This window comes from Lepisosteus oculatus, chromosome 26, assembly GCF_040954835.1.
Source record: "Lepisosteus oculatus isolate fLepOcu1 chromosome 26, fLepOcu1.hap2, whole genome shotgun sequence".
Classification (NCBI taxonomy): Eukaryota; Metazoa; Chordata; class Actinopteri; order Semionotiformes; family Lepisosteidae; genus Lepisosteus; species Lepisosteus oculatus.
In genome coordinates, this window is record NC_090721.1 from 4,745,636 (window position 1) to 5,322,351 (window position 576,716).

The 576,716-nt window shown below is 38.6% G+C and overlaps 14 protein-coding genes and 2 long non-coding RNA genes across 42 annotated transcripts in view; 10 read left to right on the forward strand and 6 right to left on the reverse strand.

Moving 5' to 3' along the window:
- Positions 1-4,220: 4,220 nt before the first annotated feature.
- Positions 4,221-46,999, reverse strand: LOC107079938 (uncharacterized). 6 transcript variants are annotated; one of them, XM_069184392.1, is made up of 31 exons: positions 46,562-46,998; positions 45,974-46,109; positions 43,987-45,232; positions 43,505-43,619; positions 42,122-42,234; positions 41,328-41,463; positions 40,621-40,831; positions 39,429-39,552; positions 37,834-38,002; positions 37,306-37,481; positions 36,933-37,076; positions 36,208-36,369; positions 35,848-35,963; positions 35,447-35,487; positions 34,930-35,024; positions 34,365-34,524; positions 33,970-34,077; positions 33,465-33,632; positions 32,324-32,417; positions 30,736-30,892; positions 30,308-30,512; positions 29,878-30,056; positions 27,617-27,782; positions 26,753-26,914; positions 24,135-24,298; positions 20,666-20,847; positions 18,762-18,819; positions 16,918-17,070; positions 14,745-14,945; positions 5,384-5,491; positions 4,221-4,867 (listed from the first exon to the last, which is right to left on the reverse strand). In XM_069184392.1, exons 3-31 carry the CDS (start codon positions 43,987-43,989, stop codon positions 4,784-4,786), a joined length of 3,954 nt encoding a protein of 1,317 aa, XP_069040493.1. In that variant the 5' UTR covers positions 43,990-45,232; positions 45,974-46,109; positions 46,562-46,998; the 3' UTR covers positions 4,221-4,783. The 6 variants fall into 6 exon arrangements, with proteins under 6 accessions (XP_069040493.1, XP_069040492.1, XP_069040494.1 ...); XM_069184391.1 differs by having other exon boundaries at positions 40,621-40,834; positions 46,562-46,997; XM_069184393.1 differs by lacking the exons at positions 4,221-4,867; positions 5,384-5,491 and adding an exon at positions 8,465-10,123 and having other exon boundaries at positions 40,621-40,834; positions 46,562-46,994.
- rnft1 (ring finger protein, transmembrane 1) lies at positions 46,193-52,260 on the forward strand. 3 transcript variants are annotated; one of them, XM_015367580.2, is made up of 9 exons: positions 46,202-46,392; positions 46,974-47,407; positions 49,037-49,113; positions 49,254-49,354; positions 49,539-49,692; positions 49,800-49,958; positions 50,186-50,251; positions 50,669-50,770; positions 51,468-52,260. In XM_015367580.2, exons 1-9 carry the CDS (start codon positions 46,367-46,369, stop codon positions 51,600-51,602), a joined length of 1,254 nt encoding a protein of 417 aa, XP_015223066.1. In that variant the 5' UTR covers positions 46,202-46,366; the 3' UTR covers positions 51,603-52,260. The 3 variants fall into 3 exon arrangements, with proteins under 3 accessions (XP_069040498.1, XP_015223066.1, XP_015223067.1); XM_015367581.2 differs by lacking the exon at positions 46,202-46,392 and adding an exon at positions 46,452-46,626; XM_069184397.1 differs by lacking the exon at positions 51,468-52,260 and having other exon boundaries at positions 46,193-46,392; positions 50,601-50,684.
- A 656-nt stretch (positions 52,261-52,916) lies between these two features.
- LOC102695696 (ribosomal protein S6 kinase beta-1) lies at positions 52,917-73,795 on the reverse strand. The gene is made up of 15 exons (XM_006640851.3): positions 73,621-73,795; positions 67,312-67,355; positions 66,485-66,620; positions 66,301-66,369; positions 65,151-65,298; positions 64,648-64,705; positions 63,953-64,053; positions 63,302-63,392; positions 63,024-63,114; positions 62,385-62,492; positions 61,098-61,160; positions 60,771-60,848; positions 59,860-59,967; positions 59,531-59,643; positions 52,917-59,214 (listed from the first exon to the last, which is right to left on the reverse strand). The coding sequence occupies exons 1-15, from the start codon at positions 73,690-73,692 to the stop codon at positions 58,968-58,970; spliced, it is 1,527 nt and encodes a 508-aa protein (XP_006640914.1). The 5' UTR covers positions 73,693-73,795; the 3' UTR covers positions 52,917-58,967.
- A 113-nt stretch (positions 73,796-73,908) lies between these two features.
- Positions 73,909-80,266, forward strand: tubd1 (tubulin, delta 1). 2 transcript variants are annotated; one of them, XM_015367578.2, is made up of 9 exons: positions 73,909-74,319; positions 75,133-75,386; positions 75,999-76,146; positions 76,844-77,060; positions 77,343-77,574; positions 78,032-78,196; positions 78,795-78,935; positions 79,320-79,503; positions 80,046-80,266. In XM_015367578.2, the coding sequence occupies exons 2-9, from the start codon at positions 75,149-75,151 to the stop codon at positions 80,146-80,148; spliced, it is 1,428 nt and encodes a 475-aa protein (XP_015223064.2). In that variant the 5' UTR covers positions 73,909-74,319; positions 75,133-75,148; the 3' UTR covers positions 80,149-80,266. The 2 variants fall into 2 exon arrangements, with proteins under 2 accessions (XP_015223064.2, XP_006640915.2); XM_006640852.3 differs by having other exon boundaries at positions 75,133-75,320.
- Positions 80,267-88,798: 8,532 nt separating this feature from the next.
- vmp1 (vacuole membrane protein 1) lies at positions 88,799-159,258 on the reverse strand. Of its 2 annotated transcripts, none has more exons than XM_006640856.3 (12): positions 159,151-159,258; positions 148,323-148,434; positions 147,461-147,596; positions 145,662-145,752; positions 144,953-145,063; positions 132,492-132,659; positions 127,885-128,016; positions 116,286-116,366; positions 115,175-115,291; positions 110,376-110,437; positions 91,038-91,140; positions 88,799-90,061 (listed from the first exon to the last, which is right to left on the reverse strand). In XM_006640856.3, exons 2-12 carry the CDS (start codon positions 148,402-148,404, stop codon positions 89,918-89,920), a joined length of 1,227 nt encoding a protein of 408 aa, XP_006640919.1. In that variant the 5' UTR covers positions 148,405-148,434; positions 159,151-159,258; the 3' UTR covers positions 88,799-89,917. The 2 variants fall into 2 exon arrangements, with proteins under 2 accessions (XP_006640919.1, XP_015222934.1); XM_015367448.2 differs by lacking the exon at positions 159,151-159,258 and adding an exon at positions 156,306-156,494.
- Positions 159,259-159,296: 38 nt separating this feature from the next.
- ptrh2 (peptidyl-tRNA hydrolase 2) lies at positions 159,297-161,738 on the forward strand. The gene is made up of 2 exons (XM_015367449.2): positions 159,297-159,479; positions 160,426-161,738. Exon 2 carries the CDS (start codon positions 160,446-160,448, stop codon positions 160,962-160,964), a length of 519 nt encoding a protein of 172 aa, XP_015222935.1. The 5' UTR covers positions 159,297-159,479; positions 160,426-160,445; the 3' UTR covers positions 160,965-161,738.
- Positions 161,739-162,384: 646 nt separating this feature from the next.
- LOC102697263 (clathrin heavy chain 1) lies at positions 162,385-196,878 on the reverse strand. 2 transcript variants are annotated; one of them, XM_015367445.2, is made up of 33 exons: positions 196,305-196,878; positions 186,303-186,510; positions 183,028-183,296; positions 182,582-182,743; positions 182,247-182,360; positions 181,710-181,883; positions 178,474-178,671; positions 177,892-178,092; positions 177,429-177,581; positions 176,938-177,060; positions 176,544-176,681; positions 176,170-176,334; positions 175,893-176,073; positions 174,802-174,965; positions 172,845-172,970; positions 172,478-172,620; positions 171,688-171,922; positions 171,294-171,416; positions 170,964-171,109; positions 170,696-170,879; positions 170,411-170,603; positions 170,170-170,327; positions 169,614-169,778; positions 169,413-169,520; positions 169,127-169,294; positions 168,769-168,918; positions 168,440-168,571; positions 168,131-168,241; positions 167,812-167,982; positions 167,448-167,669; positions 166,002-166,022; positions 163,877-163,952; positions 162,385-163,635 (listed from the first exon to the last, which is right to left on the reverse strand). In XM_015367445.2, exons 1-33 carry the CDS (start codon positions 196,344-196,346, stop codon positions 163,502-163,504), a joined length of 5,058 nt encoding a protein of 1,685 aa, XP_015222931.2. In that variant the 5' UTR covers positions 196,347-196,878; the 3' UTR covers positions 162,385-163,501. The 2 variants fall into 2 exon arrangements, with proteins under 2 accessions (XP_015222931.2, XP_006640921.2); XM_006640858.3 differs by lacking the exon at positions 166,002-166,022 and having other exon boundaries at positions 196,305-196,876.
- A 1,019-nt stretch (positions 196,879-197,897) lies between these two features.
- LOC138225128 (uncharacterized) lies at positions 197,898-202,079 on the forward strand. The gene is made up of 2 exons (XR_011183700.1): positions 197,898-199,043; positions 200,634-202,079. It is a non-coding gene; the product is annotated as an uncharacterized lncRNA (long non-coding RNA).
- On the reverse strand, positions 200,427-213,081 carry dhx40 (DEAH (Asp-Glu-Ala-His) box polypeptide 40). Its single transcript, XM_069184138.1, has 17 exons — positions 212,384-213,081; positions 211,816-211,961; positions 209,648-209,767; positions 208,793-209,026; positions 207,914-207,980; positions 207,205-207,336; positions 206,996-207,095; positions 206,748-206,834; positions 206,083-206,265; positions 205,904-205,984; positions 204,728-204,885; positions 203,357-203,471; positions 202,597-202,705; positions 202,203-202,297; positions 201,892-201,961; positions 201,364-201,592; positions 200,427-200,983 (listed from the first exon to the last, which is right to left on the reverse strand). The coding sequence occupies exons 1-17, from the start codon at positions 212,541-212,543 to the stop codon at positions 200,862-200,864; spliced, it is 2,208 nt and encodes a 735-aa protein (XP_069040239.1). The 5' UTR covers positions 212,544-213,081; the 3' UTR covers positions 200,427-200,861.
- A 422-nt stretch (positions 213,082-213,503) lies between these two features.
- On the reverse strand, positions 213,504-220,734 carry LOC138225127 (eukaryotic translation initiation factor 5B-like). Its single transcript, XM_069184137.1, has 6 exons — positions 220,596-220,734; positions 219,751-220,123; positions 218,821-219,160; positions 217,608-217,762; positions 217,233-217,281; positions 213,504-216,495 (listed from the first exon to the last, which is right to left on the reverse strand). Exons 2-6 carry the CDS (start codon positions 219,978-219,980, stop codon positions 214,420-214,422), a joined length of 2,850 nt encoding a protein of 949 aa, XP_069040238.1. The 5' UTR covers positions 219,981-220,123; positions 220,596-220,734; the 3' UTR covers positions 213,504-214,419.
- A 1,820-nt stretch (positions 220,735-222,554) lies between these two features.
- c26h11orf54 (chromosome 26 C11orf54 homolog) lies at positions 222,555-226,677 on the forward strand. Of its 2 annotated transcripts, XM_015367806.2 has the most exons (8): positions 222,555-222,680; positions 222,902-223,000; positions 223,200-223,273; positions 223,613-223,714; positions 224,292-224,468; positions 225,120-225,269; positions 225,606-225,722; positions 226,296-226,677. In XM_015367806.2, the coding sequence occupies exons 1-8, from the start codon at positions 222,629-222,631 to the stop codon at positions 226,467-226,469; spliced, it is 945 nt and encodes a 314-aa protein (XP_015223292.2). In that variant the 5' UTR covers positions 222,555-222,628; the 3' UTR covers positions 226,470-226,677. The 2 variants fall into 2 exon arrangements, with proteins under 2 accessions (XP_015223292.2, XP_015223293.2); XM_015367807.2 differs by lacking the exon at positions 223,200-223,273 and having other exon boundaries at positions 222,591-222,680.
- A 1,335-nt stretch (positions 226,678-228,012) lies between these two features.
- On the forward strand, positions 228,013-255,189 carry LOC138225114 (uncharacterized). Its single transcript, XM_069184112.1, has 40 exons — positions 228,013-228,440; positions 228,957-229,129; positions 229,503-229,699; positions 230,408-230,533; positions 231,229-231,447; positions 231,762-231,910; positions 232,198-232,309; positions 232,491-232,612; positions 233,408-233,593; positions 234,068-234,299; positions 234,474-234,593; positions 235,181-235,348; positions 235,989-236,092; positions 236,184-236,262; positions 236,589-236,714; positions 237,107-237,271; positions 237,465-237,700; positions 238,106-238,319; positions 239,460-239,627; positions 241,108-241,203; positions 242,016-242,179; positions 242,710-242,857; positions 243,466-243,606; positions 244,138-244,260; positions 244,478-244,690; positions 244,924-245,135; positions 245,525-245,744; positions 246,946-247,099; positions 247,710-247,861; positions 248,645-248,851; positions 249,491-249,626; positions 249,922-250,065; positions 250,330-250,484; positions 251,266-251,461; positions 251,986-252,203; positions 252,638-252,740; positions 253,114-253,250; positions 253,697-253,819; positions 254,629-254,772; positions 255,022-255,189. The coding sequence occupies exons 1-40, from the start codon at positions 228,313-228,315 to the stop codon at positions 255,187-255,189; spliced, it is 6,378 nt and encodes a 2,125-aa protein (XP_069040213.1). The 5' UTR covers positions 228,013-228,312.
- Positions 255,190-255,360: 171 nt separating this feature from the next.
- On the forward strand, positions 255,361-352,288 carry LOC102694577 (uncharacterized). Of its 3 annotated transcripts, none has more exons than XM_015367805.2 (58): positions 255,361-255,530; positions 255,826-255,977; positions 257,118-257,240; positions 258,234-258,338; positions 259,757-259,924; positions 260,635-260,834; positions 261,863-262,020; positions 263,236-263,341; positions 264,057-264,105; positions 264,691-264,755; positions 270,345-270,507; positions 272,490-272,608; positions 272,913-273,083; positions 274,269-274,397; positions 274,685-274,845; positions 275,482-275,608; positions 277,288-277,481; positions 278,487-278,559; positions 279,391-279,554; positions 280,752-280,923; positions 281,399-281,647; positions 282,237-282,470; positions 284,958-285,104; positions 285,554-285,738; positions 286,325-286,881; positions 287,577-287,749; positions 288,727-288,885; positions 296,295-296,510; positions 296,886-297,105; positions 297,708-297,815; positions 298,390-298,575; positions 299,400-299,559; positions 299,904-300,052; positions 301,008-301,228; positions 301,624-301,752; positions 302,085-302,321; positions 306,034-306,148; positions 312,486-312,699; positions 314,089-314,198; positions 317,273-317,418; positions 319,754-319,826; positions 323,059-323,250; positions 323,782-323,909; positions 325,306-325,474; positions 326,145-326,233; positions 327,907-327,988; positions 328,435-328,619; positions 329,562-329,739; positions 330,448-330,604; positions 333,975-334,131; positions 334,356-334,451; positions 339,438-339,639; positions 340,201-340,382; positions 340,902-341,041; positions 342,297-342,417; positions 348,589-348,761; positions 349,235-349,311; positions 350,960-352,288. In XM_015367805.2, exons 1-58 carry the CDS (start codon positions 255,388-255,390, stop codon positions 351,322-351,324), a joined length of 9,423 nt encoding a protein of 3,140 aa, XP_015223291.2. In that variant the 5' UTR covers positions 255,361-255,387; the 3' UTR covers positions 351,325-352,288. The 3 variants fall into 3 exon arrangements, with proteins under 3 accessions (XP_015223291.2, XP_069040469.1, XP_069040470.1); XM_069184368.1 differs by having other exon boundaries at positions 257,118-257,222; XM_069184369.1 differs by lacking the exons at positions 329,562-329,739; positions 330,448-330,604; positions 333,975-334,131; ... (6 more) ...; positions 349,235-349,311; positions 350,960-352,288 and having other exon boundaries at positions 327,907-328,516.
- A 1,975-nt stretch (positions 352,289-354,263) lies between these two features.
- On the forward strand, positions 354,264-356,777 carry LOC107079920 (uncharacterized). 2 transcript variants are annotated; one of them, XM_015367391.2, is made up of 3 exons: positions 354,264-354,445; positions 355,138-355,617; positions 355,768-356,777. In XM_015367391.2, the coding sequence occupies exons 1-3, from the start codon at positions 354,310-354,312 to the stop codon at positions 356,418-356,420; spliced, it is 1,269 nt and encodes a 422-aa protein (XP_015222877.1). In that variant the 5' UTR covers positions 354,264-354,309; the 3' UTR covers positions 356,421-356,777. The 2 variants fall into 2 exon arrangements, with proteins under 2 accessions (XP_015222877.1, XP_015222876.2); XM_015367390.2 differs by having other exon boundaries at positions 355,138-356,776.
- Positions 356,778-358,869: 2,092 nt separating this feature from the next.
- On the forward strand, positions 358,870-360,015 carry LOC107079921 (uncharacterized). The gene is made up of 3 exons (XR_011183708.1): positions 358,870-359,068; positions 359,554-359,628; positions 359,730-360,015. It is a non-coding gene; the product is annotated as an uncharacterized lncRNA (long non-coding RNA).
- Positions 360,016-464,776: 104,761 nt separating this feature from the next.
- auts2a (activator of transcription and developmental regulator AUTS2 a) overlaps positions 464,777-576,716 on the forward strand; it is a 319,096-nt gene continuing 207,156 nt past the window's right edge. For 9 of the 13 annotated variants that reach the window (XM_069184558.1, XM_069184559.1, XM_069184553.1 and 6 more), the window contains exons 1-3: positions 464,778-465,053; positions 467,594-468,349; positions 531,363-531,563. In XM_069184558.1, the coding sequence (XP_069040659.1) occupies positions 468,080-468,349; positions 531,363-531,563 (471 nt within the window). In that variant the 5' untranslated portion in view covers positions 464,778-465,053; positions 467,594-468,079. Of the gene's footprint in view, positions 465,054-465,090; positions 468,350-531,362; positions 531,564-554,151; positions 554,455-576,716 lie in introns of those variants that run through there. The other 4 variants (XM_069184560.1, XM_069184554.1, XM_069184556.1 and 1 more) reach the window with 4 other exon arrangements.

The window sequence follows — 576,716 nt, forward strand, 5'->3', positions numbered from 1 at the left end:
TGAAACCCAGCAGATAACCTTCAGTGGAGCTAGGACGGACACTGCTGTCACAGAGGGGCCACGTGATGGTTTCAAAGGCTCTTCCGTGGATCAATAAAATTGACCACTGTGGAAAGTGTTTTCTGTGTGCAGGTTAAAACTGCTTGTGGGAAGGCAAGAAGGACTGGAAGGGTCCGCAGTTCAAAACAAAGCTCTTGTTTACAGAATGCGGGAACAGAGAGGCGTCAAGTCTTTTCCAGTTTTCTACCAAGCGTGGAGCAGTAATAGGATAGGTATTAAGAAAGCAGCGACCCCCGCCAAGCTTCTTCGACTTTGCTATTTACACTGAGTGACAGAGACAAGCTCAATATACTCTATAATGATAGATAGATGGGAGCCCGAGCCAAAGAGAAGTAATTACCCAAACTGTCCAAAAGAAGGACTATGAAGAATATAATGATACTTGAACATGGATTTATGTCACGGAAGGGAATATGGAATTTGTGGAATTATGGAAATAGGACAAATATTCAATTTAATTTTTATTAAAATCTATTTTCTTTCCAAACCATTAATTCACCAATATATCTGAGAATGATCTGTGTGTATACTGAGCACCCAGAGAGGCCCATCACTATGCATGTATGGTTTTAGAAATATATATTATATGGATTTTGGATATTGCTTGAATGTGTTTGGCATCATTTTGATAGATTGATCATGAACGACTGACAATGGTACACTCGCATGACTTTGGCTGTTGCACAAGCACTAAATCCCCTCATAAGTTATAACCTGAAAGAAAAACACGAAAAGGAACCAATATTACCTGCTTAATCAGGGAACAACATATTTGTGCCATTGGTATGTTTAAGTAACAACTTAGGTAGACTCACCCAGTAGTGGAACCCCGGTCCTATTCAGTGGTGATTCGAGGGTTTGCAGAGACCTGGCTGATGGCAGCAACGTGGAGAACCACGGACCACAGGGAAGTCCGAGCGTGATGCTCCAGGCGGAAACGTGTTCTCCTTTCAGAGCTGCACTTGCACTGATTGATGGCAAACCGACTGGCTGACGCTACACTGATTAAGACCTGCTGCCCTTCTGATGAGCCCAAGGTACACGTTCTCCTGCTGCCCCTGAAACAACTTTCCCCCAAGATGAAGTGTGACATTTATGCCACGGTGGCCCTGCTCACTAGACTTAAGCCCCACTGAACACTGGAGGGTGGAACTGGGTTAATAACAATAATAACAATAACAACAACAATAATAATAATAATAATAATAATAATAACTTACACTTATATAGCGCTTTCCTGGACACTCCACTCACAGAGCTTTACAGATAATGGGGATCCCCTCCACCACCACCAGTGTGCAGCCCCACCTGGATGACGGGTTGACATGAGGCTTCTAGGGCTCAGGGACCAGTGTAAAAGCATATGCTCTGCATGGCCAGGCTCTGTTAGAGCTACTGGGACAGAACCCCTTGAGTCAGCATGAGCAATGTGGCACAAAGGATGTGTCACAGACGTAGAGTTTGTATCACGTCCAGCAGTGGCCACACACTAGCCTGTGACTTTCACAATGTATATCATCCTCATCCACATAATGGGATTACCTAGGTCACGTCTGTTCAATAAAATGTCATTGCAACGCCTGAAAAGTAAAACATCATTTTCCTGAAGATAACTTTCTGAATGTGTTGCAGTTATACATGATAACGTTTCTTTTGATGATCAGTTTTTTGCACTCTAGATAAGAATACCAACTGTTTCACCTGTGGTTTTCAGTTACAATTTAGCCATTGAAATAAAGATTTGAGTAAAGAATGTTTATAATATCACATGGTGTGCAAATGCCTGTTATACTGCAGGGTGTTTGTGTTACTGTCTAATGAGCTCAGAATGATTTTTTTTCTCTGTTTCACTAAACCAGTGGAATCTACACTGACAGATGAACAATTTATAAAGCTGATAGAATTAAATACTTCAATTTTCAGAATATGTGCATATATGGAATCCATGCTCACTCTTAATATTAATGTAGAAATTACCATCATAGTCCATCATATCATGAAAATGTTGAGAAAAAGATTTTGTGAATAAATTATTTACCTTTCCCTGTCATGTATCATTCAGCTTGAATGTCATTGTTCCTTTCCTTTTTTCAGAATTTTAAAATTACAGCTGCCTGGATGTCTTACCTACTTGTCAAACACTTAGAATCCTTCACACAGATACTTGTTTTCACATTTGAGCCAATCTATAAGTCAGAGAGTGGAAATTATTCCCTTGAACTATGCTATTGTGTAATTGAAAACCTGACAGCTAGAATTCTGCTCTATAAAGAGGGATGACCTTGAGTGATATGGTGTTTTTCAAAGCTGAACAGTTACTATAACTTGTGAGAATGTAAATACTAATGTCTTCTGGCCATTTCGCAAAGATAGAAAGCGGAACTATCAAAACAAATGCTTAATATAAAGTCAAAGCCAGCAGCTCATCAGAATGGCTACCTTGACTATGAGGGAAATTTCAATGATGTCATTAAGACAAATCACGAGGGGTCTATTTCTATTCTGACAATTTCATTTAGCGATTATGTACTGGGAGGCATTAAAACATAAAAAAAGAGTATTGGAACCAATAGCATTTGTTATATTTTATTTTCCCTTTAGTATATCATTAATATTTAGTTTTAAAAAAATCAAATTTTATCTATTTGTTCTTGTTTACTTCTGTGAGCACGTCTCCGCTGACTTTTATATTAAGTGCACAAAAACACAGACTTGAAGAAAGAGTATTTTGTTTTATTACTGTTCACACTTCAATTTTATACCCAATCCATTTGAATGTGGAACAGCCGGTCTCGTCTTTACATCTCAGCTCACTGCAATGAGTATGAGAAAGTAGATAGAGGTCAGGTCTAGCCTGTCTCACTGTTGAACCACACATTGTAAGACACATCATAAGCTCCACAGTGACTTCAGGGAGGCGTGGCTGATATTGCCCATTTCTATTTGTTTGTTTTTAACAAAACCATCAAATTACAAATTGGCCTAAGAATTCCAAACCTGCCTTAGAAGAATCTTTATTTCATGCAAGACTGCTGTCTGTGTCCTTGTATCTCTCATGTGGTATGCTTCTATTTCTGCAGCCTTTAACTGCAGATCTTACAGTTGAGAACAGATGGAGAAAAGGTGTCTGTAATCATGTTTCTTAAAAGCTGTCTCCAGCATGCATGAACAGCATGGGGTTAATAAATGCAATAAGCTTTTGTAGATTGGATGTGAATGGGAAGGTAATGAGATGACGCCCCCGACTCCACTACACAGGGATTAAGAAATAAGACAAACGAAGACAAAACACCTTGGTAAGTGATAAAGAATATCAAAAGAAAATAAAACCACTTGTTAGCCTTTTAAAACCAATCCAGTGTAGTGAAACGTAATCTGTCTCATTCAGGTGCTTTGTTTCTCTTTCACACAGCAATCTTCTGTCTTATTTCGCAAGCCATAAGGCTAACTAACATGAGACTACCCATTAGCTGGGAAAGACAGTGGACATTTAATAGAAATTCTCTATCGTCAGCCCCATCTGGCTGTCGACCAGGTGAGAAAAAAGCCAAGTAGTTACCTTGGGAGAATTCATTCAGGGCACAGTGCAAATACATCTTCCCGAAAATTTCATAGACCTGAGACCACTGTGAAATGGAACTGTAGAGTTACTTAACGTTACCAATACCACAGGAGGACAAGCCTGTAAGATAACCACATTTGCTGCAAACTGCAGTCTTCCTGTCTGAATACGACTGCCGCATTAAATAAAACAAAGCCACAGCATAGCTAGACATAATCACAGCCTGTCTGAGTTCATACCATGAAACAAGGCCCTGGTCTGACAGGGAATTACTGGTGTGTCAGGTTCATAAGATCATTTGAAAGATTATTTTCTATATATATACTGAATACAATTGCAGCATACAGAGTTAGAAAGCTGATTTTCTGGATGAGGAAAAGAGAACATCAGGCACATTTATTGCACTGAGAATAATACATTATAGCTGCTGAATGGTCTGCTGAGGCTACACATTGGTATTATTAATGATACCCTAATGATCTACTTATGGCAGGAAGCATCCTTTACATTAATATATTAGGACTCAAATGCTGCCATGTTAGGTAACCATTTAATTTTATTGCTTTAATACTAAGATCACCTTTTCTAAACACGGCACAGCACATTGGATATTTTTCCACATCCATCCATTTTATAACTGCTTTATCCAAAGGGTCACAGGGGAGCTGGAGCCTATCCTTGCAAGCAACGGGCGCAAGGCAGGGCACACTCCGGGTGGGACGCCAGTCTCATAGGGCACACGCTGCACCAACGCAGATGCGCACGCATTCACACAGTGCCAGTTTTCCCGGAGGTCAGTTACCCCACCAGCATGTCTCTGGGCAGTGCGCCGGAGGGAAACCCCCTCGAACGTGGGGAGAACATGCAGACTCCACCCAGACAGCACCCCAGGTCTAGAATAGAATCCAGGGCCCTAGTGCTGTGAGGGAGAAGCTCTGACAACTGTTTTTCCACATTGTTTCTTTAAAACAAAAAATGAATATAAATCTAAAAATAGGTTTGAAGAAACTCTGGGGAATAATTCCCAAATTTGCCGAATTGCTCTCACAACAATTTATTTCTGAGCCATGGCACACGTCTTTGATGTGTCGTTTGCCTTGTTCTCGTGGTGGCTGCATCAACACAGCTGGTTCCCCAGGTCCTGCTTTTCGTTCACAGGCTTTATTTCTCAGCCCAACAAGCTGCGTTTATAAAACAATCTCCACGCCTGGTTTGCCGGAGATTGTCCACCTGTAATTTGCTCCCCTAAGAACAGTTTTCACAAAGAGCAGTAGTTTACAAATCCACACACAAAAAAAGAACTCAAAAGGCAGAATAAACCATGGCTGAAATGCGCTCAGCACTCAACAAAAACAGTTCAGCCACTGGGAGAAATTATTTTCAAAGGTCTGCTTATTCTGTGGAAAAAAAATTGTGACAACTGATGGAAGGCAGCAGTACTTATTTTGAAAAAAGAAACACTAAATGTAGGTAATGCGCTATACATGTCTTTGAAACATATGCACATGATTTATATCAAACAAGTACATATATATAATAAATAAGCATTTTTTTTCCTATTGGCAAAACAACTCTTACCTACTGTGAAGGATAGTAATAGAATTCTGATGCAAACGTCAGAGAAGACTTCTGTTCAGGGTACCGCCTTCTGAAGTACGGCAACAGGTTAAACAATTTGCACGCTTAAAGGAAGTAAGCTGCTAAAACACTTACATTATGAAACATCATACAGTAAGTGACAAGGGGAAAAATGTTACCTACAGGGTTGGAAACTTTCAGCCGAGCCTCGTTTGTCACACTGGAGATCCTTTGAAATGCTTTTCTTAGTCTCTTCCCTTCGTCCAGCCCAGAGCAGATGCCTGGCCGGACCTGTGGAAAGAGGTCACCTGGCAGAGATAGAGCACAATCGAAGGGGATCAGGTGCAGGTGTAGAAGTGCCCTGCAAGACCCCAGGGAATCCAGCGATTCTCCTTTTCTGTCCTTTAACATGTTGCACCCATCTCACTGAAAACGGGCATGAAAACGGGGGTGGTGCGGGATCAATCACCCAATCAATCATCATTTTATGAAACATCCTTTCCTGACTACCTCCAAACATCCCAGTTGTGTAGGGTGCTGCAGAAAGGGCAGCCAAGAGTAATTTAGCCGAAATACAGAAGCAGTGTGTAAAAGCTGTAAATAAAACAGGTACAGTGCCCTCTGTGTTTATTCATATCCCTGAAGGAATAGGAGCAATAAATATCAAATAACAAAAAGGTTTACTGACTGGATAACGTCTTTTGATTAAAAAATTCTGAAAACATTATACAGTAATCTTAATTGCATTACACAGAGAAGAATTGCATTTGTCCTAATTTATGTCTAGATAGGACAAGGTTCACATTTATTCACACTCCTGTATTTTGTAAATCTTCCTCTGGCAGGGATCAAACTAACTGTATGCCCCTGGCTCAATTTTAGTTTAATCTGTCCATAAGACATTGTCTCCATTATAATTCCAACAATGTTGAGCTAGTTTGAGCTACACGTTTTTGTGGTGCACATACAGAAGAGGCTGCTACCTTGCAACCCAGCAATGATGCCCGCATTCATGCAGACTTTAAATGCCAGTTTTTCGACACTTTGTATCCTGAAGATGCCAGTGTGTATTGGAGATCTCCAGCTGTTGCCTTCAGATTAATCTTTGCCTCCCAAGCCACTAGTTTCGCTGGTTGTGGAGGCAAGATACACTTGCATCTTCTTCCTAGCAGGATTGCTCCAGTACGAGTAGCCTTCAATTTCTTAATAACTGACATGATTAATAATTGATGAGAAAGTGGTAGATACAGCTTTTTGTGGAATCTTTTGCAGCCATCCCCCAGCTTGTGGAGGTCAATGAGCATTTGTCCGCATTCTTTGAAGAGCTCTCTGACATTAAGTTTATAACAATGCATGCTGCAACTGAATTTTCTTTGTGTATTACCTCCTTTCATACCCCAGGGAAACAGAAAGCCTTCTGAGACCTCTGTATAGCTGTAGAGGCTTCCATTGCACTTTCAAAGAGCAGCATGTTATTGTAGATTTATTTCTGTTTATTTTTTAAAGGAATACTTAGTGGTGTGAATAAACGTGACCTTCTTGTTTTGCAGAATTCAATTATTTATGACTAATATGACTACGCTCTCTGCTATGCTATTATTATTACAGTATGACATTTCAGCATTTGTTAAGTGAGATAAAGTACAATCCATAACTCATTCTGATTTTTTGTTCCTGTTTCACTGAGGGTATGAATAAATCTGGAGGGCATTGTACAATAAAACAGCACCATAACTGTGAGGTACTGTATGAAATGTCTTTTCATGGGAGTCGAAGGTATCGGAGGATGCATTTATTTTCAAACATTAATCAAAGGTTACATCTAAGGACTCCTATTTAGAAAGCTCTATACAAACAGGGAGCTGGGTGGAGTTATGAGGATAAAATCATGATGACTATAAGAAAGGTACCATGCCAAGAAAGCCCAGCTCTCAAATCTGCATCTCATAAGCAAGTGAAAGCCTGAAGAGAGCCTTCTAAATCAGAGAATAAAGTAGGCGATAAAATGGAAATGGCCAAAGAGAGATATATTTTGAATTATCTTATGAGCCATCCAAGGCAAATAAATGTAATTTATTCACTTACATATCTGATGAATTATTCATTAGATCTACAGCACCAGCAGAGATTTTGGAATTCGTCACCACAAAAATTTGGAAAGTTCACACCAGCGCTATTCCTGCCTCAGAACAGTCTGTCTATTTGAAAGCCAGACAGCACAGGGAAACATTTGTTTATACTGCCCTGAGTGTGCAGGGCTGGAGTGACCAAAGTGTTCAGCAATCAATCTGTCCACAGAATGCAGGCTCATTGCGCTGCAGTAAAATGAATATGGAAATGTTCCTTGAGATAACACCTGTTCCAATGCTCTGTTATATAAATACTAAACACTAACCTGCTGAGTGAAACAGATGCATTACTCTGCTGTGTATTAAAGACAGCCTTAGGCTATTGGGAACAGAAACATAATGAAGAATATCACACATGTATAAGTGAATGACATTGTTTTTTTCAGGGCTTCTTTGGAAAACTCCATACATGTACTGTAATTTAACAGGGAATATAAAGTGCAGGAAACAGCAGCACCGAGGACCGAAGTGATGCATTCATCTACAAAACTGTTGCATAATATCAGAATCCAATTTGTTCCCAGATGGAGGATAGCAATCCTGAAAGAGCCATTGCTATACACACTAGTCCCAGTCTGAGTCTGCAGGGACAGATCCCAGAACATTTTGTCCCATAACTAGAAAATATAACGCTACCAAATAAGCCTGGCAGGGAACAGAGGCTTTTATTTTTAAAATAATCTGGCTTTACGACTTTATTTATTTCCACAAATGTGACAACATTCAATAGTTTGTTTCAATGGTGCACAAAATGGTGTAATACGCTAGCACAAGACATCCGTGTCTAGTGGTCTAGTTCAAGGCTTGTCTTTCGACATAATGAAATTCAATTTTAAACTTGCACTCTGGTGAGTTATTTTTCTCTGGAAAGGAGAAAAACAAACCCGTTCTTGTGTGTTTTGTTGACATATTGACATAAAGTGACATATTTCTTTGTTTTAAAGACAAGGGAAAAAAGTATTGCACAGAACACTAGAGGAGTGGAGGCTCTGAGAACTATTCTGCAGGTTGTGAATAGCATTACAGCTATGTGTTCATTGACAATTTGGTTTACAAATTAGATGGTGGCTGAGCTACTTCCATTTCCTATATCCTTGATCTGGTTTTATATTATCCAAATAACAGGAGAGGGAGGAGGAGCCATCATCATCTTTAATTTGACCAATTATATCAAACAGACAAGACGAAAGCAAGTCCATTACATATCACTGCAAATGTTTTGTGTGTGTGTGTGGGGGACAGAAATTTACATTCGTGTTATCTTATGTTTGAGGAAAAAACAAACGCATAAAAATGTAGGAGCACATTGTCTGCCTTGCTCTGCGCGGTGAGAATACATTTTGCAATACTACACATGGCACGAAACTCATATTAGTTACAAAACATATTGTCATTTCTAATTGCATTTACCTTGAACTACTAAACAGATAAAAAGAAAGAGGCAGATAAGATGTCCATGCAAATATATGTTAAAAAGGAGAGATGCAAAAGATTAATGTGATCTCAGTGTCCTTAATCTATAATGGTCACCCCTTGCTATGTGCTGTGTAGATAGCAGAATTGTTGTAAGGCTAACAGAAAATAAGTTCACAGTGTAATATTTTAATTATAATTCAATGATTAATAAAAAAGGCAATTTCCTACTGTATATACAGTATAGCACTTCTTATTCCAACAGATCCCAAAGAATATTTATAATTAATATTGCTTAAAATAACGTTTATTTTAAAACCATCATATACAGTATATTATTACTATTACAAAGAAATCAAACCATGAAATATCAGCACTCCTTATTGCTTAAAATGTATTTTCCTAAAAAAATGTCAATTGCAATTTAAACAAATGTAACTATTGGTATGAGGAAAAAAATAATAATTTGATTAGCCTGTTGGTACAAAATATGTAGAGGGTTTGCTAACATTAAAAAAAGTATATGTGACACAAAGTGCCTTACTCTGTTCACTTCTACTTCACCCCAGGTGCAATATGGTAGCAAATTACAAATGACCCACACATGGTACAGAAGTAAAGACATCACAATGCCTGTTGACACTTTATGATATCATCTGTGACACAGAAAATGGCAATTAAACCCATCACATAGCATTGTAATTCTTAAGGGATAATAGACCATATATTTTAGTGAAATCTTGAATCTCTACCTAAAAAGCCATTCAGTCCCACTGAACTATTTGAACTACTAAAAGCTATGTGCTTTTACCATGACCCTGTGGTCTTAAATCTGCCAAATTAGCATTTGATGGGCATTTTATATAAGGTTTTCAACTCAAATAAAAGACATCAAGCCATTTCCATTTACATAAGACCTTTACGTTGATGTGTTGTAATTTATTTTGTGTCTGCCTTTCTCTTTTCTGCCCTTGCTTTGTATAACAACTTCATCTTTTGGAGGTATGACTCACAGTGCAGTAAGCAAGCGCCAATCCTCTTTGGAATTCAAATTGACTGCAAAAAAGCCAAGCAACTGCTATACCACTCATGTTTCATATAAAACCACCTCTGAGCGATTCACAGACTGGGGGAAGTCATCAATAAACGTCAATGATACTCACTCCTAAATAATCTGACACTAGCTGCAAATAATTAAAAAAGGGAAAAATCAAGATTTTGCTTTTTTTGATTGTGATTACTTTCTAGACAAGCCCATTTGAATGTTTTGGGAAAACTGTATCGAACAGCACTGAATGAAATTTCCATGTTTTAAAACATTTTTCACAGTCAGTGATTCATCTCAGAGAGGTCCGTACCCAGCATTCATCAAAGCTGTTTCCTGCAGAGAAACGAGAAATATCATCAGCCCTGTGAAAAGATACAGAAATTATTTAACCCTGTAAAGCCCAGCATTCTCCTTGGTAAAAAAACTAATTTTATTGTAAATGCACTGCAAATTAAACAGAATTTTGGGATGATTTAAGGAAACTAGTTTGCATTACAGGAAACTATGTCACTGATCTTCCTTAAGTGAATATTTGACATTTTAGATAAACTAATGAGGTCTTGATAAGAAATTTGTGCTTGTGCTTTGTTCTTTTTATTTCATTCTGAAAATCGCAGAGTGAACCAATCCATTCTCATGATGCATTTAGAGAGATTTTGATTGAATGACACATAATTAATGACATGGGCACAGAGGCACGCTGCCTGAAACTTCATTTCTCTCTCGCCTTCCTTCCTTCATTCTTTCTCCTCCATGGGACTGGCCTGAAAGTTTCTGTACTTTTTTAGGTTGTTCCTCTCTCTATCTTTGTTCAGCCTACCAAGGTTTAGTAAAGACAAAACCTCGCATATAAATTCCCTAAATTAAATTTGTGGTTTGACTTTTCTTTTCAACAACAACAGCTACATTTCCACAACTGATTAGTCTCCTTTTGTTAGCATGTGCTGCATACTAGAGTTAGCAATTTCTTTCAGTGCTGGAACACTTATCCTGAAGTCAAACGAGTGCTCGTTTCTGCTGGGATTACAACCCACTAGAGCCCCAGACCATTTCTCTTTGAGCAAGAACAAAAAAAACTCACTTGCAGGGATGAAAAATGACAAAAGACCAAGAGTAATGCAGGAACGAAATCTTCAGAGACAGACAGATTCCTTTTAGCCAAGAAAGAAAATCGCAAACAATAACATAACCTGTTCAGAGAATATTTATTTGCCCTGGTTTAAGGCAGCTAAGCAAAATATTTTCAACATAACGGCAGCATTGTATTTACTTGAAATTGCATCCTTGATGTAGAAATATGGAGGAGTTATTAAGGAAAACCTTAAATGACACAAATTCTACAGTGCAGTAGTCATTCATAAAACTGAACTGTCAGGAGGCTAACAATATTTGTGTACACACTAGCTCAGAAAGAAAATCAAACTTTATTACAGCGGTAGTGTTGGAAAGAAAGCAGCAAATCACCCAGGAAACAGCTCCTGAATAGTTAAAGGTTAGCAAATTTATCTTTGAAACAGATGTTTCTTAGAATAGGGAATCAGAAGCACTGTTTGATAAATACAGCAGAAAAGCTGTTATCACTTGTCATTCTAAAGGGTTATTAGTAATTTATTTGGCTGATGCTTTTATTCAAAGCGAAATATATTTATACTTATTTATGCAGGTGGTCATTTAATGGGATCAATTTCAGTGAAGTACTTGGCTTAAGGGTAAAAAAGTTGTATTTGGACCTATAAGCTTACAGTTCAGAGTCTTAACCAGTCCTTCACACTAAAATGCTTCCTAAACTTAAGCACTGAGCCTGTGAAATTCTCACTCTCTTTAATAAAATGAGCAATTGCAATATGATTTAAAACAGAAAAAATATGAAAATGCATTATTATTTGGAAAACTACAGTTTTAGTTCACAAGCGTGAAATGGAATTGTGAATTTCGATTTTTGGAAAATTTTGAAGAATATGGCAAAATTCATGTCCAGTGCTTTATCCTTTTCATGTGTGAGCATGATCTAAATTCATGCAACCTATTCCTTAGTATATTTTGAACACTCTATTTATATTTATACAGTAAGCATGACTTGACTACTTGTGGTAACCGAGATAAGAAAACTGGTTCGTAAGAAACACAGTAATTTGATACGTACAGTTTTCTAGACTTATATCTAGGTATGAAAGACATTGTATTTTTCTGTTTTGTGCACTTAAATGGGGGCTTTTCACAAAGAAATCAAAAACACTAGTTTAATTAATTAAACACCTTCGGATGAGATTTCATATAAGGAGAACACCTGAAAACTGATAATACACAGAAGCTATTCCACAGATACCTTAATGAAAATCACTGTGTACAGTAATTTGCAATCAAACTAAATAAAAAAAAGCTTCAATTTGATATCCCATGATCTAAGCAGTATGTACCAATGCTAATGCCCAAAATGTGCTGTGTTTTTGTTGAAGAAGAGTTTATGCATTGGGGGCTTCTGCTTATTTCCCATCTTCACAACAGACATGTTGGTGTCATAATAAAGGTGGCCTGTAAGAGCTCATTCATAGCAGCAATTTTTCAAAATGACAAGATAAATCTGTGAGAAAAACACAATGCATTAAACACAACCCCTGCACTATTTATTTTAAAGTGAGGCTCTCCATTTCAATAATAAAGTTTATCTTTCTGTCTGTGCTGCTGCTAGATTTAATATAGGTTTTTGCCACAGATTCTAGACTATGAAATAGCTATTATTCAGTCAGTCTTGCACTCTAGCGGTTTTGTCAAACCATTCCTTCAAAAAAAACATCTGAAAGTTCTGGTCTATCACTCTTACAAGTAATGCAATATGATTTTGAGAATATTGGCGTTTTTAAAACATACAGCCCAACAGAAAAGACTCAGCAAAAATGATATTTGTAAAAAGCAGAAAATAGCAAAAGACTACTCTTCACCTAATCAGTGATGATTGGTCTATGAATATTGTGCTTCCTGTCTGTAATTATGTCATGTGGAACAATCCTGTGGCATAAATTACGTAAACTTTGACAGCAAAGAAGAAATGCATTATTTAAATAATTTCTGCTTCACTGCTAATACATTATGCATTTCATTTCCTTTAACCAAAGACTCAAAACGACACTTTGAATGATTATGCGGTAACTTCTAAGCATATTGTTCTGTAGAACTTTTCTTTTTGATTTTTTAAAAAACAATTAAAATCTGCTTTCAAATCAGTTTTGTTGACTACTTCCAGCATCAGTTCCTTACTGTTCATACTAAAAAGGCAGCTAGATACGCAAGTGATTACGGATATGATATTTGGAACAGTTTATTGTTGATGTAAAATCAAAGCTCTGTAAACTACCCAAATGATCTCTGCTGTAACCTAAAGTATGGTTTTCATAGACTTTGTCAATGTCTTTGAGAATTCTGAAAACATGAATCAGGTTGCTTCAAAAGCCACGAAAGTTCATGAGAGTCCCTCTTTAAGGATCAGTGGAAAATGGGAAATTTGATCTTTCAGACACAAATGGCCTTTTGTACTCAAAATGAGTGTAATTTGCAGTATACTTTAGCACCATACACCTGTGCAGATACATTCTTATTATTCGGGGTTTCACAGCCAGTGGTTTTTTGGCACAGGAGTAATTACCTGTCTCTATGATCAACTACTTGATTAGTCAGAAGAAACACACAAGATGTCTTTGGAGCGTGTTTCAAAATACCGAGTTCTGCGAGATAGGAAGCCAGGCAGAAATAAGGGAACAAGGACAGGCACAAGCTTAACTATTATTTTTTGCACTCCCACAAAAAAAAAAAACATTTACAAAAGGAGGGTCAGGAAAGTAGTATAAGGCCATTAAATAATAACTTGTTTTTAGTGTCGCTAATAAATTCCATTTTTAATGTTTTATCCTTGGTCAGATGTATAGCGTATACGACAGTGAAACATGAAGCAGGGGACACAAGGGGGAACTCCAAGAGGCGCTTACCACTCTGAAAACAGGAGGTACTTCTTTGGCGGAGTTGTGCGAGTATGAAACACACTACAAAGACGTATTACCCTGAGGTTTTTCAAGAAATGGCTGAATTAATTACCAACTGAGAAGAATAAACAAACATGATATATGGGCTGGGTGGCCTCTCATTTGTAACTGTACATATTTTCTTATGTTTTAACACTGTTAAGTACAGCACTATAAAAAGTCCAACAGTATTCTTAAATTACGACACTTACACAAAGTGCCTTTATTCTCAAGGATATATTGCTAGACAGCCCATCCTTCCAAACTGAGGGGGCAACAAGCAGAAACAGGTTAGGGTTGCCACTGTGAAGCCAACATGACTTTGAAAGATCTGCAAAAGTCTCTGTTTACGATGGGAGTCATATCCCAGTCCCTACACAAAGCTGGCCTGTGTGGGTGAGTGGCAGAAAATAAGTCATTACTGAAAGAGGTACACCTTATTTACCGTCACTGAAGAAGACTCAAGATAGACTGCACACATGGCTAAAAGCGAATGGCCAGACATGACAAAAACTAAACTATTTTGGTCTAAAGCAAAGTTAATGGTGGTGGCAACATCATGATGTGAGGATGCTTTTCATCAGTAGGGACAGGAAAGGCTTAATTCAGGGAAGGAATAAACCGAAATTCACTGTATTCTCAACATGCAACTTTAACAGCCGCTTATGAAGCACAGGTAACAAAGGCACCTACAAAAATCAGCCACCAACAAGAGAGCTATTTGAATCTTTGATGATGAAAAAATAATCAATGTTTAATATTTTGACACTACCGAACTTTGTTTTCTGTCTTTTCTTTTGGTGCAGAGAATGTATCTGTCTTCGTACAAATACATTACAACATATACATTAAATAAATACATAAATATAATCAAAAAATACATACAAAAAAGGCATGAAATCCCACACAGACAGGTCTTTAAGAAACACTACAATACTCACCATCAGTGCATAAAAAGTATTTCCCATCGCCTCCTCATAAAACTGCTCCTCTCGCTGGTACTCTTCACTGCTGCACCCCTGCTTCCTAATTTTGCGATTCAAGCGCTGTAGCACCAGCTGGGAAATTTCTTTTCCTGGCTTCTTCGACTGTGTTTTCAGGAACTTCTTCTTACTGTGCACAGTCAGAAGGTTATCAATCACCTGTTTGGTACAAAAAGATACTTGACTTGCTAACCCTTGAGTTGCTAACCCTATTACTAGCCACACTCAAAGCATACACTGTTTGCAATAACGCATCTTGTTATTTTTCATTAAGAATATATAATTACCAAAACTGTTTTTTTTTAAATTGTAATTCTATTTTTTGTTCTGCTGTTGTGACTTAACTATAAAAAGCATGGAGCTGACACTTCTGACTTCACTTATCAGAATTGAATGTTTCATAAATAATTCAGGTATATTCATGGTAGACTTGTATCATAGAAAGCACAGTGTTTTATGAGAATTTTTAATGACACAATACTTTAGGACATTCAGCCTTGATTGCATTCAATAAGACTGTGCTCTCTCATGTTCACATTGACGTTTTAGTATTGATCAGGTCAGACAACTCATCCCACCCCAGATCTTTCTATTTCAGCTCTCAGCATGAAAGACCTACAGCTATGAATAGTCCTGGTAAAAGAAAACCTTAAAGCTGTCTGTTTTCAAACAGAGCAGTCAGTTAGGTAACTAGGGAGACAAGCGTGGAAAAAAACTGCAGGTCTCAGCTCCCACTGCACTGAGGGCCTTAGCAAAATTATCTAATACCTGAAAAACAATAAAATGTCTGATAAACTAAGATTATATTTTGCACCCTTTACTTTAAGCGATATTTTTACATTATAACTTATGCGATGGACATAAGCTTACTTATATGTCCAATTTAAATACCCTGCTGACATCTTACATTTTCTTCATTATTATAGAATCCTAGTTAAATTTACAGCTCAATCTAAGAATTTAAAATAACCAGAACAATAATGATTAATTGCTCTCTCCTTGCTAAATCTGCACAAACGTTTTCCAGTACATGTAAAAAAAAAATAACACTCATGGATTCAATGAAGGTTTTGCTGTCACGGGCAAGTCACATTTTTTTTTAAAAAAGCAACGGAATTCAAGGTATTACAGAGTATTGAAGGCTTCGTCCTATATAAAAACACATCAAATCAAAAACAGTGCCATACAGAAAGGAAAGGTGATAGTGAATTTTAACAATTTCATGCATATTTCAACTTTCCACAACAGTCACTTATTCATAATTACTGTATATTACTGAATGCATTTAAGCATTGAGGGGAAATCAAACAGACCCTTTAGGTATGAGGCCTTTTTCTACAGCTGAATATGTTTTCAGTCAGTCAATCATAAAATATCGCAGCTTTGTACAGAAATGTAGACTTCAGGGAAGCATTCTTTACCATATTCCTGGCATCATAATATAAGCTTAATAATGTAATGCTTACTGTAATGCTGTTAGTATAGTTACACATCACATCGTAATAATGTGTGTAAAACATTCACATTTAATGTCTTCTAAAAATACTATATATGCACCATGCAAATGGCTATAATATTGTGTCTTAATTGTTGTAGCACTGCTGAAAGAAACATGTGGTCTGAAATGTTCTCTCTAGCATAACGACAACATCCCAGCAGTGTTTGGTAATGATATTGCAATGTTTTGCGTCAACTGGGTGGCGTTGGAATCATCACAGCCGCAATTTGTGTTTCCCACAAAAAAAAAAAACAGAGAGCCAGAACTAAAAATGGCACAAGCCGGAGAAAAAATGAGTTCCAGTAAGAACGGCAAGAGCAGCAGATTTCCAAAGTACACGAAGGAAAGAAAAATATAATAAAAAGCATAAGAGGGAGGTAAAATAGAAGAGAAATCCATTAAAATGACATTTAAGAGCAATACCCTTTAAGGAGGCTACCCATATCATCGACTGGTCTCATAAAGATTCCTAATGCCTGCTCTTCAACATCCTTGCATGTGACATTGCTTTATGACTTTATGAGTCATGACAGAGGGGATGGAAGATAGATGTCAGGGATACAGGGCCTACTGCTTTAATCAGTTCCTGTGGATTTTATGGTGAAGTAGAAGTGTCTGTGCATCGGTGCTTACAGGCAAATCATGGCGTTCATCGTCAAAATAGTGTCCATCCCAAACTTCGGCTACCACACTCCCATAGTTTTTCTGCAGCTTCAGTTTCTTGTTTTTCAGGCTGCGTGAGATGGCATCTTTCAAAGGAAGGGATATCACAGCCCCAAGAAATCCCTGGTGAAAAAAAAGACAAATGAGGTACTTTTTATGTAGTTCATTAAGCAGATTTTTATATTTCACACCTCCCCAGAGTTTTTATTAAATGTTATTACAGTACAAGAAGGGCTGTTTTAATTTATATAGTCACAACAGCCCTAGTTAATTTCTTAATTTTAAAGAACTTTGTTCTTTTTAAACAAGAGTGGTGTTAATAATCTCTCTCAATGTCAAAAAAGTACTAAGAGGTCCATATAATAATATATTGTAATAAAACAGGATGTGCATGAAAGGCCTTATTACACAGAACAATCATCAGATAATGTGTCACACAATTTTTATGTTGTGAAGTATTTACATATTGAAAAGCCAGATTACATTCATAAATGGATTGTTTAAATGACAATAATTTAACATCAGTCTTACATCAATAGGAGACAGAAAATACAAGAGGTAATTTAAAAAGACTACATATGTGGCTAAAAGGCTTAAATACACATTGCTTATGTACTGTATATACACTTACTGCTTTCTCTATAGAACTATAATTCTAGGACACCATCCAACAATGACCTGTAAATATCCCAAATCTATTTTTAAAGTAAAACAGAAGTTGAATTACAAACCATAAAAAATGCTTCACATAATTTTGCATTGACTTTGATGTGTGCCAAGATGTTTTGTAAAGCATGTGTTTAAACGTGCAAAACAAACCAACATACAATTCCAAAGGGTGGTTTTCAAGTGAGGTCCTTAAACACTTTTATCGTTGAAAATTAAAAACAAAATCCCTATACATTTGAACTATGAAACTCACTACCATATTTTCAACTTGTTTGCCAAGAACAAAAAGTGTTCAACTAGAAGGTGTGGCCACTGTATTTAATATGTGCAACTGTGTTTTTTTTCTATTTATTTTCATTAACAAGAACACACAACAGGAAAAAAACAGTAACCATAGTTTGTAATTGTTAAAGGTATCCTCTTTAAAAATATTTCAATAAAGAAAAGCAACTGGTATCATTTCTCATGCATACACCAAGTGGCTGTTACTGAAGTTATGGTTTTAAAATTAAAACTTGGCGATATGAAGAAGTAACGTATACCAACAAAAATCCCATTAAAAAAACCCTGGCACAATAACTTAACACCCACATTGCTTCCAGTAGAGTCAGAGTTTGCTCCTACATTTTCATGCCAAGCTTCTTTGCATTACAGGAGCTTGTGCACCTTGGTGCAGATGGCTGCAAGCAAAATTATAGCTACTGGTCAAGGACAGACAGTGTCACCCTCCTAATTAATACCTGATTTGACGATAAGATCAGAAAATGTATTGCTGTCCTACATATGACAGGTCACATGATATTTTAGTAGTCGCAGAAGAGCAGTTAGCTCTTTTATAGCTTAGCAGCTGGCACAGTTTGCTTGTCCATCCCGATAGGTGATCCCACTGTTTACAGTTTTGTCTCGGAATAAAACGGTAGTCTCAAATAAGTGTGTTACCAAACACTTCTCTCCTGATCTGTTGGACAAATGCAACATATCTCACATCAAATATGTGCTCTATTCTTTGTTTTGTACCAAAAAACACATTTAGGCATCTTAAAAGAGGAATTAACATGAATCATATACTTGCAGTGTAACTTAATAGAACACAGTTACTGTTTTTCATTGTTTTGCAATGTAAGCTGAGCAAAAGAAGCACTCACACCATCAGGATTTCCTTGGAAAATGGGCACGTGGTGAATCCCACTCCAGACATAAGGACTGCAGCAAAATAAAAACACAAGAAAACAAAACTAATTCCCTACTGAGGAACAAAAATGCACTTTTTTGGAAACAGCTAGTCAGACAATAAAACACTGCAGATTGCATTTAACAGCATGTTCTAATAAAAGAGACATTACTTACTGTGCAGACAATACTGTATATGTTTTTACCCACTGAGGCTGGATCACTGTCCAAACAAGCACATGAAATGCTGGGACTTCCAAAGAAAAAAAACGTTATAATTGTAGGTGACCTATCAAGAAGATAGCTCTGTTCATTTTATTTGTGCTATTAGCTTATCTTAATCACTTTACTATCTGTTAAAAATAAATATTATAGGAATTTCAATTATGAATATCACTTCTGAATAATCTTCAGTACACTAGCAGTTTAAATGAAAGAGCAGAATAATTCTATTCAGTAAAGATCCTTCTCATTAAAAACATGAACACAATTTAATGTGGTTAGAAAGCTTTCTCATTAAAATAAATTTGAAATATAGAGAAGCTAAACAATTTTCTAGCATAATAGTTACAATTGTAGAGGAATGGCCTATATAATGAAAAGTGAAGGAAAAAAGTTCTAATAACTAAATTACTGTGCATGACCTGGCTCAACTGCATACTCAGAGGAGTGGTTGGTTTATTGAAAAAGACAGTAATGATTTTTACTAAGATGGTTGTGCTATTAAGAAATTTGTTGACTATGCTTTGTCTTCAATGACATATCTTGCAGGCTTTTTCACATATTGTAAAGCTGCAGGCTATGTCCATGGCAGTGCTGGGTTTCTCATCACTTCCTACTGTATATATTGTTTCTATATGGGCCTGGATAAGTCGATTGGATGTCCTGGCTGAGGTTCAGTATGGCACGATTCTTTCTGTTCATCTCAAAGCCAAGAACACCAGACCACTTAAATACATTCATACGGAAAATACACAATTCCATGCTTGTGGATCAAAATGAAGATTACAGCCAACACTTTCTGATGTATCCAGTACATACTGTATTAGATACACACGTTTTTGTAAGCATTTTGTAAGCAGTTAGTTCGGTGCTTTTGGAAATATAACAAACATATATGCTTAGCATCTAAATTATTTTTCTCAGCGATGACTCCCAAATTCTTATCACACATTAGGCATGAAAAATGTGTCTAAACAACAGATAAAAACTCAATCATAGGAGACTGGTATACTGGTCTTGTCTTGTCTATCTTAATCAGCCCACTTTTTGTTTTTGTGTTTCTTTTTGGTGATAGCTTTTTTATATGTATTCTCTTTTCTATTCTTTAAACAAAACAATGTTAAATTCAAGTCTTAAAATTGTTAAAGGATTGGTAAAAATAATTATCTTATGAGACTTATATTGCTTTGAACCCTTTTCCCTTTTAGAATCTGTCAATTGACGACTTCAATGTATGGGACAACTTCCATTTTTTATCAAACCACCTCACCTACTGTATATATGTTCTCTCTCTGTGTGGATTTTTTCCTTCTGATTAAACATTAAATGAAAACAGTGAAAGCGATTTTTTACAAAGAATTATGAGCCAGATTTACGGACATTAATGACTCTACAGCAAGTGGGCAATGAAATAATAGTTTTCTCTTCATTTAAAAGGATAGTCTTAAGTGTTCTGTGAAAGACAAGATAGATCTTTTCAATAATTTTCAATGATTAGTGCAAAATATTTTTGGTACGGCAACATCCACAAAACACTTTATGCTTCCAAAGGATCTGTGGGTTTCCTTTGTGTTCAGACAAAGCTTGTTAATTGCTTTGCAAGTGTAAGACTACACTGTTATTTATATAAAGTATATAACAACGCTCATCCCCCTACCCCTCAAACAGTGGGACCACGGCCCAGCCCAGCTGTGACTTGGAGTCGAGCTTCAGGTGCTCCCCACTGAGGGCACTCACTGTCCCACACCTCTGGCCAGAGGGGTCTGCCCTGTAAACAGCATGGAGAGCGAACAGCTGGACCAGCAGGACTGTGTGGGGATCATGGTATGGGTGTAGAACCTGTGGGAGAATAGAAGAAGGGCAATACATGCATATAGATGTATATGTTCAGGTTGGTAGCTGCGTCAGCATGCGTAGGCTGCAAAGGAACAAGTAATAGGTTTATTCCATGCTGAAAAAAAGAAGAAAGAGAACACAACGTTTCGGCCGTGGAGCCTTCTTCACACCTGAAGAAGGCTCCACAGCTGAAACGTTGTGTTCTCTTTCTTCTTTTTTTTAGCATGGAATAAACCTATTACTTGTTCCTATAGATGTATATATCCACTAAACTGTATATGGTGGCTAGCAATTTTCTGCTGATCGGAATTTCTGCATGTATTAAAACAAAAGCCAGCCATAACATTTCCGGCTACTGGCTTTTGTGAACCACAATAAAATAATGCTTTATTTCTATGGTTTCTAACCACTGCTTGTCTGCAATAACTCATTTAGAAGGAACACAAATGACCATTTTTTCCTGTAGAAACTAAATGTAGTGCTTCCCAAAAAACAATGTGAAGGTAGTGCTTACAACACAATGCTGTCAATTTTCAGAAGAAATATTCTGCTTTACATGCTATATAAATAACAGTACTACACAGATGAAAAACTCTGGCTCAGCTGTTATTAAATATGTTTCTAAAATAAATCCAGAGTTTAAACCTTACTGTAGGAACAAGAAATGGACTTAAAATCATTTTGAGCCCCACAAGACTAAGTAAATAAATACAATTTAATAAAACAATGTGCACGTCCTGTACATTTGCGATGTCAGAAAAGCTTACAAAGGATGGCTTTTAATAGAGCTACACAAGAAACTGCACTTTCATGGGCAAAGTAAAGTCTGCAAGAAGAACACTGATCAGTGCAAATGCATTGAGAAGAAGCATTTCAAGGGGTGTGATCACAGGCTGTTCAATTACAGAACCCTTATACATTCAATTATAGAGAGAATGTATGAGTGCACCATCCCAAACTCAAAGGACAGGGGATATAGGCACAATTCCTTTCAGGCAACTTAGTCACGTGCCCTTGGCCAGGCTTATCATGCATGCTTATTCAGAAGTGAATTCAGAAGGGCTCTGGAGGACTCTACAATCTCATCACAATGAGTGTGTGTGCTCATTTTTAAATGGCCATTATCTGTGTGAAGAGTAACGTGGAAAAGCAGAGCTTGTCTGATTTAATTGTGACCATATGTTCCAAGGAGTGAGAGAACACTCTACAGGCATCCTACACTCGTCTCACCCAGGCATCTAACAACCTCTTATCATGTTTTTTTTAACAACATACTGTATGAACGCCAAACAGGAGATACAATTCAGTAGGGACTCCTCACATACAGATATACTGCACTCTAAATTAAATTAAAGAGCACATCCCTAACTCCCTTCCTTGAAAATGCAGACTTCTAAAGACTTCCACAGAGATACAGCAAGATGGAACTGCAAGACACACGTCTGTTATTTTCAACTGGGCCATTTCAACATGCTCATTCAGTCAGCTGAGCTCTTGCGCTGGCTCTCAGACAGTACTCTGCACCTTCTGTAGCACCTTGAGACTGGGATCCACAAAACTAAAGGTTTGAATTGCATGTGTAATCACTCCTTATTGTGGGTAGGATTAGGTGGATCAAAAACATCAAAGTAATCTTTTTAAGATTAAAACACAATGATGTGGCTCCAAAGTTGAATTCTATATCCAACTTGTAGGTTCTGAATTTACATAAACAGCTATTCTTAAGATTATTAAACCAGGCCCAAGAAACTATTGTGTTGGTTCAAGAATTCATTCTACAAGTGAAGTGTGAATACACAGCCAGACTACTAATTAAATGCATATTTACGAAAAATAATTACTATTCTGGTGAGTGTCTCTAGTGCTCGTCCTGCTTTCAAGAGTTACAGCATACCTTTAGCTTAAAAAAAAGACCCATTCATTGAACAAAAGGGCTTCACAGTCTTAAAAAAGCTTGCTGTGCTGTAGTCTATAATTATTGCATAATGAGCTCTATTTCTTTTCCATTAATTAACTAAAGCAGTATAACAGATTTGTCTCCCACATAACAGACATCAAACGTTACCAGGTAAAAGAGACAAAGCATTCTTCGCACTGTGTCTTCCTCACAAAGGAGTGACCAAAAAGTACACTGACACGTCACATCTAGTCATGACTCACAAACTGTTTTATACTGCGTAAAAGAACATGAATCATGTTCCAGATAATCATTTTGTAAAAAAAACAAGGAAAAACAACTCTTATCTCACCGAGACATCATCCTGTATGCCTAAAAAGTACAAGGGCTAAATTAATAGGTTAATATTGGTGAGACACAGAACTTAATGAGGGCTAGCAAAAGTCTCAACAAAAAGGAAAAGGAGAAATGAGCATTTCATCAATTCAGCTGAACTTCTGAATCTGTGGATCTGTGGGTTCAAGATAGCTTGAACTATCTCAAGATAGCTTTTCAAGATAGAAAAGATAACTTTTACATCCTTATCATCCTTGCACACTAAAAATAATGCTAAATGAAAAAAATGCAACAATCAATTAATGAACATGAGTTAGACACTACATTTTGCCTTTAAAGAAGTCAAAACTAACTTTAGTGTGAGAAAAATTGGTTTTGAAGATTGCTGTAGTGTACAAGTTCAGATGGCTTCATTGCACTTGAAGATATTAAGGAATTGCACATCAATTTCGGACTATTCAAAGTAGAAGAAAAAATAATTTAATGTCCTCCCAACCCAAGTGTAATATACCTTCTAGTTTTGCAAACCACAATTAATACTCTTTAAGTGATTATGGAATTAAGACAAAAATATTCACCTGCACACACATTTTAGATGTAGTCTGAAATCATAACAATTTGGAACATTTAGTGATGTTAATGCAGTTGTAATTTTCAGAGAGCATGCATGCGCATTGCTATTATATGCTGAAATAATATTTGTCAGGAGGTCTCTTGTTCAACAAGCGTCAGAAATAACCCATGTGCAAATATAAAAACCACACATAGACAGGAGGCTAAATTAGGTTACAGGGAGAAGTGAATGAAATTCGAGTTAAAAAGGCTCGGAGGCAACCCATCAATGTCACCTGTCAGCTGTGTTCCAATTACAAACAGGGCTAAGCAATGAGCAAATCAATTAAGACCTGAACCGGAGAGCAACGAACCTTGTTTCATAATTTACTCAGATTTGCAGGGACTTTTAATTCAATTACGGCAATAACTAAGGATAAGTTTAAAGTGCGATTAAGTAATAGAAAAAGAAACCCTATAATGATGAAGGGTTAGGTATACCCACTGCGGATTGGTCAGTCCACCGGGGGCACCGCTGAAGACTGGTGAAATCACGGCGCAAAGTCACAAACTTCTCTTCACCCCCCCAGCCCTGCGGCAGCTCAGCAAGGTGCAAACTTTCTGCTCCCTTCAGGATTCTGGCAAAAGCATTGACATAGAGGCCACCGGCTGACAGGACAGAGATAACATGAAGACAATATTATCAAGACACTGATCTCCTCATTTATCATTGATTCCTGTTGAGACAACGCAGCTACTGTATTAAAAAAAACATTGTATCCGATTTTGGATTCACAATGTACAGTTGTACTTTGCAAAGGTGTCAATGAACATACTACACATTTTTTTAACAGCATAGACTAAGAGAGAAAACAGATCCAGCTAGAGCACAAGGCAAACTGAATAGAAGATTTTTTAATGATTAAACATGTGCACCCATACTAAATGAAAATATTTGCAGAATAACTAGAAGATTTTTCCAGGAAAGACCAAAGTATGTTAATGTACTGTATTACTGCTTCAAAATTAACAAATCATTTTTTTTAAATAATGAGATGAAATTACTGTATATACAAAGTTATCCTACAATTTAAGAAAGAACACAAATGCATATACAACCAAACTACATTGAGAACAAAATTAGAAAGCTGTGCACAACTGCTCACAACATGAATCATAGAAAAGCACCATTAAAAAAACAGTGGTGTATTTGGTGTAAATATCAAAAAAGTATTTCTTTCCAAATCTTATTATTTTAGTGGATAAGCAAGGCCAAAAGCAGTCAGTGCACAAAACCAGTGAAGAAAGATAAATACCTCCAGGGTTCAAAATAAATTTGAAAACCTAATTTATTTTGGCCTTGCCTGTGGAGAGTCTTTTGTGTATCATGCCCATGGGAGTGAAGCTGCCTCCCTAAAGTGTAAAAAGACGCTGCCTCTTGATGAGTAAGCATGTTTTTAAATACAAACTGAAAAGACTCCTTCTCTTGATTGTGAGGGTGTTTGCTGGATATTTATATTAATGTGCTTTCATGATATTACACTGTGTACTTTCAATTGAGTCTCTCTTATCTTTCCTGTTCTGCGAGATGGTGTGAGTATAATATTTTATTTACACTGTCACTGCCTGCCAGGACACCCTTCCAAGTCTCAGTTTCATCTTCTATGCAGTACATGCTTTCAATAGAATTTTAAATGACTTAAACCGGTTACATACTCATTACAGTTCTTAGCATCAATCAGTACAGAGATTTGACAGAAAAATATTCGACAAAAAATTGCGGCAAATTTCTGAGTGCCAAATTAAGAAAATACAAACCATCTGTATTTAAGTGGTGCTGTGGCACTTTGTATCATTTTCCCTGGGCTCAGACATCAATGAAAACATCTATGCATAAAATCTGTGCATGAAAAAGCAGGCAGGTGCAATGCTATGCAAAATTGAAGGGTTATTTGTATCTAGCAGGGTGCACCTTATTAAATGAAAAATTACGCTCTTGCTAGGGACATATTAGAGAGCTTGGGGTGCGGTGCTAAAATTAGAAACAAGCACTTAGAAAAATAAATAAGAGGGATTAAAAATTAAATTTTTAATATTAGAAAAATTCAGGGCAAGCAATGTGTTGCATTCTAATTCCAGTTAGGAATGACAGTGAAATGTATCTAAACTGGATGATTGGATTTGGACTCTGAAGAAGACGAAGAAAACAACAAATAATATCAGTCTATTTTTACTCCACAAATAATTACAGTAATAAATAATTTACTGGCAAAACAGGCCAGGTAACCAACTTATTGATAACTAAATGTATTTATATCGAGTGACATTAGGTAGTAACCATTTAATTCCCAGACAAACAGGTAGTCTTTGGCAAGGGTAGGAAAGAAGCTGAGGTGAAAGACTCCCTTTTTACCATTCATATTCGGCATTTTTGGAATCCCTCCATGTCAAAAATCTAATCACATTCCCCTGGGTCATGTTACTATCCAGATCTACTAAAGGAACGTTGTTGCTAATTGTCTGTGATTCAAGAACACCAAAATATCACTTTAAATCTGGAAAGACTATCGGGGGCAAAATATCAGGATGGGACCTGATACAAGTATTTAAAACCCTCTTAAGACAAAGTCAACCCCATGGGCGTCTTCAGAATCAAGAGTGAAGCACAAATCTGAGGACACAGGTGAAAGGTGTTGGCAAGTACATTTAGTGAGCATGAAAAGGAGTTTTTTTTTTTACACAGAGGGCTGTAAAAGTCCGGAACAAGCTATGCTGTCAAAACTGATTGCCGGATTTCTTGCAAGAAACAGCTGGCTGGGAACCTCAAAACAAGTAGCTGGCTTACAGGAAACAAGCAAGGTGGGTCAAAAGGCCTCCTCTCTTCAGTAACCTTCCTTATGTTCTTATGGGATTAATCACATCTCAGAAAAAGTGAAACGAAGGATGACAGTTAAAGAAAATGCCTACAAATGCACAAGGAAAATGTTCAGATTATTCGTGTTTTAATAGTGCAGAAACGATAGGCTGCAAATAGTTTAAAAACAAGTGTTTCCCCTTTAACAATATAATAGATGTGGAAACCAATAAAGCAGATTTCATTAGAATGCTTGAAATGTTACATACCAGGCAGCCCGAACGCCTGTGTGATGCGAATACGGATGCCAGCTTGCTGGTGATAGCGCACCATATGGTGTATACTAAGGTGAGCGGGGGGGTTCTGAGGTGGTAGCTGCTTTCGGGCATCCAGTCTCTCCTCGTACCAGGCCAGCCACAGCTCAGGTGGAACTGAAGCGCCAGAACAGAGAGGAAGAAAAGCACAGCCGACATGATGAATAAATTTAGACGGCACGTCACATCACTGTATGCTGCCCGTCATGGTCTCCCGAGCCCCACTGCTGAACATCGGGATAATTTGCTGCAGTAATTAAACAAAACAGATCACAACAGTGACTAATCAGATGCGGTCTCACCGAGTGCATCAGTACAATTGAAGAAAAAAAATGATTTAATGGACAAAGTGAAAACTTCTGTGAAGATGACAAAACATCTTTTGACAGTGCGTGACAAAACAATGCTTCCAGTATTCTGCAATAAAAAACGATTTATTGTTATTGTTCTTTATTATTATCGTTCCCGGTGTTGCAAGCAATAATTATTGGTGTTGGATAACTAGCAACAATAGTTTAAACAGCAGCAGTATTGATTCCTAAAATTTAGAACATGATTATTTAGTAACATTTATTCAGGTGACATTAAGGAATAAATGTTGACAGGTGACAAAAGAAATACATTTTTTTGAAAAATAATAATGTTTTTCTATACACGATTGAGATCATGTTCATATCTATTAAAAAGGTCAATTGTATGTTACCTCAGACAACTGCCTATTAGCAGCGTTAGTTAAAAAATAAGATGTATGAAACCAGCTTCCATTTGTACCGTTCCATGAACACAGGTAATCAGCTACATTCCCCACATGTTCTTTACCATTAGCGTGTTCTTTGTTTTCCAGCTGTTGCATCATTTCCTTGACAGTTTTTGGGAAGTCTCTGTTCCTCTGGAATGTGGCGATAATGCCCAGCTCTGATTTATTGGGCTTGGCTCGGTCTGTGAGGTAGAAGCCACTCAGATAGCTTGGAGTGGGTTTTAAATCCTAAAGGGAAGGAGAGTTGAACAGATATTGAGATACACCATTTAGTTTTATGTTGCGGACTGTCATTGCAGTGGTTGGTTAGCCCTTGCTTGAGGAGAAATTTCTGAAATAGAAACGAGGGAAGGGCAAAACCACTAAGCTTGTGTGGAGAGATATGACTAAAAGCTCCCTTACTGCGAGAAAAAAACCAACGGTGGTTTACCATACAGTATTAGGTTCAATACATTAAAACTGCTTATCCTGCTGAGGGCCGGGGCAAGCCAGAGCTTACTGTGTAAGCACAGGGGGGAAACTGGGTCCATATCTGTTCTTCCCCTGGATGTGATGACAGCCTATTGCTGGGCTTTCGAGAAAGGGAAATGTATAATTGCCGATCGCGTCTTTGGGGGTTGGGAGTCAACTTGTACGCTTGGAAAAATGTGGAGAACATGCACACTCCACATAGACAGATACCCAAGGCCATGAATTGAATCCAGGATCCTGAGGTTTAGTTATTAAGCTGTGTACATTAAATGCGCAGTTACAAAACACTGGCGTGTACCGTGTAGATTGAAAATTCCATCCATTGTTCTCCAGATGCATGGCAACATTAATCATCTATTAGAAACTAATGCAACAGCATAAACAAATTGTGGTTTATAAATGTGACACATGTAGCATATCTGAAGTACTTTATTAAAGTGATCACAGAGTTATCAAAGAGACACAAAATATGGATCTCATCAACTAGAAAGAAGCTTGTGACCTAGTGAGCTGACTTTGAATTGGCAGCAATTTACAGAGGTCAGAACAGAATGATTTTTTTCACCTTGATGCACAGAGGATTTAAAGCATGTTTTCCACAAAGCACATTAATCAACTGCACACAACCTTCTTCTGCCTAACACTGCTTATTAGAATTACTGTCTCAGATGCAAACGCCTTTATTTTATTGCTCAGATCATTTTTTCTCAGGGGTGCATGAAACATATGCAATAACGTCTCTGCCCTTAAAGCTGCATTAAACACTAAGGTAAAATAATTAAGAAACTTCATTATGAGAATGTTTGCTCTCGTTCAGAGTAATAGTCCTGAAGGGCAGAAGGGCCTAATGGAAAAAAGAAATCCACCAGTTATCACACAAATATTCTGTAATTACTAATTGAATAGTATTTTAAGTTATAAATTAAAATTAAAGATTTAATTTCACACCATCTTTATCCTAAGTATTTCCATGTATAACAGATACGATTGTGTCGAAAACATACTTAGCCACAATGTAATGGTGTATTACCATCTGCAGACTGCAAGGTTAGTGCAAATATACTACTCTTTTGCTGTCCAAACCTTTTCTGTCCTTAGTATTAATATAAAGTATACAAATCTTATGCTAACTACATGTTGTTCCAAAATGGAATTCCTTAAAACTGCACCAAAAACCTGGAAAATGGATTTATGGTGGCCTATGAGATTCCTTGGCAAAAGTGCAACATTCCTGGATTGCATGAGCAAGCCTTGCTCCAGTGGGAAAACTCCTCATTTTGTTTTCATAAACTCCTGCTGATTGTAAATGTGTTTTCATAAAGTGCCATCTGCTGGACATTATAATCCCTTTGTAGGAAAAGAACATATTCCACAACATGTAGAGGTTATTTCCATTCTGAAACGTTTATGACTATGACACGCATTGATTTGCAGCAGGGAATTAATCTTTACTTAGCCAGTGCTGGCAATGCAGTTCCTCACTCAATCCTATCCCATGACAGCTCTTTTCTGTTTTGAACTGGTATGATTTTCCACATTCACTCATTCATAATTCTGCCTTCAATAGGTAATCTGTCACTTGATTTAAAGGAAAAACTCTCATGTATCTCAGACTTTTATCATATTACATATATAATAAGATTATATGTCAAGTGCTATCTTTTGCTCAGCATTTTTTTTTTTAACTGCTCTTGAGTCATATAGTGTGTTTTTTCTTTTTAGGGATAGAAAGACAGTTTACAAATGCAAGCCTGTTGTTAGGGATTGCAGATGCCAAAACTCGTCCTTGAAGCACAGGAATCAGCTTCAAGTGTGTCCATCCTCCCACAGACTACTTACAGCGGTTACTTACGGGCATGTGCGGTAAAATGCGGATTAGGAGCGTGCAGCAGGGAATTACAGGCTGGTGACTGAGGGATGCTTCTGTCAAGGGGATCTGGTCTTTCGGCGGCATCCCCCCATGCAATCGGAGTTGGTGTCCTCCCACATTCAATTGCTCTTGGTCATTAAAAACACGGATGATGCAGTTCCCTGAATAAAATTCCAAAAATAAAATAATCCTGATCATTAAGAATCACCTTGGATAAGAAATGTTTTTTTTTAAATTAACTGTGGTATTCCAAAGTACATAACTCCACATCTTTTTAGTGTAAACTGGTGAAGACTTAACCACAGAAGACGGGTGTAATTCTCAACACCCACAGCCCTTGAACTGGATACCTGATCAGGCCCGTCATTCATAGGAGACGTTAATGAACCAAATTCCAAACTGTCATACAAACCTATGACACACAGCTCTCCGGTGTCTGAGCTCACAGTGTAGACCCGCAGCAACAGCAGCATGTGACGATCAAATGGCTTTTTGTTACTTGGATTCACTGTCATGCGAAAGTTAAACTCTGGGCTTCTCGCCGGGGAGCTGAGATCCGGAAGAGCCGAAATGTCAGGCAAGTCTTCTTGACCTGATTGCAGGATTCTCCCAGTGACCTTAAGCATACAGGGTAAGTTAAAAACATGTTGTACTTAAAAGCACACAACATGTCTAGATGAAGGTACAAAGTCATTTTTACTGCTCATTTGCAATGGTACAGTAAACTAAACCAGATCCTTGTCCAACCAAGACGTTATATACAGTAAAACATTGGCTATTTAACAGTGAAGGAGCTGGCAGTTCTGCTGTTAAGGAAAGCCAATCTGTAGATACGCTTACCTTTACAATAGTTGCGTTGTCTGGAATATACTGTACTGAATCAATGTAGAGGTCTAAGGGCTGGTAGACTGAGGACTGGTGTGGAACAGCCAATGAAGCATTGTGGGTCACCCAGGGAGGGTACAGGAAACGAGGTTCCTCTGGTGGAAGAGTGGTACTGCACAAGAAACACTTGGCATGTGTCACATTGTAATTAAACTTTTTTTGAACACATTAAAATGTCTCAATACGCCATTGTCCACACAGGGCCATATTTAGAAAATGAAGCATCGCGTTTAGCTTGAAACACCCTTTCTGAAAAGGGAAAAAATAATAATTTTGTATATAAGGGAATATTTAATTTTTAAATATTTTTCAGATTAGTTTGCTAAATATTTATGACTCTTCCCAACTTCTTGATGTTCAGTTCTCACTTCTCAGGTGCCAACGCAGTAGGGCAGTAAAAGTTTTATGTACACAGCCCACAGCATCACAACCTTGGACCTGATCCGGCTCAGCATTGCCAGAAAATTTCTGGAATGTACTAAAGAAAACCTTTTTAAAAGTGTGGTGTTCAAATCCAATTCAAAGCACTTGGAATATCACAAAATTAAAAAAGCCTGACATTGATGGAAAAATGTACTCTCGTTATTTTAAAGTAAAAACAAAAGGATTTTTTCATTACCTTAAAATGTTGATTTTCACAAAGTACACAGCTGTGGCTGCATTTTTAAACTTTAAATCTTTGTACTGAACTTAATAACTCCCTCTGTGCAAGCCAATAAGACAGTCAACAAGCTATTTTATTAAACAGAGGACACATTAAATCTCACTCTCTCATACCTAGTTAGCCTTTTACTGTAAAATAAGAGCTGTATTAATGTAATCAGCTCTTCGCCAACTGGAGTTTTTCCAAATTCTTGCGTTTGTAAACTAGTGCAATTTAAAAAAAATTATATGGAGTAATACTATCAGTCATTGCCCTTTTGTCTCTTGACTACATAAACAATGTCAACCTAATCTACAAAGTCCCTAGGTTGCCAAACACTATTAAGCACAAGCATGCCTGACGTCCAGGCGAGGACTAAGCTGATTGCTCTCACGAGTCTGTGTCTGTGCATGGATATTGTTATTGACGTTGGCAATAAGGAGACTTTGCATTTTCATATCTGAACAATAAAATGAATAAATGATTAACAAAAACAGTTTATTGTCACTTTTGATCATAAAAGTTGGCAAATGGTTATGGTTGTAAATTTACTGAATATTTTCTAAGGGATATAAAGGGATATTGACTTTCCCCCAAGATCCTACTGTACTCCTATGATGCCATGTTTATCTGAAGAAGCCAAAGGTTTAACTGTGAAAAGCAAGGATATTTAAAAAGAAATATTTCAGGTTTTCAGAAAACTGTTCTTTAATAATGCTTTGTAAATTATAGGGCTTAGAGAGAAGGTTCAGTACAAATGTCTCTAAAATCTGTGCAGTCAGGGTTTTATTTCCATCATATTTTATCACATGATTATACCTTTCCACTAAATTATCTTTTCACAGCTACAAGCGGAAACCTACTTCCAGTCTCAGATCAGTTCTTTCTTTTGGCACTTACCTCTGCAGTTCAGCATGACTGGCTCCTCGCCTGGGGCTCTCTTTAGAGGGATCGAAGACTGTGACCTGGATATTTGATCCTTTCTGTAGAGGCTCTGTAGAAACAAACAGCTCACTCTCTACATAACCTTGCTGCTACCGTTGCTTAAGGTTTCCAAAACAATTAACTCACCAATCTCTCTGCTGCTATTTTAGAAAACAACTCTTCATGCATAGCTACTGACAGTTCTCTCAGCAGCCATAAAACCAAGGCATGTACTACTGACATGACTACTTTGGGGTAAAGAGCTAAAAGAGACAACTGACAAAGCAATAGTTCTCAGAAAGAGAGATTCTCAGAAGCAATATCAGGCCACTGCACTCTGCATCTGTTCTCTGGCTATACAGCGAGCTCATTCCATTCATTTCCAACAGATCATGGTTTAATTTTGTGCACCTCCACTAATTTAGGCTTGTCATAGTACAGTGGGAAAATTTTTCCTCAATCAATATTTAAGGTTTTTTTTCTTCCTGTCTTTTAGTTTTTTATTTTTCTTTGCAGTCTATCCTGACCTTTAGCTTCATTCGCCCATATATGTGTTCTGTTGGAGCAAAAAATCTACTTTAAAAAAAAATGTGATCCATCATTTGTGATTCAGCTAAATGGGTTGCCACAGGAAGAAAGTGAATACATTTGCTTTGATAGGTCTCTCTTAAACTACAACACCATTGACATTTCTGCAGAAAAATAACAGAATTGAACTCCAGCAGGGAACTTAAAACACTAGGCTAACACTAGAAAAAAAACCAGAATACGCTAGAAACTATTCACAGAGTAAAGAATTCTGTTTAAGCAACTCCAATGTAGGAGAACAATTGTGGGTTAAATCTTGGTTAGCAATAGATTAGCAATCCTTTTGTTTAAAGGAATATTATTAGAAAAAAACAGATGGAGAAAGATATATTTTAAGGACAATACTTCTGTTTTGCTGAGTTTTATACACTTTGCATTATGGGCTTTGCAACTAACGATATTAGACATACAAATCACTTAAACACTTCTTTACAGTGAAAGCACTGTTTTCAAATAAATGCGTTATAAAAAATAACACATAGTTTCTTAATTGCTGAGTTCCAATCATACAGTTTAAATCACACTGCACCTTCTAAATTGTGGGTTGAAGTGTGGTTTGTCAAGAGCTCAGGGTCAGCGCCAGTGCACAGTTTGAGATGTGCTGTGAACACACTGGGGGTCCACTGTGTCTGAGGTCCAGATTTCTCTTCATGAAACAGATCAGCTTTCACCCAACCCAATGTCACAGGAGCAGAGCCTATAAACCACAGAGTCACTGTATTTTAGCAAAAAATTAAAGCTGCTTGTCTTTACAGTAGGCATATACAGCATATACAACGAAATGGGCATTCTTAAACATTAAACGGTTAAGCAAATAATTTACCAACAAGCACAACCAACAGTATCATTACCGTACAAGTATATAACACAAAACTTAAAACTTAAAAAATCTATTATCTTTTTTATTTTTGTTTGGTAATCAATAAGATAGGATAAAAAAAATATATCAATATACATTTTCTAAGGAAGTAAATCCAAGCAAAATGTCTGTTAAAGTTTAAATTACACAAGCTGTCAAGCAAAAGGAACCTTACCATACAAATTTGGGACATAAATAACCTTGATGACAACAGCAGGTTTGTCCTTCAAATAACTGATTTCTCTGATATCAGATGGGTCCAGGGCATCAAAGATAAAGATATCTCAAGAGAAGAGGAAAGCAATATACAGTCAATATTACCCTAAAAGGACACTCTTACTGCATTTATGTACAGGGATGCATGTGATTTGTAGTACAGACATGCTGCACAGTGTAGAATCGGAGTAAATTCTAAAAGAACATAATCATTTTAATTCTGATTCGCTACACAATGCACAATTGCTACACACTTGTCAAAAGTAAACCTTAGATCAACTGGGAATATGTAACGTTAGAAACAACATAAAATCCACAAGGTAATAAGCTGGAGAATGTAATGCCATACTGTACCATTGAAGAGGAGTTTGTATTCAGTGGTGGTTTCTTTGTTGGGTGCTCTTTTCTCAACAGATGGCGTTAGGAGACTGGATTTGGAATGTAGCTTCACATTTCCATAAAGCACTGAAGTGATAAGTTTGACAGCAAGGGGATCAAAGTCCTTCATCCAGGCCTACAAAGACAAAAACAAAATAGCCATCTCACTATCAAGTTGACCATGCGGGCAAAAATGCAATAAAAAGCAAAGGCATCTGATTACATATTTTCATCCTGGGGCACAAAACCTTCAATGGCCTGAGAATTTACATGGAAAGACTGCCATGATAACAATAAACTGTCTAAAATTTAAAAAAATCAAGGCAATTTTGATCTAGTGTGTACTATAGCTGACAGAATTTACTATAGATCATATGATCCTCATAAAAAACTATTTCACAAAGGACTAATGTCTTGTGTAATTCATATACTCTATGTACACATAAAGACACTAACCGAGCAATGATTTAGAATGTTTACCGTAGTTTCTTATATTATCTCGGACTACACTAGAAAGAGATTAACTTGAGGAATTGCTCACATGATTCAAGCTGTCCGTTTTTGGCAGATTCAAAATCAAGTTGACAACAACATCCTTCAGCCCAATTGGGAGAATATCACCCATGGAGATTTGAGCTAAACATTCAAACAAATTCACATTGATTAAACAAAGACACCCTTCAAGTTTGCAGCACTTTGATTCAACATTTATATGACAAATTAATCATAGGGGTTGTCAGTAAAATGTGAAGATTTATGGAACAGCCACATTTTTATCACCGGTGTTTGAAAACTTGAAGTACTAATTCAAGCAATCCTCGATCGATCATTATTTTTGAGCAGACCTAAGTGGAGCACTTCAAGAGAACAAACACAGGTGAAAATTACATCATAAACATCATAAAGCAATGAACAGACTAGGACCTGCTCAGGGTTCTGTTTACAATGTTATTTTAAACTAAAAAGAGATCTGTGCAAAACTGGAAACGTATAAATTCTAGGAAGAAAATGGTAACTCAGATATAAAGGAAAAGCCGGCTATTATAAGCCTACTGTACCATTTGCAGCTGTCTTCTTTGGAAATGGTCCATAGAGCAATCTTGGAAATAAAGAACACATTTTCCTTTGGAGATTTAGATTCTGACATAAATTTGCTCTGATATATATTTCTGCTGTGGTTTACATGCAAACACAAAAATAATACAGAGATGTAGCATACAGGCTTAGTCGTAAGAATTGCCACCCTTTATCTTAATCGTATCAATTTATTAGAACAATTAGCAATTAGTTGTTCAACCAACAAATGAAGAGATCCCAACAGCAAAATATGACGTTGAAGAAATATATTATTCTGAATAAATTAGGAAATTACTGTTTCAAATACAGGCTACCTACTGTATACTTATGCCTGCGAAAGTATAAGTAAGTCTAAAAGAGTTTTCTTTATTAGTGATCTTACCTTGAATTGAATCTATTTAACTCAGGGATATCCACTGGTAGGCCTCCCTGCTGCAGGTGCATCCATGACCGCTGAATGTCTGCTGTGAACAGATGGCTAGCATGGTCCAGCAACACCTGAGCATGAGGCACAGTAATAGCTTTTTCTGAGAAGACTCAATCCTGAGTTGCTTTCTGTGGGTTTGTTGAGTATACAAAATAATTGTGTAAAAAGAACCCTAATCTATCGAGTGCCTTTGGTTTGGACACATGGGACTGTATAGTACAACTAGTATAACCAGCAGAATCATGACTTTTTCTGGCACATGAGGTGAGAGAGTGGGGTTGAGAATGACTGCAATGGCAATTCTGAATACTGTACCTCTCTCATACTCTGGTAGTCATCAGCTGCCATCAGTGGGTCTTTGAGCAACATCAGCACTACAAGGCAGACATCTTCCATCACTTTCCTGCTCCAGTTTTCCATGAACAGCTGATCCCAGACCAGCAGGACAGCAGGCAAGTCTAGAACACTCATGAATCCCTGTGAAAAATGACATAAAAACCAGTGAGCCTAATGGGTCAAATAGCCACCTCTTGTCTGCAGGCTTTCTTATGCTCTGAAAAGTACAAAGCACCAGGTACAGGTATGCTATAAAGATACCAGTGGAGCAATTCTTCATGTTCTCAGATGACTAAATATACAATCTTACAATATAGCTTAAACAATATGTGTCTCATATTATATCAATATGTGTTTATTAAATGTTAAAACTACTGGACTAACAGTAGCCTGGTAACTGTTACTGTAACTAACACTGCAAGGGATTGTATTCTGAATCTACCAAAAACAGGACAGGTCCTGGACTCTAGGTCTAAAGTAAATGAAGACAATTAATATATTTCAGTGATCAAAGTAAGGGTCGACAGTAAATACAAATATACATATAAATCATATTTATGCCTTTATACTATATTAACTGTTTGCTTTCCAAAAGGGTGGTCCAGGACATTCAAGTACGGTTCAGTTTAAATCTGTGCTTTCTTCACTCATACTGCAGCACACAGGTCACGCAAAGCTGTGCAATTACAGTTAAATGGTCTTACTTCGCCCATCCATTTACGGAGGAAGATAACAGGATTTGCCAGGAGCTTTTTGGAGATAACCTGTGGTCTGTCTGATCTGTCTGAGAAATCCAAAAGCTCCTGGGCCTTTTCCCTCTCTTGAGCTATGAGTTCCACCAAAAAATCCTGAGAAAAATAAACAAAAACTGAATGATTCTCTTCTTTAAGTGGACTCCATAAATCAATAAGTAACATAGAAGAGTCTCTCATATTTGTCAGAAATATATATTGATGCTGTGTGTTTTAGAAGTAAAATGTTATGCAATTAAACCTTTCAAGTGATAAACATGACACTTTTTTTTGTGAAATTGTACTAAATATCCAGTGCTTGCAAAGTTACAAAGTTTTTTCAGACCTTAGAATCTAAAACCATGTTTCTAGATGAACAGAGCTGAAGGTGAGCAAAGAGTTCTGGATCATTTTCTTCAACATGCCTCATCACATTCTCAGCCATTGCAAAAATCTCTGGCCAGCAAGGAAACTTTTGAATAAGACAATGAAGGTACATGGACAACTCGTACAAGTGTTCAGCTAAAAAAAAAATAGAAAAATAGAAATCATTTTATAAATATCCATGCAAAATCATTTTATACATATCCATGTATTTACTTGGAACACTTTGCTTAAACTTAGAGCAGAAGAAGGGATGATATAGTAATTAAAAAAATTATCTTGCATATCTCTTGCATAAACATATATCAGTGTTTTTTTCTCCTACTTGGATAAAAACAAATTGCAGTGGTGCAGTTTCAATGCATGAAGGTTTGGATTCTGAAGGAGATTTGAGATTAAACGCCTTGCTATCATTTAATTAAATATGTGGCATCATCAAGACGAACACATGAACGTGAGAGTGAGGTAGACAGCGTTACACTATTCATACCTTTGGAATCTGTCTGTCGGAAAGCCATTTGCAAGGGAAAGAGCCAGTGGATAAGATAAGGCTCATAAATCCCGCTGTGGACATACAGGATGTTGAGCACTTTACTGGATTCACTGATCATTTGTTCATTGGTAGCAAAAGCTTGCATAGAGGGAGTCCTTTCATATTTCTGTAAAGATGAATAATAGCATAAGATATTTAGAAGCATGAGCAAACTCCTTGCTGCACAGTAAGCATTAAAGACATCCAAACCATCTTAACATACATTGACATGAAATATTTTCTCTAACTCTGTTTTCTGTTCTTCATTTCACTTTTATTTTTTGGTTTGTATTTAACTTGGTCACATTTGAGCCAGTATTTCATAATTGTTTTATTATTTTTTCTTGTAACTTTTATTTGAGTTCCCAATTAGAGGCTTCTGGTGCCGTTTTTACCCTCAGCCTCTCGCCACCTTTATTAAATTCTCTTTATTCATCTGCATTATTGGGCTTTGTTTCAAAACAGTCAAATTAATATTCACTTTAAAAATCTGGCACACATAGCTTTTAGCGCAGCATATTTCCAAATGCTAACTGTTAATTAGTAAAATCACACTGCATATTGTAAGTTATCATGATAGCTGTATTTAACTAGGTCTTTATTTTCAATTCCAGCCCCTCACATACAATTAGAGGTTACCAAAACACATGATCCTAAACACCTCTGCTGAATTCTATTACAACCCAGGAATAATGGGTGAAGAGTAATGAAATGCTCTGTGGGAGAGCTTAGCCAGCCAGCAAGGAAGTGTGGAACAGACATGGATAGTGGTGTTTCCATGTAAACATGAGCTTTGATAAGGCACAATGAAGGAGAGGCTGCATGTGACAGCAGAGCCTGGGTTACAGCTGTAGTCATGGTATGGTCAGTCCATTTCCTTGAAAAGTTTAATAAACCACACACTTGAACAGCACTACACGTGTAGAGACCCTTAAAACAGAAAGCATACCCTGTGCAAGGTATCTCAAAGTCACAAATCTCAACGTTCCACTTTCTGATGTTTCACACTAAACTAAACAGAAATAATTACATCTTATCAGTTGATTCTTTTAAGAGTTAGTTCTTATCACATGCATTTATTGTCATCCTTCTCCTTTCTTTAAGAGTGAATTGCTACTGACACTAGGAATTGAAACACCTACAATAACTGAGGGTAACAGTCGAGTTCTAAATGTCAGATAGAAGAGGCTCATTAGATGAAATGCATCATTCTGTGGTGCAGAAATAAGAGCCTAGGTGAGCGTGTGTGTCCTCCATGGGTTTGTGATACTAAAGGCTACAACATTACAACAACAAAAATAAGAAATACATAAAATAAAGAGGTCCCCAAAAGTTGGGAGGACAAAGTTGGGAGGTGGGTTAGAATTACAAAAAAAAAAGAAAAAAAAGCTACAAAATGTTTAGGTGTAAAGAATATAAACCTGACTTGTGAATGTCTTAACTCTGATCGGACCAAACAAAGCGGCTACACGCGGCTAGAAAGAAATTAAGGATGAAAATGAAACACAGAGGATTTTTTTCTTTCAGTTTCTGACGCTAAGAACGCTCATCACCTCCACTACCGCATTTTCAATCAGCCCAGAGATGGGAGATCGAGTAGCACTTCTCAGTTTCAGCTCAGCTACCCGGCGTTCCACCATCCGGCCAAATTTCTCTCTGAGAGTTTTCTCAAAAGTCCTGAAAGAAGAATATTGAAATCTGGAGAATTAAGACATCTCTCTTAAGGCACCTCAAGATGGGACATTACTGTGATTAAGCTAACGGGACAAAATTTGAGATCTGGAGAATTATACCTTAACAGCTCTTGTGGTTCACAATGTAATTCAAAGAACATGCTTGAATAAAATAGCGCTGATATACGTTATACTGTATACATTATATATAAGGTAAAATAGGGAAAATAGGAATTGTTTAAACATATAAACAAGCAATTTACGTTAGCAGAGAAAACAGCTCTAGTTAGATTAAAATAATTACTTTGTGAACAAAGTCTTGATGAATAATGAAACTCTCTCATTGGTTTATTGCTGGATGCAATATTGTCTCTTAGCAAAAAAAAGTCTACCCAACGAAATGCCTTTCACAGAATAGCTTTTGAAACAAATATGGAAAAATAGTCCACTACAAAAAACCCTTTCCAAGAGCCAAACTTCCTTATTCCCCCACAAAATATAAATATCTGTTATAAATATTATAGTGTTCTGTTAATTAGCCAGAATATAAAAAGGAAACAAATCTCGCATTGTGAAAAAGGCAGAGCACAGACACACACAAATATCCTAAAGTCTTCTATTATAAGAGTCTGAATCAGCAACTCTAATTAACTCCTGTTACAATCTGGAAAAAGCTAAATTAAATATCAGGGTTTGTATTATCGTGCTTGAAACCTCCTTATCACATACCAGTATTTTATGTAATATTTTAAGAAGAAACATGTAAAACAATAAAGAGCTCAGAGAAACACTGCAGGAGGGTCACAGGACACGAGTGGCTTTTAGGACTCAAGCAAAGTTTTAACCTGGGTTTAAAGATGCTGGAAGCACCTCCTTCCATGTCAGCTGGAGTGACTGACCAAGCAAAGAGAGAAAGGCAGTCAGCCACATTCTCATGTAGCTCAACCAGTCTATCTGTCCTTCTACCAGAAGAGCTCACAGCACAACCGGCTACACAGGACAGGTGAATCGTAGAAGATTACGGCAAAGCTAATATTGATTTTTTCTGAGGTTGTGCAATTTCATTACTTACCAGAACGTATCCGCGTCAGAGAATGCCTCTGGTTTCAGCAGTTGGCCAATCCATATAGCGCCCCGCAGAGACTCTGGCAAGAGCTGTCCTTTCAGCCTCTTGCAGACTGTGCCCATCCGGCCCGGGTCAGAAGCAAGGACAGCCGCAACGGAGCGTCCCAGCACCTGACTCTCAGCACAGTGCAGAGGAGGGGCCGGAATCTCACCAGGCTCTGCTGTAAGGGAGGTGTAGCACAGCTGCTGTTTACCTGCTCAACACATTTCTTTCCTATTTTAGTATAAATTGAATGAACTTCATCTCTATATATACTGTATATCATTTTCAGGACCCCTGTTGAGCAATATTATGCCTAGACATATCAAGATTGCCCCATCGTCTTCCGCTTCCTCAAAGTCCCGCCTCTTCACAGCTTGCCTGTACATCTGATCATTCTTTTGCTTGCTGTAATTGCTGTATCTTCCTCTCTACTGTACATCTGATTTCTAGCACGTTACTGTATCATGCTGTTAGATCTTTCTGATCTTTCTGTTAGACCACTCCATGCAAGTCACTTTGCACTGTTCATTTCTGCAGCTCAGCCATTGTTCTGTTAGTCTGATTAGATTTTCATGACCTCTTCTCTGTTGTGGGATATTCATCGATTTAAGTTGCTTGTATAATTGATAAAGTATGATCTTATTACAAAAACTGGTGTTTCTCAGCAGTACCTTTAGGTTTTAACTGGAAAACAGACCCTCTCCGGGTAGCAAGATGCAGATCTTCACTCTCCACAGAATGTGGACGTCTCCTTGCCATTGAAGCCCAAGCAGATGGACTTTCGATGGAGTTAAACTTTGGGGCCTCCTAACGGAATTAATACATTAACAGAAACTAATAGGTGCATCACTGTCTTGTTTTAAAAATGTTTTTTTTTCATAATTGTATTACAGTTACACAATGAATACAGTTACACTTTGAAGTACTGTATGTAATTTATTGTTCTTATTTGAAAGAAATATCATTAAAAAACAAAATGAAATTTTAAGTACAATGAAATTACATTTAAAAATAGGGTTTCATACAGCACAAACATGTATAGGGTGTGAATAAGAGTGTAGGTTCCTGGTCAGTAACGATCTTGCTGGCCCTAAACAGAACTCAGAAGTCAAAAACGTCTTTGTCAATAGAAATTGAAATGTAGTCCATGCAAATCAAACAACTATTTGAAATTTCTGAACATGTTCACTACAGGTGCACTTCTGGTTACATTGTATGAATAATAAACTGCACACAATTTGGGAATACTGTTTGGGACTGACAACAGACAGCAAAAGCAGGGGCTAAAGGCTAAAGACTGTGATCTGAACTACATTACAGAATGCTTTAAAGAGCAAGATAAAGAATGAAGAATGAAGACTACATTCCAATTACTGTAATGCAGGTTTTGACTTGTGCATAAAGATCATCATTGTATATGTATGACACACACCTTCAACAAACATAAAAAACAATTAAGACATACTTTTTGCTTTTTCTCCTCCAGAGCCAGCATTTGTTCCATCTCTGAAGTGACCATGTGGTAGGTATCTTTAATAAAATGCATCATTTCTTGGCTCACACCGCTGTAGTCACCATCTGTGGGAAAATGCATCAGCTGTATCAAAATGCAAAACAAATATAAAATCATTTTTGTTTTAGGTCACCTCGACACTGCTTTTCCCGCATTCCATTGGTATTCAAAGCATTTATACTGCAATAACAGTATACTTGTGAAATGACGCTTTTTGCAGTATTATCTAGTAAAATAAAAATAATTCATTAACAAAGTATGCTGTCAGTCCCACCAAGTGTGCTCTCAGCTTGCCTGAACCTCCTCAGTGTAAGCAATTTATCATTAATAGATGGAGTGAATGAGATACAGTATACACTAACAAATAGTGATTTATATGGACGTATTTAATCTGGAGCTCTTCACTAAAGATCTGAGTAAAGACACTGGATACATTACATGCTTTCATGAGATAGTATTCTGTAAAGACTATGATGCTTTTGATCACAGGAAATCCTTTATATACGCATGTATTTATACTGGCACAGAAACAATTTACTAGTTTTGCACTCAATTGAAAATCTGACTCACCCACCAGTTGCTGTTTTCAAACCCAATAATTAATGCCAGCTTCAAACTGAGTGCAAACAAGACACCTCTACCAAACAGAATGCCATAGAGAATTGGGCCTGGCATGTAGAAGTTGTGGGAGTATGGAACTAGCTAATCAGCCATTTTGTTAAATGCTGATAAAGTGACATATTTTAAGAAAAGTTTGGATGAGATCAATTAACTACTAAATACCAAACAAGCCGAATGGGCCAAATGGACTCCCCTCAGTTGTAAACTTCCTTATGTTCTTACGGTTGAGGCTTACGGTTTGCAGGTTGGTCAATTTATTCTTTAACGTGAACAATGCAGTATATAAGCTCAGTGCCCCCGGTTTATTTCTGATCGTGTGATGGCCATTTAAAGGAGATGATTAAAAAATGAAAAAAATCAATAATTATAAAACAAGATAGACTTATCTTAGCTTTGTGTCTGAATGACCAGTTAGACGTTTCCTCTTTATTGTTTAAACACAGCCGACAGGTCATACTCATGGATCTTTCCCAGCACTGTTCATCTTTCATTTCATCTTTCCAATAACCTCATAAAGTAAGAACTAAATGGGTCCAATAGATATGTGAATAATGACAAAATGTGTGATTCGGACACTGATGATACTACTACATCAAATACCAGCAATGGTGATAATGACAAAATGAAGCTTTTTTGCTCCTGAAAGACCGTGCCGAAGAAAATCCTATTGTCTGGAGCTCTTAGAAATCTCTTGACTTTGCTGTGACTCATTACCAGGTCTTCTGGGACAGCAGCTGCTCTCCACTGCTCTTTCACACAGTGCATCCAGCTGCCTGAGGGATTCATACTCCAAAGAAGCTTTCTCACTCTCACACAGAGAGAGGGAACACTGCAAGGAAGATGAAACCAGCTATCTGAGCATTCATAAATGATCACACCCCATTTTAATCGTGTTGTTGATAGTTTACAAAGGAAGGCAATCAACTCATTACGTCCAAAATAAAATAGCATTGTTATGATATGATGAAGAGAATATAAAAAACAAACTTTTGCATTGAAAAAAATAAATGTTGAGTGTATACACACTCAATTACAGCAGCATAACATACAAAACTCAACAGTGTACAGTGCGAAAATATAGTTTTCTTGTACGGCATTAGGATCATTATAGAAAGTAATATTCAAAATAAGTTACTTCACACATTCCTAGAGTTTTCAAGGTTTATGGGTGTTTTCAAGATAACTTTCACACTGACCATCTGTGTAGTCTGATGGAGGAAACCACCCAAGTAGTCCTCTAAAAAGTGTCCACCGAGAAGGCCCAGAGGGAGCTGGCTCTGTGGGTTTTGCCTCAGGTGGGATTCAACCTCTTTGGCAAGGGCTGCCCTGAGCTTTTCATAAACCTGTGAGGAAAACTGTGATGAGATCCATTGTAAACAGGAATCAAAACCCCTTACAGGAAATTGAACAGTCTACACTAAACCTGCCACCATCCACAAGATACTTACAAAGATCACTGGGAGAAAATGTTTTTTAAACACGTTTTTGTCGCCACACAGTCATTTAGAGTATCCTTTGCTACAGCAGAAGGCTCCTTGTCTAAAACCTCAACTGTACTACATCCTGTGAACCTTCTTTTACAACAACCTGTTGCTGTGCATAAATGCTTTACCACCAGAATGTATTTGGCTTTAACAGTAGAAACTATTTTGCTGGCCTGTGGCATGAATGCGTCTTAAATGTTAAATCAAAAGAAAACAATAACCAAAACACATTTGGAGATTACATAAACAAAAAAAGATGCACTGTAAAACAAGTGATTTGAAATTGATTGGTTTTAAAGGCACTGCTGTGTAAAATAAAGAAAATTATTATACAGCGCACCATCCAAATAATCTTAAAATATTCTAACTATATTCTACAGGTGTGGTATTAAAGTGTGGTTTGGCAGCAGCTCATTGTCTGACCAAAAGGCATTACAGGGGGTGATCAGGTCAGCCCAGTCCATTACTGGAGTACAGCTCCCCTCTGCTATGGACATTTCTACAACTCGCTGTCTCAGGAAGGCAGGGAGTAGTGCCAAGGATAACATTTTCTCTCCCCTGCCCTCTAGTGAGCATTGTAAGAGCATAAAGGCATGTATTTCTAGAATTAGAGGCAGCTTCTTGCACACTGCTTGTGCTGTATTTCTTCTAAGTTGAGTGTTATTTAACTTTGACGATGTTGCTGCTGTTGTTGTGCTGTTGTGTAGGTTGGTTGTTTCCTTAATGTTTTTGCATGGGAGCAAACATACATTCACTTGTGCACATGACAAAAAAAAAACGGAACTGCAAACTCTAGTTGAGCTTTTGCAGCTGCACCCACTTAACTTATGCCATGGTTTGTCTGGTAACAGCGTATCACCAAGGCAGGAGTCTAGCCAGGGCGTGTGGAAGCCATGATTTCCCAGGGGCTGCAGGTGGTGCAGAACTGACCCATCTCCCATTTCCATTTTGACGTAGTCTAGGACCAGAGGAAAAACTACATTAACTTACTGTTTTAGGTATCTGTTATAAGTGATGTATCTGCTGGCAGACTTAATAGGTTCAGAGAATTGTACATAAACAAATGTAATATTACTATTTATATTCCATTAAGAAATTACTTAAAAATCAAGAGAAACTTTTGCCTGCCATTTGAAAATCAAACTATTGTTCTTCTTGTTCTATGGCTTCTGATATACAAATGCATAATATATTTTACTTGTGTTTAATAGCTGTAGCCACCCACACGATTCGCTAGAAAACTTTAACAATTGCGAATTATGTTAATCAATGACTTCTGACCGGATATTTCCCATCAAAACCGGACGTCAGACAGACTTACATGTATCAGTGGTCGTGCTAGCCAAAGTCACTAAAAATAAGTTACAATACACACACAAACTGTGCATGACTCTGTATGAACTCTGTAGGAGTATTAAGCGTTGTACACAATTATTTCTTCTCACATGGCAAAATAAGTTGAAGGACATGTTCACACAACAAGAGTTTGATAAACCGATTTTCCTCCATATTGTAAAGACTTAACACTGAGTTCAGTTACTAAAATGTTCCTTCCACGGTCTTAAAAAAGGGGAAATCACTAGCAAGTGTTAATATATTGTTCAAAATACGGCGTCATGGTAGTAGAATACTGATGAGTGTACAAAAAAGCGCATGTTTGCACAGAATAATTAATTTTAAATGTAAAGCACCCACCTACCCTTGAACTGGATAGTTTACGTTGTCATAGCAACTGTCATGACTACGTAGAGGTTAGCCGGTGAAAACTCAATTTCGTCGCTATTGTTCCGCCAATATTTTTAAAAGAAATCCATCTTCCCGACGTGTCTGAATTTCTGTAAAGAAGCTTTAGTCAGAACAGATCAGAAAGAATAAAAATAAATACACAGAAAGCGTTTTCCTCTTTGCCCTTTCACCTTTGACCCATTTTTTTTCGTTACGTTTAATCTGAGTTGAAAGATGTCTGCGGGACGGTAGTGGAGTGGTTGAGTCAGTTTTGCTTTAGCTAGTTTTTCTTTTTTAATTTTTATTTTCGTTTTATTTCGCTCGATGGGGTTCGAATCTATTATTAGAAAGGTGCTGACGGCGCACGATGAAACTCCGGAGTCAGCATGACAGGTGATTCTTTAAAAAAAAAAAACAGCTGGAGCAGTGGTCATCTAAAATTCACAAGTTCACCTGAGTATTTTTAAAGTAAAAGACGGAACAGCATAGCGTCTGATCAATGCATAAACAATTATTATTACCATGCGTGGACTAAATATAGAAAGTTATTACAAACACATACATCTCGTTACTCTGCATTCCAGGAACAGCAAGTCTAGGTCATTCGGATTTGATCAGATTTTTCAGGTACACGTTTTTTAAAAAAATTCTACATTTTGTAACGGTGAAGGCGACAAACGAGTTTTTCATTTCTGACTCTTTACGTGTCAGCCTTATTCGCGCAGGTCTGACGTACGGAAAAGACACGCGTCAGTAGTCTAGTGCGAGTTGCTCTGCTGTTTAATGTCAGCAGTGCCCGGACACGAAAAAGTGGGTCGCAGTTCAATCCTTGGAATAGATTTTTTAAATGCATCTCTTGTTAATCAGCTTTGAAAGGAGTAATCTGCATCCGCCGCCTGTCCTTGTTCGGGAATTGTCAGCAAGGATGTTCGGTAGCGGTCTCTAATCTCGCTTATTTCTTGGTGTGTTTGCAGGAGAGGTTCTATCGAGTCCAGAACACTGCCGATACTGAAAGAATCGTCCACTGTAATGCAGACTAACCCAAACGAGCTTAACATTCAGGCGGGCAATGGCTTATCTCTAACCCTCCAAGCGGAGCCGCTAACCAGCCCCGGGTCCTCGCAGCCTGAAGAGGTGCACATTCCCATCTCCTGTGCCCACGGAGAGCCCAGCGGGAGGCCGGCGAACCGGCGACCCAGGACCGCCGCTCACGGCCACGGCCACTCCCACGGCCACGGCCGCCCCCACTCGCGCAGCGAGCTCGAACCCGAGTCGGGGGATTCCGATCCGGAACCCGGGGAGCCCAGTAGTTCCCTTTCGGAGCTGCGCTACCTCTTCCGATGGGTCCAGAAAAGCCTCCCTTTTATCGTCATCGTGTGTGCCAAACTAGTTATTCAGCACGCCCTGGGTATGCCTTGACGCTCTGAAATAAACTTTCCGAGCAGCCTCTCCGGCTTTTGGATGCATGGCAGCGACACTGCATCATCATAATTGCGTTTGCACTAAGAGTCGATAGTGGCTCATTCATGTGAGGATGTTTTAAAATGTCGGGTCTGTGGCTTTGGGGTTAAAAAGGGTCAGACGCAAGAAAGAAATGATGATACACGCTATCTGCTAAGCGAGCGGATCCAGCAATTTATACATTATTATATTAATTCTGTTCCTTCTTTAAAACTACCGACCTGAAGCATAGGTGATCTTTCAGCTCGACAGGTGGCCCCAGTGTTGATTGTAGTTTGTGTTGTGGTTTCCAAGCCTGGTCCTGAGACAGCTCTTTTATGTGTTTCCTGTTCTGGCCATGCACTTAATCTGAGGTAAAAAGATTTCAATTTTCTATTTTAGGTGCATTTTCAGCTTTTCTTTTAGCTCTGACAAATAGGTTTGCAGATGTGCCAATCCTCAGTCACACCTGTTAGCTGACATGTAACGATTTGGACTACGCAGAAGGAAAAAAAAAGTTAATTCTAGGAGTGATAGATTGTCGTTCCAGCCTGTATATCATAAATCACCTCTAAGAGCTTTGTACTGTAGTCAGAAATAAAATAACAGGTTCTTAACAGGTTGAGAGATTGTATGAATGTCTGTGTGCTGAAGTTGTTTGAAATAATATACATGAGGGTGTTTCTTATTGATTACCTGCAGAACTATCTAAAGAGGCATGCAGATCAATGACATGCATGAACGAGCAGTGGACAAACCATCAGACAGATTAGACCCTCAAGACCAGGGCTGAGAATCATTGAGAGATAACAGGGGTTAAGTAACGGGAGTAGCACCCTGGGGTGCTCTGTTCTTGTGTCTCATCACCAACTGAACACAGGATTCAGAGCTCTAACTGGCTCATGGTATTGCCAGAATATATGGTGGTCTCATGCTTTCTTTTTTGGGCAGTTTCTGAGTTCTGATTTCATCGTTGGCTACAGCTGTCAGTTTTTTTTGTTCAAATTCAGTACCATACTATTAGCATTCGTTTCTGTATGAGTGTGCACGATCTTACAGCTCCAGATGAGCTTGCCTGCTCCATTCATGTTCAGCTTGCATGGTCTTTTAGTTCTAGAAAATATTCCTTTATCCACTTCAACAGGGACTACAGCTGATTCTCAATAAAGGAATGGACAAGTATGCTAATGTGGCTGAAGTCACATTTTTAGCCATCTTAAATATTTTACATTTTTCTGCCCAGAAAGAAAATGATTCATAATTTTTCTTTTTGCCTGCACCTCAGTACACAGGTTAACACTACTGCTCATGCAGATCAATGTAGTTACATCGCAGTGGGTTACAATGCACAAGTCGGCAAATGACAAATGATTGTTAACGACAATCATTAGATTTAATGATTTAGGTCTCATCAAAAAGTATTAAAGTCCCCCCCACATATCCTAAAAACCAAATCTAATTTTGAAACAATGTATGCGTGTTTGCTATTTTGCTCAATTTGTAAGTCATTCCAAATGTAACCCACTCATTTCAGAATATATTTTGAGCTGGTTTATGAACTTTGAGGTGAACCTAATATTTACTTACTCTATTACAGGTATAGCTGTAGGCGTTGGGTTGCTGACAACCTTTCTGTATGCAAATAAAATCATTCAGAACCAAGTCTTTTTGCAGGTACGTTTGCCCGAAACAATGCAAATGAATACAACTGTCTCCCAGTTAAATGATCCTTCTTTGCTAGGAGATGCTACAATGTTTTTGTGAAGCTGCGACTGAATTAGCAATCACTCTGTATATACTGTACCTCTCCGCAGGAGCGCCGTTCCACACTGGAGTGTGCATGGCTGCTGTTCTTCCTGACAGCTTCGAGCCTTCTTCTGTATTACACGTTCCAGGCCGAGACCCTTTACTACTGGTGAGGAGGACTTGAAAGCTGAAGTAGAGGGGACGATTCAAGGGGATCAAATGACTTGTACCATAGATAAGTACTGTAGGCTGAGGGAAAAGAAAGTTACATATTCCAGCACATCTATTGCAAAACCCTTCTCCACAGTATTCACTTCCCTGGTTTTTAATTCATTGTTGTTGTTTTTTTACAGCTTAATCTTTGTCAATCCTGGCATTGAATCCCTGGGGTTCTGGGATGTTTTATGGGCCGTAGGAGTAACGAACTTCATGTTGAAGTTCATATTCATGGGACTGAAGTGCCTTATTCTGTTCTTGCCATTCAGCCTTCTGGCTTTCAGATCGCGGGTAAGTGACGGTTTCTCAGGATAAGATAAATCCATCTCGCGTCGGCATGTGTTGTGAAAAGGGCAAGTGATACTTTTATCAAGGGTGTCTTTTGGCTGGTTTCTCAGGGCCGGTGGTACATGCTGACAGAGGAGATGGGCCAGGTTTACCAGACAGTGGTTCCTGTCCCTATGTGGTTCCGTTACCTGATCACCTATCAGGAAGTGGACGGCTCGACAGGATTGACACTGGGGATATTTCTAGCCTTGGTCTACCTCATACTGAAGGTAATAATAAAACCTAACAGCACACTTTGTAAAGAAAACCCTTAAATATTCCTTCCAAGAATCCAAATAAACGTAAGCATGTGTCTGCATGTTGCTTTGGTTTGTATCCTTCCTAGTTGACACAGGGGTAAGTCAGGGGGTAAATGCTGATGGCTAGTTGCACTGATGTTGCAAGATGTGCGATGTCAAACTTCAGAGTTTTAAAAATCCGTCCCTCCTCTCCCCAGCTCCTTGGACTATACGGCCAGTGGGAATCATTTCATAAGATGCTCCGGATCTTTTTCAGCGAGGAGGTGAAAGATCATTTCCATAACTCTTTAAAATGCATTGCCTACACTGTTATTGTGGCTTGTAATTATTACTTTAAACTTTAATATTAAAACTGTTTTTTTTTTTCCAAAGCCCTTGTGGGGGGGAAAAAATGATTTTACAAGTAAAAATAAAAAGGCGTCTATAGCTAATGGGTGGGGTGTTAGGTTTCCCCTAATACCAGTCACCTAATTTGTTTAACACTAATATAGCTGTATTGGTTATATATACACACACACTATACATCACTGGTATTACTGGAAAGGCCATGTGCTTTTTACAAAGGAGGCGTTTAGGAGCTCATGAAAACCAAACCCTTTCCTATGCTTTTAGACTAGGAGCAAGTCCAGACTGCCTCACACGTTGCTTTAGAAGTTGGCCTTGTGTGGATTCTGTTGCAGCACCACGGAGCAGCGGCCACGAAGAGCCAGTGCAGCGAGGCGGGGGACGCCTGTCCGATCTGCCAGGCCGAGTTCAGGCAGCCGCGGGTCCTGCTCTGCCAGGTATGGCCCTGCCGAGCCGAGCCGAGCCGAGCCGGGCCGGGCCGAGCCGTCGGCAAAAGACCTCCCACCTGCTCGACGGGATCCGTCTGAAGACCTGAGCCCCGCTTCTGCAGATTTTCCAGGAACCGTAAAAGCAGCTAGCTGACTATCCAGCCATCCCCCTTTCTCACCAAATCGGTCCATCCTGCTGGCCAACCCGTTTTACACAATTAACTGGTTCTGCGTATACTTCAATTCTTAAGTTAGTGGCGGCTTAAAGTCATCACTTTCCCTTTCTCCCCAATAGGGAGGGTTACTCTTCTTGGAAAATCAGGTGCTTTAGGGCAAGTTTTTAATGGCCAGAGAATCTTCTGGTTCCTTTCCAGCTCAAGGCTTGAATCAGGTGTTTGGATCAGACGTCCTGTTTTTTTTTTGCATTGTGATCAGTTGCTAACTGAAAAGTAAAACCTGAGGAACGCTGGCCCATGAGGTTTAGGGTGACACATCTGTTCCTAAAGTAATCTAGGGAGAAGAGGAAGAAATGGGTGCCTACTTCAATGTTTATGCTTAAAGGCAGTGGTACACCACAATTTCAGTGCAATCCCAAACAAAATCAAATAGCATGCAAATTACATAGAATGTTTATGCTCATGTGCTGGTATTTTACCTAGTAGTTACTTAACATTAACCCATTTACTTCGCTGTTCCTTTTTCACAGCACATTTTCTGCGATGAATGCATTTCGCTGTGGTTTAATCGTGAGAAGACCTGCCCATTGTGTCGGACTGTGATCACCGATAAAGTCCACAAGTGGAAAGATGGTGCAACATCCCCTTATTTACAGATCTACTGATGGACTTGAACGCAAAAGGGTTAAGAAAATTAGCATGTATATAGCACAAGGAGTCAGCAGGGGGCAAGGCCACACAATCTGGGGGATATTTCATCTGTGTTGTTGTCATAGGTCTTCGGAATCTGAATGGGACCATCATGTAAGTGGGGGAAAAAAATTCTGACTTTAATTTCTTGGGGCTTGTACCAGCCTTAAAAAAACTCTTAGATTGGTGCTGCTTTTTCTTCAAGTGTAGATTTCAGTATCCCCATCTAGAAAGGACAAAATGGGACTTTTTCTTTCTGCAGGCATGTGGACTTTGCATTCACCTTTCACATTTCAATTCTGCTGTACTTCACATGGATGATTAGGGATTTAAGTTTTTTTTTAAAAAAAAAATCTGATGACTGTAGTACATATTTTTTCAGGCTTGCTAAACTCAAGACCTGGGAACCTAAAAATATTTTTGACAGTAGCAACAGATTTAAATATTTTTTAAAAGTATGCACAATATTTTAATTACAGGTTTTTTATAACCAGACAAAACACTTGGGGGCACTTAGTCTTATCAAAAAGTTCTATCATAGTTCACTGATGCAATACCTTTTTGTATTTTTTGTGTAACTTTGAAGTAGATTTTCTGTCTTTGCCCCAAGAACAGTAAAAGAGTGGCCAAAGACAGGGGTCTTGTGATTTGTTGTCCATTGTTACAGCTTTTGGAGTAGTCATTTTTTTTAATGAGTGGCTTTGAGACAGTTGTAGAAACTTCAAGTATTACAGGGAAGCTAAATGATCACCCCAGTATAAGTGTAGGTAAAGAATATTGAGTTTTTACTGTTTAAATATGAAACTATGGTAATATAAAGGTCAAAAATTAGATTTTTTCTGCATGAGTTGAAATGATTGCAGTGGCTATTTTCTGAACTTTTTTGATTCAACATGGGTGTTGGTTCAGAGCTTTATATATGAACTGTAAAATTTTCAGGGTTTCTGCCATTGTTTATACACTCATATGCAAAATAACTTAAAACTAGCTAAATGAAGTATAACAACTAGAACTATTACAATTCAAGTTTCAACAACCAAAGACTACATCATATACCTAGTTCATTATTGTACTCCATTATGCTGTTATTAAAAATATCAAATGAAATATCAAATATCATATGAAATATTTAAGGTTTGATTTTCCCATTATTTTTGCATTATCTTCTCAAATAAAGGACATGAAATGTTTGCAAAACGTTATGGTTTGACTATTTTTTTAAAAAGCAGTTGATTCTTTCACAAAGGTGTATCCTAAAAGATAAGATGAGAAAAAACATGAAAAACAAAAATGTTTCCTTCATTTAATAAAGGGAGTTCTTACACAAACCTTGGAGATAGTAATGAACAGATTTAATCATTTTTAACTTTACTATTTACAGCTGTTCACTTAAAATCAGATGTATAAGTCTTAAGACTCCTACCTAAGTGTGGCACTGTACATATTTTTCTGTTGTCTTTTGTACAGGCTCTGTTCTACTCCCCAAAGCAGCAACTAAATACTAATTTCCTTGGAGGAAAAAAACGTAACCTAGAAAGCATAGACCACAGATGAGTTACATTTAAAGCTGTTGCTTCAAATGTCATTTGGGTTTAAGACAAGCATTGTTTGACTGGTTTTCACACACATCACTAATTATTTAGAGCCTTTGCTTTGTTCCTTTCCCATAAATAAGAACCATTAACAGCTTCCAGAAAGAACAGTTCAGAAGAATTCTCCAGCTCTTTATACAGTGTTTGAAAACTGAAGGCAACATTTTAAGCTACAGTTTAAAACTAGGCTTGCCACAAGAGATATTATCACAATCAACTAAAGTTATTTACCAAATGATTTACTAAGGAGTAAGATCTATGAAAAGGTAACAAGAAAACATCAGAAGTAACAGATTAAAAGTATTCATTTTTGTCATTCAGATGCCAATACCTTCTGGGAAGGATAACTATACAGAGTTTGCACTCTGGATCCTTGTTGGCTTTCAATCATTAGTAGTAAAATTGAGAAAACGGGATTTTATTAATAGCATAGTTTACGTATTTAAATCTCAAAATTCTCCGAGTGTTGACTGGTAGTTGACACCAAGCCTATCTGAAATACCTCAAGTTGTGACTCGACAAGAGAAACATAAAACAGACAAGAAATAATTTCTAAATAGCGTCTAAAAAAAATCATTTTATCTGCAGCTCTTCAAGAACAATCACATTTGAAGAAACAGCTCCATCCCCCAGATCAGCAATTACTTGTTCATTGTAGCCACGACCAGATCAATAACACATTTCATCAACATTCAAACACTTAAGAACAGATTATGTTTAGGAGTATTAACAATGTTGAGCCAAACACAGTGACTATAAAGGTATGCCTACGTCAATCTACAAAATTAATACAGCTTCCTATATACTAATACAGGTAATTCCAAATCTAAAGTGAGAAGCACTTGCTGCAGTCATTTAGTAGAAGTACAGGGTGCCATTTCAGACATTGTAAGCAAACACTTGGCAATATATGCATTTTTAAAGGCACAGAATGTACATTTTTGTGTCAGTATGCATTGACACAAAGACCCTACATTACCAACAAAGATGCTTTTAAACAAGTTAAAAGCATGTGAAGATGATCTTCACTATTGTGAGTCATCTGTGCACTATACTTCCATTTAGTATCAAAGTACCCCCCTGACTAAAAGCATTGTGAATCCTTATTTAATATATTCAAAGTTTACACTTTACATAGCAGGTTCTATTACTCAATTTTACAGTCCCTGCTTCGATGCACAACCAAATATAAAACAAAAGGACCAAAAAAGTGGAAAAAGATCATATTCTGAGCTTGGTAATTACAAATCGAAAAGTTTACAAAGATTGTAAAAGTTGAAAAAAAATACAATAGCTGCTGTGTTTCAAGTTATTTGCAATTTGTAAACATCAAAGATTAATTGACCAAAAATGAAAAAATCCCTAACAAATATAATAAAAAAATATTTCTGCAACTTTAAAAGAACATCTTTATTTTCTTTTGTGATTGTTTAATGCACAGCAGAGCTACTAGAATCTTTACAAATAAATACAGATAATTTGCATAGTGCGCTGTAGAATAGGGAAAATAAAGAGAATGGCACTTGAATAAATAAAACATTTCACAGTAAGTAGTAACTACAAATTTGAGCAAAGTTCAAAAGGGACCTATAATAAATGTAAGTGTTACAGATTTTCAAAGCTTAAAATAATGTAAAGGAGATTAAATTGTTTTAATGGATACTTTTACAATGCGAGAAGACGATACAAAGCTTAAAAGCTTGACTGGGACCAGTCAATATCGTTGCGAAAACATTCATACCTATGGATGAGGTACTACCACTCTGTAATTTCTGGTAACCTGTCTCGAGAGCTGGTTCAACACTTAATTAGAATGACTTTTTAAAAGCTTACAAGAAAACCAAACTTGAAAGTACTAGTCTATCCCACCTACCATTTGAAACACATGAGAAGTTAATCCGGGATATCTACACACATGAGCAAACTTGACAGTACCACTCCAACTTCAGAGCCGTTCGATCGCAGCCTCGTTTATTGCTAAATTTACATGCATAATACATTTCTAATTCTTTTCTGACAACAGGATAACAGCAGATTGCTTTAAGTAACCAGACCAGTCATCCTCATTTATAGAGCACAGAGATGCAACTCTTCGGAGATGCAATTCCAGTTGGAATCTATATTGACAGTCACTTGATTTCTGCAAACCTCTGACCCCTCTTGAATAACCAAAAACACAAAACCAGAAGCCACCCTAAATAAGGCCAAAGTAAAATTCTTCTATGAACTAAAGAGCTAGAGAAGAGCTTTAGTGCTGTAAGGTGATAAGTAACACTTCAATTAAAAAATTAAGGATAATGATACTGTATTTAACTGCTACAATCATTTTTCGGTCTTAGATTGATAACATCAATAAACCAAAACAGATTTTAACACAACTCTTCCTGCATAATAGTGAAATATTCTTAAGAATAAACACTTCACATCTCTATAGACTGCTGTCTTCCTATAATGTTAAATATCGCTTCTTAGAAGAAAGCATTCAGAATTCATAGCAAAAGGATTTTAGTTTGACTTGCAATCAGTGACTGTAATGAATAAACTTGGATATTTAAAACATGTAATTTAGCATTTTTACACTTATTATTAATTTCAACACCTTATACTTCAGGTCTAAAGTCTGAGTGGTACTTGCATATGACGGTATTATGATTTTTGCACACTAACTAGGACTTTGTCCTTTGAATGATTCGGGATATAACCCATGAGAACACATTTAGACGTCTGCATTGGAGGGTACTGAACGGAGGTCTATGCAATAAAACTTGAAAAAAAGAATGGTCATGAAAATTAGGGTTTATTGTGCTAAAATACATTCAATAGCAAAATATAGCTGTAAGAATCAGTCAAATTTTCAGATGTCTAAAATAAACAGACTTTGTAGATGCAAGGGTTTAAATCGGTATAATAAATCTGATTATACCATTACTGGTTAAGCATCGAGTAAAAAACAAGAGCTTTCCCTTTCTTCATAATTCATTCAACGTATCAAGTCTTTCATACGACAATGGAGTTTTAGCAAGTTTAGTAGGCATTACTTAACCTTGCAAAACTGCTATGTACAAACAGTTCCACCAACAGGAAGTGGAAAACAATTCTATATTCTTCCTGGTACATTATAGAAATGCTGATAAACGGAAAACTTTTAATCAAAGCTTTGATCTGTAGGAGCTCAATGAGTTGCATACACAAAGTTACAGTATGTTCAACAAATACTTTAATAAGACGGCTCATGTTTCTGATTGTATCTTGTATACATGATCTTTCTTTATATAACACGCACCTGGGTGGACATTTCATGTTAAGGCTCATGGCTACAAACACTGCAGCCACACGCAGGCAGAACTAATTGAGTGTCGAGCCACTGCTCTTACCACATGGTATAGGAGGCTCAACAATGACTGGGGGAGGGCCACACCTCTGGTTGACCACCCTGCATGCTTGCAGGCACCTGGGAACCTGCAAGAGCTGCTGTGGCTGACTAATCCTGGCCTATCTGCAATTGGTGCTGTACCAATTGTACACTGCTGCCTCAGGAATCCCGTTTACAGCTGACCCGCAACATGAACATGCTTGAATCCCCAATGGTGTCTAGATCAAACATGCCATTCTGCACTCCAGCGAGCGTTTGACCAGTTCTGCCACTTGGAAGCCTCACCCATTTTTTTTAAATAAAAGGTCAGTGATGGAGACCTCACGTATATGATGTTGAGGAAGGGGTGAGAATGACCCTCTGTGCTCAACCACAACAGCTTTTCCGCAACCATTTTCAAGCACACAGGACCTCAGTTATCTCACATTCCTGGGTTGGGACATTGTGTTCTAAATGGTTTGCAGATTTTGCAAAGTGGCCTAATGCCAACCGGACAAAAGGTTCAACAAACAAATGCCTACCAAAAACAAATGACGATCCAATTCATACTGCCTGTATATGAAAAACTACTCTTCTACATTTTCACCACTAGGGCACAAAATCGGGAAACGGCATAAAAAAAGCTTAGAAAGAGATCTGACTGTTGGAATACCCTATTCAGTTATGACACCTTCTTTCCAATCAATTTTCAGGTTTCCTCTTAAAAAGTGTATGAAAATGTGATTACCCCCTTTTCACAATATGATATTTGATCTAGGAAAAACACTCATCTCCTCCCAAGTTCTGTGTACAGTACAGGGCTTCTTTATGGCTTTTCTCCTGATGGCTCAGCTTAGAAAATAAATACTTCAACCACAATCTTACTGAAATGCTTAAGACCAAATCCACGTCTTACTACGGACGGTTGTTCAAAGCTCACGAGCACAGAGAAATAGCAGTCTAGCAATTATTCTATACTGATACCTTGCAAACAGAAAAATACACATTACTTTTGGTTAAATGTGGGGGGGGAAGATGGCTAGTACTTATCAGAATACTTTTTAAGGCAGCATTAAGGATTTGGTTACAGCTTAAGGTTGTCTGTAAAGATTTCTAAATCAGATAGAGGGGGCTGCTTAAAAAAAAGGCTTAAAAGAAAAAACCTTCGGAAGCAGCACTCATCGCCCCCTACCATTTTGACGTTGTATGCAGAAAGGAGATTCCCCAAAACCAATACGTTTTTACGATTAACGTAAATTATTGGTCAGTTCAAGCTGTCAAATGATGTTCAGCTGCCCTCACTCCATAAGGAGTGCACACAACATCTAAATCCAAGAGCCTCAACCAATCTGCAACTTTCAGTACTTCTGGAAAGACTTAAAACCACCTAGAAAGGTTGCCAGTATCATTTACACACAAAAGCATTAAAAACAGTCAATGCATAGCTCACAGGGTGCTGTTCTAGACAAGTTAGAAAAAAAAATACCAACAGCTCTTGGGACAACGAAGTCCAATTGTTCTCTACTGTGATGTCATCATACAAGTCACACATTCACCACCTACCAATCCCAGCCATTTGTTCATGCCAAAATATCTGCAGCATTTCTGACTCAGCAGGGCTAGATGTTAAGCGAATCACCTCTTCTCAAACATCGCGTGAAAGGCAAAAATAAAAAAGAAACCTTTGAGCTCACGAGTCGGAAAAATACAGCTGAAATCAATTCACGTGATTAAACAGGAAAGTATATAAAAAAGTAAAACTAACTTTTTATTTTATTGTGACTACAATATATCGTTTCATTAACTCAGTATACCAATTGCATCCCTTTTTTGCAAACAACTCACAAGATGACAGTTATGAAGAATCCCTGACTAATGAAGGGAGTCCATTTTGTTTTACAGTTTCGTTAAAGTGATTTTATTCTGATTGGGGAAGCAATGCCACGTTCAGAGTAATACTGCGAGAACTTCAAGCATTCAGTGGAAGCAATTCATTAACAGCATTATATTAACTGACATGGGGCCCCGGCACATAATTCTCATCCAGTCAATACGAGGTGGAGTGGACTCTGCCGAAACGGATTCCCGTTTTTTTTTTCTTCTTCTTATGAGCTACAATGGTTTTACAAAATAATAATAAAAAAAAAAAAGTCCAGCATTCAGGCCCGGTCTGCATATCATCCTCACACCTGATCAGAGGCAACTGGAGCATATATCTGAACGGGTGACGTGGTGAGGCGAGAGCCCCTTGCAGCCCCTGTCTCACACACTCGGGCTCCTCTGTGCACATGCTTGTCTGGAGGGGAGTCAGTGGCGCAGCTGGTGGGGGCACGTCACGATTTTATTTTCTAGCGTCCTTAAAAAACAAACAAACAAACCCTAGAGCTGGCTGAAGGTCATAGATTCATACGTAAATGTTCTGGCCTTTTGGAGATCATGGGGTAGGCCTGCTTTTTGAAGGGCACGGCGCCGGCGCCCGCTGGCTGCCTGATCGGCAGTGGGGCGGAGGCTTCCCCGCTAGCGGTTACGTCCATGTGTTCCACCCCGGACACATCCATGGCGAATTCCGTCGGAGCCTGGACAGCGGGAGCTCCCGGAATGACAGGACTTCGTGGCCAGCAGTCCCCTGAAAACTTCACTGGGCTGGGACACAAAAACAACAGCCTTATATCACCTCTGCCTGGGTTCACTCCCGTCTTCTCAGAACAAGGGTGTGGGCATATCTTAAATTCTTTAACGAGCAACGTACACTTCAACATGAGACACCTAATGTCAATCTAGACGCCTTTTTCCTGAAATGGGCCTCCACCATTTTTACCCATCTTCCACAGAGGCCACAGGATATTAACATTTAGTATAAAAACCAAGAACCTTCTTCCGGCTGCGTTACAAGATATGTACTAACAGTGCTCCAGAAAACGGTGAGCAGAAACTGAAACCTCTGCCTCAAGCCAATTACCTGACGGGTGTTCTTGGGCTTCCCAGAAATCGTCGAGGCGATCGGATTTTTGGCTCAAAAGAAAATTTCTCCTTTACATTTTCCAGTACCGAAGGAGCTACATATGTAAACCCCTGAAAGACAGTGAAAGGCAAGAACTCAGCATTGCAAGAGAGACTAAATTGCTACAGTGACTCAGAACAACTGATGGAAGACAGAAGTTTCTAAACAAGGACAAAACAAAATCACAGAAGAGAAATTTGGTAACTTCAAGAATTCTAATTCATATGAGTCAGAACAGAAAACAACATGATACAAGAAAAACTAATGGAGGGCATGTGTGGACTTACCAGGAAGACTTGATTGGCACTTTCACTGAGTGTCGAGTCATCAGGACTGTCTACAGGGGTCTGGCTTGTAAACTTTGAATCAAATTGGCTCACGTCATCGGCAGATTGCTGTTAGACAGAGAAAACAAGCTGTTTCTTAATTCTCCGATTTTATATGCTCTTACTGCAGAATCCTTTGCAAAGAGCAGCTGAGTGACATCTTGCAGATGCTGGAATTATGTTTAATTCTGACAGGAAAAATGGTTAATATGTAATATCATATTTTTCAAGAGAGTCTAGGATGAGATGAGTTATGGTTTCTAAAAATGAAAGGTGTGACACTTCAGAAAGAAACAAGATGATGATTTACAGATGTGTCCATTACAGATAATATCTCGTTCAGTGGTTCTCAATCCTAGACCCGGGTGAGCCCGGCGTTTGCTGTTAATTGTGTATTTTAAGCATGTTTGTTCCATTCAATTCAATTTTGAACTCAAAAAATGTTGATGGAGTAATTATCAGCCTGTGCCAATTTCTCATTTTCAAAACTTCCCTCATTCATGTGTGTGAGGTATAATGGTAAACTGTCATTCCCATAAAAGTTATTTGAAATAATATAGTTTAGGCTAGTTTTTCAAACCAAGGCCTAGATGCAGATAATTTCTAATCACATGAACTGGTAATTAAGGGGTCAATCAGTTGCAACAAAAAGACACAGTAGACCCCGAGATCCAGGATTGAGGACCACTGTTCTAGACTCAAGGAGATCACTGACTAATTTTAAGGGCCTTCATCTTAATAGCTAAATTCATATTAAAATAGGGCTTTTGTATTAAGCTCCAAATTGAATTTAACCAAGTAAAACCTGGTATTTTCCATGTCACCGTAACAATCCCATATTGAAGCAGCATCGAGACTGCTGCGATACCTACTAGGAAGGGTTTGAAAGGCGGCTCCACTTTACGGGCAAGGAGATCGTCCCAGTTAATGTGTCTGAAGAAGAGATGAGCCTACAAGAAAACACATTGAAACAACAGCTCTACTGAAGTCTTCCCTGGCTCAATGAGACGGTTACTGGAAACGGCTATAAAACAGCAATAACTATTTTCCACGGGGTTGATTTGACTCAAGTACTTAAAGCACCTCGATGCTTTACAGGACTACTTCCCATCGAGTTAAAAAAAGAGACACAGCACACAGGCTTTAAAAACGCAGAATAACATTCCCTAGCTTTTTAAAGAGACGAGAGGAAAACACACCTGCACTTCTGTGGCATCTCCTGGTCCACCTCCCAGCCGTAATGAGGCATTTCTTTTTAGCAGCTGCAAAAGCCAAGTTGAGGTCAACTGAGATCAGCTTAAGTCGCTATGATGTGCACGAGGGTACAGAGAACACACATGAAACAACGTGCTACAATACATCTCATGGATCCAAGGTTTTAAAAGCCTTGCAAAAGGTGAAAACACTGCAAAGGGAGGCAGGAACTGAAAGTAAGCATATTAGTGTCACTGTGGCACACTGCAGCATGGGAAGCGGCAGTGTGTCACTGCACAAGAATCACTACATATGCAAATGAAGTGGCCTTCGTTATCAAATGTAACAACCCCCCCGTCGATCAACTCCACTAAAACAGGGAGTACCATATCAGAATCAACTCTGCAATAGATTCCCTTCCCAGAGCATGAAACAAATCCCAGAAAACTATAAACACACTCCGATGTTTCAAGCATGATCATCAAATCCATTTTATATGGAATTGTTTAAAACTGGTTACTATGGTACAACCTCCTAAAACCTACTCAATTGACTCAAACCCAAGACCTGCAATATTTAACAATCTCCAAATGTTATCTAGGAGTGATTGACACTAGTAGCAGAAGCAGCAATCGTAGTAGCCATAGTAGAAGTCTTGGATAGTAGGAGCTACTATCACTTATTTGTTTATGAGGATTCTGAGAATGTTCGTGAAGGTTTTTGTGCAGGAATTATCCTTATGAAAACAATAAATGACAAGCTTCTAGCTTGGCATGAACCTGCCTTTGGCACTTATTCACTTAGATTCAGCTGCAGCATTTGACATCAGTGATTATTTAATCCTGACTGAATGTCTTCAGAACCTCTTGGGATTGTCTGACGGTGCCAATTCTTGGTTTACAATGCTCAAATAGAGTACAAAGGCTACACCTGTGGCGTCTCACAGGGTTCTGTTCTAGGGTCTGTCTTTTCTTTACATAGGCTACCGTTGAGCAAAATTGTCTGAAGGCTTGACGTTAAACAACACCATGCCAATGACAACAAACTACGACGCTCTCTGAAACGAGAAGACACTCCAGCGGTAAATATTCTGATCACAAGGCTGAATAGGTTGCAATTAACCAATGGATGGTGACAACTTCTTATTGTTTCATGCTTGGTTAAAACAAGATAATGATGATTGGTTTAATGAAAAAATCAACCAAGTAAATCACACCAATTATCGTATTAACTAACAACAGTTCCCGATAGGCAGTATGGGATTAAATCACCCTAGAAACAGAGTTCCGTACCTTTTTGAGAAGGTCCCTGGCTTCTTGTGTGAGGTAGGGTGGAAGGTTGAGTTTACACTTCAGGATTTTGTCAATAGTTTTCTTCCTGTTTTCACCCGTGAAGGGTGGCTGAAAAACACAGGTATGGAAAAAGTATACATTTATTGTTAGAAAAAAAGTGCATCTTTCTGGTGACAAAATATCGTATTTTGCTTTCGTTTTAGAGAAACACTAACCAGGACCCATGTTCCACATCTGACAAGACAGCTTTCTTGGTAAAACTAATACTATAAAGTTCTGGTATGCCCAACTATGCATGGAGCTCAGAGAGGACTGATGGCCAACAAGTCTCCCATCTCATTGAATTACCTCCTGCCTCAATGTTAATTATTACGAGACTGAGCGGTGGAGAATGGAGCTCAGAGGGATCAATCCGTTCAGTTTGCTGATGTGCCAATTTAGGTTGGTGCCCTCACCTGAGATGACACTTGTAACACTTGACTAACATCCTTTCACCTGCAATTTTGCTTCTTTCACTTACAGCCTTTACCACCCCCCCCCAAGAAAATGCAATGCCTTATTTTGTGATTCATCTTTGGAGGAAGAGCCACATGCCTCCCTAGACCGTACCACACCCCGTGTATATAAAGAGACACTCACTGCTCCCGTCAGCATGTCATACATTAAGGCCCCCAGACTCCACCAGTCAACAGCCCGGTTGTGTCCGCTCCTCATGAGGATCTCAGGAGCCCTGAGAGAGAGAGTCGGAGAGCGGAAGATTAGACAAGTGCTTTTTCTTCATTAAAGGAAATACTTTTTCAGTATTAATGGAAAAAGGAGGTACCCCTTCCCAACTTTAAAAACTGCAGTTCAGATGGAGTACATTTCATATATTACACCTGCAGAGCTGAAAAACCTACACTGTCTGTTTTACTTACATGTACTCTATTGTACCACAAAAGGTATGGGTGACTGTGCCATCGTGTATTGATTCTTTACAGAGTCCAAAATCGGTCAGTTTCACATGACCTGCAAAAGAACAACCAATATGTCTTACTAATGGGAACAGAATTTAGTATGCATATTTAATATTCATCATAAAAAAACTACAGCATTTTAAGTGTTGTGTTATACAAGATTTGGTTGTATATAAAATTTCATACATTAACTTTAAAAAAATCCTTTTAGCAATGGTTTAGCGATACTTCTTGATAAGTAAAGGAAAAGAAGAACACATTCTCTCCAATCACAGTGGTTCAAATGTTTTTTTATTCACATTTGCTTTTGTTGTTGGTACTGGCCTGCAAGTGACAGAGATCTTGTCTTATGCTCATTTCAATAACCACGCATGATCCCTGTGGCTAATATTTAAACAAATTACTTGTTTAAATGAGTTATAGTTGAGCTGCTTTAAAGACTTCAGTCCCAGAATTAGGAAGCAGGTTCTCCACTGATTTAATAAATAGACTGGTTCTTAGAAAATCAGATCCATGACGTAGTGTCAAAGCATTATCTAGTGTTCCTGCAGCCGGTATTCTGGGAACTGCTGCTCCTGACCACTCAATCTGCAGTCATAGCCGCTACATTACCTTGGTTATTAAGCATGATGTTTTCTGGTTTTAGGTCCCTGTAGATGATCCCTTTCTGATGTAAGTGTCCAAGAGCCATGGAGATTTCTGCTAAATAAAAGCTGAAAGTAGACATATAACTATTAGAACCCCGCCTGCCAATGTCACTTTTAACCTATTCTTCCCATGTTATCTTTCACTGGAATTCAAACGACATAAAATATTGATTTATTTCGGCTCATGATCAGGAAAATGTCATGCAGTTTTAAACAATGGCAATATAGAAAAACTATTTTTCTCCAATTGCTGTTCATCATGCCAAGAAAAAAAACCTTCTAGTGTTTTTTTTTTATATCACCATCCATCTGACTACTGCAAAACGTCTGTGATTTATACCAATCTAAGATCACAGCGATAAAAGATAACGTAGCCAGTTCAGTGACAGAATGAAGCAGGTAGAACTGCAGATCATGAAGACTGGGATTCTGACTACAAAGCGTTCCCAACCACTTGACTCTAAAAAAAAAAACTCTGGGAATGTTTCTAAAAGAGGAACGCTTAATATAATCTCCAATCCTCCAAACACGAAAAACTTACCCAGTAGTAAGTAGCATGACACTGCCTCACCCGTTCCTCCATCTCAGATCATCTCAGCGTCTTAGTTTCCCCAACCTGAATAAACTTTAGGACAGTCCCTTGACTTTCTGAGCACTTACCAGGCAGTGTCCTCCATGAAAATTCCTTCTCTTTCCAGCTGCATAAAAAGCTCTCCACCTGCATACGGCAAAACAAAATTACCATCTTTTTAGGTCTCGTGTCTCATAATTCTAATTCTGTTATTATAATTTTAAACCAACCTCCCCCGGGGGTCACTTGTGATTAGTGGAACAAATATGATGATCTGCTGGCGCAAACGTAAAAACCTGCAGCTGCCGAAGACAAAGCAATTTCAATCACACACACCTTCCGGGTTCAGTTTTTTTTTTTTAACGGGGTCAGTCGATAGGGATGTTAGCGTTTACGGCAGGAAATGATGCGCCAGGCTTACTTTCCGCCCGCCTCCACCCGCCGCGGTTTGTGCACCTCGTACGCCCGTGGCGGTACGCTCACAGCTCCGCAGGGAGCCCCGCGCGAACCCACACCGACGGGCCGGCCGCGAGGACTGCCCTGCGCACGCACGCCGCTGGCATTCCAAGGAGGAGGCTGTGCAGACGCTCACCGCTCAAGTATTCGAGGATGAGGTAAAGCTTTCCGCCCGTCTGAAAAGCGTAAATGAGATCCACGATGAAGGGGTGCTTCACTTCCTCGAGGATATTCCGCTCCGCTTTAGTATGAGCCGTGTCCTTCGCGTTTCGCACGATCATCGCCTGCGAGACGGAGCAGACGTTAGCCATACCGCAACCGTGCAACTGCACAGCTCCTGTTCACAGCAATGGGGGTTTGGGGGGGGGGGAAGACCGAGATCCTTTCATAGCTTTTTTAAAAATAAAATGTTGTTGAAAACACATGATACCAAATCACTTGTTTTCAACCCCGTGTGTGAATTATCTGATTTAAATTTCAGTGTTTTTTACCTCCCTGTTCAACCATTAACTGAAGCTGATGGTAACAGTGAGGGTGGCAGAAATCCAGAGCTTGTCCTGTAGATACAGGGTGCAATGCAGGACTATACCCTACATGGGATGCCATTCCAAACACACAAAGGCAATTTAGGCTTGCTGTAGCCTAACCAGCCTTTCAGGTGAAACCAGAGCACCTGGACAAAACTCACATGGACACGAAAAGACTGCATTTGTCTTTCATTAAAATAGATGTACTATTTACATCTGAGCAAAAGTTACTTCAGTTCACCTTGGACTTTGAGACAAGCAGCTGTTTCACACGCTGGGCTCAAAATCATTACGAGCCATCTTTAACAATGAGAGCAAGGCTTTAAAAGTTAGCTTTCTGAAATGAGTTTAAATCATTCCAATTGTTTTAAACACTGAAACATCCCTTTTCTTCCCACATTTAATTATAAATAGCCTTATCCTTTTGTCTTTAGCTTGAAATTAACAAAACAGCCTCCTTCGGGGACCAAAGGAGCACTCGATGCAGTTTTGTAACACTGTGAGTTGTGCCAGTTCTTGTGAAGCTGCCAAATGTCATTTAAAGCAGACAGTCTTCTACACTGTGCCTAAAATCCTAAGAGCTTCTTTTGTCAAGGAAAGTGCAGCCTGTAGTTAACTGGCCAAGCAGTTAATGACCCACTGACCCATTAATTCACCTTTGATTAATCAAACGCTCATTCTGCTGAAAACAGAGGACAATGACATCTAGCAAAAAAGACACCTAGCATCAGATTTTAACAATGTTACACGCTGCAGTACCTTTTTCAAAACCTTCATGGCGAATATCTTTCCCAAGTTGGCTCCGGTCACCTTCCGAACTTGAAAGACCTGGCGAGAGAGTTTCAACATACCATTAGGGCAGTGGGGCCAAAAGCCATTCAACGCCCTTTGAAGTGAAAGTTAAAATTAAATTCTTTAGCCTTATGTGAACAAAGTGAAATACCTTTCCATAACCTCCTTTTCCTAAGACACGAAGCAACTCGAAGCATTCTGGACGAATTTTCTCTGTTCCTTTGTTCACACTGTCTTCTGAGATTTCAAACTTTTCACAGTGTTCCATGTTGTGTCCATATGACATCCTGCAATCAAGCGTTTTAAAATCATGGAGCGGAAAAACGTGCACCAACCACACATTTTAAAATACATTTCAGGCTCTTTTTCTAACAAGCTTTACCTTTATGTTTTGTACTTTGCATGTGACTATCGTGCTAATTTTTAATGACTTTTTTTTAGGAGGCACCCGCCTGAGTGAAAATCAACAATCGCACCTCTACGCCTTCATTCAAAGTGACTCATCTAGATATTCAATGCTCCGATAAGTCATACAACATTAAGAAAGCTGGCACATCACATGTTTGGCATTGGTTTTGCACTAAGAGGTTGTGTTACAATATGCAATCAAAAGTAAAATCAATTCTGATTTAATGCATCTTGATTTCAGGCTGTTCGGCCACAATGTCGATTTAAAACAGGCACCGCAGGCAGACACTACCCTGGTTACAAGGAGCTTTCAGACCCAAGAACCCAGACCTTAAGAGGCCGCTGGTACCACAACCTGCTGTAAATCGATTTGTCTCTTTATGCAAAGAGTGCCTTTGGTTTTCTGATCTGAATCCATTGTTGCTTTCATGTACAATTTCATCTTTGTCCGCAGTCCTGATCTGCATATTAAGTTTGAATGACTCATGACACTGTACTCATTGTTGACAAAATGTATGCGGTCCAGCTCGCTACCGACGCTACAGACGGGTGAGAGCGGAGAAGACTCACAAGTCAAAGCCACTGCACTGCTCCATGTATTCACTGATCTGAGCCTGAAAAACAGTAAAACACAAGACATGATCACATTTCTTTCTCAAATTCCCCTGTAGGGGGGAGGGTTATGAAGTTATTCTGACTTCTGACACTTCCAGTTGTAGAAACGTAATAAGAGTTGTGCCAGAAAGACCAATGACTTTCAGCTCTTCCATTGTACTGCTTTGCGATATGAAGAAGCAACACTGAATTTCGATATGGGATGTGGCCAGGACACCGGAGTTAACATCCCTACTCTTTTTGAGAAACACCTTGGGGTTTTTAAGGACCACAGAGAGTCAGGACCTCAGTTTTACATCTCATCTGAAGGATCGTGTCCCCCTCACTATACTGGGGCATTAGGACCCACACAGACTGCAGGGTGAGCGCCCCCTGCTGGCCAACACCTATTCCAGTAGCAACCTTTCCCAGGAGGTCTCCCATCCCGATAACTGACCAGGCTTGCACCTGCTGAGCTGGACTGTCAGTTGTGAGTTGCAGGGTGATATGGCTGCTAGCCAAAGTGACCTTTGTATGTGAAAAGGGGACTTTTTCCAAATTAAGTATAGCCAATATTTTAAACTAAAATGCAAGTGGGGATGGGGGGTGTTTGGAGACAAAGTCTTAATTAGACAACATGACAGAAACAGTAATGAACCGAATAAGTATGAACCAACTGAAAACTGAAATAGTAAGACAGCCAAAGTGATTTAAAGCACTTCTGAAATAAAGGAATAAACCAAAATTGTTTTCTGATTTGAATATTGCTGACATTTTAATAGTGAAACCTGAACTGACATATCTGAATGCATTACTATAATTAAACCTTTTTGTAACAACCTGGATGATTAAAAAAAAAACCCAAAACATATTTTTCCCCAGGCATGAACTTGTGTAGCATGAATCACCCATGGTAAGTTAAAAATAAAGTTCACCATTAACCTTTACCTTATAAAATCTGATTAATAACGTCTTTTGAACTATGCAAGGAATGTTTATTATCACTGCAGTAGCTGTGTAACTAATCACATTTCTATTACAGCCAAACTTGTCCTTGGCTCTGCAAAACTCCAGTAAGTTATGTGGGTCTCTTTAAGCATTATCACTCACTGTGTATGAGATCTGCTAGTCAGGTGCAGGGGCTTTCCCCTCTTGCAGTAATTACCATATCTATATGCTTCCTTTTAATTGCTCACACCATTGAGAACAGATTGTATGGATTTCTTGTCTTGACGAGACATTGCACTTAGCTAAAGAGCGGATTCAAATAGAGGCAATCACAGGTTTCTAAAGCACTTTGCAGTTCATCTTTTACAGCCCTGAGAGTAAACTTTGTATTGATTGTCCTATCATTCGTTTCATTGACCTATGCACTGCTACCAGTCTAGACCCGAATGAAGGTTTGAAACAGGGAGAGTTAAATGGTAAGAAGCAGGAACAAGTTTTTTTTCCCCTCAATTAACATAACAGGAAACTAGTTTGAGCCAACAAAAAATACCTAACGAAGTGTGCCCAGTGAAGCAAGTGTTGTTGACAGCAATGAACCGAAAGAAAACCTTTCCCCATTGTCTATCTTAGCATGTAGGCCTACGTAATATTTTCAAGAGCCCTTCTGCCTCAGATAGCTTTTTTTGATTAATATTAAACCGTTCTAAATGGCATGTTTGTCACCCCACACAGCTAGAGCACCTCAGCAGACAAATGAGTGATGGAGCAACTGGCCAAGAGTATAGCCGACCCCCTTGGCCCCAGGTGAGCATTCTGCCCCCTCAGCAGCTGCAAAAAAAACAGGTGGAATAAGATATCGGCTTTTATCTGAATCACAACCCTGCTTGCACATAAAGCGAGAGATCCCTCAGATGACAAAGGAAAACCTCACCTCGGCTACCGGCCCTGCTCCAGACCGGAATAACCTTTTCAACTAACGTCCCCGTCCAAGGGCACACTGTACCTGGCTCTCTCCGGCCACGAGAACCTGGAACCATGTCAATGTTTACTGCCTGAAGTTCTGATTTTGTGAAGAAAAAAAAAACTAAGAATCCTTATATGGAACATCTGGCCAACCGTCTGGTCTTTAGGAGGTGGGAGCTGCCCGAGAAACAGTTCCGCCAACGTCACAGGGGCGATGACACAATCCCAAAAGCCACCATGTCAACATGCCGCCCATGTTCAGTCACGTCTTTCATATCCAGATTGAAAATTAAGGTGGGGACGTTAATTTCTTGCTAATAATATACCACTTGCCCTCAAAACGATCAGCTCGTTTTGCACTAACCTATGACGCAAAACAGCACGGCTGAACGATTTTAAAATCGGCTCAACCTTTTAGTAGCCTCCAGTATCTACAGGAAGACGTAAACAGTGATTTAAACTTGCATCCAATCATTTTGAAAAGAAGAGTTAACTAGCATCAGAGAAAACTCTGCTTTTTTAGATGATCCTCTGCTTACAGTATATACCAAGCAACAGGAGAAAACTACAGGATTAAAGATCCTGGTTCATGTTTCACTGGTCAGTGTTAATTCTAAAGAGGTACAGTGGGCTCACTCCTGTCAAGAGATTTGAATCATGCCTCCTCACAGTTTTTCCTTCTCAATTTTAAAAATAAATTATTTCAGCTTATCAGAGTTGAATGTTTCTTTAAGCATGTAAATCCATCTGATCAGTCTCTTCTGGACTGATTCCAGAGCAGCAATATTTTTTGTATCATTTCAGAATAACATCCTCCGATTTAATTCTTCCACTTAATTAAATGTCCTAAATTTCTGTTTGTCTTTTATTACGGTCATTATCATCTTCCAGACAATATGAAGAACCAACTGCATAGATTACTTCTGTATGGTGAGCTTCTTCAACTTCAAGAGCAGCGTTTCCGTCATGTATCAATAGTTCATTTTTCTTCTACCTCCATGTAACATTACACACTCATCTTCATTATACAGTGTCTACCACCTGTTGGCCCAGTCTTGAATTTTTACCTACGTTCTTTGGAGTTTCATTTATGGCTTTACAGTTTGCTGACATTTATATTTTGAACTAAGCATTTCTGATCACTGGCTGTTCTCCTTGATTAAGAACTTCCTGTCTCACACTCTTCACCCTCTCGCTTTATAAGTTTTTGCAACTGGTGATCAGTTCTGACATTGCTATTAAATGGATCATCTCTTGCTTTACTAATCGCCAACACTGCCTCTTTTGGGGTTTCAGGTCTGAAGTTTGTCAAGTCTGGTGTTCCTCACGGCTCGATACTGGCCTCCCTAATATTCAGCATTTACATGTTCCCACTTTGACAGCTATTAAAATCACATGGTCTGAATGATCTTTCCTGTGGTTATGACAGTCAAATCTATGCTAATGAGAATCCTGACATTCAAGTGGCTGTTGCTACTTCATCATGGAACTACTACATCTACTACTAATTGCACCTCTGACAATCTGGATGCTTCAAAATTACCTTTATTTAAACTGCACAAAGACTGAAGTCTTGCTTCTTGGCTCTACGTAAAACTAATGCAGTAATCCTATCTATGGCTGGCACTGTACTTGAATTTCAATCTCAACTGAGGAACATGTGGGTGATATTTGATCCAGGCTTGATGTTCGATCCACAAGTACAAAATATTTGAAAACACCATTCTTCCATCTCAGAAATTTCACCAGACCTGTCCTATCAGACCTGTAGCAGAAAAGCTGGCCATCACATTCTTCTTCTGTAGAATTGATTACTGCAATGCCCAACTCGCTGGGGTATCTAAATCAGCACTGAACAGACTTCAGTACGTCCAGAATCCATCAGCTAGAACCCTGACCAGGTTGCATGCGAGTGATCACATTACTCCTGTCTTGGAGTCCTTGCACTGGCTTCCAATCAGATTTCGGGTCAACTTCATAATCCTCCTGCTCACCCATAAGGTTCTATGTGGCTTGGCACCTCAGTACCTGTCTGATTCACCACCTTCCTTCTCCCCACCTCGCAACCTTTGTTCGTCTGACTGATTCCACCATCCCCATACCCCCCAATTCACTCTTTTCCTGTACAGTTTTCTATCCATTGACCAATACGAAAATAAAATCAGGAAATTAAATCTTACTGCCTCCAATTTAAGATTTGATCAAAAGCCTGATGAAAGCTAGACTATAACTTACACTATATAATGCGGACAATCGGTCCAAAAGTAGAATAGCAGTAGGTTTTAAAACAGTGACAATTAGTTGTTTTAGGAACTTTTGTCAGCTATTAATAATTATTGGTATTTATAGTGTATTTCATCCCAGAGAATCTTACAAATGCTTTATATACATATGAGTGGATCCAGCAATTAAACATTGTACTACAATTGATTGTATTTGGGTATAGTGCGACAACTAGTGTACCATTAAAAACTTTCCATTGTTTGAAAAAACCAAACACTATTTTGGCTTAAAAGAAATCGCCAGTTTTAAATGATTTAGTTAGTATGTGAATACTAGTCAACCAAACTGGAAGGCAGAGAAAAAGCTTTTATTTCTTTGACAAATCTCACCGGACTTAAAACTTTCAACACCCATAAAAACATTTTAGTCCAGGATCTGATCACACATTCTGATGACACAATACACTGATTGAGAAGGCTCCACGGCCGAAACGTTGTGTTTTCTTTCTTCTCTTTTCACATTGGAATAAACCTATTACTTGTTCCCATACTCTACAAATATTCTCTGTATTTGTATAGTATACACAGTAGTGGGGGGGGCGAACACGTGACTGCGGGTGAACCAATCACAGGAGACCCAGGAAAACCCGTGGAAACGCGCAGGGATGCAGGTGTCTCGGAGACGCCGACAGCATGAAGGGAGAATCGCGTAACTTTTGTCGGTCCTCAACCACGGGCTTATTTCCTTTCTACAAATCACACACTCTCTCAGTCGTGTTCTTCAAGCGGCTCCGAGGCACCACCGGAAAACCCAACCCCAAGGCTCAACGGGGGTGCCCGTCAAGTCTCCAGCCGGGGCGACCAAACCGTCAACAACTCCGATAAAATAACGGATGCGTTTTATCGCGGCCGTGCAATATAGCAGTATAGCGGTCGCAAACGCCGCTCCTTAGGAAGAGTACCCTCACGCCGAAAGCACTCAGGCAGCACAAACCACCAAACACACGGAGGGGTTTGAAAAAGCCACTAAAGCGATACGCAAGCCTGTGCGAGGCTCGCTGCTGCCCGGCGTCCAGCGGCTTCTGTTTCCCCGCGAACAGGCAGGCGATTAAAAGCAAGAGGAGCCCCGTCAGGAGGCGGCAGGAAGACAGGCATGGAGACTTCTCTCCCCCCCGCTGGAGAAGGAGGGCGCTCACACAGCGGGACGTGTGCCGTCTCCTACATGCACCGCAAGCAGCCGCCTGGAGCTGCAGAGGAAGCGGTCGTTGCGAAAAACCCCTCGAGTACAGGGGGGATAGCGACCCTTGGGGTGGCTTTTGATGCCTGTTTTTACGTTTTCGATTCGTGCATGACACGCACAGATCATTCAAAATAAACAATTTGCTGTGCACACACACACACCACTCAAGTGCCTTACACCGCAGAAACGCCGACTCCGCTCCGGCCAAGAGACTCGTCGTTACGATGGGAGACTCAACAGCCGTTCATTCAAACGGAAAGTAAAATCGACCCTGCCGGTTGTAAGTGCGATTTGCCACTTCGTGGACATTAGGGAGTTAAAAATAATAATAATCGGGAAATCAGACATGGATTTCGCTGCAGACCGTTTCTCTGGGAGAGGGCAAACCCCGGTTTGTTTTGGTTCCTCCAGCCGGAGGACAGATAAGGCGTTAACGCAGACCAAAGCCTTTCCATAAAAAAAAAATAAATACATCTAGAAGTGACGTACAGATCTGTTATCCCCACGGCCGCGGGAGCGCACACAGCTGCGTGGCGTGGAAATAAAAGCACTTCTGTCAGACCAGACCAGCTGCAAACACTCCGGCGCCTGTGCCATTGAGACGTGGAGACAGCCCCTGTCGATCACAAGTGCTCTGCTCACTTCGCCGACACCAAGTTTTTGGAAACAGTTTGAATGTGCACGCCGGCCTCTCACTTTTGTCCGGGAATCACGAATACCCGTATGGCAGACAGGGGGGAAACGCACAGGAATCAAAGGCGAACACCGACCATCCCCGTTAGTTATACAGGAGAGCCAGCGCTCTCCCAGTTAGTGGGGCCTATCCATTTGCTGCAGTGTGTGTGAAGACAGGCCTCTCCTACTGGGAGCTACATGTTAACCACACCCGGTCACTCCTGCCCGATTTCCTACCCCTTCTTCCGGCTCCTCGTCGGAGACATTCTCCTCCGGCTGGTCCAGGTCAATATCGAACACGCCAGCCATGGCCTCGGTCTCTCTCTGCTCTCTCAGTCCTGAAAAATGGCCCTTTCTGCCCGCCTCATGGACACACACACACCGCCGCCATAACCGGCTACCACACCGCGCATGCGCACAGCGGCTGCCGGCCAAACAGAAATCCCCCCGAAAAACACAAAGCCACCGGCTCCGGCCCGGGCATGCGCACTGCCGCTCGCCAGGTGCGCCCCCGGGAGGAGGGGGGGGGGGGACAGGGGGTTTGTGCGGGTGTCCGTGGGGTACCCAGGCGCCAGATCCCGATTTCAAGAGCTTTTCATCCCCAACTCTAGTATTTGCGCAGTGCACAACCAGCACGCCCGCAGGGGGTGTATGGGCTTTTTACTTTAATTTCTACTATTAACGTTTCAGAGGCGTAAAATTAGGCGTAGCGGAAATGCATCGTTTCAATCCGAGTGTAGAAGATGAAACATTTGTGGGGGGTCCGCATTTGGAAACAATTTCGTGGCAAGGGGGGTTCTCCGCATGCGCAGTTAGCTGTTGAGGGCAGCGCTGTCAAGGAGGCGACCACTACTGGCACAGAGCATGCGCAGTTCGCTCTTCCTCTCCTCCCTGGTGACAGTTGTTTGAAAGCTGAGGCGGTCAAACTAGGAAGTGGTGAGTAGTTGTGTTTTTTTCCTTTACATATTTATCAGACTGGGTTCGTTTTATCAAAGTGAAGGGAGGGTCAAACTTTAAATCCTTCAGTACCATAATGCGACCCTTTAGATTGCGATTAAGTATTTAATGCCAGCTGTTTAAGATAGGAGTTATATTTTAGTGTCCAGACTCTTATTTTGTAGTGGTTACACTACTCTTTCATCATGATGTGAATATGTATTTATGTACCAAATACGCCGGTTTTTTATTCTGAGTAAATGCATCTGAAAACGCCACTGCAGTACAACTGTAATTTAGAAGAACTCAGGCTGCGAACGGAGTTACACACACCGGCTACGGCAGTAAGACATTTTTCTGGTGCCCGTCGCTTCACCTAAGACTGTATTGTCGTGACACCCCACCTGAATATCTTAATGATGGCGTGTTCTCCATTCTAAGTGGTAGAATGTTTTAGCATGCTGTTACGGTGCAGTGCTCAGCATTGCTGCCTTGCTGCTCTGGAGTCCGGGGGTTCAGTTATAGACCTGGGGTGCTGTCTGTGTGGAGTTTGTATGTTCTCCTTGTATTCATGTGGGTTTCCTCCCCCAGTCCAAAGACACGCTGGGAGGTTAATTTCCTTCTGGGAAAACTGGTCCTGCTGTGAGTGTGTGCATGTCCGTGTCTGTGTTTGTCTGCCCTGCAGTAGACGGGCGTCCCATCTAGGGTGCACCCTGCCTTGTGCCCATTGCTTGCCAGGAGAAGCTCCAGCTCCCTGACCCCGAAATGGAGGAACGGGAGGATTTTATCATGCTGTGAAACGTCTTCTTGCAGCCGTGGCCCGGGGGAGATGTCGGTCGTCACGGTGCAGCTCGGGCAGTGTGGGAACCAGATAGGCCAGGAGCTGTTCAAGGCGATCGGGGACGACTCGAGCAGTGGCCAGGGTCTCTGCTCTGAGGGCCAGAAGCAGGCATACGCCGCTTGCTCACAGGAGCGCTTCTTCTTCCTGGAGCAGTCTGGCGGTACGTCGTTTGAAGAGCCCGGGGACGAATCTGTCAGATGGTGTGAAAATAAACGCCTTTTCCCAGGTGTTTGGTGATCGGACTGCATCCTTTTCCTTTCGAACTGTATTCCCGAAGTTTCACCTAGGCTCATCAAATTAACTTTCTTTGTTGTTCACGGAACGCCTGTAAACATTTTGAAGTATCCCATGAGACCTTAGTCCGGATCGCAGGGTGAATTCTACTTTCCCTGAATTAAACGTGACTTTTTTTCTACCATTTGGGTTACGTAACGTGAATACTGTGCTCTGCTGGGAACTTGCATGATTGTAGTTCCTGGTGTAATCTCCAGGGCGGTATATGAAAGCCACAGTGGTTCCACCTGAGCATTAGCAGAGTGAAAGTGCCATATCTGCTGTCACTCCTCGCCAAATGAGTCCTTAAACAGATCCTAGTAAGTTAATAAAGTCTTCCACTGGAATTGTGCCTCCGACTAGACATTAGAATCTAGACACTAGACACTGGCCATATTTCCCTGTCTCACTTCAGCTATTTATGGCCGCACTCAAATACATTTTGTCCACGTACCCCTCTATGACATTACCCCTGTGACATTACCCCCCATTTATCAGTCCAGCTGCCAGCATCCAGCACGCCTGCGGGCACTAACTCCCAGCCCCCACCTTCTCCTGTCCGCAGTACCTTCAGCTCGGGCAGTCCTCATCGACATGGAGCCCAAAGTCATCAGTCAGACGATGGCAACAGCTGCGAAGTCCGGCAGGTGGAAATATGGGGATCAGTCCTACTTCTGCCAGAAGCAGGGATCTGGCAACAACTGGGCGAACGGGTAAGCAAATACCGCTCTCCGAATCTGGAAGGGTTTTAAATTTCATGAGGCTTGCTTGATTCCTGAGGTGTGAACTCCCAGACATTTCACATGTCCCCCCGTCCAGGAAAGAGATGGCACAGTCTTGCACTGTCTGAGTTCATTCATTGCACTCCTGGACGTATCGCATTTCCCACTCCAGGGAAGAGACAATCTGATATATTATCCAAGTGCAGTGCCATGTGTCACAACCTATTTTGTGTCCGTCTCCTTGTAGATTATTTTCAGTTTCTGTGACTGCTGATATTGGCATGGGTTGCTCTTATGTCTCTTGCTCTAGCTTCTTTGGAGAACTGTCTGAGAATCACACACTGACACGCCGCAGGCAGGACCAAAGCGATCCAACCCGAGGCCTTCAGATCGATACCAGCGCAGTATTTAACTACAGCCTGATCCTCGGTTTTCTAATTGCTTATTAAGGCAGTGGATGTACCCTACTCTGCCTGGTCTCTTAAAGGTTCTGTGTCTGTTGGCTGCAGTGGAGCGTGGCTGTATTACATACTTGTGTGTGTGTGTGTGTGTGTGCTTGGTCTAGAAAGTCATGCTTATGGCAGTCTGTCAGTCCTGGGTGGGAGGAGCCAGCTGTTCTTTAAGCGTGCACTGTGAGTGCCCAGGCTTCTGTGCGCCCACGCAGTGCGGATGCGTTTTCCCCGGGCAGGTTCTGCGCCCATGGCCCGCGTCACGAGGAGGCGGTGCTGGATCTCGTCCGCAGGGAGGCGGAGAGGTGCGAGCGGCTGGCGGGGTTCTTCACGATGATGAGCGTGGCTGGGGGTACGGGCTCGGGCATGGGCACCTACATCACGCAGTGCCTCCGGGACACCTACCCTCACTCCTTCCTCCTCAATCAGGTCACGTGGCCGTACGGCACCGGAGAGGTAAGTCGAATCGCCCTAGAAAGCTCCAGGCATTGACTGAACGATTGATCAATGATATTGATCTCCAATCACTTTTTATTATTTACCCATGCAACACAGCAGCACCCTCGCTGCTGCACAGACACTATAGAAGGAGAACATGCCCACCTGTCAGAGATTTCCTTCTTTTCAGATAGACTGCAAGCTCCATTGCTTTATAAGAGAGTTGGCACCGACTGGAGGAGCAGCTGGTGTATGTATTTCTACACACACACACACGTTTTTGTTTTATTTTTCCCCAAGGTGATTGTCCAAAACTACAATTCAGTTTTGACACTGTCTCATCTGTACCAGTCTTCGGATGCCATTCTTGTTCACGAAAACGACACGGTGCACAAGATCTGTTCACAGCTGATGAACATCAAGCACATCTCCTTCCAAGACGTGAATAAAGTCATTGCGCATCAGCTGGGCAGTGTGCTCCAGCCTGCCTACACATCAGCAGTGGACACACAGTACAGCAGAAACCCACTAGGTAAACACAACTGTCTCACCTGCTGCTGCTGCTGAAGGGAACAGATTAGTCCTGCACATTCTAGTTAGTTTACCTACTGTAACTTTAAGGTGCTTCTCGAACACAGAACCCCAGAGGTGAGCTGTGCTATTCAGGAATAGTTGATAGATCCATGAACCTGATGTTCTGCCATAGCAAAACCGGAGGCTTGCAGATCATGTCGAAATCCATGATTGAAAGGATAACTAAATAAGTTAAGTTAAATAAGTTAATAACTAAGTCCAATCAATGTATTGCACAGCAACATCCTGATTAAAATGAAAATACTGTAATACCTATGAAATGTAGCTGTTTGATTTGTGCAAATTGAGTGATTTGTTTTTAGCTTGTGATTTTGCACTTGTATGTGTCCACGTCGTTTTCCTTTCCACTGATTTTTTTTCCCCAGGGGTAAAGCATTTGTCCTCTTTCTTTTCAGGCGATCTGATGAGCAGTTTGGTTTGTCACCCAGAGTACAAGCTGCTGAGTCTGAGAAACATCCCCCAGATGTCGGACAGTTCCCTGGAATACAGCGTCTTCGCCTGGCCGGGCCTGCTGAAGCACCTGCGCCAGATGCTCATTGCTAACGCCAAAATGGAAGAGGGTGAGTGGGACCAGTTTTCGATACCCCTGCAGTTCTCTCAAGCCACCTGTTGGGTTTTTTCTTGTTCCTGTACCTCCCAGGTACCCCAACAGCAAGCAGTACAGAAAACAAATCCCAGCCATCACTAAATGCCATCAGTGGGATTACTCACAGGGCTAGGAGACATAGTGAAATATAAATCTGTTTTACCAGTTTCCCAGTAGGGGAGCCTCTATGAATTGTGACATAGTCAGTTTAAATATTAACTGTTGTTGACCCTTTCATTTGGTCTAAATTAGACATTTTAAAGGCAGTTTCAACTTGGTTTTTTAAAATGAAGTACAGTACCATTTGGTAGCAGTAGGTGGCAGCATTGTCTAAGGAGAACGGCTACATTTTGGACTTCGACTTGCTGAAATCAACAATCCAGGTAAAAATCATGGAATCCCCTACTAGTTTACTGCATTTCATTTGTCCTCCAAACCTTATTCCCCTTCCAGCAAACAAACTGCTAGTTTTATATCATGAATATTTGGAAATCACATGGTGTCAGCTGTAAAAAAATAAGACACAAGCCCGTGTGTGCAGATTAATCCAGAGCCGTGTTCTTGTGTTCCAGGGATTGACTGGCAGGTGAGAGCTTCACAATCCAGACCTTCAACAGGACAGAAAGGCAACCCAAGCAAACACCTTCGGTTTAACACCTCTCTGGCCAATCTGCTGATCCTGAGAGGGAGAGATGTGTACAGCGCAGACACAGGTGAGCCCCCACCCTGCCTCCACCTAGATACGTCCATCAAGAAGGGCTTAAAAGTCTCCCATCGTCACTGATCTGGAACTCCATTCAGAAGTATTGCTGAGGTTCTGACATTATACAGCACACAGCTGTCACTGATTGCAGAAACAATTGCAGGAACAGTCAATTCTGCACATGTATGGTCACAGACTGTGTGATAAGTCCTACACTAAGAGACAACATGTGCTCCAAGAACAAATTTCAATTTAAAGGCCAGTGTTCAGCACCAAAGGGTAGATTAAAACATGCATAGATAAAAAAAAAAATCGGACTTCCAGTGCAAGGAAGCCCCACAGCCGTCAAGGAAGTGCGTTTGATGGTACAGTATTGTTACATGTTCCGATACAGGAGGATTTGCAGAGCCACTGCTGTATTCCTCATGGCTACCAGCAGAGGTCGCCTTCAACACTTGGAGATCTCCAAAGCACTTCAACAGATACGAGAAGTCTGCCACTCTGGTCAGCAACAGCCAGTCCCTACTGAAACCTCTCGACTGCATAGTGGGAAAAGCATGGAACATGTTCGCATCAAGGTGAGGATTTTTACTCTTGGACAAATTATCTTCGCTTCTAACTATCACAGATAACGAACTTGCTTTGAAGGTTCAAACACATGGTCTGCAGATATGGTGAGCAGTAACTGAAGTTTTTTTTTAATACCAAGCTCAGTTTCTTTTCTGCTATTTAATCATTGCTTGCTAAATTAACCGGCTACATGATTAATCATTTTTTAATTGATATCTGATACAGGACTGTATCCAAGTGATGGCGAATCAGGAAAATATTGCTTTTATGTGGGGATAAGGTTATGGATTTTGGCAAAACAAGATCAGTTTGGATGCAGCATCAGTGTAGCTAACTTGTAAAGAAACGACTGTCATTGCTTCCACTAAACAGCTGCAGCTGGTTGGCAAAACGTAACGGTTAATTCTCGTCAATATTCTTTAAGTCTCCTGAATTTCCTTTAAGGATATAACTTATTCTGTTGTTATTGCATTAGCCAAAAGAGAGGCTAAGCTCAGACATAGTAGCATTTCTCAATATATTAACGAAACCTTTGTTCTTTGGTTTATAGAGCTTATGTCCACCAGTACACGAAATTCGGGATCTCCGAAGAAGACTTCCTCGACAGCTTTACTACCCTGGAGCAAGTAATCTCTAGTTATACTCACCTGTGACTACAGGCCCTGTCAGCAGTATTGCCTGTTTATTAATGCTCAGTATCCCCATCAGGAGAACTTGCACTTTAATACACTACCCGGCTAAACTGTGGTAAAATAAAAACTGCATCTGAAAGACATTTGTCAACTTCACTGCGATGATATCATCACAGATTTATTTCCCATACCACATCTTATTGCTAAGCTGTTTGAACATATTAATCACATTGCTTCTTTGTCCTTCCCTAGAAGACGCTGAATTGTGTTCTTAATTTCTTATTGGCACAGCCAATTCATTTAGTAGGTCTGAGGGGACCCCTGAAGCAATATGTACTAAAGTATCATATCATCTTTGCCTGATGTGTGGAATATTAATGCATACAGAGGGCATTAAGGATGACTGCAGAGGGGCATCTGGAACAATGAGTTATTGGTTTTGTTTGCAAATACAAGTTTTTTTTGTGGTCAGTAATTGATCTGTCAATGAAATGTGGTATCCTCTTACCAGGCTTTCAGCCAAACACTAGTGAAAAATCAGGGGATTTTCTGACTTTGACAAGTTCCTTGTGGTTTTTTCTTAAATTTACTTGAAGTTAACTGCCAGGGGATTTTCCTGACAGGACATATTTATTTGCATTGGGAATTAGACTTTTTTTTTTAACAACTTTACTTTTATATAGATGTTTTAAATCTTAAACTGCAAACCTAATTTTAGATTCTCTGAACAGTTCATGCATTTTGACTATTTAAAGTGATAAAATATTTCCTTTTGGTTAACCCTGTCCTTAGAGATTTATTTTTGGTTCAGTTTTTTTATGAAGAATCCTTACTGTTATACCTGTACTGTTTCTAAACAACTAATACCTGTAATGTACATTTCTAAAACAGTTTTTTGTATCTCAAAAATGTAAGTAAAAAGAGAACACAATGTATTTAAAAATAAAGTTAACCAAAGCAGAAAACCAGCTTTTGTCACACCCTTTCCCCAAAATTAAAATTGTGCATGTTTAGAGATGACTTATTTCAGTAATATTCCCCATGTATGGATGTTTAGTTTTATCCAAGAATGGGGATGGTGGAAAAGTTTACCAGTGTCTGATTCTTCTGTATCTCTTACCCTATTATTTCCAGTTAATTAGGCTCCAGATCTTAAGCTTTGGGATCTTCTGCCAAGTGTGTCTGTCTATATGTAAATAGGATTGGGCTGTACAGGAGCCAGCTATTGTAAGATTTTACCTCTAAAAAGGTCTTCCTTTTAAAAAAAAAAATCTCTAAGTTAACAGGCATAGATTCTAATAAAACCAAAAACTCTTTTATGATGATGTGCCTTTATCTTTCAGGGCCTAAAATAGACCATGCAACATCACGCTCAAATTAACATCCAGCACTGTCCACTGATTTAGGAAAGAATGCCTCCCAGATCAAAGCAGCGGGCTTCGTGCAGCCCCCAGGTGACGCAAAGGGCACCAGTTGGAAAATTAAAACGTGCTCGGTTTGGTTTTATCAAAACCTGTCATCATAACCCTGTTTACAGATCTGGAATTCAGAGGATTAGGAGAGAGTTTTAGAAGATAAGAAAGGTTGCAAACGTGGAGGTCACTTGACCCATCTTTTTCTTTTTGGTTTTTGCCAGTGGCTCAGTGATCCAAGAATTTTGTTTCTTTTAAAGGGCTTCAACAATGTGGGTAGGGAGGTGGCTCCAGACTCCCACAGTCCTCTACATAAAGAATTCTCTCTTGTTTTCCGTCTTGAATGCTTCGAGCCTTAGTCTCCACAGTATTGCGATAGCAGGATCTTGGGCACGGCCCTTGTGGGATGTATCATGAAACTGGATCACAGCTCCGCTGAGTCATGAACTGCACCTCCTCCATTCAGAGAGGGAGTTCAAGCTGACTGTGCCAGGCAGGTGCATCTATAAATAGGTTAACACTTCAGGAGGGGAAACAAATAGATGGATTGGGTTGCTTAAAATGACTCTTACACACCATCCAGCAGTATCGCTTTACAGGCTGTAGTTTTCCTAGAGTCGTCTAGTATTGAAATTAAACAGGAAGCGGGGGGGTTCAGTTCCAGTTCCTTCATCATCAGTAGGAATACCTTTTGTAGTTTGTTTTAGTGCTGCCATCTAATTCATGATTTGACCAATTCTCACTACCAAACTTCAGTCAGCCTGGGTGGGATTAATACAACTAATTCATGAATGTATTACTTTATTATTAATAATAAAACTGTCATTTATAACTATTAGGTGGAGAAAATATTTTCAAACGTACTTATTTTTTTTTTTTACATGGAAGAATCGCCCGTTGCGTTTTGTAATATAAAACGAAATTGATTTTTGGAAACGCCGGCTGATCGGGTGTTTTTCATGCTCTGCTCACCACCACCATCCTTGCAGCCGCTTCACAGGGGAGAATGAAGAAGTGCTCTGACCCGCCCATCTTTCTGGGGGCCACAGTTCACTCGCCGGCTGCTCCACAGGCCTGCCACCAGGAGCGGAGTGAGCCCTGTCTGCCCTCCCTGTGCTCAGCCCGCTGTGCCGTGACCCAGGCTCGAACCCTGGCCAGTCATGCTCACGCGCGCGTCCTCATACCCTTGAGGAGCGACCCGTTTCAGACTCAGACCACCAAACACATGGACATCAAAACCGTTTCATCCGGGGAAAAAAACACGGAACTGGTTGCCGCGGAAACGCAGAAGAAATGACATTCCTTTTGAGAGGTCTTTTAGATGCGACTCCCGATTGCAAAAAAAGATTTTAGAACAACAAAACTAGGTTTTAGGGGGTCAAACGTTTGTTCAGGACAGAAGGGAATAGGGTAATTTTCTGCAAATCAGCAGCGTAGTCTGGAATGGTTCGTAAAAACAAGCTCCATTACGTCCACCTTACAAGCTGCGCAGGACAGTTCGCTCATCTGCTGCTGAAATCAATTGGTCAATGAGTTCAAAAGAAGCCTTTTGGTTATGGATGCAACTGAATAATGTTTAAAGAAACAACTTTCCTTTTTGGTAGACTAATACAGAAAACTGCAACAATGGTATATATACTGTATGAAAAACACTGTGGGCTGCCCCCAACTTTATGAAAGGACTGAAAGCAGTCGGTGCTACAGGTGTGTGGCGTGGAAAGTATCATTACATAAACTCCAACTCGTTCGTAATCTTAAATGCTAACAGCTATGAGTTCAAGGTTTCAAGCAAATCAAGATTTGCACGAACGTTTGTTTTGGCAACCTTGCATCCAGTTTGATTAACCCCTTCGTGGGCTGGAGGGTTTGCCAGAGGAGGGGAGGAGGGCACAGAGGAGTGACAGTGTCACGACGGTTCCCGGTTCCAGCCTTCCTGGCCTGTGTGCATGGGGCCGAGCTCACACGATCTGGTTTCCCACAGCTTCCCTATCTCCCAACAACAGGCGAGCTCTGATTGGCTACTTCGAACCATCCCAACTGGGCTGCGCGCTCCCCTCCCAGCTTGCAGTTGGCTTGAATGTCTTGGTCTCCCCCAACAACCAGGCCAGGGTATGAGAAAATGCATAACATGAGCTCACGCAAGTGCTGGGAAATGGGAAAAAATATGTTAGTGTATTTTATTCCTATTCTTTCCACTACCATAATCTCAGTAACGGATATGCAGGAGTTTGGGAGGGGCGGGGGAGGGGGACGAAATTATGCCAAAAATGTCTCTTCCCCTCCTTGTCATCACACTGAAACACAAACATCTGGAGTTTGGAGAGATCCTGTTTAAACAAAGGTTGTTTTACCACACATTTTGCTTCATGAGAAACCGTTTCCTCCAGACGGCTGTGATGGCCAGAACTACTGGTTAAGTACATTTTTCCTGGCATCTGCTTTGCTCACCAGCGAACCTGGTTTCATCTTTTAATTGTGGCAAAGAGTTGTTTTTACATGAGTTCATGAGGGTGGAGGTCACAGGTGTGTGGCCTGATTAACACACTTGTTCTTCACCATCAGACACAGCACTGACAGTACAGCAGCAGAAAGAAGCTCAGCTCAGACCTACTGTCTTTTTGACATTCATGATTCGTATCGCATCTTTTTTTTTTTAGCGGAGTAACGTTTTTTAGCTTGCTTCTCTTCGTCAGTGCACAAGTGGTAACTGCATCGTGCTCTCACCGCAAGACTTTGCCAGTTTCCAGCGAGACTCGTTGAGGTGAAGTAGCCTTCCCGCAAATGCATACGCAGGATTTACGATCTGACTTCATCAGAAAGCCACACCACTTCTGAAGATTCATCATCTCTCTTTATGAATGACTAAGAGAGCAGGATAGAGCAAAGTGCTTCTCCATTCTGCGAACAGGCACCCAGAGCACCAGTGTCAGCATGACAGCAGCCTTCATGTCATTCACTAGACTAATTCACAACTGACATTCTGATCAGCTTTTTATCACAGGAGGGAAAAAACAGGATGTGGTCGATCGTTTTGCTTGACACACTAATGTTTGCTTATAGAAAAAACTCTAGAAAAACAAATTAAAAAGGATTAATAATGCTGAAAAATGGCCCCCCATTCTTCCCCATCCATTCCCACACAGCGCTTTGTGCGATTCCTTTACATTGGAGCGAGCAGATCTAGCAAATTCTTACTTCACTCATGTCTTTTTGGCATGATGAATTTTATTTAAGAACTATGGTGTTGTTGAGAGTCAACTAACCCAGCATCTTTTCTGGGTGCTAAATGGCAGGGTGAACAAGTACTCCCTGCCCAGCAACACCAGCAGCACTCGTACCACACGCCTTGGACTGTAAGATTGTTTAGTGGGATTTTAACCACTGGAGACCAAGAAAAAAATATTAATGCCACAGTTATGACAGCCAGTTAAAACACGGGAACAGTTTCAAACCAGGGTGTTTAATCGATGGCCGACAGTGGCAAATGTCTTCAATTATTTTTGAATAGGTGGGATGCAATGGTCAGATTGCTAGACACCAACGCTCATTGTCTGCATTCCATTCACATTTTCAACCCTGCATTTTATGTCAGGGCAGCAGAAGAGACTTGGTATAGAACTGAATAAATCGAGCAGTCGCTGCTCAAACCCAACAGATTAGTAGCTAGAGGGGGATGGGCAAAGGGTTCCTCTGGTGAATGAGTTTATCAAACGGTTGTAAATTAATAATAGCTTACAAACCGTTGAGAGAGGCACAAATGCAAATGCTTTCATTTGTTTAATTACTCAAGGCTGCCGAGCAGCCTGTTGCACCCATTGTTAGTCGGGCAGTGGGATCTAACGTGCAAAGCCACTCAGATTATGTAAGGTGCCACTCTCTTCCCTTTTCATAACTGAGTGTTACTACAACACTTCACAATAACAACTCCAGATTAAAGAAAAAAAGGCAGCTTGTCAAAATACCCAGAACTGCTTCATCTGTTTTTCATTGTTAAAGCGGAGAGCTTTATTTGTTGTGCATTTTTCAGAACAAGATTTGCATCTCTCTAGGAATTCCTGAAAACTGCATGTATTATCATATTTTAAGCTATTTTCTAAGCAATATTTGTGGAAGATTTGCGTTGATAGCTCTTTAATATTTACAGGAAAAGTAACAGTTACGAAACGCAGCTAAGAGGGCTTTTGTTGATAGTTTGGTCCTCCGCATTTATTCATCAAAGCAAACCCTGCCTCATGGGAAGTTGCTTCATAGAATAAACACAGTCTTTTTACTTAAGCGCACCTGAACAGGATTTTAGAAATAGGATACACAGGACTTAATGTTAACCCTTTAATACCTGTAAGAGCACTCTTGTAGCTTCTATTTAATATGGAAAAATTAAATACTTGGCAAATCACACCTTACACACCTCTCGGATATCTCAACTAGGAGCTATTATGATGTTTTTAAAAAATACCATTTTTTTTTTTGCTCATTTGCTTTGCTTCATCTGTTTTTGATTGCTTAAATCGGAGTGCAATGTTTTTTTTTGTGTTGCAGAACACTATTTGTATCTCTCTTGATACGCCTCAAAACTACCCATATGATCATATTTGAAAATATTTAATAAGAAGTATTTGTAGAACGTGCCACGATTTGCAAATATTGTAGAGATCTTCAAAGATCTACAGGAGCACATCCCACTGTGACAACACTGAAACCAAAGACCATGCTAGTCTGTCAAATAATTCACAATAACAGACCTGCTCTCTCCTAACTAGGTTCACCAAGTTTAATTTTCAATATACTAATATCACACTAATAATCACTTACATGCTCGGAAAGAGGGGTTATAAAGATCTATAACCTATTTTTTATAGATGTGGCTTCATTGAGACTTTTTTTTTTCTTTTTTAGGTCACTTTTAATTCACCTGAGCCCGTTCCTAACATGACAATCGAAGTGTTCAGAATGTGCCAACACAGGTGCTGTGGAGCACCTCAGCACTCCGACACTTCCAGCTCCCCACTCGACGGACTTTTGTCTGGAACTGGTTTTCCCACTCTAGGAAAAATGGACCACCGCCATCAAACTGGCTGGCAAACTTGAATAAAGAGTGAGAAAAACGTAAAACAGTGGAAGCTGAACACCAGTGAACAGAAACCGAGAAGCCAGTCGAGAGGGAAGAGTCCTTTGCTGTGTTAATAGTGACTCAGTACAACCCTGTTGCCCTCTTTGCACTAGTCACTGTTCAGGGACATTTGTTCGCCCAGACATGTGGTTTTGAAGGAAATAATACCCTCAGGGGAGAAACCATTTCAATACCAATTGCACAGCAAAGGCCATCTGCACCTGGTACAAACTGGCAAAGACGAATCAGGCTTTGGGCTGGGTACCGGCACTCCTTGTTACTTGAACCGTGCCAAGCCTGTAGGTTTGGCAACGACCGCAGACTGACAAAACACAGATGTTCATACCTGACACTTTCTAACTCGGACACCTGGGCCGCACTTATGAGGGCACAACCGCTATTCCCAGAATTTAAGAAATAAAAGTTCCCGATGTTTTTTTTTTAACTGTTTATTTTAGAAATAAAAAAAAGCCCAGAACAGCAAATACACGGCACGCAGAAGATTTACAGAGTATTCCACGGAACGTTCTCGTCGAACAGGGAGACTCCAAACCTGCCAAAAGACGGATTTCCAAAAGCAGACAAAGCTGTCACTCATTCAAGAGTTGTCCACGGTTTAAGGGATGAAAAAATATGGCTCGCGTTATTTTACTGCCAAAATGGTGAACCGTTTCTCTTGAAGGTAAGTCATTCGTGCTTGGCGGGTTTATGACCTATGAAACACACTGTCAGTAATGCCAGGAGTTACTTAATACAAATTACGAGTGGAAACTACAGAACAAAACAAACTCGATGAACAACGACACACACACAAAAAAAAGCTTCTTGAGAAAAGGGAATTGGACAATAGTGAAACTAGCAAATCACACATAACAGGGAAGCCACGATTGCATTTCCACTGCAATATGCTCCAGGCTGAACGGTGTGTCACAATAAAGATGTTGCAATGAGGCATCCTTCTTGCTACTCGAGAATTTCAACTAAAACAGAGCCTAACCCTTTTCTGACGAGATGATCTTACCAGGAAGCCAGGGAACAGTCTTCCTTTGCACACCAAAGAGACGTATACTAATGAGTTAATAGAAGTAAAATAACAAAAGTGCAGGGAAAACAAAGATGCAGAAACATAAGTACATACGTGGCAGTTATATGATGTATTGTAATCATTCCCCTAGAGTGAGTCTGAAGCCACAAATATTTTAGGCATTCAAGAGAAACAGAATCGCTTTTGATTGAAATTTTCACACCGAAAAATGGGAACTGAGGAGACAGAACAGGATGCTGGTCTGATGAAAGACCCCAAAATGTCAGACAGCCTACAGACTGTTGTCGCCTTGTGATGTAACAGCCAACACCAGTCTGATAAGCTATCTGACAGGATGGTAGAGTGATGGATTATGTCTGAGTGAAGAGCACACCAGGGAGACACCAACAACCAGGGAAAAAAAAAACAAACTTACCTCATTCTCAAAGCCACCAGAAGCTTTCTTCCAGGACAGACTGTTTTCCCCGTACAAAAATGACGGGTACTTTAACCCATGTGTGTCCACATCAGCAACATGTGCCGTCTTAAATTCATTCTGAGACCGCGCAAGGCTAACATTTTTACAGAGATATCACCACCCCTCTCCCAGCTGCACTTTGTTGGAAGAGCAGAAAATATTGTGCAATAGCCTCAAACAGATTCTATATCAAGTTACTTTGTGTGTTCCGCGTCTTTCCCAAACTGTAACATATTTGTTAAGGGAATCAAATCTGTATAGAAAAAGGAGAGACATAAGAATCTAATACGTGCTGTGCAACCTTGGAAAGCAATTCTGCTCACTGACCTCACTGCAGGGAAACTGACTCATCTGACAGCAAGACAGAGGAGACCATGTAAATGGCTCTACTGACAGACCATATCGCCACCCACAGCGAGCATGGTGTTAGCCTGTTAAGTAGCAGATTTTCATTCAGAAAATGTGTGTTACAGTTTGTGATTTAGAGGGAAGGAACATTATAGTTACTCCATACATATTCCCTAACATTAATATTACAAGCTGTAAGCTGTAAATATCCCAACACTTTATGTCTTTACCGCTGGCTGCATGCACAAAAAAGCAAAACCCGCTGTTACACTGACTCGAAAGGTAGAAATAAAGAATACTCCAGCTATTTTTCTTTATTCTCAAATGAAGATTATAAGCTCAATGAATCAATGAAATGCTTTTAAAAGACAATATAAATAATTACACAGTACACAACTCCTCTCCTAAACAGAAACACAAAAATAGTGTCCCAGAGAAATCAACCTATTTTCAGCTAGCTCCTCCTTGAACTCAGATCAGAAAATATTCTGATCTGATCGATTTAGTGAATTTACGTCTAGAGAAGCATCAAACCAAAGACTAATAAAGGGAGACACGAAAACCGGAGAATGATTCAGGGTGGTTTTATAAATTCTGATTGAAAAGTTAAGTCTAAATGTACAGAAAAATGGCATTAACCGCAGTATGTACAGTTACAAATGAAACATCGTTTTCTCCGCGTTAAAAATAACAGTGTGAGCTGTCAAAAAATGAAATAGTTATTTACAGGGTGTGCAATTTGTTTATACCATGTCTATCCGTATTTTTCATATTGCTATCCTAGTAAAACAGTGGAAAACAAAATTGTAGAGGATACGTCTTATAAATAGGCTTAAAAAAGTAAAGAGCTGTTGCAGAGTATGTAATTGAAATCACCGTTACAACAGGAAACAAAACTTAAATCAGAAAACTTGTCCATACAATTATACATTGCAATTAAGTTAAATAAATCAAGTTAACTTTTAAGAATGTACTTCACTTCAATGGAAGCAGGACCCACAATGTTGCACAAGGCCTTGCAACAACGTAGTTAGTGCCAGCAACAAGTTAAACAGTGCTGCTCTGACAAACTGCTTAATGCTTGAAATGGTATTCACGTCGTAATTACACAAAATGGTTTTATATCGCGCAACCTACAGAATACCACTTTAACATGCCAAAATATGGGCACAGATAAAAACATTAAGCAATAAAGCATTTCAAAAATTAAAAAAAAAATCTAGTGGTTATCTATCTTTTACTTCTACTCGGGGGAAAAAACTACGATTCACAGAACTATGCCCAAAATTGGAAAGTTTTGCCATTTCAGCTTACTGGAAAAATGGAAGAAAAGCAGTTTTGCTTGTTTTTTTTTACCATCGTTCGACCTGTGTTGCACAATCTGCCCCTGTACGAGTCGAACCAAACCCGTGTTAATATCATTTAGTTTTCTCCTCCGAGTACTTCTGCTGCTGGTTGCGTTTGGCATAGCTTTGTGCCATTGAGTTAATGATAGAACAAACAAAATAGCACACCATGATAATGACCACCTTCTCAAACACCCAAGACAGCCAGTTCTCGCCCTGAAAAGGAAGCACAGAGATGTCCTGTTACTTAACCAGATCCTTTCAGCAATCACATGGTCTACTTGACTGCAGCTTTCTGTGCAGCACACAATTCACAATTAGGTTAAACTGTTGCCTCATTTTCCTTTACAAAAGATGTTTCAGATGAAACAGCTGCTGTCGTGCCCGGTTATCCTCATTACAAGATAAATCCTCAAATGAATTACAGACAAAACTGAACTGCCCAGTAATTGTTTTTTTCCCTACAAAATTGTTTTTAATTTAATTTTTAAGGTATGAGGCCAACCTCTCTGCTTTTGTCAATTAACTTCAGTTTACATTCTGACGTCAGACAATCTCTTGTTACTGTAACTAGGACCACAAATATTGACATTCCTTTTTTAAAAATTCATACACATTTCATTAAGAATGAGATGATCTAATAGCTCAGTATGGATCTATTGCATTTCTGACTGATCTAATTAGATTACATATACTTCACTATTTAAACACTTAAGTAAAATAACTCGGAAAAACAGAAATGAGATGGCTTTTTTTTTTTTGGTAAAAGGCCATTGTACCAGCTGATGTCACTTCATCTCAAGTTCGTCAGCTTGTTATTTCTTCCTCTCCAGCTCATACAAACAAGTCCTGTGTGAGGACAGGAACAGCGGAGAGCCTGTGTCTCGCTCGGAGGCTGACTCAGCCGGCCCCAGAGCCAGACACCCTGCCCTCACAGCCAGGGCCTTCTCCCAGAAATATTCTGGGCTCAACTCACGACGGGGGACCCATCCCGGCAAAATAAAAAAAGGCATCCATCTCCATTTCATATCACGATGTGCCCAGTTGAGGTACACTAATGAATGAAATTAATAAAACACTCCCGATAGCAAAAGACAGCAGGAGTATACTGGCTAGCGCTCTAGTCTCCTGGCCAGGGAACAGCAGGTAACATAGCAAGAGAAGGAGCTGGCACAGGTTGGCCCTTGCTTACCGCTGGGGTGCCCTCGCCTGCTTTGTGATGCAGCTTTGCCCGCTGTGATTCCAGGTACTCGCTGAAGGGCTTTTGCAGCAGTGGACCTACAGCTGGGATGGCACTGGAGGGTGGTGTGGGGGGCACAGCAAAACCAGGGAGGAAGAGCAAGAGAGAAGGAGAAAAGAAACAAAGCAGAAGTTACATCAAGAGTACTTACCATCCAGGGACAGGGAAGGCAACAAAGGCATCATGTAACAGACTCGCTGTCCAGCCCCTGTCTCTCACAGCTTGCCATGTTTAACACATGAAGCTCTGGTCCACCCACCATGTACAATAAGGAAACTATTAAAGTTCATCCCAGATCTCTCACACACAAAAAATAATAAAACAAACAAAGAAAAGAAATCTGTGAGGGTACAGGGTGTACCGAAATCTCTATTTCCTAAGAGTTTAAAAAAAAAAACGAAAAAAAAAAAACTTCTTGGCTCTCCTCTTGTTGAGTTGAGGCAGGCTCATCCCCTGCAGTGTGCAGGAACAGTGCAGAGAGCAAAATGAATGACTTCTCAGAACTCTCACATTTATCACCAGCAGTTCCTGTAAGAACTGGTTTGAACCAATTAATGAGGAAGTGAGTCGTGCTTGTGTCATCACTGGCTAAAAAAGAAACTCCCTCCCCTCTTGCAAAAAAGGAAAAAAAAAAAGGCGGTCTGTTCGAATAAGACAGCCCATATTAGGAAACCCTTTGTACAATTCTGTCCAGAAAAAAAAAGAATGCACTGGCACATTTGAAGAGCCCATCCCCTCCTAGTCAGGAGTTAGTGATTAATCGCAGAGCAAATACAACTTTATGGAAATTCTCTGTTTTGCACTTCATAGCCCCTGTATAGTTTCCATTGTTAATGACACTGCTTAAGCTTTGTGGATCTCTGTCCAAAGACATGCTTGAAACCCGATTTAAGTGGCAGGACAGCATTAGCAGCAACATATTGGCACTTATTGCAATCTGTTCTGTCCTTCCCCGGCAATCACCTTAAATTCTACAGCCAGAAAGAGCAAAGTGCCCTCGTGATTTGCATTTACAACAGTTAAGTTCCATATAATTCTGAAAAAAAGACACCAGCAACCACCATCATGAAATGAAGGGGACAACAATGGAACTGTAAAACAGACACCAAGACTGTGGAGCTTTTTTTTTTGGGGACAGCTAACTCATTTAGGAATGACAACCTTGCTCTAAACTGTATAAAATATAAAGTATATCCATTTTGGATGCTGGATTGGACAGGCTACATATTAAACTGATTTTCTTCAGTTTACTCCCCTATTATCTATCACAATGGCTAAACTAGTTTTAGTGATCAAAGACACCAAAGCTTCCGATATATTTTTGTGTTATTTGATGCTACCTCACCACCAGCCTTTTTTAAAAAAAAAAATAAATAAAAAAATAAAAAAGACTTAAGCAACAGGCTTGCTGTAAAAGCTAACAGAGTTTCGGCCACGAGTTACAACTCACAAGCCATGAGAACTCGGTCCTGAGATGAGTCGTCTTTCTGAGCAACGGCGAGTCACAGCTGAAGCGGCACAGACAAGCCCGAAAACAGCCTACTCCTTCTGACACAACCTGAGAAGGTTTTTCTTCACACAAAACCACTGGTACTACAGACTAGTGTGTGTAAGGTAACATTTACGCTTTAGTCAGAAAAAGAAGTCATCAGCAAACCGATGATTCGGCTTTTCTTCGTGTACAGAATTCCACAGTTTCCTCCTGGCGGCTCTTTATTCTCTCCCAAACCGTCCACATTTTAGGGATCAAGCAACACTTTAAAAGACTGAGAAGGAATTGTTAAGTGACTGCAAAAATAAATTAAGGGCTTTATTCAAAGGACTAAACCTCTAGGTCTTTTTCCCCACAGTCTTTCTCAAAGCCAAAAACCTTTACCCTCCTGTACCCAGCAAAAGTCAACACAGCCAAAACAAAATGTACATTTTCTTTCCAAAAAGGACAAAACCAAACTCCCTTTTTCAGAACTGCCAGGTAATAAAGAATAAATAAATTGTAACACTTAATTTTAATTTGAATGTCCTGAAGAGCTGAGATAACAACTGCAGATTTGATTGTTAAACCTGCACAGAGTGATTCATGATAAAACCACTCTCAGTATACCCTCCAAAAAATGCTGTAAAAAGGAACCAAGAGAGAAGAGTTTCACGGTGCATTAACAAAGAACCATATTAAAAACAGCGCTTTTCCACACAGACAAAAACTTGATATTTGCAACCAAAATCTTAAAACAAGAAAAAAAAATGTAAGACACCAAGGCAAAATTGCTCTAAATATGATATATAAATATAAGTCTTTAGCTTATAATTGTGTGTTTGTAGATATATTTAATTATTTGGATTTAACAGAAAAATAACTTAAATGTGGATATACAACATACTTAAAAATATTTTTTGAACACCTCATCCAATTTTTTTAATTTCTTTGTAAATCTGCAGTGATTTATTTAAATTTGACTTTTGTATGATTTTTGCTTAAAAGTAAAAAAATTGAAGTTCATTCAATCTGGGATTTTAATTAAAAATGCAGTGCATACTCTTTGATTCACTTAAGTGCAAAGTTATTTTTGTAGCAGAACAATAAATTAGTTACAGGAAGCAGGTTTTACTAGTTTTTTTAAAAAAATGCACCTTTCAATTTTTGGATTTTTGTGTTTTTTAATTTGTTTAACAAATGTATACTTTTTATTCATTTCATTATTTTGCTTTGAACTGTTTCAACTCCAAGTATTTTTTCTTGTCCATTTAAAATACTTCATATTCTTCACAACTAACACAACTAAAACATTTTGCAGACATTATCATAACTCTAAAATTAAAACAAAAACAGTCAAAGTAATTTGTTTTATTCCAACCTATGTTAGATGAAGGTGTCTTTTACAGAATTTAATTTAAACACTGCAGCATACAATACTGCACACAAATCAAGCTATTCAGTACAAAGCTAGGTGCTAGATGCACTCTTTAAAATGTTTCAGATGAAAAATGTAATAATTTTGAATACAAAACCCTTGCATGGCAGACAAGTTAGTAGTTTTTTAAACCATCAATGCACAGCAAAATCTAACCTTACAATCATTTTGCCAATACATTGTGTTACGGTAAAATAAACTTCAGGTTTTAGAGGAAAACAATTGATTTTCTTTAATTAAAATCCATGACACACACTGAGCGATCCCCCTCCCTTTAATTCTTTGTATTCCTTTTTCGACAACACTGCATTTGAAAATTCAACAAAGGCCATTCACATTTTGTGTAGGTGTCTATGTACCGTCATTCCTTAATACTGTATCTCTGTGCAAAAACAACTCACAAGGGATTTATTGTCATTTAATTTTCTGGAGGGATTGTTGTTGATTAAACTCAATGTTGATCACATTCAGTGACATTTAAGGAAGAAAATTAGCCTAAAAAACTCAGGAAAGAAAATACCACTGCTGGTATTATCTGCATAATCTACATAGATCATTTGACTACTTAGGTTTTTAGGTTTTCAACTCTATATTTAAAAATCTGAAGTTTAATAACTATAATGTACAACTGTATAATTAGGCAGATCAACAGACCAAACCGAAATCATCATAAATCAACTAGAAGCAACAAAAATGAATTGAAATGCAGTCCTGTGCATTACAGTCTTTCTAAAGTCAACCAGTGAATACTTACAGGTTATTTTTACAAACTGAGAAAGACAAGACAAAAACGGGTGAAAATAAGTGCAAAACTGTGAAAGACTACAGTTTTTAATTTTGTCCATTTATGGTCTTATCTTTTCTTGTAATAAACTACATTACTCTATATGAAAAAAATTCAAGGGGACACAATTTCTCCTTTTCCACAACATACTCTTTATGGAACCAAACAGTGGGTTAGATCAGATGTTGAAAAGCCAAATACATTTACCAAGACTCTCTGTGAGTGCAAGAATGGAATATTTCATACCACAAAAATGTTTAAATATCCTATGAGATAAATGGACAGCATGAAAATAGTGTGTTATCTCTACATTTCAGATTTACTTTTCCTTCAAGTTCAAAACCTTTGACTGGAAAAAAAAAAACTTGCTCTTGCACCATAAAAAACAAAAACCTGGATAATGGACCCTAAACCAGTAAAGATTAAGCAACCAGGAGAAAGCACCCTAAAGAAATAAAAAATACAAACACGAAAAACAGCACGATTTCGCCTGTATGGCGAGCTCTGTGGCACGCTCCAAGAAAAAGAACAACAGCTAAAAGTCTAAGCAGATGAGTGGATGAGTAATTCAATTTGTTCAATGAATAAATAGGCCAGACGGAGTGAGGGGCTCTACTTTGCTGAGCTGCTTCTCCATTATCTCACAATAGATCATCCTGTTTCCTTGAAATGTCACCATCATCATCATCATCATCACTAGCTCTAGAGGAGACCATATCTAGCGGTGCTGAGAAGCAAAAAGGGGGTGACTCAGAAATTGGGAGGGGGGGGAGGTGGGGGGTGGCCGAAGTGCCTAATGCTGTTGAGGGAGTCTAATCTCCCAGGCCTGAACGCCACCAGAGGCTGACACATCCCTTCCTTCTGTCTACCTCCTGCTTCAAACACAAAAGGATAAATTCACAACAAACTAAAAATGATTCACTCGATTCCCTCACCCCCCCCAAAAAAAAATAAAAAAATAAAAGTTTGGGTGAAAGAAAACATGGTGACACATCTGAAGCCACGATCCCTCATGGCAAAAAGCAAAAAACAGCTCTCAAAAACAAATGCACGCGCGCAATTTCTGCAGTTCTGATAAGCGGATATCTGCTTTTCAGCAGCAGTTTGTATCGAAGCCCTTCTGTGCAGAACAGGACCACAGAAAGCTGATAAAAGTGAATGGCATGGCAGAGATTTCCAATCAAACTGCAGAATTGCAGCAAAGAGGAAGCACAACTACAATTAAAAAAAAAAACGGCCACCACAGCGTGCTCATTTTGGAGGGAATTTTTTTTTTAGCTTTAACTGAAGATCTAGTCACGGGGGCAGGAGTTTAAATTTAAAAATATACAATTTAAACATTCCCCCTCCTCTCACAGACACACACTCCCTTCACCCTTCCTTTCAGTCCCTGAAAAAAAGGAAACTGTGCAGTTTTTTAAATGGTTAATTTTCTTTGCAGACATCTAAACAGCCTTCAACGGTTAGTATTTTAATGAGCTGTCATTTCCTGTTACAGATAAAAGATTCTCACATTATTTAACCATTCACTTCCTTGAGACCAAATTCCATTCATGATGAGTCAGAATGGACCTTAGACTTTTGTCTCAATCAAACTAACCCCACACACTGAAGCCACCTCTGTACAAGTCTGCCATTTACAGTAGCTAACCAGCATATGAACTACTAAAGCAAGTCTTCTGCACGTGTTTACAAGTTATCCCATGCAGTCAATTATGTTGAAAGATCTGTCTGCTACTTCTGAATTCAGATAAACTGAATAAAAGAAGATAAAAGAAGAAGAGAAGCCCCCAATTATGTTACATGGGAGAGAATAAACTAAACAGCTTGCTTTTCCTTGTCTCACATTTGCTCCCAATTAAGACCAAATCAAAACAATGTGTCAGCAGTTTCAAATCGCCCGTCTAAACGAGGTGATTCCATCAGGACGGTGTCTCGGTGACGAAAACAAAATGGGAAACTTTCAGACAATGAAAAGGAAATGACTGATGTAATAAATGAATAAATATTCCATTCATTATGGAGGAAGAAAAGGACAACCTCCTTCATGGTCAAAAAAGACATTTTCATATTGAATATCATTGGTACAGAAAAGCAGAGGCATTGCAGAAATCATAAGCACTCCATAATAATCACCATGGCCTCATAGTATACTACCAAATGTACTTAAAAAACAGATGTTATTCATTTCTTGATTGCTGGAAGAGTTAATAAAACTCAAGAATCACTTAGAACAAGGCGAACACTCATTTACTTCAAGATTGCGTATGTGACACCCATTAACAACCAAAAGAAATAAAGTAACAATTGATCAACTCTTACATGTAGGGTGAGGGAGCAAATACTCAACTTTACAATAATCTACACAGAACAGAATTCTAGGGAATAGCCAACATGCTTCTCTGTCTTGATAGTCTTTGAACAAGCAACAGATATAAAGGGACCATATGAAAGTGAATATTAAATTTTCAGAAGGAATTAATCATAAAAGATTGATTCTAAAATTGCAGGCAATACACACTCAAGATCATTTGCTCAACTCTTTTTAGCCTTGAACACAGAAGACAATTAATACAAACTGGACATGTGTACAAGTATGTATAAAACCACGGACAAAAGCACTGGGAGCCGGGACAAAGCCATGCTGTCAAACCTTATATACTGCCTTCTTATATACTGAACAGAGGAAGAATAAGGATGCTTTTTAGAACAGAACAGTGAGCACATTTAAATTCAGGTATTATTTCTAAAGCCATTGTGTCAATCTTGTAAATACACATTCTGTAACAGTGGGTTAAGTTTCTGACTCCAGACAGAAAATAACAAGTAAGCCTATTTTACTAAGAAAAATCAAATAGTCAAAGTCAACCCAATGGCCTCTTTTTAAGTCAGAGAAAACTGAACAGGAGGTGCTTCTATACACAAAGAGGTGTGGGAGTGTGGTACAAGCTACCCAGGCATGCTGAAGAAGTCCTTACCCTGGTTTCTTTTTAAGGAAATGGCTTAATGAAATCCCAAACTTCATTAACTACTAGCAACCAAAGGAGCTAGATGGGTTGTAACCCCTCATCTTTTATGAAAATAAAATGTCTTTATATCTGTTAGTGCTTTCACACGAAATGAAAGGTAAATTGCTTTCAGGCTTGAAAACTGACAAATTCAAATGTAAAGGGGAAAAAAATCAAATATCAATACAAATGTCTCTCATAGATCAGACAAGAACGATAGGCAGGGAGGCTGGTATATTGAGTGGCAAGAAGAGGAAACGTCTTCTCGGGAAAAATTAAATTGTGAAGGATTAGTAGTTTGATATAAGAATTACTCGCAGGATCTTGTCACTTTATACCCAAGAAAATACTTCTCCCTACAGGAAAAAGACATGAGACACAATAGTCTTTGCTCTGTGAAAACAGAATATACCCGGGAATACACAAGAACTAAAGCCCTCCTCAAAATGTTTTACTAATGTCAACCACACATTAATAAAACAATGCCAAACTAAAAAAGTAGATTTATCAAAATCAGCTTGACCTGGGACAAGATAGGTAGCATCAGCAGAGTCTGATTTTTGTGTAGTCAGAATACACATTGTACATTTTAAGCCTTTTCATGATCACTGTTATCCCAACAGATACAAATACCTTTATGTTTTGTATATATATTAAATATGACCATCTTGACCAAGTATGTTCCCTACAGATGTTAAAAACATAGAAAAACATAACAGACTTCCTTCCTGCTCCTTCTGTAGTCACACAGTACTAATGCGCTGTTGCTTACAACACACGGCATACTGTAAACTATACCAAACCAAACTACAACTTAAGAAACAGATTCCAAATTAAACTCTGAGTCTTGGCCAAGCTCTGAACACACTGTGGAATGGTACATTAATGTTTAATGTACCACACTGGAAGTCTACAATTCTGGAAGTAAACAGGGTGAAGTAAATAATACCAAAATAAAATGAGGTAAAATTGGACCTCAGGGGTTATTCTTTGCATGCTGTTGGTTTTATCCAGGCTTGCTTCCCCCTGCCTCCCAGTATGCCACGATCTTTTTGTTAATCAGGATTCCTCCCTATGACTTCATCGCATAAACATGACTACTGTCTCGGATACAACTCTCCAAACCAGGGAGTAAATCACATCTCAATTTTTAGCCATCTGTCTGCACAGGCAGACTCAGACTGCATTGCTTAAAAAAAAAAAAAGAATTAAACAAAAGTAGGGGGGGGGGGGGGGGGGAGAGATGAGGTCATTTTTGGAAGTGGTTCTTATCTTTGCAGGTCTGCTGGGACGGACAGCCAAACACTACCCTTTGGTGCCCACTGCCAGGGGTGGGTGTGCCTGCTGTGGCAGCCAGTTATTATTTCAGTTATTTCCCAGTCATATTAAATATAATCTCCAGGTTCTACTAAAATCCTTGGCCATTCGGTGCTAGGAGCAGCGAGCAGTTACTGGACGCTTCAGATGCTGAGCTGTGCAGAGGGAGGGAGAGTCGGTCTCATTTAAAATCTCATTTGTGATTAAGCTTTGACACGCACATGTTTCAGGAATGATAAGCCACGTTACTACAGAAAGAACAATCGCAAAAAGAACGACTTCCTCACAAACAACTTGAGAGTGTCCAAAAGGATATGAGCGAGAAGAGGCCATTTCTCTCCTAAGAGGTCATCCGGTCAGTCCTCAGTGTCTTAGTGATCGAAGAACCTTTTTCGAGACTGTTTTGGACACATCCGTATGAATCAGCATCCGCAACAGTTTTCCTAGCTATTGTAAAAAGCCTGCTTCTCCTAAACCCCCTTCCACATTGCACAATACTGAAATAAATAACATTTTTGATAAATACCCAGTCCTTCGCTCACACTTTCTTGTATGAACGTAGATTTGGATTAACGGTATGGGTCCATTATTCTCCACATAACTGTTCTAAAACAGTACATCAGGATTTACAGCTCTCATATTCAATATTTACAATAGTCCTGCAGGACCTAAAGGGAGTGTCTGTAAACAGAAGACACAGACCTATATGTGCATTAAAGGATAATATCTGAAGATAAAATGTTATTTTTCAGTCTTTTAGAACCTTGTAAAGGTTCACTATTTGCACTATTTGCAAAGCAAAGCTGCAGTTTACTACAAAACAAATTACCTACAAGAATCTACATGAACTGGTATTTTGATTTGCTAATTGGTTTCAGTGAGAATACTAACAAGAAACCTATCAGATGCCAATAAATGCTAAATAACAAGAATGTCATAGGAATAAAGAACACACCTGAGATCTAGACCATGCTCAATTTCACAACCGATCCCGTAAACCAGAATCTACAGTACATACAGTACAGTGTTGGGTGAAAATCTGCACACGCTTTGCAAACAGCTTGGTGTTGCCACAAATGACTGTGAGTGAAAGTTCCCGCTTTCGATAGTGAGAAGAGTTTGATTCAAGGAGGCACAGAAACAGAAGCAGTGCAATGATGCTTGCACCTTGTCCTTCCAAATGCACATCACAGGTTTTACTGCCTTGAGTACACTCTTACTAAAACCAGACTCACAACTGCTCACAAAACATTTCTAATAGCTACCCAAATCTCCACTATAATGTGGGCCACTCTAAAGGCAGCAAACACATCAAACAAACTTTTATATAAGAGAGTGTATGCATGTACTGTACACACACAAAAAGTTAAAACACTAGCATGTTTTAAAAGTACTTTGATTCCATGCACTGCAATAACAAAATTCTAAACTGACAAACTATTTTCAGGTAATAATCATTTATTTCTTGCCTACAGAATTTTTGTAGTGCTTGAACACTTTTTGTGGATATTTTTTATAAAATTTTTAAATCGAAGAACTCGAAAAACAGATTTTTGAAATCTTAAATTGAAAAGCAATGGGAACCTGCTCACAATTCAGGAAAGACTTTCCTAAAATACTGTTCACTAATTTGCACAGCAGTTTAACAGGTAAAAAAAAAACATACACACATGCTTTTTGCATATTAATTAATGCATTTAATCTTATAAAAAGTATCATAAATCCTTAGTTGTTTGACAATTGGTTTATTCACATTTTAATAAAGCCTCATATTGCATCACATTTTATTTTACACTTTTATCTGTAAAAGAACTACACATAGCAGAAAATGATCAAATCCTATTCAGAACAGTTTTCTGATGAAACCTAACTTTAATCTAGTCAAAGTATCAATCTACTGTAGTTTTAAAATAAATCCAAGTAAATCTCTACTGTAACCCAATAATGCCAAACTTTACATTAGAACTACTGTACCCCAAAGTGCGAGAATTACATAAACAGACCATAATGATTTCTTTTCTGTTTTTTCTTTATTTTTTAAACACATTCTATATACGGAGGAGAAACAGTGTGCCTGCCCTATTCTGGTATGCCTTATTTCTTCTCATGCTCAATTCCCTCAACTTAAAAAAAAAAGAAATAAATCATGTTGGAATTCCAGGTGTTTTGGAAGACTTCTACCATTAACACTTTACAAGTCTTTCTTCAGAAAATACTGAGAGAAATTCGCTTTAGATCAAAATGCTTGGAACAGCATCATGATTGTCATCTGTTTTTTCAGCCACTGGATTCTTTAACCAGAAAGACTATAGATGACTGACCCAAAAGCCCTCTGTTACCTTATTTTTTGGGAAAATACTCTTATTCACTATAACACACCCCTAGAATAGAAAACACGAGAACAAATCAAGTACTGTAGTTGCAATCATAGCACATAACTGTACATAAAGCACATAACTCTAACAATTAAATTATTTAAGGAGGAACATAAAGTATTATCTTTCTATGCAACATAAATATCTCTAAATAGCTCTATTTAAAGCTATTTAAAGTATAAATAACCAAATAACACCATTTGTTTCCAGGTAACAGATTTTAAACAAACTGCTTTATCTTCTTTATGATTCTGTATATTTTAATATTTTCAGACATTTCATCGACAGGCATGTAACAAATTTAATAGTGTGACAAATAAAGCTGGAACCCACACTGGTCACTATGGGTCCTGCCACAGAACACTAAGAGGGAGGCTTAAGTCCCTTCACACAGTAAATGATCTGTCAATTGAGGATAATTATATAGATGCTACTTTTTTTAATGTCAAGATCCCAACAATGAGGTCATGGGTTTTGATGGTTTTATGTGAAAAATGGAGAGAGAAAAGATCATTCAGATTAATAACAATGCATTTAGGAGTTCATCAGTCATCATTCCAATATATTTAAAATTCTATATCTGTGCAGAAAAATTCATCTGGTTTTTAGAGGTGCAAAATCAAATTTCAGCAGATTTTTTTCAGTTTTCACACTAAAGCCATCATGCCTTTTTCCTTTGCAAGCCAAACAGTTCTGCATGGCTTCCTTGCAGTGGACTATATCCTGGTTACCAGAGCTCTCTCTGGGTGATTTTTGGGAAAACGGTCAAATTGAGACACGGGACAGAAAACACAAATGTGTCAGAGATGAATAACACAGGAGGCGACCAAAAATGTATCATTTTCATTAGCTGTAACAATGGGACAAAAGAAAGGTGTGAAAACAGATGAGCCCTTTTGCCTGGCTCATCTGTCTGGCTAAAAATCTAAACAAGAAATATCTAATTTTAGTTATAGAGAGAAATATTAAAAGAAAAACATTTTAAAGGCACTGTACTGAATTTACAGTTCATGTAATTCCTTTTCATCCTCAATCATTTTCTCCTTATTATTGGTTTATTACATCTTTATGAATCACCACTGGTAGAACACTTAAGAAATATTACTTTTCATAGAAAAGTGATATTATTTTAAAAATCGACACTGTTTTAGAACAGAAATATACACAGCAGAACCCAGCCTGCCCCTCTGTCTTTAAACCACTGCTTCGATTGCCCACAAACACTCGAACTGACATAACTGACAAGTAAAACCTACAGTATTTATTTTCACAAATACCTTGCAGTATATCTGCAGTCATGTCAGGCCTAAAACAGAAATTGATAATTTTAAATCACTTTGGAATTTGAAACCGAGAAGGCGGCAAACTCATTTAAAGCTTTCTTCAGTAAACATTATTTATAATACTGTTTTTGCATATTGTATGTACTCTGCTCTCCAAAGGGACCACACCCCATTTTGCTATAGACTGTGTATTCACACACAGTATTATTCCTCAATGTCCCACAAACTAATGGATTTCCACTGTACATAGGTACTCCATCAATATGAACTCTCAAAAGATCAAACTTAAGACATTAAAGAAGTTACAGTAAAAAATTAAACTTAACAATCAATGTTTTTTTTTTACTTAGGTTCAAACAAAATAAAAAATTAGCAATCTTTTTTTTGTGATTTATTGGTCTCCTAGCTCCTTCCTAAAACAGATGCTTTTCTTTTCAGCCAGGTCAAAAAGGTATTAGATTTTACTCAAAGTCATCTTTGTGCAAAAATGAAAGTGCTATTCCTGAGATTATTTTTCCAATAGCTTATTCAGTCATTTTTCCACTGTGCTCTGAGCAAAAATCGGTCTAAAATTCCATGCCAATGACAGAATTCCAATATCTCTTCATTTAAAAAACATAAATTTAGTTAATGGGAGTCATTCGCTTGCATTTCTTTGAGAAGGCTGAAGCATTAGTACAGGCTGACAGTCAGATTGGACCAGAAAGCAAGCCATTTTTTAACTTGAGGATGCAGAAATAAGTAAGGAGAACTGCTGAAATAAATAACCTGTAAAATGTATGATAGACTACAGATGTTGGAAAAAATATTACAAATTATGTTCCTTTCGTTCCCATTCATATCAAAGAGGTCAGTCCTAAGGAACACAATAGACCTTATTATTATGCATGTTAACACAATCTAAAATATTCTCCTTTGTTTAGAATAAACCCCTTTGCCATCATTTAAATAGGAAATATGCTAGTAAGGAACTTTGCAAATCAAGTCACCAGAGCTGACCAAATAAAGGAGCACAGAAGCGCTTATTTGTTAATTTACAAACAGGATAATCCTCCTCAACATGCAACATCCTGAACCGGTGTTAACTCTGGCCAGAAAGTCACCGTTCATATTCATTTCTCTTTTCTAAAAAAAATAGCATTTTAAGTGGAAACCAGAAGCTTTCTTATTACAGTTGACTATGAGCCACTGTCATAAAGGTCTCACTGTCTATGTTTTCTGAGAATCACTTTAAATTCCCTTAATATATTAAAAATAAAACCTTATTAAATTTCCTGAGAGGACAAAAATGTAACAGAATGCCGTCCACTCTAAATGCCCACAAAAATGTTCTTAACTCATCCAAAGCCATACAATAGAGATCATCATTTTTAAATAGATATTTTTGGAATACTTTGGCAGGGTACTTGAGAAAAATATTGCTTACCATTTAAACTGAAAACAAGACTCCTGGTGACTTATTACCAGAAGTTGACTTTTACCATATAATTACTAATACAATGTAAATATCTCCTGTTTTTATATCTGACGCAACTTTATGCAGATTAGACTGTTTAAAAGATTCAATGACTAATGAAAGAATCTCTGGCAGGTTGTGAAGGCAGATATATATGTGTTAAGGCAGGAATGATGATTGTGTCAGAAGTGAGCAGGGTGAAGAGCAAAACAGCTTTATTTCTAAATACAAAAAATTACACATTAATTTTCACACCAGGATTCTTTTGATTGAATGCTGAATGCAATTAAAGTTGAGAAATGGTTAAGGCAAAATAATGTGGTTTAACTTGAATGATCCGAGATTAATTGAATCTCCTTTTCAGGACCGGCAAAGCAGTCTAAAAGTGTTTTAATAATTTACATTACCACATCCATCAGATCCAGAAAAAAAAGGTTATTTTCCAAGATCCTTTGAGTAAAAGTTAGCTAGTGAGTGATGCAGATTTGTTTTTGAAATATTTAAAAGAATGTGCAGAGGAAAATGAAACTATTTTAATATCTGTTTCAGGATGATGATCTTTTGGATCCATAGAGATTTCTTCCTCCTGATGTGAACAGAGGCTTGTGACGGGCCTGTGTCGTGAATGGTGAAATAACTCCAGAGGTGAGCCGTTAGCCTGACATGGGGAAGCGCTTTAATCTGGTTACATGCACCTGGAAACTGGAATAAACGGCATCATATAACTCCGCATTAACAAAATGCCCCTAAAAATGTTCATCTGCTAGGTTCAAGTCTGGTGAATGTCAATGTTCCCCCTCATTTTTAAAGGCCTGTGTGCGCAAAACAATTTAAAGTTGTGTACATTTTTTCCCCACTGACAAAAACGTGTGCGCACTAAATTGGGTGTATGTAAAACTGTAAACCTGAAATTATTTTGTGTATAGAGATCCAAAAGACTGGGACAGAGTGATTCAATGAGCCCAGGCATAGAGACTGAGTGTGGAGCGTGCATGAGCAGTGAGCTTCGAGACTACAAGAGCACGGATATCAATGATCGAGTAGCAATAATAATGCACACAGCCAAGTTGGGCCTCTTGCAGCCAGTCTCATGTGGTCAATTTAGCAATTTTCAATTGACGTCATTGTTTGTTTTATCATCAGCATATTTTGGGGGGGAATTTAATTTTTGGTGTGCAGTTCAATTTCCTATGTGTGCTGATTTCATAACGTGTGTGCGTGCGCACACGCGCGCAGCTTAAGAGGGTGAATGTAAAAGAGAGGGCTTTGTCCTGTTTAGCAGTCACAGCCTTCTGAAATATGCTTGTAGCACCCAAAAATTACGATTGAATGTTTAAACATCGCCTTTTCTCCTCCTTCATGTCGGCTGTGATGACATTAAGAATCACCTTGCTTACGGTGTGACAATTGACTGTGGACGTTTCTTATTCATACACATAGCTACAGGAAAGCAATCAAGACGATGTCAAGTGGCAGGCCTGCAGTTCCAATGGCACAAAGATAGTACTGGTGTGCTCATAAGTACCCAAAGATGGAGGCTGCAAGTGGCTTTTTAAACGGATATGGAGCTGACAAAAACAGAGTGCCAATTCAGTCTTATAACAATCCCTGTGAAAGGGTTTACAGTAGTACAGTAGTACAGTAGTACGGACTCCTTATTTGTTTTATGTGCTCTTTGGTGAATCAGTTTTTATTAATTTTAAATTGCTTCCAATTTTCTGAAGTGTATGATTCAAAACAGTAATCCACTCAGAAAAATGTCATTACTTGTTTTATGGAGGTGTGTGGGGTGAACTACAGTTTGGCGAAAATTGTACTTTCCCCTCCTATATAAAAAGATGATTTATGAACTCGGTGTGTATGTTATAAAACGGAATATCAAAAGCATTTTTTTTTTGCTGCGGCTGTAGTTCTTAAGCATCCATTTGAGGTCCTAAATTATCCATCATCAGTCACGCAATGGGGTTTTTAAAAACAATACAAAGACTTACTCCATTATAAAAGAATACAAAGTAAATACCATTTTAGTTCTGACACATTTGTTAATGCTTTTCCTTTAGATTTAAATTTTGACTTGTTAAAGCAGGAATGTGATTACTGCTTAAAATTCAAATTTCTACTACCCTGGACAAAGACCACATTAATGACAATGTTCTCTCTGTTTACTCCTCCATCTTCTGAACTGCAAACAACTGCACGTTTTGGGAATCATTCATATAAAAAAAAACAAAGATGATACATTTTGTGCGCAAAAGGGATGAAATCTGCTACCGTAACGAGCTTGTGTATGCACACACAAGACGTATGGAACTTACGACAAAAATAGAGCTGCGAAAAATAATTTGGCTAAAAAAATGACAAGCAGAAAACTGAATAAAAAATAAAAGACCAGTTCTCTGTTGTGAACTATTATATCCCTTTTGAAAAGCCAACATTTACATACAGATATATGATCTCACACTGTACGTCTGTGGATTTAGTTACTGAGTTTTCCGACTGTAAAGCAGCACAGTTTATCATTAAAAGAAAGCTTCTTCTTATTAAAAGAAATACATCCACAATCCCCCTTGTAGTGAACACTAGGATACATGATCACCAGGTAAAGTAAACTTTGAGAATACAGGGCAAAAGTCATTTCTTGGAAACTAGTTAGCAAGAAACGTTCAACTAAAACCAATACTGGGACAAGGACTGTATCTTGCTCCATTTTATTTGAAGGATAGAAGAAGGAAGGAGGAATGAGTGACAGGTTTCAAATGTGGATACATTCGTATGTTGTCTTCCTTCCACTAAAAGTTATTATACCCCATAAAAAATGCCTTGATTCATAGATAAAGAATAAATACAATTTAATGGGAATAAAAAAAATGAGAATTTCTTCTTTTTATTGAAGGAAAACCAAATGTGTTCTGATCTAGGATTCGCCCTTAACCCACCTCTGCTGCATTTTTGCTAAATTCTTGGTAGCTTTGAACGCAGAGGGTCTTTGGGCAGGAAACAGGCGGTTAAAAACACGTCAAAGGGGGAATTTAAAAACCGGGTTCTGACAAAAACAGAAACTTTTCTTTTTTAAGATCTCCAAAACCAACAAACACACATGGCTGGCTCAACAAGAGCATGAACTGAATTTATTTTTTTACCACAGGTTTTCACTATTGGATGCCCCTCTTGGCAATTTTTCACAGCCGCAAGCTTGAAATTGTGCAAAATTGTTAAAATTGTTTTTTTATGTTACACTAAAAGGTGTGGATGTACTGAACAAACGATCAGGACGTGCTCTAGAACAGAGTGCACTGAATGTCTTCAGTTAGACACTATCAGCAGCCAAACACCAAACATGCAAGAATGGCCAAATACCCTTCTCTTGTCTTTAATCTAGAAAAATGCACAAAAAGACACTTTTTAGGTTTTCTATGCACGTTGTACTTGTGGCTATATATGAAACACATATAACAATATAAAACAGTGGTTACTAGTTATAGGGCTTCACTGGACTGATACATTCCAAACAGCAAAAACATTTTTTCCCACAAAACAGTTTTTGCAACAGGACATGTCTGCAGACAATTACCAGACCTTCAGTGTTGCTGTTGTTAAGTCTAATATTGGAAATCCCACCAACTGAGATTTCACAGATCAGCAGATCAGATGATACCGGGCCCATGTTACTCATGATGGATTTTACTCTGTGTGCAGGGGAATGAGAAACAATGCAGATGTGGCATGAAGTACAGACACTATCCATCCATTTTTAACCCCTTCTTTCAATTCAGGGTCGTAGGGTCGCTGGAGCCTATCCCAGCAGGCAAAAGGAAAAATTCAGGGTACACCCTGGATGGGACACCAGTCTATCGCAGGGCAGAGTAAATGAACGCACACCTAGGGCCAATTTTCCCAGCAGCCCATTAATCTACCAGTTTGTGGGCTGTGGGAGGAAACCAGAGCAAACACAGGGAGAACACGCACACTTCCAACAGATAACACCCCAGGTGTGTAATTGAACCCAGGCGAGGCAGCAACGCTAACCACTATGCCATTATGTCACCAATACAGACACTAATCTGGTTCAAATGTAATAGCCTGATCTTTGCTTGCTCTCAAGAGCAGGTGATAAGGCTGTTTCCTACTGTAGTGTAACCCACCAAGACGTTTAGATCTAATCCCCTACTACTGCCAGAACCACAGCACCTGCTGTGAGATCTATGGCTACTACTACCTCTGCTATTACTTGCATGGCTACTACATCTTCTCAAACTGTGAAACACAATAACTCGCAGTTTCCTGAACTTTAAGACAGTAGTATTTCTTGAGATGAATCAAGCCACAAACCACATACCAGAGGCACTGACGCAAAGAGATGCATCTATGACTCCCTGCCAGTCCTTTATCAAAACTCTCACACATCAGTGGCCTGGAGAAAAAGTCATGCTCCTGGCACCTCGCAATGAATTTTATTTTCCCATGGTGAGCGCCCAGATGCTTAAAGCAATTAGCCTGTGACACGCTGTGACCGTTGTTACCTTGCAACACTTAGCTGCAGGTGAAGGATGGCTGCTCCAGTTTTCTGCTTGCTACAAACCTCCATGAACCTGCTCTGGGCCTCGTGGCACACAGACTCGACAGCTATACGGCCGTCATGCAGTCACTTCACACTGGTCTGATACACGATCATCAGCTGCACATAACACAGACTGGTTCGTAGCCTAAGAAGGGGTCATGCCCTCACCCCAGGGCCAGTTTAGATCCATGAAAAGAGCTGAATGAACCCATGGCCTCTCAGTCTCAGTCAGCCTTTTGGCACATCCATGAGAAAATGGAAGCTTACTAAAATACAAAACCTGAAATAATTTCATATATTGGTGTGTAAAGAAACATTTAATCTATTTCAAATTGCTTTACATTTAATATATCACTTAGAAATCTGTACCTTGGGTATGCTTTGCCTACTTGTGAATTTTTTTCCCAGCTCCCAGAAGTGGTTTATTTTCTAAATTAATTATTCAGTTTCTAACTTAAGCATCACCTTCTCAATTGCGATGTGCTGTGGTGTAGCACCTGCGGTACCTTCACGTCACTGTCTTGCACTACTGAAACAAAAGTCTGTCACACAGAATGACTACCTTACAGACTGCACCACCTTTCTATTTCAATATGCTTCTGCCTGTGTGCAAGTTATTTATCTTAAGAAATCCCCACCTATGTAATTCGCAAGAGAAAACTAGGTGGATTGTGATGTGTAGTCAAAACCGAGAACAGGAGGAACTGTTTTACCCAAAGGGTGGTGGGAGCATGGAACAAGCTACCCAGCCATGTTGTTGAACTCAATACTCTGGTTTCTTTCAAAAAAATGACAGGAGGAGACCCTCTGATCAAGCTATTACTAACGACCAATTGGGCTAGATCCTCGACATTTGTAACCTTCTTCATTTATTAAGGTGAGCAACACAGTCCATTTAAATAGTGTTATAAAAACTGCGCAGAAGAAAACCATTTATAGGAAGAACTGGCTTGTATTCACATATTTCTAATTCACACTGTATGCACGGTAAGCCAGTGCACTGGAGGGCAAACACGTGCCCAATTCGCCGCAGAAACTAGCCAGTACTATTCTGGACTCTGGAAGTTCTATTTTGGACTTCTTCATATCGCTCCCTCTGTGACACTCCCCAGCTATGCCTCTTCTCAGACATCTTAGATTTCCCAGAACGCACTGCAAAACGAACTAGGGACACCATAGCGAAGAAAAGACAGATACAGCCATCTTAACACTACATCTTTCTGCAGCCTGACGTAACACCACACTAAGCCTTTGGTATTAGTCCACCTTAATGCAACTGGCCCACTGGCCTTAAGATACTACAAAATAAAGGGCTGAGGGAGCATGAAGCCTACTGCAGCTTCATACCAGAACAAATCTCATGTTTCTCAGACACGATAGTAAGATCTTCTTGCAGTCAACCAACTGATCAGAGTTGGGAGAACACACCCCTTACTATGTGTTTTGATGGAGAACTCAAAGCTGTAGAGGGGGGGAGAAGTTTTTTTTTTTTGCCTTCATCATTTCCAATTAACACTTTCGTGTCAGAGGGCCGCCCGCCCACCTTGTTTTTCTTTTCCATTTCTCAGGGCACATATTACTCAGTGGTTAAATTACTCACCCGATTAGGGACACCATCTGCTCCACTATGTGCTTGCTAAACGTTATTATAACAAACAGTTTCTGTGGGAAGAGGAAAAAAAAAGTATGCAGTCAGAAGTAGTCAAGGGAAATGAAACAATAAATGTATGATTATTAATACTCCACCTAAACCCAGGCTTACTGTCCAAACGGGGGCAGAAAAGCAATTGACAGACTGAGCATCTGTGATTGGATCTGAAAGGACCTTTCATTTACCCCATGACACATGCACAACAGCTCTTCTGCACAACCCCCCCCTCCCCCACAACTTCAGCTGTTCCAAACTCAAGTAACGACCCCCCCGGTTGTCCATCCCAATACCCCATACAGACATAAAGAAAATCAATGACATGGTATGAAATCACAGTCCACTTTAGTTTTGTGAGACACCTCTTGCCCTAGCCGCCTGCAAAAATAAACACAGTTTAAAGACATACACAAACTCCCCATTCGTCTGGAATTCGATTAGTCATGAGCTCGAGGTTTCAGACTGACAAACGAGTTAGGAGTCACTCTTGAGTATGTTATGGACTGTTTGCCTCAGTGTATTCTCAAACGAGAGTACCAACGCCTCATCATGAGGAAGCAATCCACTCAACAGCAACATCATTGCAAGATACGCAGCCAGGCCTCATGAGAATGAAGAGATTTGTTTCCCAATCACTACTGCTCAGGGTTTTGTCTCTTGATCACAGCCTCAGCATTAGAATGAAGAATTAAGAAGAGTTCTTAAAATCGAATATATTTTTCTGCTGTTCCCTTCTGCTGTGTGTTGATGCATCCTTCTAATGCAGGAGACCATGTCCTTTTATTATTGCAACCTGAGGTCATGTAATGTCATGTTAGAGAAGAAATCATTAATCTGAGACGTACGAAAAGCAACCCAAAAATACTGGACATGTTTCATGTTTTTGTCCAGTGGTGGCTTGTAAGGAGAGACATGCTTATTTAAAGAATTGTCTGATTATTTAATTTAATTTAAAGAAAAGTCTGATTAGACTTTATACACAATGTAATTAAAACAAAGCAAATGCTATTGAACTATGTTAACTGCAAAGTTGCAATCTTTGTCTTTTCCACCCAATCAGTCTTGTTTGTTTGGCATCTATGGTGGGTGAGGGGAAAAATGTCTTCATCAGATGAACTGACAACATATTCTAACAGATTAATTCTTAGCAAGTGGTATTTTAATCAATATATGCTACTACAGGGTAAAGGATTTACGTATCCCTAAATCAAAATAATTCACACATCAGCCCACTTATGAACCCTGTCAAAACTATGACAGCTGTGAAACTCTTCCTTGTTCTGAGTTAAATTTTTCAGTGGGCTTCTTTTCCATGAGTGGCCGCAACTGAAAACATTGCAGAATGAAAATGAATGTTAAGCCAAGAAACCTATTTTGATAATTAACAAATATTCAACAGAGTATTCTCCATTTAAATAAAATGTGTTTGCAGGTAAGTAACTTCAAAACTCCCATTAAAATAACCTGTGCTTTACCTCGAGATGCTGTGACTGATAGTGGTTACAGACGTAAGCACTGGCAACCCTAATTTTCCCAATGTTATTCACAAATGGACACAATGCAAAAACAATGTTAATTAAACTACGCTTGTTTGACAGTGGATAGCTCTTGCATGCTCATGAATATAACTAGCAAAATCGTAGTGATAATTTCTTTAAAATTAACCGAATTCCAGGCAAATGGTACTAAGATAAATGTATACTACTACTACTAATAATAATAATAATTAATTATATACTTAAAATTAAACAGGTAAAGGTTAATTACACACTGATAAAGAAATACAAAATATTTTTAATAATAGAGCTCTTGACTCTAAACTCATAATTTAATGGTAACACTGAACCACCAGTGCATATGTGTTTTGAGGTAATACAAGACACAATCTCTGAAAACCTGACAAACCTGTAAGGAATTAATTCCACGAGATCAGCTGAAGGAGAACGGCAATATTTTCAGCATTATAACTAGCTTCAGTCCAGCTAACGAATATGACAGACCCGCTGTTTGACCCTTTCGATTTTCAGTCTATCTCTCGATGACACTCAGTCAGTAAATCACAGATATTTCAAATATCTGTGATATACTTTTACATTTACCTTGTAGACAATAATCGAACAAAGGTGTCTGATCTATTTAGGAGTTTGACAATCGATTTACATTATGCATGCTTCATAGTAAAAGAAACCTTGAAAACCCTTATCCAGGGACAAAGAACATCACCTGTGGCTTTGTCATAGGAAAGCAAGGCTGCAACCAATCACTTCTCACATAAAATAATAACTCAGCCAGAATGTACACTATCAGATATGTGTCATGCCCGGTAATCATATTTTGTGGTCAATATTTTTATTCAATTTTCAAACAGATTAAATATCTTAATACAAAAATTGATACCTAATTAAAACAAATATCCATGTGACAAGCAACATCACAGTAAACAATTTACAATTACACAGTATACAAAGTCATACAATTTCACCCAAAGCTCATATAATACTAGTTCAAACCACATTAATATAGAACATGCTATATGTGTATTTAGTTTTTTAAAAAGCGAGTGTACTTCTATTAGCTGTGGAAAACCCTACCCTAAACTGGATCATTTTAGAATTTGCCTATTTATTTTTTGGATACTTAGTAATGATTAGAAGTGGATTTATAGAAAACATTGCTAAATATGTCTTAGCAGCTTATTCGTATGCAAGCTCTGTACTCATATATGCAAATATGTTGGCATATGTCATTTGTGCTCACATATGTAAATGCGTCATTCTTACATTAATAATTATTACCTCTTAAAAGCTATTTTATTAAATAAATGTGTGTTTTGGTGATATTTTATGCTTGAAATGCCTCACAAAACAAAACTTTGTACTTCATTAACAAAACTGTCAAGTACAACGATAAGGAAGGATCTTTTAGGTGTTATTAGAGCTTAATCGGCCAATTCGAAGTGAAACAGAAAAGCGACGTGTAAGCATTTTATGTAAATTCCACTCCTATTTCTCCTAGAGATAAAATATGTTGAAGTCCTTTCGTTTGAAAAGAGATATGTTCTAGATTGCGTAATGCGAACGGTGAAAAATACTTTAATGAAACAGAAGTGCGTCACTTTCACAAAAGGCACATTGTCTATATATATATACTCACCTGTATCCCAGATCAAATACAATTGTGAAAGACTACTTAGGAATTAACTAAGTATTAAATACCCACACAAGGACAAAACGGTGCTCTCAAAGTACAGAGCTTTGTTTCTGTCAATACAGCTAAATGTAAACCTTACCTGGGAAATTCTATTAATATATTTAATTTACTATTCTGTTTTCAGTATTTTTCTAAGATGTGCAACACAGTTATTGAGGATATTCGAAAAGCATATAAAGCATCGAGTTTTAGAATATGAAATTAGTGATTATCAACAAAAAAGTATCTTAATTCTTACAGATATCAGAACTGCCTTGAAGACAAGACGATACTACAAAGGCAGATTCAGAAGCCATTTTTGAGCTGTGAGGTTTTTTCAGAGCGGAATATACTGTTCTTTGTTGTCTGTTTCCTACTCAAAGAGCACCACACCTAACACCCAGCACAGAAGCTGGTACCCTTGGGACTAAAGGCGTAAAACATTTCAAGTATAATTCAGGCTAGATTTTCTTAGAACTATGATCTCCCAACTAATTTGTTCATTTAATACAGCACATCTTATTTTCTTTATGTGTTTTATGTATATATCCTTCTTGTTTCTTTTTATGATATCACGCGTCTGGCAAAATCATTATCTACACATCACTGCATGTACTTTGGGCAATACTAGGTCTTTGTTTAATGTTGATACACAGGTGTGATCAAACTTGTTCTGATGCTTCACTGAAGGCAGATCGTTTGTCATAGGCTACCTGTAAGGTAAAAGCTAAAGACAAAGGTGTGTACTGATGCAAGAATTCCAGGTCCACCTTAATAAGAGGGCATTTTTTTCTTCGACTTATTTAAGGAAAAGGCTTTTCCTTGGAAGAATATCGAGTTTTGTTATTAGGATTACAAAGTACTCCTATGGTGTTAATCTGAGTCTCTCCTATTATACTGTCTGCATTTCCCTTTAAAGAGTACTAAGAGAGGCACATTAATTTATGTATTTAAGATCGCTCATTTGACATTGTGTGATTTTTTTGGTTCAAACCAAGATTCAAGTATCATCTTGTTGCTTACCCAGACTGCAGGAGTCAGATTAAGCCAAATAAGTTTTTCTCGTCCTGTTTCTGCTGAACCCTTATGCACACCGTGTATTCAAAAGCTTATAAAATGGACGCCTTAGGAAACAGAACTGTTTCCTAAAATGGCCACTCACTCAGGAGACAGGGGATCACACTGGAAACTGCCAGGATGAGCAAGTAAGTTACATTATTAGTCAGAACTAGACCCTCTGAAGCAGTAATTATTAATGATCAATTCAGAGTTGGTTGAAGAATAAAAGCAAACTTTTCAATATTATTCACAGAAACCATCACTATTTTTGTAATATCTAAGTACGGGGGGTTTACAGAAAATGAAATGCTGCTGATCTATTGTATAAGATTACACCACTAAACAGCACCGTTAGAATAAAATGACATCATTAAAATTTTAATAGTGTATCCAAGCGTAGCAAGAGCTTTGTTAACAAAGTGCAGACCACCTAAGTCTTTTTTAGTAACACGTGGAGGAAGAGTTTCAGGCACGGAAATGTTCACAACCCAGACACCTCTTACCTGGATGTGCATTTTTATGATGGCTTTGCCAATCAGAGTCGCCCCAAAGAATGTCCAGAAAGGAACCAGGAAGTGACCACATGTTATTCCAGCCAGGTCAAACAGAGGATTTGGAATCTGTAAAACAGGTATCGATCACATTGCTGCTCTGATAATTCTACATCAGTTAGGTGTTTACAAGGAACATTCATGGCAACTACAGACAAGATTCATGCAGAATTAAATAGCAATAGCTATGAAACAGCAATAGTCTTGCAACAGTTTGAGAAAATTAATTCAACCTTCTAATAGCAGTTCCCCAGCTGAACGACTGATAACCTGATCACATGTGTTTTCAAAATAACCTAAATGTTTCAGGCCATTATTATAACTTTAAATACGGGAAGCATCATATATCCTATACATAGTTTAACAATTTATTTATATTTTCAGAAGTTTTATCAGAAAGATGGACACTATTATTTCATATCATCAGCAAATATTATGAAATACTCCATTATTTTGTCTTAATTTGTTTTTAACATGCAGCAAAGGATTATCTTAGGTGGTCATCAAACTTCTATTTTAACAATCAATCTAGGAAAAAAGGTCTATGAAAAACCTGCCAAAGGCATGTTAGAGCAAATCACAATATGCTTTCTTAACCCTTAAAAACTGGCAAGTAAATCTGAATTATGCCAATTCATGACTAAGTGTAATATGTTTTAAAACATATTGCTTCTTAACAGCTGCAGTTTCCTCACTCTCTTCTTCATACTTTGAAATTTCTGTGACAGTATTAAGCTTCCCATTCAATTTACAGTTATAATGACTACAGATATTTAAACATGCCTTATAAAAAGTTAGTTTTCCAATAAAAATAAGAATAAAAGTGTTATATTTCGGTTAACTACAGACAGTGGGAAGTATAATACGAATTTAAACCACTCACAGACAAGTATATAAAAATGTTCAGTATGACGGAACAGTGTGCAGTCATCACTGTCTTAAACTGCCTCTCTAAAAGTACATTTTCACCATCAATGGGAAATTGTAATATTATGAATTCAACAAATAAACCAACATTTATATGTTCAGTAAAATTAACATTAATGTGAAGTATAGAACTTACTGAGGCACAAGCTAGTATCCCAAAAAACCCAACTTTCTGAATCATGTTTTGAACGGCTAACTTCGCTCTGGTGGCAAAGTCCTGAAAGACAAAAAGACGCACTTAAAATTCCAAATTTTGAAAATCAGGAGCATTTAAAAATACATAAAATATTCCCACTTCCTTCTATCTTTGTATTATTCTAACCACATATTTAAGAATCTTTTTAAAACAAAAGGTAATGTTTCAGTACCTAATTATAAGCTTTTAAAAATGGCATGATTAAATGTCTTTCTTTGAATTTAGAAAAAAAACATTTCTGCAAAACTAATGAAAAGTTAAATATTTTACACAATTGTAACATTTTTAAACATACGTTTTTTGCATATAAAGCATAGAACATGAGACCATGGAGCATACCAGATTACTGAACAGATTTTAGAAATGTCTAAATATACAGTATTTCAATAACTTCTGAATATACCTCCTCCTCAAGACAATTAAATCCTACATTCTAAATATAACAAATATTTTAAGGTTGATTGAAAGATTTTAAAATTGTTAAAGTGAAAATTGTTATTTTGTTTCCTTATTTTAGTTGGAATTTAACATCTAGTGTAATAAATTATCAAAGATGTTAAGGCACAATAATGTTCTCCAATTTCAAATGTTTTGTTTAAAACTTACATGCCTTTTTTTACTATGTATAAATGGAAACAAAATATAATTTACACTTTCCCAGATAACGCAAGGTTTAATTCAAAGTTGAAAAGAATTATATCCACTATTTGCAGCAAATTTAGAAAACCAATTCTCAGTAGAAAATAAAGAGGTTTGTTAACTATCAGTACATTTGCATAAAACTAAAATAAAATTTAGAAAAAAATATTTAAAGCATTTTCCTCAGCTTCTACAAGTCCTTATTTTCATGATTTAAAGATTTACATTATTTGTTTTAGGTTTTAAACTTGACATATAAAATACAGGCTAGGAAAATTAGACAAATTAACGGGAAACTGCTCAAAGTAAAAAAAATCATTCCTCATAATGTGTGGACTTTGAAAACAAAAAAAATTAAGATGCAGATATATATTTGATTGCAACTATTTCCTGAACTTATGAAAAAATAAATTTCACACTGTTCAATTTCTTGAAAGTTGTTACAATCATTACAAAAAAGATGATTGAACTTTGAAATCAGCTGTTTTCTCAACAAAACTCTTCTTTAATTAATCTATTAATCTTGAATTAATCTAATCTTTAATTAATCTAAAGGAATGCATGTAATGTTTTATCTGTGACAAAATTCACAAAGTGTTTTGGTGTTAGAATTTTTTATTTCATTAAGAAAATTATGAGTTAAGCTCCTAAGCACTGTTAAATATTTCTTTATACAACAATACAAAAAATGAGAAGAAAGATTTTGGATTTTACGAAATCCAAAGGAAAGGACACATCAAAATTAAAATTCTGAACTTTCCAAAAGTGAAGACATTTAGAAAGACAGCTGTTGAAAAATACTCAGAACCACTATTCAATGCTTCAATATTTTTTAACAAAAAAATCATGCAAATATAAATACAGATATTTTACATATCTGTTACATCAGATATAAACTACACTCTTTTAAGTTGTTTTTCTGCATTCAGTTCTAATTAAATTTCCCAGCATAAAACCGACATGGTGTGAAATTCTAACGTCCTGTTAGAAAAGGAAAAAATGTCATATATTCTATTTCACACACATGCTATTAAACTGATAGTACAAGACACAGTTTTGTTAAAGAAAAAAAAAACAAGTCAGGTAAGCTCAAACGTCACTCATTCACTGGAATTTCCTTATCTCAGGGAGCAACACAAAGGAACATGATGTTCAAAGCAAAAACAACCAACAAAGACAAGTAGGTCTGTCCTGACAGAAACACATTCATGAACAAAACCCTGGTCATTTCCAGAAGTCCAACTTAAATCAGCTTATAGATTTTATTTTTACTTTGTTGTCCTTGGTTTGATTTACATCTATACGTTTCACATTTTCAATGGGACCTCACCTTTCCACAGTCTAAAACAATTCTACATTTATCTGTATTGCTACAAAATATATTTTAAGAATTAGTCTGGTAGCGTGGGGGGTATCGATACTCATTTTGAAAAGTGACATTAAAGCCAAAAAAAGGTGTGGCCGTTCCTAAGCTTCAATGGTTGTGAAGGAAAACTCAGTTATATCTTTGTGTACGCTTGTCATAAATTAATATACACTAAGCAAACGTAACAGATTGTAGGCTCCTTATGAAAATGACCTTGTACTGTAAATAAAGACTTACAAGAGTCCTCCAAAAGGGAAACAAAACTGCTTCATCATGCTTTGAGCCACACCTTGTGCCTGTTTCACAATACTAAACCCATTTGATCACGCGGGAGCCTCTATTAACCCCTTCGAATGTGTCTATCGGAGCAGCTTAAAAGAAACTGAAAATGATTATTGAAAACATCTGTGTAATGCCAATGATAATAATAACAACAACAACAATAATAATGATACAGAAGAGAACTTCCTAATATTTGAATAGGAGGATACTGATTCTATTGTCAGAGCTTTTTAAAAGCACACAGCATAATAGGCTGACCTTGAATTTGAATGGAATACAGTACATTTTCCTCATAACGTTCAAAAAATAGTTCATCAGGCATTATTTTCATCTCCCCATTACATGCTGACACAGATGAGTAATTTTATAATAGTCTCTAAAAATGCCATGTTTAACAGTTTCATTTTTAAAGGTTGTGAGGACTTTTTAACCTCTGGAAGACTAGAATACAGACATGAAATATTGAGTTTATTGATTCTTGTATTTCATATTTAGTTTTGGAAAGTCTCACTATTTTGCTTTCACAATATTTATCAATTTTTTTTTGCTTTGGTGCAAAGTAAATAAAAAACCACCCATTAAATACAAAAGGGAATGTAGAATTGTAAATGTACTGTACAGAATATACAACTGGAGTTTTAATACCTGAAGACTGATTTATAGAATTTGTATCAAATCAAAAAGTGAAAACAATAGCTGGAAAAAACCCTACAAAAGTTAGATATTAAAAAATAAAATGCTGACAGGTACAAATGATCTTTCACCTTTATAACCTTATATATTATTATTATTATTATTATTATTATAATAATAAAATATATTAACCCTTTTGATCACTTACCCCATTGAATCAGTATTCAGTTCCAGACAAAACAAATTAAGTAAGGCCTGCCTCTCAGACTATTCCAATGACTAAGAAACTCTCCCATATCTCGGCTGCTTTCTGCTGTCATTCCTGACTATCCTTCACCTCTTTCTCAACTCTTACTACAAAGAAGCTGTTTTCTTTCAGGGAATGGCCTTTCCTGATTCTCTCTAGGACCGGGAAGAGGAGGGTTAAAAGCTTTTCTCTTTTTTATGTTATTTCAAAATACTGGGATGAATCTTTTACCAGCATGAAACATGTCTGGTCTTCTGGATTCCACTAACCCAAATGACAAGTTAATTTAAAGTGAGGGGTTGTTAAGGACAAAGCAGCACACTGCAAAACATGTTCATTAAAAAATAAAACATCCAAATATATATTTAGAATAGCTGTGCACCTACCCCTGTATGTGAATTTATTCCAGATTGGTAGGTTATTATGGTAACTGAATGGATTTTATTAGTTGTTAATTCTGAAGACAAATCCATGCGCAAAACTGTTGTTTTTTTTTTATGTGCAATATTTTTTAAAAAAGCAAAAACTAAAGGTATCTGTACCACAAACATGATACAGTAATTTGCACTGAAGTATACTGAAAGTTTTTTTTTAAAGTACTTTCACATCTTTGCGAATTAATTATACATTTCAAACCTGTTTGGTAAGGTTGAACAAAGGGGAAATTGTGCTTTGCACCTACTGATAATTATTTTTGTTATACAAATATGTAATATAGGAATCTGGCAGAGCATTTATGTTTTGTTTCATTTTCATGTTTTAAAAGTGAGATGCTAAAAAACATTGTAAGCAAAAAGCTTTCATTTGAATGCAGTTAATTTCACACACCGCAAAAACATTTCATACACTATAAATTGATAGCTATCAGAACCAAATAACTTTTTTAAATGGCATGTTACATATTTTATTACAGAAACATTTTGTGAACTTTGACTTTGTCTGCTATTCTTTATCTTGCTGTTTTACTTTTATACCAAACACACAGATTTCTTGAACATTTTGTAAAGATTTACATTCAGAAAGCTTTGATTAAGGATGAAAAGCTGCAACAACTTATTTTTTTTATAATTAAGCAATAATCAGGCTGTGTTTAACAAAAGGACATGACAATAACTACCTATGTTTTGTTGAGTATATTCCTGTAACTTAATAGACAGGTATACAGGACATATAACAGGACAGAGCGTAAGTAATTTTTAAACCAATACATCCACATTTCAGAAAACTGCTGTCCTTTAAACATTTCAGTTACTTTCAGTGTTTCTCAACAGTGTATAAAGAAGATGTAAATTATTTTAAAAAGTTACTTGTAAGTTTATAATCCAAACAGAAGATAATACACTCATTTGTGGCTTTACTGTAATTCCATGCTTGATAATTTTGCTATTAAGTAATATTTTAGGGATTCCTTCAACCTACACATCAGTTAATTCTGTATATTTATTGGACTTAGAAAAAATAAGTTTTAAATCTCTATTTTTATGCATGTAGGTCAATAAAAAATAAAAGAAAGGAGCACCATTTTCATTTTCAGTGGTGACACCATCAGAGGAAAGGCTGAAATTGTAGGAATAACCTGATCAGTCATGACAACAACTATTACAGAGGGATGTTCTAGTTAATTCTTTTTTCTAATCTTCCTGGGTGATCAAACCATTCATGGGTTGATGTCACTCGGGAGGTTCAGAAAAAAATTAAAATTCTAAAGCAATACAAAATGGATATATCCAGTCATGTTTACTTCAGAAAACACACATGCTATAATTTTGGCTGTATGGCATGAATCAATAAATCAGTCCATCTGTGAGTTTCTGACTTTGAATGGAAACATGAACACTGGAAATTCCCTATTACTGGCATCCTAAGAATTTAAACGTTTCTTAATTCTGATCTATATAACTTTAGATATGCACAGCATGCAATTGCATCGACAAAAGTGTAGGTTTCAGGGCATGTTCAAACCCAATATGGAAAAAAAAATCTATAAACAATTCATCTATAGATCAAGAGTTGCGATAAGGAGCATTTGAAGCCTAAAGGAAATTTAAGAGGTGTGAGGAGTTAAACCAACAAGACTCTCATTGGTGCAAAGTCACAGCCCATCAATAAGGCTTTTATCAACACTGTAAAACTTTTTAATTCCTCGCGGATTCTTTTATCCATGACACAATGAAGGCAAACCCACTCAGAGAGCAAAAATGCTTGTGGTTTACAGCTCAACTCCTCTGTTTTGTTTTGAACGGTGATGCACATTACAGGCACAGTGGGGAGAGTGGCAGAAAAAGCAATCAATGTCCCCTTTGAAAAAGAAAAGCATGAGACAGGGGAATGAGAGGAGATAGAGTTCACCTTTTTATCCACTGCATGCTCACCAGCCGATCCACATTCGGTGAGGCGGCGTGCGATTACACCTCATAACCGTGGAGCAGGAACCATGGCATTCGATTTCGGTGAACTTAACCGAAGTCATATGGTGAAATGGAGGTTGGCAGGGGGAATGGGGGTGTTGAGAACACAAAATGAGCCACTGACTCCGATAAGACCTTGTCCCTTCTTCCTAGAACTACAAATTATCTTAACTGAGACCATGGCTGTCTTTTTTAAAAATGAGAACACAGCAGTTGTGTTTTTTTCTGCTCACAGAAAGCCTGGCAGAGCCCTGTGTCCAGTAGGGCAACTGAAGTGAGAAGGGGTTGTCAAGCCTGCATAATCACTGAAGCCACAGAAACCCAGTGGCAACAGAGAGATGAAGACATCACTTTGATTTTCTCCATGTTAGATTTGGCACATTTTGGTACATCACACTGCGCTTGGTTTCAATTTCATAGTCCTTGCTGAAAATACTTTTTCTGTTCTCCACATACAATCTAACTTTTGTATCTCTGAAACGTGCTTCTCCTCCCGTTGGTACATACAGTTTAAGTCCTTCGGGGCCCGAGGTTCTTTCAGAAATAATCAGATATGTTGGGAACACTTTCTCCTTAATTCACTTATCAGATTAAATGGTTTTGTAGGTGTGGATGTCAGAAGGCCTCAATCAGATTTCTTGCAAGACTGGTTTGAAATGTGGTTCTGTGTTACTTTCACTGTAGGTGTTGATGATGTTACACATATCCGCGTAGGTTTTGTGGAAGTATGGGCTGAAAGAATGAGAGAAAACGACTATCCGTAAAAGGAGACTTGTTGCACATTCGATTCAAGTACTTTCTACACTTGTGAACCACGAGCAGTTGAACCAGGAACAGGACAATGACGCAAGAGGTTAAAAGGGGTATAGTTCTCATTCTAGAAACACAAGGGATGCTAAGAATTAAAGCCGGCCGACTCAATACCCTTTTTGGGGGAGACTCCAAAAGATGAGTAGCTGAAGACGTCCTAATAGAACTACTTCACATGCCCAGAATAAATCAAGCCGAGATGATTTTACAATGCATATGGAAAGGAAGCATCACAGCCATAAATGCGTGAAACAGTGGAGCGCAGCCAATACTGAATTAATCAGGCTGCTAGAACATGAGCTTTGTAAAGAAACCACCCAAGAAACAGGACTGGCGCTCTTCCGCACTATTTTAAACAAGGAGGATTTCATTGCACAAGGATAAGGAAACCCAACGAGCCAAGAAAGTTTCGGAAACCTTGGCATTCCATGTCTCAGAACCCAGTGTGAAGGGAAAAGGAGCCTGAAATGTCTGCATTAAGATCCAAAAACTGCCTTCATTTACAGAACTTTTTCAAATTGTAATTTATTATTTTAGTTAAAGACAAACACCCCCCCCATCTTATTTACTTCAGATCAACACAAAGCTCTGAGAATCCCCCCACACCCATGTCAGACTGCTGAAATTCTGACCGAACAGCCATCACTTCAGTAGAACCTTTTTGGTATTCCTAACAGTTAATTTTAAAACAGTAAAAATGTACACTAACAGTCTTCATAAAGAAAAATCTTCTCACATCTTTCGACCAGCTTGCTTGATTATAACCTTTTGGGTGTTTCTTAAGCCTGAGAAGGAATTAGATGTCATACCATTTAAAATGATGTCATACCATTTAAAATGATGTCATACCATTTAAAATGACTGTGTCATAACAAAAATAAATATGGTGGAGATAGTTTAATATTTAAACAAATGTACTAGAGGGAGGGATTACAATATCTGTAAGTCATACACAATACAAACCATTTTCTAAGTGTACAACTGTGTTGAGTTAGCAAGATGTCTAATTTTTAACACAAACCTGTGTTTTGATTCTTTGAGAATTCTCCTTTTTCAGAGTAAGTGAAAGTCCCTCAGCGTTCTTATCTGCTCTATAAAATCAACTCAGTCTTTCAAATGCAAATAATGATAAATAGCAAGAAATGCAAATACTCTGAATTGATCCTGAGCTCTGTTTATAACAAAGAAATGCAACTATAATGAAAGATACACATAAGACTCTACAGTCTATTCATTCCTAAGTTTCTAAATTTTAAAATAGTATAGTACTGCAAGATTCACTGCTATAATTTTACAGATCTAAGCATATTTGTACAACACTTACTCCATACACAAATGTAAAAAAAGATGCATGTTTTTGCTGTTTAAAGGGCTAATAGTCCCTCTGAAATAATTAAAAATTCAGTATGTGGGCTGTTTAATTTGGCTGCTATATATAATATATTAAACATGCTATTTAATCAGTAATAAAAAATCCATATTTCAAAAAGGAATCTGGCACAGACCGTTTATTTTCAAAATTACAACTCGCTTGCTTTTGGTAAAAAAAGGTGGTTCCCCTGGCAGTTTTTTAGGGGGGTCAGAAGTTGTTGGGGTCACATCGCAACTGGCTTGCAGGAGGTGCCGAGGGAGGAGAAAACACAGATGGGAAACAAGGACAGTTAGAACCAGAAGCCAGTGAGATAATTCATTTATTTCAAAACCGTTTGGGCTATAGTGTAGAGCCTACACCCCCAGACGGTTTTCTGAATGAAGCCCTTTCACACAGAGATATGCTGCGCTATCACAAAAAAGGAAGACGTATACTTCCGAGATAGACAAAAAAAAATATATCAAAGGGCGATGGTATCAAAGTGCTCTGAATTAACTCCTTCCAAACTATGGTACCCTACTTTAATAGCAGGAAGTCATTTGATGGAGCTCCTGACGCAATCTTTACCATAAACCGTTCCAGAAAATTCTAATGTATAAAGAAGAAAAAAAAACCCTCAAGAGTCCACGTTGACAAATTCTTTAACAAGCTGTGGTTAAAGGGAAGCTGGTTTCACTCTGACTCACCCCTTTTCAAACAGTTTACTGGAAATAAAAGGGAGGGAGGGAGGGGGGGAGTTTTCAGAGAAGTCATGTGACCCGCCTGGGCAAACCACATCCCAGTGAGGTTTCACTGGAGTAGGACAGCACAGTCAGGCAAACGCCCCGAGCAGATGGTTCTTATTCAGGTTACAGGAGAAATGATCCTGGGAGTTGGCATTCAAGATTTCACAGAGAGTTAACCCTTTACGCTCCTCCACTGTAACATTTTCAAAGCAACGTCCCGTCTGTCAGCAGCTGTAATCTTTGGATAGGACTGCAATAACTTTTTTTCCCCCCTCCGAAACAGATTTTAACACAAACTTAACTGCTTAAAAAGCGGTATATTTTAATGCTAATTTTGAGAGAACCCATCACATCTGAAGGCTCTGGGGTTTGATGCAACCACAGAATTTCAAACAACTTGACACATCTTTATTTTGTAGCGACACTGAGGAAAATGTACACTTGAAGTAGTGTACTAAGACAATTCTGCTGAAATAAAATCATCGACCCAGTGTTCAGCTCACAATGTGAGTGATGTCTTCTTCCGAAGGCCCAGGGATACTGCCATCTTTTACTACCCTTTATCTTCATTACGTCTGAGGCTTTCGCCTGGGTACCTCCACCAGGCATTTGTGCCTCAGTGTGTAACTTTGACAGTGAGGGCTGATACAGCACATAACAGGACCGCAGGCTTGATATCGAGCACTTGCACAGCTTTGTACAACTGGTGGTGCTTGTGCAGCAGGAAAATTAAGAGAATCTTTTGGATCTAAATACAGCTACACATTCACCATTCTCTGCCTTACTTTCTTAGACAAAAGCAAACGCAGGATGGTGGCTACTGTAATCACAAGCACAGGCAATAGGATGAATAACACGAGCAGTTCGTGCCTGCAAGCGATGTCCAAAGTTTCGGAGCTTCCAGAGCTAAAGGAAAAAAGTTGATCAATTTAACAGGTGGGAAATGGGTTTTAAAAAATCCACATTCTCCATTCCCCACCTGATACATCAGAAACGTCGGCCACTCTTCCTGCATAACTAGAGAGCCCTGATCAAGGCATTTTTTCCGCACCATCTAGAAGAACAGCTTCTAGAGTATTTCCAGTCAGTGGCTGCTGCAAAACAGAAGAAGGAACCAGATTTTCCAAAAGGAAACCACATGGCGAAATTCAGCAAAGCCCCTGTGCCTCCACCGTTCTCTCAACGCGCTGTCCACCGAGGCGGGGGGAATTAAAAAAATATATATAATGCCTTCAAGACTATCGAGCTCGAATAACACAAGAAAAACCTGCAAGCAGAGACGTCCCAGCCTGAAGCAGGAGGCTTGCACATCCCGGCGCTTGAAACACAGCAATGACAGTTAGCTGCAGAAGCACCAGTGCTGAGGCACTGGGGGGAAAAAAAAACAGCTCCAAGAGGCAATGACAGGCTCAAACGCTAGTAGCTAGAACACAGAAAATGCGAAGTGCTGCAGAATGTTCACAGCAAACTTTCCCATGCAGAACATGAAGAATCAGGGGGGAAAAAAAAAACTATTTCCTACCGAAATTTCATAGCAATTAAGCGTTTAAGGTGTCATTAAAGAAGAAGAAAAAAGCTGGGAAATACGCAAACTCATCTCAGCTGACAGAATGCATCTCTTAAGATTTAGAGACCACAGAGAAACAAATCACTGCTTCTCTCTTTGCAAAGATTTTCTCCCAGGACCAGGGGTCTTTATACCGGGATCCGCTCAGATCAGTGATGTCAGCGCCATGGCAAAGATGTGAGAGGATTTCCGACATGTGTTCTGCAGCCAGGGGCGCAGGCAGTGCCAATCTTCAGGACGCCCTTCACATGAGTAATACCCTCTAGGTATGACAATTCACAAGTCGTGTGAGTAACCGTGGAAGTCACACGAAGGATTCGGTGCATTATACCAGCACCCACCCCCGCCAGAAACGGCGGAATAAAGCCACACTTCTGATCTAACTGATGCTCCCATCTCGAACTTTATATCAGGTGTGTTTTGCCGATTGGTGCTAAAGGCATCATTTGCTGTGATCTTATAACAAAAGCTCAAACTCAATTCGTCTAAAGCATCTCTTACTTTCTCCAAGGGAGCTTCAGCATATACCTCTCTTAGCAAAACAAGCAGAGAAAGAAATAATTTCATGTTTTAGTGGTAAATGCATCCACATATGGAACTGGATATGTGATCTAAAACCACCTCTTTATTCTTCTGATAGTGGGGGAAAAAAATGCTGTGAAAAATCCTCAGGCATGCAGCTCCGATACGGACGTTAAAGGAATGTTCAGATGATAACAGCATGTTTTTAATATTTGTTCAGAGCTTCTGCATTTTGAAATTTGTGAAAAAAAACAGACTGAAAAGGAAGAGGCATATTAACCTTTTTCCTCCCTTTTTGGTTGTGTTTTAGATTTTAAAATTAAGAACCCTGGGAAGAAAACTGCCTAGATCATTATAATCTGTGCGGTTTCACATGATGTAAACTCTCACGACAAAAAGAAAGCTCAGGCTTTGAAACCGATGCCCTGTAACTTGCACTTCCATCTGATTCATTTTTCCTGCTGATCACGAGCTGTATAGGCCATTTTGTAAAAAAGGTTTCAATTTAAAAACAGTTTCAACAGCAAGCGCTGCTAATTAAAGAGCTCACGCTCTCAAAATGCATCACAGAAAGCCACAGCTGTATTATTAAAATGCATTTTTGTCTTAATGATCATCATTATCTTTATTATTGGGTGTTGTAGTAACAGTAGTGGGACTAACAAAGTGCGAGGGAATGTCACTAGTATGCTTTACACTGTGCCGAAGGAAATTCATTCCGCCAAACAAGTTTCTCTCCGATTACACAAGCGTACCCTAAAAAACGGACAACCACTCATGACGCATTCGTCAGGATCTTGAAGGTGGCTTGAAGCACAGCATTGCAACACTGAAGAGTGAGGCCACTCCTTCCCACCCGTGGAGAAACTTGTGGCAGCAGGAGGAACAGGAGGGCTGACAGGAGGAGCCGATGGGCGGATGAAGGGGGAGAGGGGAACGGGGACCTGAAGGGGCAAGGAGGCCCTCACCTGAGCAGTCTGGGCGTGTTCCAGCATCTCCTCGAATTCCTCGTAGTCCTCATCATCGGGGTCGGCACCGGAGAGCCGCGCGGCCCGCGCCATGAAGTAGGGGGGCAGCTCGCCGATGGCTGTGCCGGCGCCCTGCAACAGCACAGACACAGGCAGGTTGAGAGGGCGACCCTCTGCAAGCCGGCTCCACATCGCCCCCTACTGGGAGCCATTCTTGCCTGCAACGCGCGTCCCCTCCTACCCTGCTTTCAGATTCTGAGTCACTTACTGCAGAAGAGGGTTTTTTCTTTAATTCACAGCTGTTCCACACAAGCACGTGCACATTGTAAATGTGTTTCTGTACAATTCCTATTACCTGTGCTGATTAACGGGCACAAAAGGCGTGGCCTGTCATAAATTAACCAGACACGCCCCGGATAATTATCAAAGCACCCCCTGCTTTATCAAGCATCTTGACACATCTATCTGCCCTTTGTGAGAGCTCCATGTGAGCTCAATGACCAGTTCAAGTGGCTCAAAGGATTAGATGTTACCATGGCAGAAAACTGATCAATTATTTAATTCTCTCCTGGTAGTAAACAGAAACTGTCAGAGGCACTGTTGCAACGATGAGACATTATGGAAACCACTAGTAAACAAACAGAAGTGCTACTGCAAACAAGTTCTCATTACCAAGCTTAAGTTTTTCAGTCCTATTAAAAAGGAAAAGGGAAGGAACGCAGCTGGTTGCCTGATGTGGCTGGGATTGAGCTCGTGAAAATTATTCGCACCAGTTGAGTAAATAAAAAATTGTGTTCGTCCACAGCTCCTGAGTGGCCCAACCAGTAAAGGCGTTCCCTCAGAAAGCAAGTCGAGACCTAAAAATCCGCACATCGTCAGATCGAGCCAGGCCAACGCCATTGGCCAACTGTGACTGGGGTTTTCCAAGTGGCACTGATTAGCTGGCTGAGTGCACAGCAGGCTGGGTACATAACAACATCCCCTGCGCATTGCCTGGTGTCTGTGACCTTGCAGTGCCCTCCTGTCAGAGCTCAACCTCCCTTAGGTCACAGTGGTGTCTGCAGTGTGCAACGTCAGTGCTGCCGGGCAGCGTGAAGCCCTGCTTCTCTTGAGCCGTAGCAGGGGTCGCAGAGGTGAGCCAAGGTGGTCAGCCACTGCAAATTAGGAAGGTACGTGGAGGAAGGTGGGTGGCATGGCGGCGCAGTGGTTCGCAGTGGTACTTCACCGCGCTGGGGCCCCAGGTTCAACTCCAGGCTGGCCTCTGGGAAAACTGGTCCTGGTGTGAGTGCGTGTGTGCCTATGTGTGTCCTGGGAAGGACTGCTGCCCAGCCCAGGGAATATCCAGCCTTGCGCCCTCTGCTTGCCTCCTGCCTCTCCCCTGAGATCCCAAACTAGATGAAGCATTTAGAAAACGGATGGATAAAGGAAGATCCCAAGTTCATACATAAATATTCAAAAAGGGAAACAGAATTGTGGACTACAGTTTGGACATCCCTTCGAGAATACCATGTTTGGCATTATTTTATGTGAGCCCTTTATCATTTCTAAGTGACTTAATGGTGCATTATTTTTCATAACACTTCTTTTTTAAAAAGAGGCTGAAGCAAAAGATCAGAAATCAAGTAACTTTCTTGTGCATCACACGTTGAAAATAGACATACAGGAAAAAAATTTAAAATCTCCTGCATTTTTCACTATGTGGCTTAACCAATGCCCCAAAACTTTGAATATAAAGGAAGCTGACTAGACAAGGGCACAGGCAGATCTGGGAGACTAAAACTAATGTCAAAATTAGTACAGTATGTAAATGATCATAACCCGAAAAAGACCTAGCTCTCGAGACAAATGGTTACAAAATGACAGTTTAATCTAGAAAATGTAATGAAATAATTCAACTGTGAAACACACTTAGAGCTAAGCAAAGCTTATTCACCATCAACAACATTGTGATCAACATTCAGAGTATTTAAACACACAAAAAGCCTAAAAACAGATAAAACACAGATGAAGATGAAGGTGCAAATTCTTACGTTTTATAAAACAAAATACAGCTTCTTCCTGTGATTTATTTCAAAAGCAACCAAAAACAAACACCATTAAACAATGCATTGTTGCTAAATGCTGTAAGGGTGCGTTTTAGGCACGAAAAGTGGGGGAAACATAATCTCAACTTCCGCTTCTCCATCATCACTCAGAGCTTTGATGAAACCCGGCAATTTGCTCATAAAGCAGTTGTGGTCTTAATCTTGAGGGCAGCTGTTCCATTCATTAGCAGGGGGGTGGAGGGGATTTCAAACGCACAACCACCTGCCCTCTGTACTCAAATAGCTGTTTCTTCCTATGAGGGTTGACTGGGTGCCACATTCACACTCTGCCCCCGACAGATGAGAGCATCTCTCTGCAGGACCCTTCGGGCTGAAGGGCTGCCAAGTTTCGCCAGGCGCTTAAAGAAATCCGGAGGAAAAAAAAATAGGTGTGAAATGTGGTCTTTTGGTCTTCCTCGCAGTCTCATAATTAGGAAAAAAGCCGCCTGAAATTGTTTACAACATGATATCTGCGGCTTCCCTAACGTGCCCAACCCACCCCTTTGTGAGACTGGCAAGGTGTGCCAAGGCAATATGTTCGTGTCTAATGGGAGTTCCAACTTGGCACAGACAGGCTGCTGCTTGGCACTTTCTCACTGCCCAGCTCGGGAAGACGAGGTGTCGATTTGCCTTGGCTAGCCCCTACTGCAGTACCGGCGGGCCTTGAGGAACACCTGCTAGCTATCGGCAGAGACCTCTGAGCAATGCTCACCTGCTGCGTTGGCATGTGAAGTATATACAGGTATAGTACGAGAAAACGGGTGGGAAATGGGGATAAAACATATGACACTGGACACAGAATGCGATGAATTCTGAGAAGGGAACACTCCTCAGTAACTTTGCGAACAAAAGTCTGGGTAATGTCACAAGAATCAAGAAGCCCTAGCCGAGGAACTCAATGTAATAATTTGTACAGGACACTGTCCAACAAAAAGACGATAAAACAGGCAAACAGAACTCCTTCGTGGCCTGGCCAATTTTCCACATATGAATCGCATTAAGTAAGCATGTGCCTTTCTCCCTCTCAGTAACAGTTCCTCAGAGAGTATCAGAGAAGGGCCAGCTCTAGGGACACTCCAATACAGGTGCGGAGCAAGGAGAAAGGGGTTTCCATCCTGCACGCAGATATTGTAAAATATTGCATCATCCACAGCAGGGAGCGACATGTTGGTACCTGGTATTGTTAAATCCACAGACTAACGAACACTACCAGCATTTCCTGTGTACTCTGTTTACTTGCATTCACTTGAAAGTGGGTGTTGGTTTGCTTATGCACATGAACATCAGTACGGTACTGAGTCAGCCCACAGCGTGACCTTTATAACTCCAGCACCGCTTTCCCATTAACAGTAATTTCAAGAGAATTTTGCAAATTTTGAGATAAAACAAAAAAGACTTCTCCTTTCCCAAACAAAAAGGAAGGTCACAAGACTGAACTACCTCCTTTGCAAAGAACTTTATTGGAAGTCAGTGACCCAGAGCTAGCAAATACACTACAGCTCTTTCTTAGTAGTACGTGGAAATGCATGATTCTTCTGGTAACAGGGCTGCTGCATCCATACATATACGCGAGATACATAACATATAAGCATATACTGCCATTTTATGGCTCACTAATTTACAGGGGAGCAGTAATGGGTTAAAATAATCTCCTGACTTAAAGTGATATCCCTGGGCCAGTTTCATTATGCAAGATGTTGCCATGGTGTGCAAGTAAATACAGTATAATTTGTTTTCCAGCCTTCGAAGAACAAGCTAGCAAAAAGCAACAAAGAGCTTTTGTTTACACCATTCAATATCTATTGGAAATAATGCCAATTGCGTATGGATATGTGACACATGGGTTTAGAATAACCTTTTGCGAAATGCGACTTGATTGTTACACCTTCAAAAAAAAAAAATCGCTTACACCACGTCTAACAGTGTGCAATTATCTCAGCCTTGCTAGACTACAAAAAGGGTGAACTAATAAGCCGTTTAAAAGAGGGTCTCAGGTCCATCAGCTGCACCATCTTGGGTAAAAAATAAAGCACAAGCAGTTCATTTAGGTGTTAAGAAAAAAAATCATTAAAAAAGGGTTTGTGTCACTATATCAGGAGGCACTGCAATGCACATGGCCAGCCCAGTACAAGACTACAGCTTGTCCCAGGCATATTCCTGGGTGTTTCTCGAAAAGAGTACGGGTATTTGGCTGGGGTCCCAGCCAAATTTTCCCCTGACTTTCACCAATCATGGCCCCCCCTAATAATCCCCATCTCTGAACTGGCTTCATGACTCTGCTCTCCTCCCCACTGAGAGCTGGTGTGTGGGGTGTGTACTGGCGCACTTTGGCTGCCATCGCATCATCCAGGTGGGCCTGCACATTGGTGGTGGTGGTGGAGGGGATCCCCATTACCTGTACAGCGCTTTGAGTGGAGTGTCCAGAAAAGTGCCATGTAAGGAATAATCATTTAAGAAGACACTAGCAATGAGGTGCCGCTGTCAGGATGGGACATCCCGCAAACTGCTGCATCAGGCCCTTACCCACATGCAGGCCTCCAGTCGGACCTTCGAGATGATCGTCCAGAGAGAGATGGTCCCTTCCGCCCCCTCCTCATCGGGGCAGATGATCTTGTCGGGATACGGGGGCTCAGGGAAATTGATGGAGCCGCACTCGTAAGCCGCCAGGGTGACTGAAGCTATATGCGGGCCCTGAAAACAAAGCAGTTTTATACGGATCAGTTCATTGTTATATTTATAAGAAACACCACGCGTCAGTGAGAAATAACATATATACTTGCACACATAAAATTGCGTGCGTGTGTGTGTGTGTATATAGCACAAACCACAGAGGCACTGCATGAAAGCCATTTTTCAGATAACAGCATGCTTATGATAACTTCACTGTGGTAAAAAAAAAAATCAACATATGGTAAACATGAAAGAAAGAGATTAAACTCTGGAGGTGTGTCCTTCCGCAACGTGTTGACAAAATGCTGAATTGGGCTGCAAATCAAACTTGCAAGTTCAGATAAAATTGGTCTGGAAACGCAGCTCGGGTTTCTGTAATGGCAGGAGGTGGTGCAGCTTCCCCTTGGTGACTGTCTGCACAGATCTTCTTAGAAGACTATTTTAAATTTAGGAAACATTTTCAGAATTATTGGAAAGGAGTACGAGTCACATTGTTAAAAAAAGACTAAAGTGCTTGCTGTCGTTTCTAAACTACTGTATTGATCAACCACTATTGAAGTTACTCTTCACATGTGTTTAAATAAGGAGAATCTGCCAGTGAAGTTGAAGAAAAGTATGCAAAACTTTGTCTTAATAATACCACCTAGCCTCTGCAGTTGAAGAGAACTTAACTATACATTTACAGAACCGAGAATAACACCTGCTTTCTGTAACTCTCCCAGAGTATCAGATACAGTGCTGTATGCATTCACTGCAGTCACCCAAATTTTTTTGTTGTCCGTCCTGAGAAGGTGTGGGTTTTGTGATCACAATAAAGCCTTAGGCTGCCATTAAGGTTTCCCCATCCCAAGCTCCTCCTAGCTGTGAGCACTTTAGTTTAATTACTTTTCAAAAAGGACTACAAGTCTGGCCAGGGTTCTGCACAATTAGGGAAAGGAAGCTCTTAATTAGCCGCCTTGTACATCTTTTGAGGTGTACTTATTAACAATCCCAGCCCTCTAATGGAAACGCAAGTAACAAATCTTCGCTTTGACGTGTACAGATTATGAGCGTCATGCCTATGAAACACTTTCCACCAACAAGCAAGTTAAGGCTTTTACCCTCGCAAAGTAAAAGATGAATAAGCAACTGTCTTAAGTGCTTTCAGGTGTGTCCTATCACAACCAAAACGGGGGGAAAAAAAAAATCAACATAATATTTGTCTTTCATATTCTCCATGGTACTAGCAGGTGCACAGGCAAGGTTAAAACGACTTTCCTTTGTTCGTGGACTCAAAAGTTTAGAAGTTTTTCATTTTTCATTTGCTTAACTTCAAAAACAAATAGGCGGATATGCACTTTGAAGTGCAGCAAGTTCGGCAAATCTGGCTCCAGGAATGTCTTCAGCACGCCAGTCCCAACACGCTCACGAGCACCAAGGATGAGCCCTTCAGAATTCCAAAGCCGAGCCACATTCCAGACCACACAGCTCAGGCGGCATCCCAGCGCGACTCCCAGCCCCTCGCAGAGGGCACTGCGCACACCCAGCACGGCAACACAGACCGCTTTTGTTTAGGCTAAAAACATGAAATGAAATCTACAGAAAGGGGTGCTTGGAAATGCAAAGGTTTGAACGGATCGCAAAGCCTCCACCGGGTGAAGACGTTCATTACTGCACTCTGGAAGCACAAAAGCTTCATTGCTGGGGGTGCTGCTGAGCTCCGACAGAAGAGGCGCTCACTCGGAGCGCAGGGTTATGGCCTGGACACGGCTGGCTGGGCCTTGGCTCATGTCCCTGAGCAGCTGACTGGGACTCCTCAAGCAGTGCCACCAGGGTGTGGTGGACGTTAGCCAGCAAGAACTCAGATCTCCTGTGACCTGTTAGGTGCCGGGCAGGCTTGCATGATGTCGGTGCGGGATGCTGGGCTCCAATCGGTGCTAACTCTCCTGCAAGCGCACGCAACGCTCCCTACGTGTGAAGAGGATGAATGGCTTCCACAGCGGTCCACAGGGTGGAGCACATCTTTCTTCCCAAGAATCCCACTGTACATACTGAGCATACGGCAAATAAACTCCTCTCGCTCTTCTCTCTGGACAGTACAGGAGCTGTAGCTGCCCGTCAAGTCTTAGAAAGCAACAGACCACTGGATAAGTACGTCATTAAAAAAAGTGAAAGTGCAAATCCAATTAAAAAAAAACATCTTAGCAGGTGTATAAAGGGAATCTCTCATCACCTGCTCAAAACCCTCAGAGGTCTTGACAAAGTCAAGGCGATGGACATCTCCCTAATCAAAACTCAACACTGAAACAAAAAAAACAGCACAAGTGGAAACTACAGGGGAAAACATTTAAAACTCAGAACAGAAGGACTTTATTCTCACAAACAAAAAGCCTGGAACAGAGTGCTTAGCCATGTTGTTGAGACTGACACGATCTCATCCAAACGTTAGCTGGGGGAAGACAATGTGATCAATAAGCTACGAGCAACCAATGAGCTAGATTAGTCAAATCTTCTCCTCGCCTGTAACAAAATAAATGTTTTTTAATGAAACAAGGCTAACAAGGGTCAAATCCTAGATTAATCTAAACATAAGGCCACTTCAGGTTTTATTACTAATGCTTAGGTACTTACTCCACCCGTAAATCTTAACGGTTGTAGTAATCTGACAAAGCTCTTGCGCTGGTGTCCCAATTAACTGGCAATAATTGGTGGGGTTTAATCAAGACTTAAATAATGTGTAGGACCACATCAGAAAAGGGTAAAAAGGTTTACAGGTTCACTTTGGAGATCTAGCTGTACTCGGAGGCATTAGCATTTATCTCATAGTTCAGCCTGTGCAGATGGAATGTTCACATGGAACAGTGCAGCTTCTTGTCATGGTGCAAAGAATCATGGGTCATTCTTAATATGTGTCTGCTGTACACTGATTACTATATTAATGTTACAACAGTATAATTTTACTGTATAAGAGTTATAAAGCTCTAATGAGCAGCCCATTTTAAATGTCTTTGTTGTTAGGAAATCAGAAACCACAACAGTCTCAGCAATGCGTATCAACTTAATGTTGAAAATGTTCTGCATTTTTGGAGTTATCACAACATCAGTTGTCAGAATAGCAACCCGAATGATGCACAAATTAGTCAGCTCGCTTTGAAGCTTATTTCCTAAAACACACCTAGAATTTGAACACTGTGTAGGTGTGCACAAGGATCTAGCCCTAAAGCATGTGCCTGGATGGTCCTAATTGCATGCTGCAACATTCTCTGCATTCCAAAGTTTAGAAGCTGTGCTGTTTATCTGTAACCACTTTCATCAACGTGACAGTCAAGTAATAAGCGGGTGTCGACACTGATATGTGGATTCCGTCACAAAAGGGTTCAACCACAGCAAATGGCACTCTGGGTTCGGCACCAGGGCAACCAATATTGTAGATCAGCACCTAGTAAAGCAGAAAGATTTTAAGGTTGATACCACCCCAGATTTTTATTTTGTCATACTGCTAATCAGAAGACATCCTAGCATGTTGTGGGAAAAAAAAAATAACACCAGTCCAAGACTGTTGCAAAGGCTAACATAACGGGAAGTCTCTCCAGGGATGTAATCAAAAAAAAGGAAGCTGAAGCATGAAAAGAGTTCATTTCTATAAGATCCCCTTCATGCATTACGAGGAACTTGGCAAAAATGAAAAATACTTAGATATAAAATCACTGAATGTATGAGGTCTTCCTAGCATGCTAATATCGGTGCATCAAGCCCACAGACGTCTTGGCCTTCCCTGTTGGTACTCATACCTAGCCTTAACAGGAGAGCAAAATTAAGCACCACTTGAAATGCCTTTAGTGTTATAGAATACCTTACATTCCAGCTCTTCTTTATTAGTAAGCCTGTAGCAGGGCCACCCCTGTCCCTCATGATGCAGTCCATAATGATCTCATTAAATCCTAAAGAACTGACTACATGGAATTCTATTGATGGCTTACAGCTGAATCATGACACGAGTTCAAGGACAGTACATTAATAGGTTGGCTATAAAGTAAAATGCTGCTGCTGCTTTTTAGCTCTTTAAGAAGCAAAAGAGGCACTAAATCCGCATTATACAGCTAATGACCCAGAAAATCACAACCCCAACCTGTCCCCCCAAAAAACAATGCCTTTCTCTGTGGGAGGAGTACAGTTCTGTGTCTGAAAGGAATTAGAAATACTTCTTGACTGAGAACATGGCATCAGACCTCCTGCAAGTTGAGGAATGTCCACAACTTTTTACCAGTTTAGTCATTCTGGGGGGTGAGGCGTAAGTAAGCATTTCCACAAGGGGAAATGTTTAACCTCCCTGTCGTTCGTGGTGGAAAATCAGTGAATTATGTCAGCAGCTGTAAACCCCATAAACCAATATAATTCCACTTTGACAATAGCTGTCTGGATTCATATATTTGTCTGAAGTTTTATCAATTATATAATGGAAATTAAAAATAGCTTGCATTTTTTGTGGTAGCCCACAAAATCTGCCCTGAAACACTAAAACACACACAGAAAAGTGATCAGCAACACTGTTTATTCTTGGGATGCTCAGTAGTACGCCATGCTTTCCCAAGACGTGGAAACGATGGCACGTCCGTCTTCGTTAGATGCGTTTTCCACTGCCCAGAAGGCACAAGAATGAAAGAATCCTTGTAACCCCCAAAAAAAAGCACAAAAGGAAACTTGACATCATTCGTTTGGTCTTGGCAACCCGTTTAAAAGTCACTTTCATCCATCTGTTTTTATTTCATCTCAGATGAAGAAACTCTCATATCTGTTCCCAAGAGTGCGGGAGAGAGAATTCTTAAAAACCTTGCAGAAGTCTGATCACGCTAGACAAACATGTATCAGGTTCAAGACCTACAAACAGCTGTTAAGTTTTTCCTCAGCATCACACTGCTGATGAAGAAAGATATTGACCTTCTCTCAGCATTAACAGGTGGTAGGGTTCAATATTTTTATTGTCATTTACATTTCATCTGCCAAGATTTGACCCTACAGCAAGGAAAGAACATAAGAATATACAAAGAAAACTAGAGAAGGACATTTGACCTATTTGCTCTTTTGGTAGCTAAGTAGCTCCCTCCCTCAATTAAAAAGGTCCCCAGGTACCAGCTAGCTTGATCTAAACCCTTTGTGTACAATCATGCTGAATCGGAAAAATCCAGTAGGATTGATTTGATCAGTGCCTTCGAGGAAGTGGAGGACTGACAAAAGACACTCTAGTTATCATCATAGTTATAATGACAGGCTTACTTGTGCTGTTCTTATCAAGAGATGGAGATTAAAAAGTAATCCAGTTGTAGAAAAAGTTGGAGGCAAGGTCTTCGAGTACTATCTTGAATCTTAGCGAGGTCTCTCCTCTGTTCTAAGAGGCTAAACAAAACTTCTTACAATTATCATAATCCTGTGTTATCTAGAGTTTCCTCTAAGAATTGAACACCTAGCTGTTACAAGTGCTGTACAGAGTGCTTTCCACTTAGTAGTAGTAGTCCTAACTCCAGGGCAAGCAAATGGCTAACCTGCAAATGTCAAATAGGATGCAAAAAAACAGAGAAACGTTTACATTATATTTTTCAGTGTGCCTGTCATTTTTTCGGACAACAGCATGTTTTGCAATGCAAGCATACGAGCAATTCAAGTCTAAAATCTTTTACTGTCCTTAAAAATGTCTGTCTCTGTTACTTCTGTTAGTTCTTCATACCTTATGTTTCTCAATTTAAGAAAGAGAAATTTTCATATTCTCTTTACAACCCCCCAAACATCTTTTGGTTATCACTGTCATTACAGCTCTGTGTTTGCTTATGCAGGAACAGTTAGAGATAAGCAAACTGAAAAGCCCGAATGAACTGCCAGTTATTACCTCAATTTGTCCAAAAATTGATATTTTATACCTTCATAGCCACCCCCTGTAATGACCACAATGCTTTTGTGCATTATAATGTTTTCCTTGCCTTCTGGTAAATGCTACAGGTCCCAAGTTAATACATCAACAAACTAACAGACACGTTAAACAATCCAGGTTAATGTTTTTATTATTACTATTATATCGAGCTTAAACTCCCTCTGACATTGCCATGAAACAGAACAAAATAGGGGAGGGGAATGATATTGGAGGGAGACCTGTAATAGGTTTCTAAAATCCTAATAGCCTATAGTCACTGGTTTATGTTTAAAGTTTCATGTGAGATGCTTTCTGATTGAGAAAGTAACAAAATAAGAAATTAAACTGTAGGCATATAACTAAAAATTGAATTTCCTTGCAAAGCATAACATTTAAAGGGCTAAAAACCACGACTTATACATCCGTCTGGCCTTTGAGGAGCGCAGCGCCCGCAGCAGGAGAAAACCCAGCGGCAGCCCAGAGGCGAACCGCGGGGCTTGTGCCCCTGACACAGGGGGATTGCTCGTGGTCAGAACTCACACTTGCCCCTGCACAGAAAAGCACACTCCTGCGACCGCTGCCTCCAAACTCTCGTTTCTGCAGCCCTGACAAAGCCCGACACAGAAATCCGACCACGGAGCCCTTCGACAACCTAAATTCTGCCGAGACTCTTCAGAAGCCGTTTTTTTTTCTTCTTCACAGGGCAGCCCCGGGTCACCCTTTTCTACCTGGCCTGTCTAGGCACTGGGGGAGTGCGAGGCTGCGAGGCTGCGGGCCTGACGAATCGCTGGCGAGTCATACGGGAGAGGGCTCTGTTGCCTCAGCGCTCTTCCAGGGGCCGGCAGGAACCTGCGGTCAGACGGTGGAATGTGATTCGCATGGGGGGTAAGCTCCATGATTTATAAACGCAGTGACACACAATTAGGTCATGTTGGCGCCGGTCTAGATTTTCAATCTTTGAAAGGAGGCATTGCAAGTATTGGGTGAGGGGGCGGGTGAGGGCGTGATCACCAAAACTGATGAGGGGGACAGTTTGATTGCAATTAAGCGTGCATCCGCAGCTCGCCCGAGATTCAGATTCGGGTTTTGAAGCTCACGGAGTGGTCCTGTTTAACTCTGCCCAGTCTCGTCTGCTTCCATTGGCTCTGCTCACTGAACACTGTTAACAGTGGTCTACCAGTAAGAACATATTAAGACAAGGTCCTTTTCAGGCTGGGTCTAGTAGGAAACATCTGGATGAAGCTGGGAGAGGTTTTAATGCGCAACTGAAGCTAAATAACCCCCAATTTGAATTATAACAGAGGTGGTTTTTAATTGGGAGTGTCAATTCACTACAAGACTGGTACGTCGCTGCGGTTTTGTTGGTGTATTCTAGCGATGTAATTTTCAAAATGTGACCTACTCTACAAGGAAGCACAAACTTGTGAAAAAATGAGCAAACTGCTCTAGCATTCAGCATATTATTTTCAGCCACCCAGACTACACAATTTGTTCAGTCGAGAATGTATACTGCCCAAGATTTTGCACTTGTACAGGAAATGTATGCTTTTAAAAAACAATAAAATCTCTATGATTGGAAAGTTCATATACAAGGTGAAAGATGTTTGTGGAATGCCATCACATGAACAAGTATATGAATGAAGGTATTTGTAGTCACAGGTCTGCACAGTAACCTTGGTCAGAAAACCAGGATATTTGGTTACCAGTTGTTTCCACTGTGGCTTGGTGTCAAAGAACAACTTTCTGAAGAACTGCTGAAACTCAACGGTCCTTAACACCGACAGAAACAGTGGCTCTTATAGATACTGAACATCTTCCACTAGCTTAAAACGCAAAGGAACCAAAAATGGTGTTTGTGAAGATTCATTTTTTTTCCCTATACTTGGAACTGCTTGGCTGATCTTCAAATGAGAGCTGGAGAACTGTACATAAGAGGCACGCCATGCGTTGAAAAAATCAAAAAAATCTTCTGTAAAACCGGCAAAGTAAAAAGGGTCAAAAAAGGATCTCACCCCCCCCAGCCACCACCACCACCACAAAAGAAAACAGGTAGTTCATTGTTGAGTTTGCATTTCAGAGTTCAAAACCCAGCTGCAACCCGTAAGTTTAATCCGTGTGCCAGCGCTAATTTGAGGAAACGCAGGGGTTCCACACAGAGTGGAGTTCTACCTTTTATCTACCACACCAACACCTGTTTCAATTCTGTCATTCTAACTTAGCCCACACATACCTGCCTCACACTATCTTTTTCTCAACCGCTTAGATGTGGTTTCAGACAGGTAAGGAAAAAAGGTTAGTCATCACTCTGTCAGTTAAAAATCTATTCATCAGCTCCCCTCAGAAAACGCAAGACAAAGGCAGAGTGTACGAGCACTCTTTGTTTCAGGGAACCGAATGGTCAGCTGTACCTCACATGAGTGGTGAGTCAGTGTGCAGATAGCCACTAAAACCTCAGACCCTGACAGCTCCTGGATCTCATCATGGTCTCAGATCAGGCTTTCCTTACACGACGGAAAGATACAATGGCAGCCACAGAAATGTCTCAGATGACCCAAAGCATGACAAGTCAGATATGAGAATAAAAAAACGGGGTGATTCAAATGTGAATCTCTTATCAGAGCTCACGTAGCTTTACAGGAAGTATAAGAGGTCACAATTTGCATTTGTTCACAGACATTCGCCGAATTCAGACAGAAATTAAACCTTTCTTTAAATAGAAGAGGAGCGTCTGCGCTACACAGTTCTCTGGAACCTGATCTGGAGCGGCGGTGTTGTAGCTGATAAGCATGCCACACTGGCCATAAGCAAAAGAAGAGCTAGTCATTCATATCAGGAGTGAAATTCAAGTTTGCGAGTTCAAAGTTTTACGGACGATGAAGCTGTAGATGTAGTTTTATGCAATCCTTAAAGATTTCCATGCAATTCTAACACCATGAAAACAAACAGCAGATTGCTGGAACAGAGCATGTATTCATCCTGTTACTTTTAAAGGCGCCTCAGATTCGTGATCAGGGAAAACAGAAATAAAAAAGCATTTCAGGATGTGTGCTTTCTCAAAAACAATGCATTCTCTGGCTGGACTAAATATCTTTACGTCTTCTATGGTTTAATTGGTTATTATTTTCACTATTATTAACTAGATTGGAAATCGTAGCACATCCTTTGCACTGTACAGTACCTTGAAATGGTTAACAGAAAAAATGGTCTAGAAATGTAATCGACTCCTACTGCAAAATAATTCCAAATTTCGTTAAGTACGTTTAATCCATTTTAGAAAGAGATTTTAAAAACATTTGACGGCATGATAGGTAATTGTGCGATCGGCAATATTACCAATATTTAGTATATTGTACATTAAAATTCTTTATTTAGTTGAATAAAATGGAACTCAATCACACGTACTGTTATGAAAGTATCCATTATAAAGTACTTTTAAAAAAATCAACTTTGCCTCGTCACACTTTAGTGCAATGACCATCCCTCCCTCCTGCTTCTTTCTCTGATAGCTCTAACAATCTGTGTTTATTATCCTAATTCACGAGCTTCTGCTGCACAGAGTCATGCAGCCAGACTTTGTTGTCTTGCTTTCCCAACTCAGTTGGTGTCAGAAAGGAACCGCAAAAAGGCCCGATCAGCCAGGCCACCTCACCACAAAGCCTCCCGCCCTGACACAGCCTGCTGCCCAAACAGGAGTTTATCATCAAAATACGGAACCAGCACCACTCCTGATAGCCAGACCTAAATAAAACCTCATGCGTCTCCTTCGTCTTCGCTGCTGTCTGAAACGGGAATGCTGAGTCATGTCTAGGAACCCCCTGGGAACATTTCAGTCATAACAGTCTCGAAAGCAATCAGATAAACCTTTATTTTCTTCCCTTTTTTTTTTTACAACCCATGTTTGCAATTTATTTCTAATTATTTTTGTTTTGATCTGCAGCTGGACGTGCAGCTGTGAGGATCCCACTTTTCCCCGATGCCAAACCGGGCTGAAAAATGCTGAGTACTAAGATCAACAGGATTTCCATTATACTGCTCAAAGAAACAACAACAGAGGGTAAAAAAGACCAGCACACAACTGGCACCAGATGACTGTGCCTCAAGTCAAAAGGTGACTTACTATATAGGAAAACTGACATTAACCTACATACAAGCACTCTTCGTCACACAGAGAGTTCATTAGAATTCAGCGAAAATGAACAGATTTGGATTTAAAACGGGCTTCTTAAGCAGCCAGACCAAACAAAAAAAAAAGAGCTGACTAGAAGCATTCCGACACATTCTAATTCTTTCACAATTTGCCACAATTAAATGTCCGACCTGAGAAAAACTCATTTTTAGAACTTAATGCTTTTAGACCATGCATCCTGCTGACAAGCCCAACAAAAGAGAATTAGGAAAGGTGTTAAATAGCAGCAGTAAGTTAGATTAAAGCAGATGGATGTGTACACTTGAAACAAACACAGGGCTCAGTGTGAATGTGTACAAATTGTCGAGTGTTTCAAAATCATGGTTCACACATTGTAAGAAGGGGGGTGGGGGCTTTAGGCATGACAGTTCCTACGCTCCAATTATCAAATTGTCCAGTACAATGTTACAAGCCCCTAATATTTGCCAAAATGAAAGCTGTTTCATCGCTCATAACAGGAGAAAAAAAGGCAGTCTGCAAAAGCAGAGGGGAAACCTAGTTCAATTCTCATGTGAACCTAAATTCCTCTTTTCTATTTCAGTAATTAAAGACAGAGTCTCCGTTTTGTGCAAAGCAGAAAAAAAAGTATTCAGTGCAGAAGAGTCCAATGTACAGTCTGTGTCCTTGAGGCAGTGCGGAGGGCTCCACATTTGTCTTTAAATAGGACACGGCTGAATGCTGATGTTTCATAGATGAAGAACAGCAGGACAAAAATCTGTACATTAAGAATCCAGGATCGCAGCTCAACCCAGACTGAAGTATTTCAGAAATGTATGCGCAAGCCGTCAATTTGATCAAAAGACAATTCACTTGGCATAAATGATGGGTGCTCTGATCCAAGTGGCAGACAAGCCTCAATGGAGTTTTGATTGGACAACACCAAGAAGGAAAAGCAGTCAAGGGAGAGTTTAAAAAGTTGACTGATGCCACCTAGCGTCTGCTTAAGTACTATGCATATTACACTCTGAATTTCATCTTTTCAGGAGAAAGCACAGCGGACTTCATCTGGAGGGAGATTCTTATTTAAAAGGTATACTTAAAATATAACTCCTCCTGCATCTTCCTTTTGAGGGGTTACGTATGTTCTAACTGGGGAGGAAAAAGGCTGATTCATCACATGTGCTGCAAGTCTCACAAGCTCTTCCTGCTTCTTCTGAGGAACTCTCATTGATAGCACGGTGTCCCATGCCGAGTCAGAGCGCAAATCGCTCTTCAGAAGGCACTGGATCACCTTCCATTACACTTATTCCGACTTGGCATATAGACTTAGTTTCCCCTGCTTAAAATAAAAAAAGACACAGTGGGGATTTCTGCTCTTCTAATGATTATTTTTTTCATTACACCCCTCTGACATCATGCCCCCACACCCAGTTGGGAAGGAAAACTCAACATCTATCAAGGAGATGTCAAAGAACTCAAATAAGTTTAATGGAAGACCATGTTAAGCTTCAAATTTTCTCAAACCATCGGAGAAAACAGTTCAGAGTAGCTCGGAAACGGCCACTAATCAGTACTCAAGCAGAAAGACACAAACGTTCTACATGCTGGTATGACCACACACTCGCACAGTGTTCTGGAAGGCGGCTAGGTGAATCCCCAGGTTGCTAGTTTGCATGTAGACGGGGGATTCCCAACTAGAGCCCTGCAAGTGTGATTGATAACCACAGCGCTCCCCGAATGTAGGTGTCTTCTACACGAGCACCACCAGAGGGCGCTGTGCTCCAATTTATTTTCACAACTCGGCGTCGTTCGTATGATTAATAACTAATAATTTGTACTGAACTCCAAATACTCCGTAGTGAACATCAAAGTTAAAGCTTATCGCTTCTGAAATAAAACTGCAAAATCACTGCAGTCTGGTTACTCACTCTGGCTGGAAGAAACTCTATACACCACCCATCTCCAGCCTGCACCTCACAGGTGACTTTTTTTACATAGGGTCTCGTCGTCTCGGCGACCAGAGAAAATAACAGCTACTGTAGAGGAAACGGTATCCCCGATCCGGCCTTTCACACCAGCGCCGCCTGCTGGGTGCTAACACAACAACGCAGGATCCAAAAGCTCCACTCGTTCAGGAAAAAAAGGCTACCAGGACTAGCTAAACTGAAGGAAACGAAGTTTTAAGATTCAGAAAACATGTTGATCAAAATTGCCCACGGTGCGCAGATTAAAACTGGATCAGTACTGCTTTGGGGACCCAGACTGTGAGTCAGAGGTAAAAGTCAGAGGTGAAAATGCATTTCTTACCAGGTACAGCAGGAAGGTGTGTAGGCCTGTTCCTAGGCCTACAGAAGACAGAATACCCAAGCCTACCCAGTAGGCACACCATAGGAACTTCTTCTCCATGTACTGCACATACTGAGCCACAGGACAAAAACAGGAAAGAGAACATGGAGAATCAGAATCCAGATCAGACCTGTGGAATGAAGATCCGTAACAAAGGCCAGGCTTATTGACGGCACTGGCGCCATTCTTCCCAGGACCTCCCAGCTGCGTGCTATGCTAGACCGAGTGCTCATCAGAGTAGCTGGCAGGCTGCGTGGCACTGAGGGCAGCACCCGAGTTACAGCAGCAGGAAAACACACTCGGTGTCCCACGTGCTGGCAAACTCCGAGCACTTCGCTCGTCCTCATGAACTCGCGTTTCCTCGGGCTGACGGCCCCTCAATGTTCGGTATTCATGGCTCAGATTAAGAATTGCTCATATGTTCCTGCGTTCTCCTACCACAAGGAACCCACCAAGCATTAATTACTTTCTGACATAACCCCCGCCCTGGAAAAAAAACGAATTAAAAAATATTTTTTGTGTCAACGATGACTAATCTTCTTTCGGTGCTGAGATGTCGGCATATTAACAAGTTGTGGGAAAAAAAAACAGGATTTAAGAAGAGCCTAGTTGTGCTGGGTTGTTCATTTTTGTCTTTTGCGCACAAGTATAGAGACTGCTGCTCTCTCACCTTCTGATGTGTCCCTTCGATGGAATAAGCCATAGAGAAGAATGTAAACAGCACCAGCACCGTTAAAACCATCCCACTCCTCTGCCACAGTCTGTAACAAAGAACAAACAGAAACTCAGTGAGCTGTTTCTCAGCTGGGCAAGTCAGGGCAAGAGTTCAAGACCATGTCAAGAGTCTGTGAGCCCTGGTAGTCTGCCCAAGACCTCATCAGGACCTGGCAGGACTACATTAGCAGCTGGGGAAATGTTTTTTTTAATAAACACCCTCAAAATTTAAAACCATAACTAGCCTCAAAACACAATGTAAACCTGGCTCTGCACCAGCTGGGAGCCCCTTTATCGACAAGGATAAAGACTGAATATAGTGCCAACCTTTACGATTATACCCTACACCTGCTAACTTCTCACATGATGTTCCACATATAAATTGGGCTGTAACTAGCACAAGGTAAGGTGAAAAAAATCAACACTGCATTGCTAAGTTGAAAGGGAGAATTGTTTGTCGGATGACACTGCTTCGGGAAAAACTGGAAAACCTTCTCTAATACACTCAGACTGAGACCTTTACCCCGAGGAGTTCTGCAGCAGGGGAAGTTCAGCTCTGCCTGTCAAGCTGCGAGATGTTGTGAGTTGCAGGTGGAAAAGCAAAGGTCAGCCAAGCTGGTGTGCTCTCCCAGTTGGCTTGCATCATCACTATCGGTGCCGACTCAGACTCTAAGGACTCTGGACTTGCCTTCCTCCACGTTTACTGAACTCTGATCACAAATAAACCAATCAGTCCAAATGAGAAAATCAGGTGCTGGCTCTACCTTCAAAGCAGATGGGCGATTAAAAACCCAGGGCTTCCAGAGGGGACTGAGGTGTGTTGAATATTATATGTGTTTAAACCAAGGATCAAGTTAAATGGAGACCAAATTAGGCTTTGCGCACTTAATTTATGACTATATTTGCCACAGACTTAATTTGAAAACAAATGAAGCACATTAAGGCTGGCATGGTGGAGTAGTAGTTAGAACTGCTACCTCACAGCGCTGGGGCCCTGGGTTCAATTCCTGACCTGGGGTGCTGTCTGCGTGGAGTTTGTATGTTCTCCCTGTGTTCATGTGGGTTTCCTCTGACAATCCCCAAAACATACACGAAAGTTAATCGGCTTCTTAGAAAATTGACCCTAGGTGTGGGTGTGAGTTTGTGTCTGTGCTTCTGCCCTGGAATGGACTGGCGTCTCGTCCAGGCTGTAAACCGCCTTGCACCCGCTGCTTGCTGGGATAGGCGCCGGCTCCCCCACGGTCTTGAATTGTATAAAGCAGTTATGAATTGGGTGGATGGAGTGAGCAGATAAGCCTAGGCGGAACAGAACCAGAGGTCTCCTCTGGTTTTGGAGAAAAGGCTGAAGGCTCTCAGTGAAAGCTCGCAGCCAAGTGTAGGTTACGCTATATGATCACGGGTTCAAGTCTGGCTCATGTCACTAGCTGACTACAGTGATCAGGACTCCCAGGTGGTGACAGGCCAGTATCCGAGCGCCGTCAAGGGATGAGGGCAATGAGTCAGGCAGGGATTTCTCCGAGACACGGCCCCCCTGCAGTCACCCGGGAGATTATGGTGCTGTAGACGAGGGACACACCTCTGCTTCGGTATGGGTCTGTGTCACCCATGTCACGTTTAAAGACCAACCAAGCTCATACCCGAGAGCCGCGATATAAAAATCGCCTGTTCCAAATCAGGTGAGGGTAACAAAACTGACTGGAGCTTACAAAACAAAGACGGAAGCAGACCCAAAGACAGCATCTGCAGCCTCCTTACCTTAACGTCCACTCCTTCAAGTCTATCAGGGCTTCCAGGAAAAAATACTGCAGGGTAACGATGGGCCGTCGCCACAGCACGAGCGTGATCCTCTCCTCTTTATCGCGCTGCTTGCGTTCGCTGAGGGAACAGGGGTCTGAGCACAGGGACGGGAGAGAAACATCACACGTCAAGAAACGCGTCAGGACATCGCAGTCAACTGGGAGGCGACCGGAGCTGAATTTCTAAGCTTCACTCTGCCTTTATGTCATTCAGAGTTACTGTTGGAGTCAAAGTAGGCTGCGAACTGTAAAAATAGGCTGCAAAATATCATGTTATGAAATTTAAAGGCCACACATGATGTATGTCACTGCTACACTGTCATACTTCAAAGAACACAGAGAGCGTATATGCTTGTAGGATACTGACAACCCAACCCACCTCTGCCATCAGGGATTTTCATGCCATGGGCTGAAATAATTCAGAATTAAATGATTCAGTCTTCCTCTCCAGCATGGCACTTCATTAACTGCGACAGATTTGCTCACATTTCAAGACATAAAAAGGGACCTGTTTCTTGACAAGCTGATTTCCACTACACTTGTGCAGCTGATACAGAAATACTGCTTCGGTTTGATAGCATCTTGCCTGTTTGCCACTTCCTTTGGTTTTTGACAGTTTTGGTCTAAATGTAATTAGTATGTGCAAAACGTATTGTGTTTTGTGTTTCTTTCTTTCTTTTTATTGCATGTGCTATATTTAATTTGGAGCCTGCAAAACTCAACAAAAACCTGAATTTCAGAATAAGGTTGGAGGGGGGAGCTTGCACACTTTTGAGGTGGGAAATGAACTTTGCCTACTCTTTTTTTTTTGGGGGGCATACCTGCAAAGCTTCCATTCTGCTGCTCCTTTGTGGTTCCTACACGCCGCTGTGGTAGTTCGCAGTCTGCTCCATTCTCTGCCATCTCATTGAGTAGTAAGGCGATCAAGGGGATCTGAAAGAATCACAGACGCTGGGAGGTGAACACGGCTACGGTCCAGGAAAACCGGAAAGTCTAGGTCACTGGCAAGGGCTGATCTCCGACCCAGCGCATAATCAAATCAATACACCCCCCCTGCTTGGATACAAACTAGCATCATCCACCTTCATGCTTAACATCTATCCATTTTCTATACTGCTTCCAATTCAGGGCTGCCGATCGTGGCAAGCAATGGGCACAAGGCCAGGTACCCTCTGGAAGAGAATCCAGTCCTGCTCAGGGAAAGATACACAGATATACACATACACACCTAGTGTAAATTGTCCCAGAAACCAAACCATGCTAGTGTCAAACATCTAACCAAACTAGTATTCTCATGAAAAAGTGGCATTTAAAGGATTATCTCCCAGAGACTTAAGATGAAGACATTTTCAACATTTGTGTATATATGTGGTTCCTTTGTTATCTTCTTCAACCTTGCTTTCATGAAATACCAGTACTGCTGGAAACTGAAGGTGCTGAAATGTAAACGACTTGATCTGCAGCACAGTGCCAGGTGCCCTATGCCAGTGGAGAAGGTATGATTTTAAAGTAATTTCTCTCCCCCTAAACCCCATCTGCTTCTGAAATATTTTTTGTTGTCGGATGATATGACCGTAAAATCTTCTCAGGCATGCATCTTGTGTCCTGCCAGGGCCTGTGATATTAGTCAGAGTCATTGAAATGACACTGTCATACTCTAACAATGTTGTAGCAGCTCTGCTTAACGATGCTAAACAAACGCCTGCATTATCTTGTTTGTACTCTCACATTTCCGCCTGTGTAGAGATATTCATATCCCCAAGATATCTCAGCCTGCTGGCATCTGATAAGCTTCAATGTGAAACATGACAAAAAAATATGTCCATAGTACAACTCACATTTTTTTTTTTACAAACTCAGTCTTTTTCCACACCTTAAAATAACTTTCCGTCCCCTCACAGACTTTTGAAGTCAATGTAAATGGTATTGCAAGACATTTTAAAGGAAAAGCAGATCTTGACCCACGGTAAATCAGGCAGCCAGCTAATAAAACAGTCTGAGTTTATTACACAAATAACAGTAATGTGACAAATTGGCTTTCCTTCCAGACATAAAAGCCCAAGTCATAGTTATACTCAGTCATTTCACAGAAAGGGTCGGCACAAATGAATAATAGAGATCGCTATTCTTTCTCACTTGTTGGACTTTATATGCTCCACTTTTAATTAGAAAAATAAACGTAATATCCTGGACGTGACAAACACAACTAAGCTATTCAGGACTGGAAATAACTTCTCTCCCAGCAAGCCGCCTACGATACTTGACATTCAGAGCAACCATACAGAAGAGCTGTGTTCTGGTCCTCCTCAGAACTTAGTCTCCTAAAGCAGGTGCTTTAGGATCACTGGATCAAGAGACAAAGTCTCCTGTCCCCACTCATTTGAAACAGATCAACACAGACCGGCGCTCAATTCCAGCATGCACCTCCAACCCAGTACATGGCCAGCAGCCATATCACCCTGCAACTCACAACTGGCAACCCACTGAAGCTCAGCAGGTGTGAGCCTGGTCAGTACCTGGATGTGAGACCTCCTGGGAAAAACTAAGGTTGCTGCTGGAAGAGGTGTTAGTGGGGCCAGCAGGGGGCGCTCACCCTGCGGTCCATGTGGGTCCTAATGCCCCAGTATAGTGACGGGGACACTATACTGTAAACAGGCGCCGTCCTTCGGATGAGACATAAGACCGAGGTCCTGACTCTCTGTGGTAATTAAAAATCCCAGGGTGCTTCTCAAAAAGACTAGGGGTGTAACCTCGGTGTCCTGGCCAAATTTCCCATTGGCCCTTACCGATCATGGCCTCCTAATAATACCCCGCTGTGAATTGGCTTCATTACTCTGCTCTCCTCCCCACTGATAGCTGATGTGTGGGGAGCGTTCTGGCGCACTATGGCTGCCGTCGCATCATCCAGGTGGGGTACACACTGGTGGTGGTGGAGGGGATCCCCATTACCTGTAAAGTGCTTTGAGTGGAGTGTCCAGAAAAGCGCTATATAAGTGTAAGCAATTAATTATTATTATTATTATTATTATTAACCCAAAGGTGACATAACTGGAGATTTGACTGCACTGGGAACCATCAGTTATCTCAGACACACTCACTACTCCCTCCATGTCAAACTGTTAACCAACGCCAGCCTGGAGACCGCGTCAAGAGAGACAAGAAGACTGGGCAGACTCGGCAGTAAACGGGCACATGACTGAAGTCCCCCTCAGGCCCTGTTGAAGCTTTGAGCTCCAAGGGGCGGCGCAGCAGAGTTCACAGCGACTGGGGGACTGGACCACCTCAGGGGTGCCTGGGGAAATCGCTGGAGCAGCAGTCCTGACTCTGCAGGCTGGTACTTGGGAACTCCCAGGCACAGTCTGTCAAGCCCCAGCCCAGACTGGAACTGACCAGAGATGGTCTACAGCCTGGGCTGCGACTGAGCCACTAAGGATCCCTCAACTGTGTCAATTTAATGACACAGCCTTGCAGATAAAAGTAATAATAATAATAATTTTAGGAAAAATATTTAAAAGTGGCTCCTCAGAGTGCTTTACAGCAAAAAAAAAAAAAAAAAGAAATACACTATGACAGGAGAGAGTACAATTACATGGTTACAATGAGGGTTTGGAATACAGTAAGAAAGCAAAGGAGCAGACACAAAGCCAGTCAAATAAAGACTCTCCGATAACCTTAGGGATAGAATTCCAGCGCTCTGAGGCACAGCAAGAGAAAGCCCTGCCACTCAAGAGTGTAGAGAGACAGCAATTAATACGACAGAATCACATGGTGTTACCCTACCATAGTCTAGGAGTATGTCTGCATTTTAAGAAGGTAATGGCTTAATTTAAGTCATAATGGTCTAGTTCCAGATATCTAGTTACAAGGCTCTTTCTGAATTTTACACAGAGAATTAAAACATTTGGAACTGAACAATGTTAGGAAAGAGTGTGGTCACAGAGTGCTGAAAAAATGGCATTCAGGAGAGAACAGGATGGGTGTGGGTATTGGGTAAGCCATTGAGCTCATAACCAGTGGGGTGGTTCTTGCTCCAGTCCCTGTGCAGACTGGGCTGTTGTAGCTTGAGTGAGGTAGTTTGCCCCAGATGCTCCAGTCCACCCAGCTGTCTATGTGGGGGCCAGCATTGCTGGGGAGGTGATCACCATGATGGACTGGTGTCCCATCCAGTAGGTCCTGTGCTCTCTAGCCAGCTTAACACTACAGGAATCCAGGTGACTTCTTGGCTGCTCTTTTTTGTTAATGTGGAAGTCAGATGCCACCTCTCTCATCTCACATATCTCACAGATGTCTAGTGAGGATCCTGAGACCTCTGACCAACACTATGTCTGGTAAATTATGCAGTGCAGTCAGCTTACAGGATGGTCAACAAGCAAATGCTGGTGGCCAGCTTGTTAATCATGCCCCAGGTGCAGTTACTGGGAAAGACATTGTAGTTATAGTGCCCGTAGGGTCTCTTACGAAACCCCTCGATGATGAACATACACTCTACAAAAACACAAACACAAGTTTTGGCTAAAAAACAAAGCTGACACCTCTGGTTTTCGTGACATTGTGTACAGCTGGAATCATTTCCTCGTTCGCAGCTGCTTCAATAAAAGACATCTCAAACCGATACAGCACTGCAGATTTATACCTTAAAGTTACGCAACCTCCAGCTAGCCGCTGCAGTAGAGTATTTTGAATTTGCCCTACATGCAAAGGAAATGTCTGTGGCGCAGTGTGCAGCATGCTCTCATTTTCTCTCCTTCATTTTTTGTTTTTGTTTTTTGAGTTTAATCGCTACATTTTAATTATTTATTTTGGACTTTTTCCTTCTCTAATTGGTATTTCTTTTAAGAGTGTCAGACCTCTGACCCGGGCCAAGGATTTAACCATTTCTATTCTGGAATCTTTCCCCAAACCTTTGAATATGCAAGGATATGCATCCTTTTGACATGCCAATATTTAGTTACAAGTTGCTTTGTTCAACTTCCCTTGTTTTAAAAGGAACCATTCTAGAACATCCTGACCAGGAAGCAAAGGACGCAAGTGATCACATTACGCCTGTCCTGGAGTCCCTGTCCTGGCTTCCTATCAGGTTTCGTGTTCGCCTACAAGGCTCTTAATGGCTTGACATCTCAGTAATATCTTCCTACTCCCCAACTCGCAACCTTCGTTTGTCCGACTCTGGTCTCCGGTTCATCCCCCAAGCCCATCTATACTCTATGGGTGACAGGACTGTCCAAAGCTCCAAAGCTCTGGATTCCAAGGATATCAGAGAGTCACCTTCCCTGAGCCCTTTCAAATCAAGTCTTTAGACCTGTATGATAACTCAGTGCAGATTAGTGGTTAAGGCACTAAGGTACCACAGGCTCAAGGATTCAAGACAGTTCAGACACCACTGTTCACGCTGTGGACCACCTGTGTAGACGAGTACCAGTACTGTGGTAGGGATGATTTTAGGTGGACTGCTGCCAGTCCAAGAGGGGTATTGTATTATCAGTTTGATCACAATTATAGGAACTGTGATGAAGCTGTAGCAAAACCAGAACAAACACAGACTTGTGAAGAGCGTAATCTTTAAAGACATCTCAACATTCTCACACAAATAAGGAATTATTAGAGCTTCATTATCGCAGTGGCAGCCTAAACAAGTCACTTTCCAGATCCTGCATATGACCCCAGGTGACTGCTAAATTTAAATTACGCATAAAAACACAATTCAGTCAGTACTGCAGGAAAAATCTTCCGGTGCTGGCTATGTTCAAATGGAGTTAATCCTCATGCAGCATCTGATCTAAGAGTCAATGACAGGCCGTGGCAACTACCACGTGGCCCAGCAGCAGCTAGACTGTGGTGAAATTGATCAGTTTTAATAAGGGAAAGAAAAAGATGCCAGGGCTGTTTACATGCAGCTGAACTTGGACTCTGACATGAGTGGGAAAGAACACAGAATGGAGAGGCGACAGAGCTGCCAGCATATGCATCACCCAGACTGAACACATACGGTGACTATACACAAACAGGAATAATCAGCATTGTATTCGTTTCAGACTTCGGGAGAAAAACCTCCGAATAACTCCAATCTCATCAAAGCGGTTTAAGATGAGAGGAGACAAGCCAATACTGCAAAATCAGGAGAGGGTCAGCAGTCTGCCAATGTCAATTACTAGTGAAGAATGCCGTTGTGATTATTAACACGATCTGCTACCACTGCTCTTCACTTCATGCTTTTCTAAACGTTTCCTAGATCTCGACACCGCCCTGCTCAGGTTCAGGGCTCTGAATGTGAGGAGTCAGCTGGGCAAGACAAACAAACAATCATTCAATGATTCATGGCAATATCAGAATTACCAAACAAGTGATACAGCAGAAACCTGCTTTGGAACGCACCTTGAAGCAAACCGGGGCATTTGCTGATCCCCCAGCTTATCACGATTATTTTAACGTACCCAGCCCTCTCCTCCTGAAAGTTCTGCCTGCATTGAGAGTGTCATCACAGAAATGACCTTTTATTGAAATTAATACTGCGCAGCCCTGACAGCTCACTGGTAGGAGTTGGCAAAAACCTACACTGTGCTTGATTTATGAAAAGGCTGGTAAAAGGGCATTTTGCATAACGCTAATGAGGTAACAGCTATAAAGAACCCCTGTGAAAAACAATTATTTTCCATATTATAGAGATTTTTGTTCATTGTTGTTTTCTCAGTTATCCAACACTCCTTAAGTCCTTTGCAGCTTAATAACAGCAGAGTGAATTAAAGTAAAGACAGCTTACTGTTAATGTCCATGACTAAGTGTCCAGCAACAGTATTTTTAGGTACCGCTGTCCAGTTACAATTATGGCTTTAAATATTAGGAAAATAGGTTTTAGTTTTTAAATAAAAAGCAAGGCAAAAAAAAATGAATAATTATGAACAATCACAGCTGTGGTAGTGAGAGCTGTTCAGAACATAAGAGAAAGTTCCTGTTGGCACTCAAAGCTGAAATCACAAAGGACATCGCAGTTAAAGTAGAACTTACATCTTCACTAAAACTGCCCTTGAGGTAGAAAGCAAAGTGACACTACAGTGCCAACAGTATAGCTTATTCCATAACTTCATAGATTTTGGAAACCAAAATCAGACATATGAACAACTATCCACTCAGCACTGCAGAATTCTGATCATTATTCTTAACAACTGATCATTATTCTCAACATGAACCATCAATTTATATTGCGTGAAATGTAGACTTTATCTTTTACTATAATTTCTCCTTTATCTCTTTTGCTTACAGGAAGTCAGACTTCACAGTTCATAACAAAAGATAGCTTTACGGATAGCAATGAAGTCTTTGCAGCTTGCTGACAAAAACCATTTGCCTTTTCCAATTGTTTTTTTACATCTACCTCAGCATCAGAGAGGAGTATATCCAAACGGACGTGCTGAACAACAAACCAACCAAAGCATCACACCATTTTAGAGAAAATGTTTCATAACCTCATGAACATTAATGCAACTTTTAAGTACAGAAGTAGAGTTAATCTATAAAAGCAATGCATGTGATTGTTGAGTTCCAACCTACTTACCTGACAGGTATACTTAATGCCTTAAAAGCATGTAATTATGGCAACTTATATATATTGTGGGCACAAACACCCATCCCAAAATGAAAAACATCACATGAACCTAACCTTAAATGTATCTTTCTATAAGTGCTCACCCCCTGCCATGTGGGAGTGTTTTAATGACAGCAATGAACATCAAGTACTACATTAATGCAAAGAATGACTGCAATCTGACTTAACAGCCTATGTTTTTAGGTAAATACAGTATGTTATTGCTGCTTTTTTCATTTTAGAGTGCTGCTGAATCATAATGATACACTTACAATACAGCGTGGATGAGAAATGGCATTTATTTTAAATACTTCAGTAGAAGACAATGCAGGCATTAAAGCTTTAAGAGTATTGATTGGAGTTTTTTACACTTCCAGGGTGCTTTACCTTTGAAAAAGTATAGAAAAAAATCGCTTCCTGAGCCTGAACAAAAAAATAACTAGTCTTGCATCTTGAATAATTTAGCTATTTCTCAACAGACTTCAGAAATAATCATCAAAAATCTCTTGCGCAATACTTAGTGTACTTTCACAAAACAACCCTGTAAAACTGTGCTATGAAGAAGCCCCAGACCACAAATAGTTATGTTAAAAATGCAAGATATAAAAATCTAAACCACATTGTTAAGTTTTAAATATGCCTTTTAACTCCAGGTACCAAAACACAAAGAAAATGACAATACAACCTATATAATAAATCCAATACAATAAGTTCTTTGCTAAAACATAAAACTCTCTTCTGGGCAAAGACAGAGACATATTTAAGGTAAGGTATACATGACTTAAATACAGTTTGCAAGGATTAAAGCTTTGCCTTTGAGCATACTTTTGTAAAACACATCTGGACCCTGAAAGCAAGATGTCAGTATTACAATGTGCTCATTCAAATTCTCAATTTGAATGCCATCAGATAATTCATAGTCTCCTTTCATAAAGGAACCATTCAGAGGTACATTTATCCAGCTAAGTTTTTTTTTTTTAACCGGCTCACAATTAGTAATTAGAATGTGTTTTATTAAGAACGAGACTCTGGGGTAACCCTATCACACAACCAGCGCTCAATTCTAAGTTACAACAAGGTAACAGCACTTGATCAGGGTCTCCGATTCCTTCTTTTGGAAACATGACACCCATCAACTTTCCTCACAGTAAAGGAAACGAGATTCAGTTACTACTAATAATGCCGATTCTTAGCATACAGAAGAAGAAACAGCTGGGATTCTCACCTCAGCACAGCAGCAGTGGACAGTGGATGAAGCTGTTCTTACTGGGTCGCACAACCAGACCAACCAGGCAGGGATGGATGTGACCTCAATCAGCAGAGCAGAAAGAAGGAAGAAAAACACTACAGCTCCTGTTTAGAGCTGTTCTCACCAGCTCTGAGCTTCTCCTCCACAAGCGTTTTGGATCCAAAGCCCTCTATGTAGGGCAACAGAACGCCGGCGACTCATTAAAATAAAAGAGCTGGAGCCAACTGCGTTCGTAGCTAATTTTGCTCACTGTACACCACAAGAGAAAACCCCAACTAATTAAATATTAAAAATAAAAATGAGGTCATTTTTTAAAAGGTATAAATCCTCACTGGGCTTTAGTGTGTTAAAAAAAAATCAGCTGTCACACATAGTGGTGCACTGCGAAAATCCACTTAAAGAAAAGTTCAATTTAAAGTTGGGAATTATAGCCCTGGGGCAATCAATTAATTTCGAAAGGGTCATGCCTCAGTGCTCCAGACCCACATTCTGCATTCTTAATCTTAGCTTCCTCAAGTCTATTTTAAAATATGTCCTGCAGTGTGAACTTTGAAAACGCTCTGTGAAATGTGTGAAAGGTGACTGCTGAACTAAGATGGAACAAATACAATAACAAAGAAGTCTTCTTGTGCTCCTATTTACGAGTTATGTTTTGGTTAGCAATGCATGTTGGGAGTGAAGGAAACTGACCCTGTGACCTTTCATCTTTCAAGTTTGGGGGGTGGGGTGAAGGGTGGAAATGTTATGTACACAAACATTATTTATTTAAAGTTAATAACTGCATCACCTGTTGCTGGTCATGCTAAGTGAATCGACACAGGCCACAGTGCTCTGTGCACCAGAATGCAAACACACCACAAAGTTGTTTCACTTTCCAGTCCTCCTCCCTTTAGCCAAGGTCTGAACCAAAGGTCAACGTAACAATCTCTGCCACATGACTCCTCAGAAAACCACCATGCTTCAGTGAAGATGCTATTGGCCTAATCTTTCTGAAGTCCATTATTCACTCCACTCTACGCTAGCATACAAAGAAGAAGAAAGTCTATTCAAACTGAGGAGGTAGTTTATTACTGAGACACAGAGTGGACAATTATCAAGGCCTGATGTGATCATGGTATTGCTGCAGGATTTGAACGTAAAAAACTGGGAATACTTCACTCTAACAAATATCGATTTTATACCCTACACCCAAATGTAGGCAAGCACCAATGTAGCTCAGCCACGGAGACAGGCTTCTGAAAAATCAGGATCGATAAGACAGATTCCAAGCCAACCAAGGCCCTGTCCATGAAACTCAAACAAACAGACAAATATGTCAGACTGAAGAGCAGATTGATGATCCATAATCCAAACACATGGAGAGGTACTGTATACACTGGCAAACCTATTTAACAACTGGCCATATGTACAGGATCCAGCATAAATAATGCAGTTTTTTTTTTCTTCAGGTAAGGAATTAAGGATTTATTCCCCTTTTGCCAATCATAACAAAGTTGGGAGCTACAACACGAAAAACCTATTAAAAGTTTTCATTCAATGCGATATAGACATGCGCAGATTCATAGTAATGATCTGGCACCTTGTACGGTTTGGATTATTTATAAATCCATTGGAAGCCCATGTAGGTAGACCGAACTACTGGTCTTATTTCATTGGTGACTTAAACTTGCCACAGATGCAGTTAATTGTCAATGCATCGTTGGTGCACCACAGATACTTCATAAGCACCAGGTGTTCCTTTTGTGCTTGGCTACACAAGCCAGGAATCAGTACCAAATGAATGACCAGATTAGCCATTCTTGCATACAAATATAATGGTTCATCCATCTTCTACCCGTGTCTTCTAATAACAACTGCCATCCTTTACTACTATCAGATATTATTTTAAAAAATACATCAGGAGGTTGAGACTGTTTTACAGAGTTCATTAGTCCACGTGAAAGAGTGGATGAACTAGTTTATGACGCACCGGCAGAACCGGCAGAAGTTTTTCAGCCACAGTGCCACGAATATTAATTCCAAAGGTGAAAGTGTCTGATGTTGTCCTGGATCGCTACTGGGACTCTTTCGGCAGGTGAGACATTTAACACCCTAAAGACACCAGCACGGGTCCTGACCAATCTTAACGAATGACGCTTTCCCCACCAGACCCGTCTCCTGTGTACTGTACCAGGCAGCGTACATTCACAGAGACTCCTTTGTCGACAAACAATACGCCAAGAACAGCGACACCAAGACGAGCAACGCTTCTTAATCCTCTGTATATCGGAGTTTTCCGTCCTGGGCTGCCGAGACAGCCACGCCAAGGAGCACTAGGATTCTCCTACACCGTTGCCAGACTATTCGCTTGCAATGCCATATCTAGGATTCTCTGTCCCGGTTTCCCAGCACAGAGACGGTGCGCGGTCTTTAAATAAAGGAGTAACCGTGCACTCAGCCAAAAACAGGGGCAACATTTCGCAATTCTGGAAAGATGATGCGAGACAGGAACGCCAGGCTAACCCATAAAAGAGTGCTGTTTTCTAGCGTCTTTCACCACCTAGCTACAATACGAAACCCAAGACAAAATCAAGCGTTCTTCAACTGAACCCCTCGTTTGAATCAATCAATCATTCCTTTTCAAACCAAGCTCCAGCCTCTGAGTGACAACCCAAGACACGGCGCTGTAGAGCTAGCTCGTTTCTTGAAGGATGGACTGAGACACTTCAAGAGGTTGCTCTTCACAGTAATGTCTATCACTGCCGGACTGGTTTTAGTCCCGGCTGTACAGGGATACCTCGGTTTTGCCATACGAATCCCGATTTCCCAGCTCCGCTTTTACCTTGTCTCCTAGCTCAGCTCTCTCGTCTCGCCTCGTCTCCAGCCCACAGCTTTCTCACTCACACTGGTGTCACACTTACAGGAAGCAGACGTAGTACAGACTCCCGGCACTTCCGCTTACGGATTAGCCAGATCCATTTAAACTCGTTTCTGTGTAACCTATTCCTAAATATACATATACAGCGGAAAAAATCATCGATATATGCATTCCTTATTAAATGAAATGAATTAAAGCGGAAAACACATGTAGTGATTTCCAGAGCCCTGACGTCATCATACCGCGACAGAAGCGGGGCCAGTTGGCTGACGCATGGTTGGAGTTCAAGCCGGGTGAGACCGATGATTAATATTACAGTTTATGATCTCTAGTAATGTTTTTTTTGGTTTACATTTTCTACTGATTTCAATGAGCATAGTAACTAGTTTCAACATTTAATCCAGTTTGTTCGGTTCTAAGACAAAGGCTGCGTCTGTATTGAGGACCTAGGGGGTGTTAAGCGCTCCGAGCGCACATGGGTTCAGTAAAATTAAAGTTGCAAGCTTTGCGATAAAGCAGATGATGATGTGGTGTTATAGAGGTACTCATTAAAAGAACAAGAAGTATGTTATATATTTTATTTAGCTGCTACGACGGCGCAGTTTTTCTTTGTATAACTCACGTTAGATTTTAGTGTTAGAGATCTATATTGTCGTACAAAGTCCGCTTAAACATATTTAAAATATGTGAGCATTTTGTAAAATACGCGTTAGTAAGTTCTTCTGTTTAAAGAATAATCAAAGGGAAATATGTTGATAGCTATTTTACCAGCAAGTGCTGATGTTTCTATTAAATATTGAAAAGCGAAAACAGCATATATTAAAGCACCTTACGACACGAATAACTGTGCATGACAAAAAGGACACGATACAGGGCTTGGAGTAGCATTCCCTGTTACTCTGTTTTTTCGTGATTCAATGCCTTCATCTTCAAAACCCATCTTCTCATTTTTTTTAATCGCCTTTCTTAATCCCTTGAACAAAAGGGTGTAATTAGCGGCGGTCCCGGGTGTGAAAAACGATTAAATGCTTCATTCTAAAAATAATGTCAAGTCTCAGTACTCTTGATTTCCCGTTTCCTGCTCCGAGAGTCGGGTGCCCTCGCCTACCTCGCCGGGTAAATGCCTCTGCGGTTTAGGGCGTCAGTTCAACATGCCTAATTAAAGAAAAGGAGCTAAGCGGAACCCGGAACCTGCAATGGACACAGTGCTAATAAACTCGTACTTCCTTCCTCTCACAGGATTTGATCGGAGAGACAAAATGGATCTGGTGCCTAGCCCGGTCACCCTCGGTGTTTTAGCAGGAGTGAGCTGTGGGCTGTGTTTAGGCTGGTTCCTTCGCGGTCGCTCCTCCAGGTGCCCCAACACCCTGAAGCCTCCGGCGGGGAATGACCCGGGCGGCGAGACCAGCGTGATGGGAGAGGGAGGAGAATTCAAAATGATCCTTGTGGTACGGAGCGACCTGAAGATGGGGAAGGGCAAGGTGGCGGCGCAGTGTTCCCACGCCGCTGTCTCGGCATACAAGCAGGTCCAGAGGAGGAGCCCGGAGATGCTGAAACAGTGGGAGTACTGTGGGCAGCCGAAGGTCGTGGTCAAGGCCCCCGACGAAGACAGCTTGATCGAACTGCTGGCTCATGCAAAGGAGCTGGGGCTGCCTATTAGCTTAATCCAGGACGCTGGGCGAACCCAGATTGCTCCAGGTTCACGTACAGTGTTAGGTGTGGGGCCTGGCCCTAGTGACCTAGTGGACAAGGTAACTGGACACCTGAAACTCTATTAGTGGCCCGTTTCCTCTGCTAAACCACATGCAGTCAGAGCTCAAGCCCTTCGTAGAATCTTCCAACCTTTGCCCCCTTAAAAACATTTCAGTATATCTGAAGATCAGTCCTAAGTGAATGCACATGTTTGTAATATATCAGCAACACAGGTTCCAGGTGAAAGTAGAGAATATTTACAAAACCAGATTATAAAGGAGAGCGGGGGGAATTGTTCTTACCCAGTTAAATCCTTTTGAAAGCTTGGAGTCAACTCCAAAATAAGTTAATCCATATTTACTTTGCATTGCCTGGATAAAATATATTTTTTAAAGCGGTTGTAAAAACTCATTCCTGTTGTATTTTGAGTAACAGTTGAAGTATTAACTTGATCTATTCCAGTTCCTATGCAGTTAAAGAGTTTATTTTTCTTCATTCAGAAATCAATCCTCAGACTCTATCCCTTCAGTCCTGTAATGCAATATAATAAAAACAGATATTGCTACACCACTGCAATCAATGGAAGAATTCTGCTTTTGGTCCCTTAAAAGTCTTAACTTAAAAGGTGTAGCATATCATTTTAAATATCTTTAAAAAAACTACAAAGGATGCTACAAAATCAATCATTCTATTACTAAGTGAAATATGTTAAAAAAACAGCATCTATGTATTAATGAATAGTCAAGAAAATGTTTCAGACCATTTAACTTGTACTTCTCAAACAGTAGTGGTAGGTGGTCTTTATCAGTGCTAATCTGGTCCATCTGGTTAAACCATTCAGTAAACTATTCATAACCCTGTTTAAAGTGTATTTGTGCTTTGGTCAATACTGCCATCTTGTGGCCAAGTTTTTCAAGTTACACTAAGATAATTGGGTACAGCAGCAACTAAGTTTTATGTTCCTGTTAAGTAATTGGGGATACAATCTAATACTTCAATAAAATACTTGGAAACCAAGAACACAATGAGGAATCACATCAGTTTTACCAAATTTAACCAAGATGTTATGCGCAACCAATAATAATTTACAAGATGTACTTTGTTCTCATCTCCCCTGCAGGGAGACACTTTGATAACCGAGTGTATCATTTACCCGAAACAGCCGTACCAGAAATATAGCTTCGGTCTCTCAGGTTTCAGGAATTAAAAACCTTGACTAGTGGGAAAACTGCATGTCTTTACAAGTCTACTAGACTTTTTAATTCAGGAAGTAAACAGTGCTAACACAGCATAATTGTTCAGCTTATCACATCCCTTATTTTTTTACACATTGTTGTATTCAAAGGTTCATGTACAAGATCAGTTCACATTTTTGTGTCAAATTACTATAAAATATTCATATATATGATGTAACACACTTGAAACTAAATGAGCAGCTATTATGTGACCTTTAGCAAATAAACAGCAATAGCTGTTAAATGGCACAAACAGGCATCGCACAAAGTATTCTTGACCATCAAGAAGCCTTTATTTTATGTGGAAAAGAACTGCCATGTAAATCCAGAGTTTAATCTTCAATATATTTTTAGGTGCACAACAATTTCAATATTTTGGAAGTGGGGGGGTTGTCTTTTAGGATAGGGAGTCAAGTCTGATATTTTAAACATTTACGCATATAATAAAGGACACCATATTACCACAGTCCTGTAATTTTATTCTCAATTTGATGATAATGCAAATTGCACAAACAAAACCAACAGGACAACAAGGTTTTGAGGTTTTAAATTCTCTCTTCTGTACACTCAAAACAGTGACCTAGAACACCACGATATCCAGCATACACAAACCTCAGCACAAGGAAGGGGTTAGTAAGTAACACACAGGTCAGAATAATTGTTTTTTTCTTCCCTCCTCAAAAATGGAATGGTCCCACACAAGAGCACTGTATACAGCACAACAAAAGGTCATCTGTTATACATGGAGTGAACAAAAAGACACTAAATTTCTACACGGTTAATTGGAGAACCTGCATAGGCTGGGAAGGATTAAAATTCTTACTTTTAAATCATGTCTGTATGCATTTAAAGTAAAATTTAGAGAGAGCTACACAATTGTGTAGAATATATATATGGTTATTACTTTAGTGTTTCTTGTTTGTAGTCATGGAAGCGGCAGTCATATGTTCAAATATTAAGAACATTGTAGCTTTTCTGAATATACAATAATTAAATGCATTTACAGACAGACAGAACAAGCTGCTCACATACATCAAAATTAAGAGACTCTACATTAGTTTCTTCTCACTACAGAGTGCAAATCAGATGCTTCACAACAGATTTTAATTAAGAAGCAGACTCGCCTTTTACAAGCCCACTTTTACAAACAAACCATTCCCCTTTAAAATAAAAACGAGACAAAAAATGATTCTAGTAAATATGGAATGTGGAAAAATAAACTGATCCAATTAACAAAAATGGAGTCCTTCATGACAGTTTAAAACAAAACAAACAAAAAAAAAAAGAATAACTTTGCTTGTTTGTATCCCCTGTTGTGAGTCGAAGACCATAATGAGCTGGTGGAAATTTCATAGGAGAGAGAGGTGGACAATGCCAGGCCAAGTGCGTTACATGCCATAGCCGAAGCCAGGCTGGGCAGGGGCCTGCCCATAGGCCGCGGGCGCTGTGTAGCCGTAGCCATAGGCCTGCTGTGGAGGAACAGCGACACTGGGTCCTGCAGTTAGCATGAGCTGAGGTGTGCCTGCAAGAGAAAATGCATCTTTTTTTAGCATTAAAGCAGGTGGGTAAAAGAAACCATTATATCAGTTCACTATTTCCATGTCTACTGCCTAAGGATTTCCACAAGGAAATGTTTGTAGTATTTACATGCATAAGGATACATCCAAAACATGAAATGGCAGGATGAACCGAATGGTTTAATAATTGCTTCAGGTTTGTAAGCAGTGCATGGCAGAGCAAGTGGGGACAAAAACGCGTCCTACCATAAACAATGGGTTGCGTCTCCGTTGCTTGTTCCTCCTCTTTCCTCAGAGACTCGGAGGCATCAAGCTTATCGACCTGAAAAAAGGTGGAAAAGTTATTGGCATCTAACTGCGGGACATTTTTAGGAAGAACTGCTGGAAAAGCCTTAGCTGACCCTGTTCTTTTTTTTTAAAAAAAAGCTGATGGATAGATGGGACCATTCCAAGGAACCTGGCATACATTAAAGATCAGAAGAAATGCAGGATGCATGTCCTTCACTGAGAAGCAGGCACTGCCATTCATGGTGCTCTGCAAGATTTCAAACTACAAACCAAAGAAGGCGATGGAAAAAGCATTCATGAAAGCCAAGCTTCTAATATACTGCAACACCCTTGTTTTCAGATCATGTAAAGTAAGCTATTAAAATTATGATAGTGCTCTAACTCAGAAAACAGAGGAGAAAATGGTCCCACCATCCTGCCACAAACATGTATCAAAACTGTACATAGAGAACCAAACCCACACTGATAAGGAAGCTCAATGTATTAGAACCCTATCGAAACAGTGATGCAGCGGGGAATGTATAGCACTGTTTGGACCTCTGGAAAACATGAAAAACTAAATACATAGGCAACCCATATCCACAGCACATATCTGCACACTTTCAAGGGGCCAGTGAAAGACAAATCATTGTGAATCAACGTGCAATGCAGCTCTATGTTTCAATATCTTCCAGACTATCATCGGATATCGCCTTTAGGAATAGGAATTACAGAAGCAAAGCTTAAAACAGCAGATTTGAGGAAATTGTTAGAGAAACACTAATATTTAAATATTCAAATAGTTTAAGTGGCAAAATATGCCATTGTGCTAGCAAAGCATGAGAAGGTTACTGGTTTTGATACTTGAACTTCACATTCAAGTTTATTAACATATTACCTTTAAACAGCAGTGCAATTTTAAAACTAGCTACTACCTCAACATTCAAGGTTTAAATTTTAAATTAGCATTATTAAAAATTAATACAGAGGATTTAGCATTATCTTTCTTGTGATCAATGCCAAGCTAAAAACGGGTTCAGTTCCCTACATACTTCTTGTTAATTTAAATTTGTGTTAATGTTAAAAAAGGCTTTTTCCAAAGCTGTCACCAAGTTGCAATTTCATTGAAAAGGAAAAAAAACATGCTACTTATGTTACTTGTTAAATGTGTGCATGAAAAAGAGGCAAAGTACTGAAGTGAGAAGTGAGAGCTGAAGATGGTTTGTATAGTCATTCAGGCTTTTAAAAAGCACGCACAGCCAACAGCAATGTCTCCTAGTCTCTCAGAAGTGCTACTAATTGCTATTAAAGATCCACATGCTTGTTTTAAAAAAAAAATCACACACTGCAGTTTTATTACCCATTTTTCACACACACGCTTTCTACATATAGGTAAGTGAAGGACCACAAGAACAGATGTACTTTTCAGTTCCTACGGAGTTCATTTTAACTACCAATGAACACTACCCCTCTGTTAAAATAATTTAGAAAGATTTTTTTACTCACTATAGTAAACATAAGACTAAGGATATGAATAGTATATTTTTTAAATGCTGAAAGCAAACCAATATTAGTTTTCTACAAACCCCTTAAGAGGAAAAATCCTGAAAAGCACAGAAGGGTTCACTTCACTAACCACAAGAATATATTCTGGCACAACGGTTTAGTACTACGGTTACATGCAGTCAACAACTGGTTCACAGTCATTAAAGACAGGCATCTTGACCCCTGCACAAAGAGAAGCATTTCAAAGCCACTTAAAGCCTTTACATGGTAAATCAGCCAGTGATCCTGATGCCTCTTTTGCGCTTACCTGTACAGATTCAGTTAAACATGGTACATGATGACTGTGAACCAATAGCAGACCGACTTTTTTCTCCTTACACTACAAGCTCATTAGTAACTACAGGTCTAGGGAGTGAATTTGCTACAGTTCTGCCTTGTCTAGGTCAGGTTTAGAGGAAACTCAAAAGGCACTAGTGAATGTGTCGTTTTGAAAGCAGTAGCAGTGTAACATGATAGAAAAACAACTCATGCAGTTTCCTGAGATTCAGTCCTCCAGACTAAAAAAAAAAAAGATGGAAAATAAAGAATCAACTTTCACCTTTTCCTTAATTGCATCAACCTGCAAGGGAATTCAGAGGCGCAGCTTAGAAAAATCAAACTCCATTACCAGCACAAAAAGCAGGTAGAAAGAAGAAAAACAGATGTGAAATAATCAGGGAAGTACAAACCATTACTAGAGAGAAAAAAAGGAATCGAAGATGAAAACAGTAAAGAGCCACCTTTAATACAAATGCAGTCAGTAAAAAATAGAATGGGTCCTACACTAACATGTTAATTTTGCATGCCAAATTAATGTTTTTTCTAATTTTCATGATTTTTAAATCCCTGTTACAAATTATGTACAGATTTCTAATTTTACATCTCCAAACACTAACTTTAATACATATTAAAATGAAATGTTTTCAGCAAAGTTTAGTTTTTTTTTTACATTACACATACAATCAAAATACAGGTAGCATCAAAAAAGTTACTTATTTGATAAGTGTTTTGATACTTTCAAAGACCAAAGCATCAATTAAAAAAACATATCTAATATTTCCACTGAAATAGTGCCATACTGCTTAACTAGTGGCATTCCATAATGTTACTAATAAACACTGAAAACACAAAGATCAGAAGTAGCATACCTTGTTTCAATTTAAAAGCAAAAGCTTTCTAACAGCATCTCATACAAATTATCTTTCAAAAGTAGTATGACACAAAAGCAATATTAATTAAATATACGTAAATATATAATAATTTAATTAACCATGCACACAGAATCTTTCAAAGCAAAAGCTAGCTACACTTAACCAAAACTGAACTGTTCTCTTATGGCCAGCAACTCAAGACAGTTAGCTGCTTTAAACAATTTCTGATAATATGTTTAATAACGTAATGGAATGTGCAAGACAGGGGTCCCGCTAATTTTACTTTAGACCAAATGAGTGTGAATAGGAAAAATATTGCCTTTTAAAAAATAATCTTTTTGCTAGAAAAAAGTATGCAATTTATTTTGTGGCTCTGTCCTACATTTGTATGGAAAAGTAGCAATAATTAAGAACCAAAACTGGAAAAAAACAGCATGATTAAAAAAGAAAGCAAGCAGAACTCCATAAAAAAGATGGAAATTTGAGAGAAGCAGGAATGCCAAGATGTTATAGTTAAATTCAGAGGCTTAAGGAAACTTTGACTCAACAGAAAGCTTAATGGGTTATGAGGATTAAGTTTCCTAAGCACACCTGCATTCATGGGCAGCTGTATCTAAATGGGTTTGATTGGTTTCATTTGCTCATTCCCAAAACTCGGCAAAACTGCTGAAAAATACGGAAAATATTTATGAAAGCTTCAATGCCAATTACTTCCATTTCCAGCCACTCAAAGGACAAGGTATTTTAGAATTCACCTACAATTTAACAAATACCATGCCATAATCACAAAATGTGATTATTAAATTATTAACTGAAAACTTGCAAACACATAAGCAAGCTGCGGTGCAATTTACCTTAGACAGGTACTCCCTCATGACCTGGATGAAGTAGGGCATGGAGAAGTCCATGATGTTGTGCCTCCACGCAGTTTCCAAGACCACGTCAGGCCTCAGCAGGTCATAACAGGTGAAGAGGCAAGCAGCAAAGCATTCCTTCTTCCCCTCCAGCAGGAACCACTGTAGCAGCTCCTCTGCCAGTTCTGTGTCCTTCGATTCTGAAGCGTACTGCATAGCATCCTAGCAGCAAAAAAAGCACAGTGGTTTGGTGTCAAACCAGTACAATTCATAACCGCCTGTGAGCTGATTTGCTCAGCTTTGACAATGGATCAACAGGAACTGTGAGAATGCAGAAATTTGTCAAGATTTGTTATACTTTTACCTTGTACAGTTTGTCCTTCTTGCAAAGCTCCACGCTTTGTTTCCAGCGATTGTTGCCTTTGAAGAGGTATGCAGCGATTCTCCTGAATTCAATGAGTTCATGCTTCTCAAGGCGCTGAGCCAGAGAAATGTTGTCAAAGTTGTCATAAGCATCTATGGATGTACGGAGAGCCTGGAAAAGCAAGAGACATTTAGCAAGTTCAAAAAAACATTTTAACAGACGCATCAGTTTTAGCTAATATTAGCAATCATTAGCATTTAGAACTGCTTGCCAAAATCTCTTATATTCTTGTTTAAGTGATGAGGTAAGTCCATCTTACCTGATAATCTTCCTCTGTGATGAAGAGATTGTTAAGTGCTTCATTAACTGCTTTGTTGTTGTGGTTCTGTACAGATCGCAGGTATGGTTTAACCAGCGGAAGCTGTTTAACCTGTTTGGGAGAGGGCAGTGAAAAAAAAAATCAATAAACTAAAAACCACTGATGACATTAACAGTGAAATAAATTTAAGACAAAAACTTGGTACGGTGCACATCTTTTGAGTATATCCGCACATGTTCAAAGAAGGATCAGAATGTTAGGGTAGCTTCTCTTTGCCCTAAGAGTGGTAAAAGTATGAAGAAAGGTTACCTTGGTGAAAAAGTTGACAGCACGAGTGTGATCGAGGCGGGGAGACAGCACCATAAGCAGATCATTCAGTAACAATGGTTTGAACTCCAAGTAAAACTGGATTGCTTTGTAATACAGCTCAACATTGGCCACCTACAAATTAAATGAAGAAAAAAAAATCAATCCATACATATCATTCCTTATTCTGTTAAAATCTAGGTAACACAAATCTACAATATCCACCCAAGATGTTCTGAATCATAACCTGTGTCTCAAACTGTTGATTGTATCAAATTATATTTAAAATACAACAACGCATAAAGTATAAAATCACACAAATTCAATGATACCTTGGTAATGATGTCTTTAAATTGTCCCTCTTTCCAAGCATCTGTTGGATGGTTCATCATGGTGATGATAGCATTGTCATACTCTTCGTATTTGTCATACAGGAATACCAATTCAGCCCAAAGATGAGCCTGCTCTGCAGCCCTCAGAACCTGAAAAGAATAAAATGTAGAACTTTGGGAAAAGAGCTCTTCTTAGAGCTCACTACTATTTATATACAATTGCCATCTCGTGAGCAAAAACCTGTATATAGATGTAGAACATAGATAGAGAGACAATGGTCTATCAGCATATTTACGCACTTCAAGCAAGACTGATGATCCTATACTAATGCACAGACTTTATGCAATAAGACCTTACCTTTGGAATATTGACCCTGGACCAGAAGAGTTCCAGGTGTTCCCTCATCTTCTGTGGCTTAAATTTGGAGTAGAGGATTGCGAGTTCTGTAAACATTCCCATATGAGCTCGCTCCAAACCAAGGGCTGCTTCCAGCATGGTGATGAGCTCCTCAAAGTAGCCACGGTCCTAGAATGGTGAGAAAAAAACAGTGATATCACTGCACTGGGGCTCTTCAATGTGCAAACTACACATGAATAACATCTGCCCCAGTTGATAACAAACGAGGAGACAGTTTCAGGCCTACCTGGTAGTAGTTGATCAGCTCTTCCAGTTCATCAGCATGAACAACAATGTGAAGGCCACACATCTGGGCCAGACGGAACTCCTTACCATCAACACAAGCAAAGCAAACCTAAAAAAGAAATTTGACAATTTACTACAGAGACTCCAGCTAAAGCTTGTATAATACTGTAGTTACAACAACATTTGCTAATAATAATCCTACCTCCTTCCATGTGCGAGTGCTATTAGCCTTGCGGGCCCCATCAACAGCAGCCTGGTACTCTCCTAGATGAACCAGGGTTGAAGCCAGGCGTCCAAAGTTGGAAACATTGTTATACAGCAGTTTGGCTGCATCATACATTTTTTCGTCATAGCACCGGTCCCCAACCTATATAAACAAAATTAAAGTTTTATTACACAAAACTAAGCCAAAAAAAAGTTAAGTGATACAGGAGACAGAGCCTTAAATCGAATTATGGGTACAAATTTATCAGTAATAAAACTAAAGATCTTCTGTATTCCTGTTATCATTCCTGATAAATTTAATTCACTCGAAACTATATTATAAAAGATTAGTACTTTGGTTACTTTATAGACTAAAATTTGCAGATTGGGCCCATCTTTGTGATTTTACCAAGGTCACAGAGCAGTCTGCTTACCACCATTAAAAAAAATGCCAGATGTTTTTTTAAAAGATTAACATCAACGCCCGCTAACGATATTAACAAGAATGTTAAGGGTACTTGAAGATTTTTAAGACAGCAAATGAAATGGCTTACTTGCTGGATGTGAGCATTATTGGGCCCGTTTATGAACTCCTCCAGCTCTGCCAAACGATTGGTTTTTGCCAATGCGAAGATTAGCTCAGTCTCCACGTAGGACTCCCTGGCTTTCTTGCGAGCCATCTGTAAGAACTTCACAAGGTCCTCCCAGTTTCCTGCAAACACATTTTTACAATCGTAACAGGTTCACTCCACCGGACACTAGTAAAGAGGCACAATTATTGTAGTTGTTTCTTACCACTCTGATCAGCTGCCTGCACAACCTCCATGTATGCTGAGGGATCATCTGCTTTAATGTAGGAGTCGATCGCTTCCTTAACCAAACCCTTCTGCAGCTGGGCTTTAGCAAGCTGGCTCCACACAGCCGGCTCATTGCAGCGTTCGGCGAACTCATAGGCACGATCTAGGTTCCCAATATGCTCAATTAGCACCTACAACACAGAAAGAATATAATGAGACGATAAAAATTAAAAGCAACAACAGCACCACCGCACAAGTGTCAGCAAGCAATTCGCTGGATTACTTGAACTGCAGAAGTGTTAACGTCAAACTTCCGGAAGATGGCAAAGGCTTCTTCGAAGAGCTCATTGCTAATAGCAATGTTAGCAATGTCAGGGGCATCATAATTGTCCAGCCGATTGATATACTCCATCACACGAGTTCGGTCTGCTTTGATGGCTGTGAGGATGAGGAGGTTCTGCAGATTTCTGAAACCAAGCAGTATTTTCATTACTGGGTGCTCTCATTTATCAACAAAAAAAAAACAAAATATTCATAAGAAAGTACTTTACCTGTGCTCACTGAATACAGAGTTGTCCAAAACGATTTTCTCCAGCAGCTCAATGAGCTCATTAGGAAGATCTGCAGTCATGAAGGCCTTGACTGTAACCGAGACCTCCTCCGGGTCTTGTGTCTCAGACAGTGCAGTCTGCACAACCTGTAAAAAATGAAAAAAAGACAAAAGCTGCATAGTACCATACAGTGAACAATTTTCCAATCAAAGTGTAGGTTTCCTATCAATATGTACTCCCGAAGCAAACAGATTTTACGATTACAGAATTAATTTAATTTCAAATTCCTTCAAGGAAACCTAGCATTGTTTTCCAAAAGTGCAGTCTTACCTGATCAATAAGAGGCCTCCTGTATGGGTTGCTCTCTAATAGCACACTGGCCCACAGCTCAGGATCCTTGCGGCGAACAAGGTAGCGGGACAGACTCTTGAAGAGGGAGTTCTCATTGCAAACCTGCATGTAAAACAGATATTTACAGCTACTTTTCTGTAGGAAAGTACTTTTTTTTTTTAAACGCTGGTTAAAAAAAATATACAGGCATATCCCAAACTGTTTAGCAAAAAGAAGTGCACTACCTAAAATATTTTAATACAAACCGAGTAATCTAGATCATGCAACATCCATTTAAATATTGGTACTAAGATCTGGTTTAGGTAACTGGATGTGAAAATAGTTCCCAGGAATCTAATAAAACAACCTTGGACCAAGCTTCAAGATTACTCACATGGATGAGTTCCTGGTCGCACTGTCCTCGCTCATAAGCCACACAAGCCAGGTGAGGATCTCTCTTCTCACAATATTTGCCTACCACACGGCTGTCATAGTAAGGGTTCTCGCGAAGAAAGCGCTCTGGGTTATTGTTACTGTCAATGTAGATTTTGGCCAAAGCGTTATGGGTTGCAGGTTCTTCACAGCCTTCATGAATGCGGGCTTCCAACCAGGGCAGGAGCAGCTTTAGTCTGCAAACAAATGTCAAATAAACATGAGATAGAATTGCTTTTGAAGGCTCCCATGAGGCTCAACAAGTAAACGTGCACACTCTGAGCTCAATGGGTTCCATGATCCTGATGCTGCTGGTTTGACTCTCGGCCATATTATTTACTGACTGTGACTAGGGTTCCCTAAGTGGCAGCACAGAATTAGCTGAGGCCTGCAAGGGCAGGACTGGATCAGTCAGCCAGGCTTCAGCTTGCAATTTCTGGCAGAACAGCAAGTCCTGCAACTCGCCAGGCTTGCAGTGATTTCGGTGAGGAAAGTGACACTCCTGAAATCGGCGGGTCCCCCTCCTGTCAGACACAGCGATGATTTGTCCATGTCACATGACAAGTGACATAACATGTGGGGGTGTTACAATAGCTTGTCGATGTGCCTCATCCTCTCCCAAATAAGGTACAGGTGTTGCTGCCCGACAGACAACTAGTAGACAACTGCCAGTTCCACAGTGAGAACGAAAAACTTTTGGAATTCTAAATAATTCAAGTGGGTTCCTTACAATAAGACTAGAAATAAGTTACCTGTTTCGTTTTTCAACTTCAGCCACCAGCTCATCAGTTGAGAACTGACCCCTCACAACCAGAATAAGATTTTTAATGACATCCTCCGAGCAATCCACATCCAAAAGCCCACCAATAACCACAGGCAGACGGCTGGGGTTCACCTAGAGAATTAAAATAGGCCAAATATAATTTGTATTAATACTATGTGCAACTACATTAGGGTACATATGATTACCGTCAATAATGGAAATGAATTGTTTTGGAAGACAATATAATCAAATATCGATCAACTACTATAATGAGGCATAGCAATGCCTCATTTAAAACACCAAATAGGATTTTAAGAACCAGCCTGATACATATTAAGACAATCTGATATCCTTACCTTTTGCACATAGATCTCAATGTATTTTTGCAGGTTGTTTCTGTACAGATAGAGAACCAAATCATGGACGAAGTCAAAGCGGTCACACACAATGATCAGTGGAAGTTGGTCAGTTAGCTTGGCCTCCTGTTGTAGAAAAGGACCAGGAGTGGAAAATGTTTTAGATCGATGTCAACAATAAGATTAAAAAATGAGAAACAGTCAAACCTGCATTATGGAAACACTTGTATAGACTATCCAGAGCAGGCAATACTATTCCACGTATTTTTAATGTCATTAGGATACTGTGGTCCTTATTAACAGATTTGACTGTACTCCATTGAGTATTGATCTAACAATACTTAATGTGAAATAATACACCAAAAATGAAACTAGCTGGTTATACTCTAACTGAAGACCCCTGTAGTAGTGATTCAAGATGACAAGCTATCGCAAAAGAAAAAAATGTTTCTTAACTACAACAAATGGAAGGTGTCACATTTCAGGGTTTAAGGATGGTTAAATACTGCAGACGTGTGTTTACTAAAGACTGAATAAAACAAAAAAAAATACTGAAAGGCTAACAGTGCAGCCTGTACACAGTCCAGCAGATAAACCTGCTTCACTGCTACAAACACTGTACACCAACACTGGACCACAATTTTTACATACCCTAAAATAAGACTTCTGGCACTGTGTAACTGCCATCAGTATTCAGCCAACAGGATTAATACTCTGGGATTGTGTGCCTCTTATAGCTATAATTTACAGGGTCAATTACAATTAACTTATTTCTGAGACCTTTGATGTTTCACTTGAAATAGTATTTATATTTAAAGTATTAGAAAATAAAAACAAAAAAGGTCTTACTACAGATAAAACTTCGAAAGCTATATGAATTTTGTTAACATAAATGCAACAGTATTGTGATTTAGGATTGACAGCAAGCCAGTTGGGAGCCTTAAATTTCAGAATTTCCCTTATTTGAGAAACTTCAATGTGCAATTCAAAGGACTCAGACTGATCAACAAAATCTTTGTCTCAACACAAAAGGAAACTCTAAAAGCTCAAACTGATCAGCATTAAAAAAAAAACTTTACAACTGGCAAAACTAGCTTTATAAACACGTGTTGAATAAAATGAATTCTGAAAATTAAGACTGGTTAGGATGCTGCAAACATCTGAGTTCTAAGGATGTGTTTCACACTAGCCTAAAATATGGGTATAACAACTTTTGTTTTCCTCTATTTCAAGTATTGACAAAACTCACAAGGCAGTCAAAACTTGCTTTCTAATTCTCAAAGTTAAATAAAAGTTAAGGGAAGATGCTTGAAATTTTCAAAAGCACTTGTACAAATCCCAGGTTTAATCCTGTATCTACAGAGGGATGGAAAAGGGAGGAAGTCCTATACTTGGGAGAATTACCTGGTACATGTCCTGCCCATTCCAAAGACACAGGGAAAAGCACAAAAGATAATAACTTCCATCAGGAAATAGTTTATGTACACTTCTTGTGAACAAGTGAAACATCTCAAGATCTACAGGGGACTTGCTTAGGGATAGCATTAGCAAATTCAAATCAAAAGGAAGATTTAGGCACGTATCGTAGATTGGTCGTGAAATATGTTTTTCAAATTTGTATTTTTAAAAACAAATTGTGCTCATTTTTTTAAAAACAATAATGCACATGCAATCCCTAAAAATGTTTGATAATGATGGTAAATTGTTACTGACAGCAAGTTACAACTAGCCAGTCAAAGTATCTCATAAACTTTCTACAAGACTTGATATAAAAAAAACTCAAGTTAACGCAGAATTTCACTAAACCCAGCAGAACAATCGGCACAAAGAATTTCAATCACAGAAGATAAAAGTAGAAAATGGTCCGAATTTCAAATCCACAGGTCCATATGCAATGTTTTCAGTAAAATTTCACTGTTCATAAGTAATTTTCAAATGTGTTGTCCGTCATAGTTACCTTCAAGAAGTTCTTAACACGCTCAGGATCATAGCAATTACTTTCCCTGCAGATTCTCTCCACCTCTTTGATTTGTCCAGTCTTACAAGCTGCCTGAATGTATTTAAAATGAACTTCTGGGTCCTGACTGAAGTTCACAATAGAGCCCAGGAAGTAAAATAGACCTGGAAAATCAAAGCCCTGATATTACAGTAACTGCACAAACAGGACAAACAAAACACTACATTTACCTTTATCTACTTTTACACATGATATCTTCAAAATCCTATTCCTGGTGATTGATTTTCAAATCAATTGCTCAAATAAGGCAGTTAAGATTTTTTTTAGCAAAATGTTGAAATCAAAGAAATCAAAAAGTTCATATTAATTACAAATTAAATTTGGGATTCATTATAACTAAAAGCTCAGATAGAGCAAAACTCAAAGCATTGACCTACATATTTTACCCAGGCTTCTCTGAAAGTTTCAGAAAACACAAATTGATGTTTCATCTCCTTTGAAAGTGACTTAAAGCTAGCACCCCACTTATGTATGACACCAATTAAGAAATGGTTTTACAGCTCAAAGCTGCAATATCAAACATATGTCTTGTTTGGTGTAATTAACAGTTTCACATCACAAAAACACTTGTGAAAGCATCCATGTGACACAACAGTTTAAATTATATATTCGAAATGATTGAGATGACAAAAGTACCTTATATAGACTTCTTGGTAAAAATTCAAGATATTTTCAGCTACTGAGTAGTTTTTGCTTTTATAGAAAATAGGTAATAAGCTTAGATTTAACAGTGCTTTTAGGTATTCTGCTGTACCTTACTGACTACCTTGTACAAAGACTTGCAACCCATTTAGCCAGGTTTAATAAAATCTAGGTAACAGTACGTAACAATGAAAGCTATAATTCTTCTTGGTTATGCAACATTTCATGGTCAAGTCCATTCATATTATAGAGTTCATTTTAATTTGCAAGACTGTAAAACAAAACCTGGCAAAAAGCAGGCCTGCTTCAAAAAGATAAAAACACTTGCTAGAAAGCAGATGGCAAACTGATGAGATGAAAGTCGGGAAAATAGAATATCTTACTCATACCTTCAAAACTCTTGAAGGACTCAAAGAGCTCAATCAGTGACTGAGTGGAGAGCTGCTCATGGTATTTAGATGCTACCTGAACACAGATTTGCAGGTTCTGCCGAATATTAGCAGACAGCATTGCCCTCAGGCACTCCAGGGAGTCCTCAACAGAAAGTGATCCAAAGAAATTCACCAACCACTGGTGGGGGAAGAGAAAATATAAAATTTTAAGTTAACCTAGTGGAGGATGTTTCAATTTCACATCTTCTAATTAAGGTAGAATGCTTTTCATTACCTCAGGATTGAGAAGATGAGTGTGAACTACAGCTCGTTTGATATCATACAGGTCTGTGTAGTGTTCCAGGGCTCGCTGTAACAGGCCAGCTTTCTCGCACAGCTGGGCAATGTGGGCCCGATCATAGTGAGTGAACATCTGGTTACCTAGAATAGCATCCGCCACCTAACAAAGTAAACATAATAGACAATTAAGTCATAATTCTGACATTTTAAAATGTAAAGGCAAAACATTTGTATTTAAAAACATTAATGAATGCTTAAACTGTAAATGAATTAGATGAATGAAGAGTAGTTTAGATGTCTTTCATGGAAGGTTTGCATTTAATCTTAAAAAGCAGAGGATTAGTAGTAAATGTTTCCATTTCCTCTTACCTGTGGTGCGTGCATGAGGTTCATTTCCAGCAGTCGGGTCTGGAGTGGGCCCTCAGATGGCCGATTGTTCTTCAGGGCATCAAGCAGGAAGGAAGTGCATTGCTGGATAAGGTTGTATTCCATGAACACGTCCACAATCTATTGGTGAAAGATTCATTGATTGCTTTAGGGGAAAGTTTCACAACAGCATAAAAGACTAAAAACGAAATCTAAAAAATTTAATCTTATGTGACATGTTATAAGGTGAAATGCAAGACCACATAATTAGAACAAATGATAAAGTTTTCTGCAACTCACAATATGATGGTTTGTAAAAAAGAATACAACTTTTACTTATTTGCCCCTCATGTTTCCACAGAGGGATATGACCCCATCTTAAAAACATGGCGCACACCTGTGTGATGTCAGCCAAAGGTTCCTCATCCTGGACCAACATCTGAGAGAACTGCAGTCCTTGTTCTGGGCTGATCCTCATTACATTCCTCAGCAGGAAAATCCAATCAGGAGTATATCCGACCTGTGCAAGACACAAAAAAGGGTACCTGAATCACAAAAAACTGAAGGCACTTTTCTTTAAAGACTTTAATGAATTAACATAGTATAGTAAATTTTCACTATACTACCAAAAATGCTGGGTATTTGGGAATAGATAACTTTATACCCAATAAACCAAAGCTGAATTTAGATGTATACAGAGTAAATTCTAATACACACATACTTATGGTATTTATGGGAGCTATCAAATACAAACCACTGTGAAGTTCAACAAAAACCTTAAACTGATGTCAATGAAACAACCTGCCATAAACAAAACTACACTGTAAAAATGCGTTTATATAACCTTAACATTAACCTTAACACAGTAATCTCTATTAAGAAACAAACCTTCTTAGCATACAGAACAATCTTCTGGAACTGCCCAGTCTCCGCAAAGCACTGGATGACCTTATTAGGAACATTTGCCCTCAGGTAGACACTGAGGGCGAGAGTCGGGTCCACTGACTTCACAAGATCCCCCAGCTCCTCTGAGCACTCCAGCTGCATTCAATGGAAAAAGGCACTTAATTCCAACACTATAATGTGGAAGTTAAAAAACTTTTTTTTAATCAAACAAGCTTCTGTGCTATAAACCCACTGGGTTATTTCCTAAAGTGTGTCTAGGCTGCCTGTCAATTGTAATGCCACTGGTCTTCTGTGTGACTGGCGAGCACTGAGAATTAACTCACACAAGATCCCTTATTTAAAGGCTTATTTTTCTAAACAGTGATTTTTAATTTATATAGCACAGTATTACTCACAAACTTTAATTTTTCTGAGATTACCAATAGAGCGGCTGTATTTTGCTCACCTTGTCCTCCTTCAGCCATTTTTCCAGCAGTTGTTTGCGGCCCTGTTGCAGGACAGGTCGACACAGCTCCAGAGACTCAAACTTGTTAAGCTGCCCCTGGTCTAACAGGATCCCAAAATACTGGAGCAGAGGAGAAGTCTGTCCAGGCTGGGCAGGAACGCTTTGGAATCGGCGAATAGTGTCTGGAGTACGCAAAATTCCCTGAAAGACATAAAAAGTGACTATATTTGAAAATGTTTCTCTATACCAAAAGTGTAAAGCTTGTTTTAATCACAATTATTCTAGATTCCCACAATAAAATACAGTTTCAAATAAATTTAACAGATGAACATATACCATGCTTCAAATAACTTAACATTTATATCACCTATTCCAAAAAGGATAGATTCACAAACAGTAGGCTAACCTTATCATACTAGTCTATCCAATAAAGACCAAAAGAGGGTCACAAAAACAAAGCTGTTAAGAAAAGCAGGTAAACTGATCGACTATGACAAAGACTACAGAGACGCTGGGAAATATCTTAAAACTATAATCTATTTCCCTGTCACAACAAAAACATGCAGACGGATCCTTTCATACCTTTGGTGCATTTGCTGCTACTTTTGCAGCCTCTGAGTAGTTGCCTCCAGCAAAGAGGTTGTTGAACTTGCGGGCAAAAAGCTCTTCTGCCCCGGCCAGGTTATTGCGAACAGCCATGCGAAGAGCAAGGTCAGGGTTCTGCAGGACGTTGGTGATGTATGGGATGATGTTCTCCTCCTCAACACACACGGACAACACCTGCAATCCCAAATTAAGAGTCCTACATGAAGCAGCTACTGAATCACTGTAGCAATACCATTTCTGCACTCTCTTCTTAAACAGAAAGCACCTCTGGAACGATTTCTATTCAGAGAAAATTAAAACACACTTGTATGCATGTAAACAAATAAAAACACTGGCAAGCTCAAGGCCCCAGTTTAGTATCATTAGAAAGACTGCATGTATTGAAATTGAGCACTGATGACTATATGTTACAAGCCACTTTTTAAACACTACATGGAAATGAAAACTCTAATTGAGACTGGTGAAATGAACCACATTTCACATTGGGTCCGGCAGCTCTACGTCTCTCACGTTTGAGCCCCTTTTCAAATTTTCTATATGTTTTGTGTCATTTGATACAGATGCAATGTTAATTATACTTCACTTTTAGTAATAAAAAAAATATTGGATGATAATTGCTATTTTAGGATCAGTTTTCTTTGTTTGTAACAGAGACATCACTTAAAATGAAGTTAATACAAAATTCTCACGTGTTTATTGCTGTAATTACTTCTAATGAATAAGACTTTGTAAGCAACATTGCAAATGTAACAGAACTTTTCTGTTATATAAAATACACAATATGAACAGATTTATTGCAATATCAAGTTTGAATGAGATTAAGTGATCATTTCTGAATGACTGAGTCTCATTTCTCATTTTCTGTCTTTCACTGGCAATCATGTCAGCGACCATATATTTACAATACATGGCCTCTTTCGAAGCTTTTGCGCCGTTATGACACCGTCCTTGTGGAAACCTTTTCACTACCCCCTGCAGAGGCTGAAAAATGACACTGCATGGCCCTGAGTTTCTCAGAAATTCACATGAGCAACTCTTGTCTGACTTTGGTTACTTTGACAACACTGTTCAACTAGAACTTTTACAGTATTGGCCCCCTCTCAGGAAATAGTTTAGTGTCCTGCAGTGTTGGAGGAAAACCACCATGAAACCGCTGCAGCTACAACAGCATTCCCAGATGGTTCTCCCTAACTGGCCAAAACACAAACAGCAATGCCATTCAAGGATAAATCAACACAAGCAAACCTAAATTTCAGACTTTAGCTACTCAAAGAGAAATGCATACATTTTAGATTTAATGTCATAACAAAAATTTACATTGTAGCTTTGGTAATGTTTTAAGTATAGAAAGATTAAAATTCAATACAACTGCAGAAAATTGATATTTATTATACTGCATAAAAACCACCTTAAACAAAATAGTTAACTGGCAATGCAATAACCCTGGAAATCATTACTACAGTAGGGGACAGGAGTAATGCCTGAGAGAAAAACACTCAACATTAAGAGTCAAGAAATAAGAAGCTGGTAGGACTGAAGATGAAAAGACAGAAAAGAATATAGAAAGTGTTTTGCAAAGGATTTATATTCCACAACAAAAAAGGAAGGAGCATTAAAGGGGGAAATGCTACAATAACCAGATTAAATAAAAATGAAGCAGAGACACTCAAAATAGCCAACAGAAATTTAGTCTTTAATACTATAAAGTGTAATTTACAGAAAGCATTCTATGAGCTTTTGTAATAGGAAGCTTCAAGAAAAGAGCACCTATTCTTCAGAATACATGTTAATACCTCATAAGAAGACTGAACACAAATGAGTAAAACTGAGTATTATCTGTTCAGCATAAAAAGAACAGACAAAAGGGATAGGCGACTTGAATTTACGCCTAAAGGAGATGAGCAAAACTTTATTTTGTTTTCCTGGCAAAGCAGGTTGTAAACTGGAGCTCGCATCGGTGAAATATGACAGGAATCAAACATCTTACGAGGCGCAGATTGAAAGGAGTAAAGATGTCACACCAGCTGACTCAAAGCGAAGGCCCAGGACTAAGCAGATTAGGATGCCTGCCACTGTCTCCCGCTACGAGTCACGTGCTGTTTTCAACTGCAGGCAGCTCTGCCGCAGATATTTTCAGGGATTCCATTATCCCAAGGTCGTTTCAACCCACCACGTGCCAAGCACTAACACATCAACGAGAATCATGCAATTCCATCAAGCTTTTCTGCAGGGACAAGTGAAGATTCTGTGCGTCTCCAGCTTTAAGCTGCACTTCCTTTAAAGTCTGTATTTATGTCGTACAGTTAAATTCTCAGTAGATTTCTGGCTAGCTGTGCAAGGCGGACATGGAGTTTTAAGTGTGGAGCTATAACCAAGTATGAGCTGCAGAATGTAATTGCAAGCAAAAATGAAACAAGAATAATTTTAGCAGCGTAGCAGTCAGTTAAGTACACAATGTTAAAATGACAGTTGAATCTATTCTGCCGTATAACATAATTCGATTTGAAGAAGCTAGGGTTTAAAATTCAAACAAGTGGTGAATCACAAGAAACCAACCCACTGTCGCAAGTCCACATCATGCTGTGGACTGATTTTGCAATTCAGCCCCTGTTCACTCTCTGAGCACCCTGCCCTTGTCAGGATCAGCTTTCCATGTGCTAAATATTTAATGGTCACCTGGCTTTGTTAGAAAATTATTAATCAGCTGGCAGGATCTGGTATCCCTATATAATGAAATCCAATAAACCTGTCTTTTAATTCTACCTATAGACCTTTTTTCTATTTCAGGCCATTTATCACAATTCTACATGTAATATTTATTAGGTTTTGTGGAACTACACTTTTTATATCCTCTCATGCCTGCACAAAGTAGTTAACCTTTTAAAACAGTCTTTAGGTCACTCAGTCTAGTAACAAACACAGTCAACCTGTAGGAATTGTTGTAGGAGTGTAAAATTACTGAAAATGGTATCGAACATAAACCAGACAGACTGAACATTCTGCAGACAATTAAACTAAACTGATTGCTTTTATAAACTTCAACAGGGGTGTCTTGTCAGAGATAAGCCATTACCACAAATCATAATCTCAACAGAATACCAACGACACCAAACTTTGTTGACTCTGCATGTCAACAAAAGGCTCTTCTTTACCAATACACCACACATCTAACAATGCCACTATTACACATTTGGAGCTTAAAGAAAAACTACCTGTCCTTTCCTGTTGACACCAATGATGCCAGATGTTGCTTCATGTGGGGCTGTAACAAAGATGGTCTCTCCGCTGATCCTGTTCATATAAATGCAGGTGCCGGTTTCCAAGTCATAAAGGTGGATATATCCATATTTGGTAATGAGAAATACAACATCTTGTTTGGCACTTATCTAGATGGAGAAAGAGCAATAGAACAAGTTTAACAAAAGATGGTTTTCAAATTTCAGTTCGAGACTGGGCTTAAATAAACATCTTTAACAAGTCTAAATGCAACCTCCTCACTAAAACAGAATACATCCACCACTTCATCGTTAAATTTTACACTAGGTCACTTTGACAAGCTTAAAAAGGGATTAAGCCCATTTCTATTTTTTCCCCGCTATTAGAGATAACTGTAAAATAGCAATAAAAAGGACAATAAAAACTGTTTGTTGCATCTGTTCAAATCGTTTTCTACAGCAGAGTGTTACACCTGGCTTGGGTACAGCAGAAAGCTCCCCTTGTCCACCTATAGCAAGATTAGCAATTTGTACCTGCATTGCAACAGGAAAGTCATTCTGTGCCTCTGGAGGGAAGAACACATCCACTGCTTTCTTTGGAAATGGCTGATTCCCCGTAGGTGGTGTTCCCACTTCAATGATGTGCAACTACAAGGAAAGAGGAAATTCAGAATTCCTGCTACAATTCTACCTCATTCAGCAGTCCTGGATGTTTTTCATATATAAGGAAGGGCTCATGCTTCAAAGATCATACTTCATGCATATTTTTTTACACGTCTTCTTTAACATGAAGATGAAGACAGAAGTCTAAACTTATGAAAACCTAGTTTTCCATACTTTAAGACTTCCTGAATGCTCTCAAATCTTACCTTTCCTCCCGCTTGACCTCGCACAGCAAAGCAAAACAGGGTGGATTCTTCAGCGTTTCCTTCCATTTTAAACTGAGCAAAGCCAGCTGCATGTCCCTCAATGGGCTGGGAAACCTTCCTATCCACGGAGTAAAGCTGCATCGCTCCCACAACACGGTTTTGCTATAATTGATAAACAGTCCATATGAATGACTGATACGATCCAGTCAACCTTCATTACACGTCCAAAGAGTTATGGACTATGTTTACTACAACCAAAAAAACAAATAAGAAAGACACACAGAACTGACACATAATATGAGACACTGGAACCTTTAAAAAACACAGCCAATTTCACTTGCACAACGTAATGTTTCAGTTATAAAATGCTTACTGAAATAAAATTTAAAACTCAAGTTTTACTTTGACCATGAATGTTTCACACAGCCTTATTAGAACTTGGGTACCTGTGCAGAAATGCCAATGAGCAGGAGCCACTTCTGCTTGGCATCAGTGCGGTAGTTGATTATCTGGCAGCCTGCAAGACTCGAGTGCCGATCGAAGACTTTAACTGGCTGGGAGTCTCCCTCCATGCTCCAGTGATAGACGGCATTGTCTGTCACTAGTGCAACCGTGTTCAGAGAGATCCACTTCCAAAAGGTGACATCATCTGTCATGGTGTGGGCCTTCATCTTGCTCTTCATCTCAATGTTAAAAATCTGAAGGGTCTTTGCAGCTGAAAGTCATGTAATAACAACTGTTAAAAGTAATAGCACACAACAGGACTAACTGAATAAAAAAGGACAAACACATACAAACAATAGATCTGACTAAAGAAGATACCAAATTCTTACTTGAATACCAAGAGTCAAGCTAGAAATACTGGGAGCCATGGTTGGGTATGCATCAGGCAAGGCACCATGACTCCAGATTGCACAGCACTTTATAGTTTACCTTTATCAACAAAAAGCACAGCAAATGTTTATAGACAACTATTACATTCTAAAGATCTGCATTCAGTGAAACGATGCTTATGAGGCACATCCAAATAAAATGTATAGAATACATATGACAATCTATTGAAAAGTTTGCAATTAATGTTATGTTCTCAACTGGTGACTATCAGCATACAGACTCACCTGAAGCTTACAACTCCCTGCCTGTTAATTGAACAATTACTCATTCTTGTGAAACTTTTATCAGGAATTCAAGACATCTGAGTTTCTGAACAATTATGTATGCTAAGACACACCTTGGAAAAAAAAACTTTACCTGCTGAAACTACAAGATCTAAAGGAATTCAATTCCAAATATTCTTCACATTTTCTGTCATATACATCAACACATTACAAGATTAAATGCATTTCAATAGTTAATCAGATCTCACCATATAATTTTCTGTGACTTGGTTTAATAAATTTAATGATTGCATGTGTGCATGTGATTATGTTTTCCCTCAAATATTCATATAATTTATTTCTACAAACTTTAAGGTCTATATCATTAAGAAAACGTAATCAGACTCCAGTCTGAATGCAGATTGAATGAATAAACAACACAAAACACTTTCACAGAGATGGAAATAGCTGTAAATCCTGGGGTAATATAAAATTAAGGGGAGTTAATTGAAGGAATTAAGATGAATAAATATTCCAGAAAGGCATACATTAATTAATTTAACAGGGGCTTTCATCCAAAGCAAAATACATTTGTATCTACATATATATTGGGGTACTTTACTGAAGAAATTTGGGTGACTTTAAAAGAACATTTTAGGTAAACATGAGCAAAGTGCTTTCATATTTTTAGGAATAAAAGGGTTTACCTATTGATCTGACAGAGTTACAGAACACAGATCACAATTAAATACTAAAAAGCTTCTGCTGCTGTTGTATTACACCTCTATTACAAATGCCAAATGCAAAATCCATTGCTACCAAATCAATTTTTTAAATAGCATGACTTAAAAACTAAATATAAATATTACAGGAAATGGACTGCAGCTCCATTTTAGAATTTTACATCACCACTAAGTACAGAGCAGATCAGGCTTCATAAGAATTATGATCTAAAACAGAAAAATGACTGAACATTTGATCTTTTCCCAACTGGAAGGTCCAAGGGTTTAGATGTAAACCAACTCAAAGGATCATGGGAAAATGGCAATCAAAATAATTTACATGAATTACATTTCCATCCCAAACAAATATAAAGATCACTTGTACAGCTAATCAACTTAATGCCAACATTCAAGCTATAAAAATTGTGAAAGTTAAATCCTGCTTAGTTGTCTATTTCAAATTTAAGTAAGCCTGCGTTATAATAATGACACCCTGTCAAGCATTTCTCAGACATTTATGGTTAGCTAAACACATTTAACTCCTTCAGTGATGACAGCAGTTTATAACTGTTCAATATATGTATGAGAGTCATAATTCGATTTTTTCAGGATTTTAATGCTTGTGGTAATTTCCCACATGTGTAGAAACAGTTGTTGAAGATGGAACCATTTTCCTGAAAAAAAGGTGCTTACAGTAAGCTTCACATGCAAGAAGGACCAATGCTGTTATCCTTATATGACTCATTTATCTTTCGGTCTTGCTTAACTGTCAAAACATGCTAGAGTATCATAACCAGTATAATCCATCTTTATTGCATTTAATTAATAATAACCTTGTAAAAAGGCAAACAGTCTTAAAAAATAATTTCCAAATGTTATTGAAAAAAACTCACTAGACCTTCAAGAAAACAGACTTCAATAGCCTTGACGGTTCTTGGCCAAATCCAGACTGATAAAACTCCAAACAAAAAACTTAGGAGATTGTGATCTCAGCCAAAAATAGGTTTAAACTATAACGTAAAAGCTACCACAAAGAACTTTAATTACCACTGCAACATAATAACAGAAACACTCAAGCAGTATAGAATTTTGTGGACACCACTACAGGTTGGTGTAGTGAAGGAGAGGTCAAATTAAAGGGCTTAGATACAATTTGGAGTCTTCAATCATGTATTTAGCAACCATGCCCAACCAATTCCCCTAGTCCTGTTGAGATGCAGGCATTATTTGATTGCATATTTTTACTCTTCAGCTTGTCATATATGCACACAACCTAACCAATGTGTATCTGAAATATGTCTACATTTTTTCTTAAACAGGAATACAACTTCCACAATTTATTGTACATAAATTTTAACTCACCGTCTGCATATGCATAAGAAAGCAGGAAACAAAAACAAAAAACAAAACAAAAAATAAAAAAAGACAAAGCAATTATGACAGAAGGACAAAAAATTCAAATTTAACTTAAACTTTCATAAAGGTATAATTTTGACTAAAATGAGTTGCAAGACAAGTCTATATTGTGCCAATCCAAACTACTTAAGAAACCAAAATAGAAAATAGCTGTACGTGAGCACATAAAAACAGGGTGCAGCAAAGACAAGAGCAATGCTGGTCTCAAGTTAAAAAAATACATTTAAAATACACAATGTGAGATGTTGATTAAAATAACTTGTCTAATATGTTTAATGAAAAAATTAAATGGTAGACAGCTAAGTTTTTAAAAAGGTGAACTTTGCAAAATAGTAACAAGCAATGAAAAATGCACCACACACTGTAAGTTTTAAATAACTACATATAAAACAATCAATTTTATGAATAATTACATAAGCCTAGTACATTATTGTACTTGGCTAAATTAAAATGCAAAGACAGCACTGGGTACAAATGCAGTCCTACCTTTCAATGCGATGACTTTGCTGGCAGGGTTCATGATGGCACTGTCAGCGGAGATAGGACGGCGAATTGGGTTGTTGGGATCGTTCATGTCGATGATGACCACCTGCGCCTGCTCCCCGACTTTTTCCCGGATGCAGATGAACTTGTCCGACTCCATAGTTAGGGTGCTGAACCCAATGTTTGCTGGGTTGATACCCAGGTTTTGGAGCTACAGAAAAAGAAAGAATGGATCATAATGAATTCATATCTCCTTGGATTATTTTACAAGCGTCGACTGTGCGATTGTAAGAGGGAGTTCAGCTCCATATCTTCTCATGAGAAGAACTGTAAAGAAACTCATTTGGACAAGCACAAGCCTAGGCAGCATATTTAACATTTTCCAAGGTCCTGTAAATCTTAAATTCATTCCCAATACATGAAGGGACACATTAGACATGCTATCAATTTATGTATCTATCACAAAACAAAATTTACAGTCGGGTTAATCTGGAAGCCACCCAGAACAGAAAACTGCTGCCTATCGGCAGGTACTCTGGTGGACTCTCCAGGCTGCAAGGTCCAGAGAGCAACAGTCATGATTATCTAACACATCCAGAACTCCACCTGACAGAGCAAGGGTGGACAAGGACAAGACGATGATGCTTAGTGTTAAAAGTAAGGATTGTGGTTATGGCCAAATACTGCAGAGGTGTTAACAAAATGGAATGGCACAGAAGAGGAAACACTTAAACTTACAAAAAATCTGATATGCTTTAAAACAAAGAGGACTACTAAAAGGAAACAGTTTCCGAGGTGAAAAAAGCATTCGAAAGCTGCTGGATATGAAGAAAAGAACGTGCTAAATACAGATCTAAGTCATTTTTTACATCACTTACTCTTCATCACAATGAACTTGAATGGCTTTTTTTTGGGTGTTCTGGTCGTGCTTGATAAGGCTAAGTAATACATAGCTGCCTCCATGATACTACAGTGAAGAACACGATGAGTTAACCCCCCAAAGATCACAGGCCTGCAGGACACCAGATTAGATACTATGACAGATGCTTCTGAGGCAGAACTCAACTGTAACGTCCTTCTGTTAGGATACAACTAGTGACAGGTCACCTTCTTTGGCACAGAAGAATGAAAACCAGAACAGCAATGTGTGTTTTACATATACTACCCTGTACAGATACTAGTTTATAGCATATGAATTGTCCGCCTTGATCCCTATTGTTCAGATTTGCTTAAATTAATTCTGGGCAGAACCAATAAAGGTAAAAAGCAGTCACCACATGCAAAATTGCATCCCATAATTTAGGAGATATTCAAGTTTTCCTTATTTTGAAAATAAATCCTACTAAAGCAAACATGATTAAATGTATTTTCTATAGGCAAATCAAACAATGGCCACCAAAGAAACATGGGTGTTATACATTTTATACCCAAATATCTTAGCCAAGATACCTACTGTAACAGTCTGCCAGAGCAAAGGCGGAGCTCTGACCTAGGCGTTAGTCATCTGGGTTTGTCGACTGTTTGCTATTCATCAAAATTAAAGTTACCTGTGGAGATCTCCATGACGCAGGTAAACTATGAAAATTACTAATAAGCTGTCATTATACTAAAAAGCATCCAAAACCAGCTGCTTTAGATAACAGAATACAGATATGCGGTAGTGGTAAATTAAGATTTAAATTGAAAACATGCTGAAAGAGGTGTCATACTTTACACTAAAAAATAATAAATTATGACTATCACAGGGAAGCACAGAAGGCAATATTACCTGTACCATAAACATCTGCTACACCTATGGCACTCAGTAACTAACCACCCACTTTACATAATATTTTATGGCAGTGAGGGATTTAGAGAATAAAATGTCATGACATATTCCATACAGTATTGCCATAACCTTTTAAAATGTATACACTATGAGCATGAGAGAAACTTTAAGAGTTGAGTCTTCTCAAATTCATTCATCCTGTAGTACTTTAGGGCATTGGTGCCCCAAATGTCTAAGTGATATCACAATGTTCATTATGTGCCACAGTCACTGTTGCCTAAAGGGTAGGTATGACATTATGACTGACTGCTAAAGAAGTCCGAGTCTATTACTCCATTTTGAAATTCTGAGTTGGATAGTATTGTTCAAAGATGTTCAGAAAGGCGCTATATAAATGTATTAAATTCAAATATAAAAATACAGCACACCGAACACAAGAGATCACTGCTCTAACACATTCTATTGGTGGGCATTCCTGTATCTAATGCTCAAAAACTGCAAAGTAACACTCATACAAAACATCTAGGTTTTACACAAAATAAATAAAATAAAGGAAAAATGCAGGTGGAAATAGTGCTGAATACAGAGGTGACAATTCCAAAGCAAATTCTGCTTGCAGAACAAGTGTTGTGGATTCACCTGCAGTGAAATTGCACAGGATTAAAAAAAAAAACTCCCGACGCCACATGTAAAAGTCCCTTAGAAGTACACATTAATATTTTAATACTGCATTTTAAGACAACAACCTTAATTAGGTCGCATTTGTGAAACGCAGAGAAATGGAGGTTAGGTTACCCCATTAAAGTTTAGGCAGAATACCTCTTTTGAAAGGCCTTTCCATATTAACCTGTTCTGTGCTCCTTGTGTACACACACACACACAAAAGAGAACCACCAAATTTTAGTCAGCTAAAACAAACATACTTCTAGGCAAGGCTTAAAAAAGTGTCAACTTGGCAATCAATAGAACTTAGAGCCTCACCCTTACTCCACCCACATTCTTCCTGCTCCTTATAGAGGAACATGCGAAGGAACACGTCAACATTGCATGTACTACTCTCACTGCTTCCTTGGCTATCACTACAATACAAGAGCATAACTGCAAGGTAAGAAAAGAACATTCAGATCAGACCCACTCTTTAATGGAACTAGATTCTCTTGACCCTTACAGGAAAACAGTATTAAGTAAAATCCAGTTACAAAACCATGCTAGGTCTCCACATGTCTACAGCTCTAAGAAAGAAGGTAAATATGTATTCGGTGCTAAAAATCTCCATTATTCATTCCCTAAAATGCACATGTATTAAAGAACATAGCTGTTTCAGTTCTCTACAACCTTTACATCAACCAGGACTGTCTTTGTCGTCAATACAAAAACTTTTTGCACTTTTCCAAAATCAAAAAAACATACTATTGCCTAAGAACAACAGTCTTTAGCAAACCCTCGTTATATCATTTTCAAGTCAATTTTAAGACAGTTAATAAAGTGCCTTAACAGAGGTATCTTTTATGTCCAAAACAAATCACCATTTACCAAGAGCTTGTTCCTTTACAATGCCTTCAGTTTTAAAAGAGACCACAGGGAAAAACTATATTACAATTTAAAACGTTAAGCAGCAAAAACATCAATTTTACAGCAGCACCGTAGATTACACAGAGCTGTATCCAAGCAACAGCAGCAGTCAGATTTACCATAAATAATCCCTGCCTTTTCTTGCAAAGAACACCATCTGCCAAAGATGCTGATGATATCACACATGACATCACTGTGACGGCACTCTCTTTGATTGGCTGGAGGGAATCCCTGCCCTTAGTGACATTTGCTTGAGGGAATCCAGCAGCAAAAGTAATACTCACTGATTAAGCAAGAACAATATTACAAGGTTGCAAGTGCTTGGAGCCAGTAGTGATTCACTGCAAATCCAACTGCTACATAAAGAAAATTACTCGGCATGCTTCAACGAACTCTAATTGCAATACTACAATGCTTCTGTTGAAAATAAGTCTTATTAAATATCACAATAATATTCTATTGTGATTACAGAAGAATGTATACATCCAGATTCTCCCACTTATGAGAAAAAAACATTCATAAAACGTATTTTGTTAAAGTGACCCCAGGATACTGTGCTACAGGAGATTTAATCCTTCAGATGAGATATGAAAGTGAGGTTACTGGCTATTTCACCATTAACAATCCCATTGGAATTTTTGAAATAGTATGGGCATGCATCCCAGTGTTCCAACTAAACTCAAATAAATTATCACTTAAATTCCATTTCTGAAGTAATTTCCCACTTCTTTGCCTAATATATTGTGTGACAGCCCTATTACACATTACCCAAATTAACACTTTACTTCACTATAGAGGTAAATTCTAATTAAACTAACAGATTCCATGGATGTTACAGCTAAAGTAAAAGTATCTACTCAGATATTGGACAACAGAACATGAATCTGGTTAACCTTCAAGCACACAAGTGCATTCCAAAGTTTAACACTTCAATCACTCTTGAAAAAGGCACCTCGTCAGCTAAAAACCACAACGACATTTCTAAGTTCAATGTACAAGGAAGGATGTTAAAATGCTGAGGCTGCAGCCCTCCACTGCAACAGTCCATAACAGGAAGCCAGCCATTGTTCCTTTGGTTAAAACAACACTTTCACGCAGGCTCAGTTCAATCATGTGACAGCACACATGACAAATGTATAGAAATTCACTCCTGAGAGAATTTTGAGAAAGTGATGATTTTGTGGTTTGCAGATTTCTTCGGAAGCACATCTGAGGTTGTGCCACATACAATAACCTCAACAGTCAAGTCAAGGGAAAAAATTGTTCCAAAAGGCATCATAAGGTAACCAGGTAAGAGACCAAAGTTACACTACTAAGGAGTCTCACATGATCTGTTCACATCATATTCCATTCCTGGAGATCGTTTAGGACTGCAAGAAAATGCATATGCCTAAGCTGGACCTTGGCAAAGGAAGGAAAGATGAGGTTAAAGCCGTCTCATCTTAAGATTTAAACAATTAAATGGTACAAAAATTACAAAGTTACTTAATATTATATGTTAGCTACAAAAATCAGGTAGTGGTATTACTCACATTTAAAAAAAACGTTGAAGATAACAAGTTAGTTTTTTTAACTTTGGATAATAAAATCATACAGATGACAGACAGTAGAACATTTTACATATAATACAAAAAATTTATCATCAATGTAAAATGTTCTGATGAAACTAACACAAAAGATGTCTAAAAAAATGTACAAATCACCCCAAAGGAAAAAAAACTGATACCTCCCACTTTGTTGTTAACATAAGACATGCATATCCGAGCAAGATTAAATGAGAAAAATCTAAGCACTCTACTAGCTCGGGCTGCCACATAGTTAAATAACTTTCTTTTCTTCAGTTTCTGTATGACGCCTTTCAGTTGGTTACACAGCCATCTGCCCCAGCCAGTGCCCAAATCTAAAAACCAGGCACATGCTGAGCTGGTGATGGCAAGAGGGATTTCTTTACAGTCCCCTTCTCAGCATCCTTATCCCTGGGTGGCAGCCAGGAGCTGTTGGACCCTCCCTCTTGCAATGTCAGATACAATCAAGGCCCAGGAAAAGATGTGAGGAACTTCCAGGCCAGCAGTGGGCTCATGAAATGTCATCCTGTTAGGAATGATGCATTATTAATAGCAGAAAAGGACATTGCCAATATGTCTACTGAAAAGCACATCAGATGTTTTTTGTAGTTTTAAGATATTGGAACCATTCTTCACATAATTACAGATTTATCACGTTACGATCACTATACAGCACTTAAAAGCCTCTGTAGGGGAAATAACTAAGGATGCTGCAAAAGGTCCTTTTCTAAAACACAAAGACAAAGGAGAATCATTTTCCTTTAAATGTAATTAGCAATAATGTTTTAATCAAAAACTGAAGATTAATTTAGCTTTAAAATGACAAGAACATTTAAATGAGCCCCACAAAACCCCATTCATGGAGTTTGTATCTAGAGACATGATATGTCCACAGTTTCCCTTTGGGCACCTATCCAGCAAAATGACCTTGACATTCCCAGCAGAAAAAACATTTGCCTTTTTATAAATGGAGGCCTCATTCTATTTTAATCACAAAGCAATCAAGACTAACCCACATTGCACATCAAAGGGTTTTAGTCACACCAGCAAAATATACAATGGACGCTTCACATGGAAAAAATAAATAAATCTGTAATGAAAATTTTCATTAATCTGCCAGCTTCTCCTATTCACACATCTCAGTTCTAACAAGCGACTGTACATTTTGCTTAAAAAGCAAGGTTGCAGTTCAAACTCCTGCTGTTCAAAATTACACTGCGAGCTGGAATCTGAAAGCTAGAACTCAGATTTTATGCATAATTTCTACCAAGAATAAAAAGGTTCTGCTACAAACATGTAATTCCTCAGACAAAGCACTTGCTATTTCTTCTTCATACATTACCAACACTCCTGCAATTCTACATACTGAGGCACTTTTACGTGCCACACCAAGAACAAAAAAATGAATTTTAAATTCTAAATAATTAAATTGCCAAGACACTGTCTTGATTTCTTATTTTTAAAGTTGAGAATCAATTCAATATAAACAGGACCAATCCTTGGAGACAGGTAGCATATTACTGTCGTTACTGACTCTGACCTGTCATTAGCATAAAAGCCTACGGTCAAGAGCACTAGGTGCTCCCAAGCTATCTCAAACTATTCAATTAAATCTGTACAATAACTATTAGGTTTCTATATAAAGGCTACTTTTCCTTGAGATGGCTTAACGTTCTCCAACTAACAAGAGGGTTTAAACATTATATCCACAGCATTAGAGTGAAATTAGTGCTTCCCCAGGGAAAAATTCTGTTGCTGCTCAAATTACATGTAGTAATTTGCATACTACATGAAAAATAGATCTTAGGTGTTTAAAGAAGTACATCCAAAAAGAGTAACCTATGCATTTCACAGAGACGTAATGCATGTTGTTTACTATAAATCTTTTTTAAAAAATCTTAATTTTACCTGGGTTTTGAATTGGGCTCAAATCATGTTATGGAAAAAATTGCACTGTGATCCAAATATTATCAAAGAACATAAATGTAATAAATGCGACATATATATTAAAAAGGAATCTTAAATCTGGCCCTGGAATACTTCTGCTACTGTTTAAAAAAAAATAAATAAACCTTATAACAAAGTCCAATACCTACCAAAATAACACCTCAAGCATACAAGCAAACAGAATTAAAATATTAATTTGACTATTCTCTACACGCAAGTCACAGCAAATGTAAGGCTTGTGTTCTATAGATTTATGAAAGAACGATGGAATATATTTGTTTATTCTTAACATATTTATAAATTATATGCATGCTCAAAGGGATTGAAAACTATTTCAAACTACATATTGATTTTGATTTCAGCAGCAAAAAAACTGACAAGGGCTTCTTATATATTAATGCTCAATATACCTGTATACTGAATGCAACCAACAATATTTATTATGATTCACATTCTCAAAAAATGTCAGTAAATGACCGCTCATATGCTCAAGAGGTTCTACAGAAACAACCTAGATAACTGGAACTAGATAAGCAGGTCAGATGCCTCATCCAAAAAACAGACTAAACAAGAGTTACCCAAAATTAAGAATAAGTTGATGATCAAGTATTTTAGGCAACAGAATAATTCTCTCCTAAACTGATTTTAAAATGCATATGTTCAAAAACATATGCAAAAATTATACAAGTGAAATGACTAATACAAGTGTTCAATTTTGGTAATTTCCAATGTTTCCAACTACAAAACCTTCTCCATAGAAATTAAAAACTATCAAGCAACCTCATTACAGCTGACTTGTTACAATCTCACTTGTAGTTAGGTGATCTGTTTAAATGTTTGTTATATCGATCCTGGCTAAAATCTACAGACTGTAAATGTAACAGGCACTGCTTCAGTCATGTTACTTTAACTGGGTTTGATTCTCCACGCATCAAGAAAATCTTCTAATTCATTGAGATGACTTGTGACAGCAGTGTGCTTCTGTATCCAGATTCACATCTTGCATTTTATCAAACAGGAGAAAAATATATAACCTTAACAGAACTTTAATAGATGTTTCAGCTAAGCCAACAGTGTAGCATAAAAGTTCACAGAACAGGGTGAATGAGACTGACCTCCTACACAAATGTAATAAATGCACAGAAAATAAATCCACACAAGCTACCACAGAAATAATTCTGACAGTTACTGTGAATAATTTATATAGGTTCTCTGAACAGTGACCATACTTTGAACATGCATGGTTAACTTCTGTTGGTGGGACCGTCTTTTAGCACTGCCTGATGACACCAAAGGAAATTTTGAATTAGGAGAAAGAAAAATCTGGGAGCTCCTTAAGACAGAATCCTTGCTAAAGATATGGATTTGTTCAAGGTCAGGCTATAGAGAAATGGCACTTTAGAAGTTAATGTTCTTGTTCAGCTAAATCAAATAGCAGCAAACGAGATGGAGAAAATAATTCTCCTAATTCCTGCAGTCACTACTATTAGGTATAGAAATTCAAGTAGCAACACGAATGAGCTTCACAAAGCCACCAACAGTTAAAATCAAAGGCCACACATAAACACGTCCAGTGTCAGAACAGAAAATAAAGCAATACAACGATTTACTGACCTACATTTTTTTCCCCAATTACTGAACCAAAAGAAAAAATCACCCAGTAAACAACTTGATTCTTCAGAACAAATGCATGCTCACCAGAGCTATTTAGTTAATTCATTGGCCAATGTAACAAAAAAAATCCTAGTGGTTTTCACTTCCTCATCCACACACAGCTACAAAACGACATGGTAACAGTTTTTTACTGTTAGGTGTGGTGGGCCAATGTTTCATCCATCCATTCATTCACTGAAAGCTGAACTTTCATGGCTACCAATAAGAAGAAAAATGCATCTCAATCGACGATTATGAAATGCACTCTTTGATAGTGCCACGCCGCTTGCATCCGTTTAAGTTTTCACAAAACAGGTAAAAAGCATAAGTGTTTATTATTCTGCTTAAAAACAAACACGTTAAGATTGATGTCCCATTCCATTTTTTGACTAGATCACTACTATACAATTATACCTACTCAACCCCTGCTTAAATACGAGTAAAACCTGCAATGTAGCTGTTACATTAAGATCACTATAGGGCAAAGTTCCCGTCTGACTCTTGTGCATGAACTCATCACCTTGCGATATAGTACTAAAGGTCCCGTAAACATCAGAGGCATCAGCGCTTGAAGGTTAAGTGCTTTCGCCCCCCAAAACAACTCGTTGCTCTTACAGACCCGTTCAAAGGCCTCTTCCTGAACGTGTGTCACTCTCCCACTTCAACTCAGAAATACCCAAGGTACAATTTACACACACACACACACAAAAAAGACACCAGCTCGGATCTGTCAATAAACAAGCTTTTCAACTGTGCTGCGAACACCTTAAGCACTCTCCCACTGAATACCAGCTTTAATAACAGACATGTTTCGTTCGTGTGTGGCACCGGCATGTTTGGCCACTAGAGTTGTAGTTGGGAAAGGCGCTGCAAGGCGTGTCTCCCCCCCAGCACCTGCTCCGACTGAAACTCTCCGGCTCGGAGTCACTGCAGGGCCGTGTACAGCAGGGTTACGTGGGAGGAAACGAGCTCTCACGTCAAGTACTTCCCGGTACAAGCCCTCCATACGCGGCAGTAGAAAAAGGAAACGGTCGTTCATTTAAAAAAATAAATAAAGAACATTCGCCTATCGTTGCCAGTTCACACGATTCCCTTTAAAGCCGCGGGGGACGACATTTAATTTTTAAAATGAATGCATTTGACCCTCGATGCAGGGCCCTCGGACCAACCAGGGAAATGGTGTCAGGACTACTGCGATCGCGTTGACACCTCGGTCCTCGATTTCGCCGCCGCCGGCAGCCCGTGAGAGAGGACAGGGGACCTCGCTAGGACGGAATGGAGGACTTTTAGAGAGACTCGTAACAGGAGCCGCCGGGATGTCACAACTTAACACCAGGAATTAACTAAAGCTACAGAGACCGGGGGAGGGGGGGGGTCGTTTTTCATTTCACTGCATTTTAAAGCTGCCAACTTCTCCCCAAGCGCTGGGGCGCCTTTCTCCCGAGCTAGGGCCGCGCCAACAGCGACTCCGGCTCCTCCACTCCCCCCTTTCTTTCATACCTGCAGGTGCTCCTGGAAGCGGATAGGCAGGATCTGAGCCATGGCGGTTCCTCTCTCTGCTCGCTCACTCCTCCTGAAATCTCCGTGCTCTCTTCGCTACGGCTTCTTCACTCAGGTCCGAAGAGGACGCAGCCACAGGAGGGTCCGAAAGCGGGGCTTGACAGGGAGCCTTCTCGTTGCTGTAATGTCGAAATTTTCGGGGGCGTCAACGCGTGTGTCAATTCTGCCCGCCCGTAGGGTGTAAACTTGGCGCTTGGGATTTGTTTTTTCGTCCCCCTGAATGAAGAGCAAGCGGCCGCAGCTCTCAACTCTCGGAAACCCGCAATGGCGGCGGAAACAGCTCAGGAGAGAAACACTCCGGAAACGGGGTCCTGGACCTTCTAGTAGCGGAAGGATACGCCTCACAAGAAGGCGAGGATCTACCGAGAACAGTCTCAACGACCGCAGTCCCCTCTTAAAAGTAGAGTAGCTTTTGTAGTCAAGGAGGAGAGATTATTCTAAATACTGGGTCGAGATTATTTTGCGCGGTGTGCTTTTTTTTTTTCTTCCAAGGAGGCAAGCGACTGCTGGAACTATTTCTTTACGATTCGCCCTTTGATTTTTGCCACATCATTCGTCCTCGTGAATTTACGTCACGTCCGGAAGAAACTTTTTTTTTACAGTTCCTCAGTGAGTCTGTAGGGGTGTAATCTGTTAAAAAAGGTTGCTCTGCCCTTTGGTGGTAGTTCACAGACGATTAAAATCGAAAAAAAGAAATGAGCAGTTTTGAGCTGCATAGTTTCAGACCAAACTGAACTGAAATCGGCTTAAAAGGAACTTCACTTTGAACCAAGTGTGACAAAACGCATAATAATGAAGCTGTTTTCCCAGACTATAATACGGCGAGAGCCAGTTGTCAACGATTCTTCTTTAGAGTAAGACTACAAGGTCCTGGTATTAGGCGTAAATATCACGAAAATAACATTAAATGAGGACAATAATGGGCCCCCTGTATTCCTATTTCAAACGTTAATATTTTTTAAAAATAACTGGCACCGGGTCTTTGCCTAATCATAATATGGGCGTAAACATCCCATTAGATTGTAAAGTACGATTTAAGAATACACTTTTTTTAAAAAAAGATTACATCATGCACTTCAAATTTCCGAGTCAGTGCTTCTCCTTGTGCTGACCTTGCTGCGCTGTAACCCTTTTCATTTAAGTGTGGCTGTTCACATTTCTGACTGACGGTGTCTTCACGTACATTGCGTAGCTGTGTCAGTAAGCTAATTCGCGGTATTGCGAGTTTTTACTCATTTCACTGGTGAATTCGACCCAGGCGATGCAGATACGTTTAAGCATACTGTGCCCAGAGCCCAGCAGGAAGCTCCGGACAAGCGAGGTGACATCCCGCTGCTGTCAAAAAGCTGTCATGACATGTCAGCATCACTGGAGCTGCTCAGCACAGCAAACTCGGCCCCCGCTGATGTGATGATCTTGCGCAGTGATCGAGAGCTGAAGCAGTATTTATAGCCACGAAGATCGTTTTCATTATTCCTTTGGGAAACAGAAGCTGCCTGTGGCTCCAACCCAGATATAGCTATCAAGGTCAGAATGCACATAACGGGGGGATTTCTCTGATAGAACATGCAATACCGTTAGCGAAGAAAGCAGACCCGTCTTAAATATACCATCAGTAGCCTGTGGGAAGCATGCATAATGTTACTTGTATTTTAAATAGGTGTGTTGAGGGTTTGAGCTGCGTTATTCTTCTGTGATGAGTATAGTAAATATTGCTCTCATTATTCATCAAAATGACAGGTGCTCAGGTTTTGCCATTTTGAGTCGATTTAAAAGTGTTAAAATGAGACAACGTAGAATCTATGTGGTGTAAACAGCCGTTCATGAAAAAATGCTTTAATTAGCACAAGAATAGAGAAAGATGGGACTGGGTAATAAAGATCACCTGGTTGCTTTTGGCACAACTGAAGGTGGATTTTCTGTGAAAAAAACCTGAGATCAACAATGAGCAGACCAGTCCAGAAGAAGCAGGAAACCAGCTCTGTCTGATGGATTCATATCCAGGAAAGTTACTGCACCCTGAGGGACCACATCACAACCATCTGACTTATGTGCGCAGTCATTTTCAGAGTTCTCAATATACAGTAAGACAACATCCAGCACAAACTATCACATCAGCAGAATGGCAGTAGCTCTCCACATGGATCTGCTTGAGAATGATCAGCATGACGTTCAGGGCTGATGCCGACAGCTGACAGACAAAATCTCGTCTTCTGTGGGCTCCGGAGCATTTGAGGTGACAGCGGAGAGAGCCGTGGAGTGTTTTATTCACCAGTGAATTGTGCTTTGCTCTTGACGGATCTGACAAAACTCATCACACGAGGAGACATCATGGTATGCAGTGCGTCACCAACAGAGGCATGCTTGAGGTGGCGTGCCGTGGGTTGGAATCCAAGAGCTTTTCCATTCCTGAAGAGCCAATCCAGTAAGTATCGATTTGCCAGCAGGACAATGCAAGACTACAGAGTGCGAAGATTACAGTGGCATGTCTCTCAGAAAACATTGTTGACTTCCTGCCACAGTGAGCCTGTTGGAGCATCTGTGGGCTCAACTTGCAAATGCAGTGTCATTAACAGGAGACAACCGTTATCTGAAAGACCTAATCTCCTGGCTGCACCTACACAGAAAGTGGAGTAGAATATCTCACAGCATCTGTCTAGAGGCTGACCAGGTCTATAGGTCAGTGCTCCTCAGAATGTTAACGCTCAGAGAGATCATGCCGATAATTACTTTGTAATGTCTTCCTTTTGACAGTGTTACATTTCATACTGAAGAAGCGTGTCTGTATTTATGTTCACATTTTCTATATTTTATTCTGTTGTTTCTTTTGAGGAACTGCTACATATGAATCACGAATGTGTATATACAGCACATAAATCACCTTTATGAAAAATAAATTTTACCTATGCAAGCACAGGTGTATGGGTATCATCCACACAATCTACAGTCTTTATCCTAGTACATCATGTAATAGACTTTATAAAAGAATGTGATTTTGACCTGTTACGTTTGTTTTTGTGCTTTTAATTTCATGTTTAGTGCATGCAGTTTTAATATGAATGATGCTGGATATGTGAAATTAGGCATATATAAATAGTAAGGACTGTGCCCTTCATTGTAGTATTGTTTAAAAATACAGTAGAGTACATCGGGCAGACGAGGTCAGGTTTATAATTAAATGTGCCCAAATGAACTAAAACGGAATAGCTCACACAAAAGTGGGATTGTGAATAGGGTGTTTTGTAAGCAGTGTGGCAGTTTGGCTCAGTGGAAGAGACCCTGGCCTTCTAAGAGCAACAGCCTATGGGAATTATTCTTGATGCATGAATCCAAGGGAATAGAATTGCCTTGTTATTTCAGCAAAGCACCATTTCAAAAGCTTTAGAATCACACCCTAATACGGTTATCGAAACAAAACGTGACTCACACTGCGTATCAGATACTTATCAGCTCTTTCGCAGAGCCTAGTCTACAGAGATGATCTTTTTTCAAGAATGCCGTCGAACAACTGAAAATCAAATGTACGGTACAGAAAACTGGGTATAACCTCCCAGAAGTGAGCTTTTAATTTCCAAAATGAATGCGGTCACACGTGTGAATTTATGCATGGATGGCAAAAAGAATATACAGTTATACAGTAGTTCAGGTGGGGAGCTGCGTCAGTGTGCGTAGGCTGCAAAGGAACAAGTAATAGATTTATTCCATGCTGAAAAGAGAAGAAAGAAAGAAGAAGGCTCCACGGCCGAAACTTTGTGTTTTCTTTCTTCTCTTTTCAGCCTGGAATAAACCTATTACTTGTACAGTTATACAGTGCCTGGCAAAAGTATTTATACCCTTTTTGAGTAAAAAGTTTTCAAAATGTTGCTGGATTACAAATAATACTTACACTAATACTTATAAATCAAGTTTGGGGCATATATGCAATAATCAAGTAGTAACTTGAATTAGTTAAATTTGATCCAAATCAGAGAGAAGTACAATAATCCGAATGATATACTCACAGGATATAACCCAAACAATAGAGGTTAACATCTGAAATGTTCGAATAAGACGGACAATAACTCAGTAGACCTTTTTATTGTCGACACAGCAATGAAAACCACTGTATTTCAACGGGATTAAAAAGCACTTGTCTTGAAAACACCTCCAATGATTGTCATTAGGACATTTTATCTATATGAAGTCAAGAGGGAAAGCTGACAAAGCAAGTAACAGTCCTTGACTCCTTTCAGAGCTGCGCTGATTTCTCTTTTCTTTGTTTTTCCCCAGTTATTCGCGTTGTGCAATTGTATTTGCAACATTTCCTGCAAGGCTGATTGAGAGGGGCGATTTCCGCCATGACGGCCTCCTGTCCTGTGCTCTGTGCTCACACTGCTCTGAACTCTCCCCTTTTCCTGTTGTGTTGTGTCAGCTGGGACAGGAATGTGAAGTACAGCATTCCAGGGCCTCTTGCTGCCCTCTTCAGCGCTGGGGACCCCGGTCCCAGCACTTCCTCCTTCACTGCGCTTTTCCCTGCTGCCTCTCCTGCTTGCGCTGCAGGTATCGTGCCCGCGCCTCCGCCACAGAGCTCTCGTCGTTCCTCCTCTTCAGTTTCTTCATCATGTCTTCCGCCGCCTCTGCTGCAGAAGGACAGCAAGGTGTGAAACGTGGACAAAGAGTGCAGCATTTCTAAGAAGAATAAAAGCTGGCTGTGTTATTACCTTTGCTCTCAGCCACAAAGCCACAGAAATGTAAGGCCAAGAAGATAATAAACATGTAATAAATAGAAATAAATAGTCCTTTCTGGAATAAGGGCACTCTGTGTTAAAAACCAGTGCTACAGGATACTGTATAAATACTACAGTATTTAGGAAAATTGTTCTTCTTGCTTGGCTAATTGCTGAAATGAAAAAGAAGCACTGCAAAGACTGTTCTACAACTTAATACCACAAATCTCTTGAGAGATGTAAAACCTGTCCTGCTATTGGAATCCAGGACAAATTCCTGGGTCTGACCACACCTGTCTGTCTTTTAGCCATTTCTTTCCGTTCCCACTTGGCCACCTCCTCCTCCGTGACCTCCTCCCTGGCCACGCTGCTCAGCTCGTACGCGTCCACCTCGTGGAGCTTGGGCAGCAGGTCCCTGACCCACTCGTAGCGGATGGGACAGACCGTTCGCACGTACACCTTGGACGTGACCAGCATGTCATGGAAAATGATCCAGTCCAGCTGGGCTGTGCAATCAAATAGCTGGAAAACAGTTTAGGTAAATCTGTGGGAAGCCTTCTTTTCCAGAAAGCACTTAACAAACCAATACATTTAAGAATTAAATAAAAATGAACACACTGAATAACTGCAGCCATAGTGTAGTATAGCTTTAGCATATCTGTGATGTTATTGTAGAGAAAAATGATGAATGAGGAGTCCTGAAAACATGTCCAAAAGCACGATTCCAGACATCTAGTAGCACACAGCACTTTTTACATTAAACCTTTCATGTCCACCAAGCTAACAGCCCTATTATCTTAATGAGCTGACATGTTCTTTACCGATGATGATGGGTGAATGTGAACAACAGACCCATGTCCATCCATTGTGCAGAATGTCCTCCCAACTGACCTGCAAAAAAGAAAATTGAAATTCTGTTGATCGATTCCTCCAGTTACTCAGCAAAAATAAAAGGTCATCACAGAAAAATAAAAGACAATCCAAAAAATAAAAGCTTCATTTATCATAACTTTTGAGTTTCAATGCTTCTCAATTCACCTAGAGCAAAGTCACTTCTTTTAAATAAAGTTCAACAGATCTGTCCAAGAAAAGGCGCCTGCCCAGCTTGGAAATCTAAACAGCAAAGGCCTACCTTCTAGCAACATTGGTGAAATATCCAGCACACAGACACCTTTGCAGTAGCTCACTCCTAGAGCCGTCAAACTTCTCAGTCGGAAAATCCTTTAGCTGGGGAAAAACAAATCTAAAATGAAGTCTACGGCAACAAAAAAGAAATCGTGGCTACTGCATAGATGCCAAGTTACTTTAGATCCATCAATCCATGACCGGTTAAGAAACAGGATTCACAAAGATATTGAAATAATAATTCTCCATTCAGAAGAATGCCCCAGTCATTTGGCAAACAGAAATAGCTTTTGGTAGCGCTCCGTAACGAAGCCATCCTGTCAAGGGTGGTTCACGCCCCTCGCTCCGGCCAGAACAGTGGAATCCGAGCTGTCGGCGCTCGAGCCAGCAGTGGGGGTCACCTGCTTGAGGCGAAGGAGGGTTTCTCGCAGCTGCGCTTCCACGCTGAGGGCGGACTTCAGGGCTCTCCAGTGGATCCAGTGCTCTCGGCACCACGAGGCAGGAGAGGCGCTGCAAACACAGAGCACAGCCCTCAGCCACCCTCCCATCCCCAGACCATTCACAACGCTGCTGGGAAGACAGCACTTAATACAGGCCGCTGCCCTGCTGGGAAGACGACACTCATTACAGACCGCCGCCCGGGTGATGCTTCCTCCCTGTGCTCACCGCTCTTGCTCAACTAAGGCGGGAAACACATTCCTTCTTGGCTGGGCCCGCAGAGAACGACTTTCACTGCGGCACGAACGATATTATCTTTAATGAGAACTCGGATCGATGTTTTAAACAGTGCTTGGTTTCTTGTTACGGAATAATGAGAACCGCATGCCGCCTTTAAGGAAAGGAATAATTTTAGCTATCTTAAGGAAGTGTGAGCTGAACTGATGCTCACTGCGTTGGCTTTGCTGACTGACTTACAGGTCGGGGTTTTTGAAGCTGAAAAAGTTACGGGATTAAGCCGAAAAATGTCAGGGTTTCATGGACAGAGCAAGAGCTATTGGATTCTGTGAGGAGGTTATACTGTATATAATTGGCGTAATGAATGAATTGAAATAGACCATTGGGCATGTCTCAGTACTGTAAGATATATCAATGAACCATTTTAAAAATCAAGGGGGAAATCGCTTTGCATTTTTTGCAGCTTAACAATTCTCTCTGAAATACCTGGCTGTGCATTGTTCAAAGATGTGGAGCAGAACTGCAAAGTCACTCCCGGCGCCTGCTTGAGTGGCTAGCTGCCTGTGCTTCACTTCTGATTCCTGCTGTTTTTCCGCCTGACCTATGTGACTCAAAACAGCCATGTTAGTGTTCTGTGAGTCGGCGATCCAGTTCCTCCCATGCTCTGTTGATCAACAGGTGAACTACAACAGGCCTCAGTTTACATAGGAATACATCAAGCCTTTCCTACAAGGCCTCTCTCATGAGGCTCAGCAGAATTACCGTTTTCGAATAATAAATAATTCTGTGGCCTTCCAACACTTTATAGACAGAGAGACTCACACAGTTCCAACACATTTACAAGCCTTCTAAAATTAATAAACACTTCCTTGGCACGCATTCTAAGATATTTCCTTTCTCTTATGTCTGACAATACCAGTATTTATCAATAACGTTTCTCCAAAAGAATTTCACCATCAGGTGCCGGCTTCAAAAATACAAACCTATCTTTGTGCAATAATGAATAAATACCTAAAAAATGTTTGAACAGTCAACAAATGAACACTTGTTCGGATAGTTCTGCCACATAAGCAGATACAAGATAGAGTACAGAGCTGTTTTATTTTCCTGCAAGTGAATGGACACAGTAATGGGTTTGCACAAATACTGATCTACTTCTTCAAGTCTTTATTTGTGCTGTCGGGCACAACTGCTCACTTTGCTGCAGATGAGGTAGAAAGGCAAGTTGCTCACACTTGACTCAAAAAGAAGAAAAAGGCCAAGTTAGTCTGAGGATCTAGCCTTTCAAATACAGATGACCCTTGTCAGATATACTTTGAGCGACTCTGCTGCAAGGACTTCGATTGTTTATGGTTTTAAGATGCGAGAATTAAGTCCTTTTTCCTCTGGTTTACCAAAATCTTTACCAAGATTTTTTTTTAGCAGTTCTCATTCTAAATGAAGACGTATGAACAACAATAAAAGGTAACATCATAAAACCTGTCTACTGGTATGGGTGTCACAGAGTCTGTAGAGCCTCTGATCGATATCTGATTTGTCATTCATGTTCTGTGTTAAGAGCTCCTAATGTACCCCATGAAAATGACCACTGGATGTTCTGAACTGGACATCCTGAGTAGTCAGGACCACCAAGAAGGCATTCGTGAATTACAAAGAGATACATTTATATAAGCCTGAGATAAAATTACATTGGGAGCCCTTAAAGCTTGAACTGGTCAGTTATTAAAAGCTCATTATAAAGAAACATTCAAAGAAAACCAAAAGGGTCATAAACAGTGTAAGGTTCTCCATTGTATCCAATGTGCTTGAGAGAGGGAATTATTGCTGAAGGGAGTTGTAGTCCGATTTGGGTCTGACCTGGTCGAATGAAGACGTTCTCAACGGAGAGCATGGCGGCCACAGGGAGCAGCAGATTCTCACAGCCCAGCGCTGCTGCTTTGATCAGGGCCCGGGTCAGACCCGGGGGAAGGGGGAACTCCGCCATCATCTGGCCCAGCCTCATCACTCGGCCTCTCCTACAGCAGCAGCACAGAAAAGACACCGAGGATTTTCTCTCTCCACGGCTCAACGTCACGGGTGTTTACCTGCCCCTGTCCTTCCCAATCTTTCTCCTTCCCGATTGCTCCTTTAAAATGATTGACAGTGACAGAGATCACTTCAATCACAATCGTACTGAAAAAATGTTCTTTGGTCAGAGCTACTAGAAATCACTGCCATTTCAGCAAGTTATAATTCAGATTTATTTGATAAAGTGTCATTAATAGTCTGATGGTCAGGTAACGTAGAAAGTGAAATTTATTTGATATCAGATGTATGGCAGCTGCCACAATTTCTAGTAAATTAGGTCAGCAACAGCACATATTTATGGAATTAATTTCTATTGGTGTGGCTGTACGCATTCTGTATTATTTAACTAAAATACAACACTGTCATTTACTATACTACTGTATGTGCAAACAAAGTGGCTAAAACTGTTCTCAGAAAGTGGGTTCTCATGACAATTTTGTTCACTCTGCACCTTAAATGAACAACACAATGAAAAAGTATTCAAACACATCTGGCAAATAACCCATTCTAATAGGTGTGTGTCCACTTATTATTATTTAAAATACAGATTCTGTCTCCTGCTGTTAATGGGATACCCTTGGATTATATAAACAAAAAGGGTGTATCCTTATAAGCATATACTTTAGACTTTCCTTAAACAGGAAGTGAGATTGTCTCAAACTAATATTTGGGTGGAAACCGCAAGGGGGAAGACAATTCAGCTAGCTCTTCAGCTGCCTAGATTTTGTCTGGACCTTTGTGATTCAAGATGAGATCTTCTACACTCTCACCCTTTCTACTCCAACTGCCACAAGAGCTTTACGCGGCTGCAGGAGCTGTACTGTCGTACTGTTTGCTCCCCGCTGGGTTCTCAGGGCTCTGTGATCACAGCCGTAAGCACTGTGATGAAATTGAAGAGGTCTGTCCCTGCAGACGGACGTCTAGGGCACCATGCTACTCGAGTGCAGGCCCGGGAACCCCAGTCACCTGTCAATGGCATCGCACTGGTACAGCTGCTTCAGGGCCTCCAGAAGGAACCTCTCTTCAGGACGGTCCAGATAAGGGAACCTGAAACCAAAAGCAACAGCTTTTCAAAGGCACAAAAGGGAACGCAAAGGGAAATCCAACACATTCTAACAGTTTTAAACACACAATCTTGGGGATACCTGATAACATCGTCGATTCCCAGGCACTTGAGAGTGAGGACGACAGCAGTCAGACTGGTCCTCTGGATCTCTGGAACAGTGTACTCTGACATGCACTTCTCCCAGAAGTCCCTGCTGTAGATCCTGTAACACTTCCCAGCGCACGTCCTCCCTGCCCTGCCTGCCCTCTGCCGAGCTTCACTCCTTCACAGCCAAGAGAAACCAACACACACGCAGAGATACGTTCACAAAAGCTTTGTTGTAATGTCTATTGAAATGGAGGCAATGGGAAAAGCCTACCATCTAGAAAGGCTAGCTATGTTTGGTTGATTTTTTAAAATGTATACTAAGAGACAAGTAAAAATTGTAATGTCCACAGTATATTCCCCCTAAACCATGAGTTCGTTGAAGAAAAAAAATCACATATGTTTTTAAGCTGTTTATAATAGAACCAACATGAATTTTATTACTTTAAATTCCAAAGCATAAACCTTCTACGTTGGAATTCACTTAAGATCCATAAGGTAAACTGTTCTAGCTCATTTCTGGGAAGGTAGGATCAGGGGTGAAGCTTACATGATTAGTGCTCCAATGGCTGTTCCAGGAGATTAACTCCCCCGGGATTTTCTATAAACAGACGTGTGATTTTTCATGTCTGCTTTGTCTGTTACACTTCCAGAACTTACTTTGAAATTGGTACCACTTCCAGAACATCCAGCCTGACTCTGGAGTTGTGGTTCAGCTGTTTGACAAACCCACTGTCAACAACATACCTGCGGAGCAGAAATAATGCTTTAGACATAAACTTTAGGGAAGTTGAGGCTTTTGAATTCTTACTCAAGTCTCATACTGTAGCGCCAAATCTATTCTCCTAGAATTAAAGACAAGCACAGGTGTGTGTGTGTGTGTTACCGGTAGTTCATTTCCTATTTACCTTATTCCATTTATTGTCAAAGATGTAGCGGCAATATTTGTTGCCACCACACACTTCCTTATGCCCGCTGGAGGTGGCTGAAATATTTGCCTTTGCTGATCTGATGAGAAAAACAAGAATGCAGCTCAGCCATTACCGGAGGGAAGGAACCAGATCACGCAGACCCCACTGACAGCTCATTTATAAAATGATTTTCTCCGGAGAAGTACCAGTTGGCATAGATCCATATAGAGGCAGAATCAGCAGGCCTTCCACAGATCTGTCTCGCACGTCGTAACGATAGTCTATGGACTCGGCCTTCTGGTAGAGAATATCGCAGGCTTTCTCAATCTCAATCTGCCCTGAAGCACAGAAACACAACAACATTCAGCTTCTATAGCTCTACAACTCTTATGTGATCTAAAATGTGGAATTCTTATAATCCACTATGGTTCCACTGAGCTGTCACAATCTTTGAGTAAAGGAGATAGCAACTCAAAGTAGCTTTTGCTAAAAAGGAGGTGTCTAAAAGGTGTCTTTTGCTAAAAAGAAGTGTTCATAGTAGCTCTTTATTTCATCCAAACTATACTTTCAAACCAGTCTGTCAGGATTCTGTTTGCAATGTTTTGTACTATGTATATATATAAAAAAATCAATTTTTTAAATTAAAATACTTCAAAAAAGAGAGGTGTGTGAAATGGGAAACGGTGTCAACTACCGAGACCTTGTCAACAGTCCCACTGTGAGCCACCTGGAAGGAACCCAAGCAGCAGATGCAAGCTGTCAAGCACCAAACATCAAGACTTAAGAGCAGGTGGACGGCTTGATGCGTCCCCTGGGCCTCACAGAATACACTTCACCACTTCCTCCAGGAAGCATTAAGAAGAGGCTCCTGACAGTGTTCTTAAACATCAGTGACGAGACACACGTAGGGCTTACCAGTCAGAAAAACAAGCATGTCTCCTGCTCGCTCACTGGTGTGTACATCCAGAGCCACGTTCACAACCTGACCAAAAACACAAACCACGACAGGGGAACCGTAACCACTGGGAGTCAAGGACTGTTCAAGATTGAGTGTGTTTTATAAAGAATCAAAGTCAAAGTCAAACTGATAGCTGAAACAAAGCATTAATAACCTCTCAAGGAGCTATGGTAATGCCTTTTCCTATCCTATTTGTCTAGTTATAAAATGCTCAACGAGTATGCCATCCATCAATTTTCAGCAAGCACGTGGAGTGGCTGTGCACCAGGACCTAACCTGGAAAACAAAGGGATCCAGGTAGAGTATGCCCCAGGTGAGACACCAGTCCATTACAGGGCACACATGCACTCATATGGTAGATAATTTAAGCACATCAATTAATCTAGTCAGCATGGCTTGCTCGTTGGATTGGATTGTGGAAGGAAACCTGAGCACCTGACAATACGTGACCACAATAAATGCAAAAATGCAAGACTCAGGATCTACAAGGCAGCAATGCTAACACCCCCAGATAACGGCAGTGCATCAACTATGACAGCACAGAGTAGCCAGTTGAAAGATTTACTGTTCTTTATAAAGCTCTGATAAAAAAAAAAAATCATGTTTGGCCAAGGCAGGAAATGTTATGGGAGTTCTTTCGTCATACAGCTGTCTTATTCAATAGGGCAGGCAGAAATCTTCTTAACCGACATTTGTGTCCCAAACACTTCACGACCACTTGTTGAGCACGAAGAGCAGAACAAACCCATCATTCTTCAGTCCTTTGGACTCATATGAAATATCAGCAGTTTTAATTCTTATTAAGTTAAGAGTTCTTATGAAGAGCAGCAGGTTACCTCCTTTAGATAGGCAGAGCTTTCTGTGTCTTTGGGACCTATGAGGTTGCAGAATATCTCGGTGACTGGGAACGTGCGGCCCGGGATGGTGAAAACAGGACAATGACCCAAGAAAGCGGAGAGCTTGTCTGTTTCCAGAGTGGCAGACATCACCACTACCTTCAGAGGGGCTGGCCGGCCTCCAGACCCCTCACCTGTCTGACACCGTTTCTTCAACAGCCCCAGCAAGATGTCCTGCAAGACACAACGCTACTTAGACCCTCCTTTATTACTATTATTACTATTTATTACCGCTTTATTACTATTACTGTCTGAGGGGGGAAAAAGTATCTTTTTATTTCTAAGATGGTCTACAATGCAACACTAGCACATTTAAAAACACAAAGACGTTCTCTTTCAAACTCTTAAGACAGGCCTCAAGTAAGAAGAGAAACACAAAAACAGAAATGTTTTTTCCCCATTATACAGTACGTACACATCAAACGGGAGACGTGAAGCAAAGTGCCCCCCCACAAAAAAAGCTCGATTCCATTCTAGGATTCAGCTTATTCAAAAGGATCATTCAAAGTTCTGTTACTCTGGGCTTGCACAAGGTCACTCAACCCTTCCAATAATCCTTGTAGACGTCTCTCTTCTGGAAACTTTTTAAAAACATGCCCAAGTTCTGCTACCTCCTTGTGAAATATCATCTTTGACATCACACATGTTCAGCTGTTGGAGTGAGATGTGAGGGGTGCAGGGCTTGAGCCCAGCTGAACTCAAAACGTGTAGACATATGTGTAACCACGGTTAGTGTCCCTGGCCTACAGTTTCAGTACAGCTTTCAGGCCCAGACTAGCTCAAGGCTGTACTCACCGTGTTCAGGCTTCTTTCGTGAGCCTCATCCAGAATAATGACATTGTAATGGCGCAGACTGGGGTCCGACAGAATCTCCCTTAGCAAACAGCCATCTGTCATGTACTTAATAGCAGTGTCCTGTCAATACATACAAGATTCTTACAAGCTTACACACAGTTTTAGTGCACTAAGACTAAGTAGCTTTACATTCAACAGGTTAATGCTCTTTTTTGTTCCAAAAAAAAGTTGACATCATTTCTTTGGAAAGGACAGAGGAAGACTACAATCTATAACTTCATCCCATCATTGCTTATTGCACTGCATATGCTTCAAAAAATGTACTGCTTTAATCCACACTGACCTTTACTTCACATTGATCAAAATCTTTAAAAACCTGCCCATGATATAAGCTAAACTGTAAGTGAGAATCTAATATAAAATGTTGTAGTGGCTAATCCATCACATTTACCAATCACACCTAATGGAAGACACACTATAATCTACACCTCATCATTAGATCCTCTGTACACATCAATGAAGCGAAAAGACTACCTTTTGTATGAAAAAATACAGATCTATAAGGATTCAGTTGTTGCAAAAGAAAACTTTTCAACAGAAGATTTTTCCTTCATAAAGAAGGAAAAGTCTTAAGCGGAATGTCTCACCACGCTCCTGAAAACTCATTGTAAAGTTCAACCATAAAGTACCGTAGCGAACCCTGGCATGTGACAAAACCAGGTCTTAAAATCCCTAACAGCTGTCTACCAAGAAAGAACAATACTTGAAGACAATACCCTTACACAACAGAAAGAAGACCAGCACTGAGCTGAGACCTGAACTGACAGAAGGTGTCATTGCCCATGCATCAACACAAGCACTTTTTAAAGCAGGGCTTAAAGGAGCAGTGAGAAAGGTTCTATTAAGACGGAATAAAAAACACGAAATATGCACACGATATGCACATTCTTGTCATAAAATAATTAACTGCAGAAGTAAATGGTTACATTTATATCAAGCAAGATATCCTGTCCTTGACCCATAATCTAACTGTACAGTTATACAACACACTCTCTCTATCACCCCTGTGTGATTATATCGATCTGTTCACTTGACTCCGCGAGAGGAAGGAAAAAGCTCGGTTTCCCATCTGTTTGGGCACATTTTGCAATTACCACTTGCAAAAGAACTAAAATTGCAGAACAAAGCCTGCTTAAATCGTGCACTTGCTGGTGTCATTCATTTTTCTCCATTCCTCATTTCAAGCTGGCACGGAGCAATCTTTGGTCTGAAAACGCATGGGGAGGTTACTCATTTACTATGCCATACTGGTTTAATGTTCTTTGCTCCCTCTGGCCAGTGGAAAGCACCAGAAAAGCATGCAGTTATGTTCAGGATCTACACAAACACAATAGACATTATTATAATATAATAGATCTATGTATTACTTATACCCTTGCAGGGGTACACCACATTTACCAACCAAACCTAAAGGACTCATTGTAATCTACTCCTCTTCATTAGATCCTCTGTACACATCTATGAGGCTGAAAGGCTACATTTTGTATTACAAAATACAGATCTATAAGGATTCAGTTGTTTCAAACAAAATATGTACATATTTATACCCTTCCTTCCTGCAGATCACAAAATTCATGTACCTATTTTCATATTTTCTTTATAAATCAGTGGTGTGCCTGAAATTCTGTTCTTACCAAGGGTAAACAAAATGATACTTTGCGTGATACACCTGCATTTAAAATATCACTTTCCCCTAATCTTGGAATGCAATGTACAACTGTACTCCCATCAGAAGTGATTTTTTTTCTGAAAAGTATTGGAATTTCAATACTGAAACGATAAATAATTAATTGAAAAAAGCCACACATTTCACTCAAAAATAAAAAGGACATGCATGCATATGACTGCTAAGGTAAAGGTACCATAACTACCAATTCGTTCACGTAAATCATTAATGTGATCACTTGTAAAAATGACAAAACGGCCAATAACTAATACAGAAGCTGAACTATTACCCAGATCAGAGACATTTGGTGGGCAGGGCTGCATCACATTCTATCTTTTCCAGAAGTGCGAAATTATTTCCGTCTTTCATTGCATCCGAGTTACAGGTCCCCGGCACACGTGTGTTCCCCACCTAGGCCGCGCGTATGCGTAGGGCTCCTCACCTTGGAAGTGCAGTCGTCGAAGCGCACCTGGTAACCGACTTCACTTCCCAGAGAGCAGCCCAGCTCCTCGGACACTCGCTGAGCAACCGAGATCGCAGCCACTCTCCGCGGCTGAGTGACACAAATCTTACCGGTTTTCCCAAACCCTAAAGGGTTAAAAAAAAAGAAGAAGAAAAGAAAAGACAAAACAGACCTGAAGCAAAAAATGCGGTCCAACTTAAAACACGTTTGATGGAAAGAAATGCATGCTTATTACGATATTTATGTTCTATCGTTATCATTGTGATTTAGCGTTTGTACCCATTTTGTTATTCGACGGGTGACTAGTGTAAAATACGACGGCTGAATTGGTACCAGTGGGCAACAAATACTTTTGGGCAACTGTAAAAACGTGTATTTGTCAATTCCGGACATTTTCACGATTAAACTCAATGCAAAAGAGAACAGACACGGCTGTGTTGCCATTTTAAAATCGATGCAAGCCGTTGACAGGTGACATCTCTGGTTTTGAAGGCGTTCTTGTAATACTCTCCTTGAGGCAACTGAGGTTTATCGGGAAGCGTTTTACCTGCTTCATATAGGTATTTCGGGAGCTGGGTTGTTTTCCCACTGCCGGTTTCTCCCGTGACGACCAGGAAAGTATTGCTTTTCACTGCCCGGACTAACTTGTCCTTATGTTGGAAAATCGGCAGTTTTTCCGAATCGCACAAGCTGCGTCGTTTCTCCATTTAAAACACGGTGTGCATTTCCAACGTACGACGGCAACTGTGTTTTCCTACTGAGCTCCTTCTACGTTTTAATACAATCATGTCCACTTATCTGGGACATCACTCCTAAAACTGGGAACTGTATTTCCTACGAGTTACAGACTGCTGACATCCACGCGTTAAAATATATTGCATCATTATTCCAACTACTGCTATTTAAGACATGTATATTACAAAAACATTGCGTCGGGACTGAAGATAACGTCCCAGTATTACGTGAGGTTAGACCGTAATTTAGGAGTTTAATTATAATGGATCGGTGTCCAGAGTCACCCTAACTGCTCTTGCTCCAGGCTACAACTTGGTAGTAGCCTCTCCTCCGCTTCCGGTAGTTCGCGTCCAAAACTCCGTCGCATGTTAATTACGTCATACTCATAGGTCGGCAGCATCAATCCGCTTAAGGCGCTGCATTGCCACCTTGTGGACGACGCGCATCCGGTATGAACTCTTCGTAAAATAAACTGGAGATTCATAAAACGTTGCAATAACTAAATTTTCAAACGGTCTGGGTCATTGTTCATACACGAAAGAAACAAAACTCTCCGCTGCCACGTCATTAGTGAAATAAAACATAATCGAAGTTATTAACACACTTTGGCTAATACCACCAAATAGGATTTGGCCAATGGGTTGATTTTCATTTATATTCCTTCACGTTGAGAACTGCAGCCATCCATGCTGTATAATATACTATGCTGTCCAATAATGGTATACTAATATTATATATAATATAATATATAAATACATTACATGAGAAAAATGTTTGTTTGCAGCAAGCCAGTAACACACATATGTACTGTTAAATATTTATACAGTATATACAAAGCCTTTACTATATATTTTGCAAATTAAATAATTAAAGACTGATAATACCGAAATCTTCACAGAGTTCTTCCATTAAATAAAAAATACACTTTTCCCTTTACTTCATTGTTTAACAGATCTGTGTATTTAAAATGATGTTTTCTGTTTTTCAGTGTTTAGGAACAGGCATGTGTTTTTCTTCACAGCTTGAAAGGCATGCATGGTCCAGTGGTCCAGACTCTCACAGCCCTTTATATAAAATAATGCCTCAGTCCTTCCCCATAGTTTCTGCTTTGTGTTCGGGTTGGTGCTTCGTTGTTGATCCTGAAGAAGTCCTTTCGTTTGACTTGGGCTACTGATTGGAGTGCTCAAGATATTGTAAAAACAATTCTAAATGACATTGACATAAGATTGAAAATTTTAACATACGAGCCCGTGCTTTAGGTTCTACATTATTAACAATAAATCCTGCACATACAATAAAAACAACATTCTCTTTGCCTTTTGTATTGTTCACCCAGGAGAAACGGTCACAGCCCTGAGTACCAACACACCTGTGAGTTTCTGATCCAGCTGAACTCTGTTACGGTGGTGAACTTTTAATTGACCTCGGAAAGTTTTCATTTTAACCTCTGCTCATCATAAGCAACCTAAAATGTTATATTTTCCAGCAGAAAATAATTGCAAATGTAAGCAACTTGGATATTTTCAAATAAAGGTTAAATTAAGACCTCCGATGAACAAAAAAAAACTGGGACTCCAGTGCAATGCATTGTGTGGTCTAAAGGGACAAAACGATATTTCTCAATTTTTCTAACACAATTTTTTTTACAAAACCGATGTGTTTCACATTCACATAGTGCCACGTCCTAAATTTAAAAAGGTTAAATAAAATTCTTAGTTTTTTTTGGGGGGGGGGTCACAAATTCTGATTTGCATCAAAGAACTCAGAAAATTCTCACTTTGTCAAAATAGAACTGTGCGAATAGCAGCAGCCTTGGTCTTCTTTCTGAATACTGCTTAAAGCCTCAACTCAGGTAGGAGATGAAGCGTCAAACATGTCAAATGATGTTACACTGAACAGTTTTCTTTTAGCCCGTCTCTTTGAAACTCTTTCGTCTTTTGAAGTCACAGTCTGTGCTGGCTCATCTGGTGGAGCCAGCACATCATCAGATGCCTTGGTTGTGCGGCCATCTGCCATGGACAGTACTTCTGGACACCGTTTTCCCAAACACACCTCACCCTGAGTCACTTCTGCTGCGGAAGGGCTTAAGGAAAACAGGCTAAGCGCATGTGGACTGGTGTTTTTGTGTTCCTTTTTCCTTTTCTTATGTTTTCTATGCTGCTTCCTGTCATTTGCTAGGTTCATGTTCAGGTCTTGCAAACCAAGCCCAGATAGATTAGACTCTTCAGTCTCCTGCTCTTGGGAAGAAGATAACTCATTAAGAGTAACAAGAGAAGCTTCTCTGCTGTTCTCATAGCTGCTCACGAGGTCTTCTGAAGAACTCAGATGGGATCTGGAACCTAACCCTACAGATGTTCGTTTCACCTTTTTGGACAGCCTCATTTTGCATGTCCCCTTACTGCCATTGCCTGTCGACTCGGTTCCTTCCATCACACTCTCTCCTCGAAGCGTCGCCATGATCTCGTTTCCGTCTGCTCTTATTCCTTCACATAAAGACTCGCTCTGCGCCGTCTTCTGCCTTTTTCTCTTCCTTCGCAGCTCTGCCGTGTCGCTGGAATCAAGCACTGTGACCTCCACGGTGTTCTCGTCCCTGCTCTCAGAAGCTGAGAGTCCAGCCGGGTCGTCGGCACTCTGGCCAGTGGGCGTTCTGTCCGTCTTCTCAGAAAGCATCTCGGCTTTTCGTCTCCCTTCTCCCTTTCTCTTTGCCCTTTTTTCTTTTTTCTTCTCCCCCTTCTCTTCTCTCGCAGCGTCGGGATCATCGTCCTTGCTTTTCATCCTTCTAGTCATCTCTAGACGACGTGGCGGAGTATCAGACGGACCACCTTCGTTCCTCTGCTCTAAAGTATCAGGGCAGTCTACCACAAGGCTGCTCTCAGAACGGACGCTGCCTGAATTTTCAGTTCTCTGGCTTAAGGGTTCCTGTAAGTCTCCATCCCCCTCTCTCACTTTTTTCTGCTTTTTTCTTTCTTCTTCATCGCTTTGAGTCTTGGTCACAGTAACCTGCATGGGCTCCGTCTCTTCCACTCGGATTGTTCCTAATGCAACGTCTGGATTCTCTGCAGAGTGTCCGCTTCCAGTAGTCCTGCTCCCCACCGCACTTGGGTGAAGTTCATGCCCGATTTCCCGCAGGTTTTCACTGCTCACAGTGTGAGCCGATGGCTCAGGGAAGAGGCCACTCTCACTCACTTCCTCACCTTTGTGGCGTCTTCTTTTTTTCTTCTTCTTCTTCTTCCTTCCTTTCTCATCACACACTGCTTCAGGCGTAGTGTCCTGCAACACATCACTGGCGCCTTCAAGCCCCAGTTCTCCAAACCCACAGGCATCTGACGATGACCTCTTGCCCTCCCGTGGCCCAAAGGCGTTGCGACAAGCTGCAAACATGTCCCTGATGTCTGAACTGCTGCTCTGAGAGACGTGCTGAGCTTCATCTCCGGCTATGTCACAGTCCTGAGGAGCGGCTTCCTGCTGGCCTGAGTTCACACGCACGGCTGTCTGCGCCTCACCGATTAATGGCTCAATGATCAATTCATTTTCAGCTCTTTCTACAGCCTCTTTTCTGTTTTTGTTCTTATTTTTTCTCTTTGACTCTCTGCTGTGCTTTTCCCTTTTCCTTTTTTTCCACTTCGCCATCAGTTCCTCTTGCTCTCCGGGATCTAGCAACTGGGCCTCGGGTGCCAAAACCCTGCCCTTACTCTGTGCCTTCTCTCTCGGGTCAGGTGGCAGTCCAAAGGCGTCTGCGGGCTGACTCAAGCACCTTTTACTTTCCTTCTTCTCCTTCTTACTCCTCGACTCTTTTGAGCCTGTAGAATCCAGCTCTACAGCCCCGTTCAGCCTCTCTTTCACACCTCCCTTCTGCTCCCTGTCCCCATGTTGTGACCCAGAGCACTTCTTCTTTTTCCTTTTCTGAATAAAACAGCCCGGGTCCTGGAATGAAACAATTAAAATTAATTAATCCGATGGGTATGGACCTCTTTCCGATTTCAAATTTTAATGAAGAAATAAATGCGTCAGCCCTTATGTTTGTTGAATAGAAAAAGAAAGTGTGTCTGCTGTGCCATTGCATTTAAACAGTTTAACAAAAGGTTTACTGTAATTCCTATTCATAGTAGCAATTGCATCTGAAGTTTGCTTATTGCACTTTTTATGCACAGGGTTGTTCTGTATAAAAAGCATGAATACCGCATTAAACATAACCAAGACACAAATGTGATGTAATAACACAACATTACAGATATTTTATGATTTTGGCCAAAGCTTTTTTAAATCTATAAAATATTCAAAGTTAAAGAATAAGTGTTTAAGTGTTAAGGTTTTTAGACTATTGTGTATTATCCTGGTTTACTAAAGTCAAAACGTTAAAGCGTGCCAACATGTGCAGTGTTACAAAGAAATACATAATAGATAATAATAATTCTCAATTATTCTGCAGATCAGCCAAACAACTCTTTACATCTTTTGTACTCCAAACAGCGCGTGTATCTAGCTGTGGGAAACCCATGAAAAGAAACATTAGATGTTACCCAACTACAAATGACATAAGGAAAAAAGCAATTAATCCTACAGATCATGCCATGTCATGATTTACTATACAGGACGGTACTGCTGTATTGTAAGGCAGTGTAAATGAATGTCATCTAAGAGAATAATAAAGAGAATGTTACCACTAGTTTGACATCATCTCTGTGGTCATCCTCAGACTGATCTCTTGCTCTGGACATTCACAAACACACACAGGAAAGAAAGCACAAACCACAATTAAGCCATCCTCCAAGATCACATACTTCATTCCAAAAACAAAAAACACTTCCTTGCAAGAGGAAATTTACATGATCACTTAGGAAGCACTTCCCCAAAGCTAGATATTAAACTGTCTACCTCTGAGTGTCCCAAAGAAGGCAACAGAATTCCAGCGCTTAGCGTCACAATACGATAAGATTTTTTTTTTAATGGAAATAAAAATCGGAGCCTGTATACCTTAGAAAACATGGGGATCACACTTGCCGCATTTTTCCCCAGTTCACACAAAACGGACTTACTCTGGCTCCGGCGTGGGAGAGATTGCTCTTTTCTCTTCCAGGCCGCTGAAACCATCCGCGGCCCAGACTGTACTCGGCGAATTGATCAGACTGCTGAGACGCCTCCGACCCTTGACTTTTATCACGCACTTCAGAAATCCTCCGAGTGCCGCTTGCTGTTCAATAATAGCGAAAAAATAATACTACATGTCAAAATATCATGATATTTGACACCCTTTTTGTAATGCCTGGGAGGTGGTCTTATGTCATTGTGCTTATTGGTCAGGATATCGTACAGGCAAGCTGATGCAGAGATTCCCTGGCTTCTTTCAGGAAAAGGGTGGATAACATCCTTCAACTAATTAACTGTTTCCAAAGGAGATAGATGGCCTCCTCTCGTATGTCCTTAAACCAACAGGCTGAAGGAAATGAACCTTTTTAGTCTTGAACACAGAAGATTAAGAGGTGACCTAAACCAAAATCCGTTCCCAAATAATTTCTTCCGAATAAACAGTGAAACACAAACCAGAGGGTGCAAGCGAAACCTACAAAGAAGTGCTCTTTAAACAAAGAACAGGAGTCAGGCCTTTACACTAAGGGTAGTGGGACCGTGGAACAAGCTGCCCAGCCATGGTGTTGAAGCCAATACGCTGGATTCTTTCAAGAAATTGTTTTGTTGAGTTTGTTGAGATTTGTCAGATTAACTACTTAATTGATTAACTAGGACAGATTGGTCTCCTCTCTTTTATAGATTGTTGGCCTTTACATTCCCATTACAATTTGAATGACATTTGGATAAAAAAACTAAACATCACTTCAAAAATATAAACAATGAATTCACCAAAATACATTATATACTCTATATTAAGGGCGGTGATCACTCAGAATGTAACCATGACTGGTAGGAAAACTGTTTAAGTCTCTCTTTGATCTGCATCTAATTTTTATCATAATAATGAATCCACTTATCCATCAGAACAGTGTAATAAAGAAAACTGGGGGGGAGGGGACTGTTCTGTATCTGATCAATGTTCAGACAACATAAAAAACCTGTTGAGAAGAATTCTGTTACATCTGACAGTCTAAAAGTGACAAATGAATAAGGGCAATGAGACAATTCTGGCAATTCAAAGAAAAAGATCTTTGTCCTGTTCTATCAGCACTGACTGTTAATTTTTTTACGGCTATTAAAGACAATCAACAGATCCAGAGAAAATTACCCTTTTTTTTTTACCTCGTAGGTTAAAATCTTGCTTTTTGGCAGGTGCTTCATTCTGTAAAACTCTCCGAGGAAAGGGAATTCCAGCCCTTTCCAGTTCATCACCTTCCTGACCTTCTCCCTGCTCTGCTTTGGCCTAGGGTTGGTCTTGGCAGGCCTCTTGTGTAAGGCCCTCTGTTCGTGCAGCGTCCTGTCTGGGCTTCGGCTCTCCCCCTCATCGCTCTCACCCCCCCTCAGGGCCCCCGTCCCCCCTCGCCCATTGCCGAGGTTGTGGTCCTTCTGTGGGCGCGCCCGTCTCCCCCTTCTCAAGACCCCCGGACTGCACTGCGTTTGAAACAGGCTGTCATCGGACTCGCTGGAAGACAGGATGAAGACGTTAACACCCTCCCGCGCAACAGACGGGCAACGTCAACGTCAACACACACAGAAACGCATAAAGGCAGTGGAGTGGAGGTATTTTTAAAAAATATTTGGCTCAATCTTTTCTTGTTGTTCAGACATTTGGTTGTACAAAGAGAAAAGTATTACAACAACAAACAATCCCAGCATAGGTCTTTGACACAACAAGCTACTTAATTAGAAGTAACTGGACACTTATCCTGTATTGGAACAGATCAGAAGGTCCAGTACACAGTATTTGACTATCCTTGCACCAGTGACTTGGTTGTGTTTTTTACCCACCCACTGCCTCTGTATCTTTATTTGTGCTCCAATAAACATGGCTGTTATTGTTATAGAAGGAAACTGGGGTTTAAATACAAGACTGCCAACATCATGTGATGTAGCTGATGTGTGGGGAGCGTTCTGGCGCACTCTGGCGCATCATCCAGGTGGATGGTATCCCCATTACCTTTAAAGAGCTTTGAGTGGAGTGTCCAGAAAAGCGCTATATAAGTGTAAGCAATTATTATTATTATTATTATTATCATGCCAGCTTGCTCTCACCTATCTGATGACACTGCAGATGATTTCTGAGGGGCACTCGTGACACATGCTGTGGAGTCTGCCACTTCATTGTCTCTGGTGTGACTTGGCATCATGCCCGAGGCGGCTCCAAGCTCTGGCTGAGTGTCCATAACGATCTCTTCCGTCTCAGGCACAGTGCCATCCTGGGAGTGCTCTGCGGGATTCTCCATGTCCGACACATAGGTCACGTCGCTGTCAGAAGCGGCCATGTCTGACGGGCGGTGTCGCGCTACATAGAGGTGTTCTTACAATCCCCTTACATTTCCTAACGCCCTTCAATTCCTTCTGGTCTGAAAAAAAAGCACGGAGCCCATTTTTCTGGGGGGGGTTATGCCGCGTTAGGAAGTTGTCCCTGAAAATGAAACAAAACTGAACTTGACAAAATGCACATGCAGTCTGTATGTACATTACTCTACCGTATAACCCGATTAAAAAACGAGAATTTCTGGACCGGAAAAGGGTATTAATGCTTCTTAAAATATCTATGCTTTATGATGTAAGTGTGCCGTTCTGGGAATGATAATAAACTTGGATAAAGCGCTTCACACTAGGAACCTACCCCCCTACCTGTCTATTATGATAGCAAGCCTGAACTTTATTTTGGAAAACCTATACCCCCCACAAAACAGCAGTTTCAACTAAACGTACTTCAGACTTCCAGGAAAACTCTATTTACCCACAGCAGACAGTAAAACATGCACCACTGTGTCTACGCAGGGTGGAGAAACTTTAAAAGCACTGAAGCAAGACAGAAGCACTATATTAACACACGTGAATCTTCGACACCTGGCGCTACATATGCATATGCACGCATATTATTGTACCTTGACTCGGTTTATCACGATGAGCATGATGGAATTTAGGAGAGTTTCAGCGAACCGTTTCTGTAATCGCTGCTGAAAGAGAAATAATCTCTGCAAATCGACTCGACCATGGGGCCATCTGAGAATTCAAAACAGAAGAGCTATGGTTGACAATATGTTACTATAGCAGAGCTACTGCTCATTTTATCTGCTAGCGCCACCTGCCTAGGAGGTGTGGAATGCCTGCTATTAATATAGTTGTGCTACAAAGTGCATGTGAGCTAGGTACAATGACAGACTCATTTCCAGGTATACAATACAGTCACACATTGTACTTACAAGGACAATCAGTTACATTTTTGGCAAAGCAGGAGTTTAACGTAGATTTCAAAATAATTGTCAATGAACATAATTTATCTCATAGTAAAACATGAATTAAGTTGAGAAACTACCCAATCACACTACCGGGTGAAAAATCCAAAGATGGGTGAAATAACATGTAGAAACATTTGCACTGCAATGCAACTATTATAGTATTTCAGTATTCATTCTACCATTGACACAACAGATGGTACAATGAGTACTCATGGTCACATCCAAAATATTAGACACTCAAACCTGGCGGAAAAAAATTAATATTGGAAAGTTGCAAAATGCTTCATTTTTGGAGATCCGTTGTGTTTATTTGCTGATATATAAAAAAGTTTAACTTGGGACTTTTATTAGCCTGTTGGAGTTGCGTTTTAATTATCACACTAATGCACACTGTACAGCATCAGAAACTTGAATCAGAAGAAACTTGGAGTTATTAAGTTACTAAGAAAGTTATCTCGAACGCAACCGAGGGATTGTATGATATCGTCTGATGGACAACCATACACAAACTATGAGTTCAGACTTTCATTCTGCAAGCACAAAAACACTTCTCATGAGTTCAACTCCATCTATCGGTGACTGACTCAAGTGTAACAATACAAAGTAGGTCTTCTCTCTGGTTCGGGTTTTCATATTAAGTTTCAGTACATATACTTGCATGTAGATAACAGTTTCAAGAAACCAAAACGAATTATTAAAAGCTTGTTTTGCACATTGAACTAGAAGAAAATTAAGACATGCACCAATCAATATGTAATGAACTGAAACGTGTTTAAATTAAATAAGTCAACCAAAGACATACTTCAAAAGAACATAAATATCGCTGAAAGATTCCATTCGGCCCATGTTCTTTCTTTTGACTTACGTTTTGATACCAAAATCTCATCCAGTCGTTTGACGGGTTACTATGCGTGCGGTGTTTCTTCCAGTATGAAAAGTAATGCCTCATGCTCTTTAATGGACTTTTAATTTCCATCTGTGTATCATGTTTCGTTCGTGTTTCACCAGTGTTGACTCTGCATCTGTCCTCTAATTTCATTTTGACAATACCTTTCATGAGTTTGAATATCAGGTGATATTGCAACATTTTCCATTAGCAATCCGTTTCCTCCAAAGCATGCGTGGTTTTTAAGATCCGAGTTCTGATTTAAAATAATTATTTTACAAACTAAACTCATCTGGAGCTAACATAAACCGAGTTGCTTTACAACGCCCAGGTTATTTTGACTTTGTTAAAACCTGCTCGAAAAGGAACTGATAATGTAACTTAATATACAAATCTTAAAGAGATAACACTATTAGTTTTAATACAGTCTTTTTTGAATGAGAATTCCACTCATTGTTGTATGCAGGTTATTTCAATCGAACGAATTCAAAAGCGTATGCAAACGAATATTGTTATAATGTAACCGAGTTTATAGCGGGTGCAAAACTACATACAAACCCGAGACAGCTGTTTCTTTCTGTGAAAAGTGATTGGTCTCAGCAAATGCGTATCAATGAGACGCAGCCTGTAAAATTATTTTCTTAGTGTTTTGCGCCACCTGCTGGATATTAAAGAAAGAGTACTCGGAGTCAAAATAAGGGAAAAAGACAACCAATCACAATTTACAGTTGGCCATCCCTAGTTCAGGACTTCAACCTCTGCTGATTTAGCAAGAAGAACGGCTGAGCTCAAAATGACCGAAAAGTTTGAGCTCTTTGTCCCAAAACTAGAGGAATTATCTGAAGGTATGCAGCTCCTATTCAAACTTTCAGTGTTCCTCGTTAAGGAACCATTTCATATCATCATAACAACTAGATTGCATATTGTGCGTATTCTACTACTTCAGTTGCATAATTATTCCTTTTTAGCTTTTATCTAGCGGTATATCTGAACAATGCATAAGCTTGTCTTGTTTTCTTTGCAAATTGAGCTGACAGAATATTGTACCATATTTTGGGGTTTTCAGTGTTGCAGAATGGACTGAAGGAAAACTTCGCTGATGTGCACGTTTCTGTGGTTGAATGTCCAGATCTTTCCCAGGATCCATTTAGGTTTCCAGCCAAGGGTAAGTCAATAATCTCTCCAGTTAGTTTGCTGGGATTAAGCTCCTTATTGTTTAGTTAGTTTAACACCTGAAGCAATGTGAGACAAGAAATGCTTTGTTACTGAAAGACTTCGGATGCTTTTAATCTTATTTCTTCTTCTTGAATGCAAAAATCAATAAAAAATTAAACATTCAGAGTCTGGTATGTTCTCCCCGACAGGAATTTGTGGTAAACCTCGGATAACGGATGTAGGAGGTGTGCCATATCTGATTCCCGTGGCACAGCTGGATAAGGTTAGAGTCTAAAATATCTGTAATACCGGCAGGGTGCTTCATTCATCTACGAAAGGAATCCTATATGGCAAGTGCATTGCTTCAGATATCAAAACCAATGCAAAGTGGCAGGCTTGTTCTCTCTTTTATGATGGGAAGAAGTTTCAAGAATGCTGTTTTCATCTGCAGTACAAAAGGTTCAATTAAGCCAACCCTGCTGACTCATTGCCTAAAAACAGATATTGTGTAAGATTATTGCCCATGCTGGTGAGTTGTGTTTTGAGACCAGGGCGCTTCGGTTTTGTGTAGTTCAGGAAAGACTGTACGCGGAGTGAATTGTAGGCTTTCTTTCTCTCCTAGGTCTATGACATGGACACTGTTGCTAAGGAAGTAGAACTACCTGGAGCGTTCATTCTTGGGGCAGGGGCCACTTCAGCTAAAAGTGTAGGAATGAACGCTGAGGTAATGTTTGTTGACATGATTCTAGAGCTGTGCTACTTCTGTTCCACTCCATTACAGAATTCTACTGCAACCGGCACCCAAGCTGTTACTGCAGTCTGGTTGATTCGCAATCTGATACGTTCGGTTCTAGCTGAAGCCAAATTCTGTCAAACCAGGGAAATGAAAAGGCCACAGGTTGAGTGGTCCTGTTCTGTAGCTCTAATTTAAAACTAATTTAAAACCCCATTTTATAATCACATGAGAATCCCTTGAAGGAACAAAAGAACATATGATAAAGAGGCACCAAGCCTTTAAATAATCTGGAAATAAAGCAGCTGCACTGTTTCGTTAGAGTAATGTACCCAAACAAATAAGAAGGTGGGGGATTTGGTTCAGTTTGTTTTTGCAAAAGATGAAATTTACTTACTAGAGAAATCTACTCACAAAGAAACCTATTAGTCAGATAAAACAATAACAACACATTTTATAAAGCACTATTAAGTGGAGAATTTGATGGTGAGATGTAGCTATGAATTCTGCAAAGCCGTTCTGCAATGTCCCACAATTCTGTATTCTAAGGTTCTGTCTCCTCTTCCAGCTGATACCTCTGGTTCGAACAGAAAATGATGGGATGTCAGCAGTGAACGGGAGCTACTATGCATCTATCAATCCGGTTGATGACAAATGCCTGCTGGAGAAATACAGTGATAAGTTCAAAGATTTTGGTTTTGGACTCCTTGCTAATCTTTACGCATGCGAAGGGAAATCTGGAAAGGTAAGAACTGTTGAAGTCTCTATGAGGTGCTAAGGAGCATGGCAGATGTTGTTCTCAATACGATGCAATGACCACTGTTTATTGGTTAGTGGTTAGGCACCTAATTGTAAGCAATGCTATTCTGTCTTAATACAAGTGGGACCTGAGCTTTGCACTGCCCACTTAACACTTTGAATTTGATCTTCTATTTTAGTTTTGTGTCATGGGCATGTGATCATGCAATACAGAATCCCATTGAATCTACGAGCAGTGTTAGGGTAAGAAAGTAGGAGTTCCATTAGCTTAAGTGACAGATTCTGTGGGGTGAGGTAGAAATGAGAAGAAATAAGGATGAAAACAGCATTGTATGGGACAGACTCAGAGTTGTCACTGATACATGTGTGTATATTTAATAAGATATTTCTGGAAGAGAGAGGACCAAGATGAAAATTGCTTGCCTGATATTTACTGTCAGGCATAATTCACATCGCTCTTGCATAAGGATTTTCGTGGTTAAGAAGGATAGAATTTTCCACATTTATTGCAGATGAGGATGAGTTCACGGTCAAAGATCCTTTTTGTTTTCTGTAGCAGAAACTAAACATGAGTTACTCCCGACAATCATTAATGAACAGCTTTGGCAATCTTTAAACCATGTGTTTTTTTTAACAGGTTATAGAAGTAAAAGCCAGCAGGAGAACTGGAGCGATCAGTCTCGTGACCAGTATGAGGAAGACACTAGAGATACATTACAATGACAAATATATTGCAATGGGAGGAACCTTTGTGATTCAGAAAGGGAAAGCCAAGACTCATGTTATGGTAAAAATTCCAGTTAGCCATTCCATCTAGAATTTCTCATTTTATGAAACTGAGCTTTGCCTTCACGTCAGAATGTTTTGCGCAGTTTTGTGATGCTAACAGTGTGTTTCCTCTATTCCAAAATCATTCTTAAAAGATAGATTTTTTTTCCCTGCAGTTCAAACATTCTGCTGCAGCTTGCAGCGCTGCTGATTAAACAATTTCACCCACGAGCGCTTGTCAAGAAGTTCAGAGTGCCGACACGGAATGAGTGCTTTTCTGTTTGTGGAAATAAAAGGAGCAGCCCACCAACAGCGCAGGCTGGCTGTGATTTTCTGTCCTGCTTGATGCTTGCAGCCCCGAGAATTCTCCGCGTGCCCTCTCCGCACGGGCGAGGAAGTGAACAAGTGGCTGAAACATTTTGAAATGAGCGCCCCGCTCATCTGCCAGTCGGTGCTCGTGTCCCAGGATCCCGTGAGTAAAACCTGTCCATGAGGTTTCTAAAAATGTGAAAAGTTAGTAGCATTTTAATTAGCTGAGCTTTAGGAAAGTAGAAGCAGCAGAATGCTTAATGCAAATGCAAATGCAGTATATGTATGTAGACCTTGACCACATCTATTTTGCAATACAGTTTTTTTCTGTAGGCATATAAGACCTCACTAAAGAATTGTCACTGCAAACATTACACAGCAAATATCTGTATTCTGATATAGCATTCTTGCTCTATTTAGAGTCCACCTGAAAAGGTGTATTTGGAAAAAAAATATATATTTTTATATATTATTTTAAGACAAAACCAATCAAAGAGAAGCTCAACATTTGATTTCTATCTTGGGTGCCTGCCTGTGTGAAGATTGCTGTGTTCATGAGAATTTTCTTTGAGTGCTCTGCATCCTCCAAGGTGTTGTCACATTGTTTGGCTGCTCTAAATCGTAACCACAAGGAAGCTAACTGGTCTCCCTACTACATCGCTGGCCAAGAACAGACAGACTTGTGCCTCCCATGTTCACGCCCCCTAAATTCAGACTCTTTCTCCCATCTCTGCAGGGACTGGACCTGCGACTCGAACACACCCACTGCTTTAGTCATCATGGAGAAGGAGGGCACTACTACACTGACACCACCCCAGACACAGTGGAGTATCTGGGCTACTTCCTGCCTGCCGAGTTCGTGTACCGCATCGACCGGCCTAAGATCACCCATGACATCGGGCGGGACTGAAATCCGGAAGAAAGGGATTCACCTTTGTTAGATGATCATGATTTTTAAAAAAGTCAGAAACTCAACATTTATTCCTCTTCATTTACTCAAAGGGCTCCGTATTATGTCCTTACCAGTCATTTGTCTCTTTGTTGACTAAGACAAATGTGTGTATAAAATGCATTGATTCTTATTAGCTGCTGCAAAAAAAATAAACATTCATAAATTACTTTGAGCCTCCTTCGGTGTACGTGCTTTTACTGTATGTATATACAGTACGTACAATATGTGAGAATGAATATGTACACGCTTGTATCAAACAATACATGTCTGCGTTTTGTCTTTGCATTTATTAGTGATCTTGGCAACAGCGATAATTAAAACTGATATCGGGAAATATTGTTTAACATCTTCCTAGCTGTTTCCCAGTGGGCAAAAATACAAAATGCATGCTCACAAAAATGTTGACAGAAGGAAGCACAGTACTTAAATGAAGATTCAGGGACATTTTGCAATATGTTGCACTGATAATAGTCTAGCACCAGCTGGAAGTGTGCTAGAACAGGAACCAATTATTTTACCTATAACCGAGAATTAGGGGTAGGGGTGGCCAAATTTGCTCCAGGGCTTTACTAATTATGACCTCCTAATAATCCCCATCTATGAATTGGTTCTATGAATCACTCTGTGATTCAAACTGATAGCTGGTTAGTGGGGAATGTACTGGCACACTATGACTGCTGTCGCATCATCCAGGTGGGGGTTACACATTGATGGTGAGAGTGGGATTATCCATTACTTGTACAGCTCTTTGAGTGGAGTGTCCAGAAAAGTGCTATATAAGTGTAAGGTATTATTATTATCATTAGTAATAATAGTAATAATGTTATTAATAGGTTAAGGGCTATGGGCTTCTATCTGAAAGGTCGAAATATCATTGCAGTATACAATGCTATCATGAGTGAGTGAGACACTATTAGTTGCTCCAGGCCATCCCAGTGTTCCAAAGGAGTACTCCAGTATTGCTCGAGTTAACGCTAAAACTGGGACTCTATCCCACTCAGGGAGGTGTAAACTACTCTCAATGAACGCTACGGATACCGTGACAAACTCCTGCATAAGTGTCTAGCTAGGCTCTAGGCTTAGTTTTGGATTTAATACTTTTGTTTTATTAGGTATCTCCTTGTATTTCCGATGACAGCAAATTACATAATACTACTGCAAACGTCTGGAACATGTTTTAACAAATCAAGGTCTTCCGACTACTTTCAAGGATTATTTGAACTGGCTATCGTTTGAATGTCCCCACCAAGGACTGCGTCTTCAGGAGTTATACTTCAGTGTATAAATGTGCTTTAAAAAACCCCGATCAACGCTCTGCACATTTATAAAACAGATTACCTGCAGGAATCACGTTGCGGCGACGTCTTCAAGGACATTAATAAAAAAATACAGGTTGACATGTTTCTGCTGCAAATGCTTCTCTGAAAACAACAACAGAAGTCAAGTCAAGTAAATCCCACGCTGTCAGTTTAGGGTCAGTTGCTACGCTACGCACCTTAATATGTTTGCAGCTTCCAAACAAGTTTTCCCATTGTGTTCAGCTGGACAGAAAAGACACATCTGATTCCGAAATCATTTCGAGTTCAGATTAGCATTCATACGAGAGAAAGCCGACCATCGAGCGCCCAGATAAAATCTGCTAAAATAATTTGGGAAGTAAGTGACGCGAGCTTTTGATCTATTGCAAAGTAAAAAGTAAAGGCAGTTACACGGACCTTCAGACAATACAATTGTACTTTCTGAATATCACATACCGCCAGATTGTATTGTCTGATGCATTTGCCTTCTTTAATTAATATAAATGATTTTCTTGTTTGTTGTAAAAGTTGAAATGGATGAGATAATCTATTGGCTGCAGCTGAGAATTACGTCGTCTCTGAAGCCGAAGTCGGAGGAAATCAAAGCGCTCCTCAGCCATTCTGAATATAGGTAATTAACGTCTTCGGACAAGATTGACAAGATTCCTTAACAGCTCGCAATTGTGTATCTAACGTCTATCATAAATAAGCTCTTACAGCGAGAGAAGCGGGTTCACGTGTTTATTTAGTTTTTAAGTCCACAGTGATTTCTAAAAAATGGTTGTGCAACTACAGAAGCAGCTAACTGAAGAAGGTGTTGTGATGGAAAGGAGTTTAGGAGGAAGCAGTGAATTATAGTCCTAACCAACATAAAAACAAACAGTTTAAGACTGTGAGAAAATGGCCAGTCAAATTAAATTCTTACAAAATGGGTAGAGTGCTGCCATCTTGAGACAGTGCTGTATGCTTCTGATACAGTCCATTTTACTTTAAGGAACAAATAAAAGGTTAATACCAGGCTGAAAAGAGCCTTTCAGCAGGGAATAAACCTATCTCTTGTTCCATTGCAGCCTATGCATGCTGAAGCAGCTACCCACCTGAATCATTTTACTTTATTGTGTTTATCTTATTTTGTAATCTATGACAGGACAAACATCTCCGAATTCTTGAAGAATGAAGATATCCACAGCTTGTTTGTGTTCAGCACATCTACAAAAGGGCCTCTTGCAGCAACTCCTACCCCACCTTCTGCTCTCCAGGGCAAATGCGTTGTCTTTGTGAAATCCAAAACTGCCACACAGCTGACCATTGAAAATATAGGTAAGAACTGAAATCGTGCACTCTGATGCTTTTAGTTTGAAGCCCGAGGCTGTCCAAAATCTTAATAAAAACGAAGGGTCATTGATAGAATGACACGCAGAGGTTCAGTCAAATCTCATTTAAGAACTGGTGCGTCCGAAACATTCTGTATTGCTTTAATGCATTTTTGAATAGCATAATTAAGTCACCCAGTCTTAAACCCATAAAAATATTTAATCTCTCAGTTTATTCCATGACTAAAGTCAGCAGAAATAAGGAATAGATTTGTTTTGGTCTATCAATTGTTTCCCAGGGACATGGATGTGGGCTCTCTCAACAATGCACAATCACTTTCTTCTGTATTTATGAAAGAGCTTGTTTTTCTTCTCCTTAGCTGACAATGTAATTGTATTGGACACCAGCAAAAACCCCCTTAAACACCTGGATCTGTTGCTGCACCAGGTGTATATGCCTCTGCTGTGCAGGGGGGAGTCTTCAGTGGTCAGGTCTCTCAATCTGAACGCCGCTGGGCTCCTGGGCGTGTCGCACAGATTCATGGGACAGCTTGAGATGATTAGAGGTCATATTAAGGTAAGATCCATCTGTGAATTTCCATGGTTAATTTTAGATACTGTATAAAAATGAAATGTTTCTGAAATACCGTGAACAGGGTTTATGGGATGTTAGGCACTGCAGTATTTTTTAAAACTTGCAGATCTTCTTAAATTAAGCATCCACAGGGGAATCTACTTTTTTACTTTCTAGCTGTACCTAGATAGACAATATCATTATAGACAGCTTCTCTTACCAGGAGTTATGTTTTAGAGATCATATGTTAATGAAGCCTGCAAAAGTAATGAAGGCTTCTATTGTTTTTGTGTTTACTTTTAACTGATATTACTGCAGTTTACAGTATCTAGGAAACATAATTGGTTGTTTTAACATGTTGCTAAGAACCATTTTAGATTAATTTGACTACATCATTTAACCTGCTGTTATTACCTAATTTCTTTTATAGCAAGCACAGTCGTGCATTCAGTCTGTTAAACTGTAATATAGAAAACAAATGTTGCCATACATTTTAGTTGAACAGTATGAGCCTTCATTAGCGCTCACATAATTAAAAGGAAAGTCTGCTCATGGATGACCTTCCCTATGGCTGTGTGAATGTGAGACCATGAGTCACCAGGAGGGATCTTGCACAGAGAGGGCAGAGGATGCATTAGCTGCATGTCAGTCAGAACTGATAGCTGGCTTTTCTTCTCCACATCCCCTGAGATATTATCTGACACCCTGCAGGGCTCTGTTGTACTTCCCATTCCTCCTGTGAAAGTGATGACAAAGGCAAGAGTGTCCCCAGTCAGTCATGCTGCCTTCATCCACCTGCTCGAGTCTACTATCATTGGATGGATCAAACAGGTTAAGGTAATGCTTAAGTGTTGATTCTTGAAGTGGTACATATTGGTAAGCCCCCACCCTATTATTTTCATTCTTTATTCTTTGCTTTATTTGCATAAATTAGAAGTCATCAGATATGAAAGTTGGTAGTATTAAACAGCTTATTTTTATATGTGACAAACTGACCTATTTCCATAGTCCAAAGTAGGTTTTTAATTTTTTGTGAATCAATGTTTTACTCGTGTGGCAATAATCACGAGGGGCAGATATCTTTTGGGTTAGAGGGCATACCTTATAAAAGCCAAGCCCAAGCTTTCCATTGAGGTATGGATAAGGGTTTATTAATGATGCAAGATTGATCAAGATTATAGCACAGTAGGTTCAGAGCAGGGAAAAAACAACAATAAACTGAAAGAGTGAAAAGCAATAAACTCGGATTGCACTAGAATTACTCTAGAATCAGGCGGCACTGGGTGCAGTGGTTAACATTGCTGCCTGACAGTGCTGGGGTCCAGGGTTTAGTTTTGGAGCTGGGGTACTATCTGCTATCTGAGTTTGTATGTTTTCCCCATGTTCATGTGGGTTTCATCCCAGTAGGGGTCCCGATTTGGGTTCCCCATGACCCTAAATTGGATAAAGCTGGTAGAAAATGCCCCAAAATCAGGCAGGCGCTGAATGGAATAAGGAGAAGCCTGTGTCTTAATCCAGTTGTGTTGTGACAGGAGGTGGTGAAGCACGATCCCATGGCTCTGCTTGCACATCAAGGTTCAGAAGCAGGTGTCTGTCAGGAGGAAGCACTGTGGGAGAGACGCATACAGAACCTGCACTACCTCAATGTTCAGCTCGACTCCGAGGCAGCCAGGGAAATCCTCACCACCCTGGAGCAAGCTAACAGCACATATGTCCCTGCATTGAAAACGATGTGCAAAGACATTGATAAGGTCAGACCAGTTTGTTCCGACAACTTTATTTATCTGTTCAAATGTCAAACCTACTTTTTGTGTTACTGCCGGTTAAGTAAAATTGCATTTTTTAAGGATGCTGCATTTGTAGTGTATCAGTGTTTTTGAGTGAATCATTTCAGCTTAAAGTAGGGAATTATATCAGCTGTAATTGCTGTCTGTGCATTCGTCTTTTGAATATATTTCTGTACTTCTGTTTTTTCTTTGAAGAGCAGATTTGGCAAAGAGTATAATAAATAACTGTCACCTTTACTGTCCTTTTAGTACTGTGATGTCTCTGTCTCTACATCTAGGCCCTTTCTCAAGCAGAAGAAAACATGCAGTTTCTGGGTTCATTGTTGCGCTGGTTTGAGCTCCTGAGGTCTGCTGATCCTTTACCGGAGATAATAAAATATATTCCTCCTCTGATTCACACATTGCTCCTGGTGTGGACTCATTCAAGGTATTAAGAGCTTGCCAGTGTACTGGTGTTGTGTGTGCACAGTCAATAAAGAAGATCAGTATACAGTCACTAAAATTTATGTCAATCGACTTTTATTTCACAGGACTTTGGTGAAAAACCATTTCAAAGCACTTCACAAAGTCGTACTGATGTGTGATGTTCAATTGGTCAGTGAAAAGTACAAAGTTAGCAAAACTGATTATTTAAAACCTTCATGTTTTTTTAAAGAAATGCTTTTTGTGCATTTTTGATATGGAAACTAAAATTGGATTGCAATTGTTTTGAAGATACTACCATCAACCGAAAGTTTTTGTCAGCCTGTTGAATTCAATGGCGACTGAAATCACGAACATAGCAGTCAGAATCATTGGAGACGATGTTCTGAAGGACCCGTCAAGTGTAAGTAAAGCAGATGTTTAAAATTTAAACAAATAGGCAGTCACCCCCTATGGTCCTTTGTGTACATTTGAGTATTGAAATTGTATGAAACAACACTTTTTTCATGTATACAGTGCTTGAAGTTATGATGATTAAGCAGAGTCATTCAAATGTCGTAACTAAAACATAGTATTTTCTTCAGTCTTTTCATCAGCTGAAAGGTGCCCTAAAAGTGTGTGCTACATTTCGGGGTTGTTACCTGGATGTGAAAGCTAAGGCAGATGAAATCAATACCAAGAAGGCTGAAGAAACCCTGCACAAAATGTAAGGCTTTGTTGCAATATTTTTACTATAACTGATTTAGAAGGGGTGAATCCTATACCTTTAACACAGATAAGGTTTGTGGTTTATCTCACACATTGAGACAGATTGTTTAATCCCTCCATCCTGGTGCTGTGCAATAAAAAGGTAAGCTCATCCATTATGTAAGAAATTAAAAATAAAATGGCAGGGATGAAGATTATTTTCTAAGCAAACATGTCAGTTTTGTCTCAAACTATTCTAAAGAGTATAATCAATTTGCATGTCCACAAACATGCAGTAATTCAATTACATCCACCCATTTATCCAACAGAAAATTCAAGTAAGATGATTTCCTCTGCTCCTGGAAAGATAGTTGTTACCTCAAACTTGAGCAATTTGACTTTGGTGATTTTATCAGTATGGACCATGCACTTTCTGTAAAAGTACAATTGCGCCATCAGATTTAAATGTTAGTGATGATTTCTGATGAAGCCGAGTAACACCTACTTCAGTATCTCTTTGTGTCTCTCACCGTTTCAATGCTGGAAGCTTTTAAAAAATAGTAGAAAACTACCACTATATAAAACATTGCACTTATTTTGGCATCTGCATCTTGAATTAAATACATATTACTTTTCACATTATACAGTCATTCAGCCCTTTTGGTGTGCTGATCAGATTAAAGGTCTGTGACCCAGAAAGACTAAAGACTGGCCTAATAAATTGAATTGATCAAGACAGCGAAGTGGTAGATATTCTTGGAGAATATGGTGTGACCAGGACATGGGTCCCAATTTCTTCATTTATATGAAACAGGCCAAGGAAGCCGTCCCATTCCTTGTGGAGTGCCAAGCTCTATGGACCGCTGTCGGCCAAGTTCACAACGCGGGGCTGGCAGTTCCCGGGCCAAGAGAGAGAGGAGGGATTCGAGGAATGGATCAGCAGTCCTTGGCCGTCCCATGGTGCACCTTGCTTTCAGAGCATGAACTTATTCATGGAGAGGTCTCTATTTGTTTTCCAGTCATATGCCTTTTTAACTTACAAGGCCTTAAGCACAGGCTATTATCCATTTTCATAGAGCATAGGAAACAACGTCATAGTGAACCATTTTAAGAAACGTATATCCTGTGTATGTACACCGTTTAATGTTGCAATGTGGCAGTGGGAGGAGCCATGGCAAGTACTGGTATAAGTTGACGCCCCGTCTGAGGGGGCGGAAGCACCGGTGTAAGGTTAGCGAGAACCGAAAGAAAACAGAAAGGAAAAAATACAAAAATTGCGCCATTCTGTCCACATCTTTGTGGAGACGACCACGCCCCTCTCGTGTAGTGCCACAATAATTATACAGTAATTGTATTTATTCTCTCTTGTCTATGTCTCTTAGACCTAGCTCACCTCATGTTCTTTCTGAACCTTCGAATCCCATTCTAATATCATGATAGACATTTTTAGGACGTCATTTTCTTCTATGCCTAGATGCAATGATGTTTTGGAGCTTGTGGAGACAATTCATCATTTCCAGCTGCTGGAGACGGTGGCGGAGATTGGGGGAGCTGGGACGGCCAGTCTGGATGCAGTGGTGAAGGACATACAGGAGACCTACAGGAGAGCCTTCACCAGCTTCACCAGCAAGAACATGCACATGCTCTCCACTTCCCAGGACCAAGCTTTTGAGAAGTCCTTCTTTGACTTCAGGATAACCATAAAGGTAAAAGCAGACTACCTCTCATAATCAGTTGTCTTCTTATGTTGTGATGTTTGCCCTTCTGGAGCATCTTCTTATCAAAACATTTTGGCTCAGGCCTTAACTATTGCAAAGTTAAGGTAATTCCAGTAAAAAATAATGGTTTAACATATGTGCTTTTATTCACATGGTGTTTAGGAGTTGGAGCATCAGATTGCTGGCGTTCTCAAGGTCTGCTTCCAGCAGTGTCCCAGTATAAATTCTCAGCTCAGACTGCTTGAGGTGTTTCAGGGGGTCATCAGCAGGGAGTGTGTCCAGGTAACAAATAGGATGCTAGCTGAGAGTCCTTCAAAACTCACACTTGCTTTACAAATTAAGTAGTAAGATCTCCCAAAGAAGGGAGGTTAGACTCTTGCTTAACCTCAGAAGGGAGGTTAGACTCTTGCTCAACCTCAGATCAACCCCGTCACATTCCTTCGTATTTCTGGCAGTCTTTGTTTAAGCACTTGATTGTCATGTCTCTTTTTAAAAACTCAGAACTTTGAAAGGGCATGATGAACGTACGACCCGTGACTTTTGAATCCAACTCACCTTGTAAGTGATAGCTAAAAAATGTCCATTGATCATTGAAATCCTCTAATTCCTGGTAGGGTTTGCAGCCACCCAGAGCCCATCTTGGCCTGCCATCAGCTTTGTGCCCTGTGCTTCCATTTCAGGATTGCTGAATTAAAAAAATTAAAAATCACTGTGGACACAAATCTAAACTTTACAAGTATTTGTTGCAGCAATTTGCACAGACATGAAAACCCGATTTTGGTCTGTAGCTGTAGGCTTCTAGGTGAGATAACATTGTTGCTGCTGTATGTTATGATGTGTTTCCCCGGTAATTTATTAAACATTCGCAGGAACAACTGAAAGACCAAGCTGAGGGACTCCTATACATGCTTATTGAGGAGGTGAACCAAGTCAAGACTTTATATCAGATGAAAGACCAGACCCCACACATGAGTGCTCACACCCCTCCCATTGTGAATAGGCTTCTGTGGGTGAAAGGCCTGCAGTCTAGAATCTCTGTAAGTACATCACAGACTTGTGCTCATTCTATTTTGTCCATAAACATTGTAAAAAATCTAAATCAGATTAGGTTCATTCCATAGAAGTAGTGAAGAGATGTCATGGTTAGCCGTCAGCAGATGCAATATTTCTTTGGGATATGTTCTGTAAAATCTGTAAAACTGATAAAACCCTGAAAATGTATAAGAGAAATCACCACCTGTTTGTTGAATGACAATATTTATTAAACCACGAAAAATACTACATAAAAGTAAAAAATGTACTAAAGCTTATTTGATTCCAGTTTGGCATTGCTGTGCATTAATGCTCCTGTTGGTTTATTTATTTATTTGGGATTTCATTATCTGGCTTGGTTGAAAAACAAGGCAGTTTATAGGAGATCACAGAGCTTGTCGAAGCAATCTGTTGCAGGACTGTAATAATAGAGTCTAAAATAAATTAATGTGGAAATGTCATCCTTTAAAACTATTCCATTTCACCTTCTTTTATTATTGGGAGATCTTAACTTTGTATTATTTTCCTGTGCTGTGCTGTGTTGAATGATGTAATCTTTTTTTTTTCATTAAAAGCAGAATTGGTAGCGCTGTTCACAGTAACAGTAACTCTGTAGTTCTATGCTCATTTTGATTTCCTCATCAGGAACCAGTGATGAAGTTAAAGGAAGTTTTCCCTCTTGCACTGAAAGGAGACATAGGCTGGAAACTGAGACATTTGTACACTGAAGTCATAGAGAAACTTGAGAGGTATCTACCTGTTGATATATATATATATTCTCTGTATGGGACAGTCCACTATAATAAAAGCATTATTTTGTTTGCTCCATCTTCACAACAGGTGTGAAAGAGTTGCAGTGGAGTCATGGCTGACAACTGCTGAAGCTAACCTAAGTAATGCCACAAAGATGCCATTATTGGTAATTACGATTTTATGTCAATGCAAGATGCATAAATATAAATTATTATAATATATTTAGGGAGGTTTTTGTTCTTATCCAAATGAACAAATTGTGACTCAAAGGAATGATTAAAATGCAGAATATCAGATTTTTCCTTAATGGTCTTGTTTCATCTGGGGGAATATAGTTTAGCCAGTTTACCTTACCTTAGCTGTGCAAGATTTGCAAATTAAACTGTTGCGTGCTGTCTAATAACATGGACACTATCTGACTCAGGTGGCTGTTCTTTGCATTCAGATTTGATGCAAATTAAATTTTATGTTTATTAAATAATTATCTTGAAGGTTGTCTCCAGCCAGCATGGAGAACTGGAACACAACCTCAAGCCGATGGAGGTGAATCTGGACCCTGACTTTATTTGTCTTCTCAGTGAAGCCTCACTCCTCCACAAGGCTCCGTTTAACATAAAAGTATGTCTCTGCCCTATTTTCAATGATTTCTGTATACCGCAGAATTCAGTTGCATGTCTGCAAAAAAGCTTTCCTTCTCTCTGCCACTCTGTCTTTCATGTCATTTGTCTTTATACTCACATAACTCTTTCATTCCAATAGACACAGACGCTGCTCTTGTCAAAATTTAACTTTTGGAAATAGCGGAGCTCTAACCTGCTGACCAAAGGTCATATCTTGTTCATTTCTATTATCAATAGAATTAAAAATGTGCACTCGATAGATCATCAGTTTTATTAACATAATATTTTTTTGTTTGGCTGGGTAAGTAGCTGGAGAACTAAGTCATTTGCGTTGATGGGCATTGAAAGCTAATGGAAATATTTGTCACTCTGGTCTGGTGCGAACTGTAGCTGTCGGAACCTGTAAGGACCATGCTGAGGAGCGTAGATGCACATGGACTCCGAACCCTGGCCACCAGGCTGGAGGCTGTGGTTTGTAAATACAATGAAATCTTGAGGACCATCAATGAGTTTGAAAGAAGGCTGCTGGAAGGGAGCTTGGTGGCTGCACAGGAGGTGAGAGCAATGAGTCTGAGCATTCAAGTTGTGATGAAAAATATTAACTTTCTAAAAGTGTAAGGTCTAATAATTCTTTGGCATTTTTCCCGTTCTTTTAAATCTTTTTTTGCCCTCCACTGGTTTTAGATTATTTGCCTTATGTCTTCGGAACTAAGGAATAAAGAACGTCTTGCATGTTTATTTGTTTCAGCTGCTGAGGAGTGGGTTGAGCTCCTACACCTGGAGTACAGAAGAGACGGCTGACTTTGTAGAGCTCGCCACCTCCCTGGTGTGCTCACAGCTGTATAGCGCCTTCAGCGCAGTGAGAAATAACTGCAATGAAATCGGACGCCGGGCCAGCGCCTGGTCCAGGGGGTGCCTTGACGTCTTCTCCAACAGGGAGGCAAAGAGGATTTACTCTGTACAAGAGCTGCTGCAACAACAGGAGTGAGTCAGCCTTTGTATAGCGATTCTGCGGAACATTGGAGCTGTGTTCCTTCAGGCTCTAAAGATAATGTACTGTTGCTTCTTAATTCTTTAAGTGAAATGGAAGAGCTATGAAAACAGATCGCCATAGTCATTGGATATTTAATACCACTGTGGAGAGAGTATCTCTGCAGCCTGGTTGAGGATCACTTTGATTTAGCTGGATGCTGGAAAGGGTTTTGCTGTGCTTTTCAGGATTGTAGGCGAGAGAAACGTTCAGTCATCCAGCATCATGTTTGCGACCTACTTAACCGAAGGGAGCTGTACAGTCTTTCAAACCATTTCAAGCATTTTGGTTTTTTTTTTTCTGAATGTTTTACGTGTGTATTTTGCTTCTTTTTTGTCATCTCAAATGGTTTTGAGAAGACTCCTGGAACTCAGCCTTGGGAGACAGATTTCCAGTGATGGCCACAGGATCCAGAGTCTGGTCCAGGAGTCTCTGATTGTCTTGGGGATCAGTGAGGCCTCCCCTGCCTGGCAGGACTACATGGAGTACATTGACGTTCTCCTCCTCAAGGGCCTGAAACAGGTCACCCTCAGTAGCCTGGCCTCCATGCTGAACACTGTGCTGGAGGAGAAGGTGAGAACCCTGCATAACTGAGAGTTCATTAATCATTGTTATTTGACACAAAAATTTCATGAGCATGAAGATTAACTTCCATCCTTTTGATATAGTTTATTGTTGCATTTGTTGTAAAGCTCAGTAATTTAATCAAATGCACGGATCTTATTTTGAAGTGGGAACCACGAACGGTGCAAAATTAACCAGAAGATCTTTAGTTAAGATTAACTTATATTGTGCTAACAAGGTTACAGGTCAAAAGGAGAAATAATTGAATTATTAAAGCTTTTTAAAATGTAGATCTTTATTTTTAAGAGATTCCATACTAAACTACTGTTGGTGTATTGAGAAGTCATCACTTTGAACAAAAACATCCTGCCTTTTGTTTTTCTGTTTTCTAACGCTTCTAAACATTAGCTGTGTCAGCATGCATAGGCTGCAAAGGAACAAGTAAAGGCTTATTCCATCCTGAAAAGAGATGTTTCCAGCATGGAATACACCTTTACCTCAAACGGAAATTTAGTGTTCAGGAGAAACTTTCAGTTATCTCTGGTTTTCCTTCTTGACTTTAAGAAGCGGCAGAGGTGTGAAAATTGGAAAATTTTAGTACATGACTAAAATATTTTTTTATAAGTTTTTCTCTTAAAACCACAAGGAGGCACTCTTGCCTCATAGAAAACATGTTTTTGCTGTGTAAGACTGAGAGCATTGGCTTGATATCAATTCAGATTTGTAGGACACGTACTGTGCATACTATTAAATACTTTCAGCCATCTATAATAGATGCATGCGAAATGAGTGCCCAGTTCAAATATTTTCACATACTCTGCCATTGTGCCATTGTGTCAGGTCATCAGAGAAACACATTACTGTGTGTTAATGTTTCTAGTTTTTACTGCATGCTTTTTTAAATTAAGAAATATTTTTTACTGTCAAACGCTGAAACTGTCCAAACCCCAGCAACATGACCGGAGTTGTGCCTGAGTAAGAAATGTTTGGGGGATGGGAGGGGGTTTACTCTGGCAGTCCCTTCATCTTTTTCACGCAAGGATCATAACAGGAACTAATGAGCTCCATTAAAGATGTTATCGCAAACTTTATTTGCTGTGGAGCTTTGGTGTGGCGGCCTCAGCAGGTCCCATTAATCATTCCCCGCAGGCTCCGGTGCTGGGCATCAGTGTGGAGCTGGTCGGGGGGGAGGTCGGCTTCTCCCCCCCTTTGGAGGAAAGCTCCGTGGAGAGGAGCCTGCTGGAGCACGCCCGCCACTGCATCGACACCTTCCTGCTCAGAGCGGCCCTGCTCGCGACGCATTGCCAGCAAGCACAGGTAGGAGTACAAAGTGACTGTGGGGAAATTAGTTCACACTGTCTTTCATAATCCTAAACAATAAGATAAGACAGGATCACTTTATTGGCCATATACAATTTCTTGTATTAGGAATTTGTCTTTTCACATAACCCAGCTTGCTCTCCATGAGACACACAGACAGGGAGAGAGAAGCTTGGGGTCAGAGTGCAGGGTCAGCCATTTATACGGCGCCCCTGGAGCAGCTGGGGTTAAGGGCCTTGCTCAGGGGCCCAATGGAGTAGGATTCCTCTGCCGGCCGCGGGATACAAATCGGCAATCTTCCAGCCACAGGGGCAGATCCTTAGCCTCAGAGCCACCGCCCCTCCCCGTTTTTAATTTTTCTTTATAAGATAAAATACAATGGGAGATCTTAAGGTTTCCTGGTTCCTTTTTGCGCGGTCTTATTGAGTAGTTTCTTTGAAACCGTTTGACTAATCTCCCGGTTTGTAGTTTAAAATTCTAGGAGGTTTGACCAGTGTGGAGACATGCTGGTAACCATGACATCATTGGCCAGAACAAGGGGTACCCCCTCCATATGTGTATTTACAAGGGGGGATCCCCTCCATCAATATTTGTGCAAGGAGAGCCCTCTCTGGCGACTGCTTTCCCCCTTTGTTTGGCACAGTGGTCACCCCTGCCAGTAGATGCACTCCAGTAGATATAACTTGAGTTCATGCCAAAAAGACGCCAACAGAGGCCGTTGCAGGCCCTGGCCTACTTGCTGTAGGTCTCTGTATACGTCTGGATCAGGTATATCGGCATGACGCAGGTCGGCCAGCTAACCAAACACTTACCGTGCTTGTGTATCAATGTTGTTTATTTCTTGAATACAGAAATGAGAGCCCTGGATAATGACAAGCATTGCCATTTTTCCATCTTGGTAAATAATTTAGAAATGTTATAGGACAGCTACTGAGATGGATTGAATAAAGGGCAGTGAGATAAACCAGCACTGAGTATGTTCTCTTCGTTGTTATTTAGCTATTGAAAAATGTGTGATCCTTTGCTGTTTCTTCTTACTTTAATCATTTATATAGGAAATTAACGTTTTAATGTATTCACATTAGTTTAATTGCCCACTGCAAATGAATAGTAATCATATTTGAGAAGTAAATATTGAGAGTCAATGAAAATTGAACTAAGGAAGTTCAATTGTAAAGGAACATTTTTCCTTCAATAGTATGAATATAGCCTTAAGCCTTATAAAAGTCCTGTTTTTTGTACAGTTTATGGCTGCTTTAACTCACTGATTCTGTGAAACATGCCCCAGGCTATCGGAGAGAGATCACAAAACTGTTTTTGTGGAAAACTCTGGTTTAAGACTTCTTTAGCAGATTTTTTTCTTGTTCTGTTGGAGGTTTCAAACAATAACAACAGCAGTAACAGTGATCAAGGAACTGAAACGGGGATTCATTTTGTACTTCACACATAAAAAGAACCTGTTTGCTTCACATTACAGGGAAGCTATCTTGATTATCTTGCTGCTGACAAAGAAGTTATTGAATTAACGGGGCTCATCTTGGAAAAAGTACAGGAGGGTACTGCTGGCTGCCAGGTAAGTCATATATCATTAAAGTATTACGATCTTTCTTTGCAAACCATTGCTGAAGCTTTCTCTTTCTAATTGTTCTTTCCTGTACTTCATCATTCTTTGTGTAGTACTGACCATTGGGGTTTATTATGGAAGGAAACTGCTGAAACATTAATGTAGCAGTTGGTGTTTGTTGTTTTTTTTGCACAGGAGGTACAGTACATTCAACTTCAAGCGTTCAGTGAGATAATGCCCTCTGACAAACTAAGTAGGTCCCTTTGGGTTTACTGAGCCAAATGGCTTTATACTTGTCAATATTGTTTTTCTTCAGAGTTTTAAATCATGGAGCCTAGGCTTTGTCTGTTCTGCAACTCACTCACAAGTGCAGTGTCTCCAGCTGTGGGCTGGGATTGATCAGTCAGTCATTCAGTTCAACAGGCAATTCTCTCTTGGATATCGATACATGCCAACTTTGGCAATTTCCTGAATATAAGCACTGGCGTCGGTGAAGGACGTGTCACTCCTCCAGTCGGCCCTGCCTCTCCTGTCGGGGAAGTCCAGGTTTAGAAAACCTCAAAAGATGAGTGGCGTAAGAGGCAAGAGAAGGAGCATGTCTGCCCTTCTTCGCTCTCCTTCTGTAGTACAGGAGTCCTTGCTAAAATCTGAGGTGTAGAAGAAGTTATAGGTAATGAGGCAATCCCACATGAACAATATAAAAAAGCAACCTTCTAGTTTCAACTTCTGGCTGAATGTTTATCATTTTCCTCTTGCATTCACTCCAGCACTGCAAAGGGGATTTGTAGTGCCAGCTTCCCAAACATTCCCTTTTTTCCTAGACGACTCTGGAGGTTTTAAGTCCGTATGCATACCTTTGGAGGAAAGATGTGAACGAAACGTTCCAGGACTTCCTGAACGGCGTGGGCAGAGTGAAGTGTGACGGTCAGGGCTGGTTTGATGGGTCTGGCTACCTCATGGAATTAATGGATACCCTGAGTGACAGGTAATATTCTCAGGCGGGAAAGAATGAATGAGGACCTTTTCTTTAGGGAAGATCGACAAGAAGAAATACACATTCCAAAATTTAATTTCTGAAAAACCGCTGAGAAGGGAATCATCAGTTAATGGATGATGGCACACTCACATGTGCTACAAGATTCAAATTTATTTTCTTACAGATTTTAATTTGATTTCATAAATATAAACCTAAAACAATAATTGCAGTGTTACATGAAATCTATAAAAACTGGTTTGTGATATTTAATATTGTTAGTATTGTTAGTAGCTGCAAATGAGCAGAATCTGCACTACAAGATTATAAAACAGGCCTGTTTTTTAATACTGGCACCATTACAGTCATATTTATGATTCTGGAGTTGCGTAGTCTGTAAATGAAAGCCCTAAAAGTTAAGCTGAAAGGATCCCTAAATACTAATGTGGAAATGTTAGTGTTTCACCCAATAAATGCGTGGAGAACATCTGCCTGGTGAATCTTTGATTACTCTAATGGCCTTTCAATCATGTCTGGTTTAGATCTCCAAGCAGGCAGAGCACCACTTTGAGATCCCAGAGCACACTCTTGATTGAAGCTGAAAGGGCCTTTCTGATGCCTGAAGATGTGAAGCCCAATACAGACGTTCCGTCACTGGAGGATTTTGATGCCGAGATTTCTACATACCGGGTATGAACCTAATCAGCTGCAGGGAATGTTAGATCTCTATACGTTTTCTGTTGGCGTGTATGCGATATCACTTTATAGTGAAAAAATATTGGTCTGGGATCAGAATGTTTCTATCAGTGGGAACATAAGGCAAAGTGTTTTGATTGCTTACAGTAAATTAAGCCCTTGTGACACTGAACGCTCAAAGCCTTAACTCTGCATTAAGGTAATAAATAATTTGGTGCTTGAATGCATTAAAATATGGTATTATTTCAAGATAAGGTTGCCACTTTTTAAAGTGAATTCTAGTATTGTAATAGAGTTGGACAAGCTGTTGAGAAATGATTCCCAGACTGTGCTGTATCCTGGAAGTTATATTTTAATTATTTCAACAACTTCTCGTATAGCTGAAAAAAGTCAAAAAATACCTAGTGGATTTTGCCCTTTTATAGTTTTTTTTTGTCTTACTAGGTGTTAACTCAGGATAACAAGATATGATTTTACTTATGGTAAACAATACACACGACATTTATAACTTTGTCTTGTATCACATTTCAAACGCTGCTTCAAATTTAATTGGGTTGGACACTACAAACCTGTTTCAAATTCAGTGTGAATTTGTTTTTTAGATGGACAGGGATGACATATTGCGTCTACAAAGTTCAGTTCATGTTGGCTGGATTAAAGTGGATTTTCAACCAATAAAACAGGTTTTGGCGGCCTGTGCATTCAAATGGATGTGGACCTTTGCAAAATATCTGATCGACAAGGTAAAATAAAAAACACATTTCCATTGCTGGAGGGTGAAAAAAGTACTTAAGAATTTTTAGCACTTTAATAAATATTTTTACATACAAGATAAAATCATACTAGCTATATGAATTGAATCCATTTTAAGGAGAATGGAGAATAGTTTTATTTATAATAACCTGGTTTGATTGATTGATATGTTTTGCTTGAAATATCTTTTCATTGCTTATATATATAAAAGTCAATGTGATTATTGTCCGCAGGATATTTATTCATTTCTGATATCTTTGACATTAAATGTCACTATATTCCTATTCTGCACAGCTTTTAAAAACATTTTAATTTTCTAGCTTTTCTTCAAATCAGCTTCATACTTTAATACTGAAAATCCAAAATGTTTTATATTTCAAATTTTTTATTTTGGGATTTTTCTGACAAACTCTGCAGGACATTTGTAAAATGAAAGACATGAACATTATGTACTCTAATCAGCTTAATATATTTTGGGATAGGGATCTACATTTGCTAAAAGCCTGTTTCATCTTCTACAGATGACGGACACATTGGAGAATCTTGATATATTTTTAAAAAGAACAGAGCCTCAGTTAGAAGGAATCACAGGGGAAGAGAAAGATACAGAGTTCTTTATGAAAATGATGCGTCTCTTCAATGAGGTAAATTAGATTACATTTGTCCGATTGTATTTCGCAACAAATGCAGTCAGAATCCACTCAGCTAAAATGCGATGTGGAAGACATTTCAGTGTAGAATATCTATTATTAACAGTTCATTCTTTCTGAAAGATGCATTAAAAGTTTATATGCTATAAGCATCTATGCACCTTTACAGTATGTATTGATCTTGATTTTTTTTTTCTACCCTTCTTAAAAGGTATCTGCTAGACAAACGGACATGGAAGGGCAGTTTATTGTTATGCAGAAAGCTGTTAAAGTGTTGGAGAAATATGAATTTAGGCTCCCAACAGAAAGTGAAAAACTCTTAACTGGGATCCCAGGACGCTGGAACAACCTGAAAACCAGGGTCTCCCTGGCCAAACAGAGACTCAGCCCCAAGATCCAACAGGAGTCAGAAAGCATCACTAAGGTGACCACCATACCTACATTTCTTCCTTTATTGTGTGAGATGAGTCATGGCAGGTCCAATAAAAAGTAAAGGAAATGCATAATTAAACATTCTCCTAGTGGCTGAACGTAGATGGCATACTGTATAAAGAAGACACAGGTTAAGAGAGAAACAACCATGTTTTCAGTGTGAAATGAGCTTGGGCAATGCACTGCTAGGTGAAAATGTGAAGTTGAGTTTTTGGTTCTCTGCAGGACCTGGCCCAATTTGGGGACAGACTTTACCAGCTGAAAGAGAGCATCGAGGAATCCGACGTGTATATGAGGGACTGTTCAGTGGAGACTGCTTACCATGTCATCAAGAGGCTGAGCAAAGAGGTGAAAACCCTCCAGACAGAGGCCAAATACCTGAAGGAATTGCAAGGCCTCCTAGAAGCCGTAGTAGTGGACTTCAGGATTCTGAATGAGTGAGCTCCTTCATGTAATAGCGCACCGTATTGTACAGGGAACTTTTCATTAATTCCGAAGAAGGTTGGAAATGCAACATACTTAAAGGCATACCTAAAAACCTGATATTTTTAAAATCATTTCCGTTCTTGTAATATGTAATCATGTAATATCAAGCACAAAAGGCTTTTCTTTTCAGGTTTTAGCACAAGACGTTTTTTTGGCACTCCACCTACATCCTGTAAATAATTGCTCATTCTGTCTAAATACTGTAAGTTGAGATCATGCCAACAGGATTAATTTGGGGAAAAAATGAACTGGTATTGGTGACAGGAAATGTACAAAGGCTGCTGACACGAATTTGTGGATTTGGTTTTGGTGCGTGCTTAACTGCTCTGTTCAATTTTAGATGTCGCCGCACAGTGAGAAACCTTACTCTGATGTGGCAAGCTGTAGAAGTGATTCGCAAGCAGCAAAGCGAGTGGAAGACGCAGCCCTGGCAAGATATTGACACTGTGCAGCTCGTTAGCAGCACCAGCCAGCAGCTAGAGCTAATTAAATCCCTGGCTCGGGAGGTACATGGCTGGGATGTCTACGCTGGGACCCTGGAGTCTGTTAATGTCATACAGGTAGAGGCTTCAACCTTTGGAGGGGCTGCTGTGAAATTTATGTGCAGAGCAAACATCTTCTATTAGATGCTTATCAAGGTTCGCAAACACTGCAATACTGGAAAACCTGTCAAAATCTCTCTCTTTTAACCCTTAAATGCAGGTCAGTCAGGAAATTAATTATGCAATTTGTACGCCTTCTCTTTGCTATATGTCTTATCCTTTTGTGCCAGAGTTTTGGATTTGGGAAGTAATGACGTTGGCAGAAGGGATGTCACATGTGGTATGGTAACACGGAACCAATAACAGTTTCAGTAACTGATTACTATTAAAACTGAATTTGTCTTCATTTCAGACTGAAGTAAGGCTTGGGGAATTGATTTTGTGGCACATGTAGTTTTTACGATTTGAATGCATTTTTCATGATCCAGTTTAGCAAAAAAGAGTGCTGCTGTTAATCATTTTAAAGATCTTCTAAACTTTTAATTGAAAGCCCTAAGTTGCAGGAAGCATTAGAAGTAAACAGAGAGGGAATTAATTGGCAGTGCATCAGAAGCATATTTACATTTTGTTCTTTTAAAGACGTGATTAATTACAACAGTTGAAGAAATCTGAGGAGAGATAAGCACGATGAGTTTCCCTAGATTTCTGTGCTCTGAGGGGGGTGGTGTATGGGCTTGCCTATGAAACCACAAACAAAAAATAAATTAGATAAAAGTGTACAATGTAAACTGCTTCGGTACAAATACTATCTTTTGTGCAGGAAGATCTTACCAGGGTGTGAGGAAAATTTTGATACCCCTTTTCAAAATACAGGTGCAGTGCAGGTCTGTGTCAGTGATCCACAGCCCTTGTGTCCTGGGTTTGAGTCTGGGCTGGGAGGCCTTCTGTGGGTAGCTGGCATGATCTTCCTGCATTCACGCGGGGCTCCAGTTTCTCCCCACCGCGCAACGCCATGTGGACTGCGCAAATGGGCATCTCTAAATTGTCGCTGTGTACTGTATGTGTGCTCACCCTGAGACAGACAGGCGTTCCTGCCAGGATGTATCCCCTGTGCCCGCCAGGATCGGCTCCGGCTCACAGCAGGCCTCTGTGGGATGAAATGTCTCTGGATAGGGGCTAAATGAAGGCTGGGTCTTTAGAAACATGTTTTCTAGCACGGGCAAGCGCTACTGAAGAGGGGTCGTTTTTATCCCTCCTTTCCCCTCTTTCCTATATTTAGTTAACATTACCCCTGATTGAAGACCTCCTCAATCCAGCCATGAGGACTCGGCACTGGAAGCAGCTGGTAAGGGTGACAGGGGGACAGCTTCTCATCTCCCCTCAGAGCCTGAGAGGAATGACCCTGGGAGACCTGCTGGCACTGGGGCTGCAGAGTGAGTCTTCACCTCTTTCGCCGGATTACTTTTGCACTGTTTTTGTCCTGTTTGTATACTTTTCTCTGTTTGTGTATTTGCACAGTTTGTGACAATTTTGCACTGGCACCATACTGTTGTTTACACTGTTATTGTTATTGTATTACTGTCTATTGTCTTGTCTGCTGTTCTATTTATATTCTGCACCTGAGAGACTAATGAGAAACACTTTTCACTATACTATGCACCCGTGTAAGTATAATATTAATAAAACAATAATAGCTGGTATCTTAAGAAATGCATGTTCATTGACAGATGCAGCCAGTGCTCCACTGTTAACAGCAAAGTACTTACAGCCATAGATGCAGTGCTTGTGAAACTATTTAAGAACTTAATGTTGCAAAGTATAGTAGTCAATAAATGATTCATATGTGTTCCAATGGAAGCTGGCAATAGGTTGTTACTCTTCCTTCAGAATAGGATTTTGTTTACTGTTGCAGCTGTACTCTTGAGCCAGGTACTGTACTCTGTCCCAGTTTGCTCCTGGCCACTCAGGACAGGATATATAGTATCAATTGCTGGGGATAGGTACAGTATGTTAATTATTCTTTCACATTTCTTTTTTACCCAGAGCATGCAGATAACGTGAAGGCTATAGTGGAACGGGCATCCAATGATATTGCCATCGAAACTGGTTTGAAGAACTGTGAAGAAGTGTGGCTTAGCAGAATATTTGACCTCCAGCCTCACAACAGGGCGATGTCAGCCACAAGGGAGGGTGAAGTGAGTTCTATCACAATTAATTTGTTTTAAAACCAAATATGTTCTTTCTATTAAAAAGTTCCTTAGTCTGCCTTGGTGTTTTATTAAACTGTTGGGTATTGTAGGTGGTGTGGGAATATCTTAACCAGTTTACCAGCATCCAGACTGATCTGGTCAGATAACAGCAGCTAAGCAAGGTTAGGTATAGCCAGTACAGTGATGGGGAAAAGCCAGGTTGCTGCTCTAAGTGGTGTTAGACCAGTAGGTGGTTGTCTTCCATCCTGACATGAATTTCCAGTGCCTCAGTATGATGACCAGGGACACTGTGCTGTAGGAGGTACCATCCTAGGTACCAGGAGGGTCAATTTCCCTACGGGATTAATAAAGTATTATCTATCAAGACTCTCAAGAGTATAGGTGGCACCCTATCTCCTGCCTACATTTCTTTCTAGACTTCTGCAATCTGCCTTCACTACAACTCCCTTTCAGTACAATGGTGAAACTTCTCCACCTGGTTTACTGTGTGGTGAGGCTGCTGTTGTGTCTCTCCCAGGTGGACAGTGCACTTCAATGGTGAATGAAGCTGGTCCCTTTTTATGTATACAAGTCTTTGGGAACCTTTGGGGATGAGAGCTCTATATATGCAAGGAATTACTATAATTTTATTATAAACTTTTTTTTTGGGGTTCAATTGCATTTTTATTGCCATTTGACATTTCAAATACAGTTTGCGATCCTGTATTCTGACCTCACATACTCTATTTAAGTCTAAAGTTTATTACTTTAATGTTCTTGTCCACCGAGGCTGGGGTATTCATGCTAGTGACCAACACAGAGGCCATCTTTGAGGAACTGGAGCATCACCAGATGGCTTTAGACACCATGAAGGACAGCAGTGAAGCAGGAACATTCTTAGATGAAGTGACAAAATGGCAGAAGAAGCTCCAAATTATTGAATCTATTGTGCACTTAATGCTTCAAGTTCAAGACAAGTGGGTCAATTTGGAAGAGGTACATTTTTAAATGGAATTTATACTGTATGTGCATCTGCTCTATTTTTGTCAAATCCACAAACACATTTATGCATGCACTGCTAAATATTTAATGGACACAGTGAAGAAATACGCGAGAAATTGGGTATTAAACCAAGAGAGTTTGCGTTATTTTATGGTATCTTCCTAAGTAAACAAGCAGTTGAATCATTTAGTACTGTAGTTTCAGACCAGTTTCATCTAACAGAGGTCTGTCATTATTTCATTGTATTGCTATGTATCCTCATAAACAAGCTGTAAAAACATTTAATGTGTGCATAAAATATATTAATGTTGCCAATTATAAATTATATAGCCATGTTTTCCTTTTTGTTCTTATTGGAACTGGAAGAATGCCCAATACTGTATAGAACTTGAAGATCGTGATCGCAGTGTTGGCCTGGAGTCTCGCAAGCGTCACATGTTCTTTCTAGTTAGCAACAGATTAAGACATAAAAATTACTTCTTTGTCCAAAAATTTCGAGATCATTGTCGAATGAAAACCGAGGGACCTTCGAACCCTTAAGGAGTGGAGAAATCTGAGAAACCTCTGAGAAATCCATTTTCAGTATGTAATACTGATTTTTTTTTTAAATGGACTTCCGGTTTGGTCTTGCAGGTTCTTACAACCAGTAGTGTCTGTGGTGATCTGCCCATGGAAGCTGCAGTCTTTGCTTCTGTACAGCAGGACCTGTGCTCTCTAATGAAAGCAGCTGAAGAAAACCCAAATATTCTCCAAATCTGTATAAGACAAGGTGAGAGTCCTCATGAGAGAGACCACATTAGCGAATATTCCTTAATCAGTGTAGATTTGTTTTCATGGGTTTAATTTTTCAGAACTGTAACTGAAGGTAGCAAACGTACTGTGATAGGAAAGTCATCGTATCCGTAGTTATTTTATCAATCCACATAATCAAACTTTCCATCCGATCCCGCTTAACGTTTAGTTTGCACATTCTCAATTTGCGTGTGGCCTTACTTTGAAAGTGCTAAATGCTTTAAAAACATTTGAAGTGCTGAAATGAAGTTTGTTTCTTTTCTGCTTTTTAGGCCTGCAGGGCATGCTTTGCGAAATGAAGGAGAAACTAGAAAAATGCCAGCATTCTCTTCTTGACTATCTGGAGTCTAGACGGCACGCTTTTCCAAGATTATTCTTTTTGCCTTTACAAGATACACTCAAGCTCATTTGCTGTGGTGAGGAGTTACACTTCTAAAAATAATTCTTATTATGCATTTAAGATAAAATGTATGTATAAAGACTGAATGAAATCTAATTTTTGAAGTGATTTGATGCATCACATTCTACTTTACCTTTGCAGCCGAGCTACAAAAATAACTTGATCTTTTTTGCTGTAGAGAACGTCATTTCAAAATGACAGTGTTTTTCAACTGATTTTCTTTATTTCGGCGACACATCATTTTCATGCAAATGTATTCTATTGAACATTTTTTTTATAGCTTGCAATCCAGAAGTACAACATCACTATCTCTATAAAGTGTTTGAACACATGGAAAGTCTGATCTTTGTGAAAAATAATGAGATTCATGAAGCCAGGAGCCAAAGAATAGTTGCAGTGAAAAGCTTTGCTGGAGAACAACTGTATCTCACCGAGGTACGTTAAAGACTTCATTAATGTGCTGCGTCCTGTTCCTGTGATGTCTAAAAACTTTACTTTCTGCTCAATGGCGGTTTGATCAGGATAAATTGCTAGTAATCGTCAAACAGACCAAAAATGTCCTCTTATTGTCAACAAACTAAACGTGATGAGTGAGTTCAAGCATATGTGCAAATGGGGAATAAATCAAACGCTGCAAATGCATTGTATTGACAATAAACAGGTACGGGAATTTAAATTTAAATCTCTTGACATGCTGAAGTGATTTTTTTTTTTTTAAAGCGGTTCCAGGACTCTTTATTGTTGAATTCAAAGGCATTAGTCATGAGAGAATATGAAAGAGAGAATCACTGAAGCTGTAAAGAATATCGGGTCACTGCTCCATTTTTCTGGTTCATTTTCATATGTTTTTGTTATGGTTAGATTTTATCTGAGCAGTATTATAGATGACCTTTTAAGTCCTTAAGGGGCGTTTGGTGCTGTGAGCATCCCAATTCATATCGGGGGCTCAGAAATGGAGAGTGGATTCAAGTATTGTTTCAGTGAGTCAGTGATATTTTTGCTGTGAAAATTACACACTTTTAGGCTGGTAATAAGCATAATGAAAGGACATAGTGTCAGTCATGTTAGCTCAGAATTGTGGGGACGTAGGGGATCAGTGGGAAGAGCAGAGTTGATCATGAATTGGCAGCTCGCTGTACGGAACAAAAAAAGCCTCCAAAGACTTGTGTGTTGACCTTGGGCTTGAATGTTTGTTGATGCCGTTGTGCGAATGAAGCCCTTGGAATGCGGAGGTCTGGCCGAGCAGGGGCTGCAGCTCCTGCAGGGCAGGATCGGATCTGCCCTGCGGAGTCAGCTCCACGCGGCTCTGGGATATGGACAGCGCCCCCAGAGGGAGATCCACAGCGCGGGGGCGAGACGAGTGACTGTCAGCCGACCCCCATCCCAGCAGCAGCAGAACGAGGACAGGGACAGTACGTCAAAGCTTTTCTTCTCTGCTCGTCGCCCTCTTCTTTGCAGAAGGCATGCTAAATTGCTGAGGTCGGAAGGGAAGGGTGTTTAAATGATTGCATTTACCCATGCAAAATTCAGGCTATGGTGCTAGAATGCTGTTGCTGAAGGTAAAAATGATTATACTGAACACAGAATAAAAAAAAAACTTTGCATTTGTTTCGACAGATGGCTTACACTCTGTAATGATCTCCATATTAATAGCTTAATTACAACACGGTACATAAAAACTTGTCATTAACATTGTGATTTAAAAAACCATTATCATTTTTAATAATCATCACCATCTTTAATACAATGTTCATAGCCTCCAGGCTTAAATTGTAGATTGATTTCCTCACTGAAAGATGCTCTTGTTTGATAGTCTTCGGTGAGTGACACTTAATTAGATAGCAAAGCATTTGCATAATTATTTATGAACAGCAATGATAGTATCTGCTCAGACAGATCTGTCCTTTATTTAACCTTTAGAATTGTTTACTTCCAGGTAGGAGCAGTGGCTCTCAGCGGACTGCAACTGAGAGAGGCAGAAATGGGTCAGGCAGGGGTCAGCAGTCTGGTGTGTCCAGTGCTGAAAGGTGGCCACTGACCTCGATTCTGGACTCTTTTAGTCAGGTTGCTCGTATTGCCACACAAATTAATTTCACACGTTCCCTGGAGAGGGCTTTGACTGACTTGGCGAGTGGCCAGCGAGAAGCCTTGCAGGTACTGCAGATCTGTTGTAGTCACTCAAAAACTGTCGGTTACCTTGGGTTGTATCACCCTTCTGTGTTTTTTTTAAACTGTTGTGTTTATGCTTTTTGCTCATGAACACTGTGAGATAACATAAGCCTCCAGATTATGTATACCTTTTATTTTTAGAAATAATGCATATTTATTTTCTGTACCTCTGTTGATTAACTTCATGAACATTCTGTCGCAATACCTTTGGCTCCCCTATAGAATTTGCTCATATTTAGGGCTTCTGCTTTTCTGTTTATGTACCACCTGCATCCTTCCCTTTTAGACATAGTTTTTACCTGTGTAGTTAAAAGTGTTGAATTGAATTTTCAAATGACCTTTTTAAAATATATATTTCATCCAAATAGCTGTTTTTTTAATCTTTTGTAATTAATTCAAAATGTATGATTGTTTCAAAGGAATATCACAGCGTATTGACAGAATCAGTAGAATGTACAGCAAGAATGCTAAAGGACAGTCAGTTTGGATTAGTGGAAGATGCCCAACATGTTTTAAATCAAGGTATGGGAGAAAAAGGAAAATTGTATAATGTGACAGAGGCCATTTTATTCTGAATGTCCTCATAGGAAAGCAGCTAATATCTGTGAAGTAAATGTAAGTAACCTCTGCCAGTACCTTTTAATAACCAAATACTTGAATTAGATGGCTGATATCATAGCCTAAGACGAAAATCTTTCATTGATTCTGTTTTCTGAAAATAAAGTAATGGAAAATACATGTAATTTTGTTATACTGGTCAGCTAATACAGTGTTTTGAAAACTGATAAATATTTATATAAAAGTGTCTTCTGTGAGGTTTACAATATGTCATTGTTAATTTTGGTTCTGATGGGTTGTGCTAACTTCACCTCTGTATCTTCTAATTATTTTTTAGATGTGAAATCCCCTCATCCTAATAGCAAAGGCCAGAGTGAAAATTCAGCCATACGACTCACACCATCTAAAAAGTCTGAAAATTATGAAAATAATGTAGAAAAATTAAGCATCCATATTCAGCTCTTGTCATACCAGGTGCCCTTTCTGTTTTTTTTTTTCCTCTAGCAGTTTAAAATATTTTACGTGCATGTAGCCTTTTTTTTACTCAGGATAAATTTTACCACCCTATCTGACTTGTTATTCAAAACACAATAGTGTTTGTCTCCTAGCTGTGTCTGGATGTTAAATGTGATTTTCTGAGGCAAACGTGCATAATTTAGTGTTTGAATTTATGGGTGCAGGCAATCGGCAAACAGCTTGAGAGTGAGAATGTGCAGTTTTCCAAAGTTTATGGACTGCTGTAAAAATGAACATAAATCTCTGGTTCCATTTGGAAAGAGCAACGAAAACATTTCATGAACACAAATCCCCTTTTTTTCCCCAGTCTGTCAAAATGGCTTCTTTACAGTAAGCCAGCTATTAATTACGACATCCTCTAAGCATTTCAACACAGTGTTTCTCTCCTTGATTTCGTTCTCCAGTGTGACATTCTCAGAAGAGTGATGGACCAAGTCAAGACAAGTGCCAGCAGTCATGAGCTAAAGCTGCTCAACCTGCCTTTTTTCTACCAGTATGATGAGAACCGCAGGGATATCATTGTCAAGGTAGATATGCACAAACCGAATTTGTTATGCTTTCAGCATTTTCCCTACTTTTCAAGTGACAGTCTTCAGTGCATGTGTGCATAGGATGGTAATTCCTAAACGTTAGTGTTTTTTCGAGACTTATTCTTCTACTCTTTGCGTATTGAATGTAGTGCACTTAGTTTATTGTGGTTTATTAGAACAAAACGTTGTCAGAGGACACTTCAGTGCATGCTGCAGTTTCAGCATATATGAGCTGACGTAACTTTAACCTACCTCTACCATACTGAGTATAAAAATAAATGTTTTCCTTCCATATGGTCATCACCCTTTGCCACCTGTGCTTCACCCTGAAGACAATTTTAGTTTCCGCTGTCTACCAAGGTCTAGCAGATTGCTGGAGAGCTATCTGGCAGAGAAATCTGCCTTAAACATATTGGCTTTTAAAAAGTGTACAGTAAATATGCCAAGCTGGTTTTGCCTGTAGCAGCTAACAGCCCATGCATGTTGTAAGGGCTTGTGCATTTATCAGCACTGTTAAAGATGTGCAGAAGAACTAGTTGCATATTCTCCAAGGTTTTTTTTTTTTAAGTAGTGTGGCACATCCATACGCAAATGTAAAAACACTTCATTGAAATATGAAATATTTTATTGTGAATTGCTCGGCTCATATACATGTCATAGGCTCTGCAACTGTTTGAGGGTGTCAATGTTGATAAAGATACCTCTTTGGACTTTATTTGTAAATTTGTCTTTCCCTCTTTCAGAAATGCATAATAAAACTTGTAACTTTCATATTTCAAAGGATGATTTCTCACTTTGTGTTTTAGACTGGGCAGCATCAATTCACCTACGGTTATGAATACCAGGGCTCGGTGCAGAGCAGTGTCATGACCCCTCTGTCTGAGAGAGCCATGTTCCACATGTTGGCTGCTCTGGCTGTTCGAACTGGAGGCTTTTGCACAGGTCCAGAGGTAGGACAGCTTGGGAGCTTTTCAAGCGGTTCCTTGCAGCTCCATGTCTATTTTTTAAGTTTATTTAAAAGAAGGTATTGCATTAATTTAAGGCTTTTGTGGAAGATTTAGTCCAGCTTTACTCTGCATATTTGTTTAGCGGAAAAAAGCCTACTTCCTTGAGGATCAGCACAGACTTTCTTAGTCTTGTGCAAAAATAAAGGCACTTTAATTGGAGACAACAATTATTTATTTAATCGTCTGTTACAGAGAATTGGGAAGAAGACCACGATTAAAGAGCTGAGCCTGGTCTTGGGACGTGCACTATATTTCATCTGCTGTTCAGAAGCCTTGGATCACAAAACCCTTTCTGACGTGTGCAAGGGTGTAGCTTCGTCTGGCAAGTGTCTCTTAGCATGGCCATCTTTTCTTTTATAAAAGCATCTCTCACTGGGAGTCAAAGATCATCCTGATTAACAAATCTTTCCTTCCAAGAAATGTGTTGACATTAGAATATTACAATCAGAGTTGTGTATATTCTAATTAATATATGATATTGAAAAGGTAGAATACGATTTTTACTGCCTCCCTTCTTTGCATTTAGGATGTTTAGTGTGCTTCGACTCGATCGACAGGATGAGGCCCATTGTCCTCTCTGAAGCAGCACATTTGCTTGGCCAGATTCACGAAGGCATGAAAGCCCTGAAAGGCTTCGTTCGCATTCAATTTCAGGAGATTCCGCTTAATTCATTAGGTGGCTACTTTGCAACTTCATTAAGGTAATTATATTTACTGCATACACATTTACTGGATGCCTTCAAGTCTAGCAAAACCTTTTTTTTTTAAAGTTAAAATACATTTTTGCATTTGTAAATTCCAAATTCTTTGGCACCTTGGGGACAAAATACTGAGCTCTCATGACTTCTTTAGACATCTGTTAACGCTGTGTTGCAGGAGATTTGATCTGGCTAAGCATTTTTGACTGGATTTAAAAAACACTAGGTGAAAATCAAAACGTAGTATATTGCACAACCGGTGCAATTAGAAAAAATGTTTGTGTTTCTCCTGTGGCAGCCATCCTGCAGAACAAAGAGGAGAGGGAATGTTGCCAGGCTGTGTCTCTCCAGCAGCTGCTATTCCCCATAGACTTCTCAAGTGTTTCCGAATTGTCAGTATAACAAAATCCAGCACAGACCTCATCGTTGAATCTCTCTTTAAAGCAGCAGGTAACACACCCGCCCTTGTTATTGCCTCTTGTGCAAGTAATGTGTAACTCCTGTGTCCCTTTGGGGTATAATAAAACACAAAATAAGTGCATAAAATAAGTAAGATTGGCATCCAGTCACAAATATTAACAGCAAGTTTAATTCCAGTACTGCCCTTAGGTTGGCCATGCTGTTTGCTAAAAGACTGACCGGTCAGGTGCATGAGGGCACAGTGATTCAACAAAAGCACATTTAATTAATTCATGGCATGTCAGAATAATTCTAATGTTTGCAAGTTTCATCAAATATTTAAAATAAAGTGCAAACTATTTTTTTACAAAAATAAGGCTCTATTACAAATTATAAACCTGTAATTATATTGCAGTATTTTTGTTTCTCGCACACAGTGTTTGTTTTATTGCCAGGATTTTGTCAGTGCACAGGCTTTTAAATGTGAAATGTTTTCATGAAAACATGCGGTACGTTTTATGAACTCTATTGGCAGTGATTCAGAATTTGACAACAATAGATGGGTTCACAGTGAGTTTTAAGTACAGCATAATCATTTGTCTATTCCAAAAATGTTATGAATACAATTTAGTGTGTGGTCCTCTTTAGTGTCTATGATTGAAATGACAGAAATTTCACAAACTGTCCTTGTCCAGACAAGTCCTACAGAAGGTAGCTTTCAAGACCTAGTACAGCAAAAAACAGAATAGTGTGAGACAGCAAAATTAGATATTTTACGTTGATTTTGATTGTGTTTTACACAAATAAAAACACACGCTGCATAATATACATATTCTTAAATCTATCACGTGGGTACTGTAGCTGCATCAGCATGTGTAGCCTGCAAAGGAACAAGCAATAGGTTTATTCCAGGCTGAAAAGAGAAGGAGGATAACACAACCTGGTTCAGGTGTGAACCCATCTTGTGTTATCTTCCTTCTCTTTTCAGCCTGGAATAAACCTATTACTCGTTCTTAAATCTATGTTGCGGAGCATGTAAATTGTTGGTACATTGTGTCAACTGAGAGTAATTTAATGAAAAGGAAATTGCAAAATGTCCAACCCCCTTCCCACGTCCCATGATTAAGATTTTGGATTTCGTTCATGATGTTTGGCATTTTGTGTTCATATTTGTTACTTTGGGGTGTGCAGGTTTTCGGGGGGCCAGACTGCAGAGAAGGAAACTCCTGGCGCTGTTTGAGATCTTCTCGGCAGTCTCGGCCACTGCGGCAGCTTCTTCCAAGCATTGTGGGACTGGTGAGCATTGTGGGACTGGTGAGCATATGCTGTGTGGCTTTGTGGTTAACGAGGTGTCTGTGGAAATCATAATTAATCATGTTCTTATGGAATTATAAAGTTATTCTAAAATATTCCAACAGTCCTTTGCGGGTTTATTAAAATGCTCTTCATCATTATTTTAACTTTTGCTAAGCAACCAGGAAATATACAGTATATATACTCTCTTTTTGCATAAATTTAATGTCACCAAGCAACTGTGATTTATTTTATGTTTTCAGTCACTGTTGATTAATTACAACAAATCACAGTATGAATGTCTGTGATGAGCTCAGCAGGATTTCTGATTGAGGCAAATTGATTTTTATTTTTCATAAGGACTGGCTTGCTACTTTACATTTGTTTGCATGTTTGAGAATCTTATATGGGGGATCAGTTTATTGTAAAAGCCTAAAAAATACCTATTGGAATTACATTATTTAGAAGATAATTCAAAACCAAGGTCTTCAGATTTTATTTGCTGTTCCTTGTAATTCATACTTTCATTCGAGCTTTAGCAGTACGTGATGGCATGGTAGAAATGTGCATTGTCTCTACTTCTATTCACTTTTATTGTACAGAATGTCATTTTTGTAGTCGTCACAAAAGACAAGAAAGATTTCGAAATGTGTGCTAATTGTATATGAATGACCACATTACTTAATGGAGTGGAATGTGCATCCTTTTATCCCTTTTTCTCAAAGGCCTCAACAAACAGCATGTCAATAGGAACTGTTAAGCAGGCTACAGATAAGGGTTTGTGTCTACAATAATGACAGTCTATATAGAAAAGGCAAAGAAGATGAGATCTCTGCTCTCTGGCTCACAGTTGTTGTTCTTTCAAGGTTGACACTTCTGTTTGGTAATATGCATCTACTTAATCTTCCTCTGACCTTCATCGTCCTGTTTGATATCCCCCTGCTTCTTCCTCATATTGAGATCATTATAATTAATTCCCTGGTGTGACATCTGATTTTTCTTGTGGCTTTGCAGCCCATGGTTTTCCCTGGACACTGTCAAGCCTGAGACATCTGATCTCTAAAGCAGGTGTACTTTTATGTTCACTTCAGATCGGGGAACAACAAGAAAGCACTGCAGGTATGTATAACTTTTAACAAGACAGGAAAAAAAACACCCTGAGTTTATATGTGGTCATGAAGCCCTATGAAAAGTGAACTAAAGTAATGTGTTTCTCCATTTTCAAATTCTTTTTAATAGAATATAAGCACTGGTTGCTGACCCATTACATTTAAAGTACATTTCATCTTAGTGTGTGAATACATTTAAAGAAAGCTATGGGAGTTCAATATACTTTAGTACTCCGATTACATGGTGTGTTTTCATAGTAGAATTGGACAGTGTGTGAAGGTTTATCAACGGTAATGCAGCATTGAGAATCAAAGTGTGGTGTTCGAATTACAGAAAACAAAACTGTAAGTGTAGTGAAGTGCGTCTTTACACCTTCCAGTTACCCTACGTTCCATGATCTTAGATCTCAACGAATTGAAATTGGTTTCCACCTAGAATTGGAATAATGAACAAAACATTGAAATAGCCCAGATTGGCTCAAACCGCAACGCTCGAGCTCAGTCAGCAAAAGCAGAGGAATGTGACAGCAGAGCGATCCTGTCTAACAGACACGTTGAGTTAAATGGTCTGTAGAAGAAGGTTAAACTTTTAGCTGTATAACTCTGGGTAATAAAGCCGCCAGTTTCACAAGTGCAGTCTAAGAGCTGTTGCTTCGAGAATAATCCAACAGGGGGACGGAAAACAGATAGAACCCTCCAATATTATTCCAAAGGGCTTTATAACAATTGCCTGTTCTTTTCTTTCCTCTCACCATGTCTGTTACTGACAGAATTGATTATGGGCCGGAGAGTGATAATATAATTCAGCTCTCCCTCAAGCAGAGTTGCAATCACACAAGCGTTTTTATAAATTATAGACTGCCTGAAAAAATGCTTTCTGTCCTCTACAGAGAGCCCTTATTAATCTCTTACAGCTACATTTTCATATCGTTTCAAACCTTTATTTCCACGGCCTGATATTAAAATACTGGGTGCTAGTGTCAGCTTTGATGCAGTGGAACATGCTGGAAACATGAAAAGGGCATAATTACCACTTAGGTCATTTGAATTGCTAACTAGAGTCTGACATTTCCAAATTGTCCCAATTTCTGAGTGATCAAGGCGTGTGCCGCGGTGTTTTATGAGCAGCATTTAAATTAGACAGCTTCAACCTTTCAGCGTAGATGAAAAACATTTTTTAACATCTCCTAATCCACAGGTAAAATTAAATTTGCTGTCTGTATCTTCTCTTCAGAGAAGGCAGGGGATGCCTGGTGGCCCACAGTTTTTAATTAGAATTAGCTGGAAATGCTTCTACAAAGTGGGCTTACATTGTTGTTTTACCATATTGACTTGTCATCTTGCATCTCAGTTTTCGGAAGAGTCTGTATTTCTTTGAGGCAGAAAAGCAAATGAGGTTTCCTCTTCTGGCATCCTCTGTGTGTTCAGGTGAACGTATCGATGCATTGGAAGACAGGGCCTTGGTCATGGCGTTGCATCGCAGTGTGATCCCCAGGCTGACCGGTACTGGGCTGACCCTGATGTGTTCACTGATGAGAACTCTGTGGCAGCCTGGATCACTGCCTGTGCCCTGTGGGAGTCCAAGGGATGACGGAGGTAAATTAAACCCGAGTGATGCTCTCCTTTTTAAACAAAAAAACCCACTTTGATATCCACGAGTGCTGCTTTCACATTTGTTTGCTTCCATTAGTGTATGTAAATGTATACACAGTTCTAACAAACCTGTGAGGCTTGGGAATTTTATATGCCAGCACCGTTCAGCAAGATCGTACGCTACCCCTCCTTCTCCTATTCCCAACACATTTCTCCTCTGGCAAGTTCCTGTTCCCTCTTCTTGAGCAACATTCGCAGAACCTGCCCTCTCCTTGCCAGCTGCTTTCTACCCACCACAGCCTGTGGTCGAAGCCCTGGTGCTCTCCTGCCTAGTCCTAGACGCTATCTAACATCCGCACGTTCTGACTCATCCAGAAGTCTGCGGCTCACCTTGCCCTCTCTCTTCCCTGCTTGTCTCATGCTGCTCCGTTACATCAGCCTCTCCACTGGCCCTTTCTTGACTCACACATCTGATTCAAAACCCTCGTTCACACCTACTGCTGTCTATTTGTAAACTGAATTGTTAGGTTGCCGTGGACAAGGATGTCTGTTAAGCAAAGAAATAATTAAACCTACAAAAATTATAATATATAATTGTATAATTAACAATATATAATATACTATATATATAGCTGTGGTAATAAGGAATTTTTCTGTAGTGTTTACCTTGTGTTTTATGTCATATTCTAAACTGTCTGTTCCATATTTTTCAGCTGTTTGTGAAGCATCTCTGTCATTAAGCAGTTCAGAGGAGACCTCTGCCGACCCTGAGCTCTGCAGTGTAAAAGTAGCTCAGACTACTGATGAGAAGGAGGTGATTGCAAAGGCAATCAAACTCCGGCAGCTGTCTGCTTCTGAAGGCTTCACCTCTGTAGTCCAGCAACTGACTCATCTTATCCCTAGTTACCAGACTGTGAGTTACCCTCATCAGGTCAATTGAATTGAACTGAAGCATTTGCTAGCATCTACAGGTCATTGAGGGTCTTACTAAACCAACTCTCAGGTTTTTAAATGACACCTTTTCCAACTAGAAGACATTTAGCCAGCAGTTACTGTGTATCACCCTGCAACTCACAACTGACAGCCCACTGAAGCTATGCAGGTGTGAACCTGGCCAGTAGCTGGATGGGGAAAGCTAAGGTTTCTGCTGGAAGAGGTGTTAGTGGGACCAGTAGTGGGTGCTCAATCTGCAGTTTGTATGCATCCTAATGCACCATTATAATGATGGCGACACTATACTGCCAAAAAAAGGCGCCATGCCTTGGATGAGACATAAAACAGAGTTCTTGGCTCCTCATGGTCCTTAAAAATCCTATGAGATTTTTCAGAAAGAGTAGAGGTGTTACCCTGGTATCCTGGCCAAATTTCTCCCTGGCCTTTACCAATCATGGCCTCAAAACAATCCTCACCTATGAATTGGTTTCATCACTCTGTTCACCTCCACACTGATAGCTGGTGTGTGGTGAGCGTACTGGTGCACTATGGCTGCCAGGGCATCATCCAGGTGGGGCTGCACACTACTGGTGGTGGAGGGGATCCCCATTACCTGTAAAGTGCTTTGAGTGGAGTGTCCAGAAAAACACAATGTGTAAGGAATTATTAAAGATGAACTGTTATCTACTGTATGTATATACAGTAAATAATGGGTACTGTATACTATTTTTTCTGTTGCACAATACTCAAATACAATTAAAATCCATTAAAATTAAAATTAAAACCCATTGACTTGTCAGCAGCACCAATGTGTATTTTTAAAGTAATCCTTTTCTAAAAGGTCTGAGGTAATGTCTTAAAAGTAATACATCCCCTTTGCTTAATATATGTTGGAAGTCTGGTGAACTTGCCAGATCAGGGCAGGTAAGACAAAAATGGGAAATTTAAACATGTGAGAAACTCAGGAAAATGGAGAGCGATCTTGTCATTGAAGGTTCTTTGTTGTAGATTGCCATAGTAGGGCAGACGGGCTGTGGAAAGAGTGAATCCCTTCAGACGAGCCTCCAGGTCTTCAGGGAGCTGGGATATCGTGTTGACCTGCGCACAATATTCACTCAGGCTCTGGACTCACGGCAGCTCCTAGGTCATGTGAACATGAAAACAGGGTAAATAGTTCATTTCAAAATATATAAAACTACATGGTCCTGCAGACTGGACACTGTAGTCCAAAAACGTCAGGCTGCACTTTGGGTTTTGCCATTAGTTGACTGTAACTGATTTTGTTTTCCATGGCAGTGCACAAGCAGTTGTATGCCACTGAGGTCAAGTGGTTTTCAGTAGTTCAAGGTATCCATGCAGCAGGCATTGTGGTTTGATGAACCTGCAGTGTTTCAGAGATCAATTGTTTGCCCATCAAGCTAATGCTGTTTCTAAATTATGGGAGTGTTGGCAGGCAGCTCTTACCTGGGGTGCTGGCTTTGGAGGGTCATCTCTCCCCTGTGATCTAACATCGAGCTGAATTGATTAATATAGCAATTCCAAATAAAACTCACATCAGTGTTTTTAGACACTCGGGAGTCTCTTTCTGAATGAGAGGCTAAGGACACAAATGCATCATCCCAGGTTGTCAATGGCTGTAATTATTTTATAAAAAAAGGTTTCATTTTTTGCTCCTTCAGTTCCAGTTTACTGTACACTGATCTGCCAGAACCAATGAAGCATTGTGATCCAGATGTTATTTTCTGTCATAAAGTGACTTCAGAATCACACACACTGAAGGATGTTGACTTAAATTCCCCTGAGGACAGATGAGCAGATGCCAAATTTCCACATAAGCTTAATCAAACATATGCTTAATCACATGCTATCAATGCACAGCCTGCACTGCATTTTAGTTAATCTTATTAAAATACACTGATTCTTTCTTTACAGTATTAACTGATCTTTGAAACCCACACCTCTTCAATATTCAGAACCCACACCTTTTCTGGAGACTCTGTTGTCTGCACACGAGAAAATAATTTCACATCAATCTTAAAACTGTGACTAAATCCGAAATTAAATTAGCAGGAATTAAAATGTATTTGTACACATCAATGTTTAGACAACACTGCCTCAGTTGTAACCTGTACATCCTCATCGAGATAAAGAAAAATGGGTAATTTGTTTTTAGCATTTAAAAAGGTAATCGGTCAACTGCTTAATTTATTTTCCTTATGCCTTAGAGTTTTTAGAGAGGATTTCTGTTCTTTTCTGCATATTCAAGAAATACTGTAGCAGATCTTCTCGTCCCGATGTGTCCTGGCAACCATTGATGTTATAAGTATGTCTTACTGTTCAAATCACACTTATTGTACATTTATGGATTTAATTGTTTCTAGATGCATGGATGGTCTGCTTCCAGAATTGCTGAGACTCCACTGGTGTCAGCACTGGAGTGATTTGCAGTCACACATCATTCTGAAAGCCTTTCACCTAGATGGGGAAGTGAGTTCAGTGGTTATAAGCTGCTCACTAAACTTTCTTTGACCTGAAGTAACGTGTATTCACTTTTTGTCACATACTGTATGTGTTTCGCTGAAATAGCACATGAATAAAGAATAACTTTAACAGGGTTATTGATTGTACTAGATACAACACTTAGAAAAGGGATAGGTGGATGCTTATTGATTGTACAGATTTTACTGGCTTTAAACTGGATTAAAAAAAAATCTTATTGTATATGCAGCTCTTTAAGTCACACGTGTATAAAAATGAAATGCACCCATTGGTGTGAAATGAAATACTAACTCTAACCAGCACAGGGCTTAAGTCAAAGTAATATATTATTGTCCTCATAAATAACTTCTGGGACTGACCAGTTTAATAATATATGACACCTGTCTAGAAAAAAGACAGAGATATATCAGCCAGTGAAACTGTAAGAGAAAATATTAAACGGGCATTTACAACACTTTGACTTGGCAGGGTCTTCAGCTGAGTTTTAGTCTAGTTGGAGTGATACAGGACATGACTCTGCTTCTGGAATGTTTGGCTGACACCCGAGGCATTGCAAATGTACTGTATCTGGTATTTAGGAATAGAACAAAAAAAAAACACCATCGCCGTCGTTGGTTCATCAAAGACGGAAAGATGAAAGCTTGCAGTACGTACCCTTACTTATTCAAACACCAACATATGCTGTTTTGTTTTCTCTCTCTAGATTGATGCACAACAGATGGAATGCATGCAGGCAATTCTCAGAAACAATGGTGAGTGGGTCTCTCTTCCTTATCATTTCCCCATATAATACTCAAGTGGCCTGAGAACGTGCCTTCTGCCTCGCCATTAACACCTGCAGGAGGATTGTACTTGCAGAAAGAGCCTGGACTGCGGTAATCGCACACCAGATGTTCTGCTTTGCATAAAGCTGTGCTTTTAATTAATGGTGGTTACCAACTCCTAGACTGTTCATTTTCATATAATCAGTTTGAAAGCTCTTCGGCACACTGATAATTGATATTCATGTTATATTTTGCAGTTAATAACTATAATTCATTTTATTCCCATGCCCACCCTTATTAATATACCCACCCTAATTAAATACGGTTATAGAATTTTTTGTATTAAATTTTTTTACTAAATAAATAATGTTTTTAAATGTGCAGACACGGGATCTCATTTGGATGTCCCATCGTGTGAACAGTGTAACTTGAACTGATGCATATTAATAGACTTGCACATTGTACATTGTACATAGTTCTGAAAGCTTTAAGAATATATATTTCCTGCTTTAATAATACATAATACACTTTTTCATATCCATATCAAATTAATAACCTTAAATTTCTTAACAGGTTCATTCATTCTCCCACACAGTGAACAGTTCAAGCTGCCTGGTTCTGTGAAACTATTTTGGGAGGTACCGTACTCTGCAATGTATGATTCACGTATTTAAGCATGCTGTCAAATTATTCTTTCCAACATATGTGATCATATCAAAAAATGGTGTGATTAATTACAGTTGGCACTTTACATTGTATCTTATCTCTTTATTAATGTTTTTGTTAAAGAATTTCCACCTTCACTGAGAAAGGAAAAATAATTTCAATAACATACAATAATTCCATTGAAAATATAGATCTGCTACAGAAATGTAGTTGATGCTTGCCTATGTATCACTACAATTATTTTCTGATTAAACAGAGACCAACACACATCTCGCAAAGTTTTCTGAAAAAAGATCAAGGTTAATGTGACTTTCTTAGAGAAAAATAATTTATGTGTCAGTTGCTGGAGTCAATTAATAATTGGAAACTGAAAAAAATGCACTGAACTTTGAAATATCTGCCATGAGATGATGTATAAATTAATAATGAGGAAATAATAGATCAAAGAAGTTCCATCTGCCTCAGGACCAGGGTTGTATGACTGATGTTTAAGAATAAAGACATAGTCTAAAGTTAATTCAGACAATTGTCTCTATTGATAAATTTTTCCCTGCAAGCTAATACTCTCCTTACAAAAGTCATTTCTACCAGATTGCAATACTGATGAACTTTCAAACTTAAAATGGTGATAAGAAGGTACTGACCTGGCCTATTTATTTGTTGTTAAAAAAATGGATTGGTCATGTGAAACACTTGGTCTGATTTTTTTGCCTACTTTCTTAAGTCTTTATACTGTATTTATTTTCCAATTGCAGTACTCTGCTTCCAAGATCTTAAGACGTTAAGGAAAAAGGCTATGTTCTTTGATTCTTGGCACTAACAGCCCATTAAATATTTTAAAAATATTTTTTTTCCACATGTGGTGAGCTGCCACAAAAAAGGTGAAAATGAGGCTAATTAAACGTGTTCTGAAGGTGAGAAAAACTTCAGACCACACTCCTCTCCCAGTTTTTGCACCAGCACAGTCTCATCTAGTTGTACCTCTCTCCACAAAAAAAATCAGTAAGGCAACCAAATGTAGTTTAAGGTTTTCATCCAAGCTCATGAAATTGAATTTCTGGCTGCATCGCCAGTTTTTCATGAGCTTTAATGAGCCAAACAAACAATAGGACAAAAATGGTCTTTTCAGCAGTTGGATTAGATGGATTTTTAAAAATAAAGTAACAGCAAAGCGCAAGCAAAACAAAATGCCATCTATGACTTGTTAGGAGCCTGTGCTGTATCTCACTTCCCTTTTTTTATAGTATTTTGGATACTCTAGCTTGTTCGACCACTCAAGAGAAACTAGGTATTACAGCGGAGGCCGATGTTTTTCAATTTGAGCTTTCTAACTCCAATTAGAATGACAGATAATGTCTGCATTGGCCACTGTCCTGAATAAAGTACAGCGCAAGATCTTTCAGCCAAGAATTTCTGTTTTTTCTGCAGCCTCTGTCCTTTATCATTCCTGACACTTTGTTCTATTTCAGAAGATCTGTTGCTAGATTTTGATGCATAATGGATACCAGCTGAAAAGCATATCTCACAGGATGACAGAAATCAACTCTAGACAATTGTGCTCTGTTGATTGCTTCTTATTGAACACAGCTGCCTGAGGGATTTAACTGACTGAACATTCAACTTTTTTCCTCTGATAGACCCGACAGGACTCAGTAGTTTAGACATATTAAATCTAAGTGACAGGTACCGGGTAAATTGATATCGGTGTTTTCCTCATATTTGTCTGCGGAAACTCAGTTTTCTAGTTAATTTAACTTTCTATTATTCCCTCTGTACCAAAGAAGTAAGAAAAACTCGAACGGATTATTTCCATTCATTGGGAACGTAAAAAAAACATAATAAAATATATAATTCATGGTCCGAATGATCATGTTTTGTGCTAATGATCAAATCTATGTCCATGCTAAACGTGACACAGAGGTGACTGTCTGCACTCTCTAATTGCATCTCTGACAAAAACCTGGATGACTCAAAATTCCCTTTATTTCAACTGCAACAAGACTGAAGTTATGTAAGTTATGTGAAACTAACATAGTAAACCTATCTGTGGATAGCACTGTACTTGAATTTAAATCTAATTGATGAACTCGGGGGGTGATATGTGATCCAGGCTTGACGTTTCACCCTCACATGCAAAATGTTGGAACAATGTCATTCCTACAGTACATCTCGGAAATCTCGCCATACTAGAGACAGTCCTGCGTTGTCTCTGACTGTAGCCGAGGAGCTGGTCAACACATTCGATGAGAAGAACTGAAATGAGGATGTTGAGGCGGATTCTGCAGATTTCAATGAAGGATAAGATCAGAAATGAAGAAATCCGTAGACAATGTAGGGTGGTGGATGTGGTTGAGAAGATGCGAGAGGCGAGGTTACGGTGGTATGGACATATCATGAGGAGGGACGTTGAGGAATAACAAAGAGGCTAATGGAATTTGAGGTGGAAGGTAACAGGGGAAGAGGCAGGCCTAGAAAGAGATGGATAGATTGTGTGAGAAAAGATATGGAGGTATGTGAAGTGAGTGAGGAAGATGTGCTCGACAGAGATAAGTGGAGAAGAGCAACCAAAGCAGCCCCAGGACAGTCTGGGACTAAGGCTGTGAAAACGCAGAAGAAAAAGATCTACAGTGTAGGTCAGAGCATTGCTATGTCTTCCTATCTTTTTGCAGGCTATGTTTTATAAGTTCTTTGAGTACCTTAGCCTCAATATTTCATACGCTGGCTTTCTTCAGAAAACTGTATTTAAAATTGCTTGTAAATAAAACCCACCATGGAGCACATAGCCAGAGGATACGTTAAAAAAAAGTCTTGCCCAAGAAAACGCTGAGGCTATACATTTTAGTAGTCGAGCAGTAAAACGAGATAATAATTAAAGTGAATGGCAGTGTAATACATCACTAGAGCATTATTGTTTAAATTACACACGTATATGTGTTAATATTTATTTCCTCTTTTTAATTTCTCAAGTGCCTGTTTTCTATTTACTGTGTAAATCACAGCTTTGGGCTACAAGACCATAGTTTGCAATTCCATTGCCTCTTCCTGGGAAATGCATTTAAATGAAATAACAGGGAATTTTGACAGTTTTAACTATAATTTCTGTGCAGTGGTCCATATTTATTTCAGATGTTTTAAAATTCCCCCTGCTTATTCATGTAAATTAGTATTTGGAATATATTACTTGTTTTTGTGGAAGCTTTTATAAGCTCCCTAGCTCATGTTGGAGGTTTAGTGTTCTTTTCTATATGTTCACATTTTGTTATATATGCTATTTCTTTCTCTCTTCTTCATTTCTTCATTAATTGTTTGGCTTAAAAATAACTTGAATATGTATTTCACACTCATCATTTGATTTGTTTTTTAATGAAACCTTTTTATCATCAAAACATGCCTCCAGGACATGTTTCTGTTGTGACGGGTTTTTAAATGTCTTTTAGTGTTTCACTGGACTGGAGTAATTCCGCACTTGAATGCCATTGTGTTGTGAGCATCATTGATAGGTGTTGGTTGTGTGTGTCCGTGAAAGGTGCTGTGGCTTGGTTTTAACAGATGCTGCACTAGACTGTAAGTGAACGTCTATTAGATGTCAGTAGAAAAGCTGCTGGAACCAGAGAACATTAACTTCATAGTGGGGAACAACAAGATGAGGACAGCGTAAAGTCATGGGAACGCAGACTAAGGATAAAAAAACATATAAACGAATGGCGTGATTGTCTTTGCAGTCCTCGATGGTTGTAAGCAGGACCTGGAATTTTTCACATCGGCACTAAGAGGTCAATATACAGTTACCAATTACAATCGACCCATTGAGGGACCTTAATCATCTCAATTATAGTAGTTATTGTTTGCTGCAACATACTTGCATAATTATGATTAACAGTGGCATGCATATGAGGGTTGGCACTTACACCCATTTTATTCAGCAATATCAAGGACAATATGCTAATTAAAATGATCATTTGGAATATGCTTACAAAGTAATAGCAGAATAGTTTGATTTGTAGAGATAAAAAATAATGAAATCAGGACTGAGTACAGAAACAAATATGCTGCAGTAGAGTATATAAAAAGAATATAATTCACAAGGAGAACATAAATGTCACTTACTGATCATTGAAAGAATGCATCCAGTGCTTTATATTTTACTGTTAAATTTGATCATTGTCAGCTGGTTTACTCATTATCTGAAACCAATCCAGTCACAGCAATAACAACCCCTTCAAATATGTTTAAACATTTCACAGTACTCTGTGCCACAGAGGAATAATTCACACTCCACAGAGTGCAGATAAATTCTGCAAGAATAATTCTCACTTCCTCAGTACTTGATTGTCCTTGTAAGACAAATTAAATGTGTAAAGCACACATTTTAAAGCAGTAAAGCAGTGATCTTTTATACCTCTAGTTTCACCAGGAGCTGCAGATTCGCTCTCAGGTGCTTTAATCTGTTATTTAAGTTTGCTTCTGTTCACATCAGCTCTCTGTAGTGAATACTCCTTTCTCATTTGGCTTGCAGTAGGAACTGGCCAGTGTTCATTGCATGTTTGCTGAGAAATGCATCTTCGGATTGCCGTCTTTTTCCAGTGGGAATATTAGTGCAGACCAACGCCTGTGTCAAACTGTAAATTATAGCCTACCGACATGCCAAACATTTTTCCTTTCTGTATTTTCTTTACACAGGGCTCCCGCTTAGCAGTGTCACTCTCAGTCTTTCTTTTTGTGTGTTTAAGTGATTTTATGTGACAGCCTATTGTTATCCATTGAGTGTTGTCCAATGATAAATTGCAGGTTTTATAAAAGAAGTTACTTCCCTCGGTGTACAGTACACCAGTATTGTTGTACTGGTTCACTCAATTGAAATGATTTTTGATGTAGTTCGTGTCTCTATTTGAAATTTTGTTATGCTTTCCTTTAATTGTATTAATTTATTGATTGGGACTAATGAACTCATTATAATTCTTTCTAATTGTAAAATGAATCACATTTCCTATAATGGATGCTGGGATTAGAGTGCGTGCAGCTAGGATACTGATTGAACTTCAGATTAGGAACCCCAAAGGTGAAGGGGTCTAGACAAATTAAAGGTCCTGGATAGACCTTTAGAGTTAATGCTGATTCTAATTCTTAACTATGCAAACCTGCTTATATTGATTGAGTCTTATAGGCAGTGGTATTTGAAAAGAAAAAAAACCCAACTGCCTTTGCTATTTCGCTGAAAGAGAGCAATACTATGTATGAAAATTATTTGTGCTTTTAGTTTTTCACAACTTTGTAAAGCTTCTGCAGTCCCAGTCTAAATCTAAACCATTGAAATGTTACATTTTGTTCTTCAAAGCATTAAAGCTGTACATCTCTGAAGAAGCCCAAATACATCTTTCTTAAGTTATTTCAACTTAATAAACATTTAAAATGGGGGGTGGGTGGGGGGGAGAAGCATTCTTAATACCATTAATATTAATGCTGGTAACATTCGTTTTCTATTATAGTAGTTGAGCCACAAGGGTATTTAAGACCACAATGTATTTTGCTGTTGTACATTTCCTGCTCTTGTATTTCCTCAGCTTGCATCTTTAGAGAATGTCAGTCCTGCGGTTATCTGCTGCATGGGGATCCTGAACATTCCCACCGATACTGAAAGCTGGAAGCTGTGTCTCTCTAAATGGCTGCTGGCTCACCCCACAACTCACAGGCATCTCCTCCAGCAACTCACTGAAGAGTTCTTGGGTAAGGAGCTTATCTGGATTAGTAAAATCCCTATGGCTAAACTAAGAAATTGTGTTTCAGTTAACCATGAAATATAATTCTGGTTTCTTGTAAGAAGTAAAACACACCAAAATATAATTTTACGCTACCGCAAATCAACAAATCTTCTGGTTGTTACATGGTTCACTTATTGTTTCACAGCTAAAGTGCAAAATAAGCCTGCTACTTTCTTTGTTTAAACTTGATAAGAGGCTCATTGAGAACTCCTGAAAAAAATCTCATACTCTATCAGAATGTCAGAACTTGGTAGTGAAAGCTTCAATCAATTTTTAAATATTACATGATAAGTTTTTAAATAATACTTGAAGTTTAGGGAGTTGAGATCGGACAGAGAGGACCATCATGGTAATGAATATAGCATGTGAAAATAGACTAACTATGGTATTTATGATTAGTTCAAAATCAAAGGCGATGTGAGGAAACCTCTGGGGAGTTGTTTTGTATTTCTGATTTTTCACTTAACCTCTTCACAGCATAACATAAATTGCAGGCCAGGCTCACACTCACTGTACTCAATTCCTCTTTGTGGATATGAGTTTTGTCACGTATCTACACAAACCATGAGCTGCATTTTCTTTGTTTTTCATTATACACAAATGTGCTGCACTTCCTTCTTCTCCCTCTGTGTCTACTAATGGCAGTATCAGTACTGAGCATTAAGTGGCTAGTAAAAACCACATCTGTTTGTAAATGAATGAATTTCTGTGTTTTGTAAATCCCCGCCCCCACACCATGCCGTCAGGGAGCTATCATGATTGTCATCTCTAAGCTCCTGTCACTCGCATTACACTCCATGAACTGTAGCTCTGATAAAAGAGTTATGTTCAGTGATGACAAGAATTGATTTCCAATTTCCTCCACAATGACTCCATCATTGCGAGCGACTCAGGCAATTTAGCGTACATTACTGTGCTGGCTAGGGGCTGTAGATCAAGATGACAACCGTCTTTCCCAGGGAGGGAGCTTACATTGACAAGAAATTGAAAGAGATATTTTTGTGTGAGCAATTTCTTTTGCTGGTGGAGATCCGAGAAATAGTGCCGGCTCTTTGGAGAATTTGAGCATTCCACACAGGAGCTTTGGCTGTAGCTCAACTATTTTTTCTTAAATTAAACCGGAAATCTTTCCGGCAAGATGATATAATCCTTAATTAGCCCTTAATAAAATACAAAAACTGAACTGATCATCTTGTTTTCTTAGATTTGTTCTGGTCAGACTGTTAGGTGAACATCAGAGACAATATTCTGCATCACATTTCAGTGTTTATCTCTTGTGTACTTGCTGTACCGTTGAAGCAGTTGTTTCTCGATGATCTTGCTTCTGCTTGTGAATGCTAGGTTTCAATGGGCACTCCAGGGCAGTTTAAATAGATGTACATTAATAACTGTTAAATAAACTAGGAGGAAGCTCTTCAAAGAGTCCCAGAGTATCTATAACATATATTTGTTTTAAGGCTAAGAGTGAGAGGATCCATTTGCTTCTCACCAATCTTTTTGTGCTATCCATCCATCTATTTTCTTACAGTTTCTTCCATTTTAGGGTTTCAAGGGGAGCCATAGCCTAGCCAAACGAGCAACAGGTATAAGGCAGGGTATGCCCTGGATGGGACACCAGTCCATCGCAGGGCGTGCACACTCATACCAGGGCCAATTTTCCCAAAAGCCAGTTAACCTACCAGTATGTTTTTGTACTAAGAGAGCAAACCAGAACACCTGGAGGAAGCTCACACAAACATAAGGACAATGTAGAACCTCCATGCACATAGCACCTCATGTCTGGAATTGAATCCAGGGCCTCAGTGCTGCAAGGCAGCAATGCTAAGTACTGCACCACCATGCTGCTTTCTTTCTGTGCCACATCTGTAGTGGCACTTCCAAACGGGCACAAAGAATCTTCTTAATCTGTTGCTTCTTACAAAGGTCTGCCTTTTCATTTCATTTCAGATCCTGTTGTCACATGGATGAGGACGAACTCTTCTGCAGATAAGGACCTTACAGCATCCATATGTGCAACTAGCATTTGTGTCGAAAACAGGGTTCAAACCTTCTGTCGCATATTTGAGGTTGGTGGTTTTGATTCACCTTAACTCTTCTCTTTCAGTATTTTATTCATTATACAAAAGCTGTGGAATTGCAACATAAAAAATTAAAATATTTATGAGTGGAATACAACCAAAAGGTCTACATTTGCACACTACTATTAGCAAATAATGTGGTAGTCATGAGGTAACCCAATACATGAATGTTAAATTATGGTTTCCATTAAGTCGATATTACGGTGTATTCAATAACATTAATCAGGCATAATACAACCTGCTAAGAAAGCTGTTTACCAAAGATTTTCTCCATTGGTTTGTTCCCTGCTAGGCTCTGGGGCTGTGGAGTGTTGAAATACCTCCTGAAGATGTGAAGAAGTGTTTTCTTTTTTCATGTGTCTGGGCCTTCGGGGGCACTCTAGAGTCTGAACACAAAGCTGCATTCGACCTTTGGTGGCGAGAACGGTTCAGAAATAGCTGCGTTATTCCTGAAGAACATCAGGTACAGCTTCACGAATTTTCCTTGCCTTATTATTCCATAGCTGCTTGCCTGAGCTTGACTAGCGCAACAGGGCTCACGCACTGAGCCAGGTACGGGAGTGATGTCACCAACTGTCTGCAAGCTAGGCAGCGCAAGACCGCTGCAGTAGAGGCCCTGCTCTTTGAGCGGCAGCGCAGTCTGGTGTCTAGGGGGTGGTGCTGTCTGCGCAAATCCAGGCAGAGCCGCACAGTGCACAAGCGCAGGAGCTGGCATTGGAAAGTCTCAGTATCACAGAAGAAACAAAGTGGGAGAAATTATAAAAACTACGATGTAATGCTAAGTGGGGCCTGTCTGTTTTTATGAACAGGAAAGCTCCTGAAATGTTGCCAATCCCTGGACAAGGTCATGCGAGAAAATTGTGTTTATCTGGTCTTGATATTTGTGCATACAAGTATTTAAAACTTTAACCCAAAATCTGCTCTTTCTGTACAATAGTCCAGGTGTCATGATTCTTGCATCAGATTGGTGGGTCTACTTGTGGATTTATACATATGTTCCACATTGGTGTGACATCTTTGAAGCAATATTTCTCTTCTGTTGTTTTCAGTCAGGCGTGAAACAAATTATTATCGATTGTGCTGAATGTATGTATTTGGTGAACTGTTAAAAAACTTTCATTTACATATAGAATGAAAAACTCATATGCAGTTAAATGAACATGGCATTTAGGAGTCTAAGATCAATATATGTGTTAAAAAGTCAAGGTCATGGTATTCGTTTAAACAAACTTTTCTTAGGAGGCCCGGAAAATCAAAGCAAATAAAAACAAGCCTTGCAGAAAATTGCATTCGCTAAGACAGTTAAAGTTTTCTCTTGGGCTGTGATGTCTAACCATCACCTATAGTTGGCTCTTTGTATCACTCTTATATATAATTTCATATAAATATTAATTTTACAGCTCTCTGTTGGTAATACAAGCAATAAAGCTGCGACGTATTGCCACTCAAGTGCATCCTGATCAAATCTCTTTCATTTCAGCCTGCACTTTCCTGTTACACAAAAAATGCATCTCTGTCAGCAGAATGGGTTATTGAAAAGGGCACTATATTCAGACATTTCTAGCAGTCCCTTATAATATGGCATGTTGACAGGGCAGATATTTAATAGAATGTTGTTGCTTGCATCTGGCACTGTTTTCTTATGCAGATCTGGGACTATTACATTGACACTGAGACGTGTCAGTTTGTGAGATGGAGTGACAATGTCCCCCCTCAGTCCTTTCCCTGTGGCCAGGGAATTTCATCACAGGCATTTGTCCACACCATTGAAAGCGAGGTAAATGTTGCATTGCAATGATGAACTCTCTAAACTCTGTGGATTGCTTTCTAGTGATTTTGCAGCTGTTAGATGGTTCAAGACAAAAGCCTATCTTCTTGTCTGAAGCTCAGATACACTGACATATCTTGCGTGAATAGGATTTTGATTTGTCTTGCTCTGGAGTCTTAGTTCTGATTGCAGAGGCTCTGCTTCGCCGATCATATAGAGCACAAATTGCATTTGATCTAAACACTGGTGTGCATTCATGTTTTTATATTGATTTTTTTTTTTAATTTTCCCTGCAGCAACTTTTCTATTTGACGAACCTCCTGTCAGATGCTGGCCATCCCGTAGTGCTTGCAGGAGAGACAGGCTGTGGAAAAAGCGCAGTTCTGAATGAATACATGCAGGCCCATTTCTCAGGGGATGTGGTGGAAGTACTGAAGCTGAAGATCCATGTGAACAGGTAGCCATTGATTGAGTATATTGATCTTCATTACATTGATTTTGTTAAGCCTCCTATCCAACACTGATATTGTTGTTTACTGGATAATGCTTTTTAAAATACCCGCAGCAACTGGAAAGGTGGAAATGAAATCCATACTTTCACATTTTACAAATACCTAGAATAACAAGCTAATATGCCTCTTAAAGCAAAGATTGATTTGTTACATTGCTGGAAATCACTGGTTTTACTGTGATGTGCTCAGCCGTTAGGCTCTGTTCCTTATCTTATGACTCAAGAAAGGTAACCCAAGAAAAGATAATCCCTGAATTGGGATTATTGCTTGATGTTTTAAATGAAAACAAAAAACAATACATCAAATAAAGTGATATCAAAGAATCGATTTACCATGGTAAATAAGCGATTTACCATGGTAATCTGTAAGCATGTACTGATGTCTAATTTAGGCCATTCTGAGTTTAAATCATTTTCCTAAGTACACGAAGGTATGATATACTGTAATAAATATGTAAATTATTTTAACAATATAATGTACTTTATATATTTTATTGAATGCTTTCTAAACCTTACTTGTTTGAGTTGCACTCTGCGTGGTGTGATGCGTTGTAACATACTGTATTTCTCACGGATGTGTAGGTCCACCAGCTCCAGGATGCTCTGGGGAAGCCTCTTTGATAAACTGGAATGGCAGTATGGGACACTGTACACCCCTTTTAGAAAGAAGAAGCTGATGTGCTTTGTGGACGACCTCAATTCGGCACAGGTAACGATGTTGACTCGGGTCAATGCGATTAAAACTCTGTCTGTTATTCCTGAATGTCCTGCCATGGCCTTTTCTCATCATCATCATCATCATCCTCCTAAGTTTTGGATGTAATGTCTTTAAGGTCTGTAGGATGAAAATGATATGAATTAAAGTGTTGTGCATGCTCTTTCCCAGTGTTCCTTTACATCTGCTATCAATGTATTGATATTCAGGTTTAACCTTATTGTTAATATTATCGCATGACCTTCCGAATGTTATTTTCCATGCAAGCGGTCCCATGTGGACAAGGAGAAATTATCTGGTTAAGTAAAGGATCACACATAACAAAATGTAAAATATCAAGAGATACCTTCATAATTTCATATCAATTCTGATAAGTGCTAGAGAGGAACTGTTCGTTTCCAGAGTATAAAAAACATCAACCATTCAAATTCATTGCACTTGATCATCAAAATTAAGTATTATTTCATGTGAAATGTTTTCATGTGAAAAGTTGAAAAAAAAATTTCCCATTCATATACTGTATATCATGTACAGTAGGGTATACTTTTCTACTTTTTTAAAAGTTGACATAATTGTGTAAAATAAGGGTACGGGAGTGGTTTAATGACTACAGTTTTAAGTAATTTATATAAAAATGTTGCTTCTGGAATGTTTTAATATTATTGTTTCTTTTAAAATAACCCAACTCCAAACTATTCATAACCAGGAATGACGACAGGTGCTGCAGAAACATACAAGGTTACTAGCTCAGCAATGAAAATATAAATATAAAGCTATTTAATTTATTGCTTAATAAAGAATTAATCGGTGTAATCTGGAAGATTATTAAGTAACCATGAATTTAATGCAATATTATTTTAATGTTTCTTTTTGTGTTTTTACATAATGACTTATATAAGTTAACATTTTCATTTAATAATGTTAAAGGTTAAGTAAAGGCTTCTATTTTTTTTTAATTAGGCCTGTATTACTCAAATGATTTCAACATAAGCCTGCAGATCTTTGAATAATGAAGGTTTCTTTTTTATTGCTTTAATATCAACAGATGAAACTTGCACGGACCCCTTTATTAGCAGGGAATTAAAATATACTTAATCCACTGGGAGACACTAATTTGAAAACCATAGAAATCTGGAATTAATGTAGAAGGTCATAAAACAGAGCATAAATCAGGGAGTAGAGGATTTCAAATAGAAAACTGAACAACGTCATGCACTTTCCCTGTATGTTTGTTTTAGCCAGGAAACATTTTTTGAAGCTGCACCCATCTGGTCAATAAATGACTACTAAAAACTCTCCAACTTTTATTAACACCCATGTTTAGAAAATCTGGATAAATTCCTGAAATATTACAAGAAGCAAATGCTAATTGAATATCTTGAATGCAGAAAATACCATATAAAAGGAGATTCAGGAGGGTTTGAAAATGATTTTAATTTCTCAGTCACACCTAAGACAATAACCTTTCCTGAAGACTGTCTGGACAAGATATAAATTGTTCTGAGAACCTGGGTCTGTGTAATTAATTATGTCCCCCCCCTCCCCCCCACCCAACTGGGCAGAGACTTCCCATGTCTGTAAATTATTAATTATTCGCAAGCTGAAGTGATGCTCCTCTCCTCTCTCCAGACTTGATACTTATCCATTCTAGCGCTCCCTGCTTCCTGTTCCAGGTTGATGGGCACGGCAGCCAGCCAGCTTGTGAGTTGATGCGACAGCTGCTTGACTGTGGGGGTGGCTTTGACCCAGTTTCCTTTGAGTGGAGGACAGTGAAGAACGTCGCCTTCCTGGCCACCGTCAACACGAGCTGCCCGAGCAGCCCGCGCCTGCTGAGACACTTCGCCGTCTTCCGCTGCTCCTACCCAAGGTGCACACATCTGCCAGGCCCCAGCATGCAGCGAGCCTGTCGGCTCCTTTGTCAGGGTTCATAGCATCAGGAATTTAGTCTGTTTTCTTCTCACATTTGCTGGGCAATTTACTCTGACTTTTATTGCTGCTGCAAAGACCCCTGTGCTTCACATTAGCCTCCACTTAAAATTTTAGTTTCCCCAAGCATCTGGTATAACTACCTCGCCTCCTGGTGCCCATTTCACTTAGTTCGCAATCTTTATTTTTCCTCCATGTAAGAATGATTATTTTTCTCAATTTAGCAATTGCCCGTTATAAACTCGCCCATTTCAGAATCGCTGCCTGTTTAAGATCTGGCTTTCCAGCATTGAGTCCTGTCGCTGTACGGAGACAAATAAAAGATGTGCAGACCAGCTCGTGCAACATGACTGCCTATCAGACCCACTAGTCTTCCAACACCTTCAAACTCCACAGTGCCTTACGGCTGAGTTAGCGGCAATTTGAAGAGAGGCAGGCCTATCACAGATGTCACATGCTTGCCAGCAAGTTGTAGGAGTTGCTGCTTTCACTGAGAGCTGAGAGGACTTTGGGCAATTAAGATCCATTTATTCCCCTACCTGAGGAGTCACAGTCGACTAGTGACATGACCTAGGCCCGAAGGTGTGACATCTGGGCCAATAGATGACCTCTAGCTGCAAGCAAGAGCTTTAAGTCATTTTATTTTCTCATGCTAATTATTTCTTGTTCCCTTTGCAACTGTTTTAATGCCCAGATTTTCTTTCCAGTCAAATGTTTTGTTTACCAAAAGCACACTGCGGTATTCTCATGGTCCAGCGTAATAAAGAACTGGGAAGTTATGTTGCAACTATGAGAAAACCATGGAAGAAGTGGAAAACTCCTGTGGGGAAGTGTATGAAGGAAACCCTTTCACGAGTGACTTCACATGTAATCTGGTTTGAAGTATGTTAGTATGCAGTAATGTACGGCATTGAGGTTTCTACTCATTCTTCCTGCTTTCTTACAGTTGTGATGATCAATACAGAATTTTTAGTACTCTGTTGAATTCCTATTTTCTTCAGTCCTCACCCGCACTGAAGGTAAGAAGCCTGTTGTGAATTGTGATTTATCCATACCTCTGTAATCTGAGGGAAGGCTAGAGGAGTCTGTTAGACCTGAACAAATACTTACTGTAGTAGCTTTAAATGAATCTAAACAGTGTATGTTTTAAAAGCCTTTTTCAGCATTGTTATTTTACTAATGTGTTTTACATAGCTCTTTAATTCATCACTAGGATCTGTTACTTTGTTTTATTTATTTTACAAAAAACTCAGAAGGTTATGTCTTTTATACTGTAGGTCATCAATTTTTTTTAATTTTCATGTCCCTGTGACTGGACTTGCTTGCACCACTGAAAGCAAATTCTGTGCTCATTAATATCACTGGTCTTTTTTTATTAAGAAAACGCTCAGGTTTCTCCCAGGCTGCTGTTTTGACCTTTAGGGATACTGCGTGACTGTAAAGGCATATTCCAAAAAAATATTGCACTCACATGGAGATGGACTCACTCTGTGAAAGTGTAGGAAAAGGAAACAGTTTAAAAAAAAAGGCAAAATTAATTTGCTTTTTATGGATAACCACAATGAGACTAAACGTTTGCAGTTTTCACCATTTATGTCTATCTACTGTGTTCCAGCCATATATGTGCTGTCAATAAAGAATACTATATTTGTGTGAGTCTTTTGAATTGGTTTCTTTCCTGCAACGTTGAGTCCATCTCGAAGTGCAGTAGCACTTTCATAGACTTTCATACCTGAGCCATTCAGGACATTGATGCGATGGGCTTTTAGTAGCAATCTTCTTTGAGACCACGTTAATGACAACAGGAAGGGAATGTTAGTGATTTGCCACTGTCTTGTTGATTCCTTTAGAAGGAGAACTTCACCGCCTCAGCTGATCCTGTCCACAGAGAGCTACTGTCAGCTGTCACCCTCGTTACTGTAGAAACACAAGACCGCCTGAGAACCATGTTCCTGAGAATATCCCAGAGGGGCCACTACATATTCACTCTCAGGGACCTGGCAAAAATATTCAGGTAAAGAAGGCCAGAATAATATTTCACTCTGTAAATTCGTTTTTTTCCTCAACATTTGTGCTTTTATAGTTTTAATCCCAGACCCCTTGGCCATCAGCCTATTGCATTATGACAAGGGGAGACATTAACATCGTAATAACAATGAAATTGCTTTGAATGCAGACTCGGTGGCGGGCAGTAGGAAGAGACAGGACAGTGAATAGAAGGTGGTTAAGTCTTTCGGCGTGACTCTTTTTAGTCGCACCACCAAGCAATGAGCTGTCAGGGGCTGCCATTTTCTTATAAGACTGGTTTAAAGGCCCTGAATGCTGATGCTGTAAAATCCATCAGACAGAAAATAATGTATTGGCTTTCTGAGGAATAGTATTTGTAGCTGACTTTATATACATGTATATTTTATAGTGGTTCCCCATACAGTACCTCACAGTTTCCTTGTTCTCTTGCTGCCATTCAAGAAAATGTTTCCAGTCAAGGATCTTGGCAATGCAGTCTATTATTGCATGGGAATACAAACAGGCTCAATGCAGAGAGAAAGGATTTATGGCTGATGCTGAGCTCTATGCAGCAGGCAGCACTCAAGCGAATGCATGATGGAAATGTATTAAAAGGAGAAAATAACAGGGAGTTTTTACAGTGCTTAGACTGTGACTCGTGCTTTCAAAAGACTTTCAGTCTTTGAATACTTCATTTAGCAGTGAAACACATATCTAGTGTAGCTTAAAGTAAAAGAAAAACCCAATGTCACTATAATGAGCCATAAAGAAGTGCTTCAGCTGTTTATTTGTGCAGCAAGAGAATAAATATAAAGTATTTGTATAATGACATGAAATTTGAGTGGGAAAATCCTGATGCTGTAGGCTATAAATTAAGTCTCTAGTCTCTTAAGTCCTATAGCAATTCACTTGCAGAATGTAGGTACTAGGCACAGCGGTAAATAATTCCAGTCCTGAGCAACTAAAGAGCAACAGTAATTGATGATAAAATGTTATTACACCTTGTGTCTGTGTCGTACAATATGGCTCTACTGCTAATGTTAACATAACTAAAAAACACACTTTGTACAAAGTTTGTAATATTTTAATGTAATTTTTATGTACAAGAATTATGGTTGTGGTATTTTGAAGGCTTCTTTAGTGGATGAGGTTCTGCAAGAACTCTGTTACTGCTTCTACTGTTCACGCTTCTCTTTATATTTAGGAACCTCTGTTTGTCTCTGAATATGAACGGTTCATCTAAAGCCCTCCTCTACTTGTGGAGACATGAGTGTGATTGGGTGTATGGTCACAGACTGGCCAGTTATGTGGATTACGCTCGCTACAAGCAGGAATTCAATGTAGCAGTCAAGAAAGTGTTTGCTGATAATGAGCAGGTAACAGTGGATGACAAACCTTAATGTTCTGAGATATATTATACAGTTTACTATATACAGTATGTAAGTAATGTAATTTGCTTTTGTTCTTTCTATTTTGGGTGACATTAACCACCCAGTAAAACTGGAAAAAAATGTAATGTAATAAATTAACAATGTAATAAAAGTCAGGATACAGTCCTTTGCTCTCTGACGTTCTCAATATTTAGAAATGCAGACAGTGAGATTCAAGATTTAAGATTCAACAGTCGTGAAACAGGGTTTATTGATAAAGGACACTGAGAGATTAACTTGTATGTATTGAAATGTACGTTTAGAGGATAATAGATTATTGATGAGACCAAGATGACCTATCCTTTTCAAATAGAGGCGTTTTTTTGTGTTGGACTTGCATCCTGCATTGATAACCGTCACCTGCTGGTCTTTGTAAATTCTTAAAGAAGGCTTACAGTGTCCTTGTCTCTGTCCATCACAGGTCGAATTAATCACTAGCCCAACGCAGCCATTGTTTAGCAATGTCATTAATCTTGAAGGTGGGCTGGTCACAGCTAGCCCCACTCAATGGCAGCTGAGATCAGGAAATCAAATGAAGCTGTCAAACCAAGATATGAGTGGTGATGGCTATCGGCACAACTTTGATGAAGACCTTGTTCGGAAATTGCTTGAGGAATCAGTGCAAGAGCATAACAAGACTAATCCCAGGATAGCTATTTCCTTTTACAGGGTAAGGCATTCCTTTCAATGTAATTGATAGTGAGCTCACACTTCGTTCCAACGAAATGCAAGCCGTATTTCAACACTACCCATGAATTGGTAATTTTCAAGAGATCATTGACAAAATGCAAGCGACACATGACGGAGAAGCATTGAAGCTTTTCTTTATTCTGCATCATTGAGAAGAAGAATATGCATTTTTCTTTTGTTGAGTATTTTTCAGTAAACGTCATGCTTCCAAGTGATTTAAGAAATGGCAAAACGTACTATTTTAGCAATTAAAAAAACAATCTTTCAGCAGCTGAGTACAGCTTGTCGTGGATAATTAGGAGGTTTTATTTTATTGCTTTTGAGGTGCATTGGTTCATTCTTAAAGTTATCCCTTCCTTAAAGTTCTTTATAATCCTGTTGGTTTTTTCCCTTTATATCGCATTGGTCTTGACAATAATCACAAATGAATAGCAACTAATTTAATTGATCACATTGTATGTTCAGTATTATTAACTGAATTGGACCTTAACACAGAGTATATCATTTTTATGCACAAACGAGACTGACCAAATGTTTCAAGGCTTTCTCTAACTTTGCTTTATTTGTAGAGCACAATGGAATTAGTGTGCCGTCTGACCCGTAACCTCCTGAGTCCACATGAGGTTGCCCACACCCTGCTCTGCGGTGAAGGGTGTCCTGGGATGGCTATACCTGTGACAAAACTTGCTGCCCATTTATGTGGGTTTTCTATTGTTCGGATCCACTCCTTTAGCAGGGATGCCCAGTCCATCGACTCCTTTAAATCACAGCTGGTTGATTGCTGTGTTCAAGCAGGGATCCAGGTAAATGTGTTATGTTTTTGAGGACAGTCCTTTAGAATTTAGCAGTATGCTTGTACTTGATTTTGCCCTCCCAATTCCAGGGCTGCTACCATGTTTTTGTAAAAGGAGGAATCCATTCGTCCATTGGCTTTTCATGGTATCTGTGGATTGTTTTAGATCTGCCCCATTAGCGTTACTTATATTGAAGTTCTAAGATACATATAATCTTTTGCCTTAACATATTTAATAATATGTGTGTAACTCCCATTATCAAACTATTAAACTCCCAGCCCCTCTCACCTATGATCTGAACCTCACAGTGCCTTCTTTCTTACCAAAAACTCAAACACACATTGAAATCTACCTCTACCTCACATGTCAAGAAGCTCACTCCTCATAATTTCTATCCCTTTATTTCATTCTGTTGATGCATGTTTTTGCACATCTGATGTTGTTTTTGCAACTTACCTGTTACCTTTTTGTTGTTTTGCACATTGCCTGTTGTCTCGGTCTTTCTTCTGTTATACAATTGTATTGTTTTTTTTCTTTGTGCTACTCATAGTCCGAGAGCTAGCTAAATAGCATTTCGTTATACCATATACGTGTATATGAGTATAATGACAATAGACTTGAACTTGAAATCAGACAGTGCGTTATAAGGGTATGTCTCATTTATTGTCAAATGGGGTATCAATGGGTAGCATATTTGCAAAAATGAAAGTTAAAGCCATCACTGTGTCTCGGGAAGCATTATAGTTCACATCCATCCCAAGCTGTTCCCTTTTTTCCTTAAGATAATTTATGGTTTAATAAAATATACGGCAGAAACTGCTATCAACAGGGTGCCTTTTGTAAATGGGTTCCTGCAGTCTACTTGGGAAATGATCTCATACTTTATTCAAAAGCTTGCTTAAGGACCATTTTGTTTAATTAAGTAATGTATTCATGGTCGGTTTGCAAAATATTTTATTTCAAAGACGGCTGCAGGTCATGCTCACATTCCTCAAGTCTTGGAGACTGAGCAGGCAATGGTCAGCCCCAGTTCACCATCAGGTGTTGAAGAAAAATGTAGAGACCCATTCCTACACAGGAATCTGTTAATTCATTTCTCTTGATTCTAGGTTTTTCTGTTGGGAGTAAGGGAATGCTATATTCTGCCAGGCATACCAGATTTATGAGGCAGTTTAGTGTGGTAACCTAAAGGAGGCCCATAATGAACTCCATATTGCTCAATCAATTAAATATGTACATCTTCTCTTTCATAAACAGATGCTATGCCTCTGCTTCGTAAAGATAGCTAGTGTCAGGTTTGAGGTAGTTAGGTATAAAAAGTGTGATACAGTGCACCTCAATTATCTTTGTTGGTTAAATTAACACCATATGTCTATACTAGGTTTGCAACATGTTTGGGTGCTTTGTAACATTATGATGCTTAAAGGTAAAACATGAAAAATGAAAAGTTCTGTCAGAATGTAAAGCTCTGTCACAAACGGAAAGATTGGCTCAGCTGGCTGTTCCTGTCACTGATGAAATGAATGTAAAAGTGTATCATGCCACATTTTAGTTGTGAAGGTCAGTTCATTTCACGACTAATTGCACTTCAAGGTTCTTAATTTTAATTAGATAGTTAATCATTTAATTCCATGCCATATCAATAAAGGCTGTCAAGATTTTTCTTTATTAACCTTATAATTGTCAAGGCTCATTATTGTGAATGGCTTCTAATAGTTCTTAGTTGGGAATAATGGTGGGGATAAAGTGATGGCACGGAGCATTTAATTTTTCTTTTGCTTTGTCACAGTTTAAATTACGAACAGATCTCATTTTTTTCCTGTTACATTTATCCCAATAAACCGCTGTAATTGCATTTATATTTAAAATCATTACACCGTTTAACTGTTGCAAAGGGGTTTACAGTGCATTAAAAACTCTTAAATGCAGTAAGTAATAAGAAAATGTTTTTTTTCTGAATAAGGTAGCACTCTACAATCCTGAGAGTTACCATTTTTGTTTTCTGCGCTCATGCACTACAATCTAAAAATTACATGACAAAGTATTTTGAGTTGTTTCGACTCCTTTTATTGTGAATACTTCAGCATTTAGATTTCCCACGACAAGCATAAGAAAAGATTTGTCAGATAGCTAAGACACGAGTGTAAAGTAAAACTTAGCAGGTGGGTTTAAATTAAAAATGAGCTCTGAGGCTTAAGACAAAGCTTTAGCATTAATTTTTAATCTAATCTTGTAGCTGTGGCTCAACCGTGTCTTGCATTAAAATTTAGAAAAGGTACTTAAGCCAGCAGATGGCACTGTTTATCAATAAATGACCCCTTGACACTCCAGATAGGAGTGGGGGGAAAAATAGACAATGTAGTTGTAATGGAGTTCCACACCATATGGTATTTCTAGTGGATGTTCACTTAAAAACGGTAAGAAATATATGTAACTGGTACCTGTAAACCTGTCAGTTTTGTCAATTTGCTAATTTATCTTTTGTTCCTTTCCCAGGGGAAGAAAGTGCTGTGCCTGATGAACGAGGAGCGCTTGGATAAGGCTACAATGGTTTACTTCACACATCTTGTAGTTCCTGGGTCAATAACTCACCTGTTTTCATCAGAGCAGCTAAGCAGCATAATTAACGAAGTTCGCAGTGAGGTAATGACAGCTCGACGGTACAAAGAGTCTTGGTCCTAAATCTCACCTCAGTCTTAATGGCTCACCCCAGAAAATCAATGAAAGAACACAGGAAAAGAACAACAATCTGTTTGCCCAATTACAGTCACACAGATCCCCCGATTTTGCTGAAACCAGCAGTCTGTTTAATCATTGTGTTCTTCCATGACTGCTGCAGCTGTATACGTTTTATTTTCACATTGTTTGACGTATTATCTATCTGTGCAGAATTATTTAATGAATTTTAAATATTGTGCAAATCCCAACATCAAGCCTGTGACCCAAGCAAATCTTAAAGCAGTTCACATCTTTTCATACAGAAGTACGGTCCACAGCTTTTTCTTTTTAAAATATTTACATTCTGTATATGGAATGTATGAAGCAGAGATGTATTCGCCTGACAGTTATTGACATTATTTTCTATTTTTTAGGCACTGACTGAAAATATAAGCTCCACCAAAGAGGCTGTGTTGGAGTTTTTTGTGCAACGTGTCACTCAAAACCTCCGTTGTGTGTTAATTTGCCCTTCCACGGGATGCAGTTTTTCCCAGAATTGCCAGGAGTTTCCAATATTTACTAATACTGTCAATATTTATTTTGTGCCACACTGGTCAAGGTACAATAAACTATTCACTATTATCCCTTGCTTCTGACTAAAATATACTGCAATTTAAATCAAATTCTTTCATTTATGGCTGAGGAAAATCAAAGCTGAATGGAGCTCTTAGTGTATTATTCTTCACTACCTTCTGGTAAAGATTAATATTGGAGTATTTCTGTTTTAATTCAGATATTCTGTAATACATTTCGACTGATTACAGAATATCTGAAGTAATTTAAAATACTTTTTGCATTTAAGTGGTGGTTTCTTCCAGTATGAAATGGTTCACACCCCCTAAATTCAATAGTGAGGCACAAGATCTAATGCTAGTCTGCAGCCTCGAAAGAATCAAACACTGGGGTTAGGATCAGTGAATTTTGAGTCGCAAATAAATGGTTTAATCTAAAACCCAGCACAGCTGAATGACACTGCAGTACGACGGTAGCACTACAACATAATGATGAATCACACTGGCCTATTTCCATCAGCAAGTAGATGCTTGTGATGCTGCTGATGAAATGCGAATTGTGTAGCGGCTGCGCCATTGTTTTCTTGGCTTTCTGCAACGAGCTGTTTGCCTTCTCCTCCTTGGCTTTTTCAGGTCTCGCCTAGTTGAACACGCATTGTACCATGTTGATCGCCTTAAGATGTTAACGGCCCAAGAGAGAGAGAACATCTGCCACCTACTGGCCTCCATGCACCTGGCTGTTGGTAAGAGTGATGGCCGTGGCAAAGGTATGGGCAGATTTGGCCACCTCACAAACAGCACCTACGAGAGCTTCGCCCGCACGTTTGTGAGGCTGTTCGACAGGAGGCACGCCGAGCTGGTGGCCGAACACCGACGTATCGAGGAGACCCTCGGGAACATCGATGGCGTCTTGAAGGCTTCCGCAGGGCTGAGGAAGGCCAGCCAGCAGGCGGAGGTCATTCTGGAAGAGCACAAAAAAGGAGCAAAGCAGATACTGACCCAGATCGGTCAGGACAGGGCCGTGGCCGAACAGCAGGTCCGGACAGTTCGTGAGCAGATGGGAAGAATCGAGAAGCTCCAGAGGCTTCTTCCAGAATATCAGCTGGCTCATGCCAGGTCTGTCTATAAGTGTACAGCTATGGCATCTGATATAAAGAAGCTGGTCGGAGAGATAGACATTGAGGCCTTAGGTAAGTTACTGCTGTGGCATAAAACGTGCTGTTTTTATCAACACTACCCATATAAGACCTCTTTGTTTTTGTATGAGATTAATACCCATTTTTAACCTAATTTAAATAGCTGGGTCATTTTCAAGTAAGTTCAGTTCAATGGACTGTGAACATTTGCTGCTTCAAGAAAGGAAAAAAAACTACATATGAACATACATGTCCCTAGATCCAATTATGGAACACAAAGTATCACTATATCATCAATTCTAGCACCACCACGAACAGGAATGGTACTCTAGTTTGAGGTGACCATTTACAACCCTCCCAGAAATGTTGAACAGAATTCACGTAGGGTGCTGCGTCAGCGTGCGTGGGCAACAAAATGTTGTCTCTTTTCTTTTCCTTTCAGTAAGCAACAAACCTTTACCTGTTCCCAATAGAATTCACGTGTAGCTTTTTCAGACTTTGTAGTGACTAAACCCAGCTTACAGCTGTACACGCACTTTATTAAGACAGATCTTTGAAAAGCACTTCATACTTTATACTTTAGAAGCTTTTCCTGATTATTCTTTATTTACTGTAATCTTAGTCAATCAGCTCTTTGATTTTTGAAGATGCTATTTTAAATAGCAGTAATGGTGCTAATAAAGTCCAAATGTCCGTTCTCGGTCATCGCAGTGCACAGACACATGTCCTCCATTTCGATGTTCTTTCAGGAGAGTTGCGTGCGATGCAACAACCAGATGTGGATACGGAAGACTTGATGGCATCAATAATCGCAATCCTGAAATCTCCAACTGCTGATCTGACTTGGTCAAAAGGAGCCAAGCGACAGATGGCCAACCTGGAACGCTTCCTGGATGAGCTCAGTACTTTCGATGAAATTCAAGTAAGCTTCATGACTTTTTGCCGAAAGTTTGTCCTTTTGCTATTTTCCTTACCCCCCCCTCGTCTTCATCAATACTTTATAACAGAAAAGAAAACACGTGTCTGGAAATGAAAGTGCAGAGTGAAGTGATTATTACTGAAAGAACGGCTCTTAACATGCCAAAGGTTAAAGAGTGATAAAAAGCTGAGTTCAGTACTAAAGAGGAGCTGTTTGTCTCTGCTTGTCTTGGCATTCACCGAGTTTGTCTTGGAAGGAGAGAGCAGACCGTCAGAAAGTCAATTAACCATGTCGTTGCAGGGGTACTTCATTTACTGCTCCTGATTCTTCAAACGAGACAGCCTGAAAAATTCTCTCAGGCTAAAATGTCTTTTCATTTGAATTTTCCATAACCCTTGATTTGTGACACAGACATTAATATGTAAAGAAAGGACACATTTTACTGCGCACAATTGAAGGAGAAAAGATAACGTTCAGTACTTCTTAATCCTACTAAATCCACAATAAATAATCATTCACTGCCTCTTCAGTTGACGACTGACAGCATCCTAGGACTATCACAGGGTTTATACAACATTGCCCTATGTAATTGATATGTACTTTAATATCATCCCCACTCCTGTCTTTGAATTTGAATCCGTTTTGTTAATATGTACGTTTTAATGCAAACCCATGTCATATCCATCTTCAGAATTTCTCATATATTTTTGCTTTTAACAATCCCTTTAAGACTAAAATGAGGGAGCAGAAAATCATGATGAAGTAATATCTATTACTTCAACAATCATCAATACGTATTAATGATATACAGTACAGTAATAATTAGCAATGATAATGATATGCAATAATGTATATTTTAAAGGGGGAATGCTAATGAATATCTGGCAAGATTTAAAAACACAAAAATAACCGTAATAGCAGAGGATAACCAATACACTTGTGGTTGGACTATGACGAAATGCTGGTGTCATTTTCTGTAGCTGTCAGAGACTACCCTGGGTGTCCTGGAAAAGTATCTGCAGAAGCCATCCTTTACAGCAGAAAACATGGAGAGGAAAACTGGTGGGAACAGTGCAGCCAGCTCCTTGCTAAAGTGGTTACAAGGTGCAGTCTCCTACCACAGAGTAATGATGTCCAAGGTAGGAGGTCACTGTCTGGTTTGAAAGTGAATATGCCCTTTTAGGACTACATGGCAAAGCTCTGGGGCCAACTCCAGAAGGTACTGGTTTTACCAGTCTTCAGACAAACTACAATTCAGATCCTATCCCATTTCTATCTTCCTATCGCAACGTTGACATTTATAATGTCACAAATGTCACACTGAGGTTGTTAAGTTTCCCGTCAAATACAAACAGAATTGGTGCATTTGTTACTAGTCGGAAGGTTTGCGTCTGTTTCTTCAAGCTTACTTCTGGCAAGTGTAATAATGTGCCTGCAGTTTGCTTGACTATAATCTCTCTTGGCAGGAGAATCTTTCCTTCATTTTCCTTCTCACAAATGCTGTAGTCTTATGATTTCACCGTGGTTGACAAAGAAAACATTCTAGCATGTTTTTCTACTCTTCTGGACCAGAATTGTTGTTTAACGTTTAATCACAGTGTCAGGGGTATTATTTTGCTCTAATTATAGTGTATGAATTTTACCGACTGTTGAAAGCACTTCAGAGAATATGAGAGACAGCCAGATGGACTGGGGGACAGAAAAGACTTGCCAGGCTCTTCACAAGCCACCTGCTTTTCCCCTGAAGGATATTTACTAATAAAACTTAAATTTCCATCGATTTTCAGCATTAAAATGTACCTTGATGATGAATCCTTGGAACTAAGAAAGATGGACAACGAAAGTTAGTTTTTTTTATATTAACAGCAGGAATAATCATTCAGATTATGGTTCATTTCTGGCAGGTTTCTCATGAGGGACCAACATTACAAATCTCTTTGTTATACTGGGTATTCTGTAAAACAGGCAGAAGCTTAACAATCTGGTTGATTAAATACAGTACATTGTCTACGAGAGTGTCTTTAAATGTGTGCAGATTGTCTACAACTTTTATTGCAAAGGTGCTTAAAAGTATGGTATTTTTTGGGTCCGAAATACTTGAGTCTTTTTTGGACAAACAAGAAAAGTGTAAAATATATGTAAGCATGCTTTTCCATCGATGAGCAAAGAGCAGCAGCTTTTAAAGCGGATCAGATGAGATCAAGCAGAGCCAGAAGGGGATTCTGTTACTTTACCGTTACCTTTTTACCTTTCGCTGTGTGCAATTAGATCTTTTTATTTCCCTTTCCTTACGCTGAAGGTTTATTTCACCGACTCCTGTTTTGCTCTTTTAACTTGAAACAAAATACAAGTGCCGAAATGAAGCCTTTTGTGTGTGGCTAATAAAAGCTGCATGTCTCCTTTTGATGTGTAAGACACCAGAAGAAAAAAAAAGCAGTCTGTCTGCATTGTTGTTATTGGCATGCTAATTAATAAGATCAGCATAATAGCTGAAGACCTGCAGAAGGCTTTGATGTCCAAAGCCCAAACGGATTTGATTGTGCAAGTCAAGTGCAGAAAGGTTGCACAAGCTAACTAGGAACAGGCATAGTTGCTGCTAATTAATTAGTGATTGAGTCTGAAGTTGTACATCTAGCCTAGAATACTGATGAACAATGACAATGCAACAACTTATTCTTATTAACCTTTATTTGCTTCAGCCTGGTGTGCTTTGTTTCTATTGTATTTGAAACAATTTACTTCATTTATTATTATGGTAAAATATTAATCATTATAAATATGATTGAAAATGAAAATTATAGTCATGTACAAGTCTGATTGCCTTATTTATGGCCATGGTCCAGGATGCATTTTCAAAGCCGATTCATACCTAGTTTCCAGAACAGGAAATGTAAATTTAATTGGCAGACCGGCTGGTGAAACTTTAATGATTTCAATAAGAGACGTGAGAATTGCAACATATTCCCTTCATGCCCCATGTCATTTTAAACCTCCACTATTGAGCGAAGAGGGAAACACATTGCAAAAATGTACACTCTGCTTTTGCAAATGCATTGGGTCCTGTAGGTTAAGGTCATCAATCAGAATCATTTAACAGCTTTTTGAGTGATTACTTTGAAATGTAATGGATAAGAGTGCCTGCTCCAACTACAAGTGATTAATCTCTTTGGGTTTATTGATATGCTACTCAGTACTCATAAATCAGTGATCATTAATCCCCCACATAATTCCTGTCATTCTTTGAAATCAATTCCCCACTAGCTAATTGAGATTGAACGAGTGGAAATTTACTGGCTCTGAATTAAAGAAATCCAGTGCAGTGTATGTTAGAAAACCGCACAGGGCATCAGTTGTTGTTTTGAGTAGCCCTTTAAAGGGAGAAAGTGAGGGAATTCAATCATAATGATATTTTTTTTACATTTTGAGTGGGAGACCGTTTTCTTGTTCTGTTTTTTTTTATTTGTGTTTGAAATGTTAAGCTTTGTTTAACCAGAACGATTCTGAATGACCTTATTCACAAAACAATATGTATATAGTCTGTATATATGCATGTGTAGGTGGTAATGGTCTATCCATCTCCAGAAAATCTCTTATTTCTTCTAAGGGTTGTGGGAACTTGAGAACTATTGTGGCAGCAAGACAGACAGGATCCTGACTTTTAATAGTCATCCCAACTCAGGATTCCCAGTGTCAACACACAGGGAGGGAGTTTAGACAAACCAATTAACCTCACCAGCAGGACCCTGTGAAGTGGGAGGAAACCAGAGAATCCAAAGAAACCCCACACACCTACTCAGATGTGGTACAAGCTTGTACCCAGTCTGAAACTGAACCAAGCATTGAGGCAGCAGTCTCCCCGCCTCCCCAGTGCTCCCTGGTGGTTAACTAAAACTGTTGTGCTGTTTCAGACTGAAATTGTATTCTTTCCTCAAATATGCAATTTGATCTACAACTTGAAATGGCTTTGATTTCCTCATGTTCCTTTTTGGAACATTTTATTTGACAGGACAGCTGGCAGTGTTGATACTTTTCTTTTAATGGCAACCAATAGTGCTGGTTTGTTTTGTTTCTTTACCTTCTGGTACATTTATTTTAAATGAGCCTATTTTCCTAAATTGCCACAAACACCAGAATCTGTAGTTCAGATGGTTGAAATCTCAATGTATAAAGGTGGTAGTTCAATAATTGCAAACTCATATCGAATGATTACAAAATCAATCTCATTAAACCAAATTACTTATCCACTAAATGTGCTTTATGGGTGGGTTTCTAACGAAGTCCCGTTGCACACACCACACACTTCATCACTTTGCTAGACTGGCTTACTTTCATGACGTTTCAGTCTAAGCTTATTCATTATGTCTACTTTTTAAGATACCTCTAGATTTTTTTTTGTAATTTACTTAAGTTTAACAGCAGGTGTGTCCCCAGAAGTGTAGTGCCATGATTACATCCTTCTTTTTGGCGAAACAAGATCGCTTGTTTAAGGTATTTAAGGTTTCACTTAAACTGGCAAAGTCTGTCTATGATAATGACACAAATAAATGCAGAAAATGCACTACACTCATTACAGCCTACAGTGTGTTAAAAAACATACTAGCTATTAGCTGTGTATAAAGAGGACATTGCTGGAAGGCAGTTCCCCAAAGCCTTGAATTACATGCTGTTGGTTTACTGCAGTCTTTACATGTATAATGTGAGTTGAGAGATGAAAAGATTACCTTTTAGCATTTTATTAAATGTAATCTAACCCACTTCCTGGCGCGTTATTGATTAATAGAATCAGGATGAAACCAGTTGAACAACTGAAGCTGTATTATTTATCTTGTATTTTAGATGGTGAATTATGAAAATACAAGGCCGGTAGGTCTGGTGCTTTTTAACTCTTTCAATATCACTTAATTAAAGCAAATAATAAAAAAGTATTTTATTCTGCTTATAGAAGCTGTAATAATAACTCTCCCTAAAAACATTAATGATGGACCGCAGTTAAGAAATGGCAAGCTAATGAAACAGAAATTGTCATATATTGAATATACAAAATGTTCCTTATGGAATACTCTTCCCCTGCAAGACAGATCTCTGACTCTCTTGAACTGAATAAGCAGTGCCACCAAAAGGACCTGCACTATTCCAGACTCTTGGCGTGTCATGTATGCTGATAGATATTGGAAACTAATGGAAAGAGTGGAGAAAGAAAGCCCAGAGATTATCCACTGGGATATCTTGCTTCCTTTGGATAAAGGAATCCTACACTTCCCTTATGATGAATAATATATAGGCTTCAGTCTAGCAATTTTGCTGTAGATCAAAGTCTCAGTTCTGAGAAGAAAGGTCTGTGTGTAAATCAACAGTGCTTGGTATAATCATCGCTTGGAGAGAAGGACTGAAGACATCCGTTCTTTCCCAGTGTTAGCCTAAGAGGCTGGAAATTCAAGTCCTGGAGAGAGACGCTTGTGAAATCAATACCAGAATGGATGCTTATGAGACCACATGGGGAACACTTGAAAAATAGTGTTGTGGCAGGAATTGAATCATTACACCCTTGGGTTCAGTGTTAAGCCCAACGCTAGAGCTCCTGTGGATAACAGTGCATTTCTGTGACACTTCTGCTGAAGCTGCCCATAGCTCTTAAGATACGATCTAACTTTATTGTCCATCCAAAAGAGTGGAAAATCTATCTTTGCATCTTCATACAAAACTATAAAAATAAACAACGCAGCAATAAAATAAATACGTGTTTAAAATAAAGAGTAGTTTTAGACTGCAACAATGCAACAATGTATACACATAGATCTCGCTCTGCCCATATCTTACTACCATTATATATAATCCGACAGGAACTTAGCTGTGTTTAATATACTGTACCAATTGCACAGGAGCAAAAGATTTCTGGTGACATTTTCTTGCCCACGGGCGTTCTGAAACACCTCCCTGAAAGCAGCAGTTGGAAATGGGAATGAAGAGGGTAGGAGGGGTCATCTATGATAAGAAGAGCTTTATTTGAACTGAATATAATACAGCTCTTTAAGCCTTTTCCGTGTTTGAGCAATAATTTTACTAGCAATATTAACAATTCTGGACAATTTCCCTTTACTCTTAATAGTCAGGCTGACATACTATACCGTGATACCAAAAATAAGGATGCTTTCTATATCTGTGCTTACAGTATCTGGGATGTCTTCAGTGCCTGTGGTTAGTTTTACCAAAGCATACCCATGATTTCATGTGAGAGAGAAAGGGTTCCACTGCCACATTCCTTCTCCAGTGTTCGCTATCAGAATGCACTACAGGCTGTCTTTCCATGACAAAAATAAGTAGGTATTGAAGGTGTAGTTAATTACCCCACATCGTGATAGCCAGGTTTATCTTCTAACTTTTTAGAAAAAAAGTTTTACTGGAACAAGTAGATGGAATTGCTGGAAACCATGAGAACCAGGGAGAAAAACCTTCAGCGAAACTGAGCAGTTTTGAGTGCTACTGCACACTGGCAGGGGTCTTGCAGCTTTGCCTTCAAGTATAAAGATATACATGTAGAGCGCAACACATGAAAACAAAAAGCTTTCTTTGTGGTGCCCTGGCTATAGGTTGACACGCTTCCCTGAAGGATTGCATGGGTAAAGCATGTGGCAGCTCATAAACAAGCTCTAACACTATTTTTTATTCCTTTATGCCACAACTCATTCTTCCAAGCAACAAGTTTGTGTGGCAAACAAAATGTCCAACCCATAGTCAGGACATTTTACCATTCTCTTTTATGTACGGTACTGAGGTACGACCTCAATTGACAAACGTTTCAGTGAGCAGAGCTGCAGCGGCTCGATGCTTCTCAATGCTCTTGGCCTATAATATCCTCCCTCTGTATCCTTGCTCCATGTCTCATATGTCAGAGGTCATAAAACCTGTAACCTGTGCAGTATGAGGACTGTATTCCTGTCTATTATTTATCTCCCTCTGCCTGATACATTCTATTGATGGAGAAAACACCAGATTATTAGACTGGGTTTACTCAGCAGCTCTTCCCGTCATTGATAAATTCTTGAATGTATTTTACAGAGTATAAATAATATTTTGTATATATAAAAGATTGTAAGCTCTCCAAAATACCTCATGTTTAATGGGTAGGAGATGATGCTTTGCTTCTTTTTGGACAACTGATTGCTCTGTAGAAGCCCTGGCAAAAGCCACTTTTTTCAAACTGCGTAAAACAAAAAGTGACATATTAAGGGAATGATTAGGCAATTACAATATGGTGCAAAATCTTAATACTCTATGCTTTTAATATCAAAATACTAATTCATACCCTTTGGCGGTTTATACAGTAATTAAGTTTATGCCATTAATAAAGCAAAATCTGCAGCTTTTCAGATTAATGTAGAGATACAGTATGTTTTTTTTCTTGACAGCTGTACTTAAGTGGGTTTATTCAACACAAGTAGCAGTGCAGGAGTAGGAAACTCGCTTTGATTTCTCTTTCAGTTAGGCTAAGCTAAAATTCATTAATTCAAGCAATTTGTCATGCAAACCTTTTAACAGATGGAACACAAGCGGACAAAATCCTACACAAATGAATCTAGATCTCATCTGACAGTTGTATTGAGCTATATATTAGTTGTGACGATTATGCATGCACTTCCCAGGCCGTTAGAAGAGAGCAGAGTCAATCAACAGGGTTACAGCATCTGGATTTTACTGATGCTGATAATATTACACCGATACGTTGATGACACTGTTTAAACTTGTTAGTAAGAAAGGATATTTTTCCATTTACACTGAGCAGAAAATGTTAAATCTGCTTTTTGACTTTAATATAAGATGTATAATGCAACCTCAAACTGTAGATTTCCCCTTGTGGTAATGTGGAGGTCAAAGAATAGTGGATTTGTCCTTGGTTGTCTTTCTGCTGATTTAGAAGTGACTCAAGATGTCATCTTCCTTTAGGATTTAAAAAAACACTTCCTTTTTCCTGCAGAAGGGTTAAATCCCTTAAATGATCTAAGTGAGTGATGCCCTTGAACCAGGGGATTAGTCTAATTGCTGTGCGCTGAATTCATTCCAGTCTTATAATGAACAGAGGAAAATCTTAAAGCAGTCCTTTAATTGGCGTTTCACTACAAGATCTGAGAGATTGAAAAACATCCTTAATTTGAACTCATAGGCAAACATTCAGATGCAGTGTGACCCATTTAATGTAACAAGGTGTACAATGGGGACATGAACATTAGTTTTGCTACAATTAGGGATTATTTTTAATAATGTGATTAGTTCATGGTCATTCTGCCTGATTTTTACTCTTTGATTTAAGGTATTTACTGTACTTTTCCATATGTACTATACAGGTATGTTTACCATCCAAAGCATGTCCCTGTGAGGTCATTTAGCTCTTTTTCTAGCAGTTAATATTTTTACTTTGGCTGTATCATATGAAGACAGCTGTTGTCTTGGACATCCTGGATTACTCTGGACAGCGATACCAGCTTTTTGACAAGATCACCACCCACCCCCAGAAGATGCGCCCCTCCGTCAGTCGTGTTGGTCTCTTTTAAAGGTCAGGCCCTTGCAGAGTAAGGTGGCTGAGATGAGTGCTGCCCTGGAGGAGTCTGTACAGAGACTGAAGAGCCAGCAGACCAGGAAGGCTAACCTGCTGAGGCGACTGGAAGAGCTCGAGAAGGGCTTTGAAGAAGCCTCCATTGACAAGAATGAACAGGAGAGGAAGAGTGCTGAGATTTCAAAGAAGCTGGCTTACCTCAGCACTGTAGAGCAGGTAAGAGGGTTCCTTTGTCTAGCTGTTTTATTCTTTTGCTGTTTTATTATACTTAAAACCCTTTGTGTCTCATCTGTGGTGCTGCACAACCTTGGAACTCAGTTGAACCTTTTGTGCCAGGCTATGGACTAAATTAAAAAAGGTCTCCCTACAAACCAATCGGTGTACTTTCAGGCGTAATAAAACATTGGCTATGAAAGCAATCGTCTTTAAGAATGTGTTAATTTAAACGGCTCAACTGGCAAGGAAAAGTTCAAGAGATATCCAAGATCGCCTGATAATTTACTTACTGGCTCCTTTGCTTGCCTCAAGGCTTCACAGTCTTCTGCTTGTGAAACGCTCTTTCAAGCGTACCTCTTTGTTTTGCAATTTTAGGTTCTTCAGCTTGAGCGCAGGAAATACTCTTTGATTTCCTGTTGCATGGCGGAGCGACTCCAGGGTCTCGCCGGGAGCACGGCCATGGCAGCAGGTCTCCTGTGTTACCTTGGGCCATACGAACACCTGTTCTGTCAACTGCTGTTGAGTCTGGAGTGGCCCAGGTGCCTGAGGGATAGGGGGCTTTCATTCTTAATTGACTCGTTTGACCCTGTCAAAGGTACGTCAATGATTAGCTCCATGCACTGTCAAAAAAGGTGATTTTTCAGCAATCACAATGTGGAATGAGAATTAGACAAAGACAAAAGAAGTGTTTTTCTGTTACCCATTTCCTTTAGCTGCAATGCTTAAATAAGGCATGTCTGTAACATACAGCACACTACATGGAATTACACTAATTACTCCAACTATGCCATGCTTTGTGGTGTTATTACATCAATTGAGCAGTTTTCAAAGCTGACCTTTGCTCTTAGTTACTTTGCACAGTTAATGATTGATATCAGGCCTTTACATTTTTTCCCTTTTCCGTGTAACTTCACATATGATAAGCACCGATAGAAGCCGGCATTGATTTCTATCTCTGTCTACTGACATGTTATCACTAATCTTTTCAACCGCTCAGGAGAACAAGATTTTCATACCCGATTAAAATGGGGCTCCCTGTCACTTTTATGTTGGCTGCAGAATCTGGGAAATTATTTTAATGTCCCAATCAATATTCGGGGCTGTGATGGCTGATGTTTTCAGAGCTGTATTGATGGAGATGATTAAACCATTGTAAAAAAAAAAAAATGTCCCCTCTGTCGTTTCTCTGTGCTGCAGGGAGAGTAATTGATTTCTCTGTAGAATTCTTCAAGAGAGAGGGTGAGGAGACGGAGAAGGAAACAAATGTGATGGCAGATAGCAAACAAGGAGAACAGAACTGCCAAGGTACAAAGAGTTCCCCAAGGAGGGCTGTGCCATTTGTTCTAATTTCCCTAGCATTGCATACTCTTCACAGTCCTACTGAAAAAGAAAAAAAGGATTCTTTTTGCTTTAATGGATACTTTATGCTAACAAAACCTTTGTTGTTGGTACTGCAGATTCCATCACGCTCATCATGTCTACTTCCCCCCCCATTGATCAGCTTTATTGAAAGGAATTGTTAGATGGGTAGCACAGGGTTTCTAGACAAACATACCAACTCCTCCCTTTTGGGGAAGTGAGGAGATTATTTTCTTACATTTTCACTGTCTTAGCTCTCGCGCTCCTCCATTATTAAATAAATCGAACTGAAAGAAATTGTAACAAGACTGTGTTGTTCACAAGGAAAACTTAACCTAGCCCCTTATTAATAGTAAGACGTATTCTGTGCAGTGTTTCCAATTCAATACGCCTAAGGCAAGCTCAATTAAAAAGTTGTTCACCTGTTTTTTAAACTCTAATTATTATCTAGCTCACAGAAGGGCTTGTAGAAGTACTTTTTTAGAGTACTGTATAAGCGTTTTCTTGTTCTGCTATACAGGGTTTGCAGAAAAAGGTGGTCAGGATGTTCAGATGCTTCAGGAAGCTGAAGGGCCTGCTGATGCTGGGTCTTTCTCCGTGGACCTCTCTGCACCTGTCATTGCTTCGGAGCACTACCATGACTTTGTTAAAGCCTTGCTGAAAATAGTGGCTGGAGACGAGAAGATTCACCACTGGGTTCTGAAAGGTGGTTGTGTCCGTTTTATTATTTGACAGTAGTTCTGGACAAACAGTATGCATGTAAATGTGGTAATCCATACTTTCCAGGGGTCCAAGAGAGTTTTTTGATTTGTGGTTAACAAGACTAATTTTTTAAAAGTACATCAGGTAAATCTGTTTTCTCTTGGACCTTTTTCTATAGGTATACAGTATACACTAGCTAGGATTGATCTATATGTATCATATGTAACAGTTTGCTTTGTATTAGAGGTAAAGTATCACATTTAACCAAGAAAGCTTTAATTCCTAGCAGGTTAATATCAGAAAAGGTACAACTGGAATTTGCAGCCCCTAAACTAAAATAGTTCCTGATATTTGAACCTTGTATAAAATTGGTGTCAAGATATGTGTTTGACTGTGTTTCTTGTAAATCAATATAGATCACTTATGGTTCTAAATTCACCTGGAAATAAAAAGTAATAATAAGCAGTAGCAATGCTGTATTAAATTATTTTGTCAATTTTTGTAGCGAATGTATTATTAATTGAATCATTTTTGTAGGGTTTAGTGTTTTGTACAGGATTTGCAAGATCTCTTTAATTAGCTACATTAACATGTTTGCATTTGGAAAAAAAAACAGATTCTAAATTGAATTAATTAGATGTTTGAAGATTCCAACTAATTATTCTAGCTACTTATTATTCTAGCTATTTCAGGCTGCCTTAGTTTAACAAGGTAATGCTGTCGTAGACTTATTTGCAAAATCACTTTGTCCGTTGAATCTTCTGGGATCTTGCTTTGACATCTCTGCATCCTGTTTTCCCTGTGTTCACACACGATCTCTTGTTCCAGACTGGACCCTTCAGCAGATGCAGAATGCTGTGATTCTGCTCTGTTCTTGGCAGAGGCCCCCATTTCTGATGCACCCCAGCAATGAAGCAGAAAAATGGTTCCAAGAGCTGCAGGAGACTTCACCCCCCATGTCAGCCACGAGTCTCAGGCTTGGTGAAGGGTTAGACCATCCTGCTACTATACACATAAATTAGTACTGTGCTTGTCATTTCTGTTGTGTAGATGAATGAATATTTCTGATTATTCAGGATGTTTTCTTTTCAGTGTTAAATTGGCTTAATTTTAAGGCAAATATATACGGTATTGGGGGCTTCTTTTTGCATTGTTGTTAAGATTAGATCGATAGATACTTTATTAACCCTGTGAGGGAAATTGTCAAATCGCTATCAAATCACCACAGTAGAATTTCAGGATTTTTAGTGAGTAAACAGCAAGCATGTTGCAAAGGCGTGATTAGAAATGTGTTACTTTCTAAAATCGTCTTTTCTGCTCCGTTTTATCTAGGCCAGACGGCAGTATCTCTCTGGCCATTGAGAAGGCTCTCCACTCTGGTCACAGCTTGTTTATATATAACTACACCCAGCTCTGGGCTAGCCTGATTCGGCCTCTGATTGAGCACTGCAACACGGTCACTGAGACTGAGCCTCAAAGTGGTACGTGCCAGAAGTCAAACAGTGGGGCTGTTTCCTTATTTTGCTAGTTCAGTTGCTACACAAGTATATCTTTGGAATTTGGATAGTGATTTAAGATGAACTGAACTTAAAGGTTCAGTGTACATACAGTACACTATCATGAGTTATTTAATTTGGATTTAAAATGCATCCATGCATTTTACTCATTGCTTCTTCCAATTTGGCATCACTGGGAAGCTGGAACTTATCCAGGAAAGCAACAGGCGCAAGGCGGGATACACCCTGGACAGGACACCAGTCCATTGCAGGGCACACACACTCACACACCCTGGACAGGACACCAGTCCATTGCAGGGCACACACACTCACACACCCTGGACAGGACACCAGTCCATCGCAGGGCACACACAGACACACACTCATACCAGTAACAATTTTCCCCGAAGCCAGTTAACTTAACAGGCTGTATTTGGGCAGTGGGAGGAAACCGGAGCACCCAAAGGAAACCCATGTGAACATGGAGAAAATACTATACAAACTCCACATATAGAGCACCCTAAGTCCAGAATTGAACCCAGTGCTATGAGGCAGCAGTACTAACCATAGTACCCCTGAGTTGCCATTTAAAACTCAATCCAATGAAATTGCATACTAAAATTACTTTTTACTGCAATTGAGTGATTCTAGACTTACCGTAATAACAAAAAGAGAGGCCACCCAGCTTCTTTGGTTGCTAGGAGCTACTGTAACTCATCCAGCTGTTTCTTGACTCAAGAAACTGGCTTCAACAACACGGTAGGGTTGCTTGTTCCATTAATTCTCCACCCATAGTGCTCTTTAAATTTCATGAAGCTTTACCATAACATTGTTGAAAATTAAGTTTGGTGTAAATTTCTGTCATTTATACTTCTGTACTGTATTCTCAAAAAATCGTGACGATGGAACTGATGTTTTGACGTCTTCGCTGTGTTATTAGACAATTGTTCCAGCATCGTCTGCTTGGAAGGACGCAGACTGCTCGGCTCAGACCAGTTTAAACTGTACCTTGCCACATCTCAAGCGCAAAGACCTTTGCCTGCAGACATCACCTCTGGAGCCACTCTTGTAAACTGCAGCGAGGACGAGGATACAATACGAGACTTCCTGCTTCACCGACTGTTTGCCGGAACCCAGCAGGATCTTCATAGGCAATTAAAGGTTTGCAAGTGGAGGAATTTGCAGGTCCCTTCAATGCCTCAATTACTCCTTTAATGGGCCACTGGATTCAGTGAGCATTTCTGTGTACTGCACAATGGTATGGCAGTATGTGCCCTTTAAACCTCTGAAAGTCTAACAATTTATGAAGATTAAGGAGAAAATGTATGGTGGCCTTTAATAGAATATTGGTATTTTGGCATAAAAAATACTGACCTTACAGGCACAGGTGTTATTTTGTTGTTTTCTTAAGTGTTATGCTGGTTGCCATCAGATATGTGAATTGACATTACTGATTGATTTTCTTACTCAATGTTTTAGAGGTAGTTTTTTTAGTATGTTGGTCATTTGCACTCATCTTTCTAGTCAGTGTTCTTCTGTATGTATTCCCAAATCAGAACGCATCCAAGAATGTTCACCAAGTCCAATGTTTGCTCAAGAAACTGGAGCAAAAGTTTCAAGAGTCTTTAAATTCCTCACCTCAAGACATCGAAGCTGTGACTGCCATCTTTAACAACAGAAAACAAGTAAGATTGTCAACCTTTTAAAATATCCACTAGTGAAAAAATCAGCATAGTTTTTAATCACTTCAGATACACACATTTGGATTTTAATTGCTTAATATAATTACAAGTCTCTCTACACCTTGGTAACTTGTGCCACCACATTAGGCACAAGTGTTTTATGTTTATTCTAGGAATAAAAAGAGTCATTAAAAAATGATCAACTTTAATTGTAGCTTTCTGACCACTTAAATCACTTTCATGGTCGTTGTGGTTGGAATATGAGAATATGACTGGGGAAAAAGAAAATATATTTGCTTGATCTTTTACACTGCTCTCATTTCCTTTTCTTCCAGCTGTCTGAAAAGCTGGAGAGGGCTAAATCACTTGAGTCCAGGCTCTTTGAGCTGAGAAACAAGCTGCTTCCTATAGCCCAGCGCGGAGCACAGCTTTTCTCAGTACTGCAGGCCCTGAGGATGCTGGCGAGGGAATACAAGTTCCCCTTGAGCTATTTCCTGCGCCTCTTTGACAAAGCTGTTGGAAACACTTTCACAGAAAATGAAGAAGACGAAAAGGAGGAAATAGATATAAAAGTAAGGGGAAAAAATGAGAATATATTTAACCCTTGCTGCATGCCAAGGTGGAAGCATTTATAGTTTATAGTGTGAAGTGCTGTATAATTATCCAGTTTATTCTGAGGTTTGTGTTAATGTAAGCAGCAGACTGGAGACTGGCAAAAGCGATTTTTAAAATAACAAATAACTGAAAATCACAACTCCAGTAGAATTCCTAAGCTGTTTTAATTGAAAAGGGCATTCAATCATTTAAATAACATGGTAGTTTATTAGCAGAGTGTTTTCCAGCTGATTATTATTTTTTTTTAAAGAAAATCTTGGCGGTAGAAGCCAGGAGTGTAACATATTGCCATACTATGACGTTCAGTGGTGGTCTTCACTGTTATTCGGCAGCTTTTACCCTACATGTCCTCAGCATGCCTTTTGGATAGAAGCTAGGACATTCTGCCTTGATGGTAACAGAGTGCCAGACCTCACTTTGCCAGGGAAGTCTGCAGTACTCACAGTGACAAGTGACAGCTACAACAAAGAACAAGTTTTTAGGACTAATTAAGGCCCCTAAGTGATTCCAATAAAGTTACACTGAGTTGAACAAATTAATTGATGAAGAGTAAAGACAGTGCTAACCCTGAGGGATCTGCTAACATGAAAATAGCTCCTAAGTACTTTGGTAGTCTTTCCAAGGGGGAAAAGAACTATAAAATCTGACAGCTAGCATCAGTCCCATTACCACTGGGGGTGTCAGCAGTAATAACACAGAAGTGTCACAAAGGATTAGAAGACAAAACCAATCTGGGTTGAGAAGACCCAGCTGGGGAGCAATGTCAGCTGCACTAACACAAAAATCTGGTGCCAAGCAGATCCTTGCAGTCAGCTTGCCTTCGGAAGCTTTGTAAGGGCAAAATAAGAAAGGAAATCAAACGGGAGAAGGGGGCGAGAGGAGAGTAAACAGTGACTTAGGCAGATTCACACTGTCTTAAGTTATTATTTTATAGTGCTCTGTGTAACACCCTGAGGATGAGGCTCATTGACCGTTCCTCGTCACGATGCAATGTCTTCCAGTGGTTTAGCGATGAAAGTGCTCAGTCAGGAGGAGCACTGAGGCATGGCAGTTAGATGAGCTTCCTCACATCTCTTTCGCCCTGGGCTCAGTTCTGGATTGGGGCACTGTCTATACAGAGCCTGCATGTTATCTCAGGTTGGTGTCGGGCTTCTCCGACTGCTCCATTTTCCTTCCCCCTTTTAAAGACTCGAAATTGTCATCAATTCTTTGTGTGCCCTGCGATGGACTGGCGTGCTGCCCACAGCGACGTCCCTCCTTATTCTCTGGTTGTTTGGGATAACCTGACTTTTACCGGGAATGAGTGTCTTTCTGATAATGGGATCTGACAGAAAAACCGAGCTAATGACATGTTAACCGAAAGGAACAATTTTAAGCACATTCCATGAATTTTGTCCCCTAACCGAGTGCACGTAGTAAGATGATTTGTCTTTGGATCTTTCAATTAGATACCCATCATAAAGTGCAGAAATGTGACCATTTGCTAGGCTTTGTGAATGTCCTTGAAAATTCCTTTAATACAAAAGAGCAATAACAGCAGCCGATATAGGTATTTTTTCCTTCCGCTGTAGCTGTTTGTCAATTGATTTTTACATTCATTTTTAATCGGGCTGCTCCCATTCCAGATACAGTCAATTCATAACCAAATTGATATTCACACTATATCAGTTCATATCCAAACTTAATCCAAATTGATTATGTGCAATTTATTATTCATTTGTAAAGAAATTAATACCTTGCAGTTCATCATCCAAATAATAATGATTCTTTAGCAGCCTGAGACTATTTCACAGTCCGAAGAGAATCATTACGTTGTCATGCTTCCTATCCCTGTTACCTAGCGACAGGGTGCAGCTATACAACAACAAAAAGAGACCCTTCCTCTTGTCATCTTAGAGTACTGTACATGCAGGGCTATTTTTTCATTTTTGAAGGAGGAAAAATGCATGTTTATTGTTCAGGTAATTCTCAATTCCATCGTTTTTTATAGTGCGGAAGCACATAATTCCCACTTAGAGATGGCCGTGCAGACAGAGAGATCATCTCTGAATTACAAAAATGTAAATATTAATTAGCTCTGGCTATTTCAAAACTCTAGAAAGCAGGAACAGCTAAAGAGATGTGTACTTTGCATATGTACTGATTAAGTAAGCAGAGCTAATTAACAATCACATTCCCATAATCCATATCTTGGATATCTAGCCGTCTATCCGTTATCAGATATATGCATATTAATTAAGTAGTTAAATAGAGGCTTCTAATTGTGCTCTGTGTATATTTAGCCAAAGCAAGCAACAATAGACTGCTGTTTCACTCTCATTAGGGATGATGTTATAACCCTATTTTAATACTTAATATGGATCTTGTAAGGAATACTACTCAGGTTCATGGCATTTATAAATGATATGATTGAATATGAACGTGTTCACAGCATGAGAAAGCAGAACAGCAACACATTTATGAAATCAACTTGTGTAGTTTACTCTGACACTTCCCATGCTGTGTAGTGTATTATTATTGAAGTCCTGGCTGATTGACACTGCATTATGAGAGCTAGTCAGTACCATATTGTCTCATGCTATGTGTGTATTAGTTCAGTAACGTCTTTGCATATCTTGTTAACAATGTTAAAAAACAGTGATAAAATGAGGACTGATTGCCCCTTTACTACATCTGAAATCAAGGACTTCCCATACAGACGTTTGTGGCTTTATACTGAACAGTATCAGATTTTTAAAAAGAGTAGCCTTAGGATAGTGGATGAGCCTTAAACGATGTAGGAGCTTCTGAAATATGGGGATGGAGAGGAAGATATAACGCTGTCATGACCTCCAAATGTTGGTGGCTTTAATAATGGACAATAATGATTATTAGGAATAGGAATCAAATTCCTGTCTGTCTTTATCCATTTAGGCTTAAAATTATAGTGAACACGTGAGGCTTGTGTTTTATACCTTGTGGCACACTTTCTCTTTACCACTTAATAATTTCTAGGTTTAATTTTAGTACCTATACATACAGGGGGTCTAGATCTCTTAGCTACTAGCGCTGTAAACTACTGTTTACTTGGCAGAAAAATTTAGCACAAAAATAGAAAATAAAAAACCCCAAATAATGGGTGAACCACACTTAAACAAAATGTGCTTCCTGGTGGCAAACCAAAGGGCTGTCAGTCTGTCCTCTAGTCTGTGAGTTGATGCTCACAATCAATGGTACAGTAATGACCTGACAGCTGGGACCCAGTCCTGTTTGTACTTTAATTAACCATGTCCCTGACATATATTTGTTGGCTAAAAATGTGTTATTTCAAGTTTGTTTTCTAGCCTGGCAAAGATCAGCATCCCGATGTGAATGTAAATGCTACTAGATTGATAGAAATCAAAGTCTTTCTGGAAATAAAAAAGAACATGCAAACTTTTTTATAATGATCACTGCCAGGGCGTCCTGGTGACCTCAATAAAGCAACCAATTTATAGCTTCACGTAGCGTAACTGGACACAAGTGTTGCTCTATTTGGAAGGTAATGACTCGTCGTTTTCCTCGCATATATTTTAATGTCCAACTTATTATTTGGTGTCGTTAATTTCTCTTTCTTTTAATGGAGCAAAAACATTTAATGATTTGTGGGTACTGTAATTTGACGGGTAAGCGATGTTGCCATGGTTACAGGCTGAAGATGCTCGGAAAAATGCATTCAATCAAGCTAATTCTGTAACGGACCCTGAAGTCACAGAAGCCGATGATTCCGATGACAGACAGCATGGTGGTGATATTCCTGGAAGAGGTAATCCAGCAAATTGTTATTTTCTTAATGTCTAAACAAATGAAAGTTAAATGACCGAAAAAATGATACATAAAATGAAGGCATTTCTGCTTCTGTTTTACTGCCTGTGGAAGCCTTTTGAGCTGTCTCTAGGAACACAAGCTCCAACAAAGGCATTATATTTCTCCTCAACAGTGTAATTACCTACTGCATGTGTACCACAAATTCAGAACACAAGAGCTGAAATATTATAATATACTGTAGTTCCTAACCAAAACTTGAGACCAAGTGGCTAGCTCCTAGTATCGCTCTGTTAAGTCTGGTTAACAGACACACCTTTCCCAGAGTTGATAGTTTTGTAACCCCCCTCCTCACTGCCCTTGCAGACACTCCTTGACTTCTTTCACCTAGTCAGTGGGTCCAGGTAAACTCACCCTTGTGTCCAGGCTGTCATTACCTCAGCTGTGCAGGTTAAGGCCACATCTACATCTGAGATTTCTGGCCTCTTAAAGCACTCAATAATTACATTGATTCAATTATCAAGAACATTGTGACTGCAAACCTCTACACTGCTAAGTATTGGCCTGTTTACTTTGAAATATTTTACGGCACTGAAATTTCAATGCATTGAGAAACAGGAAAGTTCTAATTGGATTTGACATCTCTGTTCATTTTCAGGAATGTGAAGTGCAGATGGCAGGTCTCTTTGAATTTCTATGGGTTTGCAGACCCGGTCATGTTAAGGTGGTTATTGGTACTATATAAACATTATTATTAGCAGGCTAACATGAACCACATTAATTAGCATGGTCATGCTGAACATATTAGACAAACACAAAACTAAATTTCTTTCAGATTACACAGGCATTTTAAATGTTATGTAGATTTGTAAGTAAAGGTTGTACAGTTTGTAGTGGTGAGAGCCTAAAACACAGCAAGCTCAAGAACCGATAAAGTATAGGTTAATATAATACTGACTTTTATCGCAGTTAACTGATCAAACAGGACTGTAATTTTTAAACTGAGATATTCATGGACATATAAAACTATCCAAATACTCTCATTTGCTTCCATTCTGATTTTACATATAAAGCAAGAGTGGTTTAAAAATTTATATGAGCAAAAGATAATTTTTATACCAGTACTGAGCCAAATAACTTTGAAATGTCTCCAGTGTGCCTATTAAAGATTGTTTTTTTTTCCTTTCTGCAAGGCGAATGTTATCCCTTATTCACATATTTCATCACATAATGGAATCCAGGAGGTTTTTTTGCCCTTTTCAAAATGGCACAAAAGTGTCAGCAAAAAAAGGTCAGACCATTCCATATAATAGAGCACATTAAAGTAAATTTCAGTCTTTCTTCTTTGATGTCAGGTGTAACATCTGTAAATACTCCCTAGTGCCTTTTCTGAAATCACATTTTCCGTAGAACAAATGATAAAACTGATGAAATGCCAACACATTTTCTGTTTGCATGTCTAACCGTTAAACAACTGTGTGAAGTGTAGGAAACAAACTGTTCTTGTCTAAATAGTCCTAAAACATGTCAAGAATTGATTGTGTTTCTCAGAGTAAAGTTTATTTAAGACAATTGTATTACTGCTACATTTGGTGTCTGAGTTGCGTAAACCTGACATGTTGTAATTCCACAATTTGCTCTTTTTTGACACCACAAGTGTCTCCTATTACAGAGGATGCTATAGAATAGAAGCTTGCTATGATGCACATAAGCAGCCACCAGTCTGCTTTATTTTATTAGTTTGAATGCAAACCACTTGTTTCTTGTGGACAAAGAAAGCTTCTGTGAGCTACCAGCAGCTCTTGAACTGTCTGTTTAAAGATTAAAAATTTAGCTTTTTCCTCACACTGTAAACAGTCGTCTTTTTTCCTGATGTTTATTACTGGCTGTTACATGCACTCACTGTGTAAGTGTACATTAGTCAGGGAAGTGCTGGAGAGAATGCATTAGCAGTACTCCTGCACAATGAGCTGTGTGAAGTCCCTCTGGAGGTTGTTAAAACAGATAGATAGCCTATGGTAAACAACAAGGCAGGTAGATTTTGAAAACTGACAAAAGAATAATCCATAGTGCAGCAACATGTTCTTTAATGTATCGCTTTTAACTGGCAATTTTTTTATTTTGAAATTGGGAAGCGATTTGGATGGGCTTTGCAAGGGGTAGCAAAAAAAGCCTTTTCTAAGAAAAAATCATATGGTATTGACAGACTGTAGCACTGGGAATCCTTGTGTGGCCTTCGTAACCATTAGCATTTTTAAACATTGCAGACATGTTCATCTATCTGTTGCTTCTGCTTCTGCTGTTGCGGCCTGCTTCATTTTATTAAATATATCTTGCATTGGCATATCTGTATATTTTGACATCTTCCTGTCTATACGTCTACAGCAAAATATAAACATGTTGAGTCTGAGTTTACTATTACTGTACGTCTGTTCTCCAAATAATATGAAAGTACTAAATAAGAACTGACATGCTAGCATTTAATTACATAACAATTTTGAGTCTGAAAAACTTAAAAACAGAGAAATGGACCATTAATAGTTTTAAGGTAGCAAATCTACTCAAAAGCGCTTGAGCTAGTCTCATATTTCAACTGAAAAGACAAGTACTCTTCTGTGGCAAAATACAGCAAGAAGCATAAAACAAACCAGGATGCTGGATCTAATCTGGATCTAAATCATATTTTGTAATGTTTTTTTGCTTTTGTTAAAGCTCTACAGAAACAACAGCTCTCTTACTTCTTACCTTAAGCAGTGAGACATTGAATCTGCTCAGCTGCAGACATTTCTTCTTCAGTCTTCACATGGGGGCAGTAGAATGCTGTTTTCCACCGGCCTCCATATTATCACTGATTTTTTTTCATTAACCTTCTGTTCCATTTGTGATGAAGCTTCAAAAATGCTGTTAGCGATGATGGATCTCGTACATTGTTGCAGCTGAAGTAAGTTTGTCAAAGCCGTATTCCTTCACAATAAGATTAGATTCACAGAGACATGATGGTTTTTCCTGAAGGATTATAAGCTGTTTATTCAAAAGGCTGAAAGCATGATTTTGTAGAAATGAAAATTCGTTTGTTTTATAAGCTTAAGATGGTATAACGTGGATAATAACACTTAATTTAAAGATTATGAGCCTCAGTTCTTTTTTAAACCATGTTATACCAAGTTCGGTGTTACATTAGAACACACAAAGAAGACTGATTTTGCACTGATCTCTCTGCTACCTCAGGGCGAGAAGGGAAACATTTCCTGAACATCATTTGTCACACGCTTCCCTAGTAATCTCTCACTAGCAGTTTGGCAGTGGGGGATGGACAGAATAGAAAATAACCTTAATGGATTGCTTTAAAGTCGTTGTTTTAATCTGTCGGAAGCGCAAAGATCATAGATTTTCCCACAGCTAATAGAATGAACGTGTTTCCTATTGGTTTCCAGTGCACCGCAACACATTGAAAAAGGTGAAACGGGTTTCTGAGTGACCAAGCCAGAAAAGGCTTTAGCTCAGAGTGGTGGCTGAACCCTATGACCTACAGCATACAGTGGTTCCCAGTCCTGGTCTTAATGACCCACCCTGGTGCTGATTTTCATTCCATCCCAACTTCATTATATTGTTTAAGCCTTAATTGATCTAAGAAGTTGCTTCAACTGAATATCTCCATTTTGTTTCTAGTCACAAGTTTGGAATTTTACTTCTCTTTCAAAATACAACGGTTAAAGCTCCAACATGTTTAAGAGCTGGGAACAAAGCAGTTCAAATTAATCTTCTTCTCGTTAAGTCACTGAAGGGTTTGATTGTATAACTGAGGACTCGCCCGAAGCAATAACAGGTTTGTGGGTCACCAGGACCAGGATTGGGAACCATTGACCCAGTCATGTCAACTGCTGACTGCAGCTGGGATTCCCAGTCAGTTGTGGTATCCAGGTTGTGGAACCAGGCCAGCAGGCTGTGAGTAGCCTGCTTGGAGACCCTTAGTTCTTGGTACAAAGTTGAGAGCTTGTGTGGGCGTCAGTGAGAGATATGACCCCCCCCCTCCAGTATGTGCTAAGCTGCAGCATGCCCTCCCAAGTGGGCACAAGAGTTATTGCCCATTGCCTGATAAAAAAAAACAACAGCTCTTCAAACAATTTCAAATAAGGTAGATGTATAATAAAAAGTATTTTTTGAAACAGCAGCGTTGCAGAAGAAACTAGACCTTCCAGATATTTACTGTAGATATTGTCAAGCTTTTGTTGACAGATGCTGGATGGCTGTTCCTTGTGCATTATTTTAAAGTGATGCATCCAGCCTGCTTATTTTCTTCCCAGACCTTTATTTTGTACTTTATATATATATACTTTATTACCTTATATTACTGGTTTGACATTTTGTAGGTTTGAGGTGCAGTTGTCACTATAGTGCATTTCTGTTTCATGTGTCTTTGTGAGATGTGAATTAAGATTATGATTATATCAGAGGACTTGCAAAGGATGATTGGGATAAAAATAATACAGTTTATCAGAATGTCAGTTTAGTTTGGTTTTGTAGTCTGATTCATACCCATTTGTTCTTGGATTCCTGGTGATTCATATTTTTCAGGAGAAGTGATAAATAGTGGCACATTTTATTGGTGGTTAGCACTGCTGTGTACCGAATTTGATTCCAAACTTGGGTGTCTTCTTAGTTTATAGTCTGAATTATTCTCACATGTTAATTAGAGCCAATAAATTTACATTACCTATGCAAGAATATGTGGTTTTCTGATGATGGATTATCAAAATATTAAATTATATTAACAAAGTTACACTACTGTCAGGCTAATTGGCATCTTAGAGCCACATATACACAACCAGCCATGCTGTACAAAAGGATTTAGAGACCGGATTTATTTTCATGACAAAAGCAGCTAATCTGACCTCACTTCCATTTAGATATGTCAAGCAGAGGTCAAAATGTCCTGCTGTTTCTGAACAGAGTAAAAGGTTTAATTTTTAATTTGTGATTCTATTAGCTCAAAGGCAGTGCACTCTTTTCCTCTTATTTTTATCTTTCATCTCTTTTGGCTGTGAGCTGTTGAATTGATTTGGATTAAAGATTAAAGTTAATTCCGGCAATTCACAACCAAGACAGAAACAAAAAAGATGGATTTTTTTTTACGACATGAGGCAGATAAAAAGCTTTATGTAGTGAAAATCATCATTGCATGCAATGACCAAGTTAGACATTTTTAGTACGTTGGCCTTACTGTGACACTAGCCACTAAAAAGAATCTTTTGACATGAAAAATTAGTGTTTCATTGATGGATTTTATTATCTTGTCGTAATATGACGTTTTAGTTAATTAAGAAAGGTCACTTGGTTGTTCTAGTTCCACCCGAGAACTATTAATTATTACTGAGCTCAGGTGAGAAGGAATCAGCCTGACCCTTTTTAAGGAGAAGGCTGGAACCTGGACAGGAGAGGGGGGTAGAAAGTAGAAAAGAGCAAGGAGGAGAAGAGCCCAAGGAGACAGGCCAGTTCTTTCTGTTGTCCGATAAAGATTTCTTTAACAAGGTCCTGTGCTGATAGAAAAGCTTGTCTATGCTAAGGAACCTTCAACTCCAAGGACTTTGATTTTGAAATGTATGATGTTTTAAGCACTCACTGGAATACTGAACATTGAACACAAAGGAGAACGGTGTTTCTTCCATTTGGGAAAGCTGGTCAGAGAATTTACATTTACACGACCAGGAATGTGTGTTGTATTTTTGTGTATAATGTTCTTGAAATTCCCTTTTCCTGATTGAAAGTGGAAGGAGAAAAGAAACACCTGCTCTTTTGAACTTGTTGATGGACTCATTTTTTGAGCGAGAGTGAGAATTGTTATTTCATGCAGTAATTAGAGTCAGTTGTGGCTCCACAGCCAAAACGTTGTGTAAATATTCTCTTTTCAGCATGGAATAGTTATTGTTACACTACTAATGACCAACCAGCTGTATTTATAAGAATACAATGAAGTAGCTGAGTGATGTAGGGATCTTGTCCAGCTGTTATCCCATTCAGCTGAATGGTGAGATTCATACATTCTTCTGAATGCAAGGACATTTCTGGTTTCCATTTCCCTGATCTCCTAAAATACACTGCACCTGGAAATAAATACATATTAAATCATCATAAATCAAAACGAGCAAAAAAATCAGGAATATCTTTTATGTTAGAAAGTTGAGCACACATACTCAAATCGGTTATTTCTTGATGGATTCTACATTTTAAGAGTGCCCTACCATGCTGACGTCAATACAAGTAAGGGAATTCATGTTATCAAAACAAAGATATCTCCTTTTTTGCAATGTCAAGTGTTTTGTCTTTGTTTTTTGATGCAGAAGCTTTAGAAAGGAACCTCGATGAACCAGTTATGGACCCTCACGTCTCGAAAGAATCTCCATCGTCACAGTTGGGCTTTCCCAAGGACACAGCCGACATATCGAGGAAACACAAACCTCCATCACCTGCAGCTGACAGCCTGAGCCTGTCCACCAATGAAATCAGACAGCTTGTGGATCAGCTCACAGAAACCGTCCACCAGACGATAAACCAGTTCGTCATCTTAATGTTTACAGTCTGTGTGCTCTGATGTCATTTTTCCATTGATTTGTTGCTGTCGGGGGTTACTTACATTTTTTTTGGGGGGGCAACACATTGATTAGCATTCATTGCATTATTGCAGAAAGGGAATGCATGCTTCTGCATTACAAAGTCATGTCACAGTTTGACTTTTTCGTTAGCTGGGATATTAGCAAGTAAAATCTGATGGAGGTCAGTTTGACACTTGGGTCACATCTGCCTAATTGCAGACTTGGGTGGGCGGTTTGTTGAACAGAAAGGCCACAGAAATATTAAGACATGGGTTACAGGAATAAATATCATACTTTTCTGGATCTGACTGTCGGTATGCACACCTGATCTTTATATACTGTAGGCATTTTTCCCCCTGGTTGCCCAAATCAGTGGTGCTCAATCATTGTTCTGTCATGGAGTCCCAGTGCCAATTGAGTATTGCTCCAACTGAGAATTATTTTTAAATTTGCTTTCAGCTCTTAAAAAGCTGATCGGAATATGCAAGTGGTATGATCCCTGTGTTAATCAGTGAGCTCCAGAGCTGCTCTCATTCATGTAGGGTACTGTAGCTGAAAAGTGACCAACGGGACCTCAGCAGAAGGATAAACACTCGCTTGCTGTGGTTTATTGTCCTTCCCTTCTATGGCTGTACTTGATAAACTGGTCACCAATTAGAACCTTTTTATTCATAATTTAGTGAGCAAATTCTTCATGCAGAGTCAGATACTGTAGATACAGATAACGCTCTGTATGCTGATGTTGGAAATAATGTACTTTATCCAGGCTAGGTGTGGAATCAAGGCCCGAGCACTGAAACAGTGCTGTAGGTGAGAACCACTGAAGTTGAAAACTGGCAGAGACGGTGTTCCCTCAGGAGCTGGTCTGAGGTCCGAAATGACAAAAAACAAGGAGAAGATTTTTGTTTATTTTAATAAAACCCTTTTAAATAAGTAAATAGCATGCTTTCTTCAAGGGTTTCAAAGATTGTGTATTTCCATACAAGCCTGTGGCACAATGTGGTGAGATTTACACTGCTGCTTGTCTGAGAAATTAATTCGCTTTCTAAGATCGTGTTGCATTCTTCCATTTTGATTTTCTAAACCATTGAGGCATTAAAGTATATACTGTATAGTACTATAATATGGGGTTTTGAATAATTTCGAATGAAATTTCTGAGACATGTGATGTGCGGTGGATGTGCTACTGTGATGCGAGTCCATCCAGTTCAAATTGTTGTGTTCTTGGTACTTGAAGTCTCTTGATGGGAATGATCATTCTAACCTTTATAAATAAAAAGCATGCATTTGTACCACTACTAAGCTCCAGGTCAGTCATAACACTTTTGACTCACTTCTTGTTTGTTTGTAGGAGCCTGTATCCCGAACATAGCCTGGTGTTTTCCTGTATGCTGTCTTTATACATCCAGATGGAGGGTGAAGGAGCACTCAGAGAGGAAGAGGTATCCTTTCTCTTAAAAGGTAAATAGAGTACATTATAGAATCTATTTTTTCCTGTCAGTGGTTGAGCCATTTTAGAATTTTGCACTTTAGTAGTAGAGCCATCAGCAGTTTCTGATGCCTTTTACATCCAGCTCTGTTCCCAGTTGCCTTTCTTGAAAAGCAGAAGACCCAGCAACATGACCAAAACCATTCCGCCTTCTGTATAGTTTGTTTCATACAGCATTAATATTTGTTACAAACTTATTATGGTTTGTGAGGAGCACATTAAAATAAGCTGGATTTATGAAGTGCTGGTTCTGCAAAAGTCAATTACTTTTTAACCATTGGGGACCGCTTCCTCAAATTGCTCAGGGGGATACAGAATAATTTTGTGCTAGCCATGGTCGAATCTGATCAGTACTAAGCAACAAGAAATGGAGCAGAAGCTGCCCATGCACAGTAAGGGCGACAGCTGTTTCTTATGGTTATTGCTGAGGGGCTGCTTTCTCCGAGATTGTTTTGAGAGCCCGCTCAGAGAATATGATATCTAATCCTTCTTTCTGATGGAATGGGCTGCACCACCTTAAAGCCTAAAATCAGATAGAATATAGCTTGTCGGTTTTTGTGCCCAGCATGCCACATATTCTGAATCCTATTCCCTCTATCCTTTTAAGTACTGTAACTTCTTCTCAGGGGTTCTCAGAGATTACTCCCTTTCTCTTTCATATGATGCTTAAACCTCTTGTTCCAGTTTGTTTGCCTTTAGGATCATTTAACAGTGGACTACAGTTTCATGGCTTATCCTGTTACTGGCTTTCTCACGAAGACTTGGTATTCTATTACTGTCCCTGGGAGTTCATCGTTATCCCATCTGCCACCTTTCTACTCTAGCACGTAATAGCAAGAGGTAGCCTTAAATAGCCTTCCACAATCATTTTTTTACCGATATTCATTCTCAATCTCAAAGATACATTGCTTAAGTTTCTTACCTTTTTGTTTGCCTTCAGATTACCACCCATTGTCCCTGGTTTAAAATGGATTTGCTTAGATGGTTCAAAGGAAGACTACAGATCTTCTTGGCAGCATCCACTTAAGATGTTAACTGCATTTTCTTTCAAGTAATTTGAACAGTGTGCAGCAGAAGAAAGTAGAAAATGACACAAACCTTTACAGCTTTAGCAAATATCTGCCCTGTTTTAGAGATTGCTTTGTCTCCATTAATGTCGTGCTGAGTTAGCCAGAACTGGTTATGATGGCTGTAACTTATCAGCACAAATGTAATAACCTTCTGACAACGTTAGCACACTGGAGTCCATTCAATACATTCCTTAATCATAGTGTTTAAGAGTGTAGTGGAGACCTTACAGACCATCAAAGCACTCAATATGTTTTGAAGGTTGTTTTTATCTTTGCTATAACATAGAGCTTTCATGTACTGTAGTATTGTAGCTAATTTATCCAAACCTCATAAAGAAGAAGAATGTTCTCTGTTTAGCATAAAATTCCTCATGAAAATAATTTGTTGTTGTATGGAGTAGTAGAGAAACGTACTAATCTAGTTTTATCACCAACCCATGGTTTCAAAAACTCAGTCATAGGCTTTGTGGACTATTTATAGCTTTAGAACAGAACAGAACTCTCTTAACCTTTTACTTTAATGTGCAATTAAATCATTGGGCTAAATGGTGTAAAAATTAATATTAAATGTATGTTAAACATGTACACGCAATGTGAAATACAAATTACAGGAAATATGAAATAATTGGAATAACACATCTGTGCGATAATATGACACAGCATCAGCAGGAGCACTTGACTTATCAACCTTCAGTCTGTAGTGTTTTACAGCACTTCTTCAGGCAATAAATACAGCAGGCTTGCCTATAGCTCAGAGGAAAGGTCATGTTTATATTCAATATAATCTTGCACCAGTTGGACAGTTTTGAACTTAATCTGATTCTTTCCATAAAAGACCAGTTACTTCACAGTCTCTGTTGCTCTTGCTTCTTATAAATAGCACTCACTGCCTTCATAAATAGCGAGTCAAATTAACTACAAGTACCTTGGCATATTTATAATATGTGTGCAACAAAATACCAAGCACAAAGTGAAGCAGATACAAAGCATGTGCAGGTCCTCATGGAGTACTTCTAATTAAACAGAACACAGTATGTGCTTGACATACATAAGTCCATCTTTATTCGTTCACTGCAAAGATCACAGCGCCTGATGAGCTGTGGATACATAGCCTGGCAGCGCATCATGTTTGGGTTTCTGTTCATGTATTTCGGATGGTTTTCTCTTAACCTAATTTGTTTCTTTATTTAATTTGAACCGCCATTATAAATAGTTCAGTAAATTTCCCATGGCAACTGTGCTGTTTAAAGATTTTGCTTCTGCTTAATGGCATGCCAGGAATGATGGCTTCTGCAAAAAAAAAAACATTACTGTTGGCTTTTGCTGCATTTAACTTTGATAAAATACTTCTGTTTCCTTCTTTTGATGGACTTAAATCACATGGAAAATTGACCCTGCCGTTGTTAATTGACAGTACATATCAAATAGATCATTATTGGATTACGCTATATCTCCTTCACCCTGAGATTAAACTAGTAAAGTTGAAAACAATGGATGACATGAACAGTCTTTTCCTGACCCATACAATACTGGCTCAATTAAACAATTTTATCTATTGGTTATGCAGAGGCACAGATACAGTGTATAAATACACAGAGAAGATGTGGTAGAGAGTACTTCTGAGTGTGAGTAAAATGATCCTCTAAGAGTTTCTGCAGTTTCATTTTTTTCTAAAGAACCTATATAAATGACTGATGTCTCATTTCTGCTTACATCTATGGAAAGTTGCAAGCTGTTTGCTTTCTTTATGACTGCGGTCACTCATACAGTATATTAGGCTATAAAATATGCTGGAACAAACTGTACATTTCTTTTCCTTCATCAAAATTGAACTGCAGTAATAATAATAATAAAAACATGTACTATCACTACGGATTGTTTCATGCAATAAACAAAGACGTCCTGTACTGTTTTGCACCTCGGCTGCTGTAGTGTGTCCCAAACTCATTCAGTGTCTTTCTTTCCCACTTCTCAAGGCTTTCAAGATTACGATGGAGTTCCTCCGTCCCTGCGAGACCTTGGCTCTGAGGGGCTGCCACCTGCCTGGATGCCAGCCGAGCAGTGGGAGTGCTTGCTGGCCCTCTCTCTTCTTCCTGGTCCTCTGGAGGGTGTCTGTGTACAGGTCAGTCTCAGCACTCCCACTCACTTGTTTCAAGGCACATACTGTACATAAATCATCCTCCCTTGCTACGTTAGAGCAAACCTATTACTGTGCATTTAAACCAAAGTTGACAGCCACTGCGTTTTGAAAATTGATCTAAACGATTAATTTTACCGTGAGAGAGTCTTGCCCCATTTACCAAGATTTCTTAACTCCTCAATGGTACTGTTAGCCCCCCCCAAAAGGGAATTGTGGTTGGATACTGTATCATTTTATCTGCACGTTTGATAATGCAATTAGAAGTGACATCAATCTGTCTAACAAGTAATAGCTGAAAAGAAAAGAAAGAAAACACAACGTTTCAGCAATGGAGCCTTCTTCAGGTGTGTGATTGACAAACGTTTATCTTCTGCAAAGTTTGTGAACAAAGCTACAATACTTTCTCATGGCCCAAGTGTAACATGTACAGTACATTGGGCCAGAACACACTTCTGAGATACTTTCCTCCCAGAGACGTGACAGCTGAGCCACACCAGAAAGCCAGGAGTAGACATCGACAAAGGATTTATTATTTTGGGAGCAAAGAGAAGTTCAGTCACTGTAAGCTACCTGTTACATTACATCAGCTGAAGAGGAAGTGTCCTTAATTTTGGTTTACGCCAGACTCAACGTATGTAAATTTGAATTTACCTACAAACCTTCCTCCATGGTTTCTGTTGTAAAATCTACGGAAAAGAGCTCCGGAAAGTTAGTCACAAGCGTAGAGAGCAAGTGGTGCTGAGAATTACTTCCAGGGATGTTCATGGCCTTTTTTTGCTGAAAAATATATTGCCTCTATTACAATCATGTCGGGCAAACACCCAAGTGATTTTGTTACTTTCTGTTTTATTTTGTTTAATGCCTGAGCAGTACAGCGTAGGGTAATGAAGTGTACACAACTTATAAATTAATTTGAAGGAAATTCTCCCTCCAATGATTAATTTATTACTGTGTGTTTTTAATCATTCATGTACTGCATTTGGTGTTTAAATATCATGAATGGTAATTCTGCATGTATTCGCAAAGTAGCAATGAAAGCACAGGTTGCATTGAGTTTTGCTTTTTCTTATTTAGAGATGTGATTTATATCAGAATATATCTGTGTATCCAGCACCAGGAGCTAACAATGTGTAAATTGTGTGTTTATGTTATGAATGTGAGGGAAGTTGATCCCATTTCAGTAGTTTGGCCAAACCCTAATTAAGATGGTGTAGAGGTGTGAATTAGATAGGGAACTTTACAGCTACCTGACTGTGAGCATAAGGCTTTCAGAAACCCATCTTACTCCCCCTCTTCTTCGGGAGGAGCCAGGGAGCTGAGCAAGGGTGATGATGGGGTGGAGGGAGTGATGCACAAGAATCGCGATATGTGGATATGAATGAGTAGAATCGTGCAAGATTATGATTAAACCATCCCCCAGACTTTGGGCCAGATGGGTTGAATGTCCTGTCTTTAACTGTTCTTATGTTTAAGACTCCATGTAGTGAAAGTCCAGAGATGCGTACAAATACCAATTTTGCAAAGAGTTGACGATACGGTACCTTAAGACAGGTGACAGAAGTTTCTTTATGGTTAGTAAATGAACACCTTATTGTGCAAATACACCGAAGTCTACGAGTAAGTTGGGTATTTAGGTTTTAAAGAAGATGCTTTTCCCATTTTCAGTTGTTGTTAACTTAATTTGAAAAGGCTGTCAGTTTATAAAATGTCCATGATAAATATTGTTTGCTATTGAAAGACCAGTCAGCTTGAGTGGTGTTTAATGGGCGAAGATGTGGAAATTCTTTCCATGTCAATGCTACACCACTACATTCTGGCAAATCCAAAGCTTTCCTAACAAGTACGGTAACGTTAGAGAAGAGGCTGGTTGCACTTTTGGCTTCAGTGCAGGAGCAGAGCTGCCCTGCTTAATCACTTCGACCTTGCCTTTCTGGTGCACTGCTGAGGAGCTGGAGTGGGACTGTGTTGAGCAAGGTGTTAATTGAGGGCAATAAGTGAAAGCAGTTTCTTTAAAGACTTGTCTGTCTTAATGGCTCAGTTCAGAAAGATCAGAGCCTCCCAAACTCGTGCTGGCTATTATGGGTGATTTGTTGTGAATATCGAGACAGGCAGAAATTTAAAACACAGTATCTGTTCAGAAACAACCACACCAGGTCAGCAAGTTGAAAAAGTACATTAAACCAGGGCAACTTGACTAAGCATTCAAAAGAGGATTTGATGTTGTCCAGCCTGTTTTATCAGTCAGTCAGTCAATCAATATGTGAACTTGCTCTGGAGGATGTTTCAAAAACAATGATCAGATCTGAATTTATTTCAGATTGCTGAGCATTCGACTGAGTGGGAAAGATGGTTTAACTTGGATTATCCAGAACTAGAACGACTACCATTAGGTAAGTTTCTCAGAAATGCAGACATATTGCTGTGAAATATATTTTCATATTTGCAGGATTTCTGCTTGTGTTGCTTTAAACAGGAGACCCTTTATCCCAGCTCCTACTTGCTGCTGACAGGCTTCCAACTCTGTAGCACACTGGCACAGCTCAGAAACATCAAAACAGTGTTGCTTTTCCTTGTGTTTATAGAAGAACACAAGTACGGCAGCAAACAAAAGGAAGCCATTCAGTCATTCTGGCCCGTCTGGTAGTTAGTATAGTTCCAAGGATCTCATCCAGCCGTTTCTTAAAGGAAGGGTATCGTCTTCAACCACATGGCTGTGTACAGCAGCTTGTTTCACACTTCCACAACCCTGTTTTTGACTGTAGAAATTTAGAAACTTGACCGGTTAGCCTGAGTAAACAAGCGACTGCACTGATTTCTTTAACTCAGAAATGAACAGGTACTGTATCTCTCTCCGGAGCTACTCTTAGGCATGTAAATTTCACAGAACTCAAAATGTATTTTTGCTTTGTATTTGCTTGTGTGAGTGAAAACCTGTGTGTGTCTATCCTGCAATTGATTTCCCCCCCAACAGATTGGGGACAGGCTGTCCAGATTAAGTGGTGTCTCTAAATTGCTGTGTTGTATTTGTGCGAGCTTTCCGGTAGACTGGTATCCCAGTCAGGGAATAATCCCGCCTTACACTGTGTGCTTCCCGAGTTAGACTCTGGCTCACCACGACCCCCCTAAGGATAAAGCAGTTACTGAAAATAAATGGATTAATGTGTCCAGATAACACACTTTCCTTGTGGGCCTGTTAAACAGCAGTTAAATGTTTTAAGGGACAAAATTCGCAGCATATATCTACTTAGCAAAGTGCCCGTTGAACAGATTTCAATGGGAAAAAATATTTTCCTAAAAGAAAATGTATTTATTCGGTTGGCATAATGCTTACTTCAAGTCTGCAAACCTTTACATTTTTTATATGATTGTGTTGCACATTTTTCTGCTGTCACACATTATTAGGGAAACAATTACTTTACTCCTCGGCATAATCTGCACTCTGGGGCCACAGCAAATGCACCATATGGCATAACGTGAAACGGAGTACTGTATATCGCAGCAACATTAGCATTCGCCTGTGGGGGTTTGTTAATGTATTTCTTCCAATTCATCTGTTTTATGGGAAAATAGTAACTTGACTGCTTTATGTAATAAAGCTAAACATATTACAAGGGACTATTATTTTTTATGGAGGTAGGTTGTTGAGCTCATTATTTGAAGTAATTGTTATAGCTTTCACGTTCCCTGTGCACCACATTGTGCAACGGCAACACTTTAGAGGAAAGAGCATGTCGAAGATTCTCTTGTTTTTAAGATCACCAGCTGTGATCAGACTGTGTGGATCATTATAGGTGTGGTATTTGCAACTAGAGAAGGGCATGCTTTTACCCAACTCCAAGATTCTAACGAGTGCCTCTCAAGAAGTGCCCTTCATTTTGTTTTAATTCTTTAAAAAAAACGACTCTGTGAATACCACCCAGTGTGCACTGAAGATGACATTCTGTGTCTAACAAAAGCTAGACTAAACCAGCAGTAACCAGACGCTGTTAAAAGGCAATTTTCCCTTGTCACCAAGAAGATAGGGAAGAAAAAATTAAACACGATACATGAGTTTGATAACTCTGTGGAAATAAGTCAATAACTTTTTTTAATCTTTTGAGGTCAAACAAATAGTAAGATCCTGCTGATCTCAGTGTAGCACGTAGATGGATATGGAATGTTATTGAAAAACCACACTGATAGTTGGATAGATGTTCATCCTTCTCAGTTGGCCCTTTAATAAATGGCAGTATGCACAGAGTTCAGCAGCAAAACAGTTGTCTTACTTTTAGGCCACCAGAACCTTGTAAATAAACTGTTCTGATTCCAGCCACGATGCCCCATAGTAACAATTTGTGCTTTCCCAAATAGCATTTAATGGGCAGAGAGCAGTCATAAATCAAACACAAACCTGTAATAAAAGAGGTCTCAAGAAGATTTAACACCTCTGAGGCTTGTAATAAGATATTTAAATAACACTGTTTACAAAGCTCAGTGGTGATAAATCTTTCTAAAATTCTTATAAATGTGAAATTTGCAATATATACTGCTTTTTAAGCCAGTTCTCCAAACCTCCCTAACTTATTTATTTAAATTATCAGTAAATAAATTATTAATGTAATAGAACCAAGTATTTTTCCAGAAAAAAAAACTACATAATTACTGCACCTCAATTTATTACATACTGTATGTATACAGAATACGTTCATTTTAAAAATAAATTAGTTTGGTAATGTTAGTTAATAACTTCTTCAGCCCTTCTTTCTTGTAACCCAATAATGTTTAAAATAGAAGAAATCTTGTGGTTTAACAGAAACAAAGTAGTAGTGGCAATTGTTGGAGGTACTTAACAAACCTTTTTTTATTCAAGAAAAGCATTCAATCTACATGTTTTCTGTCACTTTAAGACTTGCTGTAAATTGCTTTTTTACTTTTGTATTCAGCAAAATCATATTTTTTTTTCAGGCTGTCTACATGCGGTTCATTTCCCCCTGAGACTAAAGCTTTTCAAAGAGGCTTCAATAGGGTTGTAGTAGCAATAAAATGAATCTGTCATTTCAGGTGATAGTTAGGCATATTAATACAAAATTACATATTAATAAAAAAGGTATAAACATTTCAAACTGGCATAAAAACATTATTAATAAACAAGGGAGGCTCAGCTCAAGTAGCTCATTTTGGTTTTACTTGCTAATTGATCTGATCTCATCCAGTTATTTCTTGAAAGAAGCCATTTCCCGTTGAAGCCAGGGTATCGGTTTCAACAAAATGGCTGGGTAGCTGGTTTCAGACTGCAGCAGCCCTTGGCTTACAAAATCCCATCAGTTCTCAGTTTTAAACGAACCTTCCTGAAGTTTCCAGTTGTGTCCTCTGTTTCACTGTTGAACATGTAGGAAGCAGGTAATCCAGATCAATTGCATTTACTCTGAGCTTACTTCACCAGTTACTCCTTTATTTCTTAAATACTTTTTCATCGTTCGTAATAATGAGGTTATTTTGCATAACTGTCTTCTTTGCTGAATTCTGTCAGTTTGCTGTGCTTGCTATGGAAGGCCTCTTTTTTAAGACTGACCAGTCAACTGTGAGTTTGATTGGTTCCTGGCTTAGCTTAACAATAAAATAAAAGTGACTTTGGCCACGCAGAAGGAGAACCAGTGGAGATGAACGGAGCCCCAGAGAGCCCGGATACCTGCTCGGTCTCAGGCATGCACAAGCTCCTGCTTCTGCGGGCTCTGCGGCCCGATCGCCTGATCTCCGCACTGCCTCGCTACCTCCTCCAGCACGACAGCGTCTGCACATGGGGAGGCTCAGGCCCTCAAGCTGCTGATGTTAAAAGTAAGGATGCGACAGTTTGGTTCTATTACATGGGGGATTTTCCGTTTCCTAATTGGACCAGCAAAATGCAATTCCTTTCCACTGTCCGGAATGGACTAAATTGGACCAACAATTAGCAATTAGTTGGACCAGCAATTAGCAGTTTGTTTCCACTGTCCTTACGAAGCATAGTCGTATTTCTCTGGAAAATAAAAGTGAAATTAAACGAAATGGTGATTTAAGGTTTGTTTGCTTTTGGGTCTCTTGAATGATTTAATTAGATGATTTAAACACTTAAAAAAAAACTTTTGTTAACTTCTTAAGCTATGTTGCACTTTGACCTCATCTTTGCTTTTAAATTTCACAGGCCTAGCAGCACACACACAGTATACCGTGATAAATTGCCTTTTTTTTTTAAAGTCAAACACACATAATGTATGAAAAACTGCTGCTTCTCAGCCAAGGAATTCAAAAGCCCTTAATGGCGATGCTGCGGCTTCACTACCAATTCCAAACTGAAAGTGAAGAAAATGGTGTTATTTGTCTTTCCAGGTCTTGTGGAAGACTCTGTCGGAATTCTAGTTCTTCTTCCAGCGGGCTTATCTCCCACTAATGGACTCTCTAATGTGTGTTCAGTCATGAGTGTCCAGCCTACAACTGTCATATGTAGTGCTGCCAAGGTACTGATATCTTCCTCTGGTGTTCACTGAATTTCAATACAGCACTGTTAACATACATCTGAAGACAAAGCACGTCAGATAAGGTGTATGCACAGGAGGAAATGGTCTTCGGATATCAGCTGGAGACAAGATGGCTTATCATGAATACTGTATGCACTGAACAGTGAAATGTCTAGAGAGAGCATTTGCGTGTATAGAATGCTAGACATAATTTATGAGATTGTGTATTTAATTAGATAAAGTCTAATGACTTCACAAATGAAATGTAGCAGCTCATTTTCTTTTCCTGAGCGTTTGTTCCCCTCAAATCCATTGTGATGTTCATAATGAGACCCCTATAATTCCTTGTACTCAGTGAGCTAAACAGTGTCAAACAGGTTGGCAGGGATACATTTATCGCCCATCAGTACAGTCATCCCAAACCTCAAAGGAATATTCACTCTCCTGTGGTGGACATAAGGCACATTTTATCAAGGTCTTAGACTATGTACAGTTTATAATATCAGTAAAATTGTATGTTCATATACAGTATATTGAAGAACTACTACCCCCATCTGTGTCTGTAAGAAACATTAATAATTCTATATGTGTATTTTGACTCCATGTATGTCTGAGTTCTTGGAAAGAGCAAATTAATACTGCCTGTTAAGTGCAAGATGATTTTACTGCAATTATATTTTTCAAGTGAATATGTCCATTGAGAAAACAGAATTACGGACCAGAACGAGACGTTTACAGTGTGAAGCTCTGTTACATTTGCGACGCCTGTTAGAACAAAAACCTTATAACCAACCGCATTGTAAAACCAAGCAATTTAACATCCTCTAACTACATTTTCACCGTGCTAGGGGAGACCATTCTGTGAGGAGGAGATGGAAAGGGCCTTGAACGTATTGCTCTAAAGAGGGCTGGTTACAAATTCATGGAACAAAGCCTTCCAGTCTTTTCTTTTTTGCCAGGCTCAGACTGTTTTGTTTGTCTGATGCCCAAATAATGAAAACATTTCACAGCTGTGTTCAAAGAGCCATGAACAAGCAAAGCTGTAAAAGCTGAAGGCCTTGTAATCTTGTAGAGATTACAAAATAACCTCGGATTTACAGAGGTTTGTTTTATTGCATCTGCTCAGATCATTCTCATGAATTCTTGCAGAGGCCCTGTTTGCTTCTAACGAAACAGGAGTTTACTACACATTTTTAGCCACTGCAATGACAAAATGTATCCAGATATGTATGATTTTTCAGACTACTGTATATACTCCTTTTGCATCACAAAGTCTCCTCAAATCGTTGAATTAGTAAGTGTTGTTTTAGAAGGTGATTTTAATTTTTGGCATGTGTTTGTTCTGCAGTCCTTGGTTGCATTTGTCAGCTGTGATGGGCTGTGTGTCTCTTCATAGGAAATGGGCATCTCTGTTTCTGTGGTGTCTACGAGGGAAGACTGCCTAAGTGGTGTTGAAAAAGCTCTGGGTGACATGATGGAGTGTGGGGGCTGGTTGGTTGTTGAGAATGTACACTTGGCATCAATGTCCTTGCTCAAGAAAATCCATCACACGATGAACCTTGCAGGTTTGAAAACACAGCCACAAAGTGGACAAACTATTCATTAGCGGAATGTGCTAGGACAAATTGTTGCATTACAGTGGTACGATAGATATAATCTCCTTAAGTTAATATTGTTCTATTTTTACTGTGTTGGAGTTTTAATATTGAAATTGATATTTAAATGTAGTAATAATTACAGTTTCAATTATAAAATATTGAATTTCTGTTTTTTTGTGCTATTTTATCATTTCAGTGTGACAATTGTGCCCTTTTCACTTTATTATACAGTATATGCAGTTATGTGCAGGAAATTACCTTTTTGTATTTTACAAACATTTATAATGCAATAATGTAAATATTCTATGCAATAGATTATATTTAACACTAAGAGTTTATATACTTCTATAAATTGAATATATACTGTACCAGGTTATAACTGAATAGCTGAAGAGTTCCTGTCCTTGAATGTGCTTTTCAGGTTTGTCGTGTGTTAACTTAGACTTCATAATGTAACGCAAAGAGCTTCAAGCAGATGCTTTAAGATGCTTGATCTTAGTTTTGAAACGTTGGAATGGGAGATTGTCAAAACTGAGCCATCTTAGTTACCAGATTTACCAGTTCAGCACTATAAGAATGAATTTGGCAGACATGTCTTCATTGAACTGACACACTTGCCGTATGTCTGCTGTTGCAGCCAAGCAGAGCAACAACCAGTTTAGACTGTGGCTCACTGCAGAACCTGGAGCTCCATTTCCTGAAGACTTCCTCTCGGAAATCCACAAGGTACTGTAAATGTGTGTCTTTGCATAGTATCTTAGTTCTTCACTTGCCTTGCCTTTTTTGTTTATATCAAAATAAGAAAGTGTACTTTAATGTCCAGCTATCCATGTTCTAACTGCTTCTTTCATTTCAGGGTCATAGGAAAATCAGAGCTTGTCCCGTCAAATGATAGTTAACAGTTCTAAAGCCTTGTGTATCTGCCTTCATTTTTGCTGCACTGTACAAACAGATGTGCCCTTACATGCCAGTTGTAATAGCAGAGTTTTATTACAGCGGAGCTCAGTGTGAGGCTTTGACATAAAGCAGTAAAACAATTTTCTAATCAAGGTTTTAATTAGTGTTGGGAAGCATTAGTTTAAGGCAAAAGCAATTGAGGGACTTGGTGTTGGCAAGCCTGCAGAGTTTATAATGGAACTGATAGGGGCTTCGGGTACTGATTCAGCTGAATGGGATTGAGAGTTTACAAGGGTGTTATTTCTGAAATGCAATTATCTAAAAAAACATATCATAGAAGGTAATGAAAATAAAGATATATTGCTTTACTTATCTTATCCCCATTGCATTAGAAAAACCGTAATAGACATACAGCACAGTATGTGCAGGAAAGACCCAGAGCGATTTAACATTTCCCTTTTAATAGACATTTTGTCCAATACACACAGGCTTGGGGAATGAGGACCTGCCTTCTTGGCTGAAGACATGGGTTAGGCGATGTGACAGATGTACTGTGTATAGCTAATGTGTGTTGAGTGCCGCCATGCTTTTGTTAATGCAAATAGCTTGACATTTAAGAGGTTTGCATTGCATATAATTGGACGGTGGCCTTTGTCTTTTTGTTTTGCTCTCGGACAGATTATGCACATCCGATTCCTTTGTATTGACCATAGAAAGTGTGTGTAGCTTCTCAGGGAGGATAATGTAGAATCAGTTAAAAACAAATTGGTTCCAATTCAAAATTATGTACAATCTCAATTGGGTTGTTAGTAAAACAGCTTCCTCTCTTGATAAGAATCTTTAATGAATCTATGTGGAGATTCAAGAGGCTCTAATAACATGCAGTTCAGAGCAATTAGTTTAGTTCAGTAGCTTTTATTCTGTTTTATTAGAACTGTATGTAAGATTGGTGTGCTTAATCATTCAGATACTCAGTAAAAACACTACTTATGCCCACTGTAGAAAAGTAAGAGCATGATTTATTTAAACACATGCTGTACTGTATGCATTGTTTTTCAGACATGATTAGATGTTACAGAGCAAATGTCACCTCAGGTCTATACTGTATGTTTCAGCACTGAATATACAAAAGGAAAGTATTTTTATGGCAGATAAGGAAAAGTGTTCGTACTGTACAGTTAAAAAAAAACAGATTAAAACATTGGATAACAGGAATTGTTCAGTTGCATATGACATAATTCTGGGAAAATTAATTACAATTGAAACTGAATTGTGCCCAGTGCATTTCATTTTTGTAATGCCAGCATTCTTTATTTAGCATGTTTAATTTCTCATTATGCCTTGCATTTGTTTTGATTCTTGTGCAAGAAGTCAACCATGATATTTTTTTTCTGTTCATAGCAAAGTAAAAAAAAAAAACACAATTATAATTCCAGACATTTACAGTAAGTACCCAAAGTATTTTTTGTACATAATTTTTAAAATGTATTTTGTTTTGCAAGGTCTCATGGCATGCACTGATGACTCACTGCTTGATGGGGAGTGATTTATTTCATGGTCTTCGGGGTGAACTGCTGCCAATGGGTAATTGGGGAACAATAATTCAATATATCTCCTTTTGCAAAAACACCCTTAATATCAACAGCGAGCAACAGTTCTGTGCAGATTTGCTGGTGTCAGTGCTACCATTGCCAGCAGTGATGCAGTTAAAGAATATAATTGCTTAAGTCAGAAATACTTTTTGGAGAAATAATTAAAAAGGATAATAATCGCAAAAAGAAATGTCAAGGCTTCAGCAATATTACAACCACACATGATGGAACGATAACAGGTAAGAAATTAAAACCTAAATAAAATGACTTTGAGACAGTAAGTCAGACGCTAATGCTTATTTAATTTTCTTGTAATGTAAGAGACAGTAATACAATTATTTTCAAAAAAGATTTTAGACATAGTACATTACCAAAGCAATATTCAGTCAAACAGTGCTCAAAATACATTTATAATCCTCGAGTTGCTCATCTCTGCAGCAGTAGTGCTGGCTCTGGAGCAAGTCCATGAGAAGGTGTGGAAAAGGGTGCTTGACCTCCCAGCGGAATGTCGCGGCCTCTGCTTCGGTACCGGTGTTCTTCATGGCCTGATAGTCGGGTCTCAGTTTATTCCTGGATCTGGGCTGAGCCAGGTGTATCCACTGAACGACACACAGCTGCTGCAGGTGAGCTAGAGATTCTGCAGCATTTAGTCAAAACATCCCTCTATCCATTATCTAACCGCTTCTTCCAATTCAGGGTTGCTGGGGAGCTAGAGGCTATCCTGGCAAGCAATGGACGCAAGGCAGGGTACACTCTGGACAGGACGCCAGTCCATCGCAGGGCACAGATGCACACACAAAACCCACATAAACACATGGAGAGCATACTGTACAGACTTCATGAAAATAGCACTCCAGGTCCAAAATTGAACCCGGGACCCCAGCGCTGCAAGGAAGCAATGCTAAACACTGCCACCTCAAAACATCAAACAATACAAGGCTTCTTTTATTCTATAAAACCAGTGCTTTAATGATTCACATTGTTGGGTTTGAAAAAAAAAATACTTCTTTAATCATGTTGATAAGGAAAGTGCTTTTTACACACTAAACAAGGATTCTGGTTCTAATTTACTGTCACTTAGTTTGCATGGGATAAAAATGTCACCCTTCTCTTTTGTAAGTTTTTCTCTCCTTAAGGATTAATGATTTGTAGGTTTTTTTTTATAGATGACTATAGTTGTTAAACATTTTTTTATGATTGTGAACTTGTAATATACACAGTTAAAGACTTGAACTTGTATTAATTGCTTTATTCTTTAAAATGGGCTATTCTCCCAGAGGTTTTATAGATTAAACGTTGATAAAGTATCAGTAGCCTGACATAATGTGATAAAAACCAATCTCTGATATACATTAATTGCTTGTTAGTAAAAAAAATCTCTAATCCAGATCCATAGCCTTAACTACACCTCTAATTTATAGAATATATTTAGAACTTTAAAACTGTTTATATGAGCCTTACATGTCAAGAGATTATCGCCAATCATCTTCCTAAACTAAAGTGTGCCTGATATTATTTCTACCAGATAGTTAAACTTCTTGTACAATTCTGTTTCTCTTTTTTAGGCTATGGATGCAGTAATCAGCAGCTATGGAGAAGGTGGAGTTATCAGCAACTCTTTCATCCAAGTTCTCATTGAGAAGATCACTGAAATCTATTTGAACACAGTCACTGTCTCTGAAGATGCCCTGTACATTGAAGCGTTAGCTCAGGAAGTGTTACTGCAGTGTACTCAACCACATGGTAAGCACACAGCCTGGCAAGCCTACATTACTTTATATTAAACATCCTGAAGGGCGTTTTAGAGCCTTGGACAGCCTGACCCTCTCACATCTCACACACACTCCACTCATTTCCATTTGTACTAAACTCTTCTGGGTTTTTTGTCTGTATAATTTTCATACAAAAACGTGGATCAGAACTACAGATAGATTTTTGGTTGTTTAATTTTTCAATTTCACTTTCTTTTTGGGAACACTGACTTTTTTAGCATATAAATGAGAACTCCTTCCTCTATAATGGCATGTTTTCTATCAGGATATTAATGCTGAAAAAGCCTGTAAATTTTTTAGGTTAATTGAAGATGTATTTTTTATCTGGCAGCTCATATTAGCCAGTCATGTTTTCTTCAAATCCGTCTTAAAGCTGAATTCATCTGACTTGTAGCCCTGCAGCATCTACTATCCTCTGACTAGATTCATTATTTGCTCAACTGCATTTTGAGTGCTATTATACATGAGATATCCTTACTAACTCGACCTCATCATAAAGCATTAATAATTGTCTCGCCTGTAACTGCTGAACATTGGCATATTGCTCATTTGACCATGTTAATGCACTGTGAAGGTATCTTTCTGCTACCCAAAATATGGTATTTAATTTTAGTGAATTATATTTGCTACCACAGAAAAATATTTACCATCTCCATGTTTATGCGGTTTCTTTTTTTAGGAAAAATTGCAATTGGTGAGTTTGTAGTTCCTATTCCAGCAGCAAACATTGAGCCTGTTCAGTACTCCCTCTGGCTGTGTAGACATCTGTCTGAATTTGACTCCTGCCCTGGGCTAGCACTGCACAAGAGCACTCAAAAGCTGCAAAATCAATCAAGGTATTTTTGTGAAAGCAAATTCATTTTTTTGTCATTTACTGTGTGATGTCTAAGTGGTTCTCTACCCAGTTTTAAGACCGTTTTCACCAGGTCTCTCCCTGCTACATGAAATAGTCTTCATAATACAGTAAAGAACAGATATTGCACCTTTTGCCCAAATCAATACTTTCTTCTTTAAACTGACAGGTTTATCGGCAGCACTCTAGTGTAGTACCAGTGAATTTCTCAGAACAAAATAAAATCCAGTGAGACTGCTGTAATGGCATTTTTTTAGCCTGACCTTGCTTAAGCCAATAAAAGCATTATCCCTCCATGTACTGCTGTCCTCAGATATTAAATGACCTTGAGCATACAAGACCAATAATATGTACAAGTGACTCGATTATTTCTCCATTGATGAAACTGTCAATACAGTGAAGGTGTTAATCCCAGGTTGTGCAGTTACAATTATACACTTGGTGTAGTGATTGAGGGTGACACACTCCTCTAGATAATGAGTAATCAAACATGCATTATGATCAGAAACATCCATTCAATATATCTGATGTGGAACGTCTCAGACTGTTGCCCTTTTTTCACTGTTCTATGTTGACATACCAGCAATCCCCTCCTAAACGCATGACCTTCACTGAGAGTCATGTGAACTCTGTATTAACATATTATATTAAACTGAAGTCTACTTGCAGCAGAATTTTAACATTTGATTAAAATTGCCAGTGTTTAATGTATACTCCAGTTTATTCTAAATGTATGGGAAAATAGATAATTTTGTATATTATAGTTGTACAGGGAGCTAATTTTGTGACAGTAAATATCTTCCTGGTATAAGAATTGAGTATGAAGCTGGGTTTAGTTTTGCTCCTATGCATGGACTATAATAATAGTCAGAACAATGAAAATTAGAATAGTTAGAGATTTCATGCTGAATCTGGCCTACCTAAAGTTCACCCTTGATGGAATTTGTGAAGCAATTTATTTTTCTACCTCATCTGTGCAGTGGGGTTACTGGTGCCAAATAGCTGGCCTGCATCACCATTCCACTTTGAGGTGGATTACATGGGTGGTGAAATTAAGATTACACTGTGCAGGTTTGGGGGTGACATAGTGTAGTAGGTTGTGGGTTCACATTCCCACTGCGAACCCTACTGTTGAAGTACCTTTGAGCGAGATGCTTTACTTCAGGGTATAAGTGGGGACTGACTTTCCTGAAATCAGGGTTTAATCCCTGCAATGGGCCAGAATCCTATCCAGGGAGAGAATAAGATGCTCTCTAGTCAGTGAACATGACAAAAAACAGGATCAGCACTGGTCCAGTGAGTCTCTGTGGCTCTGATAAGGATTTGGCCTTTTTGTGCAGTACTAGTTTCTACTATATCTACTATACAGTAATAGGTCTGTCTAGATCACAGATGCCTTTTGTGATATGTTTATCATCTTTTATTTTAATGTTATGAGAAAACAGTCCTAATTTCAAATAAAGGCTACCCTCAAAACAAAGAATCAAATTTGCCCTTTGTAAAGAAAAGAAAGGAAAAGATATACTGTACAAGCAGTGACACAAAAGAAACATTTATTTCGAGCACTTGGTTTTGATCGGTACTTCATATTCTTGTGCATTCTTTTAATTGTGCATTTGAGAATTGTTCCTCTGTGCTTTACCAAACATGCAGTTCTTTATACACTTAATAGGAGCTTTTTTTGAAGAATTCCCTGATGTAGCCAGTGGAATATTTGTTGCATTTTATTTAGCTTTCAGTGGTGACCCTCACTGTGAACATGTTCCTAAAGGAATTACACTATGAGCAATTCATGTAATAAGTGATTTCTTTTAATGAAACACACGGATGTTCATTAATGAGTAAGGATTACTTTAAAATCATATATCTATTAAAGAAGGCCAGGTGCAAACGACTCTTTCCCATTCCAAGCTACTGTAGTATGAGCATGTTAATACTGCTGCCACTTAAAAATATAAGATCCAAACATCCTTTACTGCCACCACTGTGCATAAAATAATTATCGTTCATTTAGCTTTTGTTGCTGTTGAATGAATTTTACACATGAGGTGCCTTAATATGTATGCTTTTATTGGTGTTGAATCTTTCTTGGCAGGCTGCCTAAACCGTAAAGCCGACCTGTAAATTCTTTCAGTGTGCTGGAAGCTGGTAGACTTGTGTTTGCGAACTAGATGCTTGTGCGGTTTTTGACCTGAGGGACTGGAAGGTGCAATGTATTAATGAGATTGTAACCCCCTCCTCCTTGCCGCCAGCCTTGAGTGAGCTGATAATGGCAAGAGTCTAATGGTTGATAAAAGATGTTTACAGTCTTGTGATAGGTGCATTTGTTTACATTGCATCAGCATGTATTACAATTTGTCACTTAAGTCAGATTAATTCACTGCTAATTCTATAAATACAGCACAGTTAATTAGCATTCATTTTAATCACACTTTAGTGAAGTGAATCACCACAGGTTAGGAAACAGATTTGACTAAAATGGAATGGTTTTTATGTCACTCTTTAAAAAAACTTAAATGAAGCATAAAATGAAGGCTTTTTTTAAATTAAAATATTAACCCCAGTTCATAAGAGTTTGAAATAATTTCTTATAGTCCCCCTGTTACAATAAGGGGTTGATGATTAATTGGGTTCGTTAAACCTCACAGCTACTTCTTACTTAATTCGTCTTAAATGACTCAAAGCACTTGTAAGTTTCTAAATGTTATTTTTCTAGTTGGTTTTAACTCTTCAAATGATACCTAGTATCACCATTGTTGTGTTTACTGCCATTAAAATCGTGGAATTGTATTTTGTGTTTATGAGACTATCAACACTATTGAACATACAGTACATTACAAATCACTCACCCTGCGGTCTGTGTAGGTGCTAATGCCCCAGTATAGTGATAGAAACCCTGTACTGTAAAAAAGGCGCCATCCTTCGGATGAAATGTAAAGCCGAGATTCTGACTCTCTGTAGTCGTTAAAAATTCCAGGGTGTTTCTTAACCATTACCCATCATGGCCTCCTAATAATCCCCATCTCTGAACTGGCTTCATCACTCTGCTCTACTCCCCAGTGAGAGCTGCTGTTTTAGGCAGCATACTGGTGCACTGTGGCTGCCGTCGCATCATCCAGGTGGGGGCTGAACATTGGTGGTGGTGGAGGGGATCCCCATTATCTTTTTGAGCTTTGAGTGATGTGCGCAGAAAAGTGTTATATAAGTGTATGATATAGCGTAATAATAAGAATGTATTTATTTATTAAACATATATTAAACTATTATTACTACTGCCTACTGTAATCCATGCTGTGGTTTTCAGTAGCTTGAGACCAGTAATGCACTTTGTTCTTTATCTTCCCCATGCTAAGGGTTGCTGGATTGCTGCACAATTTATCTGAGGTTTATGAGGTCTTGCAGTGTGGTCTGCCATCAGCGGACCATGAAGACTCCATAGCTCCCCTGGGGGTCTCAGCACTAAGCCTTTCTCTGGATCTCGTGTTGGAACAACTCCCTGGCCTCCTGGAGGTAATGTGTGCAAGGGAAGGTTTTTAATCAGCGTGGATTGAGTTGTTAACCTAGACGAATGCTTCAAGTCACACTTGCTTGATTCCTGAGCCGTTTTCACAATACCAACATGATATCTAAGAATGGGTCTTTTTTTTTCCTCTTGAAAGCAGTTAACTTAGGTACACTATGATGTGCAAGTCACAATTTGGACTTAACTCCTTTTCTGTTATTTTTTTTTTAAGGTGGACAATGGCCCATTGCCTTGGTCTTTAGTATCCAGTTTGGCCAAGGCTGAAGATAGCGCTGTGGTGAAAACAGTGGGGTATGCTTTGCTGGAGGTAAGACATAGCTTTGCTTTATTCTGCACAATCCCATGGTGCTCCTTAGATGTCCAATGTTGTTAAGGTACTTTTTTTTTGTTACTCCTAAGTCTTACTCTTTTCCTTACTCTTTTATTCAAGAAATTGCTTTGAAATCACGCTACTTGCATATCTGGTAACACTCAAAGAGCAACAAGAATAATTTATTGGGTTGGTATTGGGAGTTTTTATACTTGTTAGACATCTTCACTATATATTCTGGGTAAATTATGTAATACAGTACAATGGTATTGGTTCCTGCTTGCACTAAACTATTGAAGGTTATGGATCTCACTAGTATGTACTCCTCTCATGTTTGTAAACCAAAACCAAATTTCTTAATAAGCCCATGAAGATTTTATATCACGTGGTGATAAATATTCATTAATTATAACAGTACTGTAACAATGGGCAGCCTTCACTGTATTTTGCTGGGAATATGTTTTTACATGTGGTCAGAATATGAGAAGGTTGTGTATAAAGTACTAAAATCAAATAACAGCATGAGAAAAATACCTTCTTTTGAACCTGTAGATGTTGGAAGGTCTTTTGCTGAAAAGTATTTGGATACATTCATTCATTTGTTTTGCTCATTATTACCTTATTTAATTAGTTTCCTTTGATGAGAAAAGGTAATCTAAAAGAAATGTAGTTGCATATACTGTTGTATACAGTATAATTCTAATCTAATTGCTTTGGTAGTTTCTATCCGAATGTATTTATTAGTATTGTCTTTATCCTGCTAGCTTAGATAATTGCTATCACAATCTGGCTTATGTACTGACAGTTTATTACATTACGTTGAATTCAGCACAGAAATTGTTTTGTAATTAGTCTTTCTATCAGTTTATACATCTCTTTAAATGTTCCACATTCTATTTCAAATAGCAAAGGTGTTTTTGGTTTTTAACTGTATAGTATTTGCAATTTCACATTTCATTTTACTATTGTGTTACAAAACATAACAAAACGTTAAGGAGAAGAACAAATCCCAATTCCTACCAGTCTGTGATTCCCTATGGTATAGGGAATATGGAATTATTTTTTCCTGGTATTTCATGCTGACACCCTTCCTCCATCCCTAGGGCCACTACCAGTATAGCACCACTTTGATTTATCACGGGGGGATCCAGCTTCCTGGCCCATATGGCCAGACTTCTAAATTGTGAATTTTATACTGACTTATTTTAAAAACCATATATTTTGAATATGCACTGACAATTTTCCATGATATATGACTGTTTTTCTTTCATATTAAGCATCAAATTATACAAATTCATATTGAGAGACCATCTAACTGCTGGACAATTTTCATCACAACCTCCTCTGTCAGTTGCAATTGAAGTTAAACCACTACTTTGAAAAATAAATGCACTTAACAGCAGTAGTTTGTAGTTTCATGCACAGGAAAAACAAATTGATTCTTTCACATTTTCCAGAAGGAAGCCTGGTTTGTGTGAAGAAGGATTGTTTGGTAAAAACCTTACATAATTTCCCCATCATTTTTCTTCCAAAAGGATATTATATTTAGATAATAGAAGTAAGAGTTTACCTCCTGGCACCCCTGAATACTCTCAGGGGAAGCGAAGACTTGTAACGCAATTTATTGTAAAACACACAGTGGTTATAGAGCCACCACACTCAATGGAACACCATATGATTCTCTCTTATTACCACTCAGACAAGAGCAGGCAACGACATTGGAAAGCAATGAACTTGCTCGAAGGGCAGAGGAAAGCCATTAAATTCAACACGCATCATATTTCATAATCAGGAGCGTCGCGGTTGCGCTGACACCACGGAATTAGTTTGTTGCAGTCAGGATAATGTAAAACTGGCTGCATCTGCTTCCCTTGGCAGTTTTCTTGGAGGACCCTTGTGGGCACTCAAACCATTAATCATCTGTAGCAGAGGACATCACAGGCCAAGGCACTTTGTATGGCATAAATTGAAACTGTATCAGTTGTAGATTGCAGTGGTTAAAAAGAGAACTGCCTGGTGTATATCTCTATTTAGATAAGCTCGTACAAAGTGCAGTGATGCTGCTTTGTCAACTACTTTATTCTAACAGAGCCTTGACTTCCACTGCACTCGTTGTATGTTCCTTTGAGAGATTATCACCGTACTATGCCGTTCTCTTTGTATATACTGAGAAAGTGCTGTACGTTGTCAAAATACAGCTCTATAGAGACACTTTATCCTGTCAGTCTTGATGCTTCGTGATTCGATAGCAATTAACCGTGATTTTCAGTTTCAGTTAATATTAAGCAATACTTAATTGGGTCTGGTCTTTTCACTTTATACCTGCAAATGATACATGATTATAAAAAAAACATTTGCCTTTTAGTCCCTTGAATTGTTTTTACGTTAGAATTTAGATTGTACTTCAACATTTCAAGCTTCTTACCTGGAATTTGTTTATATCCCTAAACCACTGTACACAAATGACAACCACCCAAAATTAATTCACTATGAGCTTCCAGTACTTTTGCAGCCAACTGGAACCCCTTTATTTATCCACATCTGACAAGGACATTTTTCATTCAACAGATTTCATCTGTATTTTTTAAATCTTGGTTTGTACTTTACGAAAATCAGTTTTGCTATTTTTTACATTAACACAAGGCATAATCTGGTCATTTTAATATACTGTGCAGTGTTCGATGTGTCCTCTTTTTCTTTCTCTGTACACAGGAATACATGTAAATCAGAACTGGTTCTCTGAAGGTGTTGGGGCTTGTTTGTTTGTGGATGCACACTGGGTTCCTTAAAGAGATTTGTACCTGTATATGTTTTAAAAGCTGACAGTTTAATAACCCAACCTGTAAAGAAACAACTATATAGATGAGTCCTATTCAAATAATTCTCTGGCAGTAACTTTTACTATTTTTACTAGTTTTAGATATCTAATACTGTAGCCTGTTTCTAATGCTGTATAATATTATATTAATTCTATAAAACCATATTATCTAATACTCCAGCCTGATTATGACAGAAACAAATTTGATTTAACCTACTCTGCTACAGTATGATGACACATTGCAATTACGAACAAAAAGTTTGCAATGGAATAAGTTAGAAAAATGTGATGTGTTTTTAATAATTTTTAGAGAACACAAATATGCAATGCAGTGTAGATTTATAAATATAAACTATTGAGCAACATGATGCAAACACAATAACAGTATCACCGTACTACTGAAGAGGCATTCTTTTAATTAGCATATGAACAAAAGAATATACAGAAAATCCCCTGAAATAAGTATGTTGTGAAGTGGTGCTACAATTTATTAAATGACAAATAAAACCATAAACCTATAGGTACAAGGAACTTTCTTATTCAATTACTATGCAATACATACTGTACTTACATTTACATTCTTGTATTGTGTCAGCCTACTGTATAATTTAAACAGCTGTAGTTGCTCATGTCACTTATTGTGGGTTACAGAGCATGTCAGAATCGTGTCTCATAGACACGATACATTTTTCTTCCTGAGCAGCTCCTGCAGACTGACATAATTAAGGGAAATAACCTAGGAAAATAATTGTATTTTTTCTGGCCTGTCTGCTGAAACGTGGATACATGTGGTTTTGGTCAGTTCATTATTTTCTGTGACTGCTACTCTGTTTAAGGACTGACTTTTTGGCCTTTTGCATCGAGCATATGGTACAATGAAATCTAATGCAGTTCTTGATCAGAGTGCAGTGTGAGGTTTGTCGTTTATTATTTAACCTGTTGTTGGGCTGAGCTTTGGCTGTGCTGCTACAGTGGCTGTGGCCAGGGGCCATGTGCCACCAGGTTTGGGGAAGCTCAGGTCTGTCAGGTATCCCTGGTTAAATAGTACATGCAGTGCAACCATGTCTGGGACTTAGCAATTCTTTGACCTTACAGTGCTGCCAATGAGATGCATGCTGCTTCAGCAGGTGGTGCTGACTTTCCTGCACTGCCCTGTGGAGAGAGCAGTGTGGCAGTGCTACTGTACATGGCTTCAGAAGGGCCATTACAACCCTTATTCATCCGATGTTGGTACGGGGCTTGTGGTAGTGAGCTTTATGTAGGTTGGAGGTAGAGGAGAATCAATGGCTGCCCATTCTAAATTAGCAATGGTTACCGTTTCCCCATGAGACAACCTGGGGCTGAAGTGGCTGACCCCTGAACTGGACATTTCCCTGGTAGTCTTAGGGGGCCTTCATCAGTAGGCCTGTGCACCAGAGAAACCTGTGCACCATTATTCCTCTGGACACTAAATAGCGCAAACCTGCTCTTGAGTTCCTCAATTTGTTCGGGCTTTGTCCCATTTGTAAATAGATATGGGCATTTAAATTGGGTTCTTTCCACGCCAGTCTGTTTGAATTCTCAGTAGTTTCCTGCCAATGTATCAATACTTAATACTTTAAATTATATTGAGGTGTTCTTTGGGAAACATACATGTATTGTATGCAATTGACCTTTTTAGAGGTAAATTCACAGTTCCACGGGAGTTGTTTCTGAATAAAAAACCAGCGTGTACTTCACACTGGAAAAAAAAATCTTTAACAATAATTTGAAGGTTAGTGTTGCAATGAGTTTTAGAACCAGTGATTTGAAAACAATTGCTAATTTTGCTCTGCAGCTTTAATTTTCTCTTCCCAGATAAATCATTTCTCTCTTTGCGAGTTGTTCACTGACTGACAAATTGCTTCTCCAGGTTTACAGGTGTATGCTAATGTATTGTTTTTTTTTCTGCAATTAGAAATAAATGAAATAAGATGGAATTGTGAGTGAATATTTGTGTTGAAAAAAGAATAAATAAAGACAAGTGTAAATTCCGTTGAACCTTTCTTATCCACTAAAAAAATTGTTTTAATATTTATTATGCCACCTAGTTTCTGCCATGCAAAAGGTTGTTCCCTAGTGTTGAAAGGAGGGCATGTGCAGTTTAGAAACTCTTCATTCTCCTTCTTTGTGGATGCTGGTTTCAGGAGTGCTTATGGATGAACCGTCTGCTGTGTCACATCAGACAGCAGGTCACTGAGCTCTTCAGCTGCACGCTGAGAGTGGGCTGTGCCTTCCCCCCTCATCTTGCTGGGGTTTCACAAGCACTGGAGAAGGGGAGAGCACCACAGCCCTGGATCCCTCCTAACTATCAGCCAAGCGTCACATCTCTTCAGACGTGGCTGGAAGGTGAGTGAACCAGGGATACATCTGTTATGGTTTAACAATGTTGTGATGGCTGTTTTATGAAGTCACAAGTTGTCAAGCATTTCAGAGGCCTCTTACAGACTCCTTCATTGGCTTTTAACGTTGGAAAATCAAAACAATTAACGATTTTTTAAAATAATTGGTGGGGATCTAGATGAGGAATTCGCTCTCCTCCATTAAATTGAATCTGTAGAACTAAAGGACTTAAAAAGGGCTTTTTCTCACTGCAGCATTTTCTGAATGCTGTTGTGTGCCTGGCCTTCACTGTTTGATAAATAGTTACCATTTAGCAGTTTATTAGGCCTCAGAACACTTACTTGAGCTATCTCAATGTGTCGTCTGCAGTCTTTATTAACAGTTTATTTAATGTCAGCCTAGGGTTAAATGATAGTCATCAAACTCTTACACTTGGTCATCATATGGGATTAAATCATAGCGCAAAGGAGGTGCAGCATTTTACTTAATTAACCTTTTGTCTCTTACTCTATTGAAATCTAAAACTGTACTGAGTTGCTGTCTGTCTGATTTTATTCCCTAACACAGATTTAAAGAAGAAACACAGTCAGTTAAAACAGTGGGTGGAAGAGAGTGGAAGAACCAAAGCACAGGGCTCAGTCAGTAATGAAGTCACCTCAGTGTGGCTTGGAGCCCTGGTCAATCCAGCTGCCCTGATCCTGGCCCTGAGGCATGAATATGCAATAGCCAACATGTGTTTACTAGATGAGGTTGGTATATTTTAAGATACAGCATGTAACGAGGTATGCCAACAGTTAGTTGGCTGGGGCTCGCTCAGCATCTCGGAAAACAGACGCCTGCGAATCGCTTTAGGTTGACGTTGGTAAGAGACATATGGCTCCCGGAGCTTCAGTCTGTCAAATAGTGAATGGCACCCCATGTTGAAGGAGTCTGTCTATGTGTCTTCTCTGAGCAGTGCAGGAGTCACTCTTCCCAAATGGGTTGTGCATAAAAAGTGGTTGTAAATGTATGTAAAACTGTCAGTATTGTTTTAAGTCTCAAAAGAAATGTTATCAATATCTATACTAAGGGATAAAAATTACATGGATTTTATTTCATCATAATATCTGCCTTCTTTGCAATTAATTGGTTCCTCAACTAAGTACAGCCAGATAGTTTTGCACTCCCCATATACAGTACAGGGTCATTCCCTACCTTGTACGTGGATAGTCAGGGCACAAGTTTGTCTGTGCTTGCAAAAGAAAACCAGTGTGTCTTTCTGATTTTAGACTGCAGTTTGCTGTAATGTCTCCAGAAGCCGAGAACCGTCGGACCAGTATGACATACAGCCACATTGTTTGACTCTGGAGGGACTTTGTCTTCAGGGAGCATCTTGGGACTTCAGTAACAATGCTCTTGTAGAGTCAAGGTACATCTCCTTAATATATCCCAGCGTGTTCAGTTCCTGATATGTGTGTTGTGACGTGTATCTTATTATTTACACTCACCTGCAGCTTTGAATGACAGTGACAGGTGTTGCCTTGTCACAAGGTTCATGCATCAGATTCCTTCAGGCTTTTTTAATCACTAGAATTTGCTAATGCATTATAGTGGAATACTAAGTTCTTTTTTCTCTTTGTCTATTACTCCATCATTTGAGGCACGCACTTTCAAAAATCCATATCGGAATACAGTTCACAGAGGACAATTAGAGGCAGATAGGTTAAAAATCTTTTGATGAAGATATAATTGTACAATAAAATATTAGAAAAAATGTATAATTATATCTACATACCCCTGCTGTTTTCATTATCTCTTTGCACAAATTTAATTTTGAGATAATTTATCTATTTCTTATTACCTTCCCTTTAACATTTGTCACTAACCAGAGGTCCAGAATACTGCTGAGTATAATTTTTTTACAAAGCCTAAAATTTCATGGACAGAGCCTGGCTGTGCTCAGGTCTTCTGTATATAAGACTTCCTTTAATTCTTTGAGCCGAAGACATTGAACAGTTCTTTTTCTGATTATGCAATCTGTTTCACAGTAAATGGAGTGAACAGTGCTGTTGGCTTAGATTTTTCTTCTTAAAGCCACTCATGGTACTGTAGATATTCAAGGGTATCCTTGTGGTTCTTGAGACTGCATCATCATTTTTTTCCCTTTCAGCTCTATTTACTGCACAAGAGCTAGTAGATATCTCATATAATTTAAGGGCCTGAGTGAAATGAAATGGAATTCTAGACTGATTTCATATTTCATCCTATTTGCTGTCTTTGCAAAAGAATTCTGCACAATATGTGTAGCCTGTAGCTGCCCGTTTAAAATAAATCATTGTCTTGTTTTTATGTGGAAATTTGTTTTACATATTTACTTTATTGAAAACATAATCTCCTAATATAGTAGGTCTCATGAATCAATAACTGCTTGATACCTCATATACTTTCTTGAATGATATCTTCCAACAGCCTGCAAGTATCGTAAATTTGTAATTTAATGTAGCATTTACTGGAAGAATGGTTAGAAAAGTGCTTTATAATAATATTTAAGAGCTGAAGGATTTAGAGTACCCTTGTTTCAGTCGAATGTTTCGATTCTTTTAGCTGTGACCTGCACCTATTAGTGTCCATTCTGACTCAGAGATAAATAACCAATGAATAACCAAACTTTGGTATTTTTTCAGTGAAGAGTTTGTACACCTTCCCTACGTCACTGTCAGGCCAATCCTGCATAAAGCTGCTGTATGTGAAGGAGACAGAGCTGACCTCTTTGAGTGCCCTGTTTATATGACCCCTGCTAGAAAGGTTAGTGATTCCTTCTGTGTGAAAGCTTTTGATCTGCATCATTTAACACCAAAATCCTGTCATACTACATGGTTTTCAGATCAACGCTGGTGCTGGGTTAAAATTACAAAAAATCAATATATTCTGATGTGTATTTGTTTGCTGGTAATAATGTTTGGGGCCAGTATAGCTGTCTGTGCTCCTTATCTTAAACACCGTACAAGGACAAAGATTGTGAAGACCTATCCAACATCCTTATGTCAGCCCTAATCTAGCCACCCTGTTTAGTACACTGGGCAGGGTGTCTGCAGTCAGGTTCTGAGTGGCTGAAGGACAAATTCAGGAGCAGATTTAACCATTTACTTATTTCTTACTATGGAACTATGGAGCTACTACTACACTGTACAACTAAGTCAAATTTCAGAACTACTGTATATTGAAATTATACAATACACAAAAACAGTGCAACTGATGTCTTCTTTGTACAAGACAGCATTGCCAGCAGTATTTTCACCAATAGTTCTGTTTTTTGCCCCATCAAGTTTTTTTTTTAATCAGTGTTCAGTGGCAGCACAGTCAGAATTATTTGTGCAAGCATCTCTATGAATTGTTGCCTCAGAACCTGAGAATACAATTAAATTGATTAAGTTTTGGATTGTACGACATGCCTTATACAAAGAGAGCTAGAAATTGGTCTTTAATTATAAGAATAATGTCTTTGTTGAATGAGGATGATTTACTTTGACAGGGTTTTTTTTTAACCTTCCAAATAATAGCTTCAACTCATAATTTTGGCACATTCTTTGCCTCTGTTAAGAAGAAAAAAAAAGAAGTGGTATTTTCATGACTGAAAAAAATATTTTTATTTTTAATGGAATGAGATGTTTTTTCAGTGCTTACAACACACAAAACCGAGGTGCTGCAAGTGTTAAATCTCACCTATGATCACCTTTAAATGTATGGGTATATGCTGTAATAGTTCCTCTAAACCATTGCATCATCATCATTAGATAACAGTTTTACATTGCATTGAGGGCAATTTAGAAGCAAAAAGGTAACAGTTAGAGTTAGGGGGTGCCCCATGCTTAGTTTGATGTCCTACAGTATAGGCACTATTGAATTGCTCATGATGTTATCTGTTTTTCACAATACTTTACATATATAGTGTATATAGTATATAGTATACAGTATATAGAAAATTAATATTAACAATTTGGAACCACAGCAGAGCAGAATTGTGCCAGAAATTCTTTCCATTCTGTAGTGGTATGTTATTTTGGCACTACTTAAGCATAAATATGAAAACATTCAAAGTAATTAGATCATTACTAACAAATAAAAAAAACACAGTCCACACGATCAAAACCAACACTAGCACCTATTATGAAAAAAAAAAGTCCCCAAAAAAATTCTGCACTCTGCGCTCTTGGAAACAGCAATGATGGACTGATAAATACATATATTCCAGCCTGGTCAATCTAAACCTTGGTAAAAGAAATCAGTATATTGGCCCACATATTTTACACCTGGGGCTTGATAGTGGCTTTTTGTTTTCCACAGGGTTTCTAACCCCTTGGCAAGTATCACGTTCTAGGAAAATGACTGATCTAAATCTGATCAAATTGTTGTCCTGTTAATTTATTGGTAATCTCCATTAAACATGTTGCTTTCATTGGAGTATGTGTTACAGTAGGTGTTGAAGCACACCGCAGTATTGGGTACAGTTAAGATGATTAACTGTGCCAGATTGATGTTATCAAGGACAAGTGTACCACACGATAGTATAAAGTATTAGTACAAAATAGCTTAAACATGTGAGAACAACAAGATGCCATTCAGGTCTATTGGAATTACAAATACTAAATAGCTTCCTGATCTACAACTGTAATTAGAGTTAAAGTCCACCTGTTTTACACTGTATGCACATACATAAAAATAACATGGAAAAATAAACACTGCTACACATACAAACTGAATGGATTCTCTTTATACTTGAACGGATCAGCAGTAAAAAGGTTACAATTTTGCTTTTATTTAGCAGCTTAAGTTTTCAGTTACTTGATGCTGTAGCTGCCTTAAGAGCTTCAATAGGCAGTGATTTTCTGCCAGAAGTGATCAGATTCAGTTGCATCTTGTCCCTCCAGATAATGCCGAAACCCTTAGCTGGAGTCTTAAACACGTCTACAGACTTATCTGCAGCCATAGTTTCTTGTCCACTAGAATACATTTCATTCACGCTTTCCCTCGCACAGATATGGGCAAAGTTGTTTGATCTACAGTATATGACTGGAAGCCACACATCTAACTTGTGGGAAGCATCTTCTCTGAGAAGGAAACGTCCAAATGTTATTTTGTTTCTTAAGGTTTAAACAAGATCTTGACCTATTCATTCTTTTGAATGCTTTTGCCATGATTAACTTGCCATTCTTCATTAAAACATTTTAAAGTTGTTATACAAATGATCCTTTCAGGCATTTTGCGCATTTATAATCTGTTATAGCAGCATTTACAGTATTTCAACGTTATCTCGTTATCCTCCCTTATGGTGAACTGAAATGAATCAGCAGTAGAGGATTTCTGGCTAGGAACCCCAACTGCTATTGTTAAAAAATAATTTTGTGTTCTGCGTAATTTAATAGAACAAACCTTCTGAGGAAATCTTTAATTTTGTCAAATTGTAGTAGCATGACAAAAGCTCTGTGTCTGATGCATGGGCATTAGAAATGGTATGACAAGAATTACCATTAACTTTCCCTCTTAACTTATGTCACGTGAAGAGGAGAGTCAAGATTCTATGATTATACTGTGGATATCGGTCACAATTTACCTCTGTGCATGCTTTCTTTAAATAAAAACCTTGTTGTATGGTGTCATGTATCCCAGAAAAAAAAAGGTTTGTGAAAAAGAATCCCCTACCCAAATAATGCTGTTATCTGGAACCTGTACCAGGTATAATCTGATTGCAAAGTCTTTTATTCCTTGTAGCAGAGTGACACTGAATAATGAAAGGTGGATTAGCCCATAGTGAATGCCACAGCTACTGGCTTTTGTCCAGGTTAAATTGATTTAACTTTAATACCTAGAACAGTGATAGACTCTGGGGTTGTCACAAGTGATGTTACATCCTTCGTACATTTCATTATTGTTCATGGGATTTGGATTTTTGAATCCCTGGGGTTCTTCTACGGAAACCATTAACAAGATCTACAGCTGGACGGAATTTTAGTGAGACCACTAGGTAGAAAGGTTGTGGGGGAAAATATCCCAGAATGAATAAAATAACAATTAGATAGAACTGGTTTTCAAAGAAAGTTATAACAAGGAAAAATGTAAGGTGCACACAAGCTTAGAATTCACAGAATATTTTTTTCCACAAAGACATTTTATTAAGAAAAAGAAGCTGTATTTTACTAAAGCTGAACCTTGTAATATCATGATTATGGATACGTAATGCACTGTGTACAGGGTAAACTGAAACAATAAAGCAATTCAACAGACTCAGCAGTGTGTCTTAACATATTTCACAGGTAGGGTGAACAGAACTAATTATTGTAACCTTTGGGCACATAAAATTAAAATAATTGTATTCACGTAATTCTAACTACGGTATGTCAATATCGCTTATCTTGCACCTCATTCGGAATGTCAGCCAGAGGCAATGCTTTGTGCTTTGTGTGCGCTACCTGTGTGTTTTTGGTGATGGTGAGAATGATGCCTGAGGAAATGCATGAGACTTCAAACACCAGGGCAATGTAAGGCTCTTGGGGAGGAGATCTAAGGCTTTGCCTAGACAGACTTTACTGTCTCTCTGATTTGAAAGTTACTTTTAACCCCCCGGGGAACATTATACCCTGCTCTGAAGGGATGGAGCTTAGGAAGTCGACAACAGCCTGTAGGCAGCCAGCGCATCTGCCCAAAGCTACTCTGTATTTAACCTGTGTGGAAATGTTTTTATCAGAGCGGACTTGTTTGGATTTTTTTATTGCTACTCTCAGATGTGCACTTATGTTTTAATAGGACCTTGGTCAGTACTGTAAAGTTATCTAATTAACAAATGAAGAGTATAGAGGGAGATTTTCTAGCAGTAATTATTTTGGTGTATAAAATAACAGCCTTTCTGCAATAGCATCTGTAATAATTTAACTCATCACGACGGTGAGAGTGACCAACCAGACAGAGGACGTGCAGCACCGGGCATGTTTTAGCTTAACCAGATGACTGAAAATCTTGATTGCACCCAGGCAAGGAAGCTGCTGTTGACTTTAGCAAAGCTGCAGGAAATTTTTGGCTCTGCTTCAGAAAGGGGGCATGGTGTTGCCCTACATATTCAGGTCTTGCACCTTCTTGTGATTCTGTGTCATTGCAGGGGGTCACAGGTGATATGATGGCAGAGATCTGCCACCCATTCCACCATCCATGAGGTTACGGTCTCCTTGATAAAAAGGGTTAAGCTGTCTTATCAGTCTTTGACCTTATAAGGAGTAGCGTCAATATATCAGAAGCTAGTTTTATGCCGTTTCTGGATTCTCACACATTGGCTGCACACACACTGCACTCAAAAAGCCTCTCGAACATGCGAGTACGTCTATAAACAGGACAAGATTCCACTCTCTAAATGTGCAAATGGCACGCTATGCTTCATACAGTATTTGCATAGCATTTGGAAAAAAACATGTGAACAATTCCCTGACTCCTGCCATGTGTTCAATCATTTTCAGTGACTAAATACTTTAATTTATTAACAGATAAGTGTTGAGGTAATGCCGGGAAAATTCTGTACATGCAGTTGAAGTGTGAAAACACTTGCTTATTCTATTGTTGTTTTGAAGGAGATTTGTTTCCCTTATTTTAGTTGTAATACTAATACATTTTAATATACCAATGTTATCTGAAATGTGGATTGCATACACTGCAGCATCCCCAGTAGTTTGCAATTAAATTAAAATTGGATTTAACACAAGCTACATTGTATGTCACCCTGGTTAAGATATCAGTTCAGCAAATTATTGAAAACAACAATAAAAATGGATCATGTATTTGCAGGTGTTTGCAGATTTGACATGTATTTGTAGGTATAATCATTCACCTGAATGCATATACAATGTTAATACAGAAAACACTCAGTCTAGTAATGCTGAGTTTATTGTTTTCAATGGTCCAACTGAGCTGAGTGCCAGAGAGAAAAATCTATTCAACATGATCAGGGGAATTTACCTATTATGTACCCCAGAACCTAATTCCTGTTATATTGTGTGTGACAAAGGTAAATAACCTGTGAAAATACAAGTACTGTATTTATTCCTATTCATTTTATCCTCATTAACTTATTTTCAAAGTGTTATCAACCTGTGAATATTCATTGTCTGAAGACTCCTATGTTGCTTGTAAAAATGCTGCGTTATGAAAATCTCCCCTGTAGTTTTTTTTTTTTACACTTTGGATTAATGGAGGGGAGATAAACTTTGTGTAAATAAATAACCACTGGGGCAATTCAAGGCGGTGGTGTTTCTTGCTGGTTGTCCTTTCAATCAGTGCCATGTGTTTTAATTTATTGTAGAGAATAGAACTGTAGCAAGAGGGATGTATGAAACAGTGGCAGTCAGACAAATTTAAAGAGCACTTTAAAGGTCAAGCCTCCAAACAGATTTATTATTAAATCTGATGGCTGAAAAATAAACAGTGATTTTAAAGGGCATTTTGAATTGTATTACAAATACACAAACTCCTTTTTTCAATTTGTCATTGTTCTCTCGCTTTGGCAGTGTTACAGACTTTTTGCTTGTCTAAGCTGAAGAAGTATTTTTCTTTACATTGAAAGCTTGATTATAAAAGTCCACAAAGAATTTAGCCTCCATTTTTCAGTTTCTTTGTCTTGAGGCTCCACTGAACACAACATCTTTTTTTAACCCCAGTGAAACGAGGCATGTAACAGGCTGATGAAAGCACTGTTTTGTTTGTCAAAAAAAGAGAGTTTTTTCCTTGTAAGAGGTCAATGAGGAGTTCCTGGAGAAAATAATGGTAGTATCCTCCATATATCCTTCAGCCCTGTAGACGTCTGTGCATGGGATGCTCAGAACACAGGACTAAAAGGACTATATCCATATGAAATCATGAGATCAGATATGCATTTTATTTCTAATTTGATTATACACTTGAAACAGTGTCTGTGTTTTCCCTTTGACTGATTTTCAGAGTTGCCTTCTGAAGCTGCCTCTTCGAAGCACCAAGCCTGCTCAGTACTGGCGTCTAAAAAAAGCGGCAGTCATTCTGGATTGTAAGACTTCTCCATACGTCTCACCCTCGGCTCGGCTCCAATGGGCTGCCAGAAGAAGCCAGAAAAGACTTTCATCTCTTTCACCTCTGCCGTAAGTCTATTGCCTTCAAGTCTAATATGTCTGGGGAAAAAATAATAAAGTCGGACTTTCCTCATTACTTGAAAATAGACTACAATTCTTGTAAACAAGAAGACTGAAAAAATTATAAAAAACTATGGTCCACACACGTACATGCTTAGCCTTGTTTTTCTCTGATGTGCAGCCAGTCATGGTTCAATAATGCGAAACACTTGCCTACAGATACACTTTTTGTAAAGTGAAGTATGGCAATGCCTCTCCTTAACTTTGACATTTCTTATTATTTCTGTTCATCCAACTAGCTATATATTTACAAATTATGTGAATTACGAATTTACTTGTGTTTTTTTCCCCAGTTTGCAACAATTAACTATTTTTAGATCATGTTTTAGTACCTACTGTTTGTGTGCATTTACAGTATAACTCGGACATCTTTTATATATATATATTTTATATAATTGTATTATAAAATAATTTTATTTCAGTTCATTGAGGAACATCCCTGCCCGGATTTATAAAACTTCAAATCCAAGCAGGATATCCAGTCAGCTGGCAGAAATTGGTAAGTTTCTTGGGACTTTTAACAGAGGTGGTTTACATTCACCCACAAACGTTTGTAGTTTGACGAACAGGCCTAGACCTAGAAAAACCAGGGCCGTGCACAGTGACTTTGCTGATACTGTGACAGGTTCTGTGAAGTGTGTGTTAGTACTTCTGCTGTTTTAATGAGAAGCATTGAGGATTAGTAGTTTGGGAGCAAAGCTGGCCTGTCATCGCAGGATCTATCAGTATTCTGCATACAGCCATACCAGGATATGCCAGGAGGCAATAAATAGTGGCATTCTGAAGAAAGGGTTGTTTTTTTCCCTGTAATCATTTTTTATAACAAGGACAGGCTATCCATCAAAACGTCACTTAAGTCACCTCCTATTGTACACAGTTCCACCCAAAACACTTCTCATTTATAAATTACTTTTTTAAAATCTGAGAACACAGGATAATTTGATAACCATGAGGGACTGCAGCAGCACAAACATTAGACTGCAGACTAATGAACAGAAAGACTGAAGTAAAAAGGAAGTGCTTCATCCTGAACAGAATTTTTATTGAATATGATCTAGTAGCCCCATAGAAACATATACAATACAAACCATGTTAAAAAAAATCACGACCTTAAAAAAAAGAAAACAACCTACTGTAACTCATTCTGTATGATGATTTTTAACTCATAGTAGTGACGTTTTGACAACATTTGTGGAGGGATATAAACTCTTGAAAAACATACCAGCACATAAACATTTGTAAAACAGAAAAAAATGTAATATCTAGGTTTAAGAGTCTATAGACAATGACTCTATAAGTTTGATCAAGTCTATGAAAGCCCATAATTGAAATTGTTTATGGTTATGGTAAGGATACTAAATGATTCTTAAATCTTACAGCTGATAGAAAGAGAATGGAGGCTTATAAAACTAAAGTTGGAATATACTGTAAGTTATGTTTAGGTTAAAAGCAAGAGTCCTTCTTTAATGAACTTTTAATGATTTCCTAAATTACTTTTTGCAAAGTGCGTCTTTGTCTTGATGGAAAAACAATGCTTTATGTATCTGGGGACATTTTTTTGTTGCCCTGAATTGTGTATCTCTCAAAATCTGAAGTGTCGCGTTAAATGAAAGATTTAGCAGTCTTTAAGGAACATTTTTTTTTGTGTGTGTTAGATCAACTTTGATAGTGATTGTATTTGAAGAACAGATTCCCCTACAGACCTCTATCTTAACATTTTTTTTCTTTGAACAAAAACCAGTTATTATGTGTTTGGCAGAGCATATATTATTTTGCTGTTAACAGATAAGAGCTTATTCTTCTTTTGTCTCTGAACATTAATAAAGTGATTAACTCAATTAAAACTCAGCAAGCTTTTCTCTGTGGATGAAGAGCCTTTGTTGGGCTAAATTATAATACCTACCACAAAAAGGCTATAGCTCATGCATACTAATTCCCAGTGATTGTTTGGTTCTAGCTGTACAACGCAGAAGGACTGGTTAAGCAGTTATTAGGTGAAGAATAGCACTGTTTGTGAATTCAATCTTTCATGTGTTTCACAATGTCTAGACAGCAAGCATTGAGAAAATGCACATATTGTATGTTCTGTAGCTGACATGTAAATTACAACAACTTGCCTTTTAATATATGATGAATTTGCTGCATAGGTGGTATCCATTCACTGTCACAAGAAGAACACTTAGAAACCTTTGAAGAATATGTTTCTGAAGAGTTGGCTTCTCATAAACCAAAAACCTCCGAAAACTACACGCAGCATTCTTCAGCTGACCCCAAGACATTCTTGGATGGGACAGATAACGAAAGTCCAGACGAGACTTCCAGGGTGGAAGCAGGGAGCTTGGGTCATAGGTCACTGTGCGAAGAAAATGGACAAGCACCGTCAACCCCGAAAGGAGTTGAGCCTGTGGATGTGAAGGCTTCATCAAGGCAGTTACCTGATGGAAATTCAGCAACTGACACGGACTCCCTAACAGCTGAGGAACCAAATTTGCATTTAGATTCAGGCTGTTAGGAGCACACGGATGAAGAGATGACCCAGGAGATGGATGGTGCTCTCAAAACAGAGTACATCCTATGTGGGGTGAGTAACAGTGGAGAATTGTAAGCAGTCATGTGGAAGAAAATGCCATCTACTGAGCCTTATTTTAACATGATGGAAAAATAATGCAGATACTGTGAGCCTGACTCAATTGCTGTATTGGTTTCTAATTGTCCAAAATTGTTTGTTTTTGCTGTATTCCTTCAAATAAATCTAAAGCCTACCTGTTACTGTTTAAGTCCGGTGGATGATTTACTGTACAGGATCCTTAATTAAATTATTAAGTTATGTCTCTACATCAACCGTTTTTGTACGGATAGTTCAGTGATTTTTTTTATGCCTGTCTTTCTGTAAAAGAATGCTGTTAAAATTTAGTCAGATTTGAGTTAGTGACAGAAGGTGGCAAAAGGCCATTATTTCATCAGACTACAAAAGATTCATGCCACCCGTCATCATTATACTCACTCGCTGATGCAGGCTGAAGCTGATATAAAGATATATGACCACTCTCTGTAAAGTAATGGCACTAACTTGAGTTATGTTCTAATAAAACATTCTTGGAGCAAACTGACAATTCTAGTCAAAGAAATATTTGTGGCTGTACAATATGTTTGCTGTTTACTCTTTAACGTAAAGTACATTTAACAGAAGATAGTGCTTCGCCTATATAGCTTGAACCTGTTTAAGAAACAGTAGAATTGCCTGTTATTAGAATAATGTTTGTTTTCCCCTGGAATATGTTAATAAATATTAGCTTTGGACTTCAAATGAGTTTGTGCACCTAAAAATGTTTTGTTTGCATAATTTCTTCTAATAATGTTATGTACTACACCAAATTCCTTATGTGGTGACGATGGGGTTGATGGTAACCAATATATTCTCTGCAAAAGCATTTGCATTGCTTACTAATAATAAGGGGAGAATCCTGCAGCCGGTACTATTGATAATACCATTTTTTCACAATGACATCTCACATACAATACATAAAGCCCTGTTGTGGAGCTCTTAGGAAGGGTATAATGAGAACTGCTTTTGCATGTAATATTTGAATTTGGTTACCAAAATGCCTGTTATTTTTATTCTCACAAAGAATGTAAAGTTAATAGCTCTCAGCTTAGAGGTCCTAGACAGAATTGTTTTATGAAAAAGTGGGAGATGATGGATCTATTCTTATCAGGAATTTTGGAAGTGTGTCTGAAGTCTGACGGTAGGACTGAGTGAGGCTTTAATGAACTCCTCATGTTGCTGTTAAATTTATATGCACTGGGTGTAAGACCTGGATTAAACACATCTGACTAATTACTCAAGTTGTTATGATCGACCCAACTAATTTATCACTTCTCTGAACATTTAATTAGCTGGTAGCCCAGCACAATTAAATTCTGAATTAGGACAAATTGAAATGCAGGCTTAGCAGCTTGAAGGACATGCAAAGCGAAAAATGAGTGCTACTGTGAAAAGTCAAATGGAATACTTCAGCTTATGTAAGCAAGTTGAAAGAAATGTAAACAAATGACAAAAACAAGAACTCTACAAAACATCTGCGTACTTTTGTACTTTATTTTTTACATGTTTCTTAAGTCATATGAAATATGTAATTGATGGAAGACTATCAACCATACAGATAACATGATCTGTGTTTACTTAAGGTGATTTGGTTTTCCAAGCATAACATTTTTGACTATCCTACTTTTGCACTGACCATTTCAATGACACTGCTTGTGCCCAGCTTAAAATCAAAACTGTGACTTACCCATTATGAATATTCTAAACCTACAAAGCAATTAATGACCTTTTGTTTGACAGAATCCTGCCATCAGGAATTGGGTTTGCAGTATGTAATTGGAGGTTGGGCTGAAGTTTTGAATAATCCTGGCTTTATTTTCTCCAACTGCTGGAGATAATTCTGTTTGCATAGAGTTATGCTTTTTGAAGAGCATTCCCGTGATGAGCTCAATCCTGGTATAGATAATTGAGTGCAACGTAATTAATGTAGCACTAACATAGGCTCAGTGGGGTCACAGTTGCAATGCAGCTCTTAATGAGAGACACTGAAGAAAAAGACCTGTGATATAAACTTGAAATTCCTTTCTGCTTTTGCAGCATTCTCAGGGGATCAGAGATATCCACTGTGGTCGTAAACCATTACATGAATTACGTTAAGCTCAGTTAACTGTTGCACGGTAGATTTTGTTATGTAAATATATTTTAAAAGACAAAAAATGTAAACCTATTGATTTATGTGTGAAAAATTGCTTTGTGAACTTTTATTTCTCAAAAGTCAAGTTATTCAAGAACAAATCTCTTGGTAGTTTTTGTCTTCAAATTACATTTCAGCACCCTATTTTGGTTAAAGGCAGCTTGGTGCTCTTGGATCTACCTACTGTAGATCAGCTGGAACTGGAGCTGCTGCTGGAATTTTCTTCCAGCAACAGCTCACTTAGAGGTAAACATCACCATTCAAATAGAATCAGAAAACAATTTAGGATACACAATACAGTGTTAACTCCAACAATCTTATTTTTATGTTGTAATTAAAGTTTTTTATGATGGTGGCCACGGCATCTAACATTTACTAAAATATATAATACACATAATAAATTAAAAGCAGTACAAAGACAGTATGCTGTGTGTGGATAGTTGGGTCTTTGACTAGCATTAAAAAAATGACAGTAAATAACCATTTAAATAGTGAAATTTGTTTTGCCATTAGAAGTGTAGACATAAATTTGCATATATTTCCAAAGTTAATAAAATATATGAACACTATAAATATCTATAACAGAAGGCATCAAATATTAATTTGATGTAACTGGTGACATCATAATACATTCTAGCAACAGGCTTGGAATGTTTACATCAAACATTTGGTCCATAAATTCTAATGATAACTACAGCAAGGGTCAGTTCTTGTGTTTCTCAGCTCAAGGCAAGACGTTCATTTTTTTCCTCCATTAAATGAGCGCCATGAGCTTCCCAATGAGAAGCCATTCACAAAGATTTTATCAACCTGTGCCTATGACGGCACAAGGAACTCGGTTTCAGTTTCAGCCCTACGTGGCACCTTCAGGAAATTCTGGTCTCACCCAACTTGGTAAGAACTTGCATATGTACTTAAGTGTTAAGTACTGTATTACTCAAAATGTTATTTTTACAGTAATGATCATTTCAGCAGTAATGTATTGTCATTCTATGATGATATTTACATATGAAAATAACGACATAAAAAATAAAATAATGAAATTACTAGAGATATTATGATGAACTGTGAAACATACAATAGACAAGTACCTTTAGATATGTATTGTATTTTTTATTTTTGTGTATTACAACTTATTACAAGAGCTAAAACTTATAATGATTTATTTTTTAATATAATGGAAAAAAGCCATATAATTTTAATTGTTTTTATTTGTATTTTATCAAATTTTCATCTCCATGACAACAGTAAATTCAAAAATTGCTACTTCTGCATCTTTGCCGTGATGCATATAGAATGAAATGATGTCATTAAGCAAGTGTAAGTTACACCAATTATTCATTAGCTCTGTTGTTTTGGCTAATGGCCCCAAATTTACAAGCTTAATAAAACATTCATTATTAAATGTTGTACAACGATGTTTCTGTTTTGTAAGCTTTTGAAAATCTCTTTATAGCAAATAGGGCCAATACTGTACATTGTAAGATACAGTATATGTTGTACTATTCAGGTGTTTATATGCTTGTTAGATAATTTAACTGTAAAAAGGTTTGTGCTATTTGTTTATTGTGGTTTTATGTTTACAGGTCTACAATGTGACCCTTATGGACAGGTCCTGAATATGCCTATAAATCAGCCTGGCATTAATGCCAATGGCTATTACTATGGCTACTATGGTACTCAACCATGGATGTATTTCGCACAGCAACCAGCTGCCCAACAAACAAATGCCTGGCCCTACAAACCAATGTCAGCATGCCAGTTACCTCAGCATTATGCACAGCCAACTGTTTATTACCAGGCTAACACTGTGCAACAAGCTCCAGCACCCATCCTCTCTTTTCCCAATCATCACCAACATGGCCTACCCAGCAGTTACCCAAGAGCAAACAAAATTCCAGGAAACCAACAAATACTCCAAGACATCTATGGGAGGAATATAGCATATCAGTCCTCGGCAAACACTCTGCAGGAGCCTATCACTTTAACATATGTGGGAACAGTAAATCTACCAGCGTCGGCTCTGTCTACACCACATATCAAGCAGAAGGCACAGCCTCTGTTAGGTGAGCATCTGCCAGCGAAGAAACCTAAAGTCATTCTGAAGGAGGGAGAAGGTCAGGGTGCTCCTATAGATAAAATTAACAAAGGCTTGAAAGATCACAGCCTCTCGTCAAACCCACAACAATCACATGTTTCTTTTGTTAAACTTACAGAAGGTTCCACTACGAGTGCTGGAAAAGCCTTGACCGAGCCCATTCCATCCAATGGAATTATGCCTGAAGTGGCCAGTTTTCATTCCCCTGTCATCCCTTCTGTGAGGAATGAGAGCAAGGAGCAAGTGAAAAGCTCCAAATCCGGAGCTCCACCGAAGAGCGAGGCTCAAGACATCAAGTCTTTAATGTCCACGGAGAAGGGGAGGGAGGAGGCCGGCGGTGGTGAGGGGTTTGCAGCTCCCCAGAAGAACGCAACACTTCTGGCCTTAACCGATGATGCGAAAAAGTTTAACCAGGCCCTCGACCGCAAGCATCTGAAAAGGAAGTCTGAGCACATCACGATCAAGGAAGCACTTGCCCTGGTTGACGTCCACATCCAGGAAGAGCTGGAGAAGAAGCGCAAAGCAAGTGCGACAGCCGATTCAGAACCCCCTTTGTGCAAGAAACCCAAACATCCGGAGCTCCTCCTCCCTGATGACCTACTTGAGAAGCTGTTTTCCATCCCTGGAGTCTTAGAGCTGGCTGTCGAAATGGGACACTTGCAGGATGTAAACAGCTATGACTTCATTGACCCTCCATCTTCTGCCGGCTTTGGCTCAGTGAACGGGTCTCAAAAGAAGAGAAGTGGCCTGGAAGTTGACAAAAACTATTAGAAACGGTTATTACACACGAGGCTTTTCCAGCTGTGCCAGCTACCTGAATGATAGAGTGACTGCCTTTCCAGGGATACAAATGAAGGCTGTGAAGCAGAGGAAATGTGATTTAAAAATTTTAGTCTGTGACCAAACATTTATGTTAGGTATTTTATAATATTTCTGTTATTTCACTTGCTTATTTTACAATTTAAGAGTAAGTTAGTTTTTATTATTATATAAAAAACTTTCTTTACAAAGGTTAATTGATAAAATTTTAGTCTGTGACCAGACATTTATGTTAGACATTTTATATTATTTCTGTTATTTCACTTGCTTATTTTACAGTTTAAGAGTAAGTCAGTTTTTATTATTATATAAAAAACTTTCTTTACAAAGGTTAATTGATAAGCCAACGTTTTTCCTGTCTTTTTCTAATCTTCCTCACAGTCCCATCCTAGTTTTATGACTGAATAAAACCTATCTGGAATTTATTGTATCTTAAATTTAAGTATTGGTTCAAAACATTGTATTTTATTGTTAGAATTAATTATTATAAATAAAAAATTAATATTGAAAGATCTTGTGTTTTTTCTTCCCATGTGTGAACATGTCCTTTGGCAGAAGATGAATAAGACGTATCATTAAGCAATGTGGCAAAATATTATAAATGTAAATAGAAAAAAACTTTTCTACATATATATTTTACAAAAATATTATCCCCATCAGTAGTTTATCCTGAAGTAAAACTGGAGTATGTGTCCATATATTTTTACTGTTACCTTTTTATTGTTACCATCTCATAAATCTTACTTGCCTTATAAACACACCAGTGAACCTGCACACTGTTCCCATTTCTTATAATCTGGCTAATCCAAATAGTATAACTATGAATCTGTCTTCCTTAAAATGTTTGATTGCATGAAATTCACAAGGGAGATGTTAACAATAATCATCTATGTTTACTTGCTGTCCATCTTGTATATATGTACAACATTCAGATCAGCAGTAGGTATAAACCTTTACAGTCATTTGTTTTGAAAGACAGGCATAGATTCATGGATCTTCTTTCACTTAAGGGAATACAGAAGCCCTCATGGCAGCCTCAGTTACAGGAACTTGGCCATATTTCCTCTGCTTCTTAGACACGCTTACTCCCATAGGTTTTGCTTTTACACTTTCTGGAAGCCAGTCTTTGCTAATCCCCGGTATCCTTTGATAGTTCAGTGTTTTCAGAAACTAGCACTGTTGCTACTTTATACACTGTTAAGAACCTGTGTGTGTTTTTTTGGTGTAGAAAAATTCTTAAATGTGCATTAGATGAAAGCTTTCAGGGAAAAATATTGCGTTTAATGCAACTGCATTATATTTAATGTCTTTTTTGGATTACTAGCTAAATAAACTGAGCTACTGTAATATAAATATATTAAGCTGATTACTCACTTTGAAAACAATTACCATGATATACCATCAATCCATTTTCTCACTACTTTATCCAATTTGGGGTCCCGGGGGAGCCAGGGTGCGTCTCGGAAAGTGGGGTACACCCCAAACTGAATGCCAGTCCTTTGCCAGGGCTCACACGGACACAAACACAGACACACACCAGTTCAGGGCCAGTTTTCCCAGAAGAAATGTAACCCACCAGGATGTCTCTGGACTGTGGGAGGAAACTGGAGCACCTGGAGAAAACCCTATGCAGATAGCGCAGTGCTGGGTCCCTGGGTTCAATTCCCAGTAAGGCAGTGACACAGGCCCCTGCAGAACTATTACACTCTCATAATGAACCCAATGTCAAGTTACATAAGGCGGAATGGTAAAAAAAAAGGTCAAAATAAACAATGTGCTACTGTATATATAATAATTGTAATTGATATACTGTACATTGTTTGTGTATATACAATGAATTATATAGGAAGTGCAGGGTGGACTGATGGTTTACTGATGGTTTTGCATGTAAATATTTTCTCTTTTTTTGTGGTACAGTACTGATTTGTTTTTTTTTACATCAAAACCATAAATACTGGTTTTCATATCATAAGAACATAAGGAAAGTTACAAATGAGGCCATTTGGTCCATGTAACCCATTAGATAGTAATATAAAATGCTAAGAAAATGAAAGATACAATGTTCTCCCTGGAATTAATCTAATTTATTAAGAAATATGGCCAGGTTATGTTTCAATAGTGTAAAAGCAGCCTGTTCATAAGCTTTTGCTTATTACTAACTTGTGAATTGATTTCCTCTTTTATAGTCAGTTGGCACTGTACGTGTTTTTTGTGTTGTTTTTTTGTTGTATTCTGCAAGTAAATCATAGTTTCCCAGTTTCCCAGGTTTGTATCATGAAAAGGCAAGAAGCTTTGTTTTTTCTACTATAGACATTGTATATTTTTGATTAATGATGACATCACAATTAGCATAGCAACAGTGTTAGAATATTTACTGCATGTTTGTTACAGAGTTCAAGGGACAAGCTGGACAAGGGTCAGTTTTTCTGATTTACATTCAATCCAAGACATTCATTTTGCTTCATTTGATTAAATGAACAATACATTTTCGACTAGCAGCTTGCAGAACTCTGTACCCACAGTGATACAGGGAAATAAGCTTCAGTTTCAAGCCTACCAAGAGCTTTCAGGAAACTACCAGTGTAATTTTCCTCAAAAAGGTAAGCAATTTCGTAATATATTTATTTGTGTTCAAGCCATGACCTTTACAAGGTAAAGCAGAACATATGTATAATTCTTTAAAAGTCCCACAGAAAGATGTCTTATACTCGTTACCATTATATGATTTCATATTTATAATACAATATGTTGTGAAAATAAATATTATTGAGATCATTTAGAAGAACTAATTTTTCAATTTCCTTTAAATAAAAATGCTAAACATGTTTTATTCTGTATTCAATAGCATTATTAAATTAACTGTAATGGTTCCATTAAATTATTAAATGATATTTCATTTAAAAAATAATCCACTTTGATACAATAATATAAATAACTATTATATAAATAATTACTTATTTTGTGTCCAGCACAAAATGTCTATGAAGAGGCATAACAAAAAAAAGGTTAATTTTGTTGCCTATTTAAGTGATAGTGGTGTTCTGGCCAAGCTACTGTAAATGTTAACTGGTCTGATTTTTTGCAGCTCCAACTGCATTGCAAAGCTCATTTGGGACTCCAGGAACATTTTGCCAAGATCAACCAAATTATGAGGCTGCAGGTGAGACCATATGTACATGTGGTTTTTGACTAAATGAAAAATATTACAATTTTGATCTGTTCTTGTTAGTCAGATAATAATAACATAATTGTTTTTTGCAGTTCTGCAATGTGATCCCAGTGTGCGAAGAGTGAATCTCTCTTCAACACATTCCTGCATTCCTCCCATGGGTTATTGTCAGAACTCGTATTTCAGTTCACCAGTGATGGATCTAAGGCAACCAGCTCTGGTCCAAAATCCACAGCCAATTTATCAACAACACCTGCCCAACGGTGACACTCTGATTTATCATTTACTACAAAGTCGGATGCAACAACGATTTTATTATAAGCCAAACACTGTCCAAGCAACGCCTACAGCCTTTGTGTTGTATCCCAGCCTACAGCAACAAAGCACATTACCAGCAGCCTTTCCTGTGCTCAGTGGGCAGCACTTGCCCCATCAGAGCTGGTCTTCCGCAAACACAGTGAGTGAGCCAGTATCTTTAAAATATATCGGAACAGTCAACCTTTCTCATCCTTCACAGCTCACATCTGCCATTAAGCAATTAGAAGAAAATCAATGTATTACAAGTGATCAGTCTCCTGAAATGTTCAATTCCATTTTTGGTCATTCTCCTGTGAATACTCAGCATGCCTTAGAGCCTGGTAGTGGTGTTGTTGCTCCCAGCTATGAAAATGGAAATGGAATAGACGTAAAGACTAGTCCCGGTCTATTGAAGAACCCCGTGGAGCCCCCAGATGCCACTGAAGGTCCTGAAAAGGCCAAATTCCTGGATTTCTTAATCGAGGATGTTGTGAGAACAGGAAGTAATGCACTTGCCTTCGAAAAGACATCACAGTATAACAAAGCACAGGCTGCAATCATGGAAGCCCATGCTGAGCAAACTCTGGAGGACAACGAATCCTGTTCAAAGGTAAACACAGCAGAGACAAACAAAGAGCACTCTCAAATCCCCAGCACTGAAGAGGGTCTAGATGAATTTGCCCGTCTCTTGGAAGAATTTGCGCCTTCTGTGGATGACTTTGCTAACGTCATGGATGACCTGACCCTCCCTGATGCGCTTTTCCACTCTGGTTTTGATCCAGCTGGGTCTGCGGATCATGCAGTGGAAACGGTGAACTTATCTGATCTTGACACTTTGGATTTCTTCCGCCCCGTAGCTCTGGCGGTTGAGCGGTCTGTAGATACTCACAGCCACCCAGTGGAGGTCCTGAATGAGCCCAAGGCTTCTCCGGTTGCAAATGCCCAACAAGCTCTTCCAGAAATCTCGGACAGGAAAGGATTGAAAAGAAAGCATGGACTAACAAACAATGACAGAGATGAAGAGATGGGATCTAAGAGAGGTTGCTCTTAAGACTTATTTATCGATGTGTTCACACGACCACGTCTTCTGACATAATTGAGGACGGCTAGGGGTGTAAATGTATTAATACATCTCAAGGTGAATTTCACCGAGGTTACTTAAATGGTCAGTTTTGCTATTGCTTTAATTGATTCACTTTCATAATTGTTAGTACTAATTGAAGTGGAAAATCATTTGTTTTCCACCGCATTTCCAATTGATTTCCAACTTTTTTGTCTCTTCCAATAAACTGCGTTTATTAATAACTATTATTTGAGTTTGTGTTTTTACCATCCTTTATTTCCTAAACCACAATGATAAAAAACAACCATTACAACAACATTAAAGCTAGCTTGTGCATTGTTCCCAATCTCAACATATTTGTTGGGCATTTAAGGAGAAAACGCTGTCACAGAGCATTTTGATAAAAGCTTAAGATTGCTTTGGTCGCATATTTATAATGAAGTAAGAATCTAGTGCCTATGGCTGCACTCTGCTTCTATCTTCTTTAATGTATTATTACCGACTCACACAGCTATTTCACCATTATCTATTACAGCCTTTATGCTTGAGCTCTCTTAATGACACTCAATGAACAAGCCTTAACTGCACTGTTTGTGGCCTAAGTGAATTGTTAAATGAACAATAGCAAGTACGTCATCCAAAGAGAACAGATCTTAATTATTGGAATATCAATGGCAACTGCGTAGTAAAGATAACGGAACAAATTAGCCAATTTAGTCATACAAATAAGAAAACCTTTAAAATTTCCCCGTTCTGCTAACTAAACACTGATGGTGAAGATTTACAGTAATTCTTTTTCATTTCCTTACTAATTAAACATCTTCTGTGGGATCTAAGTCTGTCAGGGTGATCTAAGCCCAAAGGCCTGAAGAGTAAAGTGAGGCAAATTGCCTGACTTACTCACAATGATAGAGTCATTTTGGAAGGAGATTGGAAATCAATACTTGTCATCCCCACACACTGCTCTTTAATCAAAGATGCAATTTGTAAATGCAATCAGTATAAGGGCACTGGGAACTTAAGGGTTTTCCCCTTCTTTTTCTTTTCCTTGCCTGTGCACCTCTTTTTTTCTCTTTATCCTTTTCCTTCATCCTTATCTGCTGCTTTTCGAGTTTCATACACAAAGGGACTCAGGTTTATCAGCTGGCTATGTTTCACTGTTGGGTCACAAGCCAAGAGGGCTGTTTAAATCAGCAGAAAGAATAAAAATGTGGAGGGAAGGACAGTCAGGACACTGAGCGCAATACTGGCATTATGAGATATTGTCTGATACAGTACATACAGTAATTGTGTTTTAATGATGCAAGCTTTTCTTTGCTGGATGTTGCAGATAAGGGAAGTGCGAAGTCAAAAAGAAAAAAACCTAATGAGACTATTATTCTGTTGTCTGTATTTTCTGTTCTATTGAAATGTAAGTAAATGTATTTCTCCTTTTCCTTTGTGAAAGGTTTTACTGGTTTTTGATTGCTGTGATGGTTAGGGCTGCTGTCTCTCAACATGAGGCTCTTAGATTAAATTCTGAGCTGTGACATCTTCTGCCTGGAGCTTGCATGTTATCTCTGTGTCTAAGCAGAATAGCTCCAGCTTGGTACCGGCTGGCTGGGTAAATTGGTGTCCTTTAAATTGTTACTGTATGCTTGTGCTTGTGTACTGAGTGTCCACTGGACTGTGTCTAGGGTGTTCTCCACATTTTGTGGGCAATATTTTCGATGTAAAAATCAATCAGTATTTAAGTTTTAAATATTTAAAATTCAACTCTCATTCCAATTATGACCCCCGCATCTTTTGGGACAGAGTGGTGAATTGAAGCATTTTCAGGGTAGTTTATTAGGGGACAGAATGTTGGAGGACTTAAGGGAGGCCAGAATGCTTGAGCCCAGAGTTGGATCTAGCCAGGACCTCAGGGTTAACAGCTTTGCTCTTATGGACAGTCCCGTTGGATCTAAAGTCCAAAAAGCTCAGGTTAACAAGGTTAGCAAGGACACATTTTATATTTAGGATTAAATCTAGCTGTGGGTTACAATTTGATGCGAGCACCAGATGTCCTAAAAAATGGAAAGCAGATGGTAATTTTCTAGATAAGCTCTTCCGCTTGTTTCAAACAAGATCCAAGCAGTGTGAGAATACAGTAGTTCCTATTGAAAGCAGCTGTCAAGAAGTTGCGTCCTGATGTCTCCCTCAGTCACTCTGTTTGTGAAACACCTCTATCATTTTAGCGTTTGATCTTCTGGATGTTGCCTGGGAATCAGCTGCAAAGTGGTTTTGTCAGGGAGTGAAGTAAACAAGCCCTCTTTGTCTAATATGAGGTTTTCTTACTGAAAGCTGGTCAGTTTGAAAGGAAATGTAATGTAGCTGGAAGGCATGGAAGATTCACTACACTACAGACCATTCAGAAAACACTTATGCACTGACAGACACAGAAGCACAGCCCAGCACTTCTTTTGGATTCTGCACCAGTTTTTATTAATTAATTTTCCATTTATCCAAAAACAGAACAAAAATAAAACACCACCCTTTTTTTGCCCTGTCCCAATCCACTATTAGTGACAGCCCCCTGAGATTTAGTCAGACATTGGCAAAGGAAGTACTACAGTATGTGATGGAGGGGCTGGATTCAGGCCTTGAGTACTCCATGTTTGTAAATAGAGAAACTTGTTTGTTGTACTATGTGTTGCACTGTGTGTTTTATAGTGTGTGCTCTTGTCATTATTATTAAACATTTGTTTAACGCATTGTGCCTGATTTATCATTATTATTGCCAAAGCTGTGCCAGAAACAAAGAACTCAGCTGCCTGTTTATTTGAAGTTATATTTTAGGTCCAGGTTAAATAGTGTCTTTAAAATATCTCCGTGTTTGTCTGTGCTCCCCATGATGGACTGGGTTCCCATATAAGGTGTATGGGAAACGCTTGGCATAATCTTTACTATTTGTGGGAAATTCTATATTTCCTGTATTTTTCAGCATTTCATTTCTTGTGACAGCCTGTTTGTCAAAATATCATATGAAATACTTTCCTCAACTAGGGACTACAAACATAAGAAGTCAAGTACGTTGAGTGAAGAAAATTTAAGTGAAACCTTCAAGTGAAACCTTTTTGAAAACTGAATTTAAAAGGTTCCAAGAACACTTTCATCTTTACTTTAACAATTTCAATATCAAATAGTGATACTGTAGGTGCTAAATGTTTTTGTTTTCAATGTGAAATGCAAGAGTTTGAAACATAGGGTTATGGTTAAGACATTGTTAAAAGACCACTATCCTTTACTCATTTAGATGAAAATACAGTATACTTCACAGAATCCAAATAGTAGCCTGAAATGAGTAAGCAACCTTACCCAACCAAAGGGAATGCATGAACTATGGTGAAATTCTCTTTTTCACAAGTGTTGTGTAATTGGACTTTTAGGCTGAGTTGTGCACTCAATAAGCATGGTTTCAGGTTATAGTAGGTTAGGAGTGAGGGATACCCCCTAAAGTTTTGACTTTATTTGTTAATATGCCTGTGTATTCAATGCCAAATGCACGCCTTTGAATCATATAATTGCTTTCTTTGAGTCTTTTGGTTTTAGGACTACATTGACAACATTCCATTGTATGTCAATGCAGTGTATACAGCCATATAGGTGAGAAAAAAAAGTGAAGATAACACTGTCATATCACCTTTCCTAAATTCCTTTTCTGTCCTAAAGCACATCCATGGCATCAAAAATTGTCTACGTTTTGTGGGAATCCTAACCCTAACCCTAGCTTGGGATTTACCTAGGTTAGGGTTCAGAATTCGTTCAAAGACTTTCCACAATTCTTTCCTAATTTAGGTGAAAATATACTTCACGGAATGCAAATATTTGCCTGAAATGACTAAGCAACCTCACCCAACCAAAGGGAATGCATGAACTATGGCGAAATTCTCTTTTTGACAAGTGTTGTGTAATTGGACTTTTAGGCTGAGTTGTGCACTCAATAAGCATGGTTTCAGGTTATAGTAGGCTAGGAGTGAGGGATACCCCCTAAGTTTTGACATTATTTATTAATATGCCTGTGTATTCAATGCCAAATACAAGCCTTTGAATCATATAATTGCTTTCTTTGAGTCTTTTGGTTTTAGGGCTACATGGACAACATTCCATTGTATGTCAATGCAGTGTATACAGCCATATAGGTGAGAAAAAAAAGTGAAGATAACACTGTCATATCACCTTTCCTAAATTCCATTCTGTCCTAAAGCACATCCATGGGATCAGAAATTGTCTGCGTTTTGTGGGAATCCTAACCCTAACCCTAGCTTGGGATTTACCTAGGTTAGGGTTCAGAATTTGTTCAAAGACTTTCCACAATTCTTTGCTAATTTAGGTGAAAATATACTTCACAGAATCCAAATAGTAGCCTGAAATTACTAAGCAACTTCACCCAACCAAAGGGAATGCATGAACTATGGTGAAATTCTCTTTTTGACAAGTGTTGTGTAATTGGACTTTTAGGCTGAGTTGTGCACTCAATAAGCATGGTTTCAGGTTATAGTAGGCTAGGAGTGAGGGATACCCCCTAAGTTTTGACATTATTTGTTAATATGCCTGTGTTTTCAATGCCAAATGCACGCCTTTGAATCATATAATTGCTTTCTTTGAGTCTTTTGGTTTTAGGGCTACATGGACAACATTCCATTGTATGTCAATGCAGTGTATACAGCCATATAGTTGAGAAAAAAAAGTGAAGATAACACTGTCATATCACCTTTCCTAAATTCCTTTTCTGTCCTAAAGCACATCCATGGCATCAGAAATTGTCTGCGTTTTGTGGGAATCCTAACCCTAACCCTAGCTTGGGATTTACCTAGGTTAGGGTTCAGAATTTGTTCAAAGACTTTCCACAATTCTTCGCTAATTTAGGTGAAAATATACTTCACAGAATCCAAATAGTAGTCTGAAATGACTAAGCAACCTCACCCAACCAAAGGGAATGCATGAACTATGGTGAAATTCTGTTTTTGACAAGTGTTGTGTAATTGGACTTTTAAGCTGAGTTGTGCACTCAGTTAGCATGGTTTCAGGTTATAGTAGGCTAGGAGTGAGGGATACCCCCTAAGTTTTGACTTTATTTGTTAATATGCCTGTGTATTCAATGCCAAATGCACGCCTTTGAATCATATAATTGCTTTCTTTGAGTCTTTTGGTTTTAGGGCTACATGGACAACATTCCATTGTATGTCAATGCAGTGTATACAGCCATATAGGTGAGAAAAAAAAGTGAAGATAACACTGTAATATCACCTTTCCTAAATTCCATTCTGTCCTAAAGCACATCCATGGCATCAGAAATTGTCTGCGTTTTGTGGGAATCCTAACCCTAACCCTAGCTTGGGATTTACCTAGGTTAGGGTTCAGAATTTGTTCAAAGACTTTCCACAATTCTTCGCTAATTTAGGTGAAAATATACTTCACAGAATCCAAATAGTAGTCTGAAATGACTAAGCAACCTCACCCAACCAAAGGGAATGCATGAACTATGGTGAAATTCTCTTTTTGACAAGTGTTGTGTAATTAAACTTTTAGGCTGAGTTGTGCACTCAATAAGCATGGTTTCAGGTTATAGTAGGTTAGGAGTGAGGGATACCCCCTAGGTTTTGACTTTATTTGTTAATAAGCCTGTGTATTCAATGCCAAATGCATGCCTTTGAATCATATAATTGCTTTCTTTGAGTCTTTTGGTTTTAGGGCTACATGGACAACATTCCATTGTATGTCAATGCAGTGTATACAGCCATATAGGTGAGAAAAAAAAGTGAAGATAACACTGTCATATCACCTTTCCTAAATTCCTTTTCTGTCCTAAAGCACATCCATGGCATCAAAAATTGTCTACGTTTTGTGGGAATCCTAACCCTAACCCTAGCTTGGGATTTATCTAGGTTAGGGTTCAGAATTTGTTCAAAGACTTTCCAGAATTCTTCGCTAATTTAGGTGAAAATATACTTCACAGAATCCAAATAGTAGTCTGAAATGACTAAGCAACCTCACCCAACCAAAGGGAATGCATGAACTATGGTGAAATTCTCTTTTTGACAAGTGTTGTGTAATTGGACTTTTAGGCTGAGTTGTGCACTCAGTAAGCATGGTTTCAGGTTATAGTAGGCTAGGAGTGAGGGATACCCCCTAAGTTTTGACTTTATTTGTTAATATGCCTGTGTATTCAATGCCAAATGCACGCCTTTGAATCATATAATTGCTTTCTTTGAGTCTTTTGGTTTTAGGGCTACATGGACAACATTCCATTGTATGTCAATGCAGTGTTTACAGCCATATAGGTGAGAAAAAAAAGTGAAGATAACACTGTCATATCACCATTCCTAAATTCCTTTTCTGTCCTAAAGCACATCCATGGCATCAGAAATTGTCTGCGTTTTGTGGGAATCCTAACCCTAACCCTAGCTTGGGATTTCCCTAGGTTAGGGTTCAGAATTTGTTCAAAGACTTTCCACAATTCTTCGCTAATTTAGGTGAAAATATACTTCACAGAATCCAAATAGTAGCCTGAAATGACTAAGCAATCTCACCCAACCAAAGGGAATGCATGAATTATGGTGAAATTCTGTTTTTGACAAGTGTTGTGTAATTGGACTTTTAAGCTGAGTTGTGCACTCAATAAGCATGGTTTCAGGTTATAGTAGGCTAGGAGTGAGGGATACCCCCTAAGTTTTGACTTTATTTGTTAATATGCCTGTGTATTCAATGCCAAATGCAGTCCTTTGAATCATATAATTGCTTTCTTTGAGTCTTTTGGTTTTAGGGCTACACTGACAACATTCCATTGTATGTCAATGCAGTGTATACAGCCATATAGGTGAGAAAACAAAGTAAAGATAACACTGTCATATCACCTTTCCTAAATTCCATTCTGTCCTAAAGCACATCCATGGCATCAGAAATTGTCTGCGTTTTGTGGGAATCCTAACCTTAACCCTAGCTTGGGATTTACCTAGGTTAGGGTTCAGAATTTGTTCAAAGACTTTCCACAATTCTTTGCTAATTTAGGTGAAAATATACTTCACAGAATCCAAATAGTAGCCTGAAATTACTAAGCAACTTCACCCAACCAAAGGGAGTGCATGAACTATGGTGAAATTCTGTTCTTGACAAGTGTTGTGTAATCGGACTTTTAGGCTGAGTTGTGCACTCAGTAAGCATGGTTTCAGGTTATAGTAGGCTAGGAGTGAGGGATACCCCCTAAGTTTTGACTTTATTTGTTAATATGCCTGTGTATTCAATGCCAAATGCACGCCTTTGAATCATATAATTGCTTTCTTTGAGTCTTTTGGTTTTAGGGCTACATGGACAACATTCCATGTATGTCAATGCAGTGTTTACAGCCATATAGGTGAGAAAAAAAAGTGAAGATAACACTGTCATATCACCTTTCCTAAATTCCTTTTCTGTCCTAAAGCACATCCATGGCATCAAAAATTGTCTACGTTTTGTGGGAATCCTAACCCTAACCCTAGCTTGGGATTTACCTAGGTTAGGGTTCAGAATTTGTTCAAAGACTTTCCACAATTCTTCGCTAATTTAGGTGAAAATATACTTCACAGAATCCAAACAGTAGCCTGAAATGACTAAGCAACCTCACCCAACCAAAGGGAATGCATGAATTATGGTGAAATTCTCTTTTTGACAATTGTTGTGTAATTAAACTTTTAGGCTGAGTTGTGCACTCAATAAGCATGGTTTCAGGTTATAGTAGGTTAGGAGTGAGGGATACCCCCTAGGTTTTGACTTTATTTGTTAATATGCCTGTGTATTCAATGCCAAATGCACGCCTTTGAATCATATAATTGCTTTCTTTGAGTCTTTTGGTTTTAGGGCAACACTGACAACATTCCATTGTATGTCAATGCAGTGTATACAGCCATATAGGTGAGAAAACAAAGTGAAGATAACACTGTCATATCACCTTTCCTAAATTCCATTCTGTCCTAAAGCACATCCATGGCATCAGAAATTGTCTGCGTTTTGTGGGAATCCTAACCCTAACCCTAGCTTGGGATTTACCTAGGTTAGGGTTCAGAATTTGTTCAAAGACTTTCCACAATTCTTCGCTAATTTAGGTGAAAATATACTTCACAGAATCCAAATAGTAGTCTGAAATGACTAAGCAACCTCACCCAACCAAAGGGAATGCATGAACTATGGTGAAATTCTGTTCTTGACAAGTGTTGTGTAATCGGACTTTTAGGCTGAGTTGTGCACTCAGTAAGCATGGTTTCAGGTTATAGTAGGCTAGGAGTGAGGGATACCCCCTAAGTTTTGACTTTATTTGTTATATGCCTGTGTATTCAATGCCAAATGCACGCCTTTGAATCATATAATTGCTTTCTTTGAGTCTTTTGGTTTTAGGGCTACACTGACAACATTCCATTGTATGTCAATGCAGTGTATACAGCCATATAGGTGAGAAAAAAAAGTGAAAATAACACTGTAATATCACCTTTCCTAAATTCCATTCTGTCCTAAAGCACATCCATGGCATCAGAAATTGTCTGCGTTTTGTGGGAATCCTAACCCTAACCCTAGCTTGGGATTTCCCTAGGTTAGGGTTCAGAATTTGTTCAAAGACTTTCCACAATTCTTCGCTAATTTAGGTGAAAATATACTTCACAGAATCCAAATAGTAGTCTGAAATGACTAAGCAACTTCACCCAACCAAAGGGAGTGCATGAACTATGGTGAAATTCTGTTCTTGACAAGTGTTGTGTAATCGGACTTTTAGGCTGAGTTGTGCACTCAGTAAGCATGGTTTCAGGTTATAGTAGGCTAGGAGTGAGGGATACCCCCTAAGTTTTGACTTTATTTGTTAATATGCCTGTGTATTCAATGCCAAATGCACGCCTTTGAATCATATAATTGCTTTCTTTGAGTCTTTTGGTTTTAGGGCTACATGGACAACATTCCATGTATGTCAATGCAGTGTTTACAGCCATATAGGTGAGAAAAAAAAGTGAAGATAACACTGTCATATCACCTTTCCTAAATTCCTTTTCTGTCCTAAAGCACATCCATGACATCAAAAATTGTCTACGTTTTGTGGGAATCCTAACCCTAACCCTAGCTTGGGATTTACCTAGGTTAGGGTTCAGAATTTGTTCAAAGACTTTCCACAATTCTTCGCTAATTTAGGTGTAAATATACTTCACAGAATCCAAACAGTAGCCTGAAATGACTAAGCAACCTCACCCAACCAAAGGGAATGCATGAATTATGGTGAAATTCTGTTTTTGACAAGTGTTGTGTAATTGGACTTTTAAGCTGAGTTGTGCACTCAATAAGCATGGTTTCAGGTTATAGTAGGTTAGGAGTGAGGGATTCCCCCTCGGTTTTGACTTTATTTGTTAATATGCCTGTGTATTCAATGCCAAATGCAGTCCTTTGAATCATATAATTGCTTTCTTTGAGTCTTTTGGTTTTAGGGCTACACTGACAACATTCCATTGTATGTCAATGCAGTGTATACAGCCATATAGGTGAGAAAACAAAGTGAAGATAACACTGTCATATCACCTTTCCTAAATTCCATTCTGTCCTAAAGCACATCCATGGCATCAGAAATTGTCTGCGTTTTGTGGGAATCCTAACCCTAACCCTAGCTTGGGATTTATCTAGGTTAGGGTTCAGAATTTGTTCAAAGACTTTCCACAATTCTTTGCTAATTTAGGTGAAAATATACTTCACAGAATCCAAATAGTAGCCTGAAATTACTAAGCAACCTCACCCAACCAAAGGGAATGCATGAACTATGGTGAAATTCTCTTTTTGACAAGTGTTGTGTAATTGGACTTTTAGGCCGAGTTGTGCACTCAGTAAGCATGGTTTCAGGTTATAGTAGGCTAGGAGTGAGGGATACCCCCTAAGTTTTGACTTTATTTGTTAATATGCCTGTGTATTCAATGCCAAATGCACGCCTTTGAATCATATAATTGCTTTCTTTGAGTCTTTTGGTTTTAGGGCTACATGGACAACATTCCATTTTATGTCAATGCAGTGTTTACAGCCATATAGGTGAGAAAAAAAAGTGAAGATAACACTGTCATATCACCTTTCCTAAATTCCTTTTCTGTCCTAAAGCACATCCATGGCATCAGAAATTGTCTGCGTTTTGTTGGAATCCTAACACTAACCCTAGCTTGGGATTTCCCTAGGTTAGGGTTCAGAATTTGTTCAAAGACTTTCCACAATTCTTCGCTAATTTAGGTGAAAATATACTTCACAGAATCCAAATAGTAGCCTGAAATGACTAAGCAACCTCACCCAACCAAAGGGAATGCATGAATTATGGTGAAATTCTCTTTTTGACAATTGTTGTGTAATTAAACTTTTAGGCTGAGTTGTGCACTCAATAAGCATGGTTTCAGGTTATAGTAGGTTAGGAGTGAGGGATGCCCCCTAGGTTTTGACTTTATTTGTTAATATGCCTGTGTATTCAATGCCAAATGCACGCCTTTGAATCATATGATTGCTTTCTTTGAGTCTTTTGGTTTTAGGGCTACATGGACAACATTCCATTGTATGTCAATGCAGTGTTTACAGCCATATAGGTGAGAAAAAAAAGTGAAGATAACACTGTAATATCACCTTTCCTAAATTCCTTTTCTGTCCTAAAGCACATCCATGGCATCAGAAATTGTCTGCGTTTTGTGGGAATCCTAACCCTAACCCTAGCTTGGGATTTACCTAGGTTAGGGTTCAGAATTTGTTCAAAGACTTTCCACAATTCTTCGCTAATTTAGGTGAAAATATACTTCACAGAATCCAAATAGTAGTCTGAAATGACTAAGCAACCTCACCCAACCAAAGGGAATGCATGAACTATGGTGAAATTCTCTTTTTGACAAGTGTTGTGTAATTGGACTTTTAGGCTGAGTTGTGCACTCAGTAAGCATGGTTTCAGGTTATAGTAGGCTAGGAGTGAGGGATACCCCCTAAGTTTTGACTTTATTTGTTATATGCCTGTGTATTCAATGCCAAATGCATGCCTTTGAATCATATAATTGCTTTCTTTGAGTCTTTTGGTTTTAGGGCTACACTGACAACATTCCATTGTATGTCAATGCAGTGTATACAGCCATATAGGTGAGAAAAAAAAGTGAAAATAACACTGTAATATCACCTTTCCTAAATTCCATTCTGTCCTAAAGCACATCCATGGCATCAGAAATTGTCTGCGTTTTGTGGGAATCCTAACCCTAACCCTAGCTTGGGATTTCCCTAGGTTAGGGTTCAGAATTTGTTCAAAGACTTTCCACAATTCTTCGCTAATTTAGGTGAAAATATACTTCACAGAATCCAAATAGTAGTCTGAAATGACTAAGCAACTTCACCCAACCAAAGGGAGTGCATGAACTATGGTGAAATTCTGTTCTTGACAAGTGTTGTGTAATCGGACTTTTAGGCTGAGTTGTGCACTCAGTAAGCATGGTTTCAGGTTATAGTAGGCTAGGAGTGAGGGATACCCCCTAAGTTTTGACTTTATTTGTTAATATGCCTGTGTATTCAATGCCAAATGCACGCCTTTGAATCATATAATTGCTTTCTTTGAGTCTTTTGGTTTTAGGGCTACATGGACAACATTCCATGTATGTCAATGCAGTGTTTACAGCCATATAGGTGAGAAAAAAAAGTGAAGATAACACTGTCATATCACCTTTCCTAAATTCCTTTTCTGTCCTAAAGCACATCCATGACATCAAAAATTGTCTACGTTTTGTGGGAATCCTAACCCTAACCCTAGCTTGGGATTTACCTAGGTTAGGGTTCAGAATTTGTTCAAAGACTTTCCACAATTCTTCGCTAATTTAGGTGTAAATATACTTCACAGAATCCAAACAGTAGCCTGAAATGACTAAGCAACCTCACCCAACCAAAGGGAATGCATGAATTATGGTGAAATTCTGTTTTTGACAAGTGTTGTGTAATTGGACTTTTAAGCTGAGTTGTGCACTCAATAAGCATGGTTTCAGGTTATAGTAGGTTAGGAGTGAGGGATACCCCCTCGGTTTTGACTTTATTTGTTAATATGCCTGTGTATTCAATGCCAAATGCAGTCCTTTGAATCATATAATTGCTTTCTTTGAGTCTTTTGGTTTTAGGGCTACACTGACAACATTCCATTGTATGTCAATGCAGTGTATACAGCCATATAGGTGAGAAAACAAAGTGAAGATAACACTGTCATATCACCTTTCCTAAATTCCATTCTGTCCTAAAGCACATCCATGGCATCAGAAATTGTCTGCGTTTTGTGGGAATCCTAACCCTAACCCTAGCTTGGGATTTATCTAGGTTAGGGTTCAGAATTTGTTCAAAGACTTTCCACAATTCTTTGCTAATTTAGGTGAAAATATACTTCACAGAATCCAAATAGTAGCCTGAAATTACTAAGCAACCTCACCCAACCAAAGGGAATGCATGAACTATGGTGAAATTCTCTTTTTGACAAGTGTTGTGTAATTGGACTTTTAGGCCGAGTTGTGCACTCAGTAAGCATGGTTTCAGGTTATAGTAGGCTAGGAGTGAGGGATACCCCCTAAGTTTTGACTTTATTTGTTAATATGCCTGTGTATTCAATGCCAAATGCACGCCTTTGAATCATATAATTGCTTTCTTTGAGTCTTTTGGTTTTAGGGCTACATGGACAACATTCCATTGTATGTCAATGCAGTGTTTACAGCCATATAGGTGAGAAAAAAAAGTGAAGATAACACTGTCATATCACCTTTCCTAAATTCCTTTTCTGTCCTAAAGCACATCCATGGCATCAGAAATTGTCTGCGTTTTGTTGGAATCCTAACACTAACCCTAGCTTGGGATTTCCCTAGGTTAGGGTTCAGAATTTGTTCAAAGACTTTCCACAATTCTTCGCTAATTTAGGTGAAAATATACTTCACAGAATCCAAATAGTAGCCTGAAATGACTAAGCAACCTCACCCAACCAAAGGGAATGCATGAATTATGGTGAAATTCTCTTTTTGACAATTGTTGTGTAATTAAACTTTTAGGCTGAGTTGTGCACTCAATAAGCATGGTTTCAGGTTATAGTAGGTTAGGAGTGAGGGATGCCCCCTAGGTTTTGACTTTATTTGTTAATATGCCTGTGTATTCAATGCCAAATGCACGCCTTTGAATCATATGATTGCTTTCTTTGAGTCTTTTGGTTTTAGGGCTACATGGACAACATTCCATTGTATGTCAATGCAGTGTTTACAGCCATATAGGTGAGAAAAAAAAGTGAAGATAACACTGTAATATCACCTTTCCTAAATTCCTTTTCTGTCCTAAAGCACATCCATGGCATCAGAAATTGTCTGCGTTTTGTGGGAATCCTAACCCTAACCCTAACTTGGGATTTACCTAGGTTAGGGTTCAGAATTTGTTCAAAGACTTTCCACAATTCTTCGCTAATTTAGGTGAAAATATACTTCACAGAATCCAAATAGTAGTCTGAAATGACTAAGCAACCTCACCCAACCAAAGGGAATGCATGAACTATGGTGAAATTCTCTTTTTGACAAGTGTTGTGTAATTGGACTTTTAGGCTGAGTTGTGCACTCAGTAAGCATGGTTTCTGGTTATAGTAGGCTAGGAGTGAGGGATACCCCCTAAGTTTTGACTTTATTTGTTAATATGCCTGTGTATTCAATGCCAAATGCACGCCTTTGAATCATATAATTGCTTTCTTTGAGTCTTTTGGTTTTAGGGCTACATGGACAACATTCCATTGTATGTCAATGCAGTGTTTACAGCCATATAGGTGAGAAAAAAAAGTGAAGATAACACTGTCATATCACCTTTCCTAAATTCCTTTTCTGTCCTAAAGCACATCCATGAAATCAGAAATTGTCTACGTTTTGTGGGAATCCTAACCCTAACCCTAGCTTGGGATTTACCTAGGTTAGGGTTAAGAATTTGTTCAAAGACTTTCCACAATTCTTCGCTAATTTAGGTGAAAATATACTTCACAGAATCCAAATAGTAGCCTGAAATGACTAAGCAACCTCACCCAACCAAAGGAAATGCATGAACTATGGTGAAATTCTGTTTTTGACAAGTGTTGTGTAATCGGACTTTTAAGCTGAGTTGTGCACTCAATAAACATGGTTTCAGGTTATAGTAGGTTAGGAGTGAGGGATACCCCCTAGGTTTTGACTTTATTTGTTAATATGCCTGTGTATTCAATGCCAAATGCAGTCCTTTGAATCATATAATTGCTTTCTTTGAGTCTTTTGGTTTTAGGGCTACACTGACAACATTCCATTGTATGTCAATGCAGTGTATACAGCCATATAGTTGAGAAAAAAAAGTGAAGATAACACTGTCATATCACCTTTCCTAAATTCCATTCTGTCCTAAAGCACATCCATGGGATCAGAAATTGTCTGCGTTTTGTGGGAATCCTAACCCTAACCCTAGCTTGGGATTTACCTAGGTTAGGGTTCAGAATTTGTTCAAAGACTTTCCACAATTCTTTGCTAATTTAGGTGAAAATATACTTCACAGAATCCAAATAGTAGCCTGAAATTACTAAGCAACTTCACCCAACCAAAGGGAATGCATGAACTATGGTGAAATTCTCTTTTTGACAAGTGTTGTGTAATTGGACTTTTAGGCTGAGTTGTGCACTCAATAAGCATGGTTTCAGGTTATAGTAGGCTAGGAGTGAGGGATACCCCCTAAGTTTTGACATTATTTGTTAATATGCCTGTGTATTCAATGCCAAATGCACGCCTTTGAATCATATAATTGCTTTCTTTGAGTCTTTTGGTTTTAGGGCTACATGGACAACATTCCATTGTATGTCAATGCAGTGTATACAGCCATATAGTTGAGAAAAAAAAGTGAAGATAACACTGTCATATCACCTTTCCTAAATTCCTTTTCTGTCCTAAAGCACATCCATGGCATCAGAAATTGTCTGCGTTTTGTGGGAATCCTAACCCTAACCCTAGCTTGGGATTTACCTAGGTTAGGGTTCAGAATTTGTTCAAAGACTTTCCACAATTCTTCGCTAATTTAGGTGAAAATATACTTCACAGAATCCAAATAGTAGTCTGAAATGACTAAGCAACCTCACCCAACCAAAGGGAATGCATGAACTATGGTGAAATTGTCTTTTTGACAAGTGTTGTGTAATTGGACTTTTAGGCTGAGTTGTGCACTCAGTAAGCATGGTTTCAGGTTATAGTAGGCTAGGAGTGAGGGATACCCCCTAAGTTTTGACTTTATTTGTTAATATGCCTGTGTATTCAATGCCAAATGCACGCCTTTGAATCATATAATTGCTTTCTTGGAGTCTTTTGGTTTTAGGGCTACATGGACAACATTCCATTGTATGTCAATGCAGTGTTTACAGCCATATAGGTGAGAAAAAAAAGTGAAGATAACACTGTCATATCACCTTTCCTAAATTCCTTTTCTGTCCTAAAGCACATCCATGGCATCAAAAATTGTCTACGTTTTGTGGGAATCCTAACCCTAACCCTAGCTTGGGATTTACCTAGGTTAGGGTTCAGAATTTGTTCAAAGACTTTCCACAATTCTTCGCTAATTTAGGTGAAAATATACTTCACAGAATCCAAATAGTAGTCTGAAATGACTAAGCAACCTCACCCAACCAAAGGGAATGCATGAACTATGGTGAAATTCTGTTTTTGACAAGTGTTGTGTAATTGGACTTTTAAGCTGAGTTGTGCACTCAGTTAGCATGGTTTCAGGTTATAGTAGGCTAGGAGTGAGGGATACCCCCTAAGTTTTGACTTTATTTGTTAATATGCCTGTGTATTCAATGCCAAATGCACGCCTTTGAATCATATGATTGCTTTCTTTGAGTCTTTTGGTTTTAGGGCTACATGGACAACATTCCATTGTATGTCAATGCAGTGTTTACAGCCATATAGGTGAGAAAAAAAAGTGAAGATAACACTGTAATATCACCTTTCCTAAATTCCTTTTCTGTCCTAAAGCACATCCATGGCATCAGAAATTGTCTGCGTTTTGTGGGAATCCTAACCCTAACCCTAGCTTGGGATTTACCTAGGTTAGGGTTCAGAATTTGTTCAAAGACTTTCCACAATTCTTCGCTAATTTAGGTGAAAATATACTTCACAGAATCCAAATAGTAGTCTGAAATGACTAAGCAACCTCACCCAACCAAAGGGAATGCATGAACTATGGTGAAATTCTCTTTTTGACAAGTGTTGTGTAATTGGACTTTTAGGCTGAGTTGTGCACTCAGTAAGCATGGTTTCAGGTTATAGTAGGCTAGGAGTGAGGGATACCCCCTAAGTTTTGACTTTATTTGTTATATGCCTGTGTATTCAATGCCAAATGCATGCCTTTGAATCATATAATTGCTTTCTTTGAGTCTTTTGGTTTTAGGGCTACACTGACAACATTCCATTGTATGTCAATGCAGTGTATACAGCCATATAGGTGAGAAAAAAAAGTGAAAATAACACTGTAATATCACCTTTCCTAAATTCCATTCTGTCCTAAAGCACATCCATGGCATCAGAAATTGTCTGCGTTTTGTGGGAATCCTAACCCTAACCCTAGCTTGGGATTTCCCTAGGTTAGGGTTCAGAATTTGTTCAAAGACTTTCCACAATTCTTCGCTAATTTAGGTGAAAATATACTTCACAGAATCCAAATAGTAGTCTGAAATGACTAAGCAACTTCACCCAACCAAAGGGAGTGCATGAACTATGGTGAAATTCTGTTCTTGACAAGTGTTGTGTAATCGGACTTTTAGGCTGAGTTGTGCACTCAGTAAGCATGGTTTCAGGTTATAGTAGGCTAGGAGTGAGGGATACCCCCTAAGTTTTGACTTTATTTGTTAATATGCCTGTGTATTCAATGCCAAATGCACGCCTTTGAATCATATAATTGCTTTCTTTGAGTCTTTTGGTTTTAGGGCTACATGGACAACATTCCATTGTATGTCAATGCAGTGTTTACAGCCATATAGGTGAGAAAAAAAAGTGAAGATAACACTGTCATATCACCTTTCCTAAATTCCTTTTCTGTCCTAAAGCACATCCATGAAATCAGAAATTGTCTACGTTTTGTGGGAATCCTAACCCTAACCCTAGCTTGGGATTTACCTAGGTTAGGGTTAAGAATTTGTTCAAAGACTTTCCACAATTCTTCGCTAATTTAGGTGAAAATATACTTCACAGAATCCAAATAGTAGCCTGAAATGACTAAGCAACCTCACCCAACCAAAGGAAATGCATGAACTATGGTGAAATTCTGTTTTTGACAAGTGTTGTGTAATCGGACTTTTAAGCTGAGTTGTGCACTCAATAAACATGGTTTCAGGTTATAGTAGGTTAGGAGTGAGGGATACCCCCTAGGTTTTGACTTTATTTGTTAATATGCCTGTGTATTCAATGCCAAATGCAGTCCTTTGAATCATATAATTGCTTTCTTTGAGTCTTTTGGTTTTAGGGCTACACTGACAACATTCCATTGTATGTCAATGCAGTGTATACAGCCATATAGTTGAGAAAAAAAAGTGAAGATAACACTGTCATATCACCTTTCCTAAATTCCATTCTGTCCTAAAGCACATCCATGGGATCAGAAATTGTCTGCGTTTTGTGGGAATCCTAACCCTAACCCTAGCTTGGGATTTACCTAGGTTAGGGTTCAGAATTTGTTCAAAGACTTTCCACAATTCTTTGCTAATTTAGGTGAAAGTATACTTCACAGAATCCAAATAGTAGCCTGAAATTACTAAGCAACTTCACCCAACCAAAGGGAATGCATGAACTATGGTGAAATTCTCTTTTTGACAAGTGTTGTGTAATTGGACTTTTAGGCTGAGTTGTGCACTCAATAAGCATGGTTTCAGGTTATAGTAGGCTAGGAGTGAGGGATACCCCCTAAGTTTTGACATTATTTGTTAATATGCCTGTGTATTCAATGCCAAATGCACGCCTTTGAATCATATAATTGCTTTCTTTGAGTCTTTTGGTTTTAGGGCTACATGGACAACATTCCATTGTATGTCAATGCAGTGTATACAGCCATATAGTTGAGAAAAAAAAGTGAAGATAACACTGTCATATCACCTTTCCTAAATTCCTTTTCTGTCCTAAAGCACATCCATGGCATCAGAAATTGTCTGCGTTTTGTGGGAATCCTAACCCTAACCCTAGCTTGGGATTTACCTAGGTTAGGGTTCAGAATTTGTTCAAAGACTTTCCACAATTCTTCGCTAATTTAGGTGAAAATATACTTCACAGAATCCAAATAGTAGTCTGAAATGACTAAGCAACCTCACCCAACCAAAGGGAATGCATGAACTATGGTGAAATTGTCTTTTTGACAAGTGTTGTGTAATTGGACTTTTAGGCTGAGTTGTGCACTCAGTAAGCATGGTTTCAGGTTATAGTAGGCTAGGAGTGAGGGATACCCCCTAAGTTTTGACTTTATTTGTTAATATGCCTGTGTATTCAATGCCAAATGCACGCCTTTGAATCATATAATTGCTTTCTTGGAGTCTTTTGGTTTTAGGGCTACATGGACAACATTCCATTGTATGTCAATGCAGTGTTTACAGCCATATAGGTGAGAAAAAAAAGTGAAGATAACACTGTCATATCACCTTTCCTAAATTCCTTTTCTGTCCTAAAGCACATCCATGGCATCAAAAATTGTCTACGTTTTGTGGGAATCCTAACCCTAACCCTAGCTTGGGATTTACCTAGGTTAGGGTTCAGAATTTGTTCAAAGACTTTCCACAATTCTTCGCTAATTTAGGTGAAAATATACTTCACAGAATCCAAATAGTAGTCTGAAATGACTAAGCAACCTCACCCAACCAAAGGGAATGCATGAACTATGGTGAAATTCTGTTTTTGACAAGTGTTGTGTAATTGGACTTTTAAGCTGAGTTGTGCACTCAGTTAGCATGGTTTCAGGTTATAGTAGGCTAGGAGTGAGGGATACCCCCTAAGTTTTGACTTTATTTGTTAATATGCCTGTGTATTCAATGCCAAATGCACGCCTTTGAATCATATGATTGCTTTCTTTGAGTCTTTTGGTTTTAGGGCTACATGGACAACATTCCATTGTATGTCAATGCAGTGTTTACAGCCATATAGGTGAGAAAAAAAAGTGAAGATAACACTGTAATATCACCTTTCCTAAATTCCTTTTCTGTCCTAAAGCACATCCATGGCATCAGAAATTGTCTGCGTTTTGTGGGAATCCTAACCCTAACCCTAGCTTGGGATTTCCCTAGGTTAGGGTTCAGAATTTGTTCAAAGACTTTCCACAATTCTTCGCTAATTTAGGTGAAAATATACTTCACAGAATCCAAATAGTAGTCTGAAATGACTAAGCAACCTCACCCAACCAAAGGGAATGCATGAACTATGGTGAAATTCTCTTTTTGACAAGTGTTGTGTAATTGGACTTTTAGGCTGAGTTGTGCACTCAGTAAGCATGGTTTCAGGTTATAGTAGGCTAGGAGTGAGGGATACCCCCTAAGTTTTGACTTTATTTGTTATATGCCTGTGTATTCAATGCCAAATGCATGCCTTTGAATCATATAATTGCTTTCTTTGAGTCTTTTGGTTTTAGGGCTACACTGACAACATTCCATTGTATGTCAATGCAGTGTATACAGCCATATAGGTGAGAAAAAAAAGTGAAAATAACACTGTAATATCACCTTTCCTAAATTCCATTCTGTCCTAAAGCACATCCATGGCATCAGAAATTGTCTGCGTTTTGTGGGAATCCTAACCCTAACCCTAGCTTGGGATTTCCCTAGGTTAGGGTTCAGAATTTGTTCAAAGACTTTCCACAATTCTTCGCTAATTTAGGTGAAAATATACTTCACAGAATCCAAATAGTAGTCTGAAATGACTAAGCAACTTCACCCAACCAAAGGGAGTGCATGAACTATGGTGAAATTCTGTTCTTGACAAGTGTTGTGTAATCGGACTTTTAGGCTGAGTTGTGCACTCAGTAAGCATGGTTTCAGGTTATAGTAGGCTAGGAGTGAGGGATACCCCCTAAGTTTTGACTTTATTTGTTAATATGCCTGTGTATTCAATGCCAAATGCACGCCTTTGAATCATATAATTGCTTTCTTTGAGTCTTTTGGTTTTAGGGCTACATGGACAACATTCCATTGTATGTCAATGCAGTGTTTACAGCCATATAGGTGAGAAAAAAAAGTGAAGATAACACTGTCATATCACCTTTCCTAAATTCCTTTTCTGTCCTAAAGCACATCCATGAAATCAGAAATTGTCTACGTTTTGTGGGAATCCTAACCCTAACCCTAGCTTGGGATTTACCTAGGTTAGGGTTAAGAATTTGTTCAAAGACTTTCCACAATTCTTCGCTAATTTAGGTGAAAATATACTTCACAGAATCCAAATAGTAGCCTGAAATGACTAAGCAACCTCACCCAACCAAAGGAAATGCATGAACTATGGTGAAATTCTGTTTTTGACAAGTGTTGTGTAATCGGACTTTTAAGCTGAGTTGTGCACTCAATAAACATGGTTTCAGGTTATAGTAGGTTAGGAGTGAGGGATACCCCCTAGGTTTTGACTTTATTTGTTAATATGCCTGTGTATTCAATGCCAAATGCAGTCCTTTGAATCATATAATTGCTTTCTTTGAGTCTTTTGGTTTTAGGGCTACACTGACAACATTCCATTGTATGTCAATGCAGTGTATACAGCCATATAGTTGAGAAAAAAAAGTGAAGATAACACTGTCATATCACCTTTCCTAAATTCCATTCTGTCCTAAAGCACATCCATGGGATCAGAAATTGTCTGCGTTTTGTGGGAATCCTAACCCTAACCCTAGCTTGGGATTTACCTAGGTTAGGGTTCAGAATTTGTTCAAAGACTTTCCACAATTCTTTGCTAATTTAGGTGAAAATATACTTCACAGAATCCAAATAGTAGCCTGAAATTACTAAGCAACTTCACCCAACCAAAGGGAATGCATGAACTATGGTGAAATTCTCTTTTTGACAAGTGTTGTGTAATTGGACTTTTAGGCTGAGTTGTGCACTCAATAAGCATGGTTTCAGGTTATAGTAGGCTAGGAGTGAGGGATACCCCCTAAGTTTTGACATTATTTGTTAATATGCCTGTGTATTCAATGCCAAATGCACGCCTTTGAATCATATAATTGCTTTCTTTGAGTCTTTTGGTTTTAGGGCTACATGGACAACATTCCATTGTATGTCAATGCAGTGTATACAGCCATATAGTTGAGAAAAAAAAGTGAAGATAACACTGTCATATCACCTTTCCTAAATTCCTTTTCTGTCCTAAAGCACATCCATGGCATCAGAAATTGTCTGCGTTTTGTGGGAATCCTAACCCTAACCCTAGCTTGGGATTTACCTAGGTTAGGGTTCAGAATTTGTTCAAAGACTTTCCACAATTCTTCGCTAATTTAGGTGAAAATATACTTCACAGAATCCAAATAGTAGTCTGAAATGACTAAGCAACCTCACCCAACCAAAGGGAATGCATGAACTATGGTGAAATTGTCTTTTTGACAAGTGTTGTGTAATTGGACTTTTAGGCTGAGTTGTGCACTCAGTAAGCATGGTTTCAGGTTATAGTAGGCTAGGAGTGAGGGATACCCCCTAAGTTTTGACTTTATTTGTTAATATGCCTGTGTATTCAATGCCAAATGCACGCCTTTGAATCATATAATTGCTTTCTTGGAGTCTTTTGGTTTTAGGGCTACATGGACAACATTCCATTGTATGTCAATGCAGTGTTTACAGCCATATAGGTGAGAAAAAAAAGTGAAGATAACACTGTCATATCACCTTTCCTAAATTCCTTTTCTGTCCTAAAGCACATCCATGGCATCAAAAATTGTCTACGTTTTGTGGGAATCCTAACCCTAACCCTAGCTTGGGATTTACCTAGGTTAGGGTTCAGAATTTGTTCAAAGACTTTCCACAATTCTTCGCTAATTTAGGTGAAAATATACTTCACAGAATCCAAATAGTAGTCTGAAATGACTAAGCAACCTCACCCAACCAAAGGGAATGCATGAACTATGGTGAAATTCTGTTTTTGACAAGTGTTGTGTAATTGGACTTTTAAGCTGAGTTGTGCACTCAGTTAGCATGGTTTCAGGTTATAGTAGGCTAGGAGTGAGGGATACCCCCTAAGTTTTGACTTTATTTGTTAATATGCCTGTGTATTCAATGCCAAATGCACGCCTTTGAATCATATGATTGCTTTCTTTGAGTCTTTTGGTTTTAGGGCTACATGGACAACATTCCATTGTATGTCAATGCAGTGTTTACAGCCATATAGGTGAGAAAAAAAAGTGAAGATAACACTGTAATATCACCTTTCCTAAATTCCTTTTCTGTCCTAAAGCACATCCATGGCATCAGAAATTGTCTGCGTTTTGTGGGAATCCTAACCCTAACCCTAGCTTGGGATTTACCTAGGTTAGGGTTCAGAATTTGTTCAAAGACTTTCCACAATTCTTCGCTAATTTAGGTGAAAATATACTTCACAGAATCCAAATAGTAGTCTGAAATGACTAAGCAACCTCACCCAACCAAAGGGAATGCATGAACTATGGTGAAATTCTCTTTTTGACAAGTGTTGTGTAATTGGACTTTTAGGCTGAGTTGTGCACTCAGTAAGCATGGTTTCAGGTTATAGTAGGCTAGGAGTGAGGGATACCCCCTAAGTTTTGACTTTATTTGTTATATGCCTGTGTATTCAATGCCAAATGCATGCCTTTGAATCATATAATTGCTTTCTTTGAGTCTTTTGGTTTTAGGGCTACACTGACAACATTCCATTGTATGTCAATGCAGTGTATACAGCCATATAGGTGAGAAAAAAAAGTGAAAATAACACTGTAATATCACCTTTCCTAAATTCCATTCTGTCCTAAAGCACATCCATGGCATCAGAAATTGTCTGCGTTTTGTGGGAATCCTAACCCTAACCCTAGCTTGGGATTTCCCTAGGTTAGGGTTCAGAATTTGTTCAAAGACTTTCCACAATTCTTCGCTAATTTAGGTGAAAATATACTTCACAGAATCCAAATAGTAGTCTGAAATGACTAAGCAACTTCACCCAACCAAAGGGAGTGCATGAACTATGGTGAAATTCTGTTCTTGACAAGTGTTGTGTAATCGGACTTTTAGGCTGAGTTGTGCACTCAGTAAGCATGGTTTCAGGTTATAGTAGGCTAGGAGTGAGGGATACCCCCTAAGTTTTGACTTTATTTGTTAATATGCCTGTGTATTCAATGCCAAATGCACGCCTTTGAATCATATAATTGCTTTCTTTGAGTCTTTTGGTTTTAGGGCTACATGGACAACATTCCATGTATGTCAATGCAGTGTTTACAGCCATATAGGTGAGAAAAAAAAGTGAAGATAACACTGTCATATCACCTTTCCTAAATTCCTTTTCTGTCCTAAAGCACATCCATGACATCAAAAATTGTCTACGTTTTGTGGGAATCCTAACCCTAACCCTAGCTTGGGATTTACCTAGGTTAGGGTTCAGAATTTGTTCAAAGACTTTCCACAATTCTTCGCTAATTTAGGTGTAAATATACTTCACAGAATCCAAACAGTAGCCTGAAATGACTAAGCAACCTCACCCAACCAAAGGGAATGCATGAATTATGGTGAAATTCTGTTTTTGACAAGTGTTGTGTAATTGGACTTTTAAGCTGAGTTGTGCACTCAATAAGCATGGTTTCAGGTTATAGTAGGTTAGGAGTGAGGGATACCCCCTCGGTTTTGACTTTATTTGTTAATATGCCTGTGTATTCAATGCCAAATGCAGTCCTTTGAATCATATAATTGCTTTCTTTGAGTCTTTTGGTTTTAGGGCTACACTGACAACATTCCATTGTATGTCAATGCAGTGTATACAGCCATATAGGTGAGAAAACAAAGTGAAGATAACACTGTCATATCACCTTTCCTAAATTCCATTCTGTCCTAAAGCACATCCATGGCATCAGAAATTGTCTGCGTTTTGTGGGAATCCTAACCCTAACCCTAGCTTGGGATTTATCTAGGTTAGGGTTCAGAATTTGTTCAAAGACTTTCCACAATTCTTTGCTAATTTAGGTGAAAATATACTTCACAGAATCCAAATAGTAGCCTGAAATTACTAAGCAACCTCACCCAACCAAAGGGAATGCATGAACTATGGTGAAATTCTCTTTTTGACAAGTGTTGTGTAATTGGACTTTTAGGCCGAGTTGTGCACTCAGTAAGCATGGTTTCAGGTTATAGTAGGCTAGGAGTGAGGGATACCCCCTAAGTTTTGACTTTATTTGTTAATATGCCTGTGTATTCAATGCCAAATGCACGCCTTTGAATCATATAATTGCTTTCTTTGAGTCTTTTGGTTTTAGGGCTACATGGACAACATTCCATTGTATGTCAATGCAGTGTTTACAGCCATATAGGTGAGAAAAAAAAGTGAAGATAACACTGTCATATCACCTTTCCTAAATTCCTTTTCTGTCCTAAAGCACATCCATGGCATCAGAAATTGTCTGCGTTTTGTTGGAATCCTAACACTAACCCTAGCTTGGGATTTCCCTAGGTTAGGGTTCAGAATTTGTTCAAAGACTTTCCACAATTCTTCGCTAATTTAGGTGAAAATATACTTCACAGAATCCAAATAGTAGCCTGAAATGACTAAGCAACCTCACCCAACCAAAGGGAATGCATGAATTATGGTGAAATTCTCTTTTTGACAATTGTTGTGTAATTAAACTTTTAGGCTGAGTTGTGCACTCAATAAGCATGGTTTCAGGTTATAGTAGGTTAGGAGTGAGGGATGCCCCCTAGGTTTTGACTTTATTTGTTAATATGCCTGTGTATTCAATGCCAAATGCACGCCTTTGAATCATATGATTGCTTTCTTTGAGTCTTTTGGTTTTAGGGCTACATGGACAACATTCCATTGTATGTCAATGCAGTGTTTACAGCCATATAGGTGAGAAAAAAAAGTGAAGATAACACTGTAATATCACCTTTCCTAAATTCCTTTTCTGTCCTAAAGCACATCCATGGCATCAGAAATTGTCTGCGTTTTGTGGGAATCCTAACCCTAACCCTAGCTTGGGATTTACCTAGGTTAGGGTTCAGAATTTGTTCAAAGACTTTCCACAATTCTTCGCTAATTTAGGTGAAAATATACTTCACAGAATCCAAATAGTAGTCTGAAATGACTAAGCAACCTCACCCAACCAAAGGGAATGCATGAACTATGGTGAAATTCTCTTTTTGACAAGTGTTGTGTAATTGGACTTTTAGGCTGAGTTGTGCACTCAGTAAGCATGGTTTCTGGTTATAGTAGGCTAGGAGTGAGGGATACCCCCTAAGTTTTGACTTTATTTGTTAATATGCCTGTGTATTCAATGCCAAATGCACGCCTTTGAATCATATAATTGCTTTCTTTGAGTCTTTTGGTTTTAGGGCTACATGGACAACATTCCATTGTATGTCAATGCAGTGTTTACAGCCATATAGGTGAGAAAAAAAAGTGAAGATAACACTGTCATATCACCTTTCCTAAATTCCTTTTCTGTCCTAAAGCACATCCATGAAATCAGAAATTGTCTACGTTTTGTGGGAATCCTAACCCTAACCCTAGCTTGGGATTTACCTAGGTTAGGGTTAAGAATTTGTTCAAAGACTTTCCACAATTCTTCGCTAATTTAGGTGAAAATATACTTCACAGAATCCAAATAGTAGCCTGAAATGACTAAGCAACCTCACCCAACCAAAGGAAATGCATGAACTATGGTGAAATTCTGTTTTTGACAAGTGTTGTGTAATCGGACTTTTAAGCTGAGTTGTGCACTCAATAAACATGGTTTCAGGTTATAGTAGGTTAGGAGTGAGGGATACCCCCTAGGTTTTGACTTTATTTGTTAATATGCCTGTGTATTCAATGCCAAATGCAGTCCTTTGAATCATATAATTGCTTTCTTTGAGTCTTTTGGTTTTAGGGCTACACTGACAACATTCCATTGTATGTCAATGCAGTGTATACAGCCATATAGTTGAGAAAAAAAAGTGAAGATAACACTGTCATATCACCTTTCCTAAATTCCATTCTGTCCTAAAGCACATCCATGGGATCAGAAATTGTCTGCGTTTTGTGGGAATCCTAACCCTAACCCTAGCTTGGGATTTACCTAGGTTAGGGTTCAGAATTTGTTCAAAGACTTTCCACAATTCTTTGCTAATTTAGGTGAAAATATACTTCACAGAATCCAAATAGTAGCCTGAAATTACTAAGCAACTTCACCCAACCAAAGGGAATGCATGAACTATGGTGAAATTCTCTTTTTGACAAGTGTTGTGTAATTGGACTTTTAGGCTGAGTTGTGCACTCAATAAGCATGGTTTCAGGTTATAGTAGGCTAGGAGTGAGGGATACCCCCTAAGTTTTGACATTATTTGTTAATATGCCTGTGTATTCAATGCCAAATGCACGCCTTTGAATCATATAATTGCTTTCTTTGAGTCTTTTGGTTTTAGGGCTACATGGACAACATTCCATTGTATGTCAATGCAGTGTATACAGCCATATAGTTGAGAAAAAAAAGTGAAGATAACACTGTCATATCACCTTTCCTAAATTCCTTTTCTGTCCTAAAGCACATCCATGGCATCAGAAATTGTCTGCGTTTTGTGGGAATCCTAACCCTAACCCTAGCTTGGGATTTACCTAGGTTAGGGTTCAGAATTTGTTCAAAGACTTTCCACAATTCTTCGCTAATTTAGGTGAAAATATACTTCACAGAATCCAAATAGTAGTCTGAAATGACTAAGCAACCTCACCCAACCAAAGGGAATGCATGAACTATGGTGAAATTGTCTTTTTGACAAGTGTTGTGTAATTGGACTTTTAGGCTGAGTTGTGCACTCAGTAAGCATGGTTTCAGGTTATAGTAGGCTAGGAGTGAGGGATACCCCCTAAGTTTTGACTTTATTTGTTAATATGCCTGTGTATTCAATGCCAAATGCACGCCTTTGAATCATATAATTGCTTTCTTGGAGTCTTTTGGTTTTAGGGCTACATGGACAACATTCCATTGTATGTCAATGCAGTGTTTACAGCCATATAGGTGAGAAAAAAAAGTGAAGATAACACTGTCATATCACCTTTCCTAAATTCCTTTTCTGTCCTAAAGCACATCCATGGCATCAAAAATTGTCTACGTTTTGTGGGAATCCTAACCCTAACCCTAGCTTGGGATTTACCTAGGTTAGGGTTCAGAATTTGTTCAAAGACTTTCCACAATTCTTCGCTAATTTAGGTGAAAATATACTTCACAGAATCCAAATAGTAGTCTGAAATGACTAAGCAACCTCACCCAACCAAAGGGAATGCATGAACTATGGTGAAATTCTGTTTTTGACAAGTGTTGTGTAATTGGACTTTTAAGCTGAGTTGTGCACTCAGTTAGCATGGTTTCAGGTTATAGTAGGCTAGGAGTGAGGGATACCCCCTAAGTTTTGACTTTATTTGTTAATATGCCTGTGTATTCAATGCCAAATGCACGCCTTTGAATCATATAATTGCTTTCTTTGAGTCTTTTGGTTTTAGGGCTACATGGACAACATTCCATTGTATGTCAATGCAGTGTATACAGCCATATAGGTGAGAAAAAAAAGTGAAGATAACACTGTAATATCACCTTTCCTAAATTCCATTCTGTCCTAAAGCACATCCATGGCATCAGAAATTGTCTGCGTTTTGTGGGAATCCTAACCCTAACCCTAGCTTGGGATTTACCTAGGTTAGGGTTCAGAATTTGTTCAAAGACTTTCCACAATTCTTCGCTAATTTAGGTGAAAATATACTTCACAGAATCCAAATAGTAGTCTGAAATGACTAAGCAACCTCACCCAACCAAAGGGAATGCATGAACTATGGTGAAATTCTCTTTTTGACAAGTGTTGTGTAATTAAACTTTTAGGCTGAGTTGTGCACTCAATAAGCATGGTTTCAGGTTATAGTAGGTTAGGAGTGAGGGATACCCCCTAGGTTTTGACTTTATTTGTTAATAAGCCTGTGTATTCAATGCCAAATGCATGCCTTTGAATCATATAATTGCTTTCTTTGAGTCTTTTGGTTTTAGGGCTACATGGACAACATTCCATTGTATGTCAATGCAGTGTATACAGCCATATAGGTGAGAAAAAAAAGTGAAGATAACACTGTCATATCACCTTTCCTAAATTCCTTTTCTGTCCTAAAGCACATCCATGGCATCAAAAATTGTCTACGTTTTGTGGGAATCCTAACCCTAACCCTAGCTTGGGATTTATCTAGGTTAGGGTTCAGAATTTGTTCAAAGACTTTCCAGAATTCTTCGCTAATTTAGGTGAAAATATACTTCACAGAATCCAAATAGTAGTCTGAAATGACTAAGCAACCTCACCCAACCAAAGGGAATGCATGAACTATGGTGAAATTCTCTTTTTGACAAGTGTTGTGTAATTGGACTTTTAGGCTGAGTTGTGCACTCAGTAAGCATGGTTTCAGGTTATAGTAGGCTAGGAGTGAGGGATACCCCCTAAGTTTTGACTTTATTTGTTAATATGCCTGTGTATTCAATGCCAAATGCACGCCTTTGAATCATATAATTGCTTTCTTTGAGTCTTTTGGTTTTAGGGCTACATGGACAACATTCCATTGTATGTCAATGCAGTGTTTACAGCCATATAGGTGAGAAAAAAAAGTGAAGATAACACTGTCATATCACCATTCCTAAATTCCTTTTCTGTCCTAAAGCACATCCATGGCATCAGAAATTGTCTGCGTTTTGTGGGAATCCTAACCCTAACCCTAGCTTGGGATTTCCCTAGGTTAGGGTTCAGAATTTGTTCAAAGACTTTCCACAATTCTTCGCTAATTTAGGTGAAAATATACTTCACAGAATCCAAATAGTAGCCTGAAATGACTAAGCAATCTCACCCAACCAAAGGGAATGCATGAATTATGGTGAAATTCTGTTTTTGACAAGTGTTGTGTAATTGGACTTTTAAGCTGAGTTGTGCACTCAATAAGCATGGTTTCAGGTTATAGTAGGCTAGGAGTGAGGGATACCCCCTAAGTTTTGACTTTATTTGTTAATATGCCTGTGTATTCAATGCCAAATGCAGTCCTTTGAATCATATAATTGCTTTCTTTGAGTCTTTTGGTTTTAGGGCTACACTGACAACATTCCATTGTATGTCAATGCAGTGTATACAGCCATATAGGTGAGAAAACAAAGTAAAGATAACACTGTCATATCACCTTTCCTAAATTCCATTCTGTCCTAAAGCACATCCATGGCATCAGAAATTGTCTGCGTTTTGTGGGAATCCTAACCTTAACCCTAGCTTGGGATTTACCTAGGTTAGGGTTCAGAATTTGTTCAAAGACTTTCCACAATTCTTTGCTAATTTAGGTGAAAATATACTTCACAGAATCCAAATAGTAGCCTGAAATTACTAAGCAACTTCACCCAACCAAAGGGAGTGCATGAACTATGGTGAAATTCTGTTCTTGACAAGTGTTGTGTAATCGGACTTTTAGGCTGAGTTGTGCACTCAGTAAGCATGGTTTCAGGTTATAGTAGGCTAGGAGTGAGGGATACCCCCTAAGTTTTGACTTTATTTGTTAATATGCCTGTGTATTCAATGCCAAATGCACGCCTTTGAATCATATAATTGCTTTCTTTGAGTCTTTTGGTTTTAGGGCTACATGGACAACATTCCATGTATGTCAATGCAGTGTTTACAGCCATATAGGTGAGAAAAAAAAGTGAAGATAACACTGTCATATCACCTTTCCTAAATTCCTTTTCTGTCCTAAAGCACATCCATGGCATCAAAAATTGTCTACGTTTTGTGGGAATCCTAACCCTAACCCTAGCTTGGGATTTACCTAGGTTAGGGTTCAGAATTTGTTCAAAGACTTTCCACAATTCTTCGCTAATTTAGGTGAAAATATACTTCACAGAATCCAAACAGTAGCCTGAAATGACTAAGCAACCTCACCCAACCAAAGGGAATGCATGAATTATGGTGAAATTCTCTTTTTGACAATTGTTGTGTAATTAAACTTTTAGGCTGAGTTGTGCACTCAATAAGCATGGTTTCAGGTTATAGTAGGTTAGGAGTGAGGGATACCCCCTAGGTTTTGACTTTATTTGTTAATATGCCTGTTTATTCAATGCCAAATGCACGCCTTTGAATCATATAATTGCTTTCTTTGAGTCTTTTGGTTTTAGGGCTACATGGACAACATTCCATTGTATGTCAATGCAGTGTATACAGCCATATAGGTGAGAAAAAAAAGTGAAGATAACACTGTCATATCACCTTTCCTAAATTCCTTTTCTGTCCTAAAGCACATCCATGGCATCAAAAATTGTCTACGTTTTGTGGGAATCCTAACCCTAACCCTAGCTTGGGATTTATCTAGGTTAGGGTTCAGAATTTGTTCAAAGACTTTCCACAATTCTTCGCTAATTTAGGTGAAAATATACTTCACAGAATCCAAATAGTAGTCTGAAATGACTAAGCAACTTCACCCAACCAAAGGGAGTGCATGAACTATGGTGAAATTCTGTTCTTGACAAGTGTTGTGTAATCGGACTTTTAGGCTGAATTGTGCACTCAGTAAGCATGGTTTCAGGTTATAGTAGGCTAGGAGTGAGGGATACCCCCTAAGTTTTGACTTTATTTGTTAATATGCCTGTGTATTCAATGCCAAATGCACGCCTTTGAATCATATAATTGCTTTCTTTGAGTCTTTTGGTTTTAGGGCTACATGGACAACATTCCATGTATGTCAATGCAGTGTTTACAGCCATATAGGTGAGAAAAAAAAGTGAAGATAACACTGTCATATCACCTTTCCTAAATTCCTTTTCTGTCCTAAAGCACATCCATGACATCAAAAATTGTCTACGTTTTGTGGGAATCCTAACCCTAACCCTAGCTTGGGATTTACCTAGGTTAGGGTTCAGAATTTGTTCAAAGACTTTCCACAATTCTTCGCTAATTTAGGTGTAAATATACTTCACAGAATCCAAACAGTAGCCTGAAATGACTAAGCAACCTCACCCAACCAAAGGGAATGCATGAATTATGGTGAAATTCTGTTTTTGACAAGTGTTGTGTAATTGGACTTTTAAGCTGAGTTGTGCACTCAATAAGCATGGTTTCAGGTTATAGTAGGTTAGGAGTGAGGGATACCCCCTCGGTTTTGACTTTATTTGTTAATATGCCTGTGTATTCAATGCCAAATGCAGTCCTTTGAATCATATAATTGCTTTCTTTGAGTCTTTTGGTTTTAGGGCTACACTGACAACATTCCATTGTATGTCAATGCAGTGTATACAGCCATATAGGTGAGAAAACAAAGTGAAGATAACACTGTCATATCACCTTTCCTAAATTCCTTTTCTGTCCTAAAGCACATCCATGACATCAGAAATTGTCTACGTTTTGTGGGAATCCTAACCCTAACCCTAGCTTGGGATTTACCTAGGTTAGGGTTCAGAATTTGTTCAAAGACTTTCCACAATTCTTCGCTAATTTAGGTGTAAATATACTTCACAGAATCCAAACAGTAGCCTGAAATGACTAAGCAACCTCACCCAACCAAAGGGAATGCATGAATTATGGTGAAATTCTGTTTTTGACAAGTGTTGTGTAATTGGACTTTTAAGCTGAGTTGTGCACTCAATAAGCATGGTTTCAGGTTATAGTAGGTTAGGAGTGAGGGATACCCCCTCGGTTTTGACTTTATTTGTTAATATGCCTGTGTATTCAATGCCAAATGCAGTCCTTTGAATCATATAATTGCTTTCTTTGAGTCTTTTGGTTTTAGGGCTACACTGACAACATTCCATTGTATGTCAATGCAGTGTATACAGCCATATAGGTGAGAAAACAAAGTGAAGATAACACTGTCATATCACCTTTCCTAAATTCCATTCTGTCCTAAAGCACATCCATGGCATCAGAAATTGTCTGCGTTTTGTGGGAATCGTAACCCTAACCATAGCTTGGGATTTATCTAGGTTAGGGTTCAGAATTTGTTCAAAGACTTTCCACAATTCTTTGCTAATTTAGGTGAAAATATACTTCTCAGAATCCAAATAGTAGCCTGAAATTACTAAGCAACTTCACCCAACCAAAGGGAATGCATGAACTATGGTGAAATTCTGTTCTTGACAAGTGTTGTGTAATCGGACTTTTAGGCTGAGTTGTGCACTCAGTAAGCATGGTTTCAGGTTATAGTAGGTTAGGAGTGAGGGATACCCCCTATGTTTTGACTTTATTTGTTAATATGCCTGTGTATTCAATGCCAAATGCACGCCTTTGAATCATATAATTGCTTTCTTTGAGTCTTTTGGTTTTAGGGCTACATGGACAACATTCCATTGTATGTCAATGCAGTGTTTACAGCCATATAGGTGAGAAAAAAAAGTGAAGATAACACTGTCATATCACCTTTCCTAAATTCCTTTTCTGTCCTACAGCACATCCATGGCATCAAAAATTGTCTACGTTTTGTGGGAATCCTAACCCTAACCCTAGCTTGGGATTTACCTAGGTTAGGGTTCAGAATTTGTTCAAAGACTTTCCACAATTCTTCGCTAATTTAGGTGAAAATATACTTCACAGAATCCAAATAGTAGTCTGAAATGACTAAGCAACCTCACCCAACCAAAGGGAATGCATGAACTATGGTGAAATTCTGTTCTTGACAAGTGTTGTGTAATCGGACTTTTAGGCTGAGTTGTGCACTCAGTAAGCATGGTTTCAGGTTATAGTAGGTTAGGAGTGAGGGATACCCCCTATGTTTTGACTTTATTTGTTAATATGCCTGTGTATTCAATGCCAAATGCACGCCTTTGAATCATATAATTGCTTTCTTTGAGTCTTTTGGTTTTAGGGCTACATGGACAACATTCCATTGTATGTCAATGCAGTGTTTACAGCCATATAGGTGAGAAAAAAAAGTGAAGATAACACTGTCATATCACCTTTCCTAAATTCCTTTTCTGTCCTACAGCACATCCATGGCATCAAAAATTGTCTACGTTTTGTGGGAATCCTAACCCTAACCCTAGCTTGGGATTTACCTAGGTTAGGGTTCAGAATTTGTTCAAAGACTTTCCACAATTCTTCGCTAATTTAGGTGAAAATATACTTCACAGAATCCAAATAGTAGTCTGAAATGACTAAGCAACCTCACCCAACCAAAGGGAATGCATGAACTATGGTGAAATTCTCTTTTTGACAAGTGTTGTGTAATTGGACTTTTAGGCTGAGTTGTGCACTCAGTAAGCATGGTTTCAGGTTATAGTAGGCTAGGAGTGAGGGATACCCCCTAAGTTTTGACTTTATTTGTTATATGCCTGTGTATTCAATGCCAAATGCATGCCTTTGAATCATATAATTGCTTTCTTTGAGTCTTTTGGTTTTAGGGCTACACTGACAACATTCCATTGTATGTCAATGCAGTGTATACAGCCATATAGGTGAGAAAAAAAAGTGAAAATAACACTGTAATATCACCTTTCCTAAATTCCATTCTGTCCTAAAGCACATCCATGGCATCAGAAATTGTCTGCGTTTTGTGGGAATCCTAACCCTAACCCTAGCTTGGGATTTCCCTAGGTTAGGGTTCAGAATTTGTTCAAAGACTTTCCACAATTCTTCGCTAATTTAGGTGAAAATATACTTCACAGAATCCAAATAGTAGTCTGAAATGACTAAGCAACTTCACCCAACCAAAGGGAGTGCATGAACTATGGTGAAATTCTGTTCTTGACAAGTGTTGTGTAATCGGACTTTTAGGCTGAGTTGTGCACTCAGTAAGCATGGTTTCAGGTTATAGTAGGCTAGGAGTGAGGGATACCCCCTAAGTTTTGACTTTATTTGTTAATATGCCTGTGTATTCAATGCCAAATGCACGCCTTTGAATCATATAATTGCTTTCTTTGAGTCTTTTGGTTTTAGGGCTACATGGACAACATTCCATGTATGTCAATGCAGTGTTTACAGCCATATAGGTGAGAAAAAAAAGTGAAGATAACACTGTCATATCACCTTTCCTAAATTCCTTTTCTGTCCTAAAGCACATCCATGACATCAAAAATTGTCTACGTTTTGTGGGAATCCTAACCCTAACCCTAGCTTGGGATTTACCTAGGTTAGGGTTCAGAATTTGTTCAAAGACTTTCCACAATTCTTCGCTAATTTAGGTGTAAATATACTTCACAGAATCCAAACAGTAGCCTGAAATGACTAAGCAACCTCACCCAACCAAAGGGAATGCATGAATTATGGTGAAATTCTGTTTTTGACAAGTGTTGTGTAATTGGACTTTTAAGCTGAGTTGTGCACTCAATAAGCATGGTTTCAGGTTATAGTAGGTTAGGAGTGAGGGATACCCCCTCGGTTTTGACTTTATTTGTTAATATGCCTGTGTATTCAATGCCAAATGCAGTCCTTTGAATCATATAATTGCTTTCTTTGAGTCTTTTGGTTTTAGGGCTACACTGACAACATTCCATTGTATGTCAATGCAGTGTATACAGCCATATAGGTGAGAAAACAAAGTGAAGATAACACTGTCATATCACCTTTCCTAAATTCCATTCTGTCCTAAAGCACATCCATGGCATCAGAAATTGTCTGCGTTTTGTGGGAATCCTAACCCTAACCCTAGCTTGGGATTTATCTAGGTTAGGGTTCAGAATTTGTTCAAAGACTTTCCACAATTCTTTGCTAATTTAGGTGAAAATATACTTCTCAGAATCCAAATAGTAGCCTGAAATTACTAAGCAACTTCACCCAACCAAAGGGAATGCATGAACTATGGTGAAATTCTGTTCTTGACAAGTGTTGTGTAATCGGACTTTTAGGCTGAGTTGTGCACTCAGTAAGCATGGTTTCAGGTTATAGTAGGTTAGGAGTGAGGGATACCCCCTATGTTTTGACTTTATTTGTTAATATGCCTGTGTATTCAATGCCAAATGCACGCCTTTGAATCATATAATTGCTTTCTTTGAGTCTTTTGGTTTTAGGGCTACATGGACAACATTCCATTGTATGTCAATGCAGTGTTTACAGCCATATAGGTGAGAAAAAAAAGTGAAGATAACACTGTCATATCACCTTTCCTAAATTCCTTTTCTGTCCTACAGCACATCCATGGCATCAAAAATTGTCTACGTTTTGTGGGAATCCTAACCCTAACCCTAGCTTGGGATTTACCTAGGTTAGGGTTCAGAATTTGTTCAAAGACTTTCCACAATTCTTCGCTAATTTAGGTGAAAATATACTTCACAGAATCCAAATAGTAGTCTGAAATGACTAAGCAACCTCACCCAACCAAAGGGAATGCATGAACTATGGTGAAATTCTCTTTTTGACAAGTGTTGTGTAATTGGACTTTTAGGCTGAGTTGTGCACTCAGTAAGCATGGTTTCAGGTTATAGTAGGCTAGGAGTGAGGGATACCCCCTAAGTTTTGACTTTATTTGTTATATGCCTGTGTATTCAATGCCAAATGCATGCCTTTGAATCATATAATTGCTTTCTTTGAGTCTTTTGGTTTTAGGGCTACACTGACAACATTCCATTGTATGTCAATGCAGTGTATACAGCCATATAGGTGAGAAAAAAAAGTGAAAATAACACTGTAATATCACCTTTCCTAAATTCCATTCTGTCCTAAAGCACATCCATGGCATCAGAAATTGTCTGCGTTTTGTGGGAATCCTAACCCTAACCCTAGCTTGGGATTTCCCTAGGTTAGGGTTCAGAATTTGTTCAAAGACTTTCCACAATTCTTCGCTAATTTAGGTGAAAATATACTTCACAGAATCCAAATAGTAGTCTGAAATGACTAAGCAACCTCACCCAACCAAAGGGAATGCATGAACTATGGTGAAATTCTCTTTTTGACAAGTGTTGTGTAATTGGACTTTTAGGCTGAGTTGTGCACTCAGTAAGCATGGTTTCAGGTTATAGTAGGCTAGGAGTGAGGGATACCCCCTAAGTTTTGACTTTATTTGTTATATGCCTGTGTATTCAATGCCAAATGCATGCCTTTGAATCATATAATTGCTTTCTTTGAGTCTTTTGGTTTTAGGGCTACACTGACAACATTCCATTGTATGTCAATGCAGTGTATACAGCCATATAGGTGAGAAAAAAAAGTGAAAATAACACTGTAATATCACCTTTCCTAAATTCCATTCTGTCCTAAAGCACATCCATGGCATCAGAAATTGTCTGCGTTTTGTGGGAATCCTAACCCTAACCCTAGCTTGGGATTTCCCTAGGTTAGGGTTCAGAATTTGTTCAAAGACTTTCCACAATTCTTCGCTAATTTAGGTGAAAATATACTTCACAGAATCCAAATAGTAGTCTGAAATGACTAAGCAACTTCACCCAACCAAAGGGAGTGCATGAACTATGGTGAAATTCTGTTCTTGACAAGTGTTGTGTAATCGGACTTTTAGGCTGAGTTGTGCACTCAGTAAGCATGGTTTCAGGTTATAGTAGGCTAGGAGTGAGGGATACCCCCTAAGTTTTGACTTTATTTGTTAATATGCCTGTGTATTCAATGCCAAATGCACGCCTTTGAATCATATAATTGCTTTCTTTGAGTCTTTTGGTTTTAGGGCTACATGGACAACATTCCATGTATGTCAATGCAGTGTTTACAGCCATATAGGTGAGAAAAAAAAGTGAAGATAACACTGTCATATCACCTTTCCTAAATTCCTTTTCTGTCCTAAAGCACATCCATGACATCAAAAATTGTCTACGTTTTGTGGGAATCCTAACCCTAACCCTAGCTTGGGATTTACCTAGGTTAGGGTTCAGAATTTGTTCAAAGACTTTCCACAATTCTTCGCTAATTTAGGTGTAAATATACTTCACAGAATCCAAACAGTAGCCTGAAATGACTAAGCAACCTCACCCAACCAAAGGGAATGCATGAATTATGGTGAAATTCTGTTTTTGACAAGTGTTGTGTAATTGGACTTTTAAGCTGAGTTGTGCACTCAATAAGCATGGTTTCAGGTTATAGTAGGTTAGGAGTGAGGGATACCCCCTCGGTTTTGACTTTATTTGTTAATATGCCTGTGTATTCAATGCCAAATGCAGTCCTTTGAATCATATAATTGCTTTCTTTGAGTCTTTTGGTTTTAGGGCTACACTGACAACATTCCATTGTATGTCAATGCAGTGTATACAGCCATATAGGTGAGAAAACAAAGTGAAGATAACACTGTCATATCACCTTTCCTAAATTCCATTCTGTCCTAAAGCACATCCATGGCATCAGAAATTGTCTGCGTTTTGTGGGAATCCTAACCCTAACCCTAGCTTGGGATTTATCTAGGTTAGGGTTCAGAATTTGTTCAAAGACTTTCCACAATTCTTTGCTAATTTAGGTGAAAATATACTTCTCAGAATCCAAATAGTAGCCTGAAATTACTAAGCAACTTCACCCAACCAAAGGGAATGCATGAACTATGGTGAAATTCTGTTCTTGACAAGTGTTGTGTAATCGGACTTTTAGGCTGAGTTGTGCACTCAGTAAGCATGGTTTCAGGTTATAGTAGGTTAGGAGTGAGGGATACCCCCTATGTTTTGACTTTATTTGTTAATATGCCTGTGTATTCAATGCCAAATGCACGCCTTTGAATCATATAATTGCTTTCTTTGAGTCTTTTGGTTTTAGGGCTACATGGACAACATTCCATTGTATGTCAATGCAGTGTTTACAGCCATATAGGTGAGAAAAAAAAGTGAAGATAACACTGTCATATCACCTTTCCTAAATTCCTTTTCTGTCCTACAGCACATCCATGGCATCAAAAATTGTCTACGTTTTGTGGGAATCCTAACCCTAACCCTAGCTTGGGATTTACCTAGGTTAGGGTTCAGAATTTGTTCAAAGACTTTCCACAATTCTTCGCTAATTTAGGTGAAAATATACTTCACAGAATCCAAATAGTAGTCTGAAATGACTAAGCAACCTCACCCAACCAAAGGGAATGCATGAACTATGGTGAAATTCTCTTTTTGACAAGTGTTGTGTAATTGGACTTTTAGGCTGAGTTGTGCACTCAGTAAGCATGGTTTCAGGTTATAGTAGGCTAGGAGTGAGGGATACCCCCTAAGTTTTGACTTTATTTGTTATATGCCTGTGTATTCAATGCCAAATGCATGCCTTTGAATCATATAATTGCTTTCTTTGAGTCTTTTGGTTTTAGGGCTACACTGACAACATTCCATTGTATGTCAATGCAGTGTATACAGCCATATAGGTGAGAAAAAAAAGTGAAAATAACACTGTAATATCACCTTTCCTAAATTCCATTCTGTCCTAAAGCACATCCATGGCATCAGAAATTGTCTGCGTTTTGTGGGATTCCTAACCCTAACCCTAGCTTGGGATTTCCCTAGGTTAGGGTTCAGAATTTGTTCAAAGACTTTCCACAATTCTTCGCTAATTTAGGTGAAAATATACTTCACAGAATCCAAATAGTAGTCTGAAATGACTAAGCAACCTCACCCAACCAAAGGGAATGCATGAATTATGGTGAAATTCTCTTTTTGACAAGTGTTGTGTAATTGGACTTTTAGGCTGAGTTGTGCACTCAATAAGCATGGTTTCAGGTTATAGTAGGTTAGGAGTGAGGGACACCCCCTAAGTTTTGACTTTATTTGTTAATATGCCTGTGTATTCAATGCCAAATGCAAGCCTTTGAATCATGTAATTGATTTCTTTGAGTCTTTTGGTTTTAGGGCTACATGGACAACATTCCATTGTATGTCAATGCAGTGTATACAGCCATATAGGTGAGAAAAAAAAGTGAAGATAACACTGTCATATCACCTTTCCTAAATTCCTTTTCTGTCCTAAAGCATATCCATGGCATCAAGAATTGTCTACGTTTTGTGGGAATCCTAACCCTAACCCTAGCTTGGGATTTACCTAGGTTAGGGTTAAAAATGTGTTCAAAGACTTTCCACATTTCTTAAGAGTAGATCAAGGTCCACGTTAGTTAGTGTCTTTCCCCCATGTGTGTGTCTGTGTTCCAGTCCATCGTCATCGTCTGTTTTCCCCATGATGGACTGGCTTCTCATCTGAGGGTCATTCTGAGAGTTTGGCTTTGGTTCACAGTGAACCTGCATGGATAAATCAGCTACTGATAGTTTAGTAAAGAACTAAAGAATTAAAATTCTTTAATTCACTTCTTTCTTCTGCGATATAAAGGAATATTAGATACAGGGATATGAGTATATTTTATTTATATTATTTTACATGATAATGCCTATGCAAAAGGTACTCCAAAAAGTAAAACGTTTTTTTGGTATTCTAGATTTTAATGCACTTTTTTACAGCCTGTAACAGAGGAGTAGCAGAGAAGGTCATTCACGTTAGATGTCAAATTGCAATTGTTTTGGTTTGCAGGGAAAAAAAAATTCTGATATTTGCCTGTTTCTGTAAAAATGTGTGGATCTTTGTTTCAAATTGTGGAATTGTCGTTACCTTGTTGGCTCTTTTTCTCAGGCAATTTTAAAGCTGATTTTATTATTATTATTTATGACAGTGCAATTTGCCCTTTGCAAAACCACATTCTGTTTTCAGAATATACTGTACGGCACATGTTTTTGCAGTATATACAGTAAAAACAGTACCATGCTCCATTCTTGAATATTATATGAATTAATAGGAATGTTGAATATTTTAAGGAATACAGATTTGCAAGCTCAATGAACTTCTGGGCTTTTTTATATTGTTGGAATACATTAGAAAATTGAGAGGGTAGGAGAGAGAGAGAAAGCAAGAGCTGAGTTGAAATTCGATTACAGAGTTGCCATCCCTGAAGCTGAACTGGCCCAGCCTTCCACAACCATGGAATCTTTGATCCTGGACTTTAATGAGCACTTTTAAAATGCAAATAAAATCACAGCCAGAGCTGCAACATCAGCATAGCCAAGGACGAGGAGGGGGAGGTGTTCCTAAATTGCAAATGCGGGCACTAAAATGATTAGAGATGACACTCTGTTTGTAAATTGCTGTGAAAATCGATCGGATAGCCATAACGGATGCTAATACTGTACCCACGCATCCGCTCGGCAATCGTCTGGGCTGACGTGACAGGCCAGCTTGTCTCTGAGGGTTTCCGTACAGATGCTGGTAACTTCTCTTGACAGCATGAATACCCTCGCTGACCCCGCCTGAGCTCCCGGTGTCTCAGTGTTGCCGTCAGCCGCCACGCCACCCCAGAGGGGAAAAAAAAATCTCCTAAGAACTGCCAACAAAGGATAACATAAAGAAATAGAAAAGGGCCTTTCCCGAAACTCCGTATGAACTCGGAGGAGAAGGCTTTGGTTTCTAACCGTGGAACATCAGAAAGTGAACTAGACCACCCGCCAGACTGGAATTTCATGCCACAGATAGAAACAAATGTGACCAGTGTTGTTCTTTGCTCTTTTCTAGGTCTGACTCATAAGTTGCTGACTGGAAGAATTTGTTTCACATACATTTAATGAAGAAAAGTAAGAATAGTAAAACTAATAATTCCTTACAGTTATATAGTGCTTTTCTGGACACTCTGATCAAGACGCTTTACAGGTAGTGGTGTAGACCCACCTGGATGATCTGACTGCAGCCATAGTACGCTAGTGTGCTCACCACACACCAGCTAACAGTGTGGAGGAGAACAGAGTAATGAAGCCAATTCATCTCTGAGCCAATTCAGAGATGGATATTATTAGGAGGCCATTATTGCTAGAGGCCAATGGGAAATTTGGCCAGGACACCAGAGTAACACCCCTACTCTTTTCGTGAAACAATCTGGGATTGCTAATGACCACAGAAAGTCATGACCTCAGTTTTTTGGCTCATCCGAAGGACGGCGCCTTTTTACAGTATAGTGTCCCCATCACTATACTGAGGTATAATTTGTGCATTATGATGTGGACTATTACTACATATTGGAGCCACTGTGTGCAAACATGCAGTTTGGCCTTCTGGTTTTACAGTATAAGCTGTTTTGTATTTTCATGATATTTCATAAGTGCTCATTACAGTGTCTCTGACAAATTACTGTACTGTAAATATTTGGACATATTGGATTCCCTGCCCTGTGATGATATGTCAGTCTTCAAATGCTACTCTGAAGTTACTGCTCAATCCAATCCCTGAAGGCTTGCAAAAAAAATACAAAATAGAATAATGAATAGTAATTTTTACATCAGATTAGATTTTAAGTGTCCAGGAAGGTAAATGTGATGTGGTGCACATTTAATAATTATAATTTATTGTAATAACTTCAGGCTTTTTAAATGTCTGTCCATTTCTCCTGTCTTCATCTAGCTTGTTTTTTTAAACATAGCAGAACTGAAAAATGATAGGTCTGCAATTACTCTGTGAATGTCTCATAATTCAGTTATGCCCTTGAATGAGGCCAGCGTCCAGCATTGCCATTTCAAATTGATAGCTTGGTTAACCTGCAATTTTCATGTCCTGAATGTGTGGCACACTGTCCTGGTGTCTTACTCTGTGTGCTCACAGCAGGCTACGACAGCTCAAGGCTCCAGATATTTGGTGACAGACACTGCTGTACTTCTGCTCATCTCTTTTGTATTGCTTGATGATTTATGAGGGTGTGCTTGCCAGAAACCCCATGGACTGTCTCTTATGTATTTAATAAATGAGCTGAAAAGACATGGATTTACAGATAATCCCAGAGCTGGGCCAACCATGAACTTTGCTTATTTTCTACTTTTTCACTATATAGACAAGAAAATTGGCACTCGTGCGGGATATTGAGATGCAGTCAGCTGTGTGACTAGTTCCCTCTCATCACAGCGGCTCCTCTGCTTCGCATACCACTTTGCAACTTTTTTTTCTGTGTTCTCATACACTGTTTTCGACTACAAGCAGCTTTGGAAAATGGTTGTGCAGTTGTGAGTGAGTTTTTCAGGTTAAAAAAAAACTTTATTAGAAATCCTATTTTACAGACTTGGGCGTCTTACTGTACATGGTGTGTGCTGCACAAATATTTGTCAAATCAATATTTTTTTGTCTTAAATATTGAAAAACAAGAAGCAAATAATCTTACTTGAAAGACTTAGTACAGATGACTAAAAGTAATAATAGCCTTATTGTGCGTGCTTTCATCATCTGAAGAAAAATAGAAGAAAATGCTCAAAGCTTTCGAAGGGGTTATGCAGTTTGGTGTATTTTACTGTAGAAAGCTGCTTACCCTGGTGAGGTCTCGATCGCAGTGGGGTCATGACAGGAGAATGCACAGTCGCTCGCACAAGGACAGTCACCCTGTGTAGGGGGATGGAAGGAAACCGGTGCCGCTGATGATTCAGTTTCATTCACAAAACAAACTGTAGTTTATTCATCTCACAGTCCTGGCTGCACCTGAGTCTGATCTAGTAAGAGAAACGAGGTCTGAGGCCCTCAGTCGCAGAATAAAGGGTCGGCACTGAGCTGCTTCTGTCAAGAACTCTTGACTCCTTTCACTAGGCATCTTCAATCCCCCAGCTCTGAATTTCTGAGGAGTCCCACGGTAAAGAGGGAGTCTCTCTTATTAAAATCATGCATCAGCTGGAGCTGCCAACCTGCAGAGGTGCCTATTCATTCTCTCATCACGGCATGCCAATCTGAGCCCTCAGTCCTTTTTCTTCTAGTGTTTTAGCCTTTCGGTTAACTGGGCATAAAAGCAATCCCCTGTTGTTTAATTAAAATTGGAGCTCCCACTTACCTGGCAGTCGAACAGCCTGGTCCGCCAGATTATGCAAACCCCAGAGAGGCCTTCCTGCTTAATCAGCTTACTTCGAAGGCCAGAGCTACTGTATGCTGGCATTTCCAGAGATCATGAGGCTGACAGGAGGGGCTCGACAGTACTTTTCTCATCACACAGGTTTCAATATGGCCAGTTAGGAAAGGCTGAAAGACACAGGCAAGGTAAAATATCAGAAAACAGGGCACTTAGCAGTGAACTCCTCTCCCATTAATCTGGCTTTTAACACTTTTTATTTCACAAGCTCAGAGAAGGTTGACTCCTGCAATGCTAGATCTGCAATTTTTTCAGTTCCCTCCACAGTCTGCTATGCATTGTTAGAAATGTCAACTAAAAAGGGTTAAAGGCTGTAGAGCATTTTTATTGTTTTAGAAATCCTTAAGGGCACACTGTGTATTTATTCCATTTGCTATTCAAAGAAGTTATATACGTTTGCAAAACAAGGCTTCCTTTTTTGGTGGAACAAAACATTCCATGAAATTCTCAGGCTGAAAGGAATGTGCTACATTGACAAACTAACAGAGCTGACGAGCTGAATATTTTTTGCCTTGAACAGAGAAGATCCAGAAATAGGGGACCCATCTCAAGCATTTAAAAGACTTACACTTGCAGATAATGCCAGCTTAGTGGACATATTCAGAATGAACAAAGACTAGAGGATATGTGGGAAACTATTGAAAAGTACATTTAAGAGTATACAAACGGCTGTTCGAATCTGAGTGTCGAATCTGAATCTCTGGATTCTTTCAATCAACCCAGTACTAAATGGGCAAGGTGGACCAGATCCTGTCCCATGTGATCTTTATTTTCTTCTTATGTTCTAATTATTTCAGCGTTTATTTAGTGTAGCACAAATTATTCAATATTACCGTTTTTTGTTGAGTGCTTTCTTTCCTTTAAACAAACTTGGTTCTGTTCTCAGAATTACCATGCCACAGGTTTTTATACTATTGCCTCTTATGTGGGGAATTACAGGTTTATAGATGTACAGTATACAGTACATGTTAGAGGGCACATTAAAAGAGCTAACAGGGATTTGTTAAAAGAAATAAATGCTGGAATCAGGAAAGAGCTTTGCCTTTGAAGGTGAATCTTTGAGAATTTAGAAAAGATTGTAAGTTTCTTGATGCTCTTGTATTACTGTACTTTAGTATAACAGGCTGAACTGGAGGGTGCAGGAATTCCTTTGATTATAGACCTGACATGTGTAATCTACTTTGAGAAAATCATGAGAGCAAAGTTATCTTTAGGTCTCAGATCTTTTCTCGCAGTTGATGTCCTGATACTAACACAGAATTTATCTGGAATTGGATAACACAAAGAAAGTGATTTTTTAAACACCAGCACAAAACTTACATGACAAGACAAACTGCTATGATTTTGACCCCCATAAGATGAGTGATTAGCCAGCCGTGTGACAGAAAGCCTCCGTGGCAGGTTGAAGAAAGATGAGGGGGGTAGCTAGTGTGATTGCTTAAAGCCACTGGAAACAAAATTGTCACGCTCAGATATTTTTAAAGCTTTGTAAATTTACATATGGGTTTTCTGTAAATCTATTTGAAGACAGATGCAGTTTATATTTTCTCTCATCCTACTGCACTGTTACAAGAATGTGCTTAACCTTGCCAATTTTCCAAAAGATCTTGTGCTACAGTCACTGGGTGGGCGATCCTGTACATGTGGCCATTTCTCAGCACACAACATGTCCTGATTAAAGCAGTGACAACTTCTCCTGTAGCTGTCAGAACCTGGGTATAAACTGAAATTTCTTCTGTTATTAAGCAAGCTGAAAAAGGCCAGAAGCCGCATTCTTGACCTCCTGTGCCAGACTAACCTAGCTTTGTTTCACTTAACCAGATCAGGAAATAATCACCAAATCACAGTCTGTGTGATTTACTGTTATTATGGTTATATTATTTCTGGTTATGTTGTAACCATAAACAAGCACGACTTGTTATACAGTATGTACCAGCCACCACTTGAAACAAGAACAAAACCAAATATATTTTGCCGTCTCTGGATTTCCTTATTTCACAATTAAGTGACAGTGAGGCGGAACGAATATAGATAGAGCAACTCAGGTACTGCTAGACGAATTACTTTGAAAAACTGAACAGCCATTAGAAAGAGACAAGGGTATGCAGGCAGTGTAAGATCTGTCTCTGAGCAGACATGGAGAAATAAATTGAGGCTTATTCTTGACAGACTCCAGAATTCCAGAGGCGGTGTGTTCCTGTGATCAGACAATTCTGACGGGTTGCGAGCTGAGAGCTGAGGTTGTAGCTTGAGAAAGGCATGAATGGACTCTCCAGTAGACAGCAGACGGAAGATCAGAAGTGAAAGGGAAAGCAGAATCTCTCTTCCATTCCATTCGACTTTCTCACCCTCCTGCCCCCCTCTCCTTCAATCCTACTGCAATTATGGTCTACTGATAGGTAGTTCTGTAGCTCCCAGGTGCCAGTGCTTCCAGTCTGGTTAGACTACAGCAAACACACAGCTGGGATTGATCAACCTGGCAAGCTATTGGCAACTAGTAGGCCAGGAGTGAACAAGATGAATTAAACTATCTCTTGGAATCCGATTTAATTATCTCTTTTAGAAGGGGGAGAACAGAGTTAATAAATGATCTGTTTGTGGTGTTGAGCGAGAGCTGGAACAGTTCATACATCAAGGCTCGACGAATGAAAGAGCAAAGGCCTGGAAGAAAAGCAGAGGGAAGAATGAGTGTATACAGAGGCTATTCAGGATTTTGTACTCTGGCATAACTTTAGAAAGTGAAAAGAAGGTCAGGGCATAGCAACACATCTCAATATTTTAGAATATGGTCTTGCAAGGCACTTTTAGAAAAAGTTCAGTCAGTGAAAGAGACAGACTTTTCTCAGAAAAATAGCAAAAACTGAGAGATTTTACAAAATGTAGACTGAACTCACTAATAGCTATCCATGTGTCACATTTTGTTTTAAAGTGCAATATTTTGAAACAATGACAAATTGAGAACAATCATTTGTATTCCAGACTGGCAGAATATCTAACACTTAATTAGCAATGGCATTTATTTTGTTAGAGGTCTAACATTTTCAGACTTACAAGCTTTTCTGATAGTAAAATTCTCTTATGTTGATTTCTGTGATTAAATCATATTGGTAGGCTTTCTGTTGATCTGGAAAAGTGCTCTACAGGAGAAAGAAGATTAAAATAAATTTGATGCTGTTTTTCAGGGATAAAGGTTTTATTTCCTGACAGAGACAAAAACCTGCTGCTGTTAGCAGAATGAACACAAATGTGTTTTAAGGACTTAACAGCTTATTCCACACTTCATACCTACTGAGTGAAGATATGGAGAGAAGCATTCAGCTTTACTGTTACAGTGCTTTAAGCACATCATAGTTTTAGGAATGGCTTGTGCTTCTCTGTAGAATTCACTTTACTTACAGTACACATGTAGCAATCACAGACAAGCACAATGCATCATGAGGTGTTTTGCTATAGATTAATAATATGAATTTAATTTTCATCCAGCCTCATTTAGATGTGAGTTTCTCCCTTCAAGGCTAAAAATAAATTGGATGACGCAAGACCACAGCCTGAAATATGTGGTGCAACCCCCCCACACCCAAGACAACCCAAAAAAGGAAAAAATAAGAGTCTTCTTACATGTTACATGTTACAGGTCTACAAAAATACTATATTGACATACTGCCATTTGCTTTACCTCGTATGACTGCTGGCACGTTTTAGGACTTACTGATTCCGCAAAGCCAAGATCTGGTATAATTATTTGCAGGTGTGAAATATATTCCTTAAAGGGGAAAATGCAGTCCTAATTTCTCTGAACTGATATTAAATCTTGGTGACAAAATAAATTAATTGATGGTATTTCAAATCTGAACTAAGTGTAAAATCGTAAACTTTGTGAATGTCCATGTTGTCGCAGGCAGACGAGAAACCGCTGGTCTCACCAAGGGCAAGAGCTCATGTTTGCACAAATTGTAACATGAAGGAGGCCCTTCCTGCTCACTGGTGGCTGCAAGCAAACGAGAGACATGGTATGTCTTGCATGTGTCGGTTTAATGGGAATATTTACTATTAATATAGTAGCAAAACTTGCTTGGCCTAAAGAATGTTTACAATGTAATAGTTCGCTTTCATGTCACTGGACGTTTTGGTTCCTCATTCTGTATCGTAAACAAAGATGTCAATATGGCGCTACACGTGCAGTACATGGAAAGTTCACTTCTCTTTTGTGATGTAAATTGGAGATTGATTATATCTCCAAAATGTAAAAATAGCTGTGCAGTTCCCCTTCAACAGATGCAGTACAGTAGTCTTTAACCAGCCAAAAGGGTGAGAGGGGAAGATAGAAATAGCTGCTTTGCACTACTGGTTTGGATATACGGTCTAAAGGGGGTGTATTGTAAATGAAAATTAATTGTGCGTTCATATCCTAAACTACTGCTCACTTTTGGTGCAAATACAAATGTTAACACATCATGGAAAAATGTATATGCATTGTGGTTATTTGGAACAAGTAAAAGTTTTATTAGAGAAGAAAGGAAACACAACGTTTCGTCTGTGGAGCCTCACATGTGTTCCTTTGCAGCCTACGCATGCTGATGCAGTTACATAGTTGAGCTACTTGTGGTTATTTGTATTTCTTCCTAACTTAATACAAGCTGTGTAGGTTTTTTGCTGAAACCATTCTTTGAGTATATTAATAATTCACTCTGACAATTATAAAACACAACTTGTGTATGAATTAGGAATATAATATCTTGTTCATAATTAACAACTCTTTTCTTTCTAATCTTATATGGACACATGGGATAAGACAGAAAATGTTTTATTTACTGTCCTTCCAATTTCCCAAAGCATTTCTCAGTAGCTCAATAAATTAATTAGATTTATTTGACGGCAGTAGATTTATTTTTATCATAGAAGTTTGAAGCGCTGATTTTTTCTCATTTCCATTCCATAATGTGTTTATCCCATTAATTATCTCCGTACTCTTGCTGAATCTCTCTGGTGTCCTTTTATGTACCGTGTCAATCATTCTCAAGACAGACAAATCACTCAGATTAAATTTGCATTATTTAAAGAAATGACTGATATGGCTTTCTTGGATTAAAACAATGCTCTCAGTAATATTCTTCAAACTTCTCCTTAGGAGCATTGGAGGGCAAACCTCTGAGCAAAATGACGAAAATGTGTTTAACCACATCCCTACCACACTAACAACAGAACACAAGCAGAAATCTGTTTTGCCAAAATACTTTCGGAAACATTATTTTGAGGTAAATTACTGTGGGAAGTTTATGTGTTTTAAATAAAATGCCTACAGTAAAATCTACATTGGAAAAAATACATTATTTTTCCAACACTTTAATGTCAATAAGCTCCAAAACTTCAAAAAAATGTCAAATAACATATTTTTCATGAAGAAGATATTTCATTAAAGGTTTCTGGGGTATCATAAACCATTAATAATAATTGAGTGGTGTGCAGTATATCCCACAATCCCATAATCCCATATTGAATCATTTTTGGTCTAATTCAGCAGTATGTAAAGTAAATTGGTGGGACACCTGGTGTACTCCAAAATGAATTTTATTTAAACAAGATTTTATTTTGGACTATTTAGTGTGCATCTAACTGACTCTGCGTTTTATATAACGGAACATAATTTATTTGGGCAACACCTTCGCAAGTTTCACATGTTTCGCCAGCGGATTGCCCTTCCAGTTTTGATTTAATTGAGACTATTCAATTAGATGATATCACATATTATAATTATGGAAATGATTAAATATTGGTTCTTTAGAGGAACTCAGGGCAACAAGATCCAAAAGACTTCAGCATCAAAGCCACACATTCAAATCCCTGTGAAATGAGGTAAGTATTTGAAATGAGAAAGAGAGTTCATTTAATTGAGCCAGGAGTGATACATACTTACAGGGCTCTTGTGACCATTTTCTCTAGCAGTAATAGGGAAAATTCAACAATACCAACCATGATGTGGCTCTGAGGAATTTGCACCAAATCGTTCACATCTTAAAAGCCTGCTCCTTTGATGTCATCGTTAACTCTAAGATTATTCAGAAAGTATGAGCATTCAGCGAAGGTGAGGTTCCTGGCCGAGGGTGTTATAGTCAAGTATTTCTCAAACATGAATAGACAAGACTTCCAGCTTAAGCAGACTTCAGGAAAAGACTTAACTGGTGGAAAAAAATAAACATGAAAGCAAAATAATTGTTGTCAATTTACAGTGGCAAACTAGCGTACACGGTGTAACTGCATTACACTTCAAAGCAAATGAATCCATTTTAGTTTGGGCCTACTGTATGCTCACACATACAGTTTGTTCATGATGACATACAGGACTTTATGATGATTGGGGGTGATGACTGCCGTTGTCTCGGCTGAGATATTTCTTGACAGATCTGTTCTGACAGCTATGACTGCTTTGTGATTTAAACGAGAAATGTTGTTCCTGAACAGCAGAAGAAGTTATAGTGCTTGATCCCAGATCAAGAAATTAGTATTTTGCATTGTACTGTATATTACTTACAATTCTACTTAATGACTGGGCTCTAATTTCTTATAAAGCTTTGGCTGATGCAGTTTCATTTAATGAAATATACCACCTGGAGATGTCTTCCTTTAATGTCATTCCAGTAATATGACAATTTAATATCTTACAGAACAGTGCTTGAATAAAACTTTCATTTAGAACTGTTTTTCAGCTGTTCTGCTGTCCAGTTTGCCATAGCAACAATAGAATGTGGAGAAATGTTTTGACAGTTACTTTCTCCAAAATATATAAAACATTCAGAATTATGTACTACCCAGCTGAACACTACTTTTATTGCATGTATTTCCAAATGCTATCTGTCATAACAAAAGACCATTTGATTGCTGACATGTGTAGGGCAAAGAAATTAATCATTGTTTGATTAACGATTTAGCAAGCTGTGTTGAATAGACCCTCCTAATTCAGTCGGAGATTACAGGATTAAGGTTAAAGGTTTCAAATTAAATATAACCAGACCTGAAAGAGCTTTAACAGCACCACCATCTTTTGAAAGAAACAGAATTTGCAGTTGCAATATAATCTTCCACCCAGATTCTGATGTTCAGCCTTGCAATTTGCAGAAAGATCTTCAGAATTGTAGTGTTTCAGTGCAAAAGCTCTTCAAAGAACCTTAATATAGGTGAACAGTTGGAATTGTCTCCCTGCAATAATAGCTTTCAAATGCAAATCTTGAGACTGGTCACTGTTGTAGAAGAAATTAAGCAGCAGTTTAATGAGAAGACTTCTAGTTATTTCTGTGTAATGATAGTTATTTCTTCAGACAGTGTCTAATGATTCTGAACTACTGAGCAGCCTTTACAGAAAGATTAATAATAAGAGAGAACATTATTGTAAAACAAAATAAGACAGCAAACAAATCCTGATCAGGCCTTCATATGATATATTACTGTATACCATATACTGTAATATAGTATTGTTTTACCAGTTACTGTATGTGTATTACTGTGCCTATGAACTTCCACTGGATGACTACTTTTCTGCAGTAGGATAATTGCTTGTATTGGTTTTAATTAATTTGCATTTATACAATACCTTTTATTCTCTATGATGAATCGATAAAACATGGAAGATAACCTATGTCTTCCACACCTGAAGCAGGGTACTCACCTGGGTGTTACTGTACACACAGACATTATGCACCAACACTCCCACTACATAATGGATCGGGTTGAGAACCTGTTTAATTAGCGATTAAAGTTGAGGCGACCTGGCGCGTCTCCAGAGTGGGATCTAGCCAGGACACTGGAGTCAACAGTGCCATGAGATCATTATCAATCAGACAAGACACCAGCTTCACATTGAAAGATAGGACCTCCTACAGAACAGTGACCTTGCTCACCATACTGGGAAGCTGGATTGGAAATTCTGGCTCAGGGAGATGAGTGACACCTGTTGCTCCACCAGCAGCACTTAAATAAGAAAAATTGTTCCTTAGAAATCTATTTCTTTCGTGACCATTGTGGTAAAACAACCACCTACTCAGAATATTCTGACCCATATTATTTATGTAGTTCCTTTATTTTTACCCCTTTTAATGTTATTAAAGTAATATGCCACATGGAAAAAAACAGTCCTCTACATATTGAGAATAGTGTAAATACAGTACTGCATGAATTTAGACCATTTACAGTAGGTGCTCTGGGTTCCACCTTCCTAGAGTAGATTACATTTCAGAATTGTTAACATGAGTTGGGTTTTTTTTTTTTACACCTGCTCCCACAGAACCTGCATTTAAATGATTCTGGTGGCTGAGGAAAATTAAAATTCAACAAAGCAAAGCACAGCCCACACCTCCTATCTGCTACTGCACAAGGCAACTCTACAGTGAAGTACTGAGCGCTCCCCGCTGGGTTTCCAATACCTTGTAATTTCTGACTTGTTCACTTTGGTGACAAAGCCCTTCTACCTTATAATTCTTCCAGCTGCCTCTGCCTCCTCCAGATATGAAGAGTTCAAAAGATGCTTTTTACTGTCGATTGTGTGTGGATGCCAACTGAAATCCATGAGTCATCACGTTTTGAAAAAGATTACACAGTTCTGTTTGCAGTCCCCCCCTTCCCCCATCTTTATTTCTGAAGGTGAAATGGCAAGGATTAGCATTTTATTAGCACCCAGAATGATTCTCTCCCTGTGCTTTCTTCCCCTGTGTCATGCGCTGTCGAAAAGCGATTTCATTTACAGTCCATGCCCAACCACAGAAGCTGTCACCAGTCTGTTGTACTGTAGGAGTGGGAAATGTTTGGAAGACACAGGCAGTCGGCTTCAGTTCACCCTGGGTGAAATCATTTTTGTATTCTTCCCTTCTCTCTGTTAAAAGGCAAAGTGGGAGGAAAAACAGCTTACCTGCTGCAGCAATAGGTCATCATTGGTGTGTCGTTATCTGAAAAAAGATGGGGTAACCATTTTTTTGCTCCTCTGCTTTTAAAAAAAAAAAGCTGCCAAATCACTTTTTACTTGATTGACATATATTCTTCAGCCGATTTTAATATAAAACAGGGAATGGTTTTTGGAAAGCAATTTGAAAACTGCAAAGGCATTAGATGACAAATGTTTACTTCTTGCTTTTTGGAATTCAGACGTCATTGCCATTTCTGTATTGAAGGTCCGTAGTCAGAGGTGTGGTGCAGAAAGTTATGGTAAGTAGCCACATTCTGTTAAAGCACAAAGTACTCTTATAATTAGTGATTTTATAATAGAATATAGGCATCATTTTCCCTGTGATTTCAGCATGGTCATATTCAAGTGATATTACAAATAATACACTAAATGTATCTTCCTGATATGATTAACCTTGAATAACCTTATTGACTCAGCCTATAACGCAGCTGTAATAATGCAATATCTATTGAAACATCTGAATTCATTTAGTAATATATGACCTTGTAGTTCACATGTAATTAAAAGCAAAAAGCATTGTTCCTCATGTAAACAAAGTCTAATGAATTATCATGAACAAGAGGCTTAAAAAGCATCAATTGCTTTAAATTCCCAAATGCTTAGAGAGCCTTGTAATTCAATAATGTTGGAAGAAGGCTGTAGTGAAGCAAGCCTTAGGAGAAAATACAGTACTAAAATAAATTAATAAATAAACTGAATAATTGATACTGTTAGAAGTTTTGGGATATGGAAGTGCTTTGGGAAGCACTGCATTATTTCCACATTTTTCTGTTACAATTTATATTACTGTATATGATTCAAATGATAGTAAGGAATAATTGCAAAACCAAAATTGTATTTCCCTCCTAAATTACAGCGTGTGTTCACAGTTCAGATTGAAGGCGGTAAAGCTGCTTCTAAAGAATTCTATAAGTATTTTTTAATCTAGTGCTCACATAAAAGCACAATGAATGAACATTGTGAACATAGTGAATATACTGTCACTTTTACAGATAGCCCTGCAGTGGTGGTGCCTGTTGGTGACATATTTGTAAATTTGGTGATATAATATATTATCACTTCAAGTTAGGGCACAAGATTTTATTAATAATTTGACAAATTCAGTAGAACTTCCTGGATTTAATGTGTAAGAACATTTATATATTTTTCAATAATGCAGTGGCTAATTTAAATATACAACTTGCTTTAAAATCATAAAGGACGTTTGCAATCTAAATATACATCTAATTTGTATTTTATTAGCTTATCATTCAGTTTGATCTGGCTGCAGTTGAAAATGTTTTCCCTGTTAAAATCCAAACCATGAAAAGCCTGTTTGTGAGGTATAAACAAATTGCCAGCAATTACATTCATAGCAACAATTATCAAATATTCAAATAACCTAAACGTGGAACGTCATAACTGAAATGGCATGAAATCGCAAAGCTCTTTGAGAGTAGCAGAGCTTCTAAAAAACAGGATTTTGTTTGTTTATATTTGTCTCTTCTCCCTTTGATACTATAGATTTTTTTGTACTTTACTGCATTTTATTCTGAAACCAAACTACTTTTTCCCTGATCTCTTTCTTTTGTAGTCTCTCCTTTTCCTTTGTTCTTGTACACACACTTCACTTTCTGAAACACTGAAAGCCAGCTTCCCGATAATCATATTCATAAGATGTAGATTTTTTGTGTGTGTGTGTGTGCGCATACAAGAAGGCAGCATACCGCCAAATTGTGACATAACTCACTTCCTCACTTGTCAATTACCGGGCGCTGGCGTTCAGAGAGAACAATTCTTTATTTTTATGTCCACTGTGGATTTTTAGAATTGTCCCAGTTTGTCAGCATTCTGCTCATGTTAATGCATCGAGTTTACCCCCACCCCAGTACACTTCCCTTGGCTAAGCGAGTGCTGGAACTGTGAGAGTAATCCTTCAGCCAATTATTTTTGACTCCATTCCTGGCTGGGTGTCTGTGGCGGTGTCAATAATGTGTTTAATGTATGCAAAACAAACTGCTTCCTAGGCTCAGTTCATTCAGAAAGTAGTAATTTGTGTTATCTGGACATTAAGCACAACATAATTCCTCTGAGTGATGCGACATGGATGATTGAGTGCTCTGTAATTTGCACATGACATGCTTTGGTATAGAGAGTGTATCTTTGTTCAAGCCTCAGAGGAGACGTGCTTATCACTCCTAACAAAGTGATTTTTACATTAGTGGAGTACACCGCACAGTACGGTCTAATGAATGTACCCAGTATTGTGCTGCCAGGTCTTTCTTCTGAGTCTGCACGGATAAAAGCACGTTGAGGATCCTGGGGTAAACTATTTCAGAGGCAAGCAAATATGACGTGCATTCTGAACTCAGACGCCCAGCAGTCCAGTTAAAATTCTGTTAGTGCCATTGGGCCTACTGTAGGTCTCTGTCATAATCATGTTGATAATGAGATGAATCATGAGTACAGGAATGGGCAACTCAAGTCCAGGGCCAGATTCCTACAGGTTTTACAGTTATTTTTGAGTTAGATATCAAATAGGAGAAAAAATGGGTTATTTGGACTCATATCCAAGTTATGACTTTAATTAAATAAATAAGATCAGAGGTGAAATAGAAACCAAAGGGATCCCACTGTCCATGAAGTCCGAAGTTCTTCTAGAGGAGCAAACAAATTTTGGCTCCAGGTCCCTTGTTTTCCGGTTCCTTATTTGCCAAGTCAAAATGAAGCACACCTTTTTAATAAGGAGATTTGGGTGTGTTGCCAGATACACGGCTGACTCTTATCTGATGTTTTATTACTTGAGAGAGAATTTATTGGAAAATCACCTTCTTGCTCCTCTTTCAAGTCAGCTACGACGACACTACAGTACACTACACTTCTTCTAAATGAGAGGTATCATGTCTTGCAGTTCTGCGCATATTTGTCTCTATTTTAATGAGGCCCTGTGGTCCACTTATCATGAACCAGGCAGCTTCAAATGGTCTCTGAACACCAGCTGAATAAATATTTACATGGAAATGGGATACTTTACTTCCAGCTTTGTTTTAATGCTGCAAAAGACTTTACGCAAACAAGATCACATGATCTCATCCACTTGCCATCTCTTCCGTGTCGTTAAATTCCTTAATTTATCAGTCCCACACCCAGAGCTCAGTGGAGTCCAATATCTTTTTGTCATCAGAATGTGGTATGTTCCCTTCCCCCATGTACTGTATGAACAACCAGATAAAAATAACCCAATTGCATTTCTAAATTAGGATAGGTTCAAATTGTGTGTATGATTACTAATGTTTAGTCCTAGAGTGCCTGTTCCAGCCATCCACTCAAAGCTATGCAGCCCTCATGTGATCTGTGTGATTAAGTTGATACGATTACCTCTGCTTTTATCCACCTAGATCAGAGTGTCTAACAGCTGAGTAGGAGGAAACATATTTTAGCTTTGATGGTTTAAAAGATTATCAGCTGCAATCTGACCATCTTCTGGTACTGTATATCAGGTCAAGATAGCTATTATATGTAGTAACATAAGTGACAATGTCAGGTGGAAAAGGAGGTTTCTGAGTCCCACTTAGGACTGAACGACTTTAGTTAGATGTTAAAAGCTTTCTTGAGCTATTGAATAAAGTAATTAAATAAAATACGAATGCCCATTTTATATACACAAGCAAATGGGAACTTCAGCTAGGAACGTGTTTTGTGAGCACGCTGTGATATTGACTTTGTTGAAGAGCTCTCGACAGCTTTTGTCAAATGATGGGTCAAATGGTTGTTCTTAAGCTACTGTACTATCAATCATCAGGAACAACATCTTTAGTCTTGTGGGACTGACAACATACTCCAGAACTTTTTTTGCGAGGTTGGATGGACAATAAGATGTCATTTTTCCCTTTTTGAATTCTCATTCTTTGTATTTTTGTCAACTGTATGTTGTCTTTATATAACAAATTAATAACATGTTAAAAATGTTTCCTTTTTCTTACATTGTGGCATCTTTGATTGATGAATGTCATCATGGAATTAGATAATCTAATGTGCATGTTTTCAGCTCACTTGTGCCTGGTATTTCTGTTGATCATTTACATATCATTTATCATTTAAACATTAGTTAAATATCCAAATTAATCCAACATAATGGATTGAGCATTATAGGTCTGTCCTTATGATTTGGAATATCCATTCACTATTGGTAACTAGTGAAGATTGATGCTCATTTCATTTCTCTTTCAGCTCAAAGACATCTGCTTTGTTTGGTATTTTCAGTTCATTCTTTCACTATCCCTCACTGGCGAGGATGAGCCCAAAGGGATTGATTAGACTCATTGATAAGATGGATCAAACCACTCTCCGGCAGATTGAGCAGGTGACTGCTCAGAAGAGATCAGATCGTGCACAGTGTAATTTGGTGATAGTGAGCTCATTTCAATGCTTCTGCTTTACTTTCTCATATTTACACCTTTGGCTCTCAAAGGTATCCTTCTCAGATGTTCTTCCTCCATGTGGATTCATCAAGGGCCACAATTTCAGAAGCTGACATTGATACTGCATTTTTTCATGCATTATTTAACCATACTTTAATAACACCTCTTCTGGTCTCTTCTCATGTCATTGCCTGGGCTGAGCTGGTGGAAGAAAAGATTCATTGGAATCTTGTAGTTACTAGCATCTATGTGACACATCTGGACTGTTCTAATGCTTTTGGTTATTATTTGACTGAAATGGCAAAAATAAATATGCAACAATAAAACAAATCAAATAAGCAGCTTGTTAAAGTCTCAATCTGACCAATCTGAAAAGCAGCACTTCTCATCAAGTAGTGTGGCCTCCTCGTTCCCTGCAGAGTGTGACTTTCCAGCTTTCACAGGGGAAAGATTGTCTTGCTTTCCTGTTCACTGACAGTCAGCTTCGCTTCTGCATCCTCCCTTCATGTATCCAAGCGTGCCAGTCTTCATTACTTAGTCGGTTTGTGGCTGAAGAGAGAGTTAGACAAAGCTTCAAAGCTTACACATACAGCGTCTTCAGTCCAATAGTCACAGCATAACATTTAATGTTTAATAACAGCCTGTGGGAGCTCCAGCTTAGTCAGACAGTGCTGGCTTTCTGCTGATTGGACACATTTCAGCACAAAGGCCAGATTAAGTTTGGTCAGCTCTGGCTCACCGGTTTATCCAGTTCTGCATCTGTGACATGAGTGGATATGGCAAAGTTAAAAAAAGCACTCACCCAGCACATCAGTACAAGGTGGTAAAGCTAAGCATTATTGTACAGCTCACCGGTAAAATACTTCTCTATTAAAACACAGCTACTTAAGATATGTGCTTCTTGCAATAGAAATTCCATGAATCTCTTGGCACAGTGTACACAGAGGGAAATGCTGTTAATATGTTAGCTATTTCACACAAATGCAAGCTGTAATCTATATACTGTATATATACTGTAGTCACTGTACTGTACATCAGATGTACGATATAATTCATGGCAGCTGTTTCCACAGCATCAAATACACATTTCGAGTACATGTTCCATTATAAAGATGTGATGGAAAAATAACTGTTAGCAAATGAAATGATTTCAACATTTAAATTCCAAGAAAAAAAAGGCCATTTCTGTTTCTTTGTATGGTGTAACCTTTGAAATTGGAATGGAATTGTAGATAGGCTGCGGATGCCTGTTTTGTCAATAATGTTGACAGATAAGGTAAATTCTTGGTATTTAATTATTCATGTAGGAAACATAGTATACTATATGACCCCACAAGGCTGCTTAGAAGCCTTGTTCCTGCAGTTACATTTCACTTGCATAATCATTGATCTTTTCTTGGAGCCCCGCTGTAGGCACCATATTTCTCTCTGCCTCTGGTTTGATGGAAAATGCTGTGGTGTGGTAATAGATGGAAACGACTGATCCCGAACAAAATAGAACAGGTTAATGAAGAATGAAGCATTCATCAGGCTGGAAGCAATAGTCCTTTTTACAAATGGGGAAACATTATTATACCGCTTTGTCTTAATATCCCAGGGAAAAGCAGTCGCTGTCAAATGTAGAAAATGGGTAAAAAAAGAGTTATGGTATTCACTGCTGAAGGATGGCAGCATATTGAACAACAAATAAAGCTGGTACAGTACATACTTTAAAGACAGCCATTTGGATGCATTGTGAAAGTGGTAGAAATATGGTCACTGAGCTATTTAAATTACACTTCATGACCACCCTTGTTGTCCACAGATAAACTAAAAGGCGCAATATAAAAATGAACGTTTTAACTCCTAGCTTTTTCAATGCATTATGGCATTCTGTTTCTTCTTATATTTGGTTTTTTTCAGAGTGTTTTTCACAGTAGGAAAGAAAACCAAGATTAGAAGTTTTCTTTCTGATCTAGAGTGCTTCCTTTTATGTCTGATTGATGAGGGGCATCATAAATGATCACTTATAAAATATTGCTGGCCTCCAACCTTTAAACACTGCAACCCTATCACGTGGGATTAAAGTATGACACAAACAGCTTGATTGGATGGGATCAGAATGAGCCCATTCTAGTTCCACAACGGTGCAAACAGTTTGCATTTTTCAAATTCCTTGTCAATACCTAACAAAAACCTGTGTTATATATTATGATAAGAATAAAATATCTACCACCTGCTGGGTAGCAAATACTGTAGTTGCTTATACTGTAATGTTTTTTTTTAAATGCATTCCCAAATAATGTGGCCTTCTCTTCTGCTGTTTGAAATGTGATTATGTTCTTATCAGATCAGGCCTCTTAAGATGATAATTCCTTTTTTTTTCTTGTTAATGCTGTGAATCTCAAAAGATGGTAATTGTACTCTTTAAAATATACTGTATGTGCCCAGGTCAATTACAAAGAAAAAGGGCAGAAAAAAGAGGTGCTGTAATCAGTGTTTATTCATTCAATTGGATCACTTACCTGTAGATTCCAGGATGAAGAAGCTCCAAGATATACAGTACATTAATTTTACAAGGCCAACGATTCACCAAGTCTAGAACTGCATGAAGAATATACATAAAGGCTTCAAACTATCGGTTTGAATAGTGCCAGGTGAATGAAATAAAATCTAATTTGTTTCATGTGATGGAAGTCAGACTTTCCCCTTTCAAGCCACTCATTGAGTCTGAGCTTCAGCAGCATACTGTGGGTGTAAAGGTCAATGCTATGAAAAACACAGGGGCTAAAAGTTGCTGTGCAATATTTCACGGCGAGTCTCTCTGTACTTTCCTATTGCTTACCTTGAAACACACTGCCGAGCGTGCCAAGGCTAGTGTTTTATATGAATGGGATTTTACTATAAATAACCTGACCGAATGAATAAAACAGCTATAGAACATTCATCTGTGTACAAAAACACCTATGATAGATTGTATGTATGGCATATATGCACACTAGGAAAGAAAGAGATACCAATATGCAGTCTTTATTAGAGAAAGGTACAACATACAGTATTTGCAGGAAAGAAATGATCTAGATAATTGTAGGACAGATAATTATTTTTTATATATACATAGGGGTTTGCATGAGGCTAAGGCTATCTTATTAACACAACTCAGCCATAGGCATTAAGTATGACTCAATAATTCAATTTGATTATCTAGAGAAAATGATACATTACTAAGGTTTTAATGACTTTAACATCCCTTGTGTACATCTCATTGATGAGGATGATTTTAGTCATTGTGCTCAGTTAACAGTGTCTCAGACTTGAATGCTAATGTTGTGAAGTGACACATTTTGTTCTTCAAGTATGGGTTAAGGGATGGCTTTTGGGATTTAAAAACAAACACTTGTCAAACTTATACATCGAATTAATTTGCTGGCAATCTTGTCACAGCCCTGGATTCATTGTTTCAAGTAAAGACAATGAGTCACCGGTACACATAACTGGGAAGAAAGATTGTAATAGGAAGAAAACTACAATCTCAAGTTAAAATGTCTGTTTTTTTCAGTATGTGCAATGAATTTTCATTTTTGCATCACATTCCCTTTGACAAGTACCGAAGAAAGAAGTAACCTAGTAAAACATGGAAAACTTGCACTAAAATTAGCAGTTATTTTGACATTAAGCAAAGGTGAAACAGAGGATGAAATTTCAGTTAACCCATTTCAAACTCTTGACCTTTACAGTACTCAAATGTTGTTTGCCAGGAAACAAATATATTGACTTGTTTTGTATATCTGACGGCTATTCAGATTGTTTCAGTCCTTTGATAGAGGCTAATCTCTTCAAAGCTACTAGCTACAGTTGGACCAATGTGATAACTTCACTCTGCAAATTGTTCATCTTCCTGAGAACTGAAACCATCTGTTTGGAAAAGGTTGTTCACTATGTACTGCTGTTTTGATGGTATGGAACATAAAAAGGACATTTTTAAAAAATAAAAATTTTATTCATTTTTGTTCCATTTAGGCAGAGCAGAAAAGAAGTTTTTTGACTCGACAAGGTGATGTCAACCAGCTGTAAATTCGCTAAGCCTTTTCAAAATGTAGGCAGAGTATATGCAATGAAAATTAAACTGTTAAAATGAGAATCTAGTTCCATTGTTTGAATCAGATTTGTGCCTTGATGTGTGAACAGCAGGAGGTATCAAACGTTCTCTGTTAAATCCAGCTGTACTGCTACTTAACATGCTCTGTTGTTGGCTACACTCTTATCAACTGCAATGTAAGCTCTGAGACATGAGATGAAATGATTTTGAGTTATTAATCCCAAGGCTCATGTACCTTAAATCCAACAGGAGTGAAATTATTTGGCAAAATCCCCCTTTTGCTTCATTATACTTAGCTTTCTAAATGAATTGTTCCACATGGAAAATGCAGTTTAACAAGGTGTATACATTATACCTACCTTGTCTTCTTGTCAGCTGCAAATGAGCTTCAGACTCAACAGTTTTGGTTGCTGGCAAGCTTCCAAAAGAATCATAAGCAGTTAAACTCTGGTACTTGTCAATCTGCACAGCATAAATCAGAGCCGACGTCTGACAAAAGCCTTCATCTTGTCATTGTGGATTGTGGTGGATCTTTCAGCACCACGGTGAACTAACTCAGCAAGACTACCAGAAAGAGTAACTGAATTACATCAGTCCAGCCAGAACAAGCCTACATCTCAGAAGAGCCATCCTTAGTTACTTATTTTAATCAGGGTTGTACAAAGATCAACTGACAAAGCAAGCTGTTCAGCTTGTTGAAGATGAATTCAAACATGTTAAGCCATTCTCTGGGGAAAGAAATACTTTTGTATTTCTGTGTTAAGAATTGTTACCACACATTCTCTTTTGACTGACTTTCACAGTTGAATTCATAATAAAACAGTACGCCCATTATTACAGTCGTACTAGTTTAAAAGCTTCCTTGTAGAACTGGATGTGAAAATTGGAATGGAGCTAACTATTTCAAGTTCACAAAAAAAACAAATTTCCTAAAAGGGGAAAAATCAATTTAAAAATGCAGAACCACATTATGACCCACATTTTCTCATTATTTCCCAATGGTGGTGTTTAATCCAGTTGTAGCAGAAGGCTAGAATAAATCTGCATTCAATTAAGGGATTACCAAGTGTTTAAACATCAATTTCACATTTATGTTAATCTACTGAGTGGGTGTCCATGAAGAGCAACATTTGGTTGTTGACAAAAGGACACCAATCGTAAATATTAAAAAAGAAGTCATAATTGAAGCTTTTTTTTTCATTTGAGATGCCCAAAAACACTATTTCAAAAAAATGAAATTAAGATCTTGAATACAATGTACAGTAATGTGAATACATTACATTCAAATTGGCAGTTTTTCATTAGAAGAAAAACTCTACGTAGCTCATAATTTTAAATATACAGTATACACCTAAAATGTTAATTTATTTTAAGATTAGACAAGTTGGTAAATAGAGAATAGGCTATGCAACATCAGAAAGAAATGGAATGGAATTTTGGCACTGTATCAATACAGTATATTGCACTTAAGAGACCATGTCAAGGCTGAATACAGACTAATACTAATGATAAATCCTTACACTTATATAGCACTTTTCTGGAAATACTCCACTCAAAGTGCTTTACAGGTAATGGGGATCCCCTCCACCACCACCAGTGTGCAGCCCCACCTGGATGATGCGACAGCAGCCATAGTCCGCCAGTCCTCTCCTCACACGCCAGCTCTCAGTGGGGAGGAGAACAGAGTGATGAAGCCAGTTCAGAGATGGTAATTATTAAGAGGCCTTGATCGGTAAAGTCCAGTGGGAAACTTTTGCCAGGATGCCGGGGTAACACCCCTACTCTTTTCAAGAGATTATATGAGATTTTTAATGCCCACAGAGAGTCAGGACATAGTAATTACGGTTTTACATCTCATCTAAAAGACAGTGTCTGTTACAGTATAGTTTCCCCATCACTATACTGGAGCATCAGGACCCAAACAGATCGCAGGGTGAGCAGTCCATACTGGTCCCATTACCATAACTTCCAGTAGCAACCATATCTTTCCCAGGAGGTCTTCCATCCAGGTACTGACCAGGCTCACACCTGCTGAGCTTCAGTGGGTTGCCAGTTGTGAGTTGCAGGGTGATATGGCTGCTGGCTGATATACTCTCACAATGCTAGCCAGTCACCAGTAGTGGTGTTCACTAACAAATAAAGATTTAGTGTGGTTTAGATTCCTCATCAAAGAACACTGGATGGAGTATACTGTAGGTTTTGTAATACAGGAAAGTGTATACAGCTAATTCACAGTTACACTGAAACATCATAGTTCAAATATGTATACAAATATTTTAGTGTTGAAGCATTCCAAGAAAATTACAGATTTTACAGCTGGAAAGCACCACTTTATTCATAGCTATCAGAAAACGTCAGAATTACCACACCATTTTAGAGAGAAATTGCTTGAGACACCTCTGTGGCAAACTGACACTTCTGACAGCTGTGTAATTTTACACACAGAGCAACACTGCGTGGAGAAAACAGCATTCCCAGTGGATCTGCATTAGCTCATGAGTATGTACAGGTACCAGTAACATTAATTCTCCTGTGTTATGAGCTAGGACAGCAATCAAATGCACGACATAATGTAGTGAACCTGTATGTACCTGATAATTTGATAAAAGGCAAAGTACAGTTTCATGCTTTCACAAACTGAGCAAATACGCATCAACTTAAAATCTAAACTGTACTGTACATTTTGAAATGCAAAGGAAATTATTTTATGAATAATGTTTCCCGATCACCAAATACAGTACATTATCATGAAGAGTGCAAACACATGAAGGCAGTGCTGGGAAAGCAGCTTATCTATGTAAGTTCATTGGGGAAAGAAAAATGGTCCAATGCCTTTTGCTGTTGCAAAAGTAATTAATGGTCTGCATTAAAAGTGGGCCCTTAATTACACAACTCTTAGAAAGCCTAGGCAAAACAAAGAACACAGTACACATTGTTCGTACTTTTCATAAATTGAATTTAGTAAATTAAGGTAGAAACACAAACAGTCCTACAGAGCCATTTCTTACTGTTAATTCTGCACTAATTGCTTAAAAACTGAACATATTAGTTTCCCTACACATCTACAGCCTGGCAACATTGATAGAGCTACAAATATTAGAATGCACTATATTTAGGCAAGTGACATATTCAAACATTCTAAAAGGCGTTTGTTGATTTATATTACAGCAGAAATGCATACCATAGCAGAATAAAAACGTAAGCTGCTAGTGACACTGGGATCACCTTTGCCTTTAACAGGAGTCTAATGTGGAGGAGGTAGGTAGGTGGGGAGGATAAATTCACTCCGACATCCTTTCAACTTCTTCTTAAGATGTGGTCACACAAACCAGGCCCCTATTAATTAGCAGTTAATGAATTGTTTATGGGATGCTTGAGATTAGAATGAGGCCACCAGTGTGTATTTTTATTAGCATGTGGTTAATGAGAAGTGTAAATGTCAGCTAACTGTACTTGCTTTTTTTGTTTTGGTGTTGTTGTTGGCCATAAATGTCAAGCTGGCAACTAAGAAGCTTGGCACTTCTAGATAATGTGTTTAGATGTTTCCTAAAAGTCTGGGTGCTGGCTTGCAGATGCTTATGAAAATGCAGTGTCAAGTTAAGTATGCAAATGAGGTACTAAAGAGCCAGAAGCATGAGCAATCCATTTAAATAGCTTTTTAACAGCACACTTGTCTGTTTATTCACTCTGGATAGCACTTGGCACTGCTTCCTTAAAAATTACTGCCTGCTTTCATCTTTTCCTTTCAAAGTGTGAGATTAGAAAGGCTTTCTTTCCCTGTACGATTGTTTTATTTTGCAGGTTTATGAAAACAAACGTTTGCTGCTTAGATAGGCATCTAATAATCCTTATGACTGTGACAGATTATCCTTTTTTTCACATTGGTTGAGAGGCATTTGTCCGGCAGCCCTTACCACTCTGGTAGTTCATGTAAATTGAATTTTAGTGAGCACCGTCAGTCATGCAGTGCTTGGTTAGACTTAGTTGTTTTTTTTTATCCTTCTTGTTTAAGAAACCAGGCCGGCCATCTTTTGTAACTGTGCAGCTCTGAAAGCCCTTTATTTGAACTGACCAGATCCCCGAGGAGTACCTGACAACTGGACGATCAGTGAAGTTTGCATTCTGTGCAGGTGTGTAAATGTATCCATTCTGAATATGACTTTTTTCATAACATGACATTTATGGTAGCACAGGAGGTTACTCACTGTTTGCAGTATAAAAAAGACCAGATGGATGAGAACTTCCGAGCTAGGCTTTAAGGAGTCAGACCCCCTCTCTGCTCAACTCTCCAGGGGCCCTTGTAGTAAAACCTTTTTCAAAACTGCATCAAACTGCACTGTGAATCCTTCTGGAATATCTGAGGTGTACTGAATATTTCCAATGTATTTGCAAGTTTTGTGGTGGACCAGCAGGCTCCATCTAACATGCTTTCAGTACAAGACACATTACCATACAGTATGAGAATGTGGTTTATCTCACATCTAACAGACTGTCCATTCATTCGTCCATTTTCTAAATGCTTTCTCCAGTTCAGGGTCTCAGGGGAACATGAGCCTATCTCAGCAAGCAATGGGTGCAAGGCAGGGTACAATCTTGGATGGGAAGCCAGTGCAGCACAGGGATTTTCAACAAACTACCGTATTAAAACAGATATTTTATACTTTTTCAAAAATTAAAAGAGTATTATATTTCTTGTTAATAGACAATCTCTCTTTTCCTTTAATTGCTGTCTTCTAAAATCATTAATTACTTGTCGCTGTATCAGCTGCTTATCCTAGATATGGTGAAGCAAAATTAGAAAGATAATTGCGGCGGTTTTTTTTTTCTTACTTTTTAATTGCTGACCTTGCAACTCCCAACCTCAGCTAGAATGGCACCCTGCTTAAGTTTCTCCTTAAAATAAATCAAAAGCTTTCGGGTTTTTGCAAGAAACAAAAGTTACTGCCCATTACTTCTCTGTTTAGAGTCTCGTCAACACAGTAGCACCCTTGTACATTTAAAAAGGGGGTTGGCATTGTTTTAGCATACTACTAACATTTGCCACAATGATTGCTTGTGCCCAGTACAAAGTGAAGCTGAACTCCTAACCCAGATCTAACATCAAGGGGTAGGAGGAGAACATTAAACTTATTTCCTAATACATTTGTAGTGCACCATTCAGCACTCTCTCTCTCTCTGCAGACAAGGTTGCTTCTCCTACATTATGGTTAACCTGCAGTTTAGTTCCTCCTCTTAATTAAAAGCTTTTGTGCTGCTTGTGCTGTAATTGACTTGCTCTGCCTTCGGAGTGGAACCCCAGGATGGGGAATAGAGTACACGAAGAATTCCGTGGGCTCTGATTGACATCTTGTTTCTCACCATTACAAAATAAACTAATTTCTTTAGCCCCTCGCAATATTCCCCTTGAAAACAGCTATTGATCTGCCCTGCGCTCTGGCATGGGCAATCAATATGGGCCAGGGAAAAACTTGTGATGGATGGGCTCAGTATTGAGTGCCTGGCCTAGATGCTGCTTCAGCTTGCAGTGCCGTTGACTCAGCTCTTGAAATGGATAGGTTTCGTAGATTGCCAGCCATGTCTCCCCAAAGCCTCAGTGTGTTTTTAAAGTATTTAAATATTCATTTTCCTCGCAACTCCATTTTTCAAATATGTCTGGCATATGAAGTGGCACTCAATTATGCTTTTTAGTCATAAGACAGAGGTGTTGAGTGTTATTCTGTGTGGGATATGACTATGCATGAGCCATGCCATACTGGAAGATTAAAGCAAAAGTTGATAGCTGTATAACCTTTAAAGCTTAAACAATACAGTCAGAACTGTATAGAACAACTAACTTTTTTATTCTAATGTTATAGCATGTGGATTAATTTGTCTTAATTGTTCTTCTTTAAGGTGGCCATGGTGGCGCAGTGTATAGCATTGCTGGCTCACAGTGCTGGGGCCCTGGGGTCAGTTCTGGACTTGGTGTTATCTACAGTCTGTTCACCCCATGTTCGCGTGAGTTTCCTCAAGGGTCTCCACTTCCCTCTCACAGCTCAAGGACATACTGGTAGGTTAATTGGCTTCTAGGAAAGCTGTCCCTGGTGTGAGTTTGTGTGTGTGTCTGTGTGAAGTTACTGATGGACTGGTGTCCTGTCCAGGTTGTATCCTGGACATCAGGATATCAGAGAGAGTCATCTTCCCTAAACTCCTTCAGACCTAGACTCAAACCCTTCTTCTGTAGAAGGGCCTTTACTTAACTCTTAACTGGTTCCATTCTTTACCCCTCTGCTCCTACTGTATCTCCTCTCATTGTGTATTTTTATTGTGCATATCTTGTGTTTTTTTACTGTTGTTTGTATTTATTATTGCCAGCATAGGTTCCGGCTCCCTTGCGATCCTGTCATGGATGAGACAGTCAGAAAACAGATAGATGGATGTTCTGATTTCTTACCTCTCATGGAATTTGGCGTACATTACCTGTTCCACTCAAAGACTGGCAGAGGCTCCGAGAAGCTGGAGTTTTTATCTGAGGGGTTGTAAATTTCACCTCTGTTACGCGTTCCACCTCACCAGATCATTCTCAACAAGCAGACGCCATGCCTGGCACTTGGATGCCATAGTGCAGTTGAACATTGCAAAAATAAGGGCTGGCACGTTTCTCCGATGTGACGCTCGGGAGCGTGTTATCCATCTCACCCCCCCCAAAAAAAATATCTAAAATATAAAAACAAGCTTGGAGAATTTTCTGTATCCATCTTCTCAGTTATGGCAACAAAGAACTGTTTTTTGTTTTAGGAGACTTGTTTTTTTCTGTAATGAACCTTATCTCATTCATGCAAGTACTCATGAGACCTTAAGAAAAGGTACAGACAAGAGGACACGCCTCGTTAGTGTGCTTGCTGGTAGATTAATTGATCTAAGCGTCTTTTCCAGTGCTAAAAATTGAGATCTTTTTTTCCAACAAAAGTGCTTAGTGCTGGGTGTTCTATGATCCACAGAAAGGATGACTAATCACCTGAAAAAGGAATGTTCTCCTGTGCATTGTTCTTATTCGTTTCAGTATCTACAAAGGCTAAAATTAAAATAAATTACATTTTTTATCTATTTTTTATAAGCTAAGTACACACCTAGTATGCCTATTAAGCAGGACACATTTGTATTCCAGGCAATTCAAGCAATGAGTACCATATCAGAGGCAGTGTTATTTTTTAATGAAGTACTAAACTTAATAAATAATCTCACTTTGAACAGACGTGTTCTTGAGAAAAAAGATATTACCCACATATTTTCCAGAAACAGCCTGGCCTGTCAACAAACCTGGTTCTTGCCCTGTGGAGACATTAATTTTAATTAATCACTGAATATTTTATGTGTTAAATAGCAATTAATCCACAGAAACTGGCATCTTGCAGGCTGGCCACCTTTCAGTGACTGACATTTTTGGCTCCAGTTCTTTGCAGTGAGTCTGAACAAAGTGTTCGCTTTAAAAATACTTAGAAAATCATGTAAAAAGCCTACATTCTTCTAAAGAGAGAAAGAGTGATAAAGACAAAGAACCAGAGGAGAAGTAAGAGAGAGGGGGGGTACATGTCCCAATGGAGCTGAGATCTTATCCCATCTGCAGAAAGTAATTTACTCATTCTTGGCAAAAACCATTGTTTCAGCACAGCGCACAGTTAGAAAGATATATCTAAATAGAAGAGGCTTGTTTTTAACAATAAATGGATCGTGAAGTAATATGCAGGATATATAATCATTTTTGTTTTTTGTCACAAGTTTTAAAATTTATGTTCCAATCTCTTTGAAAATTATATGATGTCCTGTAATAGCCCATGAAACTAGAGATAAGCTTGGCAAGACTGATGGCCCTAAAAAGTTGCTTTGGAATCAAAGTATTTCCTTGAAGCATAGCCTCATATTTCTTACAATGGGAAATGCCAAAATCCAAATAAATATACCAACGCCTGTTATTTTGTCAGTCTTTTAGAAGCCTTGCCTGGATTGTAAATTGAAACGTTACCCAGTTTAATCTCGCCGCTGGAAAGATGCCATAAGAGAAGGTTTACATGGCAATGTGTATCTGATTGCTCCCCACGACAGGAGTAAAAAATGATTAAAAACCCGGAAAGTATGGCAGTGCAGATAAGAGTGGTATTGATTTTTGTGCAGAACGTGAAGTATTAGCCTTCCTGCTCTATAAAAGACAAGATTGTTCTGCAAAGGGCCTTTGAGAGATTTCTTCTCCTGTGCTATTTTTCACACCCAGATGGAGAGAAACTGAAGATAATGCTTCTCTGGGATACTTTCACTTGTTTGATCCCTCATTCTGGTCTTGACCCCACCCACAGCACACCACATTTCATGAGACATGATCAATGGATTTCCTTGTTAGGTGTTACTGCATCAAGCTGAAACACAAACAACTTGAGCTTAATCATTCCAGCCTTCGTAATACACCTCCGTTTGCAAAGGAGCTGCAGACATTTTTTCAAAATGCATACTTCTGCAGTGCTTCTTCTCAAATAGGGCTGGGAGAGAAATATGAATGGTCTTCACATCCACAGCTATTAAAGGACTGGCTAGATGAGATACTGCACAGATAGCAGGAACACTGGTTATGTCACCCCGAGTCATTTGTCAGAATGTCTTTGGAGAGATTAGCTGTCAGATTAGAATATACCCCTGTCAGCTTTAAACTTTCAGGCAGCAGGAAAGGGTTATGATACTGCACCATTAGATCAGACTTCAGATGACTGCACACAGGCCAACACTGTGTTAGGTCTCAGACATTGTAATGGACCATAATTATTTTAATCTACTGGGTAATAGTTATAGATTTTTGTAAAACTAGTGCTTTAGATGTTTTGCACTAATTAATCAATAATACAATTTTTTCTGCAGGTTTCTTTTTTTCATTGCAAGTAACCCAGAGTCAACATGTGTTGGTGATATTTAATGTAATATACAGCTAATCAATACAATTGTTTTGCTTTACACCTTTGTCAGTAACTGTTTTAAAACCAGTGTGAAACAATGAGCACTTTCATCTTGTTAAAAATTACCCATTTCCTTTAAAATGTGGTAGGTGTTCTTTAAAATATATTGACTAAAACCACATAAAGTAATTGAAAAAAACATGAATCACACTAAGACATGTTGCTTGTTCAATCCATTTTACATTTAAACATGATTGTACATCCTTGAAAAAAAATCCACAGATTAAAACGTTTTTAGTTCACTCTTTATTTATAAAAGGTTTCCATTAATACTTGTACTTAGTTTCCTTCCTTGGATACCTTGATAGTAATTAATAATATATATTCCTTGTATTTATATACTGTATACAGTAGTATAGTGCTTTTCATCTCAAGGGATTCACAAGTTCTCCAGCACTGATAAAGGCAGATCTGCTACATCAGCAGCCCCAGATCAGGAAGAGAAGTGAGAGTTTTTTTCAGGGTAAAAGTAAAAGGGGAACTTAAGGGAGTTTAGATTGTACTAGCCTAGAGTCTCATCTGAAGGTGGAGAACTCCAGTTTGTGCTTGCACAGTCTGACCACCCCCTTAATCTCCCCCTTAATTCAATTGCTGAAGCAATTTCTCACTCCTCCACCTGCTCTGATGTATAGTGGCGCCACTGGGACATATTTGATGAGCACGCATCACCCAGGTGGGGGTGCTCTTCAGCGGTGGATGAAATCAGTCCCCTCCTATATATAATGTGCTCTCAGATCCTTTAGAATGAAAAGCTCTCCAAAACCAGAGGCACACATTACTGTGTTTCAGGAGAAAACAAAGTGTTTTAGATCTGCAGATAATTAATCAGGTGCTGAAACAAAGAAAAGAAACCAGCAAATATCATATGACTCCTGTGCACTCATATACAATACAGTAGTATGTTACTTACAGTAACAACACAAGCAGTGCAGCATCTTGGGATGCTACTGAACTAGGGGTCTTTTGCAATGCTTAGTTTACATTCAAGATTTAGATGAAATTGCTCCCTTAATGGACTCCAAGGCCTCGCATTTTAGAGCTGGAAGGAGCAAAAAATAAATAAATAAAATGAGAAGCAACGGCAACCCACTGGCAGAATCAATCAAAATGCCTGTGATTTGCAATTTTCTGTTCTTTTCTTCACAGATTTTATTTATACCACTATTTTAACAGGCTCTTAGCTTGATGAAATTATTTTCTTACAGTGAAATCTGTTATTGTGTTAAATAGAATTGAATACAATAAATTTACAGGATCAAAGTTTCCTATTGTATGCATTAGACAATGTGCTAATGATTTCAGTGAAAACCTGGTAGAGAGGATTTTGCCTAGCTTGTGTATCAGAGCTTGTCAGAGGCAATAATGAGTCTGCTACAGTGATGTCGCTGCTCTGAACTGTTAACAGAGTAGGAATGCCCTGCAATTGGACTGTGGACAGTCTGTTGGTACAGTTGGCATCTATATGAATCTGGCACTTGGATGTAATTGTGATTAGGTGTGATGCTGTGTGCACATGGATCATACACAGTATGCCTGGACACTGTTGTGTGTTTGGTGACAGAATCCTTTCTGGCCGGTGCAGCAGAGTTTGGATTCAACCCATGTCTTTATTACCCTTGTCCAAGTTCAGAAGCCCAAATGGCTACAACAGGAGTCAACTCCACTGAGACGCCAAGGGGGTTATGTCACTGTAACAGACCTGTGTGCAGTATAAGCCTTGTTACGTCACTGTTTCATTGTACAAAATTAATTCACCAGCGGAAGTTCTGGGGTCAATAGGTTGAAGACGAAACCATTCAGCCATATAATTATTTATGGTAAAATGACTGTTATTAACACCACTGTTGCATGAGCCTGAATGACTAGGCTGGCACATGCGACTTACGAATTGAACACATCCAAGAAAGCTGATCATTTAACTGCTGACATTTTATTATACTGAGGGTTATGACATTGTACTGAAGGGATATGCGGTGAAGAAAATGAAAAAAGTAAATACAGTAAGTGAGAAACAGCAAGTACATCTCATAAATGATCACCAAAGCTATATGGAATTGCTGTGGTTTAATGGGAGTATAAGCATTGTGCTATTAAAGTGGATGCTTGTAAATAACAAGCACTCTGTTTCTTGTTATTAGTCTTAAGTGAAAAATGGCAAGCACCTGAATTTCATTCAGCCACGTCCCTGCTTGTACTGTTTTATTGTCTGTTTGCCCAGAGGCAGGGAAACTAATCTATCGGTTAATTTACCAAAATGTAATTTTTAGACATCTGTTGTTTTTTTTTCTTTCTTCTCCCTCAGTGCTTTTCATTTTAAAGCAGGGAATATTCTCAAACATCTTCCCTATAATAGACTAAACATCTCCTCTCAACTCACAAAGCTTGTCCAGAGATGAGATGCCTATCCAGACAAAACGAGAAGCTGTATTATAATACAGCCCTGTGCTGTGCCAGTTTAATGAGTGTAGTGCATCTTATCTTTTGTTCTTTATGCTTCATGTAGATTTGATTCATGACATAACAATGGAAAGTTTTGTGCCTTTTATTACACTTGACCCTGAGTGCTTTATAAATTGGATAAACATTCAGCTGTTTTTCTTTGTGCAATTATATCTTTAAAGTGACCTTTTCCAAGGTCAAATCTTCCCCTTTATTTGATTCATATTGACTCATTAAATATTCTTAGAGTCAAACTGAAGAAAAACACAAAACAGAAGCAGATGGCAGTGACAAGTTGTGGAATAAAGTGTACTGCTGCCACCAACTCACCCTGTAGTGCCAAAGTCACAGGACAGTGAATTAAAACAGTTCAGAATATTCTGAAGAACCATGAACATTTATGTCCTTCAATTCACTCAGAAACACTGGACCACTTGCACAAAGCAGATGAAGCAACATATAAGTTTTGCTGCCCTTCTTTGCAAAGAGGCGGAAGAGTCTTCATTGTGCCGTTTTGTCTTTAGGGAACAAAACAAGTTAAATTCAGCACAGTGGGTAATTTTCTATAAATACAGGCCTTCGTTTAAACTTGATTGTTGTCTTAGTTCAAGAAAGCAAAACAACAGGATGAACAAGTGGGTAGCAGCACAGATCCTTACTCTCCCTCTACTGGAAATAACGCAATGACATTTTAGGCTCATGAATCCTCTTTAAAACCTACAGCGACTGGGGCTATTAGTATGACCTTTCTTTACAGCGCTTGTGTCATGAAAAAAAATCAACACAGTGACACCTTTCATAAGCTCCTGACATCCCTTTTACACTCCCCAGACTGATTTGACTGTTAAACTACACAATCAAAGCTGCCAAAACTGAGAGAATGCAAGGCACTTTGTCATGCAGATGTAATGAGTGTGGTGTGGCTTCCCTCTAGTTCATCTAGTTCAGTAGATTCAGGCCTGAATGGGCAGCTTTTGGCTTTCATCTGAAGAGCTGCTCGCTAATAAATGCAGAGCAGAAATTAATATTTAACTATAGATCAATAGATGGTAACCCTTTGCTTTCCTGATTTTAGCTCTAAATCCATGTAATATTTAATTATTTATGATCCATTTTTTGTGAAATCGCGTGACCATTAACACTGCATAACAGGAGAACGGCAGTTACTGCAGTGTAACTGAGAACACACTTACTGGCAAACAAGAAGCTTGGCTCTCCTTTAGTTTTTGATGGTCTTTATAACTGAAGTGACTGATAAACATTGGCAGAAGAGAATGGTGGAGATAAACTGTAACGCAATGTTTTTAAGTATGTCTTTACAGGACAGCATCCAGGGTGTCAGTATCGTTCTTCATAATCCTCACTGTGGTCAAACTCATTCACCCAGTCAGATTTGATCCTCCTTAGCCCCTGGACAGGGCAAGCAGACAGCAGGCGGTCAGAGCAAAGTGCAGGAAACACCTCAGGAATTTTAAATGAAAAATGGCATCGCTATTCAGGAGCAGCGCAGGCAGCCTGTGAGCCACTGAAACTAAGGAGTTGGGTACATTCATCCAAAAATTAGCTGTCTAATTTCAAGCCCCTTTGCCCTCTGTTGGCAATTAGTAGATTTAATATATCTTACTGTGATTACATCACTCCCTACTGAGAACTGTGCAGGACCTTTTGCACGATTTACTGTCTGAGTGACATTCAGTATAACCAGTGTTGAGTGCTGTAGTTCATGAATATCTGCGAGATGCACCATTAAGCAAAATTATGCTTCAATTACAAGCCACTGTGAAAAGTTAACCAAGACTTACAGTACATACTGTTTAGAACCCCTAATTAGGAGAATTAAAGTAATAGAGATACAGTATGTGTTTCTTACCAAGTCTGTGTATACTGTACTTCAAAATTGCGTCAGGAATTTTTCTCAATTAGTAATGAGCCCTCTCCGTTCATTGGCTTGTCACTCCATTGGTGCTTGTTTTTGTTCTCCTGTGATTGAGATCCCAATTAATAGATTAATAGAGATTACTTATTAATATCTTACTATGTTGATGAAGCCCAGTGCATCTACAGTAGTACACTTGTACTTTCCTAAACCAAAGATATCACCATCACAATCCGGGTATATTTTCTGGACACAACCCTGACATTAATTCACTATGTTCTGATATACAGTATGTAATGCATATTAAATATGCATTATTTCTTATGCCAGCACAATCTTGAGCAGCACTTTGCTTTGCTGAAGAGTATTTGAGATTTTGGCTAGAACTGAGGACAAATTATGTTCGGTCATTTCAGTGTCTTGTGCATAAATATATTATGAGTTGAACAAATCGTAAGAACATGATGCAAGATAGCATTTGGCCCTGGTGAGGAGAGTGCTTATTTGCTTTTCTCAGCAGATTTATGGGGTCTGTGAGTTCTGCCCCTTTCCTCAGAAGTTACTAATAAAATTTCTTTCATTACGGCACAAAAGGGTTGAGAGAAATTAAATCAACTGTTTGCATAAAAAATGTGAATTACATCAGTTTCTGTCATTTTTTATATAAGCCCACACTCACTTATACTTTATCATAATATGATGTAAATGTATTCTTTACCAAGAAGCCATAAGAAATAATCAACATTTTTGAACATTTTTGGAAAAGTTGAGAGTAAAATTTGTCATGGCTTGCATGGGTCATCACTACAGTATGTTAGACATACAGGAGATGGGAAATTCTTTACTTTTCCCCAAAAAAGCACTTCAGTTGGGTTTACTCTTTACATCATGTCATTTGGAGCAATCAAATTACCTCAGATTTATTTATTTGAGGAGTAAATGTCTCGATGCATACTGTACCACCTTCTGTTTATTTTATAGAAATAAACTGTGTGTTTACCTGTGTGTGCAGGGTGGTTATCTTTTTTAATAGTTGTGGACATAGAGTAGGGTGTGTTTAATAAACAGGCATCTTAGTTCTAGAAGAATCAAAAGACGTAATTGTTAAAGTCTACAAATTCATGTACACTTTGGGTTTAGCTCAGATTAACGTTAATTGGATTTGGACAGTGGATTCAGTTCTGTATTGATTATGTCACAAGCGTGTAGCTAATTAATACAATCACTATCCCTAAATAGTAAATAATGAGTGTCACAAAGCTGAGCCTGTGGTGCCTTTTTATTGTTGTGATTTACTGAGGGACATTAAAGTATAATGTACAGCTCAGACCACTCAATCCAGTTCAATATATAAAAACTGGCAACACGAAGCACTGACCAGCAAAATGTAATAAGTAAAATGCTGTAGAAATGAAGACTAATGGTGGTACAATGTGCTGAAATAGATTTGGAGAGGGTCCTTTAACAGCCCTCATTTGCTTTTATCACAGGATAATCTCCGGAATCCCCTGGAAAATAGAAACTGCAGCTTTAAAGGGAAAGTTAATAACAATACAGAGCATCCAAAGACACAGTGTGTCTGAAAGATTAACTGCTGATCTCTGTCAGGGCAAAAATGATGCATAAATTCTTCCAGAGCAGTTGTACTGCAAGTGGAGATTATGTTTTGACATTGTGGGGTCTGACCTTTTGTAGTACCGTCCGAGAACTGGGGAGTAGGGGTGCATTCATTTCAGACAGAATTGAAAAGGAATTTGCTTTCGCAGAGAGGGATTTGCTTTGCTGCGAGGGACGGCAGGAGGTGGTGATGGGTTCTCAGCCTTCAGTTTGGGGTAAAGTATTGAGCAGCTGAAAATTCAGTTTGAGCTGTAATCAGAAAATTGTTTGAACTCATCATCTGGGTTCGGGTAGGAGTTCGAGTTAGGTTTGGGGTCAGGACTAATGCTTCAAAATTTACAGCTCTTCAAAAAACCAACTGTACAGAAATATCTGGATCTGTAGTATTATTACTCTTTTAATAGTGTATTAGCAGCACAGTAGTGGTTTTCTACCTTCAGTCTGTGCTTATATGTTGGAAACTCATTTTGCAAGGAACAGTAAGAGTTACATAGAGTACTGTAGTGTACAAAGATAAAATTGAAATGGGAGGAAACCAGAGCCCCTGTATATTATACAGTATATTATAAAGACGAAAATTAACGATGTTAGCATATCTTAAAACAGTAGAGAAGGGCAAAACGCTCAAAATCATAGTATTTTTCCAACTAATTCCCCTAATGAGCAGGAATTCTAAAATTGTGCCAGATATGGATGGCAGCCAGATAGTCATCTTGTCACGTAGGACTGTCTAATCTGTTTATGGAAGTAGTAGGTTTAGCAGGTCTCTCTTTTGTCACACTGTGTAGTACAGTTTGATTTCTCTCTCAGGGGCTCATGTTGTGTGTGGGCTTTCCTCTTTCAATTATGCCTAAGCGCCGTTGATGTCAAAAACGTATGTTCTCCATTCCATATACAATTGTCTTAAAACCACATTAGACAATTCATCAAATAATCTCAACTGGATCAGGACTTTATCTCTAATTTACACTGGTCTTGAATTTCCTCTCCCTTTCAAATGCTTCTAAGCTGTAGCTTTAAATATTTGAAAGGAAGGGAGAGACAGAAGGAAAGAGGAAATTAAGCAGACCTCATCAAAACAGTAATCTTAACAGCATTATAATTCCAACATTAGCATTAATTAGATCTAAAATGGGAAGGATATTATGGAAGGTACATGCAGTATGCTGTGGAGCTTTACTGTAGCAAGAATGAAAAATGCCTTAATTAAATAATCATCTAAAGTAAATATATTTATAGACTTAGGTTCACAGAAAATAAATTATGGCTCATTGTTGGAATATTGTGATTAATCAATAAGAATTAGGAACAGATGGTTCGGTATGACTAGCAATAGATGTCTTTTTTAATATAGTTATGTGATAGCTATGGGAGTAATATTAAATCAAAGACCAAGCAGTCTTGAAATGAAACATTCTATTTCTTTGAAAATGATCAATTTAGTTAGGTTTACTTTTATCTTATGATCCTTAGGTTCCTCATAGGACCATAGGAAAAAACTACTTGTGATCATATTTTAATCACATTATTGTCCCAGACTTTGCAAATATCTCGGTCAATATCTGTAAAATATTTTTAATATCTTATCTTGTTCTTAAAATTAGTGTGGTATGGATACATGCATTACAGTATGACTAAGTACTGTATTCTTAACATGTTTCTTGTTGTTTTTAAAAAAATACATTCTGCCTTGATTCTTTCTCTAAGCGTACTACAAAATACAGTACATTGTACTTTTAAAATAAGACATGCATCTACCCCAGGCTGATACAGTAGATACCCAGACTATAAAGGGAGAAAAATGTAATAAATTATGTATTGTATATACATACACACTGTGAAAGGTCACAAAGAGTTTGCAAGAAAATATTGGCTGGGGGATGAATTTAATTCTGAAACAGAGAATGGACAACATGGTGCAGGACCGAAGCACATCTTTACCATAAATGCGATTTGTTTTCCTGCTAATGTTCTAGATGATTCTGTTTGAATGGCTCAAGCGGTCAGGAATTTATCTTTGAGACAGCTCAGTGTAACATGCTTACTATGAATGAATTACACAGGATTGAAGAGAAATGATAGCAGTTTGGGGAAATTTGTTATAAAACTATGCCCAAATCGAATGGGAGCATGAAGTGGAATTAGTTAAGCATATTAGGCTTTAAGCTGTCTACCAAATGGAATATTGTCAGCTTCAGTGGTTGTGCTGTTGATGTACTGTTATGAAAAAAGGAGCTTTAGACTGTCACATTCTATTTGTCGTCCTCTTTTATTGAGAGAAATTGTACAGCAGAGTACCCTGTAATATCTTTCGGGTAGCAAATTGAATAAGTACACCAGTAAAGAAACAGAGTGGAAATGTTTTATTTGTATATTTTCAAGGTCTGTGTGAATCTCAGTATTTGCTTTTCTGTTGCAGATAAAATGCAAAATATACTGTCTTAAAAACCGTTCGGTTCTTTATACGAGGTTTTAAAAGCAGCAATGTGGAAACCTGTTATCAAATGCAGTGCATTCTTTCCCCTTTTCAAACTCCCACAGTAATTATACTCCATACCTTTTCAGACATCATGAGTCTAAAGTACCCCTAATGAGAATACATGCCATTTTCTGTCAAAAACTGACAGACGTAAAGGTTAAGGCTGTTCGTTATCAGAGATGTTCTGCTTGTTTGTTGTTTTCATGTTATAGATGCTGTTTCTGTGGTTTCTTTATTTTAAGAGGTTTCTGTGCTGTAACAAACATTAGGATCCTCTCACTATCAAACTCTCTGGTCTAAATCTAAGCTTATTACTGTCCAATGCTCCTGTCTTGCATTCAGCAATCATTAGGCAATCTGCATTATCCAGAATGTCTAGCTGTAGTGGAATTAATGCAGTTATTATTGGTACATGTCTAAATAAGACAATATCTGCTGCTCGAGTTCCGTCACTTTCATAATACACTTACAATTCTGTTTGGAGATTCTTTGGTCAAACAAATAAAGTTCAAGGTAAAAAAACAGCTATGAATAAAATTATAATGGCTTTTTTAACAGCTGAATTGTCTTGAAAACAATTGAATTGATGGGATGAAACATACAGAACCCATTAGGCTCAAAACTTTTTCATAAGGCAACCATCCATTCATCTTCGAACCACTTTATCCAATATTGGGTGGTGGGGGAGCCACAGCTTTCTCCTACAAGCAATGGTTCAAGACATGATATATCCTGGATTGGGTACCAGTCCATCACAGGGCAAATGTACATATAGTATATATACATAAAAACAAAATTAAAGCAAAAATCTAACACACTCCACATGTTTCATTTGATGAATTACTCCAGGGTGACTGAAGACCCTGTTATTTCACGCTGATTTCAACAGCTTTGTGTCCAGGGTCTGCCGCTGTTACACACAGCTGCCGTACCAAAAGAATTGCTTCTTGTAGAAGTGGATTGTACAAGATCCGAACCTTATTCCATCCTAATTGGTCTCTCGCGAATTGATTTTATCACTGAAAACATATTATTTAATATTGCGGGTGCACTTTGTCCACTTTCCTTGTGTATGCATTTACACTAGGACATTGGAATTGTCATTCTGAGATGTTCTGAAAATATCCTGCCATGTGGTCCTCATTAAATAACTGGGGCAAGGCTTTAACATAATCGGCTGGCTGTTTATTAGGGCACCGGAGAGAGCTTGTTTTCAAGGCGAGTGCCAGGATGCCAGGCTTGCTTGTCATTTGATAACACACCTATTATGTTGTCATTTTTGTAACTCCCCCTGAAACAAAGCCCGTACATGAAAGAGAGTCTTTTGTTAGCTCTCCTCCTTTGCTGCTCTCTTCCAGTGGTGGAAACAATTGTGCTTGTCAGTGTGCGCCAACCATTTCGCCGCGAGGAAATGTGGGCCAGATCTCAGGCTGGAAAGGTGCAAGAACACTTATCTTCGCCAATCATCAAACAATTAAGAATCTTCTGACCAAGTTCAATCGGGAAAAAAATAACAGCAAGGCGAAATGCTTAAATTTATTCTGAATCGTCTGAAGCAATTAATTGTGTGAAAAGTTATGTTTAGTGTGTTCGTTGTAGGCTCAAGGCAGGGCTGATTACACCTGTGACCTAGTAATATGAAAGCATTTCTTCAGCTAGATGAGACCTCTGTATTATGTACAGTAAAACATAATACAAAACATTTATGTATGGATTTTCTTTATATGGCAAGCTGTGACATTTTGCATTTGTATATGAATTGTACTGTATCTTTCAGGCTGGAAGACTGATTTTGACAAGTCTAATGATTTTGTTAAATCACTGTTAATTCAGTAAATTGATCCAAACCTCCAGCAGTGCTCCTGCACTTGAAATGCATGCATATTGCCTGAATGAAATTTCTATATCAAGGTGGTCAATGTAGGTTGTTACCATGTAGGTTCATTTCAAAATTGTTTCAGTGAAATATGTTTGTTTTGTCTCAGTAGCCAAAAGGTTTTGGGCAGTGTCTTTCCTTGAGGAGCTAATAATTTGCATAAATCATTATATGAGATAATTCAGAAACCATGAATGCACTTTGTCATGAACATATTTTGTCATTTAAAGTATGCTATAATTCAGTGCTGTTGTAAATATTTGAGAATCGTTTTTAGCAATAAAAAGCTTAACATGTTTATAGTGTCTTTTTATCAGTGATTCTAAAAAAATTATGTTTGTTATTTGCTTAATATGTACATATAAATTTACAATTTGAAATGTGAATTTATGATGTTGAGCATAGGGAAACAGATATACTGTACATGAACATAGTTCATGCGTATTCATAGTTCATATTTTTTGTTTTAGGCAGTGAAGCTCAATCTAAAGTTAAAATGCTGTCTCATGCAACAACAATTGTGTTTTTCCCAATGAAAACAAAGAACACAAGAGTCAACAGCTTTGATAATATTTGGTGAAAATGCTGTTAACTGAACCTGAGAAGTCAGGCTTCTTCAGCTGAGAATGCAGAAATGTCTTTATATTAACTCCAGTCATATGCTGTTCCGCCAGAGCTGTTGCTAGAACATGCAAGCAGCGCTGCACAATTAACTCAGGCTTAGGGAGTTGAACTCTGAGGCTAACAAGCTCCAGTGCTCTTCATCCCCTAGAGGTGCACCAGCCACAGAGGGAAATACCTCTTTCTCTCATGTCAGCATACTGTATATTCGCAGGCAGCTAACACTCAGTTCACTCTGAATATACATTGATCAGTAATTAACTCCTTTTTTCAGGATAAATAAGGATTAAGCTGCTGGGTGCCCATGTAAGAAAAGTTCTGAAATATTGGAGACTGTATCTTAAGAAGACACAGTGACCAATTTGACCCACCTATGAATATTACTGTTATTAATAAGAATGAAATATATTCAAGAGACTGATCAATTTTAATATTAATCTAAATGAAACTATATTAATCTAAACCATCATGTTGCGTTAAATGTATTTTCAAAAACTGCACGAATGTACAAAGATCTAATTGACCACAAAGCATATCCTATTTCTTTACATAATACAAAATGTGTGTTCAGGTTTTCTAAATTGTGTTGCTTTAGGAGAACAATTCAAGGACGACTGATAAGGAAACTGTTACATATTCTTTTCAAAAATGAGCAGAGTGACATGCTCATAACTTTGAAGGCAGGCAAATACATTAGTTTTCAGAGAGGGCTATGCCAGTTTCCTAGTGTTCTGAAACATCTGTTTTCTCCAATTCCCTTCCTTATGCAAGACTGGGAGCACTGGGACCAGTTAGCCATGATGTAATGCACGCATTAACTTGAACATTTAATGATGCCCTGGAAGAGAACTGAGCAAAATGAATTCTGAGCGCTGTAATACGGAGGGATCATCACAGCAGGCTGAGATCCCCCGGTACTTCCAGAACAGAGCCAGAGCCAGGGATATGAATAAATTACTAGCAACGCAGCACAGTGTTGATGCTTCAGGAGATAGCTGTACAGGCAGAAAACCTCTTTTGCAAATAGTTCCCCAAGGTATGAGCAATCGCAAACTATTCATCTTTTTGCATTTAAACAAAGCCTAGAGTGACTTTCTATGATAATGTGTTGGTTACCTTCTTCTGTGGCTTCTTAGCTTCTAAACACGTCTTCACTCTCTCCATTGCGATTTATGCTTTTATTATAAGAATATACTGCGTGAAAGGTTAACACAAGAAGTCATTTGACCCAATGGGCTCACTAATTGATACAAGGATGTCTTGAAAGAAAACAAGTTATCAACAAAAGCAGCACAGAACCCTTTGTGTACAAATGTGCTTCTTGTTCTTAGTTTGAAACACACTTTTCCACAGTTTTCATTTATGTTCTGTGTGTTGTGTTTAATTTTTGATTCTGCATATTTCCATTCTGTTGACTTTGTCAATACCCATGAGGATTTTGACACTAGAATCAGATTCTCTTGTTCTGTTCTCTAAAAGATTCAGTTTTTTCATCAATTTCCATTGGGGATAATGTTTTGCCACTCATTCATACATATGTGGACAAGTCTGAGACACAGACATTGTTATCAATAACCTCAAATTCCTTTTTTTCCAAAAATTAAAAATTCAACTTTAAAAAGTGGCTCTGCTAATGAATTTAACTTGGTTTTAAGAGGAAAAACAGGGATTGAAAGTTCTTGAGTTCTAAAATCATGGGCGTTTTACCTGCTAGAAGAAAAACAACTTATTAAGCAGATGTTTATAGAGAAAAAGATTTGGCTTCATTAAAGCAAAAGGCTACCTACAGTACAGTACTTCATCCCCGAGTCATTCTGTTGTGTCATGATGAAGGTGTCATTTTTTCACAACCTATAGCTTTTTCTTTTTTAGCACTTATTGATCCATCCCAAGAAACCTTTCCATACATGCTGACACAGAGCCATCTGACTCTGAAAATTGATTAGAAACATTGTGGTTATTTTTCCCTAGTTGCGTGAAATAAACCAACCACATTATAAAACGTGTTGATTAATAGGAATGTTAAACGTAAATAAAATATTGACTGTATTTTTAAGTAGATAATATAATGACTTTATTTTCAAGAGCCACATAATGATATAATATTACTTTTTCTATGATAAATGATGCTGAACACCACTTACTGAGTAAAAACCAGTGGCCTTGTAATGGTGCCTATGATAAATTGTACAAGTAGTATAAAGGAGAAAAAGTTGGCAGTTTTAAATGAGAATCCAAATAAAAATATCACATTTAGAAAAGTATCCACTAGGGTAATACCAGTGGTTGTGTAAAAAAAAAATCCTTACATTTAATTTATTGTACAGTACTGTAATACACATTCTACTAAAAACCTGCTGGCTCTTCTATTAAACACAATTAAAAAGAGTTCATACACTAATGAAAAGCACTGGTAAGCATTATACAATTTATTAATTCTATTCATATTAATATTGTAATTGTTGATTGAAAATTATTCATCAATATTAACTAAATATATCAATTAAATGGAGTTTACAACAAAAATGCTGGAGGGATAAGTTCACTTTCTCAGTGCCTTAACTTTTAATAATTATTGAAGTGATCTCCTTCTGCTTGGTCTTTGATATCCCTCCTCCTCCATCTGCACCTGCTAGGGGCTCCCAGTCTCCTCGTCCACTGGCCAGGAGGCCAGCCCTCAGACAAGAGGGTTCAGCTGAGTTCTATTGACTAAAACACCGCATAATCCTTTCAGTACACTTAATTCTTGGGTGACATTATTCCTAGTGAGTTAAGAAATCAGTTAAATTTGGAGGAGAGATGAAACCAGGAGATGAAAATATGAAAGCTTGAGATGCAGCAATGGAAATTCGAAAAGATTAAGATTTAGAATTCAAGACTTGGCAAATCTCTCCTAAAAACAGAAGCTACTGCAGGAATACAGATCGGGAACCATTAACCTTGAAGAAACTACCTTCGGTATGAAAAAGATTTAGATATCTTTGTCGGTAAATCATTTTCTTTTCATGGGGGGTTTAATTTGTATGTCATACAGTACCATACCACAAACATTTTTAATGGCTGAAAAAGTACCTCGTTTGGTCTGCTAAAACACACTTAGGCTTTACATTTCATGTTATCAAAATGGGTGAAATAGTTTTCAGACGCTTATGCAGTAGAAAGACATTGACTCAATGGAATGTAACAGAATCAGGTGTTATATTGTAGGTTCATTAGATCTGTTTTAATAGAAGAATTTTCAATTCTATGTAAAAAACTGTTATTATTCCACCTTTTGGTTTTGCTCATCTTCTGTATTATTGTTATGCTATAAATAGTTTGTAAACAGAAATTGAAATCTAATTTGTTTCAAAAAGTGTAATATGTTATGCTAATGGTGACTAATCACAGTTTCAACAGGCAGATCTTTTTTTAATAGTGTCTAGCAACACTTTTTCCACGGGTCATATGTTGCTATTTTTGAATCTTTAGCAAACACCAAACAAACATGAAAAAACACGGTTGAGTGTGTCTCAGAGGAATATATGTTCACTAAGAAACCAAATATCCCTCAGGATGAATAATTCTCTGTCTGGCTGCCTCTTCTTGTTGCAGAACTACACATCGACTAACCTGCTATATGTTTTCTGATGTACTTGTAAATTGATCTGAGAGAATTTTACAGGTTCAATAAAAAATGTTAGGGCTGGCACGGACATTACAGTTCTAAACCCCCTGTGGAAGTTGCATGGAAGTATTTTTTATATTCGATGTATTTATTTCAATGGCAGCCAGAATTGCCCAATAAAAAGATTCATAAGTTGTCCCTAATGTCATATACAGTGTCAGGTCAGAAAAGAATGAAGAAATAGTATTTAAAAGAATAAATGCAACAAATGCTTGTCAAATACAATACATATTAAAGGAAACGCAGGTTTTAATTATAGATCTCTATTACCGGTTGATGGTAGAATCAAGACTGATTGTAAAGTAAATATGAGAATCAAATTATAACACGGTTTGGGATATAGAAAGGATAGTACCAGCTAAAGCAGATCAACCTCCCTGCTCTGTCAGGGCACATTGCCAAAGTTCTCCGGAATGACTTGAGATGGTTTGGAATTGATAGCACAGACGCAGAGTGGTTAGTCCTGCTGTTTAATTGCAGATTCCATGTTGAGGGTTCAGTTCTAGCTTGGGTTGTTTAGAAGCTGAGTTTGGATATTTTTCCTGTGTTTGCTTAGGTGTGCCAGTTTCATCCCACATTCCAGCGATATTTGACTAGACCGATTGGGATCTATCGCTGGTCCCTATGTGTGTACCTTGTGACAGACTGGTGTCTAATCCCTGGTGTATCATCCTTTTGTGCCCTCTGCTTCCAGGTTAGAATCTGTGTTGCTAAGAAGCTTACGTTAAATATAAATTCACAGTTTTGTGATAATAGATGAATTGGAATATTGATATGATTCCATTCACAAAATGTCAATGTTTAAAACGGGTTTTAATATTGATATATGAATCTGTAAATACTGCAAAGACTAAGAACAGCACTTCTTGTCACTGGAAACAGACAATAACATGAGATCAGTTTATGATATTCCATCAACACTTAAATTCATTGTTTGATTTGATGAACATATATGATGTGACCTTAAATGTTTGTTAACAGACATCTTTCTAAGACATGTCTGACATGTAGTAATCACTTTATGTTCAGCAGGCACCTACACAGTCCTCAATAAAAATGCCCTGCGCGTTTGATTTTGTATCTGTATGAAATGTATCTTATTCAAAGGTTGTAGCGTCCTGTCTGTATTCTTACCTTGTTAAAAATATCTCCCTGTTGTGCTGCATGAATCCTGTGCAGTCAATAACAATTTAAGTGCCACTCTATGCTTCTTCTTGCCCACAGTATTTATTCCCAGCATTTTTTTCATTTGATTTGTGCCAATAGGGGTCAATTTCGAAATGGCTAGCCTGTTCTAGAGTGGAGGGATTTAAGGCTATTAAAATGGACATTTCTCCTAAAGGGTAAATGATTGGGAATCCATATTGGACAAAGAGCCTAGTCATCTACACAGTGAAGGGGGGTGAAGGGGGCACCCCAGAGATGTGATCCTTAACACAAAGGTGACCAAAATTATATTCCAACCACTTTTAAATCATGTGTTTTTAACTTGATAGCTGGTATTCATATGATAACGGAGCACAGGAAGTTGTAATATTAAGCACATCTCAAAAAGATGGTACCGCCATCTCAGAAAAGTGTTTGAATTCTTGAATGAGGCTTGAATATGTGTGAAAATACTTAGGATTAGCAGAATGTTCCTGAATATTACATTTTTTTCCCCACCTGCACTTTGAAGTGTTTTAAATTAATTTCTCTGTGAACTTTACCTAAACCAATTAAAAGATACAGATATTAGAAGATATTATTTTTTATTCACTTTTACCAACGCAGACATTTTCTCTCCTTTTTGTTTGATAATCCTTTTTCCTGGAAGTACAGCCTTTGTTTGCGAATTGTTTTTTTCTTCTGTTTGGAAGACTCAGATGTACCCGAATGAATCTGTGAGACAGATGGAAAGGTTAGTTTTCACATCCACGAACAAAATGCTCAGCTTCTGTTATTTAAATACTGCCAATGCCGACTAGAACCTCAGATGTAAAGATTTTACTCCACTGTTCAAGACTGAAACTTTTTCTTGTATTGTGATGAAAAAGACAAAATTCATAATCTTACATACTAAGTAGGACAAACATAACAACAAAATATTGAAATTTCTGAGTTACATGCATAGTACAATAGGTACTGTAGGCATTGTATATGGCCTGTCATTCATAGAACCATACTGGGTGTTAGTGCTAGAGGTGTAAATGAATGAATTGATTTCTGATTTTAAATGTGCCACAACTCCAACACTGGAATACACCAGTTCGGCACTCCAGATTTGTTTAAGGTGCTGATGGCTGTGGTGTGGCCCATTGTCTATCTGTCCTTCATTTGAAGAGAAAATGATCTGATAGCACTGGCAGTCTTTTTCAGGTTATCGATTGTAAATTTGTCATCGTAATTGACTACAATAAGAGAAAAGACGTTGCACTGACAAAACTGTTTGAAGGCACAGCATTCTGGATACTCTATGGATTGGATTTAAAATCATTTTATTAATTAAAGGGGTGAGGAATGCATTTCCTTCTTGTACTGTAACACAGCAGATGCTGTCAGTGAGTTGGAGACAAATGAGAGGAGACCATATAGTCCATCTAACCCGTTTGGTTCTTAGTAGGTGATTGATCTCAGGATTTTATCCAAATACATGGCAGGGAAACTTGTTACAGACTCCTGTAACCCTTTGTTTTTCCCAGTCTTTGGTAACCCTCCAATTGTGGTATCATCTGCAAACAAGATCACTAATTAACCCAGAACCTACAGTAGATCAGGATTGGTCAGTCCTGGCCCCAGAGAGATGTGTATCTGTAGGTCTTCTAGGAGTCCTTAAAGCAACAGCATCTGAACAGGTGGAAGAAGCAGTTAAATTGGACTCTTTAAGCCAATAATAAGCAGATTGAGCTTGTTAAGAGCTGAGCTGGAGTTGGAATCAAAACCTGCAGACACACCAGGACAAGAATTGCCCATTCCTGATTTAAATGAGGAAGCTCAGTGGCTCTAGTAGATCCCTGTAGTACTCCACTCATTACATTACTATTACCAAATAGTGATATTAAAGATATGGTGTTATTTCTGGGGAAAAAAGAAATAACTGAACACTGTATTCCAACAAACCTTGATTTTCAGCATGATAGCAGGTATAATAGCAGTTATTGTACTCCACTGACACCACACTGTGCTGTACATGGCAAATATGGGATTCTGTATCCTTGGGATCTCCATCGTTTATCACCTGGTTGTCTTTTAGAAAATCTGAAAAAGCAAGGATATGTGGCAAAGAACAGCTGACACCACAGTCTTTCAGACTCTGACCTGGTTTGTTTACATGTTAGAGCTTATGAGCTAATTAAAAGTTGCCTCACATTATCAATCAAGGATCTAGTACAGTACTTCTGCACAGATAGTGTTGACAACAGCCAGTATGCTATTATAAACTACTGAGACATAATGCCGACAAGCCTCTAAATGTTTGGCAGTGTAACTGTGGTGAAAGGATAATTTGACACCCACTTGGCCAGCACTACAGTTAACCTACTGGGCATTCATGAGGACCCTGTGCCAGCAGTTGTATACTGAAGGCACTTCTTTAGCTTGGTAATAAGCATCATTGTGAGGTGAAAAAGAACCTTTGCAGGGTATTTTACTTTGAGTCATATGGTTTGTTGTAGCAACGATTTAAAACCTGATACCTCAATCATGACTATTGCCTTTAACTCCAATTCTCTCATTGCTTTTGTATAGTCTATTCATCTAATGTGACAGGGTGATTTGTCACCAACAAATTTGTTCAGTATCAGTTGTGAAGTGGATGCTCTTTGCCCATGGATAAAGAGGCGGAAAATTGGATCCCAGTGATATGTGGAGTGTATGTATTTTTCAGCATTTCTCTCATTCAGTAAAATGTAATATTCTTTTATTATTACAATTTTCCTTGCTGGCAATATTAGGCCATTTTGTTGTATATACTGTACCTATATGTGATCTTGGATCTTCCCAGCAAGATTTCATAAAACCTGACTGGTCAGAATATATTAATACAATGTCTGAAAAGAAATCACGTCTATTGCACCGCTGGGTACAAAATATTCTATGCCTTTGAAAATCACTTGGGTTTCTTGCGTGTTTGTCTTCTGCATACTGTACATGTACAGTATGTGAGAGTGCTGTGGGGATCACGTCATGAAAAAAATGGTCGGCCTTTTTTTCATTTGTGAAACCAGTTTTTGTTGGTACCTGCGATAGATTGTAATGTAGATCACTGTGGAGTGCTCAGCAAAGTTTGCCTTTGTCGTGCCATAACATTAGTGGGCTGCACACAAGCCTTTCTACATTATGCTTTATTATTTGTATCTGTGGTATCCAAAGTAAATAAAGTCTGACTGGATAATTGTCAGGGCATTTCTCTTTCTCCCTGTGACCAGCTGCTTCATCTTGTTTGTTTTTAATCTCATTTTGTCATGCTCTCTTTTTTTGAAGATACACCTGTGCTACATACAGTACATGGAAGCAAATAATTCTCAACTTGACTATCAGCCCAGCTGGAAATACAGTCATCTAAAACCTCCTTTATGTAATATATGACTTCATCTTGCCCAGGACTAGTCTTCTAGCTTAACAGCACTGGCAGTAATTATTGGCAAGTGAAGTACCGCATAAATTGTAATGTGGTCTCTTTTGTGCACAGAGACCTGCATTGTGTAGAAAATATTATATCATAAGGATGCCACTTCTGCTTCAGCTAAAGTATGGATTCGCAAATAGATTATATTTCCTCGGACCCAAAATTGCAACAGATTCTTAAACCTTTCATGTTCAATCATGGAGAAAACTTGCAGGCTCAAGTGCTGTCATTTTATTCAGCTTAATATGATGTGTCATTTCTATAGCTTACAACGATTGTGTTATGAACTTTATTTTAGGCAGTTAGATGGGTGAAATGTTGTTGGAGCTTGCAGAGCAGTTAACTTTGGGCAAACTATTGATCTCATTGACGTATCTGTTGGTCCCAGTAGCTATGACTTATAATTCCTAGTTTCATAAATGCTCAACAAGGCAATAATCACTAAAATATTATACTTCAACAATCTTTCTAATGTATACCATCAGACAACAAAAACTTTCTGGATTTCATGGAAAAGATTGGATAAATAATTATGGTTAAAGCAGATATCCAGGTCATGTGTTTCCTAACAATAGCAAATATCTGAGCCCCAAAGACTTTTATTTTAAGATGCCTGAAATACTCAATTTGGCATTAACAAGCTTTGGACATATTCCAGATATTTCATTCTGTATGTCTTCTAAGACACCCCTCAAGAATACACTACTAAAGGGAAACAAACTGACAATCGATATTATTTATGTGCCGCAGGATGATGTGTTAAGGACTGTCCTAGCACCATTCATGCTATAATAAATTGGAAATGTCTGCGTTTTGAAATGCATCTCACAACCTTCACACATAACAAATAAAGCCACAAATCACAAACGTGACTGAAGAGAATTGGGACCAGAATACACTTTGCACTTTTGCTTTTAGGACAGGGAAAAATCCCTTTTTATTCTTCGTGCTGAATGTGAAAATTACTTGTCAGGGGAATCAGAATTCTGCGCCTTAAGAAGCATTTAATCATGAAATCCTTCTGGATTGCGTCTCCATCAGGATAATTCTCACCAGCGTGAGGGTGTGCTTCATTTTTGCTGGATTCTGCCTTGCCCCCGAGCAACTCCTGTTTGTTCCCTGCTTACAGTTTTTGCAGCTTTTTGCTTCTAAGTTCCTGGTTGCCCTTAATGACTGCATGCAATCCAAATATCTTCTTCCTGAACCATGTGAAAAAATATAGTGAAAATATTGCCACTGAACATTCTGATAATCCTGTGGAGTGTTGACCTCTGGGGGTACACTTGTCTCTTTTTTTAACAATTTCATTCTCGTAGTCGTTTCTATGGCAACACTTCTCCTCTTTTTTGCCCACCCTGATCCTTCAAAACCTCAGCAGATCAGAGGCCACAGATGTACTATGTTGGACCACTTTAGCACAGGTTGACTGAATATGTCCTTCCTGCAATGTACACATTGCAAAAAGTGAGGAAGAGTCAGAGGCTTCAGTTCCTTGCTTTTTCAGCAAAGCAGCAATGTTAAAAGAGAGTCAGACCATTACTCATGATCTGGTCTATTATCTATCAAATCTAGCAATACATATTGGAATTCAATACAGAAATACAACTGGGTCATTACTAGCCCTGAAATACTAATGTCACTGAGGCAAAAATGATACCAGTAGCATGTTTTATGATTAGCAGTCGTGGTGTCCAGTACTGTATATTACAGTATGTCTCACAAGGTTCAATAGAACATTTAACTTTCATTGATAGTGAAAACCTCCCCAAAAAATTTCCAAATACTGTAAAACTCAAGAAATTAGAGTTAGGGAACAAAGAATCAGACACTGAAACAAATAAAACACTACGCAAACTAAGTCGATACAGTAGTTTGTGCTTCCAATCTTGCTGTTTAATAGATTTATTTCCATCAGAAAACTTTAAGGAATTCCACGCACTATGGCTTTCAAGAAGAATTATTGACCAAATGCTTGAGTTGAGTTTGCTCTCGCTACAGTTTGTCATAACAGCCATCAATCCAGCTTTGCCTTCTCGTTAGATATTTTTTCCCTGTGATGCCGTGACTACGAGAAGATTTTTCATTTGATTTGTGGATTTCACGCTTTGTTCAGTTCAGAAAGCAACCTACAGAGCGTTACATTTTTACCTAGCAAGCAGAAATCTGTGAACCATAAAGTAATTCATATTGCTGTGGGGCTTATTGTTTTACAACCCAAGGTCAGGAGAGTTTTAGTCTCGAGTGAGTTTAAAATCATTGCAAAGATGATTGTGCAAAGATGATTACAAGAGTGAGAGACTCTCTGATGCCCAAAATTTCAAATGCTTAGTTTTCATAAAGCTGTAGATCTACTGTACAGAATGATCTATGTCTCTAATCAAGAAACTAATATCAATAAGTTTGGGGTTTAATTCTCTTAGATACTATGTCCTGAGATTCACAGAACACAACATAAAAAGATAACTATAGGCTTCGTCAGCAAATGGAATGTTATATTGATAAAATGTCCGCTGACCTGTGCTTTTTACCAGCACTTATTTAAGCAATACTTCAGCAAAGGATTTGTGAGTATCATGTCACATAAAAGCCAGGGGAAAATTGAGATTTAACATTCTTTCGCTTGGAAAGAATAATATACAATATGACAAGGTTTCAATTGCCGAGTGAAACATTTGGAAATTCTGTAGTTACACTGGCAGAGATTTAATTTACAGTCCCTCTTTTGTGTTACATTTCTGTTTTTGGTAAATTCTTCCAGAAAGGCCACAATCCTGCCTTTTGTATTTGATGTTTTTGATAGCTTTTTGAGTTTTTCACTCTCAATCAATATTGTTTTCATGTAGCTCTTTTGGGCAGCAATCAAGTACTATTTTAAAGTTTTGTTACACTTGGATAATAACAGTCCTGTTCTAATTAGATACAGTAGAAGTCCTACTTGAATAGGAAACTACTGTATCAGACCTTCAGCAATACTTGTTAAATGAATGAGAATGCATTTCACCTTCATTTTTTAAATAGACAGCCTGCTCTTTGTGCTAGGAAAATCTTAAAATATGGTCCCTTATTCAAGTAAACATGGAAAGGAAAGGCTTAATATAAGATCATGCAGTATATGTTTTGAGGTATGGGTTTATTTGCTGTTCAAACATAATTCTTTGGTTATATGTCAGTTCTTTTAACTGAAAGAGATGTTTGAAGTTTTGAATAAAGAGGGAAATGTAATGGCTCATGGATATAAAAATGTGTTTTTTATTCAGCATTAACTGTTTAGTTCTCAGTCTCATCTGGCATCTTACAATAAAGGGCAATAGTAGTCTCCTACTTGGATTCTGTGCTCTTTTTTGTAATTTGAACTCAGAATTTCAGTCATGTTAGAAGATCTTCAGCTGATTGAAGTGAACTAATATTTTACTCAGATCAGTAGACTAAAAGAACTACAAAGAATATTTAACAATGTCTACGTTAACATTGTACCAAAAATATTCTGCAGCCTCAAAATGAGACTGAAGTGGATAACTGCAAAAACATGCTGTTGTTAGGGAGAACTCATTCATCTTCAACTATTCTGGATTAAGAGGGGAATTTATCTTGGGAACATTTCCACAATTAAGATGCAATTAAGGAGTTCCACTGAAATGTGAGACTTTTTCATCTGAAAACTGCTACACCCTGATTTAGACGTAAAATGAACCAACAGACAGATATTTATCAAGATGAAATCACATGCCTGCTAATTAGAATGTGTATTTGAAGAAACGTGATTACTTTGATGGCTTTAATTAGATAATGTGTACAATCAAAATCGGTCAAATTTTAACCTTTGACGCAAAAAATAAAAGATAGATGGTGCCTTGGTCTTTGAATTATAAGCGGGGACATTTTAACTATATTTTGCAAGTCACTCTGTGAGGGAACCTGTAAGTATCCTAAGCTGAATAGGTTTCTATTGTTTAAATAGAACCTTATTTTTTTCTTCATGTATCCAATTTAACTACAAGTCAAATTGGACATGTAGCGGTAAGTAGATATTACTGATAAAATTCCCAGTTACCCACCCCTAACACTGTTGCTGTATGGTCTAGTAAATGTGCTACTTATCTTACTTGTAGGCTAAGTATAGTAGGTACCCAAATTGTCCATTTAAATGCAGTTGTTTTCCTTGATAATGGGCTGGTAAGTGTCAGGTCGCATACTTGGGCACGCATTGTAAAACTGACTATAAACCTTTTTAATTTCCATTATCCCATTGAGATTTTGGTTGTTAAGGGAAACAGGGAGAATTTAATCACGTGTGAGCAATCCACCAGTTCCTCCCCTCCTCCCCCTACACTGCCTTCACCTTTTGCGTTTTTCACAGAGCACAATATTTTCTGTCACATTGTCTTTTACAATTCACTTCATTTAAAGTCCTACAAATTCTATTACAGCTGTTCTGTGTGTCTCTGGAAGTCTGTGTGGTGAGAGAGAAGGAACAAGTGCCTGGTACTAATAAACTAACTCAGTGCCTTCTCTCCCAGGAGTGCATGCTGTGGGATGCAGAGAAGGTTGAGTAATTGCAAAATATCCCTGCCATGCTTCCCAGAGAGAGCCTTGAACAATGAGATGTACTGTTCTCATTTTGCTTAATAAAAGGCACAATTAAGTGTAAGTCTAGAGGAAAAACACACTGCTTATGTGTTTTTCATGCCATCTTGCAATATGTACTTAGAATAGGTGAGCAGATGTCATGGACTATCATGTTTCTAGTTGTATTCACATTTAAAAAGCATTGCAGGTAATATCGCTTATTATCTGAGATGTGTACTGAGCTTAATGAATACGCATATTCATTTTGCAAATGGACCCGTATTATTTTAACAGCAGGCGCCAAAGCTGTAATTAAGGATATAGTTGTACTGTAGCTTCCTGCCATTTAACAAACTTAACTCTTCAGTCTTAATTTATTGTTTATTGTTAGTCTTTTTCCAAGCTGATAGAAGTATATTTTGGAGTTGGCGTTTATATATATATAAAACTCATTATATAAAATTCATGAGTGTTTCTTGATGATAATAATAATCTAAGCCTGCTCATTCAAAAACGACTTACATTTTGAGTTTCTTTACCTATTCATTCACAGCAAAACAAAAAGGAAGAAAAAGCTTGATAGCCACTGATTGCACATATCCTTGCTTGGGAAATATTTGAATGATTAGCCCTATATCTTTATTTTATTGCGACAGCTAAAGGCATCTCCGCTCGCAGTGGTGCGTTTTACAAGTTATGCCAAGAGTGGCACAGTTGTTCTTGCATCCTGGGTTCAATTCCAGCTCTGGGGCACCAATTCTTGTGGAGTTTTCATGTTTCTGCACGTGTTTTTTTTCTCCAGGTGCTCCAGACCAAAGGCATGCTACAGTATACAGGTTAATTGGTGTCTCTAAATCTCCAATCCCATAATGTGTCTGTGTGTGTGTATTATCCGTGCGATGAAGTGGGAGTTATCCCGCCTTGTGTCCTGCGGATGCCTGGTAAGACTCTGGCTCACCACAACCCTCCAGGGATAAAGTGGTTTCTGAAAATGGATAGATGGAAGTTATGCCAATTAAGAACCTACAGCTGTATAACAGTAAATGGGTTAGAAAAGAGATTATTACAACAATCAAAAGCAGATGCATTATTACCCCTTTTTCCACATACTGTATGTTACAATGAAGCCAAGACATTGCACTTAATTCTCATCCATGACATGACATGAATGAGAATCAGGTATTTGTGAGTACAGTATATCACCTTGCACTTAGCCCTGGCCACTGAGCTCAAGCAACTCTTTTGAAGAATTGTTGGAAACCTACATATAGTATTGTGTTTTGTTCTACAGATATTGCCGGGAAATGTATAGTAAGGCATAGAGGAGAGAGAAAGAAAAATAGACAGCCGACTGGGTCTCTGAATGGATTAATTCCCGAAGGGGATATGAGGAAAGTTATGAGCAAAGTGAGCAGAGGCTAAGTTTTATTTCACTGTACCTCTATCAATACCCAAGATGAAATTACTATGATAAATATGCCTTTTAAAGTTTTATTTGACATTTTGTGGTTTTGTGGTGTTGAATTACACTGCTTACATTTTCTGTTGGGCTGTTGTTCTTTTTTTGGCAGCTGAATAGTATGATTTGGTGTACTGAAAATAATGAAACTGCAACAGAGAAAGAAAAGCAGCTTTATACAGAACCAACACATTACCACACTAATTTACAAATGGTAGCTATGCTAATGATATGCTAATAAAAACATTTTCTGTGCAGATGTAAGTATATAAAAGAATCACGTGTGGAATTTCTAAAAATGTGTATGTATATTGTGATGGACAGGCACCCCATTCAGAGAGTATCCTATCTTTTGCCTTTTGCTTGCCCGGGTTGCAACCCTATATTGGAAAAAGCAGTTAGAAAATGGACTAATGGATATTAATGTATGTTTTGTACAAGCAGAGGTTAGTTCCACACTGAAATGAAGAGAGGAAAATGTTTTGGCTGTAAAACCTGTGTTATATACTGTACATGTAAATTGTTTATTGAGCAAAGCACTGAAAAGTAATGCACAGTAATAACAGCAATAGTACTAAATAACTAAAATAGTAATAATCACAACCAAGTCTATATACTGTTTGCAAAATGGTTTCTGCAGAAATCCCAGTGAGTACTGGTCTGCTGTTTCTCTCAATCCCTGAACATTATACTCACACCCCTGCTGGATTAAAACTCAGAGTCTCTGAGCCAATTAAAGATGGCTTTTTACTTCATAAGCAGCCATGATTGATTATATCAGCCAAAGGGAGTTACATGATTAAAGATGATTATGGAAGGTGCAATATATTAAGAACAGGAAAACCTTCCTGCTTATATATTAATAACAGGCCCTTGTTCTTCTTTCTTAATGTTTTCAACCTTCAACCTTATAAATATTTAATACAATAACAGTAGCATTGTTTCAGTCACCTAGGAAATGATTCTTATTAGACTGCCCCATAATTATTACAAAATAGCTGATCAATATCTTTTTCACCTTGATTGATGCCATTAATTGTGAATTCTTTATTATACATGCTTTATTATTTCAGGTAGTGGTACTGTATCTAGAAGCAATTAGAATTTTATTTTGTTCTATATGACAATTCTGGGATTTCTTAAATTTTTTATCCTTAAAATTAACGACAATTATAGCATTTTTAAATTCTGTGTTATTGTTCATTAAAATAACCAATTAATGCACATGCAGCATCAGTGCAAATCATATGGCTGGGAATAGCGCAGAAAATACGACTATAAATTAAATTCCATAAATTCAGACTGCCTGCTGTTATTTTTTTCTCTGCAAAAGATGAAGGATGCATTGTTTCTCTCTCAAGGGTTCTGAATATATCACTTCAACTCTTGTGTCTAATGGTTATAAATGACAGTAGCATTTTGCTGGTTGAAAAGGAATATGGCTACTGCAAGAGCTACACAGATACTTCTGCATTTAACACCCCATATAATGTCAATGGTCCTATTCAAACTTTCAGCAGGAGAGTAGGAACTGTTAAATGAAGGAACTGATACATTCCGTGGGCAGTGTTTACAGTGGTAATTCTTTCGATGTTGCAATACGTAACAGTGTTCTGTTTCAAATAGAGACAAGATTTCCCCAACGTTATCATTAACCCAGACATTCTTTTATTCAGACTGTATCGAGGTAAGGAAGGTTTCTGCCAGCCTTGCTGCGCTTCACAAACATGAACTGGATAAATTATAGGGTTGTTAGACGTATCCTTTTTAGCTGATGTAGTTAGACAAACTGAAAACCTGGGACATTCAAAGAGCCTTCTTTCTGGAAAACCATCTCATCTTCACACTACAGGACAGGAATGACAGGAAGTCAGCTCCTTGTTTGTTTTTTTTATTCAGGGATGTTATTTGCCATGATCATATGTTGATATTGCTTTCTGTGACTTATGTAATGACCATGCTGCAAGAACATACTATTACTGTATGTTTTGCAACTGCATGATTTGATGTCTGTATAATTAACAATCTACCTGGCCACCTTTATGATAACCTCTATGCAGTGAAAACTGATGTATTGAAAGAAGGAATGAATTTATTGTTCTTTCTTATCTAAGATTGCGTTGACTTAGCACCTTAGCCCAAGGATTCATAACTATGCACTGGCAACAGCCAGAAAGAGTGAATGAAAACAGCATCAGAAAATTTCACTTTTATATATAATCCCGAGAATACCTGTACCAAAGAGGTGATTTACCTTCTGCTGTGATAAGCACATGCTTCCTTGTCTTTTCTATAAAATGTGTTAGTTTTACACATTATTTTGAATGTCTTCAGTGTCTCTATTCTGCACCTCTATTCTCATATGCACCTGCTTATAAGGCTCTGAGTGTCTCCAGTGTTGAAGAGTCTTTTCACCTTTGTTGGCTTTTAGAGTCTCATTTCAAATGAGGGCAGCTGCCAGACTGCCAGATCACACATCCTGTACCTTCCTGCTCTTATCTTTGAAGGCGCCTTTGACTTGATCTTTGAATACACACCTCGATGTTCTGTTTTTCATTGCTTTATTTGTCGGAACAGCCTAATTCATTTTTAATCAGCCTCCAATGGAAAATGCACAGACCTTCGACTCCAGTGTCTGGTGTTACCCTTCAAAGAACATGTGACAGGAGAGGGGGTGGATATTCCCTAGTGCTTTGCTGTGTGTTTAACATAGAAGGTGGAGGTTAAAGGTCACTGTGTATGTGCTGAGTGGAGAATACATCTTTATGCAGGCATGGCTATATTAGAGATGACATCCTGATGCTTTTCTGATGCTTGACTCTAGTTTGAATTCTTCTGTGAGGATATGACAATACAGGATTGCTACAATTTCATTTGGCAGACGCTTTTACCCAAAGGGACTTATATTTGTACTTGTTAACACAGCAGGGCATTTCATTGGAGCAATATGGAAGAAGTACTGTAACTTGCACACGTCTAAGAGTCTCCCCTGGCATTTGAACCCAGAACCTTCCACTGCTCCACAGTACCTTCTCTGAGAGTTTTTTAATGGAGTAGAGGTCAACGTCTTCTAAAGTAAAGCAAATTATATAAACATCTAAATGGAGTTAAAAATTTGCAGTCCCCAGTCCTCTCCTGATTTAAAATAGTATTTTTATATACTATAGGGTATAAGAGAAGATTTTTTTTTAGAACTGGAACATCTAAATCACATCGCTACACTTCAAGGTTCATATTTTACACTGCCTCTCCAATTAAAAAAAGTTTTTTCCTAAATTCAGCATAAGGTCCTTTGCCTTGCAAAGTGTTACTGTAAGTAGATAAATATTTACATCATTTGTAGGTTTGTATCTAACAGTACCAGTATCAATATACTGTACCATAACAACCAGTCTAGAAAAAAGATTAATTGTGATTTATTTAATTAACTAGCTGCTAGCAACCACGTAGGCAAGATGGGCCAAATGGCTTTCTTGTTTTTGTAGCCTTGTTTTCTGTAGGTTCATAAGCAACCAAATTACGTGTTCCAGAAGCTGGGTATTATGTTCACATGGCTATAAGACAGTGTTAATAGTAACAATACTCTAAGTATCTGGTATGGCAGAGAGAATACAATACATGCAGTGCAGTAGGCACACTATCACGCATTGAAATTTGTGATAATATGTTAATATTATATAAACTCTATCACAGTGTAGAATTAAACTTACATCACATTGACAGAGGCGAAATGAAACTGTTACAATACCTAATATAATCAAATATGATTTCAAAACGCACCTTTAACGATAAGCTTACCTTAAGGTAAATTAAAAATCTGTTTTGCATCCTATATTTATAAATGAAAGACAGGCATGAGTTCCAAACTTCAAATGTGTATCAATGAAAAGCCACCTACTGTAACACACGAGAAGCATGGGCATTGTTTTAATTAAACATGATTAAAGATACTTTAACATCAGCATAAAACACACCAATTTCTCATAATCTCAGAGTCAGAACTGTTCAATTAAGAGTGCTTTGTTCTCCTTCTTACCCGTAACAATCTCAAAAGGACTGTCTTGTACACTAAGAGACAGGGTCAAGTGTATGTATCACATCAGAAAGCATTAGTTCTACAGTCGTGGAGTCTTGTTTCCAAGCACCAGAAGAGAAACACTCCACACTTTGTACAGTGCACTAATATGCGGAATCATTATACAGAGCTAAAAATAGACAGGAGAGAAATCTTTAAAAATGATTTTCTAATTTACAAAAGAAGCTTGCATTGTGAAACTCAAGCGGTATAAATTGTCTTGCACACCTAGTTTAAAGTTAGCCTTCATTTTCAGCCGCAGTACACCAGATGCTACCATCAGTTTGCTTTTAAAGAAAGGAGCTGTTGGTAGCCCTTTCTTTTTCTACGCCAAGATCTTTCTCTAAAGTTGCATAAAGCTGCCTGAAGCTGTAATATTGACTTAATGAAATAATAACACCCCAGCATTTACCATCCTTTTCTTTATTTGGGTAATGATTTGGTGTCTGTGGGTGTGCAGTTGATGCCTTACCAAGCATTATTGTGATATTACCATATACAGTACATACACTGTAAAATAAAATATACAATCTTATTGACTTTTTTAAAAAGTATGCAGAGACCCAGTACATTATCCCTGATTCCCACTGACATAGAAAACCAACCCATGGCAACTAAGGGTAGTGAAGTCAAAAGCAGTTTTTAAAACTGTATTTTGGTTTGAAATTTCATACTGTTGATGATCCTTCTGCAAAACGCTTCATGGTCCTTGAAGGTGTTTCCAGCACTTCATTATTGTGGGTCAGCAGAACACCATTCATACTGTATCAGTTGGTGATATCTCATGCCAGAGTAGCTGTTTTAAGCACAGTATCTCGGTTTTCTATTTCAGACCCTGTATTACTTAATATTCAATCTCTGCGAGAAATCATTTGATGCTATGGTGTTGGTAATCACTTGAATTTTCTCAAGGACTTATTTTATCACTGAACACTGTAACTGGACCTGCCTTTTTGCTATATTGTCCTATTTCTCATATCATTATGATATGGCTGAGCCAATATATGTTGTTCTCAGTCACATAAAGTACATTTCTTGATAATGTTGTGAGTAAATCCAGTACTCAGGGAATGTGGACATAAAATTTGACTCTCGCCTGACATTGCAGTGTGCATGTGCAGGCACGACTAAAGCGTGGTTTGTGTGACATTGTCTGTGAAAGAACTTGTCCTTCCCCAAGTGAATCACAGAGATGCAAGCTCCTGCATCTTCTAGAAGTGACTTGAGCATTTACAGAATCACTGTTATCTCTGATAATTTGCTTGAAAAATTAAGTTAAATTCAAAATGCTGCTGCTCATGTCTTAACTAAATTCAAAACACCTTGTCATGTACTCTCTCTTCTTGTTTTATGTCAAAGGCAGCTTGTTAAATTTAGAATCAATTTAAAGATTTTGGGATGGGTATTATGTTCACAGTATTAACATAAATGATTCTGCTCCAGAAGCTATCAGCTTTTAGCTTATTCCCCGACTGTCTTCTCAGCTAAACTGATACTGGGTTATTGTATGTTCCTAAAACCATACTATTTACCATGGGAAAGAGGTATTTGTTGGGTAACACAATTGCACACTGGTTATTTAAAAATGGACAGAGGGTTGTAGTCTTCTTACACATACCAACAGCAAGGAATAGCTGAAAGATAATAACCACAAAGACAAACCTAAGGCTCTTAAAGAACAGGGGGCAAAGTGAAAATAACCCATAGAGAATTTTATTTATTTAATATTCACAACTAAATAGGTTTAAAGTTTATATTGTAATGAACAGCACATTCAGTTCATTAAGGGACATGGATAAACAGCAAATGATTGTTGTTGAAATGAAATAATTACCACAATTACAGTACTTAAGCCTAGCATTATGTCTGTGCAAATTATTATGTTTTAAAAATCAATTTCATTTTATTAAAGCAATGTGATATCAAAGGGGCATTTATGTGTAGATTTTGTGCTCTAGAGAGCACTCTTTCTTGTGGTAAGGCACACATTTCCTGACGTTCTTTGTGTGATGCAACCTTGAACAATCTCTCGTTTTCTCTCTCATGGTAATTAGTTATCAGTGGGGAAAAAATGAGACATCAAAGATATTTCTGACTTTCCTTTATGTCTTTTGAAATTATTGACCAATTCTGCAAACATGGGCTGTGTTAGTAATAATATCAAAAGACTTTGAGTCTCATGCTGTTAACACCTTCAGGAAAAGGAAACTTTTCATATTTAATATTGTTGAATTGAAGGTAACTATTACTATTGGCAAGCTGTACAACCAAGCACAACACAAAACCATTTTAAGGATCATGCCAGTGTATTTTTCTTCACATCATAAATCATTTTATTCTATAATTTGTAGTCATATTTCTTTATGTTGATTTATACAATTGATCTACACAATTAAAAGGTGTGAGGGTTGTCTTTACAGTTTTGCATTGAATAAATATTTTTAAAAGTTCACTTTTATTTTTTATTTACTTAATTTTTCCTGCACATTTGTATAATATTTTCGAATTTTTAACCAAATGGAATCAAATCAAAAACAGCACTATTTCTAACAGCGCTATTAAAAAAGATCAAATCATCGTGTCAGCATTGTCAGTTTTAAACACTGCCAAGAGGATTAAAAAAAAAAATCTTTGTTAAAATGTTATCAAATTTAAAAACCCTGATCGAGATGCACACTTGAGATTTAAAGACAATTAAAGGATGTTTTGAAAAACTTCATAGGAGTTTATTCAATATGAGATCCCTTTTTGTTTAATGAATACAGATCTCATGAAATAGCTTGTAACATTTCCAAAGTTGTATGTCCACTGTTTTACAGATTGAACAGAACAGGTCAGAGACAAAGCTTCTGGTCACTGTCATCTAAAGTAAGCTTATCCCTAATTCAACATTTTGTTTATATCCTGCATACACAAGTGGTTCAATCTATATTCAAGATAGAATTTATAAAAACATTTACATTGCGGGCAGACATTATTCAACCTTATTGGATCAGGTCAAATATTTCTATGGGACATTTATTTTGTGAAATTGTTGTTTTTTTTTCCATTAGTCAGTACTGCTTTTTAAAAAAAAATGTTAACACTATTTTTCAGAATACATTTAGAACAGTAGAAACTGTGACCTGCATTAAGCCATCAGCAGAAAATAAATCAGCTGAAATAAATAAAACAGCTCTTGCACATCTTGATTGCTTCCAAAAAACAAATAAATTCTATAGCTCACAGCATTGCTTGCAGCTCCTTAAAGCATGTAATCATTCCTTATCAATGAGACACGAGAGACATTTAGTTTTTAACACAGAAAATACGATAGTTAATATTGGCTTGTGTACAATACCCTAAACTGTAGAATGCTGCCTTCCACAAGGCTTGTTTACTTTATACTTAAAAAATGAATTAAACTCCTTCTGACACATTCCTCTCTGAAGGCCTGCATCCAATTTCAGCTCCGTTTGACAAGAGAAATGAGTTTTGGTGGCCTCAGGTTAGCTTCTGGTGAAAATGTATCTGCGTTGCATAACCAAAACACAACCTGACACCTGCGCTGGCGATCTCAGGGTTGGAGAGATAGCAGGAGATGCGACAGCAAGGGATACCGAACAGTCCTCCCCCCCCCACTCGTAAATGATCCAACCGATAGGGGAGCAGTGTGCCACATTACTGTAACAGGAGGCTGTGTGGACCAGCACACAGGTCTGCCTCTTCGTTGGAGGCATGAAACAAGTTCCATTCCTCCACATCCACAGTTCTGTAAGAACTCCCACTTTCCAGCGGCACTATTCAAAAGATGGGATCAATGCGCACTGTCAAAATATACACGGCAAAGGATTTATGACAAACTGGCTCTGTCATTTCAGAGCATCAGAGTGATTCCCTGCTTTCATGATACAGTAGGCATTCACCCATTTTCTAACCCCCTCTTCCACCTAAGGGTCTTGGGGGAGCCAGAGCCTATCCCAGCAAGCAATGCGTGCAAGGCAGGGTACATCCTGAGTGACGTGCCTGTCCATCGCAGGTTTTCATCCAGCTTAAGAGCTGAAATTGACAAACCCGTCTGTCCTGCTTGTCGGTTTCCTGTATGCGACTCCAATTCACACCTGCTAGCAAAACCAGGCCAATGGGAGGATAAATGAGCATTTTAGGATAGTTATCAGTTAATTGTGAAGAAATCGATAAGCTATTGGATGTTACATCCTTATCCAGAGAAATATGAATATCAGTTTTGCAGATTAAATGTATACAGTATAACATGATTGAAAAAAGATCAGCATGTGCTGTGCTTTAATTGATTGTTCTAGAACTTCACCTGTCATTTTTTCTTTTGGGAAATATTGCATTTAATGACTTTTAATAAAGGAAAAAATTGACATTCTAAAGGTGGAAAGAAGGTGTCTCTTTCAAAGCAGAAATAGCAGGGAATCTTCAGCAGAGGCTTAGGGGAAGAGTGCAATTTGTGAAAAACGGTTCCAGTCGAAATTAGGCACGGGTAGACAGATTTAATTAGTTCGACTTCTTTAAATAAATATATTTATATAAATAAGGTATTTGGCCATTTATGAGTAATAGATGATGAAGTAGGATAAATTTAGAAAATTAAGGACTAAAGAGGGGAGATTGATACAAACATTTCTGATCTTGAAAGCAAGAGGTAAAATAAAGAATTAAATATTAGCTTAAACGCTCACCAAAAATAAAGTTAGAAATACTTAGGCAATGGTTACTTTGCATTCTCTTAATTTCTGTTTATTGTTGTTCCAAAATAAATATATATAGATACACTAGATAGTTGAGTAAACACACCCGTAAGATCCCCAAAGCATTATTTCCCTTATTACAAAATAAAGCAAACTAATTCGTCCAAGAAAAGTTATCACATAGAGCAAATGTATGCAGCAACAGTTTTGCCAAGTAGCAAACATTTTGCGCCATCGGTATAATTAATTATAATATAGCGATTAAAGTAAAAGAACATCAAACGCCCGACAAATTAACCTTCATACCCACGGGCTTCAGACGCTGACTTCTCTAGGCAGCACTATTTGTGCTGAGGAAGCTCATAGCCCTGTGAAGCGGCACTGCGGCATAGCTGTATCAATGCGCCTGGTCTTTACTCTGGGATTGTGAAGCAGGGACTGGGAGAGAAGAGCGCCTTAGCTTCCTTGCAGGATATATTTGTTTGTTGAATTTTTTTTCTTTTTTCTTTTCTATTTTTTTTTAAAAAGCATTCCTTTCCGAATGTGTGCGACTTGGCCGGAATTTTTTCCACTTGCAAGGGTTTGCATTTCTCCGTTTTGCATGACGTGTCTTGGAGGAAAAAAAAGCCCTGCTTTGTGTGTTTGTGGAAATAAAGCGAGCTGGAATAGGAGGCGGGTGCCAGTTGCTGTTGTGGGCTGGACTGGCCACGGTGCGTGAGGTTTACTGACAGAGAGGCAGACAAAAAGGACTGAACACTCAGAGAGAGGGAGAGACAGAGAGAGGGAGTGGGAGAGCAAGACGGAGGGGAAGAAAGAAGGGCGAAGGGGGAAAAAAAGATTTGCCAGAGTGATTGTGCTTGTGTGGTATCAGGGAGGCATATTCGGATAGGGGCATCAGGTTCAAAGAGGTGACTCTTGGGGACAGACATTGGACATAGGAAAGCGGGGTGTTGTATGGCAGGCTAAACTCATTTGGAGCAGACACGGGCGAGAGCAGAGATTAATAGGTTCTGAAAGGGGTAATAAAATGCATATGGTAGCTAAAAGTGCCCAGTCTGCAAGCGCATGCAGTAGGTGCAGGTTTATAATATTTGCTCCGGGAAAAAAAAATGTTTACTTTTAATTGGCAGCGGGTCTTCGCCTTGCGTAGCAATGGGTATGGTGTAAAGTTTGAAGAGACCGTTTAAGGTTGTGACATATGCAGTACTGTGTCAGAAATCTTAAGGGGCGCTTTGAAAAGGTGCTACCCTCTTCCTGGAGACCCCCTGGCAATGAAGGGCAAGCCTCATGCTTTCTTTTTGACCTTCCTTCTTATGTGAAGAATGACGAGCGTGACGTGAGGAAAAAAAAAGTCTTTTCGGTGCAGGACGTGGGGAAGTCCGCAGAAACTGCGAATGAGAGAAGTTTTCTGTGAATGAACCAGTCGTGAAATGAAATACCAGAATGCATTCTGATAACACGAAGGAATGTAAATATAACCAACTGAGGAAGCCTGATATCATAAATAAATAATAACACTTGTTAGACTGGTTACATTTAAAGAAACTGACCTGGAGAGATACAAGGTTGTTTGTATTATAATGTAGAGTTGAATTTAAGTCTTACCTATCACAATGTAAAAAGTAGCAGTATAGTTAAAAAAAACATTCTGTAACTGCAGTATGTTTCCTTTTTATTTTATTTTTAAAAGAGGGATTTAGTGCTTGAGCTGGTACATCTGAGAGAAGATCACTGCAAGACGAAAACCTTTGAAAAATGTCACGGAAAGGAATAAGAACACCTAGTGAATGTGTTTGCCAAGGCTCTTGCATTGGATTTTGCTACTGTCCACCTGCAAAGATATTGGAAGATTTCTTTCTTGGCGCAAAGTGCTCACAGTTTGTGCTGAGTGCATTAGAACTGCCCGGGGCACACATGGGGAGTGTGGTGACAAAGCTGTGTTCAGGGGTCTCTTGTGGATTCCAGTATGGAAAATAAAATAACCATAGAGTGGAAGAACATCATGTGGACATTCTGACCAAAATGATACCACGGACCGCTTCCATAAAAGGACAGTAGTGGACGGTACTCTAGAACTGACCCATTAGCTACTGCAGACTTGAGGATTTGAAGAGGTGGAAGGGATGTCAACCAAAAGAATAGTGTAAATGTTCAATTCCAGCTGTGGCACCAGGAATTTGTAAATGAATAATCTGGGACTGATCTGTTTTGAAATATGCAATGTAGTCCATCAGGGAAAAATGTGTTTTTTTTTCCCTTTTCTTGATGCATCGTGTGTTTTGTAGATTTGTAGAATGGTTAAGTCTCGGGAAAGAAAACTTTACCATCTTTATGAATTGTACAATTTATTAGCATTATATGCTCTGTATTGACACATTTTTGTCACTGTGGAGAGTGGTAAATTGTTTTTTAAGCATCTAATTTAAAGTTACCTTGAGGACCAGACATGATTTGTAATTAAGCAACTTAAAATATCCAGTGAAAATATAAGACCAGTTTCTTGTAATCTTTCAGGGATTACAGAAAAGAGTATTTGAGTATACTTAGGCGTTTGGGCTAATATTGATGTAGTACAAATGTTTAAAAATGAATTCTGTGTGTGTAGACGTCTTTTATAGTGGATAGGATGAAGGTTTCAGAAAGTGGGTCACTTCCTTAGTCACTCGTTTGAGGGACAGGTTGCTCTCTCAGGACTATTTAAAGGTACAGACAAGACAAGGCTAATAGACTTTACATTTAAAGACAGGGATGTGACAAAAATGTCACCAGGTTGGTTTATCAGATACTGACAAGCAGGTAGGTGTAGAAAGGGACAAAGCGTCTGTTGGGGGAAAAAGTTGGGTGTGAATGGTAAAAATGTTGGAAGTACTGTATGTGGTTGGAGAGTGTGAGAAGAAAAGAGACTTGGAAGTCCTTTAAAGTTACAAAACTGTCTTGAAACATTTGAAAAGAATACATTAAGAAGTGGGGTAAAAATGCTGTGTAAAATTGTGCAGAAGGAACTCTTTGAAAATGTAATGAGTGCTGCAAAGGGGATAATGATTATGCATTATAAAAGGGATAAAAAGTTAGTTGTAGAATTTAAGACTGCTGTAATGAAACATTAACTCGTGATTAAAATTGATAATTACTTTGGTACAACATTCTGTAAGGACAGGCAAAAAAGCCAGGGGGATTGTAATAGATTCTTCAGTTGTTAACTGGAGAACATGTTCCAAATGTATGCTTTTTATTTTGTTTTTATTTCTAGGAAGGAGCAGTCTACACTTAAGAAGTGTGGATTCTGTGAGGGCCACTATGCATCTTTACCGTCACCACACCTTGATGGAAAATACCCAGTGACGGGCGGCATCTCATTGCAATTAAATACATGTGTTGTTGGAGCTGAGATCTTTCTTGATTGTGTCCGACAGCTTCCACTGGAAAGTTATAACTCATTGTTTCCGAACTGGCTGGATGTTGCTTGTCAACCTCACAAATGGATTCTGTCGTGAATCTTCCACTTTGAGACGTTCTTGAGGAGAGACTCCTGCTTTGGCTTCTGTTGGCTTTTCTGATGGTCGTCTGCTTCCTTGGGGATTTTCTTTGTAGCAGCTAACAGTGTCCAGCAGCTCCTTTGGCTGTGTTACAGGAGTGACCCTTCCGAGTGTTGTCTGTTGGAATTGGAGCTGCTTAGGCGCTTGACAGAGTTGAAGCCAGCCGGGGGGGGGACGTCTTTGTGGTCCTCATCTGGGCAATGGATGGCCCACGGGCTTGTGGGCTCCGGAAAAAGAGGAGGTCGAGGTCAGAAAGGGACAGGGAAAGGAGGTCTAAAGGAATAAGGAACAACCATGTCAGGGCCGCTGTCCCACACTCTTCTTCCGAATCCGAGAGGGAGGCAGGAAGGAACCCTTCGTCGTCGCGTCCCAGGCCTCCAAGAAGGAAAAGAAAAGAGTCTTCCTCAGCTGAGGAAGACATCATAGATGGGTTTTCTATAGCCAGCTTTGTTACCCTGGAGGCTTTAGAGGTAAGACTACATGGCTGTTATTAATAACGCTTTTTTGGAATTTGAATGCAGTGAGCCATTATATATACCTCTTATTGTTGAATTAAGAGTCATAGTTGCAGATTTTTATCCTTCAGAGCAGCAGTATATCAGTTAGTTGACAGTTTTGGATTGGAGAGCAAAATTCTGTCGTCTTTTCCTAATGAGACACTACTTCAATAAACTTATTGGCATTACACTCGTCGCCTGGCATTTATCCACATGTATTGTCCACCTGGCGTGTGCTACAGGCCAATGAATGTTGAGACAAAAAGCAGATTTCAGTAAGTTATTTTTTTCAATGGGGTGATTAGTGTGATTCTGATAATTACAGTCATAATGTTAGATTTACATTTCTTGTTGGAGATGAATTAAAACAAGTATGCTGAACTGATACAGTATCTCCATAGAGCACAACACAGAAATATTATTCTGACCGTTGCGATCAGAGCTTAATAAAAACTTTCTTTACTCTGTGCTTTTATGGCTTTTATCAAAATGTTAGTTTTTTTTATCAGTTTTCTAGCTGTCATGCTATGTAAACATTGGGTAATTGTAAATGTGGCGCTCATATTTTTTTATTACCCTCATTTTCTCTTTATCCTGTTGTTCACAAACTGTGTGAACGGTCCATATCAGCTCTGATACAGTTTAATTCATAGCGGTCGTAAAACTATTGACAGCTACTGTTGGCAGCATGCAGTGACAGCCTTCCTAGTCTGGGAACTGGAGCAATATCCCATTACAGTAATGTTGTATAAAGTGAATGTTTGGACACTGGTTGTTGACCTGCATGAAAACAGGGCCCGACTTGTCTTTACCAGCTGAAACAAACCATTTAAAACCTAATTATATTAGAATTATGTCAGATAGGAACACTGTGACCTAAATGTTCAGATGACAGCGCTGCATTCCATAAGCTCAAGTGTTGTTGGTGTGATTCAGATCGCTCGATAAATGGTGCTCTAGGGTATTGATCCACAGAGTAGCAATCGAGAACTAAATATTCAGATCATTCATAAAATTAGCACAACTACAGCGCTTGCGATTTAGCCTGCAGATGCAATCATCAAAATAATCCCATGGTTTTTCTGTTTTTCTTTTGATATTAAAGTGTTTGGTTGATTCTCAGCAACATTTATTTACAGTAAGAAACAGAATTCTGATGAAACTGCGTTTTCCCAAAACAGCGTGAATCTGTTGTCATTTGTTTTTTAAATTGTCGGGCAATGAAAGATGTGATCATAGTGTAATGTGGTCTTGGAAGTCTCTGAAGTTTATTTTTCTTTATCTGACCAGGATATTGCTAAGGATCTAAATATATGACATATTTCTGTTTAAGTCTTGACTATAGTTACAGTACACTGTGTTTTTCGAGGTCTGGCATTGTTCATCATATTTAATAGGAAAGATCATTCTTAATCATGTATTACGGTGGAGATATAGAAAAAAACGCACAGCCATGTTTTTGAAGCTGATACCCATGCCTTTTTTCAAGAAATAGCCGGATGAATCCACAGATCAATTAGTTACTAATTAAGAAACGGGCTAGATGGGATGCCATTCTCTCATTTGTAAACTTTGTTTTTATGCATTTAAATTGCAGCAGTATGCTGATCCAGGTGTTTATAAACACCTTGGTAAATATTTTGTCCAACAGTGAAGAAATTTATTATTCACAAGGATGTTGGGTGTTTATATTCACAAGATAGGGTTATGTGATGAAACTGTCTGTGTTACTGGATTTCTTTAACTGATTTTTTTTACAGCTGTATATGTGCCACAGAGCAATGTTTTCAGACTCTTGACGGTTTCGATCTGAGAGGGAATTTCTGTCTCAAGTCATTGCTGAATTCAAAGGTGTTCCTGTTCAGTGCATTGAAATCAAAACGTTCCACTTCCAGAGTTGCAGACATTCTTTACAAGTGAACAATCACGAGCAGAGGGTTTATTAAACGCTGATATTTGGAAGCAGAAGGGCTGAGTAGCAGTGAATTATATTCCTCTACAAAATGACAAAATTATTGAGCCTCAGCTGTGTTAAAACTGTGATCCCAGAATACTGCACTAAATAACAGCCTGGGCAATCTTCACTTTTCAATTCAATAACACTTAATACAATGGCTGTCAAGGTTTTAAAAACACATTACTTTCAAGTAGTCTAACATCTAAACTCTACAGTAATTCCCATATGTGTTTGTTTTACGTTTTTTTCATTTCTATCTTAAAACTCATTTGGATGAAACCTATACATTCCATCAAAATCAATTCAGGTTCAAGTAGCACAGCTTTTTGTTCTGCCTTGTTCTTAATTTTTTTAATTCAGACATAGCACCACCCTGCAGACTCTTTTTGCACTTCTCCCTGCTTTGCAGGTGTTGTAGAGAAGTGTAATACTATAAATGTTTTAGCTATGGACAGATATATAGCTTCTTTTTGTGTGGTACCAAAAGAGGAGACAATCCTTATTTCTGAAGTACCAGGATGCATATTCAGTGATAATTCAGCAGACAATAAAGTTGAACTGTTGTGCTTCTGCATATAAGGCAGAAGTACTTCTGCCTTATATTGTTACTCCTCTGCTACTTGTCACTAAAACCTGGAAAAAGTACATTTGGTTTTCTCATTAGGACACAATTCCTCTTCCAGGACCAATTGTGTTGTAAGATATTTAACTAATTAAGCTATTAAGAAAAATCTCTCCTTCACAGCAGTTTTGGATGATACCATGTTTATATCAAGATATATTCTTTTATATCTTGAATTCTTGGTTATGTAAATTACCTTTGTCATGCGGAATGACTTTTATGTGGTTATTAGAACCTTTGTCATTTAGCTTTTGCACACAGAACAGTTTCATAACTATTTGGTGATTGAAAGTAGGGAAAAGATTGATTACATTATACACAGGGCAGAAATTGTGGAGCTGAAGCTATTGATTGTGTACCTTGTTTTAAACTGTAAAATGGCTGTCTATATAAAAATTCAGTTTGAAGAAGAATCGCTTCATGAGATTTCTTGCTAATCGTATTCAAAGTCTTATCTTGATGCACATTTTCTGTTCAGGCTAGGTGTTTATTAAAGTCGTCTGCCAGATATGTAAATGTAGACTTTGACAAATCTATTTTTTGGCCGGCAATTAATTCATTTATTTCTTCATTTGGATTTGTTTCGGGCCCTGGCAGCAATGGAAGATATGAATTTAGCTGCCTTTCCATCTGTCACAAAATGATATATTATATACATTAATATGATAAATCAGGCTGGTGACTGACAAATCAAATTTGACATTCTGTCATAGCTGTAGGTATTTAATGACATAATAAGATAATCCAGTACTGGGATTTGAATAAGTTTCCTGCAGCTTTATTAAACAATATCTATGTTAATACCTTGATTGAAGGGCTAAGTTGAGTAAGAATGACACCTTTTGTCATTGTACTAAAAGGCACTGGGCTTATAAAGTTACAGTGGTACTGCATTAGGTTGGCCTAACTTTTTCCAGTTTTTTCCATTGTGATTAAACCGATTTTTTTGCACAAGTTGTTTTCTTATATATATAGAATGCAATCAAAGAAGACCAGGAATTGTGACACCTGTTTTTAATACAATACTGTCTGAGAATTTTATATGTTATAATGGTGACTCATGACTTAAAAAAATAGTGGTTAATTCTTTTCAGTTTTTAACAGTTTTCTGTTCCCAACCATTGTATTGGGTTTTCCATGTTGCCTGATTTAAAAGAAAAAAGGTCTATTTAAGTTTAAATTTGATTTTTTTTAATTAAAGCGAGATGAGATCAGAGGAAGTCTCTTGAAAAAGCCTTCTGTACAGTACCGATACACATTAATCTTCGCTGGTGTTCTGTAATTAGTGAATATGTGAACATGAGTGCAATGCTCATATTCTTTCCCAGAAAACCAACAGTTTCTTGAGAAAAAAACAATGAACTACTTTGTCACTGAAATATACAGTGTTCTCACACTCACATACTGTGTATACAGTGCTATCTTAGATGAAGATCTATTGGATTTGTAATAAGGTTTGAAAAAGCAATGTCAAAAAGAGCTCAGATGTAAAATAGGTATACTGTTACTGAAGGCAGGATCCTTCTGTCAAAAGCAGATTCAAGGGAAATACTGCAAGCAGATTTTTTTTATATTAAAAGGGTTTATTACACCTAGCCTGCGAAAAACCAATGTAAGAATACTAGAGTGCACCTGAGAACAGGCATTTCAAAATAAAGAATGTGTTGTGTTTAACTGATGAATAACCACTTAATAATGTCTTTTTGGAATTTGCATTTCAGTATGCTTCAAAATAGTTAAGCACAGGTGCTGTGAAAGTGAAACTCTGTTTTTGTCTCTTTTCCAAAAGGAATTTCTGTTTTCGATTAGTTAATTTCACTATACTTTGTTCTTCTCATTTAAACACAGATTGCTACAGTTGCAAATACGGTACTAATGCACTCCAATTGAGTTATCCTAATTCTTTAGAGGTGTCCGTGTGACTGGAAAATGTACTGTATGCTGAAAAACAATTAAGTATGAGGGTTGTATTTTAATGTAGAATTACAACAACAACAAAAATTTATGTTAATGCATCAGTGGCAAATGGGAAGAGAGACTGGATTAATGGTTTTGCCGTAGCTTGTAAAACTTAAGTCTCGCAGACATTTGTTAATGCAGTGTTCTTGTATTAAAAGATATAGTGCTGAACCCAGCCACTGTATTAGCACAGAGGCAGATTACATTTTTATTTACATATAATTGGTTTGCCTAAGAAGGTTTACAATAAAACATTTTATTAGGTCTTGAATGTCACGTATCTTGTGGGTTCCAGCTATTTTTCATTGCTTCAGTCTGTCTTCTCTGGGTCTCTCTGAATGGGGAAAAGACAAATGTTTGCAGAGGCTGATTTGGAAATGGCATCCCTGAAATACAGCCTTGTACGAGTCTCAGCAAAATGGTTACTGCAGCACATAATTGCCCTCACAATGATGTGTTTTGTCATATTATTTCCTACTTCAAGGAGGCACTCCTGTAGCCCACTGACAGAAATGGTGGTATTTGAAAACATATGGACATGCAACGGCATTAAGCAGGCTGCAGGCAGGGGATTAGCACAATGGCCTCCTGAGCAGGGCTCCGTGCTGGTGCGTAAGGCACTCCTCTCCTAGTGACACTATTGAGTGGGGGCTCTCTTCTCAATATTAGCACCATTCTTTATTGTGCAGGGGCAGCCTCCATTGGTACCTCTCTTTATTTTAGTCTGTGGATTGCTGCGGAAGCACGTAAAATGCTCTAATCACGTACACATCTTAGGGATGCGTCTTGCTGGGAAATGGTCAGACTGGTGATGCTGATGAAGGCTTATGTGAATTTTTCTATATATATAAACACGTATGTCGAGTACAGTTCCCTCCATATGTATTGGGGCAGTGAAATCAGAATTGCTATTTTTGCTGTATTCTCACACAATAGATGAAAAGATGAATGAGCCAGAAGTACAAAATATCAAGTTTTATTTTGGGTATTTCAGTGCTTATATGTGCATAGGTCTTTAAGTGTGCATGAGTACTGGGACAGATTAACGTAAAGTAAATTCAAGTAGTTTTTGTGTAAAACTGAGTATTTGTTTGCAGATCCTTTGCACACAATAATTGCATCAGGCCTGCCACCCACCGATGTCACCAAACTCTCTGGTCTGTTTTTTTTTTATGCTTTGCCAAGCCTTTTCTGGAGCAATTTTCTGTCTCCTTTTCAACAGGTGAGTGCATGCTCGATGGGATTTAAATTGGGACATTGACTTGGCTAGTCTAAGACTTTCCACTCGTGTCCCTTGATGAACTCCTTGGTTGCATTGCCAGTGTGTTTAAGGTCATTGTCTTGCTGCATGATGAAGTGCTGGCCAGTGAGTCTGGATGCATTTTGCCATCACTTAGGAAGGGTTTTATTTTTGTGTCATCTGTCCATAACACTTAATTCCAGAACTCTGCTGGCTCAACTACTGTATGTACTTTTTAGCAAATTGTAACCTGGCCTTTCTATTTTTGGTGCTGATGAGTGGTTTGCATCTTGCTGTGTAGCCTTTTTCAGTCTTCTGTGAGCTGTAGATTGTGTGCACTGTAGAGCTTGGTTGGCGATTTCAGCGACACTTGTTTCAGAGTTTGTCTTTGCAGCCCTGATAATTTTTCTGTCGTCAACTGCGTTTTTTTTCTTCGGCTGACCTGGCCGTTGTCAATTGCTAAGTACACCAGGGCTTTCTTTCTTTTTCGAGATATTCCAATTTGATGATTTTGCTTTGCCCAGTTTCTGCTATGCTTCTGATTGAATTCTATTTTTCTTTCACCATCACAATTGCTTGCTTTTCTTTCACAGACACTACTTTATTCTTTGTGTTGGTTTAGGCCTGCTGACTCCAAAGGGAAGGCAAAGGCTAAATCCAAGCCTACACTTCACAGTTCTTCTCTGTGTGCACAATCAATGCAACAGGAACCACCTGAGCAACGCGGAACACCTGGCAACCAATTGTCCCAATGCTCATCTGAAATGAGGGAATTGAACAGAAAAATGCCCTTACTCTAAAAAGATACAACATCTGCACACAAAAATACCCAGAAATAAAAGGTGACATTGTGTACTTTTGCTTCATATTAATCTTTTCATCTAAAATCTGAATTACTTGAGTGTACAGCAAAAATACTAATTTCTTACTTCACCATTCCAATAATAATGGTGGGCACTGCATATCCTGACTCTATATCCAAACATTTGGGTGAAACATTTTAGGGACATTTATTGTATTATGGGCAAAAATAAAGGAAGTCTATATTTAGGTGAAAATTTCTTCTCAGGTGACCTCTAACTCCATTGATTGAATTAGCATTTTCTACAAGCACTTCGATAAAGACATCACTTTGTTGGGCTAGATTCCTTGCTTACTTGATTGATTACCGTTTGTTTTGTTCTTCATGTTTCAGTAGTCTAACTCCACACAGCCGTATTTTTAATCTGGTATATTCACACAAAATTCATTGAGGTTTTGTGGGCTTGCACTTGGTTCGTAACTGAGAGTGGTCTGTTTTTAAAGCACTGAGGAGCGAAGTTCATCTTTTGTTGATGCCTGTGGCGCGGCTGAAATGCTAATAATACAGGGCATGTAAGCTTGTAAAATAAAGTAACTTCATCTGTGCAGCAGCAGTCTGCCACCTTAATAAAAATGGGGAATAGCACCTTGAGTGTCTCTAGAATTTTGGCAGTACAGGTCTGAAAACGTTTGCGGAGGAAAAGCTTGGAGCCTGCCTGTTTGCAACGGGATAGGTTATTTAAGAAGGAAAGGAAAGTTGGGTATTTAAAAGATTATCGCTCCTGTTTTATGCTCCTACTTTTTCTAATGCAGATTTGAGTGTGATGTATGAGAAGCTCTTACTTGCAAGATAATCTTTGGATGTCTGGATTGCATGGCTTGTCTTCAATAGAGATGTTTTTTTTTTCTTTTTCTACTGTATTTGGCCTCCAAACATGAAAAACAATATACAGTACGTAGTGTAGTGAACGTATCGGATTCCCGAGTTTCTTGCCGTGCATTGCTTTAATGTCAGCTAATCTTTTAAGGGTGATGGACTGTCATGCATCATTTTTGTTGTTCCATTTCTTTAAAATATCCAGTTTAACAGTGGAGAGGGGCATTGTTAAAGCAATTTAAACTGTCTGAATGTTTTTTCAAACGCTGCTATTCATATGTGAATTCTCCATTCGGGAATGTCTGAACGTGGTCCTGTTCTAAATGCAAAACTCAAGATCACAAGAGCATTTTTTATCCTCAGACAATCCTGCCTGGTGTTTTCATGGTATTTCTATTTCCTCATGCTATGCTCATCCTCGCATCACATGTAGAATTAAAAAATAGATTATTTAAATGCAATATTGTGTCACTGCAACACTGGCTGACGTGGCCTTTAAATAAGATGAACAGTTTAAATTGGTTTCACTGGGATCATGCAGGCTTTATATTTCAAACTTGTTCCAGATCTTGCTTTGCTTCCCAGCACTGACAGTTGTGCTAGATGGGAGTTGCATTAATATTTATCGTGCTGAACCACAACAAGAACAGGACAAATCCCATATTGTGTAGGATGCACATCTTGCTGGCCTCTTTGAGGGGTTTGAATGCCACAGGCACTAAACAAATGTTCAGATTTGCTGTTCTATCAACATGTGGTAAACAGCTGATGAAAGGGTAATTCTGGCACATTAAACTGTGTGCTTGATTCCAGTACAGGTCAGGCCCCTGCACAGCAGTTCTACAGTAATGTGATTAGGAGGAGAACTGAATTAGGTAACAAGGTCACAGTGCTGCACTGCGTTGCTATAAATGAGTAAATAGAAAGGACTTGAGTGCATCTCAGCAGTCCTGATGCGGGGGGTTACATTTACAGGGAGCAAAAGCAATTAATTTGGATTTAGACATTGTCTTGTGCATTTCTGTATGACTTGATGTATACTCTTGTCAGTTTGTCATATAGGAGTTTGCTTAATCAGTGCAGCGTGCAACTCCGACTGTGCAAAAGTAGAAGAAACAGCAGTAACATTTTTTAAATAGCAGTGAGGGAATAAATTGTTTCCATATGTGATATCTTTAGACAAAAGCAATATTTCAACCCCCCCACCACCACCACCTCCACCTCCACCACAACCAGCACCACAGCTCTTCTTTCCATGTAATGAAATGTAGATGGGGAATAGTACATTGTTTGAGTATGATGCAATTGATCATTTAAGTTAAGTGGTGAGCCTATGACTCTTTGCAGTGATTTTTTTTTTAATACAAATGCTGTTAAAACCTAAGAATGCCATGCTGGAGTGATTATTAAAGTGTAGTAACAAGAACAGATGCCTTATTTTGCAGTGGAGAAAAAAAACAACAACTTTAGGTTGAGTAGGCTTCCACAAGAGAGGGAAAGGTGAGCCACAAACTTACTGTAGAGATTTGATCCTAAAGTACAAAGGAGGGTATGGGTATGATGTAAAATTAAATTAAATGTGTGTGGTGTTATATGATAATGTTGGAAATTTGTGTTTGTTTAGTAGAATACAAGATAGTATTTGACTCAGGTAATCTGGGATAAGTAAGGGCGGGACTGATAAGTAAGGAGGTCACAAATGACTAATAAGCTTTCTTCTCTAGTAGACTATTTTTTTCTTTGTCTTCTCCTTAATAGTTTGTTTTCCAGAAAATCATATTTTACTGTACCCCTGCATGCTAACTTCTGTCCTACACTTCCATGCTGCACACAGTTCAAAGGGAAAGTCATTATATTTAATTATCTTTATTTTTCAGACTCAACTCTCGCGCTTTTGCCCAAAAGCATCTTCTCTACTGAACTGACTCTATTCTATCAGTAGCCCAGATTGAACCTCTGTTAAAAAGACCGAGATGTAAAGATACTAAAATCAAAGCTAGAGCCTCTTTGTTTTACTGATTTTTTTAGAAATTAATAAAAATTACTCCAGCTATTAATTAATTACTGCAGATATCCATGATATTTAGACATCCTCTTGTAGCATGAGCTGTTTTAAATTCTCTTTAAAATGCATGTAAACGAACTTCTCTCTTGATGCCTGCTTAATGACTGTTGGTATAATAAATTGTGCAATTGCTCCTTTAAAAAATAACAAACCTTTAATTAGATACATGAAGAGGCATGCAGTCTCAAATTGCTCTTCAGGTCTACTGAACTTTGCATAATACCAATATAGTGCTATCAAAACCCCCAGGATTTAATCTCAACAGAAGATGGTAACACCTTATTGTTCAATGCTTGTCCTTAATTAATGTGATATATTGAATTTTGTTTTTAAAGTGATTTAAATAATATTTTCTTGTTTTTTATTTGTCTTGCTGTTTGTGTATCATGTTGCATGTGTTGTGTGGAGGGACTGTCAGGGTTTGTTAGCAGTTTGATTGTTTTCCATGCAAAATGGTTACTGCAGCAAGACTAGCTTTCAATCTCCTAGCAGGACTTGTCTCAGAGGAGACAGTGAGGACTGATTACTCCAGGTGTACTGCTAAGTGCGTTCTGCTAAGGGACATTCACTTTACGTGTTAGGACACAAATGCCTTCTCCTTGTATCGCCCGGTGTTCATTTGGAGAAGGGCTTTTGTGAGCTCTTGCATTTGGAGCAAATAGGAAACGAAATGCGAATCTAAGCTTGCAAACAAATCCCTTCGGCTAAAAGCAACAGGTGACAAATGAAATGAGCAGAATCCTTAGGGTTTCCCTCGGTGAGCTGTTGAGACTATGTACCATGCTAGGGCTGTGTTTTCTGTGTGAAAGCATTATGCCTGAAAACAGGTTGATACAAACTTACCAGATTGTGCTACCCCTCCAGGACACGTTGGCAATGATCAGAGTTTTAGATCAGTGTTGCAGGGAAAATGAACTGTTTAGTTTCCCATTGATGTCTTACGTTTTACACCACAGCTGTCAGTGCTGATGAGATAGTAAGCTCTCCCAGTGAACTACAGTACATGTATAGTTTATAAGATTGTTCATACTTTTCTCTAATGAAATCCCCAATTTTCATGATTAACTTATTGCACATGACTGATAACAATGAGGCTTGTGCACATTGTCATTCTATCTTAGGACAAGTTATGTGGTATTATATTTACACTCATCATTTCTTGTAATGTAGATTGGTGCTGTTTATTTTACTACTTACAAACTTCTTTCTAACTGCTATATTCACGGTGTTTAAATAATACATTAGGTACATTTTGAAAGTCTGCTAAGTGCCTTGGTTAAAGCTTAATGCAAGTGTGTTGTTTCTAATGGGACAAGATTGCTTGGCAATATGTTTTCTCAAGTAATTGAAATATTGAGACCTGCAGGTTATGGGGATGTAATTGAGGAGAGTCATGCTGGAAGAAGATTCCCCCCCCAAAGTGAGTTTGTTTTTGTGATTTGATAGTTTCACACAGATCAGAAAATGGATGAAGAAGAAATTGGATTTGTTTACCGCAGTGTAACCCTTCAAAAAGGCCAACTGGGTCCTGAAAATGTGACCCGATCGAAATACAGATCTGTTAAATGGAGAACGTGAGGGAGCCCCAGCCTGCCTAGATCATCTTCTTGATCTAATCCAGGAGGTGCGTGGCTTCTCCCCATGAATACGGGTGTGCTGAGGAGATGCTGAAGTTGGCCAAGGAGAAATGCGCTGAGAGGTTCTTCAAGGAAAGGGTGGCAAACGCATGTTAGTGCCGAGACGTAGAGGGCTGGGCTCGGCAACACCCTGGCTGTAATGACAAGAGACGCTGCCGAGTAGGAATAAGTGTAACTGATTTATAGGTAGTAGTAACCGTTCCAAAAAATGTGATTGAAACACGGAAATAAAAACACTAGCTTCTACAGAATGTCTTAAATCAAATGTTTTCAGATTGATGTACAGTACATGCCAGACAACATGGTGCCCCTGCACGATGGTGGCATCCAGGGCACGGCTTTAAAATCTGCTCTAGTTTGGAAGAGCTCTTATCCCTGTGGTTTGGCTCGTGTAAGCAGGTACTAAGCAGTTCTGGAGATTGCCACAGCACCCAGTATGTGCCTTTTGGGTGCGGTGTCCGACCAGGGGACTGTGACTTTCACCTCGGGGTGTTCCACTGTAGTCGCAGGCAGGAGCCCGACTTGGGCGACCCATTCTGTTGGAGTGAGTGCTGTAGCTACCTTGAGCGCAGTAATATCCCTCTTTTAAGGGCGGAGCGGTGGCTCTGTGGCTAAGGATCTGCGCCCGTGACTGGAAGGTTGCCAGGTTCAAATCCCGCGGCCGGCAGAGGAATCCTACTCTGTTGGGCCCCTGAGCAAGGCCCTTAACCCCAACTGCTCCAGGGGTGCCGTACAATGGCAGACCCTGCGCTCTGACCCCAAACGTCTCTCCCTGTCTGTGTGTCTGTGTCTCCATGGAGAAAAGCTGGGGTATGCAAAAAGACGAATTCCTAATGCAAGAAATTGTATAGGGCTAATAAACATTACATTATTATTAAAAACTCTCACTACCTCTTGACTTGTGCTGAAAATCTCTCAAAAGGAAAAAAAAAAGACCCTTTGCATCTTATAGTTCTAGTTCGGAGGAAGCAGCACTTAGCTGTTTTTCAAATTTGGAATTTGGAGTGATTTCGTTTATGTTGTAAAACCCTCCCGCCAGTGGTTTTTAGACTGGAAGCCCCCCCCAGAAGAAGACGCTTGTTCCCACTTGGCAGCAGCCGTGACATGTGGGCACGCCCACCCACCGGAGCCGCTCATCCTTTGTGGGTTAAATGTCAGCACGAGCTTCCAGTGGCGGGGCTTGCGGTTTGCCGACTCATGCCAGTCCTTCACCATGGCACTCTGCCAGCAGCACTGCAAGTTGGGAATCCAGGCCACGCAGCACCCAGGTTGAGCATGCTTACTGGTTTCTTGGCCTCCGTATTCATTTTGAGCTCTGTGCCTTGGGAATAATGTGAGTCTGCTTTATAAGAGTCTGGAAGAAAATGTAGCCTTTTCAAAGTTTCCTGAAAGCATTTTTACTAATTGCTGCAAGGGAGAGAGAGTATAATCCTTATTATGTAATTGTTGAGACAGCTGTATTTGAAGCATTCTTGTTGCAGTGCTTACAGGCTAGGAAGCACAGTGTCTAAATATGCACTCCGTAATTCTTAAGCATTATCTTCAGATACGGACCTTTTAATGTCAGAGGATTTAAGGCTAGACTTGGTGAGCAGCTGAAAAGAATATTGGAAAATCCTTTGTTTCTCCATAAACAGCTGAAGTGAATGGATACATTTATTTTTATCAGGCCAAGGCATTCTGGGTGAATTACACTGTACAAAAGCAAGATAATATGACAGACTGTATGATTGACACATCTTTTATTTGCCCAGAATAAAACAAGGATAACATCACTTATTGTCTTTTTTGCCTTTAATTCAAGAACTGACTTTCATCGAGATTATTCATGAAGGGAAAAAGAATGAACTCTTTTAGGTGTAATGTTAAAGAATTTTAAGATCGCTGTGAAAGATTTAAGCTTGCCGTTACTTTAGGAATGTTTTTTTTTTTAATTTTCAGGTTTAAGGAAAAAAAGTTTATTTTGCCATTGGGGGAAAAAAACCTTTATTTTTTTGTGAGAATGAGAATCAGATCTTATTTCTCGAGGAAAGTGTGTCCTTCAGAATTCCAGTAGGATGAGGTGTTGAGATGGATTTGCTTTCATTGTTAACAGCTGGAAGTCTGTGTGTATAAGTGTAGAATATGCACAAAGGCCTGGAGGGTAATCTAATAGTTATCACACAGCAAGTAGTTATTGCGGTGTAATAGTGTAGTTTCGCAATAGCTGCGTTTATTAAATTTTACATGTAGAAAATGGTTTTGTCTGATCCCTTGTGCATACATCTGCAGCGGTGTCGGTGAAGGATACGCTAAAGGCATAAGGAGGCATGTTTATGTTCTTGTAATTGAATATTTTAGCACACCAGATGCTGCAGATTTTTCTTGATAACCAGACACCTTTTCACAGGTAAACCATAAAACACAAAAGCCTGGAACAACTCTTTTTGTAGACGATAATATATCTTTTAATTGCGCCTCATAAGTAGCCAATAAACAAAGTTGTGTCCCTAGTATACAGGGGCTGTTTCAGCTTTGTCCAGTAAGCTGAAAGGTTACATTACCTTCACCTGTGAGTTAGATTGCCTCTATCATCCATTAAGATACTCACATGTGGTTTGTGGATGCCAGCAATATGTTGTCACCCACTTGCTCATTTTCTACCACATTTATTTAGTTGTTTCATGGTGAAGTGAAAATTGCTTCTCTCTTGCAATTCTCAAATGTGCATTTTTAAACTTATTTAACAATGAAAGGATTTGCTGGTAGAACATATACAGAATAACAAGGCAATTTTCTGCTTTCAGCTTTTATTGTACAGTTATGTTTTTTAAATAAAATTAACAATCTTGATTTAATGCTCTTAATTATGTGTATAGTGTATTATCAAACATTTCCCCACAAGAAATCACTCGTCCATCACGCAATGGAGTCAAGTAAAAGAGACTTCTTAGTTCTGTTCAAGCCCAACAGTGCTTGCAGACCAGCCCAGCACTTGTACAGTGGCTCTCTCTGTAGGTCTCTCTGGTATGATCAGGGTATGTACACAAACATGCTCATTCTCATTCATACAGCTGGCTCCACTCCGAGAAATTATTCTTTGAATTATGAAGTAAGTAAATTCTAGAATATGTCACAGTTGTTACTGTCAATGTGTAGCAGGCCTCTTTTGTTACTTGAGCCCATTATGGTATTTTAGCCCTTAGGGACCTTGATAACCCTGGGCTTGTCAGTGCCAGGAGGTGGGCTCTTTGGCGTAGCAGAATTCACAGTTTGAGAGACAGTGATCAAACACTGGCGGGGGGAGCCGCACGTGTCACGTGTAAACAAAATGAGGTCATAGCCATTAACCTCTGGGTTAAGGAGCATCGTGAGACTGGAAAAGGGCTGGATTGCCTAAGGTTCTCCAGACAATCTGCACAGTGAGAACCTATAAAAGAGAAAAATACTGGAGGGCAGAGGCTAGGTGCAGTTGACATCCTAGAAGGAGGAGACGACAGTCTCATACCCATCACGACTTCTTTCTTTTAATGAAGTCATGCAGTCTGCTCTAATTGTAAGGGACATAAGATATAACATCACACTGCATTCACTGGAAATGTGTAGACTGCAGTCAGATCCAGAATAGGTTAACTAAAACCAAGTGCTGTGCAATGCTATTTGAGAAAATTCCAGATTTTTATTATTTTATCACCAGCGCTGTAGTCAGTGATGAATTTAGAAACTGGTCACCAAATTACTGGGCTGACACCACCGTAGTCGGTCTTTATCTGTGCACCTGATAGCCTGCTTTAATATTCTTTTTTTATTCAATTTTAGAACCCCCAAATGTGTTTTCTCATTTATCCATCCTCTTTGTACTCAGCGGTTGTGTTTCCTTCACGGCTCATGGTAATGACCACCGTACCTGTGTATTAGGGAGGAATAGGTACAGCCAGCCTTCCCTGGCGTCTCCTGGAGCAGAGAGAGCCCTGGTTTAGTAATCTCAGCTCTGCTCTCCACAGCGGTGAGTCAGTTATGGGCACGCTGCTTGAAGATTCCTGGTGACGAGGTATCCTGGTCAGGGCGGGACAGTGACTTAATTACTGACAAGCTCTAATACTGAAATAGAAAGAAATTCTGGCCCCTAGGAAACAGTTGCCATCAGACCATAAAGGGAAGAGTGGGTGCTTACTCTCTCGTGCAAGAAAACGAGGGGTCTTCAGAATGACCGACCCCTTTTAGGACACATTGTTTCAGCATAATGAAAGGTCAGTCATTGCCAAGGGAAGTTGTCTTAAGATGGTCCTTTGGGGAGTTATGTAAAAGGGTGTAACTCTTTCTATTTCTGTGTAATGGAAACAAGCATTACAGTACGTCCTTCCATTAACAGATTTTCTTTTGCAACGTTTGATCATTTGTCATTTAAGCATCTGCTGAAAGCCTCTTCAAGTACTCTATGTGGCAAAGCAGTCGGTGAATATAAACAGTTATTTGTGACATGTTGTATTGATTTTTTGTTCAGCATTGCGAAGTGCATTCACCTAGCTTTCCATGAAGAGTATATTAAATTTCATAAAAGAAAATCTCTGCTTTTTCAGATTTTCTTTGCTTTTGACAACTCAAGGCTGTATAGGTATTTTTTTTTCCTTGTGCCATTTTGTTGTTGTTACTCTCAAGGCGCTTCTACAGAATGAATATAATAACCATCCATCTATCCATCTGCCCGTCTACAGGCTACTTTTAAACTGCTGGCCTATTCACACAACTGTATATTGAAGACTGCGCTATAGAGCAATGGAATTTGGTACATATTTGATTGAGACCACTGCAGTACTGTGACAGTACACACCGCAGTGTGCTCTTTACTGGGTCAGTGCTTCTACCCTTTTTGCCCATGATGGTGTGTGTGGGAAAGGAGATGATATGTAGCTGCATTAAGTTTTTCAGGGTCCACTATCACTGTCCTTGGGAATACAGTATGATCCCCATTGTCTCTATTGTATATACGTAACTTTTTTGTAAAGGTTTTCCTGAGGTTCTAAAGGTTTAAAACCTTTGCTTTTTCTTAATGCATCTTGCTTTTTGTGGTTTATTGGAGTCTCCCCATGTAAATAATAGTGGCTTTTGTGGCTGCTTGAGGGCCAGATGAGCATTAATCAGATTCCTCATCCCAGGTCGAGATTCGAGTTGAAGAAAATCCTTTAGTGCATGAGCAATGATTGTCTTGAGAACATGCATCTGCTGATCAAGGAGTTTTTAAGCGTTTCGACTATGAAAATAATCGATAATGCAGAAAAGTCCTATGCTCTGAATCTTTTCTAATATTTTCTGCTGTTGCCCTGTAATAAATCATACTCACGATCTTTCCAGTGGTATTTCACCAAAAACTGTTCTTTTTGTGTGTGTTCTCGACCTGTGAAAAATCATTTCTTAAGTATTTTTTCTCACTTTTCAGTAGAAAAATCCATTGTGGGCTTCATGAGTTGACAGTGTGTAAGCATGTGGAAGCACCAGTGTGCAATTGTGGTGAATAACAGAGGCCAACATTTTTTTATTTTTAAATGAGCTCCTAGCAAGGGTTTTAAACTAAGGTGTGAATGTGTATAGTTTGCAACTGCTTTAATTTAGGGTCTGCTAGCTGCCTGTAATTCCTTAACATGGGTGTCTTACCATGGCAATATGAGGGGGAAATTAGCTTGCCAACCAAGTTTCAGTGTCGCCACAATCTGCTCCCAGAAGGTCCTAGCATCACTGAGGTAGACAGTTACCATAGAAAACTCCAGCTCTTCAGCAGCTTCCTTTCTCCCAGAAGGAATCATGTGAAATGGAGCATTGATTGCATCAGTACGGACAGACTATAATGCATAATATTATTGCTCCGCCTAATCCTCTACAGTGAGAACTTCGTCCAGTATCACTCACATGTACTGCACATTCCGAAAGGTGGAGGAGGGGGCGATGGAGGTGGCTGAAACTGCACTCTGGAGCTGTCCTTTTTGTGCCAAGTGGTTGAGTTTGAAAACGGATTAGAAATTAATGTTCTCTCATTAGTTTCAATAATGAGAGATCTTTTTCTGCCAAAACTTTCATATATAATTTTATCTTTTCATGCTGCTAAGATAAAAGCTTTGGTATCGAGTGGATTTTTAAATATTATTAAAAAGATATTATAATTTCATTATTGAAATATGCCTCGATTTACTAGGCCTGTATATCTCCAAAGCCATTTTTGAAGAGAAATCTGCCGTGCAGTGGCTGCTGGAATTAAAGGAGCAGTAGGTATTTTTGTGTTTTTATGCCTCCATCTGCAAGAAGATGATCCGATTGTAATGATGATTTAGATGTAACAAACATTCCTTTACGTTTATGAGTTAAAGTTTCAGGATACTTGCTGGAAGATCTACAGTATCAATGCTGACAGTATCAGTGTTTTAACAATAGTGTTGTATCTCTACCTGGAATCCTACTAGCTTATGAATCAGTCTGCATTTCTGTTGATTCTGATGATGTTAGATGCTGCCTTATCCTGATGATTCTCAGTACCTGCTGAATTTGCATACCCCTTCAGAAATTTATCTGCTGCATGCACTGTGTCATGGTGCAAAAATAGGTAAAAATTATTTTAATAGATTCAGGATACACACTTATTTGTACAATAAGCCTGAGCTTGAAAAAAAAAGAACTTTGAATTTCTCTTTGTGATCGCAACAGGAAAATAAACTCGACATTGCAGCTACTGTGGATATTGTAGGGGATAATACAGTTTTGTAAGAAGCTGATGGAAAAAGTTACAAACCCAAGTCTTTCTAGCGGAAAAACAGAGAAGAAATTGAGTAAATTCCAGTTTCTGAAAATTTCCTTCATTTGCTTTCAGGCAAACAGAAGTAGTTGTTTTCCTGGTTTGTTAAAGATTCATGTTATGTTTTGAATCAGGTTGTACAGTATAAAAACTGATGACCAATGTTGCATATTAACCTTAATGATTCTTTTTATTTATTTTTCACTTGTTTTATTTAGTCAATGCATATAATGAGTTGCTTACAAATGCAGTTGCCTAATGATTAACCTTGCGATAGAGGTGTGATTCATGTGTAATTTAAAAATTGAAAATTGAACTAAATTTAAGAATTAATGCATACATGACACTTGTGTTAACCTTAACTTGTACTATTGCTGGAATATTTGTTCAGAATTGTGCCTGAACAAACATCTTCAAAATGTACTCGCCTAGTATTCCCTTTTGGTCCTTCTCTGTGCATTGTCTGGGGTAAGAATAGTAACTCTCAAATCAAAGAGCTTAGCCTTATGAAGGCTTAAACATAACTAGGAGTATGGAATGACCTTCCCTCTCAGTGTCCAGCTTTCACAGTATGTTAATAATACCAGACGGTAGCTGCAGTTCACATTTCTTTAGGGATTAGTTTGCGGTGGATCAGCTCAGCAGGAATTTACCGTATCACAACTTAAGATGGCTGAGAAAAAAACAACAACATTAAAATAGAAAACATATGTTGTAAAAAAATCTAATTTACAGCTTAGTTGAATACCAGACAAAACTGGTAAGCAAATAACCTTGCTTTCAGATACACTAATCCCTCTTGAACACTGATAGAAAAACACAATTAATTAAATGTCATTATTTGCATTGGTAAGACTCTGTCTTCCTTTTAATCTGATTAAAACCAGTGTCCATTCAGGTTCTAATTACATTACAATTAAATTAAAACTCACTTAACTGTAGGTGGTCCCACGTGGGTTTTAATGATACACTTGAAATGCAATCAACACGGTGGGTTTTTAATTAAAAAGCAACTTTATTTATGAGGATTATAATGGTATTATAAGCTTGTGTAAAACTGAATTTTGAAATATTGTAACTTCACCAACATTCTTCATTACATCTGGCGCTACATCTGCAATATTACTGTAAAACCATAAATAAAAATGTAGTTTTCTACATGGAGTGCTTGAAGAAACATATAGGAGATTTAGTGCCTACAAGATGCAGAAGTGGGGGAAAAAAAATGTTGACTGAATCAGCTTCTTTTGATCTAACACTTGAGGACCAGGCTGAAGATTGTTTTTGCTCAATTTGTAAACAAGAACTCAGGTGACTGAAAAACCATATTATAAAAAACTTTCCAACATAACGGCAGTGATGCAGTACTGTATAAAGGAGGAATTAATTGTGTTCAAGAGAAAAACCTTCCTTTGCAAGGCGTATTTTTTTTAAGTTGACATTGAGAATGTCAAGTCTTCGAAGGGACTCGGCTGACAGCAAGAGATGTTGAATCTGTTTCTTCTCATTTTCAGTGTCTTTCATCTTTCATGTTAAGAGCTGCTTTGCAAGTGAAATGCGGCTGGGTTTGGCAGAGAGATCTATAAAATATAATCTGAAGAGCCAGTGTTGAAACTTGTTAGTTTGCCTTCAATCTGGCGCAACGGTGCCATATACTACCAGGGTTATTAATGCCTTACATAGCATATGGCATTTAAGGATGTAGTCTTCAAGTTTAGAGCTATATACAGTACTGTACACAGGCTAGCCTCCTAATATTTTTATATGCTCTAAATATCGTTTTTAAAGGAGCATCCATTTGAAACCAAACAATGATCTAAAATGTTTTATTTTTATTTTCATGACAGGTACTGTATATGTTTTTTACATTTAAGGTTATTTATGATGTAATTGTATTCTGTAAGTTGGGAAACCAAGTTTCGCTGCAGGCTTACACCTAAGATTATCAGAGGTATTTCGTAAGCTTGATATTTTCTTTGTTGCCAGAATTCAATTTGTTTTGTTTTTCTCAGCACACAAATAAATCTGTTTCACATTATTTTCACTAGCTTATTTGTGTCAAATATTAGATGTTTTTATTTTTTTTTGTCATGATGTAGGCAATGCGTCAGATTGTTTATTTGCTTGTGCTCTGCACAATGCTGGTCCATCTCAGCACACCCTGAACCTGAGAAGTGTTGCTAATCATTCATTTCTCTTTTTCCAAGGAATTCTACAAAGAATTCCTTGGTAAAAGCCAAGGAATACCAAGGAATTCTCTACAGCATCACATTTTTTGTGGCTTTTATAAACATCATCCCAGTGTGTGTACTGTATACTTCATACAGAGAAATACTATAGGATACCAGCCTTTAACAATATTCTAATTTAAAAAAATCATTTCCTTTTCATTGCACTGTCTTTCATAATGTGAACATTAAAGGCTGATTTGAAGAGCCTTGGTGTTTTGCAGGCCCGTGCATTTTGACTGCATAAAATGGTTTTGCTTCACCTCCCAAAATGTGGGTTTGTTTTACACCCTGTCCAGGAATCACGAAATCTATTGCTATAACATTCCATTCATTAGTTCTTTGTCATTAACAATTACACTCATTCAGCTCTGAGAATTAAAATTCTGTGTTCTATTTGTTCCTTTTAGAAACTAATCCTTGCATAAGCTTCAAATCATTAGTCACACACAATGTCTCTGTCTTCAAGGAATACAAATGTAGTGCATTAATTTATTAAGTCTTCGTTGAATGTGAGGATTTCTACCATTCTGGTCTCAACTTTCTGAATATAAAAGGATTCGGTATAAGGCATGTAAGAGTTATTGAGTATTATTCTCCCAGACAGCTCTGTTTTTATAGAGTGAATAAAACTTGAAAGGTTTCATGGATAGTAGCAAAATTAGGAAATAACATCGGAATGTATTCAGTGCTCTTGGAGAAATTGTATTCAATATTTTGAAAACATTCACATTAAATAAACATTTTGTTGAACTTCCACTCTGTGTTGGATGTAGTTTTTGTTATTTGTTAAATCACAAACATCACATAAAAATGGATTTATTTCCAAAATATTTGAAAGTCTAGCTTTCAAAACCGTATTCTGTGCTGTACCCCCACAAACATTAAACTCAGTGTGTCGGTGTTCTCGGAGTACATGAATTTGAGAATGACCTGGAATAGTCTGTAAGCTCAGAGGTAGCCCTGGTAACAATGCAACTCTGCCAGATATTGTGTAAACTAAGAAAACTGGGTCGAAGTAAAACTGGAAAGTCCTTCACACACAAAAAAAGTCCCTGGCTTTAATAAGTAATGACACTGTATTTTGTTTTGTGAAAAAAAAAGAATGACATTTTAAGAAGGGGATGGTAACTTTGGAATTCAATTAACAAAATAATTGTTTTAGAAAGAATCTGTCCTTACACATTCCAAATTTTTGACCGGTTGAGCTTTTCTCTCTGGCCAGTTGATCTCTAAAGTGCAAACAAAGCTGTGTAATCTTGACATGCTGCCTTCAGTCTTTATCCCTGTGGTTGGGAGCCAATTGTAAGCTGATGAGCTCAGTTTGAAATTCATTATGCACAATGCACATTTGATATGCCTTGAGAATCGCCATGTCACAGTAGCATTCTACATTCATTTGTTGATACAAGGCGAGATAATAAACGCTAATGGGGGATTTCAGGCTTATCCTGTAAACTAAATGCATGGTGCTGGGTGCTTTCATTATTTTTTTTTCCAAATAAAGTTTCATTATAGAAAATCGATGCCTGCTCTGAGAAATCCTGTTAAATTATAACCTGCAGCAGAAAAATTATAATTCATTTCTGCAGTAGTAGGTTAGAACGACAAACGTTATAAAAAATAAGTAGCTGTAACATTTAATGATGTGATGTTTCCAATTGTTTTTGGAGGAGATGACAAGTTTGATCGATTGACTGAGCTCCGTATTTGCAGCATGGCTGGCACTACAGCCCTGTTATTTGTGTTTCCGGTGAATGATTAATTAGAAAAATAATCATTTGTAAATTGTGACTGAACTAGACATTTAGTCCTGCCTGTAGGGAAATCATTGCTTCGAGCTTCTTTGTACAGTTAACTGGAATCTGGTGTTGTAGGCTGTGATGAATTTACATGAAGCTCCCTTAATGCATGCTGTGTTTGGAATTAATAATAAAAAACAATCTATTCTCTTACTGTGAGCAAAATCTGTTTAAGAATATCATAAGTTGTTCTCCAAGCTAGATAGGGCCCTAGTGTGGGTTTAATCTTTTTTAATATAACTTTTTAAATATGCACAAGGTAAAAATAACTGTGGTATCATATTATTGTATGCTCACATTTGATATCATCCTTTAACAACATTAGGATGCATGTAAACCAGGTAATGAGGTCATCATCCCTGGCTGTGACCCTCAAGTTAAAGACTGAGCTGTCACAAAGTGTCTGCCTGGCTTGTGTCTCAAAAAGCTATTAGTGTTTATTTACAGAGCTCTTGGTGAACACCTTTTTGAGCATCCATATTTTCCAAGGTGTGCACATCTGATTAGCAGAGAATAATGCTCAGTCAGGTGTAAGTGGATCTTGTCCTCTTCCTGCAAGATAAATCAAGCAGTTGTGTGAATTCAGACAGTGTGCTGTAGTAATGCCATTTTCATTTGTCTTGTGGTGGTGACAGAATTTACGGGAGTCTGGCTGTGTTCCACACATCATTCAATGAACATTGGAAACCGCTCATCGAATGTTTCCTGATTAATTCAAGGGTCAGTACACAGCGTAATTGTTCACTTGGTGTATTCGGGGAAAAAAATCATGTGGCTTAGCTTTTATATAAAATCAAACCCTGTAAGTTTGTAATTCGGAAAGGGAAGGGGGTTATCATTAGCAGTATGATTTTGCTACAGATGCTTTTTCTTTTTCTTTTCATGGACTAATATCCTTTTCATGCACACAGCCCTGCTCTGCAGCTACGGTATCAAGTAGCATTTAGTTCCCAGCTTGTCGTATTTGTTACGACAGCTTGCCTCTTAGCATCCCAGAACCATGAGAATAAAATTTAACAGGAGGAAAATGAACTTAATTAACAGCATTTCCGAAAGAAGCTTACTGTTCAAATCAGACTCATCAATAGTGGTGGTAGGAATTCATCTGATGTGTTCAGATCTGCATTCGATTTTAATTGTGATGGATGAACTGTAGCCCGTCTATAACCTAGTATTGCTAAGCTGCTAGGCGAGGTGTAGAGATGAGTTCCCCAGAGTCTTGACCTGTCAACTAATCGGGTAGAGATTTTGCTGAATCATTATTCTTCGGTTGCTTTGTTAAATAAAACAGAATGATTGACACTTACCTAAGAGGGGGCAGAATTATAAGTTTCTGTACACTGCTAATAAGCTCAGGGTTGCAAGCCTTCATATTACAAGCTAATGGATTGAATACAGTGCTAAAACTTGTTAGTGTTTTTTTCCCTTGTCAGTCATTTGTTAGGTGTCATTTCTCGTCACTTTTAATTATGCAGCTCCGAACTCTATTATTTAAACTTAGACTTAAACCTAAACTTATGGTTGCAATATATTTAGCACGATTAGCTTTTTTTTCTTCTTTTCTGTACAGTACTGTCTGTAAAGTCACACCTGTCTTGTTGATATATTGTTTTCTTTTTAATCTTTTGGTTTTGGGAAGATTTTTGAAGAGTATCATTTGGTATAGTAGCTTGTGCTCATTGTTCAGTGTTAAAGTGCTGTTGATACTATAATTGGAATAATTTGCCATATTCTTGTAATTAATAATTTAACAAGGAGATTTTAAGATTTTTCCCGACACCTTATTTATCAGACCATGGTCTTGAAAAACCCTTGTGGAAAAAGATGCTTAAAGAATAAAACCTATTTTTCTAGGTATTAATTATTTTCCGAACAGTTTTCTGTTGAATAGCTATCTGTCAACAGGTCCAAAAAAATCTAATTTTCCTGTGTTTAAGTACTCCAGTTTAACTTAAGCACTGTTCCTTACAAACAGGCTCAAAAGGGAGAGGTAACTATGTAGTAGATGGTCTGGCACTACAGAACACAAACTACAGAGATGCCCAAAGTATAATTGTGGTATCGGATTCAGTGGAAGGAGTGTTCAGTGAGCAAATACATTGTGAGATGTCTGTAATTCTGCTTACAGGGCATTTATTGAGTTCCTTGCATAAGCTGTTTTCAATCATCTACATTTCTGAGCAGCCGGCCTGACTGTGCTGTCATGTGTCCCATCCTGAAAAGCTTTTTGATTGGATTTCAGCTGCTCGTCTAGGCTGTTGCTATCAGGCCAGACTTCGGGAATGAGCTCTTTACTTGGCTGCTGCCGCTTCAACACCACAGCTCTGGTTACCTGCTTGTAGTATTTGGACAGAAAAGAGCCTGACTTTATAACACAGTGTGATACATTACCCAAGACGGAAAGAGTTTAACTTTAATAACATAATGTTGCTGGAGGTGCATTAAACAGCTAATTCCTTAAAGGTGTTTTCATGTTGTAAGGAATAAAATTAAACATTTGAAAGCCATAGGTCTGATTTATTTAGAGAAAAAGACAATTCCGTCTTCTGTTGTACAATGTGATGGTAGTCTCCTCACATTCTTTGTGTACTATGTTCAAGATGAACTACTCTTGCTGCTAAGACAGTAAGACAGGGCTTAGAAAAGATTAATGGCAGTGATAATGGTTTGTAAGGAAAACCTCTCAGTATTCTTCATCCTGTATGCCTGGGGCTCTCAACCTTTTGTTGATCAGAAATCTCTTACCAATAAATTCTGATTTAAATCCAGAATCAAACTAATATACAGCATGCAACTGTTGGAAAACAATGTCGGTTTTAATTTACAATATAGGAGACAGAGCTGCAGGTCATTAGATCATCCATAGACCTTGTCAGAATAGATCCAATATGTGAGTGTTGATTTTTGCTTGCTGCAGATGTGGGCCGAAACGTTTCCCTTTGTATCTGGGCGTCGGGCTGTGTTGTGATGGCTGAATTGCACTCGCAGCAGTATTGAGGGATTCTGTGGCTTGTGTCTCATGGCCGTCAGCTGCTCAGTCTAAACCCTGCAGCTGACCATTTGACAAGGCCGGGGGCCAAGTAAACAGCGATGTGTCTGACCACATTTCAGATCCCATTAGTTGTCATTGAAAGGTTGATTGCAAGAATTATTTCAAAGATGAATGAGTTACAACATGAAGCTCAAAGTCTTGTTGAAGTGAAAAAGTACAAAGATCTCAACCCCCCCCCCAGCAGTTCTTCTGACAGCGACACCACCAAAACAGATCTGGTCTGGAATGCTTTTTCACCTGCTGCCTGTGCACAGCACGTACTGCCTATTGCATTGAATTGTGTGACAGGAATAATGGCACGAGTATCTACATTAATTTAACAGGATATGCTTTATAGTTGTTGAATGTGTTGTTTGGTTATACAGTTGCATCTGCATGTATGTTATGCTGTTGACAACAAAGAAGGAAATGGTGGAAAAGTCAAAGGGCACGTGTTATTTGCACAATAGGCTGCAGAAGAGGTTACACATCGGAGAACGCTGCTCTGTAGATCACCAGCTGCTGTTTGGCTATTTACAGCTCCTAGACATGTCTTTTAACTTTGCATTGCCAAAGAAAGGAAAAAAAAGAATCACAGGCTTTAGCAAAGAGACAAAAAGTTGCAAATATTCCATTCAAGCGACTCAGTTAAGGCTCCAGTATATGAGTTATGTTCAGCTACAGTTACTTCCAGCAGGTGATGACCCGGGCCAGGGCTGGGAGCCACTGGGCTAAGAAGAGTGAGAGGGAATTTTGTCTTTGGAAGAAAAATAATATAACTGTATTGCTTCTTTTTCACATTGGAGTCCAACCTTAATATTTTGTCCCGTGCAATTTTTTTTCAATTCTTCCCCAAAATTTTCATCGCTTTTGTAAAAGTGTAGCCCTCCTGCAGTGGCAGTCCTGAAAAAAGATGAATAACATCCCAGTGAAAGTAAGAAAGCCATTTACTTTACAAATTGTGAGAGAGCTCCAATTATCTCCTTAAAATAGCTTGAGGACCAAATTGCAGACACATGTTTTATCCTGGGAGTGCTGGAAAAGGGATTTCCTGACTGTAATGCACTGGTACTTAAAACTGATAAGTGATGGTCTTTGGGAAGAGGTTGCGGCCCCTGATACCTCTGCTTAGGGTGTAATTGTTACAAAATTGTCACAAAGAAGAGTTCAGTATTAACCATGTGGTTTTTCATTCAGTTGGAATACCGCATCTGGTGTTACAGTAAAATGCCTTCTAATCCACCAAAAGCACTTTAAAAGAGTGTTGCCTATGGGCTAGTTTTGCTGAGGTAGTGAACAATGTAGCCTACTGTACATATGTGAATCCAGGAGAACGCTTTGAGTCGAAATTTCGAGGTGGGGGTGGGGGGTGGGTGGGATGTATTTTGTTATTTTATATGCTTATTTTGAAATAAGCAGGCTGGTGTTTGGCCTTAGGTGCTTTGAAGGCATGGAATCCGGAGGAAAGTACATTCCTTCATCCTGCACATTGCACAAAAGTCTGCATTATACAGCTTGCAAAGACTTGGCAACCCCTTGGACTGATTATCATTGACCAGAGCCATATGGTAATAGAATATAAGCCCTATCCAGGCCTGGTGCAGACGGGGAGGTGGAAGTAGGTTATTGACACAGCAATGGAAGGCCCATCTGTTTCCTTTTTCTAGCACTGATTAGGCCTCCTTGAGGACGTGACCTGCAGGAGCCTGTGCCCATTGGGAAATAATCAGAAAACGAAAGGCAATTGAGTATACCAAAGCCTAATTCTTAACAAACACTGGAACCAGATAATTTAACAGGAAAAGGAAGTGACTATATATCAAATTCTCCTCTCGACAGCACAAAGAAGCTGTGGGGTGCCTAGCTTTGCCAAACTGTATTTTTTATTCCTTTGTTTGGTTTTGTTCTGACACACCTGTATCTTGTCCTATTTACAAAAATTGTTTTGTTCCTTATAGACATTGATATGTTTTTTTCTTGTGTTCCCTTAAAACTTGTATCTTGCTACATAATTACTCAATAGTTCACAACTTGGGGGATCCTTGAAAAGTCCTTGAAAAACATGGCTTTTCCACTCTCCTGTTTTTCCTGTTAATGGGCTCATCATAGGTTATTCCCCTTTTCTTCTTCACTGTGGAGAGATAAAGGATTTCACTTTCTAGCAGACACATTGAATGGAGGTGGTCTTTGGTCGTTCCAGGATTTTCAGTCTCGATACAAGTAACGTGTGCCCTGTTATCTTTTTTTCATCTCTGCGTCCATTCTACAGTGCATAGTTATGTCATCCCCTGGGGGGATGCCTGGGGGCAAGGTTATCAGCAGGCCCAGCGCGTAATCTGCTGAATTTAAAGGACAAAACAAAGGATTGGCTACCTATATCTACATTATGTTTTCCTGTTGGTATTCTAATACAACTCCTAAGCAGCTGTTGCTATTTGGAATAGGAGCTTGAAGGTTTCACATGAAGAAACATCCTGAGACAGTGCTCGAAATGACGTAAATTTGGCTTCCAAAATTCCACACTGTTGAACAGTTCTTTATAAAGTGTGCTTGACCCCTCATAGGCACTGTCATACGAAGTTAATGTTTGCTTTGTCTAAGCAACGTAGTAGGTGCCCTTGTACGTGTTTTGAGGGATGTCCAAAGTCTTGGAGAAAAAGTGGCACAAACACACTTGGTTGGCTGGTTTCACTGGAGCTATACGAATGTTTTTGCATGACTAGAAAGGCTCCATAGCCCCTCCTCTAGCATCACCTAGTCCTGTCCTACCTTGAGGTAGTTTAAATCGAGTTTCCAGCCACTTGGATCCATGAGTACTGGTGCAGAGGCAATCCAGTCCTCATTGCATAGAGCTTCAGTTACATCAAAGGATCCTTGTCAAAGGATCTTCTGGATTAAAACCCTAGGTTTTAAACATGAAAACTAATAAATCATAAAAAAGTATGACAGAAATACATTAAGTTAACAAGGGTGTGAGTATACTGTACCACAAATTAGTGCTAGGCACGCTTTATTATTCTGGTATTTAATCTCATTGCAAGAATGTTAAATTCTCAGTTCTAGTTTTGTAATATTGTTATTAGGGGAAAGAAGTGTTAGTCAAGTACATACAGTACTGTAGCACCTAGAATGAATGGGTAATTGAAAACAAGTTGACAGAATACAGGATTCACGTGCCTGCGATCAGGCTCTGGTGCTGTATATGTAATTAGTATTTTTAAGCTGTGAAAAATAATACAATTAAAGCATTTAGATAATTTGAGTAGAATAAACAGGAGTCACATTGATTAACAGCTAATTTAACATAAATGTCTTTGGCTTCAATTCAGAGGGAAATAAAAGTAAGTGCTTGAAATGTTTGCTCTTACAGAAAGATGTTTCTGAGAATATCTAACTTCCTTTTACTTTAGGTCTTCTTTCTCAGCTCCACTAATTATGGAATCCTGCATGCGGTACAGTCTATATTAAAATGAATGATCCGAGTGATATTTTCTGCTAAGCCCCCTAAGCAAATTGCAGCTCAAATCTGAAAATCTGTTTGACTGCAGCATCAGCGCACCAGGACACCTATTTCACTAACAGATGTCTTCCCTGTATGTCATTCATGGATTTTATTATTATTATTATTTCTTATTTTCTACTGGAGAATTGAAGTGTTACATTCATCGTGTGCTTCCACCTAGTTACACATTGTTTGCATAATGTAATGGTTGTATAACTGGCATGGGACAAGCTGGTTAGGAATAGTTTTTATTGGTAAATGTTGCTTAATTAAAGTTCAAGGATTATGTGGTGTCACTGCTCCCTTTGGAATGAAGTGCTGATTATAAGGAACCTATGTATGTAAAATTTCCCCAAAACTGTTTTTAACAGATTCATTTTCAGTCAGGTGTTTGATCAGCTAGTCCGAGCTGTTTTGCTCTGCAGTCACCTGAAACAAGTTGCAGACGGGCTGTGAAAAGTTCTGTCTACTGAAATTGTTGGATACCCTTGAAATAAGGTATTTGTCACACTAAGTACTGACCAAAGAAATCCACATTTAAGCAGCCAGTCAGATAAATGAAGTAATCAATTATTCCTGAAGATGTAGATCTCAGCTGGAGTAAAAAACTGACAGGCGGTGTTTCTCCAGGACTGCGGTTTGGAACTGTGCTGTGCAGCATGGTGGCATGGCCATAGGGGCTGTGTTTGATTCCAGCGAGAAGTTCCTGCAGGGTGGACTTTGTACTGTAGGTTCTTCCTAAGTTCATGTCAGCACTTCAGTGTCTTCCCACCTTTCAAAGACGGTGCTCGCTAGGTTCATTGGTGTCTCTGCAGTCTGTTCCTCATATTATGAGCATGTAGACCTTGTGTGGATCCCCTTTGTAGTCTTTGACCCCAGTGCTTCCAAAAAAAGGCTCTCGTTGTTGTGATCCTTATTAAGATGAAATAGCTCTTTGATAATGGATAGATGGTTAGCCTCTAGCTGTTAGCAATTGACATATGATGCTATATGACTTCTTATTAATTTGGGAAACATTCTGTGAACAAGAGGAAGTCATCATGAGTGGAAAAGCATAGCTTCTTTTTTTTTTTCCTTTATTCCTGGCGTGCATACTGAGAAAGCGCAGTCCCAAGCTGCTCTGATTGAAAATTCAATTCACACACTCTCAAGGACAGTATGCTGTCTAGCCACCAGGCATGCTGTTCTTTTTGTCCCAGAGTACACAAATACAAAACTGTCTTGCATGACAAAATAAAAAAAAAAAATCAACAGAAATGTTTAATTGGCACTGTGATTATTAGTAGCACTCAATCTCTCCACAGCTATTGCCTTTATGATAAACAGCAGTCATTCAGCACAATACAGTGTTTGCAAAATTGTTTACTTTGCATGTAGTTGCCTGTGTAGTTCAAACATATTATGTCTAGCAAGACAACATGTTTTATTGCCTTGGAGAAAGAGAATAAGGGATTAAATGTCTTGAAATGGTGTTTTAAGAGCTCTTACTGACTTTCATTCTGAGTAATTTAATGACTGTAATATGCAAGATAGCTTGAGTAGACAAACAGAAAGCAGTGCTTTGTTTTCAAAGTATTAGCTTAAACCTTTGAGAACAGGGTTTGGTGCTGTTGTTCCAGTTATAATGCACAGCTCATGTTTCGATAGTGTTTGCTTCTAATTAAAGGGTAAAATACTTATTATTTTAAGCCTGTCTTCCACTGAATGTGAATCATATTGTAAAAACCTTTTTGCCTTGCCTGGTAGTCACTGTACTGGACCAAGCTTCGCCTGCAAGAGTTTTGTGTCCAAATAATATCATTAGTGGAAGTTGTGACTTTTTGTATTTCTCCCTGGGAGTTGCAATGAAGATATACATCTGCAGTAAGTTGTGGGAAGACTTTTGCATTACAGGCAGTTGTTTCCAACATACTGAGAATATAAAAACAGAACTTGGGTCTGTTAATCAGACTCAGCCAAATATTGTGTTTTACTGCTCAGAGGACTAGTCTATGAAAAAGAGATCCATTCTACCTCTCTTTCTTGCTTTATGTCCATCTGAAATCAAAATCATTTTGCGGGGTGGCGAAGATATTCAGTGTTGTCAAGAGTCTTGGATTGAATTTTTCGCTCATTGGCTGTCTAGTAAAGTACTAAATATTAAACCTTGATGTGCGAAATGCAAAACTTTCCATTTTCTGTTTTGTGTTTCCACACAGTAGAATGTATGCCTTGAATAAAAATTAATTTCTACTCATATTATTAGATTGCTTTCCTCAGTTATAGTGAGCTGTGTCTTTATTCAAAAGCAAGAGAGGAATATGCCTTCATCACAGCACTGAAGTGCAGCACGCACTTGGGTGATGTACAGCAGTTCAGGTAGATAACAATAACTTCACCAATCTAAAAAAGGGCCGAAGTTGAATTTCAACCAAAACAGTAGAGTGAAGACATCTATTATTACACACAGTGCCATGGTATCGTTAATGACCAAATCATTAGGACATTGATTGCACATCTAATCTGGAGATCTGCACCTTCTTCAGCACAGTGTTCTCTGTAACTACAGGTCCTATTGGAGATTGGTTAGAGACTGGTCTAGAGGGACTGGCTTGCACCACTTACAACAGCAACCTACTGTATTTTTTCACCAAGCCCAGTCTTTGTTTGCTTTTGAGATCCACTGATATCAGCCTGTTACTGTGGGATTTAACTATCATTTCAAACAATAGCCATGTTTCTGGAGTTGTAAAAATTCCTATTTACTGCCATACAGATGTATTGAAAATGTTGTTCCAGGAACGATGCACATCGATGCACATGAAGCACCCATGACTTACCTTGAGTTTTAACATCCTTTGCATTGAGAAATTTGTAAGTTGCTTAAATGGAACCTTTTTGTCAGAGAGTGCTGGCACCAAAAGATACATTAAAGTCTGCAAAGCAAACATCAGTCTCCACCCACATATCACCTTCAAGAATCAAATAGCCATGAGCCTCCCTCGATTTTTCATTTCTGTGCCGTCTCCCAGGCTGTGACATGGAAAGCATTTTATCTTCATCCTCATTCGTCTCTGATACAATGGGCTATGAGTACCAAGAGAGTTTAAATAATGTGCTCTCCCAGATGCCACAAAACATCTACTTGGCATAGCAAAATATACTGTATATATATCTACCCCCCTTCCCATACACACATCCCCCTCTTGATTTATGGATCTCTTTTACAGTGGATATTCTTGCTGCCATTTGTATGTTTGAAATACCTCCCATGATAAATTTCCTTGTAAAAAATGGCCACTGCACTGAACAAGAAAACATAATCCTGTCACCTCTGCTGCACAGTAAATATTATGTGCAAAAGGGTCTCGGAGTCACTTTTCACTGCCTTTGTCTGGAGATGGAAGCCTTGTCTGTATTCAGCACGTGAGCATTAGAAGTCGATACATAGATAAGGTAGGTGACGGATATTGAAGGGAATTTTAATGGGCCCACCATGCTTGCCCTTGCATGATTCCAGTGGAATAGCATATGGACAGGAGGTTCCCCCTACGGCCTTGTAAAGCCTTCAGTTACCTTGGTGCAAGTCTCGTTTTTAAACTTTTGACCTGCCCTCTGCTGTAACCCCTGGGGTTCATCACTGAAACCTAATGCTGTCTGGCTGCATAGTCCCAGCTTACTCAAAGCCTGTTTTGGTCTTCCTATCTTATAGCAGTCTGTAGGGTTGCTGCTAACTTCAAGAACACATATATCGTAGGTTCAGTCATGTTTTCACTTTTATGTATGATATAGCATTGAATTATCACATTTGAATGTATCAAAGTTAGACAACCCTGTATTTGTAGAGCAAGGGGGAGCTCAAGGACAGAGAGGGACGTGTTTTTAAAGGGGAAGAGAGCAGCTTCTTTACCAAAGTACAGTTCATGCAGAACAATTCAGTACGTTTTGGTAGTAAATGTTATGTTTTGTAAATAGGATCCTTTTTGCTATGTCAGATTGTCAATTTTCATGAGACTCAGATGCTGGTATTCAGTGTCCTTTGCTTTTATTCAAACTGCTTTGATAAAGTGATGTTTCAGTTTCTTTCTCTTTGCTCTTACTGTAGTGTTGCTGAAATGAGTACCTTACAGCAACAGGAAATGATACCTTGTAGCTGTGGAAAATCCAGATATTGATACAAGGTGTTAAAGCATAGTATTATCACTGGAGAGAGAAATCCTGTCAGCCTGCCTTGCTGTCTGGGGTCAATCCACTTTGAATTGGTGAGATGACAGGCTCAGTGGGTTTCTGCTTTTATGGTGTTTGTTTACTCGCTTTTAAAATACAGATATTTAAACATTTGCATAAAGTATAACTGTTTTCTACTGTGCTACGTGCAGTACTGTATATGTCATAATACAGTAATCATGTGTACGGTGTTTATACATTCATTTCAGTCTGCTTTTCCTTTTGAGGGCCGTACCCCAGAGCCTCAATGTTAACCACTTCCGTGCTGCATATGTAAATGTTAGCTGTCATTTGCTGGAACAATGTGAGTCTTCTTTGGAAATGACTTTGTTGTCTGTTAAGGTGAATTTTAATATTTTAGTAGATCTGTTTATGGCTGTATAACCTTTACTGAGTTAAAAGTTAGAAAGAATAAAGAAATCACACATAACATATTTTGCATGTGAAAAATCTTTGATTGCTCAAACCTATCAAAATTGTTCAAAACTCAAAGCTGCTTATTTTTAACTACAGTATTTCAATGTTGTGCTCAAAAGCATAGGAGTTGTATAACAAACATTCTCTGTATGCAGAATCCAGAGTGTCATTTATGTTTCAGCTGTCTATTTGAAAATCTTGAGAATTATTTAAGAGCTTTAATGCCTGATTGCAGCGCTCAAACTGCTTAAGTCTCTTCGTTGTCACTTTTTTTTCTTTTGTTTCAAATGTGTTTAAGAACAGACAACAAGATGCCATAGCTGTCAATGAGCTGAGCCTTTGTTGGGAGTATGAAAGTAATTCTGCCAGGGGCTGTGGTTGCTTCCTCGATACAAATCTTAAACAGCCACAAGAGGAAGAAGAAAACGGCATTGATTTGTTATATTAGCGGTTCAACAAAGTAATCAATGGTCCTTCTGCATTATTTTGGTCTGTTGAGGAAGTGATGGATTCCACATGGACCTTTTAGGTCACTTTGACATTGACAAATAGATGCATGTAGTGCACACAGTGTTACTCAGATCTTCAGAGTGCAGAACCTTTCCTTCAGGACCTGCCATTAAGATGTTCATAGGTCAAATGGCAGCATGAGATAGCTGCAATAGCGATACTGTATTCATCATATTAAAAAGGATTAGGACAGACAGCAGTAAATGACTGTTACTGTACATACAGTACAATTCTGTAGAGTAAATTAAAGAGAAGGCAGGAATGAAAATAATGGCAAGGTTCTGAAAATCTTAGAAAGTGTTATTGCAGTTTGTGACCCGTTTGTGTTCAGATTGGGAGCTTGTGTTTTGATGGGGGTACTGTATATTTTGAAAAGAATGAAGCAAATGTCAGCGAGAAAGAAACCAGAAAGCTAACTCAGATTACATCAGGCAGTTCTCAGAGCTGTCTGTTACTCCCTGTGGGATAGCAGCATTATAATGTAGAATTAAAAATGCTAGTGATAACCACATGCACTCCTTATTAATCCTGCCTGTGAAACGGGCTTATTTCCTTGCTTTACTGAAAGTGTTCTTTCACAGAATGCACAAAATCTTGTGTTGTTTATGTCAGGCTTGTTACAGTTTCCTTGGAATCAAGTGTGAAAAATCTGCCTACTCCTGTTTTTTTTTCCTCTGCTCTGAGAAATAGGTGCTGTTTGTGTTGGCAGGTCTCCATGGAAGTTGGTGTTTACTTTGGCCAACAGCTTATTAGTTGTAGTCCAGGAAGCCTGAATTGTCAGAGGGACCCACTTTTACTGCGTATGTTAATCTCTTGGAGTGCTGTGAAGTGGGTTACAAGTGATTTGTGTAATGAAGTAGAAAAGAGACCTTGCTACCCTCTCCAAGTAGAGAGATGTCTGCCTAGGTTTCCCAGCAGCTGTGCTCTACACTAATGGCTCGGTTACCGTAGCAATGACTCTGTGGTGCTCAAGGAATTCTTACTGAAACTGCAGAGCGTGTTGGCACTGGGAATAAAGGTGATGCTTTGCAATCCCTGGGATGTGATTGACATCTTTGAGATTCTATATTCAATTAGATTGACATTATATACTAAAGGATTGTTCCTTCCTTAAACCATCACAATAAATTTGGGTATGTGTTATTCCTTAACTTGTTTTCATGCTAGTACCCCATTACAACAGACACCTACTTTATGGTTTTTAATTTCCTACTTAATTAGTTAATCACATCTGTGAAGGTGCCAATACAGGTGTATCACAGTTTAGGGACACCTGTTTCGGCCAACCGATGACATTCTTTGAACTGTGTCAAGTGGCTGATGGGATATCCTATGGAAGAAGTAATGAAAAAAAACATATTGGCTTTCTATGAAATCTCAGTGCTCTTTGCGTTTATTTTCACAACATAGAGTTATGCCAGCTGAATTAGGGGAGAGATACTACAGTACTTGAACCTTGCCCTTGTCTTGGCTTATACTTGTTTAGTTAGATGACTGGGCAGCGTTCCACTTTGTGCTTTCTGATCTGTATTCAATGGAACACTGATCTCTTGCCACAAAGCACAGCTGTGTATCTGTTGTTTTCCTTTGGTCCTTCCATCTTGAAAAGGTAAATTCAAAAGAACTGATTGTTTTACGAAGAAGGCTGAAGCTTGAGTTATTCTTTCTCTTTTTCTTCAACGAGGAGGAAAATAGGTGCATTTAATGAATGTAGATGAAGTTAACATAGTTTTGTTCTGAAGCACCTTATACTGAACGTGAACTTTGAAAGAATCACACTCAAACAAAATCGAAGATAAAATTCAAGCCCCCTACAAAAAACACAAAGGCAAAATGAACCACACTTCATGATTTAATTTCCTTTACTATTAAATAAATAGCACTTTATCCCCTTTTTTGTGGTGTTTGGGAGCAAAGTTCAATCAAGCACTATTCATCTTTGATATATGAAATGAAAAAAATGTTTGTTTAATAAATAAACATTCAATTCTAACCTGCAAACCTTTCTGCCTTTGCCATCCAGCCATTTAGTTACACTTTTAGTACCACCTTAGCATATTCATGTGTTTCAGGCAAGCAGCATTTGTATGCATCAATTAGGTATAATTCTCGAGCATCCTGGGGCAACCTTATTTTGTTATTCTCGGTTCCTGTAATTGTCACTGTAGTGATTACCATCATTGTGATAATTAAACAAATAGTCTGGAACATACTGCTGCTACTTGCACACTACTGTTAAAACAACGCACACATTACACTGTACTACAGTAACACCACATGTTCATGTTTAGTTTACAGTGTTAAGTGTATTCATTTTTACACCATCATTTTTTACATGAAAACAAATGAAAAGTTAAAAATAAGCAGAGGCTGTTTGGACCACTTTGTTCAGTTGCTAATAACAGACTGATCTTAGGATCTCATCATCCAGCTGATTTTTTAAAGAATTAAAAGTATCATAAAAAAAAATGGCTTTGGCAGCTTGTTCCAGAATCCCACTGCTCTTTGTGTAAAGAAGTCTTGGATATGAATGCACTTACAGTAGTTTGCTTCTGTGTCCTCTGATTCATTTTTCACTGCTGATTCTCAGGACGTCACCCAGGTTGATGTTGTCAATGCATTTGAGGATTTTGACCACCTGAACTGAGCTCTTTAATAGTCTCTTCTGTTTAGTGGTAAAAGGGTTTGGTTCTTTTAGCCTGTCAGCGTAGGACATTCTGTCAAAGACTGGGAATATATGTTGTTGTCCTTCTCTGGACTGATTAGCAGTATCTGTGTTGTAACAGGCTGACTTAGATTGTGCACAATATTCTAAGCTAGGTCTTTTCAAATTCATTGCACACATTTAACGCAACATCCCTTGATTTAAATGCTGTTCTGCATTTTAAATGTAAAAGAAAATGCATAACTGGCAGTTTCTTTGTATTTCATCAGATTTCTGGTATTGGTTTGCCACAGCTCTCGAAGTGAAACCTGTAAGAGTAGCAAAATAAGGGAACATTTCTGTTAAAATCGGAAGAAATTAATGTTCAAGTGTGTGGTGTTCAGCTTTCATGTTTTACATTTATGTAAATGGTTCCCAACTTAGTGTTTAAATGGCTTGCGTAAATAATAATGTGATTTATGTCATTATAGACATTACTAAGTAAAAGCATTTTCTAAATCACTGTGCATATGAAATGGTACAGCAGGATAATTATTCAAAATATTTCATTGCTTTTTTTTCTAGATTGCACAGTTGATCTGAGTTAAGTCAGTTAAGCTGAGAAATCCTAAGAAGTATAAAATGCTTCTTTTGATCTACTTGTTGTTAAGTGTACTTTTCCATAAAATTGGATTAGCAGTAATTGGGGTCTTTCTTTTGCGTAGTGAGTGGTTTTACTAACCTATTTATGCAAAGATATTTTATGGATTTGGATGCCAGAGGAAGATTAAATCACCTACGCCAACCAACTCTGAAAGAGTAACTGTGTACAGCACAACTATAAAGACATATCCATCCAGAGTGATTTTTCTGCCATTACATGTTTGTAGGCCAGACCTAACTAGGGTTGAAACAACCGCTTATTATTTTAATGTAAACCAGAATTGCTTACAGTATATTTTATGCAACAGCATGAAAACCATTGAACAATCAGTATTGCAAGGCTGTTGTACTTATAAATGTGTACTGAGCTTATGGCAGGAGAAACACTGCGTTCTTTTATCATGGTAAGATGGCTGCTTCTGTATTGGTTTCTCCGATTGCAAGGCATGGTGGTGGCAGGGATAATTAATGTGTGTGTCGCTGTCAGCAGCAGTGAGGACAGGCTCTACAGACTGTACAGCACAATGACTGGAGGATGGCTCACCTGCCAGGGCGAGCACTGAGCCCATTAGAGCTGCTGGGACAGCTGACATGGTAGGACATGTGGGTCTCATTTCGTGTCGCTTCACAAAACTGCTTGGGGGAGTAATCAGTTACAGGTATATTTTTTATTTTTTAAGGAGCCTTTCATTGTTCAAAGCAATTTAGGGGCCCTGTTTCTAAAGGTGTGATGTGTTATAGCCTGATTTACAGTGAAAACGCTCTAGTGTGAATTTTACATCATTAGTTCTTAGGGCTCAAGTGGGGTGTTATTTACATTTTAAACAGTAAGCAGATTTGTTGTTGTTAGCAGTGACAGTGACACGTTTGTTGTGTTAGTAGTATTGTTTCTTGGGAATACCAATATACTGAGCTTAAGTGATTTGATTCTATAAAAATGCCACCTGCTCACTAGCTTATGTTTTAGTTAGAATTGCCAAAGTGTTTAAGAATCTGTATAAAGAAACGCTCAAAGAGACATAATTTAAAATAGCATGTGAACAGCAAAAGAGACAACCATACTCCCTTTGTTTTCAGGACTCGTAAGTATTGAAGATCTCATGTCTTCGGCATATTTGAAGCCTGTCTATGATGATGGTTGCCCTGAGAAAAAGACATTCCGCTTCAGTGATCAGCAGAGCAGTGCAGAAAGACCAGGAAACTTATTCTGCAGAAAAAAAACAATCTGGGGACAGGTGGTCTTATGGAAGGCAAAGGGTTATCGCACTGACTTGGGACCATCATGTCCATCCGAAACGTCTGCAGCACAGGAAACTCAGGGAAGCATAACCTGAACATCAGCCGTCTGCATGAAAATGATCTGTGTGATCAAAGGCCTGGGAATGTCTGACATGACAAAAGAGAAAGAGGTGGAATGTTTCATTCACCGATGAGTACTGTTTTGCCCTTTACAGACATGAGGAAAGAAAACACATGTGGCAACATCTTGGGAAGCACTGTGCTGATTGTTTTGTTCTTTAAGGACATGGGTGGGGCAGTGGAAAAGTAGAAATTGGAGTAAGCTTTTTTTAAACAAAAAAGATGAGGATTGAAGGCACTCTTGCTGTTTAGCGATATAGTGACCATATCCTCATGCCAGGGTTTTTCCCGTTTCTGCAGGCCAGTCCTGAAGTGTCAATTTTCCAGAAGGACAATGCAGTACACAGTGCTAAGAGTACAGTGGCATCACAAGAAAATATATTAAGCTCTTGACGTTGCCAGATTTGTCTCCTGATCTGTATCACATGACCAGCTCACCAATGCTACAATGCAACAAGAGACATCTATGACTTTTGCCAGCTACAGTAGCTGCAGCTGTATGGAAAGATTGGCAAAATACTGCACTTTATTCTGAGGCTACTCGGGTCTGTGTATCAATACAGCCAGGACTGTGTTAATGCCCTGGAAGATCACAGCTGATATTAACTTTGTTTGTGATGCTTTCGTTTAGGTGTATTTTCATGATTCATACTGAAATTAAACATTTTAGATAATTCATTCATTTGTATTTTTGTTAAAATATTTTACATCAATGTTGAAAATACTTGATTAGAACCTTCAGATCTGAATATTGCATTTCCTTCGTGCATTGGAATAGAATACCTAAAACTGCAATAGAAAATAGAAAAAAACAATCCCAGAAAATAAACTAGAAACTAAATGTGTAGAGATCCAACTGGATGTTGTTCTATTTCTAAGCTTCCACATGATAAAAGGCCTGACTTAACTCTGCCCACACTACAACATTTCTGCATCCAGTATGTGTTTTTGTCAAAGAGGATTGAAAGGATCAGGTCTACTCATTTTTATTATTTAAAATGTGGTATATTACATGCTAACAGTTTTTGTACCACAAAGTAAAAACATATAAATTTGCGGAACATCTGTGATCAATGAGCCATACATGTGGTTGGAGAAATGCAGAGGGTAGTATGTGCATTTCCATTTGTAGTAAAATTTATGGTACGGGAACTGTAAGACATCTAGGGATGGGGAAGACCACGACCAGCATATGAAAACAGTAGAGTCTCCGGCAGTTTCATGGGATTACATTCAGGAGAGCTGCAGTGAAAAAGCTCTGTTTTTAATCAGAAGCCTCTCTATGGGCCGACTTACTGCAGCTACAGAAGCTACAGCAGGCTGCACTTGATATGCAGTAGGAGTTCTTCAGTCTACGTCTTTGCCATGAGAATGCCATTAGTAAGTTGGAGGCATAGTAGTCTAGGAAGTTTTAGTAGCTGGTATTTTACTCTTAGTTTTTTTTTTTCTTCTGCCTTTATCCTGAATCCTAATTCATGGTTTAAGATCTTGTAAGGTTTGATCATTTGCGTCTGCTGCAGGGTTTGAGTGTGAATGCGTATTCAAGACGAGAACAGTCGTTTGTCAGGCAATCCATACAAGAGAGCAGCTCCTAAATTTTTTACATTTTTTTAGCTAAATCGGTGATTTATTGCAGCGTCCCTTCGTCTTGACTGGATTCTTCTTTTTTCATTTGGCTGTCAGTAAGGCTTAATATTAGTAGCAAACAAAGACGACTTTTTTAGTACTTTTTCTAGATGAATGCTTTCCGTTTGCTTGCTTGTTTTTTAGCAAGAGCAATTACAAATGGAGAAGAAAATACTGCTGGATGGTGCAGTTTTGCATTAGTGATGTCAGTAATTTTGTCATGATAATTTGAAGTACAGGCTGATTCTTTGTGGAAAACTTGAAACAATTTTTGCAGTACATTTGTGGATAGAATATGTAAGAATATATGTATATTTATACATACATAATTGTCATGTAGATCCATGAATGTATAAATTTGTCCACAAATTTTTAAATTAGTCCACACAAGATTTTGCATCCTGGATGAGACTGTAACTCATGTAACATAATGCTTGAATAAATAGTACCAAAGGAGAACTATGAGGACAGTTGCTACAGAAATTTCCATAGTACTGAAGATTTTATGCAAAACAATGCATGTTAAAGAACAAAATAATACAATATAAATCTTCAGCTGTGCTTTTGCGATGGGAAAGACTACATTGATGGGTGCTCTTGAATTGTGTTATAGTACTCCCAGAAGAACACAAAGCCATGCCTGTAAACATGATGTGAGAATGTACATGTGTAGCACTCTTAGTCTGGAGCTCACATGTGCTTCTTAATCTTTTGTCTGCTTTAACCTTTAACCTTTGGACTTGGTGCAAAATCAGTCTTGTTAGTTTTTTGTCATATTTCCAAGCTTCCAAGACCGAATTTGTACAAACTGCAAAATCTTAGCTGTTCAACACAAGATACAAGTAATTTTCCAAGATAGCCAGTCACTCAGTTCAGATTGTTGTGCATTCAAATTGCCGGATATCAGCCTTTTTCTCTGCATGCCTGGGGCCAGCTCTGAAGTCTTTATTGCATTCTTTAACATTTCACAGAGCTCTGCATTGCTGACTGATCTGTGCTGGGGCTTTATCAGCACATCAGCCCCAGCTCTAGTTCAGTTCAGCTGCAGCTGTGGAGAAGAAGAAAGAGTGTCGCTGGAGTCACACTATGTAAACTGAAAAAGTGGTCCTTACTGTACTTTGCACTGCCTGGGAGAGGTGCCAAATAGAAAGGAGTGGAGTACATTGAAAAGGCATGCCACAGCACTGCGTGATGCCTTTCTTTTCAACAGGAATCAGATACATCCATTTTTTCTCTTCAACGGGAATCGGATACGTTCATTTTATTTCTTACTCATCCTTGATGGGGCACCTGTTGGGATCGATTCTTTTATTTTTTGCTTGGAAGTGTGTGTCCTAGTTTGACTAGAATGTGACAGTAAAAGGGCACAGCATTCTGTGTACATATGATATTATTGGATTATTGCAAATGCCTTGCAGGGCAGAAACCATCCTTTTATAGGACAAGTTTAGAAATTGCTAAAGCATTACATGGATTCTTTTTAGCTGAAAAAAAACAGATGTTTAAAGGCTATCCAGGAATAACAAATAAACATGTGATTCCCAGAAACCATCTTCATACTTGTTCTGCAATTTGTAGTAACTACTGGGTGTTTTTTTACTGTTTACATTTCTTCATAGCTTGACAAAAACATTTCCAGTGCTTCATTAGATGACTGTGACCTCAGTTGAACAGTGCTACTGTATGGTTACGGTAGTGGAGACTTGTTGTTTTTATTTTCAAGACAGTTATAGTTGGTTAGAAGAAGTATGAGGTTCAAAACTTGCAAATGTGTAGAACTCCGCTCTTTCTAATCAGTAACATCCTAAAACCAATCGAACAACAAGATTTTGTTTTTCAACAGCATTGCGCATATAGTATTACATTACTATACAACATTGTACTGTTGAAAATTTTGAATGAAGAGGAATTTTTACAGATAATTGTGAAATATCTGCATCTGTTTGAACAATTTGTGAATTGTTTTAGGCTGCTCAGTAGAAAAACTTTAATCTCAAATATTATTGTGTAATTCCATTGTCAAGGTGTGCTTTACTATAGCAATGCCTTTCTAAATAGAATTTCTCTCAAAATACACATGACTATACACGAGAGATTAAAATGAACCGTGGCCCGTGGTGACGATGTTTTACTGGGTTTTATATTCACACATTTGCTGGCGGTTTTGTGGAGGAATGTGCAAATTGTCTTACAGATGAGATCCTGGCAAACTAGGGGCCCTGATTGTGCCTGACAGCTGCTGTGTCCACTCAGGATTTGAAGTTTTTTTTATGTTAAACGCCAGAGCTCCTGTCAGGATGTGTAGACATGTTGGTAATCACATCCTGTGCAGTCTAAGTGTTGGGAATTTTCTGTGAGTCGGAAGGCACAAGTCAACCAATTAACTTTGTTTGGATAGTGTGGGTGCATCTGCAAGTGAATTAAGTGCTATATTGGCATGTACAGCATGTGGAAAAGCAGTCACTCCTCAATTTAAAAACAGGTCAATAATGTGAGATTTTAAGGATGTAAATTCTGCATCATACAAGCTTATTCTAGTTGACATCACAGTATTTATACATTATAATAGAACCCCTAGAGAGAGCAGCAATTTCACATTAGTTATACATCAGACTGCATGCCTGCCACATTTTCTTAGTGCTTCTTCATGGTTGGGATTTGAAGACCATTTCAGTCATTTCTCTTTGTTTTTGTGTGTTATAAGCTGTCTGCCTAAACTTACTGCTGTATGACAGGGAGGTGTGACCCAAATGTTGTTGTTAATGTCTTCTTCTATTCCCATAGGAGCTTAAAAGGAAAATGTGGTGTAAAGTACTTTAAATGGGTTTGGAGAAATGATGAATCAGCTCTAATAAGAATTTTAATGATTTCTCATATCTTAAAGGAGAAGAAGAATAATTTACATTAAAATTAGTAATAATATTTAATATTATATTAAATATTTTAAATGTAATAAACCTTTCATGGTAGGTGAAGGAATCTTACATTTTTTGATCAACCTTTAATAACAGGTCATTGCAATCTGTTTAAATATTTTTGGCATCAAATTTATGTTGTCTTTAGTTTTTAAGATACAAGTGTTTGTACCTCAATTATATGAGGTATCATTTGCATAGATTTTTATTTTATCTGTATGGAGAAAAATTACAACTGTATTGCCCACGCAGTAGTGTAGGTGAGAGAAGATATTGATGTTGTAGGCAAAACACATGGAGAAAGTTCATTCCTCCAGCCCAGTATAAAATAGAAATGGATCTGTCACACAAATAGTTTTGTAGAAGCGTTTCAAGAACAGGACTGCACTTTACTATCTGGCAGGATGGAGTGGAGGAATAATAATAATTCCTAACACTTACAGTATATAGCGCTTTTCTGGAAATCCACTCAAAGCTCTTTACAGGAAATGGGGATCCCCTCCACCAGCACCAGTGTGCAGCCCCACCTGGATGATGCACCAGTACGCTCCCCACAAACCAGCTCTCAGTGGGGAGGAGAGCAGAGTGATGAAGCCAGTTCATAGATGGGGATTATTAGGAGGCCATGATTGGTAAAGGCCAGGGGGAAATTTGGCCAGGGAACCAGAGTTAACACCCCTAGTCTTTTTGAAAAATACCCTGGGATTTTGAAAAATACCCTGGGATTTTTAACGACCATAGAGGGTCAGGACCTCAGTTTTACATCTCATCCAAAGGACGGCACCTTTTTACAGTATCGTGTCCCTGTCACTATGCTGGGGGCATTTATACTCACAGGGTGAGCGCCCCTTACTGGTCTCACTAACACCACTTCCAGCAGAAACCTCAGTTTTTTCCTGGAAGTCTCCTATCCAGATACTGACCAGGCTCACACCTGCTTAGGTACAGAGGGCTGGCAGTTGTGAGTTGCAGGGTGATGTAGCTGCTGGCTCTTAGCAGACAAGATGTCTGTCAAGAGAGCCTGTGAAGATTGGCATTCGAAAAGGAGCTTGTGTGCCGCAGGGGAGAGCAGGGACTGCCAGCAGTGACAACTGAAGGCAAGCCTCTGTAGGAGAGCCCTGCAAAAGATATCACAGTCCACCACCCCTCCAGAAAAGAAGTGACATGTTCCTTAATGTCTGCAGCTTAAACCTCTCTATCTCCCGGTATAAAAAGAGGTCTGCCTTGATTTTTTTGTTTGGGCTGTAATTTCAGGGAAGGTCAGTATACAGATGTGTGCGTGTGTAAACTCTGTTGAAATGCACAATCTTGGAGATCTTTCAGAAAATAACGTTTGGTCCATTTAAAATAAATAATTTTTAAATACACAGCATTACAGTGTCCAAATGTGCTTGTTTTGGCCTCAGAAAGAAAAATGAAGGGATAAAAATGTGGTAAAAACATAGACCCTTTTAAAAACGTTTTGAAAACATAGGGCCTGTTTTTAAAAAACAGACTAGGAACGGAGTGAAAAATGTGTTAAGAACCTTTACAGTGCAGGCTCTTTGCATGTTGTGTGCTGCAATAGTTTCCCAGCCTTCTGTTTAAGTTTTGGAATTTATGTTTTACCAAAAAAGAAAGGGGTTACTGACTGCTCCTAGGATTTAATACATCCTAACAAACTAATCCTGAGTTAATATTGATTAAAAACACTTGGCTTCCTGTGGCTTCATTTTCCTTAAGTGTAGTATTTAGGATCACCACAAAATAGTAATATTTTCAAAATCACTGTTAAGCAGCAGGGTAGAACTTCTCGGTCTGCGGTCTTGTGGTCTGTACTTTTTCTGGTATGGTCTTGATTTAAAAAGAAGGCAATCGGCATTTGCTTATTCTTGAGCCTGGCTGATATATTAAACTTTGTTTGTCGTCCGTAATGATGAGCCCTTTTGTGTTATTGGCACACCCCCTTCCTATGATGTTGGTTTAGCTGATTGGTACTGTAGATGCTCAAGGCTGCTCCGGAGGTGCAGAGAACTACAGGGAGAACCTGAGGCTCCTTGTCTCCTTTCGCTGCTAGATGATGATAATTTCCTTCAGGCAGAGCTAGGAAAATCTGCCTGACTGCGTGCCTCTCACAGATCTTGTAAAGAATATGTGTTATATTTAAAACCTTAGGCATCTAAGGCCTAAGGAACTGCCTTAAGTGCTGTGCAAAGTTTGTTTTCCTTCTTCTATTCTTCCTGTCAGCAGCACGATCAATACTAGACTGACTGTGCCGCAGACAGCAGGTGATCCCAGTTGCATGAAGCCAGGTTCTCATTTAGGATTTCTGGAGTTTTTCTTGGCACATGCTCAGCTGATGTCAGAGGACGTCTGTCAAAATAATTTATTTGCCTGATCAACAGCACTGAGTGGGGTATTTGCCTTATAATAAGGAATGAGAAGAGTGGGTAAGGCTTAATGATATTTTCCTCATCTGTAATGTTTAATTAGGAGTTATAATTGAAAAGGAACTCATTTAACTGATTCAGAATTACAGTACTTGTTGTCTAAGATCATTGATTCCTGTATTACACAGATGGTTCAATCTGTCAGGATTCATCATTGCCAGTTCTGTTAGTCATTTCTAGGAGTTAAAGTAATTCTTCCCGTTATCCGTGCCTTTTAAGGTTTCATAATTGAAAAGTTTTAGTCCTTTGATTGTACTTGTTGATTTCAGGTAATTTCACATGCATTATCTGTCTATAATTCACTTGACACATCAGTATATGTGCTGTACAGCACATGTGAGTGTCTAAATTAATTACTGGTTTAATCACTGCTGTAGAGGGGCTGTTAGACATGTGCATAAAACATTACAAGTTGGAAAGCATTCAGCCCTTTTTACAATAATTTTACTGGGCATTTAATCTTTGCACAAAAAGATTTAGTAATTCTTCTAGATTTGGTATGTGCCAATGTAGTCTGTCTCCGTGGTAGTTTCATTTGGAACTGGAATGCAGAGGTGTCTAGTACAGATATTCTACTTGAATACATGCCAGAACATTGAAGCATTTTACAAAGGTTAGCATAAACCTGCAGCACCAGTAATGCCTTCATTTTTCAGATGTGAACTAATTAATTTGTTAGAGTTGCATGTTTTTGATTGGGTTTATAATTATAATTAGGCATCTAAGAAATTACAGTGTCATTTACTTGGGTTTTTGTGTGTCATTTACTTGGGTTAGATAAGCCTTTTCTTAAAGCTAATACCTTTAATTTGTTCATCATTTTATGCGACTGTACCTACAGATGTTAGGTACTGTATGTCTTATATCCTTTATGATTATTGTTCTGCAATTTTAGCTTGTCCAATGTACAGGTATTGTAAAACTGTAAGAATACTGCCATTAAAACTGAAGACGAAGCATATAAATAATTTATACCTCTTGCATTAGGTTTCAGACATTTTTCATTGTCTCCCATGTATGCTTCCTATTTTTCTTTTAGACATTGGCATGGGAAACAGGTGACTTAAAAAAATGGGGCGAGACGCAGAGGAGCATAATGGAACAGCTTGTTAATTAAAGTTCAAAACAGTTGACCTTAACAGGGCTCGTAGTACTTATTGAACTGACATTGTATAATGTTTCATTTGGAAATGCATGGAGATAAAGGGCAAAGTGAGACATGTCCTAGAAGACTAACCTTTAAGGATCTTAGAGCATGTATGATTTATTAAAGGCCATGTTCTGCAATATATGGCATTTCTGTCTGATTCCGACTCCGGATCAAACTGTTCCAATACATTTAGGCAAGGGATCATGGCCCTTTCCAGCAAGCTGACCCTCCACAATCCCATGCTAACAGAAATGGAGTTTCTGCTCCTTATTCGTAACCCTCCACTTACAGTCTGCTTCCCCGTTCTCGGCTACATTCAGCGTGTCCTAATAATGGTGAACGCACTTGCTCCGCCAACCACTGTTCTGGGCTTTTTTCTATGCCATCCTACCAAATTAAGAGAGGGTGAGCTGGTGTTAAGAATTTTTAAGTCTGTCTTTTCAGCACATAATTATGCTTTTGAGGTTTTCTAATGATACCCCTTGTCTGTTCTGAAAATAATGCTAATTATAGTCAATTTAAGCTAATGGCATCCAGAAGGGGGTATCATTCTCATAGTTTATGAATGCAGAGTAATAGAATTTTACTTGCTTTCCTTGGTGAAAGCTAGCAATTTGCACGTTTAGGTTAGGTTTGTATTTTGGTAGACAACCGCTGTTTATAGATGTTCTTAAAGATTGAATTAATTGAATTAATTGAACTTTCCGTTAAGACGTAAATCACTTAATGATGCCTTCCGCCTCTGCATTCCTGGTTTCTTCTTGTGGCCAGGCTGGGAAGAACTTTTGAGATCAATGAATGGCAGTACGGGTTCTTGCGGTACAGATCCAGGGCAAAATCCAGCAGACAAAAATGCACCTGCATTTGACTTGTATACAATTTCCTGCAGGTGCTCGGAGAGTCTTGTGTCCATCTAGAGATATACTGTCCACTGTATGTAAATACATGAAATAGCATATCATGTATCCACTCCTTTAGTACATTACAACTTGCATTAATTGTTTTTAAGTGAAGCACACACCCAGCCAGTCTTAACCCATGCCTCGCAGGTCTTGTTCTCTTATTTCTGGGAAGCAATCGACAGACTGTCCCTTACTGACATGATTTGTTTACTTTCTGTACTGGGACGACAAGGCACCATATGATATTGTAGTGTGTAACGTTACGGTATATATAGACATGCTGTGAAATTTGTTAATGTACTTTAACTTTCTTTTTAACTTTATGTAACAGCCCCACAGCTTATTCTGTGTATTTGGGTGACTGGAATAAAAGCAGAGAGGAAAAAAAAACTGTTTTTTAAAAGTTATATTAAATGTAGCAAAGTTGTAACTTAGTTACAAAATACATACAGTAGTTCATAGAATTATTTCTAAAAAATGCATATATTTCTTACAGTACATATTTCCAAAATTTATCAAATATATATATTACACAGATCATAAATATAAAAGAAGAGAGAGAAGTCCTGTGAGCAGGAGCTCATGTTGCTGAGTCAAGTATCATGTTACTGTTTTGTGCCTTCATTTAGCTTAAACACAAGCACCTTCTCCAGTTGTTTAAACATTACTGGCAGATCATTAAACAGCATGCTCCACACTCCTTCCTGCTCTCCACTCCACTTGCTCCCAGGATGGTCATTCCCTCCTGTGAAACAAAGTAGTGTACGAAGACAACAGCTGCTTAATTAGCTATAAGTCAATTAAGAAATCAAGAACAAGCAGCTGAAAAGAGCAGATAAACTAAGAAGTGACCACTAACTGGCAGTGGCAATGATTAAGATGTGTAAAATAGACAGAAATGTTAAAATGGTTCAGACTGTTAGCTGGATTAACTGACCAGATAATAGGTTAGTTCCTATTTGGTTCACAGTGTGCTGCTAAGAGTGCAAATAGCGAATTAACCTCAAGGCCTTCTCTGGATCTTTATATATTCACCCAGGATGGGGCAAAGACTTGGGCCAGTCTAGCTTTGGAAGGCTGGGAGTTTTATTGGAGTGGGAGTGAAGATGCAGTTAGGTGGCGATAAGGTATTATACAAAGGTATTTTCTTTTGTACCTCTGTCCTGTGAATTAAGAGAGTGCTGCTGCAGGGAGATCAGATTAGTGAACTCTACTGTATGTGTGTGGGGCATTAGTAACACAGAGTGATGTGCCGCCCTTGGCGAGAGCTTTAATAGCCAGTGCTGGAAAAATTTGCATTTAAAGTAGGATTTTGATTAAATGCTAAATGGCGTCTTAATTTTGATCATTCTCCGTACTTCTAGGCAGAGTTCCAGATAATGCGAGAGGCCAGTCTGCCGGGTGATTGGCAAAGCTCTTCGCCGGCTTAAGCAAATTCTCACCTTTCATAACTGTAAACAATTTGTCATTCAGCTTTGCGGGGAGACAAAAACATCTGCGTTGCAGTGGCTTCCGATTATAAAGCTTCAGTTTGCTTCATCGGTTTTTAATTAACTCTCAATTGCTTGGCTTTATCCAGCTTGTCATTCATTGTGACTGACAGCTAATATAGTATAGCCTTGTTTTTTTGAGGGCTGGACTTATCTCTAACCTCAGTCTCAGTACAAGGCTGGTGATGCCTCTCATTGCACTATCAGTTCAAGGATTGCACTCGACATAAGTCCTTCGTCTTTGTTGCCATTTAATCCCCTCTTACTTCTTTATACAGTACCTTTTTTGTCTTTGCTGCCTTATTGACCTTAAATGATGACCAATTCACTGCTTTAGACTGAGCCTGTGTTTATATTGGAATGTATTACATTTGTACTATTCATAGTCATGGAAAGTGATTGTAGTGGTAATGTCGTAATGATATCAAGTATTGTACAAGTACAACTGAGGTAACAAGTAAACACTGCCATCCCTTATTTTTCTGCCTTTGAAGGGCTGAAAGGTTCAGAGTGTGTGGTGATGAGAGACACTCAGCTTCACCTACTTGTATCTGGGAAAGACGCTTTCAGTCCAATTTTAGTTCAGGAAAAAATGAAAGAAAAGAAATAACCATTCCCCAACAGAAGGTGCCAATTAGTGATTTGTGGATCACTCTGCTGTATGCTGGCATTCTTGTAGCTGTGATATGCAATAATTGATGTGGACTCAGGAGAGCGGATCTTTAAAATGTCTGTTTAATTGGTAAACTTGACGAGAACACATTTTGACATCCGAAAGGTTAAGCCTTGCCATTTTAGCATTTTGGGTCATTATTCCGTAACATGAGAGACCCGAATAGCTGTTTTTAATGACGTGTTGTTTTCTGTTTTCACCCAATGGGTGGATAAGACTTTAAAAAATATAAGACAGAAGCTTATTGCTCTTCAGATGAAAGTTTGGCTGTATCATCCTATTTAGGGTTGGGGCTTTTGAAAAAAGTGTGTTAATGTAACTGAAACACACGTGTCGCAGGTCGCAGGTACTTAAAAAAAAAACCTGTTATAAGGAAAAGGCTTGGGAAGAGTTTAATTAGTCAAACCACATCCCTTATATAAATCAATTATGCTCCAGCAGAAGAATTTGCAACGATTAGTGCTTTTTAAAAACTCAAGAGTTGTATCTCAATTCATGTTTTTTTTTTCTCTTCTATGGTCTGATGCTTCTTGAGGAAGTTCTTACTTGCTTAATTGGAAGTCAGTAAATGGGTAATCAAGGGCATAATAACATCGTGGTGCTCTTGGGGGTGGGGGGGTTCAGTTCACTCCATGGGTGATTTCTGCCATTTCTATACACAGGTTTTTCTTTCAATGGGAAGCAATCAGTGGTGGGTGCCTGCGCACAACGACCTTGCAAAAATCGAGCCTTCATTACGTCTGACAAAAAGACATCAGTGATACATAGGCAGGGGTAAATAGACTCTTTTAAAAAAAATGCAATCAGCCTGTACTAGCAATAATCAGGTTATTCCTTGTAAATGTTTTTGGAGAAGCTGAATCAGAATTGTACTGTAGCTGGAAATGTGCAGCCATACAAAATATATGTACCTTCATTTTCCTTCCAAGTCTTTCCAAGTTCATTGTCACGGTGGCTTCATTTATAGTGCACCTTGTGTAATTAGATGGCGGATTCTTTTAGGCTTTGTTGGAATTAGGACCTCAGATGTAAATGTACAAGTATTTTGAAAAAAATCTGATGTAAACTCAGTTTTCAGTCCCTATTCTCAACAACAGGGGTCTCAATTAACTGCAAGTAAAATGCTAAACGTCAGTCTGTACCCAAGAGTACTAAAAATGTTCTTAATAGCCTCTTTTATGATTTCTCTTTTGATGACATGAAATGAAAGGCTTGTGAATTCCCTGTTAGATACTGCTATAAATCTTCCTCTTTTCAGTTTTCAGCTCTTGATATATGGCTTTAAATTCCAATGCACAATTTTACGCTGCTTAAAAGACACTCGTATTTTTAGAAGCTACAGAAATCCATTTTTTTTTACAAAAAATGTCATTTTACTCTATTAATGTGCTGACATAACATAGAATATTTTCTGATGAGGGGTGATTTAAGCTATCAGCTCATCTTCGGGGGATCTTGACACCAGCACACAGGTACAGAAAGTTCGTATTTCTGCTCTTCAAATCTCCCTAGGTTTAACTTTGACAGAGTTTTATCTGCCCACCATCATTTAAACAGGCATTTTTGAAAATGCATACTGAATAGAATAATAAATAATGCAAGACTGTATTTTTTACAGGTGGTCCACCTAACATTTCTACTCGCCTGTCTGTGAAGCAAGAACCTTTGGTAGAAATGAACTTGGCGGAGTCTTCTACTTTAAAGTGATGTGATGTTTGTGCACTTTGTAGAATGATATATTCTGTAAAAAAGTTTTGCAGTATGCTTTTTTTACACTCCATGTAGTTCTGAGTTCATCAGACGTCTTTCCCGCTTATTAGAAATGACATAAATGGTGTACAGCTCAGCGCAGCTTTTTATTGTGATTTCAACTGGCAGGGCTCTTCCTAGGCTTGTAAAACTCTCAAAGATGTGTTACTATGCCGAACACGCCAAGGACTTCACAAACTTGTGCTGCTAAACCTCAAAACATCTGAGATCACATGAAGAATAATGCTGGGATTTATATATGTTTGTATACTGTAACTGATGGGTCTTCTTCTACCTGTTAGCTCATTTTCACAAATGTTTCCATCAGGAGTCTTTACATCATTGTGTTTCACAGTAAAGCTGTTGCTATGGATGAAGTAGTAAGAAGCAATAGGTTTACGATTTTATTTTATTTTTTTGGGTTGCATTGAGTTGCCTTGTCAGAATGTGAAATATTTGTTATAAACTATGGGAGGTAGTATGTCTTAAAGACTTTTACAGAAATGACAGTAACTCATAATAACTTTTGTGTAAATGTCTGTAATGAAATTTTATTAAATGGTGTTTAAAACATTTTGAGCACTTGAAACGATTCTGATCAGATTCACTTTCTAAATGTGAGATAAATTCAGGTATGATGTACATGCAGTGATGTAGAGCTGTTTTTCTTTGTATAATGTTTTGTTACTTCTACGCAAAAGGGTGTGTTGACTAGAGTTTAGAATTTCAATGTAATCCTACAATTATAGCCAATGTTTACTATCATAGTCATCAGTCATATTTCATCAGTCATATTTACTGATTTCTGCAACAGCCAGAAAAGCATCTGGGTTTTCAAACAGGATTAATTAATTTCTCACAATAACTTTTCCTTAGTAAAATATTTATGTTGACAAACCTTATATATACTACAATATTGTACTACTTTCTAGGATGAAATCCTTATTTTATTTCATCCAGTTAGAAATGCAAAAGCCCTTCCACCTGCAGTGAAGACAAACACAAAATAATCCTTAAATGAATGTATTTATGTGTTTTTTTAGGAAGTGTGGTATGATGGCACTCTAAGTTCAAGCAATAATGTTTATTTGCTTCTTTCATACATGATATTTTCTCACCTTGCTTCTAATTAGCACTGAGGGCAGATTGGAGGTTCACATTTCAGTGTTAGCTTTAAGGCCTTAGTGTCTATAAATAGGGTTTGTGACTTTCAGCCCAGAGGGAGGGTTATACTGTAGCAAGAGCCTATTGAACAGCTGTCTTTCAGCCATTTTTTATAATGATGAATTTCAGACATGTAAATGAATTCGCATCAGAGATCAAAGCCAAGAAACAAATACTTTAGATAAGGCTCGTGAAATACAAATTGTCTCAGCTCATCATTCATTTCTAACTCTTCAGTGTAATCAATGCTTTAATCATTTCTCATCAATCTGTCACATCCCAAGTCAGAGAAAAATGGAAAGTGAAAAAAGTCAACCGAATTTCATACCCAGTCCTTTTTGAAGAACTGTAATTAAGCCTGACAGCATCCTGTTCACTGTTTTTATTTGTATTCTTGTAATCTCAAATGAGACACACAGAGGTACATGAACTTGTCATCTCAGTCACGTTTCACAACGAGAGTTTGGGAGTACTCCAAAGGGAGTTTTGGACCTGTGGCATTGCATTGTAGCCATCAGAAAATGTTACTACAGTACTTGCAAAAATATCTCCTTAGCTCACTTATAAGCAACACCCCGAAAAGCATCCTTTCCTCTGTTTTAACAACTGTGAAAAAACAGTAGACAACTGCAAACCGACATATGAATAAGCATATATATATTTTTAATATCCGGTGTTAAAACTTTTATACAGAAGTACGGAACAAAGAGTGGCAGTCAAGCCACAGGCTGTTCAGTAAAAGAAGGTCTTAAATTAGTTATATGCCTGAGAAATGAGTCCATGCTTAGTTCTTAATGACTGTGTGTCCTCTATGAAATGACAAAGTCACTTTAAATGATCTGACTTTGTAAGAAGCAAATAGTTTTGCTTTATTTAACTGAAATTATCTGTAACTTGAAAAACCTCATAGCGGAGAAAAAAGACTAAGTCTTAGTTTTAGTATCTCAAGGGAGGGCATAAACACAAAAGCAGTACTTATTTAAACCAGGGAGAGAAATTGTGGGTTAGATGCCTAGCACAGTGCAAGATTAAAGCCAGGTGACCTGCAGTACTTGGGTATAAATTAAGTAGTTACTGTAGCTTGCTTTGTCTTTCATGACTTTGTTGTTTCCATGTCTTGAAGCATCTTTCTGCAGAGATGGCCACAGAACAGTACAGTACATACCCTTGGCCTTATAGTCGGCTTTGAGTCATCTTCAGATTGTTAATGAAGTATGTGGCCACCAGCTGCAGTTTAATTGGAAGGCATCGATCTGTTTTAAAATGGCATTAAATATTTGCTCTGTATCATTTGCTTTGTAATTAACCACAGTCATGACTTGTTAAAGTTTAATGCACCGTACTATTTTACAAAATTATGGGTATACTTTATATTTTATGTCAAGAAAAAAATATGAAGCAAAAACGCTATGCTCATACTGTACTTCAAAAATGGTAATGTTGGTTTGAGTATACTAGTAGCAACAAGCCTACACATTTCTGCAGTTGTTGTAATGAACCTCTTAAATGTTATAAACAGAGACAGGAGATGGTTGTGTAGAGATAGGAGATACTTGTGTAACTGATGCGATTTCAACCATTGTGTGCAAATGGCTCATTATTATTTTATTGGTTGCTGTTCTGCACACTGTTTCAAACTGTGCTTAATGATTTTATTAGTTGTCCTTATTAATATTTTACAAATACAGTCTACGCAAGAAGCAGTTTAGTTTTATTTTCCCTCTTGGCCATGATGTGGATTTCAGGGTCCTTGTTTTAATTTCTTTTGCAAATTATTAATATGAATGGGCAAAGAAAAACAATTTAGTCACAGTGACTCCAAACCGATTAGCCAATTCAGTAAAAAGCCCAAACCAGCACACACTATGATTGTGGTTTTTTAGATAATTTTCATATCTACTACATTAACTTGCTGCCATTTATTGTTTTTTCTCAAGTATCTCAATTTTTATTCTCCCTTCCAATGCAATATGATTTGCCAGTTTGACCTCTGTTTGCAGTACATCAGTTAATTCATTAATTTTTAATTTAAGTGATAGGTAGCATTTTTCAGGGCAGTCCGAGTAACACTTCTAGGAGTAGAATACATTATTTCATTGCCTTACAGCAGTAACAGGTGTGGTCTTGAAAGTTTCAATTAAAATGTATTTCGTAAGGTTTGGATTTTAAATGTGAACCTAATATACTCACTTCATCACTGTAGTGTAATAATCTGGTCTCTGTACCTTGTTGCTAAGCAACCACGCCTGTTGAACACAAGTGCCTTAGCCATTGAATCCCATAAGAAATGTCATATGTCATTGAGGGGGGAAGGCAAAGGAGCTGAGTAGCACTGATTTTATATCAAGCACGCTTTTAGCAGCTCAACCCAAGATGCATTTAAACAATATATGTTAAACTTGCTCAACTACATTTTGTATTTGGAAAATATCCTTCTTGCCTGAGATAATGGAATTTCAGGTTTCCTGGCTGATAAGGAAGTGATAAATATTTGCGCAAAAAAAAAGAAAAATGCAGAAATGCACTGAATGCTGTATTTATTTGGTTAAGTGTGAAATGGAACTCTATACAGTATGTGCTAACAGAATGAAGTCACTGGAAACAAAGGGACTGAACATGCAGGGGCAGTTCTGGTTAGCAGCAAAGGTTATTAAGGTTTTTAAAGTTAAGAAGAAGGTTGTGAGGGGGATCTCTCTGCTGAAAGGACAAGCTTTGTGAGGCTTTCATATCCTCTACCCTACCAAAAGAGCAAAGAACAATTTCCCCCACCATCCCAGAAAGGCTCTAGTAATTCCTCTCCAGGAATTCACTATGGGAAGTGGCTGACTTTTGATCAGCTACCTGGGGGATTTTGGTCACAGTCAGCCTGGACTTGAAGTAATGTCATCTGGACTAGTGTGCTTAGCCGTTGCTCCTAATGGATGAGTCACTCAGGAGCCTGACATATCCATTTTTATTACTGAACCGCATTATTGAACTAAGATTTATAGTCCGTGGATATCTTCTACCAAAGCATCTTTCAAAACATGATATCAAGTGGTGCAGTGCTAATGACAGATTGTAGGTATCAGGCTAGAGAGGGTGTAGGAAGCACAAGGGTGACTAGTCCTGTGGTAACTAGTGATACTGTGCTGTGGGAGCTGTCCTTAGGTTGAAGCTGTGGTGCCAGCTGCTTGACCAATTAAGATCCTATGGTACTTTTTTTTAAACAGCAATGTGAATACTGGTGTCCCGGCTAAATTTCACTCTGAGCTTGTCCAATCTGGCCTACATAAAACTTTGCTCTTAATTTGATTGGTGAAGTCATTTTTAACCGGCTGTCTCATGGGACTGCACTTCAGTGGTAGATGAAATGGGTCCCCTCCTGTAAGTGAAGCGCTCTGAGATCCTATATAAATGCATGGAATTATTATGTCTGAATCTGATAGAAGTAGAGTATGAGAAGATGCTTGAACTGCAGTCCTGCTTCAGAGTCGTCTTTGATGGTTTCAGAAATGAAACCTTGGCGATAGCGCCATAAAGAACAATGTCGTTTCTGCAGAAGAGAGGCATTGATTTTTCAGTAGAATACTCGGGTCTATTTAAAAGTCCCACATGATACACATAAATAGTGACTTTGGAAAAGAAAGCAAAGGTGACATGTACAGTAATGTAACTTTACCTGCATGGGACGAAGGTTAAGATTTTCCAACTAATATACCGGTTCGTATTATACAGGAAATTTTACAAATGTACATGTAGCTTTACAAAAACTTGTGGTGATAGCAAACTGAATTATGCTCACAGCTTGCTATAAGAATATTCTTTATTTTTCTCTTGTGTTTGGTGTAGACACTCCATTTTATTTTGTGTGCCTAGTTTCTGTTCTGAATATGCCCTGAAAGGATAAACAGGTAGACTATTAAATTTTATAGGAGAAACATGTAACCTTGCCCTTTGTATCAGGTTTTGCAGACTGACACATTAATGGTGACAGAAATAAACAACCTCATTTTCGGTATAAAGTATGAGGGCTTTTTCTTTCCATAGACTAATTAATTACTTTGTCTAGAGGAATGTTGATTTAGATAAACGATTTAGCCTCTTAGTATCACAAAAGCTTTTCTTTGAGAGCCCTCTCTTAGAAGTTTGCCCTTAAGTTACAAATTAATGATAATTATCTGGAGCTTGAGTCCTAACCAGGGTCTTTTGAATAACAAACGTGTCGAATCTTGAAATGAAATGGTTTCCACATTGGCCATCTGCATTGGTACTGAGCAGGCTTCACAATCAATTTACAATCGGAAATGTTGTGAGCATTTCATACTATTATCTAAAACTGAGGGATGGCAGGTTCTTGTCATCTATAAAATAAGAGACAGTAACAAACATGCAAGAGGCGGGAGTTCACACTGTAATTAGACCTGTGAACATAAAGTGTTAGTGAATTGGGAGCAATCTCAAATATTAGAATTTGTACAGCATCAATCTACTGTAATGAGGCCTTACGGCTTCAGACATTTCAGTTTTTAACTTTTCCATTATTTTCAAATTCCTATAAATGGGATGTCAGAATGTATTATTTTTATTCTTTGAGCATTGAATGTGTTTTGCCGCAATATTTTTAGAATTCCAATGGGAACTTTATCATTGATTAAGATTGTAAATTAGATTAGGGGCTCCTCTAATTAAGGAAACCTGACTTCAACAGATGGTTCCTGACTAGCTAACTTTTCCTTCACAGGCAAGACATGTTTTTCAGAATTGCAGTCAAAGGTGGCGTGCAAACTCTTCCCTGCAAGCATCTGAGAAAGGTTAACCCTGCTCTATGAGTGGTTCTGTAAAAGCAAAATTCCTTACAGTTTTCGTCAGGGAACCACATACTGTATACATGCTATAGTTACATTTATGTTTTGCTCTCCTACTCATTTACAGAAGATACAATTAGTAAACCAGATATACATTAGCTGGAGGCTGATAAAACCTTAATTAGTCTGCAGTTGCTTGTACATGTTGCGAAGTATTTGAAAATTTGCCTTAAGAAATATGGATAGTGACATAGGAATGAAAGCTTTTCACTTTCCCTATTTGTTCTAAATATGTTCCATTTGAGTAGCATCCTTTTTTTGATGGGGTCTGCTCTATGCCTCGATAAGATCTACAGTCCACACATCGCTACAGAGTGGGATTACAAAGGGCTGAATGTGCCGCACTTGGGACAAGAGATAAGGGAGGGGAAAAAAAGAAAACAGATGGAATCTCATTTCATTTATCTCTGGTACATATCTCGAATAGTGGTTCTGCTTTGCTCTGGGACAAGAATTATATCACATTAGATTTGCTCTCGAACAGTCGACAGTCACAGTTCAGATATCATCATACAGGAAAGCCTGTGATGTTTTACTTGTTTGTTTCAGCACAGTGCATTTATCTTCTGTGATAAGCCACAAGCTAGAGGAATCCCGGGCTCAGCTTGGGATTCTTGGGTGTGAATTTGACCGTTTGGTCTGATTTGAGCTAAGACAAATAAAACAAGCAAGTTTTTGTTCATTGAGGATTTCCTGGCTGCTGTGGACATTTCAGGCATTTGGAATGTTGTATGCTTTAGGCTTCTTATCTGTTTTGAATGATTGTGTTGTGACATGGTCTGAATTATGGCTCATCAGCAGCAGATATGGGTAAACATTACAGTGAAATAATCCTGTAGAAATTGTGGTTTAACAGGCCTATAGGCAGTATTCATTTCTTTATGGTTGAAAAGGGCTTGAGTTAGTTCAAAGAAGAAAATATTTTTAAGTATGCCAAGTACTTGCAAAACTACCTATTGAGGAGACGAGGAGAAAGTAACATATAGAATCATGTCTCAAAATTGTCATTTAACAATGCTCATTGGAAAGAGGAACCAGTTTGCCTAACTGAGAGCATATTTTGGCTTCAATTTGAAAATCTATATATTTGAGTCATCAAATAGCAATCAGTAAAACGATTCGAGAGCCAGCTGTACGAAATCCCTGCGGTGGAATAAAGTGGAAGGTGTTATCTTCGACTATTAACATAAATTACTTTCAAAAAAGCAACTCCAGCCCATTGACTGATATTCAAGAACCTTGCAACTTCTCCACACTCCACCTCAGGCCATTTTCTGCACTGTGTTCTGCTGACATTTGCATTGTCGGCAAAGAATTTGTACTTATCAGCTCCTTAGTTAAGACTCGAGAGAGTGACGTGGGTGTCTTTGAACCTTGGCAGCAGAGAGCAGGAGCAATATGTTCCTGTCTGCCTTTGACTGTGAGATTTTTGCTTGGGAGATGAAGACACACGGCAAGTCGACGGTATGGAACGAATAGGATTGTGGTTTTTATTCAGCTTTAAAACGCTCAGCCTTCTTACAGTGATTTGGCAGAGCCGATGACAGATGGAATCCAATGCATTTGTGGAAGAGAGATTGCAAGTGGGGTGGGTGGTGAGGAAGTGAATTTAGATTGTTTTTCAGAAAAGTATAAGATGTCTTCACTTAGAAATGATAAAGCTAGATAATGCATCGTATGTTTCAGTCAATTAGATTTTTCAGCTTCAATGTAGTGAGGAAAGCCCCAATTTCTTGCCTTGTCTTTTTATCACAACATAAGATATTTTCTTTATGGAGACTGTTGATTCTGGACTTCAATGTGCTCCTAGCCTTTGAACCTGGGCAACTCTGGGCCAGGAGGGCTGTTCAAGATTTGAATGCGGTTTTATTTTTTATATTGAATATATATACTGTATCTGTATATATTTATGTGCGCATAAAAAAATTCAGATGATAGTGTTTGTAATTTGCATTTAACAAGATTGAAGTAATGCGCTCCATTAATTAAAAATGAATCTTACCCTTGCTGTGCAAAGTTGTTTTTGTAAAATATTTCAGGTTGTCTGTTTAGTAGTCCTTTGATCCATGCTGTTTGCATATACTTTTTTTTTACTTTTAAATCCTGAAAAAGCGTAACATAAAGAGTGGGTGTTTTTCATTAGCTTGTCAAAACATCATAAGTTTATTTGCAAGCCTGGGTGGAGTGGAGGTTAATTATTATAGTTATACATTGGTGGAAAAAAGATTCTGCAGAGCACAACCAAATAGGATTAAAATACAGCTAGTGCATTGTATCTGAAGGATCTTCTTTGAACATTTTCCAACTGTGACCACCGACAAGCAGACATGATTAAATGGATGTAAGCTCTGCTCTGTAAGTATTTCTCTGATTAATTTGTTGCAATGTCCACTTTTTTAGTGTGCGTTAACACCATGTACAGAGACGTACTGTGTTTGCCGTGCTGTTGCAGTCTCCCATATTTATTCGATGGATATGTGGAAAAAGATGGAGTGGTTAGGAGCTTAATATAGACAAAATAAATAAACCAGCCTGTGGTCAGTAGGAGCAAGTCTTACATGCTTCATGTTTTTATGGAAAAGGACAAGGTTCAGGTCAGAGATATCCCACCAGTTTTTACTGGCTCAAATGTGGGAGATGTTAAGAACATTTCTAAATGCAGAATTTATACAATACATATTGGATCTGCACATTGTTTTCAGTTGTCTTGTGTGTTTTAACTGTTTGCAAAGGCTTTTGGTAACCTTATCCTGCTACCTACTGTAGCCTGAGTAAAGTTTGGGTTGATTGGGTGTGTTTTGTACCTTTGCTGTTGTTTCTTTATATTAATGCCAAATGAGAAGAAATCAGGAAATATTTGCATTAATTTGCCTTCAGGGTATTGCCCCGATAAATAGTTATAAACCAATAATGCCTTGTATGTGAGCTGTAAACAAACTTTGGGTTATTTGAGCAACGTTACTATAACTCTGTGGTAGAATATCGCTTTATTTTAGCCATTCAATCTAGTTTTGATTTCCCCTTTAAAGGATACGGTGGGCGTATAGAGGCTGTGAATTGTACATTAATGGCTTTTCTGAAGGTTTTAGATGTATTGTTTTTCAAGTGCCAACCAACAAAATAAGGTCATTTTAAACACACAAAATTCGAGTAAATGAGTTGAAAAAACTTATCAACTGTTGACCTCTGCTCTTCCTAAGAGGAAGAACCTTCAGGAGCATTAGATTTTCAGGCTGCATTGTTTTGAGATAAACAAAATAGAGCTCCTGTCAAGAACTTAAGAAATACTACATTTGCTCCTGCATTAAATGTGGGAAACAAAGTCACTGTGACATTAGGGAACAGATTTCCATTTGCTCATTATTTACCTCTTAAAAAACAAGGACTGTAAAAGGTAACATTAACTGCTGAAACATTCTGCACTGCTGTTACACTCCTCCCAACACTGTTTGTTTTTGAGCATGGGCAATAAACATCCCTGGAACCTCAGTCTTGATAACATCTTTTATTGATTTTATATGCTTCTCGCCTGGTGCCCTGAAAAACAAAAACCTCTGAGCTCTCTGTTCAGAACACTTGGGTGTTTTGTGGGCTCCTCTTTAATCACTTTCTTCTGTCTTGCTCAGGAATTCCCTTATTTAGTTTCCTTGAACAAATCTAGATGCCTTCTGACACATTGTGAGATGCGATTGCTATAGGAATATAGCATTTTTTGTCTTGTTAGGTCAGTGTTTTTTTTGATGTCATTGTTTTTATAAGTCTGACTTTGCTGTTGTCCTAGTTATTCTTATTGCATGTAAAACAGGATTTTCTACTTCTAAGTTGAATGTGTCTCGAGCTGAACTAAAGTGTCTGTTTGGATGGTAGTTTAACTCTGTTCCCTGGGCATCAGTATGAATTGTTGTCAGTGAAAATTAACAAGGGCTGTCGGGGAAAGCTCTGTCATGCACAATCTGCAAAGCCAGACCCATGCTAAAGTTGACAGTCTTGGAAATAGGTCAGAGATACATTGGACTTTAACAATTTCAGCCTACAAATTGAACTTGCAACGCAGTATGAAGAGAAAACAAACAAAACTGTTTATTTAAGCAAATGGAAGGAATAAGCAATACACAGTCTCACAAATAAAAAAAATAACTTAAACTGAACTAGGATACTGCAGGGTTTTTTTGTAGGATAAGATGTAAAATAAAATAGTGATTCATTAATTGGTAGGAACAAGAGATTACAGAGAGAGATGAATTCTGGAACAAAAATCAAAGCAAACTGAAGTATTTAGATATTTTGATTTTTAGATTATAGCTATTGTAGTGAGACTGGCTATAGGTTAGTAGAACAATTATAGAATATTTTTTCCAAGCCAATTCCACCAATGGCACAGCAAACATGAAGTGTCTGGAAATGAAATGTCCATCAAGATTTGTAAATTAGACCACCTCTCAGTAAGTTATCTTTCAGGCTGATTTAAATTATACTTTACCTCAGCATTACTATTGATTTCCAATTGTTTGAATCAATTTTTCCTTTTCTAGTTTGTGTTGAGCAAGGACTCTGTTTCAGTTGCAAGGACTGTACATACACATAAGGAAACGCCAAGTGAGACCTATTTATAAGAAAATGCACAGGCAGAGCAATGGACAGACAAAACAGGTTGCCACTTTAATGCCATGGAAAAAGAAAATCTCCTCAGAAAAACAACTGTGCCATAGAGAGCTGGCCATTCATAGTGTGGGATACATCATTCTGAAGGTGCATATTTGTGGTTTCTGGCATTTAATGATTTAGTGAGTGGAATAAGACAATTTGTCAAAAACTGGGCAGACTAAAGAAAATATAAGAAACCACTTTAATCACTGTCAGTTCTTAGCATAAACAGAGGATCAGACTGCTCTTAACCAAGCCATGATAATTTTACACCAACCTTTGAGATTTTTAATGGTGCTTTTTGTGGTGTGCTTCAATGCATGCATTGTATGAGCTTCCTGTCTTTCAACTGGGGCCATTTTTACAGTAAATTAATTCCATTTGCAGTTGCTCATTTTCTTTTGAGACCCCTTAATGCATGCAACAACATCTAACACCTGGCCTTGAAAGATTATGTCCAACAGGTAGTTACAAAAGATGAAATTTTGAACAGCCTTAATCAGGGTTTCATATACCATCAATTATTTATTAGTCTTAATATTTTTAGTAGGACCTTTGTGAAGAGTACAAACCTATGAACAGTTTTACTGTAAATACGTTTAGTATTATGAATCCAGTATTTTTAGTTCATTCGTACGAGACTCTAAATAATCAGCTCCATGTGCAGAACTTTATTGTGAAAGAGAATCCAGAACTGCTGTCCCTTCTAGGTAAAGTTGTCACAAAGTCAAATTTGATTCATGTTTGTTCTTTCCCTATGAGTTCTTGCCTTTTGTCATTTTATTAATCTGGTGAATTGTCACAAAGAACATTTGAAATCTTATCGTTTGTGCTGTATAACCTGCAAAAAAAAATTGCAAATCTTGTTTGATTATCTGGAGTGTTTCCATAGTGCCCTTTTTATTTTGTACAAAAATAATATTTAACCCTCATAAGTAAGTAGGTAGGTAAAGGGACCACAGGTTTCTTATTACAGAGATTGTACTTTGTCATTACATCACAGTGGAGGTATACGGTACATGGACTCCTTTTAGTAATGTGAGGTGTAAAACTTCACTGTGCTGTAAAAAAAGTACAATATCACCACTAATCTGGAACTGTGTTCCTTCTTGTTCAGAAGGACGTTGCTCTGAAACCTCAGGAGCGCCTGGAGAGACAGCCCAGGACCCTCCACAAGAAGAAACCCAGCGAAGTGCCCCATGAGCTGAGCTATCAGCACCGGAGGACCAGACTGCACGACATCTCGGACCAGGAGAATGACCAGAACCTGGGACAGCGCCAGAACAAGAGGAAGAAGATTCAGAAGAAAAAACGAAAGGTCAGTCTGTGACAAACTTGTCTTCACCTTGAACAAGAGCCTTCGCTTTTTCCAAGCCAATACAACATTGCATTTATTGTAGGAACTTGCATTTTCCTCTCATTTCAAAACGCACTTGCCCTGCTTTCATAGCACCTCAATAACCATCTATGACTTCTTTTATGAGAAGTGTAAAAAACACGTCAAGGGATGTGCTGGTCTTGTCTGGTTAAGCATCAGCTTTTTTTAGAATTGTCATTATTACCATTTAATCCTTCTGGCAGTTAAACATTCTAATTATGACTTGATGTCGCCCTGAGGAAAATGAGAATCACTGTTTTTAACAATTATCCAAAGACAGGAGACAACTTAGGTCGACAGAATAAATGCTTAAATCTTGACTCAAAATGTTTTACAAAATGCTTCATATTCTTCAGGTAAGTAGAATTTTAATTTGGGCTTTGTGTCTGCATTTCACCAAACAGATGCAAATTGAAATCTCAATTAAACTTGAGTTACAGTATTTGCCAATAATTGTTAGACAGTCTTGTTCTTTAGGCTGTGTAAGATTTATTGGGGCTTTAATCCATGTAGTCAATTAATATCATATCAACTTAGCAGACAGTTGCTCTTTTGCTTTATTGCAATTACAGAGCATTAAGACAATAGGTCTGAAGATATAAAGGAAGTAAATTACCTTATCATTAAATTAGATATTCCTAAAGAACAGTGACACAGCCTTTTCAAATTTCCAATGTTGAGAGTCTTTTGATTAATTGTGTCATTATGTGTGATGGATGCAATAATGTATTGCTTGTGCTAATTAGATTAGTTGCTCTGTTGTTATTGCTGGCTGCAGCAATGAGATGTTATGAAAAGGGCTAGGGGATTTTAGCTGTCTCAGCTTGCCTAATGAGTATTAATGGAACATTGACACAGTCATGTAACTCCTGAAGAACTTAACTCTTGTCCCTCTTTGTACTGTATATGGGGAAGATGAAAGGTCATCATCTGTCCCTTTCACTGGTGACAAATCTCTGTTCTTAGAGTTGTGATTTTATGCTACACTGCTTAAGGAACTGGAGATATTTTGTCTGTAATTAAGCACTCTAAATACTTCAGATAGCTTTAAAGGAAGTATTCCATATCTCCCTATCTAAATTCTGTTTCACTGTTCTTTACTCGTTATTAACAGGAGCTACAATACCTCCTGGACTCCTGTAACCACTGGTATAAAAACATACATCTTGTTCTCACTTTCCAGTGCACTTTGTTGCAGTTTCAACTTATTGAATCTTCATTGGAGTACTGGGTTGATGTTGTCAGTGTTTGTCTCATTAGACGCTCTTCTCAGTTGCATGAATCCTGAACCCTCCATTCTAAGTTTTACAGTTTTGTGTAGTACTGTTTATCCTCATCAGAAAATTACTTCATCTGAACAGAAGTCATTTTTTGACACTGCATTTGTAGTCTTGTATATATTTTGACTGACTGTAAAATTTGTATTGCAGTGCATTTTCAAAGCAGTGTACAATAAATGGACATTTTTATTGAGCTTTTCATTATTGGAATGCTTTACGCACAGCGTGCATGCCAAGTGCTTTGTCCCCGTTTGCCGTTTGTCGAAAGCATCCAGCCACGGACTGTGCTGGGCAGAAAAGTCGGTGGACAGATGGTGACACCTGCCAGTCTTGAGGTAGTCTAGCACCTCTAATAGTGAAAGAGCAGGGACGCTGGACCAGGGAGATCCGACAGGAGTCTAGCAGATGGGTTTCATTGTTTCTAGCTGTGTGTGCCCAGCGAGAGCTGACAGCCACAGTGACAAGTGATTTACAAAGTGCTATTTACAGTTTAGGTTTTCAGGATTTTAGCGACATCTGAGTGCTCTTCAGCAGCTGTTTTCATGACTGCCTTTAGAGGAGCTGTTAATTGAAAATGAAGTTGTGGGTGGGCCACTGAATAAAGTGGCTGACCCCCCCCCTCCCCCCCCCCCAAAAAAATGGTAGAATCGAAAGAAACGTTTTTTTAGCTGTGGCATTCAGAGTTTTTTGGTGATGTAATTGTATCTGTGTGAAGCCCGGAATTATAACAGAATCTGATAGATCAGTGGCGGCAGTTTGGAAAAGATGTCAATGCTAGTCTTTGTCTTTTTGGCTTAGTTTCTTGGAGAAACTAAACTGTCTTCATGTGCGGAACAATTTGTCTGGTGAGACAACAACAACAAAAAGATGAAAGTGGTTTATTTTATGCAGATTGACTGTTTTCTTCAGTACTGACCTGTTTTTATGCAGTTCTGAAAAAAAATTGGGAGACCATTATGGCTTACTGAATTCAATTTACATCCCATCATTTCTCGTATTATACTGTCTCTTCTTTTCAACTGCCTTTGATGTAATACAAAGAGGTTTGGGGTGTTTAGTTAAGATGTACATTGAAACAGGTGAAAATATACTAAAACCATTTTGGGGAAATAATTGCACTTGCAGCAATTATTATTTTTTCAGGTGTCGTTCAGCGTAAGACTATCCCACAGCCCATTTTGTTGCTAATTGTAGTTATGGATTGGAAATGAGAGCCTAGTCTGTTTGGTTTAAAAAAACAACACTGCTTCGCTTTTCCACAATGTTTTAGATCTCAAATCTCAGATCTCAGATCAAGTGTAGATTCTGGTCTTTTTTTATTTAGGCTAACCTGCTCCTTGTGGTATGTAAATATCAGTTGAAGAGCCATTGCTCGAGCTTCTAAATGTACAAAAATATTATCATAAACAATACCGCAAGTATATTTTAATGATACCCGTGCATGAAATTCTCCAAATCTAAAAGTATGAAATTGTAAGTTGAACTTGCCGAAAAGTGCAAATATAATTTTATATGCAGTATTTATGCACCAAGAGAACCAAAAGGTTAGGGGAAAAGGCCATGGAACTCTCAAACAGACAATCATGAGTTGTAAAATTCGACAATATGTAAAAACAGAAATGTTCTGCTTATGATGTATCATAAAGGCTGCATTAGTTTAATTGGAATATTCTACAGACAGTGGAGGTACAGTATGTGGAATGATTTTCATGGTGTTGCTTATGGTTGACTTGAGCCAGTGACTTGGGAGGGTCAAAAGGTGGCAGAAAACTGATAAATGACAAGATGGACATTTCTCACCTGTTTCTGTGCAGCAAGGAAGGTGGAGCCATTAAGGATGATGCTGTTTAGGGAAATCGGACATGCAGATGCTCTTCAGACACAAAATTCTTTACAGTTTTGTTTCAGAGTAATCTTTTCTTTTTCTTAATCTTTTCAAGAAAAAAACCCTAGGAGCTTAAAGCAGAAACAAAAATTGAATGTATGTAGTTTTTTTGCACAGTGTCCCATGTACAAATTGTAGCTTCACTAATTAAAGTGTTAATAATAGTAACGTGGTGATTTTCTTATTAATGAAAGTCATCCACTTTAAACACTTGGGTATTTGTGCCCTGTTTCAATTCAGGAAACATAGTGATTGTCACCTCCGCTATCTCTGTACAAAATTTAGAACAGAGCAAGAGCAGAATCAGTATATCTTTTTTTAGAATTAACCAAGATTCCCTGTCTGGTAAAAAAAAAATGTGACATTCTCTTGATTTTACTTGCATTAGTGTATAAAGTTTCACTGTTGTCAGAACAGTGTCCAGCATCGTATGAGACAGCCTTACTCTTTAGATAACTAGATTGAGGCCACTCTTAAAACATGGCATGGAGCAACATACTGATTTTTGTCCTGCACTGATAAGAAACTGGAGCCATCCCAGGTGTTTAATTGTCAGAAATATGTACTGTTTTTTGAAAAGGTGTCACTTTAGTGTTAAAAAAAGAATGATGCTGAAATATATCACTGTTCTAAAGACACTGAAGAGGTCCAAATTTATTCAATGTGAAGGACCTAATTAGTAGGAATGAATTAATTAGCAATTAAAAATTAATTTGACTATGTAATGAAACCGTATGGACATCATTTCAAGCGGTAATTGTTTGCATGCATTTGAGACATCATAGGGGATTAAAAGTCCATGTTTCACAAATACGCAGTTGGAAAATTTCGACTTCACTACTGTACAAGCTTTACAGGTTCTGGATAAAAACCTAACATTTGCATGAAATTAGAGCAAATTGTTACACAGAAGCTGAGTAATACGCACTGCCATTTTATTTTCATTCGGGGAGCTTTGTTATGGAAAGCAGCAGCAGAAAAGTTCCATTTCTTTGGGAGGTAGGACTCAGGATCAATATTAAATGCCTGTTTTTGCAAAAAAAAAGTGAAAGTGAATTTTATTAACCTAAAATGAGCAAATTGGCAGGCATGACTCTGTGCTTACATTGTCTGATTAACTGGTTACACATCCCCCACACATACAAATGTACTCACCCCCCCTGGTTGTTAAAATGAAAACCAAGCAAGTCAGTAATATTACAGCAGAGTGAGGTGTTTGAATGGCTGTGCTGGGCTGCCAATGTGACTCGTTTTGCTGTGTTTCCTCTGCTGTGTCATGCAGAGCAGCCCATCTGTGCTTGCCGTGAGTTACCGTGGAACAGGTTGCCTCTGGAGGTAGGGCTGTTGCTAGTTGTGTTCTCCAATAAATACAGCTTGATGTACATCCAGTGACATGTTGTAGAACAAAGAAGAGCAAGGCCGCTGGGAAAGGATGTCAGTTCCACCTGTTGACTGTAGTTTGGCTTTTTGTCATTCTTCAATGTGAGCTTTCTTTCCTTCCTTTCCTCTTTTGAGGCTCAAATAAATGCTCCTTCATTCTGTAGATACAAGAAATGTCAGTTTAGCTTTTAAAACGAGTGCCGCTGCTTTTATTTCCCCTTCTTGGTGTGTACAGGTTACTTCTGACATGACAGTATTTTGACAGCTTGAGATTCAAGACCTTAGTTCTGTCTCTTAAAGCTGTCAGCTGAGGAGCCTTTTGAAGGCTATTTTCTGTAACGCCTTCATTTTCATTTGTAAGGAGAGTTTCTGAGAGCAGTGGTGTTTGGAAAAAGGTCATTTTCAATCCAAAGGATTTCAGTCGAAATGTCTTATTTGGTAGACACTTTACAATTGTCAGACCCTACACAGCAAAAAACATACAGTACATCTGCCAAATTCACAATAATACTGTGATTTAAAAAATACTGAAATTAGATTTATGTTGGTAGAATCCTTTGGTAGAAGAGCTACTTAAACGCTACTACACTGCATTGCTGCACTATAATAGAGCACCTATAGAAGTGAAAACTGAGGGTTTTTAAAGTTAACTGTATATCACAGTCTGGCTTACTTTTGTTGTTTAAAGTTTTGGCTTACCTGTGCATGACTTTTTTGAAAGCAGCTTAAAACACTGTCCAGAAATATGATGTACAGTATGCAGTTATTCATGTGCGTTTTTTGTGTAAACTATGATGTTTTCCATTTAATCGTTATATTGTTGAGGGATCTCAGATGTAAAATAGTCACATAACTGGATTTATTGTGTTTCACCCTGGCATTTATTTGCATGCGATAGAACTTACAAATATTATTTTTCTTTCATACATCCTCACTACAGGAGGCCTTGATCAGGATTTCTTACATCCTGGAATTAGCAAAAGAATGTCATTCAATTGGAAGCTTTTAGAAATATTTGAAATGTGTTGATGATCTTAATGGACTTATTATGTCTGTTATTAAATATAATGATATTTCATTACTTAGATGAAGATCCTGCATAGGTTTCGGTCGCGTTTGCCATTTTTACTGTATATGTGTTCAATGAAAAAGTACTTCACCTGCTGAATAGAAGTTTGCACAAATGGCTGGGTTTAATAAATGTATCATGTTTTGAATGTCATCCCAATGTATATTTACATTGCATATATTTTATAAAGAAAGTACTAGAATATTGAACTCCTAAGACATAAGCAATAAAAGGATCAAATTAAAGAGATCCCAGAATTTTTCAGTGTGAGATCTCCAGTGACTTAAATGCTTATGAGTTAGAATCTGCTATCCCATTAGTTAAACTCTACTGCTATTTTAAAAGCTGCGATGACTTTTGACAAGTCTAGGCCATCACGGAGCTGCAAATAGTTTTTTTTTTCTGAGAGGAAGCCTCTTTTGATGTGTCAGGGTTTTTTAAGAGGGGAAAGGCTTAGAGTCACACAGCTGTTAATGTGAGTCATTTTCCACTTTTTCACATTAAAGTGCTTTTCCTGTCAAGAGCTGCGATTTGGTTATAAGAAGAAGCTTGTTAACCAGGAGGTTGGAAATCACAAAGGCAAAGTAAATTGTCAGTGCAGGCATGTGGTACCCCTCCACTTGTCACTCAGACAGCTAGCAATCAGGGAGCGACAGCCTATTTGTAGCAATTAAGCGCTGACCTTGTAACAGAGTCCCTAAACTTCTTAATCTCCTTTGCTTTTGGCTTTTTTGAGAAAGTAATTGTGTTGATAATTAGTTGTCTGTCTTAGACCCTCCCATTTGGAATAGACTGCTGTTAATCAGCCTCTCTCCAAGCTCTGAAATGCCTATGCAGCTCTTTCAGGGCAGAGTGAACCAGTTAAATGAACAATGTTTCTCACTGATGCCACTGCAAGTTCACAGGTAGAAGACAGCTTAGAGGTTGTTTTTATATGTAAGCAGGAAAATGCTGCATGTCTCAGGCCTGTCTAACACTTGCAATGTTTAGCCACTTAAGAATCCTGGTCATTGTCTATGAATGTCACAGGTGTGCACTAGAACTGTCTGTACAGAGATAAGCCTGCACTTTTAACAAACAACGGTACTGGTGGAATGTAGGAGTTTTGGGCCATGTACGGGTGGCTTCCAATATGCAAGAGGGAAAATCCAACAGAGGAGGTGTTGTCTAGTGGGAGTATCCGTCACCAGGATATTCCTTTGCTTATTCACTGTAGTGTGGGATTCTCTCCAGTTGTTTGTTCGGATTTCTGTTTGCCTTTGGTGTGTTATACTTGTATTCATCTTGGGCTTTGCGCCAGTGATGCTGTAATTAGCTAAAATCCATGCGTCATGTGCCAGTATCACCAACAGCAAATAAAAAGGTTAAACAGTTGTTCTACAGTATGCAGACATTTTTATAATCAAAATGTAGAATGGCTCCTAGTGTAAAAGGAGATTGTTAAAGTGATGTAACTCCTCTGGAACTGTTAAGCTTCATTTCTTAAGGACGTAGCCTGTTGGCGTAATTTTGGTTTGTCTCAGTTGTGCTGGTCTAGACCTCAGAGGTGCCAGAGATGATGGATCAAATCCAAGGTGCAGCAACTGTGTACATTATATAAGCCTTACCTCAGGACTGTGCAGTTCTGGTCCTGAAGCCCTGCATGTTTTCATTCCAACGCCACTTGTAACGAGCTGGTCACTGTCTTAACTAGATCAATGGTACTGTGACAGCTTCTCCCACCTTCTTCAGGTGCTGCTTTTTTAAAGAGACCTAGGAAACTTGTAGACACACTTGCCCTCCAGGACCAGGAATGGTCACCTCTGCATTGCATGAAAAGTAATGAAATCAGAATTAAATGAACTTACCTATTCATTCTAGATTGCCCTCATGAATTGCGTTGTCATCTGCATTTATTTCTTTGATGCAGAACTAAAATGAGAGGTATATAGAAACTAAACTGTTATGCTGAGTCAAGCTTGATATCTTGTCTACAACTTCCAGTATTGTGTATGTTTTGATCTAGGTTTTGAAGATCAACAGTATTATTATTATTTTATATATATTCTTGAGTACATTTTCCCAGAGGCTTCTGTTAATGGACCACCTGGGCTGCAGCCATCTATGTGAAATCTTTAAGTGTTCGATTTCTGGTTGAGTAATAGGTTTTAATAAGGTGTATAATTGCTATGACCCTGCTCTTTGAAGCAACCAAAGAGCAAAGACCACAGAGTCTTTCTCGGTATAAATAATAATAAAGCACATCTTGGATTGGATGGCTCTTTGCACAGTTACACTGTAGATAAATCCGCTGTGCAGCATCTACCAGAAGAGACAAGACCATAAAGTTCCGTGGCTGGAATGTTTTTTTGTGTAGTTTAAAGTTTGTCTTTACAATACAGTTCTATTGAAAAGAAGAAAAAACATCTGAAGAAAATATGTGAGCTTTTATGAGAGTATAAAAGAACCAGTGAGTGGAATTGGGTAGGGTATGACCTTTTCCTCCAGGGTCCTCGAGTTGCATCCATCTTGTGTCATGAAGAACAAAAATACTTTCTCATTCCATGTTGTTGTCAGTGCAATATGGCATCTCACAGGTCAGCATTCAGAAACTGTTAGACTTGTTATAGCATAATTGTTTTATTATTTTGTCTTTAAAGTCAGAAAGTATCATCTTTATTGTGTTTATTACATATTTATATATACTGTGTGTGAAAAGCAGTAACATGGAAATACTGCGTATGACAACTGAAGATAATTTCTACAAATGTTCTCTAGTTAACTGATCTGACAATGTCATTGAGCCATTTCTTTACATGATCTATGCTAATGTGTTCAACAACATGGCAGGGCAGCTTGTTCCATTCTTTCTTTGTGAAAAGTGTAGTACCTCCTATAGCACATTGCTCTTTGAAATTTGTACTCCCCCTGGGAATGTCTGTAATTGGCATGCATTTTGAGTTTCTGGCCTTTATATCATTTCTTTTTATCCAGTGCAGCTGTGTAGACCTCTCATAAGAGTACAGCACTGTAGTTTGTTCCATTCCATCATTGAATGGATGAAGAGCTTTTATGGAAAACATCAAGTTCCATCCATAAAACACTCAATCCATAGAGAGGTATGTCCAGGGAAATTCAGTTTCCAAATTATAAGAGCACAAGTAGAGTATTTCATAGCACTTAATGTCAGAAACGTGTGCTGCTTTAAATTATTTTTTATTAGAAAAGACCTATACACTGTTTTGTATTATCCGTTTACAGACTACTTAAAACTGTCTCATCTATCACTTTGTAGTGTTAAAGGCACTTAAATAAAAGTGTGTGCAATTATTACCTGTAACGTTCTTGAGCACTGGTCAGTCACTTGGTTTTATATTGATAGGTATTTCTAAACAGCATTGCATGATTAGTTCATGTTAAGTTTTCGTCTTATAATTATGGGTTGCTGGTTTCATGAATGGTGTTGCATACCCTTAAATGTTAACAATGGAGGTATTGCAGGCTAGGTGTTTTTTCATATACAGTATCTTTGTGATTTTAAAATAAAGTATTCTAGATGCTTCCTCCAATAAGTGGTATTGTATAGCACCACTGCCTTTAGCTATCAGACGATTCACATTGTGAATATTCTAGTCCAGTACATGTAAAGGAAAGATGACAGAGTGGATCGGTACAACTAAAAATAAAACGTTGTGGAAGAACTGCACTGTGCAATCAGTCAAAATGGTAAGGCTTACGCTCTGGAAGATTTCTGCCATGGTGGAATGAGTGGTTGCAGTAGCATCATTCAAGGGGACATGGTTTATTGCACTTAAATCATGAAACCCAGCTGCGTATTTGCTCAGCCTACAAGATATGAATGCTTTGGTGCTTAAGGGTGTGATTCCTTCATTTTGAAAAGCTGCCTGCTGAAAATATCCATTTGAAAATGAAGACAGCTTGGGTAAGAGTTCTTAATTATGAATACTCTAGGCTGGTGTAGTTGGGTAGTGAGTCATTTGAGAGCCTTCTGAGCCTTGTCTGTGAGGCTAGCCCTTACTCCACCCTCACCGTTCAGCCTCATTTCTGACCTTCCACTTTCAGTGTCCAGTGTTTGCACTGCTACCCTTAGTTACCCAGATTTAACCATTATGCTGCTTGTGCTTTTCAATAAATGGTCGGTAATTACATTGTATTATCATGAATGCTTGTCCTCTTGAAATGTACTACTTCTTCTGTTGATGCTCTTTGAATCATCTTTTTTTTTTCATTTCACAAATGAAAATCATTCTAGTTTTCCAGCAGGCCATTTATTAATCTCCTATTGATACAGAGGTTGCCCTTCTGTTATTACCATTTCAGGATTTAAATGATTTGTCACTTATTGCTGATAATCCCTTATAGCAGTTAATAGCTCTGCTACTGTTAAATTGACAGTAGCAATTGGGAAGAATATCAATGGTTGTGATTTATGTGGCGCCCGATAAAGATTCCTTATAACCACCAGCAGAATGTCATTTCTTAGCTAATTGCCTGTAATGTAATCCTTTGTTGCAATATCAGTCGACAACAGATCGTGTTACTAGAGAGCATGATTAAATTTCAAAACCCTGGTAGAACTACACACACAGCGGGCATATCATTAATGATTATTGTTCGGGGAATTTCACTTGATTACTGTTTATTTGCACACGTCCTTTTGTTTTTCCTTGTCATTTAAATGAATCAACTTGAATGAGAGGATTTTATTGACTAGGGGATTACTCTGACTTTGAAATGTGGAAAAATAATTTGATTTAGAATGATAGTGTTTGTCATTGCTTATTGTTTGAAGGCTATATAAGTAATCTTTCAGTGTGCAGTTAAATGATGCTTTCAGACAGACAGGTTAGTCCTCTTGATTTAGCAAGAGCATAGTGTACTTTATTACTCACAAGTCCTAAGTAGCTGAGTTGACTCATATTCTGTCATTTCTAATGCAACAGTGTTTACATTGCTAAAATTCTTTAAGAACATCTTAATGCAGCTTCATACTAGTACATTTTCTTCTAGTAACACTGCACTGTTTTTAAGGCCCAGCTGAAAAACAAAACTTAATTAAGTCCAAATGTATTTAAATATGCTTATAGATAACCAGAAACAGATGAACTTTTGGGAAAGTGCTTTGTGTCTGAATGTGGATTAAATAAAGTGTAGTTTTTCTGAAGTTTTGAGTTGAGCTTGTAGAGGTCAGAATTAGGTCATCCTAAAGCATTCTTTTTCTTTTAACGGTCATCACAGCTTCAGGAAGAAGAGGTGGCCTTTTCCATTATTGAACCATAAACATTTTTTAAACCACACAGTGGATTTGACCAGCTGGCTGCCATTTAAAAGAACATTCCTCTGGAAGTTCTTTTACTAGTGCAATAACAAAGTGTAAATGGTCATCTGTCTGTGAAACAGACATACGTTTTGTATACAGTACATACAGGTACTGTACATTATATCCTTTTATCAGGGCAGATTTGTATTTGCAGTGGTTGGGTTTTTTTCTCTCTCTTTTGGACATGGAGTCTTCATCTGATACTAGCTGTTTGACATCATTCTTCATTAATTTGTTGCACTTTGGATTCCATTAAAAAGAAAAATAATTCTAATGGATATTAAAGTCCTTTTCTTCCCCAGTGTGATTTGTTTTCCATGCGCCAATGCATATTTACACATTACTGCTACACCAGGGGCAAGTGGGTCTATATGCTCTTTAAGACAGAGGAAGATGTTTGTTTAAACTGATTTGTAAAGGGTAAAACCATAAAGATTTCTAAAGGTTAAACCCTTAACTTGTGGGCAAGAGCTCTTTAGTTGCTGTATTATATAATTGGTTAATTGAATGTGTTTGTAGTTGGCAGCTGTGTTTGTACACTGGATTCATACAGTACCTGTGCTCATCCTGCACAAATTCTTTGGAAAGATTAGAAAGACAGCACAGAATGAATGTAACATGTTTGAAGTGTGAAGAATACCCAGGTTACGATTGCTAGTATAACATCACTGATTTTGGGAGAACTTGCAAGTGGTGTAAAAAAAGTACTAAATGAAATGGGGTCAAGGTAGATTTAGCTTGTGAGTGATCAGTATGAGGCACAAAGGAAAAACAAAGTAAGCATTGTAAAAACCAGTGAACATGTGATAATTCACAATCTTAGATGTAAATGGATATCATCACTGGGTTTGCATCACTGAATTTTTGTTCAAATTATCCCCACTTTACTGAATCAAATGACCAGGAGGAGAATCCTTTTGGAACTCTTTTAAATAATGAATTACATGAGTTTCATCTTCACTGTTTTTGTAGCCTGTAGGCAGATTGCTGTGGTACTGTTCATATATTCCCCACTCATTTCAACAGCTGTTGAACATCAGAAGGGTTCAATCTTATTGTTAACGAAACTGCTTTTCTACCAGTGCTCACCACTTTACCCAAGTCTTGGGGGTTGTACGTAAAGTTAATGATATATGACCTTCAACTAAATCTTTTAGACCCTTACTGTGTACTGCTGCACATATTGAAGGCACTCGAGCACACTCCTTAAATGTAGTATTGATTATCTAGCACTGCAAGGCTGTTGTACCAGCAAAAGCATACCAGGGAAAACAAAAAGAATAATCGCGGAAGAAAATCAAACAGTAACTACATTTAAGAAAACAGGCAAATCTGTTGTGTGATTTTGTGACAGAAGAACGAGTGGGAGTTTTTTCATCCACTGTCCATTCTGCTTAAAAAACAGATTTTTTAGGATGTATTTTTAGTATGTACTCTGCAATAATCGGAGTATTTTGCACAAGATGTTCCTTTTATTTAGATGCAGTGCGTACCCTTGGCGATGAATTATTTGGATGAAAGTGTACTAAAACTGTGGGGAAAAAAGGACAAGGTACCAAATTTTATCTCCTGTCTATTTTACTCTTAAGTCTAATGTAATGTTCAAGAAGGAAACATAGATGTACTACAGATGACACTTCCAGCCTAACAGCAGTTCAAAATGTCAGCATTTAGAAATTTCCTGTGCATTCTCGGGAGTCCGTGAAGAAGTGTTTCCCACCTGTGTTAGCAAGCAGGCCAGGCTTGCAGCAGCTCTATCTTGGCTTTAGGGTGTCTTTCACACGACATGAGAGGTGAAAACAGTCATCTGTCTCTACCGCACCTCCGGGCTCACCCACTGCACCCTGGGAAACCATGCATCTGCTAGCCAGTTTTTGTGTCATCCTCCTTGTCTGTTGATCCGTGTCAAGAGCAGGCATGCAGGAACCAGCTTCTGTCTTCTCCTGTTGCATCTTTTTGAAAAGCGACGCGTGTGCAATATCCCAGAATCTGAGTTCAGGTGGGATATTTCACAGTGTCACTCTTTCTAATGGTTGAAGAATTACCTAGATTTTCCTTCTTTGAGTATCTGATTCATTTTTCAAGTATAAACACATCAGGCTTAACGGTATGCCAGTCGGTGAATAGTTTTGCTTTCGTGTTAGGAGGCACATCTCGTCATTCCTTCTCAAATTTTGCCACATGACGGAACTCTTCTTTTCTACAAATAAAGGCACAGTGAGAATTATTTTCCTGTTGACACTGCCTTATAAATGCAGGAGAAGGGTCAGGCCTGCATTGTCCATTGAACTGACAGTTTGCTGTACTCAGTAAAGTAGTAGCGTTTGTTGATGCTGAACAGCAGCGGCTTTTGGACAATTCAGAATTCCATTCAACAGAATCCGTCTTAAATAATCACACTCGTTGGCATCACTGTATTTTGTTTTATTCCATTTTTGTATTTCAAATGGTGTTTTGGCTCCCTCTGCAGTATTTTAAAGAGAAGTGCTTATATGAAACTTTAAGCCCTGAGTAGTGAGAGGAGGCTTAGTGGAGCTTAAGCATCATGATTTTAAAATATATCATGTGATCACAATTAAGTGCATTTTGGTCTGTATAAACAGCACAATGTCTGCCATATGCTTTACTGAAGTTAACATTTACTTAATTCAAGCATATGCTTAGCTAAATACTCTTTAATGAAATCCCTAATGAGCCATTACTTAGTATGGTTTCATTTTCTTGTTAGTAACAAAGGTGGTATATACTGTGGGAACATGCAGTGTTGTCCTATACAGTACTTTCCACTTGTGTTATTAGATAGCAGAAGATTTCTATAAAATCTAGAACTAATTTAACCTCATCCAGAATATTTGACTTTGTGAAATAGGAATTCTAGCTACTGTCATCAGTAATAAGAGGAAATCACCACCAGAACAAATGAAGAACAAAACAAAAAAGGTGGGAAATGCAGAAGAACATTTTTTCCACTTAGTTTATTGAATACAGCTGTATTAGAATTTGAAGGTTCCATTGAATTTTAATAGTGTTTTAGTTCAGAGCTGATTTTCTCTAATATGTGCCACCAGTGGGTTATGAGAGTGGTGTTGTTAAAGTGAACATCCCTTGGCATTTAGCTATTAAGCGTAGCGGTGGCTCTGCGGCTAAGGATCTGCGCCTGTGGTTGGAAGGCTGTGGGTTCGAATCCTGCAGCCGGCTGAGGAATCCAACTCCGTTGGGCCCCTGAGCAAGGCCCTTAACCCCAGCTGCTCCAGGGGCGCCGTATAAATGGCTGACCTTCTCTCCCTGTATGTGTATCTCATGGAGAGCAAGTTGGGGTATGCCGAAAGACAAATTCCTAATAAAAGAAATTGTATATGGCCAATAAAGTGATTTTATCTTATCTTAAACAAGTCTTGAAAAAAGGATCTTCTTTGCAGTTAAGTGAGCATTTATCTCTTGCCATATACATCTATTTAAAGGTAACAATCACATCTGCTGGTAGACTGTTTAAAAAAGGATCTGATTTTAACAGCACAAGTATAAGATGCTAAAATGGGTGGATGTGTTGATTTTAGTTTGTGTTCATTTTTAGGTACTACAGTAAAACAGTTCTGGAAATCACACCCCTGTTTTGAGTTGCACTAACATTTATGTTATGATGCATAAGATGTAAGTTTGCCAGTAGTTGCAATAGGTTTGTCTTTAAATGATATACAGTATTTGTATGTATTATATATAATGTGTATTTTAAAGACATATAAGATAAGGTATTCCTTTTGTATTTCTTCTTTCATGAGCCTTTTGCAAACGTGTCTGGCACACCTTTAGGCGCAGTCAGTTTTAAGCTAATGAGTTTTAAGTTTTAAGTTAATTTTAATTAACCAATTACAAAGTTCAGGGTCAAATATTTAAATGCTGAAATAATATATTTTCCTTTTTTTCATTGGTTTCCAATGTGATGCATCAAACCATAATAAAGTGAGTACCGCATTGCAGCTTATGCGTTTCTTGGTGGTGTAAAGCTCTATGATACAATCTGTTCTTTGCAATGAGGACTTTCTTTTTCCTTTGACCTCAGCCACAGTACCACATGGCCCACACAGACCATATGGTTTCTTCCTGGGCGAGCGATCTGTCTGCGGAGATTTCACTGGAAAAAGAAAAAAAAATCAGTGCGTGAAATTGGAGTGATCTCTCCGCACAAATTAAATTTCGGCATAAAAAGCCAAATATAACATCATTCACCCAGACACGGGATAGCTGTTTGTTTTTTTCTGGTCTTGGAAACCAGACATTGTGGAATGTAGTTGTAGTAGGTCTTCAAAAGAAAATTATATCCTGCAGTAAATGGACATATGGCTGATTAGCTTAGCATATTTTTAGATTACAATGATGATGTAATAGACGATCTGCTTTTGTGATTTCTGCTTTTGTAGTGGGATATTCTCAAGACACCAATTTGATCAAAAAATGACCAGGAATTTAATTCCATTTTTCAGAATTAGATTCAGTTATAGGTCCATTAGGCTTGCTGCAGTTCCTATGTTTCTTTTAACACTTTTAACACTGATGCTATATAATACAGTATGTATATACATCTGAACCATTCTGCAGATCTGATTTGGAAAATAATACAAATAAAACTGTTTCAGAGGCCATAGACTTTTTAAATATTGCTGAATTATACCGAATTCATTTAAAGACCTCATGTCAATGAAATAGATATAGCACATCTAGACTGTAAAACAAATCTGTGTTCTGTTTTCCATTTTCTCACTATGGAAGACAATAAGAAATATTTTCATTTTAGTATTCTCCACTTACGCAGAGTTTTAACAAAACACTGCAATTATCTTCTCAAACAAGGCCATGGGCACTCAAGTCCTTCATCAGAGCACATCCTATTCCAACTTTAATTTCAGTCACTCAGTGCCGAATTGATGACCTTGACTGTAGCAAGCATATGGTACATGTTATTCTGCTGGAGATGACTTTTGTCTTTTCACAGAGCCAATGGGAATGGCCCAAGTACATGCCTGTCTCAAATCTGCAGATTACATTAACTTTGCTCTTGTATTCGTCTTGGGCACCATCGTCATATCGCTGTTGCCTAGGGAGGTGGTAGCTGTCAAATGTGCTGCATATTCTTCAGTCTGCTAAGCAGAAATGATGCTCAGATCACATCACCCCTCTGTACATATCAACACAGTCCATGGCAGTGGATAGATAGTGGCATGACCTTGGGTAAATTTGCTGACAGTTCCATTTCAAGGTCAGTCAAAATCTTTTTTGTGAAAGATCAAGTCATCCAGAAGATATAACAGACCTTTATTTATTTCAGGTATTCCTACATCTCCTGCTGATTTGTACAGGAGGTTCCAGAATGATGGTCTTTCTCCAAGTGTTCAAGTGCTGTTCCCGTATTTTAAATAAACTTGAAAATTGCAGTGATGTAGACATTTTTACAACTCATAGTTATTTGTGTTGAAAATGAATTAAAGTAATTGACTTGCCACAGAAGCCCCTTATTCTGAAAAGCACCTGTACAAGTATTGAATAAAAGGAAAGGTTGAGGTGGTCTTTTGGAGAACCTGAAATTAGAGACACAATAAAAAAAAATGCTTGGTAGATTATTAAATGAAAACCAAATGAGAACAAACATCAAGACTACATTCAGCAATACAGTAATGATGCAGTCATACAATTTTATTCAAAGATCATGTAAATATTAAGTTTTAGTAGGAGAGTTTTTTCAATCAAGAAAATTAGGAATATTTTACCTCTATTACCAATGTAGAATTATATTTAAATGTGTTTTGTAAATAATTTAGCCAAGTACACAATCATGAGCCTAGATTGCAAAGCTTCCTGTTTTACAAGAAATGAATTATTACAACTTATTGCCTCTGTCACCACTGAGACTTAATATGTGTGCTTGCAGATTATTTTTCTGCATAATCAAGATGTGATTTATCCAGCTGCTGTAGACTGCTGACTGCTCAATGCAGTCTTTCAGGGACACACCAGAAAGTTCCTTCTGCCTTTATCCCCTTCTAACCCCTGCTAAGAAGACTCACTGGGCTCTGACCTTGTACACATCGATTGTGTTTTCGGGTTCACTGGTAGAAAATGGCTCTCACTTGATTCTACATGTGTATAGGGATTCTTTAGGATAAGCAAGGAAAAAAAAATAATGTGAAGGGGGGTACAGGGAGAAGTCTGATCCCTACACAGCCCTGAAGGGATAGAAAATTGAGAAAATAATGCTGTACTGTGCTTGTGTGAGTGAGAAGTCCCTCTCATTGTTCTTTCTTCTTACTGAAATCTGGAAAATGGCTGTCCATTGTGGCACCTCTGCCGGCCTGCTAGAATTCCACGGCTGGTAATGATTTGTGAGCTCCTTTCCCAGGACCTGAAGAGGACACGCAAGGCCTTTACATCATATTCACGCTAGGGTTAGCTAGCCCCTTTACTTCCTGTCTTTACCATTGCTCGCCCTCATCTGCTAGTAATTACGGCCAGTTTATCTTTCTCTTGCCTTTCATTTGATCCAATTCTCACTAAAGACAGAACAGCTGGTGAAGGAAGGGTCTCTGTTGTGGATAAGATGTGTGCGTGCGAAGCTCAGTGAATATCTCTAGTTGAGGAGTTAAACTGGGGCATTAGATATTGGCAGAGCTTGTGCCTGAAACTGAGTGTAACCTTTTATTTTCTCCCTCTGCAGTCTTTCCAATGTCAGTTGCTGTCCTTGAAAGTCATTGGTCACCCAGAAATCTGAGAAACTCGTTCACATTAGATTTCCCCTAAAATAAAATAACCGGCTCTTTTCAACACAACAGAACAGGCGGACCTTTATACAAATGTAAACTGTAAAAAAAAGTGCTGTGGAAATGCAATTCTTCTTCTTTTACAAAATCCACGAAGTGTCTGTGCTGTATGTAAACAGTATTAAAAAATGATGTATTCTTTAAACAGAATTTACACAAAGTATATGAAATAAAAAGCTCACTCAGGGGATATCAGAGGGAAGGTCCAGTGTACAAGAGCCCTTTGTCTGAAAAATACTCTGCTTGTATTCAGTATTTTCCCCCATGAGAAAGCAGGTTATGTCATCACTTAGAGTGCTTTTACTAGCTCTGTGGAATCCATCTACTTGGGAGTGTGGTATAAAATACCATTATGCTCTCAAGTGAAGGAATTCACAAATTAGCCATGTGCAATTTCAGTGGCTGTTTACATTTCCATCATGTGGGTTTCACAATAATAGATCCCTTTACCCACCCGTATTAAGAAGGAAGAGCTGCCTGTTACCATTTTGCCTAGAGACCAGTGCTTCTGTGAACTCTTTTGACGAGTTATTATGACTTTCCCACAACTGCATTGACTGAAATTGCCAGGGTCATTGATTTTGTCATCAGGATGATGCGAATTACTAAGAAACAAAGATTAGAGCTCTGTCGATTTATATCACCATTTCCTCTGTTTCCTCTCCATCAAATGCCTGTAGTTGGCTTGAATCCAGTATGTTCAGGTCCTTCTGATAGTTTAATTTGGTTTAATATGATATCGATGACAGGAAAACATAAAAATGTAGATTTTTATCTAAAAGTAGGGGACAGATTATTCAAGTTCATTTAATAATTTAATAATTTTAGACAATTTAAGTGTCTATCTGTGTAAAATGTTTTGTCACTTAATTTTGTACTTTGTGAAAAACACAAATTATTGTTGCAGTATGAATCATTACATCAGAGTGTCCACAGTGATAATCATATGCATTTCCAGTGAACATGCAGCTCTTAGTAAGGTACATTTGCTATAAGAGACTGACTATTCTCTTGAGGAAAAAAGGCAGTGTGCCGTGCAGACAGTGCCTCAGTGAGTGCAGACATATTAAATAGATCTGTTAAGAACATCATGGTGGAGCTTGCTTCACATGCATGTTCAAACTGCATTAAGCTGTGATTTGACACAGATTTCCCTTGGCTTCTTATGTACAGCATATCATCTTAAGTAGCATCAGGCAGGTAAATCCTTGTGCAAGTTTAAAGGGGAATTTCTAATGTGGCAAGTGTCAGTGTAATGTGTTTGAAGAATCCTTGATTTTCATTTTTTGCTTCCCTTCTCCATTTGATTATGTAAGTACATTTGATGGTGAGCATTGCATCTGCCCCCAAGAGCTTAAAAGATTAAAGTAACCACTAAAAGCATTTAGGAGGAAGTGAAGGGTAAGTTTGCATGAGGGTTCTGCTTTTTCATACTGGCGGTTGAGTGGAAAATTGCAAACAGGCTTAAGCCCTGCAGCCCTGGGCTCAGGAACATCTGGGTGCTGCAGAAGCTGGGGCTACAGTTCTAACTGCGCCGTCGGAGAGCACTGTGCCTACAGCAGAGTCCATAAGGCAAAAAGAGTCTCAGACAGATCATCTTACTGATTCCCATCTAATAATTTTCTACTTGCTGGACTGTTATTTATGTATATTCTGATCTGGGAGCTTTTGCGTTTGAAAACTGGCATGCTTTTAGGTGCAGCAGGACAAAAAAAAGACCCTTCTCCTCGCTTTTAAACTGTATAATTAGACTTTCTCAGAAGGCTTCCTGATACGCTAATGCTGCCATCCCAGTTGTGCTTGCTGTGACTGCAGAAGCCATTCTGTTAGCTGGAGGCTGGGTAAATCACAAGGGCTCTTTATGTATTCTAGTGAGCACCTTTCACAGATATGCAGGTGCCCCAATGACTTTCCTCTGTGTGAACCCAGTTCCAGCTTTAAATGCCTTACAAGTGATAATATGGTTCAAATTTATTCTGTAAAGATACAATTTATTTTTCCATCCCGGTATCACACATGAGGCTGAAAAAAGAAGAGTTGAAGGAGTCTAACCTTCACTGGCACGCTTGCTCTGGTGCTAAAGTCTGCGAGATGGGAGTAGGCAGGCAGTAGTGATTAAACTGAAGCAGCAGGCCAAGCTGCTAATCAGACTGGGTTGAGTCGAATGATGAATTAGACTAAACAGGTTTTGTGCATTTTCAGTGCTCGGGAGCCCATTATATTTATTGACAATGGACGGTAACAATTCTCCAGAGGTTATTTTAATGAAGTGCTGTAATGTCTACCCCAGCAGAGGTCATAACACTCATCTACTGCTCAGTCTAGTGCTCATATTTGAGATGATAATGTCAGGGTGTTCTGCTGTTTAGAGTGTGGAGTGTTGTGCTCTAGAGTCCAGGCAGGGCTTTCAATGGTTTTTACACACTAGTGCTTCTGGACCTTTTACTGCATTAGAGGAGTGGATATTTCAGGGTGGCAAAGATGTCCACGCCATGCATGTGCATCTCTAAATGCAAATGCTTTTCTGCCATTTTCATAATCAATGTACAGAGCTCACTGTGGGGTGAGTAATGCTCTGTGTGGGCAGCAAGCTCGCAGTCACTACCTATTAAAGAACTGAAGTGCACATTAAAAGGGATAGCAACACTGCAATTTTAGTTAATAAGCAGATTGAAATGGTGATTTATTGCACCCCATGGTTCTTCTTGCCAACATGTTTTTGTTTGTTGCTTTGAAAGCTGTGTTAAGACCACCCGCCAGAACTTCTTTTTACGTCAATATGGTAGAATCATCCAGTTTATGATTTTCTCTCTTAGTCGTGCTTTATTTCCACATACTCCAAATGTCTGTAGATGTTTGGGAAAGTCCCGGTTTTGTTAGGCTCACCCTGTGGGGGAAGACATTTTTGTCAACATTTAGAATTGCGGCTAAAAGCTGACATACTGTAGGTCTCTATGGGTATACTAAGGAACCCATTACACAATACATGTAGTGTACAGCCGTTTACAATATATTTGTCAACTGATAACATTTTCATACTGTAAATTTAAGATCAGTTGATAATGTCCTTACTTATGGTGAATTTTAAATGCACGCTTTTATATGCAGTTCGCAGACGTTTGGTACAGTATATACTTGCTAAAGGCTTTTTGCAATGTTCAGTCTGTGTGACATGCAGTGGCTTCCGGCTGCAAAGCTGACACCCTGAAAAAAATATATAATGTACCAGCTTTGTCTTAGGCTTAATATCTTTTCAGCACTCTTGCTATCAGCATTTATAGTATAATCTTTGGTTCCAGAAACAGTCATCTCCTGGAAAATACAGTTCTATATCTTGTGTCTTAAAGCTATTGGCCACATATTTAATTACAAAAATCTGTCATTGTTTTTGTATAAAAGGTGTTTAATTCTGTAACGCATACGGCCACCTGTGAGTGTGTAAGAGCCAGCTTACCAGAGCGGTGACGTCACCGCCCTTCCCTGTAATAGCAGGGCCACAGCCGCTGGGCTGGGGGGAGATCTCTCTTTAGCTCAACAGGCTGGATACCTGTTGAGTGATGCCGGAGGCCTGGGTTCAAGTCCCCGACGGTGGGGGGCCGACCTGATACGGCAGCAGGCGGGGGTGCCCACCTGAACCCTGTAGTGTTACAATACTATGTTTTCCTCCTATTTCCTGGCTATGGTTTGTTTTTTTATACACAATAATGATGCACTATAGCACTCATTCTGTGATACAAACTCACCCTCAATTGAGTTAATTATTTATTTAATTTTATTAGGAATCTCAGTCAATTTTTTACACAGCTAGATCCAGTTTGCCTTTATATAGATGTTTTGTTACCCTCTGTAATAGAAAGCATGTGTTCTGGCTTCTTGAGTGGCCAAATTTGAGTAACTCGTGTGCACTTCAGATCCTGCTGTACATGGCTGCAGTTTGTACCAAGCTCACAAATTGCATAATCATTAAACACAGAGTGTGTATTGTATATGAGCTGTAAGACATTAACAGAGTTGCAGTAGGTAATGAGGGGGGCCTTCTCCTTGTGCTTTTAGAATCCCATTTCCATCATTTTCACAGTTGCCATACGGGTATTCTAAGATTTTATGGAGAGTTGCAGCAATTATTTGATTCATTTAAAAATGTGAGCCTTATTACCAGAGCGGGTGTTTGTATGGCTTACATTTCTTTAGTCCAAAGTAAATTATTTCCACAAAAACATTTGTAATACAGTGCACCAGTAATGGTGGAATGTAATTCCCCAGAAACATCAGCAGCTCCTGATGTATAGAATACTGCGGGTAATATACTTTTTAATCATTTAAAATATGTATTTTTAGTAATCATACCTTTCACAGTTCTAGAAATGGAACATCTCTCTGTTGACCCCATAACTATTTCTGCCTTTGTTTTTATTTTATTTTCTCTTTTTAGTTTCTTTTGTCAGTTCCCAGAAAGTGAACTGCTGTGGCTGGGAGCACTGTCATTACTGGGCGGTGTTGAAGGAGTTAAAGACATGGCACTGCAATCTCCAAATGGGCAGTGTGTTGTCAGACTAATGTTTAGCCAGGTGTTAATCTGTGTCTGGAGGGGAAATGCTGGAATTCATTATTCATTTCATTGTGGGGAAGAGAGAGAGTACTTGGAAAGAGAGGGAGAAAGCAGAATGATAGGGAGAGAGAGAGATGGAAGACAGGGGATGCTGGTCTTTTGGGTCCGAGCCAGTTCTGAAGCCAGCCTCTTGGCTTATTGACATGTGCCATTTGTGATGTACACAGCTGAAGTCCATTTGAGGAATTCTTCTGTCAGACTGCCAGGCTGACAGAGTCGCGCGCAGCCTGACTTACAGGCAGCAACACGGAGAGAGGGAGCCAGTGAGAAGGTTAAACAGAGGGAAAAGGGAAAGAAAGCATTTAAAGAGACGAACATCATTTACTCCATTTACTGCATGCCATTCTGGAGAGTGCTTATCCCTCAGAAACCTTTCTGGCATCACAGATTCCCACAGCAGGCACAGTTTCTTAGGGGCAGCAGGTGACAGGATGATCAAGTCAAGCTGGTTCTATGTCAAGTTCAAGTATGCAGAGAAGGTAAGTCAAGATGTTCTTTTTTCCTCAGCATGATTCGAATTGACTGCCTTCACTCCTGGGTGTTCCTTTCCTTTCTTGCAAATCTGATACTTGAATATACTCTACAAAAAAATTTCCAACCTAAAAAAAGGAATCTGAGGCAACCAAAACAATATTTTAATTATTCGCAAATGATAGACTCTAATCGGATCTTTTCTAGAATAAGACATTGATGTTTGTTGGAGCCTTTTACATTGTTTTGGTCTTTTCTAAGTATTGAATATTTCATTGAACACCTGAGCCTGAATATCTACAGTATTTGCATTGATTTTGATGTCATGAATATGAAAAAGAAACATTCACCTGGAGACATTTGCTGAAGCTTTATAGTCTTAGTTTTTAATCTTTTTTATATAATCAATAAAAATATTTATAATGCGATTACATTTGCTGTAGCTGTCATGTGTTTGTAGATTTAAGATTTGTTGTTGTGCGATTTAAAATTTCTGTGAAGAGTTCTAACTGGTTTCTGAAATATATGCTGCCTTTGACTGTGTTTCATCCATTTATTCTGTAGTGCACTTGTCGTTGCAGAGTGTTTCATTTTGAGTGTATTTTAAAGTGTAAAGTCTATATACCATTAATGTGTTCCACAAGAAAAAACTATGTGAAAACTATGCTCTTTGTGAGGTCTGTTAAGATTGTTTTACAATAATAGTAATACAAAAGGTTGTTTTCATATATGGGTGAATAACTAAAACAACCTTTGTATATTTGTCCTTATGAATGATTATCAGGTGGAACTGCCCAAAAGATTTGAGTTTGATATGCGATTACCGTTTCAATGTGGAGCCTTTGACTGTCCACCTTACCAGATACCTTTTTTCATTAGGCATACAGGACATGAACAAGTGAGTGAGTTCAACTCAGGCCATGTCTGCCTGGCCTTTCTGACTTGGAACAGATGGACCTTGGGGCCAGTTTATCACACAGCCTCATCATGGAACTTGGGGTGCACCACAGGTCCCCAGGTCTGATTTGAAATTGGGGGGTAACCAGAGTGCACTCTGACAGTCTTCTGGAAGCACAGCTTTGCAAATCATGCAGTGTCAGGCATGACAAGGTACACAACAGAAGGTCTTTTTGGGCTTTAGTTGTTGTTTAAAACTAGCTGATGCTTTGTGTTGTGAGAAACATCTGGCAAAAGCATTCTATCTGTAAAGCGAAAAAAGTGAATAGGGAGGTTGAAGTAGGTGTAATGGATACTGTCCACAGAAGACATTGACAGGCCTACACTTGTGATCAGAATTATTCCTAGTTTATTGACTTTTTTGAATGTTCTGGCACTGCATGGCCAAGATCATATTGTGTTAGACATACCTCAGTGCTGATGGGGAACAGACAGTGTGGGGACCAGGCAGTATTCTCCAGCACAGCTGGCTTAATGGTTGTCTTTCCTTGATAGGGTGGGGAGGGTTTAGTTAATTTGCACGTAGTCTAAACGGTAATACTCTGTCGTCTTTTTTCTTCTTCTTTCCTCTTCAGTACAGCATCATGGACTTACTGAATTCAAAATTCCCAGAATTGTCTATATTTAGAGGCATGCCAGAAGAAATCTATCCAAATCATTGCAAACCAAAATTTAGCAAGAACAGCCATCCAGATGCCTTAACCATTGTTTCTGGTATTGTGCCCATTGCTCTATATTGGACATCTATGCTTCAGTCTTGTATTCTGTTACTTCCTACAAATGAATCTGGTCTGGTACAGCTTTGGTTGCTAGACATGTGTTTATCATCAGACTACATCACCTTCACAATTACAGAAAACACCATGTAGACTGTGGTTTCAGAAATGTTTGTGTTATTTCATTGCTGCATTCAGTCTAAATGTAAATTTCTGTATTTCGTTAGGTAAAATACAAGCCTTTTTTCATTTGTCTGGCTTTAAAATGCATGTGTTTTTCTTTGCATTTTTACATTGCCCGCAAGTCACCCTGTGCCATTTCTTCCAATCAATCTATGTAATCATAAAGATTCACAAATTGCTTATCTAGAACTGAAGAGAGCTCTCTGTTTCTAATTGTTTCTTCTCCAGGATATCACGTTTCATGCTGTGTAGTATACAGTATATGGTGGTATTTACTTTCTCCCTGTTACATTGTGCACTGGTCTTTGGTATTTTCAGCCCTGGTGGTGGCAGGTTGTTTAAGTTTCAATGCAGTGCGTTATTGTATCTTATCCTGGCTGGAATCTAATGTATCTCAGGAGAAGCCACGAGGCAGCTTAGAGAACTGTCACTAGGGTGAGGATGGTGATACTCTGTGAAAATGAAAACTGAAGCCAGGGCTGAGACTTGTCAAGCTGCCTGCTGTGCTGTCGAAACACAGCTCCTTGGTTACATGTCCATGGTTTAGTTATTACCACAGATGTCTCCTGTGTCAGGGTATTTACAGGACCAGGGAATGTTCAAATGGTTAGGGCTCTTGTTTGAGGTTTTTGTTTGAACTTGTGTCAAGTTAGAGCTCTTTCCAAGAACTCAAAATAGTGTGCATTCTTGGTACCCTAGGAAGTTCAATAGGTCTCCATAGTTCATCAAAAAATTGCTTAGACTTTTAATGTTTTGTAGCGAGTGCTCTCACAAATCTTGTATGAGGATGGCTCATGGAAAACTCATGGCACAGCTAAAATAAAACTTCACCATCCAAGCAGGGGACAGGAGACATGAAAGATGAAGGTAACAGGGCAGGCAGTTACATACTGTATCTATGGGCTTGCTAAGAAATGCTTAGGCAGATTGGAACTCATGACTGCTGCAGTGGCAACGATTTATCACCTAACGATAAAGTAATTGTTTATTTCCAAACGGATCACATTTAAATGATTACAGGCATTCTGAGACACAGGAGCTGTATTTATTTATGTATTTTATTTTTGTGTCCCTGGGTGTATTTCCTAGTTGAAAGTGATTCAGTACCATTCTATGTATAATTTTGTAATCTAGAGACTGTCAATATTAATAAAAAGCCCAGTGTTCCGTCCCCGAAGACGGTTCCAATTCACATGAAAATTGATTGAATTCTATTCCTGTTCCTGTAGAGTAAGGAAGTAGGGGGGTCTTCTGTGTTACAATTTCTGTTCCCTCCTTGCTCTGAGATTTCCTGCACAAAGGGCTGATTGACAGAATAACTCTCAGTGCTATGTAAAAAGGAAGAGACCTTAAACATGGGGTTCAGAGTAACAGTTTGACAGAGAGCTACTTCATATTCTTGGCTTTGACATAAACTGTTCAGATAACCACGCTTCAGTTTCTTTTTAGGCTAGTAAAATGCAGCTAGTGAGATAGAAACTCCTGCTTCATAGACAACTTCTGTACAGTAGCATATTTCTGTTGTTGCACACGGGGTTAGCTTTGCTTTGGCGGTTTTGGTTGCATTTTAAAAAATGCACAAAAGCAGAAACGGTATCCTGTAATTTGCAGTGATAATTTTGTGATTTGGAAAGTAAGAGGGTCTGTTGCTGATTGAGTGGAGAACAGCTGATTTGTTTAACTTGATAGAATAATTGGAAATAATGTATTTTTTATGTTTATGGTGTGTTCAGGGTCTGAGGGATACCAAGAGTAGAAATGTTTTTTTTTGCCATTTTTGTGCCTTTTATACATTTAGAAATTCCTTTATTTTCTTCATTTTTATGGCAGATATAGAAATAAATGATGGCGGCTTCAATGTATTGCTGCTTGAGAGCTGAGAGTTTAAGCAGACCGCTTGTGTCTGTTCTGTGTCATCAAAGCTGAGATGATAAAATTTAAACGCGCATATGTGAGGAGTAAGATCCCAGATTTTTAATTCTTATTTAATCCCCTCAATTTTCTTATCCAGATGGCCACACAGCCTTAACAATGATAATGTGAGAGGTCTCATTAAGTTACATTAAGTTAAAAATCATTTGTCTGTGGAGATTATAACACTGCTGCCCCATGTTTCAAAGTGCATTGTGCCTGCGGTCATAATATCCATTATCGCTCTCCGTCTCTCGCAGACTGATCAAAGTGCTGTTGAACACGATCACAGATTACAACCACATAAAAAATAGTTTCATTTTGAGTACCAGTGAGGTATTGTACAGTAACATACAAATGGCAACTTTGGCCTCGAACACATTACCTGCCTATATGGCTTAATATAAAATATAAATTTTTCTTTGGCCCATTTATTACAGGCAGATGGGCAGAAAAAAATGTAAATCGAGAAGCAAGATGGTTTGCATTTTTGATAATGCGGAGAAGAAATCTCTGCTTTTCTCAAAACAATTGCTAAAGGTAATAGCATCTTAACTGTATATCGCCAATAAATATAGTATCTAATGCACTTACAAGAAGGTTGAAAGCTTGGGTGTAATACAAAATTTTTCTGTCTAGCTCAAGATGTGTTTTCCCTTAAAATTGTGGCCTTTGCTTGGGAGTAATGATGTTTAGCTGAGGGTGATCTCATTTATTTATGCTCAAGATGAACTTGAGTAAGAAGCTTACAGAACTTTTTGCCCTGTTTGCAGGCAGGCACGATGCTCTGGAAACGTGGAAAGCATTTAAATTCTTCAACAGTATTTGAAGAGATTACAAGCAAAGCCTAAGCTCCAGATGTTAAAAGCACATTCGCAGTGAGAAAACATTGTACCTCCATGTAAACATCTGTTTGACAAAGGCTCTGAATCAAGATCTGTAGGATAAAAGATGATCAAAGCTATAAAGGAGAAAACTGTTACCACCTCCGCAAGCTTGCAGATGCACTGCGAATTATATATAATCTTTTTCTTTCTGCATTGACATAGAAGAAAACAAGATATAAAACCTAGGCAGCTGACAGAGGCAAAGTGGTGAGCTGTGTATCTCCAAGATCTTCTGCTCCAGTGGGAAGGCAAACTGAGAAAAACATGGTTCTCATCTGCTTTTTAATGCCTGAGTCGTGCCTGTTAAGTGTTCCAAGACAAACAGAGCATTTGAATTTACAGACATTCAAAATGACTTAACATCTCCTTCACACGAACTGCATACTGTTCCACGTACTTTCTGGTAGTAATATTTCTCAGGTTAAATGTCCTTTTTATAACTATTCCTGTTTATGTATAGAGATCATTAAGATTGTGAGATTATATTTTGATTTTTTAGATGTTTGTTGAGAGATTTAAAGTCATATTAGATGTACTCAGAAATGGTTTGCAGTGTATGCTCCTTGTCAAAAATATTTCTGCTTGACTAAGGTTATTATGAAGAAAGGATAATTTGTTGTCCATAAGGTTGCACTTCAGTGTAGGGGCTGCAAATTCATGTATAGACTCTTAATAACCCATAATACAGGAAGAAAATAATATTGCCGTCAATAATCATGTATTAAAGGAGCCTTAGTAGTGTAGTTGCCTGGCTATTGGCAGATATTCTGTTATTTAGAATTAATATAAGCAATTTAAAATTAATAATTGTGTTAGTTATGCACTGGTGAAGCGGGTTTTGCAATTTCTCCCTAGGCTTTTCCTTTGTTATGCATTAGTGTATCTGGGGAAAAAAATCACAAATGACAAATAAAGGACCTTTGTCAGGTCATAGTGTGTCTCCGACATTTGTGGTAACATTATAAAATACAAACTCTACCACGGTATTACTTGGCATCTCTTTCCCCATCTTTTCTGTATTTCTAGTATCCTTTATCATATCTGGTGCGCATATCAAAATCATTGATATTTGATCTTTGAGCATCGGGAGTATATCAGAGTATGGGTGGACTGATAGAAGGTGAAGCTGTTGCCCACTCTTTAAATTGAAGAAGGATCTGTAATTTCAGATTGTATTAAACTCCTTTGCTTCTTGTAAAGGATATGTACTTACTGTACACACTATATGCTAAAATATGTTTGCCATGCTCTGCTATTTTTCAAGAAATAATACACCGTAGCTGCAGTTAAAGTAATTAATTAAGGAAGTGGCTTAACGTGCAGATGTCATGTCAATAGAGCAGAACACTAAGCATTTCTCATGAAAGAATGTGTTGTGATCCGTGTTGTTTATTTATTTTTATTGCTGTGCTGAGCTCTAGATTCCCCTCTGTAACTGATCATTTGGATAGTTCCCATAGTTTTGGTGCCTTCTGCCCTGATGTAGGCTGAACCTGTACCCAGTTTTTCAATACGTCCTCTGTTATCAAACTTCCACACACGGGGTCACCCACACAGGCTGGCAGTGGGGCAGAGCTGTGGGAATGCTTTAGATTCTGCAGTGATAGATCACATGCCCTCAACCTTTAGGGAAACAATTGTTTTCTTGTTTGAAATTAAGCTTGTGTAATTGTCGGGCAACATGAGTTTTTCAAGAAGTTGTTTTCAGAACAATCCTCCCTTTTTTTGCCGAATACAAGTCCTTGCAAAGGTACTGACAAGATACAGTGTAGCAGAAGAAACAGGCTTAAATTAACTAGCTCACATACTGGGATTCCAGTAGATAGGTATTTTTCCAGATTGTATAAATACTATGTTTTGGTGAAAATATTTTTTACAGAAATTTATGCTACTGGAAGTATAACTTAAATTAGTAAATGTTGGTACTTTTTTGGGTTTGTGGCTGGATTGGATTAATCTAATGAAAAGTAGATTGCAAATGTATGTGAGGTTAATGGACCAGTATGTTATCTTACCATAGACTAAATACCCACCCTTCAGACAGAGGGCACTATACTGCAGAGGTAAGAAAAGTTAAAGCCCTTTCAAAGTTTTTTTTGCAAGACCATGTCCTCATATGAGGTCTGTCCTGGTCCTGGTTGGGCAAAATCAATGTTTTCTAATTCACATTAAGGTTTTCTGTCTTGAACTCATTTTTAAGCTGCACCTGTAGCCCAGATATACTTAATAAAGTATAATTGTCTGATGTTGTCTAGTCGCTCAACTTTGATTGTATATCACTTTTCCTCCTGGCGGTTTACAATATAGCACGTAGGAACGTCACAATGAAAATCCCAAAGCACATTTAAGATATTTTGTTGCATCTCCTAAAATTTCTTAAGTCTTGACTTTGGGAGGGAACAAAATGTGGGTTAAAGTGTAACAAGGGTTATAGTCGAGGTGCATACTGAAGTCTTGAAACAGAAAAAAGCATATCAAAGAGCGAGACCCATCTGTCAGTGGGGAGTAAAAACAGCTGGTATCGAAGAATGGTATGTGAGTGACAAAATGGGAAATGACAGGAAACAGCTTTTCACACTTTACGGAGCAAAGGATACGGTCCATCCATGTTGTGACGTTTGAGTACATCCAGATGCTGTCCCCTTCTCACATTTACATATTGTCGATCCTAATGCACATCTAAAAGTCTTCCACTTCCATGGAACGTGGGAGTCTCATTCCTTTTTCCCCCATTGTTTGCTATTGTCACAAAGTAGGCGAAACCGGTTTCTTGCCCTTTTAATTCTATTAAAGTATGGATTTTTACACATTTGTTTTCTTTTCACGGTGATCATGTTAGTTGGGCTTTTTGTGAATGTTTTTTGCTGGGAAGATAAATAGAAGAGAGCTGGGAAGAAAGCCTGTCTTTGAGGTTTTTGCACTTAATGGAAAACCAGATTACAGCAATTTAATCTATTTACAATACAGAACCTGTTTCATTTCTCCTAAGGCATTCAGACACCAGTCATACTTTCTGAATTATACCACTTATAGAATTGACCATAACAACAAAAGGTGGCCTCACAGAAATAACAATTGATAACAAAAAGAGCTGTGAGTCTGCAGTTATTCTGGACTGTAATTGTTTTGGTCCCTATAGGCAAACCCATAAAAGAAATGTGCTGAGCATTCAGACATTTAGTTCAGTCTCATTCTTTCACACAGAATGATAATACAAAAAAAGCTTTTAAATCTTAAAACCGCAGATCAAATCCAACATAATATTAGTTTGTTTCCATTGTATTTAGATGAGTGGAGAAAATTTAAAAACAGATGCGCATCCATTCACTGCCATGATGTTTGTCATATACAATACATTTCTGCTATTTAGAGCAAAACAGGCTTTCACATTACCTTGTGTGAAACAAATAATTGTGTAATAGCACTTGCAGAAGTCTCAACTTCTGGTTCATACACCTGCAGTCATGATGCACTCGAAAGCTTACAGTGTTCTGCAAAGTCCATAGCTGAAACAGTGTAGCCTAACCTGTATCTTTGTAACTTAACTAGCTGAAAAGCAGGGGGAGGATCTGTTTACACATAGCATTCTGATAACCAAGACATTCCTTCTCGTAATGCGATAATGCCACTAATTGTTTAATCACTTAAATATGTTACATGGTCTCTCTGACACGACAGGGGAGAGCCGCTAATAAATGCTGATTATGGTCACTTGAAATCAGTACAGAATGAGAGGAGAGCTGCCCTGGAGGGACTTTATTTTCTTGCTTGATGGATCGAAGAAGGGTGGCAGCTGTTGTGCCTGGAAAAGGTCACCTAGTCGCTTCAGCAGACGAGAGGAGCAGAGGAGCTGTCATTTCAGCAGCCCCTTGGCTCTCGGATTGACGGCCGGGCTCTGGAGCACACGTGGAATGGAGCCTTGCCGAGATGAAGCTGTCTCTTTCTGTGCCCGATTGTGCCTCTCCATGCATGCCTAGGTGTGAGGGTGGCGAGAGGAGGTGTGTGTGTGTGTGTGTCTGCTTGTGCGTGCATTCATGTGGGTGGCTCTGTGGTTGTGGAAGGTTGGTTTCCATCATTTGTTTTCATTAGAAATGATACCCGTGCCCTGTGCTTTGTAAATAATCTGATCTAAATGAAGGCTTAATGGCTTTGTTTCCTTTTCAAATTCTGATGCAGTGGTATTGCACACTTTTCATTTCACAAGCGACTCGTTTCAATCCCTGACAAACCACACTAATAGAATTTCCACATGGGCATTCAAAGTAAAGCTAAATATCACAAGAAAGAAAACTGCTCTGTGCCAAGGCAGCGTTTTTAAGTATTGCCCACTGTTGAAATAGAAAATCAAAAGCAAACAGTGCAATTATTGTCAGCTACACTGCTTTTAATTACAAGATATTAAAAGCAAATCTCCAAGTCAGCACATTTTTCACTCTTTTCTTTGTAGACACCATTTTGCATGCCAGCCTGCAGTGTCTGCAAAGGCTTACGTTTAGTATAGGCAAAATGTAAAGTAATCCTATTGGCATGTTTTCTGTGTTTACTCAGTACAATAAGTACAGGTTGTTAACAACTTGCCAGCAGGTGAACAGTAAGTGTTGTGATAGTACTGTAGATCCACTGTGCTGAGTGTTGATTTTAGACACTACTAGACTTGGGGCAGACAGCATGGTGGCTCAGTGGTTAGCATTGTTCTCCTAGTGCTGGGACCCTGGGTTCAAATCCAGTCACAGGGTACTATCTGAGTGCAGTTTGTATGTTCTCCTCATGTTTGCATGGGTTTCCTCAGGGTTTACCGGTTTCCTCCCACAGTCCCAAAACACACAAACATACTTGGAGGTGTGAATGTGTGCCCTGCAAAGGACTGGCATCCTGCCCAGGGTGTGCCCTGCCTTGCACCTGTTGCTTGCAGGGAAACTTAAGGCTCCCCTCTGACCCTGAATTGGCAGAAGTGGTTATAAAATGGAAGAATGGATAGAGTTGGGGTTAAAAAGTTTTGTGTAAGCCCTTGATCGGCAGTTATAGGACATCATTGTTCCTGAGCCATTGACAAATAGAGGCAGTGGGGAGGCTCTTATAGGCTTGTGGGTTAAATAGCTATCTTATATTTATTATGCATTTTAGTTTTAATTAATAATACCATAATAATGCATTCATAATTTTAACATGTCTGTGACATACAAATGGCTAAATTTAAAGGTTAAATGAGAATGTATTCTGTAGATCATGCAGACAACTATTGGCAGCCTTTTTTCCCCATTTGAGACATTTTATAAATTAAAAGTACATTACATTTAAGAGGTAGCTAAGGATTTATTAATCAATGGGTAGCATAATGTATTTACATGTGCTTGTACGTAATACATAACACAAGCACTGGTGTGTGACGGGTGTTTCTGCAATCTCTGTTAACGTGCAGGCTTTCTAGCTCTGCGAGTGCTGTTTAATTTATGTTTTGGTTGCATGCACGCTTACACACAGGACGCAGTAGAGAGAAATGAAGGGCTTCATAATTAAAGCTGTAGGCCATGAGCCGACTATCAATGCACTGCGCCGATTTTAATCTACCTGCAGGGCTTATGTAAATTCAGGAATGTCAGCGCTTATTCAACCTTAAGACTCCAGGTTTTCATTTATTCGCCCATCCACCCTGCCCCACTCTTATTTCATCTGCAGAAAATGGAGAATTAAACATGTAGTTTGCCCATATTGGGGTTTTAGACCCTGCATTAAATATGTTTCCAATCTTTATTGTCTTCATTGTTGTTCCAAAATGGCCGGGAGGTCAATCGAATCTGAAAAGTAACACATTCCGTTTGCAAATAAGACTGTAGTTACATGGGAATCTAGTGGACTGGAGTACTGGTGGAGAATTAAGTATGTTACTATGAGGATTGTATTTGCATATTCTGATCCTGTTGTCATTCACTTTCTCCTGGCCTATTGCACAATTTGAAATTGTTTGCTTATTATGACTTTCTGATTTTAAGGGTGACTTCCCTGGAATTTACTCTTTATGCAGAAATTGTATTCACTTTTTTATGTCAGTTTCTTATTTTTGTGGCAACTTTGCTCTTCTTAAATGTTATTCCATTTCTGATAACGTCATTACTTAGATTTTATGGCTGTTTGAAGTTTGTCACCTAATGCAGTTGATACAAGGCCTTCAGTAACCTTTCACAGGTGTTCTTGAAAAAGGCTGGATTCTATATTAACCCCTCTTACTCGTAGGACTTTGTCTGCACTGCTGTAACAGCTGCCATGCATGTCAACAAATTAATGAAACTGCGTATGCAATTTGTCGTCCTAACAGGTGACACCTTGTGAGATGGGTCAGGGAGAGATCTGTCTAGTGCGTGAAAATTAGTTTTGCTTGTAATTGTAATTGATTGTTTTACAACTAAATTAATCATATCACAAGCCTTAACTGCAGTTACTTTTATCTATGGAAGTCAGGATTATCGCCATTCCTTCTGATTTTCTTGATTTATAAGTCCAATATCTATAGGATGTAATATTCCTCCCATAGATTTTGTATATACAGCATTTATTTTAATAGCTGGAATTTAAATATTTTTTCTAAGGAATGTCATGTTTTTCTATAACTGTGATGTTGCTATTGTAAAATGTTTCTCCTTAATGATATAAACACATTCTGACCTGTTTGGATTCTTCTGATGAGTATATATTAAATATTGCAGGTGAAAAGTCCCACACTCATTTCTTCTACTGTAATCTGAAATTTTATTCAGAACGTAAGTATAAATATTTATATTACATCCGGAGTATAATAGCTACTGATTTTTACATGTATTGCTTGGGGAAAATGTTTCAGTCATTTAAATATTAAATTGGATGCTTTTCTACTCAGAAATTATGTTTGAGCAGTATCATGTACCACACTTGTGTGGTTGACATAAAAAAAACTTGTCTTCTGCCTAAAAAAACATTGTCAGAACTGGGATAACATTGCAGAAAATAATGACATTGACTGTTGTATTTCCTCACTGTAAAAGAACAATTTGGGATGCTTCCATCCTAGAAAATGATTTCAAGGCAAAGCTTGCCATGTTACATGTGACACATTTAAAACAGTTAACATGAAAGCCCATCCAGTCACCCATCCATTAACCTACCCATTCACCCATCCATCTTTTATAGCACTTGCACTTTGCAGTTTTGAAGAGTGTCTGTGATCCTGTCTTGCTCTCCTGTTCAAACTATCTGAAGTACACACGCTGGTTCTCTCCATTGTTTGTGCTCCAGTAATGTAGAAAAGGAAACAGATTTGTTCAGTTTGATTGTGGCCATTATTTTGTGCTAGTGTGATGGGGCTTTCCTGAGGGATTCATTGGAAAACCATTTCTGCTGTTCTGTTTTTAATAACCGTTATCTTAGATCAGCATAATTAGCCTGGAGCTACATGGAAAACATGGGTGAGAGGAAGGGCTGCTTAGCATCAGTGAATCTGGTGATGTGAACACAAGCTTCACATGTTTTTTTTTTGGAGGTTTCTCAGTGACTGGAAGGGAGTAATGAAGGACTGTTTATACTTATGTTCAGAATTACCCAAAACAATTATGAAACATGATAGCTGCCAGAGTTTTTCAGTGCTCTGAGTTTGAAGTTTACAGATCCAATTGCCTTTGTCATGCATATTTTTTCCAGTCCTTTGGTCGTGATGTTTTAGAAAGTGGTGAGAGGCCCTTGTGGACCTCTGGGGTCAAACACATCATGGTATCTGGAACATTTCATTTTTATGAAAAATAGAGAAAGTAACCTAAAAACCTGGAGCAGTCATATGGGTTTATTATCACAAGGTCTCCTGTTAGAAGCAGAGACCAATTCAGCACTGAACCTTTCTTTTTCCTGCTGTTTGTTTGTCCAGCTTAATGGGATTAATCAGTATTCGTCTTGATTAAACCATCCTTATGTGCTGAATCAGGTTTATTTAGTCCCTCGGTTGGATGGCTTAGAATAGCGCAAACAAACATGAGAGTAAAGGGCAGGCACACAACCCTGGGCTGTGCTACACACTTGAACATTACCCTGATCACTGGAAACTCCGGTAGACAAAAGTAGTCAAAGAAATTGTAGATAAAATGTTTGCAGTCTTCAGATTTCCTTTTCATTCACTGATAGAATGGATTTCTGGGATTCCTGCCTTTGTTTTCACCCAGGTTGTTCTGCAGAAGTCTTTGTTTTGTGCTTTTGGCATCATTGCTCTGTGAAATGTAAGGTCCGTCATGAAAATAAACATATTCAAGTTCATTAGTTATTAAGAAACATCCTAGGAATTTAATTTTATAAACTTTAGATTATAAAACGCCCTTTAAAGGATTAAAAAGTGCTTCTGCTTTGTTGACTAGTGAGCTAAGTTATGATGGACTGCTTCAAGTTGGAATGCTGTTTTACAATAGTGTACTTGTCGGCTCAAAAGAGTACATTACTGTTAGTGCATTTGGCTATAAATTCACACATGAAGTGTTACATATAGTACCAGTAGGGTTTGCTAAAATTGTCCGTTAGTTTGTAAAGTAATTGTCTCTACATAACAAAATTAACTTTTAGTAAATCAGAACAGTTGTATTGTACATAGTTGTGGAACAACTTTGGAATAATTCTTTTTTGGAGCTGGTTGTGCCATTACTGTTATTCACAGACTGAATTGAGTCCATAGTTCCCAGCTCTACTTAACTAAAAACATGAGCAATGAGATATGTTACTGTAAGCCTGATTGTGTTTTAAAGCCTTACAGAGTAGAGTTTTAACTCAAAGTAGACATTATTGACAAATCAGGTGTGAGAAGAAGGCTCCACAGCCGAAACGTTGTGTTTTCTTTCTTCTTTTTTTCAGCGTGGAATAAACCTATTACTTGTTCCTTTGCAGCCTACGCATGCTGATGCAGCTCCCCACCTGAACTACTATTGACAAATACAGTACGTGGCTGTGTCAGCATGCTTAGGCTGCAATGGAACAAGTAAAGGTTTATTCCATGCTGAAAAAAAGAAGAAAGAAAACACAACTTTTCGGATGTGGAGCCTTCTTCAGGTGTGGCTCCATCGGCTCTTTCCACACTTCTAAAGAATGTGTTTCTTTTCTTTTCATTACTAATAATAGACCATTAACATAAGGTGTTGCTGTTAATGACTGCTGTGAAGGAAGCTGTTCTTGGATTTACATGTGAAAGTGCCAGCAGGTTACCTTCCCCTTGTGCAGTTTTTAGAAGGTCTGTGGGTTGAATGTGTGCCTTGGCCACTTTTTAGGCCAATATAATGTCTTTCAAAGTGACACAGTGCAGCACTGCTAAAAGCCAAGATGCGTCAGATTGGTAAACCTGGGGTCAGCAGCCTGGTTTGATCTCTGATATACAATACACTGTGCAAACAAAATCCTGGTTGCTGCATAACTCAGTATGAATGATGGAAATGTATTGTCATGGCCCCTTTGATACTGTATTTTGAGACAGCGGATTTGTTTTTTGAATAGGTGTGAACATGTCCCATTTTTGTTCTGTTGGCTGTTACTGTAGCCTTTGCATCAGGTTTAAGCACTTACTACTCCTGAATAGACAGTGGCTCAATTTCAAGACACCGAAAACCTGCTTTGACAATTAACAATGCAGCCCACCCTGGGTTCACAATTAAATATAGAACAGTTACCTTGCTCCACTCTCACATAGCCTGCAGACTTTATCACAGTGTGGGAGACTAAAGGGGAAGTTCACAGTCCCTTCTCAACCACTGTGACACGTGTTCACTGTTGACCTTTTGTGAATAATTTAGTGGATTGAAAATAGCAGGAACTAAAAATGGCAGGAAATCCAAATGCTTCCACTTTATATTTAGATGTCCTTTGTAACTAGATTTAGATTCAATTCTAACTTTTTCTAAACTTACATGGCAAATGCATTTGTGTATAAAAAAACATTATACAGAAGACAAATACATTGATGTCTGTAGCATCTGGCATCATGTTTCTGCAGCTATGTGAAGATCTGCAGGATTAGGAAGAAAGGTTGAAACTATATACATTCCCTAGATTTCTTTAAAACATCACAATGTCTTTTATGTCAGAATGTATGCACTGCACTTATAGTGCATTAATGCTAGTAGTTTGTCATTAACAGGACAGCAGGGCCTGTTGGTCGATTCATTGATTTGATTTTATAACTGCTTTAAACCGCACTTGAAAGTAGATGCTATTGCCGTGTTGCTCTTACAGTAAATACTTAGTGTCATTAAACAGAAACAGGTTTGTGTCTTTTATGGGAAAAGGAAGGCCCTCTAACAAAATCCAAGCAAGAATGTTAAATTCCTATTCATTTGTTCTTTATTTTCCTAGACTATCTTTTTTTATTCTTCTTCTGTAATTTAGTTGGGTTTGCAGCAGGTGTTCAAATTGATGAAGTTATGTTTCCCAGAGCATTAAAATAATCCAATATGTTAGGTTACATCGTATACTGTAAGTTTATGCATTATTGTTATAACAGCTCTTCAGAACAGCCAATGCTTTTTAATTTTTTTTTATGCTCAAAAAACAGGTCCTTGTAATTCCCCTGCTTAGTTGGAGCTTCTCCAGATTTCCAGATCCTCCGGAGAAGCCCTGAGTACCCACATTGCGTTCAGTGTTGCACAGACTTGCTGCATTCTGTTCAGCCTTTCTGAAATTGTATTGTCATGTAGCACCATCTGCAGGTCAGCAGGAAGGTAACAACTGGAGCTGGTGGATTTTATGATAAGTTTCTAGAAACCACTGTAACATTGAAAACCAATTTCAGTTACTTGCTATAAACTTAAAGGGTTTATAACAGAAAAGTTGTGAAGGGAAGGTATCAGTCTAAAACTGTATATAGGGAACAGAGAAGTCAAGGTAGTATTACACAAATAAAGGTGTACCTTTTTTTCCTTTTGATGTTTATTTACACTTTTTAAAAACTGCACGGGAGAGTAATCTCTTGATATGCAGCTTGTCGGTTTCTGGAAATGTCCAATCTGCCAGACACAAAAGGTACTGCATATCACTTAATATGATTGTAATAAATAAATCATATCTTTTTGAAAAGTGATTGTTGTTTAATCTTGTCTACAAAAATGTATTCCATCTCTCTGAGGTGAAGTGAAAAAGAGCTCTTTCCCCTCCCGTTCTTTTTCATTAGACAACACCATAAAGTTTGATATTTTTCCTCCATTTTTTAAATGTTTGCTCACTCCTTATTTGTACTCAGTACATTTTTCGTAATTCATATAACACTCGCTTTAATGTTCTCTAGTGAAAATGGCTTTTCAGTAGAAAAGCTGTGAGTTGCAAGCATTTCTTATGCTCAATAATACATTATGGAGTATTTGTGTCAGGGAAAAAAATCTGAACTTAAAAATCAAACCTTCCAAGAAATGAACAATTAAATGATATGTCCTCTCAATTTAAATCTTAGCATCTGAGGGTTTTTTGTTAATATTCCATCCATGGTGCCTATCTGCTTTATGTTAGTTTCCATATCAATTATGTTTGTCCTGCAAATCAAATAGAATATTTAATAGTTTAGTTTATTGATCCAATTGTAACCACAGTGACCTGCAGTGCATATTAGATGCAGACAAGTTTAATACTACAACACAGTTACACCACTGCTTGAGTTGACAATGAACACAAGTAATAGGGATCTCCTCTTCTTGAAATAGTAAATAAAGCAACATTATGGTCCCCAGGTTTTCTACACGGTATTTTATCATGAGAAGTTTTGTGCTGGTTTTTAAAGTCATTGCTAAGCTATGATCATGGAAATTTTAATTGGAGTGTCTTTCTTTCTGTTACTGAGGTGTGGATTCAATTTGTGGAGAATCATCAGCATTATAAATGTAGTTATGTCAGTGCCTTAGTTGGCAGGGTGTTGAAGTTTGACTTAAGTAAGGGATTTAGAGTATTAGAGCCCATAGTTTTTTAAATCCTGGAAAATTATTTCCTAAGATTATCCCTTTTCCCCATAAGGATAAAGAGCTGTATTGCATTTGTTTTGCACTGAAAGATATTTTAGACATTTTAACATCAGTTCAAGTATAGAAAATCCTTCTTTTTATCGTCCTCAGTCCTGGAGGCCAGTGTTTGATAAACATACCAATAAAGAATGTTACATGATTGTCTGTTATCAGCAAAGCCCTTACAGATGTTAAACAGCAAGAGTATTAAAAGTGATAAGGTGGAAAGCATATATGTATCTCAGGTGGACAGCAATTATGTGTTCTAAAGAACAAGACATGTACTTGCTGATAACAAGGGCTTGTGGTGGTGACACCAGTAATCTTATCAGAGAGACTGGACAGGGTCTGGAGGTGGTAGTGATCTTTGTTTTTCCTACTCATTAGGTACAATTGACTCTAATCATTGAGGTGATTGTTCTTTTCTTGAGCATTTATGGCCATCCTTTTGATTTAAGATAGGAAGTGTGTGCAAATTTGCCAGCATTAACAAATGTATTCTGGGTTATGGTACAGTATGCAAAGGATTTTCTAAAGTCTTGTTGCTCTCAGAGAGAGGCTCATTCTGGTGTTTATTCTAATAAGTAATGAACAATTTAAAGATGGATAGATGTTAAAATACCCATTTCTGAACTCCAGATCTTTCATTTTTCAAACATGTCACAAGGCAGGTCATTTTCTGTGGTTGTTTTCAACTGGTGTTTTAAAATGCTTTCTGGATTTCTGAAGAGAAGTGATGTGTCTTTGGACACTATACCAGTCATTGTATGCAGGTCAACCTTTCAGTGTTCATTGTGCTTTTTATCTTAGGGATCAGTCAAGCAGCACTGAAAAATTGTGTTAAGGTGAAGGTTGGGAAGATAAAACAAACCACCAAACTCGTTTTCCTCACGACCGAAGCCACAGGCTAAACTGTGGCCCAGTGGAACCTGCTGTTTTTGTAAATTTATTCATTTGTGCACTGGGAACAAATCATTTGCAGGACTCCCTAAAAATTCCCCTGATTTCCTTTATAGTGCCGAACCGAGTAACTCCATAAAGGAGACACACAATGTAAAATCCACTATGTGTTCCAAAATGTGAATACAAAAGAGTAAGTATGGATTTAACAGTGGAGTGATTTGAGTCATGTGTGAGAACACTAGTTTAACAAGTAATTAGAACTTTAAAAGGTAAAACTATTCCTTTCAGTGTATGTTTTTCTATTCTTTCTTTTCTAGACTGAATTGTTTAATTCAGATATAAAGCTTGTTATGTGTATTTCTTTTAATTTTCAAAACATATATATGCTGTGTATTGCCCTTTTGCTCAGCACACACATGGAGGTACAGTATTTATAGAAAATACAATACCTTAACCTCTTGTCCCTGCTTAAGATCTTTCTACTTGAGAAGCAATCTGACATTTTGGGTGTAATTGAAGCACAGCAGATTGAGTTCTGCTCTTTGTTCTGTCACCCTTTGATTAGCTCGGCAGTTTTTTTATTTTCTGTATGGCTGTCTGTCATATTGATTGCGGCCAAGATAACAAAGAAATGTTCCTGCACTGTATAGCTGCATTGCTTGACTGACCTTGCTTTTCAGAATCAGAGAAGGATATGGTATATTCAAGATAGCATGGTTCGGTGTGTTCTGTATATCGTCTCAGGTGTTCAGCCTCAGTCCTTATTTAGATGTATTCTTAGAGCTGAATTTTAGATATACTGTAGGTATCACACCAACACTTTGTCCTGGTCTTCTGGATGTCAGAATCAATCGGTTTCTGACCAGCGTGCCTGAAAAGGAGATTCCTCAAGCCTATCAATTAATAAAAAGGGGACATGCTACAAACTCCAACTACTATAGTTCCAGTTCCATAACAGATTTATTATTAGATGCAAGATAATCAGTATAATTTGCTTAGCACACTGATATTCTGCTGTTACACAGGAACAGATTACTGTATTGGTTAACATGTGAAAAGGCAGACACCGGAGGTAAGAATTTTGACAAGCATTCGTTATAGCTTGGGGAGCTCTTATTCTGATGCTTAACACAGTTGCATTTAATGAGAAAGATTTATTATAGCTCTAGATATGTTCTTTGTAGTCACCCAGACAGCAAACCAACATATACAGTACCAGGCAGTGCTGTAAGACTGCTTCCTGCGTGTAGTGAATTTCATATCTAAACAAAGGGAGCAAGGGTGCAAGATGCATTGCAGTAGGTGGAGCTCTTGTGTTACAGTTTTGACAGAATGCGATTCACCTGCAGGCTGGAGACAGAATGAAGGCATTGCCCATGTGCCTAGGTCTGTGTCTTTCAAGTGAAAGCGTTTTTGTTATTGTTATATTTGCATGTTTACGTGTATAATTGCACATACGTGTTCATATGATACATATACATACACAAGACCCTGAACGTCAGTCAACACTGTTTTGCTTATTGCATGTAATGTTTCTCTTTATATTATAATAAGCAGTTTTTTTTTTAAATAAGAAAGGCCACGAGGGATTTTCATTGCGTGTTATTTACAGCTTGGAGGAGCACGTCAAATCCTTAAACTCTGAACACCTTCACCGGCGAGAACAAACATAAATTTCTTCTCGCTGCAATCTTTTGGTGGCCCTTCATCTTTTTCTCTTGTCAGCGTGGTTTTTCATTTAGCTTGTTGCTACAGGGGCCTTGATGCTGGCAGATTACAACTCGGCAGCCAGTCATTTTCGATTTATCTGAGCCCGTTTCTCCAGTCTGCTGAGCTTTCGCTAGCTAACATCAATTCAGACACATTGCAATCCCTCAGACCCTTCACCCTCCCCATCTTCCACTTTCGATCGGTGGGAAATTTAGCTTGCAGCACTGAGACAAAAAAGAAATATTGTGGCAGGGGAAGCATTTAAGTTAGAAAAGGCAGCCAGGGCTGTATTATTACTTAGGCCTCTGTCACCTGTGATGACCCGAGAGAGTGGAGAATATCGATCGCTTGTCACTCAAGGCATTCAGCAGATTGCATTGACAAAGCTTGTCGGGCCTTTAATAGCAAGGTTAGCGGCCTTGGCTCTGGCCCAGGAGAAAACTCTAACTGTGCCCATTACTTGGTGGCTTTTAACCATTCTCTAAGCTGAGAGAGTGGAATGATAGCAGTAAGGAAGTAATTTTACTCTCATAATTGCCTTCCTGTGGTTGACATTTGTAGCTTTGAGAGCAAAGTAAGGGCCTTATATACCAGAACAGGAGAAGCCCAGTTTGTCTGGTTTCAGTTTGCTGCCGTTGCTCTTGAGAAGAAGTGATGCAAAACGAAACCATGGAAAGGAAAATGGGAATGATTTATCATTCTAAGGAAGTTAATTATATACTAGAGGAAGTGGGGACCAAACAAAATCATGAACGGGGCATGTTCAGTGAGAGGTCATTAAGTAATTCTCTTGCCAACTGTACTGATAGCCCTAGAAGTGCTCTTAAAAACACAGATTTCAATCTCCCATAATTCTTCACATAAATAAGGCTGTTAAGGGTTTAAATAATCCCTTTTGTGTTTACTTATGCAGAACTCCTTTTATCATGGAACTGTTATAACTCCCTTGTGTTGTATAATTTGACTGGATACAGGTGGAGAGCTATTTTTTAAAGCTGTCTTGCCAATGGTACTGACTGACTGATCTCAGATGGTATGTAACTTTTTCCTCTGCAGTTTAGAGTACAAAAGCAAACCACTGTTCAAAGCAGGGAACCCCCATAAGGTATTGTAGATTTGATCAGAAATACTGTGCTTGACGTAGCTCGAAAAGCTGTCTATGATTAAGTCAAGCGAAATCTAAACAAATAAAACAATTAAAAATTGAACAACTATATACCTTACTAAACGACAACTAGATACCTGACTTATAAATGATCAGTGATGCCATATGACCTTACCACATAACATCCCCTTGCCCAAAGAGGTACACAACAAGGTGTTTAGCCATGCCTTGGGGGGTGATTCTCAATGACTACTCTAAAAACTTCAGTAAGTTGCGAACTGAACTGTTCAGGGACCTGTCACCTGCCCTGGGCTGACCTTTCCCGAGAAGGCAGGAAACATCACACTTTCACCTGCTTGATTGTTTTAGACTGATGCGTTTAATTACTTGTCATTAGAAAGTTATTCAGCTTGCTTCCTCTTTTTGATCTTACAGCAGTCCGGTCTATTGTGTAAATGATAGCATTTTAAATAATTTATTACAAAAGAATAGGGAGTAAAGGCAACGATGCCTATTATTCTTTAATAATGTGAGGACCTTTAAAAGTGCATTCTTTTAAAAAGAGATTACATCTTTAAAAAAAATGTGCTCTGCCATGTCATGTTTTCCAGATTGCATTTGGCCTGAATGGAGCTGCAGGAGAATTTCATCAAGCACTGTAGCATTGGCAGTTATTATTCTTGCTAGAGTCAACAAAACACATAGCAACTGCAAGGCTTATTTCAACAAGGTGCATCTACGCTCCATGGGAAGTCTTGAAGTAGTGCAACACTGGATAATACAGCAGATGATGAGGGGTTAGTGGGGAGATATTCGAAGAGCCGGCAACATGATGATGTGGATTTCAAATCCCACACTTCTCCAAGGAAAAGAAGAAAAACTAGTGCACCGCGTTATTTTCTTCCAGTTATGAGATTTCTATAAATGGCATCTTTGATTCTTTATTCCTCAACCCCCCCCCAAAAGCAAATGTATCAGCTCTCGCTTGTTCATTGTCTGGATGGTATTTCTTCCAATTGCCTGTTGCACCATTCTGCAATAATGCGCCATCCCTTTGTTATATAACTACATTACTGGTGTGGATTTCTGAAAGAGTGGAAATTAGCTCTTGATATCAAATGTGTTGGGAACATGGCACTGCCCGCTTAGGAACAGAGGGGGAGTCTTGGAGCTTTGAAATAATACTGTACTCTTTGCCTTCCAAATGGTTTGTTTTAAAATTAGTTGATTTAACTATATTAAACACATCTAGCCTGTCCATTTTTATTTGTCACGGTGGCTTTACTAGTTATTTTATCCTTATGTGAAGAATGTTTATGTTGAAACCTTTTGGACAGTAAGAATTCCAGCCACTATAATTGCAACCCTATTAAGTATACTTAAACAGCACCTAATGAGAATTGTAAGTTCTTATCTGGATTGAGTGCACCACTGTACCGATTTAGAAATTCCATGTGAACATTTTCTTGAGCAAATCTTAGGATAGATATTATCACGGATAACTGCCAAGTTTCGTTGTATGTTTTCATCAGGGAAAGAAGGGGTTGGAAAATATGATGACAGCAGTACTTTTAATACTAGTGTTATGCTTAATGGTGTAACGAACTCTGAAGGCAGAGCTGAAGTTTGATGTGATGATTTTTGTCATCCGGATCAGTCTCTATATTGGGATCAATTAGGACTTTGGCTGGCTGTGGCACATTCTGTGCTCTGTGTGTCAGCTGTCAGGTTGAGATTCATTTCACTTAACTGAAATCAATACCCACCCTTGTGAGTTGCTGTGCTACAAGACCTGAAAGGAGTGCTGTTGCATTTAAACGTTGACAAACCTCGTGCCTTACTGGAACTGTGCAGCCTGGAATGGAAAATAATATTCTTTGCAGGTTCTGTAGAAAAATTGAAATTTAAAATTGGATTTTGGAG

What these genes read in the sequence shown, in the direction of transcription:
- LOC107079938 (XM_069184391.1), bottom strand. An exon ending in CTGCTGTCCCAGAAGACCTG is followed by an intron (nt 42,235 to 43,504) that starts GTAATGAGTCAC and finishes ATTTTCCCACAG; the next exon opens with ATGGTGACTACAGCGGTGTG. An exon ending in CCGACAGACAGATTCCAAAG is followed by an intron (nt 37,482 to 37,833) that starts GTATGAATAGTG and finishes TTTTTTTTTTAG; the next exon opens with CTGAACACTTGTACGAGTTG.
- rnft1 (XM_015367580.2), top strand. Translation starts at nt 46,367, where the DNA reads ATGAAACTCCGGAGTCAGCATGACAG. An exon ending in CTCCGGAGTCAGCATGACAG is followed by an intron (nt 46,393 to 46,973) that starts GTGATTCTTTAA and finishes GTGTGTTTGCAG; the next exon opens with GAGAGGTTCTATCGAGTCCA. An exon ending in AGAACCAAGTCTTTTTGCAG is followed by an intron (nt 49,114 to 49,253) that starts GTACGTTTGCCC and finishes ACCTCTCCGCAG; the next exon opens with GAGCGCCGTTCCACACTGGA.
- LOC102695696 (XM_006640851.3), bottom strand. Translation starts at nt 73,692, where the DNA reads ATGGCTGGCGTGTTCGATATTGACCTGGACCAGCCGGAGGAGAATGTC. An exon ending in CCATGAAGGTTTTGAAAAAG is followed by an intron (nt 65,299 to 66,300) that starts GTACTGCAGCGT and finishes TCCGTCTCGCAG; the next exon opens with GCGATGATCGTGCGAAACGC. An exon ending in TTCATGGAGGACACTGCCTG is followed by an intron (nt 64,054 to 64,647) that starts GTAAGTGCTCAG and finishes GTCTACTTTCAG; the next exon opens with CTTTTATTTAGCAGAAATCT.
- tubd1 (XM_015367578.2), top strand. Translation starts at nt 75,149, where the DNA reads ATGTCGGTCGTCACGGTGCAGCTCGGGCAGTGTGGGAACCAGATAGGC. An exon ending in AAATAAACGCCTTTTCCCAG is followed by an intron (nt 75,387 to 75,998) that starts GTGTTTGGTGAT and finishes TCCTGTCCGCAG; the next exon opens with TACCTTCAGCTCGGGCAGTC. An exon ending in GGCAACAACTGGGCGAACGG is followed by an intron (nt 76,147 to 76,843) that starts GTAAGCAAATAC and finishes TTCCCCGGGCAG; the next exon opens with GTTCTGCGCCCATGGCCCGC.
- vmp1 (XM_006640856.3), bottom strand. Translation starts at nt 148,404, where the DNA reads ATGGCAGAGAATGGAGCAGACTGCGAACTACCACAGCGGCGTGTAGGA. An exon ending in ACACCTTCCTGCTGTACCTG is followed by an intron (nt 132,660 to 144,952) that starts GTAAGAAATGCA and finishes CTTTGTTTTCAG; the next exon opens with GGCCCGCATATAGCTTCAGT. An exon ending in CAGGCGAGGGCACCCCAGCG is followed by an intron (nt 90,062 to 91,037) that starts GTAAGCAAGGGC and finishes CTTCCTTTTCAG; the next exon opens with GGCGAGAACTGGCTGTCTTG.
- ptrh2 (XM_015367449.2), top strand. Translation starts at nt 160,446, where the DNA reads ATGGATCTGGTGCCTAGCCCGGTCACCCTCGGTGTTTTAGCAGGAGTG.
- LOC102697263 (XM_015367445.2), bottom strand. Translation starts at nt 196,346, where the DNA reads ATGGCTCAGATCCTGCCTATCCGCTTCCAGGAGCACCTGCAG. An exon ending in CTCATCTTCTCAATCCTGAG is followed by an intron (nt 176,074 to 176,169) that starts GTAATGAAAAGC and finishes TTCCCCCACCAG; the next exon opens with TGGTTGGTGAATTTCTTTGG. An exon ending in GAAGTTGAAAAACGAAACAG is followed by an intron (nt 171,923 to 172,477) that starts GTAACTTATTTC and finishes ATTTGTTTGCAG; the next exon opens with ACTAAAGCTGCTCCTGCCCT.
- dhx40 (XM_069184138.1), bottom strand. Translation starts at nt 212,543, where the DNA reads ATGGAGAAACGACGCAGCTTGTGCGATTCGGAAAAACTGCCGATTTTC. An exon ending in CATGCTTGTTTTTCTGACTG is followed by an intron (nt 207,337 to 207,913) that starts GTAAGCCCTACG and finishes TCTGTGCTTCAG; the next exon opens with GGCAGATTGAGATTGAGAAA. An exon ending in TTCACCAATGTTGCTAGAAG is followed by an intron (nt 201,962 to 202,202) that starts GTAGGCCTTTGC and finishes TCTTTTTTGCAG; the next exon opens with GTCAGTTGGGAGGACATTCT.
- LOC138225127 (XM_069184137.1), bottom strand. Translation starts at nt 219,980, where the DNA reads ATGGCCGCTTCTGACAGCGACGTGACCTATGTGTCGGACATGGAGAAT. An exon ending in TCTGCAGTGTCATCAGATAG is followed by an intron (nt 219,161 to 219,750) that starts GTGAGAGCAAGC and finishes CCTGTCTTCCAG; the next exon opens with CGAGTCCGATGACAGCCTGT. An exon ending in TCTCCCACGCCGGAGCCAGA is followed by an intron (nt 217,282 to 217,607) that starts GTAAGTCCGTTT and finishes GTGAATGTCCAG; the next exon opens with AGCAAGAGATCAGTCTGAGG.
- c26h11orf54 (XM_015367806.2), top strand. Translation starts at nt 222,629, where the DNA reads ATGACCGAAAAGTTTGAGCTCTTTGTCCCAAAACTAGAGGAATTATCT. An exon ending in ACTAGAGGAATTATCTGAAG is followed by an intron (nt 222,681 to 222,901) that starts GTATGCAGCTCC and finishes TGGGGTTTTCAG; the next exon opens with TGTTGCAGAATGGACTGAAG. An exon ending in AAGCCAAGACTCATGTTATG is followed by an intron (nt 225,270 to 225,605) that starts GTAAAAATTCCA and finishes TGATGCTTGCAG; the next exon opens with CCCCGAGAATTCTCCGCGTG.
- LOC138225114 (XM_069184112.1), top strand. Translation starts at nt 228,313, where the DNA reads ATGATTTTCTTGTTTGTTGTAAAAGTTGAAATGGATGAGATAATCTAT. An exon ending in GAAGAAACCCTGCACAAAAT is followed by an intron (nt 232,613 to 233,407) that starts GTAAGGCTTTGT and finishes TATATGAAACAG; the next exon opens with GCCAAGGAAGCCGTCCCATT. An exon ending in AACAACTGTATCTCACCGAG is followed by an intron (nt 250,485 to 251,265) that starts GTACGTTAAAGA and finishes GTGCGAATGAAG; the next exon opens with CCCTTGGAATGCGGAGGTCT.
- LOC102694577 (XM_015367805.2), top strand. Translation starts at nt 255,388, where the DNA reads ATGAGGCCCATTGTCCTCTCTGAAGCAGCACATTTGCTTGGCCAGATT. An exon ending in CATGTGAACATGAAAACAGG is followed by an intron (nt 262,021 to 263,235) that starts GTAAATAGTTCA and finishes AATTGTTTCTAG; the next exon opens with ATGCATGGATGGTCTGCTTC. An exon ending in GCAGTGTACTCAACCACATG is followed by an intron (nt 329,740 to 330,447) that starts GTAAGCACACAG and finishes TTCTTTTTTTAG; the next exon opens with GAAAAATTGCAATTGGTGAG.
- LOC107079920 (XM_015367390.2), top strand. Translation starts at nt 354,310, where the DNA reads ATGAGCGCCATGAGCTTCCCAATGAGAAGCCATTCACAAAGATTTTAT. An exon ending in TTCTGGTCTCACCCAACTTG is followed by an intron (nt 354,446 to 355,137) that starts GTAAGAACTTGC and finishes TTATGTTTACAG; the next exon opens with GTCTACAATGTGACCCTTAT.